The 576,716-nt window shown below is 42.4% G+C and overlaps 1 protein-coding gene, 2 long non-coding RNA genes and 1 pseudogene across 3 annotated transcripts; 1 reads left to right on the top strand and 3 right to left on the bottom strand.

Annotated features, from left to right (window-relative positions):
• Nucleotides 1-23,313: 23,313 nt before the first annotated feature.
• LOC143988043 (uncharacterized) lies at nucleotides 23,314-24,533 on the bottom strand. The gene is made up of 3 exons (XR_013276739.1): nucleotides 24,285-24,533; nucleotides 23,778-23,955; nucleotides 23,314-23,672 (listed from the first exon to the last, which is right to left on the bottom strand). It is a non-coding gene; the product is annotated as an uncharacterized LOC143988043 (long non-coding RNA).
• A 154,582-nt stretch (nucleotides 24,534-179,115) lies between these two features.
• MAMLD1 (mastermind like domain containing 1) lies at nucleotides 179,116-520,664 on the top strand. The gene is made up of 5 exons (XM_077486917.1): nucleotides 179,116-179,420; nucleotides 379,719-381,410; nucleotides 499,980-500,117; nucleotides 512,043-512,124; nucleotides 517,678-520,664. The coding sequence occupies exons 1-5, from the start codon at nucleotides 179,367-179,369 to the stop codon at nucleotides 518,700-518,702; spliced, it is 2,991 nt and encodes a 996-aa protein (XP_077343043.1). The 5' UTR covers nucleotides 179,116-179,366; the 3' UTR covers nucleotides 518,703-520,664.
• On the bottom strand, nucleotides 432,484-445,594 carry LOC143987865 (uncharacterized). The gene is made up of 2 exons (XR_013276718.1): nucleotides 445,399-445,594; nucleotides 432,484-432,810 (listed from the first exon to the last, which is right to left on the bottom strand). It is a non-coding gene; the product is annotated as an uncharacterized LOC143987865 (long non-coding RNA).
• On the bottom strand, nucleotides 471,518-471,697 carry LOC143989466 (U2 spliceosomal RNA; annotated as a pseudogene).
• Nucleotides 520,665-576,716: the final 56,052 nt, after the last annotated feature.

Below are 576,716 nucleotides of genomic sequence, written 5' to 3'. Positions count from 1 at the left end.
ACTTTTTGACCCGAAAGTACGGCGGACTTAGAATGCCGTGTTGCACACCAATCTTCCCGCCGGACTCGCATTTCGGCGGACAATCCGGCCGTGTGTATGCCAGTCCGCCGTACTTTTGAAATGAGCGGACTTTTCCCGCCCGGAGAAAAGTCCGCTCATTTCGAGCGGGTCTCCAGGTAGGCGGGGCCCGCGAAGTAGACGCCGCTGGACCTGCCGCCTGGTATGGACTTAAAGGGCAACCCCAACGCCGAAAAAAATCGGCGTGGGGGTCCCCCCAAGTCCACAACAGACCCTTGTCCGGAAAGGGGGGGCGAGCGAGCGCCCCCCCCTCCTGAGCCGTACCAGGCCACGTGCCCTCAACATGGGGGGTGGCTTGGGGAGGGGGCCCATGTTGATGAGGACAAGGGCCTCTTCCCGACAACCCTGGCCGTTGGTTGTCGGGGTCTGCAGGCGGGGGGCTTATCGGAATCCGGGAGCCCCCTTTAATAAGGGGGCCCCCGGATACCGGCCCCCCACCCTATGTGAATGAGTATGGGGTACAATGTACCCCTACCCATTCACCTGTAAAATAAAAGTACAAAAAAAACACAACACACGAGATAAGATACTTTATTGCACAGCTCCGGGGGTCTTCCGTCTTCAGGGGTCTTCTCGTCGGACTCCTCTGCCATCTTCTTGTAGCTCTTTTGCTAGCGGAGGAGTCCGGCTTTCTTCCTCGCCGCTGGCCTCATCTTCCGACTTCGGGGGTCTTGTCCCCCTCTTCGGTTCTTCTGCCGGGCCACCGCGCCTTCTTATAGCTCTTTTACAGGCGGTCTTCCGCCCCCTTACGATGTCACAGTCCCCATGTGACATCAACCCATGAGACCAACCCATGTGACTTAAAGCCATGTGACACCGCCCCTTGTCTCTATATAAATGGTAGCGCAGCGCGTCCCTGGCATTGCGGCCGGAGAGATCGTCGAGTCAACATCTCCTGGAGAAGAAGAAGAAGAAGAACGGAAGGCGCGGCGGCGGCGGCGACAGAAGACCGGGCTACCGCCTGTAAAAGAGCTATAAGAAGGCGCGGTGGCCCAGCAGAAGAACCGAAGAGGGGGAGAAGACCCCCGAAGTCGGAAGAAGAGGCCGGCGGCGAGGAAGAAAGCCGGACTCCTCCGCTAGCAAAAGAGCTACAAGAAGATAGCGGAGGAGTCCGGCGAGAAGACCCCCGAAGATGGAAGACCCCCGGAGCTGTGCAATAAAGTATTTTATCTCGTGTGTTGTGTTTTTTTTGTACTTTTATTTTACAGGTGAATGGGTAGGGGTACATTGTACCCCATACTCATTCACATAGGGTGGGGGGCCGGTATCCCCCGCCCGCAGACCCCGACAACCAACGGCCAGGGTTGTCGGGAAGAGGCCCTTGTCCTCATCAACATGGGGACAATGTGCTTTGGGGTGGGGGGGCCGCGCGGCCCCCCCTTCCCCAAGGCACCCCCCATGTTGAGGGCACGCGGCCTGGTACGGCTCAGGAGGGGGGGGCGCTCACCGGCTGGGTAGCGTGCTTGGACAAGGGTCTGTTGTGGACTTGGGGGGGTCCCCAACGCCGATTTTTTTCGGCGTTGGGGTTCCCCTTTAAGTCCATACCAGGCGGCAGGGCCAGCGACGTCTCCTTCGCGGGCCCCGCCTACCTGGAGACGCGCTCAAAATTAGCGGACTTTCCTCCGCGTGTGTGGGCGAGTCCGTTCATTTCAAAAGTACGGCGGACTTAGTACGCCGTATTAGTCCGCTCAAAAAGTGCTGTGTGTGTGTGGGCAAGTAGCCCGTTCGGAAAGTCCGACGTACAGTCTGGCGGGAAGTCCGCCAGACTAAGTACGTCGGACATACCGCTACGTGTGTACGCGGCTTAAGAGACGTTGTGTATTTACAATCTGAAAGACTGGTTCGTTTTGCTTTGCTTGTCTATAGCTCTTACTTAGTGACACATATGAGAGTTTATTCTCTCCTCGTGTCATTATGATGGCGTGTACTCATCTATATATCATTACTCTGTTCATAGACTGCTACTCAAATTTGCACTTCTCTTCCCAGCCCATGTTTGGCTGCCATGGAAGCCGGGGAATCACTTTCTACACTTCCATCCACCCTTCCCTCAACCCCAGCTGAGGCTTCCAAGGACCAACCTGGGCCTTCTATCCTGAAAGAAGTTGAGGAGCCCTGCTGGAGCCAAGTATAGTATTTAACACATGTATTCTTACTAACAAATGAATGATTTAACAAAAGGTGTTTGACATATCAATTGACAGTAGGGGCCAAAAATGCATGTGACAAGAATGAAAAATGCTGCGGTCAGAATGATAGTCTTTTCTATTTATTAAAATTCAATTTGCAACAGTCATGAGCTGAAATTTGAGTGTGATTGATGAACCAAAAACGAAATGTCCCTTTTTCATACACAGGAATACCTCAGCCCGGACAAGGCTCTGGAATGTGGCAGACAGGAGGAGGCAGAGGTAAGTGGCAGCCAGGAGAAGGCGGGGGTAAATGTCAGCCAGGAGGTGGCAGGGCGCTGTAGCCTCACCCAATCCTAGGTGCCTCCCCTCCACCTTCCAACAAAAAGGGCCAGGAAGGGGAATAACATGGAGGAGGCAGCACTGGGCCTCATTAAGGATGCTAATGCGGCCCTGAAAAGCCCCTCCAATGCTGAAGAGGCCTATGGCTGCTAAATTGCAGCAAATGGAAGAGGGCCAATGCCTCAGGTGTGAGAAATTGTTTTTGACACCATTCAGAAGGGGTTAAGTGGCCAAATAAGAGATAACATGCACTTATGTATGCTCGCTCATCCTCCTCCTCCTCTTCCTGCCACAAGTCCACCTCTAGAGCCACAGCCTCCAAGGAAGGCTGCAAGGAAGACAAGATGGCCTGGGTTCAGTCTGGTCTGACAGAAGATGCAGGCTGTTGTAGTACCACAGCCTGGGAACATATATGTCATCTTCTGCTGTTCACGATCTCTGGGAGTCCTAAACCAGCTTGTGTTCCCCATTATATGGACTTCTCAAGCTACCAATTTTATTTCCCAAATAGTTGATGTGTGTCCTGGGGTAGAAAGGCTTCGCAAATTCCAGCAGTTTCTCCAGCTTTGCCTTCTTTATTTTGTTATCAGCCAGAATAAATGGAGATTTTTTTTTTCCTGAAAATACTTGCCTATGTGTTTTTCTTCAAATAGGACAGGTAGGAGTAGACAGGTACATTTCAAAAATACAATGTCAAATTAACAAGGTACACCAACCAACCTCCTTGAGCTTTAAAAAGACAAGATAATAAGGTTGTTGTATAAACTTGACACAAAAAAAATAAAAAATAAAAAGGAAAATGATGGAGATGACTAGAAAATAATTTCAAAATATATAAAAAAAAAAAAAAAAAAAGGGAGTTCTTGATTAAAAAAAATAAAACAATAAAAATACTCCAAACATTATTATGGAGATCTGGCTTTAAAAATAAACAAGATTATTTATGAGATCAGGAGAAATTATAAAGAAAGAAGTTTGTGAGAATTCTGTGTGAATATGAAAAGCAAAACAACTTCATTCTTCTAGCATTGTAAAGAAGAGAATACGCTGCATTAACCAGTTAAGGACCGCCGCTTGTAATAATACGTCGGCACAATGGCAAGGACAGGCACAAGCGCATACCCGTACATGCCTGTCTTCCAGCGGCGGTCCGTTTCGCTTCAGGAGTGAACCGGGATGAGGGGGCGGCCATGGTTTCTGGCCATCCCCTCGCGATCGCTCCTGGCGAATGAGAAGCTTCCCCTGCCTGTGAGAGAAGACATCATAGTAAGTGCACCAACACTACACTGACACATAGGTACACATAGGCACACTTTCACCCCCCAGTCACCCCCTGATCGCCCCCCCCCCCCGATCACCCCCTGCCCCCCCTCCCAGTCACAGTGTCACTGATTACTGTGATCATGTATTTACTTATCACTGCATTTAGTGTAAGTTGTGACTGTAAAAAGTGTCAGGGCCATTAGTGTTAGGTCCAGGGTAGCTCCCTACCCCCCAATAAAGGTTTAACCACTTGTTTGCCCCCCAGGTAACCCTTTCGCCCCTTTTTGCCAGTGTCACTAAGCGATCATTTATCTGATCACTGCATTAGTGTCACTGGTGCCGCTAGGTAACTAGTTATTTTTTAGGTTCACCGCCAGTTTTTTATAGTGTTAGGTACCCCCATATACAACCTAATAAAGGTTTTAACCCCCTGATTGCCCCTAGAGTTAACCCTTTCACCAGTGATCACCGTATAAGTGTCACCGGTGATGCTGGTTAGCCAGTTAGTTATTTAGGTTCCCCGTCAGGTTTTTATATAGCGTCAGGTACCCCCATATACTACCTAATAAAGGTTTTAACCCCCTGATTGCCCCTAGTTAACCCTTTCACCAGTGATCACTGTATAAGTGTTACGGGTGATGCTAGTTAGTTAGTTTGCTTTTTATAGCATCAGGGCACCCACCATTTATTACCCAATAAAGGTTTAACCCCCTGATCACCCTGCGGGTGATATCAATTAGGTTTTAGGGTCAGATAGGGTCTGCATCGCCCCAGGCAGCGCTAGGTTAGTGCCAGTACCGCTAACACCCAATGCGGAAAGCATACACCTCCCTTAATGGTATAGTATCTGAACAGATCAATATCTGATCTGATCAGATCTATACTAGTGTCCCCAGCAGTTTTGGGTTCCAAAAAATGCATTGTTAGCGGGATCAGTCCAGATACCTGCTAGCACCTGCGTTTTGCCCCTCCACCCAGCCCAGCCCACCCAAGTGCAGTATCGATCGATCACTGTTACTTACAAAACACTAAACATATAACTGCAGCGTTCGCAGAGTCAGGCCTGATCCCTGCGATCGCTAACAGTTTTATACAGTCGCTGACAGCCTAGGAGCTTTTTTACCTGTGAATCTCACTAGTGTACCACTAAATTTAGAGCCCAAAATGGTAAAGCGAAGGTACACTAGTGAAGAGGCCTACACATTTCTGAGCATGACAGATAGTGAAGAGGAAGTTACTCATCTGTCAGATTCAGGCTCAGTGAAATAAAAAATTAATGCCCTTAGGCCGCGTACACACGGGCGGACTGTTCGCCCAACTTTGTCCGCTGAACAGTGTTTGGGCGGACAGTCCGCTCGTGTGTGGGCTTTCAGCGGACAGTTTGACGAACAAGGTTTTACGGAATTTCCGAAAAACTGTCCGCTGAAACCTTGTTTCAGCGAACAGTCCGCTCGTGTGTAGGCTTGTTCGTCAAACTAAGTTCCGCGCATGCTCAGAAAGGATTTACACGCCGAAAGTTATAATGCAGTGTATAGGACGTCGTATTTTTCGTCCCGTCGTACGTGCCGTTCACGTCATCGCGCACGGTTTCAGCAAACTGTTCGTTCGTCGTGTGTGGCCATGTCCGTCCATGCTAATTTTGAGCGGACTGTTTGCCGAAACTGCTTGACGGACAGAGTTGGGCGAACAGTCCGCGCGTGTGTACGCGGCCTTAGAAATCCTGAAGGCGGTGCCTGGTTTTCGGGGTCCCGTACACGGCTAGGCTCCCAAAAAGTCCCACACATGGGTATCCCCGTACTCAGGAGAAGCAGCAGAATGTATTTTGGGGTATAATTTTTACATATGCCCATAGCATGTGTGAGCAATATATCATTTAGTGACAACTTTGTGCAAAAAAAATAAAAATAAAAGAATGTAATATTCTAACTTGTGGCAAAATATAAAATATTCCATGGACTCAACATGCCTCTCAACAAATAGCTTCCAAACTCTAGTTTGTAGACTCTATAACTTTTGCGCAAACCAATAAATATACGCTTATTGACATTTTTTTAATAAAGACATGGCTAAATACATTTTGGCCTAAATGTATGACTAAAATTGAGTTTATTCGATTTTTATTATAACAAAAAGTAGAAAATATATTTTTTTTTCTAAATTTTCGGTCTTTTTCCATTTATATCTTAAAAAATTAAAAATCACAGAGGCAATCAAATACCATCAAAAGAAACCTCTATTTGTGGGAAGAAAAGGATGCAAATTTCATTTTGGGTACAACATTGCATGACCGCGCAATTACCAGTTAAAGCAGTGCAGTGCGAAATTGTAAAAAGACCTCTGGTCCTTAGGCTGACAATTGGTCCGGGGCTGAAGTGGTTAAACGATTAAAACAAATTCAGCATGACGAATGTGTTATGTCCATTATGAACAGTAGTTTTACCAGACCGATCGCTTCCGTTTCGTACTTGAATTTGAGCATGCGCGAGGTTTTACGTGTCGGAATTGCATACACACAAACGGATTTTCGGATAGGAACTTTTTCAGACTGAAAAATTGAGAACATGCTCTCAATCTTTTGCTGGCCAAAATTCCGCCAGCAAAAGTCTGATGGAGCATACACACGATCACATTTTCCGACCAAAAGCTCTCATCGGTCTTTTGCTGGTCGAATTTCCGATTGTATGTACGGAGCATAAGGCCGCGTACACACGGGCGGATTGTCTGCCCAACTAAGTTCGGCAGACAATCCAACAGACAGTCCGTTCAAAATTAGCATGAACGGACTTGACCACACACGATGAGCAGACAGTCCGCTGAAAGCGTGCGTGATGACGTGTACAGCATGTACGACGGGACTAGAAAAACGACGTCCTATACACTGCAATGCAACCTTCGGCCGTGTAAACCCTTTCTGAGCATGCGCCATACTTAGTCCGTCCAACTTGCCTACACACGAGCGGACTGTTCGCTGAAACCAAGTTTGGACGGACAAAACCAAGTTTGAACGGACTGTCTTACGGAAATTCCGTAAGACTTTGTTCGTCAGACTGTCCGCTGAAAAAGTCAGCTGAAGCCCACACACGAGCGGATTGTCCGCTGAAACACTGTTCAGCGGACTAAGTTGGGCAGACAGTCCGCCCGTGTGTACGCGGCCTAAGAAGAAGGAATCACTCCGAAATATGTAATCTAATAGGACCCCCTAAACCAGACTCAACATTTCTTCCTGGGTTGTGAATATGTACATATTCTTTGCTTTTCTAGTCTACCCTTTATGATATTTTACTTTGTATTATAATTGTATCATGATGTATTGACTTCTGTCTGTTTTTTATGAAAATTTATACTAATAAATTGGCGCTGTCCTTTTAACTTTATTACCGGTTTCTTTACTGCCTAAAAGTCCCTGAGGACTCCCTCATGCAACATTTCCAATTTACTGAACATATTGGGATGTTGGCAGTAATTTACAAATTTCCACAAGATTCTGGTTCTATATTGACCATATGACAAACGTAGGCTCCATTCACACCATATGCGCTGACTAATGGTGATCACTGCATGCCACCGCAGTAACATATAGAAAGAAGGCCTTGAAATGGAAGTAGTGCACATAGATGCAGTGCAGTGCATGTCCTACTTTTTCCACTGTACCACATGCAAATGCACCAAAACCTCACCACAATGCATGTGATGTCACACCTGCACAGCAGAAGTTAGTCTATTCTGCTGTGCATCTGTCCCCAGGCAAGACAGAGAGGAAGCGATGAGAAAAAGACTGCTGTGACATGTGTGCTGCATAAACAGTGAGCAGTGCTGCATACCCTTCCAAAACCTGCAACAAGCAGAATGGCAGGATCACCAGAATGGCTGGATGTGGATGCACTAATAAGGCCCCATTCACACCTGAGTGTAGCGTCTTTGAGCATTTTTTTTTTTTATTAGCCAATAGGAAAAATTATCATCTGTTTCATCATTTGTTGCTATGTTTTTAGATTTTGTCATCTGTTTCCTGCTCCAAAAATGCCCAAATCTGCCCGATTCGAGCAACAAAAAAGGGTCCAGAAGGCGACTTGAAGTGGAGATGTTAACTATCTCCACAGAGGATAATGGATTTTTTTCCCTCAAGCGTTTCGTAGCTTCAGGCTTCAAGCTACAAAACACTCAGGTGTGAATGGGGTAGACATGTGCGATTCATTTCGTACGAATCAGAAATTCGTACATTCCTATGAATCCGAAATACTAATTTTTATGCATAGGAATTCCGTACGAAATACAACATTTCATTTTTCGAATTTCGGATCCAAATTTATAATGAAAATTCGTAATTGTTACGAAAAGTTAACAAACTTAAACGTTAAAAACCCAGGAAGTCAGCACAGTACATGGATGGTGGGAACCCCTCATAATGATAAATTCATCATAATGAAAACTCGTAATTGTTACGAACAGTTAACAAACCTAAAAGTTAAAACCCGAGGAAGTCAGCACAGGGATGGTGGGAACCCTTTGGGGAATTTCTATACTTACAATTTTTATACGAAATATGGAATTTTAGATCCAAATTAACAGAATTGTGACTAATGTTTTGTTCACCAATCAGAGGAAGTCAGCACAGCACAGGGATGGAGGGAACTCCTCATAATGGGCACAGCGGGGGTACACTCAGACCCGGGAACTCAGCACAGGGATGGTGGGAACACCTCATAATGGGCACAGCAGGTGTACAGACCTGGGAACTCAGCACAGGAATGGTGAGGACCCCTCATAATGATAAATTCATCATAACGAACTTTCGTTATTTTAACGAAAAGTTTACGAATCTAACGAAAATTTGTATTTCGTACGAATCTGAATTGAATTTCGTACACGAATTATGAAATACAATTTTTTTTTTCATACGAAGCAAAACTGAGCGAAACAAAACAAAACAATTTTTTTGACGGTGCCCATGTCTAGAATGGACAAACAGGATATTTGAGGGGCACACCCCATATTTTTTTTAATATTGTTTTTTGAAAATGTCTAGGTGTTTTTAAAAAGCCTTGCTGGGGGTAAATGTTAGTTTTGAATGTGTGCGCTGTAATATTTTTATTCTGTTGTATGGTCTTATGGCAGCACCATCTTTATGCATTATTTTAGGGTGTGCCCCCCAAATATCTTGTTTGTCTATTGTATGGATTCTGACCAAATCCTTTTGGGTGGAGCACCCCACTCCCTCAGTAAGTACCTCTCATTAGTGACCACCTGTGTCATGGTGGAGACCTCATGTTCTCCCATATAGAGGAGTATAGCTCCCATGGTTCAGAGAAGCAGGATCTCCCAATCTATGGATAGTGTAGGACCCACTAATCATGGGGTACTTTGTCGCAGTAAGTGGGCTTAACCACTTGAGATCCGCGCTATAGCCAAATGACGGCTACAGCGCGGATCTCCTTTTCCGGGACGACGTCTATTGACGTCGTCCCGTGCACGAGCGGCCTGCGCGCCCCCTGAGGGGCGCGCGCGGCGCGCTCTGTGATCGGCGAGTCCATGAGACTCACCTGATCACCGATCCGTGCAAGGGGTCGATCCCGAACCCTTATCACGTGATCAGCTGTCAGCCAATGACAGCTGATCGTGTGATATAACGGAGTCGGTAATCGGCTATTATTCCTCCTCGCGCTGTCAGCGCGAGGAGAAAAAAAAAAGCCGATCACCGGCGGCCGTGATCGGGACATCAGTCCCGATCATGGCCAGCCCTGCTAGTGCCCACCTGCCCCCTGCCAGTGCCCACCTGCCCACTGCAGTGCCACATGTATTAAAAGTAAGTGCCCCCCGTCAGTGTCACCCAGCAGTGCCCATAGTGCCACCCAGCAGTGCCCACAGTGCCACCCAGCAGTGCCACCCACCGTGCCATCCAGCACTGCCACCCAGCAGTGCCCACAATCTGCCTCAAAGGTGCTGCACCCCAGTGCCACATATCCGTGCCCATTAGTGTCATCTACCAGTGCCAAGCAGTGCCGCCCATCAGTGCCCAGCGGTGCCACCTATCAGAGCCACCTATCAGTGCCACCTATCAGTGCCCATCAGTCCCATCTATCAGTGGTACCTATCAGTGCCCATCCGTGCCACCCATCCGTGCCCATCTTTGCCCATCAGTGCCGCCTTATCTGTGCCCATCGGTGCCGCCTTAACTATGCCTATCAGTGCCCACCAGTGCAGCCTATCAGTGCCCACCAATGCAGCCTATCAGTGCCCACCAATGCAGCCCATCAGTGCCCACCAGTGCAGCCTATCAGTGCCGCCTAATCAGTGCACTTCAATGAAGGAGAAAAATGACCGTTTGCAAAATTTTATAACAAACTATTAAACATGATTTTTTTTTTTTGCATCTTTTTTTGTTTGTTTAGCAAAAAATAAAACTCCGAGCTGTAACTAAATACCACCAAAAGAAAGCTCTATTTGTGGGAAAAAAATGATAAAAATTTCATTTGGGTACAGTGTTGTATGTCCGCGCAATTGTCATTCAAAGTGCATCAGCGCTGAAAGCTGAAAATTGGTCTGGGACTGAGGGGGGTTTAAGTGCCCAGTAAGCAAGTGGTTAAGCACAATATAGCAATATGGTGTGACCAAATCCCCATATTTTTTTGATAATGTTTTAGAAAATGTCTAGGTGTTTTTAAAAAGCCTTGCTGGAGATAAATGTTAGTTTTGCATGTGTGCGCTGTAATATTTTTGTTCAAGTCTAGAATGAGGCCTAAGACTTTTGCAGGATCACCCAGAACTGTATGATCCACAAGATTGTCTGTATATGAACAACAGGAGGAAGACACAAATCTGTAATGAAATTGCTGTCACGCTGTACCCAGACTGGAAGAACCTAAGCAAGGAAAATCAAGCTGCTACCTGTAAGTACAACAACTGAACAAATTTTTTTTAAATAAATAAAAGAGGCCTGCTTTGTGCAATGGAATTGCAAAGAATCTGGATCCGAACCTCCAATTCTCAGTTCTCCTCCTGGAGCTCCTGACTCCTCCCCTTCAGTGAGTGCCCCCACGGGAAGCCGCTTCCTATGGGGGCACTTGTGTGGCCTCAAACCCAAACCCTGCTCAGTTGTCACTAGTTTTGTTTGACATCAGCAAGAGCCAATGGCTTCCATTGCCTCAGCCAAACCTGTGAGACCCAGAAGTAAGTATACAGGGCGTGAAGGGGCGATAATGAGGCCCAAATATTTTTTTTTAGGAAAAGAATGCATACATTGTTAAGCTTAATAAATTGAGACACAAAAACAATTTCCAAAGCCATCTATTTGATGATCATTGACCAATAGGACATGGTACAACAAAATGCAACTTACAGTATAACCAAACACAATTTTGACAATCATTAATGCAGGCAAAAATGCTAAGGAATAATCAGAAATGCTGCACTATGAGGCAAACCTTTCCTGCCATGGAACCTAGCCTATAGTTGAAATAAAATATTCAGCCACGTATGCTAAGGGCGCTCATGTTTTCCCTGGCAACCCTCCATTCCACATTGTCAAGGTTATCACTTAAGGTTTCATCAAAGTTATAGCCATCTCTTTCCCCAGTTGTGGAGCACGCAAGTGGTCTTTAAAATATTTGTTGCTTTTTGTGGGGTAATTTGCATAGCTATGTGTAGTATATGCCATTTGTTTGCTAGTATACCAAACGTGCACCCAACCATCCTGTGTTAGACCCCTCTGCAAATATGGTGTCAGGTCACCTTGAGGCGAGGTGACAGATGCACACCGTAGGGATCAGGGGTGCACCACAAGGTTGTGGACCCTACGGCAGACTGCTGCAGACGGGGGACAGATCCCACTGGGGTTAGAGCGTAAGATTCCCTGGGGCGCGGAGTCTAATAGACAGCAGGTGTTCACCAGCGCCTCTAGTGGTGAGGATGGACTTGGCTGCAACTGGCTCCAGGTCGCGACCCCCAGGGTCCCCGAGCTCACACCCACAGTAGGCAACATGAGGGTAGGGATGGTGAGGGACAAAGCCAAGGTCGGGGCCACAAGCAGACGGGAATAGTCGGAGACACGCCAAAGGGTCAGGATCACAGGCAAAAAGGGATAGTCTAGGATACGCCAAAGTCGGTAAAGGGAAACAGAATCGCACACGGCAGGTAACAGGAAGCTAACACACAAAGGAATACACAATGGTTGATCAGCACTGATGGCCTGCAGTGCACAGGTTAATATAGCGCTCCCTGATAGGGCCTGGGGTGGAGCCATGCTTAGAGGAGAGGTTATAAAAACCACCAGGTGGAAGTGGCTGGCCTCTTAGTCTGAACACATGAGGGGTGGTAAGCAAACACAGGAAGATCACTGCATGACCATGACATACGGCCTCATAAGATGTTCTCCTAGGGCAAATGCCTAAAGCCCGCAAAACAAAAAGGTAAGCCAGCTGACTGGTCCCAGGCCACGGTCTGTTAGGTAGAATATCTAGTTGGTTATTACGCAATCTCTTGGTAATCAGCATATACAACCACTAAAAGAACCACAGAAAAATCTTCTACTGCTACCCGTTGGTTTTTGGATTCGGATATGCCTCCCATCAATTCCACCAAGATTACCATAGTTAGGGAAATCACATCTTGACCAAAATAATTCTGCAATAATAGGCCATATTGTCTCTGTAGGTGTTGGTATGACTCTTTGCCTCAAGGTTCCTCAGATTACTTTGCAAGTGGAATGGGTGTAATAGATGGTAGATTTATCCAGGCGTAACTGCACATGGATGGAAGTAAATAAATTGGCAGTTGCAGGAAACCTAAAAAAAAATGAAATTATTCCCCTGTTCTATGTTTTATTAGTGAAATCATTGAAAACTAGATGGAGAACAATGCCTGCTAATAATTAAAGAAAACAATATGAACAGAACTGACAACCGTAGTGGTTCGGTTCCAAAAACACAACCCATATGTTAATTTTGCTCTACTAGAATTTGTGGCACATCATGGAGCTTCCTCCATAAGTAGATATAGCTATATATATGTCATCCCTGTGCTATCATGAATAGTTTGGAATCTTTATTTTCTGTTTCTGTTCCACAGAACTGACAGTACCAATAATGATGAGGAGCCGGTGGAGAGGGAAGTTAAGGAGGCCCAAGAAGATAATGTGGTGGAATGGGCTCCAATTACAACATCTGAGTCAACCACTGCCACAACTAATAATGTGGAAAAGCCAAGACCTTCAGGTCAGTCAAGAGGTGCAGCTCCAGCTCGCATCACTATGCAAAAGCAAACCACAAGTGGATCCAGTCGTAGATTCAGAAACCAGTACCCTGACGAACTCATGGATGTACTCAATTGTTTTTATAGAATAAAAGAAGGCAGAGAGGGGAGGGGAACATTTTCACTTTGCTATGACCCCTATCCCCATCACAGGAAATTTCCCGTCACAGTTTGGTGAATATGCGCACATGATAGACTTACTTTACTCTTACCAGTGAGACAACCCGCTAATTTCAAGCAAGTCCATAATGTGTGCTCCTACTCCAGCGCTACCACCAACACTATTCACAGCAGAGATGATGATCCTACACACATGCTTTCTTGTATCCCTCAACTTCATATTCTGCTGGCACACCACAAACTCAGTCATCTGTGGGCAAGTTACCAACAGTCAAAAAAAAGATGATTGAATAAAGTTATTGGAAACAGAATACCTTAAATACATTTCAAACAAATATAACCTGTGACGCAGTTTTTTTTAATGCAAATGTATGTCAAGTTAAAGTGGTACTAAATTCTCATTTTTTTGGTTTAAAAATAACAAACATGCTATACTTACCTGCTCTGTGAGTGGTTTTGCACAGAGCAGCCCAGATCTTCCTCTTCTCTGTCCCTTTTTGGTGCTCCTAGTTCCTCCCTCCTGCCGAGTGCCCCATAGCACAAAGCTTGCTAAGCCAAGCCGCAGCTCTTTATGTCCATTCAGACACGGAGCCGTGGTTTGGCCCTGCCCCCTCTCTCTCCTGATTGGTTAACCAGATTTGATTGACAGCAGCGGCAGCTAATGGCACCTCTGTTGTGTCTCCACCAATCAGGGGGGAGAGTCTTGGATGACCGAGGAACTCATGCACATCGCTGGATGGAGATGGGGCTCAGGTAAGTATTAGAGGAGCTGAGGGAGACTGCTGCACACAGAAGGCTTTTTATCTTAATGCATAAAATACATTAAGATTAAAAAAAAAAACTCCTACCTTTACAACCACTTTAACCACTTCCCGACCGGCACACGATGATGTACGTCGGCAGAATGGCACGGGCAGGCAAAATGGCGTACAGGTACGTCCATTAGTAATTGCTGCCCTGACATTGCTTGCACAGCGGCGTGCACGCACCTGCCGGTCTGGACCCCCGTGAGTCCGGTCGCGGGTCCCGCGGACTCGATCGCCTTGGGGATACCCGTGATCGTCTCACGGGGAGGCTGAATGAGGAGATGCAGAAGTAAACAGCATCTCCCCATTCTGCCTAGCAACAAGTGACACTGATCGCCTGCTCCCTGTGATTGGAGCACAGATCAGTGTTCACCAACACACAGCCCAGCCCCCCACAGTTAGTAACACGTCCCTAGGACACACTTAACCCCTACACTGCCACCTCCTGGTTAACTCCTTCACTGCCAGTGTCATTTACACAGGAATCAGTGCATCTGTATTGCACTGATTGCTGTATAAATGACAATGTCCGCCATAATGTCGCAGTCACAATAAAAAACGCTGATCGCCGCCATTACTAGTAAAAAGAAAATGATTAATAAAAATGCCATAAAACTATCCCCTATTTTGTAAACTCTATACATTTTTCGCAAACCAATCAATAATCGCTTTTTGCGATATTTTTTTTTTTTTTAACCAAAAATATGTAGACGAATACGTATCGGCCTAAACTGAGGAAAATATTTTTTTATATATATTTTTGGGGGGATATTTATTATAGCAAAAAGTAAAAAATTATGTGTTTTTTTTTCAAAATTATCGCTCTTTTTTTGTTTATAGCGCAAAAAATAAAAACCGCAGGGGTGATCAAATACCACCAAAAGAAAGCTCTATTTGTGGGGGAAAAAAAAAGGACATCAATATTGTTTGGGAGCCACGTCGCACGACTGCTCAATTGTCAGTTAAAGCGACGCAGTGCCAAATAGAAAAAAGCGATCTGGTCTTAAGCCAGCAAAATGGTCCGGTCTGAAAGTGGTTAAGTAAAAAATACTTACAAAAATATAAAAAAAAAACTGACACAATGGGTTTCTGTTGCAAATATATTATAAAGAACGGGCTTAAGTATTGTTACCTCATCCCAAACAGATAGAGTAAAAAGTAAACAGCCAAAGTTTACGAACTTTAATGGTACCAGAGAAGGACTGAACCACATTAAATCAACATAAAAGGTATTTTATTACAAAACAACAACATATAAAAAAAGATATAAAGCAAATGCTCTTAAAAACATCAAATGATTGTTGGATAGGCTAGTACAGGGGTGCCCAACCTTTTAAAGAGCGAGGGCCACTTAAGCGACTTAGTAACCAATCGCGGGCCACAATGAGTGGAGCAGGCGGATGACAGCTTCATGTCCACCCTGCATATGCAGAGCCGACACGGACATGCCTCACTCTAATCTATGGGCCTTCCGATTTGATCTCCTATGATGGAATGGGACGGATCCCCCCACCTTCTGCTTTTTTTTAGTGGACCGGATTGGAGGTAGGTGGATGTATATATCTGTGGCTCAATAGAGGTGAATGGAGGGTCCGATTGGGGACCGATCATGCCAAATGGGCCTAATGCTGCTTTCACACTGACGTGCTGTGGTTTACCTGTACTACAAGTGCAGTGCAGTACACCTGTGGCTTTCCTGTGGATTAGCTGCACTTTGCCTTAGACTTCTATTATATCCTGCAGGTGTGATGCACTTTCTGAAATCTCCCCACACCTGCAGGTAATAACAGAAGTCTATGGCTCAGTGCAGGTAACCCACAGGTGTTCTGCGCTGCACCTGCGGATCAGTTTGAAAGCAGCCCAGTAACCACTGCAGAAGAGATATGCCCATATATACACTGTGATTTTAGTAATAAACTGACCTTTAATAACAGTCTTCCATTCAGATATCGGTGGCTGAGTGCATTTGGTATCACTCTGCCTGTACCAGGAGGCGGCGCTATACAGGAAGCATTGATTTAGGCAGCTCTATAGCCACTTGCTTTCTCTACCGCCAGCTTCATTAACAACACTGATGCTCTGGGGTGGTGGCTCGGCAACCCAAAATATGGGCTTGCCAACCCGCTATCAGGGCCACTGGTTGGGCACCCCTGGGCTAGTACATATATACTCCACATATTGTTTCTTTGTAAAGATGGCCAGGAGGTCAACGCGTTTCACAAACAGCTTTCTCAGGACCTCAATTCTTTGACCACAAAGAAACTAGATCTATCCATGAAACAAAATTCACAATAAATAATTATATGTTATACAAAATATACATCATACAGCACAGTATATATCCATTGTACCCTATCTCTCCAGATGAAAAAGAGGGGTCACTTACATGCATCTCCTGAAGTAGAGCAGGAGCCAGCAGCACATCATGCAACAAAATATGCGTTGAAACAAGTTGTTTGTAGAGGTACACTGGGATTGTATCTAGTATTGGAGGGATAATCAATTATATATAAGAAAACAAGACAGGACTTGTGCTCCGATGCAATTTCTTCTTTTACTCCAAAGTAAACAATACACGATATCAGCAGCCACTGTACAGTTGCGAGCAAGAGCTGCTCTTCATCACGCTATATGTGACTTGTGTAACATACTTCTAACAGACTACTGCACATATACAAAACCCAAGGGTGTGCCCCACAGGTGTCTGACCCAACTAACCAATCAGTCAGATGAAGAACACCAGGGTTAACCTCATCAGTGCAAGAACCTTATGATAAATCGAAAGCACCATACATTACATATATCCAACTACAATTGTAATCACTGTCTTCTCCCGACAGGGGATGGATTCCCTACCAGCGGGAGAAGACAATGGTCCTAAAGGAATGATTCCCAAATCAACACTATTGATGGGGGAATAGTTTGAATTTTTTTCTTGCAACCCATGGTATGACCTACCTAAGACAGGAAGTGCTTTACTGGCCAGATTACTAGGTGAAAATAAAAGCACAAACAAATGCAGCCACAACATTTAAAGTGACTATAAAGGCAAAAGGTTTTTTTCTTTAACTTAAAGTGGTTGTATACTCAATTTTTTAACTTTTACCTACAGGAAAACCCATAATAAGGCTTACCTGTAGGTAAAAAAAATATCTCCTAAACCTGTACGGTTTAGGAGATATTCCCCTCGGTATGCGCCGCTGACTGCAGGGGATTCTCGGCCTGAAAATCCGGCAGTGGCCGACCGGCCGGAATGAAATCTCCCGCGCGCATGCGCGGGAGCGACGATATCGCAGCTTCCGGCCACTCACAGCGCCGGAGCCGCCATACCCGGAAGAAACGCCAAGGGAACATGTCAGCTCCCTCGGCGTGGATTGGGCCAGATGTCGGGGCCTCGTTCTATGGTAAGTATTTCATAATGAGCTAGTATGCGGTGCATACTAGCTCATTATGCCTTTTGCTTTGCAGTATGTTATTAAAAAATGCATTTGCAATCACTTTAAGGACTGATATGCTGCAATATAGTACTTTTTATTTTATTTTATTTCTTTGTTGTGCAGGATTTAATATTCTAAATTACTAATATGCACAGTCCTTGTTTCAGACTCTTTAATAAATGAGGTCCACCCTGCACTAGCTATTAATTTAGCCGTTTATTAATTACCCAGTTGTGTATTAATTGTGATTATCCCATCATTGGTATTGGTATAGGAGTATTTGCATTTCAACTCAATACAACTTGCAACAGAAAGAGTTAAAATGTGACTTCCTGTAGGCAGAGATGACATACATTAACAATGCTCTTTGTTTCAGATGAACAAATCAATGTATGCTGTTGGAAAGCCCTTTAATTAACTACACACTTAGAAAGGCCTTTACCAGACTGTACTTTTTCTGCTTTGTGATTCCAAAGAAATGAAAATCAATATGCTGCCAATTTCATATGTTTCCCCAAACAAACAGTGACAAGGCTTAGTAAGTTAAATACTAGGGAAAGAAAATGACACCCATTAACAGAGGCGTGGTTCTCGTTAATTGCATCTGAGTGTGTTTATTACTTGCTCACCCATCTATTTATCCTACTCAGTGTTGTTGCATGGAGAGGTCACTCTTTTCATCCTCCTTTATTGAAACGTTTTCATTTACAAATGTTTGTTTTGTACACCTAATAGGCATGGTCTGTGCAGGGAGGGTGATCCACCAATGTCTAAGCCCACGTACACACGGTCAGAGATTTTGCCAACCAAATCCGTCGGATTGTGCCCGTCGGATTTAGTCAGACGGATTGTGTCCGAAACTGTTGCATACACACGGTCGGGCCAAGTTTGCGAAAAATCCGATCTTTCAGAACGTGATGACGTAATTTCGTTACGATGGGACTACATTCAGGCTAGTAGCTAATAGCTTTGATGTAGGAATTTGATCTGAGCATGCGTGGCACTTGGTCCGATGAAAATGCTCTACACATGATCGGATTAGGTCCGTCCGGCCCAGTTGATAGGGAAATATTTCCAACATGTTGGAAAATTGGGTCGGACGGAATCACACAGTCAGATTATCTGACAACACGGTCCAATAAGACTCATTCCGACAGATTCTCCGACCGTGTGTACAAGGGCTTAGCCAGGGGTGCCCAACCTTTTGAAGTGCGAGGGCCACTTAAACGACTTGGTAATCGGTCGCGGGCCACAGTGAGCAGATGCAACCCAGGATACTTTTTAGCGGATCGTATTGGAGGTAGAACACAAGTTTATGTCTGCCACTACTTAGAGGGTCTAATTGGTCGGACTGTCGGACTGAATGCGTGAAAAGGGTCCAAGGCTGCTTTCACACTGATGGGCTGTGGTTTATCCGCACCACGTGTGCAATGCAGTGTACCTTTGGCTTTCTTGCAGTTTGCAATAGACTTCTTTTATATTCTGCAGGTTTGGTGCACTTTCAGAAAGCTCACCAAACTCGCAGGTAATAATAGAAGTCTATGGCTCAGTGCAGGTAACCTGCAGGTAAACAGTGCACCCGCGAATCAGTTTGAAAGCAGCCCAGTAACGACTGCAGAACAGATATGCCCATTTATACACTGTGATTTTAGTAATACACTGACCTTTAATAACAGTATTCTTTAAATTCTATTCTATCCCAGAACAGGAGGTCGCGGGCCACATCAGAGGGCTCCGTGGGCCACGTGTGGCCCCCGGGCCACTGGTTGGGCACCCTTGTTCTAAGGCCTATGAAATGCGTTCAACCATTAACAATATGTGAAGTCATTTCCTGTGTCCGGCCTGATAGTATCACACAGCACCAGTTAACGGGTTGGGAAGCTCCCCGTTTATGTAACCTTCCTGTGGAGATAGTTGTGATGGCTGAAAGTAGGTAGAAGACTGAGCACAGAGCTAGCCATGTACAAGAAGCTGACAGTAAGATGTCTAAGCAAAATCCAACCGCTGGATAATTGTGCCAATTGTGTGTACTCACATATCAAAATGTAAAATCATGTATTCATTTCCACAGTATATTTCAAATATTTCTAGCCTACTCCTATTACTATATATCATTTAAAGTTTGTAAACGTAAGCGCCATGTACGCAGAGCAGTTGAATACCTCATCTGAATGCTGTAAACTGACAGCTGATAACTAGGGATGAGCTCCGGTGTGTTCGCACACTCCACGTGTAGAGCCAGGAAGTCGGCGCAGCGCTAATCACAGTCAGTGAGACATTTCCCGATATCTGCAGCTGCACATCCAGAAATGTCTCACTGCCTGTGATAAGCTGGCGGGCTCAGCACGTGGAGTGTGCGAACACGCCGGAGCTCAGCCTTACTGATAACAATGAAAAACGTCCATTTTACAGCTTTTATGTACTGAGTTTATGCGAGTTTGGCAGCAGTTATGAGCATTTGAGGTTAGAAGTGTTTTTAAACTCAGGAGACCCTCCCAAATGTCCATAATGTATGAAAAACAAGGATTATTAACTATTTCAGCAATTCTGTGAGAGAAGAGAGAGCAGTGTGCTTTAATGATGGATTTTCTCTCTATCTGTGTGTCTGTCTCTCTCTCTCTATGTCTTTCTCTGTCTCCCTCTCACTCTCTCTGTTTCTCTCTGTCACTATCTCTCTCGCTCTCTGTCACTATCTCTCTCGCTCTCTGTCACTATCTCTCTCGCTCTCTGTCACTATCTCTCTCGCTCTCTGTCACTATCTCTCTCGCTCTCTGTCACTATCTCTCTCGCTCTCTGTCACTATCTCTCTCGCTCTCTGTCTCTCTCTCACTCTCTCGATCCCTGCCTCTCACTCTCTCTGTCTCTCTCTTGCTCGCGCTCGCTCTCTCTCGCTCCCTGTCTCTCGCTCTCTGTCTCTCGCTCTCTCGCTCCCTGTCTCTCTCTCGCTCGCTCGCTCGCTCTGTCTCTCTCTCGCTCTCGCTCTCGCTCACTCTCTGTCTCTCTCTCGCTGTCTCTTGCTTGCTCGCTCTCTGTCTCTCTCTCGCTCGCTCTCACTCTCTCTCGCTCTCACTCTCTCTCGCGCTCTCTGTCCCTCTCGCGCTCTCTGTCTCGCTCTCGCTCTGTCTCACTCGCGCTCTCTCTCGCTCGCGCTCTCTCGCGCTCTCTGTCCCTCTCGCGCTATATATATATATATATATATATATATATATATATATATATATATATTTATTAGCAGACATCCTAGGGAAAAAAAATGGTGGTCGTTGTGCTAATTTTCATGTTACATGGTATTTGCGCAGCAATTTTTCGAACACATTTTTTTTTTTACGTCACTTCCGCCTTGCAATGACATGGAGACAGGTTGGGGCCATCTTCCCCTCACTCGTCTCCATGCATAACAGGGAGAAGAACCTGATCGCCTCCACTACCGAAAACTCCAGTAAGCGGCGGAGGGCACTGGAGCACAGCAGGAGTGGCCCTCTCCCACCACCGTTAAAAGTTATCTTGCTGCGAATCCACCGCAGAGACCACTTTTATCTGACAGAGGACCGCCCACTGAAGAAGATACCAGGGTTATGGTAGCTAGCTGCTGCCATAATAACGATACTCCTTTTCAAATGACGGTGGACAGTCCATAAGGGGGTTAAACATTTTTACAAGTTACATGTTTAGAGTTACAGAGGAGATCTAGAGCTAGAATTATTGCTCTCACTCTACTCTAACATTTGTGGCATATGTAACCTGTGTGTATCTGGTTCTGATACTAGTCAATGCCTCACTGCACGTCCCTCTATGGAGCAGTGGGTGTCAACAAACGTGTCCATTGACACCCGCCGGCATCTGATCTGTCTGCTAAAAACAGAAGGATGTGGATCTGTTCCCCATATGTCTGGCAGATCGGATCGGATGGCAGTCGGGTGTATCCGACCATCCTTAGAGGAGAATGGGCTGTGTCTGTGTCCGCTCTGTATAAGCGGAGCGAGCATGGACCGGCCATCTGCCTACTCAGTGGGGATCAATGGACAGATTCCCTGCTGAGCAGGCAGACTCCAGCAGAGCCTCCCCTGTGTGTAAAGGGCCTTAAGGCTTATTTAAAAATGTAGTGATTGGTTTTAGATATATTGTACTGTATAGGAGTTTCCTACTTTCAACAAAAGAATTGGAAATCTTTGTAATATACAGGATTTTTGCCACCTACAAAAACCCTCAACCCATCAGCAGCCACGACGTGTCCTAGGACTCAGCAGTCTGGTCAGGGTCAAATTATGTTTTCTAAATATTTCACACCAAATTTGTTTGCAATGTAATCCGTGTTTATTGCCGCATTCTCTGCAGGAGCTCCGGGGTTTCTGTACTTTCAATAGACTGTAGACTAAAAGTTGTAGCTTGCTAAACAAATACATAAATTACCTTACTAATGAACAACACATTCTTGGCTGTATTTCTGTTCTCATGATAAATATTCATATATATAATGTACATTTATATATAGATATAATTGTATATAAAAATACTAAAGCGTCAGTTGGTGTTCCACCTTCTCTCCCATCTTTCTCTTTCCCTGATTCTACTCCTACCCCTCTCTTTTCCCCTTTCCTGTATCTTGTCTCTTCTTTTCCTATGCTTTTTTTTTTACTCTACTCATAATTATTGGGAAAATGGTAGGCTTATATTTATGGAAGCCTTACTGATTTGTAGTTTCCTATAGGGAATGTTTTTTTGTAGCATACTGCTAATAAGAGTATTTCGTGGATTGGAGGGGTTCTTCCTTTTGGGCGCAGTGTGATCCCAGTTGGAGCGCCCGAAGGGGAGATGTCCTCCTGAAGGACCACAGATTAGTTGGGCTAAGGTTATGTATCCCTTGTTAGCCTAGATTTTCAGCCTGTATCTTTTCCATTGTTAGCCATATGCTCAGTCAGGGATGGGCTGTTCTTGAGCATCTTCTCATACTGATGTCTATTTGTTACATCTTTGCTACTGTATGGTATTCTTTAAATTCAATAAAATACTTTGAAATAAAAATACTAAAGCGCTGATGTGGATCCGTGTAAAGAAAGTGAGCAATAACTAAATGATGTCAGCTGCAACCAATCTAATAGTGCTCTGACACCGTGACATAAGTTAAATTATATAAATATATTGGTGCGCTTGAATCAACAACCCACTCAATGGATAATCAATATTTACCCATAGTGAACAACAATAAAAATACATTTTTGAAATGATAAAGTGCTGCCAGTATATATAATTACACTCAGAATATGGGGATCAAACAATCCCTATGTATATGTATATGTTAAGAATCCCCCAAAAAATGTAGTACTGGGAACAAATAATTTGAATAAATAAATAGTTAATATGTAGTGAAATGGCCACTGATTAATAAACGGAATCAGTCCTACAAAAAAGTGTCCACTCCTGTGCCTTTAAACTTGCTTACTGCTCCACTCCCATTCACCATTTTGAATGATGATTGATTCACATGGAAAGAAAATTTAAACGCATCATTGCGCAATGATACAAGTTGCATAAGTCTATAAGATGAATTAAATCCACTCACATTTATGTAGCATCTAAGCGCTTTGGTTAAAATGGTCAGACGTTTTTAGACCGCTCTCCGCACAGCATCTCCTGTGCTGATAATCACATTAGATGCCGTCACTGGCTCCTTCTCCTGACACGTTGCGTCACATGTCACGTGACTTTTTCCAGCAGAGCATGCCCTGTGTGTAAAGAGCCTTAAGGCTTATTTAAAAATGTAGTGATTGGTTTTAGATATATTGTACTGTAGGAGTTTCTTACTTTCAACAAAAGCATGGTAGGTACAAAAAGGAAATTGGGACTTTAAATGAAGCATTGGGATAGTGGAGGAAAAAATGAACCATGTTTGGATTTCAACGTAGAATGTTTATTAATTATAAAATAAAGAGTATTGATTTCATAGGCATAAAAAAGCATACACATGGCATATAGTAAAAACAGTATACATCTATTGGCATATGATTCTTATAGTGAATAAATTACATGGCATAATGATACCAATGACAGCATGCCTAATATCGACCAATATATCCAGATGGTAAGTATACGTCCACTAAATACAGAAAAGTTTTTTGTATTGTAGTTAAAAGAGTAAAATAATAATGAAATCAGTATGGTTCCGAATGAGGTGTAGCTGGGGCATCAAAATCAAATCTCGACGCGTTTCGTGGATGTATCCACTCATCAGGAGCTGATGCGACCATAGATTCCTATAGAATGTATATAGAAAAATAATGAACCATACTATCCATGTAAAAGAGTATATGGGTGAATGAACATATAGTGCATATAGATGGTTAGCCAGATAGACTCACCAAACCAGATAGCAAGCGCAATGCACGGAAGTGGGGCGCAAGGTGGACCAGGAGCATAATCTCTCCACGGGAGCTGAGGCGGCATATACCGTATATGGATGTATTATCGGGCAGAGTGAAGAGAAGGGATGACAAAGTTTCAGCAAAAATGGGAATATATTGTAGCTGGAGAACATATCTGGGAACAAAATTATGAATACGTGTGTAATTTATAATAGTTTATTAGAGATAATGATTGATAGTGGACCCAGTGAATACTAGAAGAGGTGATAATAAGGATCAGAATAGTGCGAGGGATATCAACATTGAAAAGTGAATAGCATTTGAAGTGAGTATGCAGTTTTGCAAGAATTAAGTGAAAGTGTCAACTAAGACTGAGTGCAGGGTAGCTGGTGAAAGAAAATTGAAAATTTTGTGAAGAAACTACAAAACGGAAGCACCAGTAGGAAAGGGGAAATCTACACTGTAACAATGTGTGTAAAGGAGGGAAAGGAAGAGAAAACTTACCCAAATGTAGCACCCGGATGACACCAGCAACCATATGGCTGGTGCACATTGACCCCAGAAGGAGACTAGCCGTGAACACAGCTAGTTCCAAGTTGGGAATATATAGGTATGCCGCCAACGCCACGCACATGGAACCATGGAGGAGGAAGTGCACCTGAGCTGAGTAACACTCAGCAACAGGCGCGGAAAAACTCCCCCATGGAGACACGGAGATCCAAGAACACTAAACGTCAGTGCGATGACGTCAGAATTGACGTCACACGCACGCCGTAGTATGCGTGGCACCGATGCGCAGAGGGGCATCCACACGACCTCCCAATCACGAGTGACAGGGGAGGAGGGGAGGACCCACTAGCGCATCGCAGCTCCCGCAGGGAGAAGAGAGCCCAGTACCACCCAGACACCCGATCCACCGCACAAAGCACAACATCAGCCAGGTGGGGGGGTGTGTACATTGGACATATGTAAATAAATATCCATGTAGGGCACTGGATCAATACCAGAAATGCTGCTTAAAAACAAAAAGCATGTACATGACTGTAATGATTATAGATGCATAGAGACAATATCTAAGATGTCACCAGTATATGAACCTTAACATAAGGTACCCTATAAATGAGCGCAGACCTCACACAGGGAAGGTAGGGGAACACTACCAGTCCCATATATCCAAATGCTTCCATCCCGGTATATAAGCAAAAATAAGGGGAATTGGAGCACAATTAAGTGCCCCCATCCCGGTAATAGGTATTTTATATATATATATATATATATAAAGCATTGGAAATCTTTGTAATATACAGGATTTTTGCCACCTACAAAAACCCTCAACCCAACCCTCAACCCATCAGCAGCCACGACATGTCCTAGGACTCAGCAGTCTGGTCAGGGTCAAATTATGTTTTCTAAATATTTCACACCAAATTTGTTTGCAATGTAATCCGTGTTTATTGCCGCATTCTCTGCAGGAGCTCCGGGGTTTCTGCACTTTGAGTAGACTGTAGACTAAAAGTTGTAGCTTGCTAAACAAATACATAAATTACCTTACTAATGAACAACACATTCTTGGCTGTATTTCTGTTTTCATGATAAATCTTCATATATATATAATGTACAATTATATATAGATATATAAATATATTTTTGTGTATATATAGTATTTTTATACATATTATGGTTAACAATTCGCATCCTGTAGACTCACGCACATTATAGATGATGGTCCCTCTCCTAGTTAAAGTACATTTTTCTACAATAGCTTACTAGACACATAGCAAAACAAAAAAGAAAATGTCCCTGGAACTTTTTTTAAATGTTGGAAAATATGCAAAAAGTTTATGGCAAAGAATGGGGAGAATTTTGAATATTGAGTTATTGTACCATATAGAAGCCCAGACTATATTAACCATAACTCCTTTTTTTTTGTACAACAGTTATAGACGCTAGTTGTTAACCACTTCCGGCCTGCCATATGCAAAATGATGACTGCAGAGTGGCTCTGTTATCCTGATTGGGCATCATATGACATCCAGCAGAATAAGCCACTTGCGGCGATCGGTAGTGTGTGTGTCGCTCTGACATACCACATCTCTGATCCCAGTAAAGAGCCTATGACGCAGGCTCTTTACCATGTGATCAGCTGTTTCCAATCACAGCTGGTCACATCGTAACCAGGATGTGCCGTTTATAGGCTTTTCCTCTATTCACGCTGACAAGGCACGAGTAGAGGAGAGCCAATCAGCAGCTCTCCTGACAGGGGGGTGTGCGCTGATAATCAGCGCATCGATTATCAGTACAGACCCATCATGGATACCCTCTAGAGCCCACCAGGGATGACAACCCGTCCACACCAAACTGTGCCCACCAGGGTTGCCAAACCATGCCCACCAGGTTTGCCAATCAGTGCCCATCAAGGATGGCAATCAGTGCCCATTAGGGATATCAGTGTCCATCAGTTATTCCTTTCAGTGCCTCCTTAACAGTGCCCATCAGTGCCACCCATCAGTGCCCATCAGTGCCACCTATCAGTGCCCATCAGTGCTGCATATCAGTGCCACCTATGAATTCCCAACAGTGCCACCTATCAATGCCCATCAGTGCTGCATATTAGTGCCTCATCGTCAGTGCAGATCAGTGTCGCCTCATCAGTGCTCCTTGGTAAAGGAGAAAACTAACTTATTTACAAAATTGTGTAACAGAAACAAAGAAAAAAGTTTTTTTGTTCTCAAAATGTTTGGTCTTTTTAATAAAAAATCCAGAGGTGATCAAATACCACCAAAAGAAAGCTATTTGTGGGGGAAAAAATTATAAAAATTTACTTTGGGTACAGTGTTGCATGACCGTGCAATTGTCATTCAAATTGCGACAGTGCTTAAAGCTGAAAATTTAGCAGAAAGGGGTGAAAGTGTCCGGTATTGAAGAGTTTAATTAAGGGTTCCATTTAGGTGGAATTCACACAGATTTACATTTCCATCCATTTTATGTGTGTATTAGTGCACGTTGATTTGCACTTATGCGCATTTTGATGTGCGTTGACACAAATTTTAGCGCACATTAGAATGCTATGCATATTACAGGGTTTCCTGTGATTTACAAAGTGCCCGAACATGTGCTACAAAGTTATTAATATGAATAAATTCTGACATGTTAACTAGAAAGCACCTGCTCTATACACACTCCTTTTCTCCTCACTCCAATTCCCCAAAGATGGCCACTGGTATGGGTGCTTGTAAAGGGCCAGAAATAATGACAATGCAAATTTATTTTTATTTACTTGTGTTGCTTTGCATTGATGCGATTTTTACACGCGTTTACATGCATTGCGTAAAAATGTATACATGTTGCATTTTAGCACAACGCAATACAATTTAACGCAGCACTGTAGTGTGAACAGGACACATAAAAAAACTATTGTTTTTTTTTATTTGTCTATCTCTTGACCTTCAATTTAGGCCTCATTCACCCCATGTGCAGAAATGTGACTTATTATTATATATGTGTGTGATACTCCAGTGCAAGCAGATAAAAGTGCAATAAATGTTCTGCTGCTGACACAAAACAAAGATTCACACTTCCACCTTTTATGACTATATCAAATCAATTGATATAAATTGATTTGATATAGTCATAAAAGGTGGAAGTGTGAATTTGTGTTTTGTGTCAGCAGCAGAACATTTATATTATTATTATTATAATACAGGTGTAGCAAGAAGCCGACTACAGTTTTCTGGCACTGCAGACTTACTCTCTTCCTTCTTAGACCTTCTCTGTGTTCCTCTAGTGCTGGGCTCAGATTACACGCATCATCTACCTGAGCCAAGCAGAGAGCATTGTGAGAACTGTAGTCTCCTGAACAGACATTCTTGATCTGCAGAACTATCCCTGGACTACACCTCCCAGCAATTCATCTGCCCCAAGGAAAGAACTCTGGGAGAGGCTATAAAGAGGGTCAGCAGACCAGGCAAGGTCTCTTGCTGCCCGGGTAGGGTTGCCACCTTTTGTTCAAATCAAACCCGAACACTTTAGCGGAGCACGCCAATTTTTTTTTTATAGTATAAATTATACATATATTTTGCTACTAAATAGCATTTCTAATCATATGAAGTTAATAACAAGAGTCCCCCTTTACATCAGAGCACACAGAGTTCCCCTTTTACATGTAAACTCGCAGAGTTCCCTTTCACTGTAAGGGGGGACTCTGCAGACTCTGATGTAAGGGAGAACTCTGGAGCCTTTAACATAAGGGATGCTCTGGGAACCCTGATTTAAGGGGAAACACTGAGAGCTCTGATGTACGGAGAGGACTCTAATGTAAGGGGGGAACACTGTGGCTTCTGGTGTAAAGGGGAAATCTGATGTAAGGGGTACTCTGAGAACCCTGATTTACATTAGTGTACTCACTCAGAGGCAGGAGGGGGGAGACTTCATTGACAGACAGGGATGGATGGTGAGCTCACTCACCCCTTGGCAGTCAGAACCTCTCATCCAGATGTATCCGAGGCTGCTGAATTCAAATTTCCAGCCCCCACTTTCCTTTTCTGAGGCAGACACAGAGGGGTAGGGGGAAGAGGTGCTGATCGAGCCCTCTCTCCTCTCCCGTCTGTGTGTGTCTGTGTGTGTGTGTGTGTGTGTGTGTGTGTGTTTCGGGGGGGGGGGGGGATTGTTAGTGTTGGCTTTGGGCAGTGTGAAAAAGTTTAACAGACACTTTCAGCTTAGACAACTGCAGCCAGCAACCCTGCTGGGAAACCAGTCCAGTCTAAATAATGTGTCCGGGTTTCAGGCAGTCTGAAACCCAGACGCATGATTCCAAACCCGAACTGTCCGGGTGAATCCTGGACAGGTGGCGACCCTATGCCCGGGTCCCATCAAGTAGACACCCATTCGCTGATGTGTGAGAAAACTGTGGCATACCACGCGGCAACATCCCAGCTCCAACTCAAGCGGGTCCAGCGGCGCTTGCTACACCACAGCGTTGCTGTAAACAGCAGGATCAGACAACTCACAGTCCCAGCAGCCAGACTGTCATCCCCCATTTGGCAGAAAGAAGAATTTACCTGGTTCGCTCTTCAGCAGGTTCCTACACTGTTCTCCAGTTTAGTGCGAAGGCATCTGTCCATCAATTCAATCCCTACACCATCATATTTCACAGGACACTGTATATAGGCACCTTACACCTGGAATAGCCTTATTGTATTTCACAGGACACTGTATACAGACACCTTATACCTGGAATTGCTTTAAAGATTACTGCTGGCCAGGCTGAGCTGCTTTGCCCTTACTACATATCACTGTGCCACACTCAGAATTCTTATTCTTTAAACTCCAACTTGCCGGTGAAGATCATTGCAAGGCCTTGCATCCTGGACACTGCTATTCTATTGCTATTTAAAGGGACACACCACTAATACCTATATTACCTCATCTCTTATTAGAATTAAAGGTATAATAGGCCGGCCTGGGAGTCCCCTTTAGCAGTGGTGTTATAGACAGCAACCAGTAGCCTTTCTTAGAGATCCATTCATTTATTGTCTGTTTCTTTGTACATATCTGTGATTTCAAACTGTCATGTAATTACCTTTGGGGACCTTTTCAGAGTCTTTGCTGTTTATCCAGGAATTTGCTGACTAATACCCTGTTACATGAATCTTCTCTTGAATAAGTAAAAGCAGAGAGAGCTAATCAATCTGCATTGTGTGCTATTTAAAGGTATACACAACATGTCTGAACCTAGAGTGTCAGGAGGGCTGGAAAGTTCACAGGCTCAAGGTGGCGCAGATGAACATGCAATTCTAAGCAACCCCCACGGGGGCAGTGCTACACAGGATTTATATGGTGCCAATAGTTTGCACAGCACTTTACAACATGAGGACAAACATTACAGTTACAATACAAGTCAATACAGGAAGCATCAGAGGGCTCTGTTTGTTAGAGATTACAAACTTAAAGTGAGTTTTTCTGCACCTGTCTCTGCAAGGGCACAAAGAAAACCATTGCTCTCTATGTCCCTTGTTCAAACCACAACAACATGTGTGCAGTAGTTTTCTGAGCAGAAAAAAAAATCTTACCTGACATAAACATTGTGGTGTGAACAGGGCACATAGAAAACAATTGTTTTCTTTATTCCCTTGCAGAGAATTTGTGTTGCAGATTCCTGCAGAGAGAAAGAAAGCTCACGTAACAACAGTATTATGGTGTGAACGGGGCTCATAGAAAACAATGGTTTGCTTTGTGCCCTTGCAGTTACCTACATAATAAATACATACATCTCTGCACATGGTGTAAACAAGACCAAAATATTCTCTGCAAGTCAAATCTGCAGTTGTCTGTACATATGGTGTGAACAATAGAGGGATGACTGCTGGCTCACTGGTCTTGGAGGAACATTTGATTAGAAAGATCCCGATCAATATTATTCTATTACCAAAATAAATGATACCCATGATTGTCTGCACTGCACAATGCATAGCATGCTGTAACCACTGTATCCACTGTAACCACTGTATCTGAGGGTGCCCGAATCCAGCATGGCCACCTTAAGAAGTTAGACTGGTACTGTTTGTGAATGTGTGTGCTATACAACCTTTTACAGCCTTAAGATGATGCAGTTACCAGGTGCAAATTGGCAATTGAAACCTAGCGCATTGCTGACGCCTTAACAAAAAGGAGTGATTGTTTATATATTTAATAACAAGCAATTTCTTTCAAGGTAATAAAACTGCAATCGAGGAAAATTTATGAAAATTATACTTACTTTGACATTATGCCAAGTGCTCTTAAAAAACTGCAAGTTGTTATAGCAATGAAACATTTTTGGACACATGCCAGGCATTTTTCAAAATCAAGTACCGTAACAACTAATAGAAAGTGAATTTTTATTCTTAACGGCCTCATAAAAGTAATATTAGACAACTTGCCCTAGTCTCAGTGCTGGGAGATTGTTGATACCAATTTTTTGGTGTGAAGAGAGATGCTTTAGCCTAAGCCCTTGTACACAAAGTCGGAGATTCAGACAACCAAATCCGTCGGATTTTGTTTGTCGGATTTTGTCCGACGGATTTTGTCCGAAACTGTTGCATACACATGTTGTCGGAAAATCGGACGTGATGACGTTATTTCGTTACGACGGGACTACGTTCACGCTAGTAGCCAATAGCTTTGATGTTGAAATTTGATCTGAGCATGCGTGGCACTTTGTCCGATCGGAATTCTCTACACATGATCGGAGTATGTCCGATCGGAGCATTTGGTCGGAAAATTTTACAAACAAGTTGGAAAACTTGGTCCGTCGGATACTCCGACAGAAACAGTCCGATGGAGAGCACACACAGTTGGAATATCCGACAAAACAGTCCAATCGGACACATTCCGTCGGAATCTCCGACCGTGTGTACAAGGGCTAAGACTTCCTTCACTTTAACCCTCTATGTAACCTTAACACTAAAGCCGCGTACACACGGGCGGACTGTATGGCCAACTTAGTCCGTCAGACATTCCGACGGACAGTCCGTCCTACTTTCGAATGAACGGACTTGACCACACACGGATGCACAAACAGTCCGTCGAAAGTTTGCGCGATGACGTGTACAGCACGTACGACGGGACTAGAAATAGGAAGTCCAATACACAGCAATGCAACCTTTCGCCGTGTAAATCCTTTCTGAGCATGCGCCATACTTAGTCCGTCGAACTAGCCTACTCACGAGCGGATTGTCCGCTGAAACCAAAGTACAACGGACAATATTACGGAAATTCCAAAATACTTAGTCCGCCAGACTGCACGCTGAAAAAGTCCGCTGAAGCCCACACACGAGCGGACTGTCCGCTGAAACACTGTTCAGTGGACAAAGTTGGGCGAACAGTCCGCCCGTGTGTACGCGGCCTAAGTTGGCCAGACAGTCCGCCCGTGTGTACGCGGCTTAATTCTCACTGTAACTCTAAAACCAACTCTCCCATTAGAGATGCCTTATCCTAAGTGATCCCCAACACCCACCCTCCCTGGAAGCCCATACAATAATAACTCTGTAGCTTTAACACTAAGCCTCCTTGTGACCCTAAAACTGACCCTCTCTTCAATTCTAATATCAATCCTTCTTTTAACTCTAATGCCGCGTACACACGACCGGACTTTCTGGCAGACTAGGTCCGACGGTCTTCCCAACAGACTTTCGGTGGAGTTCCAACGGACTTTTTGAACGAACAGACTACGTCAGTTCAAAAGTCCGTTTGTTTTGAACATGATGACGCAAACGGGACTAAACAATAGCCAGTAGCCAATAGCTTCCCTTGCGTTGTATTTGGTCCGTCGGACCAGCACACAGACGAACGGTTTTCCCGATTTTAGTCCGTCGGAATTTAGTCTGTCAGATATATTTGAAATATGTTCTATTTCTAGGTCCATCTGATTTTTTTATTTTTTTTAAAAAACGATCGGACTAGCCCACACACAATTGGATTGTCCGACGGACTAATCCCTTCAGACACTAACCCTTCTTGCAGGCCTAATACTAACACTCGCAGTGGAGATGACTTACGCTATAGTTGGCCATACATTTGGTAACTATCCAGCAATTTTAACCACTTTTGATTGAGCTGGAATTTAAATTCTCAGTACTCGAACATGATTATTAGTGGTTTTGGTCGAATGCAAGGAGATGGGATCAAAATTGCCTTGATTGAACCCCACGAAAAATCGAATTTCTTTTAAAGCGGTTGTAAATCGCTGGTCTTTTTTGTTTTTTTTGGAACCTAGAAGGTAAAGGCACAATGTGCTAATATGCTTCGCATACTAGCACATTATGTTAAACTTAACTTATGTTAAATTTACTTTAAAATTAAGCCCTCTCACGCCAAGAAGTCAGCACTGCAGGGGCTCCCATCTTCACCCGTCTTGCTTCCAGGTTAGTGGATTTTGGCTCTGTGACTGGACGGAGCCGCAATGACGTCACAGGACTCTGAAGGAATGGCACAGGTGGCTGTTCCTGCAGAGTGCATGCGCCAGTGATGTCACTGGCTACATGTAATGTAAATATCTCCTAAACGGTGCATGTTTAAGAGATATTTACACTACCTATAGTAAAGCCTTATTATAGGCTTACCTAAAGGTAAAAGCAAAAGATGGAAGTTCAATGTCTTTAACAATATTGCTGTATTGGAGCTTTCATTTCAGAGCACGGTTTAAACAGTTGAATTCAGGTGATCGATCAAACTCATAGGTAGTAGATTGCTTGTTTTTAGGCAACTACTTTCAATCTTATGTTCAATTCCTGGTTGATCAAAAGTAGTTGAAGTTGCCTGAATGTTGCCACGTGTATGACAAGCTTAAAGCCATATTCAATCCAAAAACGTGATACATTGCAGCTTACCAATTCTTAGATGTGGTGGCTGAGGACATTTTCTTTTTTAGGCTTTTTTTTTCCCTTTATTTCACTTGGTGATCCTGCCAGTAACACACGTCCTGTCTTATGCTGGCCATACACTAGAAGATATTTAGACGAGAATATTTGTACGAACATTTGTACAAAAAGATTCTTTGCAAATGCGATGAATGGACAAATGTCATTTGAAAATTTCACTTGCTTTTAACATTTGATTTTAAAAGTAATTGCCAAACAAAAAACATAAACACTGTCAAAAAATTTGTTCTAGAAAATTTTACATCCTGTTCCTTTGAATTTTTTCATGACTGTGGTTGAAAATAAATGTTGATTTTATCTTCCTAATGATTAGAAAATCGAATGAATGTTCTTAAAATTAGAATTTTTGAACAAAAATCTATACGTGTATGGCCAGCATTAGGGTGTCTGCATTCTGGATGAAGTAGGAAAGCAGACACCTTTGGACAACAGAATTGTCAGTCTGGATAAAAGTAGTGTAAAGCCTCCTACACACGGTACGATTGTTGGCTAACCAAGCGTCTGATTTTTGTCAAAAGGGCGTGTGCCAGGATCTTGTCTTGCATGCTAACGGTACACAATTGTCGTGCCACAAACACGAATGTAGTGATGTACTACGAGGAATTTCAGGTCTTGAGCGCCACTCTTTGGGCCCCTTCTGCTAATTTCGTGTTTGGTGAGCATTGATTCCAAGCATGCGTGTTTGTACTTTCGACTTTTGTGTGAAGGATTTGTGTACTGGCCCTATGCAAATCAAGCCGTTGTCTGCCGAAAATTTATTAGCCTGTCATCCAACATTTGTTGGCCGAAAATTGGACAACAATTAGAGTGTACTAACGGTAAGATTTTGGGACAACAGTCTGTCAAGAGACAAACCCCTGCCAACAATCGTACCGTGTATGTAGCTTTAGCCCTTGTACACACGGTCGGAGATTCCGACAACCAAATCCGTCGGATCTTGTCTGTCGGATTATGTCGTAAACTGTAAACTGTTGCATACACACGGTCGGACAAAGTTGTCGGAAAATCCGATTGTTCAGAACGTGATGACGATATTTCGCTACAACGGGACTACCATCAGGCTAGTAGCCAATAGCTTTGATGTAGGAATTTGATCTGAGCATGCGTGGCACTTTGTCCGATCGGAATTCTCTACACATGATCGGAGTATGTCCAATCGGAGCATTTTGTCGGAAAATTTTACCAACAAGTTGGAAAACTTGGTCCGTCGGATACTCCGACGGAAACAGTCCGATGGAGACCACACACAGTCGGAATATCCGACAAAATGGTGAGATCGGACACATTCCGTCGGAATCTCCGACCGTGTGTACAAGGGCTTAGACTAGCAGATTTTGGTGGATTTGACTAACAAATTAAAACTGAATTCCTGTTAACACTTTATAAGCAATTGCAGAAAACAGTTGTTTCCTTTTGCGATAATGGTTTTGTATAAATTAATAAAAGCTGATCGTTGTAAGCACACCTGTTAGTATTAAATCATTTGTCTCAACCCACTAATTGTTACTTTGTCTGGACATCATGGTCTGTCAAACTAGGTTAAAAAAAGAACAGACTCACTGGCTGGATCACCAGGTAACAATAAAGAAAAAATGTAAAGAAAGAAAAGAATGCAGCTACCACATATAAGAATTGGTAAGCTGCAGTTTAATACATTTTTATTGTTGGGTTTGATATCACTTTAAGGTATTCCTCACATTAACTCTCCCTATGTTAACTCTCCATGTAACCCTAACATTAGTCCTCCCTGAAATGAACACAAACACTTAGCCCCCTTTCACATTCATACGACTTGTCCCACGATTTTGGACTGCAAAATCGCATGACAAGTCATTCTCCATGATTTTGAATGACTACCATTCATATTGGCACGACTTTAAGTCGTGCAGACTTCAAAGTAGTTCCTGCACTACTTTTTTTCTGAAGTCAGCTCAAAGTTGGATTCCGTATTAACTGATCCGACTTTGGCATGCGACTTGTGCATAAAGGGTCTGGCATGGATTCTGGGGGGGACCCCACGCCGAAGAAACCAAAAAATCGATACCAGACTGAAGGGCCCAGTATGCTCATGAAGGGGGAACCCATGCCGGTTTTTTTCTTAAAAAAAAAAATTGGCGTGGAGTTCCCCCTAATTATTTGGTAATCAAAGTCGCATCCCTACTCATTGCAGTCGCGGGGCAAAGTCGGATCCACAGTCCTATGACTGTCTTGTCAAAATTGTGGCCGTGAAATTGCGGCAAAATCGTGCAAATTTTAAGTAGCACAAGTGTGAAAGAAGCCTTAAGCCGCGTACACACAAGCAGACTGTATGGCGCACTTAGTCCGTCATACAATCCGACAGACAGTCCGTCATACTTTCGAATGAACGGACTTGACCACACACGGATACCCAAACAGTCCGACGAAAGCTTGCGCGATGACGTGTACAGCACGTACGACGGGACTAGAAATAGGAAGTCCAATACACAGCAATGCAACCTTCCGCCGTGTAAATCCTTTCTGAGCATGCGCCATTCTTAGTCTGTCGAACTAGCCTACTGACGAGCGGATTGTCCGCTGAAACCAAAGTATGACGGACAATATTACGGAAATTCCGAAATACTTAGTCCGCCAGACTGCACGCTGAAAAAGTCCGCTGAAGCCCACACACGAGCGGACTGTCCGCTGAAATGTGTTTCGACGGACTAAGTTTGCCATACAGTCCGCCCGTGTGTACGCGGCTTTAGGCTCGGTTCATATATATATATATATATATATATATATATATATACAGTGCAGCACATTGCACGTGATTCGCACAGGAATCGCACTGTGTCTGTGTGGTGCAATTTGAGCCATTAATTTATATGGCTTAAATCGCACTGCATCTGCACACAAAAGGTGTAGGACCCTTTTTTTTCCCTGAACTGGAATTGGATCACATGGGTATTCACACCTATGTGATGCAATTCTGTCAATCGCACTGCATTTTGTGAACCATTTTGGGGTGTTAACTTAAAGTTGCATCCATCCAACCACACACTGTGCGTTTTCAATGTGGTGCAGGAAATGCACAGGTTTCGCTGTTTTTCCTGCACCACATAGAGTATCTCACAAAAGTGAGTACACCCCTCACATTTTTGTAAATATTTTATTATATCTTTTCATGTGACAACTCTGAAGAAATTACACTTTGCTACAATGTAAAGTAGTGAGTGTACAGCTTGTATAACAGTGTAAATTTGCTGTCCCCTCAAAATAACTCAACACACAGCCATTAAAGTGGTTGTAAACCCTTACAACCAACTTTGACCTACAGGTAAGCCTAGATTAAGGCTTACCTGTAGGTCCAAGAAATATCTCCTAAACCTACACGGTTTTGGAGATATTTGGCGAAAGACAGGCACTGCTGTCTATGGCACATGCGCCGTAGACAGCGGCGCGCAGGGCACTGAGCGGCAAGTGGCGGCTCCCGTGCGCATGTGCGGGAGTGACGTCATCGTGGCTTCGCTGAATGACAGCATCGGAGCAGGAGACCCACCGAGAAGATGGATGCACCGGACTACAGGGGACAGCGATGACATCGCTGGCTCCTGTGTCAGGTAAGTGACACATAATGGACTACTATGTGATGCATAGTAGTCCATTATGCTTTACCTTGGCAGGGAATCAAAGAGGAAGTAAACTCATCAGGGTTTACTTCCTCTTTAATGTCTAAACCGCTGGTAACAAAAGTGAGAATCCCTAAGTGAAAATATCCAAATTGGGCCCTAAGTGTCAATATTTTGTGTGGCCACCATTATTTTCCCGCACTGCCTTAACCCTCTTGGGCATGGAGATCACCAGAGCTGGAGTCCCTTTCCACTCCTCCATAATGACATCATGGAGCTGGTGGATGTTAGAGACCTTGCACTCCTCCACCATCCCTTTGAGGATGCCCCACAGATGCTCAATAGGGTTTAGGTCTGGAGACATGCTTGGCCAGTCCATCACCTTTACTCTCAGCTTCATTAGCAAGGCAGTGGTCGTGTTTGGGGTCGTTATTTTGGAATACTGCCCTACAGCTGAGTCTCCGAAAGGAGGGGATCATGCTCTGCTTCAGTATGTTACAGTACGTGTTGGCATTCATGAAAATATATAATAAAATATTTACAAAAATGTGAGGGGTGTACTCACTTTTGTGAGATACTGTATATGTGAACAGAGCCTTATTGTAACACTGACACTAATTCTCCCTGTAACCCCAACACTAATCCTTCCTATAACCCTATCATTAACCCTCTCTCTAACCTTTTAGCCCTTGTACACACGGTCGGAGATTCCGACAACCAAATCCATCGGATTTTGTCCGACGGATTTTGTCCGAAACTGTTGTATACACACGGTCGGACGAAGTTGTCAGAAAATCCGATCATTCAGAACGTGATGACATTATTTCGTTATGACGGGACTACGTTCACGCTAGTAGCCAATAGCATTGATGTAGGAATTTGATCTGAGCATGCGTGGCACTTTGTCCTTTTGGAATTCTCTACACATGATCGGAGTATGTCTGATCGGAGCATTTTGTCGGAAAATATTTCCGGCAAGTTGGAAAATTTGGTCCGACGGATATTCCGACGGAAACAGTCCGATGATGACCACACACAGTCGGAATATCCGACAAAACGCTCCTATCGGACACATTCCGTCGGAATCTCCGATCGTGTACAAGGGCTAACACTAAAGCTCTGTGCACACAATAGGATTTTCTGACAACAAAACTTGGATTTTTTTCTGAAGGATGTTGGCTCAAACTCTTCTTGCATACACACGGTCACACAAATGTTGTTGGAAATTCCGAACATCAAGAACGCAGCGACGTACAAGATGGACGACGAGCCGAGAAAAATAAAGTTCAATAGCCAAGTGCGGTTCTTCTGCGTGATTCCGAGCATGCGTGGACTATTTTGCATCGGAATTGTGTACATACGCTCTGAATTTCCGACAAGTCTTGTTGTCCGAAAATTTGGGAACCTGCTCTCAAACATTTGTTGGCCAGAAATTCCAACAACAAATATCCGATGGCGCATACACACGGTTGGACTTTCCGACAACAAGCTCACATCAAACATTTGTTGTTGGAAAATCATATCGTGTGTACGGCCCATAACTCTCCCTGTTAATCAAACAGTAATCCTTCTTAGTAAATGTGCCACTCTACATCACCTTACCATCTCTCATCAGAAGCATTTTGTTCAGTCCTAGGAAATGATATTCCTTTAGCCCTGTATGTATGGTTAGAACTGCCTGTGTCTGCCATGTTTTATATGTAAATAAAGCAAATTCAATGTCTGCTAAAATGCTTTAGTTATTGCTATATTATTAAATGTGCTAGTAACAATATTACAGGCCCCATTTACAGGGTAGACATTGTGAGAATGTGAATAAAGTGTTACTAAACCCACTAAAGTATCAGTCTGTATATGCCGTAAAAGCATGCTTGTTATACTCTCTGTGAAACCTGTTAATCCCTGCATTGTGTAAAAAGGCTGTTTGATCCCATGTTCTCTGATCCTCCCCTTCTTTTACTGTCCTCAATCCATCTCCTAATAGTACAGAGCTTTGGAGGCACTCTGCACATGCTCAATTTAGTATGTATTGCTAGAGAGTTTTTTTTTTTCCAGGAGGGTGTGTGATCAGCACAGGGGTCATACAGCCTCATAGGACAGTCAGAGTAGAATGAAAACTCCTCCTACAAGCTTTAACCAGTGCTGGGCCGGACAGTGCTAGAAGTCACAAGACTGCTATATACTGATGATGAGAAAAGGTAGTTTATATTTACTAAAATTATTGCATTTTCATATTCTGTGTACTGTGGGAGACCAGATATAGCGAATGCAGGGTCCCGGGTTTAGTAACACTTTAAGGCTTCATGTATAAGGGATGTTTTAAAACCTCTCCTGAATGATTTAACTTGACAGATAGTAGGCGTTTAGCCGCATTTGCATTTAGAAGCCTTTTTTTTTTCCATTTGTAAATAGTCAAAAATGTCTCCATTAAACCACTTTCAGATCGAACCATTTTGCTGGCTTAAGACCAGACCACTTTTTGCGATTCGGCACTGCGTCGCTTTAACTGACAATTGCACGGTTGTGCGACACTGTACCTAAACAAAATTGACGTCCTTTTTTTCCCACAAATAGAGCGTTCTTTTGGTAGTATTTGATCACCTCTGCAATTTTTATTTTATAAACAAAAATAGAGCAACAATTTTTAAAAAAATGCCTTATTTTTTTACTTTTTGTTATAATAAATATCCCCCAAAAATATATATAAAAAAAAAAAAATTCCCTCAGTTTAGGCTGATACGTATTCTACATATTTTTGGTAACAAAAATCGCAATAAACGATTATTGATTGGTTTACGCAAAAGTTATAGCGTTTACAAAATAGGGCATAGTTTTATGGCATTTTTATTAACATTTTTTTTTTACTAGTAATGGCAGCGATCAGCGATTTTTATTGTGACTGCGACATTATGGCGGACACATCGGACATTTTTGACACATTTTTGGGACCATTGTCATCTATACAGCAATCAATGCTATACAAATGCATTGATTCCTGTGTAAATGACACTGGCAGTGAAGGGGTTAACCAGGGGGTGGCAGTGTAGGGGTTAAGTGTTCCTAGGGGCGTGTTACTAACTGTGGGGGGCTGGGCTTTGTGTTAGTGAACACTGTTCTCTGCTCCAATCACATGGAGCAGAGATCAGCGTCACTTGTTGCTAGGCAGTTTACAACAGCATCTACCCATTCAGACAATCGCGGGTATCCCCATAGCAATCGAGTCCACGGGACCCGCGACCGGACTCACGGGGGTTCCGACTGGCACACGAGCGTGCCACCGGCGGCTAGCAGGCGATGGCAGGGCGGCATATAAAAATGGACGTACCTGTATGCCAATATGCCTGCCCGTGCCATTCTGCCGACGTACATCGGCGTGCGCCGGTCGGAAAGTGGTTAAAAACGCCTGTAAACAAATTGCAGTCAAATGCGAGTTACCACGCGCAGGCATTTCAAATGCCTCTGAACATCCGTTCTGAATGCATTTCTTTGCTTTCCAAAAGATGCTTCTGATCTCAACTGCCTAGAAACAACTATAAAGGACCCTGTGTCCATGTACTGATAAGATAACAGAGGAGAGTTCAGAGGCAGCTGAAAAAAAACGCCCAACTGCTCCTAAACGTCCGTTTACCGGCAGCAGTGTACATGAAGCCTAAAGCCGCGTACACACGGGCGGACTGTATGGCCAACTTAGTCTGTCAGACAATCCGACGGACAGTCCGTCCTACTTTCGAATGAACGGACTTGACCACACACGGATGCACAAACAGTCCGTCGAAAGTTTGCGCGATGACGTGTACAGCACGTACGACGGGACTAGAAATAGGAAGTCCAATACACAGCAATGCACCCTTCCGCCGTGTAAATCCTTTCTGAGCATGCGCCATACTTAGTCCGTCGAACTAGCCTACTCACGAGCGGATTGTCCGCTGAAACCAAAGTACGACGGACAATATTACGGAAATTCCGAAATACTTAGTCCGCCAGACTGCACGCTGAAAAAGTCAGCTGAAGCCCACACATGAGCGGACTGTCCGCTGAAATGTGTTTCGACTGACTAAGTTGGCCAGACAGTCCGCCCGTGTGTACACGGCTTTAGTTATTCAAAATGCTTCAGCTATTTGTAGGGATTGTATTTTGGTGTGTTGAAGAGCAGCAGAAATCTTTTGCACCATTAAGGCTAGGATCATACTGCTGCGATCCGTCTTTGATCTGATTTTCACTGCAATTATGAAGTGCAACTTGGATGAAACTTTGATGAGGCCTGTATATTCTATGGGGCCAAAATCACACTGGAATCACACTAATGTGTGCTGTGCCGCTTGGCCGAGAATGGGCACCATTGAAAACAATGTGATTTCCATAGTCATGTGACTCAAGTCGCATCGGAAATTCCTCTAATCTGCACAGAGCCTAAATCTGGCTGACACAGTCTTTCAGAATAAAAATGTTTGTTTTCATTTACTGCTTTAACTTCCTATTTAATAACTAGATATCCAGTACATCACATGGTGTTTAGTTTAACAGCTTTACTGCATGACTGGATACAAAAGCAATTCTCTTTGTATGTTATAATGGTAAATTGTATATAAACAATATAGTTCATATACGAGTTTATTTCAAGTTAAGTCTTCTCGTTTTATAGAGAGATTAAATGACATAGAATCCCTTTGTACACTCCAGTATATCTTTGCACAGTGCGTCTTCGGCATCTTTTGCAGAGTAGAAATATGAATTGTGAGGGTCAAAGTGTGTGATCCTTAGTGACCCCGCAGACTCTCTGTTGGAGCCACAATTAGTCACTGTTTAGGTCTCATCTTAGGGGGATTGGACTGGCTTTCATTTCCTAGGAGCTGTGTTTTAATAATCTTTTACACTTCTCATGAGATAGCAGTACTGGAATATTTGTGGTTAGTTATACACAAAATGAAGCAATGGTACACAAAGCTGCGGCTTACGCCCATCTCATTATCTCATGTCTACTGCACACTGACTTTCATAGATACGTTTATTTTCCTCCCACCCCCTACCCATTTTTATAGATACTCTTCAAAAACGAATCTCTAACAACTTCCCTCTGTCTGTAGATTTACAACATCAACCCTTTTCATATTGACTTGTTAAAAATTAGCAAGTGTTTGAGGGAGCCAAAATTCTTAGAAATAGAACAGCTTTGCATTTACACGTGAATCTTTTCTCCAGACATTACTGTTAAAAGGTATTATACACTTTCAAACGTTCTTGTTGTTTCAACTAGGTATAAGTGTAGTTGTTTTTCCTGAGCTGTTTGTTTGCCTTAGGCCGCGTACACACGCGGGGACTGTTCGCTCAACTTTGTCCGCTGAACAGTGTTTCAGCGGACAGTCCGCTCGTGTGTGGGCTTTCAGCGGACAGTTTCAGCGAACAGTCTGCTGAACAAAGTTTTTCGGAATTTCCGAAAAACTGTCCGCTGAAACTTTGTTTCAGCGAACAGTCCCCTCGTGTGTAGGCTTGTTCGTCAAACTAAGTTCCGCGCATGCTCAGAAAGGATTTACACGCCGAAGGTTGCATTGCAGTGTATAGGACGTCGTTTTCTAGTCCCGTCGTACGTGCCGTTCACGTCATCGCGCACGATTTCAGCGGACTGTTCGTTCATCGTGTGTGGGCAAGTCCGTCCATGCTAAGTTTGAGCGGACTGTCCGCTGAAACTGTTTGACAAACAAAGTTGAGCGAACAGTCCCCGCGTGTGTACGCGGCCTTACAGTGTAATGTGTTAGCCCTTGCACACACGGTTGGAGAATCTGTCGGAATGAGTCTTATCGGACCGTGTAGTCAGATAATCCGACTGTGTGTGGTATGCATCGGACTGATTCCGTCCGAATCTCCGTCCGACCCAATTTTCCAACATGTTGGAAATATTTCCCGACCAACTGGGCCAGACGGACCTAATCCGATCATGTGTAGAGCATTTTCATCGGACCAAGTGCCACACATGCTCAGATCAAATTCCTACATCAAAGCTATTGGCTACTAGCCTGAATGTAGTCCCATCGTAACGAAAATTACGTCATCACGTTCTGAAAGATCGGATTTTTCGCCAACTTGGCCCGACCGTGTGTGTGCAACAGTTTCGGACACAATCCGTCGGACTAAATCCCACGGGCAAAATCCGATGGATTTGGTTGGCAAAATCTCAGACCGTGTGTATGTGGGCTTAGGCCCACATGTGGCTGGAGTTTGTAGTGTCATGGCTGTTTGATTCTGCTATGTCCATGTATTCATTCATCTAGCTTGTACCTATTTGTAAAAGGAACACGACAGCTTCCTGTTCTGGCTGGTTCACACAATGTATAAAGCATACATGGTCATCAGCTCTTGCACCACAAGTGTGGGGGTGCTAATTAAATGTAGCACTTACCCCCAAAGCACCCACTAATTATGGGTGCCCCCGATTCCAGATCACAACCACTTTTCCAGCAATAGCACACCCTCTGGCACACTAAAGCCTAGTGCACAAGCTGGCCAGTGTGTATGGCAGCCAGTCTGACAGAAGCCAGTCAAAGGAACATGAACTAAAAAGGTCTGCCGACCAGCTCCCGATCATTCCCCCTATCAAAACACAATAGCACAACAGGGGAGATCGTTGTACTAACATCGGATTGTTAATAAAAAGGCTCTGACCTGAGCGGTCAGTTTTTTTTTACGTTCAACTCGCTGAGTTGAAAGAAAAAAAAAAATAGTGGTGTGTACAAGGCTTAAGGCTGAAGAAAGAGGGTTTATATTTGGGCTAGACAATCAACAAGGCAACAATAATAAAACAGGAAGAGCAATAATCAAATAAACAAATCTAGACAATGCAACAAACAATGAGAAGACCAAGTATTTATGTACATGAATCTGAGGGGATCATAACTAAGGCGCTAAAGGGGTCATAACTAAGGCACCATACTAGGCGCTAAAGGGTCCTTGAGTCTCTCCATAAGCCCTCCAACTGGCCAGCTTGGTAATAAATAGGGATGCAACAATACAATTTTTTTTACCACCAAGTACGAGTACTGATACATTTTTTTACTTGCCGATACCAATTACTGATACATATTGCCTTAGAAGAGTTAATAGAGGGGTGGTTTGGGAGGTGGGGAGGAGTTAGGGGGTGGAGTGAGGGCAGGGTGGGGGCAGTGTGGCAGGAGGGGGCACTGGGACAGGAGGAGGCAATGTGGGGGGCAATGGGACAGGTGGGGGGCAGCATCACAGGAGAATATTTAGGGAAAAGTGTACAGGAATAATATGGAGGAGTATTTAGAAAAGGGACAGCTGGGATTAATAGTGGAGAGCAGACAAGAGAATGACTAGAGGATACAGAGGGGACTCATGCAATGAAGACAGAAAAGACAGTTGGTGTATACAGGAGGAGAGAATTACATTGTCATGAATCTGCAGTAATACTTCCATGCCCTGTCTCTTACCTGGTCTGTGTATCAGTCTTGGGGCCTGCACTCTCACACCTGCATGGTTAAGTAATCTTCCCTCAGTGTGGCTCCACCCTAGCCTCAACAGGAACCACTATTTAACACCATTTTCTCCAAGCCTGCCTTGCCAAGCAACATTGTGTGTTTGGTTTCCTGTCTCCTGCTTCCCGTGTGCTCTACGTCTGTTTCTGTTACTGATCTTGGCTTGTTCTTTGACTATCCCTGCCTGCTTGTTACCCTGACCTTTGGCGCGTTCTCTGTCTCTCCTTGTCCACTAGTTGCCCTGACCTTTGGCTTATCTCCTGAATATCCCTTGTTGTTCTGGGCTGCTGCTTCCTCTCTATCCTCATGTAGCCTACCGTGAGCATGAGCATGGGGGCTGTGACCTGGAGCCAGTTTCAGCATAGTCCATCCTCACCACTAGAGGCTCTGGTGAACACCTGCTGGCTCTTAGACTCCGTGCCCGGAATCTTATGCTCTAGCTCCCAGTGGGATCCTTGTTGGTGCTCCAGTGGACTTGCCTTCCTGAACCACCCGGAGTTCCATCAGCAGCAGTCAGCCATACAGTCCACTACCTTAGCGGTGCACTCCTGATACCAACGATGTGCATCTGTCACCTGGACTCAGGTGACCTGACATACATTACTCACAGTTAACATACAGTGGAGGAGAGGAGTATATTGCACGGTTGATGTGGTCACCATAGCACTAACATGCCTCCACCTGGACCATGTTGCTCTCTCAGTCTCTTGATCCTCAGAATGCACTGAAGAAGACATGCCACACCCACTCTCCGGGTCCTGCCCAATCAAACTGCTAACCTTTCAGCAGGCTTCACCTCAGGGATGTTCTCAGTAGTAGTGAGTGCCCTATGAGAGAGTAGCCTGATTAGATGCTGGGGGAGGATGGATCTGTCCCCAGCATATGTTCTTCTGTGAGAGCATGCACTGGGACCCCGCTCGCAGCACACAGAGCTCCCCATACATACCCTGATGTAAACACTGTGAGCCTCAGTACGGCTTCTTCTGGCGCCGTAAGGCTGGTTGGAGGGAAGGAGGAGGCAGACATCTGAAATATCATTGGTTGTTAAGAACGCAGTCGCCTGAAGGTATCACTTTTGGGTATCAGTGCATTTGCATGAGTACCAATACTAGTATGGTATCGGCGCAACCCTAGTAATAAATGTTGGGGCCTAGGGTCCTGACTCAGAGTGTTCAGGTATATTTGTATCCCACACTAAAGTGTGTTAGTTCCCAAATAAGATTCCAAATTAGAGTTAGGGTTTCTGAGTTAGAGAGGTGCTGTCTCTTTAACAGGAGGGTAATGGGGTTGTGGCCAGCAGTCTCTAACAACTAGGCAGTCTGTTATGAAACCTCCTTCCCTCTATGATGACTTGAACCTGTGGCATTGGCAGTGTCTCAGGCCTGTAGCAGCGATCTCTCTCAAAACTAGTGAGGCCCATTTCCTACAGCCTGCTGAATCTGTCCAACAGCTGTAGCTATCGTGAAAATGGGGCTGCACAGTAGTCAAACTCTCACAACAGCAGCATCTCAGACATAGTAATACCCTCCAACTGTCACCTCTCACTCCCCACGTGAGACTGCACCAAGCCCAGGCTTCTCCTTCCCTTTCCTACTCTCTACAGCCCACTGTCCTCCGGAAACTTGTAGTGTTATATAATTCTCCAAATAACAGAAGCTGTCTCCTGGAAACTACATCCCCCACAGAGGCTCCAATGTCCACGGGCGGGTTCTTTCTCACTTACCTTGTCCTGAAGCCAACCACAGTGTCCTTTGTTTCCTAGGCAGTGAGCGGGAATCTGCTCTGGGAACTGTAAATGCAAATACAGCCCCGCCACAATGTTTGCCCCCTCCCTTCCACTCTCTGGCTCACTGCTGGTTGAGGAGAGGTGATAGCTGCAGTGAGTGGGTGGCTTTGAGAGCTGTCACAGCTTGGTCTAGGCAGCTGGAGCCCTGGCAGCACTGCAGACTGGGCTACATATAAAAAAATTATTTCAGCTGCATTAGTGAGATCTCAGAATATCTGTAAATGCTCTTCTTGCTTGTAGCTGTTAGACCTGATTACTGTGTAGCTAGCTCTCACATGCACCAGCAGTAGACTAAGAGATCCAGGGACTGTGGGATATGTAGTTTCTTAACAAAATCCAGTTCTCACACTACAGAGAGAGGTCATGCATTAAACCTGTGCACTGCCATGTGGCATACTTCATGATTAAACATAAACGGTAATTGTTGATATCAGAATGTGAAAAAGTACTTCATTATAGGCTCAATTATGCCATCAAAGCACATCTTATGTCGGTGAAAATCACAAGGTGCAGTTAGGAAGGTTAAAAATGCCTTTAACATTAGTCGCCACATCACGCACGCAGTCATTCCCCTTCTGGACTTATGTCCAGATTCGGCACTTCCTCCACACATCTCAGAAACAGAAACTTTGGTTGCGTTGCCTTACACCATATGAGCAATTATGCTCTTCAAAGGAACCACAAAGACACCTCATCTCAATCGGGTATGCTTTATTAATCAGCTCTCCCCAACCCACACAAGATTGGATTATACACACGTGGGAACAGGACCTTTCCATGCCGTTGTCTGAGGAGGACTGGGGAACCATATATAGGCTTGCACATAAGGGTTCCTTGAATTCCCATGTGCAGGAAAATGCATACAAGATAACATTGCGATGGTACAGGACCCCTCTCAAATTACACCGAATGGTTCCCCGCCTCTCCCCCCAATGTTGGCGGGGCTCAGACGGAGTGGGCTCGTACATACACATCTGGTGGTCGTGTCCCAAATTGCAGCCGTTTTGGAGAGAGGTACATAGAATAATTTAACGGGTGACATCTTTTGATCTATCCTTCCTCCCAACACAATTCTTGCTCAACCTGCCCTCGATCCCCAAAAAACCGTACTTCCGCTCGCTCGCCATGCACATGGTGAATGCAGCAAAGCTCTGTATCCCGGCCAAATGGCGCGCTTCTGAACCACTGTCCATCGCAGAATGGCTGGAGAGAATCAGAAAAACGGCGGAAATGGTGGATTTAATCCACCAATCACATGACCTACCGGAAAAATTCACCTCAACCTGGGCGTGCTGGTTTCATTTTCTCTCTACCCCTGAATACAAGAGACTGTCCCACCTGGGGGGACCAGAGTACGGAGCTGACAAGGATCCCCCACAACTCCCTCCACATCCCCTCTTCCCTTTCCTGTATTTGTAGCCAATTGGACCCTCCCTTCCCCAGCCTTCCTGATTAACCGTGGGAGTGCCTAAAGTACTAACTGAAAATACTTCCAAAACTAATAACTACCTTGAGATAGATCTGTGATCTTTCCGGCTTGGTGTGATAGTTGACCGTGATGCCATGTCACAGTACGGTCAACTGCCTCGCTGTCACGTACCTGGTGGAGGAGCCCCGAATGCAGGGAGCGGCCTCTCGTAAGCCTCTGGCTCGAGAATCCCTGGAAGTGGGGACAGGAATTCTAGAGTTCAGAGGGCACAAGTGCCGAGCTGGTGAAGAGTAGAACCGGACCTGGAGCTGACAGCAGACAACGGCAGGCACAGGTGGTCAGCCTGGAACAGCTGGTAGGCAGGCAGCAGACAGCAGCGGGCTCAGGTGGTCAGACTGGAACAGCTGGCAGGCGGGCAGCAGACAGCAGCAGGCACAGGTGGTCAGACTGGAACAGCTGGCAGAAGAAGCGAGGTCAAGGTACAAGCCGGGTCGGTAACAGGCGGGCAGCAACGGTACACAGGAGAAGACAGAAGCGTTGTCAAACAGTCCGGAGGTCAGAGGCTGGCAGCAAGCAGGCGTCATCAGGAACAGGCCGGGTAACAAGGATCAGGAACAATCAGGTAAGCAGGAGACAGAGTAACCGGACACGCTGTAGACTGGACAGCACAGAGGCACTGTAACAGATTCCTTAAGTAGCGCTTTGGGCGCCAAGAACGGTCGCACGGCGTGCCTGCGGGCGCCCGCGTGAAACCGTGCAGCCGTTCGTGACCCCGCGCACCCGCGTGCGCCCGTTCGTACCATCGCGCACCCACGTGCGCTCGTTCGCAACATCGCGCACCCGTGTGCGCCCGTTCGTACCTACACGCACCCACGTGCGTCCGTTCGCGCCAACGCGCACCCATGGATGCCTGTTAACTCTCAACGAGGGGATTCTGTGGGTAGGCCTTCCATAAGCCACTGGATTTCGGAGACGACCATGACATTGCCCCCCCCAAGGGGCAGCCTCCGGATGCCCAATTGTGCCATCTTACCCGGATGGGACCTCTCAAAGGCAAGTATCAGTCTTCTGGCGTGAATATTGGACTCAGGCTCCCAAGAATTTTCTTCAGGCCCGTACCCCTTCCATTTTACCAAAAATTGGATTTGATTGCATCTTCGCCTGCAGTCCAGGATGGATTCCACCTCATATTCGACTTCACCGTCGATGATCACAGGTTCAGGTGGAGCAACCTTCCGGCTGTCAAAGGGATCTGGAACGGCTGGCTTAAGCAAAGCTACGTGGAAGACAGGGTGAATCCGAAACGATTCTGGCAACTTTAGTTCATACGCCACATCATTCACCTTTTTCACAACTGGAAAGGGACCCACAAATCTTGGACCCAACTTCTTAGATGGACAGGCCATTTTCAGGTTCAGAGTGGATAGCCAAACTTGATCCCCGACCTTGAGATTAAGTTCTCCCCTTCTCCTCTTATCAAACACCTTTTTATTATACTTCTGGGTCTTTGCCATGGTTTCCTGCAGAAGCCTGTTGTTGGATCTAAAGAAGTCAAGATTTTCCTGAACCGCAGGTACCGGGCATTCTGGAATATCGTTGGGCAGGAACAGAGGATGGAAACCATAGTTTGCGAAGAATGGAGACTGTTTCGTGGCTGAGTGAACGGAGTTATTATATGCAAACTCAGCTAGAGGTAGTAAGGGGGCCCAATCATCCTGAGAGAATGAAGAGAAGCAGCGTAGGTACTGTTCCAACGTCTGGTTCGTTCGTTCAGTTTGCCCATTGGTTTGAGGATGGTAGGCAGATGAGAAACAGAGATCGATCTTCAGGACCCCACAAAGAGCTCTCCAGAACTTAGACGCGAACTGAACTCCCCGATCCGAAGTGATATTCGCAGGAATGCCATGCAGTCTCACGATTTCCTTAATGAATATCTTGGCTGTTTCTGCGGCGGAGGGAGTACCCCTCATTGGTAAGAAGTGGGCCATCTTGGATAACCTATCCACAACCACAAAGATCGTGGAACAGCCTTCTGAAGGTGGCAGCTCGACGATGAAGTCCATAGAGATCATCCGCCAGGGTCTTTCTGGGACGGGTAGTGGTTTTAACAGACCCCAAGCCCTGGACTTACTGCCTTTGTTCTGGATGCAGGTGACACATGCCCCCACGTATTTCTTACAGTCCGACTTCAACTGCGGCCACCAGAATGTTCGTTGAACCAGTTCGGAGGTCTTATGAACTCCAAAATGGCCAGCCAGCAAATGGTCATGACAAGAACTGAGGACCGGAACTCGTATTTCCTGAGGAACGAAAATCTTGTCTTTGTACCAGAAGAGTTCGTCCTTGGCCAGAAGAGTGATGTCAGGTGGTAGAACAGCACTAACGGAAGCCTGCTTGATCTGGGACAGCAGATTTCCTTGAAGCAGGAGGAAGTTCCCTGAGGGCAGAATGGTGTCCGGATGCGAGGAGATTTCGGGTTCGTTAAACATACGAGACAAAGCGTCCGGCTTAGTATTCTTTGACCCAGGACGGTAAGTTATGTGGAAGGAGAATCTGGAGAAGAAAAGTGCCCATCTGGCCTGACGTGGTCTCAATCTCTTGGCAGACTTCAAGTACTCCAGATTCTTATGGTCCGTGTAAATGAGGATTGGATGGGCTGCTTCTTCCAGCAGATAACGCCATTCTTCAAGAGCCACCTTGATGGCTAATAGTTCCCGATCTCCGACATCATAATTGCTTTCTGCCTCGGATAGCTTGCGGGAAAAGAACGCAACTGGGTGCAGAAGAGATCTTGGTCCATGTCTTTGGGAAAGTACTGCCCCAACCGCTATCTCGGAGGCATCGACCTCCAGAATGTATGGCAGGGTTGGGTCGGGGTGCTTAAGAATAGAGGCCGAAACGAACAAGTCCTTCAGAGTGGTGAAGGCCTTTTGAGCCTCGGGAGACCATTTGAATCTCAGGCCCTGTTTAGTTAGTCTTGTGATGGGAGAAATGATGGTGGAAAATCCCCTAATAAATTTTCTGTAGAAGTTTGCGAATCCGATAAACCGTTGGACCCCTTGCCTGTCTGTAGGAGCGGGCCAATCTCGAATGGCAGAAATCTTCTGGGGGTCCATTTCAATATCGTCTACAGAAATGATCAGGCCAAGGAACTGAATACTCTGTTGCTCGAAGATGCATTTTTCCGGCTTAGCGTATAGTCCATGAAGACGGAGTCGTGTTAGCATGTTCCTGACGTGTTCCCGATGTTCGGCCAGGGAGGGAGAAAAGATCAGGATGTCGTCTAAATAGATGATAACAAACAGATCCAGATAGTCTCTAAAAATATCGTTTATGAAATGCTGAAACGTGGCGGGGGCATTGCATAGGCCGAAGGGCATGACCAAGTACTCAAAATGCCCAAAGCGAGTGCGGAAAGCGGTCTTCCACTCGTCTCCACTCCGAATGCGAACGAGATTATAGGCACCCCGAAGATCCAGTTTGGAAAACACTGCTGCGTACCCCAGTCTCTGAAACAGTTCAGGCATAAGCGGCAAAGGATAACGTTTTTTTATAGTAATTTTGTTGAGTGCCCGATAGTCAACACAGGGACGTAAGGATTGGTCCTTCTTCTCCACGAAGAAGATTCCCGCGCCTGCCGGGGAGGTAGAGGGATGAATGAATCCCTTCCTTATGTTGTCGTCCAGATAGGTCTTCAGGGCTACCAATTCAGTTTCAGATAATGGGAAGATTCTCCCAAAAGGAATTTCTGCACCTGGAAGCAATTCTATCGGGTAATTGTATGGCCTGTGAGGGGGTAAAGTCTCAGCGCCCTTTTTGCTAAAAACGTCCAGGAAGCTGTGGTAAACTGGGGGCACGGCTTGACGGGTTTCTGCGTCTATTTCCAGGCAGAGCAAGGAGGAGGAAGCTTGGTCGGTCCCCGACAAACAGTGTTGGAGGCAGTAGGGTGAGAGGAATTTCATCTTTACAGTTGACCAGTCAATTTGGGGGTTATGTGCCTTCAGCCAGGGCATGCCTAATATGATAGGAAATAAAGGGGACGTGATGACGTCCAAACACAGTAACTCCTGGTGAATCCCGGCAATGGTGGTAAACAAAGGCAAAGTCTCTTGAGTTACTGGACCAGACTTGAGAGTTGAACCATCGGCCAGATGTACGGAAAGTCCCTTTGCCCTGGGCCGAAGGGGAATGTTATGTCTCGAGACAAAGGACAGGTCTATGAAGACACTGCAAGCTCCCGAATCAATAATTGCGCTGGTTCGGATGTTCCCTCCTGGGAGCTGCAAAAGAATGGGTACAGTCAGATGGAAAGTACTACTCGGTAAGTCAGAAGTAAGGGCAGGAGACATGGAGAGGCACTTACGGAGCTTTGCAGGGCAAGTGCGCACGAAGTGTCCCGGTTCTCCGCAGTACAAACAGAGGTTACCTGCCCGACGACGTTGGCGTTCTTCAGGTGTCAGGGAAGGTCTAAGTAAGCCCAACTGCATGGGTTCGGGAGAGTCCTGGTTCACTGCGGTGGGATTAGAAGAGGCTGGATAGGAGGAGCTAGGTACCCACACTGGACGAGGGGTTGCTGAGGAGCGTTCCAAACGACGTTCTCTTATGCGTCTGTCAATTTGGATAGACAAATCCACTAGAGCTTCCAAAGTCTCAGGGATGCCCACTCGGGCTAGCTCGTCCTTCAGGGGTTCCGAGAGACCCATACGGAATTGGTGACGAAGTGCTGCATTATTCCAGTTTGTGTCAGCACTCCAACGTCTGAACTCCGATACGTAGTCTTCCACGGGTCTGCGGCCTTGCTGCAGTGTGTGCAAGGCTGCTTCAGCGGTAGCAGTTAATTGTGGGTCTTCATATAGCCGGGACATGGCCTGAAAGAAGGTGCTCAGAGTATCGAGAGAAGGATCCTTCTTCTCCAATAGACGATGAGCCCAGGACTGGGGTTCGCCTGTCAACAGGGAGATGACATATCCCACTTTGGTGGATTCAAGGGAGAAGGTCCTTGGTTGAAGGGCAAAGAAAAGCTCACAGGAGTTGTGGAAAGCCCTGAATCTTCCCCGGTGGCCTGCAAATCTTTCGGGTGTGGGTACCCTAGGTTCTGGCGGCAACATCACCACGGAAGGTGCAACAGGGGTCCCGGAGACAGCAGGTGAGGAAGCAGACAGGGCCTGGACACGTTCCTCCAACTGGCTATAGCCTTCTTGTAGATTCTTCACCGCTTGAGTAAGTCCTGCAAGATGGCGGCAGAGCTCGTCCATAGGAGAAGCTCCCTGCGTGGGCTCGGACATGGCTGTCCAGTACTGTCACGTACCTGGTGGAGGAGCCCAGAATGCAGGGAGCGGCCTCTCGTAAGCCTCTGGCTCGAGAATCCCTGGAAGTGGGGACAGGAATTCTAGAGTTCAGAGGGCACAAGTGCCGAGCTGGTGAAGAGTAGAACCGTACCTGGAGCTGACAGCAGACAACGGCAGGCACAGGGGGTCAGCCTGGAACAGCTGGTAGGCAGGCAGCAGACAGCAGCGGGCTCAGGTGGTCAGACTGGAACAGCTGGCAGGCGGGCAGCAGACAGCAGCAGGCACAGGTGGTCGGACTGGAACAGCTGGCAGGCAGGCAGCAGACAGCAGCTGGCACAGGTGGTCAGACTGGAACAGCTGGTAGAAGAAGCGAGGTCAAGGTACAAGCCGGGTCGGTAACAGGCGGGCAGCAACGGTACAGAAGCGTGGTCAAACAGTCCGGAGGTCAGAGGCTGGCAGCAAGCAGGTGTCGTCAGGAATACACCGGGTAACAAGGATCAGGAACAATCAGGTAAGCAGGAGACAGAGTAACCGGACACGCTGTAGACTGGACAGCACAGAGGTACTGTAACAGATTCCTTAAGTAGCCCTTTGGGCGCCAAGAACGGTCGCACGGCGCGCCTGCGCGCGCCCGCGTGAAACCGTGCAGCCGTTCGTGACCCCGCGCACCCGCGTGCGCCCGTTCGTACCATCGCGCACCCGCTTGCGCTCGTTCGCAACATCGCGCACCCGCGTGCGCCCGTTCGTACCTACACGCACCCGCGTGCGTCCGTTCGCGCCAACGCACGCCCATGGATACCTGTTAACTCACAACGAGGGGATTCCGTGGGTAGACCTTCCATAAACCACTGGATTCCGGAGACGACCATGACACTCGCCAATGAACTTTGCTCCCATGTTCTTGTAATTCCTATATGATCGGAAGGAAGAAGGCCCCCCAAAGGGACCATAACAAAATTCTGTCCTATGGTTACGTTTTGTAGCTATAGCTAGTTGGTACTTTAACTACTTTCATGTTTGTTTTGTTTTTTGTTCAACCTTTGACTCTTTTTATTATCTGAGGCCGCGTACACACGGGCGGATTGTCTGCCCAACTAAGTTCATCGGACAATCCGACAGACAGTCCGTTCAAAATTTGCATGAACGGACTTGACCACACACGATGAGCAGACAGTCCGCTGAAAGTGTGCGTAATGACGTGTACAGCACGTACGACGGGACTAGAAAAACGACGTCCTATACACTGCAATGCAACCTTCGGCCGTGTAAATCCTTTCTGAGCATGCGCCATACTTAGTCCGTCCAACTTGCCTACACACGAGCGGACTGTCCGCTGAAACCAAGTTTGGACGGACAAAACCAAGTTTGAACGGACTGTCTTACGGAAATTCCGTAAGATTTTGTTCATCAGATTGTCCGCTGAAAAAGTCCGCTGAAGCCCACACACGAGCGGATTGTCCGCTGAAACACGGTTCAGCGGACTAAGTTGGACAGACAATCCGCCCGTGTGTACGCGGCCTTACATGACCGAATGTTGTTGTCTATACTATGACTGTATGTTAAAAACTTACAATAAAACTTCCTTAAATAAAGTTTAATAGGAAAAAGAGGTAACATAGGGGAAGGATGTGTTGTCCCCGCTCCAGTGCACAGTGTGTTCCCAGATGGGGTGCTGGGGTGTGGAGACAAGACACCTTACCCATTACTGAACTGACTGAAGTTCTGCTAGATATGCAAAAAAGCTTGTTACCTGTTATTCTGTTGCCTATAATTGAACGAAGAGCACCTGTATTGTGAATTGTTGTGACAGATACTGCTTTTTGTTGCACCTTCTGTTTTTGCTTGAAAACGCAAATAAAAATATTGAAAATCCAAAAAAAAAAAAAAAAAATGCCTTTAAACAGACAGTTCCTGTGTTAGGAGGCTTACAAAAAAAGGGGTAAACCATCCACTCATTACAAAGACCCCCAACATGGTAAGAAGTGTGTATTATTTCCTGAATTGTAATCCCTTCATGGCCTAGTTATTCCATTTAATCATATAGACACAAAACCTTTTCACCCAAACAAAAACATTTTTTTGTTTTCCTGGTCCTAACCTGTCATAGAATTTTGTGACAATGTGCATACAAGCGTATGCCATGAGTGCATATCTACTGATCAAGAGAAAAATGTGCCACTGATAATCTTACAGAGGAAAGCACTACTTCAGTACCATGTTTGATGATATATCTGGCTCTGGACAGTGTTTGAATGTCTATTCCACTACCCAGTAGGGTTGCACCGATACCACTTGTAGTGCACTACCCCCTTGGGGGCTGCTGAGTTTGTTCATTACCTTTTGTCAGACGGTCCCGCTTTCAATCCCCCCATGCAATTTCAGGACACCAAACAGTCAACTCTGGATTTTATAAGGCTTTATTCTGGGCAGAAATTGGTGGGCGGTTGAATAGAGTGTATGAGATGCCCCATCCGACCCCAATTTTAAATCCAAAAGTGTACTGATTTGTTGCCATGGCATTTGTTAGTTGAGACCCTTCTAGCGATCCTTTCCTGGTTCCAATTCCTATCTCAAGCTTTTACACTTCCAATATGGATAGATAAGCATCACTGTGGATGTTGACCCCAAAGTCACAGGCCATACTGCCTATTTCCATGACTTGTGTTGTCAAACCTCCCTCAGTCCTGGAAAAGTGCTTGGTACTGTGGTCCTTGGATACACAGTATTAAGTTACGGAATAGTCCTACTAGGTTGCACTCCCGTTGCTCTCTCCCAATCAACAGTCCATGTTACTCACAGAAAGTCAATTCCTAGTTTCCTCCATCCGCTTAGTTCCTACTTCCTCCTCCTCCTCCATGCTGTCCGGGAACCTTCCCTGCATGGGACGCCCGGTCTTCCTCCAGCGCTACATACTGACTTCTCCTCCAGGGGCCAGACAACGGCCTCCCTGGACTCGCCTCCGGCTATCCGGCTACAGGATCGCTCCCGGGCCTTCAAGCCTCCTCCCGGAGACGACGGGATCTCTGAACTCCCGGGCCTCCGCCCCTCCAACTCCCACTCTTGGACTCCCCTAGAGCATGTGACCCTCCTTTTTATGAGAGACCTCCCTTTGACCATAGAAATTAACCATAGGTTAATTCTCTCACATGGGTTTCCTGCCACTCAGGTCTCAGGACTTCCTCTCTTTCCAGAAAAATCTACTGTCAAGCAGAGGAGGTATCCCTGAGCCCAAGTGTAGGCTGCCACACCCCATTCTACTCTGACACTCCTATCCCCAAATAAACAACCAGGCCTAGTAAAGAGTAGGACCCTGGCTAAATTTACCTGTCTCTATACCCTACACTGTCAAAAAACACCACTAAGCACCTATCTAAAAGTAGAGGGAGCTACACACTTTTATATCAGTGAGTACGAGTGCCGATACTTTTGGCCACGTACTCATTGATACAGAGTACCGATACCATTGCAGTTTTATTTGAGCCCATACATACTACAAAGAGTCACATGCGATTTGAACAGGAATGCCGTGCGATTCCTGTCTCAATCACATGCGGTTTCCCGCATGGCTCCTGTGAGAACCCATGCTGAAATCACTATAATCACCCGAAAAAAAAATAAGCGGTGTGTTTGTTGCAAGGTGAGGAAAAGATGTGAAACTGCAGCAAAGGAAGAATAAGTGCTGTTTAACTGAATAGGCAATTTAAAATTCTTTGGCAGAAACCTGATATTTAGGGGTGTGTAGACTTTTTATATCCACTGTATGAAAAGTTGTAATAGTTCTTTGTAATCCATTAACTAAAATAGGGAGTCACATATGATGTCATCCATAGCCATCTTGTTGGTTGGATAACACTACATGCTTATGCGCCAGCACTCGGATCTGAGTGCGACTGAATGTAAGTGTATGTCTTTACTTTTTAATAATAAACATTACAAACTGAGAGCATTAGATCTCTTTCTTCTGTTTTATACATGCGATTGAATATCATATTGAGTGTGGATTTGAGGACGGCATCCAGAGTGGGGATTTGTCTGCCTGGTGATCTGTTTACTGCTCTATGACCTGTCTCAGGTTGAACCTTCAGACCCCTTTCACATCACACCGCCCATAGCGTCGGCGGTAAAACACCGCTATTTTTAGCGGCGTTTTACCGCCAGATTTGCGGCGCATTTCGGCCGCTAGCAGGGCGATTTTACCACCCTGGCGCGAAAGGGTTAAAACCACTGGCAATACGCCGCAATACCCGCGTTTTGCCGGCGGTATTACAGCGCTGCCCTATTGATTTCAATGGGGAGCAGCGGTGGAGGAGCGGTAAACACACCGCTCCTTCACCGCTCCAAAGAAGCTGCTGGCAGGACTTTTTTCTGACGTCCTGCCAGCGCACCGCTGTAGTGTGAAAGCCCTCGGGGCTTTCACACTACACACAATGGTGCAGCTTCTTTAGGGCGGATTGCAGGCGCTATTTCTAACGCTATAGCGCCTGCAAAACGCCCTGGTGTGAAAGGGGTGTCAAGGTGAGAGGCCATCTTTACTTGTGGTGGAGGGATCACAGCCACCTGATCTATCATTATTTTTTGTGTTTCACCGAACCAATCAGTGATTTATGCTGTCTCCACATGCACTTGTTGGGACTTTCTGATACATATAGGCATTTTGGACATTTATGAACATGGACATTTATGAATTGCGTAGCACTGTTTTATTTTAATGAAATTACTATATTAAGCCTAGGTTCACACAGGAGCAGTGCAGGAAACTGCATATGATTTAAAACGAGCATAGCACCGCATTCCTATTCAAATCACGTGTGATACTTGGCAGTGCCATTTTAGCCCATTCATTTTGTATGGGCTAAAATAACACTGCAAAAGTATTGTTTTTCGGGCATTGGAGCATTTTCATGACTACTCATTAAAAACGATAATGGTGCAACCCTACTACCCAGTTTGTGAGTTTAATAATCAACATAATTCAGGCTGATTGCCATAATATCACACCAGAATGCAGTGTAGGAAAGGCATGTCAAAAACATTGACATGGTATTCATATAAGTCCATTAAAGAAGCATCACATGGGAAGATCGATTTGTACACTTTCTTGTTTGAACGTAAGAGTTATAAGAAGTATACAAGTTTATCAATGGGAAAAAAAACAGATAAGTTGTCGCTTGTTGTACGAAGGTCTGCTGGCATTGTCCCTAGATATAAGATCATTGCCTTCTCCAGCTAAAAACAAAACAAATATCTGCCATCTTATGGCCACCGAACTAAGCATATCTCTGCCCTATGCATTAACTCTTCAAATAACTCTTGGTCTTACTTTGTGGCTTTTGTTATTTAGGCCCACATAACATCAAAAGGCCTTTTCCAAAGCTTGGCTATGAATTCTTGTGAATAATAAATGCTGCAAGTCAGTCAGATATGTAACAATCAAATGTATTCAGTGCCTTCATTTACATTCTTTTTCTGCAATTTGGAGCCAAACACAGCACAAGTGCATTCACAGGCTCTTTCTGTAAATATACAAGTTGACGGCTAAGTCAGAATAACTTAGCGCATTAATCTAATTTATTCGATTGGCTAAAAAATTGTTCTGGGTTTTGAATGCAGTATTTATTTCAAGTGATGTTAACAGGCATGATATTTTCCTTTCTAGCTGTTTTTTTTTAATGAAAATAAATGTATTCTGTATATGCTTTGCTGTACTATTGAACTGTCTGTATTCAGCATTGGGAATGTAGGAAGCAACGAAACAGATATACATAGGATCTGTACCTGGTATTTGGGGCCTAAATTGAGTCTGCTATCACCAGCACCAGGATGGGGTAAGGAAAGGGGTTTGAGCTGAACCCCTAAAGCATCTAAACATTTTTTTGGGCTTTGGATAGTGTGGAGAATGGTTATCAGCCCTGTCAAGTTTTTATTGTTCACATGAATGAATCTCTGCTGCCACTAGGGAGATCTGGCCATCCGTTCCATATGTACACACTCGACTTCATTCATACATAAGACCCTCCTTGTGAGTAAACACTGAGGGTGCGAAAATAGGTATGTATGTCATGCTGACAGTATACCAGGTTTCTTTGAGTACAGTAAATAAAACACCTGCCAATTAGAAAAACACCATTAAGGATTCCTCATATTTTTGTGTATTTCAGTTTTTTTTTATTACAGGCGCAGTGTTCAGTGTTAGTAAAAATGCTGTTTTGCATCAAACTTTTCCTTACACAGACATAGAGGCTATTTATTTTTATACAGATGAGTTCTTAATCCACTTTTTTTGTTTTTTTCTACCCATAAATAACTAAACAACGCATTTGAATGGGACAGATCCAACACCATCCTTATGTGAGAGTGGGAAACCCGCAGCTGTTCCACCACTTGCTCCTGTTCTTTGTTTAAACAACACAGAAAGTCATAGAATTCTGCAAAATGGGGGTATAGCAGGATAAATTCTGATTCTTGGTGAACCCCATCTATCACCTTTACATTCTTCTTCCATGCATATGCCAAACTGAGATCTCACAATTGTACAGTCCCAAAATCTTTCCTGGCCATTGGCACATGTGCGGCTGAAGCCGTTTCCTCTGGCTCCTCAACCATGATCTAAAAAGAAGAAAAGGAAAGTGCCCCTAAGTGTAGTAAGTTAAACCACATTTATTCAAAGCTTCAAAGGGGCCACTCACATGATATAAGATATAACAGGCTGATTGACCAGGTGGGTAATCGCTAGATGATGCCAGGAGATCCACAAGCAGGCTGAAAGTAAGCCGCAGTGAACAATGAGAATGCTGGCCACTCTCTTCCAGAATGTAGCATTCTCATCTGGATAAGAGTAGTTTGCATTCTCCTCCTCCATTGTGGCTTACTGTCCGCCCGCTCGCAGATCTCCTAGCGGCATCTAGTGGATGCCCATCTGATCGATGAGCCTGTTATATCTTATACTGTATCATGTGGGTGGCCCCTTTGAAGTTTTGAAAAAACATGGTTTAACTTACTACACTTAGGCCGCGTACACACGGGCGGACTGTTCGCCCAACTTTGTCCGCTGAACAGTGTTTGGGCGGACAGTCCGCTCGTGTGTGGGCATTCAGCGGACAGTTTCAGCGGACAGTTTGACGAACAAGGTTTTTCGGAAATTCCGTAAAACTGTCCGCTGAAACCTTGTTTCAGCGAACAGTCCGCTCGTGTGTAGGCTTGTTCGTCAAACAAAGTTGCGCGCATGCTCAGAAAGGATTTTCACGGCGAAAGTTATAATGCAGTGTATAGGACGTCGTATTTTCCGTCCCGTCGTACGGCACGTTCACGTCATCGCGCACGGTTTCAGCAAACTGTTCGTACGTCGTGTGTGGCCATGTCCGTCCATGCTAATTTTGAGCGGACTGTTTGCCGAAACTGTTGGACGGACAAAGTTGGGCGAACAGTCCGCGCGTGTGTACGCGGCCTTAGAGGAGCTTTCCCTTTCTTCTATTTATGTCATTTAACAGAGTTGGCTTCCTTTTCTGGATAAGCTTTCCCTAAGTGGAGTAATAATGTATTTGGACTTTACAAGGACTATCTCCCATAATTGACCATAACTGATGCATATACTGTATTTCTGAGGCTGTTTTTTCTTCCCTATGAACCTACAACACCCTTTTTTCCTCAACCATGGCCACTAGTGGGAAGTTCAAGCAAAACAGAAACATCATTTACTTCAGAAACACTTTCATAACTGGCTACTAAGGATGAGCCAAACACCCCCTGTACAGTTCGCACCAGAACTCGTGAACAGGCAAAAAATTTGGACGAACACACAAACACTGTTAAAGTCTATGGGACGCGAACATGAAAAATCAAAAGTGTTCATTTTAGCATTTTAGCAGGCCCCTACTTTCAAACATCCAACTTACAAATGTCTCCTACTTGCAAATGGAAGGAGACAACAGGAAGTGAGATGAAAAAAGACGGACGGCAAAAAAAATTATACAGGGGTGATAACCCTTCCCATGTTTTCCAAAAAGCTTAAAAATAGATTTTTTGACTGGAGCTACACATTCAAAATGTACCAGTTCAAAATGACAAACAGATTCTACTTAACACAACAAACCTACACAGTCCCTGTCTTTTTTGCACCGCCTGTATACTGCTGTTCTGAGTATATAGGGCCTGGGGGCCCCACGCCTTTCCTTTTTTTAATTTGGGTACAGGGTTCCCCTTAATATCCATGCAAGACCCAAAGGGGCTGGTCATGGGCAGGGGGGCTACCCTTGCCATTTTTCTCAATGATTTTCATCCATATTGCCAGAACCAGATATTACATTAAAACCGCAAGCAGTTTTAAATGACTTTTTTTCCGTTAAATGTCATTTTGTGCAGGGACTGTTCTAAACACAGGAAACATGTGCCACTTCACAGACATACTATAGACACCCCCCAGGCACAATATTTAAAGGAATATTTCACATTTTTTTTCACTTTAATCGTCATTAAAATCAGTGCCCCCGAAAAAACGCCAGTTTTTAAAAACAATTTTGACATTGACCCATGTCCCCTGGGGCAGGAGCCAGGTCCCCAAACCCTTTTTAGGACAATATCTTGCATATTAGCCATTAAAATTAGCACTTTTTATTTCAAACGTTCGAGTCCCATAGACTTCAATGGGGTTCTAAAGTTCGCACAAATTTTCGGTCCGTTCGAAAGTTCTGGTGCGAACCGAACCGGGGGTGTTCGGCTCATCCCTACCAATAGGGATGGCCGAACGGTTCGCCTGGAGGTCGTTTCGCGGGGAATTTCGGTTGTTCGCCGTCCGCCCGATCGGCGGACTATTGCCACCGTTCGCCCGGTGAACTTCCGTGTTTACTGTGTAAAAGAACTTTGACCTATGATGACACATCCATCATGGGGTACAGGACAGCCAATTGAGATATTACAGCACATGGACACTTGGTCATTCCCCCTAACTTATAAATAGACCCGATCCGGTGGCCATTTTACATTCTTTCTTCTGTCACTATAGGGAGAGGTTGCTGTGTGGAGCAGGGAGAGACTGCAGTGACCCAAATCGCTAGCTATTTGGTCCACAAAAGTTCTTTTCAGGACTGGTATAGGTGTTAGGTGTAGTTCAGGATATAGGTTTAAGGCACTACTGTGCTACTGATTTTTGCAGCAGCCTGTCTTTTGTCAGTGTAGAGAGAGGGACAGGACGCTGTGTGCTGCAGGGACAGTCAGTTTAATCATTAGCTGTTACTATTAGGTCCACAAAAGTGCTATTCAAGTTATTGTTCCAGCAGCCTCTGTTTTGACAGTTTAAATAGGGACAGGCAGGAAGCTGTGTGTGAGGCAGTGAGGGACAGTCATTTTAATCAGTAGCTGTTACTATTAGGTCCGCAAAGGTTCCTTTCAGGACTGGTATGGTAATAGGCTTGTACACGTATAATATTCTTTCTTCCAAATATAGAAAGAATATTATACTTGACTGCTGCCCTTCTGCTGCAGTAGTCCTTTATCAGTATAGGGGCTGAGGTACAGTCTGCTAATCATTCACAACCTACTTGTTCCACAAAGGTCCTTATAAGGACTGGTAAGGTATAGGGTACTACAGTACATAGGGTTGAGTGAGGTACAGTCTGCTATTCCTTAAGGACTGGTATAGGTCCACAATACATAGGGTTGAGGTGCACTACTGCTGACTGCTGCCCTTCTGCTGCAGTAGTCCTTTATCAGTATAGGGACTGAGGTACAGTCTGCTAATCATTCACAACCTACTTGTCCACAAAGGTCCTTATAAGGACTGGTAAGGTATAGTGTACGACAATACATAGGGTTGAGTGAGGTACAGTCTGCTATTCCTTAAGGACTGGTATAGGTCCACAATACATAGGGTTGAGGTGCACTACTGCTGACTGCTGCCCTTCTGCTGCAGTAGTCCTTTATCAGTATAGGGACTGAGGTACAGTCTGCTAATCACTCACAACCTACTTGTTCCACAAAGGTCCTTATAAGGACTGGTAAGGTATAGGGTACTACAGTACATAGGGTTGAGTGAGGTACAGTCTGCTATTCCTTTAGGACTGGTATAGGTCCACAATATGTAGGGTTGAGGTGCACTACTGCTGACTGCTGCCCTATACTGCGAGCAGTCCTTTATCAGTATAGGGACTGAGAGTTTTGTCACAGGGTCATTTAAAAAATGACAGGCAGAGGAAGAGGCAGGCCCTTCCGCAGGGGTGGTAGGGGTAGAGCAGGAGCAACAGGCTTGAGCCAAAGTGGGAAGCTGCAGAAGGTGCGTTCAATTACTTTAAAGGACGCACCAGACTTGGTTCAGTGGCTCACTCAGCCTTACTCTTCTGCACCCTCCTCATCCTCTCGATCTGCACCCTCTTCTTCACTCTCTGCTATGTGCACCCCCAAAGACACTACCACCAACAACACCACCACCACCACATACCTTCCACTTGAGTCACAGAAATTATTTTCCGATCCATATCAAGACATTTCTGATGCGCAGCCACTCTTGGTATTGGATCAGGAAGAGGAGGTAGCAACAACCGCTACTCAGCAGTCTGACGACAGTACCCAGATCAGCCCAAGGAGGAGGTTGGTCCCCAGTGTTGCTGCCTACTCCGAGATCTCTACTTATAGCGGTGGGAAAGGTGACGTCGATGATGACGTGTCTAGTGATGTCACGTGGGTGCCCACAAGAGAGGAAGAGGAGGGGAGTTCAGAGGGAGATATGGACCAGCAGATAGGGAGGAGAAGCAGGAATAACTTACATTGCACAGGAGGGACAAAGCAGACTGCAAATGTATCAGGAGCGAGTCATCGACCATGTACGGTCACATCTGGCGCTCCCAGGACACCGGCACATGGCTCCGCAGTGTGGGCTTTTTTTAACGTGTCCGCTGCTGACAATAGCGTTGCCATCTGCAATCTTTGCAGTCAACGCATTAGTCGTGGTAAGCCCAACACTCACCTAGGGATGACCGCCTTAAGAAGGCACATGAGCAGCCATCACCGAGCCCAGTGGGAGCAACGGAACACACAAAGCCACACTCCAGGCTCTCACTGTCCGTCCTCGTCTTCTACTTCTCCTTCTCTCCTCACAATTGTCCTCCACTCCACCTTCCATCACGCCAAGCTCATGTTTTTCTGCAAAAAGGCAGGCTTCCGTGGGCCTAATGTTCGAGCGTAAAAAAATGATGACGCCGGATAACCCTCTTGCCCAACGGTTGACGGCTGGCTTGTCAGAACTCATAGCCCGCCAACTACTGCCATATAAACTGGTGGACTCGGAGGCCTTTCGCAAATTTGTGGCCATTGGAAGGTCCCAAGAAGGAAGTATTTCTCACAGAAGGGCATCCCAGAGCTATATGGCCATGTTCAGCGGCAAGTGAATGTATCTCTGGCACACAGTGTCGGTGCCAAGATACATCTGACCACAGACACGTGGTCTAGCAAACACGGGCAGGGAAGGTATATCACTTTTACTGCCCACTGGGTGAACCTTCTGACGGCCGTCAAGCATGTAACCCGTGGCACCCGTGTAGATTTGGTTTTACCGCCACGGATTGCATGCAGGCCTGGCTCTTCTTCTCCTCCTCCTCCTCCTACTCCATCCTCCTCCCTCTCCTCCTCGGCTGACTCCTCCTTTTCCGCTGCTAGCGTCTCTTCCGCTGTGCCGCCCAAGCTCCCCAGAACCTATTCGACATGCCAGGTGAGACGTTGCCATGTCGTGCTGCGTCTGTTGTGCCTGGAAGCCAAGAGCCACACTGGCCCGGCACTCCTTTCAGCATTGCGTTCACAAGCAGATCAGTGGCTAACACCGCTCAATTTGACAGTTGGTAAAGTGGTGTGTGACAACGGTGCCAATCTGCTTAGCGCATTGAAACAGGGCAAAATTACGCACGTGCCATGCATGGCACACGTCTTAAACTTGGTCGTGCAGCGATTCGTTGTCAAATACCCTGGGGTCCAGGACATCTTGCGGCAGGCAAGGAAAATCTCGGCCCATTTCAGAAGATCTTACACGGCCATGGCTCGCCTTGCTGACATTCAGCGGCGACACAATCTGCCGGTCAGACGTCTTATTTGCGATTGCCCGACGCGATGGAACTCAACCTTCTGTATGCTTGATAGGCTGCTCCAGCAGAAACGTGCAGTTAACGTCTACCTGTATGAACTCTGCGACAGAACAGGTTCTGGGGAGCTGAATTTTTTTTCACCACGCCAGTGGCTGCTCCTGCGCGACGCATGCAGACTTCTGCGCCCATTTGAGGAGATCACCAAACTGGTCAGTCGCAGCCATGGCGCCATCAGTGACATGGTACCTTATGCCTTCTTTATGGAGCGTGCATTGCGTCGTGTCATTGATCAAGCTGTGGAGGAGCAGGAGCGGGAAGATGAGGAAGTCGCAATGCTGGATGAATTCCCAGGGGGGGCTACTCTATCTGAGACAAGTGAACAACAAGAGTCTGAAGAGGAGTCAGAGGAGGATGGTGCCAGGGCGGATGAGGAAGAGCAAGAAGAGCATGCTTTAAACCTTTCTGGGATCCCTGTTGTTGTGCGTGGATGGGGAGAGGAGAATGAAGAGGACGACATTATCCTGGATGATCAGCAGGAGCCAGGCCACCACACCGCTTGCAGTTTAGTGCAAATGGGGGCCTTCATGCTCCAGTGTTTTAATAGGGACCCCCGTATAAAAAGCATAAGGGTCAAGGACCAGTACTGGGTGGCAACGTACTTAGACCCCCGGTACAAACACAAAATGGCGGAAATGTTACCGCCGTCACAGAGGGCTGTCAGAATGGAGCACTTCCAGGCCTTGCTTCGAGAAATGCTGCATTCTGCTTTTGCGTGCACTGGCAGAGGAGCAATTCCCACTCCCAGAGAAGGAGTTGCGGGTACCAATCCAACAGCGCCTGCAAGAAGAGGCCGGTTTGAAGATGTGTTGGTGACTTCTGATATGAGGTCATTCTTTCAGCCGACCCATCGACAGGTGTCATCCGGATCCAGCATCAGGGAACGCCTAGACCGTCAGGTGTCCGACTACATCGGGTTAACGGCCGATGTGGACGCTCTGAGGAGTGATGAACCCCTGGACTACTGGGTGGGCAGGCTTGACCTCTGGCCAGAGCTTGCCCAATTTGCAATCGAACTGTTGGCTTGCCCCTCGTCCAGTGTCCTGTCCGAAAGGACGCTCAGCGCAGCAGGGGGATCGTGACCGATAAGCGTACTCGCCTAGCTCACGACAGTGTTTACTACCTCACATTTCTAAAAATGAATGAGGCATGAATCTCGGAGGAATTCAACACATGTGACCAGTAGACCATGTATATGTCTATAAACGATTTTTTTAATCAAGCACACAGACCTTCTTTCTTTATTTGGCTCACTTCCTTGTCCAAAAAAAGCACACCGTACTATATGCCCGTACCCTCCTGTTTGAAGAGGTTGAGCGGTGTCATATTTCTACTGGGGCTGCTTATTATGAGGGGCTCCCACCATCCCTGTGCTGTGCTGACTTCCTCCTGGGGCTGTACCTCTGCTGTGCATATTATGAGGGGCTCCCACCATCCCTGTGCTATGCTCATTATGAGGGGCTCCCACCATCCCTGTGCTATGCTCATTATGAGGGGCTCCCACCATCCCTGTGCTATGCTCATTATGAGGGGCTCCCACCATCCCTGTGCTGTGCTGACTTCCTCCTGGGGCTGCTTATTATGAGGGGCTCCCACCATCCCTGTGCTATGCTGACATCCTCCTGGGGCTGCTTATTATGAGGGACTCCCATCATCCCTGTGCTGTGCTGACTTCCTCCTCGGGCTGTACCTCTGCTGTGCATATTATGAGGGGCTCCCACTATCCCTGTGCTATGCTCATTATGAGGGGCTCCCACCATCCCTGTGCTATGCTGACTTCCTCCTGGGGCTGCTTACGGTGCAGGTGTCAGTGCTCTCTATCACGGTGCTGGTGTCAGTGCTCTCTATCACGGTGCTGGTGTCAGTGCTGTATATCACGGTGCTGGTGTCAGTGCTTTATGTCACACTGCTGATGTCAGTGCTCTCTATCACGGTGCTGGTGTCAGATCACTCTATCACGGTGCAGGTGTCATTGCTGTATGTCACGCTGCTGATGTCAGTGCTCTCTATCACGGTGCTGGTGTCAGATCACTCTATCACGGTGCAGGTGTCATTGCTGTATGTCACGCTGCTGATGTCAGTGCTGTATATCATGGTGCTGGTGTCAGTGCTTTATGTCAGGCTGCTGATGTCAGTGTTCTCTATCATGGTGCTGGTGTCAGATCACTCTATCACGATGCAGGTGTCATTGCTGTATGTCACGCTGCTGATGTCAGTGCTGTATATCACTGTGCTGGTGTCAGTGCTGTATATCACGGTGCTGGTGTCAGTGCTTTATGTCACGCTGCTGATGTCAATGCTCTCTATCACGGTGCTGGTGTCAGATCACTCTATCACGGTGCAGGTGTCATTGCTGTATGTCACGCTGCTGATGTCAGTGCTCTCTATCACGGTGCTGGTGTCAATGCTGTATATCATGGCGCTGGTGTCAGTGCTTTATGTCACGCTGCTGATGTCAGTGCTCTCTATCACGGTGCTGGTGTCAGATCACTCTATCACGGTGCAGGTGTCATCGCTTTATGTCACGCTGCTGATGTCAGTGCTCTCTATCACGGTGCTGGTGTCAGATCACTCTATCACGGTGCAGGTGTCATTGCTGTATGTCACGCTGCTGATGTCAGTGCTCTCTATCACGGTGCTGGTGTCAGATCACTCTATCACGGTGCAGGTGTCATTGCTGTATGTCACGCTGCTGGTGATCATCTCCTGCACCCTCTTCTTTGCCTACCCTGACCTTTCCTCTCCTCCATTGCCTTCATGCGCTCCACAGTCCTGAATTGTCACAATTTCACATATAAAAAAAGAATGCTTGTAGTTGTTGATCCCAGATTCACCTCATACATGTGTTATGTCATTGGCCATGTGGTGGGACTATGTTTGCACAGCTAGTAATTATTTTGTGGCTGCAAATTTGACCTGTAGGTTTGCAAAGTTCGCCTCCCATTGAAGTCAATGGGGCCCGCTGCGAACGTTACGGTTTGCGAACTATCGGCCGCGTTCGCGGTCCGCCTTCGCGAAACGTCCCGTCGGAAGTTCGTCCATCACTACCTACCAAGGAACAGTCGAAGCAGCTTACCCAGCCAGGAACTGCTTTAGCAGGTTTGTACTGCACTTTTTATTTACCACTCCAGTAAACACATAGCTTACACACACAGTCTAATGCAAGGGGGCTTTGTACAAGTATGAAGCATAATACACACAAAACATTTGCTCATTTGAGCTAACCTCACCTATGTCAGTCAAAAATAGCAAAGTGTATTGGTTGTATAAACATTTATTAAAGGGAGACAATTAACAACTTACATGAAGTAAAACAAATTATGCTTATCATGGTTGTCAAAAGGCCTACTAGCTGGGAAAAACACCAAACAAGCTGTCACAGTGGATACACTGAATATGGTCTGGATAGCACCTGCAATAGCTAGAAGAGACAGCAAGGGTGCCAATCTAACTGCAGCAATGTGAAAAGGTGGACACAGCATCCAAGATCCAAGATGGAGCTGCTGCTGCAAGGGGTGAAATGTGGTAGCCTGGATGACCAGGCAGCCTCGGAACAGGAAACAGGAAGCAGCACTTGTGCATCAATCCGCACATGCAGCTTCCTATTTCTTGTCCTGATGCTGCCTGTTCACCCCATCTACGACACTCCAACCCTTGCAGCACGCCCTTCTACAGCATAAGGTCAACGCAGCATCCCAGGGACTGGTGACAGAGCTATTTGACCATTCCTGATACTGCTAGCAGGGATGAGCAACTGAAAGCAGCACACAAAGTGTACCCAATCCATACCGCACCCATACTGCACTCTATACTGCTCCTATTCCAAACCTAGAGTGCACCTATAAAAATCTATACTGCATTATATTGAACATTTAACCACATCTGAACCACATCTACCTTGCACCTGTGTTGAGACTATACCGTATCTATACTGTCTCTATACAGCATGCATATTAACTGGTACCATCGTTAAGTGCACCAACGCTCTTAAAGGGTCACAACATTAGTCGCCAAAAGGACTGCCCTTCCCATAGTAATTATTCTGCAAGTCTCCTTTATTCCCATTCTCCACCCTCCTCTACCATCCTCCTTTTCTTTTGGACACTACGACTAGCATCGCCCCTTATAAATGCGTTCTTGCAGTGTAGTTTCAGCACTCGGTAGATACATTTTTTCCACTGCTCACTGCTGCACTTGAGGTGGCTCTGCTAATGTTTATGCCGATATGGATGCCAAATGTCATCTCATGCTTAGTTCCTACTGTTAATAATTTTGTTGGCTAAATTGTGTTGTATTGTTAATCCATTTTATGCTTGCCTAGTTACCAACCAAATTATGTTACAATATATTTGCTACCTGGTTTATCACTTGTTTTCTTTTATATAGCGCTACAGGGGTAGCGCTATAATAAATATTTGCATTCTTTATGTATTTACTTTTTCATATATGAAAAAAAAGGAAATGTAAAAATTTTAAATGGACACAAACAAGCTAGTGTATTGTGCTTGAAACTGAAATTAGAAACACATTGGAAGAACAATACGAACTTTGAAGGCAACTGGCAACTTGAATAATATTGTAAAACCGTAACTTGGGCCTGCACATTCCTTACTATTCACTGACACTGCGTATGCTCGCCATGGTAACGCCTCAATCACATGATACATTGGCCATTTATGCAGCACAAAGAGCGTACTGAATAGACCATGATCCACCATGTCATGTGAACTTTTAAGTGCTTTACAATACTGAGCCCAACTTATCAATTGGATCAAGTAATCATTGTTAAGGGTGGGAGCATAAAATTATGCTTCTGTACTTACTGTGCCATCTTGTTTCATGGAATTCATCATGGACATCTGTTTCTTTAATCTGCTTTAAGGTTCAACCACTTTGAAAATATTCACAATTTGGTGTTTGGGGTTTTTTCTTTTCTTTTTGGCAAGCTGATGTATGAAGCACCTGCTTCTGGTAAATAAAGAGTAAAAAAAAAGAAAAAACGACTCCTCCATTAACAAGTTTCCAAAATCCCCCATACACACTGTTTATAAAACTCTTTATGAATTTATACGAATGACATTGAAGCACACACTTTGAGAGCTGAAAATAATCACTTGATTCTCATAAAGTTTTACCAGCATTATTTAAATTCTTAAAAATAACTGAATTCCTAAGCATCTGCCCTTTAACTGTTTGTTGCTAAGCACCATTGTAGCTAAATAACTTAACGTTGATTGGTATGTTTAGTATTTTAACAGGATGGGTAACCTGCCAAATGATCAAACAAAGAGTAACTGTAATATGCAATTTATTGCACAGGTGCAACGTTAGGAACAATAATGTGATAGAGATTCAGGATGACAAGGAAACCTACATACGCTGTCAAACAATGAAAGCTGCAAAACCATGAACTCTTCATATCTATGGCTCTGTGACTCTGTGTATCTATAAGAGCCTGTAAAAACAGAGAATTTAGGTGAGAAACACAACTTAAGTAAAATAGTACAGAACACATACTTGTGAATAACCTTATAGACAGCCTTCCTCACAGTGTAGTCCAGGGTAGCTTTGGTAACATGGGTGAACATCTGCAGGGATCCATGGCCCAAGGACATAGTACCACCTCACTCCAACCAGAGCACTCTGGTAGCAATCAATGAGGTTCTCCCCACAGCAGTTGGGTCTTTTGGAGCAGCTACATGCTCTGGCCCGGCACACCAGTTTTGACAGTGGAAGGCCTCTCACCTAACTGCAGTTCACTTTCCCTGCTACCTCTACCTCATCAGGTGTGGTGTCTCTGAGCAGCTGAGGGAAGTAAGCACAGAAATGTATTTTCCCTGGATTTAGCCATAAAACCCAGAAATTGTGGAGAAAAGGACTAAAGACAAAGGCTCCTGCATCTGATCATGGCTGCATACTGCTACATTTGTTAAATGGAAAAAGTGTAGGGGAAGACTTTGAAATTCCTATATAAAATAAATGCAGTGCTCACCCCCTAAAGAGCTGGCTGATTTGTCCCATGTTCCTTTTCCAGATTAGTACAATAGCATCCAGGCACCCATCAACAGTCAGTCCTCTGGCTCAATGAACAGTCTAGGGCAAGGGTCTCAAACTGGCGGCCCTCCAGCTGTTGCAAAACTACAAGTCCCATGAGGCATTGCAAGGCTGACAGTTACAAGCGTGACTCCCACAGGCAGAGGCATGATGGGATTTGTAGTTTTGCAACAGCTCGAGGGCCGCCAGTTTGAGACCCCTGGTCTAGGGGATGCTTTATTTAAATGTATTGCTGATTAACTTGGGAAGGGCATATAGGGCTGTGGGATACTCCAGAAATCCTAAGGAGTAATAAGAGCGTACTCTTCACTGTAATGCCGCATACACACGACCGGACTTTTCAACGGACTTGGTCCGACGGTCTTCCCGACGGACTTTCGGCTGGATTCCGATGGACTTTCCAAACAAACGGACTTGGCCACACACAAGCACACCAAAGTCCGATGGATTTGAACGTGAGGGCGTACGACCGGGCTAGAATAAGGAAGTTCATAGCCAGTAGCCAATAGCTGCCCTAGCATCGGTTTTCGCCCATTGGACTAGCATACAGACAAACTGATTTTTCAACCGGACTCGAGTCCGTCGGAAAGATTTGAAACATGTTTTATTTCTAGGTCCGTCTGACTTTTGAGGAAAAAAAGTCAACTGGAGCCCATACACGATCGTAATATCCGACTGATTCATTCCATCGGACCTAGTCCGTCGAAAAGTCCGGTCATGTGTACGCGGCATAAGACTACTTCTCAGGAACAAACCCTCCAGAAAAGACCCAGAAAAAAAACAGTACCAAGACACCTTCAATAATGTCCCAGGCCAGGCAGACACTAGTGTTTATATATTAGTTATATCAGCAACAACAGTTACTAGGATCCTTCACTCCGATCTTTACTTAAAATGTCCCTGGATACTTAGAGGCCTCCCTCTAATATCTGACAGATAATTCCTCAGTGAATCTTCCAGACTGGATCCTTAGTGAAATCTCTATTTTCAGCTGGGCTGCCCAGAAGGCCAGCAGCCCTTCAGGCTGAGAACTTCTCCCCTGGACACGAGTAGGCTTCAAAATATTCTGTGCGCTCTCTCCAAGGAACTGGCTGAAGCTACATAATTATTCAGGCTGCTGGTCTGCCTCCTCCCGCTCTCTATATTCTGGAACCCTCCAGAAAACAGGGGGAAACAATCAAACCTGAGGCCTGCAGAGCCCAGAACAGCCAAAAGCAATCATAATCTGCCCCACTGATTACAGGGAAGCCAAAAGGAACACTAAATGTATCTAGCCTATCTAGCAGCCTATCTAGGAGGGTGCTACATTAACCCCTTCCCGACCAGCCACCACAGTTATACTGCGGAAAGTTGGCACTACTGTTGTCGTAGCTGTTCCCTGGAGGCGATCTCTCTCCTCCTCTAGTCAGCCACATTCCCCCCCACAGTTAGAACACACATAGGGAACACATTTAACCCCTTGATCGCCCCTAGAGTTTACCCCTTCCCTGCCAGTGACATTTATACAGTAATCAGTGGCTATTTATAGTACTGATCGCTGTATAAATGTAAAAGAAAAACTGTGCTGTGTAAAAACCCAATAACCCTAGCTGCAACTCGAAGTGAAATATACACAGCGCCAGATTCAGATTAGTGACGAAACGCATTGGAAGTGACGTACTGATGTCACCGTGCTGTTTTTTCTGTCATAAGCAGAGATTTACTTGCATAGGCAAATCAAAAGCATTCTGGGAAGTGTTATATATAGTTAATTCTGTTGATGTTAATTGATGACTCACAGTTTTTCACAAGTTCACCCAGATTTTAGATATAAACAACAGTGTCCTTAACTACTTACTGCCAGGATTCTTAAAGTGGAATTAAACTCCATGATACTTACCTTTCCATCAACAGTCCAACATTTCTCACCAGTGCCAACATCTTCTACCTGGTTTCTTTTATGTGCTGGGCTAAAGCTGTCTTCACTGGAATGCTCAGGAGGGCAGTCATCCTGGCACACTGTGCTAAAATTGAAGCTGAGCTGCACTTGTGCAGATCAGTGTACATTCCGAAGAAGACTGGTAGTTTTCTTTTATTGCAGAAGAGACATTGCACGTCTTCTGTGCAATAAAGGGGTTGTCCGCTTACAGTTTTTGAAAGCAGGATTTTAGTTACACTTTAACTCTGGAGGCATTTTCTTGGCTTCCTAATGATATGATCACTGTGATTGGCTGTCATATTGACAACTACCCCAGCTCAATTTTGTTCCTGCACTAGACGGGAAGTTGCCCATAATGCTACCAGAACTCAACTAATGCTACCACAGTGTGATCCAACTTTGTCCAAAGTATCTGCTGTGCTTCGCGTTGGTTTATTGGAGGACTTGGAGGCTACCCCACCACAGCTTAACCTGTCAAGTTACAGTGGTGTGAAAAAGTGTTTGCCCCCTTCCTCATTTCCTGTTCCTTTGCATGTTTGTCACACTTAAGTGTTTCGGAACATCAAACCAATTTAAACAATAGTCAAGGACAACACAAGTAAACACAAAATGCAATTTGTAAATGAAGGTGTTTATTATTAAAGGTGAAAAAAAATCCAAACCATCATGGCCCTGTGTGAAAAAGTGATTGCCCCCTAAACCTAATAACTGGTTGGGCCACCGTTTGCGATAACGTGCAATGAGGCTTTTTCAGCGTCCTGGAGGAATTTTGGCCCACTCATCTTTGCAGAATTGTCCTAATTCAGTTACATTAGAGGGTTTTCGAGCATGAACGGCCTTTTTAAGGTCATACCACAACATCTCAATAGGATTCAGGTCAGGACTTTGGCTAGGCCACTCCAAAGTCTTCATTTTGTTTTTCTTCAGCCATTCGGTGGTGGACTTGCTGGTGTGTTTAGGATCATTGTCCTGCTGCAGAACCCAAGTTCGTTTCAGCTTGAGTACACGAACAGATGGTCGGACATTCTCCTTCAGGATCTCTTGGTAGACAGCAGAATTCATAGTTCCTTTTATCACGGCAAGTCTTCCAGGTCCTGAAGCAGCAAAACAGCCCCAGACCATCACACTACCACCACCATATTTTACTGTTGGTATAATGTTCTTTTTATGAAATGCAGTGTTCCTTCTACGCCAGATATACTTGGACACACACCTTCCAAAGAGTTCCACTTTTGTCTCATCGGTCCACAGAATGTTGTCCCAAAAGTCTTGGGGATCATCAAGATGTGTTGTGGAGAAATTGAGACGAGCTTTGATGTTCTTTTTGCTCAGCAGTGGTTTTCTCCTTGGAACTCTGCCATGCAGGCCATTTTTGCCCAGTCTTTTCCTGATGGTGGAGGCATGAACGCTGACCTTAACTGAGGCAAGTGAGGCCTGCAGTTCCTTGGACGTTGTTGTGGGGTCTTTTGTGACCTCTTGGATGAGTCGTCGCTGCGCTCTTGGGGTAATTTTGGGCGGCCGGCCACTCCTGGGAAGGTTCACCACTGTTCCATGTCTTCGCCATTTGTGGATAATGGCTCTCACTGTGGTTCGCTGGATTCCCAAAGCTTTGGAAATGGCTTTATAACCCTTTCCAGACTGATAGATCTCAATTACTTTCTTTCTCAATTGTTCCTGAATTTCTTTGGGTCTCGGCATGATGTGTAGCTTTTAAGGATCTTCTGGTGGACCTTACTGTGTCAAGCAGCTCCTATTTAAGTGATGCCTTGATTGTGAACAGGTGTGGCAATAATCAGGCCTGGGTGTGGCTAGAGAAATTGAACTCAGGTGTGGACAACCACAGTTATAGTATGTTTTAACAAGGGGGGCAATCACTTTTTCACACAGGGCCATGATGGTTTGGATTTTTTTTTCACCTTTAATAATAAACACCTTCATTTACAAATTGCATTTTGTGTTTACTTGTGTTGTCCTTGACTATTGTTTAAATTGGTTTGATGTTCCGAAACACTTAAGTGTGACAAACATGCAAAGGAACAGGAAATGAGGAAGGGGGCAAACACTTTTTCACACCACTGTATATTGTCTTAAGCGTTGTACACACGGTCTGATTGTTGGATGACCGAGCGTCTGATTTTTGTCAAAAGGGTGTGTGCAGGATTTTGTCTAGCATACAGTACTAACTATCCACAAATTGTCATTTGACAAACGCGAACGTTGTGACGTACTATGAGAATATAAAGAGGAAGTTCATTTCTCAAGCGCCACTCTTTGGGGTAGAAGTTAGTCGAATTTTGGGTGAGCGTTGATTCGCGATTTTCATATCATACAAAACAAATGCCTTTTAAAATACGTTTGGCATAACTACATCAGTATCACCAGCAAAGCAGCTTCATTGTTATCCCATTAAAGAAGATGAGAATGTGCACTGCATTTTGACATTTCATCATTTGCCACGTCAGGAATGTTAATTCTAGATTATGAACGTTAGTTTACAAGACCGAACTCTTCCGGCTCATTCCTTGATTCCGAGCATGCGTAGTTGTACTTTCGACTTTTGTGTGACAGATTTCTGTTCTGTCCATCCAAAAATCAGATGTTGCGTTCACATCCAACAAAAATGTTATAGCCTGCACATCCAACTTTTGTCTGATGTAAAAGTCAAGTCGGATGCCCTATACTAACCATCCGAAAATCCGCAGACAGCTCGTCTTCAGACTTTTCCGCTCTGATTTTCGTACCATGTGTATGAGGCCTTAGAGTTCTTATTTAAACCCGTGGCTTGTGATGGGCATCTGCACCTGGTTAGGTGATTACTAAAGAGCCAGATAATGATAGTAAACAGTTTAAAAAGGTTTTTAATCTGATTCAGAGTCCCATACTGATTCAATGTTTTTTTTATCCAGTTCGGCTTCAGGGCAATTTTTTTATTTTTCGCATACATGTAAAAATCATAATTTTTAATAAAATTACCTAAACCCACAGAACATTATATATTTTCTGAGAGCAGATGCCCTGTAATATAAAAAGATGAGAGTTGCAAATGTTTATGTCAAGTGATATTTGCACAATTGTTTATTAAAGGCAGATTTTCAGGAAACAATATAATAAAATTTATTTTAGTGCAAAAAAAGGCATATAATACCAATTTTTGTTAAAATATAGAAGATGAGGTTGCACTGAGCAAAAACATACCAAAATTCCATGTCTTAAAATTGTGTGTGCCTACACTATCGCCAAAGACTATGGTGCCCAGAAAATCAAAATAGATGACGCTTTAAAAGCCTCCCCAGATAGCAAGCAATTGTGCTGCAAGTTTGAAAATGACTTGCTAAGCTATTGCTAGACTTGCCAGGCTTTACAAGTCTGTTGCACAATTGCAACAAGTCCACATTGCAAGACTCCAGATCAACTTTCTTTGCGAAACATTCTGCAAGTCTACTGCAAGTTCTGATTCCGATATGTTGTGTAATAATTCTCCCATCACAGGGGTCACTGTGGCTGAATTTTCATGCTGTAGACTTGCAGGGCTCTTGCTGTAGACTCACCACTGCAACTTTGCTCTTGCTAGAGACTTGCCATGCATATTTGCTACAAATTGGAAAAGTGTCAACTAGAACTTGTGCTTCAAGTCTTCTCCAAGTGTAAAACTTGCCAGTGAAAATGTGCAGCAAGTTAGCAGACTTACAATTCAACGATGCCACAAATTTGTGGCAAGTTATCCTTGCTATCTGGGTTTACAGCTCATCAGTTTAGAGTTAACTATGAGATCTTCTACTAGAATTATTGTTTTCATTCTGACGTTTGCTGCAATATGTCACACGTGTAGTGCTACTGTGTTTTAAATGCACAAGTGCACCTGGCTTTGCATTTGCATTTTGCACAGGTGTGCAGGGCAACAGGGGTTACAGCATTTTTTTAAATTTAATATATTTTATTATAAGTTTATTTTTTATGTTTCAATATTTTTATTGAAGGTTTACAATACAGAACAAACAAAATTCTCATCAATGTCGTTAAGTATTACATCTAGTACAGTGCACAATTGAGTAATTCACCGGTCATTTCTTGGAACTCTCTTTCGGTAGCCTTACAATTTCTACAACACCATCTCGTAACCACCACCGCAACCCAACGGGGTCGGCAGTGGGCACCCGTCCGGTTCCCATTTATGAAACATAATTCCTACCTAGAGAAAGACAGTGGTGAGTCATGCTAACAACCCGCCGTATCCCGGGAAGGTCCCACCCCCCCCACGTCAAGAGTGGTCCTGGGGCCTCCCCCGGGCAAGAACCAAATACTCTGGATCACACAGGACCCAACCTGCCGATGATTATTATCTCTTTTTTATATATCTGATCGTGCAACTTTCACCGCTCAATGAGAGATGAGGAGAGAACAAAGAGCAGAAGAAATAGAGGGGAGAGTCCAGATAGTAGAGGGGGTAGAGAGGAGTAAAGGCAGAAGAGAGTGGGGAAAGAAGAGAATTGGGGGGGAGCTATGGTCCTGTATCCCCGAGTCCTTACTGCTATAATACGATTAAGCAATGTGTGTCCTGGGGTCATTAGTTAGGTAAGCAATCCATGGGTCCCATATTCTGTGAAACAGTCCCATCTTGTCCTGAGACAGTGCTGATAACCGCTCATTAATCATTAACCATGACATTTTATGTTTGAGCTGTGCTATCGGCAAGGCAGCAGACTTCCAGTTTCGTGCTATGGTAATCTTAGCAGAAATAAATAGAAAGGTGAGGAGCCTCTTCTGGTACTTGGAGTCCTCTTCCCGCTATGCCTCCCAAGAGGGCCAGCTTAGGTGTCTTTTTTAGGTTCAAGCCCGTGATTGTATAGACAAAGTTATACACTCTAATCCAAAACCTTCTAACCTTCGGGCATGTCCACCAAATATGGTAGGTGGTCCCCACCTGGCCACAGCCTCTAAAACATTGGAACGTTGCCCCTGGTACAAAAGCGGCCAATCAGATTGGGACCATGTACCACCTTAACAAAACCTTATAGTTTGCCTCTATCACCGAGGTGTTGGTGAGTGAGCGATATGTCGTCTCAGAGAGTATATGCCAATCATCTAGATCAAAAGTTTCCTGAATGTCCTGTTCCCATTGGATCATATAATTCAGTTTCCTCGCGGTACCTCTTAGTATTGTATATATAGCTGATAAGTGGCCTCTAATTTTATCGTATTGTCTACTCAGCTGTTTCATGGGAGTCAGGGACACCAAGTCCCCCCTGCGGGCCACAACCTGCACATAATGGTGCAGTTGGGCGTATCGAAACTTCTCTGAGGACGGCATAGCGTCATTGTCGTGGGGCCCAAAGCAGCTGCCTCATACTTGCCAACTATCCCGGTTTAAATTCCCTTGACCCTTGAAGTTTTAGTCCTGTGCTGTGTCCCGATATCTCAGTGTGAAGTGCTGGTACTAATGCTGCCTAGCCCTATTGTTGTGTACAGATGACTCCCCTGCAAACCCTGTGTTTACATGTAAATAACTGGCATTCATATGTAAATAGCAGCGGCATTACTAAGTAAATAGCTGCACCCGGCTGCATTGATCTGTAAATAAAGGAGGCATTCATATGTATATCATGCTCCCTTGCAGTGAGGAGATGATGTGCTGTAACCTCTAGCAACCAATCAGTGAGCAGTATTACTGTACAGTAATTTCTAGCAACCAATTAACAAGCAGAAATAATTTGCTGTAACCTCTAGCAACTAATCAGTGAGCTGGAATGTGTGCTGTAACCTCTAACAACTAATCAGTGAGCTGGAATGTGTGCTGTAACCTCTAGCAACCAGTCATTAAGCAGTAATGATATCCTGTAACCACTAACAACCGATTGCAATCGATGCCTGATCTGATACAGTAACTGATTTTAAGTCTAGCTGATATTTATTATATGTCTCAGAGCAGGTAGAGAGTGAAATTGAATGGGAGGGCCCAAGAATTTTTTTACCCAGGGTCCAGTCAATATTAAATTGCAGCAGTTGTGTTTCCTGGCTCCGGTAACCGTGCTGTCAGCTCTGTGAAAGTGATCAGCTATGAAGCTGCTGCATCACTTTCACTTTCAAGCCAGGAACCGGCTAAACAAAACCCACACAAGCTGAAGGGTGCTACTGCAGTCATCAGCCTGTGAATAAAGGTTCACTCTTTAGACGTACGTAGTATGTTTAAACAGCTGAACTGGTTAAAGCTTAGGATTAATCTGCTTATATTTTTCCTTCTCTGGTTCACCCCATTCTAACAAATTTAAAAAAGGGGTAAAGAGAATATGGGTCTAAAATAAGGTATGTTTTATTTAAAACCTTTCAGTTTTCAATGCATACCTTATGTAGCGGCCACAACCCTTGCAGGGCGGCCTTGAATTATTGGGCTTACCAGTTACCTCCTCTTGGCCTGCTCTTCCACGTCTAGGGGTACCCAGAGTTGATACCCAACTACTTGAACGCTGACACAGATAAAGTCCTTTTTAAAAGGTTTTATTTTGCAGTAGTAACTTCCAATAACACAGTCTCTCATGGGAACAGAGGGCACGGGTGAAGAACTCAGGCACCTTGAACTGCAGGTCTAGCAAAGTCTCTAATTCCACCCAGAGAGTAGCCACTCGCAGCTGGGTACTTCAAGGCTGAACAGATCTCTAGCCAGAGATCATGGCAGTCAGCACGTTGACTCAAGACTTGAAACAATCCTATGAACGTGTACAAGTTGTAACTAAGGGTGAACAGGAACCTTTTCCTCAGTACCTGGAACTTTCTCTGTCTCCTCAATGGTACTGGACAAATGTGAATTTGTCAATGTCCTTCCCAACTCAGTAACCAGGCACTTCCCAGGATGCCACTTGCCGGCCTTCCTCCAAAGAGTCCTTCCCCGGTCACTTCCACGAGCTGTGGTGCATCTCCAAGCCGAGAGCACACCCAGACACCTTGAATCCTCCCTCAGTTACTGCGCCTCGGACCAGCAGGTTCCGAGACTCGGGAACAGACGGATCCCTACACCAGACCAGGCAGGTCTATTAGGGGTCTCTAACAAGAACATGTTGCGGGATGTAGAACACCCTGTGACCAGGACCCCTCACAGGGCTACCCCAGTCCTGGAACCAGAACAGACCACACGGGTCTCACGAACTCCTCTCTCTCAAACACATGACCCACACATCTTAAGTACCCCTTCCCAGACTCCTCAACAGGGCCCGGCACTCCCACTGATTGGTTCCGAGAAGGTTGATACTCAAAACGTCCAACCAGGCCTGTCATGTGTACCTCACTGCTCACATGACCAGGCAGAACTTCCAACACAGCCCGGCCAGACTGATGTCAAGGCCAACCTACGTAATTAACCCTCAGAACCCCTACTGTTCTGAAGCAAAAACTAAATTTACATACGTATGACTTTTTGTCCAAAATGTCATCCGCTACACCTATTTTAGATCCAGTAATAACGGCACTGGTCCTCTGTGCTTCTTTATTCAACACAAGAGTCAAGCAGAATGTAAGATATGGTAAATGAAAATGTTCACACAGTATATACAGCATCATTCATTTTTTCAGTGTTACTAGTATTTTTATAACCAATTCTGTATTCAGCATCTCCACCATTACTTTTATCTAACAGAATCTGACATCTGAACACAGAAGATGAGGTAATTAAAACAAAAATCGGTATCTCAATTTACACTGTTTGCTGTTATTTGCCAAGCAACTTTCAAAAAGCATTAAGTAGAATGGCATGTCTAACAGTTTTCAGTCATCAGTCATTAAGAGCATAGAGTAGACAAGAGAAATATTGATGGCTCCAGTTTATTTTACAGCATAAAGAAACAAACTGAAAATTCTATCAATATTTTTGGCACCATTCACCATCATCTCTAAACCAGTTGCATGTGCTTAGTTTTGTGCTTAGTTTTTGTTGAACCACTATCTTCAGATTTATCTGGCTGTACAATGACAATATGGCAGCATATTGCAAAAAATGAATTTAACATTTTAACAAGATTAATTTAGAACTAAACCTTACTCAGGTGACATAATGCTGTTGAATCATTAAAGCTTTTGCAACACTTTTCTGGTGTTACGGCCATGAAGCAAGTTCTTTGCCAAATTCATGAAAGCTGCATGACGGTTTTTGTGGCTATTTTCAACATGTGCAACAAATTCAGGCAATTCATGGCAAATTCATAAGGCCACTTTTACACTGAGGCGGGGGGGGGGGGGGCATCATTTTAGTGACTTGCTTTTAGCCCCCACTATTGGCTGAAGAACTGGTTAATAGCACCCGCAAAGCGTCACTGCCGAAGCGCTTTGCAGTCGCTTCAGCAGTGCTTCCCATGCATTCCAATGGGCAGGGGTGGTGGAGGAGCAGCGTATACACCTCTCCTGAACCACCCCAAAGATGCCGCCAGCGCACCGCTCCAGTGTGAAAGCACTCAGGCTTTCATACTGGAGTGACAGGAGAGGCGATTTACAGGTGCTTTGCCGGCATTATTTTTAGCGCTAAAACGCCTGTAAAGTGTCTCAGTGGGAAAGTAGCTTTAAATGAAAAACTATCTCCACAGTAACAAACTGCGAGTAGGTAGGCTCTTTATTGCAGAAGCGGCATGCAATGTCTCTTCTGCAATACAATATATCTTCCTGGTTGCTCGCTGTTTACTCTGGTATGTAAACGAAGCTGGGAACACTCACCTCAGCTTACATAGTTACATAGTTAGTAAGGTTGAATAAAGACACCAGTCCATCCAGTTCAACCTGAGTGAGTGTCTACAATTGTCCCGTACATTGCAGACTCACATTGGTCCCTACCCTCAAGGAGCAAACAATCCAAGGTCCCCATTCATATACTAGGGCCAATTTTGCACAGAAGCCAATTAGCCTACCTGCATGTCTTTGGAGTGTGGGAGGAAACCAGAGTACCTAGAGGAAACCCACGCAGGCACAGGGAGAACATGCAAACTCCAGGCAGGTAGTGTTCTGGTTGGGATTTGAACCAGCGACGCTTCTTACTGCTAGGTGAGAGTGCTAACCACTACACCACTGTGTCGCCCAGACACCACCAGCATGGTCCCTGTACAGGGATGACTAACTCCTGCACATACACAGGAGTGATGTCTTCCCATGCCGGCCAGAAGAACATGCTAGCGCACCCTAAACTTGCCGAGTCGACTCAACACGGAGCTAGAAATCAGGGTCCATCTTGAAAAACAGCAAGAAAGTAGAGGCTGAGAGATAGACTCTCCATCCTGACCACAACCAACCAAGGAAACTTCTTTTAGGTGAACTGGAGGTAGACCGAAGAATTGTACAAGGATTTCCTGTTTTAGGAGAAAGATGAAGAACTGGGTGCCAACAACTTTGTCAAATGCATAACCCATGAAGTGTTCCATGCTAGATAAGGCCACCAGTCAGAGCATTCGCCTCACCAAATGAAGGCTACGAATTAACTACTTCAGACCCCACAAAGTTACACAGGCAGCAACACTGAGAGACCAAATAGTGCTGAAAGCCAAACGCTGACATAGGCTCAGCTGCAGGAGAGAACTTTTCTAACAGAGAAACTCCCGGGAAGAAATTCCAGAGGCTTACACCAAGATAGGCATGCATTGCATGTCCAGTGTAGCATCAAAACATTCCTCCATATTAAAGGCAGCTTAGAGATGGACGGTAAAAAACAATCCTTAGGTAAAGGTGATCCAGATCCAGTAGATCACTCAAAGCAACTGTCCTTTTAGGTTGGTGTACCATGTCTGCCTGAGTCAGCCTGTACCAATGAGGTATGCCTTCCATCCAATCATGAAAGACAAACAAGGGAAGGAATAGATCAGAATGATCCCATGGAGTTATCACTGAATCCACCAGAGGACCACTGCACCTGAGACAAAACTGCCTAGACTTTAGTATGACATTAGGACCAGGTAGTCAACCTCTGAAGTTGCCTACATGTGACACACTTTCAGGAATAGTTTGAGGGGTAGGATTCGCTCTCACAGGTTTAGACACTGTTGCCTGATGTAGTCTGACTGCCACTATGTATGCCTGAAATGCCCATGCTTGACAAGGCTGGAGACTGACATTTTGCCAAGGATACCAATCTATCTTTTTTTTTTTTTTTTCTTTTTTTTGTATGTAAAAGGTTTCTACTCACATTCAAAATGATAATAAAAGGCTCAGAGTACACGTTACGTCCAATCAAACTTTGTCATTAGGGGAATTCTGATTGGACGTAAAGCGTACAGAGGGAGGAGCTACATTTGAATGATGTCATCTGCATTCTTGCGGGATGGTGATCACATAGAGCTCTGTCCAATGTACTCTGAGCTTTTTATTATCATTCTGAATGTGAGTAGAAACCATTTACATACAATAAAGCTTTAAAAATGTGAACAGAGAGCACTTAGATCTTCTTTTATCCACATGTGTCTGGGGGACCATTGGGAGATTGGTACCTGCTTCTCTGGCTATACTTTACCTCTAAGGTGAGCAAGCAGGCATCTTGCTGGAGGGATTGTCACAATTATCCTGTGATTTGGATCTCTGTTTCCACACATTGATGATCTATGCTGCTGTCACAGCCTGGGCTTTGTGGTTCTCCTTACTGAATATTTGGACTTTTATATTACCGTATTTATCGGCGTATAACAGGCACTGGCATATAACATGCAACCCAAGTTTAGGAGGGCATTTTAAGGAAAAAAGTTTTAGGAGGGAAGTTTAAGGGAAAAAAACTTACATTTAAATGCCTTATCAGTGTGCATCTGCAGCCTTGTCCATTATTGCAGAATGATCAGTGTCATTTGCAGCTTGCCCAGCACCATTTGCACCTTGCCCAGCGCGGTTTGCAGCCTTGCCCAGTGTGATTTTCAGCTTGCCAGTGTCATTTTCAGCTTGCCCAGCGCCATTTGCAGCCTTGCCCAGCGCCATTTGCAGCCTTGCCCACGTTTACGTTTCCCTCCGCCGAGACAGACCGAGCGAGCGCCACCGAAAAATACAGAGCGCCGCCGAAAAAGACCGAGCTGACTGTACTGTGTACTCGGCTCGGCTGCGCTCGCAGTCCTGCCCAGACTGGACGGGACTGCGAGTGGAGCCGAGCCAAGTACACAGTACAGTTGGCTCTGTCTTTTTCGGCAGCGCTCGCTCCAGAAACAGCAGGGAGGCGGGACTGTGAGCGAAGCCGAGCAGTCGGCTCGGTCTTTTTCAACAGCGCTCGGTATTTTTCGCTATTTTCAGCTCACAGACAGTGGGGATCGGCGTATTAACACGCACCCACGACTTTCTCCCAATTTTAAGCGGGACAAAGTGCATGTTATACGCCGATAAATATGGTATTTGAATTCTAAAATTTTTTTTTTTTTTGTGTGCACTTTTTCTATTACGATTTACCTTCAGGTGTTGTGATTATGCTCAAGTGTTCAGCTGGTATGCAATTGTTCTTTATAATCTATTGTGTATTTGCACCGATTTCCTTTTTTTTGTTATTTTGTAGCAAAATACATACCTTTTTATGATGACCCTTATCTGAAGGAACTATAAGGATCTTTGTTATGAAGCGAGAGCATAGTGCAGAGCAGCTGCAATACTGCCATTTAGTCAAGAATAATGCAATACTGAGATATTGCTGGTAACAGGAAATCTATCTGCTGGTAACAGGAAATGGCCCTTGCTGCAGCTCAAAAGTGCAGGGCAACTTAAATACTGCCATTTAAGTATAATAATAAAGCAGCATGGAGACATCAGCAAATGCATATTTATTCTGCTGGTTAACAGGAAATAGCCCTTGGTGCAGGGTTTGTGGCTATGGGCATGCTGGCATGCAATCCTAGCCTGCAAAAACATGATCTGTAAGCAGCTGGCTCTTTAAACTCATGTTCCTCCATTCTATTGTAGAGATAGATAAAAGAAAAGAGGACGCACTGGCCTAGTGCATTATTCCACAAATGGTATTTAAAATATAATAAAACAAATGCTACTTAGAAAGAAGGACATTCCATAGAAACGCGTTAGCCAGCATGGATAGGAGAGTTTGGGAGAGTACAACCAAGTTCAGTTGTCTGATAAGTGCTTATACTACCTATGTTTGTGAGTAGTATTTATTTTATTCTATTTTAAATAAAATTTGTGGGATAATGCACTAGGCCAGTGTGCCCTCTTTTCTTTCAATGGCAATCTTCTTATTTTTCCCATTTCCAAAATATCTCCTTGGCAGTTCTGCCCAACTTCAAGATGGCCACTGTGAAGCAGTGCTTGCCCAAACTCAAGATGAACCTCACGTGAGATCTATCCACTTCACATGTGCAGCATTATGTATCATTCCCTTGAATGTAGACGCGTAGCTTTTTCTTCCACAATGGGCACTGGATTGCACACTGAAACACACTGTGCAGCAGTGGACCACCCAAGAGGAGATGTCACACCCAACTTTTAAGGAAATTTTTAGACAAATTTAAAAAAAATTAAAAAACATACTTGTCTGGAAACTGTGGTGTCAAAGCTCCATGGATCCACTCACTTCTTGCAGGCTGCAAACAAGGAGAGCACTTCTGAGGAAAATAGCCCTCCCTACACGGCTGCATGTGGGGCTAGTTAGCACCCACGTTTGCACCCCAAAAGATTTACCTTATCAGGGCCTCCCAAAGTCAGACTGTGCTACAATAGAGGCTGAACCTGCGTAGAAAACCACCCATGGTGGGAGGTAAGGGTTTCTTCTCTTCTCATTGGCTGTGAGTTCCATGAGGACAAAAAAGGGAATGGGTTGTTGTGTGGAGGTCAGCACTTTACAGCTTTGCACTGGTCCTGTGTTTGGAAGTACTAAATGTATGCTTCCAATGTTGACACCAGGAAAAGCAGCTTTACTTACTCTATCCAGCTTTTTCTGGCCACCTACATGAGCATTTATCTGTTGCAGTGCAGAGGCAGCCCCACTGCAGGGGTACATTTTTACTTTTCCTTCAGATGGGATTAAATTAAAATAAAATTAGCTGCCTCAAAAGGTTACAGCTTTAACGTCAGGAGTTTTTTTTTTATCTTAATGTATTCTTTGCATTAAGATAAAAAACCTTCTGTGTGCAGCTGCCCCCCTCAGCCCCGCTAATGCTTACCTGAGCCCCATCTCTGTCCAGCGAAGTGCACGAATGCCTCACCTGAGGACTCTCTCTCCTGTTTGGCTGAAACACAGCAATGTAGCCATTGGCTCCCACTGCTGTCAATCAAAGTCAGTTAGCTTATCAGGAGAGAGAGGGGCAGGGCCAACCGGAAGCTCCATGCCTGAATGGATACACAGAGCTGCAGCTTGGCTCGGGTGCCCCCTTAGCAACCTGCTTGCTGTGGGGGCACTCAACAGGAGGGAGGGGCCAGGTGACCCGAGAAGAGGAGGATCTGGGCTACTCTGTGCAAAACCTCTGCACAGGGCAGGTAAGTATAACATGTTTGTTATTGTAATAGGAAAAAAGAACAAGGCTTTAAAATCACTTTAATTTTGGCAACCATTTTAGGCTTAAAGCTGATGTCCAGGGCTTTCCTATCTCTCCCCACCCCATACCCAACATATTTTGTATTTTAAAACATCTATCTCAAATACCTAAAACTCTGGTTACATTACAGCCTGGGTCCAAGGTTTCCCTTCTTCTAGCCAATAGTTTGGAAGTGTCAAGTTTGTTTCTTCCTAGTGAGGTGGTCATTACCCATTGGGTGCCAGGAACTTCTATCACAGGGTCTTCACAAGGCCCTAAAGTATTCTGGAGTATTCTGGAGTGACGTGGTATGAGAGATGAATACAAGACCAGAATTTTTTTGGCGCAACAATGACAAGGTTCTTATAAAACAAAACAACTCCTCTGTGTCAATAAATGGAAATGTCAGACTGAAGTAAACACTACACATATTATAATGTAAATTTACTTTTTAATGGGTGCCTGAAGCTTTTTAGTATGTACTGTATCCATGAATTGAGCCAAAACTTATTTTACAATGACCTAGTTTATGTTTATTAGCTTTCTATGAGGAGAGGTAGGTTTCAGTCCATGGAGGACTGATTCTGGCTTGGGGGGCAAATTGATCCTTTAACAGAAAGTCCAAACAACATGCTGGCCCTTGTAAACATTCCAAAACAATTTGAAAGCAGCAAAAAAACTATAGCCTCACAAGTTAGTATTTTGAACACTTGCCATGAAGAAAATGTCCTGCACCAGGGAAGACTGAGACGTACATTATAGACATGGGCGCCGTCAATAAATTAGTTTCGTTCTGTTCCGTTACGGTTCGTATTAAAACTAATTTGTTATGTTGGTTAACTTGTACGAACGTTCTTTACGATGAATTTAAAGGCAAAAATATACCTCAATATGACAGTCGATGCTGATGGAAGTTTGGTTTTTATCCGAAATACGAAATTCCGTTGAAGAATTTCCTATCCAAAATACGAATTTTTGTTAGATGAGGGGCTCCCACCATCCCTGTGCTGACTTCCTCCTGGGGATTCGTAAAACAAAAGTTCGTATTTCGTACAAAATTCAGACGCATGGCAATTCGTATTTCGGATCCTCCCGAATGTACGAATTTAGGGAAATTCGTACGAATTTGAGATTCATACGAAACTAATTGCACATGTCTAGTACATTGTCTGACTTGGAAGATAACTGATACAGATTTCAGTGGATCATTACACAGTATCTTATGTTTTGAGCATCAAGGAGCCCTGCCTGACCCTAAAGCCATGTACACTTGGGCCGTTTAGTAGGAACCAGACAAATTTCAGCCCCTTGTGTACAGCTATCTGTTCTACAGAAGCCAGTCTCATGACTGGAAAACCACTCTCTGACCCGCATCCGATCAGCGCTGGCAGCCAATGGCCGTAAGCACTGATCAGTGTCTTCTGGCTGTGGGGGAGTCAGCCTGTCAGAATACAATAACACAGCAGGGGAGATCGCAGCACTAACATCCCCTGAATTAGTATGGGGATATCTCTCTTTTTTTTTTTCAGATTCAGGCTGTTGGGTTGAACAAAAAAAACTTCTAGTGTGTACCCAGCTTAATATAATGGCTCAAAGAAAGTTACATTATTCATTGTTTTTTTGTTTGTTTTTAAAGACACCCCAAATCACTAAGCAGTGGTGGTTTCTGGAAAAAGTAGTGGAAAAAGTGATGCTGTATATGCATGCATGCGTCTATACCTTATATGCATTTACTATTTGAGTACTATGTTTAGTTCTCTTGCTTACAGGGTAACACCAAGTAGATTCAAGAATGAGTAGACTTTTTTAAAATTATGCTTTTAATCTCTGTGGGCTTCTGAGAACTGACATTCAATAAATCAGCCATTATGTAGACTGATTTTCTTATCTTTGTTCCCCCATAATAATATTATGACTGTGAAACCAATATGTTATGTTACTGCTTGTGAAAAAAATAGTTTGAAGATAAATGTAATATTTTCAGGAAAGAAGCACTTACAGTATCACACAAAAGTCAGTACACCCCTCACATTTATATTTTATTATATATTTTCATGTGACAACTCTGAAGAAATGACAGTGTGCTACAATGTAAAGTAGTGAGTGTACAGCTTGTATAACAGTGTAGATTTGCTGTCTCCTCACAATAACCCAACACACAGCCATTAATGTCTAAACCAGTGGTACCAAAAGTGAATACATCCCTAAGTAAAAATGTCCAAATTGGGCCCAATTAGCCATTTTCCCCCGCTGGTGTCATGTGACTCGTTAGTGTTACAAGGTCTCGGGTGTGAATAAGGAGCAGGTGTGTTAAGTTTGGTGTTATCGCTCTCACATTCTCACACTGGTCACTGGAAGTTCAACATGGCACCTCATGGCAAAAAGTTTCTGAGGATCTGAAAAAAAGAATTGTTGCTCTACATAAAGATGGCCTAGGCTATAAGAAAATGGCCAAGACCCTGGAACTGAGCTGCAGCATGGTGGCCAAGACCATACAGCGGTTTAACAGGACAGGTTCCACTCAGAACAGGCCTTGCCATGGTTGACCAAAGAAGTTGAGTGCACGTGCTCAGCGTCATATCCAGAGGTTGTCTTTGGGAAACAGAAGTATTGCTGCAGAGGTTTCAGGGGTGGGGGGGTGGGGCAGCCTGTCAGTGCTCAGACCAAACTGGTCTGCATGGCTATCATCCTAGAAAGGAAGCCTCTTCTAAAGATGGTGCACAAGAAAACCCGCAAACAGTTTGCTGAAGACAAGCAGACTAAGGACATGGATTACTGGAACCATGTCCTGTGGTCTAATAAGACCAAGATAAGCTTATTTGGTTCAGATAGTGTCAAACGTGTATGGTGGCAACCAGATGAGAATTACAAAGACAAGTGTGTCTTGCCTACAGTCAAGTATAGTGGAGGGAGTGTCATGGTCTGGGGCTGCATGAGTGCTGCCGGTGTTCTGCCGTATAGTGTCCGGCCATAAAATAGTGTCCGCCCCGTACTGCGCATGCGCAGTACAGAGCAGACGAAGCTTCTGAAAATTTCCGAAGCTGAACGGCGCCTGCGCCGTGAGTGGAGGTGGTAGCCCCACCATCCAAGCGGACATAGGGTTGTGAGTATTAAAGGGCCCCTCGCGGGTGAGCTTCGCTGCGCTCGGCTCTTTTTTATTCCTACTCTATGTCCACTTGGATAGTGGGGATAGAACCTGGACTCACGGCGCAGGCGCCGTTCATCCTCGGCAATTTTCCGAATCTGTGTTGCTGTGTACTGCGCATGCGCAGTACACAGCGGACACTATCCGATGGAGGACGTTATTAGACAAGACACCGGCACTGGGGAGCTACAGTTCAGCTACAGTTCATTGAGGGAACCATGTACTGTGACATACTGAAGCAGATCATGATCCCCTTCCTTCGAGGATTGGGCTGCAGGGCAGTATTCAAAAATGATAACGACCCCAAACACACCTCTAAGACGTCCACTGCATTGCTAAAGAAGCTGAGGGTAAAGGTGATGGGCTGGCCAAACATGTCTCTAATCCTAAACCTGTCTGGCAGCCCTCACAGGGCCAATACTTATCTAGACATTGCTATTAAAGGGCCTAATGCTACTTTAGAATACCTCTCCTATCTTTGTGATCTTTTGGGTATCCTGCACCCATAAACCCTGTCTCCTAGAGTTGAGCTCAGCAATAAAAGTTAAAAAAGATTAAAGCGACTTATGCCCATCTTATTTTTCACCCCACAATATACCAAGAATTAGACCACGGGATGGAAATGTTAGTATGCCACACTACTTAGAGGTTAATTCAGCACCAACCGAAGAGGAGGAATGCAACATTACATTAATGTCCAAATGACAATTATATTTTTTCGTTTTTGGTATACACTGCTTTTATGGATTTATGTTACACATGCAAAATGCATGGCCAAAAATACTCAGATAGACATTTACAAGTTTGAGAAATATGGCCAATCTCACTAATATGATATTCAAGACATATTCTTTTGTAGTGTGCTGACCTTTTTAATTACAGTATACCAGAAAAGTGTAGGAAATTATCCTTTAACACACTGATGGCTGGGAATAGCACTCTACTCTTTCAGCTATGGACATGGTGGATTGTATATACCCCAAGATATAATAAAAATTCTTTAAAGATTGTATCATCACAAAAAGTTATTATTCAGAACTGTTGTTTCCAAAAATGTGACACTTATAAAACAGAAAGGTGCATGATTTGTGTGCAGAATTGCCTGGAAGGAAACAAAACAAAACAAAGCATGAATGGTATTATGGCTAACCAATAAGAAATGTTTGCTTCTGTTTTTTTCAGTGCTATTTAAAAAATATTCATCCTGGATGAATATTGTCTCTCTTGTTGTTGGAGAATGGGCCATGTCACAATGGTGCGAAGAACTACAATTTTTGGATGAGTTTTTTCATGAGGCCGTGTAGTAATAAATATTATTGCTAAAATCGTATTGTAGCATATGAAAATGGTAGGTGTTAAAACCATCTAACAGTATTGGTTATACTCAAATGTTTTTATTTTTTTTAATTTTTTTTTTAGAATCACTTTTTTTCTTTATTAAGACAAGTTTCAACATACAACATAAAAGGTACACATTACACAAAGTAAATGAGAAAAGGGTTATTCCTGCGCCTAATCAGGGAAGAATCCGATAATCGTACTGCTGCATACACTGAAGTGGGGATGCTTGGGTCCCAATAGCAGAGTAAAAAGGTAAAAAAGTAGTGATGCGCGGTACTATAATAGGGAGTTGGCCTAGGAGGCTTAATAAATTCTATAGGCACTAAGATTGTGCGTGATATATATATTCCCGTATACAGTAAGAGAAAGGTATATAAAAAGTTGTGCGTATTTTTATAAGGGGGTGGTGGACAACTCTCACCACTATAGCATGATGATATTCAAGATAGGAGACAAATGTAATGAGTAAGAAAAAAAAATAAAAAATTGCAATACTTGGAATAAGTAATCCCTAATGCGATTTTATAACTGACAGAATCGCATAAAGTGCCAGTGCTAGACAATAAATAGAATCATGAAAGTATTAACTACACCATAGATTAAATAAAACAATATATATAAAGCAGTCACAAAGAATAGTGAATCGCAGTGCGATTTGTTCACGCTGACAAAATCGCATGGAGTGCCAGTGCTAAAGGTGAGAAGGTGTGTGGAATATTCTGTTACACAATAAGGTAAATAGGATAATATGTATAAAACAATCACCAACTCGATAAAACGTATGTGCAAGAAATGGTGAGTTGTAGCTGCCAGAAGTCGCATAAAGTGCTAGTGTCACAGAAGTGGTAGAACAAGGTCCGTGCGGGTGTTCTCTACCATATAATCATCAAAACAATATTCCTGCGCCCGTGAACAGCTCAATAGTTCAATTGTGCAAAAAATGACAGAAAATCAAAATAAACGCATAAGTAATATTGGTGTTAAGGGAGTAAAGAAAATCCCACAAACTAATCAAAAAACTGTGTACGATACCTACAAAAAATTATATAAAAAATAACAATAGCATATATCAGAGTGTGACCATTCTGCTTTGTGCGATAATCGGTGGCGATTATGTCAAAAGTCGCATATATCGACAAATCGCATATAATGTCCGTGTCTGTATATAAGTGCACAGAGCAATATAATCGGTGATGGTGGTGAAAGAGGTGAATATATCCCACGTGGTCCTGTGTGGTTGGAGTATGGGTGTCCCCTTACCTTACAGCTGTAAGGTAACAGCGTGTGATATGTATATCCTCAGAACTCCTGTACTTTATCCCTCGATGTCTTGTCCCGATATTTACAGATCCTGGTATCCACGGATCCTGGCGTCTCCTGCCTATCACGCTGTGTTGGTCCCTTTAAGTATTTGCTCAGCAGCACTCAGCGTGGGGGGGGGGTGTAGGTTTACCTCGGCAATTGGTGCATATGTAAGGGGTTAAAGAAATAAGGAGGAAGGGAGCCCCATAGTGTAGTAATTCTCAACACATATGATTTATTACAGCAAAACAGTAATGTACTCACAAGCAGACAAGTTTCAAATGCAGTGTATAAACGAGCCTCGAGCTCGATTGCGTCACTTCCGGTAGCGTCCCGACGCGTGTTCGTCACGGTCACGTGACTTCATCAGGGGATCGTAGGGATTTGTAGGTATCGTAGGGATTTGTAGGTATCGTACACAGTTTTTTGATTCGTTTGTGGGATTTTCTTTACTCCCTTAACACCGATATTACTTATGCGTTTATTTTGATTTTCTGTCATTTTTTGCACAATTGAACTATTGAGCTGTCGCAGGAATATTGTTTTGATGATTATATGGTAGAGAACACCCGCACGGACCTTGTTCTACCACTTCTGTGACACTAGCACTTTATGCGACTTCTGGCAGCTACAACTCACCATTTCTTGCACATACGTTTTATCGAGTTGGTGATTGTTTTATACATATTATCCTATTTACCTTATTGTGTAACAGAATATTACACAAAGTATCTTTATAGATCCTTTCATGAACACAGACCGCAAACACAGACCGTCTCTTGGCAGGTTTGCTGTTGTGCCATGTTCTTTCCATTTAGTTATGATAGGTTTGATGGTGCTCCTAGGGATCATCAAAGATTTAGATTTTTTTTTTTTATAACCTAACCCTGACTTGTACTTCTCAACAACATTGTCCCTTACTTGTTTGGAGAGTTTCTTGGTCTTCATGGCAGTGTTTGGTTAGTGGCGCCTCTTGCTTAGGTGTTGCAGCCTCTATGGCCTTTCAAAAATGTGTGCATATGTAATGACTGATCATGTGACACTTACATTGCACACAGGTGGACATCATTTCACTAATTATGTGACTTATGAAGGTAATTGGTTGCACCAGAGCTTTTTCTGGGCTTCATAACAAAGGAGGTGAATACATACGCACATGCCAATTATCAGTTTTTTATTTCTGAAAAATAGTTTTATGTACCGTATTTATCGGCGTATAACACGCACTTTTTCCCCCTTAAAATCGGGGGAAAGTCGTGGGTGCGTGTTATACGCCGATCCCCACTGTCTGCGAGTCAAAAATACTGAGCTCGGCGGAAAAATACCGCGTTTCCCACTCCCACACCCAGTATGGGCGGGACTGCAAGCCGAGCCGAGCCGAGTACACAGTACAGTCGGCTCGGTCTTTTTCGGCAGCGCTCGCTAGAGAAACAGCAGGGAGGCGGGACTACGAGCGGAGCCGAGCAATCGACTCGGTATTTTTCGGCGGCGCTCGCTCGGTCTGTCTCGGCAGCGGGAAATTTAAATATGGTCAAGCTGCAAATGACACTGCAAAACTGCAAATGACACTGCAAAGCTGCAAACAGCGTGGGGCAAGCTGCAAATGACACTGATCATTCTGCAATGATGGACAAGGCTGCAGATGCACACTGATAAGGCTGCATTGACTGGCATTTAAATGTAAGTTTTTTTTCCTTAAAGCGGGATTCCACCCTAAAGTGGAACCTCCGCTGATCGGAACCAACCCCCCTCCGGTGTCACAATTGACACCTTTCAGGGGGGAGGGGGGTGGAGATACCTGTCAAAGACAGGTATTTACACCCACTTCCGGGCATAGACTCCCACGGGAGTCTACGCCATTTCCTGCCCTGCCGCGCTGTCTGCTGGGACACACACGGGTCCCAGTGACAGCGCGGAGATTTCCTATTGCGTGGCGCGGCTCGCGCATGCGCAGTAGGGAACCGGGAAGTGAAGCCGATTCGCTTCACTTCCTGATTCCCTCACCTAGAATGGTGGCGGCAGCAGCCGAGGCCCGAGCGGTCGATCGGCCTCGGCTGCCGGCATCGCTGGAACCCGGGACAGGTGAGTGTCCATTTATTAAAAGTCAGCAGCTGTAGTATTTATAGCTGCTGGTTTTTAATATTTTTTTTTTTGGCGGAATCCCTCTTTAAACTTTCCTCCTAAAACTTTTTTCCTTAAAATGCCCTCCTAAACTTGGGGTGCGTGTTATACGCTGGTGCGTGTTATACCCCGATAAATACGGTATATATTTTTCTAATTTTACTTCACCAACTTAGACTATTGTGTTCTGATCCATCACATATAATTCAGATTAAAAAAAAACATTGAACTAAAGGCTGTAATGTAACAAAATAGGTAAAAAGCCAAGGGGGTGAATACTTTTGCAAGGCACTGTACGTGTTGCCTATCCCGTGCCTAATTTATTAATGACATCAATCATCTCTCCATTGCATTTCCCATGGGGAAAAAAAAAACACTTCTTCCCAATTTTTCCCTCACCAGACACATCCAAAAAAAAAAAAGACTATCTGATCCATAACACAGCACTACCCCCCATAGGGTTTAATCCACCCCTATCTCTGAAGAATAATACAGCCATCCTCCCCATGTGTCTTTAAATTTATTCTGTTGGTCCTTAACCATATGTATCCGTCTCTCTGCTCTCATTATTTTTCCACCTTCCTCTTCCAATCCATTATAGGGGGACATCTGGACTGTTTCCAGAATCTGGGTATCAATATTTTAGCTGCATTTGGCATAATATGGAGTAACACTTCTCTTATAGAACCTAGCAGATGATGGCATCCCATGAAAGAGAAAATGTAATGGGGAAGGCTCTATAGGTCTAAGTGTCATTTTCCTAATCCATGGGGCTATCGCCTTACAAAATACTTTAATCTTTGGGCAATGCCACCATAAGTGAAGAAATTAACCCCTTTGGTTACATCCCCTATAGAAATTAACATCTGCTGATGGATATATCTGAGCCAGTCGAGCCGGTGTACGATATCATCTTGTAAAAAACGTATAATGCCGCGTACACACGGTCGGAGAATCCGTCGGAATGCGTCTTATCGGACCGTGTCGTCAGATAATCCGAATCTCCATCAGACCCAATTTTCCAACATGTTGGAAATATTTCCCGACCAACTGGGCCGGTCGGACATAATCCGATCATGTGTAGAGAATTTTGATCGGACCAAGTGCCACGCATGCTCAGATCAAATTCCTACATCAAAGATATTGGCTACTAGCCTGAATCTAGTCCCATCATAACAAAATTACGTCATCACGTTCTGAAAGATCGGATTTTTCGACAACTTAGTCCGACCGTGTGTATGCAACAGTTTCGGACACAATCCGTCAGACTAAATCTGCCGGACAAAATCCGACGGATTTGATTGTGGAAATCTCCGACCGTGTGTACAGGGGCTAAGACATTTCCTGTATATGAGAACTTATTGAACTATGGTGTGTTGCCCTTATCAACCTTTTAATTTGTTTGGATGTGGAATTATAACCCAGCTCCCTTTCCCATTCTCGGATAAAATAGAGAGTTGTCATATTTTGAGAACTCAGAACCAGCTTATACATTATACATTATACATAAATGAACACACCATTCCTCAAAAGTAGTAAGCGGGTTCGCCGGCCTAATCTGATACTTTCACTTATTAAACAAATCCGTTATTTGATGATGTTCCATACAGCAATTGGTATTTCCCCCAATATCAAAACCAACTCTGCCAGTGGTAACAATTTACCCCGTGGGGCTACTCTAGCACAGTTACCCTTCCCATCCATTCCCCAATGGTCTAAGCTCCCTTTCTCTTCCCACCCGGTAGGAACCAGGGGAATCCTTCCAATGGTGTTATGGGGATTATTGGGGGGTAAACTTTACCATACTATTCATTCTGTCCCAGATAGATAATGTTGTTTTTGTCAATGGTGATACATATTCAGATAACAACCTATAATAAACCAATCCAGGGACCTACCCACTAATGTCTTTTCCAAGGGCACCCAAAGTTTACCAACAGACTCATGGCACCAATTCATAACACTGGCACTAATTCGAACCAGGGCCATGGCTCTGTAATAGGTTGCATGGAAAAGAAGAAATGTAACAGCGCTCTCTGCAGGGACAACTCAATCCATACATCGGTAATAGGTTGCTATGTCCAGGAGTCCCACCCTACCCTCCCATTTTGGTCTCCTAAAAATCTCATATGCCAACCTGGGATGTTTATCTCCCCACACAAAGGTCATAAAAGCCCTTCATATTTGTTAGAAGAATGTCTGTGGAAGTGTTATGGGCAAAGTAAAGAATATAAAGAGATGAAGGGAGGGTAGAGTAGGGTTAGGAATTGGAAAGGTTATTTGGATAGGATTACATCATTATTTTAGTGTATTCAGGTAACATCGTATGTGGTCATGTGCCACTCAAAGAGGGAGGGGTTGGTATGATCAGATTCTTTGTAAATCTCTGTATGCATCTGAGTAGCGAAATTCAAACCAGGGTGTCCAAGTTTTATGGAATTTATCCACTTTATCTGAGGCTTGGGCCAAAGTGTCTTCCATTTCACAACTTTCTTAGACTTTTGCCAACCATTGTGGAATGGGAGGTGCTTGTGTGATTTTCCAGTGGGTAGGTTTCCTTGGCTGCGTTTAGCAGATGTTTAGTTAGCAGAGAGTTTTAATGGGAATGAGTAGATGTGCAGGAGACAACAGGCAGCATCCAGCACTAGTCTGGTTTCTGTTACTGATTTGATCAAATCTCTCAGCTGTCGCAGGGAACGTGGTCAGGAGGAGGTCAATGCCACCAAATGTGTATAAGTGTCGCCACCACATCTCCAACAAACATTGGGGGTCTGAGCATACCAGGAATGCTTATCGCCTGTCTTTATAGTGTGAACATGGTGTAAATCCTGTTGTTTCTTCATAAAAACGATGGGCAAGATAATAGCTGTTTTAAGTCTACCCACAGTTTCTCCAGTCCCTGCGCATCCCCATGTTTTAAATGGGCCTTATGTTTAATTTCAGATTTATGTATTTCCTCTAGAAGTTCGATCATTTCTTTCTGTCTCTCTTTTTTAATACGCGAACGCATTTATATCAGCTCCCCTCTAATGACCGCCTTATGGGCTTCCCATACCACTTGGTCAGACACCTCTGGTGTATTGCTAATGTGCAGGACAGGGATTCCACATCCTGGCAGAATCCTCCGGGAATGTGACATCATAAGGGGGTGGGATCACCATGTGACATCACCCAGTGACTCCGCCCATTGTCCCTATATAAGTTGCCGCACAATGCGTCCCTGTCATTGCGGCCAGAGAGAGTGTCGAGTCAACATCTCAAGGAAGAAGAAGAAGTTGAAGAAGAGAAGGCGGCGATGGAGACAGAAGAACGGGCCACCGGCAGTAAAAGGGCTGGAAGAAGAAAGCGGAGGCCTGGCAAGAAGACCCAAAGAGGGGGACAAGACCCCCGAAGTCGGAAGAAGACCCCCGGACGGCAGCAGTGATGACGAATTAGAAAGCTGGGCCCCTCTGATAGTAAAAGAGCTAGCAGGAGATAGCGGAAGAGTCTGGTGTGAAGACCCCTCAAGACGGAAGACCACCGGAGCTGTGCAATAAATTATCTTAAAAACATGTGTTGTGTTTTTTTCTTTACACTTTTTTTTACCAGGTGAATGGGTAGGGGTACATGGTACCCCAATACTCATTCACATAGGGTGGGGGGCCGGTATCTGGGGGCCCCCTTATTAAAGGGGGCTCCCGGATTCCGATAAGCCCCCTGCCCGCAGACCCCGACAACCAACGGTCATGGTTGTTGGGAAGAGGCCCTTGTCGTCATCAACATGGGGACAAGGTGCTTTGAGGTGGGGGGGCCGCAGGGTCCCCCTTCCCCAAAGCACCTCCCCATGTTGAGGGCACGCAGCCTGGTACGGCTCAGGAGGGGGTGCTCGATCGTCCCCACCCCCTTTTCTGACCGGCCGGGCTGAGTGCTCGGATAAGGGTCTGATATGGACTTAGGGGGGGACCCCCACGCCGTTTTTTGGTGTAGGGCTTCCCCTTTAAGTCCATACCAGGTGACGGGGCCAGAGAGGTGTCAATCTCGCCGATGGGGGCGGCGACATTGACCTCCTTCGCTAGTCCCGTCTACCTGGAGCCACGTTCAAAATGAACGGACTTTTCTCCATGTGTGGGCAAGTCCGTTCATTTCAAAAGTCCGACAGACTCACGCCATAGTCCGGCGGTTGTGGGAAGGTCCGCTCGTTCGTAAAGTCCGGCGGACCTCCGCTGCAAAGTCCAGCGGTTTGTCTGCCGGACTAAGTCTGCCGGATAGTCCGATCGTGTGTACGCGGCATTACTTGCACTCCCTAGGTCCACGCTCTGTGCAATAAGGTAGGCTCTGAGCCCGTTCGCCTGGCTCTTTCCCCCACCGCTGAGCGGGAGTGCAGCTGTGTGGCAGTGTGTAGGCATGCCGTAGCTGGTCAGGAGTCTGCCGAACTACCGCCGCGTGTCTTCCTGGAGCACGGGGATCATGAAGCAGCACGCTCAGTCAGTGTGTCTGTTCATGCCACGCCCCCCCTTGTCTCATACTTAAATGTTTTAATGATGTTTGCAGCATACTGTTAGTGGTGGTATTAGAAGTGCACAATGAATTACTTTTTGATGAACCCTGACCTAATTAAAGGCAACCTATAGTCCTTTAGCTGCTGAGGAACTAAAAGAAAGTTTCTATTGTCCTAAGATGACCAGAAATGAACCCTCTCTCAGGACTCGTTCACATCAGAACATGATACAGGAAACCCATGTGTGTTTCCTGCACAGTGAGCCAAACGCACTTGATGTGTGATCTCCTGCAGATGTAAAAAGATTCCTAATGACACTCCAAATGCAGATCAAAAAAAGCAGTGGGTTTGCCTGCACCAGATCGCATGGTACTAATCAGATGCACTGTATTTTTGAAAAGTAGTACATGCACTACTTATGGTGCAATCCAGTGTGATTTTAGCCCTTACAAATTATTATTTTTTTGTTTTGGATAGAATCTGAACAGATTAGAACCCCTGTCAGGTTTTCCTACTATCTGGGGCTTCATTAGAAGATTACCCTTTACCCATTCTGAGGAAAAAATGTTTTACCTGAAAAGAAATGGGAAAAAATCTGCAAACAGGGAAACAGACAACAATGACTCACAGGGCTTCTAGCACTTCTCCACTAGTATTCCCCCCCCCCTATAAATGAAGTTTTACTATTTTTCCTTCTGTCTGCATTGCTGTTAGAGATTTCCCCTCACTTCCTGTTCTGGGGACAAACGTTTCACCACAGAGAGAAAGTGAAGGAATCTCTTAAATGGAGCCTCCAACAGCAGTAGAATAAGAGAGGATTACTTCCCCATGCTATCCAAAACTAAGGAAAGTGTGAAAAATACTTTTGGCTATAGATACACAAAAAATTGTAGGACTTATTATTTTAACCTCCCTGGCGGTATGATTATTTCGGATTTTAGGTGCTAAAAGCGGTACCATTATTTTGCATGAAAATTTGGCGTTTTATATTGTAGTCCTGCAATTCTTAGGAATAACTCTCTTAAATCTGTCCAAACCAGAGTCTAGCAGACATCCCGGGTATAATAAAGTTTGAAAAATGAAATCATAAATTATAATATAATAAATAATTATAAATAATTGTACCAAATAATAATATAACAATAATAAAAATTATTCAATAATGTAATCAAATCAAAAACACTGAAATTTGCTCAGTTGCAGAATTGTCACTGTCATTACTTTTCAGTATTTGATGACGGATCTCCCCACAAATCGCTATCACTCAATTCTGCGAGTGATTCCAATTTATTATCGCTGTTTTCTAGCTGGTCTAAAACCATTTTTGATGTAAAAGGACAGTTTTGGTTGCTATGGACAATCTCCAGTTTCCAGGCATAAAGAACAGTTTTTATTACATAAAACTGCATGCAGGACACTGGGCAGACCACTAGGGACAACGGGGATGTGAAATATTTACATACAGCAATGTAATCTGTAAGATTACATTATACTGTATGTTTACTGTTTGTTTCACTTTTTGAATTTGGCGCCGATCTCCGTCCCCGTGCGTCGCAACGCTCGCAGGGCACGGAGATCGGCGATGTGATGAATCGAGCGAGACACGGCTCGCTCGTACAGCGGGGAGACAACGCTGGATCCGAGGGAGAAGGTAAGTAAACCTCCTCCTGGATCCAGCGATGCTGTCCCGAGTCTGGCTCGGGGATACCGCTTTTGGTATGAAAATTCCACCCCGAGTCAGACTCGGGAATACCGTCAGGGGGGTTAATATTTGGCTAACATCATTTGTATTGCCACTCTCCTGCCCTAACTATATACCGGACATTTACTGACTGCCAGCACTACGATATGTGGCTTGTTGTGTATTATCCCTAGCAGCCGTAATACCCAAGGTCACAGCCTAGGATGCTATTCAGAAATCCAGTCCAGGTCCTAGTACTCATAGAGGCTCAATATTCCTTTAAACTCAAGTTCCTAGGTTGAGGAGGTAATGCCTTTTTTGATTACTTGGTCATGACTGATCCAACCTTTTGTAATGTAATGTAATATATGCAATGGGGGTTATTTACTAAAGGAAACTCCACTTTGCACTGCAAGTGCACTTGCAAGTAAAGTCGCTGTAGATCCGAGGGGGACATGCAAGGAAAATAATAAACAGCATTTTAGCTTGCACATGATTGGATGATAAAATCAGCAGAGCTTCCACTCATTTCAGATCTACCCCTTAGATTTAGATTTAGAGTGACTGCACTTCCAAGTAAAAAGTGGATTTGCCTTTGGTAAATAACCCCCACTATCTCTAAATCAGTCCTAACAGCTTGGAAGTCTGGAAATAGATGTTCTGGAAACCAGAAACTATGTGAAGCGCACTAGTCCCTTGGGAGCTGCTAATAGTTCATACAGTACGGCTAGTTTGATCCCCACTTCTTCCACCCCCGCTGTAGTAAAGCACAGACAGATTTAGAACAGTTCTAAACTTCAACTTTATTCCAGATTTCGGCAGGTACTATCACCTCAGTGATGCACAGAATACGAGTGGCCTCTGAATTGAAATGTATGAGTGATAGTCCCTCTCCTTTAGTGAGCTGGCACACATGCCCCTCTGAAAAGCATGTGGTACTTTGAAACGCTAGCAGTCCCAGGCCTCACCTGCCTTCTCCTCCTGCCCTTTTTTTCCTAGTCCAGCTCAGGAAAGGTCCAGGCCAACCCTGGTTCACTCCAGTCGGTTTGCAGCTACTTCTTGCTTGATGAAAACCTTCCAGCTCTGGAGTCCTTCCGGCGAAGATCCATGGCTTTCCAGCACTGGGGTAAAGGCACCCTCAGGCCTTCCAGTCCTGGGCCTTAACGTCACATTTTTCTGCCTGTGTGGATTAATCCTCTTCCCATCTCCAACTCCCCGGGAATATGTGACCCCAGTGTATATGTATGGGCCCCGCCCCTGACCAAGCGAATTAACGATTGGACAAGGCCCATACACACTGCCTGTCCTTCAGAGCCTGACCCGCCTCCTTTCCAGAAGATTCCGCTGGAGAGCAAGGTGGTCAGGTGGTCACACCCCCCTCTAACCTATAACTCCACCCTGACCCAAACAAACCTCCAGGCCTGTACAAAATACAGTAAGACACTGGCAATTTAACCTAACTTCTAAACTAATAGCACCCACCTAAAGTGGTGGGCACTACATATGTTTCCTAGGCTTAGCATTTTATTTTATTTTAATATCATAACCTGCATCAGCTTCTAGTGAAGCATCCAGTTTTATTCCATGTGCCATGTAATCTCCCTTCTTCGCATGTGCTTTAAGATAAAATGTGCAATTGTCAAATCTATATATTGATTTTGTATTTTGTAGCAGAGCAACCCAGAGGGAGCCTGAGAGAGTTCTACTCAGGATTTATATTTCTCCCAGGGTCCTCTCATAAAGTTTTAGAGATCTCTGATCAACGGGGTGTACAGGGTGGACTCCTCTCCCCACTGGTGGTTTAATCTCACCTGGAACCTGCAGCCAGGGCTATTGGCTTGGACCTCAGACAAGTCCTGTCTGTGAGAGCTGCCAGGTTGATTAAAACTAACATATATATGTATGTGGACGGGTGGTAGGCTTGTTCAGTCTGATAGTTAGGATCTGTAATTTTTGTGTAGTGCCAGGATATGGCTAGGCCCTTGTTTTGTTATTATTTGCCTGTTTATTTTCTGTAACACTATACAGCACCTGTGAATAGACTTGTATATAGCACCAGTAAACATTACACTGTTGGCTATTAGTTCACTGGATTTGGTACCTGTGGCTGAAAGACTGCTTACCCCGGGGGGGGGGAGGTTCCCGGCTACATAACCCCAGCTCACAATACGTATGTTTGAATTATTAATTACTGTATTTATCGGCGTATAACATGCACTTTTTCCCCCTTAAAATCGGGGGAAAGTCGTGGGTGCGATCCCCACTGTCTGCGAGTCTAAAATACTGAGCGCCGCCGAAAAATACAGAGCGGCGCTGAAAAATACAGAGCTCCGCCAAAAAATACAGAGCGCAGCCGAAAAATACAGAGCCGATTGCTCGGCTCTGCTCGTAGTCCCGCCTCCCTGCTGTTTCTCTAGCGAGCGCTGCCGAAAAAGACCGAGCCGACTGTACTGTGTACTCGGCTCGGCTTGCAGTCCCCCCCATACTGGGCGGGACTGCAAGCGGAGCCCAGCCGAATACACAGTACAGCTCGGTCTTTTTCGGCAGCGCTCGCTAGAGAAACAGCAGGGAGGCGGGGCTTGGTCTTTTTCGGCGGCGCTTGCTCGGTATGTCTCAGCGGCGGGAAATTTAAACATGGGCAAGGCTGCAAACGGCGCTGGCCGAGCTGCAAATGACACTGCAAAGCTGCAAACAGCGCTGGGCAAGCTGCAAATGACACTGATCATTCTGCAATGATGGACAAGGCTGCAGATGCACACTGATAAGGCTGCATTGATGGGCATTTAAATGTAAGTTTTTTTTTCCTTAAACTTCCCTCCTAAAACTTTTTTCCTTAAAATGCCCTCCTAAACTTGGGGTGCGTGTTATACGCCGGTGCGTGTTATACCCCGATAAATACGGTAAGTCAATTCTAACTGGCCTTTTTTGAAATTCAATATACAGTATCTAGTTTTTCTAATCTGTCACTGTAGGTAAAGTTTTTAACAATTTTTTAATTTCGTTTAGTTAATTATTTCTGAACCCACTCCAAAAATTCAAAACAATATTCTGGATGTAATCCTACAAGTGATTACAGGCGAAATGTTGAATAATGAAAGCATAGCTGTATTTTATAACTTTTGTGACAAGGTACCGGCATCTCTACAATGTTTAGATACAATTTCTAGCAATATCTTGTCTGAAATCAAAGTCGGTATTTCTGATGTCCTCCTAAGACTTCGGGGGAAACAAAAAAAGAATTGGGACCCATAGAACATATGGTAGTGTCTGTAAACTATATCAAATCCAATGAAAAGGCTAGATCTTAAAACAAGCAAATATTTAAGTTGGACCAGAACCATAGTTGTTGAAACAACATTTTTTTATGAAGATTATTTTACTGACACAACACGTTGGAGGGATTATTACATTTCCCACCACACCAGAGGTTATCAAGCTCTCGCTCATTCCCATGAGAGAATCCTATTGCCTGAACTTTCTCAAATAATTAGCTTGAAGCAAACTTTATGTAGCAAATGCCACACCAGCTAAACCTCTGTTCCGACTTGAAAGTAGTCACTCAGCCATCAAATAACGTGAACACATCAACTTAGTTTGAAGACTGCAAATTGGAAGAAACATGACTTGTTTTCACTGGTGACTTTACCCTGACTGGCAATACACCAGAGGCATACCAGAATGACATATATATAAATATATGCTGTTAATAGCAATTCTAGTCGGAGTTGTAATGCAATCTTGTGTTGCAGCTGGGGCATACCTCACATCTGTTCTGCTGTACACCTTAAACTCACTTTAAGGTCTTTGCGGAGTTCCTAATATTTAGGAGAAAAAATTCTCCTCTTCTCTAATATTCCTGCAATCTGCTTTGCTGGCTCTGAGTTTGTCAGTATGCAGTATTATTTGTGTGCCTGTGCTTTTCTTTTCTTTTCTCAAACTGTTTATTTGTACTAAAATGTATGCATAGTCCCGTCCTCTAAATAATATCAGCCATGCAAGCTAGACATTTGGATTCTGGCCTGAGTCAAATTTGATTCAAATATTTAAATCCTCCAAGCCTTTATGCTATCGGCACCAGGTGGATGCTGACAGGCAATAGGTTTTTTCACACCACCTATGCTCCAGAAAATGCTTTGGGATAGGGGTGAGAGGGTGTTGAACATTACTGACCCAGGGAGAAGTTATATTGTAACCCAAAACTCTTTCAAAACTCAACTTTATTCAAAATAACCACAGATAGATATGGGTGCTTATATATACAAGTATTATGGCGCTTATAAAAACACCAGCTTGATAAAGGAGCACAGCCGTCCTGTCATACACGGTCTTGCCAGCTCAGGAAACCCGTTGCATGCCCTGTGACATCATCTCCCATCGCCCGGAGTTCCTCGTGTGTTCCACGCCTCGGACTAACGCTCACGGCTCTACATCGGCCGGCTCTGCACATCTAATACAGCCCCCAGGAGCGGACACACGCCAACAGGACTCCCCCAGCGCAAGGGATACAGATGACACATCGAGGGTCTCCCTCCGGTTTGGAATCTTTACATTGCCTGTTAATGTACTACTTAATGTGAGTGTTTTTAACCACCTGTGCATTAAATAAGAATTTTACAGTCTACACTCAGAGGCGCCTCTCTCTCTTATCTAGATATGGGTGCTTTTCCATTTCAACCCTAGACAGTCATTTAATAAAGGCAAAACTGGGAGAGGAGCAGGAATTAGTATACAATGAGTTACCATGCCATTATGTCATCTTGCAGAAAGTGAATCCATGGAAGTAAAATACATTTTTTCTGTATAAATTAAATTACAATTGCTGCATGGTTTCAACTGAAGTATCAGGATCTCGTGTTATTACTATTATTAGAAACCCTCACTCACATCTTAGTGTGTATGGGGCTTTATATCATGTTGATGAGGACAAGGGCCTCTTCCCGACAACCCTGGCCGTTGGTTGTCGGGGTCTGCGGTCCCCATGTTGAGGGCACGCGGCCTAGTATGGCTCAGGAGGGGGGCGCTCGCTCGTCCCCACCCCCTTTCCTGGCCGACCGGGTAGCGTGCTCGGATAAGGGTCTGATATGGACCTTAGGGGGGACCCCCACGCCGATTTTTCGCGTAGACGCTTACTTCGCTGGTCCCGGCTACCTGGAGATGCGCTCAAAATGAATGGACTTTCCCCCATGTGGGCGAGTTCATTCATTTCAAAAGTACGGCGGATAGTCCGGCGGACTTAGTACGCCGTACTTAGTCGGCTGCAAAAGTACCGTGTGTGGGCAGGTAGCTCGTTCGGAAAGTCCAGCGGACAGTCTGCCTGACTAAGTCCAATGGATAGTCTGCTACGTGTGTATTCTGCATTAGAAAACCTTTTTTTTAATCAAAATGTTTGGTCTTTTTTTTTTTTTTTTTTTAGGAATAAATATAAAACCCATAAGTGATTAAATGCCACCAAAAGAAAGCTCTATTTGTGTAAATAAAACTATCCCAATTTCACATAGTTACAGTGTAGCATGACCACGCAATTGTCATTTAAAGTGTGACAGCGCTGAAAGCTGAAAAATGGCTTGGGCAGGAAGGGGGTGTAAGTGTATTGAGGTGGTTAAATATAGGCCTGGGAGGTCCCCTTAGTCTGCCTGTAAAGTGGCGCATCTGTAGTATGTAGGGGTGCAACGGATCAAAAAACTCAAGGATCGGATCGTTCCTCGGATCAGAGTCACGGATAGGATCATTTTTCGGATCAGCAAATAATAATTGAATTTGAAAAAACCTGTGAAAATTCCCCCACCATATAGTCCCGACTGTAATATACATCTCCCCCACTGTAATATTGGCTGAGCATGGCTGGGTACGGCTGGGTATCGCCGAGTATGGCTGGGTATTACCGAGTATGGCTGGGTATTACCGAGTATTGCAGGGTATGGCTGGGTATGGCCAGAGTATTGGCAGGGTATGGCCAGAGTATTGGCAGGGTATGGCAGAGTATTGACAGGATATGGCAGAGTATTTGCAGGGTATGGCAGAGTATTGGCAGGTGTGGAAGAGTATTGGCAGAGTATTGGCAGGGTATTGCAGAGTATTGCAGAGTATTGCCAGGGTATTGCAGAGTATTGCCAGGGTATGGCAGAGTATTGAGAGTATGGCAGGGTATTGACAGACTATTGGCAGAGTATTGCATGGTATTGGCAGAATATTGGCAGGGTATTGCAGAGTATTGCAGAGTATTGCACGGTATTGCAGAGTATTGCACGGTATTGCAGAGTATTGCAGAGTATTGCAGAGTATTGCACGGTATTGCAGAGTATTGCACGGTATTGCACGGTATTGCAGAGTATTGCACGGTATTGCACGGTATTGGCAGAGTATTGCACGGTATTGGCAGAGTATTGCAGGGTATTGGCAGGGTATTGGCAGGGTATTGGCAGGGTATTGCAGAGTATTGGCAGAGTATTGCAGAGTATTGCAGAGTATTGCAGAGTATTGCACGGTATTGCAGAGTATTGCACGGTATGGCAGAGTATTGCACGGTATGGCAGAGTATTGCACGGTATTGGCAGAGTATTGCAGGGTATTGGCAGAGTATTGCAGGGTATTGGCAGAGTATTGCAGGGTATTGGCAGGGTATTGCAGGGTATTGGCAGGGTATTGGCAGAGTATTGCAGGGTATTGGCAGAGTATTGCAGGGTATTGGCAGAGTATTGGCAGGGTACTGCAGAGTATTGGCAGAGTATGGAGGGATGGCTGTGACTGCACTTGTCACAGAGCAGCGCTGTGGGCTCTACAGAAGCCCACAGTGCTGCTGCCATCCGATCTCTCCCCTCCACTGTACAGATCAGTACACAGAGGGGAGAGAGGAACTGGCGTCATCATGATGCTGGTTTGTTTACAAGTGATCGCTCCGTCATTTGTCGGAGCGATCACATTGTAAACGCTGATGGGTGCACCAAGATGGCCGCCGCTTCGGAACTAGGCCGCAGCCGCAGCCTTTCCTAAGGCCGAGACCACGGATTGCGGCGTGTGCCGATCTGAACGGGGTGACCCGTTTGGATCACGGATCGGTAAAGATCCGTTGCACCCCTAATAGCATGCATAGAACATGCTGCAGCAAAAATGAGGGGGACATTTTGGAGTGGGGGCTCCGCCCCCCCACCCAATCAGGGCATAGAATGCACTGTGCAGAGCGCAGTGCATTGCAGGGCATTCGGTGGGGCGAACACCCGCTGAACACCCTACAAATTTGGGTGTCCCCAGAACGTGGCGAACAGGCAATGTTTCGCACAAACTCATGCTCAGGCTGAACTGTTCGCCCAACTCTATTAGCAAGTAAGTCCATCATTATGGGGTCATAGATGGGGTGAAAACATAAACTTCTACAGAGAAATATTGTCATTGGAATCTCTAAAAGATAATGTAAAAGAAACCCAGTGTATTTAACTGGTCACATTCACCAAACACTTAAAGGGTTAGTATCAGAACGTTCATCTGTGGCTGTGCTGATGAATCAGAATCACTCTGATCCATCCTGGAAGCATTTAACTGGTCACATTCACCCAATACTTAAAGGGTTAGTATCAGAACGTTCCTCTGTGGTTGTGCTGATGAATCAGAATAACTCTGATCCATCCTGGAAGCATTTAACTGGTCACATTCACCCAACAATTAAAGGGTTAGTATCAGAGCGTTCCTCTGTGGCTGTGCTGATGAATCAGAATCGCTCTGATCCAACCTGGAAGCATTTAACTGGTCACATTCACCCAACACTTAAAGGATTAGTATCAGAACATTCCTCTGTGGTTGTGCTGATGAATCAGAATCACTCTGATCCATCCTGGAAGCATTTAACTGGTCACATTCACCCAACACTTAAAGGGTTAGTATCAGAACGTTCCTCTGTGGTTGTGCTGATGAATCAGAATCGCTCTGATCCATCCTGGAAGCATTTAACTGGTCACATTCACCCAACACTTAAAGGGTTAGTATCAGAACATTCCTCTGTGGTTGTGCTGATGAATCAGAATTGCTCTGATCCATCCTGGAAGCCCTGCAGAAAGAAGGAGAAGAAAGCGGGCATTTTAAATCCCTGGGCCACTACAAAGGCTGTATGGGCACTGACAGTCCATCACTCATGGAGGTAAGTATAGTAGGGATTGGTGGGGAGGGTGTCAGATGTTAGTTCATCTTTTTATTTTTTTTGAAAAGATGAACTTACAATTTAAATATAAGATCCTCTATTTGTCAGGAGAAAAATAAAAGAGCTGGTCCCCTGAAAATGTCCATTGACTGGCTGACTGCTATACCAATCCTATTACTCTGAAGCTCTCTAAGTAAATGATCTAGAATAAGTACAGTATGCAGATCAGGAGTTCTGACTTCAATAACCTTTTGCAGGTCAGCCAAAGCCAAAAGCAGCCAGGCAGTTAGTGTTTTTAATAGGAGGCAACCTCCATATTTCTGTTTTTGACAGGTATATTTTAGGTTGGATAAGACAATAGTTTAGCATTCCAGCGCAGTTGTTTAACTTACCTAATGGCAAAATTCATCCTATTGAGCTCTGGCAGTTACATTAAGCAAAGACGTTTCTTTGACACTTATCTATATGTTTAGCTGATTAAAAATAAAACCTATTCTCCTTGACTTTCACAGTATGAAAATGTTTAATTTAAGAAGCGCAAAACAGGAAAACAGGGATTTGCTTTGTGCTTTGTAAAATTAGCTGGTGTCATTTCAATTTTCCCCCTTAGGACGTGTGTAACCATTATACGAATGATTCCACAATATTACCTATTAGGCCAGTAAATCAAGGAATAAAGTTCTAGGCCCAAATGGATAAAATGCAGATCTTTTTATAAGGCATCCTGATTCATCAGTAGCATCACTTTTATATATATATAAATATGTATATAAAAAAACTGTATTTATATTTAGTTATTTAACCTTTTATTTTTTTATAATGTTTAATCACACCTTGGGAACAGCACTTATTATATAATAAGTTTTAAAGTTTTAAGTAATAAAGCGTATCTAAGCCCAAAATACATTTCAGAATTCTAATCCTTAAATGTTGTGCCTGCATTCATTTGTATACTTTTTTTTTTCACTTGGTGATTTGAAGTAAGTCTGTTATTTTTACGCTTCTTTTAACAGACCAAGTTGTCCAGCAAAAATGGCCATTAGAAGGTTTAGCGATTGTTAACAATCACCTTGTAAAACATCCCATTCAGTTTAAAATAAAAATGAAAGGCAAAACATTTTTGTATAGATATAAAAAAAACATTATAAATAGAATTTTCACTTTTTTTATAAATGATCACATTCCCCCTGTACTAAGCTGCATACGATCGGAATTTTGGTTGGAAAAAGCTCTAATGGTTTTCCCAACAGAATTCCGACAGGATTTCGCTCAAGCTGTCTTGCATACACACGGTCACATCAAATTCCAACCGTCAAGAACGTGGTGACGTACAACACGTACCATGGGACTAGGAAAAGGAAGTTCAATAGCCAGTAGCCAATAGCTTCCATCTCGTAGTAGAACCTGAGCATGCATGAGCTTTTTGTGCGTCGGAATTGCATATACACATTCGGAATTTCAGATAGAAACCTTTTCCATCGGAAAAATTGAGAACCTGCTCTCAATCTTTTGCTATCGGAAATTCCGATGGAGCATACACACAGTCGCATTTTCCGATGAAAATCTCTCATCTGTCTTTTGCTGGCCAAAATTCCGACCGTGTGTACGTGGCATAAGAGCTGGGGGGAGGAGAAGCAGCAGCACACTGAGCTTGCCATTAAATGGATTAAATGGCTGTGGGGGGGGGGGGCATGTCAGGAGGACACGTCTGATCATTGGAGGAGAGTACACCAAGTTCCCAGCATAGCTAGGGAACTGACCACAGTGTGCTCTCCTGCTTAATGTGGTCAGTTTTTAATAAGAAAGCAAGGAGAATGGCATGGACAGCAGGGATTTCTCACAAAGAAGGCAATACAAAGAGAATTGCATACTTTCTTATACAAGTACATGGTACAGCAGCTATGTATCAGGAATATGAAGTGTTGGATTAACAAACGCTTTAAGACCAATGATTTAAAGCCAAACTAAAGCCCCAAATACAAACCTCTGTTCCTATGATCCAATGTCCATGAAATTCATCTGTCTCCCGGCTTCTTCCAGGTTGCTGTCTTTGGTCGGTGCAGGATAACAATACCCACACACATGTGCGGGAGTTCATTCATTCCAGCACACAGGCACCATGCCAAGAATGTACCCTGAGCGGTGGATGCTCAGCTCACTGTACATTTTAAAGAAGACTTCAAACAAGTAAATAAATGTGTATTATTGCAGAAAATACATAGCATTTCTCATCCGAAATAAATAGCCTGTCTTCTCGCAATTTGTTATTTGTATACTTTAGTTCCACAGTAACAATGACAGGGGTGCTTACAATGGTTAGCTGTATTTACACATATGGGGCAGTAGCTATAATGAAATGTAATCTATATTGTTACATATTTTCATCAACTGGGTGAAAGTGTTCAGACAATCTACAAATTATTGTACTTTCTGCATTATTGCTGTTAGTGCTGAGAACAGACGAAAAACAAGCTCTGGACTGCCGCACTCTTCAGAAGACCACTTTCTAACCATAATTGCTATGAATAAGCACTACAGCTAGTGCGAAACGTCAGCAATTTTTCCTTGTTCGCTGTGTTTGTTGAGCTGTGATGTGATTTTCCAATAAAAGAAAGTGGTCTTCTGAAGAGTGCGGCAGTCCAGAGCTTGTTTTTCGTCTGTTGCTAATGAGATCAATGTACCATAATTCCTGGCCCTGTTTCTAGCTTCTGTAGTGTTGTGGGTGTCCTCTTCCCCTTTGGATGTTCCTACTCCTTATGTTAAACTCTTTTTTTTTTTTATATACAATAAAAAATAAAAAATAAAGAAATTCAACAAAGAAAGTAGTAGAAACCCTTGCCCTCGTTACAGTAGGTGTGCATACCTTGGATCTCACCACCAGAGTCCCTGAGCTATGTTATGAACTGTTGGGTAATTGAACTCCCCACTGTTGACTAAAAACTGAAATATCGCTGTTGAACAGACTGACCCCTTAACTGCGGAGTATTTACAGACATGAATACATTATTTTTACTGTTCTCACATGGTAACAAACAAATTTTGAACATTCTTAATTAGGCACAGTAGAAACTTCCAGCATAGCGGAACAAAACATATAATGAATACTATTTAAAGCATTGTTACTTTTGCTGCCTTGGCTTAGAATATGAATTTAGCCAACAAATTCATAATGTTTTGCTTAAATCTATGACCCTATTGTAGAAACCAAAGTGAAATTGGGAGTTCTTGATATTGCTCTATCTGGACACTTCAGACAGTTGTTCAATATGGATGTGCTTAGAATGAATTTTGCATATGTTGCAGTGTGAATTACTAACAGACGTTAAAAAAATTATAATTATAATTAGTGGGCAGCTGCATGAGCAGTTATTTATTATTCATTTATTTTTTTCTGGGGTGTTTTTAAAGTTTCTTTTAAACTTCAGATAGTGATACTTCTTCTGGACGAAGAAGCAAACAGTGATACTGGGGTTCCCTTGCACTGGAGTGTTATCCCTTTAAACGTGTTTATTTTAATACTGCCAAAGGATTAGTGGCTTAGAGCTGCTACTGTGATCTTTAAACTGGAGAGCAGTCATGTGGTTAACCATTTAGAATCACAGGGGCTGGTAGCTCATTGCCCTGGATTGAAGTTAAGCCTAAGGAGACCTCAGAGCCTCTTTATCCAACACTTGTATATAAATAGCCAAGGAAGAACAGACTGGTGCTGTTTTTAAGGTGAAACAACTAGTTGCTTATGCTTAGCAGGAATTGGTAATATTGTTAAAGTATTGCTTGTGATTTTGAAAATAAAGATTTAATAAAGATGTAAAACGTCTACATCTTAAAATATATTTTTTTCACAAAAAGATTTGAAAGGATTATGTACAGCTTTATATAATGTAGACCAGCCTTTCTAAGGTACCTTATTAGATCCTAGGATGGTCATAGATGGCCAGATGGCTCCCCATGAACAAAAATGGGAGAAATATCTGCCCATCCTGTCTAAAAATGTAGTATTCTATTGCCCACTATTGTAAGCTGCTAATATCACAGTTTTTTTGTATAATTATGTACATCATTTCCTGCTGGCTGGGCTGTAAGACCCTGAAGGAGGAAAGACGGAGGAGTTCTCAGCCACATGCTTCTAAACACCAATCCAGAAAGGAATGCAAGTATTCCTATGATCTAATAGTTTGACTGTGGTTGCTAGGTGCTTATCTAAATCTCTGCCAGATAGCTATGTCTGTGCTACTGTATGTGCAATGGTCACCTACAAGTATATTAGTAGGTGAATCTTCTTATTGAAATATAGTTGATATACAGCTCTTGTTATTCTAGTTAACCCTGTCACTTTTGGTCTGGGATTCTATAGCTAGTTTTAGCTTAGGGCTCAATAACCAGCATAGGCTAGAGCCAGGTTATTGCTTTCGCTGGCTACATCGGTAGGCTTAGAAGTCTAGTTGCTTTTCAGATTAGAAACTGTTAGGGAGTGACTAAAGCGTAGAGAAGATAGGTGGGCTCTATGTATAAGTGGCACAGTTCCAGTGCCATTCCACAAGTCCTGCCAGTGGGGACTGCATTCCAGGCTTGTAGGACAACAGTTGGAGCATCTCCCATGACCACTGGTCTTGTCCTCAAATCTCTGCCACAAAGACATTCACTGCATCATCTTCAGAGGCCCCTGCAACTGGAATTTGTTGCAACATTCATCTGGAGGTATCTCTATTAATAACTATATACTGTATACTCCGGTATATGTGCAAAATTCCACCAGGACTCCTATGGATGTATGTACTGTTATTAATCTCTTCTTATATAATGCTTGTATTATTTCTATACTGGTGATTACTGATTAATTTCCCAGGACGGGAATCCCTCTGTTCATAGAGGCCCTGTCCTGAGCGGAGGCACTGCCAACTTTATTATCAACCCCATTCTTCCACTTAGCAAAGGTTTTCTGGTTCTCTTATTTACCTACAGGTTTAGCACAAATATCCTATTTGGTGAGGGCCCTTTCTCATACCATGGGACCTTGATTCACTTTTTGCTGTTCGAATACAGTATCAGCCCTATTACTAGTCACTGAGATTACGTTTTTATTTAATCTCGCATTTTATTGTCTTTTGTACTAAGGCTGACCTTAGACAGACAGATATATAGGGTACTGAGACCCACTGTGATACTTGCATGACACTATTTGTGCCGCATACACACAGCAAAGGTCTATTTTTAGTGGTTTTACCTGGGAAATGTAGAAGGCAATGGGAGCAGAAAGCAGAGCTGTGGGCACAGGCTGGGATCAGAAAACTACAGGTGGAGGTAGATACAAGACCAGTCACCCTACACAAGGAAGACAGCAGCAGTTACCCGTCTTTATTACAGGAAGCTTCTGCATACAGGCAAAATCTCAGACTGGATTACGGCACAGATCTGGAAAAAGTACACAAAGGACAGCAACATTCAATTAGGATTACACACGTCTCTTGTATTTATTCTAGATTTGCTTAACCTACAGTCCAGATTTAAATGGAAGGAAGTTACTAATTTCTACCTGTAGCATTTTTTGTTTTTTTTTAATGCAAGAAAGGCGTTCTTGACCTTTGCAAGGACTTTTGAGAAGGATGGTCCCAGTGGCCATGATGCTGCTGATACAGACAGCACATAGACTAAATCTTCCCTTGAGAAGTGTAAGGGATAAGGACCCATTCAGGGAAGATGAGTGGAAGTGAGAAATTACAAAATAGTCACACGTTGTGCTCAAAAACCTGACTTTCATTTTTTAGCCATCCATAATCAACTTTATAATTCATTTGATATTTGTAATGACAGCTATGCTGAGGTGATATGAAGGACAGTAAGCAATAAAAAGTACTGTGCGTATTCTGCTCTTTGCATTAAAGTGTCTCAGCAAGTCATGCAATCCATTTACTTTTTGGAAGGATATTTAAATATCACCTTGCTTATCGCTCTTGCAGAGCTATCTACACGTCTATGTCCAATCATATAAAAACAATTTTTGAATATTTCAGATTTCAAATTGCACTTCATCATCAAGAAAAAGTTCATGGCAAGTCACAAAATCACCACATATACTTAGGGTCTGTTGTCTGAGAGGGTAACCTAGCCTAAAAGTTAAAAAGTTAAAAACATATTCTTTTTGGGATGTCCAAGATCTGGTTTGTGATGTCATGACTGTCATTGTTCTATTCTCCCTTGTGTTCCTCCAGCAGTAAGCAGGCCCTGGATGTTGCAGAAACATACCATGTAATGTTGTGACTCCATTCTCTGCAGTGATTACGTACCACAGGGAGGTTTGTCCTAAAAGAAGTAGGTTGAATGACACTGGCCATCATTCAACACTGGATCACTGAGCAGTATGTCTGCCGGGGGACAGGGCTGGAGAACAGGTATATATTATACTGCTTTTTTATTTATTATTTTTTGACGGCAACTAACTAAATATATACTGGAATTAATGTAATGTTGCTGTCAATTGTTAATAACTTGTTTAAAAATAAAATTGGTTATACATTTTTTGTAGATATACCATAACAGAGATTCACTTGATGTAAATGGTCTTACCAATATATGATAATGTTTTATAAACCTAATTTCTGGGTATAGCTTGTAATGATGTATGCACACAGATTAGTTGCAGTTATATTTACTCAATACTGTACATGCAAAGTCAGCTTACTGTTTTGCAGTGCTCCACAGTGGTTGTGCTTTGCTGCTCATTCTCACAATGCATGTTTATGAGTCAGCTAACCCATTGAGATGTCAACAGCCATTAGGCTGAGTCACTGCAGTATACCGGTATATCTTACCCTGACTCTTGTGCAGGCATAAGGAGGTTAAGTAAAACAGGGCAGAGGACATTGCTATTTAGGGGTTTGTGAAAGGGGCCCAGAGGATACCACTGTGGGGAGGATGATGTGAAAGGGGCCCAAAGGACACCACTGTGGGGAGGATAATGTGAAAGGGGGCCAGAGGCCGCCCCTGTGGGTTGGGGTGATGTCAAGGGGGCAAAGGATACAACTATGAATGGGGAAACTGTGACGTAAAGTAGGGGACAGTGCTATGCAGGGGGGACTGAGCACACTGATGTAAGAAAAAAGATAGTGATATAAGAGGAAGAGGGCTGTGATGTGAAGGATTGCACACAAATGCAATTAGGACCTTGGCTGGAAGACTATTTTACTGAGCGGACCTGTGTTAATTTTACTTTCAATAGGTTTTTATTGAGGTTTATGTGGAAATATAATAACAGGTTACAGAATAAACGATCGTTTAAAGCTCCATTGAAAAAACATTACATGCAACTTGAGAAACATATCTAAAACAAACTGAAACTTGAGTACTTAGCTTGACAGCGTTGTAGCCTTCGCCTGTATCTGAGGAAGTTGATGGCTTCCCAATCCCAGCACCCCTAACGGGATCAGACTGTGCTAGGAATCAAGGGATGTCACCCTCCCCATAATGGTTCGCTCGTCAGATGTTTGTGTTCTGGCTGGCCAGCAAGCTACGGTAGTGTGGGGAAGGCCAGAGTTGTGAGGCCAATGGTAGATGAGTGGCGTTTCCTAATAATATGGAAGATTTTGTTCCATAGGCCCCTGATTTTGGGGCAATCCCACCAAATGTGTAGCATGGAACCAATATGACCCCAGTTGCGAAAACACAGGGGGGTGCGTTCAGGTAGATTTTAGCTATTCTAATGAGGACCATATACCATCTCATTAAGATTTTCATATTAGCTTCAACCAGTGCTAAGTTGAGACTGTCCTTTGAAGCTACGACAGCAGCTCTATGCCACTCAACTAGACTCCAGTTTTGTTGTAGGTCAGTCTCCCATGCTTGCATGAAGAGTGTTTTGGAATCTGCCCTTGCCAGTACTCGGTAAATCACTGTTATTTCCCCCCCTCTGCTCCATAGCCTGACTGCACCACCTCTCATAGTCCGTGATAGATAGAGGTGTGTGTTTGGAGGGTCCTAGAGAATGGATAAAATGGGAGATTTGCTGAAATTGAAACCTTTCTGCTATTGGCATATCAAGTTTACTGGTACAGTGAGCTAAGGTGAGAGGACCTGCCGGGGTGACAAAGTGCCCAATCCTTTATAGTCCTTTATCTAGCCACCACTGGAAGGCTTTAATGTCCAGTCCAGGTGGGAACAGTGGATTTCTGAAAATGTTGATAAGAGGGCGTCAGTGAGAGATCAAGTGTGGAGAATTTTTGATGGAGTTCCAAAATGTTAAGGAGTGGGAAAGTGTGGAAGCTAGTATACCCAGTCTGACCTTGGTTGGGCACCAGAGTATATAGTCTAGAGTATATTGGGGTATGGCCTGCCTTTCCATATGTACCCAATCAGGGTGAGCAATTTTAGAGTATAAAGTGAATAGCTAGGACAATTGCGCCGCTTGATAATACCAGATAATGTTTGGAATTCCGATTCCACCCTGATCTTTACTGCGAAAGAGAGTCCCCTTGGCGATCCTGTGCCCCTTAGCTCTCCATATAAATTTTACAATTTTCGATTGGAAATTCCTAAGATGGTCCCTGGGGATGGGGATAGGCAGTGATCAGAAAAGATAAAGCATGCAAGGTAAAAGGGTAATTTTCACAGAATTCACCCTGCCTAGCCAGGAAAGGCCCAGTTTGTCCCACGATAAGAGATTTTTCTCCAGTTTGCGGAAGATCAATGGGAAATTAGTGGAGTAGAGTTTGTCTATAGTGGCAGGTAGATTAATCCCTAAATATGGGATAGCCGTCTCGTTCCACCCCAACCTGAAGTTGTTTTTAAGATGCGTTACCATATGGGCTGGTAGGTTAAGGTCTCCTGATCTGGTCCGGGCCCTGCCACCCAGGTATAAAACCCACTTGATCCTTGTGGATGTAAATACTAATAAAGTTGGATATTCGGTCAGCTAAAATTTTAGTTAGGATTTTGAGATCATTGTTGATCAAAGAAATGGGACGGTAATTGGAAGTGCAACTGGGGTCCTTGCCTGGCTTGGGGATCACTGTTATAAATGCCACATTCGATGCCTTATCAAGGGGCGCTCCAGATCAGAGATGATTAAAGAATCGGGCTAAGTACAGAGAGAGTATTGGGGAGAAATGCTTATAATATGGTACAGAGAAACCATCAGGGCCTAGGGCTGAGTTATGTTTAAGGTTTTTAATGACCTGCATAACTTTCTCTGTTGACAATGATGCCTCTAAGTCATCCCTGTGCTGTGTACTGATCTTAGGGATATTCACAGATCCTAGGAAGTAGTCTATGAAGTTAGGGGAGGGTTCCTTCCCTTTCTTGCTGTACAGATTGTGATAAAAGTCATGAAAGGCTTCCATGCTCTTATTGGGGTTCTGTGTGAGGGAGCCATTGCCTAATTTTATTTTGGGTAAAGTATAGGATCTAGTTTTAGGGGTTAATCTCTGTGCCAATAGAGAACCTAGTTTGTCTTTTTGGTTGTAAAACCATCTGCCTTCCCATCTAAGACTTTTCTCTGCTAACGCTGTAAGATCTAGGTTTAGGGCTGCGCATGCCGAATCCAGTCTTTCAGAGGAAACCGAGGAAGGTTTGCGTTTATGTATTTTAGTCAAGGAAGAGAATTCCTTCTCTAGCCTGTCAATGTCTAGCTTGTAAGCTAGGCATATCCTGGAAGAGATTTTGATTAGTTTAACCCTAATCGCTGCTTTATGTGCTGCCCACAACGTGGACGGGGAGATGCGGTCAGCATCGTTCAGGAGGAAATATTCCTGAATGTCTTTTTCAATTTCGCTCACGTGAGTGGGGTTGCTGAGAATGGAGGCATTTAGTTATCCTGATCGATGTTTTGACCCGCTGTTTAGTATCAAGAGGAGAAGGGAATGGCCCAACCAGGCCGAGTCCCTAATGATAGACCCCTTTACCAGTGGTATATGTTTTTGCATTAGAAAGAAATGGTCTATTCTAGAAAAGGTATTATGGAGGTTGGGGTAGTGCGTATAGTCCCTTGCTTTTGGATTCATTTCCCTCCAGATATCTACCAGCCCTTGGTGGTAAAGCTGTCTAGCCTAGTAGGACGAATATGTTCTTTAACCACAGGACGAGTTTTATTTATTCCTGAGTCAAAGGCTCGGTTGGAGTCTCCCCCAAATATGACCAGGACCTCAATAAGTGGTGCTAGAGTATAGAAGAGTGATTGAAACTATTTTGATTGCCCTATATTTGGCGCATAATATGAGAAAAAGGAGTAAAGTTGGTCATCTATAAGGCCCAGCAGAAATCTGCCCTCCGGGTCCTTAAATTCAGATATCAGGGAGAACTGAATTTTGCGAGAGAAAAACAGACCTACTCCTTTGGTCTTGTTGTCTGAGTTTGCTAGGTAGAATCTGGGGAATTTTGCATGAATGAAGGAAGAGGAGAAGGACTTAGGAAAGTGCATTTCCTGCAGGAACAGTATATCTAATTGTTGGTCATGGTAATGTTGGAAAATTTTCCAGCGTTTCACCGGGGAGTTGAGTCCCTGGACATTGTGGGACGCAATGCGAAGGTTGGGTCTATGTGAGGTGAGATTAGCCATGGTGCAGAGCAGAGGCAAATGTCGGTGGCCCCCGACCACCTCCCTTCATAGCCGAGGTCAATTCCAGTGCTCGGGCTGTGAAAAGGTTTACTGTGTCATCCCCAGGATCCTGTAAAGGAGCGGAACCACAGCCGTCACTGAAAGAAAAATTAGAAAGGTGAAAGATAGTAAAGAGAGAAAGAGGACAGTGAAGAGAGATGGTAGGAATAAGCTTCAGGGGAGATTATAAATCATACCCGCCTCACCCGGAGAAACAGTCATGGTGTCTCCCATCTAGCGGGGGAGATTCCCGACTAGAAGTGGAAAAACCGAAACGGTTAATGGCTCTGAGTATGGGAGGAGGTGCATTGGACCCACTCTGTCCTCCGCGCTCCTAAATTACAACTAAAAAGAAGTGTAAAAGCACAAGATATCAGGGTAACTGCCCCATATAAACTCAAACAGATTAGAAACCAAGGGTAAATCAGGGCATGGGCAAGGAATTTGGGGTGTACAAGAGAAAAAGTAACAAATAACATGGGATTGTGAACTATGAATATGGTTGTGAACCAACCATGGGTACTCGGATGGTAAAATCGGACAGAAAAAAAAAACAGGGAAAGGGGAGGGGAGGGAGGGAAGCCCAATGGTTAGTTAGTGCTCCGCACTTATGGTGATGGGAAGGGGCTATGAAAGTCCCCGCTAGGGGTTCAATGACAGCGCCCATGGGCCAGAAAAGTGGGGGAAAGTCAAACATAAGAAATGTTTCTCCGGCTTAGATGAAGTTTGCTTGATATAGTAGACTGGATATGTCCTGTTGGTCGAACTTGGGTGACGTGTAGGAAGCCCAGGGATTCTCAGGAGGTGCCATGGCAAGGGAAAAGGAGGGTCCCCACAAAGTCTGCGGAAGTTCAGATGTCCAATAACATGGTGGAGAGAACCGTAGAGAGGAGAGTCCCAAGTAGCCGGAGGAGCAATAGGGCCTTGAAGTAGACCAAAGGGAAAATCCAGTTGGGTATTGATGTCTGGGAGTCCAGGTGGGACCAGACCCAGAAAGAAGTGTGTGTAGAGAGAGGGAAGGGAGCTCCTCTAAATCATTGGGGAAGTCCTTCCTTAGCTTTCTTGTTTCTGGGCTTCATCCAAAGGGAGGTGAGAGGGCTAGATGGAGGTGGACGTTTGGTCAAGCTGGACATAGAAGTTTGCATTGGAGAGGGTAGATCCTTGGGAAGTAATCCTAGTTTCTGCAGCAGTTGTTCCTGGAATGTGGAGAATCTGAAGGGCTTGCCATTCAAATCAAACTTTAGTCTGAAGGGGAAGAGCCACCAATATTTTACATTCTTCTGTGTCAAAACCGTCAAAAGGGGTTTCAGCACCCACCTTTTTTGAATGGTGAAGGGAGAAATGTCCACGTAAATTTGGATCGAGTGCCCATCAGTTGGATGTGTGGGGTGGTGCGGGCTCTTCTCATAACTTCCTCCTTGACATTGTAGTAGTGTGGTTTGATCACAATGGCGCGGGAGGCCATCCTGGCGGGGAGGTCCCAGGGCCCTATGAGCGCGGTCAAGCTCCAATATGGGAGCACGGATTTTGGGGATGAGGCTTTGGTTAAGCGAGTGTACTGCTTCAGGTACATCTGTGACAGACTCAGGCAGTCCCATAATTTTAAAATGAAGTCTCCTGGACCTGTTTTCCAGGTCATCGATTTTTGCCATGGCCCCCTCCAGTTGGTCGTGCAATTCTTCGATCAGTGTTCGATCAGTCGATCATGGCGTCCACTTTATATTCAATGCTTTCAATGCGGGTACCCAGGAGTTGGAGGTCTGCTTTAATATCAGAAGTGATTCTGGCAGCGGTCTGCGTTGAGCCTCTGTCTAGAATCTCTGCAAATTTTGAGAACAGAATAGTAATAGCTGTGAGGTGAGTATGTACTCCTGAGGAGGACATGAGCCTGTGCATGTCATCCAGGGTGTGTTCCAGAAGTGATACCGTGGTGGCTGGGGACAGTGGACCTCTGCACATAATGCGTGAGGGGGCCTTTCCACATACCTCCTCATGCAATGTGTCCCTCCATGAAACAGTGCAGGGGGTCCCTGTGTTAACCTAGTGAGGCGGCCGTTCTGCCACCATCTTGGATTTTCGGCCATTTCAGGGGATGCCATCAGGAGAGCTATTAGGGCTTTTTCCACTGCTCACTTTAATCCCACAGTGATCTCTGAGGTTTTTCTCCACCTCTCCGGTCCCGGTCTAGCTTCTTGGGGGCTAGTGTGCTCCTTGCGGGGAGTGCGGAATGCACGGAGTGGGACGGAACGTCCGTCAGACAGAGCGCCATGCATGCTCCTTTCAACCTCTGTGAATTTTAATTCAGTGCCCCTGCTTCATTGGCTAAGCAAAAAATCTCTATATTTTAATTCAAGAACAAAACTATGAAAGAGCAAGCATGTAAAATTTGAAAGTCAATTACTTTATATTAAACACTAAAGCTATAACTTAATATGTTAATGCATTATACAAGCCTAGGAGTTTCCTTCAGAAATTTTTCACAAATAATGATTCTACTATAATCATAGAATGTATTTATGTGTTTCCTGTTTGCTCTTTGATGATTGATTTAATGCTCTGAAAGTTTTTATTACACAAGAAGGATCACATTTCCCACTAGACAGAGTGGGCAGTAGTTGAAGGATGTCTAAAATTTTAGAGAGCAACAGCAGCAAACATTCAGATGTAAGCACATTTTCATCAAGTACACTTGCAGTGTTAATCAGAAAAATCAGCAGACCACAACTTTGTACTTCCACACTGTGGTGAAAGTCTAATAAGCTTTAAATCGGCTTTAAATCGTCTTTGTGTAACTTTATTAAATATATGTACATTTGCTCCACTGATCTCTACAAACCATTACAGAAAATGATGTTACATGAATGTAGGCCGACATGTAATGTAGTTGAAAATATTTATCAGGCATCAGGAGACTTCTGCTGCAGGCACATTACTAAATATTTCTGACTTACCCCAAGCCAATGATTGAACATTAGATGCAAATACAGAAAACACTATGTTGTTTACTAACAGTAACAAATGTTTAATGGATGTGAATCACAAAGAAGGGAAAGAACAGACAAAAACCTTACTGCCACGTATTACTTCTGAAACATCTCTGAATGTACTTAAACTTCATGTATATAACTGGATAGTTACATAGTTAGTAAGGTTGAATAAAGACACCAGTTCATCCTGAGTGAGTGCGCGTGTCTACAATTATCCCTATCGCTGTAGATTGCATTACTCTCATTAGGGATGCTCATTTATTAAATTATTATTTTTTTATTTAAGGTACAATAGCACATATAAAAGCATATAGCACTGTCAATTTACACATACATCACACACTCACATTGGTTCATACCCTTTAAGGAGCCCACAATCCAAGGTCCCCAATTCACATTCATAGGCCAATTTTGGACAGAAGCCAATTAACCTACAAGCATGTCTTTTGGAGTGTGGGAGGAGGAAACTGGAGTGCCCAGAGGAAACCCACACAGGCACATGGAGAACATGCAAACTCCAGGCAGGTAGCATCATGGTTGGTATTTGAACCAGTGACCCTTTTTATTGCTAGGTAAGAGTGCTACCCACTACACCACTGTGCCACCAGCTAGCTGCTGCCATAACAATGATATCCTCCTTCAAACAGCCAACGTAAAACTGCAGTTCCACCGTCACAGAAGTAAGTTTGTTTTCTGAGTCAAACCCCCTAACGTGCTCTTTCTCTCTCTCATGATACACCAGCTCTAAACTCAGCATTTAAGAGCTCACTCCTGTGATGGTGGAGGTGAACAGTAACAACTATGCCTTACTAAGCAACATCTTAGTAATGTCCTGGGAGTATTCCAGTCAGGCTTAATGAGGTAAATAAATGGCTTACACCTATGGTAAGGGTATCATTCAACTTGCACAGTTGTTTTTATCTACGGATGTGTCATGAATCGCCAGTAATACCTTCATGCCCTGTCTGTCTGCCCTGAGACTGCAATCTCACATCTGTTCACAGGACAACTATTAGCCGTGCACTCCACAAATCTGGCCTTTATGGAAGAATGGCAAGAAGAAAGCCATTGTTGAAAGAAAGCCATAAGAAGTCCTGTTTGCAGTTTGTGGGAAGCAATGCGGGGGACACACCAAACATGTGGAAGACGGTACTCTGGTCAGGTTAGATCAAAATTTAACTTTTTAGCCTAAAATCAAAATGCTATGTGTGGCACAAAACTAACACTGCACATCACCCTTAACACACCATCTTAAACATGGTGGCAGCATCATGTTGTGGGGATGCTTTTCTTCAGTAGGGAAAGGGAGCGCTGGTCAGAGTTGATGGGAAGATGAATGGAGCCAATTACAGGGCAATCTTAGAAGAAAACTTGTTAGAGTCTGCAAAAGACTTGAGACTGGGGCAAAGGTTCACCTTCCTCCAGGACAACGACCTTAAACATACAGCCAGAGCTACAATAGAATGGTTTAGATCAAAGCATATTGATGTGTTAGAATGACCCAGTCAAAGTCCAGATCTAAATCTAATTAAGAATCTGTGATACGACTTGAAAATTGCTATTCACAGACACTCTCTATCAAATCTGGCAGAGCTTGAGCTACTTTGCAGCTAAGAATGGGCAACATTCTACCTCTAGATGTGGAAAGCTGGTAGAGAAGTATTTAAAAAAAGCTTTCAGCTGTAACTGCAGCGAAAGGTGGTTCTATAAAGTATTGACTCAGGAGGGCTGAATACAAATTGCACACTACACTTTTTAGATATTTATTTGTAAAACAAAAATTGAAAACCATGTATCATTTTCCTTCTACTTCACAATTATGTGCCACTTTTTGTTGGTCTATCACATAAAATCCCAATAAAATACATTTACGTTTTTGACAGAATGTGGAAAATGTGAATACTCTTTCAAGGCACTGTGTGTATATGTGTATATATATGTGTGTGTATAATGGGATTTTTATATACAGCTTACCTGTAAAATCCTTTTCTTGAGAGTACATCACGGGACACAGGAGCTTCATTACATAGTGGGTTATATAGGCACCTCTGGTGATTGGACACTGGTTGACCCTAATTAAAGAGAATTCCTCCCCTATATAACCCCTCCCATCTGGGAGGCACCTCAGTTTTGTAGCAAAGCAATAAGAAACCACGTAAAACCCAAGAGGGGCGGGAGCCCTGTGTCCCGTGATGTACTCTCAAGAAAAGGATTTTACAGGTAAGCTGTATATAAAAATCCCATTTTCTTGATCATACATCACGGGACACAGGAGCTTCATTACATAGTGGGATGTCCCATATCAATGCTCAGGTTGAGGGGAGGGAGACACAGATCATAAATATAGACCGCCAGGGACCTGAGGACCTAAACTGCAGCCTGCAGTACACTGCGCCCGAAGGCGATATCCTCTTGCCCTCTGACATCCACCTGATAGAATCTGGTGAATGTGTGGACTGATGACCAAGTCGCAGCCTTACAGATCTGAGCCAGGGAGGCCTGGTGATGCACTGCCCAAGAGGCACTGACAGCCCTAGTAGAGTGCGCTTTCACCTGAAAGGGAGGAATCTTCCCCTTTAAGCTATAGGCCTGAGAACTTGTCTGATCCACCTTGAGAGAGTGGACTTTGACGTTGCCTGACCCCTTCTAGGGCCTTCCGGCAGAATAAATAAACAGTCGGTTTTCCTTATCTGAGCAGTTGCTTGAAGATAAAGACTGATTGCTCTAACCACATCTAAAGTGTGTAAAGATTCTTCCTCTATGGACTGAGGATTCGGAAAAAAGGATGGTAGGATTATATCCTGATTCAGATGGAAACCCAAAACCACCTTAGGTAGAAAGGACCCGCTGGGACGCATAACCACCCGGTCCTTGTGGATAATTAAATACGGCTCTTTACTGGAAAGAGCTGCCAATTCTGATACTCTTCTAGCCGTGGATATGGCTACTAAGAAGACCAGCTTTTTAGTCAAGAGAGCTAAGGAAGCCAGATGCAAAGGTTCAAATGGTTGGCCCTGTAAGGCCGAGAGAACCAAATTCAGATCCCATGGGCATACCGGAGGTTTAACTGGCGGTTTTATCCGCATAGCCCCCTGGATAAAAGCCCGTACTAGGGAGTGTGATGCAAGAGGTTTTTGAAAAAATACCGACAGGGCCGAAATCTGCACCTTGATGGTGCTTATGGCCAAATTCATTTCTAGGCCTGACTGGAGAAAGGCCAAGATTCTGTTAATGACATACTTTCTAGAATGCCATCTCCTGAGTTCACACCAGGAAACATATGTCCTCCAGATCTTGTAATAGATACGCCTGGAGGCCGGCTTTCTGGCATTGACCAGAGTAGAAAGGACTGGCCCCGAAAGGCCACGGTCTCTCAGAATGTGGGTCTCAGCAGCCAGACCGTCAAATTCAGACTGCGTAAAGCAGGATGGTAGATTGGACCCTGTGAGAGCAGATCTGGCCGGAGAGGGAGGGTCCATGGCCTGCCCACTGCCAACTTCATGATTTCTGCAAACCATGGTCGCCTGGGCCAAGCTGAGGCTACCAAAAGGACCGACTTCGACTCCCTCTTGACCCTTCCCAGGAACCGCGATAACAGCGGGCTCGGGGGGAAGGCATAGATCAGATTGTGCTGATCCCAGGGAACCGTCAGAGCATCTGACCCCTGGGCAAGCACATCTCTTGTCCTTGACACAAACCTGTCCAGTTTCCTGTTGAACCTGGACGCAAACAGATCCACGTCTGGAGTGCCCCACTTGTGACATATGTTCTGAAACACGTCGGGGTGCAGAGCCCATTCTCCTGGGCATAACTGCTGGCGGCTGAGAAAATCCGCCTGCCAATTCTCCACTCCTGGGATGAAGACTGCAGAAAGACACGGAACATGCTCTTCTGCCCAGACAAGTATGCGATTAACCTCCTTTTGGGCCACCAGACTTCTGGTACCGCCCTGGTGATTGATGTAAGCCACTGCGGTGGCATTGTCGGACTGAATCCGAACTGGGAAACCTCGCAGTCTGTAAGACCACTCTATGAGTGCCATGTAAACTGCCCGAATCTCCAAGATATTTATGGGCAGCAGACTTTCGGTCGCAGACCATTTCCCCTGCGAGCACGTTCCCTCTAATACGGCTCCCCAGCCTGTCAGGCTGGCATCCGTTGTGACGATCTTCCATGAGAGGGGAAGAAAAGTTTTGCCTTTCAGCAAATTCCTGGTTTGTAACCACCAGACAAGACTTTTGCGTGTCCCGGGGGATAAACGCATAGGAAGATCCAGGGATTGGGGCTTCCTGTTCCAAACCGCCAGGATGCATCTTTGCAGAGGCCTTGAGTGGAACTGGGCGAATGGGACGGCCTCGAATGAGGCGACCATCTTTCCCAAAAGTCTCATACATAACCGAATGGAGGAAGATCTTCTGCCCAGAATCAGGCGCACCAGATCTCCAATGGCCAAGGCCTTTGGCCTTGGAAGAAACACCCTGCCCTGAGCGGTGTCGATAATCAAACCCAGGTAATCCAACCTGGTGGTCGGTTGCAAGGACGACTTTTCTAGTTTTATAATCCAACCTAGGCGCTCTAGATGTTCTAGCGTCCTGGTGACGCTGCGACTTAGGCACGCTGCAGTTCTCTCTACGAGAAGCAAGTCGTCTAGGTAAGCCATGACGGCTATGCCCTGAACTCTTAAGGTTGCTAAGAGAGGGTCCAGAATCTTCGTGAAGACTCGAGGGGCCGTAGCCAGCCTGAACGGCAAGGCCACAAATTGAAAATGGCGCCGCTCTACCGCGAACCTTAGAAACTTCTGGTGTGCGGGAAATATTGGCACATGGAGATATGCGTCTTTGATATCTATTGATGCCATGAATTCTCCCCCTTGCAGGGAGGAGACCACAGTGCGCATTGACTGCATCCGGAAGGTCTGAATATGTAAAAACCGGTTTAGGTCTCTCAGATCCAGGATAGGTCTGACACTTCCGTTTGGCTTTGGAACGGTGAAGAGATTTGAATAAAAACCTGAACCCTGCTCTTTCGGGCTCACTTCTACTATCACACCCTGGGATAGTAACTGATCTAAGGCCAGGAATAGCGGCTTCTGCTTTACTGGATCCTTGGGGATCCTTGACCTTAGAAAACGAGAAGGTGGAATCTCCTGAAACTCCAGCCTGTAGCCCAGAGATACCGAAGAGATCACCCACCTGTCCTGAATCTCTTCCCGCCAGGCGCCTGCAAACTGCAGGAGCCTTCCCCCCACTCTGCCGAGCGGGGGCGCCCCTTCACAAGGAGGTCTTGGGGGTCTGCTTGGCAGGCTTTCGCCCCCAAGTCTTTTTCTGTCCCTGGGCTCGGCCCTGAGGCTTTCTAGCAGAGGAGGGCTGGGAAGGCCGTCGCCACTGTTTAGAGCTTGATGCTTCGGGAGAGAGAGTACGCCTGAATGAAGGACGTTTGCTCTTTTTGACTGGAAGGAGAGTAGACTTACCTCCTGAAATATTTTGGACGCATCTATCTAATTATTCCCCAAACAAACGCTCCCCTTTAAACGGGAACCCAGTCAAATGCTTTTTGCATGACATCTCAGCAGCCCAATTTTTTAGCCATAGGGTCCTTCGCATGTGAACCAACATGAGGAACAAACGCGATGCTTGTTGGACAGAATCCAAAATCGCATCAATTATGAAACACAAGATGTGAGGCATCTCTGCATAATTCTCTACTTCCTCACTGGGAAGGAGTCCAAACATCTGTTTAACCTGTTCCTTGAGGAACTGACACAACCCCACGGCTGCGACTGTAGGTTGCACCACAGCGCCAGCCATGGAAAAGGAGGCCTTTAATAAGGTTTCCAGCCTTTTGTCAGCTGGATCCTTAAATACCTGCGCATTATCCAAAGGACAAGTTAGGTTTTTATTCACACAAGAAACAGCCGCATCGACAGATGGGACCCCCCCATTTCTTGGTGAAACTTTCCTCCACAGGATAATGCATAGAAAACCTTTTGGGAGGAGTAAACAGTTTATCGGGATGTCCCCAATCCTCATACATCAATTTATCCATTAAAGGATGAATTGGGAAGGAACAAGCAGTCTGTGGGGCTTTCCTGACTCCCAGGGAAGAGACAGAGGATGTAGCGACTTCAGCAGCCGGCATTCTGAATGTGGTACGCACCAATTCAGTATAATACTGCACCTGCTTTCTGAGTGCCTGGGAGGAGGGGACTATCTCCTCTTCCTCTGACTCATCCGACTGCTCATGATCCCTATCCAAAGATAGGGATCCCTCCTCATTTTCAGAACAACTATCTGAGAGAGGGATTTCAGCAGAGGGAGGGGATCTACCCCTTTTCCTGCTATCTTTTAGGGAAGCAGAAATAAAATTCATGATTCTCCCTTCAAAACCCTCCAATGTAGCCCTAAGGGAGTCCTCAGTGACATAGACCGGGGCTGCGACATTAGGAGAGGCTGCAAAGCCTGAAAGGGGCACCGACTCGTCTTGAGAGGCAGGCTCCAGTCTTGCAGAGGGGGATGGTAATTTACAGGCACTTTTGGAACCCCTGGACCTAGGCGGTGACTTGCCAGTGCTCTTATTACCTCCCCCTGAGACCCTCTTACGAGGAGACATAGTACTAAGCTACAAAGCAGAGGTACTAGTACAAATGCGATCACTGTTGCGCTTAAAGTCTCACAATAAATCAATATATGCTTAAACTGCACAACCTGATGCTGAGTAGGTGTCTTAAAGTTTGCCTGGATCCAATCCCCATGGATGCTTACAGCCCACAGCTCCTGTGTCTCCAGTTACAGTCCCCTGACGCTCTGGGCTTTTTAAAACTGCCGCCTGGCGCCTGCGCAGTACAGCGCCGTGCACACTAACGTGCACGGCTCGCAACCACACCCCCCCCTCCTCCATTAGGCCGGGAGCGCGCCCGGCGCGCGTGCACGCGCCCGCGCGCGTGCACTAGGACCGCGGAATCCGGGGGGGGGGAAGGAGAACCCAAAGGGAGCATCGTGGGACCCCTGACCTGCGTGGGACCCCTTTTTACCTTTAACTGTGGCAGGAACTGTAAGGAGACGTGAATAGCTGGAGAACCAGGCTTTCACTGAGCGTGTTTGTATTGAAAGGCATGTAAGTATGCATCAGGCTGCTCTTACTCCCTCTAGTGGTGGAAACCAGGTAAGACATACAACTACTCACAATGAAGAAATCCATTCATATATTTAAATATATAGGATGACTTCCCTTACCTGTCCCCGCCGCAGGAATTGCTGATATCAGACCAATTCCAGCCTTCACCCATCACGGCGGGTATTGTTAGCCAACCTTCAGGTATATCTGGGGCTCTTACGAAAAGATCCTCCCACCTGGGCCATGTAGAAAGCTCTGCCAGAAACTTACGGGCGCTCTGAGTAAACAGTACCCCAAGTCTGGTTTTCCCAGAGCCCAGTCTTCCAATGGAGAGGACTTACAGGCAAAACCTCGTTTCTTCGGCAGACGAGGCACGGGTACCATACCATCATGGGAGTCAAATATCGGCCCGAGGTATGGATCCGGTTTGTTGTAGCCCTTCGGCCCTCGCAGGGACCTGCATAGAGCTAAGTTTTACGTGACCATCAACCAGACACTGGCGAAAAAACTGAGGTGCCTCCCAGATGGGAGGGGTTATATAGGGGAGGAATTCTCTTTAATTAGGGTCAACCAGTGTCCAATCACCAGAGGTGCCTATATAACCCACTATGTAATGAAGCTCCTGTGTCCCGTGATGTATGATCAAGAAATATATATATATATATATATATATATATATATTATAGAAAGTACAGGTGTATAGGTAACAAACACATTTGCAAATGGTATTAGTAGTATGGTTATTTGTAATACAAAGGGGATGAATTTCTTTATTTATTCCTTCAATTCCTTTATGTATTATATGTTATATATTCATTATATGTTTCTGCATGTGATCTTTGTCAAACTCCTGATAGGAGTGGTAGTAAAGCAAGTTCCTCTGTAGTTCCCCTGTGGTGTAACAGTAAGCATAGTATACCCTGTAGGTGTAGATAATCTTTGCATTTCCAGGTTTGTGCTTTCTGGTAGTTACCCGCCTCCTTACTAAAAGGCCTAGGGGTTGATTTACAATAAGGAAAATAGTCTGTTTACTTTGCAAGGGAAGGTGCACTTTGCAAAGGAATTTTCCCTAGAGCTTAGTGAATGTCATGGCATTTCGCTTTGTATAGTATAGCCACCACATGCAAGGATTTTTTTTTTTTTTTTTTAAAGCATTTTTGCTATCATATAATTGGACAATGGAAGTCAGCGGAGCTTCATCTCATTCACTAAGCTCTGGGGAAAATCCCCATGCAAAGAACAACTGCCTTTGCAAAGTAACTAGCCTTTTTACTTTTAGTAAATCCGCCCCCTATTGTCAGATCAACTGGTAGGCCTTGGATTGCGTGTAGAGGGCTGTATTAGAAATTAGATTTAGGATGCAATAATAAAAGATATTCTGGGAGATACCTTTATCTCATTTTTATTTTATTTTAAGTAATAATAATTTAGGTGTACCATGGATAGGGCAAATGAAGTGCAATGAAAGAGTGTTCTAAACATCTCATATATAATTTGTTCATGTGATATAACACTTTGAATGTCATCATTGATCTCTGCAGTACCTTTTAAATAATTCAGCTTCAGGGCCTAACCAAAGTTGCTGATCAGCTTAAAGCGGTTGCATACCGCTGGAAGTTTTTTTTATTTTATTTTTTTCCTGCACGGCAGAGGCATAATGTGGCAGTATGCATCACATACTAGCACATTATGTGAAACTTACCTTAAAGCAAAGCTGTTTCAGCACCGTGATCTCAGTACTGCAGCCGCTTCCATTTTCACCAGTCTTGCTTCCGGGTTCATGGGCTCCGGCTCTGTGATTGGCTGGAGCCGCGATGATGTCACTCCCACGAATGCGTGCTGGAGCTGCCGTTCACGGCACAAGGCTAAAAAAACAAAGCACTCATGACCGTTCCTTCAGAGTGCATGCACCATCTAACAATCAGGGTCCTCATATTCCTCCTGTATTGAATTGTATTGTAACTGTACTGTCTGCCCTAATGTTGTAAAGCGCTGCGCAAAGTGTTAGCACTATATAACTCCTGCATAACAATAATAATGACGTCATATGATGTCTTTCAGGATAACGAGCCAGCGTGCGCCCGTGGGGGCACGCAGTGCGGCGATCGGTGGTGCAACGTGTCAATCTGACACACAGCAATATCGATCTCAGGAAACGAGTCTCTAGCGGAGGCTCTTTACCACATGATCAGCTGTATCCAATCACAGCTGATCAAGGTGTAAACGTGAAGAGTCGTGTATCAGCTTTTCTTCTGCTGCTCTCCTGACAGGGGGGTTTGCGCTGATGGATTATCAGCGCAGCCTCCCCTGAGGATGCCCACATAGGATCACCAGGGATGCCACCAGGACCACCAGGGATGCCCACCAATGATGACCACCAGGTATGCCACCCATGGCCACCAGGGATGCCTGTGCCCACAAGTGATGCCAACCTGTGCCCACAAAAGATGCCAGCCAGTGCCCATCAGTAATGCCTGCCAGTGCCTCCTTATCAGTGATGCCCATCAGTGCCATCTATCAGTGTCCATCACTGCTACATATCAGTGCCCATCCGTTCCAATCAGTGTCACCCATAAGTACCCATCAGTGGCACCTTTCAGTGCCCATTTCCATGCCCTTTCAGTGCCCATCATATGTAAAACCTTATCCTGAAACACGAAGAACTTGAATTTGCATTTGGAGCACTTAGCACTTTATTCATTATATATGTATAGATTTTGTTAATATTGTCACGGTCAGTATTTTACAAATATATTATAGTGTTGATGTTCAATATTCTACTAGCGCTGTTAATTTATGTATTCAGCTTTCTGGAAAAGCATTCAGAGTGCTTAAAATAAAGATAATGAAAACTATCTTTTAAGAATTCATCTGCAATACTGTGTATATGGGACAGGAGCCAATGTTTTTCGGGGTTCAAAAGGGGGCCCCCACATGAGGTCTGTATAGTTCAATGGGTTATTGGTTTAGATTAGTAGCAAAGGTCAACAGCTGTGCCTGCAGTAAATTAAATACTTATTTATAAATGCATATTTAAAAGAAATACTTCATTACTGGGCTCTCTGGAAATGTGCTAAATGATAATGGGTGTCTTTCAACCAGAAAGGGAAGCCACACTGCATTGCTCGATCAACGACTCTGTTGGGAACATTACCAGAGGTCACATGAGTTTGGCAACGTTTTTAAGCCTGCACTGGGGAATCAAATATATTATGTCATGGGGCAGCACAGTGGTGTAGTGGTTAGCACTCTCACCTAGCAGTAAGAAGCGTGGCTGGTTCAAATCCCAACCAAGACACTACCTGCCTGGAGTTTGCATGTTCTCCCTGTGCCTGCGTGGGTTTCCTCCCACACTCCAAAGACATTCAGGTAGGCTAATTGGCCCTAGTATATGAATGGGGACCTTGGATCATGGGCTCCTGGAGGGTAGGGACTGATGTGAGTGTGCAATGTATAGGGATAGTTGCAGACACTCACTCAGGATGGACTGGGGTCTTTATTCAACCTTACTAACTATGTAACTAGGTTGGTACAAACTGAAGTTGGGCTTTATTTGGGTATTTTATATCTGACTGGAAATAATGGGGTTGATTTACTAAAGGGAAATAGACTGTGCACTTTGTACGTCCAGTTGCACTCTGCAAGGGCAGGTGTTCCAGAGCTTAAAAAAGGGGGCGGAGTTCTGCTGACTTTTATCATCCAATCATGTGCAAGCAAAAAACTTGTGATTGGTTGTTCTCTGAAAAGTGAAACTTCATCTCATTACCAAGCTCTGGAGGAACTGCACTTTAAAAGTGCACAGTCTATTAGCCTTTAGTAAATCAACCCCATTACGTATTTTTGCACACCGTACAAGTGAAAATAGAAGTATGGGGATATGTCCTGTTTGATGCCCTTTAAGTTCCACATCTACTAAATCATATTATTTAATAGCATTACACTTTTTATGTTCTTCTTTGCACAAACTTCTACCATCTGTCTTCAGTAATCACTGACACTTTCCCTATTTCAGTTCCATTTTGTTGTGTCTGTCACACACCACGTAGCCTTGAAATTGCTGTAGAAATCTATACTGAGCTTGTCAAATCACTCAAAGCACAAAAAAAGTCACTAAGAGATATGCTAGCTGGAACAGAAGATTGTACTATAGCACAGCATGGCCAGTTGTGGGAGTGCATGTGTTAACCTTCCCATGTGATTATGAAATCTTGTACCTTGTTTAACTGCACTCATGTTTGTGGGCCAACTTTCCTGCTTTCATGTACTGTAAAGTGTGGTAAGAACGTCTAAAGAAAAGCACTGAATAAATACATTAAATAAACATCAATGTTTACTATACATCAATTCTCATATTTCATGTGTGCAGCTAGTACAATGTAAAAGTGTAATCCCACCATCGTGCAAACACATTTTTAAATATAGGGATTTATCATGACTGAAGGAAATTAAAAAAAAGTTAGGAGCTACAAATACTGTAGCTGCTGACTTTTAATAAACAGTCACTCGCCAGTCCAGGAGTTCAGCCCTCGAGCAAGTTCTTAATGGGTCTTCAGGTCCCTGGCACTACAACCTTGGCTGGTTGTGACTTCCTGCTTGGTCCCGCGGCCTACTGGGTTTGGGAAGAGTCCTAGGAGGATGAAGGCTAGGAGGGAGGGGGGACAAAATTCCTCTCTTCTTGCCTAGGTGAGAAAAGTAGAAGTGGAAGTAGTTAGTTGTCAGAAATAGGTAGCCGCTCCCACAAAGAAAACATTTTTCCCAATTATTGCAGGGGGGTGGGGGGGGGGTAGGAGGATGTGCAACACTTAATAATTATTGTTATTAATATTTATATGTATCACTTAAAGCTAATAATAATACATTTTATTTATAACGCACTTTCCACCAAAAGATCTCAAAGTGCTACATGGTTACAATCAAAACATACAGCTAACATAATTCAAAAAATTTACTAAAAAGAAAAGTCTTTAATACTTTTTTTAAATTATCAGTACTGAGAAACCCTCAAACTATCAGGCAAAGCATTCCACAGGCGTGGGGCAGCAGCACAAAAAGCCCTATCTCCCATTGTCTTCAATCTAGTTTTTTGGAATCTCTAGACAACTCAAATTAGTTGAGCGAAGGGAACGAGATAAATTTTGCAATCTAAGCCCTTGTACACACTGTCGGACATTCCGACGGAAAATGTCCGATCGGACCGTGTTGTCGGATAATCCGACTGTGTGTGGGCTCCATCGGACTGTTTCCGTCGGATAAAGTTTTAGAGCTGGGCTATAAAACTTTCCGACAACATGATCCGATCGGACTTTGTCCGATTGTGTGTAGAGAATTCCGATCGGACAAAGTGCCACGCATGCTCAGATCAAATTCCTACACCAAAGCTATTGGCTACTAGCCTGAACGTAGTCCCGTCCTAACGAAATAACGTCATCACATTACGTACGATCGGATTTTCCAACAACTTTGTCCGACCGTGTGTATGCAACACAAGTTTCGGGCAAAATGGAATGTCCGGCCGTGTGTACAAGGGCTTAGAAGTTCCTTAAGAGCTCACCTCTACTTTCAAGGCAAACTGGATTCCGTAGGTTATGCTGTGAAAATCAATATTGTTACTAGTAATTAAGGTAAACGTGGGCCATTGACATATAGAAGCTGCCATTGTTGTCCTCTTTCTGAATAAGCTAATTAGCAGTCATGCTGATCCCTTGGCTTCACTGCTTTCCAAGTCACTGATCTGGAACATCAAAGCAGGGTAAAGTAATAATTAGTTATCTGTATACTTACTTCAGGTCAATTTCAGGTCAATGTTGAAGCCAATATAAAAGCAAACAGCCAACTAGTATTTCCAGAAGGAGAGCTCAATGGCAGATGGCAGACTCCATTTCCACAGGCTTCCTTTAACCCCCCTGACGGTATTCCCGAGTCTGACTCGGGGTGGATTTTTTATACCAAGAGCGGTATCCCCGAGTCAGACTCGGGACAGCGTCGCTGGATCCAGGAGGAGGTTTACTTACCTTCTCCTTCGGATCCAGCGTTGTCTCCCCGCTGTACGAGCGAGCCGTGTCTCGCTCGATGCATCACACCGCCGATCTCCGTGCCCTGCGAGCGTTGCAACGCACGGGCACGGAGATCGGCGCCAAATTCAAAAAGTGAAACAAACAGTATACATACAGTATAATGTAATCTTACAGATTACATTGCTGTATGTAAATATTTCACATCCCCGTTGTCCCTAGTGGTCTGCCCAGTGTCCTGCATGCAGTTTTATATAATAAAAACTGTTCTTTATGCCTGGAAACTGGAGATTGCCCATAGCAACCAAAACTGTCACTGTACATCAAAAATGATTTTAGACCAGCTAGAAAACAGCGATAATAAATTAGAATCACTCGCAGAATTGAGGGATAGCGATTTGTGGGGAGATCCGTCATCAAATACTGAAAAGTAATGACAGTGACAATTCTGCAACTGAGCAAATTTCAGTGTTTTTGATTTGATTACATTATTGAATAATTTTTATTATTGTTATATTATTATTTGGTACAATTATTTATAATTATTTATTATATTATAATTTATGATTTAATTTTTCAAACTTTATCATACCCGGGATGTCTGCTAGACTCTGGTTTGGACAGATTTAAGAGAGTTATTCCTAAGAATTGCAGGACTACAATATAAAACGCCAAATTTTCATGCAAAATAATGGTACCGCTTTTAGCACCTAAAATCCGAAATAATCGTACCGCCAGGGAGGTTAATTTACTTTGCTCCCTTGTACTAATACAGATTCTGGAAGTGTCAATTATACCTAGTAGGTAATCTCTCAGTAGATACTCTCTGATTTTACTACTGATGAATGAACATGCTGATATCATTGTAAAATTTAGCACAGCTGTGTGAATGGAATGTTGTGTTGTGGGGAATTATTGGAGAACATTACAAAGCTGTTTTTGTAAGGAGGCCAAAGTTTTTTTTTTAATTAGGCCAGGGAAATGACCAAAAACTCACAAATAATGGACCTTGAATTGTAAGGCTGTAAAACAGCTCATACCCCAACTACTTTCTTCTTTTGGAAGCCACCTGTTTATAGATGGTACTGTATCCGATGTATTAGGAAGAAGGTCCATACACAAGCCAGGTCATTCAATAATGGTATCCTAGGATATAACTGTTAACATCTGCAATAGAGCTGCAGGATTAATCATTAAAGAATCAGATTGTGATTCTCCCCCCCTCCCAATCTTAACAAAACATTTTCCAGATTCTATGCAGAGTTCTCTGCTCACAGCTGGCAGCTGTTTAAAAAAACAAAAAGCAGGCAGCCTGCCAAGTTTATGACAACATTGCTATGATGGAGATAAGGAGAAACATTTTAACACTTTGTCCTGTTAGATCAAAGGTCTCTAAATGAGGGAAGTTTTACCACTTAAAGACTAAACCTTTTTCTGACACTTGTTGTTTACAGGTTAAAATCAGTATTTTTTGCTAGAAAATTACTTAAAACCCCCAAACATTATATATATATATATATATATATATATATATATATATATATATATATATATATATATATATATATATATATATATATATATATATATATATATAGTAGAGACCCTAGAAAAAAAAATGGGGGTTCTTGCAAAATGTTATGTCATACTGTATTCACGCAGCAGTCTTTAAAACGCAATTGTTTTATATAAAAATAACACACTTTAATTAATTAATAGAAAACTAAACGGTAAAGTTATCCCAATTTTTTTGTATAATGTGAAAGATGCGAGAATCATGAGAGAATCATGATCTTTATTCTAAGCAAAAAAAAAATCATGATTCTCATTTTGGCTAGAAGCTCTAGTCTATATATTAAAATATTGCATTTGTCTCTTTTTATGTTTTTGTACTTCTGCTACCCTATGCACGACCCATGTATTTGGAAGCCATATGCCAGTCCAGACCACCTCTATATAACTAAAACCTTTGTTTTTATTCAAATGTAAAAAAAGTTCTGCTTTGTTGTCAGGGTTGGGCTCTAGGGGCAAATTGTTATGTACTTGTGTTCTGCCCCCAGCCCCACATGCACTACAATAGCCAGGTATAAATGGACTGAACATCTTGACATTTTCTCTTTGTATTGTGTTTTCCTTGTAAGCACCCAAGGCAGCTTGTGTCTGCCACAGATGAGCCATCTTTATACTATGAGTGGCACCAGGAGGTTTTCTGTGTCCCATGTCTGAAAAGGGTTCAGCCCCCATCTATGATCCAAGGCGCAGAATGCATGCCCTGCCCACAAAAAGACTGCATGGACCCTAAGGCAGCCCATATATGAATCAGTTCTCTTCCTGGTTATTAAACCAGTGGGTTGAACAAAAAAAAACTGACCAGATTCCCCCGTCCTCCTCAAATGTGAGGATGGGGAATTCAGGTCGCTTTTTTTCATTCAACCCACCATGAATCAACCATGTGTGTCTAATAAACGCCACATTACATTTGAGGAGGATGAGGGAGCTATATTATTCTGAGAGCAAGGATACTTCCCCACCATCAGAATACACGATTAGCACTGCCAGCTATAGCTGGCCACACCGATCAAGTGACAGATATCCAACATGGTGGTTGTACAGACCGGTTGACTCCCTCACTGTCAGAATACACAGATCATCACCGCAGCCATTGGCTGCATGTGCTGATTGAGCAGCTAAAATTCGGTGTTGGAACAGAAGTAGATTGATAGGTCAACAATCAATCCAGTCCCTGCTGAACTGACCACATTTCTATCCAAGTATGGCCAGCTTTACTCTATTCAAAATGAAAAGACACATTTTCCCTTTATTTCTACTAAACTAACCTTCTCCATATATCTCTACTGCGCCGTTACGTCTTTGGAGTTACGATAAGTACATGGTGCTTTCAGGACTTAATTACTTTGATGCCCTGTGGTTATCTATTGTGATCACTTATATCACAATCGCTGTACAATTAAATATGTTTATTGTCTTTAGTATATGGTGAGAATAATCTATTATCTATAGGCGCCTAGACAGTGACACTAGCCTTGCTAATTCATTTCTGGTAATTACAACTGAGCATAGCAGTTATGCTGCTAAAAAGCCTTCTATAGAGATGTGTAGTGGCTAATTTATTACGGTATATATGTGCCACCTACCTAATTACCAAGCAAAATTGAAGTATGATTCTCCTAATTGATTATCTGTTATTCCTTCCTGTTTAAATGGTAGAGGTTGTTAGAGAGTCAACAAAAGGTTTGCATACTGAGCAGCCTCAGGCAAAGTTCTGTATCATCTGAAATAAATCAATCACTTACAGAATGTTTCATGACCTAAGAATACAAATGCTTAACGTGTCACCCTTTCCCCCTCTTTCTTTTCTCTCCCCTCCCTCTCTTCATCACTCTATCTCTCTTTCTTGATTATTTTTACTGGTCTTCCTCTATTCCTTACCTCCTGGATTTCCCTTAAAGTTTTCTTTAGGACTTTTAACAGACCAAACTGTCCAGCACAACTGGCAGTTAGAGGTATTGGATAAACCATTTAACCACCTCAATACCAGACACTTTCACCCCAGTATGCAGTGCTGTCACATTTTAAATGACAATTACTCAGTCATGGAATACTGTACCCAAATTACATTTTTTATCAATTGTTGAAACACACACATACTGTATATATATATATATATATATATATATATATATATATATATACAGAGCTCCGTACACCCCTTTTGAAAAGTATTCAATATCTCAATGAACATAAGAACAATTTTCAAATCCCGACGGACCTGGCCAGGTTATATGACTGTAATTTTAGAAACATTCTCCTTAAACTACAAGATGATCTCTTAAAGTGGCACAAGGGGTCATTTTCCTGGTTTGGAAGGATAGCCATACTGAAACTCAATGTCCTGCCTAGATTGATATACTTACTACACACTATCCCCATTCAGCTTCCTCCCTCCTTTTTTGTATCTTATAGTCGCATGTGCAGGTCATTTGTGTGGTCTCATCGGGCCCCTAGACTAAGCTGGAACAAGCTAATCCTCCCGAAAAGGCTGGGGGGATTAGGATTGCCGGACTTGAAGACTTACCATCGGGCTATTCACCTCACCAGAATTGTGGATTGGCATGTGCATAGTGCCAATAAGGATTGGGTCCGTCTTGAACAAGCCTTTTCACACCTCCCTCTTTCGAACCTTCCCTGGATTAAACAATCCTCACTTCCCAATGCATGCTCCACACACCCACTGATAGGACCCACTTTGCTAGCTTTCCGAGCATCCTGTCAAGCTCTCCAGCTAGACGCATTTAATGGTCCTATGACACCAATATCCGGAAACCCGGAATTTTTAGCTGGCATGAGTGATTGTAATCTGGATGACCCTGTACATCCCCGCACGTACAGAGCACGCGATTTCTTTAACAATGGTAACCTCCTTTCGCTCGCTGAAATCTCCTCTAGATTCCCTGAACTCCACATTCCATTTTACAAATTCCTTCAACTTCGACATTTCCTGACACATAACAGACCAACTACACAATGGTGTCGAGACCTCCACCCCTTTGAGTCCCTTTGCAGTAGCTCTGAGCCACAGTCACACTTGATCTCGCAGATTAAAGCACTATTTCACGTGGATACCACCCCCTTACACAAGGTTCAGCAACTATGGGAGACAGACCTCTCCCACACCTTCTCTACCGCTGATTGGGACGTTATGGCTGACTATATGCATAAAGGCTCAATAAATGTTTCCACTCAGGAAAATAGATATAAAATATTCTCTAGATGGTACCGCACGCCAGACAAAATTCATAAAATTTTCCCACAAATCCCTTCTGTGTGCTGGCGATGTGATTCAGCTGAAGGCACTTTTTTACACATTTGGTGGGAATGCCCCCTAATTGCACCTTTCTGGCGTGAGGTACACGATCTAATCATTAAAATTACTACTTATACTCCTGATTTCTCACCAGCGCAATTTTTGCTGCACCACACGTCTATCCCGAAGCGATCATATCATAAATCTCTTGTAATGCATCTAATTAATGCAGCCACTCAATGCCTCCCCAGACATTGGAGGTCGGCCCAGCCCCCTACCGTTAACGAATGGCTGAAGCAAGTGGACCGCATTGCGGACATGGAAAAACTTATCCACCAAGCTCAAGATAGATATGACAAATTTAGTACTATATGGTCTTGCTGGTTACATTTTCGGTCCGATAGCACTGATCACTCGGTACCAGTTCCTTAATCCGAAGAGTGAATTGTTCTAATAGGAATAGCTTTTCCTTACGAAACTTTCCCCCCCCTTTTTTTTTTTTTTTTTTTTTTTTTTTTTTTTTTTTCCCTCCCTTTCCCCTCCTTTTCCCGTCCACAGCAAGTTCCCTGTAGGGGTGGACGTACATTCTGTTTCAGATATGGCGGATTTTAGCATATTATTGTTACGATCTTTCATGTTCGTTTGATCTATTAATGTTAACTATGGTATCCTGTCTATATGTGCTATATACAGGTGATGTTCACTGTTTGGCAATAATAGGCCACTATCTGGCTTTGTTTGTGCATATGGATTCCAGGCGAATGTGTTTACACCTTTAGCCCTTTTGTTTGTGTTTCTATGCCCTGCTGGAACCGTTTGTATTTTACATTTGTATTCTGTAAAACTCAATAAAAATTTTCTGGAAAAAAAAAAGAACAATTTTCAAAATTTTAACAAAACTGAGCGTTAAAATGACTACATCTAGTATTTTGTATGACCTCCATGATTTGTAAGGACAGTATCAAGTCTTCTAGGCATGGAATGAACAAGTTGGCGACATATTGTAACATCTATCGTTTTCCATTCTACAAGAACGACCTCTTTTAGAGCCTGGATGCTGGATGAAGAGTGATGCTGTGCTTGTCTCTTCAGAATTCCCCGTAGGTGTCCAATTGGGTCCAGATCACGAGATATACTTGTCCACGGAATCATTTTCACCCTGTTCTTCTTCAGAAATGCAACAGTGGCCTTAGACATTGCCAGAGGTTACAGTGTATCATTACCACTCACTGACTGGCTGCTAGAGGTTACAGCACACATTATGGCTCACATATTTTCTGGAGGTTACAGCACATGACTTCTGCATGTTGATTGGTTGCTAGAGATTACTGTAAATCAATACTGCTCACTGATTGGTTGCTAGAGGTTACTGGACATGCTTACCACTCATCAATTGGTTGCTAGAGGTTACTGCACATTATTAATGCTTACTGATTGGTTGCTAGAGGTTATTGCATATCCATACAACTCAATGATTGGTTGCAAGAGGTTAGTGCACATTATTACTACTCACTGATTGGTTGCTAAAGGTTACAGTACATCATCTCCTCACTGCCTGCACACCATGGACAGGGGAGGTAAGGGGACCCATCAATAGACAGAAAACTCCTAGGGATCCTAGGACTTCTGGGATCAGTGGCAATGCTGGGGGGTGATCAATGGCAATGCTGGGGGGTTGATGAGGTTAGTGGCAGTGGTGGGGGATGGGATTAATTAGGAGGCAGTACACTGTGGCAAATTCTGAATCATGTAGAGCAAAGATGGAAATCTTTGGCAAGTATATAGTGGGGGATTCTACACTGACCACCAATGTAATGGGGGATTTACAATGACCACCAATGTGAGGAGGGATTTACACTGACCACCAATGTGAGAGGGAAATTGCACTGACCACCATGTAATGGGGGATTTTACATCACCCACCAATATACAGAGGGCACCAATATAATAGGAGCATTTACATCAACCACCAGTGTAAGGGACAATGACCTCCATGTAAGGGGAATTTACACTGACCACCATGGTTGAGAAGATTTGTACTGAGTACCAATGTAAAGGGGGATTTACACTGACCACCAGTGTAAGTAATTCTGTGTTTACCAACAATGTAAAGGGAAATGTACACAATGTAATGAAGAATTTACACTGACAACCAATGTAATGAGGTATTTTACATCAACAACCAATACAGGGGGATTTCTACACTGCCCACCAATGTAAGGGTGGGGGGGGGGGGGATTTACACTCACCACCAATTTAAAGAGGGTTTCTACATGGACTACCAATGTAAGGGAGTATTCGAGAACTGACCACAAATGGAAGTTTAGATTCTTTTTACAGGTTACCAATATAAAGAGGAGTTTCTACACTAGCCACCAATGTAATGGGGATTCTCATTGACTACTAATGTAATAGGGATTTACACTGACCACTAATGTAATTGGAGCATTCACAGAAACCACTAATGTAAGGAGGGATTTACACTGACCACCAATGTAAGGGGGCCCTTCACACTGACAAATAGTGTGAACGAAAGGATTGTACACCAAGCCCCAATGTAATGAGAAGATTTACACTGACCACGAAAGTAACTGAGACATTTAGCCTGCGTTCACGTTTGTGTGTGTCGGGAACGCACACAAAATTGATTTCCTGTCCCCACAGAAACGTGCTATCCTTTAGCAGATACACAGCAGTTCCATTAGTTGTTAATGACACCCTCACGCATCTGCTGAGATGTGCGTATTCACATGCACCACAATTCACAGTGCTGTGACACCATGTTATTTTTGAAAAGGATTCCACCTCCAATTTGCTTACCTTTGCAGAACAGGCTGATGTTAGGCTTAATGACCACAGTTGTAGGCAGGACGTTCAAGCATGCCCCTTTACCTCCCCGCAGGGCAGCATTCAGCAGAAGTGATGGTGGATATGACCTCGGGGTGGGGGTCATGATATACATATGAATGGCACCTCTGTTTTAAATATCAATGCAGCCGGTCCACGACAATTTTGAAAAAAAAAACAATATTTTTAACCTTTTGCTATAATAAATATCCCCAAACAATATATAAAAAAACAAACTTCTTCATCAGTTTAGGCCGATATGTATTCTTTTATATTTTTGTTAAAAAAAATCGCAATGAGTGTATATTGATTGGTTTGAGCAAAAGTTACAGCGTAATAGGGGGTAGATTTATGGCATTTGTATTATTAATTTTTATTTACTAGTAATGGTGGCGATCTGTGATTTTTATCATGACTGCCACATTGCAGCGGACAGATCGGACACTTTTGATGTAGGGTACGCCCTTTTGCCTCCCAGTGCCATTCTGCCAAAGTAAATCGGCGTGCAGCGGTCGGCATGTGGTTAATGAATAATTAGACTCACCTGTAGTTGAATTCCTGTTAATTAGGATTTCAAATCTTGGTTGCAATCAATGGCCTGCATTTGTGGGAGTATTTTGTAGTATACAGTTCCCATAGAAAATGTTGATTCTGAAAGGATAGTAAAGGTTTTCTGACAAATCTGTTGGGGTGTACTAATTTATGCTGAGCACTGTGTATTATATATATATATATATATATATATATATATATATATATATAAATACAAGAAAGAGGGGATCCTCTGGGTGCAGATTTTCTTAAAAAATATAAATTTATTGTAAAGCTGTTAAAATTAAACTCACATATTGCATGAATGGTATGGGCATTGAAATCAATTCACATGATTCGCTCCATCATTTTTTTTGCCAGGAAGTGACGTCATTCTTCCACGTCCCGCTTGGCACATCGCTCCAAGCCTCGCTTTTGTTAAATACACACTGCGTCCACTGTAGCCGGCATTTCTAACTCAAACAGTAGAGACTCAGAGAGGAGCAGCTGACAACTGTGGACTGGATGGACATAACAACGGAGCGAATCATGTGAATTGATTTCAATGCGCATACCATTCATGGAAAATGTGAGTTTAATTTTAACAGCTTTACAATAAATTTATATTTTTTAAGAAAATGTGCACCCAGAGGCACCCCTCTTTCTTGTATTTGGCAGGGCGGCATTGAATATTGGACGTACCTGTACACCAATATGCCTGCCCGTGCCATTCTGCCGGCGTAAATCGGCGTGCACTGGTCGAGAACTGGTTAAATAATCTTTCTTCATAAATGTAGGCCAAAATGTATTCTGCTACTTTTTTGGTAAAAAATAATCCAAATCAGTGTATATTATTTAGTCTGTTTGAAACTTATAGAGTCTACAAACTATGTTATATGCAACCCCAGTTCCAAAAAAGTTGGGATGCTGTGTAAAATCTACATAATCAGCAAAATACAATGATTTGCAAAACTTATAAACTCATATTTTATTCACTACAGAAAATGGGGAAAAAATATGTTAATTTTGAATTTGATGGCCGCATCACATCTAAAAAAAGAGTGTCTCAAAAGTAAAGATGGGTAGAGAGTTTGATTTTCTCAGAAGTAAAGATAGGCAGAGGTTCACCAATCTGTGAAAAGCTGTGTCTCATAATTTCTGAATAATGTTCCTCAAAGTAAAATTGCAAAGACATCATCTACAGCACATAATATCATCAAGGAGTAGGTGGTGGAGGAATCCCCATAATATGTAAAAGAGATAGTGGATGGAAAATGGAATAAGGCCTTTCTAGCCACTTATCCCCCTCCCCCCTTTTTTTTGTTTTTAACATAAGAAATATATACACAGTCATTTGTAATAGTGGTTCACTGATATAGAATACTCACAACGGGCTTGAATAGAGTGAAATGCGAGGCATGGATAAAGGGAACGTGATGTAGCAAGGCAAGGAAAGATTTATGGGGGAAGTTTTGGCCACCTTACCCTATTTCTTCCCTGTAATTTTACTAATAGATTGTTTTTAGTATGATTTTTGGTTTTTGGTTTTGTCACAAACACAAGTGGTAAGGGGCGGGATGGAAGGAGGAAGGGCAAGGGAGCATGGGGTGGGAAATACAGGGAAGAATAATGGTGGCATTTGGGAGCATCTTCCCATGCTTCTTTCCCTAAATATAGCAAATTGACCGCTTTTGGTATGATTCTTGATTTTTGGTTATGTCGCAAACCCATGTAGTAAGGGGTGGTCGGGGGTGTTGTAGGAGGGTGCGGTACGAAGGTGGGCAAATGAGGATAAGAGAGATAAGATTTGTTAGAGAGGCTGAGTAACTCTAATGCAGCGTACACACGGGCGGACTGTATGGCCTACTTAGTCCGTCGAAACACATTTCAGCGGACAGTCCGCTCGTGTGTGGGCTTCAGCGGACTTTTTCAGCGTGCAGTCTGGCGTACTAAGTATTTCGGATTTTTCGAAATTCTGTCCGTCATACTTTGGTTTCAGCGGACAATCCGCTCGTCAGTATGCTAGTTCGACGGACTAAGAATGGCGCATGCTCAGAAAGGATTTACACGGCGGAAAGGTGCTTTGCTGTGTATTGGACTTGCTATTTCTAGTCCCGTCGTACGTGCTGTACACGTCATCGTGCAAGCTTTCGACGGACTGTTTGTGCATCCGTGTGTGGTCAAGTCCGTTCAGTCGAAAGTGTGACGGACTGTCCGTCGGATTGTATGACGGACTAAGTATGCCATACAGTCCGCTCGTGTGTACGCGGCATTAGATGCAATGGGGAGAAAGATCAATTAGATTATTAATACCTAGATTTGGGGAGCCTCCACCTTTCAATATGCCCCTTCCCTCCTCTGTTAGGGAGCAAATATGATACTGTATATATGGTTGATATAATAAGATCATAGGATATATACCTTTTTTATATGTTTGTAATAGTTTGTAATGTCGTGTATGAGATTTAAATGTTTTTCTACCTTTGCTTGCTTATTGTATGAAGGTTGCCCTGGCTTTTATTGTGGCATTGTCAGGAAGGGCTAGCCAATATCCAAGATGGTGGCTGAAGAATACGAACACCTCCGGTGCATCTGCATGCGCCTGTGCGTGCATGTGTGCGTACACGTGCATATGCGCGGACGAGGGACTACAAGGCCTTTCAGATTGCCGCCCCTGGGGAATGCGCGCATCTTTGCACACACATGTGCGCATGCGTGTGTGTGCGCGGGCGCGCACCCGGTAACAGCTTTGGCACCCAACAGCCTATTTAAACGCTGCCAGTGCCCAGATTTGGTGTTGTCTGCTCTACAGCGTTCCCGTGTGTTCCTGCTACCTGCATCTTGTTACCTGTTCCTGTTATCCGACCCGGCTTGCCTTTGACGATCCCTGCTATCCGCCTGCACCCGACCCAGCTTGTCTGACCACCGCCAGCCCATTGCCAACCCAGCCTGCATCCTGACTATTCTTCTGCCTCCGCATCTGTTCTATGACCTGGCCTGCCTGTACCATCCCTCTCTTCTGCCTGGAGAATCCTGCTGAGCTACCGCTCCTCCTACAGCTGTTTCGGGTTCCACGGTCTGCAACCAATCAGGCACTCGTGTGACTCTGCACTCCTGCACTCCCTGTCTGCTCTACCGGGGGGCCTCGAGTCAGAGATGTAAGAGAGGCCATCCGCTGCATATCAGGCTCTACCGTCAGGTACGTGACAGGCATATTGTATTTGTACATTTTCTTTTTTCTAAAATGAATAAAATCATTTAAAATTAAATATCTACAGTAAATAATATCATCAAAAGATTCAGAGAATCTGGAGAAATCTTAGTTCACAAGAGCCAAGGCCGAAATGTAATATTGGATACCCGTGATCTTCACGCCCTCCAGACGGCACAGTATTAATAACAGGCATGATTTTGTGATGGACATCACTGCATGGGCTCTAGAATACTTCCAAAAATCACCGTCTGTGAACACAGTTCACTGTGCCATCCAAAAATGCAAGGTAAAGCTCTATCATGCAAAGAAGAAGCCATATCTGAACACGATCTGGAAATGCCACCATCTTCTCTGGGCCAAAGCTCATTTACAATGGTCTGTTGCAAATTGGAAAATGGTTTTGTGTTCAGGCAAATCTAAATTTTACATTCTTTTTTGACAACCATGGGCACCATGTCGATAGATAGAAATCTTGCAAGCTACCATTAGAGACGACCAGTCTAAGTTACAACTACCATCAGGTGTAGTCTTGAAAAATAAAAATTAAATGTGGATAAAAAACCAATACAAAGCAGCTTAGCATTAATCACATTCCCATAATCTGTGAAAAAAAAGTATATAAATAAAAGAAAATGCAGTACTATGTGATATTAAAAGAGAAGTATGGGTTTCCTTTTTTTGCTTACATCTATTCTATGTGAGCTGTTAATATCTAAAAACTTTCCAGTCCTCTCAGAAGTGCCGCCATTCTGTTAAAAGCAAGTTAAATACATGTGGGAAGGTCTACAGACTTTCATACCACGTAATACCGACAATGGTCTGGCTCTGGAGTCTGGATCCACCCACTTTCCTGTCATTTTTCTTGATTGATGTTGGCTCTCTGCTCATTCCTGAGACTTCACAGAGTGTAGTTATCCTCCCTCCCTTCTCTCTCCTCCCTCCCCCCTCCCTTCTACCCCGCAGCATGTTTCAGTGGTCAGAAGAGATGGCAGAGATGACAGCACTTCAGTCAGTGACTAAGGTAGGAGAAGTCACTGATATTGCTGTGCATGTAAATCTCCTCTACATATTACTATCTACCAGAGTGAAAAAAAATATATTTGGAAAGCAGAATACACATATGGATGTGACAGCACACAGGCATTCCATACATTACTGGTATAGTGAAATGAAATAAAATCAGAGCTAACATTGTGAATGAATCCTTTTATTGACTATCTGGATTTTTATATGAGACAATGAAATCTTCCATTCACATCTACTTGTATATTCATACTGAAGCCTAGAGCTCCTCAGACATGGACAGAGCTTTTCTCCCCACATAATTGGTGTACTACCTAGTACCCCTATAGCAATAATGTTCCACTCATTGTAAATAGAGTATTACAGGATCACATGCTGTACAGTGCCATCACATGCCGTACAGTGCCATTAAATGCGTACAGAGCCATCACATGCCATACAGGGTCATCACATGCCATACAGTGCCATCACATGCCGTACAGTGTCATCACATGTCGTACAGTGTCATCACATGTTGTACAGTGCCATCACATTCCATACAGAGTCCTTACATGTTGTACAGTGCCATCACATGCCAAAGAGCCATATATGCTGCACAGAGCCATCACATGCAGTACAGTGCCATCACATGCCGAAGAGCCATCATATGCCGTACAAAGTCATCACATGCCGTACAGAGACATCACATACTGTATAGAGTTATCACATGCCGTACAGTGTCATTACATGTTGTACAGTGCAATCACATGCCGTACATTGCCATCACATGTTGTAGAGAGACATCACATGCCGTACAGAGACATCACATGCCGAACAGTGCCATCACATGTCGTACAGTGTCATTACATGTTGTATAGGAGTAATGTGACAGAGGGATGATTTATATGTACAATAGAGGAGACTCTGGGGACATATCGGGGGTCACTTTAGATGGAGGAGTTGTCAGTCTCCCTCTCCTATGTACTATACACAGGTATGTTCTCTACACATAGCACTGTGTTAATTTCAGTGAACAGACATAGGGCACAGGTCACTATGCTCCTCACCATGATATAACACAGTGCTATGTGTAGAGAGATTACCTGTTTTAATTTCTGGGCATGAGAAGTGGCTCTCCCCCTTCCTCCCATCAGCTGGAGGAGATGCTGACATGAACTTTGAATGAGTGAGGGGGGAATTCGGAGGACACAGGAGCATCAAAGCCCAGGGGAGAGATGTTGGAGTCTCTCAGAGGAGTGCTTGCAGATAACAGCCAATGAAAGCTGAGGACTTCACTGTTTGTATCACACTGTCTCTGCTGCGTTTTAGCTGGGAACACACTGCCATGTGAAGAGAGGCATGTGAAGAACGTGCTCGTTCTAGATAGCAGCCTGAGTGTGCACCTCTTCACCAAACACACCCACATATCCTCCAGAGGGAAGGAGTGAAAGAGGAGCTGGATTGTGGAGATGTGTCCATCCCCCTGGAAGCTTTTGAACTGAGAAAGAACCGTTAGAGGCTGATTCTGCACTCTTCAAAAGACTATTCTTCAAAAACTAAAGGGTTGGGGAAAGAAATAAATGCAATGCAGGTATGAGGGTAGCCTGTACTACCAATTTTTGTCTTCCCATACTTCTTTAACCTTACTGGTGTACATATAAATACCATGATTGATGATGTAAATAATTACATCCAAGTTTTGAGAGAAAAACAAAACAATAATGTATAAAAAAAAACATCTTTGTGTCAAGCAAGTTCACAGTGAAATACTGAAGTATCATAAAATAACAAAACATTCTCAATTTTCAGCAAGTCCACAGTGAAAAAGGTACCGTATTTATCGACGTATAACACGCCTTGGCATATAACACGTACCCCACGTTTAGGAGGGAATTTTAAGGAAAAAAACATTTAGGAGGGAAGTTTAAGGAAAAAAACTTACATTTAAATGCCCATCAATGCAGCCTTGTCGGTGTCCATCTGCAGCCTTTTCCATCATTGCAGCCTTGTCAGTGTCATTTGCAGCCTTGTCATGCAGACTTGTCATGCAGCCTGTCCATCATTGCAGCCTTGTCATGCAGCCTTGTCCATCACTGCAGCCTTGTCATGCAGCCTTGTCCATCGTTGTACCCTTGTCAGTGTCATTTTCAGCCTTGTCAGTTTTACTTTTATTTTTAAAAATGGCGCTGCCGAGATACAGAGCCGGATATCATGTGTATCTCGGCGGCGCTCGGTAGTTCTCGGCCACCTTCAGCCGCTCTCGTCGGTTTTCGGCCACCTTTGGCCCTTTCGTCAGCTTCCGCCGGCTATCAGCTGTTCTCGGGGGTTTTCGGCCGCCGAGAAGGGCCAAAGGCGGCTGAAAGCCGCCTAGAGGCTCCAAAATGGTGGAGGATCGGCCTATAACACGCACCCGCAATTTTCCCCTGATTTTAGGGGGAAAAAAGTGCATGTTATACACCGATAAATACGATATATTGTGATGGACTTGGAGGGAGGCCGAGATGCTGAGAGGGCTCCCCTTGCAGCCGAGTGCAGCACAACCCTGAAGATGACACAGGGATGCAGTGCCCACAGAAGCATGGGTTGCCTGGTAGTAGCAGCTGGTGTCAGGAACTGAGAAGAGCAAGTCTCTGGAGGCAATCGTGCTTAGGATGTCCAAGGGAAGGAAAAACGGGAGTCCAGTAGCAGAGTCAAGGCCAGGCCAGGGGTCAAACACGGTAAATCAGTCCAACGATCGGAGCCACAAGTCCAAAACAGGAGACCGGAGTATTCAGAGTCCATAAGCCAAGCCGAGATCAGATGCCGTACAAGCCGGTGGTAAGAGCCAGGAGATCAACACGAGCGGGTCAAACAAGCCGGGTCGGTACACAGGAGATCAAATAGCAGGAATCACGGACACAGGTATACAGGAGAAGCTGACAATAATCCAGCAATGCAGCACTGTCAGAGGAGTGTTTAAATAGGCAAGGTGCCTGTGTCACGTCGTACGTGCACGTTGCGCACGTGCGCTCGTATGAACATGCGTTCGTATAAACAGTTTTATCGCGAGCACACATTCGCTCGAACGCAACGCCAGGTGTTTGTTTTAGAAAGCACATTGCGCCTTCGTGTGCGCTGACGCGCGTTAACATGGCCATACCTTGCGAAATTGCGTATAGGGATGCGCCTATTTCCCTGACATATATATTGAAAAAGATCTTGAAATATATATATATAATAATGTCCCATAAGGTGACTCTTGTGATGATGATCCAAGTAATAAGATCAGTGACTTCACACACATTTTCCCCCCCATGTGACTGTGTTCACCTCAAGGTGTGTGACTGCACAATCAAGTTTGGTCTACAAAAGTAGCTAAACAACCTCTGGACTCTATGTATAACGGGCTTTGCAGGATCCCCCAGGTATAATCCAGATATGTTGCCCTCAATTTAAAGTAAGAAAGAGGTTAGATGCATTATCGTTTGAGTATAAATTTATTATTGGTAAAAAACACCAGGGTACTCACATTTCACAGGTGCTTCCAGCACACCAAACTATAGAAAACTTTCAGTATAAAAATCCTCTCCAAACAGCTTACAAACTTGTGTGTATCAGCAGCTTGCTCAGAGAGCATGAAACTGTCTCCTCCACTGTCTTGGTCCCTCCCCTACACATGACAACACATGGCTAATCACGTGTCTTCCTCAGGGGGATCTGATTGAATAGTGGAAGCTTCTGGAATCTATACTGTGTCGGTGGCCATTAAACGGTGGCCACATTTTGTTGTGGGTCTGTCTGAAGAATTAACTACAACCACGGCCATGTTAATGGAGCCGTGGACCACCAATAGTGTTGCTGGCTACAAACTCCATAGAAACATTACGGCGGCCATAATATTGAAGCCTCAACATGCACCATATGATATCTTAGTACCCCCAAGATCAATCTATGTTCATTCCCTCACTAAATACAGGACAGGGAGATCACACAAAAATTAAGCCTCTTAGAGAGGAATAACAATATATATAACATTCCCTAATTCATTACTACAATACTGATCCACTAATAACCCTAATGAGACAATAAGTGAAAAGCCGGATATTACACTGTTAGCCACAAAATGATGCATTATATGGATTACTGGATAATAACATACAGCTGCATAATTCACAGCCTAACATCTAATATTCATCAATAGAAACAACAAGGATATCTGTATCAAATAAAATTATTAAAAAGAAAAATATAAATATAAAAATAGCCCAATTTAGCATACCCAAAAAAATGGAATTAATCTTTCCCCAAAATCCTAGGAGAACTCCTAGGTAATAGTACGACTAAATGTAAAAACCCCGAAGGGAGATAATAATTTACATAGACCAAACACAGAACAAATACATAATGTCATAAACTATATCCAAATCCCAATTAGACTCTATATAGAGTAAAGGTGATGACAACATAACACTACCCCAATAATGGCAAAATTATAACCATAAATTGTGACAATACCAATCGTCATATAACTAGGTGCATGGAGAGAATAAACAACCACAGAGTCACTTCACTTTAATGATTACTTAGAAAGCACTGGAGGTCAAACCACTTGTTCAATCCTCCTGGCGATGAGGACCCCATTTGGTATATCCACAAGGACTCCCTCTTACTGATTTCTCTAATATAATTACATCCTTTCCTATGGGGTTTAAGGGCCTCTATCCTTCAAAATTGCATCCCTTACGGATTCTTGCTAAGCTTATCCCTAAAGTAAATAGACAGATGATGTTTATCAAATTTGTATCTTATATTCCTCACTCGTTCTTCCATTCTGACCTTAAAAGCCCTCTTTGTTCGACCAATGTAAATTAAGTTACAGCGACATTTGATGGCATAAAGTACTCCTTTGGTTTCACAGGAAATGAAATCCCTAATGGTAAAATAGTTGTAATTTTTAGGATTGGTAAAGGTCTTTACTTTCTTAATACTTTTTGGGACCCTGACGCAACTATAGCAACGACCACATCCATGAAAGCCCTTGATGTCCCAGAACATCAGTGGCCTGGATAGTGGGGGCTCTACCACATTGTGTACAATCTTGTCCCTCAAATTAGGGGTCCTTTTATAAACGATCTTTGGTTTATCAAAGAATCACATAATATTGTATCCTGCTTCAACACCTGCCAATGCTTAGTGATAATCCTTTCCGCATCCTTATTTTGTAGGTTGTAATCCAAAACCAAACAAGTCTCATTACCTAGATTCCTCTCTCTACCAATAGTGTCCTCCAGTAACCTTTCTCTATCCATATCCCTAATTTTGATCCTCTCTCCAGAAAGGTGGCTTCATGCCCTTTATCTCTGAACATCTTGGTTAATTTGTCTGTTTGTTTATCAAAATCTCCAACCATTGTGCAATTCCTGTTTATTCGCATATACTGTCCTCTGGGGATATTAATTATCCAAGGTTTATAATGGAAACTCATCATGGGGGATATAAGAATTTTCATCTGTATCCTTAAAGTATGTGATTGTCTCTATACCTTGTTGGGTGTTCCTGATCTCCAAGTCCAGAAAATGTATCTTTTGTTTACTAATTTCCCATGTCAGACTTATATTATGATCATTATGATTCATTGTTAACAGAGATTCCACATCTTTTTCCTCTCCTTCCCAAACAATAATCAGATTGTCAATAAAACATTTGTATAATAAAATTTTAGGGTGTGGTTTAACAGGACACCCTCATCCTCACACTTTGCCATATACAAGTTAGCAATGCTGGGTACAACTTTTGCCCCCATTGCGACCTCCATAACCTGTAAATAAAAAATGTTATTGTACCAAAAATAATCATGTGTCAAACAGAACTTTAAACACTTTAAAATACATTTTTGTCCCTTCCGTTCAAAATTCTGACTCTTTTTTTAATGCCCACTTGACAGCTTGTATAACTCCCTGGTGGTCTATATTAGTATATAATGATGTCATATTGGCAGTTGCCAATATTACACCACCTCCTGCATCACATTCTTTGAGCAACTATAACGTGTGTTTGGTATCTTTGAGGAATGCTTTGGTGACCCTCACTAAGGGCTGTAAATGGAGATTCATATACTCCATTGACAGCTAGGCACTCAATCCCACTAACAATGGCTCTACCTGGGGGTTTCATGCTGTCCTTATGAATTTTCAGAATATAACATATAACTGGAGTTCTACATGCGGTGGATACTAGATAATTTTCCTCATGCTTGTTTAGTATGTTTTTCCTTACTCCATATTGGACTAGCTCTTCTAATTCTTTCTAATATTGCTTTATAGGGTTTGTATTTAAAACTTCATATGTTTCCCTGTGTACCAATATTTTATTCATTTCTTGTTTATATTGTTAAGTAGATAGTACCACAATCCCCCCCCCCCCCCCCCCTCTTTGTCTGCTGTGTGAACAACAATGTCTTTTCGTGTCTCCAAACGTTTAATACCTTTTTTTGATGTCCCTATGTTCATATACTTTTTTAATTGGTAATTACTCCAAGTCTGCTGTGACCAGGCGTTTAAACAAGTCCACATATTTATTCTTCAAAATCTTAGGATTAAAAACAGACTTATTTCTAAGCCATGTATGGCTACCCTCCAATACTGCTCTCTCTATGGGATTTTGGGCATAATACTTTTAAACATTCAGTTTCCTAATAGATTTCTGGATCCTTACATATGTATCAAATTTATTCAGGCGTTTTTTTAGGGGCATATTTAATCCCCTTATCAAGAGTGATCAATTCTTCACTCGTAAGACTTGTCCCACTCAAATTATGTATCCCCTCACCTAATTCTCCCGCCTTCTTTTCTGTTGTACCCTTCTGCCTGCTCTCCCTCCAATTTTTCTACATTTCTTCCTTCATGGGTGGGTTCCACCCAACCCTTCTCTAAAAATGAGTCTCCATACATAGTATCCCGGTCTTCTTCATAAAGTTGTTGATATCTATTATGGGAAGCCACTTCATAAACATGCTGGGGAGGCCTATTCGGCCTCGGTCTTTGGGGTTTTGGTGAATAATATGGATAATCACCTCTATGGGATGGGGGTCCTCCATAGTAATGCTAATCACTCTGTGGGGGGCCCTTTAAAGAATGGGTACCACCCTGCTGGGGAGTCCTATTCTGGTACCCGTGTTGGTGCTGCCCCCCTTATACTCTCCCTCAAGATTTAGTGAGGGAATGAACATTAGATTGATCTTGGGGGTACTGAAATATAATATGGCACATGTTGAGGCTTCAATATCATGACCACCGTAGTGTTTCTATGAAGTTTTTAACATGCAACACTATTGGCGCTATTAACACTATTAACATGGCCACGGTTGTAGTTGATTGTTCAGACAGACCCACAAAAAAATGGCACATATCATAGCTCTTCTTTAATGGCCGCCGACACAGTATATATTCCAGCAGCTTCCACCATCCAATCAGATCCCCCTGAGGCAGACACATGATTAGCCATGTATCATCACACGTAGAGGAGGGGCCAGGACGGCGGAGGAGACAGTTTCATGCTCTCTGAGCAAGCTGCTGATACACACAAATTTGCAAGTCGTTTGGAGAGGGGTTTTTTACTGAAAGTTTTCTATAGTTTGGTGCGCTGGAAGCACCTGTGAAATGTAAGTAGCCTGATGTTTTTTTTACCAACAATAAATTTATACTCAGACGATAATGCACTATCTAGCCTCTTTGTTACTTTAAATTGAGGACAACTAAAGTCACTGATCTTATTACCTGGATCATCATTACAAGGGTCACCTTATGGGACATTATTATATATTTTTTTTTTCAAGATCATTTTTCAATATATACCCTTTTCACTGTGGACTTGCTGAAAATTTCAATTTTTTTTGAGATTTTATGATACTTCAATATTTTACTATGAACTTGCTTGACACAAAGATGCTTTTTTTTTATTTATTTATTTTTTTCTCATACATTGGATGTAATTGTTCACGCCCTCATTGGTATTTATAATTACACCAGTAAGGTTAATATCAGATAGTGCTGCATTTTCTTTTATTCATGGGCACCATGTCCTCTGGACCCTCTGGCTTGTTATCAACGCTCAGTTCAAAATCCTTCATCTTAGATGCTAATGGGTGCATTAGTGCATATAGAATGGGCAGCTTGCACATCTGGAAAGGCACCATCAATGCTGAAAGATTTTTTCAGGTTTTAGAGCAGCTTAAGCCGCGTACACACGGGCAGACTGTATGGCCAACTTAGTCCGTCAGACAATCCGACGGACAGTCCGTCCTACTTTCGAATGAACGGACTTGACCACACACGGATGCAAAACAGTCCGTCGAAAGTTTGCGCGATGACGTGTACAGCACGTACGAGGGGACTAGAAATAGGAAGTCCAATACACAGCAATGCAACCTTTCGCCGTGTAAATCCTTTCTGAGCATGCGCCATACTTAGTCCGTCGAACTAGCCTACTCACGAGCGGATTGTCCGCTGAAACCAAAGTACGACGGACAATATTACGGAAATTCCGAAATACTTAGTCCGCCAGACTGCACGCTGAAAAAGTCCGCTGAAGCCCACACACGAGCGGACTGTCCGCTGAAATGTGTTTCGATGGACTAAGTTGGCCAGACAGTCCGCCCGTGTGTACGCGGCTTTATGCTCAAGCAAGAATGGGACAACAATCCTCTCCCAAAACTCCAGCAACTGGTCTCCTCAATTCCCAGACATTTATAGAGTGTTGTTAAAAGAAGAGAGAATACTACACTGTGGTAAACATGGCCCTGTCCCAACTTTTCTGGAATCGGGGTTGCACTTTGCTCACTTTTTTTTTTGCCCTGTCCCAATTTTTTTGAGACATGGTGCTGTCAGTATTAAAATGACCTATTTTTTCTTGTACATTTTCTCAGTTTAAACATTCAACCTTTTATCTATTTTTTATTGTGAATAAAATGTGGGTTTATGAGAATTTCAAAACATTGCATTCTGTTTTTATATAGATTTTACAAAGTATCTAAATTTTTTTGGAATTGTGATTTTGTATTTAACCTGATGCACTGAGTGTCTACCTAATTTCCCAAAGAATAACATTTACCTAGCTTTCGTAGCAACCTATTCAGAAGGGTACTACATCCCTATCACATTTTTGGAGGCCCTGGAGAACTAGGACAGTGGAAACACCCACACAATTACCCCATTTTGGAAAGCAAACACTCTAAGGTATTTTTTAGAGGCATAATGAGTCTTTTGAAAATGTAATTTTTTGCCACAAGTTTTGGAGAATGCAGATGAGAAAATAAAAATGTGTTATTTACACAAAATTATTAAGTAATATTTCTAACACGCATCATACTTAGGATTACCCCCAAAAACACATTCTGGTACTCCCTGCAAGTGTGGTGACACCACATCTTTGAGAGTATTTCATAGCCGTGCCACATAGAGGGGCCCAAACTCCTAGGAACACCTTTAGGCTTTTTGGGGGCATGAATCTTCTAAATTCCTGACTACCCATCACATTTGTGGAGGCTCTGGAGCACAAAAACTGTGGAAAAACAGTGGAAGCATCAAATAAATGATCCCATTTTGCAAAGCAAACACTCCAAGGTACTTTCTAAGCCCTTGTACACACGGTCGGACATTCCGACGGAAGGTGTCCGATCGGACCGTGTTGTCGGATAATCCGACTGTGTGTGGTCTCCATCGGACTGTTTCCATCAGAGTGTCTGACAGACCAAGTTTTCCAACTTGTCTATAAAATTTTCCGACAACATGCTCCGGACAAGGTGCCATGCATGCTCACAATCAAATTCGGACACGGAAGCGCTTGCTCAGGGTAAAGCTACCGCTCGTAATCGATATAGCACATTCGTCACGCTGCGATGTTAAAAATTCTTTCATGAAGCGCATTCTCTTGTTCTGATGAATGAACTTGTTTTGATGCTCATAGTCACACACGCTTCTCCCGAACTTATTTCTTTAGTCTTTTTACTAATTTCAGCAATACAATATTTTAAATCGTCACATCTACACAATCTTTTTTTTTTTTTGAATTTTGAATTTTGTGGTTGTTTTTTTTCATCAACATCTCCTTTTTTGACAGTTTGCTCATCTTTGCATTTTTTTGGTGTGTTTTGGGTTTCAACTTACCACAACACCATTATTATCTTTTTTGTATTTTGTTTTTCTTTTTTAATCTACAGGAGGTTGTTTAGTGTTGGTGCCCCCTGCCTGCTCACAAATAATAAATTATAATTAAAATAATAAACTGTCCTTATTGAAGTAAAACACATACGCAAGTATTTCTTCAAACAAAAAAAACTTTATTTAGGTGTCAAACAACTAAAGAGGAAGGCAGCGCTGGAGAAACTTGTCAATTTGGCAAGTCTGGGCCAGAAGTCCTAGAGATCAGTAAGAGCAGATGCCATTTATGTCCCCAAGATGTGGTTCTACAAGAGGCTGCATCTTCTGTCAGACCAGACTGAACCCAGGCCATCACTCTCTCGTCTTCCTTGGGCACTTCCCTCCAGGCTTCCTTCCAGGCTGTGGCTGGGCTCCTGTAGTTGTGGCAGGAGGAGGAGAAGAAGGGCGATGGTCGACCTCCCGGCTGCTCCTTGCCACAGCCTCCCCCCGGCTGAGGTCTTCCTGTGTATGAAAATGGGACAGTTTTAGTTTTTTGCTCATCAATCACACCATTTTGTGCTCATGACTGTTGCAAATTGAATGTTACCAAATAGAACAGACTATCATTCTGAGCCCAGCATTTTGCATTCTTGTCCCAAACAGTTTTGGTCACTACTGTCTATTGAGATGTAAACCACTTTGTTAAATCACAACTTACTGATCAATAATAACATCTAGTTAACATCATTAAATGTACGACAAGAAATATGTTCAACAATGCTATACCTGTCTCAAACTGGGCCCCTCCACATGTTGCTGCCTAGAAGGCCCAGGTTGGACGTTGGAAGCCTCAGCTGGGGGTGAAGGAAGCCTTGAAGGAAGACGGTAGAGTGGTGGCCTGGGTTCCCCCTGGTCTACCAGAAAATGCAGCCTCTCGAAGTACACCATCCTGGGGTAATAAATGGCATCTGGATCTCCTGATCTCAGGGACTCCAGGTGCTTCTTTCTCTCCCTGAGATATGTACTCTTCATGGCACCAATTTTGGCCATCACATAGGTCATGTCTGCTGTGGGGACCATGATCCTCACCAAAGCAAGTAGTTTCTCCAGCGCTGCCTTCCTCTTTCTTCGGTCATTATAAAATGGGTTGTTGATCTGCCACAGGCAGGGTACCTCCCTGAACAGTTCAAGGAATAGCCCCATAAAATTGGTGTTTTGGAAGGGATCCATCTTTTCTGCAAGACACAACACAAGACAAACCCTAAAATACTAATAATGCCATGCTAAACCCTCCTAATCTTGTCCCAACATAGGCCTAGATAGAAGCAGTCTAGTCTAGTGATGTACCAAGTTAAAAATTGTACCTTCGTTTGCACGATCGGTGCGTCAGCTCCTCACTCTGTTCACAGATCGTACGTACGACACACGTGTGTTGTGTTTTATATACAGTGCACATGCGTGAAACTCTGCCCGCCCCTGACGTTCTTTCTAGACTATTCCCCGCCCCTTCTCTTTCGGCGCAGTGGGGAGAGCACATGGCGGAGAGAACACAGGTGTGCAATCAGAGTTCCACTAACGAGGAGGAGGGTGAGGAAAGCCCGGAGCCTGAAACGAAGAAGATTTAAGGCCTCAAATATGTCTTTTGGAGAGATGTTGAAGATGGTGGACATATTGAAGAGGACCGACTATGATGGGAAGTATAGACCTTACCCAAAGCCAAATATCAGAAAGGCCAAGATCATGAATAAAGTTGTGAAGAGTCTTCAGAAGAATTTTGGGGTACGACAATCCAAGGATCAACTGAGAAAACACTGGTCAGACCTGAAACTGAGGGAGCACAATCAGTACAGAAGGATCAAGCGTGTTTTTCAAAAAAGTAAGTAGTTGTCGTGTCTTAATATTATTATTATTATTGCTTGCATACTGCTCCATGTGCTTTGATTTCATGTTGTACAGTTTAAAATGGCCACTTTCAAGTTCATGTGTTCAATCGTTCATAATAGACATTGTTCGTTAGCCCACTCCCAAAACGATGTTTTCCCAAATTACACTTCACTACATTTCTTTACACTGCAGGTAAGTATTCCAGCTTAACAAAGTGTCCAAAATAATATTCTCACCTTTGAACTCGGCCAAAAAACATAATTGTATGACACTTCCAAGCAATGTTTCATATTCCTATTTCTGCCATCTGTGTGCTAAGTATTCCTTTTTTACATTTACATAGGGAAGAGAAGACTCACGAAGTCTGAAGACACCAGGGACCCCACACCTCCCAAAGAAGGCGAAATTCCAACACCAGAAGCAGGGGAACAGGAGGAGGAAGGAGAGATCGTTGAAGTTGGACAAATTGTCACCACAACAGGTGAGTGTCGGAGACCACAGCTTCCAGTAAGCTCATCAATGTATGTCGTCATATTTATAATACATGGTGTTTTTTTTTGCTTTTTTTTTTTTAGGTGATGTGGAAGAAGAATCGCATTTTACTAATGAAAGTGCCCAGATCCTGATTGGGGAGATAATGGGGGGCTATCGGAATTTAGAAAATATACAGAAAAACATCAAAGATGTTCAAAATAAAATGAAGAACATCATTGATGTTTTGGGGAGAGTCTGAAACACCCCAAACTAGCTAGGGTTTTATTTTTGTGTTTTGAAACAACAAATTTTGTATTTTACAAAAAGCCAAAATTGGAAGATGCACACAGTGTGTCAACATGCCCTATCTCCCATCATGGGGGATCAATGTACCTGTTTTGTGGAAAGTGGCTCAGATGAAGGGGTTGTAGCCCCAAAACATGTACATTGATCCCCCATGATGGGAGATAGCACATGTTGACATACTGTGTGCATCTTCCAAATTTGGCTTTGCCAGGGGTGACACCCCATGTGATGAGGGCAATATCAGCCCAGTTTGTACATACTCATGTCTGATATTGAATTCACTTTTCAAAGTTGAACTTTGTAAGTTCCTGTGTTCTGTATGTTACGCTTTGATACATGCCTGTTTACACAAAAACGCCAAGTTACAAAAAAGTTACCTAAAATAATGTTTTTGATACACCCAATATATTGGTTTGTTGTAAACCCCTTTTCTAAACGCACATGTGAATGTGCTTTGATTAAAAAGTAAAATTATCAAAAATATGTGGCTTCCTTTTTCAATGCGCAAAAGCAGTGTTTGGAGTAAAATTGTTGTTTTCAGTGACAATGGGTGTTATTTACTAAAGGCAACTCCACTTTGCACTCCAAGTGCAGTTTCAGGTGCACATTTGAAGTGCACTTGTAGTGCATAGTGGATGTGCCTTTAGTAAATAACACCCACAGTGATGTGTAAATTTTGCCAATTATGCCATTTTCCTGACCCCACATATTTCTGCCATGGTGCGGAAAATGAGCAAGATTTTGGTCAGTAATGCACTACATACATTAGTTAACTAAAGAAGGTGTGTGTGTAGCAGACCCACAACATAATAAGATTATCTGAAGAAGAGACTGTCCCCTCATCTCGCTCAGAACTTGGGTTTGCACTGTTGTAGAAAAAGGCACAACAACAAAAGTAAAAAAATTTACCTAGGAGACACCTAAAACCAAGCCAAGCAGTAAATGAAAACAAAGATTATTGTAGTTTCAAAGAAAAATTTATTACAAAAATGCCTCTCAGACATTGTCTGGCATATCAATGGCCCCCCTACCCACAAAGTACTCCATGTATTGGGTTTGGACCTCGCGGGCGCTTTGGGGGGGCAAGCCAGAACGAGCAGCTTCAAGGGCCATGAGATTGTGATTTTCTGGCAAGTCTGCATCTGTGCCAACTGAGACCACATAGTTTGCCGAATGTCTTTTCAAGAAATTGTGCATAACACAGCAGGCAAGCACTATGTGATTGATTTTATATTCAGCCATTTGGATTGGCGTTAAAAAAAGGCAGAACCAGCTGGCCAGTATTCCAAAAGTGTTCTCCACGACTCTTCTGGCTCTGGCCAGCCGGAAATTAAACATCCTCTGATCCGGGTTGAGGGTCCTCATCAGGAAAGGCCACATCAGATGGTTTGCTAGGGCAAACGCCTCATCCGTGACGAATACAAATGGGAGTCCTTCCTGATTCTCCTCTGGGGGTGGCAAGCCCAGACTGCCACTCTGGAGATGCCAGTAGAATTCCGTCCGTGAGAACACTCCACCATCCGACATCCGGCCATTTTGCCCCACGTCCACATGCAGGAAGTCATAGGTCGCTGACACCACCGCCAACATCACGATACTATTAAACCCCTTGTAATTATAATAGTAGGACCCCGATTTGGGGGTGGGATGATGCGGACGTGTTTCCCATCAATTGCACCTCCACAATTGGGAAAGTCCCAACGGCTAGCAAAGTGGGAGGCCACAGTCTGTCATTCCTGTGGCTTTGAAGGAAACTGTGGAGTGAAACAAGAAAAAAAATTAGTAGTTTTGCACATTAACATTGCAAGCAGATTAGACACCAACATTTTTGGCCAAGATCAGTATAACATTTTGGGAAATTAGTATTTAAAGCCTAAAGTATAAGGTCCCCTTATCAGAGTCATCACCCTTGCAAAAAATGAGGGGGGGTGTTTTGGACAGGTAACCCTCTCCACTTGATTGAGAGCTGAATGCCTAAATAATGTGTGATACTTTGGGAAGCCCCTCCTTACTTACACTAATGGCAGCCCACCGGACAGGTAAGAAGTGTCATAATACCAAAAATAAAACAAAATGGAAGCACATTTTGACATTCTGCTATTACCTATCAAGATAATAATAGGAGAAAAAAATATATACCATTTGAAAGTATTGAGGCAGGCCCTTGCACTACATGCTTTGGTGAATTCCTCCATAAATGTGACCATCAAAAAGGTAGGTAGAGTGTGTATTGGGTTTGGTAAAGTCAGCAGATAGAGGATTGCTATCAGCTGACCTAGCAGTTGGGGGGAGGGGGGTTCCTAATGAGTTTGGCCACAACCAAAAAAAAAATGTCACTCTGCATGAATTTAAGCACACACATAACATTTGTAGACATTTTAGGGGGTGTTTAGGGGAAAGCAATACTATGGAGCTGACAAAAGACATTGGTAAGTGACTAGACTATAGTTTTATGGGCCCAGAAGAGCATGGTGGGGAAGTTAGTGAAGGCAAATATGCATGAAGAACAAAAAAGAAACTTGAAAAGCTTCCAGCATGCATGAGGACAAAGTGGCAGAGCATATCAATTAGAGCATATTGCAATGATGGTAATTAGGGAAGGAGTAAAGAAATCCAAGACATTAGCAATCATTAAATACATAGAATGTGATGTTAAAGGAGAAAACTTACCTTCATATAGTCCTTCTGCAGGACCTGAATGATGGCAGAACAGGTCTCTGGAATAATGATCCCCAGAGTCTGGGGGAAGATGCCTGTGGAGAACTTGAGGTCCTGAAGGCTTCTCCCTGTCGCCAAGTAGCGCAACGTGGCGATGAGCCTCTGCTCTGGAGTGATGGCTTGCTGCATGTAGGTATCCTGCCTGGTGATATAAGGGGACAGCAAAGCCAGCAGACGGTGAAAAACGGGGTCCGTCATCCGGAGATAATTCCTGAAATCATCAGGATTATTCTCCTGGATCTCACGGAGCAAAGGCATGTGCGAGAACTGGTCACGCTGGCGCAACCAATTCTTGGTCCACAAACGCCTCCTCGCCCTGTTTATGGACCGGGCTTGTGTGAAAGCTAAAAGCCCAACACCAAACCCCTGCACAGCACAAACTCTACGACAAGTACGTACACAAAACATGGTTTAAAACGGTCGGCTGGTCAGAACGGACAACAGAAAGCACCGATAAACAGCAATGCCTGAAAGAACGACCTGAAAAGCAGAAGCAAGCAGACAATAAGCAATGCAAATCAAAGCGTACTATACCAAGATATAGTCCACAATGAGAAACAAATGCTTACTGACTACACGCACTGATAATCATATATGCAAAGTGCGAATCGTCTCTCACCAAACTTCTACTAACACGCGATAAACACGAGATCAGCAGAAGGAGCCCAAAGGGTGCCAGACGTGGTGCTGAACTTCCTTTTTCTAGTCTCGTCGTACGCAGCTTACGTCACTGCGTTCTTGGCAACCGGAACTTCCGACAACTTAGTCCGACCGTGTGTATGCGACACCACTTCCGGACCTCTTCCGGACTAAATCCGTCGGAATTAATCTGACGGATTTGGTTGCCGGAATGTCCGACCGTGTGTACAGGGGCTAAGAGGCATGGTGAGTATTTTGACTTCATTTTATTGCCACAAGTTTTTGAAAAATGCGGAATCAAATTTATTTTTTTACACAAAGTTGTATTTTACAAATATTTCTCACATACATCACGGGCATACTTAGAAATACAACCCAATACACATTTTGCCAGTCCTACTACATTTGTGAGACTTTTCAATGTTTTACAAAAGTACAGGAACCCAAACCTAATCAGGACCTTAAGGACCTCTTAAATATTCCCATAACATTACTGTTGCAAAGTCCCAGGCCGCTTTAGGCCTAATGCTGACCTCAAGAGTCAGGGACAGCTGACATCCTTCTGTGTAGAGTGAGTTACAAGGCATGGTGGGAGTAATGCAAGATGAAATGATGGGCACCAGACACTTTTTGAATGCAAAGAGATTTATTGTCTCTTAAACAGAACTGTGGGAGAGAGGGTTGGGGCCAGGGCACTCTTAGCCCATGTACACACGATCGGAGATTTTCCGACGGAATGTGTCCGATCGGAGCGTTTTGTCGGATATTCCGACTGTGCGTGGTCAGCATCAGACTGTTTCCGTCGGAATATCCGTCGGACCAAATTTTCCAACTTGCCGTAAATATTTTCTGACAAAATGCTCCGATCAGACATACTCCGATCATGTGTAGAGAATTCCGATCGGACAAAGTGCCACGAATGCTCAGATCAAATTCCTACATCAAAGCTAATGGCTACTAGCCTGAACGTAGTCTCGTCGTAACAAAATAACGTCATCACGTTCTGAACGATCGGATTTTCTGACAACTTCGTCCGACCGTGTGTATACAACAGTTTTGGACAAAATCCTTCGGACAAAATCCTTCGGACAAAATCTGACGGATTTGGTTGTCGGAATCTCCGACCGTGTGTACAAGGGCTTAGGTAGATACAATGATAATTGGCAGACACCTAGACTTCTATAGGTAGACAGCTATACAGGTGACGGCCTCCAGCCGGACACAACTTCTGTATAGGTAGGACTCTGTCTCCTATGGCAACAATATTGTATAAGTTACTAACTGTAATTGTACCCAACTATTTGCAACACGAATAGTTCTCAGCTTACTCCACAATCACTCACTGTGGGTCTTCACTCAATGAGCTCCCAGTCTCTCTCACTAGAGTTCAGATCCAATAGCCTCTGGATCCCCTGAGCTCTTCCACTATTAGCACTCAGTATCCTCCTCAAGTGTCACCCCGCTTCCTTGCTGGATCCCTGGGTTGGCACTCACAGATACTCTTCAAGCGTCACCCCCGCTGACACACTAGGTCCCTGGCTTGGCACTCACTGATGTTCCACAAGAATCACCTCTGCTGTCCCACTGGGTCCCTGACTTGGCACTTGCTGAAGTGTTCCCGCTTCTTCACCGTCCCTGGCTGGTGAGAAGTCTGCTCTGGTACTGGCCTCGGCTTACTCACAGTAGTTCTGGTAACAAGGTTGATGGTCCCTTAGTGGCAACAGCTTCCCCTCTACCTCCGACCACAACTGATTCCCCCAGCCAGCGGAACCGTTACTTCTGGTTGGACTTTAAGCACGCAGTCCCAACCCTACTCTCCTGCTTCTGGATAAGCCCTCAGACAGCCTAGCAGCCAGATGTCCCCGGGATAAACCTCAGGCTTCCAGCCTAGCAGCCTGGGGCAGCAACACAGACAACCATCCAGATGGCACAGAACCCCGATCACCGGATTTCACCCAAATAAATAGGCTCTCCTAGCAGGCCAAAGGACCCAAGGAAAATCCCATTGGCTGAGACACCCCAGTAAATATAATAATAATGAATAAAAAAATAAATAAATATCAATACCAAAAAAATGATATGTAGAAGTACATTCCCACAGGATAACAAGGAACAAAGAAGGAGAAAAGAAAATATCTTTAATTAACTAGCAATAGAAGTTGTTATCCACATAAACAGGTAAAGTATGGAGTCCCAAGTCAAGCTCTGGGTAGCCTGTATAAAAAAAATGTTATAAAATCAATGAAAATTATTAACAAGAAATGTTAACTGCATCATAAATCTCCTATGGTGATAAAATATAAAACAGTTACCTCAAGGATCACACTTCCAAAGGCAAAGGACTATACAGAGGACTGTTCAAGCAATAAGAGACATCTAAAAAATTATAATAAAAGGCTTTTTACTCTTGGAGTCAGATGAAGGACAACCAATGACGAGACCAAAAAGATGGACATCGATTCTGGCAAAAAAAAAACAAAGCTAGAAGTCACCCTGTCCATATCACTGCATTGAATAGTCCACTAATAGAGTACATAGAAAATTCACCCCAGAGTGCACCTATGCTGAAATGAGAACCATGCATGCAGCTCCCTCCGCTGCCCCCCCCCCCCCCCCCCACCTGTGTCTGATCTTGGTCTAGCAATGTGCACGAGAGACGAGACTCTCTCTGCCTTCTCATTACTCATTGGCTCAGATATTGCATCAGGGATCATTGGCTCCCACTGCTGTCAATCAGAACCAGTGATGAGGGAACGGGGGGGTGGAGCTGAGCCTGGCTTTGTGTGTCTTATGAACATGCAGAGCGGGGGTTGGAAGCTCTCATCTTCAGGGTGGAGCCCAAAGCGCTGGCAGGGGACCCGAGAAAAGGAGGATCGGGACTGCTCTGAGCAAAACCATTGCACAGAGCAGGAATGTTTGTTATTTTAATAAATTCAAAACAAACCCTTACAATCACTTTAAGTAGCACTGCAGCCATCCACACATGGGACACTCCTCATTAGAGGTGAATTATTAGTACATAGCAAATATCTAAAAATAATTTTTCCTGGATTTCAGCTTTAAACATGTAAGTTGGAAAACTGAGACATCTGTGAAAGGAAAAAGATGTTCTGGTACTTTAACCACTTGCTTACTGGGCACTTAAACCCCCCTCCTGCCCAGAATAATTTTCAGCTTTCAGCGCTGATGCACTTTGAATGACAATTGCGCGGTCATACAACACTGTACCGAAATGAAATTTTTATCATTTTTTTTCCCCACAAATAGAGCTTTCTTTTGGTGGTATTTAATTACAGCTGGGAGTTTTATTTTTTGCTAAACAAACAAAAAAAGATGCAAAATAAAAAAAATGAAAAATCATGTTTAATAGTTTGTTATAAAATTTTGCAAACAGGTCATTTTTCTCCTTCATTGAAATGCGCTGATGAGGCGGCACTGGTAGGCACTGATAGGCTGCACTGGTGGGCACTGATGGGCACGGTTAAGGTGGCACCGATAGGCACAGATAAGGCAGTACTGATAGGCACAGATAAGGCAGCACTGATGGGCACAGATAAGGCGGCACTGATGGGCAAAGATGGGCACAGATAAGATGGCACGGATGGGTGGCACGGATGGGCACGGATAGTTACCACTGATAGATGGGACTGATGGGCACTGATAGGTGGCACTGATAGGTGGCTCTTATAGGTGGCACTGCTGGGCACTGATGGGCGGCACTGATGGGCACTGGTAGATGACACTGATGGGCACGGATATGTGGCATATGAGGTGCAGCACTGTTGTTGAGGCAGATTGTGGGCACTGATAGGTGGCACTGTGGGCACTGATAGGTGGCACTGTGGGCACTGATGGGTGGCACTATGGGCACTAATGGGTGGCACTATGGGCACTAAATGGTGGTACTGATGGGTGGCACTTTTACTTTATTTAGGTGGCACTGGCAGGGGGCAGGTGGGCACTGATGACTTGGCCGTGATCGGGACTGAAGTCCCTCTCACAGCCGCCGGTGATCGGCTTTTTTTTTGTCCTCGCGCTGATAGCGCGAGGAGGAAAAATAGCTGATTACCGGCTGTTGTGATCACATGATCAGCTATCATTGGCTGACAGCTGATCACGTTGTGAGGGGTTGGGATCGACCCCTTGCTCCGATCTGTGATCAGGCGAGTCTCATAGACTCGCTGATCAGAGAGTGCGCCGCGCGCTCCCCTCAGGGGGCGCGCAGGCCGCTCATGCACGGGACGACGTCAATAGACGTAGTCCCGGCAAAGCAGGTCCACGCTGTAGCCGTCATTCGGCTATAGCGCGGATCTCAAGCGGTTAAAGTGTGTAAAGCCAAAACTTTTAAATAGTATCTGTCATGTAGGTCCCAGTTCAGGCCCTTCTTCTGATAGGGTGACAACATTCTGTTCCTTTTATGCAATTGCACTACTGGGTTGTCGTTTGTTCACACAGTCTTCCGATGTGGGCCACAAGTGGCCTTTTTAAAACACATTGGGGTTTACTTACTAAAGCTGAAGAGTCCAAAATCAGTCTCGCTTCTGCAGAGAAACCAATCTGCTTCTAACCTCAGCTTGTTCAATTAAGCTTTGGCAATAAAACCTAGAAGCTGATTGGTTTCTATGCAGAAGTGAGACTGCTTTTGCACTCTCCATCTTTAGTAAATAAACCCCATTATGTAGGCATCATCCACTGTTGTCACTATCAGGAAACCCTGAAATACCCCTAAAGCTGTCCATATCTTATAGGATTTTAGGCTGAAATGCACACAATGGTTGGCCCTGTGGGCTCACTCCTGCGAGATCAGAAATCATATGCAGCCAGTGTTTGGGTACTCTGATAGCCAGTGGTGCTAGCTGTCATAATAAATAGCCATCGTGGGAGATTTGTCCATCTAAGTTCAGCATTGTGGATGAAGGAATCTGTTCAATTTTTTTACGTTCAGCAAATTAAATCTTTGTGTTTATGGCCAGCTTAAAGAAGAACTTTACAGAGTCACTTTTAATATGAACCCCCTCCAACCTGGTCTTCTGGGGTCAGATGAAATAACTTACCACCCACCCCGCAAATACAGCACTGTGTTTCTATGCCCGATAAGCTGCCGCACTGCCACCATCTTGTTTGTGACGTGGTCAGGAGGCCAGCTGGCTCTTACAGGTCCTAGCATTAAGCCTCCTGATGGCACAGTGGGTTAAACAAAGCCCTAAATACTTCTGGTATCCATAGCTACATCTCAAACATAGCAGGTATACAGCCCCCTCCCTCTGCATAGTTGCTTTTAAGTGGTCAGTTGGGAGGTGGTAAAACAAAGGCCCAACCCTCTATTGTTAACCCCCCTGGCTGACTGTGTGCTTGTGTGAAAGTGGCTCTAAAAGAGAAGTATGTTTTTTTTTTTTTTTGTTTGTTTGTTTTTTAAACAAACAATTATACTCTCCTAGGAGGATGCAGCATCAATACAATGCTGCATCTATCCATTGCTGCTATTAAGACAGAAAACTAAGCATTCAGACACCACTGATTGCTCAGTTCTCCCCACCACAATGAGCAGAGAGTGGTGACTCCCAGTCATCACTCTCTGCTCTGCCCCTCTAGCGTTCACTGGAGTGCTGGGCTGTAGAGGGAGTGTTAACGGCTGGCTCAGGCTCTCAGTAGCTCGCTCAGAGGCTGAGCCAGCTGCTGATCCAGGCTTCTGTGTGGATCCCGATTTTATAGTTGGGTTCAATTCAGAGCCTGGACCAGCTCTATGAGATCAGCTGACAATGGGCCTTAGCCTGCTGTAGGCTGAAAATGGGTCAAAGGAGTGCAGAGCACACTGCACTCCTATGATCAATAGGAGAAGTAGGCCCAAAAAAGCTGTGACCATATTTTTCCTGTACTTTGAAAAAAATAAAGGGCGGCACAGTGGTTTAGGGCGGCACAGTGGTTAGGGCGGCACAATGGTGTAGTGATTAGCACTCTCACCTAGCAGTAAAAAGGGTCACTGGTTCGCATCCCCCTTGTGACACTACCTGCCTGGAATTTGCATGTTCTCCCTGTGCCTGTGTGGGTTTCCTCCAAGTACTCCGGTTTCCTCCCACACTCCAAAGACATGCAGGTAGGTTAATTGACTTCTGTCCAAAATTGGCCCTAGTATATGAATGGGGACCTTGGATTGTGGGCTCCTTGAGGGTAGGGACCAATGTGAGTGTGCAATGTACAGGGATAGGGACAATTGTAGACACTCACTCAGGATGGACTGGTGTCTTTATTCAACCTTACTAACTATGTAACTATATGCCCATCTCCATTCTGTAGCATCGGTGTCATGCTATACCTGTCTCATTTTGGCTCTAAGAACAAGAACTGAGTGATTACATGACCGCTGATTGCTCAGCTCTTGGTCTGCTTGGAGAGCGGTGGTGATTGTCAGTCACTACTCTTTGCTCTGCTCTTTGAGTGTTCACTGGAGTGCCAGCATGGGAGTAGGTGGGCACAGCTGGCTCTGTCTCTCAGCCATGCACTGAGAGGTGGAGCCAGCTGCCAATCAGACTACCGGGTATTATTCCAGAGCCTTGAGTGGCCCTGCCATGCCAGCCAATATCGTGCAACTTATTGCTTATTCTCCAAAGGTAATCCATACACTTGCACTTCCTAATGGCCCTGTAATCTATATTTTTTTCACTTCTTACTTTGTTTTTTCTGCTTCCTTGAGACATCCTCTGTCAGCTACTGATCCTCTCCTTTTCCACCCTCACATCCATTTGTTTGGAATGAGCATTGCATGTTATTTGCGGTCATGTGCACTGCTCTACGTACACTACAAACTACACATTTCATAGTCTATAGTCCCTCTTGGGCGCCAACAACAGAGGATGGTTATGTTCCTACATACAGTGGGACCACGGACAAGTAACGTAGTCACCCTCTAACAGGAAGTTGGATCACTGCAGCAAAAAAAGGAATTTGGAGATTTGGAGGAGGCTAAGAGCCATAGAAGATACTTTCTGAGTTAAAGAAAATTCTTCATCCTAGGAACCAACTATTAAAGTCATCAGCACAAATACTGTAGCTACTGACATTTAAAAAAGGGGAACTTACCTGTCCAAGGATATAGCGCCATTCTCACCTGAGACAGTAATTGACTGGTCTTCGGTCCCTGGCACCAGCATATTAACTGTGGGCAAATGGCTGTGACTCCTGGGGGCTTCACAGCCAGTTGCCTACTGTACATGCAAGAGCTGCGTTACACTTTGTAAACGGTCCCATATATTTCTGGGACCTGTGATGTGTCCCAGAAAGCTACAGGAGGAGGGGGAGAAGAACTTCCTGTAGATCTGCTGTGCCAATTTGACCTGAAGTGGGAACAGGTACCTGTCAAAATCAGGTACCTACTCCCAGGGCTGTCTTTAACACAGGGCAAATGAGGCAGCTGACCCTGGCCCAGTCATTGTTGTGGGGCCCAATGCAGCTGAGCTGCCCCTTGAGATATAACTATCATTTAGCAGATGAGGGCGGAATTGAATGTTGCGGGCACTGGTGAATGGTTGGGTGTCATGTCTGCAGCCTGTGCAGTGATTGGCCAGCTCGGTAAGGTAAACCTTGTCTGGGGCGATTGCCTGTCAGTTCTGGGCACAGTCACACCAACCCCTCTCCCTCACCATGTTCAACAAACCACAGGTCATTGGCCCGCTAAAACACTTCTTCAGCGGATGCTATATCGGGGTGTGCTTGGTGAGTTCTCTGGACATTATCAAGGTGAGACCACTGGGGGGCCAATGCAGGGGTTTGTACAGGGAGGGGATCCTGTGTAATGATGGGGGTAGTATGAGGGAGGGGGTCCTGTGTAATGATTGAGGAGGGAGGTCCTCTGTAATAATGGGGATAGTATGGAGGAGGGGGTCCTGTGTAATAATGGGGGTAGTATGGGGGAAGGAGTCCTGTGCAATGATGGGGGTAGTATGAGGAAAGGGGTCCTGTGTAATGATGGGTGTAGTGTGGGGAAGGGGCCCTGTGTAATGCTGGAGGAAGGGGGTCCTGTGTAATAATGGGGATAGTATTGAGGAGGGGGATCCTGTGTAATGATGGGGGTTAGTATGGGGGAAGGGGTTCTGTGTAATGATGGGGGTAGTGTGGGGAAGGGGTCCTGTGCAGTGATGGAGGAGGTGGGTCCTGTGTAAAGATGGGTGTAGTACAGAGGAGGGAGTCCTGTGTAATAAGGAGGGGGGGGGGGGGGGTAATATGAAGGAGGGGATAATGTGTAATAATGGGGGTAGTTTGGAGGAGGTGGTTCTGTTTAATAATGGGGGTAGTATGGGGGGGTCCTGTGTAATGATGGGGTAGTATGGATGAGGGCATCCTGTGTAATGATGGGGGTAGTATGGAGGAGGGGGCCATCTGTAATAACGGGGGTAGTATGGCAGAGGTGGTTCTGTTTAATGATGAAGGTAGTATGGGGGGGGGGGTCCTGTGTAATGATGGGAGTAGTATGGGGGGTCCTGTGTAATGATGGGGATAGTATGAAGGTGGAGGTCATGTGTAGTGAAGGGGGTAGTATGGAGGAGGGGATCCTGTGTATTGATGGGGGTAGTATGGAGGAGGGGGGTCATGTGTAATAATGGGCGTAGTATGGCGGAGATGGTTCTGTTTAATGATGGGGTAGTATGGGGGGGTCCTGTGTAATGATGGGGGTAGTATGGAGGGGGGTAATGTGTAATAATAGGGGTAGTATGGAGGAGGGGGTCATGTGTAATAATGGGGGGTACTATGGAGGAGGGAATCCTGTGTAATAATGGAGGTGGTATGGAGGAGGGGATTCTGTGTAACAATGGGGGTAGTATGGAGGAGGGAGTCCTGTGTAATAATGGGGGTAGTATGGAGTAGGGGATCCTGTGTAATAATGGAGTAGTATGGAGGAGGGTGTCCTGTGTAATAATGGGGGTAGTATGGAGGAGGGGATCCTATGTAATAATGGGGCTAGTATAGAGGAGGGAGTCCTGTGTAATAATGGGGGTAGTATGGAGGAGGAGATCCTGTGCAATAATAGGGGTAGTATGAAGGAAGGAGTCCTTTGTAATAATAGGGGTAGTATGGAGGAAGGAATCCTGTGTAATAATGGGGGTAGTATGAAGGAGGGGGTTCTGTGTAATAATGCGGGTAGTATGGAGGAGGGAGTCCTGTGTAATAATGGAGGTAGTATGGTAGAGGGGATCCTGTGTAATAATGGGGGTAGTATGGAGGAGGGAGTCCTGTGTAATAACGGGGGTAGTATGGAGGAGGGGGTCCTGAGTAATAAAGGGGGTAGTATAGAGGAGGGAGTCCTGTGTAATAATGGGGGTATGGAGAAGAGGTACCTGTGTAATAATGGGGGTAGCATGGAGGAGGGGGGCTAATAATGGGGGTAGTACCCTGTTTCCCCGAAAATAAGACCTAGCGTGATTGTCGGTGATGGCTGCAATATAAGCCCTACCCCCCAAATAAGCCCTAGTTAAAGTCCTTGTAGGTCTTATTTTCAGGGTAGGGCTTATTTTCAGGGAAACAGGGTAGGGCTTATTTGGGGAGTAGGGCTTATATTGCAGCCATCACAGACAATCATGCTAGGTCTTATTTTCGGGGAAACAGGGTATGGAGGAGGGGGAGTATGTAATAATGGGGGTAGTATGGAGGAGGGGGTCATGTGTTATAATGGGGGTAGTATGGAGGAGGGAGTCCTGTGTAATAATGGGGGTAATGTAGAGGAGGGGATCCTGTGTAATAATGGAAGTAGTATAGAGGAGGGAGTCCTGTGTAATAATGGGGGTAGCATGAAGGAGGGGGTCCTGTGTAATAAAGGGGGTAGTATAGAGGAGGGAGTCCTGTGTAATGATGGGGTAGTATGGAGAAGGGGATCCTGTGTAATAATGGGGGTAGCATGGAGGAGAGGAGCCTGTGTAATAATGGGGGGTAGTATGGAGGAGGGGGGCCTGTGTAATAATGGGGGTAGTATGGAGGAGGGGATCCTGAGTAATAATGGGGGTATTATAGAGGAGGGAGGCCTGTGTAATAATGGGGGCAGTATGGAGGTGGTAGTTCTGTTTAATGATGAGAGTAGTATGAGGGAGGGAATCCTGTGTAATGATGGGGGTAGTATGGGGGGGTGGTCCTGTGCAATGATGGGTGAAGTATGAGGGGGTCCTATGTAATGAGGAGGGTAGAACAGGGGGTCCTGTGTAATGATGTGGTTAGTATGGGGGGTCCTGTGTAATGATGGGTGTAGTATCGAGGGGGTCCTGTGTAATGATGGGGGTAGTATTGGGGGGGGGATTCCTGTGTAATGATGGGGATAGTATCAAAGGCGGGGTCCTGTGTAATAATGGGGGTAGTATCGGGGAGGGTCCTGTGTAATGATGGGGTAGTATCGGGGGGGAGTCCTGTGTAATGATGGGGGAAGTATTGGGGGGAGAGTCCTGTCTAATGATGGGGGTAGTATCGGAGGGGGGGTCCTGTGTAATGATGGGGGTTGTATCGGAGGGGGGGTCATGTGTAATGATGGGGGTAGTATCGGAGGGGGGGGTCATGTGTAATGATGGTGGTAGTATCGGAGGGGGGGGTTCCTGTGTAATGATGGGGATAGTATCAAATGGGGGGTCCTGTGTAATGATGGGGTAGTATCGGGGGGGAGTCCTGTGTAATGATGGGGGTAGTAGCGAGGGGGTCCTGTGTAATGATAGGGGTAGTGTCGGAAGGGGAGGATCTCTGTGTAATGATGGGGATAGTATCAAAGGGGGGGAGTCCTGTGTAATGATGGGGGTAGTATTGAGGGAGGTCCTGTGTAATGATGGGGGATAGTATCGGGGGGGTCCTGTGTAATGATGGGGGAAGTATTGGGGGGAGAGTCCTGTCTAATGATGGGGGTAGTATCGGAGGGGGGGTCCTGTGTAATGATGGGGGTAGTATCGGAGGGGGGGGGTCATGTGTAATGATGGGGGTTGTATCGGAGGGGGGGTCCTGTGTAATGATGGGGGTAGTATCGGAGGGGGGGGGTCATGTGTAATGATGGGGGTTGTATCGGAGGGGGGGTCATGTGTAATGATGGGGGTAGTATCGGAGGGGGGGTCATGTGTAATGATGGGGGTAGTATCGGAGGGGGGGTCATGTGTAATGATGGTGGTAGTATCGGAGGGGGGGGGATTCCTGTGTAATGATGGGGATAGTATCAAATGGGGGGTCCTGTGTAATGATGGGGTAGTATCGGGGGGGAGTCCTGTGTAATGATGGGGGTAGTATCGAGGGGGTCCTGTGTAATGATAGGGGTAGTGTCGGAAGGGGAGGATCTCTGTGTAATGATGGGGATAGTATCAAAGGGGGGGAGTCCTGTGTAATGATGGGGGTAGTATCGAGGGAGGTCCTGTGTAATGATGGGGGATAGTATCGGGGGGGTCCTGTGTAATGATGGGGGTAGTATCGGGGGGGAGTCCTGTGTAATGATGGGGGTAGTATTGGGGGGAGAGTCCTGTGTAATGATGGGGGTAGTATCGGAGGGGGGGGGGGGGGTCCTGTGTAATGATGGGGTAGTATCGGAGGGGAGGTCATGTGTAATGATGGGGGTAGTATCGGAGGGGGGGGGGGGTCATGTGTAATGATGGGAGTAGTATAAGAGGGGGGGATTCCTGTGTAATGATTGGTATAGTATCAAATGGGGGGTCCTGTGTAATGATGGGGTAGTATTGGGGGGGGTCCTTTGTAATGATGGGGTAGTATCGAGGGGGGTCCTGTGTAATGATGGGGGTAATATCGGAGAGGGGGTCCTGTGTAATGATGGGGGTAGTGTCGGAAGGGGGGATTCCTGTGTAATGATGAGGGTAGTATTGGGGGGGGGAGTTATGTGTAATGATGGGGGTAGTATTGGGGGGAGAGGCGTGCGACATGGCTCGCGCATGCGCAGTGGGTACCCGGCTGTGGGGCCCACATTTACAATGCCGGCGCCACCGAGCACAGGAGGAGAGGAGTGGGGCTTCGTTCTCTCGCATTGCTGGACCTTGGGACAGGTAAGTGTCCGATTATTAAAAGTCAGCAGCTGCAGTATTTGTAGCTGCTGACTTTGAATTTTTTTTTAAGCGGAACTCCGCTTTGAGGACACACCGGAATAATAATTTTTTTGTAAAGTTTAGTGTCACTTTAGTGGTGGAAAGAGAAGATAGAAATGGTAAATTCTTGGACTATATTCCTGCAAATCTACATATTCTTTGTACCCTGTAATAAAAAGGATCCTTCCCTACATTAGTAGACCAGGGTTGTCAGTTGTCAGTGTGTGTTCTAAGTTGTCAGTGTGGGTTGTCAGTGTCAGTTGTCAGTGTGTGTTGTCAGTTGTCAGTATGTGTTGCTAGTTGGCAGTGTTAGTTGTGAGTGTGTGTTGTCAGTGTCAGTTGTCAGTGTGTGTTGTCAGTGTCAGTTGTCAGTGTGTGTTGTCAGTGTCAGTTGTCAGTGTGTGTTGTCAGTGTCAGTTGTCAGTGTGTGTTGTCAGTGTCATTGGGGGTTGTCAGTGTGTGTTCTCAGTGTCGGTTGTCTCTTTGCCCCCTCCAGTGTTGTCAGTTGTCAGTGTCAGTTGTCAGTGTGTGCTGTCAGTGTCAGTTGTCATTGTGTGTTGTCAGTGGTCAGTTGTCAGTGTGTGTTGTCAGTTGTCAGTGTGTGTTGTCAGTGTCAGTGTGTGTTGTCAGTGTTAGTTGTCAATGTCAGTTGTCATTGTGTGTTGTCAGTGGTCAGTTGTCAGTGGTCAGTTGTCAGTGTGTGTTGTTAGTTGTCAGTGTGTTTTGTCAGTTGTCAGTGTGTGTTGTCAGTGTGAGTTGTCAGTGTCAGTTGTCAGTGTGTGTTGTCAGTGTCAGTTGTCAGTGTGTGTTGTCAGTGTGTGTTGTTAGTTGCCAGTGTGTTTTGTCAGTTGTCAGTGTGTGTTGTCAGTTGTCAGTGTGTGTTGTCAGTTGTCAGTGTGAGTTGTCAGTGTCAGTTGTCAGTGTGTGTTGTCAGTGTCAGTGTGTGTTGTCAGTTGTCAGTTGTCAGTGTCAGTTGTCAGTGTGTGTTGTCAGTGTCAGTTGTCAGTGTGTGTTGTCAGTTTCAGTTGTCAGTGTGTGTTGTCAGTTGTCAGTGTGTGTTGTCAGTGTCAGTTGTCAGTGTGTGTTGTCAGTTGTCAGTGTGTGTTGTCAGTTTCAGTTGTCAGTGTGTGTTGTCAGTTGTCAGTGTGTGTTGTCAGTGTCAGTTGTCAGTGTGTGTTGTCAGTTGTCAGTGTGTGTTGTTAGTTGTCAGTGTGTTTTGTCAGTTGTCAGTGTGTGTTGTCAGTTGTCAGTGTGAGTTGTCAGTGTCAGTTGTCAGTGTGTGTTGTCAGTTGTCAGTGTGAGTTGTCAGTGTCAGTTGTCAGTGTGTGTTGTCAGTGTCAGTGTGTGTTGTCAGTTGTCAGTTGTCAGTGTCAGTTGTCAGTGTGTGTTGTCAGTGTCAGTTGTCAGTGTGTGTTGTCAGTTTCAGTTGTCAGTGTGTGTTGTCAGTTGTCAGTGTGTGTTGTCAGTGTCAGTTGTCAGTGTGTGTTGTCAGTTGTCAGTGTGTGTTGTCAGTTTCAGTTGTCAGTGTGTGTTGTCAGTTGTCAGTGTGTGTTGTCAGTGTCAGTTGTCAGTGTGTGTTGTCAGTTGTCAGTGTGTGTTGTTAGTTGTCAGTGTGTTTTGTCAGTTGTCAGTGTGTGTTGTCAGTTGTCAGTGTCAGTTGTCAGTGTCAGTTGTCAGTGTGTGTTGTCAGTTGTCAGTGTGTGTTGTCAGTTGTCAGTGTGTGTTGTCAGTTGTCAGTGTGAGTTGTCAGTGTGAGTTGTCAGTGTGTGTTGTCAGTTGTCAGTGTGTGTTGTCAGTTGTCAGTGTGTGTTGTCAGTGTCAGTTGTCAGTGTGTGTTGTCAGTGTCAGTTGTCAGTGTGTGTTGTCAGTGTCAGTTGTCAGTGTGTGTTATCAGTTGTCAGTGTGTGTTATCAGTTGTCAGTGTGTGTTATCAGTTGTCAGTGTGTGTTGTCAGTGTCAGTTGTCAGTGTGTGTTGTCAGTGTCAGTTGTCAGTGTGTGTTGTCAGTTGTCAGTGTCAGTTGTCAGTGTCAGTTGTCAGTGTGTGTTGTCAGTTGTCAGTGTGAGTTGTCAGTGTCAGTTGTCAGTGTGTGTTGTCAGTGTCAGTGTGTGTTGTCAGTTGTCAGTTGTCAGTGTCAGTTGTCAGTGTGTGTTGTCAGTGTCAGTTGTCAGTGTGTGTTGTCAGTTTCAGTTGTCAGTGTGTGTTGTCAGTTGTCAGTGTGTGTTGTCAGTGTCAGTTGTCAGTGTGTGTTGTCAGTTGTCAGTGTGTGTTGTCAGTTTCAGTTGTCAGTGTGTGTTGTCAGTTGTCAGTGTGTGTTGTCAGTGTCAGTTGTCAGTGTGTGTTGTCAGTTGTCAGTGTGTGTTGTTAGTTGTCAGTGTGTTTTGTCAGTTGTCAGTGTGTGTTGTCAGTTGTCAGTGTCAGTTGTCAGTGTCAGTTGTCAGTGTGTGTTGTCAGTTGTCAGTGTGTGTTGTCAGTTGTCAGTGTGTGTTGTCAGTTGTCAGTGTGAGTTGTCAGTGTCAGTTGTCAGTGTGTGTTGTCAGTTGTCAGTGTGTGTTGTCAGTTGTCAGTGTGTGTTGTCAGTGTCAGTTGTCAGTGTGTGTTGTCAGTGTCAGTTGTCAGTGTGTGTTGTCAGTGTCAGTTGTCAGTGTGTGTTATCAGTTGTCAGTGTGTGTTATCAGTTGTCAGTGTGTGTTATCAGTTGTCAGTGTGTGTTGTCAGTGTCAGTTGTCAGTGTGTGTTGTCAGTGTCAGTTGTCAGTGTGTGTTGTCAGTTGTCAGTGTGTGTTATCAGTTGTCAGTGTGTGTTATCAGTTGTCAGTGTGTGTTGTCAGTGTCAGTTGTCAGTGTGTGTTGTCAGTTGTCAGTGTGTGTTGTCAGTGTCAGTTGTCAGTGTGTGTTGTCAGTGTCAGTTGTCAGTGTGTGTTGTCAGTTGTCAGTGTGTGTTGTCAGTGTCAGTTGTCAGTGTGTGTTGTCAGTGTCAGTTGTCAGTGTGTGTTGTCAGTTGTCAGTGTGTGTTGTCAGTGTCAGTTGTCAGTGTGTGTTGTCAGTGTCAGTTGTCAGTGTGTGCCCCAATGATCGGAGTGTGGGAGGAGATGAGAACATGACACCCGGCTAAGGACAAGCTCCCGGAGGACTCCGCGATCCCCGAGTCCTCCCCACACTGACATGTAATTGTCGGGAGGCAGAAAGGAACGCTTCCCCTTTAAGTTGAAGTGACTGTGATCAGGCCCCGCCCCCCTCGGTGACACAGCACTTGTAAATGTCCTATCAGTAATTTAAAGCCCGGAGACTCCGCCCTGAAGTGAGGAACAGTGGGCTGATGGAAATGTAGTGAGCAGTCTGAGACAGGCACTGGGTGAATCATTAGCCAACTGCTACACTGGGATGCTTTTGTCTGGAGTCTAATAGGAAATACATTGATAGACATTGATAGACACAGCACACTGCCTGCCTCCTCCTGACTGCACAGTCTTCTCCTTCTCCTTCTTCTTCTGGTTTTTTTTTACCTTGGGGCTTTTACCAATACACCAAAGTGGATGTAATATCTGGTGGATCTCCGGTCCAAAATGCTGCTGGTTTCCCAGCGCATAGAAGCACCACGCATGGAGCCTTATATACCAGTAAGTAACCTATAGGGATCGCTAAAGTCTTCTTGTGTCTATTGATCCCCAGTGCCAGCTGGACCCCGAAGTGTCACTTCTAATGCCACCCAGCCCTGCATGTCTTCATCCACAAAGTCTGCTTATTGATAAACATACATCATGCCTTGTAAACACTCTCCTGCCTGCCTGCCTGCCATGCTCAGGGACTCTTGTTTTGTCTAAATATGTAATGATACATTGTGAAAATACAAAGATCACTGATGGTAAAATGAGGAGCCAGAAGATGCTGTGTGGACAGTTCAGAGCTGATGGCAGAGGCTGGCTCTCCTCTCCTCTCCTCTCCTCTCCTCTGCTTTTCTCATTTCCTAGGCTGCCTGATTTCTCCTAGATTAATGCTGACTGCCCAGGGACTAATAGGATTATATCTGCCAATAAACTCTGCCTTGAAAAGCTGAAATATCCCTGTGTAAACACAGGCTGCCTTCTAACCTAATGATTAGTGGGTGACACCTTAGGTTAAGCAATGGGCAATGTGTGGCTGGTTTACCCCCCCTCCAGCGTGGGAATGGTTAAAATGCAGTAAAGGAGCCCCCTTTGCCCCCTCCGGCATGTGAATGGTTAACATGCTCTAGAGGAGTTTTTGCCCCCTCCAGTGTGGAAATGGTTAAAATGCAGTAAAGGAGCCCCCTTTGCCCCCTCCGGCATGTGAATGGTTAAAATGCTGTAGAGGAGTTTCTTTGCCCCCTCCAGTGTGGAAATGGTTAAAATGCTGGAAAGGAGTCATTTCGCCCCCTCCAGCATGGAAATGGTTAAAATGCTGGAAAGGAGTCATTTCGCCCCCTCCAGCATGGAAATGGTTAAAATGCTGGAAAGGAGTCATTTCGCCCCCTCCAGCATGGAAATGGTTAAATGCCGGAAAGGAGTCTCCTCGCCCCCTCCAGCATGGAAATGGTTAAAATGCTAGAAAGGGGTCTCCTCGCCCCCTCCAGCATGGAAATGGTTCAAATGCTGGAAAGGGGTCTCCTCGCCCCCCTCCAGCATGGAAATGGTTCAAATGCTGGAAAGGAGTCTCCTCGCCCCCTCCAGCATGGAAATGGTTCAAATGCTGGAAAGGAGTCTCCTCGCCCCCTCCAGCATGGAAATGGTTGTAATGCTGTAGAGGAGTCCTGAGTGTCATTCAGAGCCTGCGATCATATAGATTCCACTTGCCCAGCTTGAATGGGTTGGGAGTGTTGCATGCAGCCTATTAATCTCCCAGCTCCCATTACCCAGTAATAACCAGAATTACTTCATTTGTTGCTGTTCTGTGCAGGTCAGAGGTCACCTGGGTGTCACTGGGAATTAATACAGCAGCCGCTTCTAACTGCAGTGCAGAGACGTCTGCTTTATTTGCTCTTATTCCTGACATGGACATGACTTCTTTATTCTTGGTGTGATATGCTGTGCACTTCTTGTGTGTATTCCTTTTATATATATATATATATATATTCTATTGATTGGGGGTAGTTGGTGATTTACCAAATAATCCCTTTCGCAGCAATTTATTGTCATCATTTGTAAGCTAAACACTTGATAAATGGAGCCCCACCCCCCCTTCTCCCCCCATCATCTTTGGTAAAGTGACACCTGCCTGGCAGTCTTGTATTGTCAGTGAGTGGCAAAGCTGGAGCGGTTCTTGCTGGCAGGAGCTGTGTCCAGCAGGGGGGGAATGTGTGTTTGTGTGCTGAGCTATTAAGGTAACCATACATGAAAAGGAGAGAGGAGGGGGGGGGGGGGGTCATTAAGAGCTGATCAGACAGCGCTATGACTCTCATTTTATAATGTAATCATGTACTGGATAGCGACACTTGTCTCTTTTTTATCGTCTGCTGCTCTTTCCTCCCTCACAATATCTTTGACTTTGGTAGATGTCGCTATACATTGACCTAGTTGCACGATTAGCAGATGACAATTCCTAAGCCTGACCACACACTATACAATCTGATTGTACAATCTTCTTAAAGATGGCCCTACACTATACGCTTTTTCCTTTAGATCACTCCACAACTATATAGTGCAAGGGCAAGGATACAATTTGAATGGATTGTTTAGGTTTCTCCTCAAATTACATCAATCTTTGTATTACATCATCAATTATACAACATCCTTTTACATTTACCAAAACGATGTAATAGGAGCACAAACGTGAACAATCCATTCAAATTCGAGCTATTTAGGCCTTTGCACTGCATAGTTGATGGTATATCTAGCGGAGATCGTACAATCAGATTTTTAGATTGTAAGCTCTAATGAGCAGCGCCTTCTGATTCCTCTCGTACCAAATTGTACTGTAGCTGTAATGCCTTCATTTTCTTAAGTGCTGTGCAAACTGTTGGCACCATATAAATCCAGTATAATAATAATAATAATTGTATAGTGTATGGTCAGCCTTTGATCTGCCATCCACTAGAGCTGGGCTCAGATGACCTTTGAACTCCAATCTCTAACCTATCCGAACTTGCACACTTTTTTTTTTACTCCAGGGGGAACCGGGCCAGGTCATTCCTGCCCCGCATCTCGCATAAACCTAGAGGCGGGTTGTGGGGTGGGAATGACCTGACCCGCAGCTCATTGGAGTATTAAAAAGAGTGTGAGTTCAGAGTTCAGGTAGAGATAAGTTCGGAGGGTGCCCAAGCTCATCTCCAGTTGGTGGTAGATCTAAAGTTGACCATACACTATGCAATGTAATTGTATAATCTTCTTAAAGATATCAATGCATTATATATCCTGACTGTACAAATTGCTTTAGATCTACCATCAATTATTTAATACAGGGGCTCGCCTGATTGGATACAATGTGAATGGCTTGTTTAGGTTTGCCCTCATATTACATAGTATTATTGTAGGAGATTGCATAATCTGATTATATAGTGTCTGGCCAGCCTTAAAAAGGAACTGCAGTCTGCTCACATAATTTGTAATAAAAACATCTTTGCCATTCTGAAGCTTCCCTCCAACCACTTTGCATATTTTATATATAGTGGATTCCGTAATTGCCAGATATGCTGCAAAAATCTCCCTCCACCGAGTCTGGCTGCATCCATTTTAACTGTGGGTAGCTGAAGCTGCTGCTGCCTTTTCACTTCCTGGATTCACACAGACGCACACCCAGCTCTGCAGCTCTCATTGGCCCTCTTATGACTCGTCCCACCTCCCTTCCTGGCAAACTCTCACGGGAGTGAGAGAGAGAGAGCTGTGCATGATGTCAAAGGCCTAGGCTTTTTATGGGACAAGAAACAAGAAGGTATAAGGTATTTACTGGAAGAAAAAAAAGTTTTACTATCCAAAAGTTAAAACAACAAGGGCAGAAGAGTTAATAGATGGAAAGATGAAAAAATGACTGAAGGTCGGCTTTAAGCTGGATAAACACTATGCAACTTTTGTTCAATTTCCTTTAGATTTACCTTCAACTATGTACAGGCATACCCCACTTTTAAAGTGGTTGTAAACCCTTACAAACCACTTTGACCTACAGGTAAGCCTAGATTAAGGCTTACCTGTAGGTCCAAGAAATATCTCCTAAACCTATACGGTTTAGGAGATATTTGCCCGAAGACAGGAACCGCTGTCTACGGCGCATGTGCCGTAGACAGCGGCGCGCAGGCGCACTGAGTGCGGCATTTCCAACAACGGAGCTGCCGCGCGTGTCGGCTCCCGTGCGCATGCGCGGGAGTGACGTCATCGCGGCTCCGCCGAATGACAGCGGCGGAGCTGCGAGACCCCACCGAAAAGATGGATGCGCCGGACTACAGGGGACAGCGGTGACATCGCTGGCTCCTGTGTCAGGTAAGTGACACATAATGGACTACTATGCGATGCGTAGTAGTACATTAGGCTTTGCCTTTGCAGGGAATAAAAGAGGAAGTAAACCCATCAGGGTTTACTTCCTCTTTAAGTACACAATGGGGTTTATTTACTAAAGCTGGAAAGTGCAAAATCAGCCTCACATCTGCATAGAAACCAATGAGCTTCTAACCTCAGCTTGTTCAATTAAGCTTTGGTAATAAAAGCTGGAAGCTCATTGGTTTCTATGCAGAAATGAGCCTCATTTTGCACTTTCCAGCTTTAGTAAATAAACTCCATTGTGTACTTAAAGCGGTAGTAAACCCGCAATTTTTTTTTTTTTTTTTTTAAACCTGCAAAGCAAAAGGCATAATGAGCTAGTATGCACCGCATACTAGCTCATTATGAAATACTTACCTTAGAACGAGGCCCTGACATCTGGCCCGATCCACGCCGAGGGAGCTGACATGCTCCCTCAGCGTTTCTTCCGGGTATCGCGGCTCCGGCGATGTGAGTGGCCGGAGCCGCGATATCGTCACTCCCGTGCATGCGCGCGGGAGATTTCATTCCGGCCGGACGGCCACTGCCGGATTTTCAGGCCGAGAATCCCCTTTTGCGCATGCGCCGCTGCAGTCAGCGGCGCATACCGAGGGGAATATCTCCTAAACCGTACAGGTTTAGGAGATATTTTTTTTACCTACAGGTAAGCCTTATTATAGGCTTTCCTGTAGGTAAAAGTTAAAAATTAGAGTATACAACCACTTTAAAAGTTGGGTATGCCTGTAGTGCAAGGGCCTGCCTGACTGCATACAAATTGAAAGTGTTTGATCTCATATTTATATGGTTTTGGTAAAAAATCTAAAGAAAATTGTATAGTGTGTATCCCGCTTTAGCTCTGCCATCAACTATTTCGTGAAAGGGCCTGCCTGATTATATACAATTTGAATGGCTTGTTTGGGTTTGTCCGCATCTGACATTTGTTTTGTTAAATCCAGAGGAGATTGTGCAATCAAATTTGTATGGTGTATGTCCGGCGTAGTTGTTACAGTTATGGTGCGCTGATCTGATCTTTGCACATATCACAGTAAAATGCTATAGTGTATTGTTTACTCTAGTGTGTGAAAAATGGCAGTTCCTACTTGTGTTATGGACGTTTTGTAGGTGACAATTATTACATGTGGGGATATCCTCTTGGGTCGAGCAATGCGCACAGGTTGGTCCCTGGTGGCACTCTTGCACCTGGCACTGGAGAGGTTAAGGTCGCTCGCTCCTGTACCACATGGCACTGGGCAGCAGAAGTGGATTTTATTGCAAGGAAAACACCCTGTGAGCCTCCCAGACACAGTGTGGGAGCTCGGAGCTGGCTCATGTTTTTTAAACTGGTTTATTTATTTTTTTACCACCCCCCACCCACTCTCTTATTAACCCCTGCACTGGCTGATACTCGGGGTGGATAATGGTGCTTGAAATTCAGAGGCTTGATCAGAGCCTCCAGCAGACGAAGCGTTAAAACCCATGATTCCCTTGTTGACTGTCCTTTAGAAGTCAGTGGCAGTTCATGTCAATCCATTGTGTACATTATACCCTCACACGACAGCAGGTTGTGATGCAGTATTAATAAGCGTTTTCCTTTCTCTGTACAAAGGATGGAGTAATATGTTCTGTTTAAGATTAAACATCTTCATTCAATGCTGCAGCAAGCAGTCTTTCTCCAGTGAAGTGTAACAACTAGCTACATCAAACAGTAATGAGTGAAAGGCACCGTTCCTGGGAGCTCAGCTTATTGTTTTTACATGAAACAAGTCCATGATTTTAAGCCTACCTGTTCGATCGATGCAGGATATTAATCTATTGAAGCCAAATTGTTACTTTACAAATTAGAATCTGTTGCTGATGATGACAACGCAGATAACGCTTACACATAGCAAACTTGGCATTACGCCCGAAAAGTGTTTTTTTTTTATTTTATTTTTTTCTACATCAATTGTGTATCTCTGCTGTAGTTTTACATTTTGCATTCATTTTTAGGTAGATCTGTAACATGGGTAATATCACAATTTTATGGAGCAGACTTAAAGTAGAGCTATAGGCCAATGTCATTTTTGGATAGAGCAAAGGAGGGTTTATAATGCTGAAGAGGAGTCCTGAGTGTCATTCAGAGCCTGTGATTGCATCGATTTTCTACTTCCCCCAGCTTGAATGGGTTGGATACCACCTATTAATCCCCCAGCTCCCATTACCCAGATTTTTTTTTTCATCATCTGTGTCCCATTGCAAAGATTTCCCTTCACTTCCTGTCCCATAGCCAAACAGGAAGTGAAAGGAAATCCCTGCAAATTGAGGGGAATTCCGGTCACCAGAACTAGTGCCCCTATTGTAGGATTTCCCCTCTATTACTTTTCTGGGGACAACCCAAAATTTGGGATTTTATTTTACTTTCAATGATAAATAGTGAGGGTGAATCTCCTTAAAGTGTAATTCCCCCCCCCCCCCCCCATCGGTGTCACATTTGGCACCTTTCAGGGGGTAGGAGGGAACAAATGCCTGTATTATACAGGTATTTGCTCCCACTTCCTGGCATAGATCACCACGGCGTTCGTGGTGACCTATGCCACTTCCGGTGTTCTGGCAGATAGTGTCCTGCCATCATATAGCATCCGCCCCGTGCTGCGCATGCGCAGTACGGGGCAGAAGAAGCTTCGGAAAATTTCCACAGCTGCTCCAAGAGTGGAGGTGGTAGCCCCACCATCCAAGCGGATATAGGGTTGTAAAAATTAGATGGCCCCTCGCGGGCGAGCTTCGCTCGCCACGCTTCGCTCGCCACGCTTCGCTCGCCACGCTTCGCTCGCCACGCTTCGGGCTCAGCCTCGCTGCGCTCGGCTCTTTTTTATTCCTGCTCTGTGTCCACTTGGATGGTGGGGCTAGAACCTGGACTCACGGCGCAGGCGCCATTCATCCTCGGCTATTTTCGGAATCTGTGTTGCTGTGTACTGCGCATGCACAGTACACAGCGGACACTATCTGATGGGGGACCTTATATGATGGGACACCGACACCTACCTTGTCCTCCCCCCGCTGTAGTATGGGAGACACACAGGTCCCAGAACACAGCAGGGACCAGTGAGGAAGCGCAGTGCATGCGCAGTAGGGAACCTTCACTCCCTGATTCCCGTACGTGGCGGCGGCAGCTGCCGAGAGCCAATGGACAGATCGGCTTTGTCTGCCGACATCGCGGGCTCCCTGGACAGGTAAATGTCCATGTATTAAAAGTCAGCAGCTGCAGTATTTGTAGCTGCTGGCTTTTAAAAATTATTATTTTTTTTTTTTTCGGCGGACCTCCGCTTTAACTGGTCTACAAACAGCAATAAAAACTGCCAGGCATTCTAATCCCTCTCCACTCTGGGGACTTTTACGTAAGGAGAATTCGCCAAAAGTGGTTCTAACAATCTGTACCTGTATTCTATTCTTCTGTTATTAAAATATTCAAGACAATTTTTATTTTGATAATAGTTATGATCGATTTAAAATCCCGGGCTGTTTTTATTTCTTTTGTGTCCCATTGGGAACATGTTTTAGCTTGCTTCCTGCCCTGGAGACACAACAGGAAGGCAGGAGAAGGGGAAATTACAACTTACTGAAGAGTCACAGGAGTAAGTTTCCGCACTAGAACTTTTACTTTCTTTTCCTGTTTCATTGACAGCTGTAAAATGTAGGAAATTCCATGACTTTTTTTTTTGTCTGTGATAATGGTCACCAAGAGAAATAGAGAGGGTGAATCCCCCAAACTGGAACATAAACCACAATATATGGTCTAAAGCAGGGATATGCAATTAGCGGACCTCCAGCTGTTTCAGAACTACAAGTCCCATGAGGCATAGCAAGACTCTGACATCCACAAGCATGACACCCAGAGGCAGGGTCATGATGGGACTTGTAGTTTTGCAACAGCTGGAGGTCCGCTAATTGCCTATTCCTGGTCTAAAGGTTTATTGGGTAATAGGTATAGGTTTCATCAGAAAATTTTCCAACATGTCCCTTCGACAGAAGCCAATTAAATGATCAGCCAGCTTAAGTTTGACTCTTCAGTTTGAAAGTCAGGGATGAAACATTGATATTGTTGCCATAACAGCTGCTTGAAAAATTGGGCTTGAGGCGTTGGAATCCTGAAGATTGATTAAATTACATCATCCTCCAGTTTGATGGTGGTGGGACTGTGGAGGATGTTAATATAAAGTTGTTTAGTTGGCAGCTTCTGTACTCCAAAGGATTTTCACAATTAGGGTTATGATTTAGTGACACCACCAAAACTCGGATTTTATACACAATCTATGTATGGAGTAAACCAATTGTTTTTTTTTTTTTATATATACTTGAGTACCGTGGTGTGAGATTTCGGTTGTAGATTTATACGTATCAGCTTCTTGATCTCATGACCACATGAAACTGTCACAAAGCAAATTTTAATAAAGGAAATTGTTGACACTGTTATGTACACTCAGAAGCTGGGAATCTCAAAAGGGAAGTGTCAAACTCCAAATAAGTAAAACCAAATAAAAGGAAGAAAATAGAAATACTTCTTTTCAAGGTAAGCCTGCCATCGCTGAACAAAGATAATGGCTTGGCTGCCATGCTGACCCACAGATGCATACCTTTAGGTAATGCATACATTTAGTCTCATGACTAAATATGCAATAAGGCTCGGTTCACACAGTACGCGGCACGACTTGCAGCGCCGTGACCTGCCGCGACCTCAGCGGCGACTTGCAAAACGACTTCTGTATAGAAGTCAATGCAAGTCGCCCAAAGTCGCCGCAAAAGTAGTACAGGAACCTTTTTTCTAAGTCGGAGCGACTCGAGTCGCTCCTATTAGAACGGTTCCGTAGTACAGAACGGGGCGCTACTTGTCAGGCGGCGAAGTCGCCTGGACAAGTCGCCCCTGTGTGAACCGAGCCTAAGGATATCTATTTTTTTTATTATTATTTTTTTTGTGAGTTGCATTTTGGTAGGAGTGACTGGGAACATGTTAAAGCCATGGAGGCAAAAAAACAAGCCAGTCAACTAGCATTTTCGGGAGAGGGTTAACAATGACAGTAAGGCTCCATGCACACTGAAGCTGATAAACTGCAGTTTATTGGCGTTTGGGCGTTTTTTGTAAAAGCCCATAAACTCCACTCTATGTTAGCCTATGTGTCCATGCACACATGGACGTTTTTCAGCTTTAATGAGCAGTGGAGTTTATGGGCTTTTTTCTGAACGCCAGAAATTCGCGTTCAAAGTGCCGTTTTTCAGCGGCAAAAAACGACAAACGCTCATTAACGCTCATTAACGCTCATTAACGCTCGTTCATTAGTGTTCGGCATTCTATTTTTCAATGCATTGTGGGATTTTTGGAGTGTCCTCTGTGTATTTTTATAAAAAACGCCCATTAACGCTAACGCTGTAAAACGCTCATTAACGCTAGTATAAAACGCTGTTAAAAGCAGGTTTTTCAACCAGCGTTTTCTGCCAGCAATCTGGCGTCCAGAAATAGCTTTTTTGAGCTTCAGTGTGCATGGAGCCTTATGGCCAAATGTAACTTTAGCTTGTGTGTTTCTGATTCTGTTTTAAGCTCTTACCCTTTTCGAAAGCTAAATGTTGTCTAAGGCTCCATGCACACTGAAGCTGATAAACTGCAGTTTATTGGAGTTTGGGCGTTTTTTGTAAAAGCCCATAAACTCCACTCTATGTTAGCCTATGTGTCCATGCACACATGGACGTTTTTCAGCTTTAATGAGCAGTGGAGTTTATGGGCTTTTTTCTGAACGCCAGAAATTCGCGTTCAAAGTGCCGTTTTTCAGCGGCAAAAAACGACAAACGCTCATTAACGCTCATTAACGCTCATTAACGCTCATTAACGCTCGTTCATTAGTGTTCGGCATTCTATTTTTCAATGCATTGTGGGATTTTTGGAGTGTCCTCTGTGTATTTTTATAAAAAACGCCCATTAACGCTAACGCTGTAAAACGCTCATTAACGCTCATTAACGCTAGTATAAAACGCTGTTAAAAGCAGGTTTTTCAACCAGCGTTTTCTGCCAGCAATCTGGCGTCCAGAAATAGCTTTTTTGAGCTTCAGTGTGCATGGAGCCTAAGGCTCCATGCACACTGAAGCTGATAAACTGCAGTTTATTGGCGTTTGGGTGTTTTTTGTAAAAGCCCATAAACTCCACTCTATGTTAGCCTATGTGTCCATGCACACATGGACGTTTTTCAGCTTTAATGAGCAGTGGAGTTTATGGGCTTTTTTCTGAACGCCAGAAATTTGCGTTCAAAGTGCCGTTTTTCAGCGGCAAAAAATGACAAACGCTCATTAACGCTCATTAACGCTCATTAACGCTCATTAACGCTCATTAACGCTCATTAACGCTCGTTCATTAGTGTTCGGTATTCTATTTTTCAATGTATTGTGGGATTTTTGGAGTGTCCTCTGTGTATTTTTATAAAAAACGCCCATTAACGCTAACGCTGTAAAACGCTCATTAACGCTCATTAACGCTAGTATAAAACGCTGTTAAAAGCAGGTTTTTCAACCAGCGTTTTCTGCCAGCAATCTGGCGTCCAGAAATAGCTTTTTTGAGCTTCAGTGTGCATGGAGCCTTAGCCCTTGTACACACGGTCGGACATTCCGACAACAAAATCAGTCGGATTTTGTCCGAAACTTGTGTTGCATACACACGGTTGGACAAAGTTGACGGAAAATCCGATCGTACGTAACGTGACGACGTTATTTCGTTACGACAGGATACTATGTTCAGGCTAGTAGCCAATAGCTTTGGTGTAGGAATTTGATCTGAGCATGCGTGGCACTTTGTCCAATCGGAATTCTCTACACACAGTCGGACAAAGTCCGATCGGATCATGTTGTCGGAAAGTTTTATAGCACAGCTCTAAAACTTTGTCCGTTGGATATTCCGACGGAAACAGTCCGATGGAGCCCACACACAGTCGGATTATCCGACAACACGGTCCGAACGGACATTTTCCGTCGGAATGTCCGACCGTGTGTACAAGGGCTAACAGTGATCACTGCTGTGTGCCTGGACATTGCAGATAATTCATCATGGCTGCGCCCACTGTTGATTTTTAGCATTGCATTAAAATGAACCCAGAGATTGATAGACTCAGCAGGAACATGTCAACATTATCTAATCTGTGAACTTCAGCTTGTCCAGGGACTATTTTGTTGGCCACAGATTCCTTTTAAATGACATCACATTTGTTGAATGTAGCTCCATAGCCAGAAAGACAGGAGAGTGAAATAAATTCTACACTGCCAGACAGCTGTACTAAAAAATTTCCATCTGTTCTCGAACTGTGCTACCCGGCATATCATTGGATACTGGGGTGTTCAAGTGGCATTCGAATGTTGGTGTTACTTGGAGGACAGTGTGGGTGCTGCAGTCTGCCAAGACCAGGCCAAGAGTATTATCTTAAATAAAATTTCCAAAGTCATTATGACATATCAAGGGAAAGAAATATATTAGATTAGTGATTAGAGAACTGATAATATAGTTTTAATGTGTCATTTGCCAACGTGCTTGTTCAATGACCTCCAGAGTCCTGTTGAGAAGGGTCAAATGAGTTTTCTATGTGTAGCCGCGTACCCGCTTTCCCCCTCCCACTCCATGTGCAGTGGTGCCAGGTCCTTGGATCACCTGCTCTGCTTTTGTTAGGGTGGCATCCTGCAGCTAATCCCTCTTGTCTGTAAATGGGAAGCGCGGCCAATTCTTATTTACACTCCCATGGAAAATAGGCCGGCCGTCATGGAAATAAAATAGATTGTTTTTTCCTCCCTTTATTGCAGATAACCTCCTGACACTGTATCACACAGCCATTTCTTGTTTTAATAAGCTATTATTGAAAAGCACACAGTAAAGGAAGTTAATACGGGTTAGCCAATTTTATCTGTGACCATTTTCATTGTTATTATGGTCTGGGCTGCAGTCCCACTAGCTTCTAATGACCAGTAATGTAACTTTAGTGGAAAGATGGAATGCTCATTTCTGTACATCATGCTTCGGTAAGGTGTTGCTTCTGGTTTCTAGTAAATAGGCTGTAGTCCAAAGACTGCCTGCCGTCTGCGAGGCACCAGCATGGAAATATAAAAAGGGGCTTTTTCGCAAATAAAAATATTTGCCTATTAGAGATGCACCCTCTATGCTGGGAAAACATGGTCACCATTTATATTGCCCCTGAGATGTAGTGACAAGTACATCCATGCAGCTGTTGCTGATGAAGCGTCTATAAAGCCCCATACACACTATCAGATTATCTGCTGAGTTTTTCCTTCAGATTTACCAAAACCATGTAGTAGAAGGGCCTGCCTGATTGCATACACATTGAAACTCCTAAGGTTTGTCCTCATATTATATGGTTTTGGTAAATCTGAAGGAAAAACTCAGCAGATAATCTGATAGTGTGTATGGGGCTTTAGAGTAAATTCCTGCAGAAAGTATGAAGATTTTGACAGTTTTATATTTTTAAGGCTTGGGATGACGGTAATTTTTCCATTTTTTTTGTGGAAAACACCTTTATAGAAGAACCTCTTTATCCATGCTAACATATGTCCGGTGGCCACTTTTTCGGAGGACTCAGGAGATTAAACTTTGTCAAGATGTTGTCCTTTGTAGTGTTTCCTTCATTCCCTGCACACTAGATCCCTTTTCAGATCAGGTTAACAGTCATGTGCTAATAAAACGAAGTAGCACAGAGAAAGCATCAGTGGATAACACAACTTCAGATTTGAATTTCTCTTGTTTGTAGCTGATACAATGTTATATTTTAAGATCTGTTAGATTTTCTCTAGAAGAAAAAGATAGATACAGCAGATAGATTTTTTTTTTTTTTAATAAATATATATATATATATATATATATATATATATATATATATATATATATAATGTGTATGTATGCATATATGTATGTATGCATATGTATATGTGAAAAAACTGTTGAACCTCAACTGTGCAAATTCCGCGCAATGTAAAAAACAAAATACATAAAAAGCTGCTCCCTGGGAAAGTGAAAAAAACACCCTAATGGATAATAGCAGTAATTAAGGGGCGCTCTAAAATAATCTAAATGTGAAAGATTAATCCACCATTATCAATAAAAGTGGCATTGGTAGAAAATGCTTAAAACAATAATCTAATCGCCATCTCCAAAAAAACAAATATAATATCAATAAATAAAAATATCAATTAATAAAATATGCTGAACATTGGTGAACACCAATCAAAAAATAGAGTCCCAATAACGTGTCTCTACATAGATAAATTCTGCAGATCCAAATTCAGAAATAAATGTTAATCATGATATAGCAGCAAATCGGAAAGGCTTGCGACTCCCTCCACCAAACACGCAGCAATACACCAGTTGTGAAGATGTAAGTCCAAACTGCTTACCAGATTCGTTTGACCACTTTAATTAAAAAGTAAGTCAAACAGCGCCTGTACAGGATAATGCCTGCTCATATGGACACTGATGGAAATGATAGTAGATGATATGTCCCCCTTCACAGACTCAGGCGGCAGATATGAAAAAATAATACAAAAGGATCCATAGTGTAATACTGACTTTAATAAAAAATAAATGTAAAAACAGACAGCCAAATGGCTCCTTACGTGGTTGTGTGCCTGACCTGGCACTAGGGCTGCTCGCTTTGACCGAAAAACTCACTCTCTGACCAAACGAAAAAGTCCTTCTGCATTCGCTATTGGCGTGCGTTCCAGGCCTTCAGACCGTCAAACCAGAGGGCCGGAAGTGGCGTCAAAGTGTGACCAGGCACCGCTCCGACGTATGTTTCATTGTTAACGTCTTCATATATATATAATTTTTTTTTTTTTATATTATATTGGTACACTGTGAGTAGGAAATAATCAGCATCTAGAATGGTTTTTCTTCAAAAATCAAGCATGCAAAAACGAATCAAGCTATTTATTTTAATTACAGTTCTGGTGATAGTTTGTGAGCACTTATACCTAAGGGGTGATTATCCTATACAGTTTGGCTGTTTAAAGAGTTTCTGTTACTGCATATGGGTTTGAATATATCTGCATGTGGTTATATGTATATTTTTATTCATTGACACTATAATTATGAAGAAGCTTCAGAATTCTAATGAGATCCAAAGATTTAATTATCATTCATACAATATACATACATCTGTATGCAAGCTGTTGCTGCATGTTTGTGATCAATGATGAAATGACAACTGCCATTGCCTTGTAAGTAGTGAAAATGCTAGAAGCACCTGGTGAAGAGTGGTTCTAGGGATCAAAGGAATGTGTTCCATCAAAGAGATATTCACACTTCTGGTGAACTGAATGCCTGGCCTCTGACTGACCCAACATAGCTAATATGGCAACACATATGGATGTAAAAACAAAAGGGGGGGGGGGGGGGAAGGTGATTTGAGGACTATCTGGAGCATTGCTAGTTTAAGGTGCAATCTATTCTGCCTCTTCTTAATGTTGTCTGGTTGACAAGTGACAGCTCACTGGTAGCCCATGTGCTGCTAAAGCTAAATTACACATCTTAAAAAAAAAGGGGGGGGGGGATTTAGGGTTTCTTCTAATTAGGAACTAAGTAGAAGTAACAATTGCAATAATAGGGCAGTACACATTTAGGTCAAATGTGTATTTAATATGCACAATATCCAATGAGAACATCAAACAGAATGTCCAAAAAAGGAGAAAACACAGAACAGTTAATGCATTTTGAGGGCTCAAAGATCTCCCCCTACTTCAAGGCTTGAGTTTGATGGAAGGATTGGAGGCCTGCATAAAGAATCGGATGTAACAAAGATCAATGGACCAGAGAGCTTTTGGACTCATGCCACGTACACACGACCGGACTTTCCGGCAGACTAGGTCCGACGGAATCAGTCCATCAGACAATACGATCGTTTTTCGTTTTAAAAAAAACAGACGGACCTAGAAATAGAACGTGTTTCAAATCTGTCTGATGGACTCAATTCCTATTGGGAAAACCGTTCATCTGTGTGCTGGTCCGACAGGCAAATACGACGCAAGGGAAGCTATTGGCTACTGGCTATTGAACTTCTTTCTTGGTTCCATCTTACGTCATCACGTTCAAAAGGAAGGGACTTTCGAACAGACTTAGTCCGTTCGTATATGGCCAAGTCCGTTTGTTCAGAAAGTCCGTTGGAACTCCGCCGAAAGTCCGCCAGACCTAGTCTGCCGGAAAGTCTGGTCATGTGTAAGCGGCATCAGACCTACTTGGACAGTCATTGTACTTTGTGCAAGTGGATATCTAAATCTGGCCTCCCTGTTTTACGACACCCTGTGTTTGTTTAGAGCGGCATTACCAGAGCCATTGTGCCTTATTGAATTTGAAATGTTCTAATGACAATTTTTTTTTTTTTATCCGCCACCTCATTTTATTTCTTACAAATATGTATTTAAGGTAGTTTTGGCTTGTAGCAGTGGTGTGGTATAGGGCAGATGTTATAAAGCTTTGTCCTCTTGTGAGTTGTAGTACAGTATAACAGTTGGCAGTCAGCCATACTATATATTTATAATATAATATCACCCAAAGTGTTTAAAAAATAATGTTAAATGTTTCAATGCTAGCTGTAAACTTGGCTACCTCTGCTTGTAACAAAGTTATAATGCAGCAGATGTTAAATTGGAAGTAAACCCTCCATCATTTTCAGTCAAGGAAGCTGCCATCTTGGCCTCTAATAATTCTTCAACTGCCATAATGCTGCACATGTGATCAGTTATGACATCAGCCATTGGATGGTTTGAAAGTTTGGTTGAGAGCACAACCAATGTAAAAGTTAGCATTTCCGGCATGCCGGGAATGTAAATGTTTTTTGAAACTGGGTATACTCCCGCTTTAAGAGAAAAGGAAGACCTACATTGTTTTCAGGTTACTTGAGGGCCATACTCACAGAGCCTATTGCAGATCCCTCAGACTATTGATTTGGCCCCAGTGGGCAAAGTTGAATTAAAATTATTGTATAATGGATTCAATTGCATATTGCCACATTTTGCTAATTTCTACAACTGTGGACTATATGCACATACAATCATAACATATAACAAGACTTTTCTTTTTTTAATTTGATGTAATACGAAGGTACAACGTGGCACTTGCAGCAAAAATATGTGCACTGCACTAAAGAAATTCTAAGCACAGCACTATGTGAAGGATAATGTTTATCAGCTAAGAGGCATATTTAAAATCTTTTTGTCATTTGCCAAATATACCAAACTGGTTATACATGCTAAACCTGTGCTTTCCTATGGCCCATCACTGCCAGCCTGCTTGGCCCAATAGGAAGATGTTGGAAGCAGACCATCTCTTGATTTCACCAGAAGTCCTGTGTTTGTTTGGGGAACCTCATAAAGATGTTCGAGGGTTGTGGGGGCCCCTGGGCTTGAGTCACTTTCGGCCCTACCTTCTATACATTACCGTATTTATCGGCGTATAACACGCACCCCAAGTTTAGGAGGACATTTTAAGGAAAAAAACGTACCTTTAAATGCCCATCAATGCAGCCTTGTCAGTGTCATTTGCAGCCTTGTCAGTGTAGCCTTGTCATTTGATGCCTTGTCCCAGTGTCATTTGCAGCCTTGTTATTGCAGTCTTGAAGTTTAAAAATGGTGCCGCCGAGATACAGAGTCCTGTGTATCTCAGCGGCTCTCGGGTCCTCTTGGGTCCTCTCGGCGGCTAAGGGTCCTCTCGCAGTCCCGAGCAAAGCCAAGAGTACTCGGCTCACAGTCACGCCCAGATCTGTTATGTCCATCATAGGGCGGGACTGGGTGTGACTATAAGCATAGCGTAGCCGAGTACAATCGTCTATGTATCTTTGCGGGGGCCCTCTATTGGGCGGGGGCCCATGGGCTTGAGCCCAGTCAAGCCCAATGGTAAGTCCAGCCCTGTGCATAGGTAATCCTTGGTACCCAGATTTTACTCATGTAGCCAGTTTTGCATGTTTAGGAAACAGGGTTACTTCTAGAAGTCTATGAAAGAGACAATGAGGACTAGAAAAGTGTGTCAATCCTTAGCAACCAGTGGGATTTTTTTATCAGGTCAGAGAAAGATAGATATATTTTTTTAGGTTTCACTCATTGAGGATAAAAAAAAAAAAAAAGTTAGCTTTGGGACTTACTTCAGTCTACTCCCCGACTCTGGAAGCAGAGTGTATAAAGTGAAATCTGTATTCCTTTTACTACATGGAAAAGAGAGGATTTGCAAGATGTTGGGACATCTGTTTATGTGTATCTTGGTCGATACAACTCAAATAATTGCTGCAAATGATGGTTTAATAAAAATGCCCCACTTTCTACTTTAGAAACATGTATGGGCTCCTTTTATTAAATAACATGCTCTGTTACTGAATAAAAAAATAAAAAAACGTTGGAAACTCTCCAAGTAGTCTTACTACACACAAGGGAGGAGCTGTATAAAACAAATGTCAAGTGATACTCCTGTTTACTAAATTCTGGGGTATTACAAGGATTATAATAGACCTCATTCCTGTTCGTCAAGATCTCAACCCCTTTAAACAAGACAAGATGATGTCCCTTTAGTGTGAAGTTCCTGAGTTAGGTTAGGGACTGTTTTGCTGAGCGGTTAGGAGATATTCAGCCATTAAACCCTCTTCAGAGGAGGTTGCAGCTTTTACTCCGAGGTGATAACTAAAAGAAAGTCAAGTTAAATTTCCCCCTCCTCTTGGATGATGTCTCTAATGTTTGTGTATATTCTGGTTTAAATGTAAGCTGCAATGTCTTTGTTTCCATGACACTAGAGAAGTCTTTTGAGATTCCTTCCCGTAATTCTGCCCTCCTCCCTGTGTCTGCATCAGTCAAGACACCAGCTAAGAATCTGGATTTGCATGAGAAATTGTGCAGGCGAGGAAGAAGGGGGGGGGGGGGGGGGGGCAAGTTTAGGGAATGACATCCCAAGAGTGTGTATGTGAGTGTGTGAGTTATTCCCTGCCCTCCCTCTTGTTCTTTTCTAATGCAATAATAAGTGGAACAAAGTACAGGAGAATAGCGGTTTTCACAGAAAGCAAAGTGTGGCTGATGGTTCATTCGGAGACGTTAGAAAGCACAGTGCGGAAACGTAGCACTTTACAAGAGCACCAGATCAGCAGTAGCTTTTCTCATTAAACGTTTAACACCAAATATTGTCCTTTAAGCCATTGTTAAAAGAGGTTTCAGACTCTGAATGTCGGCGTTGGCATATTTCGTTCACATTTTATAGCGTATCTAAAGCCAAGAACTAAAATGTAATTTATTGCAGCTTACCTTTCCTTAGATATGGTGGCTGAATTCGTTTTTTCTTTTTGCACACTTTCTTTTTATTTTCACCTGGTGATCCTTCCAGGAACACACTTCCTGTCCTAGGGTGACCACTGAACTGTATTTAGACAGAATGGTGTTGTCCCCCTAGGATGGGAGTTTGTCAGGAGGACTATACAACACTCCCCTCACTGTCACATATGGGGGAGGTGTTATGTAGTCAACAGACAGCTGGGACTAATGCTAACTGCACAGAGGAAGAAAGAACAAGAAGTCATCAGCTCAGTAGATTTCTGCCTGGATGAACTTTTTTTTTTTTTTTTGCACTTGTTGAACAGATATAACAGAATGCTTTCAATAGTATATTTAACATAGCTTTAGGCTCGGTTCACACTGCCACTACTTGGGATCCGACTTGTGAGACCCCAAGTCACGTGACATGTGAAATCCCATTGTAGTCAATTAGAGCTGTCTTTATTAGCACTACTGAAGTTGCTCCAACTTTAAAAAAAGGTTCCTGTACTACTTTAAGGCGACGCTATCTGACTTGTGCCCATAGACTTTAATGGAAGTTGACTTCAAGTCGGATCCTCATCTTAATTTATGTGATTTGTATCCGACATTACAGGAAGATTACACAGGCATTCCCTGAAGTTGCTTCAAAGCCGCGCTGAAGTTGGGCTGAAGTCCTCTAGGAAAGTAGCACTGTAAGTCGTGCAACTTTAAGGTAGCGGCCGTGTGAATGGAGCCTAAGGGAGGAATATATTGTTTGCGTTTACATACATTTTAATAAAGGAATACAAGGTGCAAGTACTGTTTATGTAAACTAACTTTTGGGGGACAGCATGGGCCTCTGAGGGAACACCACTGGCCCTTTGGAGCCTGGCCACGGAGGTCTCGCCAGCTTGGTTTAGGAGCTGTCACACATTCAGGAAAATGTCAGCAGGTATGGGCTCCACCAACCGTTTTAAAGAGTATAAATCAGGACTAACATCAACTGTGGCCTAAGATCAGTGTTCTTAGCGCTGGTTGGGGTGTGAAGTCCAGCTGAGGGTGAAGGAGGAGGTGAAGTCCTGCTTTAGTGGGAAGTTTGAAGTACGGCTTGGGTTTTTTTAAAGTCCTTCTGGGAGATGTACGGTATGAATTATATAATATTACAGGCTGTGCTAAACCGTTATACCACAGTTTGGCCACATCAGCAATGTGCCATGTTGGTGTTTTGTGTGCTGCTTTTCCTGAGAGATTCGGAGATCTGTCTGTCCTGAAGCCAAGGCTGGATTTACTATTAGGTACTGTAGGCCTGGAAATGTATTTACTCAGACTGGCACTTCTTTTTAAAAGATTGGTTGCTATTGGTATATAACGGTTGGTACATTTCATTTGTACTTCATGCTTTATTAAACAAAAGTCTAACCGGAAGTATAAGTAATGCAATTTAATAACTAACGCACTGGGTTGTGTAGCTTTTAAAACGCATTAGGTAGTTTTTCAGATTATTTATGAGTTTGGCTATGAGTCCCATTGGAATCGAGCGGCCGGACTAAGTACGCCGGACAATCTGATCGTGTGTACGCGGCAAAAGGCACACCAGGCCTATGCTGTGTCATACTCCACCCCCTCCTCATCATTGAAAGCAAAATGTTCACCCTGCTTATTAAGGCTGATGACACGCAGGTAATTCTGCTGCTAGCGACAAATGTCAGTTCCAGAATGGCTAAATAGGATGCCTGTGTTTCCCAATGGAATTACTTGCTCTGTAGCCACACAAAGTGAGATGTTGCTATGTTGTGAATCTCCATTGCTGGCCATGTGGGCAACATTTTGCTACTTCCATTAAGAGATTGTGATTCCATAGGGACAGAACAGGGAGTCTCTTATCAATCATGCTGCTATTGATTTTGACAAATCATGAGTGGCAGAATCACTAGCAACAAAGTCGCCCATGTATCAGCCTAAGGCTTAATTAAAAAGGGTGCAATAGTGATGTAAAAAGTAACTGAAAACAAATAGTTACATTTCACTATTTTATAATATAGAATTTGTAATGGGTTTAGACAATCTTGCAAACCAAGCATTCATACCAGAGAGCATAGCCAGGCCCTGGACCTTTCTGGAAATTTCATTACAATTATCCAATACAACCTGGTCCAGAACACACCCCAGTCTTCTTATTTTTCTCTGCCCAGCATATAACATAAAAATAATCAGGACAATGGGCAACGATTACTGCTCTGAGTTGCAGCAACATCGTCTTTTTTTTTTTGTAAAATCTTTATTTAGAAACATTTTAACAAAGGAATACACATGAGTGCACACAAAACGGATACGCCAGGACCATATTCAATTCAGACAAAATGGAGAAGATGACCATAGTAAAACATGTAGACCTAATGCCTTCCTTTAGGCTAGTACCTGTAGTTTCCCCTTCATATCCATATCAGTGCTGTTTTTCTTGAACAGTGGCCCTACCATAAAGTCCCCTAGCTCCGTGGGGGTGGGGGGGGGAACAGGTCAATACCAATCTCGCCCCCTCTAGGGTATGCGTAAGATCGGGGAAGCAGAGGGCAGTCCCCCTGGTGGCAACCCCAGGAGAGGGGGGCCAAACTGCCTCCGTCTTCCTCTCCTGGTTTGCCCCCCTGGTTCGGCAGGCCCACAACAGTCCCCCAGCCCGGGAGGGGGTGAATTGGCAAGGACCCCCCTCTGATCAAAGGGACCCCCCCCTCCAGCCAGGTGAGGCAGCCACAGGATCAGGCAGCAAGATCATTTTTGTTTCTTTAAATAAATGAGCCTGATTGTTGTGGTGCTTTCAGACTTTTCTAGTGATGCCCTGGATGACCCTATTGACCCCGAAAAGGACCAGTTGTCCACATTTTAGGAACATGCTCCTTTTGAGGTGAACATAAGCAAAGATATCCTGTGACTGAACCATGATAATGTGTAAATAATGATAACCATGATAATGTTTAATCCCACTTTATGACTGCAACACAGTAGAGCAAAGATAAAAATCCTGTATAAGCTCAGAAGATGGGACATATTGTGCATGGAAGGTAGAAAATATTTTGCAGTGAAAACTGTCAACTAAGATGAAAAGTTTACCTGCCATGCACTAGAGGTCAGTTGTGTTTTGTTGAAGAAAGTATGATTTATTTTTTTGATTTTTTTTTTTTTTTGGGGGTACATACCTCATTAATATCCTTATGACTAGGCTGCATTCTCTACCATACTAGTATAGAATACAGAACTAGAATGTCTAGTTCTTTTATTATATAACCAACAGATGTAGCTTTAAAGGAGGTCATACACCAAGCATTGGAATTAGCAGTGAATAAATGTGTTGAGTAATCAGAAGAGGCATTAGGCACTTCAGTATAAATGAAGTGGGCTTGTTAAAATACTCCAGATGATCAGGGGTTAAGCTCTGAGCTGATGACACATGGACAACCGCATAGGATAGGCTCTTGCCATAAATAGGCTTATTTCCCTACAAGTTTCCTGTTGCTGTGATCATGCTGCCTTTGTGTGTCCTTTTCATGGCAAATCTCCATATCCGTTACATAAGACTTGTAATGAGAACAGGGGGAGTCACTATTGCAGCCTGGCTGACTACGTTCTAGTACATTAGAAGTTTTTACCACAACCGAGTACTGATTTTTTTTTTTTTTTTGGGATTCAAATATGTTAAAGTAAGCTTAAATTTTATGAAGAGTCAAACATTTTACTTTAGTTTTGTAGGGAATATTTGGAGGATAGAACTTCCATAAGGTTTTTATTGCTACCTGTGTCCATAATGGCAAAATGTTTGTCTCTTTTTGTCCCAGTAACCACTGTCTTTAGGGCAGAAGGTGACGGCCAATCCCAAATTTTGTAGTTTTCACTGGAACAGCAAGTGAGGGGAAATCTATCAATGGTGACACTTGTTCCAGCATCAACTAAAGCCCCATACACTCTATCAGTTTTTCTGCTGAGTTTTTCCTTCAGATTTACCAAAACCATGTAGTACAAGGGCCTGCCTGATTGCATATACATTGAAACTCCTAAGGTTTGACCTCATATTATATGGTTTTGGTAAATCTGATGGAAAAACTCAGCAGTAAAACTGATAGTGTGTATGGGGCTTTATAGGGGATTTCCTTCACTTTCAATTTCTGCTGTGTCTCTGATAAATGAAATGAAGAGAAATCTCCCCAGTGGACAAACACGGCAAACAAAAAGTGCCAGGGATATCCTTCCTCCACCACTGTTCTAAATTAAAAAAGGTTTTGGCTTTTTATATACTTTGTAGCAAAACTTTTATCCAGCAACAAAAAATAGCATTAGTGGTCAGCTAAAGCCCCGTACACACTATCAGATTGTCTGCTGAGTTTTACCTTCAGATTTACCAAAACCATATAATATGAGGTCAAACCTTAGGAGTTTCAATGTGTATGCAATCAGGCAGGCCCTTCTACTACATGGTTTTGGTAAATCTGAAGGAAAAACTCAGCAGACAATCTGATAGTGTGTATGGGGCTTAACTTGATATAGGAGGCCTCAAGTGTTGCCTGTGACATCACTAAACCGTAACGTGGTGACTGCAGGTATGATACAAGAGGTGGAAAAAGACTGCAGATTTTTGTTTTGTTTTCGTTGGTTTGTCAGAGACTGGAGATATATTACCAGGGATTGGTAAAGACCACTGCCATTACAATCCCTTTACAAATCAGTGCACACTCCAGCCCCCTTAAAGGTTATTGACCCTGCATTTGATATTCGTCTTAGCAGGATACACTATATAAGGTCAGGGGGAAAAAAAGAATGGACAGTAAAAAAAAGTGTAAAATAAATAAATGAAGACATTTTTCTAGTAGATACACGTATAATAAATACTTTCATTCACTATCCCTGAGTGAGCATCTAAGCAAAGTAAATGGGTGCTATTGTCAGCTGGGGCCAGAGGGTTGCACAGTAAGTACTTAAGGACCATTTGCAGCAGGTTGGGCTTCAGGAAAATACACAGTTCAACCATTTGTGATTTTTACATACAAATATACTATACTTATATAGTGCTGTTGAAGGGGGGAGAAAACACTGTTTAGAGCTCCTGTAACCTCCTCGCCTCAAACCTGTTTAGTGGTCAATGAACAAGCATTAACCTAATTTTGAAGTCCCCTGCTTTCCCATAGTGCCTCCTCTCCAGCACACTGTTCCTGCAATGTGTTGTGACCAAATAAAAAATCTTCCATCGTAATGTGATTGTAGCCGTATTAGTGCAATTGTGACAGAGAAAATTGAGTACTGTCCGTGATACTTTTTTTTTATTTGCACTAACATACAATTTTTCAGGACAAGCCTTCGGGGTATGTCCCCTTCTTCAAGGTCAGTACTGCTCTGGACCTTGAAGAAGGGGACATACCCCGAAAGCTTGTCCTGAAAAATTGTATGTTAGTGCAAATAAAAAAAGTATCACGGACGGTACTCCATTTTTTCTGGCCAGATAAAACAATGTCAAAAAGCTTGGTTGGGTCACAGTGCTGGCACTTCACTCTTGGCCTGATTTCTGCATGGGGACTTTAGGGACCTAACATAATGGTAGATCTCAGATCACTATACTGGCAGTACTCAAATACACTTAAAGATTTTGAAACCTGGGCATAAAAGGGCCTTTTGTACCTGAGATTTAGCTCTAGATATATTGCATGTTACAAAGTGGTAACTTCTACAAGATTTATATACTTTGGCCACACTTGTATTGGATTTTCCTTGAATAACTGAAGTTACAGATGGAACTCTGTTAGTTATGTATAATGATCATGGATGTCATTGCATGTTATGTTGCCCCTCCAGTGGATAGTATGACATACAGTCATGGAATTTATAACAGAATACTGTTAGGAGCGAAATCCGCTAAGCAAACTTTATATCGCTATTTGAATCTAAAACGGCAGAATAACATAACCTTATGTTCCTTTTAGAAAGCTTGCTGTCATGTCATTCTATCATACAGTGTAAAAACCTATATGGTGTGTAAAAGACACACAGTATGTAACTGCTCGAGGCAGCCTGGCCTGCAAGTTAGACTGTAGCTAGCAGTATCTGTTGGAGGTTTTGTGTTTCTGCTTTGTCTGGATATTCTCAGGATGTCTTATGTCATTTAAGTCTAACAATTTAATATGATGTCTCCCTGGCTCCTGAATTGAATGACATAATGTGAGCTTGATTTGGTTTGAAAAATTAAAGCTACTGCATATCCAATACTATAATATATAATACTATGTATTTCTAGAGTGCTTTATACTGCTCAGCACAGATGTTAACACTGACATTGATTACAGGCCCTAAGCCTTCCTCTAACCCCAGCCCTCAAATACCCTACCTGTAATCTCAACCCATACGCTAACTTTTCTCGTCACCCCAGCCTTTACACCAACCCTTTCTTAAACCCCAACCCTGATTGTAATCTTCACACTAACCCTTCCTGCAGCCCTAACGCTCACACTAACCCTTCTTGTAACCCTACCCCCTCCCATGCTAACTCTTCCCGTATCCTCAGCCCCCACATTAACCCATCCCATAGCCCCAATCCTCACACTAACCCTTCTTGTAACCTCATCCCTTACATTAGTCTTTACTGTAACTACAACCCTTAAACTAACCCTACCTGTAATCGTACCCCATATCACACCTACCTGTATCCTAAAACCACATTCTAACCCTCACTGTAACCCCTAACATTTACACTAATTGTTCTTGTAACACCAAGCCTCACACAAACCCTCCTTATAACCCCCAAACGTCATATTAACCTTTCCTGTAACCCCAACCCTCACACTAACCTTGCCTAACCCACACCACCAAACCTTTCTGTAAACTCACCACTTACACTAGCTCTTCCTGCTACCCCCAACAATCACATTCCTTTCTGTAACCCCAATCCTCAAGCTAACCCTTCCTGTAACCTAAACCTTCATATTAATCCTTCCCGTAACTACAAAACCTCACATTAATGCCCTGTACACACGGTCTGAAATTCCGATAGAAAAAGTCTCAGATCGGATTATGTTGTTGGAAAATCCAATCGTGTGTGGGCTCTATCTGACTTTTTCTGTCGGATTTTCTGACGCACAACGTTTGAGAGCAGGATCTAAAATTTTCCGACAACAAAATCCGATCGCATAAATTCCGATCGTGTGTAGACTATTCCGACGGACAAAGTGCCACGCATGCTAAGGACAAACTAAGATGAAAGCTATTGGCTACTGGCCTGTTTATAGTCCCGACGTACGTGTTTGACGTCACCTCGTTCAGAACGATCGGATTTTCCGACAACTTTTTGTGACCCTGTGTATGCAACACAAGTTTCGGACAAAATCCGTCTGAAAAAATCAGACGGATTTTGTGGTTGGAATGTCCGACCGTGTGTATGCAACACAAGTTTCGGACAAAATCTGTATGAAAAAATCAGACGGATTTTGTGGTTGGAATGTCCGACCGCGTGTACAAGGCATACGCTTCCTGTAACTTCAAACTAACCCTGCTTTTAACCCCAACACCCACATTAACCTTGTCTTTAGCCTCACCTCTCACACCAACCCTTCCAGTTACCACAACCTTTACACTAACCCTTACTGTAATCCTAACCATTACATTAACCTTTCCTAATTTAAATGTAACCCCTTGTTTTCATACTTGCCTCTCCTGATTTTGGATCCTTCGCACTGAATTTTATAAATACAATTAAATATAGAGATCTCACATTACACAAATGTGTGTGTGTGTGTGTGTTGCAGGAAATCAGAAGTTACTGTATAATGTGTGATTGCAGAGTCGTCAGATTAGGAGAGCTTTTTTTTTATTGTTGCTTAGTTGCAGTAATCTGACTTTAGGACCTAAACTCTAAACCTTTCCACTACTATTGTACTTTGCCTGTGCACAATAGGCATCAGATTTCCAAGTATCTTTTCGTTAGAGTTCTCTTTTTCTGTCTTAAAGGGTAAGCAATGAACTTTGATCAAAAAACAAAAAAATGATGGTGTTACCATCTGGTCTTATTGTGTAAGGAGAATCACTGTACAATTGACTTGCTATGAAAGCTAAAAGTGTTGGAGCCAAGAACACTGCATTTAAAACCACCCTTTAGAGATTAGCCGAAGCGCATATATTTATGCAGGACCAAAGGTAAAATAGTCAAGTACCCGAGCTGCTTTCAGTTCCATTTACATCTTTCCATTCTCTACTTCTCTGGAGTGAGATTATCACAAACCAAAGCCGCTGATGTGAGAGTTTTAACATATGGTGCCTCCATGAAAGGGGAGTTGTGTTGGCCTTGAACCTGTCGGACTGCCCAGCTGCTTTTTGCCAGCAAGAACAGCTAATCAGCTTTTTGCTTCAAAAACGAGTTGTCTCCTGTGCAGACCTGCTGACTTTATTCCAGAGAAGACAGAATTGCCGGTGTCTCCTACAGGGGAAGGATGTGACATAACTCTGTCTACTGGTGCCTTTCTTATGCAGTTAATCACAAGGGGAAAATCAAATACTGCCACCGATATCATAGTAGAGACTAGTACTCCTCTGCCTTTATCAAAGAGGCTTAAAACTCCCTGAGGGGAATTCACTAGGACTAGAGTGGACAAAATCTGGGGTAGTTGCACCTGGCAACCAAACAGCTTCTACCATTCAGTTTTCAAAGCTTAACTGGACAAACTGAAGTTACAAGTTGATTACCGGTAGGTGGTATGCAAAGCTACCCCAGATTCTGTCTACCCTAGTTTTAGTAACTCCCCCCCACTTGCGTTATTCATAACAGCCAATTGCATTTTCCCTTTCTGTCTTCCAGAGCATATCAGAAAATGAAAGACCGCTTTGTTTAAGGATGTGCAAACCTGCTTGTTCTGATCTGTATAATAAAATTGTTTTGCTTCTCAAAGCAGAATTGATCTTTGTGGGGAAAATTTGATGATGTCATTCTGACATCATCAGGAGTTATTATAGTCAAGGCCAGCTTTGTCAGAGATTTCTAGGGTGGCTTAAAGTATAACTGAAGGCAAAACCTTTTTTTTAGTTCTGGATAGAGTGAAATTAAAACACCTAGTAGGTTTTTATTTCTGCCTGTGCCCCCGTTGGGTAGATTCATCCTCTCTATTTGTCCTGTTTACCATTATCATTGAGAGTGAAAGCAAAAATAAATAAAAAATCCCACATTTCGGGTTGTCCCAAAAAAAGTAAAAAACTTTCAGCAAGGATACAAGTTCTGGTGACCTGGATTCCCTTAATTTTGCAGGGGTTTCTTCTGACTTTCTGTTTTGACTATGGGACTGGAAGTGTAGGGATATTTACCCAATGTGACACAGATGACAAAAAAATAAACTAAAAGGGGGTATAACCCTCCCTTACTCTATCCAAAATGAAAAAAAGTTTTGCCCATAGTTCGACTTCAACACTTCAGGAACAATTAAGACTGGAAACGGTGAAAAAGAGCACATGCAAAGCTTATCAGCTTAAAAATACAAAATGTTGTATGTATTTAAATTAGAAAGTTATAAAAAAAAATATTGCATCCATTACCTACGCCAATAAAAAATAACTACATTGTCATATACCCTACTTGTGCTCCCAATTATGAATAGAATAATCCAGGTGAGAAACCATACCCATATAATACAACCAGTATGCTATTCACAACTCATATAGGCCTTACTCCAATATTGGTGCATATAATAAATAGGACAAATTAAAAAGAACAATCCTACACCTCACTAAGAAATAATAGATGGAAAAAATGTATCAACATATTCCTTCGACTCTAGATAATATAAAGGGAAGTGTTCCAAACATCCTTTATATGTCTCAAGTTGTGTAGGTATAGCAAATTGACACAGTCTTGTGTGCTAAAGAATGGCATGTGTTTTCAGCTATCATATGTAGGTCTATGGTATGCACATTAACAGATGTCGTTAACTAAGTCTGCCACTTGGTGGCTCTGTCCCAAAGTAGTATGGTAGATGGAATTGGGTAATTGGGTGTTTGGTCCCCTTTTAGACAAAGTCTTCCTGTAGTGATGTAATGGAGGGAGTTAGTTCCCATATAAATGTCAGGATGGGAGGAGCCTGAGATAGATGAGGGGTGTTGGAGCTAAACACCCCAGAGCCACGTGCATGTAGTCTGCTGCTGCAAGGGCTGAAACTCTGAGTGAAGTTAACATCCAGAAAAAGCAGCTGTAGTCACCATGACTTTTTTATGGTCTGATAGTGGACTGTGAGGGGGATGCAAAAGGCCTTTCAGTCCAGCCTATGTGTTCTCTAACGTGAGCACTAGTGCACTTGGGGTGTGATATCTGGGATCGTGCTGGACTGGGCAGAACTATAGTCTGGGACATATAGAAAGACTGTTATACTACAGAAAAGCACCTTGTTCATCTCAGTGACAGGAGCGAAATGTTGTGGATCTATTATACAGGGAGATTGGTTTCAACACTGTGGTGCTCCCAAGGAGAGAGGACATTCAAAGGGAAAACGGCTTATGAATTTATGTGCTTATGAATTTCCCATGCCGTAATGACTGCTACAGAATGTCTGCTCCTGTGTATGGCATTCAGCGTCAAATTTCTGTCAGTGTGTCAATATAATGTTAAATGTCACTACCATCTTTGAAGAGTACCAATAAAGTGTGGAAATTCCTTTAATATTAAGACCCAGGGCTAGGGATGTAGTGTGTGGGCCTATGGCCAGGAGTTGGGCACAATATGGCAAAGGTTTTCATCTACCAGCAGTGGGTCACTGTCCTATCTGCAAAGAAGCAGGGTAGAGACTTGAGCAGGTTGGCACTAACACACAACCACTCAGAGTCCCCTTTATATGCCGGTAATAATGCAGATCTATAATACCTTTTGGAAATATATATTGTGTTTCTAGTCACAAATGGGAGCAAGAATTGCAATCTAGTAATTGGCAGCTGTGTTAAAAAGAAGTGCACTCCAAATACTATAAAATTTCCAATCACATTACATCATTGAGTAAAATACACCAGGCAGCTGCAAATATAGAGGTTATAAACTGATATAGTGATGGATACCAGGACAATCTACAGTACAGTATATGCAATAAAATCTTCAATGCATACTTTATATATTAGGCATGGATCGCACCAATGAGCTCAAGCAAAGCTGGAATCCTGGCTCAGTCCATAACCCCCTGCAGAATTCCTTATTATAGTGACTACATATACGGTTCATATGAGTAGAGTATTTGTTAATGCTTCAATGAAAGGATGCTTATTCTCTTTATTGTAGTAAATACTGTCTATCACAATGATAATCCACATAGAAGGGGATTCTATGTAATATAAATGTTTTATATTTCAAAGCAGAAATTACATTTATGCTTAAGAATTGATGTGGAAATTTGGTATTGTTATTATGACATCATCAGGAGTTCCCCCAGTCAAACATTTCTGGGTTGTCTTAAAAGTAGAACTAAAGACAACACTTTTTTTTTTTTTTTTTCATTTAGGATAGAGTAAGGAAGGTTTATGACCCCTGTAATATTTATTTTTGCCACCTCTGTCCTATTGGGGAGACATCCTTTTTACTTTCTGCCTCATGGCCAAGACAAGAGGTGAGAGAAAATCCCTCTAAAATAAGGAAATCATTGTCACCAGAAATAGTGTCCCAATTGGAAAATATCCCCACCACCCCTGTCCTGGGGACAACCCAAAATGTGGGATTTTCCTTTGCTTTCACTTTTGCTGATATTGGTTAACAGGACTAATAGAGAGGTTAGTCCTCTGCAGCACTGCACAGTACTTGTATCTGCTGACTTTTAATTTTCCTGAAGTTCTTCATTAGTTAAGGCAAGGGCAAGCGTCGTTTTGTGTCTGCTTTGAGCCAAGATCCTTTGACATTTTTTTTTTTTAAACGAAGTAATGTTCCCCTTAAAAGAACACAAGGATAGGCAGAATTTTAGAGGTAACGTATAAGCTTCCGTTTATGGACCACAATGGCAGCAGCATTAACTGCCAGTCTAGTCTAAGCCCTTGTACACACGGTCGGACATTTCGACAACCAAATCCGTCGGATTTTGTCCGTCGGATCTTGTCCGAAACTGTTGCATACACACGGTCAGACAAAGTTGTCGAAAAATCCGATCTTTCAGAACGTGATGACGTAATTTCGTTACGATGGGACTACGTTCAGGCTAGTAGCCAATAGCTTTGATGTAGGAATTTGATCTGAGCATGCGTAGCACTTTGTCCGATCGAAATTCTCTACACATGATCGGAGTATTTCCTATCGGACCAGTTTGTTGGAAAATATTTCCAACAAGTTGGAAAATTTGGTCCGACGGATATTCCGACGGAATCAGTCCGATGCATACCACACACAGTCGGATTATCCGACAACACGGTCTGATAGGACACATTCCGACGGATTCTCCGACCGTGTGTACAAGGGCTAAGGCTAGCAAAACCTGTTGGTGTTTTGTGTTCCCACTTTGTCTTGATCCATGCCATCAGAGTATTTAAACTTTAAATATGAAGTCTCCCCGGCAGCAAAGTTCAGCAAAGTTTGTTCTCTTCATTTCACTTTTTAATCATTTATAATATAGGGAAGTGTCTCAGTCATATCTCCTTATGCTGTCCTCTCATATGTCAGTATTATATTCTTTACATTTGGAAAATGAAGGTACAGTTTCCCTGCTATTAATTCATATTTACTCAGGTGGAGAACACCAAAACACATACTTCCTTTCAGTCTCTCATTATGGGGTCATTCCTATTTGCTGAGACGACACTTCTTTCTAAAATTTTAACCCATTCTGGGCAGTACAATGATAAAGTAGATCGTGCGTGGATTTTCTGAAAAGCAAGTACAGCCACACACGAATAATAAGTCTGGCTGATTTTGCAGCTCCTGTCTTACCAAGTGTAGAGATGCCTCCTATATTAGTGTTGACCGCTGCTGATTACCCAGACAACACAATGAAAGTTAGGAAGCAAGTACAGCCTTATTCATAGTTTCATAGTTAGGTTGAATAAAGTCACCAGTCCATCCTGAGTGAGTGTCTACAATTGTCTCTATCCCTGTACATTGCACACTCATGTCAGTCCCTACCCTCAAGGAGCCCACAATCCAAGGTGCCCATTCATATACTGGGGCCAATTTTTGACAGAAGCCAATTAACCTACCTGCATGTCTTTGGATTGTGGGAGTACCCGGAGGAAACCCACGCAGGCACAGGGAGAACATGCATCTCCAGGCAGGTAGTGTTGTGGTTGGGATTCAAACCAGTGACCCTTCTTACTGCTAGGTGAGAGTGCTAACCACTACACCACTGTGCCACCCAAACCACTACACCACTGTGCAGCCTTCTTTTCTAATGCCAGCCTTTTTTTTTCTGCTCACCATTTGAACAAATGCTTTGTTTGCAATGTCTTGGTAGGGCAGCTTAGGGGTTACGGCCTTGCAGTACTAGGGTCCTCAGTTTGAATCCTGACCAGAACCCTATCTCTGAGTTTGCATGTGCTCTGTGCTTTCCTTTTACTCTGATTTCTTCCCACACCCCTATAGACATGCCAGTAGGTTAAATGGCTTAAGAGCGTGCCCACGATGGCTCCCTCACCTCTGAGTCCCAAGGGATAAAAGAGCTATAGAATTACAAGTAAAAATGACATTAACTGTCCACTAGTGGCCTTTCAGTGCAGCAAGTATGACAAGTTTATCATAGCCAAAAAAAGGCATTTTGGAAGCTGCCTCTTTCACACAGGCAAACGTAAGCATACGTCCATGTGAAGGGTCTTGTTTTCCCGCACAGGTGTTCTGTTGGGATATAGCAGTTGCATGGACACAGCCACTGCTCCTAATTTGATATGCATTTGGGTGCGTGTCCCTAAAAATCACCCTTTCTGTGTTTGAGGACACAAATCCACATGGCTGTCAGATCGGGGACAGCGGCTGTGTCCGTGCAGCTGCTGCATCCAAATAGACATGAATGGGACTGCCTGCACGCGGATGCACAGAACACCTTGACATCCCGTGCGAGCAAACCCTGCCCTTTGCACAGATGTGTGCTTAAATTTAAACTAAATGGAGCTATACTTATCTTTTCCTCAACAGTTCCCTTCATTTGTGCCAGCATCTTCTCCTGTGTGCCAGTTTTCAATTATCTGCATTGGCAGGAGCAGGATGATGTCTCTCCTGCGTATGCACAGGAAGCCATCATCCCAGCACACAGGCACAGTGCCAGAGATGTAAAATGAGCTGCACATGCGCAACTCGGTTTACATGGCCTGAGAAGACAGCGAGCATGTCTCTTCTGCAATAAAAAGCCTGCCTGCTTGCTGCTTGTGACAGTGGAGCTATAGTTCCACTTTAAAGCGGAGTTCCACTCTCAAGTGGAACTTAAGCTCATCGGAACCCCCCCCCCTCCGGTGCCACAATTGGCACCTTTCAGGGGGGTGCAGATACCTGTATAATCCAGGTATCTGCACCCTCTTCCGGGAATAGCTAGCCATAGCTAGCTGCGGACGCCCCCCCATTGTGTTCTGGGAAACACACAGTACCCAGGACACAGCGGGGACCAGTCTCATTGCGCTGCACGACTCGCGCTTGCGCAGTAGGGAACCGGGCAGTGAAGCCGCAGCGCTTCACTTCCCAATTCCCTGACAGAGGATGGCGGCGGGGGCAGCCAAGAGACGAGCTATTGCTCGTCATCTGCTGCCGACAGTGCTGGACCCTGTTCCCTGTTGTCTATTTATTTAAAGTCAGCAGCTGCTGCATTTGTAGCTGCTGACTTTTAATATTTTTATTTTTTTTGCAGGTGGCACTCCTCTTTAAGTTCATTCATGAAAAAAAAAAAGAGAAATTCTATTTATGTGAAATAAATGTTTTAAAATAATATCATATGTATTTATTGCCTTGGGAAGAGTGACAAGTTATTTTTTTCATGTGTTTTTTTTTTTTCTTTTCACTTATTATTATTATTATTATTATTATTATTATTATTATTATTTTTATATCGCCAAAGATGTTTAACTTCCACCACTTTTCTAAATTCAAAAAGGTTACTTTTCGTAATATAAACTTTTTTTTTTATTTATTTTTTTTATTAAAATGAGCTATATCCGCTAAAAATGAGAGGTAAAATACTGAGCTGATTGAACAATGTGGTAGTAGGAGTTGTTTTGGTAGTCATACTGCCTCTTGAGAAAACTGTAACTGAGACTGTCGTTTCCCTGATACATATATGTCATGCTGTATCCTAGAAATCCTGTTCTAGAACTATCTGTGGAGCATGTGTTTTCATCTGCTGTGTTAGGACAAGTGTTAATAAACAGAGTGGAATCAGTTCTGTAAGAGAGAAGGATATTCCAGGCACAGGCGGTGCAGAGTCCTGTTTTCCTGCCGCTGACGTCGAGAGTGACAAAGATGTGCTGTGTGGGTTGAGATCGGGACGTCACAGAGTTTTGCTTCAACCAGGAAATGGCCTGTTGCTGAGAGGTGGAAAACAAACAAGGCATCATAAAATACACGTCCAGCAGCTTGAAGCTTTTTCCCCAGCACAGACTGAACAGAAGTTGTTTTATTCCACTGAATTTTTAGTAAAATGATGTATTGCCATTCAGAAGATAGCTTAAATGGCCAGTCCACCTAAAAGGGGCAATCGGTTATAGGCAGAGATGAGTGAATCTATACAGATTCAATCTGAGCAATCTGGCCATACTGTATTACTTTGTAGCATTTTGTGGTACGCGCGGCACTTGGTTATAGAGTGTATGGATCAGGGCCATCTTTAATATTGATTGGACCCTGGGCAAACATTATTTTGCCCCCCCCCCATGCAGTTTGAGACATGTAATAAAAAGCAGCAAGACTTAAAATCAGTTTACTGAATCAAATCAGGCAGCAATTGCGTTTGGTTGCCAGAGGTTACAGTGTATCATTACCACTCACTGACTGGTTGCTATTTATGCTTGTTTGGTTGCTAGAGATTACTGTACATCAATACTGCTCATTGATTGGTTGCTATAAGTTGCTGCACATCATTACTGATTGGTTGCTAGAGGTTATAGCGCATCATCTCCTCACTGCCTGCACACCATGGACTGGGGAGATGAGAGGGCCCATTAATAAACACTAAACTCCTAGGTAACCTAGGATTCCTGGGCTCAGTGGCAGTGCAGTGCAGACTTTCAAGCATGCCCCTTCACCTCCCCAGTGGGCAGCATTCAGTATAGGTGATGGTGGATATGACCTCAGGGGGGGCATGATATACATATGAATCCTGCCGGTCTGTCTCTATTTACAGATGAATGACGTCACTATTTACATATCAATGTCGGTATTTACATATAAACACAGGGTCTGCAGGTGAATCATCTGTACACAACAATAGGGCATAGCTGGGCAGCATTAGTAACAGAACTTCATATCAGGACACAGCATGGAACTAAAACCTCAAGGGATGACAAATTTAAACTGGGATATTTGGCAAGTATGAGGCAGCTTCTTTGGGGCCCACAACAATGACGGGGCCCAGGGCAGCTGCCTCTTTTGCCCTGCCTTAAAAATGGCCCTGGTATGGATACATATGTAAGGGGTTGAAATGCCTCGGGAAGGAGGCACAGAAAGGAGATTAGGCTGTGGGAGTTTCAAATCCCCCGTCTGGTGAAGAGGCATTCTGTTCCCTGACAGAGCAGGATTACGGAACCACAGTACAATGGGACCAGAGAGCATGAGGTCCAGTGTAAGGTCACCTTACAGATTTTTGGTAAAGGTGAACTTGCACTTTAAAGTCAAACTAAAACTCCTCCCTTGCAGTGGGGCGGCACCCATACTGCAAGGGTAAACTTCTTTTTTTTTTTGCTTATGGGACGGTAAAAGCACTTTTACCTGATCTTCCACTTCCCCGGAAGGGGGAACTCCTCTACCCTCCGGTGGTTGACTGTCCCTAGGTGTCCCCATGGCCAGTGCGAAACCCTGTATCCATTTTGATGACGTCAGGGGACTTTAAACCGCTGAAGTGCAAGGGAGAAGAGGTTGTAAGGATTGCTGTAGCAGTGCGGAGGAGCCTGAAGGAGTGGAGGGTCAAGTAAGTAAGTAAAGAGCTTTTCCCAGTCCCCTAGAACTAAACGAGCAGTTAACCCTTGCAGTTTGGGCGCAGCCCCACTGCAAAGTAAGAGTTTTTTCATTTTTCTGGAGTTTTTGTTTTAAAGGTTATTGGATTGGCCAAGGAGAACTCATTACTTTGTACAATCTACTTTAGTTCTACTAACAAGTATGTAGTACAAGTTCTTGCCTCGTGGGATGCAAATTAATTGGGTAGGTAAAGTAGGTCCTCATAATACAAAGTTTTTGTAAAACTAAAGTTGATTGTACAGAGGTTTTACTATCACATTGTAATGTGTATGGTAAAGCAGGGTATACAAGCTGAGTTTTAAATTTTCATTCAACCAGCATGCTTTTTGAAAAGATCCCGACATCAACACAAGAGATTGTGCAGGGATCTCTCCCACAGTGTGTTTGTATTCTGAGAGCGGGGGCTTATCCCTGTAAGAATACACAGATCCGTGCCTGCAGCCATGGCTATCCCCGCCAGGAGAAGACAGTGATTATCGCTAGCAGCTAAAGCAGCCACTTGCGATAATCGAAAGGGAATCCGGTAGGCAGGTTGTACCCAAGTTGATCGATTGATCATCTTGGTACATTCAGCCTGCCCATAAATGGTTTAAAACTCAGGCCAGTTCCTGCTGAACCGGCTGAGATTCAAACCTTGTATGAACAGTGCTGAAGTGTTGTTTCTCTCTGGTGCTTAGTTCTTTTGTTATCAGCATGAGTCACTTCTGAGAAGTTTTCCCAAAACATGAGATAAAATGTCTGATGGGGAGGGAGATAAGCACGCAGATTGTCTATTCAGAATACAGCTATGCATGTTTCTTCGTTACTCTGCCTATGTGGAGAGGGGGTGTTCCTTTCCTCCAATCAACTCTCACACAATGTATAAGAGCTGTAACTGCAGCTCTCCACCCCCTCCTCTGTACTCCTCACAGATGCAGAAGGATTTTATCATAATTGTGCTCTTTTGAAGGGTTGAAGAGAGTAAAGAGGGAAGACTGTAGATAAATAAGTAAAAATGATGTAGGAGGATTTGTTTCATCCCTGTGTATCACCTGAGGCTATTCATTTCACTTGGTATATGAGAGGGTTTACATCCACTTTAACATACTCATACACTCAGTAAATTCAGTGTTGTCATGCTACAATCCTCTGTTCCAATGTCACAGGCCTTGTCTCGCACTACCATTTTCTATTCTTATGTCATTGGCAACCAGCTGCCTCTGCCTTGGTCTTGCAGCTGGCCCCCAGATGACTAGGCGCCAGGTCTTTCTTTCTTCCAGCTCTGTGATGTGATTGTCCCAAGAGGACCCAGGAGCGTGATTACACATCATTCTTACCTAGGTGAGAATGGAGGCAAAGGTGGAAAGTAATCAAAAAAAAAAGGTAAATAATAATTTAAAAAAAAAATACGAAGCTAACTTTTTTTTTTTTTTTTTTTTTTGAGTCAAGAATTTTAATGGCAGTGGATAGGTAGAAATAGGCTTTTAAAAATGATGATGCTCTCATGGCTGCTTGATATAAGATCATAGCCATAAACACGATAGCACATACCTCCTGTACAGTGTTAGGAAATATTACAAAAGAAAAAGACTGCAATATTTTCCTGTTATATGAAATGAATATCCCCAGCATCCTTACCGATGTACATGCCCTCTTACTGATTTGAACAGCCAGGTCTGCGCTGTTCTTAGAGAAAAGTAGATCTAAAGGGATCCCATGGATGTCTTCTTCTTTCATAAATGTGCATGATGTATAAAATGTTGTTTGACCTAGCAGGACCTGGTACAGCTCTTAAAGTGGTTGTAAACCCTCCCTAAAACTTTGTCCCATGTGAATCAGCATAAAAACCCTAATGAATACTGCTTGTAGATATCTCCTTACTTGCTTAGTATTGTTGTAATCCTTTTTGTTCTTTACAATGACGTCACTGAGCATGCCCAGATCTCCCCTGATTTACGGCACACTCGCTACACTCGTCTTATTTATCTGTTATCAGGACTTCCTATGGCACACCACTAAACTCCCAGCAGGCTGCTAATCACTCAGAGCTTCCTTCTACACACCATGTGACCTCACATACAGTGTAAAGCAGGGCATGGGGCAGCAGTACTGCAGTCTTATCAGCTGAACTTGATAGGACTCATACAGGCAAACACTAGGTAATCAGCACAAGTAAATACTATGAAATAAAACAAGTCAGCTATGAACAGGGAAGCAGGGTTGCCATAGAAACATTGGATTGAGAAGGAGGCTTGGTTAACAGTACAGGAAGTGCTCAATGTAAGGGCAGAAATACACCCCACTGTGTACTCAGAAAACAATACTTTAGATGGCGCTGCCTAACCCCTGGAAACACGTTTTTTAAAGTTTCTTTAAACAGTAAGTAATATGCGATTTGGGCTGGATGACAGTGGCTATAGTCTGATAATTACTTATTATAATGGACTAAATGAAAAGATGCATCAGAGTGGGAGAGTTTACTTCCTCTTTAAAGGACGGAGGAAAGGAAAAAGATGAATGATTGTATTTGTAAAATGTGTTACCTTACCTGGATGTTTTAAAATAGTTAAATGTTATGCATTGCTATATTTAGTTATTTATTTAGGCAAAAACCTTCACTACTTTTGAAATGTAATACAATATTCCATGCAGCCAGGTTAAAGGTTGTGGTATATTCAATGCTTTCCTCTGTAATTAGATCTTACTTTCAGCTTGGAGAAAATGACTTGCTAGAGACTATTAAGGCTACAGACAGGCCAGAGTCTTTAGTAAGTGAGAACAACAAGGTCATAACAAATGCCTTCAACATCTCACTCCGAGGTGTCGGCAGCGAGTCTCCCTGTCCCCCGAGTGACTATGACACCACTAAATAACTCAGCAATAGGGCACCTATTGTAAGATTACTCCCAACAAGCTGGTATTCATGCCCAAACAGCATCATAACAAGGGAATTCCTTTGAGCCCTTTAAGTAAGTCAATCCCCTTACATATGATTGTAGATGCATTATTTGAAGCTGTATCAGGAATTCATTGTCCTCTGTTACCTTTGTTCCGTTTGTGTTTTGTAGCTGTAGCTAAACCAGAGCTGAGTTTTCAGAGTAATTCATATTAATATTGATTTTTTTTTTTTCAGGGGGCTTATGTTATAAAGAGGGAGCTTTTATTCCCCTGAGCTCTTGGGCAATTATCTTGCTGCCATAAATGTTGATACACACATAATGGATGTAACAAAAAAATCTCCTTATCCAAGCAGAAAAAGGCAGAGTGTTTGTTGGAGCAGACAGAATGCTGAGAGTGTGAATAGACAGACCCATATGTCACTGGCTCAGGAGATAAATGATGGACGAACAGAAGTTGGTTACTATGGATCAGCACAATAAACCAATTCCCATCATACACCACTCTTAATAATGTACCAGATTTAATGTCATTCAGGGGTAACCTAGGTAGCGCCAGTCAACTGTAAGTTTTTCAAATGTTCCTTTTTATCTACAAGGCAGAAGTGTTGTTCTATATTTTAAGCGGATGAAATAAGCTTGAATTAAAAATATATTTCATGTAATTATATGAAGATTAAATAGTTTTAACATTTTAAGATACGTAGATTGGCTTTGCTCTGGGCCTGGCACATACATACCCTTTAGCTGATGCCCATTGCAGCTTGTGAAATCAGGACTGGTAATAGAAGCCCCAGTCTAACCAATTATTGCCCAGCATTGCAAAAAAAAAAAAAAAGGGGCACTGTTCAGAAATCACTGGAAGCCGCATGTTTACTGAAGCATAAAATAAGTCTCAGGCTTTTGTAAATGGTGAAGGATGTGAGGTACCAGCAGCCAAACATTAAATAAAATATAATTACGCCCGGCTGTGCATACAGTATATGCCAGTTTAGTCATTACAATGAAGGCTGAATGTTTCTATAATCACTTTTCTGTGTCAGTCTAAGCCCTTGTACACACGGTCGGACATTCCGACAACCAAATCCGTTGGATTTTGTCCGAAACTGTTGCATACACACGGTCGGACAAAGTTGTCAGAAACAGAACGTGATGACGTTATTTCGTTACGACGGGACTACGTTCACGCTAGTAGCCAATAGCTTTGGTGTAGGAATTTGATCTAAACATGCGTGGCACTTTGTTCGATCGGAATTCTCTACACATGATCGGGGTATGTCCGATCGGAGCATTTTGTCAGAAAATTTTACCAACAAGTTGGGAAAACTTGGTCCGTCGGATACTCCGACGGAAACAGTCCGATGGAGACACCCACAGTCGGAATATCTGACAAAACGGTCCGATCGGACACATTCCGTCGGAATCTCCGACCGTGTGTACAAGGGCTTAAAGGTAAGCTCCAGTAAGCAACACTTACATTTAGGGCCTGTTTACACCAGCGAGCCAATGCCACCACTGCTGGTGTGTGCCATGGGACACAGTGCAGAAGTGCTGATCTCAACACATAACACTGTTTACTTTTTTTTTTTTTTTTTTCTTAAAATGTCATGAGGTCATTTCAATACAGTAAATTTCAGCATGGTGGTGTTGCAATGTGCTAATTCAAATCACAAGCTGCTTTCCTTTTTCTTTTTTTTTTTTTCAGCACGCACCACAGTAACTTAATTATAGGAGGCAAGACATTTTGTTAGCATTGTGCAATTTCTGGAACAGCCCCACTGGTCTGAATGGGCCCCTAAGCTGGTCTTACACAGATCGTTTTTGTTTTTTTTGATCAGCCAGTGGGCTGATTGAAAAAATCTGAATGTATTCCCCTATACACACAATCAAGGTAAATGGGGGGGAATGTTCCCTGCTGGAAGCAGGGACTTCTCTGCTGCGAGAATACGCTGATCAGCACTGCAGGTAATTGGCTACAGTGCTGATCAAAGCCAACATTTTCCAACAAGCACATTCGAGGACAGTCAGTCGTTAGATTGACTGCTCTCACATGGGAATGGCCATAGGTGGAGTGAAATTCTGCCAGTCCCTGCTGAACTGGAAGAATGTTGATCTATTTGGGGCTAGCTTTAAACTGGTCATGATATTTAACCAAAATGTAAGTTTAAAAACAAAGTAACAGATGAAAACTTTGTTTGCCAGAACCCACAAATGCATAACTGTATAGTTTTGTATAAGATTAATGTACACAGGGCTCAATGATTGATGCTGTGATGCAAACTGTGTATGAGGCCAGACAGACGACACATCTGTAAATGTCAGACTTCGGGTATTCTTTGACATTTTCAAGTGTCTGGCTCCAGTCATCAGTGGTTCTCTTATAAGCAAACATACCACTGCCCTTGGCAATGCAAACTGACCAATTCAGAGTTGTTCAAGACTGGAATGATTTGCAAATCTTGACTTTTCCTGTGCAAGCTGAGCTTGGCTTCAACCTTCCCACTTTCTGAATGTCTGTACTGGCCTTTAATGTGTTGCGTGACCTCATTGACTATTAGAGAGGCTGGGGAGGAAGCAGGATAACCATGATGAGGACAAGGCCATCACTCTGCTTACTTACTCACTCTGTCAATATGCTTCCAGTGTCAGATTGACAGCAATGTGCATGCAGTAGAATCTCAAGTCTTGCTGAGCAAGAGGAAGCAATATGACCGCAAATATAATTTAAAATTCTGAGTTTTGAAGGCATACAAAAATAGAATAAATAGCGATCTTTTATGTCTGTCTAGAGTTCGGCCTAAAATATTACAAGGTATGTAAGCCTTAATAAAGAACATCTCCTTGCTTCCTTTTTGTCTGTTAATTATGATTAGAAGCATTTTGTTATAGCTGATCAATAAGTGCAAAAAATACTTGTTTATCCCACCAGAAATCTAGTGACTTTTTGTGCTCTTTGATAACTGTTATCAGTTACTGTTATGCACAGGTCTCTCTGGACCACAGAACCAGGGGCAGACTGACCATTTGGCTACTCGGGCACTGCCCGAGGGCCCCGGGCCACTAGGGACCCCATCAGGGTTGCCAGCCTCAGTAAAACCAGGGACAGTATGTAAAAATCTTTTTTTATTTTTTTATTTTTTATTTTTTTTACATCTGTCTCTGAAATGACATCCTTTTGGTCTAAAAATCCCAAGATTATAGCTGCCCCACCTCTCCAGTACCTTCTCAGCCAATAGAAACTTGTGTGTATACTGTGTGGCCCCATAATCTCTGATTGCCTGGGGGCCCCATGATCTCCTATTGCCCGGGGGCCCCATGAGTTCTCAGTCCGCCCCTGCACAGAACCCTCTTCCTATAAGAAGAAAAGGAGCGTGTTGTTTTGTCAGGAAGAGGGCTGTGAGCTGTTAGCCGAGGGAAGACCTCTTTTGTATTTTACCCTTCCCTTCCTCTAGGGCTGCTTATGCTTCACCTCCCATTTCTAGTCTCTTTGCTATGCTAGACAAGGCTAATCTCAGGCGGGCATCACTGCTGTGTACCAGGTTGATTTTGGGCATGTACTGTCCATGCTTCCCTATAAAGGAGGAGAGAGGCCAGCAACATGAAACTCTCTAAGCCCTTGTACACACGGTCGGAAATTCCGATGGAAGATGTCAGATCGGACCGTGTTGTCGGATAATCCGACCGTGTGTGGGCTCCATCGGACTATTTCCGTCGGAATATCCGACGGACTAAGTTTTCTAGCTTGGCTATACAATTTTCCGACAACATGATCCGATCCGACTTTGTCCGATCATGTGTAGAGAATTCCGATCGGACAAAGTGCCACTCATGCTCAGATCAAATTCCTACACCAAAGCTATTGGCTACTAGCCTGAACGTAGTCCAGTCGTAATGAAATAACATCACGTTCTGAACGATCGTATTTTCCGACAACTTTGTCCGACCGTGTGTATGCAACAGTTTCGGACAAAATCCGACGGATTTGGTTGTCGGAATGTCCGACCGTGTGTACAAGGGCTTAGAATCCAAATCCTAAAAAAGACCCAAGGTCTTTCAAAGGGATCTTAAAATGCTGTGTATTGGTAAATTTTGTGTGGTGCTGAGAAGTTCTGTTAAGTCCCCATCTTCTGTGAACAGGTCGATATCCCCCCACCTTCCTCATCATTCTTGCACCATACTGTCGTAGTTATTCAGCTTGCTGTTGCATAAAGATTGCTATAAAAATGTATTCCATTTAAACTTAAACCCAACTTAGTTGAAAAAGTTACAACCATTTCCGTGAAAGATAATAAGCTTATGGAGTTTCCATACTGAACAGTGATACATGTGTGGTAGAATGAATCATCCCGCTACAGTCTAAAGTCAAGTCATAAAGAAGAGCGAACACACAGCAAATTATTCAGATTAACTAGTCAGCTGTACATATTAAGAGTTCACCTAGAAACTCCACCAGAAACTGAGACCGAATTGTTATTGGGTTATAGTTAGAGATATAAACGGCTCTCCATTTAGAAATGTTTTTTTTTGTACAGATTAAAGATCCTTTGTATTAAAACCACATGTTAGAACTTGGAATGCATTCAAGATTTGTTCTTCATAACATTCTAAATTAATTTTCCATCCTGAAATAAGTAAATCAGATAAAGTTAAAGACCAATGGAAAATATTTGTAGACCATATAATTTAGTCTCTGATACAGAAAATTCTGTGATGGGTATGGTTTTCATAAGTAATAAAATAATAATGAATATCCGAAATATTAATGAGTATTCATTATCGTGGGGGTACACCTACTGTATTACCTAAAGCTGGCCAGAGACTGCTAATATGGCTTCTGTCTTCAGGATGTCTAAGCCCTTGTACACACGGTTGGACATTCCGACAACAAAATCCGTCGGCTTTTGTCCGCCGGATTTTGTCCAAAACTGGTGTTGCATACACACGGTCGGACAAAGTTGTCGGAATATCCGATCGTTCGTAAGGTGATGACGTTATTTCGTTACGATGGGACTACGTTCAGGCTAGTAGCCAATAGCTTTGGTCTTGTAATTTGATCTGAGCATGCGTGGCACTTTGTCCGATCAGAATTCTCTACAAACTATCGGACAAAGTCCGATCGGATCATGTTGTTGGAAAATTTTATAGCCCAGCTCTAAAACTTTGTCGATCGGATATTCTGATGGAAACGGTCCGATGGAGCCCACACGCGGTCGGATTATCCGACAACACGGTCCGATCGGACATTTTCCATAAGAATGTCCAAACGTGTGTAGAAGGGCAAACAGTGAGCAACCTGTATACAAAAAGTAAGTAGTGTTGTTGAGTAGAGAGCCAATCAGATACCCCCCCCCCCCCCCCAAAACAATGAGAGCTATTAAGTCATTATTAGAAGTCCTGTTTTTCACTTCTTTAGTTACCTCTCAATTTCATATATGAAGCCTAATATGTTTTTCTTTGCTGGAACAAGCAAGCTCCATTTCAGTTTTTTATTTTTTAATAATCTAAAGAATTTCCATCATTTAACCCCACTTCACATTGGTGCGATTTGACATGTCAAATCGGCGGCAATTGCCGGCAATGGCACGGTCCTAATTGGTGAGATGCTGCATTTGCGGTGCCGCACCGATTTCAAAAATTAATTTCTGTACTACTTTTTGCAATTTCGGGGTGCGATTTTCCATTGACATCTGTGCAGAAACCTGCAGAGATGTCTGTGACATCGCGGCTGAAATCGGGACTGACATGCAGGAGTGAAATCGTGCGAGTTCAGCTTAACTCGCACGCCTTCATTCCCGCAGCTCAGTGTGAACCAGGGCTTAATTTGCCAGTAAATGTATAACATTTTAGTTTTGTACTTATTTGGATTTTTTTTTTTTTGGAGTTGTACATGAGTTGAAGAGTCCTTATTGCTTCTCAGCAGATGTATGGGTTACCAATGTGAAATGGAAGGGAGGGGGTGTATTGGATGAAGCAGCCTACTGTTAGAATAAACTTTGTGCTGTTTTTTGAAGACTTTGTTGGGCAGTATATTCCTTTCTAGCATTGCACCCAACATAAAACAAAAAATTTGAAAAAGTAGCTATCATGTTAACTCTGATTTCAGCACTTTGAGTCATTGACGTTGAATATGAATACCAATCAAAAGCTCTGACTTCATTTTTAGTACATTTACTGTACTGCCTACATTGTTGGGTTCAGCAAATACTTAAAGGGGAACTGCAGTCTGCTCACATAATTTTGTAATAAAAACATCTTTGCCATTCTGAAGCTTCTCTCCAACCACTTTGCATCATATTTTATATATATTGTAATACTGTACTTGCCAAATATGCTGCATAAATCTCCCTCCACTGAGTCTGGCTGCATCCATTTCAACTGTGGGCAGCTGAATCTGCTGCCTGTTTACTTTATGGATTTACACAGACACAGAGGCGGACCTCCAGCTCTGCAGCTTTCATTGGCCCTCTTATGACTCACCCCCTCCCTTCCTAGCAAACTCTCAGGAGAGAGAGAGCTGTGCATGTCATAAGCCTAGGCTTTTTACCAGAAAAGAAACAAGAAGTGGGCTGTATAAGGTTATTACTGGCAGAGAAAAATGTTTTACTATCCAAAGTTAAAAAAAACAACAAGGGCAGAAGATTTAATAGATGGAAAGATGAAAAAAGTGCAGCTTTACGTACTGAAGCAAGGAATTCGGTATGACAGCTAGGCTACTAGAATTTGCTGACACAGCCTAAACTGCTTAGATTCCTGCAAATTAGCAACAGGCCTGTGGCAGTGCAGGACAAATGCCCATCACATGTTTACAACAAATGAAGGAAACATGCCATCACCCCATTAAAGATTCCGCATGACTTCATAATTGTACAACTAGCAACAAAGGACCAGTGTGACACATTGGGGAACAAAAGTAGTCCTTGGTCATTGCTAAAATTTACTGTAGTCGTGTGAAACAAAGTTATAAAAAAAAATAAAGAAAATATTATATTTTGTGGTCAGAAGAGATACTGCAGTATATTTATGTTGTATATCATGGGTATAGAAAAGAATCTGCCCCCTTTTTTTAAAATCACATTTTGTTGCTTTGCAGTCTGAAATGAAGACACACAGTTTTTGTTTTATCAAGCTGTATTTACTCAGTGCAACTTATAACATACAAGTGAAAGATATAACACCAACATGATTAAAATTCAAAAACAAAATCGCCTCCTAAAAATGACTTGTAAACTCAATCAGGTGAAGCGAATCACCTTCTCAATGGCACACAAGGCCATTTGACTTTTAACTGTGATCAGCTGTGGTCATTTTGATTAGCTCAGCATGAAAAGTGCTATCCTAGAGCATTTTAGTCCCTGGTAGTGCAACTGAAGCAAACAATCAACTATTTGTGGCAAGGCATTAGAAAAAGTTCTACGGGATAAAGTTGTGGACAGGCACAAGTCAGGAGATGGATACAAAAAAATTCAAAGGCTTTATCAATGCCTAGATGCACAGTAAAGTCTATTATTAGGAAGTGGAAGGTATTCGGTATAACACAGACCCTCCCTGGATCAGGATGTCACTCAGAGAGGCTATCAAGAGGCCTACAGCAACTCTGAAGCAGTTGCAGGAATTTATGGCAAAGGGTGGTCATTGTGTGCATGTGACAACAATAACACAAATTCTCTACAAATGTGGCTTGTATGGGAGGGTTGCAAGAAAAAGTGACTCCTCAAGAAAGGTCGCATGCAGACACAACTGAGTTTTGCCAAAATGGACCTTGGAGAAAAATGGTGTTCTGGTCAGATGAGACTAAAATTTAATTGTTTGGCCTCAACACCAAACAATATGTCTGGTGGAAATCCAATGCAGTTCACCATCTAAATAACACCATTCCTACAGTAAAGCATGGAGGTGGTAATATCCTGTTATGGGGTCTTTCTCTGCAGCAGAGACTGGAGCACTTGTCAGAATAGAAGGAAAATGGAATGGGGCAAAATGCCATCATATTCTTGGGGAAAATCTGCTGCCCTCTGCCAGAAAGTTGTCAATCTGAAGAAGGTTTACCTTCCAACATAATGACCCAAAGCACACAGTAAAAATTACCACACAGTGGTTGGAGGAGAAAAAGGTGAATGTTCTTGTTGCATGGCCTAGTCAGAACCCAGATTTAAATCCCATTGAAAATCTGTGGAATGACTTGAAGATTGCAGTCCACAAACGGCTATGATCAAATTTAACTGAACTTGAGAAGTTCTGCAAAGAAGAGTCGGGGAAATATTGCTAAGTCTAGATATGCAAAGTTGGTAAAGCAAAAGGTGGTTCAACAAAATACTGGCACAAGGAAGGTCCTTTTTTGAAATTGGTGATTCTGTTTTTTGAATTAGTTTTATTTTTTTTCTGATATGTTGGTGTTATATCTTTCACTGGGACTAAGTTGCACTGACTAAATACAACTAGATAAAACAAGAACTGTGTCTTTCTTAATTTCAGGCTGCAAAAAAACAAAATGTGATTATTTTAAAGAGGGGTGATTTTTTTTTTTTTTATGCCCATTGTATATAGGTTTTCACAAAGTACATAAAGTATGAAAAGATCAACGGCAGGCAGTGTGATTAGCACAATAAAACTTTTTGATGGTCCATAGGACGTAAGTAATTTGTAATTAGTCAAAAGACAAGATGTTGCGCTGACTCCTCTAATTCCCCTCCCCTGTCTTCTCAGAGGTCAAGTGGACATCTAAGCCAGTGGCTCCCCCACTAAAAACACATGGTATACAAATGATCACAGTATATATCTTTTTTTCAAGGTATAATATTGTGTACTATCTGTGTGGTACAACCCAACTTTAGATCAGGGATCAATAAGAAATCAAGGCATTTACATACATTTCAGGATCCAAATACACATATATTGGAGATAATGTATCATTGGTGTTGCTTAGTAGCTGTATAGCGATTCATAGACTATAGCTCATTAGTAATTATATTTCACAGGTTTTTTTTTTTTAATCACTCGATGGTAAATTAAGACTCTAGAGAAAAGTATTAAACCGTGACAATGAGCTTGTAATTGTAACACCACAACTAAGGTAAACCGATCATCAAAAGACTCATTGCACTGTTGTGACATATGTGGCCACAATTATTGAATATGCATGTGGCATCTACAATCCATAACTAGTCATTTGGTGAAAGACCCTTGGCTGAATGCAAAACTTACAATATCAGGGTGTCAATAATTGAAACTTTTCCCTGCTTTTGATGCAAATTGGAATCCTTGGTTTCTGCTTAGACTTCAGAACTGACCATGTTGTTTTTTCCTCTTCTTTTTTTTTTTTTGTGTTTTTTGTTCCTTCTTACGATTTTTCATAAACGTGCCATTCACTAGGTTAGACTTATAAGAAACTTATAAGAAACGGCTTATAAGAAACGGCTGCATAATTTTGATTGGTTATGGTAATACAGGTTAATGTTGATGCTATCTACCAACAGGAAATGTGAAAACTTTCCACTGTGTGCAGTCTGTTGTACTTTCTATATGGATGGACTTTAACACTCTTATTGTATGTTGTCTTTATTTTTTCAATAAAGTTTGAAGACAAAAAAATTATTGAAACTTTTACTTGGCAAAATATTTATTGCCCAAATTTACTGTTGTATAGCTAAACAATCTAATTACAATCTTAAATTTATCCGTTTTTGTGTGTAGAAATTAAGGAACTTGCTCAGGCCCGTTGCATAGCGCTTAGTGAATGCTGTTTGAATCAGCCAAGGTTAAACGCACATGAAATAATATGGACAGTACTGCGTTTTTAGGTAAAATTCAATACATTTCTCATTCTTGACGATGATTGGTTGCAGATATGGTAAAAAAGGTCACATTTTTGAAGTGCTGAACACTGTAGAGACGTTTCACCCTTCTACACTGCAAAAATCCTTATTTTCTGGTTTAGAGCTATCCATTTCACAGTAAGATTTATATGGGTCATTTCCAAAAATGTATACCCAATCTTGTAATAGGCTGCCCATTCTTAAATAACCATATCTAAATCCAAGGGAACAAATTGAACAGGAACTGGGCCAGGAACTATGGCAAGCAGTCCTTGACACTGGGATCCCTGGAAGATATAGGAAGCCAATGGGTCACCTAGTCTCTCCACCTGTAACCAAAATATTACTTTGGCCTCTGAGTTCTAAAGTATCTGTGGTTTGTGGTGCATTATTTTAATAGCACACTAAAATTATACTTCACAAAGCTTTAGAATTTTACCCCTGGCACACAGACAGCATGCCTTTTTATTCTTTCTGTGGACCATTTATGAAATAATTCAGCAGAGAGGCTAACTGCATTATACATGTTTTCCATTTTCTGTCATTCTATTTAGTATAGCAGTGACTGATACAAATAATATGCCTTTATAAGATACATTTTCAAACTTCCTTATAGTCATTTTGTGGAAGCTACAGTTCATTTATTGGATAGCAGCTCGTTGTAAGGAGTGTAATTAAACACACACATGTGAGGGGGGGGCACAGGGAGCCGTCCTTGCCAGGAGAACACATTCGTTATTGCTAGCGGCTACATCCACTGACTATATATATTTCGCATGCCGAAAATCCAACATGCTGATTGTACCCAGGTCGATTGATGGGCCAACTTGGGTACATTCAGCCTGACTATAGATGGTAAGAATCTCGTTCAGTCCCTGCTGTAACGGCAGAGGTTTGAACCATCTATAGCCGGCTCTAGTAGACCTAGTATTTTGCAGACATGTTAAATCTGTAAGTAGCTGATCTTTTGAACCCATAAACGGAAGGTGAGGCCAATCTATGTCCAGTAGATGAAAGGGATTCTGTCACCAGCTTTAAAAATTGCAAAAGCACAAAAAGTTCAAGTATCTACAAATGCCTACTTGAATAATTTTTCCTTTCCATAAACAATTTTTTATTGACCTGCATTGTGGGAAGGGAAATACGGAGTGTCAATTGAATCACATCAAGAAGATGATGCCCAGCAGCTTTTCGATGTATATGTAAAGTGGGCTGAATCACCCACTGGACTCTTATACCTGTCTGGGATAAAATAAGTGAGACCTACCTACCACAGTTTCTGGCCGCACTCCCTGATCAGTCTTTGATGCCCCCCCCCCCCCCCCACCACCACCTTAAGAGTTTTTTTCTCTTTTACTGGTGTATTCCCCTCAATATCAAATATGTTATAAATATTACAGGGAGAAAGGAATCCCTTCTTTTTTGTAATAGCAGTAGAAATTCAGGCCTTGGAGGTCAAGTGCAGAAAATCCTTATATATTTGTAACGGATAGACTGACATTTTAAAAAGTCAGTAGGGTTCAGTGTAATCTTAGATTTTGTGAGATGACAGGTTGATTATAAAACTGTAACAAACCAAGTAGGTTGTTTATAAGAGGTATGCTCATATCTAGGTGTGTTATACCCTTCATTAAATGTATTACGCATTATGTTATTGAGCACACTTCTAAAACAGCGATGTCATACCAATAACTCAGGAATGCCTTCTACAATGTCATACCAGTAACTCAGGTATGCTTACTACAAACAGAAATATTAGGCTCATACAATATAACTCATACATGGGACAAGGTATAACCCCACATTGCTCAATTAAGCTTTGGTAATACAACATGGGAGCTCATTGGTTTCTATGCAGAAGTGAGCCTGATTTTGCATTTTCCAGCTTTAGTAAATAAACCCCATTGTGTACGTAAAAGTGGGGTATGCCTGTACTCTGTATATAACTGATGTCTCTTTTTGAAAACCTGCTACACACAAAAAATAGCTGGTTAACCCTATATTTGGGCTGGCATGTCATTGCTAATTGGGTGTAATGCTTTACTGTTTCTTCTTTGGTGTGCATAAAACCACCATAATCAATTCAGATATTTTCAGTATTCATTAGACTATGAAGAGCCCATTTTCTGACAGTGCACACTTTGAGGTTGATTTACTAAAACTGGAGCGTGTAAAATCTGGTGCAGCTCTGCATGTTATCCAATTGGCTTCTAATTTCAGCTTGTTAAATTAAGCTTTGACAAAAAAAAAAAAAAAAAAAAACCTGGAAGCTGATTGCTTTCTTTACACGGCTACACCAGATTTTTCTCTCTCCAGTTTTAGTAAATCAATCTCTGTGTTCCTGAGTACTTTTTATGGGGACTGCTGAAACTTCTCAGTACTCTCTAACCAACACAGAACGACCACATGCCTTTTAGTGTGACATAGATAGAGATGCTGGCTTATAAAGCTAACTGGTCTATGTATCTACAGCTGCAATTATTTAATCATAGCTTTTACTCCAAGTTTTACCATTAATAGGACAAATATTTGTTTTGCGTGACAGGCCTTTAGGACATATAGTACATAGGCACCACTCTAAGTATGGATCTATGATTAGCAGATGGAAGTTTGTAAGCCTAGTTCAAATCAATATTTTCCAGATGACAGCGTTTGTTTCAGGTTTTCATCAGCCAAGACTCAACCTTCTAAAGCTGAAAAACCCCATTGTTTCTTGGTGAATCGAAGTCAAATTTGGAATCTTTTCCCCTACAAATGTTGCAACTATTTAAGAACAGCTGTTTGTATGAAATATTTTTTAAAAGCCTGCTGGTTGAAGCGATTCCATAAAGCAGATCAGGCTACACCCCTTCTATTAGTGATAGCAGCCAATGCAAACAAACCTGGATGAAAAAAAAAAAAAGAATTATAAGATTTGTTGTATGTACGTATCTATTTTTCTGCTGTTTTGTAGCTAGGATTTTATGGTTGTGTGATGAGTGTCTGTTCTCAAAGCAGAGGCAATAAAGACAGCCTGAAAAATACTATGGGGTTGATTTACTGAAACTGGAGAGTGCAAAGTCTGGTGCAGCCAGGGGCGGACTGACAACTCATGGGGCCTCGGGGCAATAGGAGAAGATTATGGGGCCCCCGGGCAATAGGAGATTATGGGTTCCCCAGGCAATAGATTATGGGGCCACCCAGTATACACACAGACACACAATATATACTCACACAGTATACAAACACAGAATACACATACACACTGAAAAGGTACTGGAGAGGCAGGGCAGCTATAATCTTGGGATTTTTAAACACTGATTTTTAGATACTGTACCAGGTTTTATTGAGGCTGGCAACCCTGATGGTGCCCCTTAGTGGCATGGGGCCCTCGGGCAGTGTCCGAGTGCCCGAATGGTCAGTCCGCCCCTGGGTGCAGCCCTGCATTGTGGCCAATCAGCTTCTAACTTTAGCTTGTTCAATTAGTGTTGTAATGCATTTGTATTGCATTTTTGAACGACAGCTGTACCGTTTAAATGAAAATCGTTCAATCTGGCATAATACGAAAAAAAATTCTGTGCATGTCCGATAGAATAATATCAGATGAACTGTCCTGATCATACGATTGTTTAGAATGCGGCATTTTTCGTACGATTTTTGGATCATGTGTATGGGGCATTAGGCTTTGACAAACACCTGGAAGCTGATTGATTGATTGGTTTCTATGCTGAGCTGCACCAGATTTTGCACTCTCCAGTTTTAGTAAAGCAACTCAACTACTGAAAATTATCGATGCAGAAGACTTTTGTATAACTAACATAACATTGTTAGACCAAGTAGGTTAATGTAAATTAAATCAATAACTAACACAATTTCAAAGGATCAGTTATTTGTATGTTATAAAAAGCCACCACATTTTTTAAAGGGAGAATTCACTTTTGTAAAATTAAAAATATTCACCCACAGCAATTCTATATTCCTGGTTCTTAAAGGTTTAAATACAAGATGTATGTGTCCCACATGAGAGCATTTTGGGGCACCTACTCTCCTGTTTGTACCATAAGCCCATCATTCTGTTTACAATCAATATGTGGGAGAACAGGTTTAAAATGCCTAGTAGGGATACATTTGGATTACTCTGTTTAAACGAACTGATTTTAAATTAAAGAGTAGTCAGAAAATAAAAGCTATGTTTTATAATGCCCATCAATATTCCACTATGCAATAAAAATGTTGAAAATATAAAGGGCTGCATATAAAATTTAAAGCAAAAGAAATGGCTAAAAAAAGTAACAGAGATACATATACAATGTATATGAACTGCCTAACCTGCTAAAAGGCTCCTCCTGAGAAACACTTTAAAGCGGGAGTTCCGCCGGGAGTTCCGCCGTTTTTTTTTTGTTTTTTTTTAAAAGCCAGCAGCTACAAATACTGCAGCTGCTGACTTTTAAAATAAGGACACTTACCCGCCCAGCGCTCCCGCGATGTCGGCACCCGAAGCCGATCTCTCGGGTGCTGCCGCCACCATCTTGGGTATGGGAATCAGGAAGTGGAGCCTTTCGGCTTCATTTCCCGGTTCCCTACTGCGCATGCGCGAGTCGCGCTGCACAACAAGGATGATCCCGCTGCCTCTGGGATCCGTATGTTTCCCAGCAGGCAGCGGGGGACTTTCGGAAAGGGGCGTAGATCTACGCCCCTTTCCGCAGAGAGCTATCCCGGAAGTGGGTGCAGTTACCTGGATTATCCAGGTAACTGCACCCCCTCCCCCCTGAAAGGTGTCAATTGTGGCGCCGGAGGGGGGCAGGATTCCAATGAGCGGAAGGTCCACTTTAGGGTGGACCTCCGCTTTAAGGCCCCTTTCAGACTGGACAGCAGGGGAACTCTCTGCTCATACCTGCCATGACAGATTTATGTCCACTCTGCAATGCAGAGGGAACACGGATACAGCCCGCTGTCCCTTTTGGGGCGGTCAGGTGGAAACCGACTGCCTGTCCATGTCCCTATGACTGTCATCCGATCCGCCGAATAGAGGGGGATCAGTTCCCCATCCATATCTGTTTTTTAGCAAACAGGATTAGATTGGGTGTCAACGGACACATGCCTGCTGAAATCCCCCACTCCATAGAGAGCTGCGGCGGCTGGTTGGCAAGCAGATAACTTTTCTTGAATAAGGCAGAGGTAGGCTTCAAATAGTCGACCGTTATTCATTTATTGAGCTTACATCTTAAATGGTGAGTAATACACAAATCAACTGTAACAAATGGATTTATTTTAATATAAGAGGAATTTTATCATCATATATGATATACCTGGCCAATGCTGCTGGAAGCTGGAAATCACTAAAGTAGACACCTATTTACTAGTGAACTCTACTTGCCTCTGGGTCTCCGCGCTTAATGGCCGCCCTGATGCCTTTTGAATACAACAGGTTGGACGCTTATAATGCTTATGCCAGTTGGTGTTCTGCCCTCTAACCAAGCATATAAGAGGCCGGCCATACATCAGGCCAGCCACTCAGCTCAGGAGCTGGGAGCAAGTGGAGATCACTGAATTAAACACAGAAGTAGTCTACTTCAGTGCTTTCCAGTTACCAGCAGCATTGGCCAGGTATGTCGTATACATAGCTACATTGGTCCAAGCGGGACAAATGTAATTATGTATAACATGTTGATGCTTGCAATTATTCTTTACATTAAGAATCATTTGGTAAATTACAATTTTGAGCTAATATTATATGTAAATCATAGTTATAAGCCTTTCTGTAAAGCTTTTTTTTTTTTTGCAAATTAATAACTAGGAATGCTGTTCTGATGGTTCTGGTGATATTCGGTTTAGATAACAGGTGTAGAACAAGACTGCAGACTAAGCAGTCAATCATAATTCTAGATTTTATTTTTCCATAAAAGGAAAATGATATATGATTGCTTTGTCTCAGCAACCCTTCTGCTTTTCTTCTCATTTTTCTTTTTTCCAGTTGTTATAAATCAGCCCCCTATAGCCATGAAAGGTGGATATATAGCTAAAGATTTAGGTGAGTAAGTATAGTGGAATACTAAACTAATGTGAAAATACATTAAGATAAAAAGGATATATTTTATTAGCATGCAGTACTGATTTGAAAGCCTTTTTATTGATTTATCTACAGGTATACCCCACTTTTAAGTGCGCAATGGGGTTTATTTAGCTGTAAAGTGCAAAATGAAGCTCACTTCTGCATAGAAACCAATGAGTTTCTAACCTCGGCTTGTTCAATTAACCTCCCTGGTGGTATGATTCAGTCTGGTTTTAGGTGCTGAAAGCGGTACAATTATTTTGCATGGAAATTTGGCATTTTATATTGTAGTCCTGTAATTCTTAGGAATAACTTATTTAAATCTGTTCAAACCAGAGTCTAGCAGACATCCCGGGTATGATAAAATTTGTAATATAATAAAGAATAATAAAAATTATTCAATAATGTAATTAAATCCTAAAACACTGAAAAAGGGACACTTTTTGGTTGCTATGGACAATCTCCAAATTTCAGGCAGAAAAAACTGTATTTATAATATAAAAGTGCATGCAGGGCATTGCACAGACCACTAGGGACAAAGGGGGTGTGTATTTTTAATACAGTACTGTAATCTGTAAGATTACAGTGCTGTGTGTGTTTTGTGTGGTTTTTTTACTTTTTTGAATTTGCCGCCGTTCTCTGCTCCCGTGCGCCGTAACGTCGAAGGGAACGGAGCTCGGTGGCATTCAGCACTGTGAATCGAGCGGAGGACAGCTTGATCACACAGCGTGGAGGACATCGCTGGATACAGGGGACAAGGTAAGTAACTCTCCCTGTGTCCTCCCCTGCATCCAGTGATGCGATCCCGAGTCTGGCTCGGGGTTACCGCTCCTGTCAGTAAAATCCCAACCCGAGCCAGACTCGGGATTACCGCTAGCGGGGTTAAGCTTTGGTAATAAAAACCTGGAAGCTCATTGGTTTCTATGCAAAAGTGAGCCTGATTTTGCACTTTTCAGCTTTAGTAAATAAACTCCATTGTGTACTTAAAAGTGGGGCATGTCTGTACTTTGTCTCATGACAAACATGGGTATAATTGGCAATTCAATTGTACAATTTAAACTGATAACCTGCAGAACACATTAGGATCTGGTCAGCTTGTTTTTAGAATTACTCAGTGCCATTTTTAATAAAGATTGGAGCATTCTGAAAGCTAGGCTGGTTATACATCTGGCTTATATTTTACGGTCTGTATGTAGTGCATTTGATGACTGGATTAATGTAGAGGTGAAAAGTAAACTGAATTGATGTAAGTTTTGACTATAAACATGAGTTGTCAGATGGTACAAATTGCTTGGTGTATTAGGTTATTGACAGCACATCCCATTGCGTATAGACCTGGGATGTTTCAATAAAAGACCTATAAAAGTTGATAAAAAAAACGTATTTTTCCTATGTTGCTAAACTGAAAAACTGATAAACGGCAGGATCTTCTGTTAAGCATGTATTTACCTACCCCTATTCCTCTGGCCGTGCTGCTAAATGCCTTCATTTTGAAGAGAAATTGCTCTCTTAAGTTTGTAGTTAATGTGATTGTAGCCGTATTAGTGCAATTGTGACAGAGAAAATTGACTACTGTCCATGATACTTTTTTTATTTGCACTAACATACAATTTTTCGGGACAAGCTTTCGGGGTATGTCCCCTTCTTCAAGGTCCAAACAGTACTCAGCAGTACTTTTTAAGTTTGTAGAGAATCCAACGTTTGTGGGAGAGTCGATCTCTTGTACACCCACCCCACTTCGCTGTGCACTTTACGGGGCAAAGTAGTAACGTGGAGATCGGAGGAAGGAATCATGCATTGGGGACATGGGAGATTGACACTCCTGGAAGTGTTGGTTTCTGGAAATACCACTGTAGGCTTTGAGCAGCTCCAAGAAATTTCTTGAAAACTAACCAGACAAATGTATCTGCTTGTATCAATTACATGCCTAAATTGCCACCAGCATCATAATTTAGCCTTTGTCCTTTTTGTTTACATTGCTCAGCAGACCAAAGTGTTCATGGATGAACATTATAACTCAACTGACAAGCTATGTTTCTCTTTTATTCATATAGATTATAATATATACAGCATATATTATTTTCTATACATCTATGGTGGTTAAACCCCTTTTTGTAGGTTGAACCAATATATCTCTAAATGTTTCAAGTCTGTACAGCAGCCCTGAAGTAGAGCTATAATATAAAATATCATTGACTACTGCAATTTATTTGTGTGTAAAAAGCTTCTAGTTCAGTCCTATTTAGAGATGTCTATCTTCTTTAATACCCTACTATCTGTAAAGAGCATCAAAATTATATGTCATTTGAAAGAACATAAATATGAGAATATATTGATTTGATAACAAGTTCAACAAATATTAAATCCTGCACAAGCTGTCATTTTCTACCGGCTGCTAGAGAACTCCGTTTTGGTTTGAATGCGGCAAGAGGCAATGCTTAAAGTGCAACAACACATACCAACGTATCAATAGCTGTCTTATTTATTCTTTTTCTAATTAATTGCAGTGGATTAGAGCACTTTATAAACATTTCATTGCTCTGTACAATACATTTTTAAAAGGCTGTTTACGTCTTAGATGGTTGCACAGCACAGTCATTCAAAGTCAGTACAACTATACACTTTCCAATAAAAATAACAATTATAAGTATTAGAGTCATTATGCCATCAATTGCCAAATACACATAGAAGATTTTATTTTTTATTTTTTTATAGCTACTACACTACTCCTCTTTTGTACAGCATTACTGCGTGTATATGGAAATCTAGACTTGGTTCCTAATTTGCATTGATAGCTCTCCCTGTTCTGGGCCTGCATAAGCTGCACTCTTTTATACTGTAGTGAAGTGACTAGGTACAGTCACATGGTCTGTAATGGTGTCATACATTGGGTATGTTTACTAGCTTTTTAACTTAGAAAATTAGATACAAGAATAAATAGGTGCTGCTGGGCCTTTTTGATAACATTAAAGTAGATCTTAGCCCTTGTACACACGGTCGGATATTCCAACGGAAACATGTCCGATCGGACCGTGTTGTCGAATAATCCGACCGTGTGTGGGCTCCATCGGACTGTTTCCGTCAGAATATCCAAACGACAAAGTTTTAGAGCCGGGCTATAAAATTTTCCGACAACATGATCCGATCGTACTTTGTGCGATCGTTTGTAGAGGATTCTGATCGGACAAAGTGCCACGCATGCTCAGATCAAATTCCTAGACCAAAGCTATTGGCTACTAGCCTGAACGTAGTCACATCGTAACGAAATAACATCATTGCGTTCTAAACTATCGGATTTTCCGACAACTTTGTCCGACCGTGTGTATGCAACACCAGTTTCGGACAAAATCCATCAGACAAATTCCGACGGATTTTGTTGTCGGAATGTCCGACCATGTGTACAAGGGCTCAAAGGGGTTGTAAAGGTTAGTTTTTTATTTTCTAAATAGGTTCCTTTAAGCTAGTGCCTCATTGGTTCACTTACCTTTTTCCTTTGGTTTCCCTTCTAAATGTTTTTTTTCTTTGTTTTCTTTGTCTGAATTTGTCAATTCCTGTTCCTCCTCAGTAAGCTATTCAGTAAGCTGTTCTGGCTGGCTAAACACCGCTCGGATGATGGTGTGAAGTTTACTGAGGAGGAACAGGAAGTGAGAAATTCAGACAAAGAAAAAAAACATTTAGAAGGGAAATCGAAGGAAAAGGTAAGTGAACCAACAATGCACTAGCTTAAAGGAACCTATTTAGAGAATAAAAAACAAAGCTTTACAACCCCTTTAAGTCAAAGCATGCAATAGAGCTATAGTAACAATACAAACAATATTTATTTTTTACAGTTCAATATACCGTATATACTCGAGTATAGGCCGACCCGAATATAAGCCGAGGCCCCCAATTTACCCCCAAAAAACTGGAAAACTTATTGACTCGTGTATAAGCCGAGGGTGAGACATGGCTGTCCATCCCTGTGTGTCCGTCCATCCCTGTGTGTGTGTCCGTCCATCCATTCCTGTGTGTGTGTCCATCCATCCATCCATCCATCCATCCCTGTGTGTGTGTCCGTCCATCCATCCCTGTGTGTGTATCCATCCATCCATCCATCCCTGTGTGTGTGTGTGTGTGTGTGTGTGTGTATTCATCCATCCATCCATCCCTGTGTGTGTGTGTGTGTGTATCCATCCATCCATCCATCCATCCCTGTGTGTGTGTGTGTGTGTGTGTGTGTGTGTGTGTCCGTGCAGCCTTGTGTGTGTGTCCAGCCTACCTGTGTCCCAAGCCTCCGTCCCGAGCCGCCGTCGTCCCGAGCCTCCTCTGTCCCGTGCCTCCTCTGTCCCGTGCCTCCTCTGTCCCGTGCCTCCTCTGTCCCGTGCCTCCTCTGTCCCGTGCCTCCTCTGTCCCGTGCCTCCTCTGTCCCGTGCCTCCTCCGTCCCGTGCCTCCTCCGTCCCGTGTCGTGCCGATGGATCGCCGCTCTTCTCGGCGGCCATTCTACAATTCAAAAGCCGCGCCTCCGTCCTCCGCCTGTGATAGGCGGAACACTCAATTTCCCAGCAGCCTGTGTTCCGCCTATCACGGACATCCTCTCATACTCGTCCGTAGTATGAGAATGAACGGATGTCCGTGATAGGCGGAACACTGACTGCTGGGAAATTCAGTGTTCCGCCTATCATAGGCGGAGGCGGAGAAGGAGGCGCGGCTTTTGAATTTTAATGTCCGCCGTCTGTCTGCTCGATACGCTGATCGAGCAGTCAGACAGCAGTGACTCGAGTATAAGCCGAGGGGGCACTTTCAGCCTCAAAAAAGAGGCTGAAAATCTCGGCTTATACTCGAGTATATACGGTAAGCTCACATGAAAATACTCCTTTTATGTTGTGAGTGCTACTTGTCTGCTGGTCATCTCTTTCCGCAACTTCCTGGATGCCCAGCATGCTTTTAGCATCTGCTCATTCCTTTGGTTCACTTTTGATTTCTAAGGACTACAAATCCCATGGTACCTTGCTGCCTGCAAGAAGTGAGGACTGAAGTGTTTCCTGTAGCTTAGACAGCAGGCTCTGTGAAATGTGTGACACATTTAATGCATATCCACAAAGCATAGTGGATATGTATCGCTGCATACTAAAAGGTAAATGTGGGGAATTCTTCAGAAACCCAGTTTTCAAACTTAGATTGTTGTTTTTCATGTATAGTAAACCTGACGTGTTTTTTTTTTTTTTTGTAATATCAGTTCTGCGATACACTGAAATGTAGTTTGCAATTTTTACAGTTCATTTCCTTGCTACAAAAGCAACTGTGTACAGGGCAGAGAAAATATGAACATAGCATTTTAATTCCTGGCTAATTGCTAAGTCTGACTATCTGGAAAGGAATTTGACCTGCCCTTTTTATAAGTGTTCATGCCGTGCATCATAACGTGAGCAAAATGATGTAAGCTGCTTTATAAGCTGGCTTGTTCAACTCCCCTTTCAGTGGGTTTATATGGCAGACTGAAGAATGTCAATTAGGACAGCTTTGTCTATAGAATGTTGCCTTTTGAGCAGTGATTGCATCATACATTGTACAATCAGATTGTCTAGTTGTCTCAATTTAAGTTTATTCACGCAGAAATACAGCATTTGTGGATACAAGCAAATGCACACACTATGATTGTAAATATAACGTATCCCGTGAAAAATTGATTATTCGTGCATTTGTATGTTGTAAGTTTCTGAGAGAATAATTGTAGCTGATGTCCTATATGTAAGGTTATCACCTGTCCGGGATTCACCTGGACAGTTTTGAATCATGTGTCCGGGTTTCAGTCCACCTGGGACAATTAAGCTATGTTTAGAATTGTCCCAGGTCTGTTACAATCCTATGGTGTATATTTAAAAAATATATATATCTGTGGGCCACTAAAGTGTTCAGGTTTGGCTGGAAGAAAAAGTGGCAACCCTACCTATATAACTTTCATCAGATTTCTGCAGTCTCACTCTCTTTGTGTATTAAGCAGTCTTACTATGTTAGATATGACCTTGGATTTAAAACTCCATTTGATCATTCTGGAAACACAGATCTTATCTAATAAAAAAAACACACCTTACATGCTGCAACGCAAAATACGATTTCAAATAAGTGGTAATCTTATGACCAGTTTGTAATGTGAAGGGGCCATAGAGTTATGCTTTGGGCTGCGGTTATAACACACTTTGTAGTGAGATAGGAGGCCTAAAATCTGAATCTCAGTGTTTATCTGGGCTGGCTGTGTGAGTTCAGCATTCAGTGCTTTGCTAGGTAAGTATACTGCAGAAGGGGTTAATACCATGTTGGGTATTAGGCAGGTTTTAGATTTGGTTACAGTTTAGGATCTAAGCTTAAGTGTTAGGGTTTAAAGTGGTGGTCCCCCCCAAAAAAATAAAAATAAAGCCAGCAGCTACACAAACTGCAGCTGCTGCCTTTTAATAATAGGACACTTAACTGTCCTGGAGTCCAGCAATGTCAGCACCGCAGCTGATGTTTCCGTCAGCTGTTGGGGTGCTGCCGCTGCCATTTGTGGGTAAGGGAACCCGGCAGTGTAGCCTCACAGCTTCACGCCGGGAACCCTATTGTGCATGCACAAGGCCCTGCTCCTCTCTCCTACTGAAAGAGGAGGGAGCCCCATGGTGACATCATGGACCACGGAAAGGACTCCCGAAAGTGGGAACAGGATACCAGGGTCATAGTTAGATTAAGGCACTTTCACACATGCTGGCCGATCCGGTCCACCTGTGTGTTTTTCAGGCGGGCCTGATCGAACACTTCATTCACCTATATGGAGAGACTGATATCAGCGGTAACATGCCCGCCGACATCCGCCGCTATCCGATCCGGTCCGCAAAATCCAGACAGATGGTGATAGATATATATATATATCTCTCTATCTCTATCATAATCTCGATTTCTATCATCATCTCTGTCTCTATCATCTCTGTCTCAATCGAGATAGAGATAGAGATATAGATGATAGAGAGGATAGAGATAGAGATAATCGAGATAGAGATGATAATCTCTATCTCTATCATCTCTATCATCTCTATCCTCTCTATCATCTCTATCTCTATATCATCTCTATCTCTATATCTTTCTCTATCTCTATCATCTATATCTTTATCTCTATCATCTCTATCTCTATCATCTCTATCTCTCCTTCAATGGTATGTTTAGCAGACCAAAAGAGAACAAATAAAGAAGGTCCTTGTTTAAGTGGAACTAAACTGTGTCAAAATTAACTAGGTTTAATCCTTACGTTCTTATGTTGATAGCTTTAGCAAATAGGTAGAAAGGTATATTTAATTTACTTATTTTAAGGTGTTCTTTTTTTTTTTTTTTTACATTTCTTCAGTTGCTTCATGGTTTCTGGCCTAGGTCAACATGATATACACCCCAGGAGTCTTCATGGGCATTATTTTTTTATTTCATCTGGAGGAGAGGCTTTCTTAGCTAAGCACGCCCTTCTACCTGCATGCTTGAGCCAAGGCCAGATGGATTCCATGAATTGAATGCTACATTAATCATCTGCTGTTTCAAATAGAAATGCTAGGGGGTGTTTTCCAAAGTGATTTCTCAACAAAATAAAGCATGGAGACATGGATGGATAGATGAATGAGTTTGCTTTGACTATTAAAAATGAATTAAATGGCATTTTCAGTTTGTGGTGCTCCAATAAGCTTGACTTGATACAGTTGCGTTCTGCTTTAAGGCTTGCATAAGCTCCATTATTATTATTTTATTTTTTTCAGTGTACACCTAAAACCCCACACTGAGAACTAACAGTAGGAGTGTATTCAGGTAGAAGAACTGATTGGTTCCTTGGTTTATTGCAGAAACCATTGGATCAGTACCCAGACCGGTGCAGTTTGTGTGTGTGTGTGTGTGTGTGTGTGTGTGTGTGTGTGTGTGTGTGTGTGTATACATGTTTTGTATGATTGCAGCATATATGTTGCACAGTTGACAGCTAGGTAAACAGCTTGTAATGGTTTATACCAGTCTACATAAGATATCTGGTAGTCATTGGGATTGTGTAGTCTGCATTTAAGTGTGTTATAATTTTGCAAGCCTTTAGGTTCAGTCAGCATACTGCTGTACAGCTTTTTAACACTTTAATTTGAATACTATATAAAACAGCATCTAATCATAGTTAGAAATCTGGATTGCAATTGCAGAAAATGGTTTTAACATAAGTAGATAGCATTAGTTGGTCTCATAATAGATATTATGGCTTTGATCATTCCTACTGAGGAACCTCCCTAAAATAGGATCGTGCTTTCTTAATAAAAATTTGTTATTGATCGGTACATGGTGCAGATTGAAATATGTCTATATGGGCGGGTACATCAAGATTGTGATATCATTTGTTCTCATTTAGGATTGCTGGAGGTATAGCCACCTGCTATGGAGTCACTTGCGCAGGCTTGATCCCGAACCACAATCTGTGTGTCAATAAACAAACAGAGCCCAGCTACACCCTGTCCCATGCTCTATGTTCACTGCTGCTGCCTCCATGTCCATTTAGAAAGCAGAGAGAGACACTGCTCCCAGGCACTGCACAGCACTGGATCAAGGTGGGGCTTAGGCAAGTTTAAGGGGGTCGGGGTGGCGGGGCGGCATTCAACAGAATTCATTCAATCTAGAATGCAGAAAAGTAGGCGAGATGGCCTCTGATTTGCTGTCTTTAGTAATAAAAGGGCAAAGAGTAAGCTAGAACAGAAGTCAATAAGTGTAAATCCAACTATGCATGGATTAAAATTTGGCCAGTCCAGCAGCGACTGTCCGAATTTCGATGTGTGGCCTCTGTGGTTGAACAGAAGTCGATCTATCAATTGACTTCTGTTCAGCTGCCCTGTCTGTATAATTTCTGCTTGATCAGCCCTGCAGGCAATAGTCTAACTTGGCCAACAAGTGAGGTACGGGGATAGAACTGCATCTTATGTTCTATGTATGTACATGGGGGAAGGATACATTTTGCTAATTACATTAGCATACTCTATTTACTCTCCTTAGTAATAGTGAAGGCATTCATTTTGTATTCTATATGATTTTTTCTAAAACAAGAGGTTTGCTTATATAAGTTGATCCTCTTATCCAGATGTGTTTTCCTTCCCTGAGTTGTGCATTCCATTGCAGAAATACTTTCATTATGAGTCATGTGACATACATATCATCATTCCTTTTGTCATAATCTTATAGAACAGCTCCACTAGTCCCACAAATGTAATCATTTTATAAGGCAATGCATAAAAATACTAACGTTTGTAAATAATGAATCACTTCTAAATGGACAAAATGCATACTTTAAAGAGATGATGTCATTAGGTTTCCCAGAATAAAACAAATATAGCATATTAAAATGTATACACTATACTTATCATTACCATCAAAGTTGAATGGGATCTTCTTGTTCAATATTTTTATTGAAAATTTTTCATCAATATAACAAAACAATGGAGTAATAAATATCCCGAACCGGGAGCCAACATAGCCCTTCAGTAGGGTTTATCAAAAACAAAATTTAAGATGTTAATGTAACAACATATTTATAACAAATATCAATGCTAATTAATGCCCTGAAGGGTTGTAATAAACCATTGATCAGAGCAAATTAGTGACAATAAATTCTTTGTTTGCTATAGGATAATAAGATTGAGCAGGGGTCGGCAGAGTATCCAAATCTGATTTTGTTCCAGAGGGATCAAGGGAGACACGCAAGCCACCCCAACTGGGATCTAGCTGTGAATGAATGGGATCTTCACTCCCTTTCAGAGTTGCAGGCTCCACCAGAGTCTACAGCGCCCAACTCTTCCTGGAAGTGTTGGATGTCTGCGTCTCCCCTCTGCCCACTGTGGTTCACCTCCATTCACTCATCCATCCCCATGAACTATGTCACTAGTATGTGCAATAGTTGGGGGAATTCATAGAGGGTGTCACAGACCTTCCGTCGGGGTGCAGCACCAAAAGTGTTTGTGCTTGTGCCTAATTGTCCGTGTCCATACTTAGAAAGGAGTGTCCCCAGTGCACTCCTACCCACCCTCCCTCCTTCCCCAGACATTGTGTCCATCCAACTGACAGGCGCAAGGCCACTCAAGGAGCTTTATACTAGAGCCCGATGGAGACCTAAAAGACTAATTCCCCATCAGGTCCTCTCCGCTTTTTATTGACCGTACATGGGAGTAGGCAGATCTATAGCCATTATTTAGTCCAATAGTGGCTTTCGAATCCGCCCACTGCCATACGCTATTACTCTAAAGTAAAGCAGAACTTATGGGAAACTAGTCTCTCTCAGTTCTCCATTAGTCCCCACCCCCCAGTGACAAGTAATTTCCAAAACATGAGCATTGCCCATATGACATCAGCTGTATCCCCACCCTCGTGTTTACATTTAGCTTTCGTGCTGCTGACCACTTTATGAGGCAGGGGATACAGTACAGTGCAGTGCTGTGTGAGAAGCTGTCACATACGTGACAGCTTGCAAGCACAGGCACTGCCTGCTCTGCGTTTTGGTGTACCTCTGAATGCCAAATCAGAGTTGGTCTTAATTATACTTTATTAGCTTTTAGACGATCCCTGAAAACACTTCTCTTCAAAGAAGCCTACCCTACCCACACCTAACTGTATTTTCATTTTCTCCATCAGCTCATCCCCCACAGTTATTACCTTTTTGTTTCAACTTGACCCTGCCATCTAGATTGTAAGCTCTAACTAGCAGGGCCTGTATTGATTTGTATTGTAAGTGTACTGCCTGCCCTCATATTGTAAAGCGCTGCGCAAACTGTTGGCGCTATATAAATCCTGAATAATAATAATTATTGCCATTTTGATAAAAGGAGAACTGGCAGTAATCTTTAGGAATTTTTCCCTGCTGTAGCGATAGATTCTTACAATGGTGGTAATAAGAACTCTCTGAATTTTCCACTGGTGTCAGTAATGTTACCTATACTGGCACAAATACTTGCCTGAATTAGGCGTAGGTAGTTACATAGTTACATAGTTAGTTACATAGTTAGCCAGGTTGAAAAAAGACACAAGTCCATCCAGTTCAACCTTAAAAACAAATAAATAAAATAAAAAATAATCGTACAATCCAGATACCCAATTTTATGCCCACAATTGATCCAGAGGAAGGCGAAAAAAAAACCCAGCAGAGCATGCTCCAATTTACTACAGCAGGGGAAAAAAATTCCTTCCTGATCCCCCAATAGGCGATCGGATTTTCCCTGGATCAACTTTACCTATGTTAGTACCTAGTTATATTATGTACCATCAGGAAAGTATCCAAGCCTTTCTTAAAGCAATCTACTGAACTGGCCAGAACCACCTCTGGTGGGAGTCTATTCCACATTTTCACTGCTCTAACTGTGAAGAAACCTTTCCGTACTTGAAGCTGAAATCTCTTTTCCTCTAGACGTAAAGAGTGCCCCCGTGTCCTCTGGGTTGACCGTACAGAGAACAACTCAACACCAAGTTCACTATATGGACCCCTAATATATTTGAACATGTTAATCATATCCCCCCTTAATCTCCTCTTCTCAAGAGTGAATAAATTTAGTTCCTCTAATCTCTCCTCATAGCTGAGTTCCTCCATGCCTCTTATCAGTTTGGTTGCCCTTCTCTGCACTTTCTCCAGTTCCCCGATATCCTTTTTGAGAACTGGTGCCCAAAACTGAACGGCATATTCCAGGTGAGGTCTTACTAATGATTTGAACAGGGGCAAAATTATATCTCTTTCTCTGGAGTCCATACCTCTCTTAATACAAGAAAGGACTTTGCTCGCTTTGCAAACAGCAGCTTGGCATTGCATGTTGTTATTGAGCTTATGGTCTACCAAAACCCCCAGATCCTTCTCCACTATGGATTCCCCCAGTTGTACTCCCCCTAGCATGTATGATGCATGCATATTCTTAGGCCCCAAGTGCATAACTTTACATTTATCAACATTAAACCTCATCTGCCACATAGTCGCCCAATTAGACAGTGTATTGAGGTCGGCTTGTAAATTGGAGACATCCTGTAAAGACGTTATTCCACTGCATATCTTGGTGTCATCTGCAAAGACAGAAATATTACTTTTGATGCCAGACCCAATATCATTTATAAAGATGTTAAAAAGTAAGGGTCCCAACACTGAACCTTGGGGTACACCACTGATAACCTTAGACCATTCAGAGTAAGAGTCATTAACCACGACTCTTTGAATTCTGTCTTCTAGCCAATTTTCTATCCATTTACAAACTGATATTTCCAAACCTGTAGACTTTACCTTACACATGAGCCGTGTGTGCGGAACTGTATCGAATGCTTTTGCAAAATCCAAGTATACCACGTCCACCGCCACCCCTCTGTCCAAGGTTTTACTTACCTCCTCATAAAAAGAAATCAGATTTGTCTGACAACTTCTGTCTTTCATGAATCCATGCTGTCTGTTGCTTAAAGTGTTATTGTTCAGCAAGAACTCGTCGATGTGGTCTTTTATTAAACGCTCCAGTGTCTTCCCAGCTATAGAAGTTAAGCTAACAGGTCTATAGTTACTTGGTAAAGACTTTGATCCCTTTTTAAATATAGGCACCACGTTCGCCCTGCGCCAATCCAGTGGGACTATTCCCGTCATTAATGAGTCCCTAAAAATTAGATACAATGGCTCTGAAATTACAGAGCTCAATTCTTTTAGGATCCGTGGGTGGATGCCATCAGGTCCAGGTGCTTTATCCACCTTTATTCTGTCTAAGTATTTCTGGACCATATCCCTTTTGAGCCATTGTGGATCATTTGGGGCTGTGTCACTACCACCCCCATTATGGACATGAGCTCCCCCATGCTCTTTTGTGTACACAGAGCTGAAGAAAGTGTTTAATAAATTAGCCTTCTCTTTGTCCCCAGTCACCAACTCTAGATTGTTTTGTAAAGGGCCTACATGCTCAGACTTGACCTTTTTACTATTAATATATTTGAAGAATTTTTTGGGGTTTGTCCTACTATCTTTTGCAATCTGTCGTTCGTTTTGAATTTTTGCATCCTTGATTTCCTTTTTACATATACTGTTAATTTCTTTGTAACATTTAAATGACACTAGTGATCCTTCATTTTTATATTTTTTAAAAGCTCTTCTCTTACAGTTTATAGCTTTTTTAACTTTGGCCGTGAGCCACATAGGTTTTGTTTTTAGCCTTTTAAACTTATTGCCCATGGGAATATACTTTGCAGTGAGGTCCCCAACAGTCTTTTTGAAGAATTCCCATTTCTGTTCTGTGCCCATTGAAGCGAATATTCTCTCCCAGTCTAAGTCCTGGAGAGTAGCCCTCATCCTTGGAAAATTAGCTCTCTTGAAGTTAAGTGTTTTTATCTTACCCGTATGTATTTCTTGTTTAGCGCTAACATCAAAGGAAATCATGTTATGATCACTGCTACCCAGGTGTTCCTTTATCTGGACATTAGTAATAAGCTCTGCATGGTTTGAGATTACCAGGTCCAACAGAGCTTCATTCCTAGTTGGGGCCATTCTTCTAGTTGGGCCCCATAGTTCTTAAAGGGGATTGTAAGTCGGAAGGTTTTTTTATCCTAATGCATTTTATGCAGTAAGATAAAAAAAAACTTTCCGTGTGCAGCAGCCCCTCTCAGTCCCCTTAATACCTACCTGAGCCCCATCTCTGTCAAGCGATCTTAACGAGTGCCTCGGCCATCTGGGCCTCCCCATCTGATTAGGAGGAAATTATTTTAGTTCTATGCCTAATGAAAAGAAATACATTATATTATTTTTACAATTGCAATACTAGTTATGTGATCTATCTTCATGTACTTCCTGTCGTGTCCAATATGTAGGGAGGACTACAAGACTGTCTACAGGACAGGTTCTATGAACACGTCTATAGTATTGATGAAAATAAATTCACTAACATAGCAAAACATTTCATAATGCGCCATGTAGGTAATAAATTCAATATGAAGCTACAAGTCATAGAGGAGATTAGAGTCCCCAAAAGGTATGGTGATGCCTTCTGCTTGTTGTGTACAGTGAGCCTGATTTTGCACTTTCCAGCTTTAGTAAATAAACCCCATTGTGTACTTAAAACTGGGGTATGCCTGTATATTGGATTTTTCATCTACAGGTTCACACTCCTATGGGCTTGAACTGTGAATGGGATGTTAGCCATTTTTATGAATAAGGCTTCCATGCACTCATCTGCTTACACAACTATAGTAAATCTGTCCCTCATTTATTGTGTTCATTGTTTTACTGTGTGTTTTACCTCTGGGAGGTATTTGGCATTTAATATCATAGATAGTTATTTTTTTTTTTTGTTTTTTTGCTTTTACCATAAAATGCCCCCCGAGATGGAGACGCAATTATTGTACTCAATTTTTCTATTCCTGGCCTCCTCCTTTTTTTCTCCACTTTTGGTCTTTTCTCTGGTTTCTGGTTTTGATGTCCCCAGGGGAATTTTTCTTCCCTCTTCTTTTTTTCCAGCAGTCCTTTATTCTATTACCTGATAATATGATCAGTCTCAATAAACATTTTTGTTTAGTATATAGGTTGGCTATAGGGGGTCCAGATATATCTATTTTTTTTTTATTTTTTTTTTATTGTATACAAACAGAAAACACACAAAAAGAAGAAAAAATGACATAACATACATAAAAACATGATGATAGTTTTGGAGCAAACAGTGCTCAAACAGCAATAGTTATATCTCCTATGGCTTGGGAACCTATACATCACATTGTAAGAGAAATGATTTCAGATCCTCCGTTTAAGCTATAGGAAATACAGCAGGAATGCAACTTGCACTGTATTAGAGGAAGCATTAAGATCAAATTTTATATTCCTATCTCATGAGTTAAGTAGTAGTGGGTGTTATAGTGTGATTTGAATTAATCTATGAATCCCAAACTTTAGCAAATTTTCGGGGACATCCCCTGGCCTCATAGGTCAACTTATAAAGCGGAAGTGCTTGGTTAATAATGGTAAGCCAAAAAGCTGTAGTGGATGAGACCTGTGACTTCCAGTGCATAGTTATGGATTTCTTTGCATAGAACAAGACTATCCGTAGGAAGGTTTGAACATTTTTAGAGAGACTTTCATCATCAATCTAGCCTAGTAAGCATCTCAAGGGGTTACAGATGTTGGGTATTTGTGTAATTGAACTAATAAAAGCAGTGTTTTTAGACCAAAATTTCCTAATTGGTGGATATTCCCACATCATAAGATAAAATGTGCCATCAGCCTTGTTGCAACAGGTTGCAGAGGATAGTGTATTCAAGCGATAGAGCAGACAAAGTGTAGTAGGATCTGTATAATAGCTTAGTCTGTATGACCTTGTCTCAAGAAGAGATGACAGTGGAAACCTGCAGAGAGAGAATCTCCTGCCAGATCTCCTCTGTCAACCCTGGTATGTCAGAGCGCCATTTAATTTCCATGATTCTGGACCTATTAGTCGTGGAGAAGAGATTTATAATATGTAGAAACAAGTTTAGTGTGGGAAGGGTCAGTCAAGTGGGGAGGGTTGAATATCTATATTATGAAGACCAAACTGTGCTGTAGCTGTGTGACGTATTTGCATACATTGAAAGTAAGCCTTCGTGAGAGACCAACGTCCCTCCAGAAGTCTGTAAAGGATCGAAAAGTATCATCTAGAAACAGGTGTGATATCAGTTTTACCCCACAGTTAAACCAAAACCTGCCATCCGTTCTACGATAAAACTTGGGTTACCCAACAAGAGGGTGTTAGGTAAGTATGTGATGGGATCCCGGATGAAAACAGGTTGGAGAGATTAAATATCCACAGTGTCATAGATAGGATGTTCGTGCCCTCCCTGTCCCTTGTAGACTGACAATGTATTAGATGTTGCAGGGATTCATAAGAGGTAAAGTATTGCTGCCTCCAGGGCCGTGGCCGCATTGTTAGCCTCGGGGTAGAACCACCAATGAGCGTATGCTAATTGAGAAGCCACATAATAAGTCTGGAGATTAGGAAGCGCCAGGCCCCCCTCCATAACAGGTAGGATGTATCTTTACTCATATTACCTGCGTGTGATGATTTTATATTTTCACGTGCAGGTTATAAATATTGTTGTGAGTCGGCGACCACCTTAAACAGCTAAATCATCCAATGGTCATATATAGCTGTAAGGAACATACATTGGTATTTATATACATTGTTTTAAACTACACAGGATATGTATGTTTGGTTGCAGTTTACTCACTATGCACTTTTTTGTGTCAAAATCCTTTTGCGTTAAATTATATTATATACACTTGGTCTGGTCATACATTTTTTTGTGGCTTCTTTGGATTTTGAGTTTATCTCCCTCTTTGTTGTTTTTTTTTTTTCTGTTCCTTTTTATTCCCTTTTGCTACTTAAACTGTAGATTTTTTTATTTCAGCTCTAGTTCAGCTTTTATGCAATTCCTTTGGTTTAGCTAGATAGATTAGGTGCTATATGTGCTGTTTTACTTATACCATTTTCATATATTTATTTACATATACACCATTATACCTCTACATAGGAACCTAGGATCTTCATGTTGTCTATTTTTGTTTTTTCATTTTTTGTCGACATTGAGAGATAAGTGAGGAATGATTCTGTTACATTTATGTTTATGTGTCTCTATTTTATATTTTAACATTTTTATATCTTACATTTGGCCATTTTGTGACACATAACAATGTAACATAATGAATCATCCCCCTTTCTCATAGTTCTCAAGCATTTGAAAAGCATTTGACGCAAAGCAGTCAAGATGTGTGTTTTACTGACCACCCACCCATACCTGTGTATATGGGTTAGAGAGGAGGTTGGGCCTATTTAAGGTAGTGTGTTTTAGGGCAGGGATATGCAATTAATTAGTGGACCTCCAGCTGTTGCCAAACTACAATTCCCATGAGGCATAGAAAGACTCTGACAGCCACAAGCATGACACCCAGAGGCATTATGGGACTTGTAGTTTTGCAACAGCTGGAGGTCCGCTAATTGCATATCTGTTTTAGGGTTTTGAGTAAGCACAGTTGTGTGAAACGCGTCAACCATTGTCACCAGCTGATGTACCTGTGATTTGTGTCATGCGCTTTTACTATTTTCAATAAATGGACTTTCATTATGCTGGAGTGCAGCCATTTCCCTAAATTTCTGGCTAATCACAGCAGGCGAGTCGGGGCGTGCACCCGCACAAGGAGTTCCACCTCACAAAATCACACCTGGACCTACTTACCTTGAGCGGTTTCCTTTCTTGCATTCCAATAAAGTGCTTCAGCAGGGACTGGCCAAGATTCCCCGGTTGCGGGAAAGAACATGTAATCATCTATGGCCTGCCTTATTATTATGTAACAATACATTTTCCCATGAATGACCACTATAAGCATTGAACATTGGTGTATAAGTGCATTTCTGCAAAAAGACTGAATAAGGTTAATTGAATATATAAACATTCCCTTTAGTTGACTTATGTATTCCTTCAAAATGTAATGAAATGCTTTTTCTAGAGGAACTAATTACCTGAAATATGTCCTTATCAGTAATGGGCTGGCAGGATCGTCTCGGAGTAGAGAGCGGATACATAAAAGACTTAGTGAGCCCGATACAGACACTATATAAAAAGAAGATGAAATGCCTTATGATGGCCTCAGAGCTCTTCTTACAGCCTGTCAACTGTTGTGAAGTGATTTGATTACTTGGAAGTGTTAAACTAAGAGAATAAATCTCTGCATCAGGGGAATGGAGGACCAATCCAGCAGTCATAGGGCAGAGCTGATAGATGTGAAGTGCAGGTGTCACAGTTCTTACAACATTGGGACACGGTACATCTGGGAAACACTGCAAGCGTTCAGATGGGAAACCTTAACCTCGTAATACTTTCACTGACAATGGTTTGTGGCATGTGCCTTCCAAAAGAACATTGGCATCTATTTCTAGGTTTTTGACTGCCCATCGTTTAATGGCATGCTGCAAATAGTTTGTTTATGATTATTTTTTAAAGGAAATGGTTTTATAGTTTGTACTGTTCCAACAGCTGTAAAAATGCACAGGCTTGACATTATAAGTACTCCAGAAGACTTGTAGCATGCTACATGGTTGTCAAAACTAGGCTTGTGCAATTCGTTTCGTAACGAATCAAAATTCGGCCGAATTTTGCATTTGAATGTCCAAATAAAAAAATAACGAATACGAAAGAAATATAACGAATGAATTTGAATGAATTCGACATGATTCGGTAGTCCTTTAAAGATCTAATGAAACAAAAGGTCAGCTCAAAGTAAATCTTATAGTCCAATCAGCTAATTAATTTTGTGCCGGAGGATGGATTACTGGCAAAGTGCATTCCTGAGAACTGAGTTAGAAGGGTGTTGTATTGTATTTGAGCCGAGGAGAAGAGACGTTGTCATTGTGTGTGTTAAAATATTCAATAAACAAATGACTTTCCAAACTACGAATCATTATCACGAATGTCTATACATACATAAATAGCGAATTTCAACGAATACGAACGAATGAATTCTACACTCTACGAATAATAAGAAATTATCGGAAAACGTATTAACGTAACATAACGAATATAGCAGAACGAAATTATGTATTTTACGAATGACAACTAACCGAAACTAAACGAAATTTTCCGTTGTGCACAAGTCTAGTCAAAACTGATCATAGGACAGTTTTTTTCTTTATTAAATGTTTAATGCCTTACTGTTGAATCAGATCTGTTCATTCTATTTATTCTGTATGTTACCTGTTGAATCTCTATATTTATAGGGATGTAGCAGTTGTGGTGGTCTTTTCTAAAAAAAATAAATAAAAAAAAATAGCATCTTGTTTGAACTTTTAGTTTTCAGTATATACCACAGTAATACAAAATATGAATCTTAAAGCAGAATTCCAGAAAAAAAGTAAAAATGGTCTCTATAAAAGTGACATTTACAGTATATTACTTGAATCTAGTGTGCGTTATGTATTTATTCTAGATTTGGGAAGTGATCCACTGTGTAACTTTGCCTCTGTGCAAGAGCTTTCTATAATAAAGACCGGAAGTCACTGCTACTCTCTCCTTGCACAGGGTGAGTGGTCTTGTATCCACCCCCTTCCGTAGTTTTGGGCAGGCAGCCTGTAGGATGGAGCTTCCAAATCCCTTCCACAGCTCTGCTCCTTGCATTGGCTATATGCAGAACGGTGAATATATCACTGCTATTTTTACAGCATAATAACTAGGTTTGCATAAGCATTTGGTGAACAAATGTGTATTTATTTTCTTTGTGATTATTAAAGTATACATTTAAACAAAAAGTTTGTATGCCCCAAGCTCAGCTTTAACTAGTACTGGTATACATATACACTTTTTCCTGGTATCCACACTGGGGGAGAGGAGAGGTTTCCCACACGGCTCATCCATCTAATTGCAGCAAGTCATTTCTTGCTAAAGGCTATATTTGACCTTCTTTTAATTAATAAGGTCAACAACTTCTGGTAAGCAGACATGCACTTACAGAGCACTTTGGGTGTACAACGTAGTCGGCGAAAGGAGTTCATCTCTACAGTGGAAGATGCACTTTTTGATGTCTTTTTGTGTTTTGTACATTGGGCTCCTTTTATTTTATTTTTTTTATATTTTTTGTGTGTGTTTTTTTTTTTTTTTTTTATTACTTTTTTGTATCTGCACATGTAGTGAATATATGGTTGCAAACTACTATTTTGACATATGCACTATTTGTACACGGGTATTTAATATAGAGGCACATAGGTTATTTTTTAGGTGGTTCAGTGACACTGATACACTTAAGGTATTTTTTCATTCATGGATATGTTTATTCACTATTTATTTATGTAAGCAATAACTAGTGGTCTATATACATACAGTGTCTGGCCTCAGGTAATACACTGAGATGAAACGTCATCTGCAGATATCTCGCAAATTGTCCTCTCTGCTCCTCTCAGGACCGCCTGCTTTCTATTTCCCTTGTTACCTCCTCCCATGTTCGCCTTTAAAACTTCTCCAGAGCCTCTCCCATCCTCTGGAACTCCCTGCCCCAGTCTGTCCGATCAGCCCCTACCCTGTCCACCTTTTAGGAGATCCCTAAAAACTCATTTATTCAGGGAAGCCTATCCCACACCCACCTAACAACTGTCCCTGAGCCACCCCCATCAAATCATTCTCTGCATCCATTACCTTTTTGTACCACCACCCCCTCCCTTTAGAATGTAAGCTCTACAAGCAGGGCCCTCCTGTACCTTTTGTATTGTACTGTAATTGTGTTGTCCCCCCCCCCCCCCCCATACATTGTAAAGTGCTGCGTAAACTGTTGGTGCTATATAAATCGTGTATTATAATAATAATAATAATAATAATAATAATAATAATAATAATAATGAAGCAAATCCTTCTACATAAGTTGTGCCTGTTTTATCTGTGGTCTTCTCTTTTCTAAACCTGGTCAAAGTCCAGAATTTATAAAGCTTGTCTGAGCTTCAGCGCTCAGTGAGGAGAGCTCTAAAGGCTGATTGGAGGGACGGGACACACCTCCCTTCACACAGCACACAGGAACGGAGCTAAGGCTGTCAATCACAGGCTGCGTGCTGGAGATCCCTCCCCATCACCTTTTTTTCTTGTCAGGAAAACCTGTCAGACATGATTCATGATGATAGCAGAGGAAAGAGGAAGCAGACAGAAATTACACGTATGCTCTTAATTGAGACAAATACACACTATAAAGGAATATGCTTTTGTTCATATTCCATGTCTGAGGTTTACAACCACTTTAAGAAATAAAGGTTCTTCCTAACACAAGTAGTCAGAAAAACAGCTTCTTTACATCTTTGATGCTGGTTTCACTTTGATTTAACTCTGATAGTGGCTTTAGGCTTAAAATCTACCGTATATACTCGAGTATAAGCCGAGATTTTCAGCCCTTTTTTTTAGGCTGAAAGTGCCCCCCTCGGCTTATACTCGAGTCACCGCCGTCTGCCTACCTGATCAGGCATGTCATGTAGACAGACGGTGGCCAGCGTGTCATAAAAACATACAGCGGCCATTCCAGTATTTAAAAGCCGCGCTTCCTCCTCGTCTGATAGGCAGAACACTCAATTTCCCAGCAGTCAGTTTTCAGCCTATCACGGACATCCCCTCATCCTCATACCTCAGACGAGGATGAGCGGATGTCCGTGATAGGCTGAAAACTGACTGCTGGGAAATTGAGTGTTCTGCCTATCACAGACGAAGAGGAGGCGTGGCTTTTGAATACTGGAATGGTCGCCGTATGTTTTTATGACACGCTGATCGGTGGCTGCAGATGGGCACACAGAGGCATGCACAGGACACAAAGGATGAAGATTAGCACAGGTAGGCTGCAATGGACACAGGGAGGTATACACAGGACACAGTGAGGTAGGCAGATCTGCACAAGACACAGGGAGGCATACACAGGACACAGTGAGGTAGGCAGATCTGCACAAGACACAGGGAGGCATACACAGGACACAGTGAGGTAGGCAGATCTGCACAAGACACAGGGAGGCATACACAGGACACAGTGAGGTAGGCAGATCTGCACAAGACACAGGGAGGCATACACAGGACACAGTGAGGTAGGCAGATCTGCACAAGACACAGGGAGGCATACACAGGACACAGTGAGGTAGGCAGATCTGCACAAGACACAGGGAGGCATACACAGGACACAGTGAGGTAGGCAGATCTGCACAAGACACAGGGAGGCATACACAGGACACAGTGAGGTAGGCAGATCTGCACAGGACACAGGGAGGCATACACAGGACACAGTGAGGTAGGCAGATCTGCACAGGACACAGGGAGGCATACACAGGACACAGTGAGGTAGGCAGATCTGCACAGGACACAGGGAGGTATACACAAGACACAGTGAGGTAGGCAGATCTGCACAGGACACAGGGAGGCATGCAATAGACACAGTGAGACATGCAGCTGCAGATGGGCATTGTTGACCCTCTTTGCCACTTACAGTAGCTGCTGCATTTCCCACCCCCGGCTTATACTCGAGTCAATAAGTTTTCCCAGTTTTTTGTGGTAAATTAGGGGCCTCTGCTTATATTCGGATCGACCTATACTCGAGTATATACAGTACTTAATGAGGCTATGCTTTGCGCTTCTATCTCCTACCAGTCCAATGACTTTGTTGACCACTGTCTCAATGGTCAACAAAGTAATTGGGCCAGGGGATGTGGGGTGTCCGGTGGCTGCAGCAGACCATATACTGTAGGTCAGGGATATGCAATTAGCGGACCTCCAGCTGTTGCAGAACTACAAGTCCCATGAGGCATAGCAAGACTCCGACAGCCACAAGCATGACACCCAGAGGCAGAGGCATGATGGGACTTGTAGTTTTGCAACAGCTGGCGGTCCGCTAATTGCATATGCCTGCTGTAGGTGAAGGTAGAAGGTATATTGCACATCACTAGAATCTTACAATGACAGAATGAGTGGGTTTCTTTTTAACACCAGTTTGCTGGCTTGGTGAACATGTACTAATTATTTAAAGTCCTCCAAATAGTCCACTTCACAAGGACTGCTACTGAATGACACTAAAAGAGTTTTAGAAATATCCTCCTGGTAATTGAGGCTGTTAAATTCTGCCAGAATTCAGCCTCACAAAGAATTAGGCAAATACAAGCAAATTAAAAATTTAAGTTCTGTCTGTTTAGGACCATTCCATTTTGTCTTTTGTGTATTTGCAGAGGAGTATCTGGCAGCTAGAACAGCTGCTAAAATACTGAAATAATTTCAAGTGGAACAACTCAATTTCATTTGTTAAATGCATTGTAAATGACAAATTACTGCATAAATGAATTTAATCAGTGAAAGCTGTTACCAGAGGAGATAATCTCTTTATAGGTGCTTGCCTTCATGCCTAATCTTTCATTTTTTTTTTTCATCGCAAATTTAATATGCAAAATTGAACCAAATACACACTCTGTACATGGTACACTGGACAGTAAACATTACAGGGAAACAACATTTTTTTATTTTTATGCACATATAACAATGTTGTCAACTTAATTCAATAATCTTAGTGATTGTAAAGGTTCGAATTTTTTTTTTTTTTTAAAATAACAAACCTATCACACTTAATATATATACAGTATCTAACAAAAGTTAGTACACCCCTCACTGGTGTGTGGATGTGTGTTGAGTTATTTTCAGGGGGCAGCAAATTGACACTGTTATACAAGCTGTACACTCACTACTTTATATTGTAGCAAAGTGACATTTCTTCAGTGTTGTCACATGAAAGGTATAATAAAATATTTACAGAAATGTGAGGGGTGTACTCACTTTAGGAAGATACTGTATGTATATGTTTGTGTGTGTGTATGTATATATATATATATATATATATATATATTTTTTTTTTTTTTTTTTTAAAGCCATCTTTCTATTAAAAGTTACACATACTATATACTCATTACATATATGGAGGAACCCATACATGTATGGCAGCAGCCATATTTACACAATACCTAAGTATACTATACTTCCTATAGAAGACACTGCACAATCACTGTGGCTGACAATGATACCTATGGTTAGCTAACATGTGTAAAAATTATTTTGAGGAATCAATGCACTCTCTCATATTGTAATAGGTTTTTTTAGAGCAGTTGTTCAGCAAGAATGGAATAACCTTCCAGTACATGCTGTATATGTTCGGTCTAAATGTACATATAAAAAAAAAATGAACATTTCTAATGCATGCATTCTAGGAATATGCAAAGTCTGCATATTTCCCCCAACCCCTTGTCTAAAAGATGATGAAAAAAAAAGAAAATATTGAGAGAAAAAAAAGATAAAATGGTCACCTTACTCTCAGAATATGAGTGCTTTGGCCTAGGTGAGGGTAATGTGACTTGGCCTTTCCGTAGCCTCCTGGGAATGCTGAAAATCCCAGGAGAATGGGATTCTGAGAGCTCCTATCAAAATGTACCGCTTGTGATTATGCAGTCATAAGAGATGATGCCCAGTCAACCGTGTCACAGCTGGCTCCTGTGTAGCTTATTCATTTAAAGAATAAATAATTTTTTAAAACTTGAAACTGCTAAAATCATTTTATAAAACGAATTAACACTTTTATCATGTATGTAGTTTGCAATACATTGCTTGACCGTCTTAAACTATTGTTTTTGTACCCTCCTACAAATCCTGTCATACTGATTAGGAATGCCTACACACCTAATAACCTACACACAACAAAGCATATCTGAGTATTAAAATATCTTGTTCAGGTTTGAGCCTATAAAAAAGAGGAGGAGTGACCACACACAAATCTTCTGTGGATACCTAGGAACTTTTGAAATTGGTGGGCCTGATGGCGGGGGTGAGGCAGTGGGTGGAGTGTGGGGCAGTGGGTGGAATACGAGGCAGGTCTTATAGTGGTGTCCATAACTAAACTGCATTGAATAGTTGTGGCACATACCATGATATTAGCAACAGATGTGGCACAAGCGTATTGAGGAGTTTAAAAGCTGTTAAAAATAAGAGCCTAACAATGGCAAACTTAATGCCCTGGCATCATTGTGAGGAAAAAATGTTTCTGCATTGGTGTCAGTAGGAGGAAGAATACTGTTGGGTCATTGTCACTGGGAGGAAAATATACTGCAGTAAGACAAAAAAAATGTGCCTGCATTGGTGCTATCAGTCTGGGGGAAGACTGCCTTGGCATGCATCCATATCAATAGGCTGAAAGAGAGGAGCTGGGATGAGTGAGTCTTTGGGGGTGCACTGAACTAAGGAGCCCTGTGTGGCTCTGAGAGGCTCCAAGGAAGATGAACTTATTTATTCATATTTTCCTGTTGACCTTTTACTGCATTCTCAGATACCTTACATCTGCTGATTGCTGACTGCCCTGTCCCTTCCTACATTACCGAATACCTCTACTGTCTGCTGCCTGCCCTGACCTTTTGCTATATTCTTGATTTCTCTACTGCTTGACTCCTACCCTGATCTGATTCATGCATTAAGTCTGCTGGTAGCCACCAGCCCTCCAGAGTTCCTTTGAACTTGTTTCTCCCACCATTGTTTGGTACATCCACTCTCTTTTCTATCTTGTGTCCATTAGCAACATTTTACCACTACATTATATAGTTTTGTGTTAAAAGCCCTAGAGGACACCCAGTACTGGTAGGCCTGGCTACTATTAACTCTGACTTGTGTGTCTGAAACTGAATCTGATGTTTCTTTGTGTTTTCATTAGTTAGACAAATGTGGCCACCACAGAATTAAAGTGGAAGAAAAGCCTAACCATACCTATTCCTTAAAAAAATGTCCCCCCTTTCCTCCTACCTACCCTGTATAAAAAAAAAATCTCTGTATACTTACCTAATTTTAATCTGCTTTGGTTCGGTCATGTCATCCTGGCTCCCTTGTGTCAGTGAGAGGCTGCTGCTGGGGAGAGGAGGGATCACCAACAACAGCTTAACTATGGGAGCCTATAGGTGATGTCACAGCTCCCAGAATCCAAACCCACTGTCAAACACTTCTTTACACAGAGCTGCAGGATCACGTGACCGGACGGGGGAAAAATAGGTAATTATGCAGATCATTTTTTATACATGAGGGTGGAGAGTGGAGAGAACATTTTTAGTATTGGATATAGTTATGGTTTTCTATTTTTGGATCTTTTTAAAGTACATAAGTTTATGCCATACAGTCATTTTAAATATCTATAAGCTATACATAATTTGTCTTTAAGGTCAGTGCCTTTGTACATATTGATCATTTGTTTTTTTTATTGGATAAGTTGTGTGCAACTTTGATCTGCACTGCTGGAAGACTGAAACCTGCCTATATAGCCTCAGTACATACTGAAAATACACAGTACTTTCCCTTTTAGTTGCGGCTAGGCTGTAGGAAAATGTGTGCATGGTCCAGCTGTGTTTGGAATAATGCATGAATTGTTAATATCTCCTTTGTGCAAGAGCCTTCTTCTTCTTAAGTGCTGATTGCAGATGACTTTTTATTCAGCAATCTATTGGCTTGCTTGAATAACAATGCCGTATTTGTGTCTCGTGTAAACCGTGCCATTGAGGGCTGCTAGATCCATTTCTTGGTTTTGAAGGAGGATTTGTTATAATTTGAGGCAAGAAAACCTACTTTTTTTTCACCTGGCTATTACTATTCCTGGTAGACAGCCTGAGGATCGTAACTGAGAGGTGTTCAGTTACAAGAGAGAGGATGGGGAGGGGGGGTATCCTGCTTAATGGATAGCAGAACTATGCACTTAAGCTAATTTACAACAGTAGACAGGTTTGCCTAGCACTAGATCCTAGGGTAAAATTGTAAGTGTGAACACATCATTATGACTTATTTCCGACAGCTTGTGAACATAAAAAGGTTTTATATACATCTGTGGGTACTGATTAACCCTGGATTGTCGTCATGTCTCTTATATCCATGTTTTCCTAAATCTATACAGATTCAATTAAAACGAGCTTGCTCAAAATGGTAAACGGTATACAGGCCAAGCAACCAACCAATATTTTACTACTTCAGAAATCCAATTGGCTCTTAAAGGTTACTTTAATTTGCACCTCCACATTACTGTCTATCTGCTTTGATAAACGAGAATGTTTTGCAGTGCTTGTCTACTAACTAGATACAGAGGGCCTCCAGTTCCATTTCTAATAACCCACTTAGTATTCTATGAACCATTCAAAAAATACAAGGCATTCTGTGAATGGGTAAGTTGAGAGGTATACTTGGAGAGATACTATTTGGCCTGAATGAAACTGCAAATTAAAAAAACAAATCACTGCAATCCTTAAAGTGGCATGGTTTTTTTTATTTTTATTTTATTTTTTTATTTTTTTACATAGCAAATTTGAATAAAAAAAAAAAAGTTTGGAGTTCTGCTTTAATGAACAGTCTGCCTAGTAATACATGCAGATACATCTAGCCACAGAGTGTCAGAGCAATCTGGTATATTATATAAATGTCCTCCTTGCAGTCTTGTGTTATGTCATCTTTACCATGCTCAGGATTTAACCTTAATAACTCGCCAATAAATGCTTTTTAAATCAGTAAAAATAATATTCCGCTTGGTCAAAGTCCTTTCAGGGATTGGCTATAAAATGAATGTGAATCCACTTAAAAAATTGAAAAATTGATGGAGCAGATCCATTCTTGAATACCAAACATTTATTTAAACCGCTATACATAAAATATTAAGTAAACCAATTTCATTTCCATTAGCCAATAAACTTGGAATAAAACACACACAGTTACCCAAATGTTCAGCTTTGAAAATGTTGTAAGGTTGCTCAAGCATGTTAACAGCAAATAAGAAGATGTCAATTTAATTAATTACAATAAAACAATGTGGAAAAAAGATTATTAAAAGTAGTAATTTTTTATAGTTTTACACAGACAAGGATTTCCGCATTATCCTTGCATTCTGAGCCCAAAGGCAATTAATTGGCCACTCCAGTGTTCAGTTATGCGCTAATTGTATTGATTTTTATTACAGGATAAGTGTAAATCAGGTTTTATATATATCGGCGCTGTGAAAATTTGCTGTAAACTTGAATATTTATTTAATTTATATACAGTATGCAGTTCAGAAAGAGATTCGATTTATTTAACCCAGGCTGCCCATCATTTTTATTTTTATTTTTTGTTATGCCAAAATAGCAAAAGGAACACACAATAAAATAATACATGCAAAGCTAAACAGGAAAGTAAACACAGGGAATGCAGAGATTGGTTGTATATGTAGTTTTTGGTTATCTATAATCTGTTTGACAATCCTTCTCTACCTTCTGCCATATCATTATATGGTATGGGAGTCTGCCTTTAACCTTTTAATAGTGTGTATGTAAATATGGCCAAAGATAATGTGGTCAGTACACTAAATAAAATAAAATGTAAAAAAATGTAAACCCCCCGTTAGACAAAACAAAGGTTTTAATAATAATCAGTCATTACAAAGCTAGATCATTTTTGATTAGGAGGCAAAATATTTCTTGCTGTTGGCATGACAGGAGGAGGCCCAAAGGACATGAAGGGGAACTCATGTAGCAAAAGTTACTGAACAATATTAAATTGGCAAAGATATTTATATTAAAACATTATTTTTAAGGGTTTTCTCCTTACTTTTGTTGGTTGCAGTTGTTTGTACCCCTAAGTTGGCCATAAACTAGTAGATTTCGTAATGAATTTTCTTACAAACATTCAATCGTATGAAAATTTTGAGTACATTTTATTACTTTTTAACTTTGCTTTTATCATTCAATTTTGGGGCAAATGGACTTCCTGAATTAAAAACAAATTCACTGTTAGAAGTTAATTTGTTCATGAATTTTTCCATCATGATCCTTTGAAATTTCTTGCCATTGCACTTGAAAACGAATGTCAAGTTGACCCACTAAAATTAAGAATATTGAACATTATCTTTATCATTATAGCTTTAGTTTAAAAACATAGAGGAAATTATTTGTCCCCGCTTTCTAAAATACATGCACCCAAATTGCCAATGTCACCAGCTAACCTGAGGCTTGAGTGTTGGGAATTAAGGGGTATGGGCCAGTCAGCGACAAGGACAGACTTGGATATGCCAACTTTATGGCCTGGAAAGCCATGATATTTAGGGAATATAGCTACTGCCTAGGTGAATCTGAAAGTGTAACTTTAAGCACTATATATTAATGCTGTCACCTGCCGGCCTGGTGTAGAACTTTTTACCAGTTGTGAACCAAGGTCAAAATCTTCATAGATGGTAGTTGAAGGGGGCCTGAAAAATTAGATTTAGGTACCTGAACTTTTTGACTTTAGCAAATTACATAACATTTTTCGGCTTTGCCTGAAGTTCCAATACTATTAGAACACAGACTTGTAATTTCTGTAAACGGAACTGTATATTATCTCCCTATTACTCTAAGAAAACAAAACAGAAATATTCCTTTTGCCTGAGGCTTCTCTTAAAAAGGGCAGTCGGACTAAGCCTGCACATCAGAGAAACAAATCTCCTGCTGCAAAGCAATTCATAAATTTGTTATTGACTATTTTACCTGTAGAAGGTTGAACAGAGATTCTAAAAGAAGCAAATCAGAAATATAATCCAAAAATAAGGTAAGGATACTGGCATACTAGTCCAAGTTAGGAACCAGGTGAGCAGAAGTAAAACTAAGTCTAGAATAATAGTCAAGATAGCAGAGCAGCAACAAAGTCGGCAGCAACAAATCTGAGGTTAAAGTGGATGTAAACCCGAAATGTTTTTTTTTATTTTTTTGATGTCATAATGTAGAATATAAGATTTCCTATAATTTGAGCCCAGTCTTGCCACAAAGAGTTAATCCAGCTCTGAGCATTTCTCTTTTATTGTTCAGTGAGATAAATCCTGACAAAGAGAGAACAACTTTGTCAAATCCTCCCCCTTGCTGTGAGTGACAGGTGATTTACATATCTCGTGTACTATCCTAAGAGACATGCATTTATTTTTTAATTCTCTCCCTCTCCTTTCTTCTGCTACTCTGCAAGGGTTAGCTGTTCCACACCTCAGCATGATTTGGCATGCTGAAGTCATGTGGGGACTTTTCTGGGTTTTGACTGGATGTTAGTGATCATAACAGAAGTTCAGTGTAAGAAATACACAGGAGAAAATGCATGTTGATAAGGGAAGTGTAGAGGTGGGTGGGGAGTCTACTGACATCACGACTCAACCCACTGAGCCCTGGAAAACAGACCCACCCACAAAATCTGCATTTTTTCGGGTCTCATAGCAGACAGAGGGGAGACATTTGACAGATAAGTATACATGCAGGAGGCATGTATATCCTTCTAGATAACCAATATTGCAGTAGTTTACAAAGGATGAGAGTGGGTTTACATCCTCTTTAAGATCAGTCTGGGAAAACAACTGACAATCTAACTCAAAATCCCCCCCAAGAGATCACTCTATAAGAACCAAGGGCAGGACCAAATCAAATTTTGCATTAGCCCTGCAAATGTTGGTGGACACCCTGATAATTTGTACATTGAAGGACTGTAGCAAGGTGCTCCTGCACTTCCCCATGCCCCATTGTAGAGCATAGATAGGCATGTATCCATGTGTTTAGAGACTGGCAGCATATCTGTATTTTCCAGTCAACACACTTGCCTTTGATTAATATACCTTTAAGGCTCATGTACATTACAGCTTCTAAACTTGAGTTTAAGAACTTTTGGTGTTTTATGACAAAGCTCCCAGACTCAACTCCATAAAAGCCTATTTGTCCATGTACACATAGGCTTTTATAAGAGTTTTGAAGCTGCTGCGGTTAGGGGAGGTTCAACCTCCCTCTCCTGAACCTGGAAGAATCGCGTTCAAGTTAGGAAAGTTTTAGCCATGTTTTTTGTTTTCCCGCGGCCAGCTGGCAACCTAGTCTGTATGTACTTGCGCCTTTATACATTACATGTTCGAGAGTTCACTTTGCCAGTTAGGCCATTTTTATTATGTTGTCCCTACAACTGCAGATCGTTTGGCTTCACATTTCCATACACCAAGTACAATACTTCTCATTGGGCATTCCGCCACAGTGTATTTACCATTTCCCCAATATTTACAAAATCCTGTGTACCAACACATTATCTTCAAATGATCAGTGTCATATTAAAGTGGTTGTAAACCCTTACAAACCACTTTGACCTACAGGTCAAAAAAAAAAAGGCTTACCTGTAGGTCCAAGAAAAATCTCCTAAACCTACACGGTTTAGGAGATATTTGCCAAAAGACAGTCACCGCTGTCTACGGGGCATGCGCCGTAGACAGCGGCGCACAGGCACACTGAGCGCACCGCTGTTAACGGCGATATGCCACTAGTGGCGGCTCCCGTGCGCATGCGCGGGAATGACCTCATTGCGGCTCCGTCGAATGACAGCGCCGGAGCAGCAAGACCCACCAAGAAGATGGAGGCTCCGGACACAAGGGGACAGCGGTGACTTCGCTGGCTCCTGTGTCAGGTAAGTGACACATAATGGACTACTATGCGATGCATAGTAGTCCATTATGCTTTACCTTTGCAGAGAATCAAAGAGGAAGTAACACCCATCAGCTGTTACTTCATATGGTAAAGGGTACATCCAGCAATATCTTCATGTACCTAGTCATTCCACTTTAGAACTTGTTTAAAATGCCAAAAAACATGTCCTGTTCTCATGTGTGGCATTTGTGGAGAGTAGACCATCACTAGTTGAGCATTACAAACATTGACTTTACAGTATGTCTTGGTAAATTAAAAGAAATGAATAGCATGTACACCTCTGCAATACACTCATATTTCCTCAAGTTTTATTCCCTTAAAGTACTGAAAAAACTGTCAGATATCTAATCTGCTTGGGTACCTTTTCTGAACTGAAATCCCAACCAATGTTGTCAAAGGAGAGCATCTCCAGAGATGGGAAGGCTATGAGCTATTTCTAGTAAATCTGCCAGGTTAAAGAGGTGGATATTACCTTTTTTTTATTTATTTATTTATTTTTGTACATATTCACTCCTATATGTATGTTATATATCACAGGAGGATAGTAATGGGCCCATCATCCAAACAAGTTTTGTTGATGTAAACATTAATCTTCGATCTTTGAAAGGCATATATGATTGACTGATATGTGTTTTTTAGCTTTCAATTATATTAATCCTTTTAAAATTATACTGTATTTATTAAAAACTTTGACAAAAATCTATACTGCCTGGGGTGCTTGTTTCACCTTATTGTTTCACCTTATTTTACATGTTTTAGTTTGTGTTTAGTATGTCACATAGATTCTCTGTTGTTAACCTCCCTGGCGGTATAATTACTTCTGATTTTAGGTGCTGAAAACGGTACAATTATTTTGCATGGAAATTTGGCATTTTATAATGTAGGCCTGCAATTCTTAGGAATAACTCTCTTAAATCTGTTCAAACCAGAGTCTAGTAGACATCCCGGGTATGATAAAGTTTATAATATAATAAATAACTATAAATAATAACAAATAATAAAAATGATTCAATAATGTAATCAAATCCAAAAACACTGAAATTTGCTCATTTGCAGAATTGTCGCTGTCATTAGATTTAGTGTTTGATGACGATCTCCCCATAAATCGCTATCGCTCAATTGTGCAAGTGATTCTAATTTATTATCGCTGTTTTCTAGTTGGTCTAAAATCACTTTTGACATAAAGGGACACTTTTTGCTTGCTATGGACAATCTCCAAATTCCAGGCAGAAAAAAATAGTATTTATAATATGAGTGCTTGCAGGGCACTGGACAGACCACTAGGGACAAAGGGGATGTGGATTTTTTTTATACAGTACTGTAATCTTACAGATTACAGTATACTGTGTTTTCTGTGTTTTTACTTTTTTGAATTTGGCGCCGATCTCCGCTCCCGTGAGTCGTAACGTCACAGGGAACGGAGCTCGGCGGCAATGGAGTGAATCGAGCGGAGGACGGCTCGCACACACAGCAGGGAGGACATCGCTGGATCCAGGGATATGTAAGTCTCCCTGTATCCTGCAATGCGATCCCGAGTCTGGCTCGGGGTTACCGCTCGTGGTACTGAAATTCCACCCCGAGCCAGACTTGGGAATACCGCCAGGCAGGTTAAGTAAACTGGGCCTAAGCTTGTCATCAACCAGGAGCATGGCTAAGTACTGAAGTGATAGTGAAATGTAAGCAATATTACTTGACAATATATAATGCATAAAACAAAAAGTCCACAGTGCTCACAGGTGAGCTGGCTCCAACAGCATATTCTCCTCACTGCAGGGTGCTCGCCCAGTCGCAGCTGAAGCAGTAATGAAAGGAAAATCTGGATGGCTGTACACCAAACTGAGATCAAAATGTCTTTATTCACATAAAAGCACAAAGGACATGAAGAGCATTACATTTACAAGCAAGAGAGGAATGGCTTACATGTTTCCCACACAAATTGTGCTTTATCAGGGACTTTGATAAAGCACAATTTGTATGCGAAACATGTAAGCTGTTCCTCCCTTGCTTGTACATGTAGTGCTAGTCATGTTCTTCATGATTTTATGCAAATAAAGGAATTTGGATCTCAGTTTGGTGTGCAGCCATCCAGATTTTCCATTGAATATATAATACATAAAGTAGAAATTTGATGAATTGTTGCACTTTACAATAGCTGCTAATGTTCTGATAAATGTTGAGAATACTAAGAATACTACTTGGGTACAAAAACTTTTGGCAAATATTTCCCCATTCAGTTTCTTCATAGGATACTTGTACAGCCAAACAGAATACTCTACAGAACTTATCCGGGGGGTTACATAGTTACATAGTTAGTCAGGTTGAAAAGACACAAGTCCATCTAGTTCAACCAAAAAAAAATATATAATACATATGCACAATCCCACAGTTGAGCCAGAGGAAGGCAAAAAACCCAAGCAAAGCATGATCCAATTTTCTATATCAGGGGAAGAAATTCCTTCCTGATCCCCCTGAGAGGCAATCAGATTTTCCCAGGATCAACTTTAGCTATAAATGTTAGTACCCAGTTATATTATGTACATTTAGGAAATAATCCAGGCCTTTTTTTAAAGCTATCAACTGAGCTTGCCAGAACCACCTCTAAAGGGACTCTATTCCACGTTTTCACAGCTCTTACTGTGAAGAAACCTTTCCATATTTGGAGATTAATTTTTTTTCCTCTAGCTGTAAAGAGTGCCCCCTTGTCCTCTGTGATGACCTTACAGTGACTAAATCAACACCATGTACACTATATGGACCACTTATGTATTTTTACATGTTGATCATATCCCCCCTTAATCTCCTCTTCTCTAGAGGAACTAGCTTCAGTTATATATATCAGCATCTGTCTGTATTTGGCGGACCGGAACGGATAGCGGCGGATGTCAGTGGGCATGTTACCAGTTGTTCAGTCGCTCCATAGAGGTGAGTGGAGTGTCCGATCAGGGCCGCCTGAAAAACAGAAAAAAAACTGACAGGCGGACCTGATCAGACAGCATGTGTGAAAGGGACGTAATCTAAATCTAACCATGACCCTGGTATCCTGTTCCCACTTTCAGGAGTCCGTACCACAGACCATGACGTCACCATCAGGCTCCCTCCTCCTCCAGTAGGAGAGAGGAGCCGGGCCTCGTGCATGCACAGTAGTAGTATGTGTGTGTGTGTGTGTGTGTGTGTGTGTATATGTGTGTGTGTATATATATATTATATAGTCTGTGCATATATGTGAAAGGAGCTTAATTCTAGTTTTCTTTCTATATATATTTAAACCCAAACTTTTGTCATAGTCACCACAGAAAAACAGTGACATTTAGGTGGATGTAGAGTGTGGACATGCCCAGGGACTATATATTTTCTATTTGCAGTGCCCTACAAAACAAAATAATCTTTTCTGAGAGTTAAGTTCTACTTTAAGCTATCCATTTATAGGCTAATGCAAGACAGGATAATTCACCCACTGCTCATCAAGTTCCAACTGACGATTCTACCTTTTCCTATGAAAACGAATTTAATAGATTCTATACTCAAACATTAAATCCAATGGGACCACTTGTAGTTACTACTGAATATGCACCATTGTTCATTCAATACCAGTATCCTAACAGATTATAGCAATCGGTCATATTACTTAATATTACTTAAAAAATAGTATTGTGTGTATGCAGCATTATCCTACAGTTTGGCATTTTCTGTGTTCTTCATACCCTCTTGAGTTTTGTGTGGATTTTTTTGAAGCGTTATTGTACACAATACTCTCTAGTGAGAAGCTGCTATGAAAACTGCCAGGGTTTACAAAAAAAGAGAACAGTCTGAACATTTGCTACAATTAAATAGCCTATTAACATGAAATAGTCTTTGCTTCACACAAACACAGCACTATTTGTTTAAAGGGATAACAATCTGCTACAGTCAGCTAAATGGTTTCGCTGTGTGTGTGTGTGTGTGTGTGTGTGTGTGTGTGTGTGTGTGTGTGTGTGTGTGTTTTTTCTTGTCTTTTCTCTTCTTTTTTTATGTAAAGGGAATGTCCAAGATTTTTGAATTTATTTGAATTTATTTGAATTTATTTTAGAATTACAGTACGTGTAAAAAGGATCAGCTTGATTTAAATGTATGTTTAAAGCTTTAAAACACCTTATTTCGGGTATAGTTTGTAATTATATACAGTATGTGCACGAGGGGAAGCAAAATGTTTGTTGCATAGACAGACTGCTTTCTATATTGCAGAACTACAAAATGGTTGCGCTTTACTACTCCTTCTCAGAATAAAAGTCTGCGGGGTTGTTTTACTAAAGACAAATAGGCTGTTCATTTTGCCAGGGAATTTTTCCATAGCAAAGGGAAAATTCACTTTTCGAAGAATACCAAATCACATGCAAAGAACATTAAAAAAAAAAACAGTCTTTTTTCTTGCACATGCATGAATGATGGAAGTATATATACCTTCACCTCATTCACTAAGCTAAGAGCAAATTCCCTTGCAAAGTGAACAGCCTATTTGTCTTTAGTAGATCAACCCCTATGAGTCAGCCCAGTGAAAACAATGCACTCCCTGTATAGTATATAGTTTTATCTTCTCTAATAGCTCCATATACTTTACCTCTAGTGGATAATCTACAAATAACTACATTTCATAGAACAACACAAATATGGAAATGCAGGCATGTAGAAATGTAACATATTACATTACTTCAAAGGACAAATGTACTTTTAGTACAGACGTTCTTTAACCTCCCTGGCGGTGATCCCGAGTCTGGCTCGGGTTGGGATTTTAGTATTCTTAAGCGGTAACCCCGAGCCAGGCTCGGGATCGCATCGCTGGATGCAGGGAGGACACAGGGAGAAGTTACTTACCTTGTCCCCTGCTTACATTTCACTATCACTTCAGTACTTAGCCATGTTCCTGGTTGATGACAAGCTTAGGCCCAGTTTACTTAACCTGCCTGGTGGTATTCCCAAGTCTGGCTCGGGGGGGAATTTCAGTACAAAGAGCGGTAACCCCGAGCCAGACTCGGGATCGCATTGCAGGATACAGGGAGACTTACATACCTTGTCCCCTGGATCCAGCGATGTCCTCCGCGCTGTGTGATCGAGCTGTCCTCCGCTCGATTCACACAGTGCCCGAATGCCCCCGAGCTCCGTTCCCTGCGACGTTACGACGCACGGGAGCGGAGATCAGCGCCAAATTCAAAAAAGTCAAAACACACACAGTACTGTAATCTATAAAAAAATGACACACCCCCTTTGTCCCTAGTGGTCTGTCCAGTGCCCTGCATTCACTTTTATATTATAAATACTGTTTTTTTTTTTTTTTCTGGCTGGAATTTGGAGATTGTCCATAGCAACCAAAAAGTGTCCCTTTATGTCAAAAATGATTTTAGAACTAGAAAACAGCGATATTAAATTATAATCACTTGCAGAATTGAGTGATGGCGATTTGTGGGGAAATTCGTCATCAAACATTAAATCTAATGACAGTGACAATTCTGCAAATGAGCAAATTTCAGTGTTTTTGGATTTGATTACATTATGGAATAATTTTTATTATTATTTATTATATTATAAACTTTATCATACCCGGGATGTCTGCTAGACTCTGGTTTGAACAGATTTAAGAGTTATTCCTAAGAATTACAGGACTACAATATAAAACGCCAAATTTCCATGCAAAATAATTGTACTGCTTTCAGCACCTAAAACCAGAACTAATCATACTGCCAGGGAGGTTAATGAACCTCTACTCCCCTGGTAAAGAACTTACTTTCCTCCTTGCTACAGTGATCTTTACTGTGCAGCCCTGCTCAACACCAACAGTCTTTGTAAAAAAAAAAAAATGTCCTCTCTGGGTCCTCTTCATACTGTACATGGACATTATGCTGCCATTTATTCCCATACCCACTGTGGCCTCCAGCCATGAAGTGGAGTATGGCTGCACCATAGGAATGACTAGGGGCCTCCAGGCAGGACTACATAGTAAATCTCACTGAAATAAGGAGGAAGATAAATATTTTACCAGGTAGGCTGCACTTGGGGGGGCAGATTATTTAAAATATTTGTAATGTACAGTTGTCCTTAAAGGACGCTGCAATAATAACGCAAAATGTGTGCTCGGTGAGAATATTCAATACTTTCATTTGAAGCTGTGAGATGTTTGCAGCTTACCTTCATGTCTACAATGTTGTATGCATCCTCTAATAACACTTGTGTGTTGAAATGTACACTAACCAGCACTTATTTCAGAAAGAATATGTTTGACAATAACATGAATTTTGAAAGGAACATTGACACTTCTTTATGCCAGTCAAGTGTCCCTCCGACTTTCAGGTTGGAAGGACATATAATAGCAATAATTATACAGTCAAGCATAGGTCAGCAGTAATAACACATCTATCAAGCAATGCTGGCCGATACATCCCAAATGTAAGTATTTTAAGATATGGTAGATGCGTGTCTTATTCTGTACACAATGCACTATAAAATAGCACATTATCCATAATCCTCTCAGACAAAGTTCTGTCCAGTGTGGAGGCATGTTCTGCTTGGTGAAAAATCACCAATTAATATTAATCACACCAAATTCATGCTACATTTGCAATTATTAAAGCTGAAACTCTCTAAGCTCTTATCTACTATAGTTGTTAACCCACTATCATTTTCGAAAAGACACACCCCAACTTGTGAAAGAAATTTACTATGCATGGCATCATAGTTATGTAGGCTGAAAAAGTCAACTAAATTCAGCCTTAAAAAAAATAAAAAATAAAAATAATTGTCAGAAAACTTTGGGGATCCAGAGGAAGGCAAAAGCAATCTTTTAAAAAGGCAGGCAGAGGACAAATGACTAGTATTGCATGTGGTCTCCCTACAACTGATCTTTCTCCATTACTTACTTAGGTCTTTTTTCACACCAGCTTCAGCTTTTATAAAAAAATGTGAACAGCAAGCTTTTACAAAGCATTTGCAGAGCTTTCAGCAAGCTTTGTTTGAAGCTTTTAAAGCACTCTTCAGCTCTAGTTAGTAAATGTTGAACACAGATACTAATAGGAGTGCTGATTGCTACTTTAAACAAGCTCATAGCAGGTTTGAGCACTACTGGAAGCTTGTTGAAAGCCTGCTGAAGCCTACTAGAAGCTTGTTTAAAGTGATAATCAGCACTCCCATTAAGATCTGAGAATAACATTTACTATCAGGAGATGAAGAGTGCTTTAAGAACTTAGAAAAAGCTGCTTATAGCTTGCAGAAAACTTTGCAAAATCTTGTTGAACGTTTCATAAAATCTTGCCGTTCACACTGCTCTTATACAAGCTGAAGTCCGTGCGAAACAGGCCATGCCATGACTTGCATGCATTATGTCTCTCTGTGGAGGTGGCAATCTTGGTAGGGAAAGGGCTTTGCTTCCTCAGATAAGAGCCTCCAGAAAGAACAATGAGCAGCACAGAATGAACATTACCAAAACTAATTCTAAATCTCCCACGACTAGCAGTCAAAGGCAGCAGTGCCTTAGGTGGCACACTGAAAATACAGGAGTGCCAAGGCACACTCACATACCAGAAAGTGCACTGCTACTTTTCAGGAGGAATTCCGGACAAAGTGCTTGATACTATAAACATTTCCTACTATCTAAGCAATTCTGCTATCCCCAAATTTACCATATTACATAGCAGAATGGGAAAAGGAATTTGTGTACAATTCCTCAAAACAAGGGTAATAAGGCCTTTTATTTTGACACATACTATGTCTATCGCAAGTAGGATACAAGAGACGAATTTTAAGTTATCTTGATGGTACCATTATCCATTAAGGTTACACAAGATATTTCCCCAGCAATCTGGTTTATGTTGAAGGTGTCAAGACCACCCAGGCACCTTATTGGTGGTCACAGCTATATTTGACATATACAACTACATATTTGGGGCACAAATAACCAGTGTTCCTCAAATGGGGTTATTGGCCATTATCTCGGGCTCAATAAAAAACACCATGGAGGGACTTTTACCTTTTTTTTTGTTTTTGATGACTGCTAGAGCATTCATACCAAAATACTGGAAGTCATCCTCCTCACCTAATCTGAGGTAATGTGTGGATGAAATGCAATGCCTACAAAGAATGGAGGAATTATCAGCCACTTTGTATGATAAATATACCAAATTTGTGAAAGTGTCGACCCTGTGGATATCTTTCTGGTGGACTACTAAATTTAGAAAGCCATGTTTTATAAGAGCTTTATCAAGGGATTTAAATGGATGAGAAGAGGTGGAGCTGAAGTGGGGGTGCGACTAACCGTGCAGAGGAAACATATGTATAGATTTATGCATATGGGTGTGTTTTCTGTATATGTAGGTAAGTGTATAGGTAAGCGTATGTTTGTGTGTGTGTGTGTATATATGTGTGTATGTGTGTATATGTGTGTGTGTGTGTGTGTGTGTGTGTGTGTGTGTGTATATATAGATATAGATATATATATATAGATATAGATATAGATATAGATATAAATATAGATATATAGATATATATATATAGATATAGATATATATAGATATATATATATATATAGATATATATATATATATATATATATAATGTGTTATTATTATTTTTTTCCCCCCTTTCTTTCTTGTGTGAGTTAATGCTTGGGGATAAAGCCAGCCAAATACTTCCTCTGGATAATGGAAACATACAGTTAATAATTTAGGGCTAGCAAAGATGCAAAAGGTTATTGAAATATTATAGTTGAATATGTGTGAAACATACTTTTTCTTATGTAAAAAGACTAAATATATTCTTGCATTTTTTTTTACTTTTTATGTATGAAACGTAAATAAAATTGTATTCTGTCAACATTTCCAAATTTTCTTTTATAACATAATATAACAGACCTTCACTTTTTGAGTAAATGTAACCAATTTTACTTTATCGGCATAATATTTTTTCAGACCTCTAAATCTAATCTGCAAAATCTTTAGCCCGCCTCTTAGTTATGCATTTGTTTATTTTTAAGTAAAACCTAAGTTCTCATCAGTGACCCTCATTCATCTATTGAAACAATCTACTAGAACACACAAAACCCAGTTCCTGTGTCCGAAAAAGTTCTTTCCTAGCAACCATAAGGTGTGCCCTTGTGTCTTCTGTGGTGACCTCAAATGTGTTTGTGAAAATCCTTATTTATTCAAGTCATGGTACAGCTTAGTAGTCACATTCAGCTGGACTTGCTTTTGCTGCTTACATAACAATTTCAACATTACAGAACACGACCATTTAAATGTGATAGCTACTAGTCCCAAGTGGATGGTTTTCCACTGACAATTTCACAGGTATTTTATTTAGTTACTTTATATAAAAGTCCTCTATGCTTCTTAATACTTTTCGCTTTTCTTCTGTGTGTTTTCCCAGTTGTAGAACATCCTCTTTGTGAACTGGTGGACAACAATTACATTTTCAAGATGAGGCAGTACTTATGATATATGGGCAAAATGATTTTTACGTAAAAATATTTTGTTAGCTTTGGATGCTGCAGGGTGACTTTGCACTGTTATTAAGTCTATAATCTAATACAAGTACATCTAGATCGTTTTTCCATTGATTCATATAACCTCCCACCCACCCACAGATTGTATGCTGCATACATTTTCCACCACCTAAAAGCATAACCTTACATTAATCCACGCTGAACCTTGCTTGTCATGTAGTTGCTCAATTATCCAATGTGGCTAGGTCAGCTGTTAAGTTAGAAACCTCTTCTATATATTTATTGTATTACTCTACATGACTTTTCATCATTTGCAAATATAGAAATGGTATTTTTAATTCCAAATTCAGTGTAATGTATAAAGAATTTAGAGTCCAAACTTAACCCTGAGGTACACCACTTACAGTTGTAAACTGTTGAGAATATTAACGTCAAATCACATTTCCGTGAGCATGGTCTTTTTCTTGTATTTTATTTTCTAAACCATCTGACATTTTACATCTGTGAGCAACTATGTCAAGCATTTTAGCAAAGTCCACAACCAGTTAGTTATCTGTCCAAACTCTGCTTTCTTCTTTGTAAAAAGACTGTATTAGGCCTCTCTCGGGAAACAGCTGGATATGTCTAAATTCTTGTATACGAGTGTGTCCATTGCTCCTTCCCCTCCTCAGTATGAAAAAGGGGGAAAAAAATGATATTTCTGCAATGCATGATGTACAAAAGGTATGGCCAAATGTATCTTTTTCATAATCCAAGTTAAAGTGCCAATTGCTTTCTTCAGTGAACTCAAACTTCTTTATTTAGAAAAAAAATGTAAGGCCCACTCATAACCCAACACTGTGCACTGCAACAGACGCATTGTCACGTGTTATGTTAAAGAGGAAGTAAACTCTCCCACTCTGATGCGTCTTTTTATTTAGTCCATTATAATAAGTAATTATCAAACTATAGCCACTGTAATCCAGCCCAAATCTCATATTACTTACTGTTTTAAGAAACTTTAAAAAAACTTGTTTCCAGGGGTTAGGCTGCACCAGTCCACAGTGGAGTGTATTTCCGCCCTTACATTGAGCACTTCCTGTACTGTTAAGGAAGCCTCCTTCTCAATACGTTTCTATGGCAACCCTGCTTCCCTGTTCATAGCTGACATGTTTATTTCATAGTATTTACTTGTGCTGATTACCTAGTATTTGCCTGTATGAGTCCTATCAGCTTCAGCTGATAAGACTGCAGTACTGCTGTCTCATTCCCTGCTTTACACTGTATGTGAGGTCACATGGTGTGTAGAAGGAAGCTCCCAGTGATTAGCAGCCTGCTGGGAGTTCAGTGCTGTGCCATAGGAAGTCCTGATAACAGATAGATAAGACATAGAGAGTGTGCCGTAAATCAGGGGAGATCTGGGCATGCTCAGTGACGTCATTCTAAAGAACCAAAAGGATTACAACAATACTAAGCAAGTAAGGAGATATCTACAAGCAGTGTTCATTAGGGTTTTTTTATGCTGATTCACATGGGACAAAGTTGTAGGGGAGGGTTTACAACCACTTTAAGAGTCATTCATAATGAGAGAGCTGATATGATTAGCACACATGTGAAAATAGGCCAGGCTGCATCTTATTGCACCACACAGAGCACCATGCATTGGACACCTTTTGGAGATGCATTGAGGTGCCATTCACAATGAATAGCATCACAGCACACCAACGCATGTAATGTGCATTGCCACCTAATGTGGTGACACGTGGGTTGTTGCAGTTCAATGGTAAGAATGGGAATCATTTTTTTTTTTTTTTTTTTAGAATTAAAAAAAAAAATCTATATCACAAGTAGTATTTCCATAGAATAGAAATATAATATTAATATGCATTATTGTTTGTATTTTTGGGACTTTTCTTCCCCTGGTCATTTCTTTTTTTAGTTAAATTGTTGAAGTGTACTATTCCTAGCTTATTCCCAAAGCACCAACGACTCTATATTGCTTGCTGCGAGTCTGCAGGAACCAACAGTTCAAGGGCCCCGTGAATAAGACCTGTTAGAGATTAATTGTACAGGATGCTTTGTTGTAGCAATAAAACCTTACCGTATTGAATAATGACAGATGTTCCCTGCCCCTCAGAGATTACAGGAGGAGGTTTCCTTTTCAGTGGTGAATAGTAATTTATTTTTTTTAGCCTTTCAGTTATATTTTTTATGCTGGAAATTTGTGTTTTTAGTTTTATTTACTGCTTTAAAACCTGCAAGGTTAACAATTTAGACCTTTAAGAATTGCTAGATTGAGTGGCAGCCTAAAACATTATTATTAATATTATGTCATGAATGTGTGTAGTTCTTTGCTCAGCTTGTGAAAGGACATACATTTATTTAGAAAAATACATTTTGCATATTTCTTCTTATTAAAAATTATGTGCAAAATAGATTTTGTTTTTGTTATTTGTGTCTGAATATTACAAGAGCATCCGCTACAAGATTGATAGATTGTGTCCCTTTTATCAAGGTATTAGGGTCTTTTGCAAAGCTGCTACTAAATGTTTGTTTGGTTTAAGGTACAAGTGTTTTAAAATGATAGTGTCATTAAAAAACAAAAATCCAAAAAAAAGTCTAAAAAAAGAGAGTAGATACTTCCCTTACCCGCTGTTCATGCCACTAGAACCTGCCCTGTTAATAAGAAATGCTCCACTCAGACACTAACGCTTCCATGAGTGTTCATCTTCTTCATCCCTGGCCATGCTTGGTGGTTCCTCCCGACAAACTCCAAATTGCAGGACACAGTATTGACATGAAAGTCATTGGGAGGAACCACTGAGCATAGCAGGAGACCAAGGAAAATGACAGTATTGTTTTTCCCTGCAGCAGAATATTTCTGTTAAATGGAAGGGCCTTCTGGGGCCCTTTTTTTTTATTTTTTTATTTTTTTTATAGTAGACCTGTTTTGGGTTTTTGCTTTTAATGACAAGATTGCTTTAATTCATATCTTGAACAGGGCTATTGGCTGTATAAGGTATATGACAATGCTGGTTCTTGTTGAATGGCTTGGTTGGTTGGCTTTCACATGGAATGAGTCACATAAATAAGTTGATTCCTATATACCCAACATGGCAATGGAGCTGTAGTAGAGTGGATAGGTTAGTGTGTGCTGCTGGGGAGGGGCAAAGCACAGGTTTTTTCAGCTTGCTTACATTTGGCTTAAAGTGATTCTAAATATATATTTTTTTATTTTGATTTCTTTAAAATAACAAACATGTTATAGACTGTTTGTTTGTTTTTTGCACAGAGCAGCCCCGATCCTCCTCCGCCCCCCCCCCCCCCACCGCCGAGTGCCCCCATAGCAAGCCTCGTGCACTTGTGCGCGCTTGCTTCTGACCTGGCTCTGTGTGTCCATTGAAACACAGAGCACAGCTCAGCCCCACCACCCCCTTTCTCCCTACTGGCAGGAATTGACAGCAGCGCCACTCTGTCCAATAAGGAGAGAGAGAGAGAGCTGAGAGAGCTGCTGCTCTTGTGCACATCGCTGGATTTAAATCGGGCTCAGGTAAGTATTCAGGGGGCCTGGGGTAGAGCTGTAGGCAGAAGGGTTTTTTACCTTAATGCAGAGAATGCAATAAGGTAAAAAAAAACTAAAGTTCTACCCTTTTGAACCACTTTAAAGCAGTTTAAAGGCAGAAGGTTTTTACCTTATTGGCTTCTTTGCATTGAGGTAAAAAACCATCAGTATGAAGCTTGCCATTGAACAGAGCAGCAAAGTATAACATGTTTGTTTTTTAATTTGAAAAAAATGTAACTGACTAAAATTGAGAGGGCAGCTTTCTGCTGTTCTAAAGAGAACCTGTCATTTTTTTTTAACTTACTTGTAAAGTATGCTGTTCTGCTTGCACTGCGCATTCTCATTCAAAATGATCCCTCCCAATACCCCCCTCTGTCCAGGAAGGTACATACATTCCAAGCCAACCTAATATACATAAGGCAAACTTCTGAAAGGGGTGCAAAGTGCTAGGCACACTACAGGTAAGCTCATCTTATATCAATTTCTTGTGAACACATAGATATTAAATAGTCAGGGCCATCTTTAATATTGATTGGAACCTGGGCAAAAATTTTCTTGGGGTCCCCCCCCCCCCATGCAATTTTGCTCTCCCCCTGCTCTGAGACATACAATAGATAGCAGCTAGACTTAAAATCAGTTTACTGTATCAGATCAGGCAGCAATTGCGATTGGTTGACAGTGGTTACAGCATATCATTACCGCTTAATGACTGGTTTCTAGAGGTTACAGCACACATTATGGCTCACTGATTAGTTGCTAGAGGTTACAGCAAATGATTTCTGCTTGTTAATTGGTTGCTAGAGATTACAGTAAAGTAATACTGCTCACTGATTGGTTGCTAGAGGTTACAGCACATCATCTCCTAACTGTAGTGCAGGGGAGCATGATATACATATGAATGCCACCTTTATTTACATATCAATGCTGCCAGATGCATCTATTTACTTAGTAATGCCGCTACTATTTACATATGAATGCCGGTTATTTACATGTAAACACAGGGTCTGCAGCTGAGTCATCTGTACACAGCATTAGTACCATCACTTCACACTGAGATAACGGGACACAGCACAGGACTAAAACTTCAAGGGACAAGGGAATTTACACTGGGATAGTTGGTAAATATGAGGCAGTTGCTTTGGGCCCCACAACAATGACAGGGCCCAGGGCAGCTGCCCCTTTTGCCCTGCCTTAAAGACGGCCCTGTAAATAGTATAGTATTATAGATTTGGAACATCCACTGAGAACTGGTAGTGTAGAGTTAATAATGCCAAATCCTGGAAGACTCAGGTTTTAGTATTATCATTTACCCAGAAACATTCATTTTATGAATTTTTCCTTGTATGGTGTTGAGTATTTATTATGTCTTGTCAAAATGAATGGCTTTTCAGACAGCTGTCCTTGGCTTTTTTGGTTGGGGACACGGAGAGCCACAATCTTTTTTTCTCTTTCATTCCACCCGGTTGAAGTAAAGAAATGTGGTGATACATAATGAAATTAGATATAATATCGACTGCTAAGTGTGGCACCTCAATGTTTCCTTTCATTGTGCATTATATGTACAAGGCCAATTGTCTTGTGATAAATAAAGTTTTATATGTTCATGACTACAGTCTTCCCCCCCATCCGCAAGAGATGCTTAATGTCTAAAAAAAATTCTTTACAATTTTAGAGATGGTATCTTATAGTCGTTGGTGCCTACCTGGCACAGCAAATAATACAAACTGTTTTGCTGAAGTAAGCAGAGAATTTTGCTGTATAAGGGCAACTGATAGATTAGAGCGTGCTTTGCATGTCCTGTGGCTTTACATATTTTCAGTGCGTGCGAAGCCATCTTTTGATAGGATGTCTTTCTTGATAAGTTTTATACAATGAATTGCAGTCTGGCTAAGCTATATGCAGGATCATTATAACACACAGAGGATAAATATACTGGTTTTGCTGGAGGCTGTCCTCGGGCTGTTTGTTATGTGTATCTTATACTGTCACTACATCACAGACTTGCTATTGCCCTACAAGCCTGTCTAATGGGATCCTCCGCTGCTGATTCCAGCTTACCCTGACCTACTTCTTTTCTTGTGTCCCAGCAAGCTGTCACGAGCTATCAGAGCACTGGGAGCTGAAATAAACACTCGCACAGGAGCAAAAGCAAGCGTGTCTACTGAACATAATTAGCTGTAACTAGCTTGTCTAACTCTCTGAATTTGCACTATTTGACTCCTCATTTCTGCGGGGATATTTAAGCTGAGAGTCAATCTTTTAAACAATTTGGCAGCTACACGCTCTTTTTTTTTAAAGAAAAGGTTTAAGTGAATGACTCAGGTACTTTATTTATGGAAGTGACTTGAAAATGATTTCATTTTTATTGTCTATAGTAACCAATCAGATTCTTCATCTTATTCTTCCATGCTGTACTAGTAGAAGGGAAGGAAATAGTGAATAGGCAGGCTTTCTAACACTGAACAGATATACTATGTCTCTTGTGCATTCAAATATTCTTACCTGCCTGATTGCACACACGTCCCAGTGTACAATTTTGGCATCTGCCAAGATGAATGAACTCCCACGCATGCATGGGACTGACTTCATCTTGGCCTGGCCAATCAAAAAAGCTGAAGATCAGAAACACAGGAGAAGACTGGCCAAAGATGACAGCAGCCAGTAGGATAACCTGCACACCACATCTCTGGAGTATAGTAAGTATAGTTCCACTATAACTAGTATCAATGGGGGGGGGGGGGGGAAACAATTCTTGAGATATATTGATTAATTTGACCCCAATATTATAACCAACAATAGAACCCAGGGAAAGAGCCTGATGGCAATGAAAAAAAAAAGTAGATAAAAATACAGAAATATCAAGTATTTTGGATGCTTATTTAGCATTAATGTGACATCTATGAGTCAGGGCTGGTAAGATCACATCCAAGAAAGTGATGCCCAGCTGTCTCAGGGCTTATGGTGTCTACATAAGGGAGACTTTTACCAGTAAATAGTATTTATTGGCGTATAACACGTGCCCCAAGTTTAGGAGGGAATTTTAAGGGAAAACACTTTTAGGAGGGAAGTTTAAGGAAAGAAAACGTACATTTAAATGCCCATCAATGCAGCCTTATCGGTGTCCATCTGCAGCCTTGTCCTTTATTGCACCCTTGTCAGTGTCATTTGCAGCCTTGTCCATCATTTGCAGCCTTGTCGGTGTCATTTGCAGCCTTGTCCATCATTTTCAGCCTTGTCAGTTTCCTTTTTAAGCTTTTAAAAATGGCGTCGCCAAGATACAGCGGTGGATGTCCTGTGTATCTCGGTGGTGCTCGGTAGCTCTCAGCGGCTTTCGGCCACTCTCGGCTGTTCTTGGGAGCTTTCGGCTGTTTTCGGCCGTTCTCGGCAGCTTTTGGCCGCTCTCAGCCGTTCTCGGCAGCTTTCGGCCGTTCTGCCGAGAATGGGCGAGAGCGGCTGAAAGCTGCCAAGAGAGGCTGAAAGCCACGAGAATTCACAATTTGCTCACAATCGGCGGGAGATCGGCATATAACACGCACCGACGATTTCCCCCGGATTTTAAGGAGAAAAGAGTGCGTGTTATACGCAGATAAATATGGTACATACAATACTTTATATGCACATAAAATCTTTTGGGAAGATTTTTTTGAATTACAGGGTCATCTTCAGGTGTGTTAAAGTGGCTTCTCAAGCTAAATTATCACCTATGATAATATTGCTTGAGGTGCCACTTTAGCATGCCTTACAGTATATGTATACTTTAATCGAGAACTACACTTGCCAAACATGCCTAACACTCCTGAACTACTTTACAATAAAAATACCCACCACCCCAGCTGCTTACTTATCACACTAACACAGCGTTGGTCTGCTCTTTTATTTTAATTTTCTCTGGGCCAATGTCCTCTTCAGCACTCATGTCTGCATGGTGAACCCTCACCCTGGTATAGGGTTATATTCCAAGACTGGAGGGTATATTTCATCCTGATTCATCCTCCTTTGTGTGATAGGCCAGTGACCCACAGCAAGTATGTGTATAGCAGGTGTCAGGGCAATTAATTTGAAAGCCTGGGTCACTCACTTTCTAAATAGTGACAAAACAAGAATGTCATTTCTGAAGCTTGCACCTTCACTAACCATTCAACAATGGCAGCTTCCATATTTCTGTCCTGACAGATTTGCTTTGAATGTGTTTCTAATATATTTGTCAACTGCATGGATACCGCAAGCTGGGTTCCTTTTCATTTTCTTTGGTGGCTAAACTGTGATGATGTACAGTACAGTATGGGGGAGACTTACTAAAACTGAAGCATCCAGAATCTGGTGCAGCTGTGCATAGTAGCCAATCAGCATCTAACTTCAGCTTGTTCAGTTAAGCTTTGACAATTAAAACCTGGAAGCTGATTGGTTTATATACAGAGCTGCACCAGATTTTGCACGCTTCGGTTTAGTAAATAAATATATATATATATATATATATATATATATATATATATATATATATATATATATAAATTAATAAGGAATTTTGAGAAAAAGTCATATGCGTGCCAAATTCCCAAGGATATTTTCTTCCAGTTCTGTTTCCTCCAGGAAGTGAAAGCTTACTTTTTCAATAACCTTGGCAGGCTGTTTTATGATCCCTCCTGTGCTGCCTTCAGTATTTCTTAAGGTACCCAAACATAGGTCAGTTATCAGATCAGACCAAATCCGACTGAATAACGAACCAACAAAATGGAGAGGCTGAGCATACAGTGACCAGATATACCTAAATATGTGGTCTGCATCTGACTGTCTTTATTGTCCTAAGCCCTGGTCCTTGTTCTAATGTACCACATTAGTTTACGTGTGTGTGTTTGTGTGTCACAGCTTTCCAACCCCCCAGTTTTATGCACACAAATTAGTTCTGACTTCACGCTCACTTTCTAATCTGCATGCATGTTCCAGGGCAGTGACCCCCACAGTATTTAAACCATAGACAGACAGATAACTTTGGATTCTAATGCCCTGTACAAACGATCTGACTTTCCGACAACAAAACCATGAATTTTTGTTCGAAGGATGTTGGCTCCAACTTGTCTTACATACACACGGTCACACAAATGTTGGCCAATAATTACAAACGTGGTGATGTACAAGACATACGACGAGCCTAGAAAAGAAGTTCAGTAGCCAGTGCGGCTCCTTCTGCTTGGTTCCGAGCATGCGTGAACTTTTTACTAGCCAACATTTGTTGGCGGAAAGTCTGACCACAAATGTTCAATGGAGCATACACACGGTCAGACTTTCAGCCAAGCTCACATCCACCGTTTGTTATCGGAAAATCCGATCGTGTGTACAGGGCATTAGAAGGTGGTCAGCAATGGAAACCTCATATTCATCTAAGAAGATTTCCCTAAAGCTGTTCTGTGTACAACTTTAATTACTTGAAGTATTCCAATACAAATAAATCTTGTGTATGTCCATAGCCTACTATTATTGTACATCAAAGGAATTGTGTATTGTTAAAAAATTGGAGGTTATATAATAGAATAGGTCAGACAGAGGGTAACTGCAACTTGGACTTTACTAAACAGGTGCAAGCAGTTGAAAGCAATAATGCAAAACTGGTTCATGTTGGCAAAGAGCCTGTATACACTGCATAATTATTCAGCATGAGAGCTGTGCAAGCAAAGTATCAGCAGAGTAATATGTGGCTGGCTGTAAAGCGTGAAATCTAAAGCAACAGAGTTTCCAGCTGAGAATCACTAATACTCAGAATACCAACAACTACTTGAAATTACCCTTATAAACAGCATCCCTCTCAAAGTCCAGGTAACTCTGGTAACACAGGCAAAAAGCTGGAGGTATCCAAGGGCCCAGGCAAAGGCCACCCCACTCTGGTGGCAATTGGGAAGGTGCTCCCAACTGTAGATGGGCCTTTTGAAGAAGCCGCATGCTCTTAAGCTGTTGCTAGGCTACCCACATGTTGGTTTTGATAGTGGAGGGCTGGTCACCTGGCTGCAGATCACTTGCCCAGCTGCCTACACTTCATCAGAGATGGCCTCTCTGAGCTGCTGAGGGAGGGAAGCAGAGGAACCTATCTTCCCCGAGGGTATGCACAAGGCGGGAAAACGAGCCTGCACATGAATATGAGTATGGTGAGTAAATAGGCACACTGCTACAGCTGCCATTAATGACCTGAAAATGTGAAAATGGTAGTTGCCTGACCAGCCTTCTCACCAGGAGAAACAATGCAGATCATGAAAATCATATAGAGACACCTGATCAGCATACTTGTTCTAGGACAGTGACTTAAAGTGTTGAAGCCATTGGATCAGTATTTTCAGAAGGGGTGTTTAGCAATGGGAGACTAACTATACAGTATATCTCTCAGAAAGGAGTTTCTTTAACCACTTGCTGACCAGCTGCTGTAATTATACTGCAGCAGATCAGTGCGATCCTGTGAATCGTCGTAGCTGTACATCGGTCCCTTTAGGCGGGATAGCAGGCACGTGAGCTTGCCCACTGCACTGTGGGGGTACCGATGCGCGTGACCGGTGGTCGCAATGACCTCTGGCTATGTGCAATCGCGGGCATGAGAACCAGAACAGGGACGTGTGTGTGTGTGTGTGTGTGTGTGTGTGTGTGTAAACGCACAAATCCCTGCTCTGTGAGGCGAGGAGAGGCAGATCGTGTGTTCCTACTAGCTAGGAACAACAATCTGTCATTTCCTCCAGTCACTCCTATCCCCCTACAATTAGAACACACACCAGGGAACACCACTAACCCCTTGATCACCCCCTAGTGTTAACCCCTTCCCTGCCAGTGACATTTACACAGTAATCAGTGCATTTTTATAGCACAGATCACTGTATCATTTTCAATGGTCCCAAAAAATGTGTCAAAAGTGTACGCTCTGTCTGCCATAATGTCGCAGTCCCAATAAAAATCGCTGATTACCACCATTACTAGTAAAAAAAATAATAATAATAAAAATGCCATAAATCTTTCCCCTATTTTGTAGATGCTATAACTTTTGTGCAAACCAATCAAATACGCTTATTGCGATTTTTATTACCAAAAATATGTAGAAGAATACATCTTGGCCTAAACTGAGGAAAAAATTTGCTTTTTAAAAAAAAAAGAATTGGGGATATTTATTATAGCAAAAAGTACAATATATTTATTTATTTTTTTTTCAAAATTGTCGCTCTTTTTTGGTTATAGATCAGAAAATAAAAACCGCAGAGATGATCAAATACCACCAAAAGAAAGCTCTATTTCCTTTTGCTTGTGTACAGCGTCGCACGACTGCACAATTGTCAGTTAAAGGGATGCAGTTCCGTATCACAAAAAATGCCCTGGTCATTGAGCAGCCAGATCTTCCTGGGCTTAAGTGGTTAACAATGCCCAGACATCATTTTTCGCATTAGAAATAAAGATTCCAAAATCCATTGCCTTTTTTCTTGTTTTTTATTAGGTTACCTCAGGCAAACTCCCAGAGCCAGTTTGCTGTGCACTGCTTGGTATAAAATTAAATGCATGATTTACTTAGGGGAATGCCTCCGTTCCTGCTTGTTCACATGTATAAATATATAATAGATCAGAACTTTCTTTAATTATCTTACAGAAATATTCTTCATTGTCCGCCTACAAAGACATCAGCCTCTTTCTGCATAAATATGTGTGCATATTTTGTTGCAGATATATATAGAAATAGAGAAGGAATGTGTTGTAAACATGTGCCTCCTGTTTGCTAGAATGTTGGATATTATATTTCCCCAGTTCTACAAATTCCCAATTTCTTTTCAGTTTGTGTATTTTAGCTCAAGCTTGTTGACATTTTACTTTTACTGTTCTACCCCATTTTTAATGGAAGAGCTATAAAGGTTCAGGGATTATAGCCATTCCCAGTCCAACCTGTGAGGGACTGACATCCCTATTTCAGTAGGAAATGACAACTCAAAAGGTCTTAAAGTGGTTATAAACCCTCCCTCACAACTTTGTCCCATGTAAATCAGCATAAAAAACCCTAATGAACAATGCTTGTAGATATCTCCTTACTTGCTTAGTATTGTTGTAATCCTTTTTGTTATTTAGAATGAAGTCACTGAGCATGCCCAGATCTCCCCTGATTTACGGCACACTCTCTATGTGCTTATCTATCTTTTATCAGGACTTCCTGCGGCACACCACTGATATCCCAGGAGACTTCAGAATCATTCAGAGCTTCCTCCTACACACCATGTGACCATGTGGCATGACATGCAGTGAAAATTTGGCCATTACTGCAGTCTTATCAGCTGAAGCTGATAAGACTGGCAAAGGGAAACATTAGACATCGGCACAAGTAAATACTATGAAATAAAACAAGTAAGCTATGAACAGGGAAGCAGGGTTGCCATAGAAACGTTGGATTGAGAAGGAGGCTTGGTTAACAGTACAGGAAGTGCTCAATGTAAGGCCGGAAATGCACTCCACTGTGGACTAAGAAAACAATACTTAAGATGGCGCTGCCTAACTCGTAGAAACAAGTTTTTTAAAGTTTCTTTAAACAGTAAGTAATATGCGATTTGGGCTGGATTACAGTGGCTATAGTCTGATAATTACTTATTATAATGGGCTAAACGAAAAGAAGCATCAGAGGGAGAGGGAGAGTTTACTTCCTCTTTAAGGGTTCTTTTGGAAGGCATTATAAATTTAGCCATCTGCAAGGGAAGCCTTGAGTCCCTTATCCAAGTTACCTATGCTACCTCTGAAAAATGAAAGATGTACCTAGTGCACGTGCTCAATTATGGCATTGCTTCTACAGTAAATGCATGAGATTGGCAAACTTTGTTTTAGTATTGGATAGAGTGGGAAAGACTTGAACCTCTTGAAGTTTTTAAATGCTGCCTTGTGTCCCTTTTTAGGTAGCTCTCCTCTTACTTCCCGAGCCAAAGCCACCAAGTGCTAGTGGGACAGGAAATAAGAAGAAATCTTAGTAGGGACATATACAGTACATGACAAGGGTAGGTCAGATCTGCCCAACCTTTTGTTTCTTAACCTACCACCACTTACCCATACCTTGTATTCCCCTTAAATAAACACACTACACCATAGGTGGGGTAAATGACCTAACATGGCCTTTTATTAACATAACAACTTTATTCAACATCAACAATTTCAAACAATTACCATCCCCATGTATACCCCACCTACACTTTACCTGCCCTCTATATCCTGTAATATATATTTTTGAGGTCCTTGACGGTACCAAACTATCCTCTCTTGTATCCTCTCTTGTCCCAGCCGCTACTTATCCTGGCTCGAAGCCTAAACCCAGCTGACCTCAGTCACCCCAGGGTCCTTATAAAACCTGGTCACTATCCAGTGACCCGTTCCCACTCGAGGACACCATACCTTAGATGGTTCCCCAACACTTATCCGAAAAACCACCTGTTACCACCGCCAAGGACCCCAAAATGCCCCACGACTAACACCTACTCAAGCCTAATATCTGATGAAGGGCAGGAGGGGGGGATGCTCTCACAGCTACCTCCTTCTGTGACGACCCCTCCCATTCCATCACTTTATATTAACTACAATAAGCACACCTCTGCACCAAAATTGGCCCAATGACCTTGACCTCCTGCCAAACCCTTGACCACACCTAATTAACCCCTTCTTGTTGGCTGGCCTTACCACCTTGTCATGTTCCCCCTACGCTGACTCTGTTCCTTCCCAGCTCCGGGCTTTCTTTACATCTGTGAGAACCTGTAAGGAAAGCTCAAAAACGTTTGACTAACACTGAACTGTAATCTCTTCCAGTAGTTAAAATGTATTTTGCTCTGTATCAGCAGGAATGAGGTTGTTTACTTTGGGCGGCGCTATTTATAATATCCATTTCTTTCATTCTGTTTTAATGTATGAGCCTCATAATCATGATACATCAGCATTAAGGGCCTACAATGACAAATGGATCAAATAAACAACTATAGTACATGTGGTTGACTTTGTGGTTAGTTAATAGCAGAGCAGACTTTATTATCATTATTTATTTATATCATGTCATCATATTCTGCAGAGCTATACAGAATCAATCATATCGGTTTCTTACAAGGAGCTTACAATCTATTGTCCCTAGCACAGTCATATAAACATGCACTCCAGTTTGTGTATAGACTGAGAAAGAAACTAAACAATAAGATTTATCATGGGCTAAAACAATCCCAGAACACCATTATCATAGAACAGCCGTCAAAATGTAGTACTGTTAATCTATGCTCACAACAATTGAAATCCTATGCAGCTCTGCTTTGACCACTGGCAAGTGCATCTTAACCACTTACAGACCGGACCATTTTGCTGGTCAAAGACCAGACCACTTTTTGAGATTCGGCACTGTGTCGCCATGGACAATCTTTCCAGGCAGAAAGAACAGTACCGTATATACTCGAGTATAGGCCGACCCGAATATAAGCCGAGGCCCCCAATTTACCCCCAAAAAACTGGAAAAAATTATTGACTCGTGTATAAGCCGAGGGTGAGACATGCCTGTCCATCCCTGTGTGTCCGTCCATCCCTGTGGGTCCATCCATCCCTGTGTGTGTGTCCATCCATCCGTGTGTGTGTGTGTGTGTGTGTGTGTCCATGCATCCGTGTGTGTGTGTGTGTGTGTGTGTGTGTGTGTGTGTCCATGCATCCGTGTGTGTGTGTGTGTGTGTGTGTGTGTGTCCATGCATCCGTGTGTGTGTGTGTGTGTGTCCATGCATCCGTGTGTGTGTGTGTGTGTGTGTGTGTCCATGCATCCGTGTGTGTGTGTGTGTGTGTGTGTGTGTGTGTCCGTGCAGCCTACCTGTGTCCAGCCTGCCTGTGTCCGTCCAGCCTGCGTCCCATCCAGCCTGCGTCCCGTCCAGCCTGCGTCCCGTCCAGCCTGCGTCCCGTCCCGGCCCGGCCCATCCCGTCCCGAGCCGAGCCTCCGTCCTTCAGCTCTTCGTCGGCGGCCATTCTAGGATTCAAAAGCCGCGCCTCCGTCGGTGATAGGCGGAACACTCAATTTCCCACTGACTGCTGGGAAATTGAGTGTTCCGCCTATCGGATGTCCGTGATAGGCGGAACACTGAATTTCCCAGCAGCCTGTGTTCCGCCTATCACGGACATCGTCTCATCCTCGTCCGTAGTACGAGGATGAGACGATGTCCGTGATAGGCGGAACACAGGCTGCTGGGAAATTCAGTGTTCCGCCTATCACAGGCGAAGGCGGAGGCGGAGGCGCGGCGTTTGAATGTTAGAATGGCCGCTGTCTGTCTGCTCGATACGCTGATCGAGCAGGCAGACAGCGATGACTCGAGTATAAGCCGAGGGGGGCACTTTCAGCCTCAAAAAAGAGGCTGAAAATCTCGGCTTATACTCGAGTATATACGGTATATATAATATAAAAGTAGCTACGACTAAGGCTATTGCTGAAACGCATCAGTTTATTGTTTTTTTTGTCACTCTGATGTAATAAACAACACTTCAAGGATTACAGATTTTCTGGCTCTTCTTACTACTATATATAATATAAAAGTGCATGCAGGGTTAAAGGAGCAGGATACATTTTTTTTTCTTTTTTAAGTCTACTTTTTTGGGGAGATCTATAAAACAACTTTTACTGCATTTTGTATGTCTTGAATTAATTGATGAACATGCCCTGTAATCCCTTACACAGCAATGCTAAGACTGGATCAGCAAGGCCCAGCATTGCTAACCATAAGGCTCTGCTACAGTGAACATGTGCTTACAGGAGGCAAAAGAAGAGATCACGCCTCCACTCTGCTACTTCATATTCTATGTACAATCAGCAGACAGGGAATGGTTTCAGTTTCAGTGCATTTTTAAATGTCATATTTTTCAAACATCAAAAAAGTCATACATCAATACACAGTGGTACTACGTAACTTCATACATTTGGAAGTACACATAGCATAGTATACATGAGTATGCAAGCCCCCTAGCATGGCATAGCTGATACTTGGGAAGGGAACAAATTGCAGCAAAATCCACAATAGATGTTCATTAACAGCTGACTTGGTGCATTTGAGCTGCAATGAGAGGACCACTATGTGGTCTCCATATTGGGCAAATAGGATGTATACTACAGAGGAAAATGTTTTCTTAACCAAGTTGTGGTGCTATAGCAGTAAAGGTCATGGACCTGGCTGTGCTGTGTAGCAGCGGTGTCTGCATAACAGGATTAACTGCTAATGCCGCGTACACACGACCAGACTTTTTGACAGCAAAGATCCGACGGAACGAGTCCGTTGGACAATTCGATCTTGTGTGGGCTCCATCGGACCTTTGCTTGCCAAAAATCTGGCAGACTTTAGAAATAGAACACGTTTTAAATTTTTCCACCGGAACTCCGCCGGACCGAGAAATCCGTTCGTGTGTATGCTAGTCCGACGGACAAAAACCAACGCTAGGGCAACTATTGGCTACTGGCTATGAACTTCCTTATTCTAGTCCGGTCGTACGTCATCACGTTCAAATCCGTCGGACTTTGGTGTGATTGTGTGTGGCCAAGTCCGTTCATTCGGAAAGTCAGTCGGAAAGACCGTCCCTCAAAGTCCGGTCGTGTGTACGCGGCATTAGAATTACAAATCTATTAGCAGAAAAAAAATCTATATATTTCAACTGTTTATTTAGCATCATATCTGACATTAACCTATATCTATACCTATAACTATATGGCTATCTACCTTCCTATGATATGGGTGTTGTTGTGGTAGTTCACATTTGAAAACTTTCTTAACCTATGAAAAATGGAATTTTATTGATGCTATGTCTCACACACAATCACACTTTGCATATCTGAGAGTGTTCATCTTGTTTAATACAGAAAATATGTAATATTAAACTGCTCGATCAAATTCTATTGCACTGTATATTTATTTTGTGTCACATATGCCATCTGTTTGCTTGAAGTTCAATTTGTTGCTTGTTCTGGAGCTCATTTGGTTAAAGTCTGCATCTGCATACTATCTACTGAAATATTTAAGGGCCCAATGAGTCATGCCTAATTGCACAAGTGCTACATCTTGATTCTCGACTCAGATGGCAGCCAATAGGAATCTCCCTCTGCGCAATTCAGTAGAAGAACCGTGCAGCCTGCAAGGACGTCTTTTAACAGTAATGTTCCTATTTGATGAGCTTTGACTTTCAACTTCTAGGTCAAGTGAGTTGATGCAGTGTTGCTCTGTGGTGAGTTTTATGAGCCATTGTTAAATTGCCATCAGCAATAGCCAGCCAGTCTTGACATAGAAAATAGCTAGACTGAACTAGTCATTGGATTTATTAAAATAACAGAGATCTGTAAATCTAGTATTTAGTGGGGTCAGTTTATAAAGGTTGGCAAATTGATTGATTGTTTTTGTTTTGCTGTACTTTCAATTTCTTCACGGTCAACAAGAACAGTAGAAAACCGTGAAAAATGGCTAAACTGACGCTGTCAGAATTCATGTTTCCCATAAAAAAATGGTAATATAGTATACGGTATATAGTGAATTGCTTTTTATAGTTCCCTGAACTTAAGCTTTCATGCAAACTTAATAAAGCAAAACCCCAGTTTGACTAGGAGAGGTTATATAATTTTATTATATGCAATTTTTGAATAGCAAAGTGATTATTTAAGCTGGTCCTGGACATCAGAAAGCAGTCAGATGTGCAAGCATGATCTAGCCATCTAAAGATGTTTACTGATAAGACTTCAGTAATAAACAAGAACTCAAGTCTTTTAAGCGTTCCTTTTGAGTCTATGGGAGGTTGGAGTAGAAAAAGTTGCACACAAGCTAGCATCACCTTTTCGGGGAGGTTCTTTGGATATTTAGGTGAGCAAAATGGTGAGTTTTATCAGATAAATATGACCAACCTACATCAACAAACTATATTGTTTTTGGTCAAAAAAAAATCAGGACATGATCGGTAGGTATTGATAAATATCTATATATCCGTCTATAAAAAAAATGTCAGCTCCAGGGATTCAGCACTAAGATTTGGTCCAATACCTCTAAATAAGGTATGTTGCAGAAGGGGTACGTTTTTAGTAGTAAGGAATACTTTGGGGGTAAGGCTAGTCTTAGGGTCATGGTTAGTTTATAACTGAAGACAAACCTTTTTTGTTTTAGATAGAGTGGTATTACAACACCTGTCGGTATCTATTGCTGTCTGTACCCCATTAGGGACACTTACCCTTTCTATTTGTCCTGTTTACCATTATCTTTATCATTGAAAGTAAAGAAAATCAAACATTTTTGGTTGCCCCCAGAAAATTAATAGAAGGGAAATCTTGCAATGGGGACGCTGTTTACGGTGAACTGGGGGTCCTCAAGGGATTCCCTTAATTTGCTGGAATTCCCTCTCACTTCCTGTTTGGCTATGGGACAGGAAGTGAAGGTAAATCTCCAAAATGGGACATAAATGGCGGAAAAAAAATTTGACAGGAGTTATAAACCCTCCCTTGTTCTATCCAAAAAAAAGGTTTTGCCTATAGTTCTACTTTAAGGTAAAGCGCTAAATACAGCATTAAAAAAACATATGCTTGGACTGTACCTGGCAAATAATTTGTAATTCCATCCAGAGCTTTTAAACCCACCTCTTCCAGAAAGCATGGCCAGGAGGATGACACCACTTTCTGTGTTTGGAGTTAAGGAATACAATAGTGAAAGGCTGCAGTTGCCAAATACACATTGAAGGAGCAATGCTTACACAATTCCTTCCTCCTGTCAGTATGTTCCCTGTTAGCACATTAGCCCCTTTTCAAACCCAATCCTGGTCTGTCAGCTTGAAAAAGAGTGCCATTGTGCTCTTGAAAAGTTGGTGTAATTTATTTTGCTGACATGGAATTTCAATAAATCCTCTTTTAGAATCTACATGGTGTGCTGGTTTTCTTTTCATTGTTATTCCCTCCCAATCCCCATCTGGCTGCTACAAGGATGTCAGGGGGTTGATAACAAAAAATGTTACATGTAAAAAATACATATAACTATTTTAAGAGAAATCCACAACTACACTAAATGTTGTATTTTCATATTTTAAATCTTAGGGGTAAATGGTAAAAGTTAAAGGCTTACTTTGGGGGTTAGATTAAGTGTTAGGGTGGTGTTAAATCTTACTTTAGGTGTTAGGTTAAGCTTTAGCAGTAGGGTGAGGTTAAGAAGGTTTAAGTGGCCTTAGATTAAGGAGAATGTGTTAAATGTTTGGGATTAAGTGTTAAACTGTAATTTGGGGGGGGGGGGGGGGGGTGGATTACCGTAAGTGTTCAGATAGGATAAATAATAAGGGCTAGTAGGTCCTTTAGTGTAGGAGGCACTTTTTAGGGTGGAAGCAGGTTGGGGAGTCTGTGATTTAAACGTGTTTACAGTTGCTTCCGACATTGGTCTGCTAGTGTCAAATACCAAGATACCACCTGGCCAGGGCCTATATGCCAATTCAAAAATGAAGGCCAAAAAGAACGAATTAACAAAAACCACAGATCAGCCCCAATCCCACTCTATCTAGTGCTGGAGTAAGTGCTCAAATTTCCAACACGTTTGAGGTGTCTGACAATTTCTAACAATGAGACAGTTGTTTGCACTGAAAATAATGGTAGAATCGCTTTAGAGATTTGAAAGGATTCCAGGAATGATTTTCTCCTGGAAAACCATTTAGCATAAACAACCCAAACAGGTATTAACCTGAATGTAATGTAATAGGGATCTGCTTATCTTTGTGGTGTGATGGATAATAGGGTCATTGAGCCAGGAACAACGCATGGCAATCTGCTGCAGAATCGCCAAGCTGTGTAGGTGCGAATTCTAGACTGCAGGGGCTTGAAACCTAAGGCAGAGACTTTGTTCCACTGCTCACTCATGTAATAAAATCCAGCCAATAAATTCTCAGTCATTAGGACAATCATATGAAGATGTAATGCTACAACAGTGGCAATTCATTTGAGAAATTCATTAGTAGTAGGACTAGAAACATACAATTTCATGATTTTTGAATAGTGGTGGCAATTGGGAGAACAGTGCTTTTTGTGACCCAGATTCCAGTCACCCCTTTTTTCTACAAGTGATCTTCGGTTAGAAATGATGTACGGTATATACCTGTGTAAATACACCAAATACTGTGTATTTATGTGTGTGTGTGTGTGTGTGTATGTGTAATATATATATATATATATATATTCTGTACTTCACCCATACACCACAAAGTAATAGGTCCACTTTATAGCCCTATCTACTTCTCCAATCAGCAGCCAGGCTGTCCAGGGCTATACACACCATTCAACCCCCACACAAAGTTGCTGAGGCCTGGTGATAGGTAGGCTTGTGCAATTCGTTTCGTAACGAATCGAAATTCGGCCGAATTTTGCATCTTTCGGACATTCGGATGCATCCGAATGTCCGAATAAAAAAAATAACAAATTACAACGAATACGAAAGAAATATAACGAATAAATTCGAATGAATTCGACATGATTCGAAATTATTTCAACTGCATTCGAAATTATTTCAACTGCATCCGACATTATTTCAACCACATTCGAAAATATTTTGTGACCCGAATTTAGAGCCATGTATCTCGGGTTCACTTGGTGTTAGACACTTCAAATTTGGATATGTTGTAGTGATAGTAGTATTGTGTTTGCATACCAAATTTGGGGTTTCTAGCTATAAGTGACCCCGAGATATGTGGCCCCAAAATCGGGTCGCAAAATGTTATTAGTTATTAGAGAAGAGAATTACATTTTGCGACCCGATTTTGGGGCCACATATCTCGGGGTCACTTATAGCTAGAAACAAATTTGGTATGCAAACACAATAGTACTAGCACTACAACATATCCAAATTTGGAGTTTCTAGCACCAAGTCACCCTGAGATACATGGCCCTAAAGTCTGGTCACAAAATATTTTCGAATGTGGTTGAAATAATGTCGAATCATGTTGAAATAATTTCGAATGCATTCGAAATTATTTCAACATGATTCGACATTATTTCAACTGCATTCGAAATGATTTCAACATGATTCAACCGCATTCGAAAATATTTTGTGACCCGACTTTAGGGCCATGTATCTCGGGGTCACTTGGTGCTAGACACTTCAATTTTGGATATGTTGTAGTGCTAGTAGTATTGTGTTTGCATGCCAAATTTGGGGTTTCTAGCTATAAGTGACCCCGAGATATGTGGCCCCAAAATCGGGTCGCAAAATGTTATTAGTTATTAGAGCAGAGAATAACATTTTGTGACCCGATTTTGGGGCCACATATCTCGGGGTCTGTGTTAACTAGAAACCCCAAATTTGGTATGCAAACACAATAGTACTAGCACTACAACATATCCAAATTTGGAGTTTCTAGCACCAAGTGACCCCAAGATACATGGCCCTAAATTCGGGTCACAAAATATTTCCGAATGTGGTTGAAATAATGTCGAATCATGTTGAAATCATTTCGAATCCGGTAGAAATATTTTCGAATTTGGTTGAAATATTTTCGAATGTGGCCGATTTTTCGAATTCGGTAGAAAACTAAACAAAATCCGAAAACGAATTTAAGGAAGTTAACGAATATAACTAAACGAAATTAATGAATTAACGAATTAAAACGAAACGAAACTAAACGAATTTTTTCCTTTTGCACATGTCTAGTGATAGGCTCCCGAGACACTAGACTCTTTACAATGTGTAGAAATTTGAAGTTCCACATGTTTCCCAACAGGGGGGATAAAAATCCATGATTTAATAAATAAATAAATAAATTCAGACTTTTGTGATTTTTAAATCAGATTTTTTTGATTTATATCAAATTAATGTTAATACAATGCTTTTGGAGTAAAAAATATATCTAAAGATAGTTTTCTATTTAAGATACATTAATAATTTAGTTTATTTAGCATAAAATTGAGCTTAGTTATGTAGCATGAGGCTGTATATTTTGCAATATTTACATTTTTGGTAAACTTGTTCAATGAATCCAAGCTCTGAAAGCTGTGATAACAACATCCACTGCATTGATGCATTCACGCAATTTCACAGTAACCATGAAATAAAACAAAGTTCAGGAGTATTCCTTTATCCCATTGTTTTGGAAATCTACGTACACTACAAACGGTATGATTAAATCGGTTCTGACATCGCTGTTTCACTAACCTGACAGCTTATTATTCTAAATGGGAAACCTTCATTATTATTTATTTGCAAATATTAAAGATTCTAACTACCAGCAAGAATGAGGCCTTATATTTAAAGAGCACCTGTCACTTCAGATCCATCATGGCAGCGCCTGTTAGCGGGCATCCACTCACCTGCTGCTGCCACGTCCCTCACCTTGTTGAGTCAATGGCACATCACCAGATGTCCCATTAAAGTGAATGGCACTGTCGGTGAGTCAACAGCGGGTTAGAGGAGGAGCCGCTGCAGGACAGTTGCTCTTTAAAAATGATTCATTAAATAGAGTTGATTTAAATCAAGCTTTTTTACTAGTTATTTAAATTATGATTTAAATCGTGATTTAAATCCACTCTGTTTCCCAATATCTAGAACATGAATCTTGGGTGAGCTTGCAGCTGAATGCAGCACTATAAGGGTCCATGCACACTAGACAGCAGAAAAAAGGCCAGAACTGCTGGCAGAAAGACACAAGACCAGTTGCCCAAGCAGAAGCACAGAGAATGGATTTCAATCACCAGATACTGCTACCAAAGGAGGCTCCAGAGGAAATCAACTGACAGCCATTTCCAATGGTTTGGGGGGCTTTTTCCATGTGGGGTACGATCTGGCTTTATTCCCCTATTATTAACTGCAGGTTATTTGCAAGATACACAAAATGCACTCTAAGGCAGAGTGTGCAGGCAGAAGCATTTGTCATAATGTTGTTGAGCTGGCCAAGGTCAGTGCTTGCTGATGAGTAGGCCAAGATCAAGGTTCGTTTTTGTAGGCTGAGGTCAGAGTTCCTTGTCCTAGGCATGGTTATGGCAGGCAGATTGGTTTTAGAAGGTCAAACAAGCAAAGGGCAGCTTAATCTGTGTACAGTTGATTCTGAGATTAGATGATGAAGTCCTTCTCTAGAAGCATTTTACTTAAATTGATATCGTGACTACGAATGCAACAGCAAATGTTCTGACATTTGTGATGCTTGGACTTGTACAAGCATTTTCACCCGTGTGTGTGATTAGCTTACCTGCAGCCATCGGACAGCGGTTTGGGAGGTCAGAATCCTTATCCATGACAGATAACTGGCATCTTTTATTTTTTAGAAAGAAGCCTTTACTACTTGTCTTCCAGACATTGATCCAGTAAACCCTTCAGGATTGTGGCATCATAAAGGACAAGAGTTAAAGAGGAAGTAAACTCTCCCACTCTGATGCTTCTCTTCATTTAGTCCATTATAATAAGTAATTATCAGACTATAGCCACTGTAATCCAGCCCAAATCGCATATAACTTACTGTTTAAAGAAACTTTAAAAAACTTGTTTCCAGGGGTTAGGCAGCGCCATCTTAAAGTGGTTGTAAACCCCTACAAACCACTTTGACCTACAGGTAAGCCTATATTAAGGCTTACCTGTAGGTCCAAGAAATATCTCCTAAACCTACACGGTTTAGGAGATATTTGCCGAAAGACAGGCACCGCTGTCTACAGTGCATGCACCGTAGACAGCGGCGTGCAGGCGCACTGAGCGCGCCGCAGTTAACGCCAGTGTGGCGGCTCCTGTGCACATGCGCGGGAGTGAGGTCATCGCGGCTCCGACGAATGACAGCACCGGAGCAGCGAGACCCACCAAGAAGATGGAGGCTCCGTACACAAGGGGACAGCGGTGACTTTGCTGGCTCCTGTGTCAGGTAATGGACTAATATGCGATGCATAGTAGTCCATTATGCTTTACCTTTGCAGGGAATCAAAGAGGAAGTAAACCAATCAAGGGTTTACTTCCTCTTTAAGTATTGTTTTCTGAGTCCACAGTGGAGTGTATTTACGCCCTTACATTGAGCACTTCCTGTACTGTTAACCAAGCCTCCTTCTCAATCCAACGTTTCTATGGCAACCTTGCTTCCCTGTTCATAGCTGACTTGTTTTATTTCATAGTATTTACTTGTGCCGATGTCTAATGTTTCCCTGTGTCAGTCTTATCAGCTTCAGCTCATAAGACTGCAGTAATGGCCAAGTTTACACTGCATGTCATGTCACATGATCACATGGTCACATGGTGTGTAGGAGGAAGCTCTGAATGATTCTGAAGTCTCCTGGGAGTTCAGTGTTGTACTGTAGGAAGTCCTGATAACAGATAGATAAGCACATAGAGAGTGTGCCGTAAATCAGGGGAGATCTGGGCATGCTCAGTGACTTCATTCTAAAGAACAAAAAGGATTACAACAATACTAAGCAAGTAAAGAGATATCTACAAGCAGTGTTCTTTAGGGATTTTTATGCTGATTTACATGGGACAAAGTTTTGGGGGAGGGTTTACAACCACTTTAAATGCATAGGTATTAGAATCTGTTGGGCTTGCTATGGTTTATACTGTATACTTGATATGACCCGATTACAACTCATACCAGGCCCTACAATATGTAACCTTTTTAGCCAGGATGGCTCAAGATACACTTGAATACTGGAAGAAGTAAGATATTTTACTTGTTAACACATCCTCACTACTGTGACAACAGTGAAAGTGTCTATTGTTTGGTGGTTTTAAAGGCAGTGCATTTTAGTAAACACAACTACATGCTTTGCTTCACCCCATTAACTAAATGTTTTATCAGTGTAGCTGTGTTTAATGTCGCTGTTTACTGCCAGTGTCTCTTTTAGGTCTTTCCAATAGACACTTGGCTTTTGTTCAACACTCAGCTTGTCTGTGTGTTCTATACAAAGACAGCTTCTTTCTACAAAACCAATGAGGATGAGCACAAGGCTGGTAGCCAGCAATGCTGTTCACCATCCTATATTTGTAATTAACATAAAGAGAATATACTTGGATTATTAGACAAAACGAAATTTACAAAGTATGTGCATTAAGCTAAAAGTACCTTGTGTAACCTTCAAAAATGAAGGTGTTAAGCATTTAACTGCAATATAATGACCTGGATTTGATTTGTTTCATTATATTGGTTTGACTAGGACCATTTGTGTTATATTAAAGAGGTTCTTTACTACAACCACATGTTTTTTTTATTTTATTTTTTTATGTAATACCTAATGCAGGCCATACACGGTCGAATTTCGAACGAATTTTCTTTTCAAAATCAGAAAATTCTTTTTTTTGTGATCCGATGGTGCCACCATTGATTTTCGAAATTCGGCCGACCAAGCCTTCAATTTCACCTCGTGTTGCTACAGAAAATAATTTTCTTGGCTGGGAATCTTCTTTTCTCTCCGTAAATTTTCTTTTATCTCCGTACATTTTCTTTTCTTATTACATTTATCGCACGATTCTCCCATCATTGATTAGAAAATCGTTCGTTTTTCAAAAAATTTCCAACATGTCCAAATCCTCAAATTTTATTTCCGCACGAAAATCGGCTGTTGCTGCAGCCCACTAATGGTGCGAAATTCATACGAAAATTCTTAGATACGATTTTCGAAAGAAAATTCTTTCGAAATTCGAACCGTGTGTGGCCAGCATTAGGTACACATAGTTTGAAGATAGTGTTAAGCAGGGCTTTTTTTTCTCAGAGAAAAGATGCAGGAACTCACCCTCTCTGTCTAACTCTCCGCCCCAACCACACCCAAGCTCCACCCCCAGCCACACCTTCCTTAGAGGAGAGAATTACAGCGGCGCTCAAAAAATGGATTGAGTTAAGGCTTAGAACTGTGTATCACATAAGGCGAATGCCTCAAAATCCCCCCCCCCCCCAGCTCTCCTTTCATCACAAATCCCCCCCAACTCTTCTATCACCACAAATCCCCTCCTAGCTCTTCTCTCATCACAAATTCCCCCAGCTCTCCTTTCATCACAAATCCCCCCCCCCCCCCAGCTCTCCTTTCATCACAAATCCCCCCAGCTCTTCTCTCTGTACAAATCCCCCCAACTCTCTTCTCTGTACAAATCCCCCCTAGCTCCCCTCTCATCACAAATCCCCCCTGCCCGCCTCTGTATAAATCCCCGCCCAACTCCCCTCATCACAAATCCCCCTCCCCAGCTCACCTCCCACACTTTCATAGTGCACGCCTCTCTGAATTAACTCAGTCTTTGCAAAGTTCTCCCTCGTTTTCACAGTGTCGGATCCCTCACCTCTTCTGCCGTCACCACTCTCCATAGTAGTGGTGGCAAGCAGGCAGAGATGAAAACTTCCTCCTGAATCACTGCAGCAGCTGAAGGTGGGGACATGACCAGTGATTGAGGGCAGCATCGCTGAGTGTGCAGCACTAGCACAGAGAAGCCAGTAGAGGAAGTGCGCTGTACAGAAAACCTTCTCTAATGGCTTCAGTATTAAATGGCTGGCTGGAGAGGAGGGTTAAGACAGTGCTGGAAAATATTAGTGGTCACACAAAATATTAAAAGTTTGGGCCCGATTTTGCCATTTTCACTTTTGTTGCCAGAAGTTTAGACATTAATAACTGTGTGTTGAGTTATTTTGAGGGGACAGCAAACTTAGCCCTTGTACACACGGTCGGAGATTCCGACAGAATGTGTCCAATCGGACCGTTTTGTCGGATATTCCGACTGTGTGTGGTCTCCATCGGACTGTTTCCGTCGGAGTATCCGACGGACCAAGTTTTCCAAGTTGTTGGTAAAATTTTCCGACAAAATGCTCCGATCGGACATACTCCGATCATGTGTAGAGAATTCCGATCGGACAAAGTGCCACGCATGCTCAGATCAAATTCCTACATCAAAGCTATTGGCTACTAGCCTGAACGTAGTCCCGTCGTAACGAAATAATGTCATCACGTTCTGAACGATCAGATTTTCCGACAACTTTGTCCGACCGTGTGTATGCAACAGTTTCGTACAAAATCCGACGGACAAAATCCGACGGATTTGGTTGTCGGAATGTCCGACCGTGTGTACAAGGGCTTACAGCACTCGGTCCTAACCTCCATGCAGCAAAGTGACAGTGTCTGTTTTTGTAAATCCCAGCTTTGTGGGAGTGCTTTTGCCATTTTGGCCCTGCACCAGCTTCTTTAAGCTGCCCCCACAGCTGTAAATAAGCATGTGACCAAACTTCCGGTCATAGCTATGACCCCAGTAATTGCCGGAATATAGCGCTGGTTTGTGACTCAGAAGCTCCACTGTGAGATTCTGGAAAAACAGCAGTTTTTGACACTTTTAGCCCTAGCAACTGTTACGCTAATCTTTCCCTTAGTGTATTACATTCTTGGCGTTCTCTGCATCAGGATGGATTAAGAAAGACCTCAACAAAACAATTTTTTTTTTCTTTTCCTGTAACATTGCTTCGCTGCCGGTGATTATGCGAAAAAGTTTGTGTCCTTTGAAAAGTCCAAGGCACAGTGTGTTAGACATAAGCTTGTACAAGTAACTTCAAACTGACTTCTAGCACACAGGAAACATTTCACAATGCGTTTTAAAACCCCCACTAGTCATCAACAGCACACTAAAACCAAATAAACTCTGAACTACTCTTTGCTGACAAGTAAAATAGTTTCAGACCGGCTCCTAAGAAACAAGAGCAATGTAGAAAGCATTAAAGCACTTAAAGCTGAAGTTTAGTTTAATTTTTTTATTCTGGATACATACCTCCCAACATTCTGAGATGGGAATGAGCCGTCTTTAAGGCAGGGCAAAAGGGGCAGCTGTTATTGTTGTGGGGCCCAAAGCAACTGCCTCATACTTTCCAACTATCCAGGTTTAAATTCCCTTGCCCTTTGAAGTTTTAGTCCTGTGCTGTGTCCCGATATCTCAGTGTGAAGTGATGGTACTAATGCTGCTCAGCTCTGCCCTATTGTGTACAGATGACTCACCTGCACACCCTCTGTTTACATGCAAATAACCGGCATTCATAAGTAAATAGCTGCGGCTGGCGGTATTGATATTTAAATAAAGGCAGCATTCATATGTAGATCATGCCCTCCTGCAGTGAGCAGTATTACTGTACAGTACTCTCTAGCAACCAATGAACAAGCATAAATCATTTGCTGTAACCTCTAGCAACTAATCAGTGAGCCGTAATGTGTGCTGTAACCTTTAGCAACCAGTCAGTAAGCAGTAATGATATGCTGTAACTGCTGGTAACCAATCTCAATTGCTGCCTGATCTGATATAGTAAACTGATTTTAAGTTTTATTGTATGTCTCAACTGCTGGAGAGTAAAATTGCATGGATGGGGGGGGGGGGTGGTGCCCTAAGAAAATTTTTGCCCAGGGTCCAATCGATATTAAAGATGGCCCTGGGAATGAGGGACACCTACTAGCAAATGTATGTAGGTATAGGACCGCCACACCTCCTTAAAGGAGAATTAACCAAACAAAAGCTTAATTGAATCCACAAGGGACTACTACTATTCCTTTTTTATTGGCTTTTTCGAATTTACAAATGCAGCAATTTTATAATTTGGATCAAAGGTTTAGCACTGGGAAACACTTTTTGAAAGATAAAAAGTAAATTTTATATACAACTATATAGATCAGACCAAATGAGGGGGAAAGAGGAACAGAGGGACATTGCTCCAAATCAGGGACAGTTGGGAGCTATATGGATACAGCACCAGGCCTCTCACAACCTCTTCCATATACTCCTCAGTCAGGGCCATCTTAATAGCATCATGGGCCCCTGGTCAAAGTAATGCTCTGGGGTCCCTACAATGGAGACAGTGCAGGTAAACAGACATCAAGTAGGTAGGAGGCAGACAAGCTGAGCTTCCCCTTTTGGGTGGAGCTCCGCATTAACTACATGAAGAATCATTCTGTGCAGCAAATAAACAGTGGGAAAATACTACATACATAAAGTAACAAAGCTGTCCTGTGCATATAATATATCCACTAGAATGATGCCACCCCAGCACTCTGACTCCCAGATATCCCCCTAGCACTCTGACCCCTCTACAACCCAGATATCCCCCCAACACTCTGACCCCTCTACACCCCAGATATCCCCCCCAGCACTGTAACCATATACCCCTTGTATCTACACTGTGGCCTCTCTACATCCCTGATACCTCTAGCACTATAGCCACCCAAGCTACTCCAAGCATTGCTACCTCCTATACACCCCAGATCCCCCTGATATTGCCCAGAACTATTATTCCATCCTTGTAGTACCCTCTTTTCCAGTGGAGATACAGTGCATGTAAACTTTTGGCTCTGTGCCCACCTCCAGCACTGCACTCACCTACACCAATCAAGCAGGCAGAAGGAGGGGCGGAGGGAGCATCCCTCCGGCCATTCCAAGCCTTTCGGTGTAAACAGTGCTGGACAGCTGGGTTCACCATGACACCATTCACAATGCTAGTTTGGCAGGAGGGCTCTCAGTGCTGCCGACTCAGCTCTGGCCCGGCCCATCCCCGTTGGCTGTGAAATAGGTATCGTTCTGCACAGCACGGCACACTGCTGCCAGCCTGCCTCCCCTTTGTATCCACCACTCTGTGCCATCATGGGGCACCCAATTTTGGGGCAGCTCTTGGGCACAGCAATCAGGAGTTCCTTTGCTCAGCCGTTAGTGGTAAATATATCTTAATTATAATGGCTGTTTGTACAAGTATTAATATGTATTGTCCTTGAAAAGTTTTTTATTTTATTTAAAAGATCTCATTATTAGGCCGCGTACACACGGGCGGACTGTCTGACGGACTTGGTCCGCTGAAACGTGTTTCAGCGGACAGTCCGCTCGTGTGTGGGCTTCAGCGGACTTTTTCAGCGGACAGTCTGGTGGACTAAGTCTTTCGGAATTTCCGTAATATTGTCCGTCCAACTTTGGTTTCAGCGGACAGTCCGCTCGTGTGTAGGCAAGTTGGACGGACTAAGTATGGCGCATGCTCAGAAAGGATTTACACGGCCGAAGGTTGCATTGCAGTGTATTGGACATCATATTTCTAGTCCCGTCGTACGTGCTGTACACGTCATCGCGCAAGCTTTCAGCGGACTGTCTGTTCGTCGTGTGTGGTCAAGTCCGTTCATTCAAAAGTAGGACGGACTGTCTGTCGGATTGTCTGGCGGACTTAGTTGGCCAGACAGTCCGCCCGTGTGTACGCGGCCTTACAATGCATTTTCTTTCAGAGTTCCTCCCTCTATATTCCCCCAGAAAAAGACCTCTACTTATAAGGTCGAAACGCGTCTGGGTTGGGGTGCATAGTATGACCCTATACATTTTTCATATCATGCTATGCCTTTCTACATGTACTCATGGTTGTATTATTATGCACATGTTTTATCTTCATGTCTAGAGCTCATGTTTTAATACATCAATGTCCTTTTGGTATTTTTACTTAATAAAATCTATATTTTCTAAGAAAAAAAAAATTTTTTTTTTTGTTAATGATTTATTGCTGGCAATAAAACCCCATGGGGCCACTTCCCAACCACTTGCAATGCATACGGTTGCAGCGGTGCATGCTTTTAGGAGGTAAAACAGGTGGTGAAGCCGTGACATAACACCTCCTCGTCACTTGCCATATGCCCGCTGAAAAGCAATCTACTGTGGATCACTTTTCAGAAGGCAAAACGAATAAACAAGCCTGTGGCAACACTTCTGCTCAGCTTCAGCCGTCAGGGGAAAGGAAAATCAGAACCATCGCTCCACATTAGAGACAGCTGAAGGCATAATGAAGTGTTTTTACGGGTTTTCTAACAAGATCCTGACAACAAAAATGTGGTTTTGTGAACGTATTCATCAGTGTCGCAGTGTAAACTCGTTACGAGTCGTCGCCCTGAGAGCGCCGTGTGTACCTGCTAACAAATCTGCTATACATTAACTGAGTAATGTCAAGTATTTGTTCACAAACCTGCAAATGAAATAAGTTCCACCGAACACAAATCTCAGCAGGGATTGTCCCCCGAACACAAAGTGCAGCTGAAATCTGACTTGGGGGAAATTACGCTTGCAAATTGTGTTTTCCATTCTCCTTGACCAGTATAATCAGAGCTGTTTTACATTACACTTTGCCAGGGAAAGAAGCAATTGCTCTTAAAGGTTATTGAATTGTCTGTGCCAGAAAATGATTTATTGTTTCTTAAGCCCAGATATCATTAAATAATTTTGAGAGGCTGATAGGTGTTACGCTAATTTATGCTGCAAAGTGCTGTGATTGAAGGAAAATGTGCTTTTTAGCTCAAGTTGCTTGCATATGTCTACTTGGTTTTAAGCCCTGTTCATTACTCGGGCAATTTGTGGTGGTTAGCATAACAGTAAGCCATTAAATATTCAGCTGTGTAGTCTGATCTCTAGATTGTAACATAGGATGTTAGATCATTTTGCACTGCGGTGACGGATGGTTTTGCTTTTATTTCCTATTGTGTGGTACTTTGAAGATTTTCTTACAAGCAGTTTTTTTTCTTAAAAAAAAAAAAAAGATTGGTATCAACTGCTTAAAAGCTACAGTCCACTAGAAAGAAAAAAACAAAAAAAAAACAAACATAAAAAAATTAAATGGTTTAAAAATCATATGAATGAAATGAAAACCAATAGCCAACCAATTAACATTTGGCACTTTCTTTTCTTCGCTAACCGAAAGTTTACTCATGAGAGTAGAGTCATTTCTAAGCTGCTCAACTATATGACATGCTTTGTAGAAGTGACCAAAGCGCAGTTCATTGAATTTGTTTTATTCTTCCAAACATGCCTGAATTGCTAGCACGTTAGAGACACAGAAAATTCCCTACATAGAACCTCATAAACAGCAGCTTTTCATACAGACAGCCATTCTGAGATAACAGTGCTCACAGATCGGCGTTCTCCCACGATCGCGCCCCCCCCCCCACAGACATCGATCCCAGTGGACCCGCAGGCATGCTGTGCCGCGATTTAACCTCCCTGGCGGTATGATTATTTCACATTTTAGGTGCTGAAAGCGGTACAAATAATTCTTATGCCGCGTACACACGATCAGACTATCCGGCGGACTTAGTCTAGCGGACAAACCGCCGGAAAGTCCACCAGACTTTCCAAACGAGCGGACCTGCCCACACACAACCAGACTTTTCATGGCGGGAGTCCGCCGGACTTTTGAAATGAACGGACTTGCCCACACACGGAGGAAAGTCTGTTCATTTTGAACGCGGCTCCAGGTAGCCGGGACTAGCGAAGGAAGTCAATGTCGCCGCCTTCGGCGGCGAGATTGACACGTCGCTGGCCCCGTCACCTGGTATGGACTTAAAGGGGAAGTCCTACGCCGGAAAAGCGGTGTGGGGGTCCCCCCCCCCAAGGTCCATATAAGACCCTTATCCGAGCACGCAACCCGGCCAGTCAGGAAAGGGGGTGGGGACGAGCGATCAGCCCCTGCCTCCTGAGCCGTACCAGGCCGCATGCCCTCAACATGGGGGGTGCTTTGGGGAAGGGGGGCCCTGCGCCCCCCCCCCACCCCAAAGCACCTTGGTTGGCCGTTGGTTGTCAGCGTCTGCGGGCGGGGGGCTTACCGGCCCCCCACCCTATGTGAATGAGTATGGGGCACAAAGTACCCCTACCCATAGATCGAGCGGAGGACAAGCCGCACACGCAGCAGGGGGACATTGCTGGATCCAGGGGATATGGTAAGTAAACTCATCCTGGATCCTGCGATGCGATCCTGAGTCTGGTTAAAGGGGATGTACCTGTACGCCCATTTGCCAAGCCGTGCCGTTGTGCCAACATACATCGTTGTGTGCTCGCCAGCAAGGGGTTAAAGTAAATCTGTCATGACAGAAATATGATGGCAGCCATTGCTGACTTGCATCTGGAATGCTAGCTGATAGCTTTTAAGCTGACCACCGGTAACAGCGCTTCCTGTTGTAGGCCGACAATACAAAGGGGCATATTTATATAGCAGATATTCTTCTGACATTCACCAAACATTCACTGCAGGTGGATCTGCCTCCTGCATGTGTTTTTTAAATGACATTGATTCACCACCAATGAATGTTTGGTGAAAGTCACATTCACTACTTTATCAATAAGCCAGTGTCTCATAAAAATACATCAGCATTGTCAACCTGTCACACAGGCTTCATCAGACGACTGTCAGGCTGCCAATCTGATAGATGTGATTGGTAACCCAACAGCGAACTGAAGGAGCATACACAGCAGGCTGACAACATTGCTGCTAATTGCGAAGCAATTATTAACATTATTAGCATTCAGCTTGAAATAGAAAATGATGTTACTGGCAGGATCTCCAGGCAACATATTCATGAAACATAGTTTGCTTAAAAAACTGAATCTAATGATGCCAAGTATGCTGAAAAATAGATTTTGTGTTTACATACACTTAGGGGTCGATTTACTAAAGGCAAATAGGCAGTTCACTTTGCAAGGGAATGTTCCCTTTGCTTAGTGAAAGAGGTCAAACTTTCATCTACCAATCATGTAGCAGCAAAAAATCTTTTTTTTTTTCTTTTTTTCCTTGCGCATGATTGGGAATTTTCACCACATTCACTAAGCTAAAGGAACATTCCTCTGCAAAGTGAACAGCCTATGGGGGTTATTTAGGAAAGGCAAATCCACTTTGCACTACAAGTGCACTTGGAAGTGCAGTCGCTGTAAATATGAGGGGGAAGCTCTGCTGATTTTACCATCCAATCATGTTCAAGCTAATATGCTGTTTTTTATTTTCCTTGCATGTCCCCCTCGGATCTACAGAAGCTTAACTTCCAAGTGCACTTTCAGTGCAAAGTGGATTTGCCTTTAGTAAATAACCCCCAGTGTGTCTTTAGTAATTGAACCCCATTAAGTAAACACCTGGAACAAGGCTGCAGAATAGGAAAGTCACGGAACAATCATAAATCCTTGTCCACATACCTGTTCCAAGTTAGTAATTGAAAGTATTAAAGTGTTACTAAACCCACAACAGTAAAATCAGTGTGTATGTGTAGTAAAGCATGCTTGTTATACTCAGTGTGAACCTAAGGGGTTAATCTTCCACATTGTGTAAAAGGGCTGGTTGATCCTGTCTTCTCTGATCCTCCCCTCCTTCCAATGTCCCCATTCAGTCTACTGATAGAACAGAGCCTCAAGGGCATTCTGTACATGCTGAGTTTGGTGTGTATTGCTAGAAAGTTTTTCTTTCTTTCTTGGGAGGGTGCATTTGATCATCACAGGCCAATCAGCAATGTCCAGACAGAGGGTCAGGGATCATGCAGCCTTATAGGACAGTCAGAGGAGAAAGAAAACTCCTCCTACAAGCTTTAAGCAGACACTGAGAGAAGTCACAAGACTAGATGCTGATGGGCAAAGCTATTTAGCAGTTTGTATTTACTAAAATAATTAATTGCATTTTCAGGATCTATGTACTGCTGTTGGAGACCAGATATAGTGAATGCAGGGTCCTGGGTTTAGTAACACTTTAAAGCAAGAGAGTCTATGTGATAGCGAGGCAATTAGCATTTTACAAAGGAGACATTAGTAATGGCAGTCTTCATGTTTATCTTTTACATTTGTAAATGGGGGGCTTTAAAAATGTGCAGTCGAATCACGTTCCCCCCTCCACCCCAAACAGCTTTACCTAAGGTAGCAGATAGGGATATACATATTCTGTGGTTGTGATGCTTGTATTAGAAACTGAACGCAGCCCATTCAACTGAACATGAGCGTGCCACAATCGCATGCAATGTGCGCGGATGCACCTACTAGTGTATGGTTTAAGGCAGGGGTGCCCAACCAGGGGCCACATGTGCCCCGCGGAGCCCTCTGATGTGGCCCGCGACTTCCTGCTCTGTGATGGAATAGATTACTGTTATTAATAGTAAGTTTATTACTAAAATCACAGTGTATATATGGGAATATCTGTTCTGCAGTGGTTACTGGGCTGCTTTGAAACTGATCCACAGGTGCAGAGCAGTGCACCTGCAGGTTACCTGCACTGAGCCATAGGCCACTTTCACGCGATCAGTCCAACCCAATTGGACCCTCCATTTACCTCTAAGGAGTAGAAGCGGTAAATAGATTTGTGTCCGTTTACAAACACCTACCTCCAATTTGATCCGCAAAAAGAAAAAAAAAGTAGAGTGGGCTCTATAGAGTAGAGTGGGCTGCCATGCACCCGCTCCGCTCATTGTGGCCCACGACCAGTTACCAAGTTGCTTAGGTGGCCCTCGCTCTTCAAAAGGTTGGGCATCCTTGGTTTAAGGGGTTAAAACAGATTAAAATGCATTCTCACTGTCTGTTAAGTGCCCTCCGAAGTTTGATCCAATGCAGAGCGCTTATCAGGGGCTCCACTTGTCTAAACGAGGCCTTATGAAGGCTTTCTTTTCCTTGCAAGTCCTATCTCTCAGCCAGTTATTTCTATACTATCTTGAGGGATTGTGATATACTACAATGCCATTACGGTATATGTTCTTTTACCTCAATTTATTTTTATATATGTGTGTGTATATATATATATATATATATATATATATATATATATATGTATATGTGTATGTATATGTATATATGTGTATGTATGTGTGTGTGTGTGTGTGTGTCTAATATATATATATATATATATATATATATATATATATATATATATATATATATATATATATATTTTGTGTGTATATATAGATTGTTATTATTGTTATTATTATTTTTTTATTACTTTTGTATTTACTTGGCCACTCCATACCTCACTTAGTACTAAACATGTGAATATATACTGTACAATATAGGTATACATCGTGTTCAACCGCAATGTCCAAAGATCACAGAGGCTTCCTAGAATTGTTGTGGCCCCACAACTGGGAAGCCATTTCCTCAATGGGGTAACTTGTGGTGCATAGAGGATGGAGTGGCTCTGTATTTTTATTATATTTGGAAGTGCAGATAGGGTAACTGCCTCCTCTTCGCCAGGTAGAGAAGGAAATAAGAGAACTCAAAAGAGAGCGGGCAGTGGAAAGAAAAGTGTGTGTGGGGGGAGGGGTTGGTAGTACACAAACAGCTCAAGTCTCACTTCTTGGGAAGAAAGGAAAAGCTGAACAATGTGATATTAATATTCATTTACATTACTTAAAGTGGTTGTAGAGTAAATTTTTTTTATTTTTACCTACAGGAAAGCCTATAATAAGGCTTACCTGTAGGTAAAAAAAATCTTCTAAACCTGTACGGTGTAGGAGATATTCCCCTCGCAATGCGCCGCTGACTGCAGCGGCGCATGCGCACAGGGGATTCTGGGCTGAAAGTCCGGCAGACGCCGGACCCTGCCGGAAAGAAATGTGCGAGAGTGACAATAGCGCGGCTCCGGCCACTCACAGCGCCGGAGCCGCGATACCTGGTAGAAACGACGAGGGAACATGTCAGCTCCCTCAACGTGGATCGGGCCAGATGTTGGGGCCTCGTTCTAAGGTAAGTATTTCATAATGAGCTAGTATGCGGTGCATACTAGCTCATTATGCCTTTTCCTTTGCAGGTCAGGAAGAAAGAAAAACTTCAGCGGGTATACAGTCGCTTTAAGAATCAACATAAAATCAATAAATAATTAGATCTGATTGTAACCTTAATAGAGTGATTTTATTATGATGATGATGCCCAGTTTTCATTTTCGGGTACAACTCCCGGTACATCGATTTTCCATAGACATGGTCCGTCAAAACCTGAAACTGCTCTGAAAACCAGAGAGATTTGGTAACCGTGTAATGTACAAGTCAATAATTATGTTAGGCTTTGACACCTTGCACAGTTCAGCTGAATTCAGCGGGAAGTCCTCAGTCCGGGATGACAGCAGACCGGTCTCCGCTCATAGCCTGTGATTGGGTAATTTGTTGGTTGTTCCAGTTGGCTAGCAAGTAAGATTCTTGACTGTGTCAGCAGTTATTCACTCCAGAAAGGCATTTTGAGGTCACTCAGTGAAGAATTGCACAGGTAATGTAAAGCAGGGGGATTTTTAGTCCTTTATTTATTTAACAAGGTCATAGAAGATCAGCGATTCCTCCATCACCGTAGTCTTTGATTTATAGGTAATTTCCCATTTGAAATATCTCTGTGATCTCTTTCCTAATTAGCTCTTCTGCAGCTCAGAAGTATACATCCTGCCCCGTCTTTTATAATGATGTACTGAGACCTATAGATAAAATCCACACTGTCAGTCAGTATAATTTTATTCAACATTGCTATAGCTGAGGGTTTGCTTACTGTATATGATTGCTGAGTCCAATGTAGCGCTATTTCTATTTCGCAATGCATGTTAGCTCTTTGCCTTTAAAGTGATTGCCTATTGTGTTTTAACCACTTCCCATCCATAGGTTGTACCCGTACATCCTTAGATGGGAAGGACGATATCTCGGTAAACACTGCAGCTGCAGCAATGATCAAGATATCATTTTCTATGGCCAGTGATTCTGCACAAAGTAAAAGTAATCTGAGTGGCTATAAAGCCGCTGGATTACTTAAGCAGAAGGCGGAAGGGGGTACCACCACCCCCCCCCCGCCCCCGGTCATCCAAGCCCGGTAATGCAGCGTACACACGACCGGACTTTTGGACAGCAAAGATCCGACGGAACGAATCTGGGGGACAATTCGATCGTGTGTGGGCTCCATCGGACCTTTGCTGTCCAAAAATCTGACGGACTTTAGAAATAGAACATGTTTCAAATTTTTTTACTGGAACTCCGCCGGACCCAGTTCCTATTGAGAAATCCGCTTGTGTGTATGCTAGTCCGACAAACAAAAACCAACGCTACGGCAGCTATTGGCTACTGGCTATGAACTTCCTTATTCTAGTCTGGTCGTACGTCATCACATTCGAATCCGTCGGACTTTGGTGTGATAGTGTGTGGCCAAGTCCGTTCATTCGGAAAGTCCGTCGGAACTCCGCCGAAAGTCAGTTGGAAAGACCGTAGGACCTAGTCCGTCAAAGTCTGTTTGTGTGTACGCGCCATAAGAGTTCAACTGGTGGCATTTGCTTCCTGGGACACAGTGAGAGCAACTGATGTTGTTCCTTCCACTGTCTGGGTCAGAAACTGGATCCTATGAGGATTTAATCACTTCCCTATTTTGGTCTCATGTAAACAAGCCATTACCCGCTTGTGGATGTATATGATCAACCTGATCTTGGTTTAATCAGATGCTTTGGAGGGTAGGGGGGAGATATGGAGTCTAATGGGCTCTAAAGTGGTAATCTGTAAAGGCTTTTCAAGTGTCACCTATGTAGATTTTTAGGTACCATAGTTTGGCCTCGTTCAACGGTTGTGTATCCAATTTTGAAGCGTAATATGTTTGGTAAAATATACATGATGAAGTTACACCGAGTAACTAGATACCAAACAATTTGGTGTTATATTGTGTTTTTGTGAAATAAAATTAATCAAAATGTATTTTATTTTATTTTTTTTTAAGAAAATTGCATTTGAAAAACCACTGCGCTAATATCATGTGACATAATATGCAACACCCACCTTTTTTTTTTTTTTTCTCTAGGGCCTGTGCTTAAAAATATATAATGTTTGGGGGTTCTAAGTAGCTTTTTAGCAAAAAAAAAAGCTGATTTTCACATGTAGGAGAGGAATGCCAGAATTGACCCGACTAGAACTAGTTAAAGGAACGAAACAATTGGAAATTTACATTTTTTTTTTTTTTTTTTTTTTTTTAATACCTTTTTGCTGGACTATGCTCTGTACTTCCTAATTTTATGCTTAGCTGAGAATAAAATCAGTCAATTGGCCACAGTCTCCTGGGATATCACATCACACATCCCAAAGAGGTTTTGAGGCAATCTCCACCCCAGAGAAGAGTTAAGCACTGGCTACCAGGAAAGCAAGGTATAAGCTAAGTGCTTTTTACTGGTATCCTAGACATAAGCAAGAATTTAACCATCACGGTGTTGACTTTTTTGTTTTTTTGTTTTTTTTTTGTTTTAGAAGTTCAACTTCAGAGCTTAAAGAATATGTTATCCCAACATTTTGTATTCCTGATATGTGCCATGTACAAAAACGTTTCCTCTTCTCTATGTATTGCTTCATTTGTGTGAAATACCTGGTGTTCCTGCCAGCCCCTCTGCTTCCTTTTTTCTATTAAAACCTGACCGTGCTAGGCATGAGAGCACAGTGTGGTCAGTTTTCTGACTATGCTGGGAACTCAGCCTGCTCTCTTCCAATGATCAGACTTGTGCTGACACACCCCTTGTAAAGCCCTTTACTTGAAAGAATAACCAGTGTGCTGCTGTTTCTCCCCCCCCCCCCCCGCTCTGTGAGCTCCTTATGCAACTGACAACAAAGGGTATGTAATCACTTATAAAAAAAAGTAATCATAACGTTTATGAGTATTTTGCCTTTCATTTCTATTTTAAACTGAATGGGTTGCTTTACAAGGTAAGAGTTCATATATACTTTAAGAACTATTGTCCAAACACAAGAGGCATGTGTATTCTTACCCGAATGTTGATGTGCTCTGTGTATTTCTTTAAAATCTGGGCCGTAACTCAGTGCAAAACTTTAACTCTGTGCTGAAACTTCCTGTAATAAAGAACTGCTGCTCTCTCTCCTTTTGTAGTTAGATTGGTCTTGTCTCCTCCCTTCCTGTAGTTTTCTGCAGGCAGCCTGTAAGGCCCACAGAAGTGGAAGCCTCAGGCGGCACATGTAAAGATCCTACCACATAAACTGTAACTGTTTATCTGCAGCCTTCTCTTCTCCAGAGTCTTCCAAAGTATACAGATCAGATGGAATTTCTCAGCCTCCAAGAGGCAGAGGGCAGGGATCGGACATCACACACTGCATAGTGTCAGAGTTGTCTTTAATGTTCATTGGACCCTGGGCAAAAATTTTCTTGGGACCCCCCCTCCCCCATGCAATTTTGTTCTCCGTCTGCTCTGAGACATACAATAAATATCAACAAAAAAGTCAGTGCTACTACCCATACATCACATAGATAGCAGAGCTCCCAGGTACTCGATCCACATCATCGTTGGCTGAGTAGAGAAATTAGGAAAAGATGATCCGCACTCCGGTGATTGCTCTTAAAAAATGTAGTATTTATTAACAAGCCACAGTGACCAAACGCAAATAAGAAAGGTTGACGTGTTTCAGCCTATAAGGCCTTAGTCATAACCACTAAGGCCTTATAGGCTGAAACACATCAACCTTTCTTATTTGCGTTTGGTCACTGTGGCTTGTTAATAAATACTACATTTTTTAAGAGCAATCACCAGAGTGCGGATCATCTTTTCCTCATACAATAAATATCAGCTAGACTTAAAATCAGTTTACTGTATCAGATCAGGCAGTGATTGTGATTGGTTGCAGAGGTTACAGCATAACATTACCACTTACTGACTGGTTGCTAGAGGTTAAAGCACACATTAGGCTCACTGATTAGTTGCTAGAGGTTACAGCACATGATTTCTTCTTGATTGGTTTCTAGAGATTACTGTAGAGTAATACTACTCACTGATTGGTTGCTAGAGGTTACAGCACATGATTTCTTCTTGATTGGCTGCTAGAGATTACTGTACAGTAATACTACTCACTGATTGGTTGTTAGAGGTTACAACACATCATCTCTTCACTGCAGAGGGGCATGATATACATATGAATGCTGTCGACCTCAGCTATTTACATATGAATCCCGCCCCTATTTACATATGACTCCTCCTGTTATTTACATATGAATGACGGTTATTTACATGTAAACACAGGGTCTGCAGGTGAGTCATCTGTACACAAATAGGGCAGAGCTGGGAAGCATCATTGCAGCATTCCACACTGAGATATCAGGACTCAGCACAGGACTAAAACTTCAAGGGATGAGGGAATTTAAACTGGGACAGTTGGCAAGTATGAGGCAGCTGCTTAGGGCCCAGGGCAGCTGCCCCTTTTGCCCTGACTTAGACGGCCCTGCATAGTATGAAGCTCAGTGTAATCTGAAACCTGAGTAGAGGGAATCCTGAAGGGAAGGAGGGTGGCAGGCTGTTACCATGAATGTCCTGGTGTCAGAGAAAACTGTCAGAATTGAACCATGCAGCTAGCAAAGAAAGGGAAGAACAGCTGGGATCACACTGGGTGCTATGGAATAAGGGCAAGTGCACACAATGTGAGGATATGCTTTTTTCTTTTCAGAGGTTTACAACTGCTTCAACAGTATTTCAATGTTTTGAGGTTGTAAGCTGTCAGTCTGGTGAATGTAGATTTATGAACATTACACAGCCTGTCATTGTCAGTCATGCAGTACAAAAACCAGTGCAAAGCTAAAATACCAATTGGATTTCATTGTACTGTAATCATAAAAATGATTTCTGATTGCTGTTATGGGTTACTTTACTTAACACATCTGCTTGCTCTTTATGTTGCTTTACTGACTAAGCCAGAATGTGTTTGGTATTCTGTTTATGATCTGATTTATGATAAGCGCAAGCATATCCTAGTCGTTTTTTTTTTTCTTCTTTATTTTTTTCAAAAGAGGTTCTGGAATTTGGATGATTTCATGGAGATGAAATTCCAAGATCTGTTGCCATGTGGGACTACTAGAAAAGTGATATGGTGTTATGGCAATGGTACTCAGTGTGGTAATATATCTATTAGTTCATGGAGACCTGTGTGTCCAATATACAGTACATGTCATATTAGAACATAATCATACACTACTACAGTAAACAAAATGTTACTTTCGTTGTTGACATCCTTAGAACATAGTGTGATTTGAAAACATGTGTGATTTCAGAAAAATCATTAGGGGCTGATGATGATATCCCACTGGACGAAACACGTGTAGTTTACTGATGAGAGATGCTGCTGTCTAGCCAGGCAGTGGTGGCCTGTAAGTGTCGGTTCACACTACAACGACTTGGGATCCGACTTGTCAGCCCTCAAGTCGCCCCAAGTCGCTTGACATTGGGAATTACATTATAGTCAATGAGAGCCATCTTAATGTACACTACTGAAGTTGCTCCGACTTCAGAAAAGGTTCCTGTACTACATCAAGGCGACTTCTAGGCGACTTGTACCCATAGAATCAATGGAAGTCACCTCCAAGTCGGATCTCCATCTATATTGAAGCGACTTTACAGGAAAATAAATTAGTTTACCAGGCAAACCCCTCCATCCCAGAGAGCTGATTATTCTGTGATTGGCCACAGCCAAGGTTTCCTGTCCTGGAGGCAACTTTAAGTTGTGTTGTAAGTTGATTAAAGTCGCGCTGAAGTTCGCCTCCAAAACACCTTGCAAAGCCACACTGTAAGTCGGGTTGCCCCTGTGTGAACTGAGCCTTAGTGTTTTGTACTACTACATTTTGAGATTTTTTTTTTTTTTTCTTATGTCCTGTTTGGTTATCATGTTACTGAGTGGCACATAACCGGCAAGAAAAGGACTCTAGTAAGGGGTGGTCAGGTAGAGCTGCAGAGATCCAGACTGCAGTGTGATAGAAAAATAGAGGGAGAGACTTATCTACCTCTGGGCTTGTTACACATGCACTGTCTGCCTCTATCCATTAAGTAGAGGTTCTGGTAAGCTGAATAATTCTCTCTATGTGTTGGGCATTTTATCCCTGATAATTGCAGATCAAAGACTTGGACGTCACTGTGTCTGTTTGTCTGCTGGATAACACTTTGCACTTATGAACGTTTTGATGGATTCCCTTTGTTTGCACATGGGATCCAATTGCAAATGTTATATGATTATTACAATAACTAAAATGTAGATATTTATTTTATGATTTTGTTGATTTATTTGCACCTTATGTTTAGTGTCTATCCATATATAGTTTTTTTTTTGCATATGAAAGGTGGATTTAGAGTTATGGAATTCTGCAATTTTCTCAGAAGTCCAATGGCCTGCATGTCACCTTGTGGACGTATCTCTTTAATTACAATTTACCTTTTTACTGTGTGCCAGAAGCTAGATATTTGCTATAATTTCGATGCTCCAATTCCGGCACTCTAACACAAGGGTTTAATACTACGTTAACACAACCCATGCCATGTGCACTGTGGTGTGCACTGTGGTGTGCACTGTGGTGTGCACTGTGGTGTGCACTGTGGTGTGCACTGTGTGTGCACTGTGGTTTGCATTGTGGTGTGCACTGTGGTGTGCACTGTGGTGTGCTGCATTCTGCGTTGGCCGATACTGTACAGTGCATCAGGGTGCTATTCACAATGACTAGCACAGAAACAAACTGCAATACGCACTCACATTTTTGTATTCATTACCATAATACACTAATCTTAGTAATCCCTAATAAATTTTGTAAATTAATCTTGATACATCATGCTTTAATAGTTGGTGTGGGTGCAAACATTTACATTTTTAAAGGGTCCGTCCACTGAAAACTAATGTTTTCGTTTTTGGTAGATGTTGAAGAGTTAAACCATCTGACAACTTGCTTGCAATTTCTCTTTAGGATATTGTTGGTAAGATATCTGCACTTGGGCCCCTGGGCCTGCACACTTGCTATGATGATTATTATAATAGGGGGGTCTCAATGTTGGAGAACCCAAGCCATATAAGAAGCTAGGGAATGACTTAGCCCACCAGGCTGCCTATATAAATACAAACTTACTTTTGGGTGGGTTGTCCTTTTTAAACTCCTGAAATGGGGGATTGTCATACCTCCCAATATTTTGAGATGAGAATGAGGGACACCTACTAGCAAACATATGTGGGCATAGGACATGCCCCCTCGTCATGCCCCTTAAAGGAGACATATAAAAAAAATGGTTAATTTTATCCACAAGTCCTTTTTTCTTTTTACCAACAATATTCCTTTATATTGGCTTTTAAAATTGACAAATGCAGCAATTTAGAATTTGGATGAAAATTTTAGCACTGGGAAACACTTTTTGAAAGATAAAAAGTGCATTTTATATACAACTATATAGACCAGACCAAAATGAGGGACACATGAGGGGGAAAGGGGGACATTGCTCCAAATCAGGGACAGTCCCTTAAAATCAGGGACAGTTGGGGTTGTCAAGACTGCAGTTTAAGCTTCATCATAAATACCCCCCCCCCCCCCCAAACCTCCTACCTTCATACATAGCTTGATTAAAAAATCAAGAAGGACCATCAAAGAAGTCAATGTTTGACCAGCAGCCCCTAGAGAGCTTGTCTTCCTTTGTGACAGTGTATGAGAAGTGTATTTGGTAAGAGATGGAGCTAGTAGGACAGGCTCGGACCTGTAGCTTCAGATCTATTGGCTGCCTGTTTTCTGTAAGAGTAGCGTTGCCTACCATCAGTAAACACACATTTCTATTTCTCTGGTACTGTACTCCAAAGAACATTTATTATAGTAGCATTGTGACCTCTATGTCATCTTAATTTACCTGTTGGTTAGGCGAACATCATGGGAGATATGCAGTAGTTCAGCTATAAGCTGTCAGTGTCACCTACCCCAAACCCTACAAGACATGTGATGTCGGAGGCATGAGCAGTGTCAAAGTTGGTGATATTGCTCTGATTAGCTTCAAACCTAGTGGAAATGCTTTTAGAAACCAACACGATATTGTACTCGGTTGACTATTCATTGACTCGCCACAGGAATGTGGTATCTGTGAATTGGAGAGCTTTGTGTTGCTGAGAATCGGCTCTTTGTCTACAAGAGAATAGTCATTTTGTCTGCATTCCACAGGAGGTTCATGTGAAGTTTTCTTGTTTGTGCATGTGCTGCCATAGTAAATTGTGCTCACACTGTTCAGGATTTGTTGATTATGAAACCCAGCCATCAATAATTAATTTACATGTAAGCAGGAATATTTTAAAAAGGGACGCAACCCATGACTAAGTCGTGTCGTGCAATTGATTGCTCTGGGAAACTGCACTTTGGACATTGCTGCTAGAGTTTATGTAAAGTGGGGCAAAAAAAGTATTTCGTCAGCCACCAATTGTGCAAGTTATGTGCAAATTATGGTAGAAAATAAGTACCTCCCATCTTTCCGAAATGGACAACAGGGTAACTATCTAGCACCAATTTCTAAATACACTCCCATTTAAAACATTCCCCTTAAATTTATCATGATTTTAAATAATCAAAGTGAACAAATTCCAATGCATTTGTTGAGTAATTAAATGATCCAGTTGAGTAATTGCTATAAATGACCTTCATCTCCTTTTTTGCTAGGGTTCATTTACACCAAAGTAGAGCAATTTTCAGGCATATTTTTTTTTTTTGCATTTACATACCATTTGCATGTTTTATGCAAGCATTTTAGATTTACATGTGCATTTTAATTTCAAGTGTCTTTATTTTAGCCAATGGGAAGCACTGGGGGGGGGGGGGGGCAAGAACATAAATTTGGGGCTAAAAATATCCAGTTCTGCCTCAAAAATAGGTCATGTGGCTTTTGGTTACCAACATTGCAATACATTGGAGGCTGATGGGGTTTAATATAGAGAAAATATAAACACATTTTAATAGTTATGTTTTAATTAGTTATTATTTTTATTTTTAATTATTTATTTCTTTTATTTTATTTTTTTATTTTATTTATTATTATATTATTTATTATTTTATTTATTTTATTTTTAATTAGTTATGTTTTGACATAACATAAGAGTAATGTTTTAATAGTTATGTTTTAATTAGTTATGTTTTGGAGTTCCACCCAAAAATTGAACTTCCGCTGTAAGTGACGTTGACCCCCTGACATGCCACATTTGACATGTCATTTTTTTTTGGGGGGGGAAGCGGATACCCTCTTTTTAGAGGCATCCAGCTCCCACTTCCTCCCAGGGCTCTGCGAAGCCGGAAGGAAGTTCACCTCTTCCCCCCTCCCTCCAATCTTCTGGGACACATCACAGGTCGCAGAAGATTGCCCGGCCATTCATAGCACGCAGCGAGGTCCGCGCATGCACAGTGCATGCTCGACTGTGAAGCCACAGCCAGGCACCCACAGTAAGAATACCGATGCCGCAGAGAGGAGGGGAAGAGGAGCTGGGCTTTGTATGCCCGCATCACTGGACTGTGGGACAGGTGAGTGTCTGATTATTAAAAGTCAGCATTTAAACTTTTTGTTACCTGCTGACTTTACTTTTTTTTTTTTCAGCGGAACTCCGCTTTAAAGGTGAACTCCGGGAATGAATGCAGTTTTTAAAGTGTGCAGACTTACTATGGGTTTCGTCCTATGAGGTGCATTCCGCCAGCTATTACTGTACTCCTGGCACTCTGACAAGAGCAATGTTGCTTTCTCACACGGCAGCCGCTCTGCCCAACCTCCCCTCCGCTGTCCCCCCATCACAGTAGGCTTTGTATTTTGTAAATGGATTCACATAATACACAGTCTTCTGTGATTGTACAGAAGGGAAGGGGGGCAGGCAGAGTGGCTGCATACAACTCTGCAGCTGCAGGAGCTGATGACAAGAGGTCCATTATGTAAGACAATTTTCACTTAGAAAAGGAATTTCCCCTTACCTTAGTATACGAGGTGAAGCTCTGCTGACTTCCATAATCCAATCCTTTGCAAAGAATAGGTACTGTTTTTTTAAATTTTTTCTTGCATATGATTTGGAATTTGAAAACTCCCTTACAAAGGAAACAGCCTATTTGCCTTTAGTAAATCAACCTCATTGTGTATGGTGATTTAAGAACATAGTGAAAAGAGAAATGATGTAAAATCGGCCTCAGCAACAGTTAAATGTCAACTTCTCAGTTTCCCCAGTCATCATAAAAAAATCATATGCAGGTATTAAACTAATTGTCATTGATTTGGCGCACAGCGTTGTTGTTTTGCTGTTTGTTGTTGAATACGCTAATACTTGCTGCTTGTAGATCTTGGTTTAATCCCAGTTCTTACCAAAATCCTAGATGTAAGCCGGAAAACACAGAAGCAAACTCACTTTGCCCACGGCTTTTCAGTGTATCTTTTAGACAAGAGGCTGGTACATGCTTTCAACTCCACATAACACAGGATGTGTCAGAAGATTTGATATACTGTGGTAAAGGCCATTACCTTATTAAAGGTCATTGTGTATTTGTTAGAGACTGTGGGGAATTTGTTCGACATCTAAAGGAAAAGATAATAGATTGAAGCCGAGCAACATATTTGTAGCTGGCAGCTCAGCCAATCTTTGTCTACTTAATGTAATTGTTACAGATTAGTTAAAGATTTTTCTAAAGCAAGTTGTACATCTTAAAGTCTAGACGAGGCATAGGCAAGGCTTTAACGGCTACATCTGAACTGCATATCCCAGCATTCTTGCTTTGGTGGCAGAGCGTTGGGTAAGAAATGGGCACATCAGAGTTCTAATGACCAATCTCCCCTATTGTATGAAGCACATCTTTATATATGCCTAGTGCATTGCTGAAAATGATTACAGCAACAGTATGAGAGGTATTACATGGATTTATTGATTAGGGTGTCATTGTGGTTTATCTGTATGTTGTAGTAGACACACAAATTTGCTGAGTTAGTAAATAAAACCAGAAGCTTGTGTAAGACAAAGTAATGGTTTTTCTGCACATATGTTTTCACTTGTAGGATTAGTCAGTGTTGCATGGGGGGAAATTTCCCTTCACTTCCTGACCCAAATATGCAACAAGAAGTGAGGGGAAATTCCCTTTCAGTTGTCACTGGAACAGGTATCCCCAACAGAAAATTTGCCATCCCTTTTTGTTCTCATGACAATTGTAAAGTTTTTTATTTTTTTCCAACACTTGTCATAGAACAATTAGAAGGATCAATCTATTTATCAGAGATATGCATAGTAATCACAACTTTACAGGGGTTCTGCTTCCCTTGTAAACGTCCTAAATTCCCTAATAAATCCAAAACTAAAAAAAGTTTGGCTGTATATACATGACTGTTGAGGCGCAATGGGCCTAGGTCCCAATCAGGGCCGGGACAACGGGTGGGCAGGAGAGATGGTTTATTGCAGGGGTAGGGGGCACCCTAACCCTAAGGGAAAGGGAGGCGCCGTTTGGCATCTTTGCCCTGGGCGCTGGATGACCTTGTCCTGGCACTGGTCCCAATTAATGTAATACAATGGCATCTAATCCCCCACCACCCTTGCCCTTTACCCCATTAAATAAGACAATTACAACCATTAGGTTGGAAATGGCAAGGCCACAGCTTTATTAAATCCAGACACGTGTGAACATATTTAACCAGTGCCAGTCAGTCGTACTGTGAGCACTCAACCAAAAGAGGGAAGTGGGGTCTGTCCATACCATAAGTGCTGGACAGCCTACTTCCAATTTTCCATCAAGGGCATAGCCCATTACAGCAACTTTTAACTGCTCGCAAGGTCAAGAAACCGCAGCAAGCTGTGACATACTATAACAGAGGAAAAAAGGGGGCGGGAGGATGGGTAGCTCTTCCAACCGACTCTTCCGAAAGACCCAGAATTCCCTGGGGTAGACGTTCCCTGAGCACAGGCCCATCCCCATGTTTTAACCAATCATTCCCCTTGTCCGGCACCTGGCCATGCCCCCATCAGTCAAGGCTCTTTCTCTAGGGAGGGGCCTCAAGAGGCCTTCACTTTGAAGCTGAACTCGGGACAGTGATAAAACCACATACCGTATATACTCGAGTATAAGCCGAGATTTTCAGCCTCTTTTTTGAGGCTGAAAGTGCCCCCCTCGGCTTATACTCGAGTCATCGCTGTCTGCCCGCTCGATCAGCGTGTCGAGCAGACAGACAGCGGCCATTCTGATTCAAAAGCCGCGCCTCCGGCTCCCCCTTCGCCTGTGATAGGCGGAACACTGAATTTCCCAGCAGCCTGTGTTCCGCCTATCACGGACTTCGTATCATCCTCGTACTACGGACGAGGATGATACGACGTCTGTGATAGGCGGAACACAGGCTGCTGGGAAATTCAGTGTTCCGCCTATCACAGGCGAAGGCGGCGGCGCAGCTTTTGAATTTTACAATGGCCGCCGACGAACGAAGAGGGCACGGGACGGAGGCAAGGCACAGGACGGCACGGCACGGGACGGGACGGGACGGGACCGGAGGCAAGGCACGGCGGCGAGGCACGGCGGCGAGGCACGGCGGCGAGGCACGGAGGCAAGGAGGCTCGGCACGGGACGGAGGCTCGGGACAAAGGCTCAGGACACAGGTAGGCTGGACACACACACACACACACACACACACACACACACACACACACACACACACACACGGATACACACACACACACAGGGATGGATGGATGGATGGAGACACACACACACAGGGATGGACGGACACACAGGGATGGACGGACACACAGGGATGGACGGACACACAGGGATGGACGGACACACACACAGGGATGGACAGGCATGTCTTACCCTCGGCTTATACACGAGTCAATAAGTTTGCCAGTTTTTTTGGGGGTAAATTGGGGGCCTCGGCTTATATTCGGGTCGGCCTATACTCGAGTATATACGGTAACCATACGTGAACATTGGTAACATCGTTGGTGATTTGCACCTTCTTCTTCACAGTAATGGTTAGTTGCTCTTCATCCTAATACCTATGGTATTCCAACCTGTATAGGCAAAGTCAGACCGGTCATCAGCCCTGCCTTTTGTATGCTCCCATCTCCAGGATAAAGTACTAAATTCTTCACAGAAAACCCTTCACATAGCAGCAGAAGTTGCACCTTTTTTTTTTCTCCTGCACCAACATTTGTCAAAGATTGAAGGTGGCATCAATGTGCCCTTTTGACATCGGTTTTAAAATTAGATACTCAAGCTTACTTCTGCTATATTTTCTTTGTAAATCTGTTGGTTGCATTTCCTACTGACTGATTTTATTAATGCCAAAAGTCTAACTTTAGCCAGTTCCCGACCGGCGCACGCTGATGTACGTTGGCAGAATGGCACGGGCAGGCATATTGGCATACAGGTACGTCCATTTTAAAATGCCGCCATTGCATACGCGCCACTGGTGGTGCACTCGCGTGCCGGTCGGGACCATCGTGAGTCCGGTTACGGGTCCCGCGGACTCGATCGCCGTGGGAATACCCGCGATTGTCTCACGGGGGCGGCTGAACGAGGAGATGCCGTTGTAAACAGCATCTCCCCGTTCTGCCTAGCAACAAGTGATGCTGATCTCTGCTCCATGTGATTGGAGCAGAGATCAGCGTTCACTAACACAAAGCCCAGCCCCCCCACAATTAGTAACACGCCCCTAGGAACACTTAACCCCTACACTGCCACCCCCTGGTTAACACCTTCACTGCCAGTGTCATTTACATGGTAATCAATGCATTTGTATAGCCCTGATTGCTGTATAAATGACAATGGTCCCAAAAATGTGTCAAAAATGTCTGATGTGTCCGCCATAATGTTGCAGTTACAATAAAAATCGCTGATCGCCGCCATTACTAGTAAAAAAAATAAAAATTTATAAAAGTGCCATAAAACTATCCCCTATTTTGTAAACACTATAACTTTTGCGCAAACCAATCAATAATCGCTTATTGCGATTTTATTTATTTTTTACCAAAAATATGTAGAAGAATAGGTATCGGCCTAAACTGAAGGAAAAAAAAATATATATATTTTTGGGGGATATTTATTATAACAAAAAGTAAAAAATAATGCGTTTATTTCAAAATTGTCGCTCTATTTTTGTTTATAGCGCAAAAAATAAAAAAAACGCAGGGGTGATCAAATGCCACCAAAAGAAAGCTCTATTTGTGGGAAAAAAAGGACGTCAATTTTGTTTTGGGACCGCGCAATTGTCAGTTAAAGCGACACAGTGCTGAATAGCAAAAAGTGGTCTGGTCTTAAGCCAGCAAAATGGTCCGGTCTGTAAGTGGTTAATATGCTTTTTGTTGAGCTTTTCGTCGTTTGCTGCATTTTACATGCATTCGTATTTAAGATGCACTTTCTAGAATCTGCAGCAAGCAGGATATCTTGGAAATGTAGAGCACATAGTAACACATGGGTGGAAACTATACCACTGAAAATAAGAGTTTATGTACTTTAGGTGCGCTTGGGTCCATTTCCACTGTTCTTGGTTTCCTGCATTTTTAAAAGGAAACCAAACCGCACAAACACAGCAAGGAAAGTCTGTGCCAGTGTAGCTGAGGGTACAGTTTTCCATCTATGTATTTCTAAGGCTCGTGGTTTAGAAAAATGCAGTCTGCGGCCTTTTTTCGACCTGTTTTTAGAAAATGCACACTTTGTGGTTTTTAAGGGCTCCTTTGGAAATATGCATGTAGCATATACGCTGTGTTGCACCAAGGTCACCAACCTGCTCATCTAGTTGAGTTTTAATCTGATTTAGCCAATTCTTGGAAAAACCTATACCAGAAGGACAGGAAGTGATGAGATGACTGTCAAATATGAAAAGACAGCACAAAAAAAAAAAACATTGTGGTATAGCGGAGAAAAGGTTAGGAAATAGATCACCTTTGTATGGCTCTGTGGGGTTTACTTACTAAACTGAAGTGTATAAAATCCGGTGCAGTTCTGCATAGAAACAAATCAGCTTCCAGGTTCTGTTGTAAAGGCTTAACCACTTGCTTACTGGGCACTTAAACCCCCCTCCTGCCCAGACCAATTTTCAGCTTTCAGCGCTGATGCACTTTGAATGACAATTGCGCAGTCATACAACACTGTACCCAAATGAAATTTTTATAATTTTTTTCCCACAAATAGAGCTTTCTTTTGGTGGTATTGAATTACAGCTCGGAGTTTTATTTTTTGCTAAACAAACAAAAAAAAGATGCAAAAAAAAAAATCATGTTTAATAGTTTGTTATAAAATTTTGCAAACAGGTCATTTTTCTCCTTCATTGAAGTGCGCTGATGAGGCGGCACTGATAGGCTGCACTGGTGGGCACTGATAGGCATAGTTAAGGCGGCACTAATAGGCACAGTTAAGGCGGCACCGATGGGCACAGATAAGGCGGCACCGATGGGCACATAAGGCGGCACTGATGGGCAAAGATGGGCACAGATAAGATGGCACAGATGGGTGGCACAGATGGGTGGCACGGATGGGTGGCACTAAGGGGCACTGATAGGTACCACTGATAGATGGGACTGATGGGCACTGATAGGTGGCTCTGATAGGTGGCACTGCTGGGCACTGATGGGTGGCACTGTTGGGCACTGATGGGCACTGGTAGATGACACTGATGGGCACAGATATGTGGCACTGGGGTGCAGCACCTTAGTTGAGGCAGATTGTGGGCACTGCTGGGTGGCACTGTGGGCACTGCTGGGTGGCACTATGGGCACTGCTGGGTTGCACTGACAGGGGGGACACATTTTTTATTGATGTGGCAAAGCAGGGGGCAGGTGGGCACTGGCAGGGCTGCCCGTGATCGGGACTGATGTCCCAATCATGGCCGCCGGTGATCGGCTCTTTTTTTTTTCTCCTCGCGCTGTCAGCTCGAGGAGGAATAATAGCCGATTACCGGCTCTGTTGTATCACATGATCAGCTGTCATTGGCTGACAGCTGATCACGTGATAAGGGGTCGGGATCGACCCCTTGCTTGGATCGGTGATCAGGCGAGTCTCATAGACTCGCCGATCACAGAGCGCGCCCCTCAGGGGGCGCGCAGGCCGCTCGTGCATGGGACGACGTCAATAGACGTCGTCCCGGCAAAGGAGATCCGCGCTGTAGCCGTCATTCGGCTATAGCGCGGGTCTCAAGTGGTTAATTGAACAAGCTGAAGTTAGAAGCTGATTGGCTGCCATGCACAGCTGCACCAGACTCTGATTGCTCCAGTTTTAGTAATCCCCCCCCCCCCCTGTATGCCTTCCTGACCCAGAGACCACTGTTCTCCTAATTTCTTGCCCTGGTGTCACGGGGGGCCAGTAATGCGCACTGAGGGTAAATCTCCCAAAACGAGTCGCACAACGCAGTTAAAGCTGACAGTTTCTATCCCTTCCCACTTCTATTCAAAGTTAAAAAAAAATTGGAGTTGACTTTTAAGCATGTGAAGTGAATTTATATTTGTTATTGAAAATTAAAGTTGGTCCAATCACATAATTGAGGCCAGGGATATCCATGCTTTTCAATACGAGGGCCATATTCTACATTTAATAAATATTTGCTGGCCAAAATAAAAAAATAAATGAATGACTTAAGTGTTACTAAACCCAGGAGCCTGCATTCACTATATCTTCTCCCACAGTACACAGAACACAGAATTGCAATTAGTTTAGTAAATATAAACAGCTAAATACTTTTTTCTCATCAGCAGTATATAGCAGTCTTGTGACTTCTATCCGTGTCTGGTTAAAGCTTGTAGGAGGAGTTTTCATTCTACTCTAACTGTCCTATGAGGCTGCAGGGCCCCTGACCCTCTGTCTGGACAGTGCTGATTTGGCCCTGTGCTGATCACATGCACCCTCCCAAGTAGAATCCCCAGCGGAGTCCTCCCTTATAGGAGAGTCCCCATCGGAGTCCCCCCCTTTATAGGAGAGCCCCCCCTTTATAGGAGAGTCCCCATCAGAGCCCCCCCCCCTTTTTATAGGAGAGTCCCCATCAGAGCCCCCCCCCCTTTTATAGGAGAGTCCCCATCAGAGCCCCCCCCTTTTATAGGAGAGTCCCCATCAGAGCCCCCCCCCTTTTTATCGGAGAGTCCCCATCAGAGCCCCCTCCCTTTATAGGAGAGTCCCCATCAGAGCCCCCCCCTTTTATAGGAGAGTCCCCATCAGAATCCCCCCCTTTATAGGAGAGTCCCCATCAGAGTCCCCCCCCTTTATAGGAGAGTCCCCCCTTTATAGGAGAGTCCCCATCAGAGCCCCCCCCCCTTTTATAGGAGAGTCCCCATCAGAGCCCCCCCCCCTTTATAGGAGATTCCCCATCAGAGCCCCCCCTTTATAGGAGAGTCCCCATCAGAGTCCCCCCCTTTATAGGAGAGTCCCCATCAGAGTCCCCCCCTTTATAGGAGAGTCCCCTTTAGAGTCCCCCCCTTTATAGGAGAGTCCCCTTTAGAGTCCCCCCCTTTATAGGAGAGTCCCCCCAGAGTTCCCCCCTTTATAGGAGAGTCCCCCCCCCCTTTATAGGAGAGTCCCCCCCTTTATAGGAGAGTCCCCCCCTTTATAGGAGAGTCCCTCATCAGAGCCCCCCCCCTTTATAGGAGAGTCCCTCATCAGAGCCCCCCCCCTTTATAGGAGAGTCCCTCATCAGAGCCCCCCCCCTTTATAGGAGAGTCCCTCATCAGAGTCCCCCCCTTTATAGGAGAGTCCCTCATCAGAGTCCCCTCCTACATTAGAGGATAAAATCATGCAGCAGTCTGGATTTGACCTGAAGCTCAAGTTTGGAGACCCCCAGCTTCTGACTTTGCGCAAAAGGTAGTACAGCAAAGGTGTGCAAATTAGGTTGCCTCATTGCAAGCAAATAACATCCATTAACTGATCTGACTATGGAAAAACAAGATCTTTTCTGTCATTATAATTGACTACAATCTGCGCCCGACTATTGTACACTGAATAAGCCAATCGTATTAGAAATAAAATCTGTTGGTGTCACCGATGTAAGGTTTTTTTTTTTTTCCCCTTACTTAACTGGTCTTTTATTAAAGCTGCTGCCATCAGCAATTTAATATAAAAATTGCAAAATAGCTCAGTGCTTTCAATTTACTGTGAGGCCGTATGATAATAAGCACTTTACAGGGAAATACAGCACTGCAATGTGGATTTTTTTTTTTTGTGAGCAAACCCAGCTTAGAGAGCCTAACAGGTAGTGACTAATGACAAGAGAAAAGGGAAATTGACTTGAACATCAAACCGTTCCTCAAAATGCACCTTTTATCTATTGCTTTCGTTTTCATAGAGCCGAAGAGCTCACAGCAAGGCTCACTCTGATTCCAGCACACCAGACATAGTCAAGAACTTGAAGCTAATTACAGGAACACAGCTTGTAATTTTAACACTCTCAGAACTCGAACAGATAAAGGAGTTTAGTATGAAAAGTGACTTATTTTGAAACTAATATCAGCATTATGCAGCTTTTCTAGCTGACTCAAAGGAATATACACCGTGAAAGAGATAGTTAGGCTTTTAAGTAGGTGAAAAGAGCGCTAATGTACACAGTGCAGCAAGCCATAGCAAAGATCAGGTTTTATTGTAATAAGATTGCTTAATGATGACTTCTGATTACTATGGCTAAGGTTTTGCATATAATTTGCCTTAGTATGTAAGTCAGAATCTCTTTAAAGCCCAGGAAATCTGAAAATTCTCCCTGGTTGTAGGCTGTGTCTGAGCTGCAAGGGTTAACTGGTTATTTAGGTCTAGGGGACAGTAAAAGCACTTTTAGACCCCTTTCACACTAGGGCGTTTTTCAGGCGTTTTAGCGTTAAAAAAAGCGACTGTAAAGCGCTTGAAAAAAGAAGCCTCATCTGCAATCCCAATGTGAAAGCCCAAGTGCTTTAAGAGCCCTTTCACAATGTCAGCACCTGAAAAACGCTCGTAACTACCTTTTATGTTCTTCCCTTACTATATAATACTTACTATAAACATACTTTAGAAGTTATGGTCAAAACTTTAAAATCATATATTTTCTTTTAGACATATTTAGATTTTCTTGGGATTAAAATGTTTAAAACTCAGCTATAAGAATGTTTTCAAATTCTAAAATGTATAAAGGCCATTTATTGTCATTCCCACGAGAATATCTTGAAATTCTTCTTTGCTTTGTATCATCCGTACTTCAATATGTCTACTTTTTATTTCTGGTATCAAATAATTTGTCTTATATTCTGTACATGTAATTTATTTTAACATAAAATAAAAACTTTTGAACGAGAAAAACACGCGTAAAGCGCAGCTCAAACAAGCAGCGCTTTACCAGCGTTTTTCGAGCGCTTTTGGGGCACTTTTAACCCCTGCTAGTGGCCAAATAAAGGGTTAAAAGCGCCCACAAAGCGCTGCTGCCAAAAGCGCTTTTCAAGCGTTTTGCAGGCACTTCCCATTGATTTCAATGGGAAGGGCCGCTTTAGGAGCGTTGTATTCACTGCTTCAAAAGAGCTGCAAAGAAGCTGCTTGCAGGACTTTTTTTGACGCCCTGCCAGCGCAGCGCCTCAGTGTGAAAGCACTCAGGCTTTTACATTGGGATTGCAGATGAGGCTTCTTTCAGGCGCTTTACAGGCACTTTTTTTTAACGCTAAAGCGCCTGAAAAACGCCCCAGTGTGAAAGGGATCTCAGTGTGAAAGCACTCGGGCTTTCACATTGGGATTGCAGATGAGGCTTCTTTCAAGCGCTTTACAGGTGCTTTTTTTAACGCTAAAGCGCCTGAAAAACGCCCTAGTGTGTAAGGGGTCTTACTTACCTGATCTTCCATCCCTCTGAGCCCTGGTTCACACAACAGTGGTGCGAATTAATGTGCGATTTGACCTGCCGTTTCCAAAGCTCTCTTTCTGTATCCCCCCTCTGCACAAGCCAAGTGACCAAAAATGCAAGCAAAATTGGTTCAAAGTCGCACAGGACCCTTTCTCTAAATCCTTTCCACTGCATCTCTCTGAACTCCTTCAATAGGAGCACATTCTGTTTTACTTCATGCACATTCGCATTCTGAAATCGCATCAGGAAATGCACATGTGTTATCCAGGGCTGTCAGACAGCACTCCACTATGCTCTGGTGGTGTCCCTTGGCATCCATTCACCCATTGCAGGACCCTGCATCAGTTCCAGTGACATCAGGACCTTAGACTGTTGTAGCATGGGGGAGAAAACACCGCAGTGACCGGTCTAGCAAAACGGAGGATTGGCTAAGGAAATCCGCTTTTTCCAAGGACCTAGGCAACCCCGCTGCAGGGGAGAATTTTCAAGTTTCTTGGAGTTAGAACTTTAAAGGAAGCCTTTGCAGAGAGGTCATGCCATGCTGGACAACCTGCTGGTGGTAACATCTGATATTTCATATACAAGTATTATCAAAAGCCATTTTTGAGGTCACATAATAAAAGCATCAAAGCATCTCTAATTCCATGAGTTATTTAATTAAAAATATAAATATTTTAAACTTTACAAACATTAATGTGATGACCTTTACTGCTTCTTACATATTTGGACTTCTCTTAGAACCCCCCCCTCCCTTTTTTTTTTTTTTTTTTTTTTTTGGGTGTGCTCTGGTCTGTGAGCAAGTCAGGTTAAGATGGTTATTAACATAATAGTATATTTACAGTAAGAGAACCAGTGCTTCCTATGGGTTGATACTAATGCACGTATCAATGGGAAATGTATCAATCGGGATACCTGCAGGATATGGAGCCAATGGGAAATGCACTAGGAAAAAACAAACAAATGGAAAGGATTTGATAAGGTAGAAGTTCATTTACTTACAAACATATGTATTTGTTGTATATTCTGCACTCAGCTTTCCATTCTCTGCATACATGGCTTTAAAATGTAGTGTATGATGGATTAGAATCATTGTAATGCCCGCGTTCAGATTTTCCGACAACAAATGTTGGATGTGAGCCTGTTGGCTAAAAGTCCGACCGTGTGTATGCTCCATTGAACATTTGTTGGCTAACAGGTTTTCAAATTTTCCGCCAACAAAACTTTCTGATCGTGTGTACACAAGTCCGATGCACAAAAGTTAACACATGCTCGGAATCAAGCAGAAGGAGCCGCACTGGCTATTGAACTTCCTTTTTTTCGGCTCGTCGTACGTCTTGTACGTCGCCATGTTCCCACGTTCGTAATTGTTGGCCAACATTTGTGTGACCGTGTGTATGCAAGACAAGTTGGAGCAAACATCCTTTGAATAAAAATCCATGGTTTTGTTGTCAGAAAGTCCGATCGTGTGTACAGTAGACATTCGTTTTCATCCGAATGCATTTTCATCCGAATTTAGGGTATTTTCCTTTATCATTTTAACAAACAATATCGAACGTGCAGAATCTGAAAACTGAAAGATCCGAAATAAGCAAATGCTTTATTTTTGTTTTCGTTGCGACAACAGTTCGATATAGATGGTCGAATGTGCCTAATCGTAGCTCTATTAGTCCAAGATTATTCTACATAGAGAGAAAAGATTTGACATAGAGAGAAAAGATTCAACATTATAGAGACAATAGCAAAAAAGGTCAAAATGTGCCTAAGCTAACTCTATTAGTCCAAGATTATTCGACATAGAGAGAAAAGATTTGACATGAAGATTCGACAAAGCATTCGCTGCGAGTAGACATTTATGGTCAAATGCTCCGCCCATAGACTATAGAAGAATTATAATGTTGGTTGACTAGTAATAATAATTAATTAATAAATATAATTATTACTAGTGTCATACAAAATTCGAATTCTACTATAGCTTGTAGGTGGAACATTCGACCGGAAATGTGCGATTGCGGAGTCATACAATTTAGCTGCTCCGTCGAATCTTCTTAGAACATTCGACAGACACCATCAGCCTTCAATGCCAGATTCAACCTTAAATATTTCGGCTTTTTTTCAGACAAATGCATTTTTTAATGAAACAAATAAACTAATTTCGGGAGTAACTAAATACATTTATTTTTCAGATGAAAATGAAATTCCAAAACAAATATTTTAGTGTATGAGGCATAAGAGTTTTTTTTATTGTTTTGTTTGAAGCTGAAGTTCAAAGTAACCTTGTCACTTCAGTCAAAAATGAGATCTATACTTATGTTTCCAAATGGGCAATGAGTAAAATGTTCACTCTCTTCTGGGGGTGTCGGATAGCATGTCCGCCACTGGTCACTGGTTCCTCCTATATGCTATTACATCATCATAGTACACAGCAGCGCTGGCAGGAGGAACCACAACACTCAGGGCAGGGGTCAAGTATACAAAATACAAAAAGTGTGAGATACAAATGCCATAGCTCTTCTTAAGCCTTGTACACACGGTCGGAGAATCTGTCGGAATGAGTCTTATCGGACCGTGTCGTCAGATAATCCGACTGTGTGTGGTATGCATCGGACTGATTCCATTCGAATCTCCGTCCGACCCAATTTTCCAACATGTTGGAAATATTTCCCGACCAACTGGGCCGGACGGACCTAATCGGATCATGTGTAGAGCATTTTCATCGGACCAAGTGCCACGCATGCTCAGATCAAATTCCTACATCAAAGCTATTGGCTACTAGCCTGAACGTAGTCCCATCGTAACAAAATTACGTCATCACGTTCTGAAAGATCGGATTTTTCGCCAACTTGGCCCGACCGTGTGTATGCAACTGTTTCGGACACAATCCGTCGGACTAAATCCGTCGGGCAAAATCCGACGGATTTGGTTGCCAAAATCTCCGACCGTGTGTACGTGGGCTTAAGGGGGTAAAGATTTTACTTTTACTGACTACTATGATTATAATTTTTTTTTTTTTTTGTAGAGACAGGGTAACTTTAAATGGTTAAATTACAAAATGGCTCATGTAGCAAGCTGAAGTTTCTCTTCAATAAGGTTATTTATCACCAAGCAGACCTCACATGTAGCTTGTGGCTTACAGATTAATCAGGACTCCCATATTGTCATATGCATTGCCTTGTTCAATAGTTGATACCGCCGCACTCATTTTATCACAAAGGGTTTATAGCTCAAGACAGACAGGGCAATATAAAAGTTCTGTTCAGTCACAAAAATAGTTGCAAATGCTTACATGTTATCAGGATATATGTTTTGAGTTGGAATGAGTACTCTCCCATTCACAATACATTACCCGTGATAGGCTTCATTTTCTGCTACAGACCATACAAAGCCAAAAAACCTAGAGAGATATATGGCTATCTGCATTGTATTGATGATCATAGCTACAGCGGGGAGAAGGTGAAAATATTTTATGTCAAACATTCCTGCTATGCCCATTCTTTCTCATTCCAGGATTTCGTAAGGGGATTCCCATTGGCTGTCTGACTTTAAATTTCAGCTAGTGTGTAAGGGCTAATGCCAAATTAAATAAGAAGGCTGCTTTCACACCGATGCGCTTTACAGGCGCTATATCGCTAAAAATATCACCTGTATAGTGCTTGTAAAGAGCCTCTCCTCTCACTCCAGTGTGAAAGCCTGAGTAATTTCACACTAGAGCGGTGCACTTGCAGGACGGTAAAAAAAGTCCTGCAAGCAGCATCTGTGCAGTGCTGTAGGAGCAGTGTACACCGCTCCTAAATCGCCCTTGCCCATGGAAATTAATGGGCAGCGCTGGCAAAGCACCATTGCAGCGCTTTGCGGGCAGTTTTAACCCTATTTCGGCCACTAGCGGGGGTTAAAAGCGCCCCGCTAATGGGCGAATGGTGCTGCTAAACTACAGTAAAGTGCCGCTAAAAATAGCGGCGCTTTACCGCCGATGTCCCCAATGCCCCAGTGTGAAAGTAGCCGAAAAGCTTATACAGCCATACCCCACTTTTAAGTACACAATGGGGTTTATTTACTAAAGCTGTAAAGTGCAAAATCAGCCTCACTTCTGCATAGAAACCAATGAGCTTCCAGGTTTTATTACCAAAGCTTAATTGAACAAGCCGTGGTTAGAAGCTCATTGGTTTCTATGCAGAAGTGAGCCTGATTTTTCACTATACAGCTTTAGTAAATAAACCCCATTGTGTACTTAAAAGCGGGGTATGCCTGTAGTCAGTTATGCATTGCACAATTTTAAATGGAATTCCAGCTTAATGTATACCACTAGACCCAGCACCGCTAGGTCTCTCTCAACTTAGGCTTGGTTCACACTAGCCCGACTACAAAGTTGTGCGACTTTCAGTGTAACTTTGAAATCAGATTTTTAATATGACTTGGATGTGATTTTGTACACTCTGTGGCATTGAAGTCATATCAAAGTCGGACCAAATTATGCAGGAACCCTTTCTAAAGTCTGAAAGACTTGTGCAGTATCAGTTAAGATACCTCTCATAGGGAAACATTGAATTTCACATGTCGTCCAACGGGTCTCACAAGACGGATCCTATGTCACTTCAGTGTGAACTGAGTCTTAGCCGTGGGGTCGATTTACTAAAACTGGCGCACTCAGAATCTGGTGCATCTGTGCATGGTAACCAATCGGCTTCTACCCTCAGCTTGTTCAGTTAAAGCGGGAGTCCGCCGCTGCTGACTTTTAAAATAGTGACACTTACCTGTCCAGCGCGCCCGCGATGTCGGCACCCGAAGCCGATCTTTAGATCGTCACTCGGGTGCTGCCGCCGCCATCTTGGGTATGGGAATCAGGAAATGGAGCCTTTCGGCTTCATTTCCCGGTTCCCTACTGCGCATGCGCGAGCCGCGCTGCTCAATAAGGACGGTCCCCGCTGCCTCTGGGATCTGTGTGTTTCCCAGCAGGCAGCGGGGCACTTGCGGAAGGGGGCGGGCACTTGCGGAAAGGGGCGTAATCTACGCCCCTTTCCGCAGAGAGCTATCCCGGAAGTGGGTGCAGTTACCTGGATTATCCAGGTAACTGCACCCCCCTCCCCCCTGAAAGGTGCCAATTGTGGCGCCGGAGGGGGGGAGGATTCCGATGAGCGGAAGGTCCATTTTAGGGTGGACCTCCGCTTTAAGCTTTGACAATAAAACCTGGAAGCTGATTGGTTTCTATGCAAAGCTGCACCAGATTTTGCACCACGCAGTTTTAGTAAATAACCCCCTGTATATTGTCTTTCTTGATTTAATTTGTCGGCCAAATGTTGCAGCCATTGTTCTTGTTAAGTGCGTTCTCACAATAAAATGTAATAAAATAATGCCAGCTGTGGTTCAGTAAATGCATATGTGGCCTAAGTTGTTTTTTTTGGTTGTTTTTTTTTTTTGTTAATTCAGATAATGTCTGGTATCTTGAAGTTGTTGCATGCTGATCTTGTGGTCCTGTTAGCACCATGGACAGAGACATGTAAGCCAGGTGCATCGTGCACAGCAGGTGTAAGGGATACTGAAGTGTAAACTGAGCAACATTTAATACATTATGCATTGTATGCTGTTCCCCGTGTGGAATCGAACACGGCAGCTGTGAGCAGTTATGATCCCTGAACACAAAAACCAGCCAAGGCGTATAGTACAGCACATTACTTTTTTGTTATTCCACTACTCTACGTTTGTATTTTATAGAGCTATTCAACATAACCTAATAAAATGTTAGAATATGAATAACCTTTTCCGTGAAAATTGTAATTGTGTGGTGTCTACAGGCCTATTTCTGTCAGCAACACATGCAATTATTTGAATGCTGTCTCATGTGCGTGGCCATGACTCAATACAGGTCTGAATGTGGTAAAAGAAAAAAAAAAGAAGAAAAAAACGTCTGGAGCCGCTCCTATAATGCAGTGCAGTATATCTTTCTATTCTGCAAAGCTCTACTGTCAGTAAGCAGGATGTGTTAATAGGAAGAGCAGAAAAATCTTTTTATGATGTACCTGCTCAAAGAACTGCTTAGGCCTCGTGCATTTTTACTGCTCGGCACTCACGTGACCGGCCGGCTCTCCCCTCTCCCAATCTGACAGCTAGAGTGGGAGGGGCTGAGAATCCCCTGCTGACATCAGGCGGGAGGAGGAGAGAGACATCCGGTAACGTGAGCACTGAGCGGCGCTAGGAAATCAGGTAAAGAACAGCATATTTTTTAATAAGGCATATATACGGGGCACTTTGTAATAATCACACAATCCCATGTCTTTTATAATACTAAGTTATTTTAACGACAGGAGGAGGGAGTGGGCCCTGACACAAAGCTGACAGGCAGGGAGGGGAGGGGGGAGGAGGACACAGGAGAGCTGCAGATGACAGAGGCATGTAAACTGACCATGGTGTCAGGGCTCAGCAGCCATGATAAACCATGGTCAGTTTACAGAGGGGAGGGCATAGCCAGGAAGGATCAGCCAGGTATTTCAAGTGATAGAAGGGGGCGAATTACACAGCACAAGCACTGTGCTGATATTCATGCTTTAACCCCCCTGACGGTATTCCCGAGTCTGGCTCGGGGTGGAATTTTTATACCAAAAGCGGTAACCCCGAGCCAGACCCGGGACTGCATCGCTGGATCCAGGAGGAGGTTTACTTACCTTCTCCCTCGGATCCAGCATTGTCTCCCCGCTGTACGAGCGAGCCGTGTCTCGCTCGATCTATCAGGGACCCGACCTCCGTTCCCTGCAAGCGTTGTGACGCACGGGGACGGAGATCGGCGCCAAATTCAAAAAGTGTAACACTCACATTACATACAGTATAATGTAATCTTACAGATTACATTGCTGTATGTAAATATTTCACATCCCCTTTGTCCCTAGTGGTCTGTCCAGTATCCTGCATGCAGTTTTATATAATAAAAACTGTTCTTTATGCCTGGAAACTGGAGATTGTCCATAGCAACCAAAACTGTCCCTTTACAGCAAAAATGATTTTAGACCAGCTAGAAAACAGCGATAATAAATTGTAATCACTCGCAGAATTGAGGGATAGCGAATTGTGGGGAGATCCGTCACCAAATATTGAAAAGTAATGACAGTGACAATTCTGCAACTGAGCAAATTTCAGTGTTTTTGATTTGATTACATTATTGAATAATTGTTATTATCATTATATTATTATTTGGTACAATTATTTATAGTTATTTATTATATTATAATTTATGATTTCATTTTTCAAACTTTATCATACCCGGGATGTCTGCTAGACTCTGGTTTGGACAGATTTAAGAGAGTTATTCCTAAGAATTACAGGACTACAATATAAAACGCCAAATTTTCATGCAAAATAATGGTAACGCTTTTAGCACCTAAAATCCGAAATAATCATACCGCCAGGGAGGTTAAAGGAGCGGGATCCATTCTTATTTATTTTCAGGGCAACAAGCACTTTCAATTACAAATATTTAAAGATAAAGTTATGGCTTGCATGCCAAATTTAAATTGAAGCACTAATCTCAGTTTAGAAGTAAAATGGTCCCCTTACCATGGACTATATATGTTAGCATTTAAACAAATTTCTTACCTGTTTCTGCCTTGCCTTACCAGTGTTGTAATAAAAAAAAAAAAAAAAAAAAAACAGCCATGGACATCCATTTTATCTTAGGACCCTTTAACCGTGTCCCACCCAAAATTAAAATTCTAATTCAGATTATGCCTGAGCCCTACTATATAAAACCAATGCTGTAGCCCTGATAAAAAAAAAAAAAATCTTATATGCTCAGGTATGTGGAATACATGCAGAAAACCTTGCCCCCTCCAACAGTGTAGGTTTCAAAGCTTGAGTGGTCAAATTCCAGGTCTGAGCACTGCGCTGGGGTTGGTATTTGTATGCACCTAACCCTCCGAATGTCAGTATTTGCATGTGACCTTTAGGGAACTACAACTATAGATTGGTGCATTGTGCAGGAATGTTAAAAGTAAGATAAGTATCTTTCAGAGGGATTTTACACTTCAAAAAAAAAAATGGGGGGGACTCTGTCAATTTTTTCAGCTAATTGAGTCATGCTATCAGTGCTTGGGGTATGGGAAACCGATACTTTTTAAGTTTTTTAAGATACTTTTTAAGATACATTTTATTAAGTAGCATATGTATATTGTACATTTAACCACAAACAGTTTAAAGTGAAATGACACTGTATCTGAGCCCCGCAAACTAAAAACTTTGTTTAATTAATTCTTAATATTCAAAGCAACATCCATCCATGACTCTATGCTCTATTTTGATGAGAAATCACTTTGAAAAACACCCCCTAGCATTTCTGGCCATGACCATTTTCAGTAAGGCAGATGATTCACGTAGAATGTACTTCCTGAGATCCATCTGCCCTTAGATTAGGCATGCAGGCAGGATGGTATACTTAGATAAGAAAACCCCCTTTTCCCATCCTGAAGACTCCGGGGATGTAGGATATCATTTGCCTAGGCCTGGAAACCAGAAAGTACGTGAAGAAATGTAAAAAAAAAAAAAGTTTAAAATAGTAAATATGACATACTTTTCTATCTCTTTACCAATGGTAAGCAGCATAAGGTCTCATGCACATCCTCCCCTTGGACGCCTTTGTTCCATGGGAGTAAAAATAATTTTTGCAAACATGTTTAGGAGCTCTTGGACATGTGTAGTCATTCATGTGTTTAGGCATTCATTCCATTGGCCAGAATATTCATTTATTCTGACCATTGCAATGAATGAATGCTCCAGTGCTCAATGTGCCTAGCGTTTTAGGCACAATTTTTTTTCTTATTCAATTTCCTTTAGATTTACGTTCAACTATATAATGCAAGGTCCTGCCTGATTGCATACAAATTGAAAGTGTTTAGGTTTGACCTCATTTTATATGGTTTTGGTAAATCTCAAGGAAAACTATACAAGAAAATTGTATAATGTAGGCTTGTTTATACATGTTTAAGCGTGTTCAGTGTTTTTTCTGCCCAAAAGCTCCTCTCCTGAACGTGTTGATTTTTTATTTTTTTTGCCTCTAAACCCTCCTCTTCTAATACACCTGTAAACTCCTACTGGAAAAAAAAAAGTCATATACCTGTAATGCTCAAATTATTGATCACTTTGCTTTTGCTGAAAAACGATATTGCGATCAGTGCTTTCATTTTCATTTGCGAGAATAACACTCATTGAGAAACGGTTTTATATACAATTTCTAGTGTAATATCTTGTCGAAAAAGGGCATACCATCGTGAAATTTAGTATTCTGCTTTGTCTCTTATCATTTTGTAACCTACATTGCTAAAAGGGTTTTGATTGCAGTAGCAGAGGTTTTATCAGGCAAATGTGTTCTCTACAATCTAAGAGCTTGTTAAGATTGTACTATCCTTATTAAATCCTTGGCATCTGCAGTGCTAGAGGGGCCACTGAATTGTGATACAGATTAATCGGCACCACATTACTTTATTTTATATTGTTTCTTTTCTTGACACATTTCTGACCATTCTTTTTCTTTTTTGCTAACATTGTTTTATTTTTATTTTTATTATTATTATTTATTATCAATTGTTTTTCTAGAATTATAGCAAGCTGGGCTGGTTTTACATTCCCGGAGTTCTGTAGACACATAGGGGTGGATTTACTAAATCTGGGACACTCTGGTGCAGTTGTGCATGGCAGCCAATCGGCTTCTGACTTCAGCTTGTTCACTTAAACTTTGACAACAAATCCTGGAAGCTGATTGCTTTCTATGCAGATCTGCACCAGGTTTTGCACTCTCCAGTTTTAGACCCCTTTCACACCGAAGGCGTTTTTCAGGCACTTTAGCGCTAAAAACAGCGCCTGAAAAAAAGCCTCAGCTACAAACCCAGTGTGAAAGCTCTAGTGCTTTCCCACTGGGGGCGCTGCGCTGGTAGGGCATCACAAAAAGTCCTGCAAGCAGCTTCTTTGCAGCGCTATAGGAGTGGTGAATACACCGCTCCTATAGCGCCCCTGCCCATTGCAATCAATGGGCAGCGCCACAGTACCGCCAGCAAACTGCTGCTGCATTTTGCGGGGCGTTTTAACCCTTTTTCGACCCCTAGCGGGGGTTAAAACCACCCTTCTAGCGGCCAAATAGTGCCGCTAAAACGACGGTAAGGCTTGATTCACACTAACGCATTTTTTGATGCATTTTGCAGAAATACAGGGAAATTTTTTAACATGGGTTCCTATGGAACATGTTCACATCAATGCATTTTTGTGCCTCTGCGTTTTTGGAAGGGGTCAGGGACTTTTTTCATGCAAAATGCAGCGTTTTGCATGTAATAGAAGTCAATGGACCTGCATCAAAAATGCAAGTACCGCGTTTTTACAGCGTTTTTACCGCGTTTTTGCCGTGATTTGCATTTTTTTTCTTTTTTTTTTCACTATATATATCAGGTTGCTAAGCAACCACAGTGTAAAGAAAAAAATGCGGCAAAATCGCGGTAAAAACGCGTGTCCAAAAATGCGTCAAGCACCGCAAAAAGCACTGCAAAAACGCTCAAAAGCAACATGCATAGATGTGAATCGAGCCTTAAGGGGAACTAAAGTTCATCTGTTGTTTACTGCGAGCAGGCAGGCTATTATTACAGAAGAGACATGCAATGCCTCTTCTATAAAGCCTGGTTCACACCTATGCATTATTTTTGTGCGTTTTCAGTTTTGCAGAAACACACTACAGTCCATTTAACATGGTTTCCTATGGGTTATGTTCACATCTATGCATTTTATGGAAAGGATCGGGGACTTTTTTCTGGTTTTTGGTTCCATAGACTTCAATGGATCAAAAACGTGTATTGAAAAACACAAAATACATCTGGAATCTGCAATCTGCATAGGTGTGAACCAGGCCTAATAAAATACATTTGCCTGCCTGTTTGCAGCATCCCCCATGTGAACCGAGCTGTGCATACGCATACTCAGGGCTTTTTTTCAGGGGCAACATGGTGAAGCTAAGTTCCACCACCTCTGGTTTAGGCTGGATGCATTTTTGGTGCTTTTTGCATTTTGCAGATTTGCACTACAGACCATTTAACATGGTTTCCTATGGAACATGTTTTGTAGTGCAGATCTGAAAAATGCAAAAAGCACTAAAAATGCATAGGTGTGAATCCAGCCTAAGACCCTTTGGTGCCTGCTCACCACAATCACTTGTAAACACAGAAGTCTGGTTTCTGTGTTTACAAGTGACAACTCTGCACTCTGTGTGTAACCCCAATGAACTCTGCACTCTGTGTGTAGCCCCCATCAACTCTGCACTCTGTGTGTAGCCCCCATCAACTCTGCACTCTGTGTGTAACCCCCATCAACTCTGCACTCTGTGTGTAACCCCCATCAACTCTGCACTCTGTGTGTAACCCCCATCAACTCTGCACTCTGTGTGTAACCCCCATCAACTCTGCACTCTGTGTGTAACCCCCCATCAACTCTGCACTCTGTGTGTAACCCCCCATGAACTCTGCACTCTGTGTGTAACCCCCATCAACTCTGCACTCTGTGTGTAACCCCCCATCAACTCTGCACTCTGTGTGTAACCCCCCATGAACTCTGCACTCTGTGTGTAACCTCCCATGAACTCTGCACTCTGTATGTAATGCAATCCTGATATTTAATGTCCCTTTAAGACCCTTCTACCTTTTGTGAAATATGACCACACTCACTATTTGATGTGATTTGGAGGGTGTGTGTGTGTGGGGGAGGGGTTTTGGGGGGTCTTGGTTGAGTTCCAGCACCTATTGTTTGAGAAAAAAAACCCTTAGAGGCCAGCCCAATCCCTGTGTGCCGGAATGACCGCCTCCAGCACATGTGCATGAGTGACGTCACCCTGCATCTTGAAGATGGCCAAGACCCGGCACCAGCAGGGGACATGAACTGTTGGAAGAAAGGTAAGTATAGCTGCCTTTAGTTCCATTTCAAGATGAGCTAGTAGAATATAAAAACAGTAATGTATAGTGTACAAAGCAGTATAAACATTCAAAGGGGACACTTATGAGCGAAACATACAATAATTAAATACATCATCAAACAACTTTGCAATTCATTACAACACACATATGGGATTAATAGAATGCCTATTTATTATAATATAGTTAAATCGTGTAACTATAATATAATTAAAACATTTTCAAATCTTCCTGGATTTTAGCAAACATTAGTCAGTGGCAAAATAAATCCTGCAATGCAAATTATGCAAAACTGAATGATTTCCTCCCCTTCTAATTATCTGTAATTTGAAACCCCCCACAAAAGGCTTCTGAATAATGGATTGTGCCTGCTTTCTCAGTGTTGTGTTTCATAATCATAGGCTCTAATCACTATGTCAGTTCTGGGTCATTCCAGATGTTGAAAGGTTTTCTTTATGAAGATAATTTAATGGGGGTAAGCACAATCACCGAGGTCGGTAAAGTTTCAGCTGTCGCGTAGCGGAGCTGAGCGGGGAGTGCTGTCCGGCATTGTAGGATGTGGCAGGAAATCTATGTGACAATAGCTTATATCCTGAACTGAAGGATTACAGGACCATGTACTACAGGTGAACATTTAAAATGGTGTTGCCACCAAAAAAAAAAAAAATAGCTAAAAATTCATTTAAAAAAAAATTGCAAAAAATAAATAAATTACTCACCTCTAAATGCCTGTTGCCAGGGTATCCCTCATAGTCTGCCTTCTTCAATGCCCGGGCTGGTGACATCACTTCCCCTCGTGCCGCACAGTCATCTGGGACCTGTCACGTGTCCCAGATGACTGTGTGGCGTATCACGGCACCCGGTGCCGTTCGCGCATGCGCAGTGGGTGCCCGGCTGTGAAGCCACAGCCGGGTGCCCACAGTAAGAATGCTGGCGCTGCGAGCGGAGCGGGGAACGAGGGGGGGCTTCGTTCCCCCCACATCACTGGACCCTGGGACAGGTAAGTGTCTGATTATTAAAAGTCGGGTGAAGCGTTGAACATGTTACCAATGCTGTAGCTGCTCCCCGCTGTCTTCTGTCCCTGTGGCAGCAGTAAGGTGAGAAGTTCCCCGTTCTAACTGTCACTTTTTTTAAATCGGCACGGCCGTGTGGGGCTCCACCCATATGCCCACGTGCATGGGCGTGCTGGGTTCCACCCATATGGCGCGGCCGTGCGAGGCTCCACCCATATGCCCACGTGCATGGGCGTGCGGGGTTCCACCCATATGGCGCGGCCGTGCGAGGCTCCACCCATATGCCCACGTGCATGGGCGTGCGGGGTTCCACCCATATGGCGCGGCCGTGCGGGGCTCCACTCATATGGCCACGTAATTTATTCACAGAGCTCTGTGTGTGAATGAACTACAAGTCCTGACATCCTTTGCAGCTGTTGGTTTGTAGTTCCCAATGAACTACCACGGTGCTGTCGTAGTTCATGAATTCTTCCTGTCAGTGTATCTGCTTTCCCATACGGGATGTATGGCACACAGATAATCTGACAACTCTGCAGGCAGGGCTGGACTTACCATTGGGCTTGACTGTGCTCAAGCCCATGGGCCCCACCCAATAGGGGGCCCCACTGAGATACATAGCCGACTGTACTTGGCTCCGCTCTGCTCACAGTCACGCCCAGTCCCGCCCTATGAGGGACATAACACAGGGACTGGGCATGACTGAGCCGAGCCGAATACACTCCTCTAGTCTCGGCTCCACTCAAGACTGCGAGAGGAGCCGAGAGCTGCAGAGAGGACCCGAGATACACAGGACTCTGTATCTCGGCGGTGCCATTTTTAAACTTCAAGGCTGCAAATGACAAGGCTACACTGACAAGGCTGCAAATGACACTGACAAGGCTGCAGATGGACACTGATAAGGCTGCATTGATGGGCATTTAAATGTAAGTTTTTTTCATTAAACTTCCCTCCTAAAAAATGTTTCCCTTAAAATTCCCTCCTAAACTTGGGGTGCGTGTTATATGCTGATAAATACAGCAATGTATAGAAGGTAGGGCCCGAAAGTGACTCAAGCCCAGGGGCCCCCACCACCCTAAGTCCTGCCCTGTCTGCAGGAGTCCTGAATGGCAACAGCGATCGCTGGTGCAATGTTTTACAGGCTCCAGAAAAAAAAAATGTACAATTTTTTTACCTGCAAAAGAATGTGTATTTATTTATTTATTTTAAGTAAACTTACCCTTTAAAAAACACAAACCAATATAGAACAATAATAAAAAAAAAGAAGTAAAAAAAAGAAGAAAAATGTGATCCCTTTAACCACTATAATTAAAAAAACAAAAACCTTCAGATTTTTGGGACTGCATAGTTTAACAGTTGATAGATTAGATAATATTAGTGGCGCTCATTAAATTGATGTTGAAAGTAAAGGCTTGATGGGGACTTTCTGCTTCCGCAAACCTAGCAAATATATATATTTCACTACTACTGTTCTGCCAGTGAATCCTGTCACTGGATAATTAGTCATACAGGTACAATGGTGAATCCCTAAGGACAACAGAGCTGCTGGCGAAGCGATTTCGTTGTAGCTAGTAACAGATGGACATGTCCTGGGGCCTCAGTATCAAGAACACATCAAGCGTAATGCTATACAGGTTAGCATATACCACTCAATTATGGCAACTGTATGGCTGAAAGAAACTACAAATATATTTTAAAAATGTATTTTTTGTTATCGCATATCTATCTATCTATCTACATGCATACCCCACTTTTAAGTACGCAATGGGGTTTATTTACTAAAGCTGGAAAGTGCAAAATCAGGCTCACTTCTGTATAGAAACCAATGAGCTTCTAACTCCAGCTTGTTCAATTAAGCTTTTGTAATAAAACCTGGAAGTTCTATGCAGAAATTAGCCTAATTTTGCACTTTCCAGCTTTAGTAGCTAAACCCCATTGCGTACTTAAAAGTGGGGTATGCCTGTATCTACTTATCATTATCTTAATGCCTGTTCTTCTCTCTACCTGTCTTTCTGTCTATAAGTCTGTCTTTCTATGTACATTTTTGTATTAAGTGGTCTCTTTTATACCTCTTCTTCTTCTATCTGTATGTTATATCTTGACTTTTATCTTGTTATCTGTCCTTGCCTATCTATTCTGATCTGTTATTGGCTGAACGGCATGGGAACTGGATTCATCTGTTTTTCAGTTTGGCAGATGACCAATTGTTTGGCAGTCATTGGTCTAATTAGACCTTCACTATGTATTACTTTAATGCACTCAGGCTGCATATGGGGTCATTTACATAAGCCTCTCTACCCGCTTCTGCCAGCATAAAGGAGAGTCGGATTGTTGCCCTCACCCCAAGCAGCGGCCTTGCTCTCCAGCAGTCCGGCATGTACCCCCCCCCCCCCCCTGCTCTAAACTAAAATCTGCATAGTAGGTGCATTTTCTGTTAGGTCTCCTAAAAATTTTCTGTTTTCAGTATAATGGCTGTAAAGGCGATAATATTGGTTAATAAAAAGAATACATTTAAATTTAGAAAGAATAAAGAAGTGTAAAAAAAAAAAAAAAGTATGACTTCCTGTGCCAAGATCCTTTAAAACAAATCTGGTCATAGAAATCAGCGAATTAATATTTCTAATAACATTTACAGAGAGGAAATTCCTGCATTTTTTTTAATGGGCTTTTAAAGTCAAACAGAACAAAAGAGTGAGGTGCACAAGGTCAGATGTATTCATGGGAAATAAATGGATTGCTAATTACAGTGGTACGAAAAGCTGCCTGTTTCTGAAAATGAGAGGAAGCGACACAGAATGGTTATTCTCACATTCATCAACTGCAATCCTGGCTGCAGAAACAACAGCAATTGCAGTCATTTTTTTTTTCTTTCTCTTGACAGTTGACACAATAGTTAGGGTGTTTTTAATCGTGGTAACTAACTTGCAGCGTGTTTGCTTTGCATGATTGATAATTCATGGTCTGGTAAGCGCATAGTTTGTTTTCAGCAAAGAAAATGTATGAACATTGATCGACTGTACAGTTGTTCGTTAAGCCATACAGACAATGGGATGGCCAGTTGCTTACATTTTCTTGTTTGCATACAATTGCTTTCACTGCTCGGTGTCTGGGCACCACATCCAGCCAATTGGCCTAGTCCAGGAGAAGGGTATGGCAACTCCTATAACGCTCCTAATATGAAGGAGGAGGCTTAGGTTGGACATTATGTTATACAATTTTTCTTATTTAGATTTACCAAAGCATATAATATGAGGTTAAAACGCTTATAATCTGTATGCAACCAAGCAGGCTCTTGCACTGAAGGTAAATGTAAAGGAAATTGTATAATTGATGGCCAGCCTTAATTGATGGCCTTGCTTTAGGTGAGACATTTTCATGTCTGTGTTCAGCCCTAACCTGAGGGTGTGTATTACTATCTGTTCAGTTTTCTGTGAACTACATTCAGATTAGCACTCCTACATTTATGTTTTTTAAATGCAGAAGAAATCATAGTTTCATAGTTAGTAAGGTTGAATAAAGACACCAGTCCATCCAGTTCAACCTGAGTGAGTGTCTACAATTGTCCCTATCCCTATACATTGCACACTCATATCAGTCCCTACCCTCAAGAAGCCCACAATCCAAGGTCCCCATTCATATACTAGGGCCAATTTTGGACAGAAGCCAATTAACCTACCTGCATGTCTTTGGATTGTGGGAGGAAACCCGAACAGGGAGAACATGCAAACTCCAGGCAGGTAGTGTCGTGGTTGGGATTTGAACCAACGACCCTTCTTACTGCTAGGTGAGAGTGCTAACCACTACACCACTGTGCTGTCCAATCATCTGATAAGTATAAATAGTTGAATTGGGGATTTAGAATGGAAATACCTCACCACGATCAGGCGCCTAGTGCAGTGATGGCGAACCTTGGCACTCCAGATGTTTTGGAACTACATTTCCCATGATGCTCAACTACACTGCAGAGTGCATGAGCATCATGGGAAATGTAGTTCCAAAACATCTGGGGTGCCAAGGTTCACCATCACTGGCCTAGTGTATGGCTCACGGTTGAGACACGGCCCCATACTGCCACCCGAACATCACAGGAGGCATCGTTTTTGCCATGCCTGGAATGCTTTGGCATGTGTACAACTTCATTCTGCCACCTTGTTATTTTAGTGTGGGTGGTTGGAGGGGTGTTGTGGTAAAACCATGGCTTAACCACCTATTTTTACAACTCTTTACCACAAGTATAAACAAACATGATGTACTTGCTTTTGGATGCACAGAATTCTTCTTTCTCTAAATACAGCTAAGTTGAATGCATCTAAACACAGGTGAGCACCCAATAGGAATTTAGTATTTAGTATTAGAATTTATTAGAATAGTATTAGAATAGTATTAGAATTTAGAATTTAGTATTAGAATTTATTTTGCAATTCGGCACATCGTCGCTTTAAATGACAATTGCACGGTGGTACAACGTTGTACTCAAACAAAATTTACATCATTTTTTTCCCCATAAATAGAGCTTTCTTTTGGTGCTATTTTTTCACCTCCTGCGGTTTTTATTTTTTGCGCTATAAACAAAAGAAAAGCGACAGTTTTGAAAAAAAAAACACAATATTTTTTGCTATAATAAATATCCCATTTAAAAAAATAAAATAAAAAATTTCCCTCAGTTTAGGCCGATACGTATTCTTCATGTTTTTGGTAAAAAAAATCGCAATAAGCGTATATAGATTGGTTTGCGCAAAAGTTATAGCATCTACAAAATAGGGGATATATTTATGGATTTTTTTTTTTTTTTACTAGTAATGGTGGCGATCTGCGATTTTTTTTTCGTGATTGTGACGGACATATCGGACACTTTTGACACATTTTTGGGACCATTCACATTTACATAGCGATCGGTGCTATAAAATGCACTGATTACTGTGTAAATGTGACTGGCAAGGAAGGGGTTAACACCAGGGGGCGCTGCAGGGGTTAATATGTTCCCTATGGGAGTGATTCTAACTGTGGGGGGGGGAGGAGACCGATCGGTGTTGCTCTGTATTGGGAACACACCATCGGTCTCCCCTCCACTGACAGGACGTGGATCTGTGTGTTTACATACACAGATCCACGGTCCTGCTCTGTTCCCAGGCAATCGCGGGTGCCGGGCGGACATCGCGGGTGCCGGGCGGACATCGCGGGTGCCGGGCAGACATCGCGGCTGCCGGGCGCGCGTACCGGGTCCCGAGCGACGCCGCACGCACGTATCCTAGGCGGCCGGGAATGGGAGGACATTATATGATGCCCACCCAGGATAGGAGATCCCATCTGTGGGCGTCATATGACTATGGGTGGGTAGGGAAGTGGTTAAAAATGGTTTTATTCATTTTGTATGCGTTTAGAAATATTCTATAATTGCAGGTTTGGAAATGTTAGTATGAATTAGGCCTAGTATCTAACTGTGCTTGCCTGACTGGCTCTTAATTGAATGTACTGATTAGGTTGATCCTTAAACCTAGTACACATTATTAGAAAATCAGACAAATGATCGTCGGATTTCCCCTATATGCTCCTACCATGCTGACAATGAAAATGCCATTATTGGTACAAAAATTCTCAAATGATAGATGAATACTTCCTGCTTGCATATCTACGTTCCAGTGTAGAATCGGAAGTGATGTAATGTGTGTGACCCCTTTTCTAGCCACACCTTGCAGTGACATTTGGAGTGCCAAGGAGGTTTTTTCTGTGTTCATACGTTGGTTAGGTCAGTATCGGGTGCTACAATGGATTACATTGCAGATGAGATGCAAACATCAACAATTCCAATCACTGTGAGTATAAACCCAGAACTTTTTTAAAATAACAAACATGTCATACTTACCTGCTCTGTGTAATGGTTTTGTACAGGGCAGCTCTGATCCTCCTATTATTGGCTCCCCCGTAGTTGCTCCTCCCCCTGCCGAGTGCCCACCATAGCAAGCAGCTAGCTGCCTTGCCATCTGTTCCCTCCTTAGCGGTTGTAATCGACAACAACAGCAGCAGGGGCCAATGGCTCCCCCTGCTGTCTCTGAGTCTATGAGAAGGGAGAGAGCGAAGTGAATGCACTTTAATCTTCTTCACAATCATGATAGAATTTGGTGTCTTTGGCCACAACACAACTGTATAATAAATAGGGAAAGTAGGGAAGATTATTACCAATGTTTAAAAGGGAATTGTGTTTTTGTTTTGTCCAGTTCTGGCTAAGGCTCGGTTCACACCGTACGCGGCACGACTTGCAGCGCCTCGACCTGCCGCGACCTCAGCGACGACTTGCAAGACGACTTCTGTATAGAAGTCAATGCAAGTCGCCCGAAGTCGCCGCAAAAGTAGTACAGGAACCTTTTTTCTAAGTCGGAGCGACTCGAGTCGCTCCTATTAGAACGGTTCCATAGTACAGAACGGGGGCAACTTGTCAGGCGGCGAAGTCACCTGGACAAGCCGCCCCTGTGTGAACCGAGCCTAAGTGTGGCAGTTCTAGGTGTCTGTAAATACTATATAAACCTGTGTTGGATGTATATATACTTACAGCTGTTTTTGCCTAACTGTTTTGGTGGTAAAACATGAGCCTCTTTACTACTTTAGAATATTGGCATGCTTTACTGAAAAGCCATAAAAATATGTTCAATATGAGTATATGACATATAAGAGATATATACAGGTGCTGCATGCAGTTGAATAAACATTAGAAGGCTTTTTTTTCCCTTATGATGGCTTTTATTTAAAAAGAGGATTATCTCTAGAGACATTTGCAAAAATGTGCATGAAATGAAAGCTATACAGCTCACAACTCACCTTCAGGTAATGCTGAACTTCAGAAAATATGGCTAAATACACAATGATTATATGTGTATATGAACTGTATTACCTGCCAGAGCTATTAGCAATTATTTATTATTATAACAAGTATCTGTGTAGCTCTGACAATTTAGGCAGCCATTTTTATACTGTATATTCACATCCGTCCCTGTATTCAAGGAACTTACCCCTTAAGGTCCCTATATAACATACATGCATATACTAGGCCAACTTAGACAGGCGTGATTTATCCTACCAGCATACCTTTTGGAGCGTGGGAGGAAACCAGTGTACCCAGAGGTAAACACTAAACCATTGTTCCATTCAACCAGTCTTATGATCTGGGCACCTTTGCCAGATAGCCAGCCCTGCAACCTCCACTGCAGTTAAAGTGGTTGTAAACCCTTACAAACCACTTTGACCTACAGGTAAGCCTAGATTAAGGCTTACCTGTAGGTCCAAGAAATATCTCCTAAACCTATACAGTTTAGGAGATATTTGCCCGAAGACAGGAACCGCTGTCTACGGCGCATGTGCCGTAGACAGCGGCGCGCAGGCGCACTGAGCGCGGCATTTCCAACAACGGAGCTGCCGCGCGTGTCGGCTCCCGTGCGCATGCACGGGAGTGACGTCATCGCGGCTCCGCCGAATGACAGTGGTGGAGCTGCGAGACCCCACCGAAAAGATGGATGCGCCGGACTACAGGGGACAGCGGTGACATCGCTGGCTCCTGTGTCAGGTAAGTGACACATAATGGGCTATTATGCGATGCATAGTAGTCCATTATGCTTTGCCTTTGCAGGGAATGAAAGAGGAAGTAAACCCATTAGGGTTTACTTCCTCTTTAAGCAATACATTTTGGTCACTGATCTACCCTTTAGCTTACTAACTGACAAATCGGGTATCATCCCCACATTGATGAGGTCATCACGCTGATCTCTCCTGCCTTCAAAGAGATCCCAGTGATAAGCTGACCACATATTGGCTCATGGTTCAGACCCTGAATGGTCTCCAAATGTGTTCATTCCTGCCATGTAGTGTATTATAGTAGGCTTGATTATTATTGGTTGCATTATGTACTTTCGGTATAGTCCAGTGATGGTGAACCTTGGCACCCCAGATGTTTTGGAACTACATTTCCCATGATGCTCAGCTACACTGCAGAGTGCATGAGGATCATGGGAAATGTAGTTTCAAAACATCTGGGGTGCCAAGGTTCGCCGTCACTGGTATAGCCTATTATTTTCTGGATGTTTTTTGTTTGAAGAAATAATATTACTGCAATATTTTGTGAGAAGCTTAAATTAATGGGCCCCATAATAGTCACCTGATAAACTGTGGTTGCTGTTGCACCTTTGAGTAGTAATTTACATATGTAGTAAGCAATCAGGACAGCAAAGTGACTAGGCTATTAATATTTTTGCCATGCTATGCTGGGATTTTGATCTACTCCAATTATTTAGGTTTTCTCTTTGTTTATGTAGGTTTCCACCCACAAACCAAAGTACATACTGTTTGGTTAAGTATCATACCGGGTCAAATAGACTCAAAGAGCTTTCTGTCTTGAGCTTACAACCCAACCTTGCAAAAACTGACAACTGTTAGAGAAGCTGCAGTATTGCTGCCCAATGTACCCTGTGGCACAGGAAAGCTTAAGTCCTAAGTATACAATCAGCATGACATTTGTTACATGCTGTCTCTTCTTATATTTGTAAAATGTGCATTACGCACTGCAGATGGGAGATGGAAGATAAGCTTTTAGTGCCAAATGAAGATTAGCCATTTCAGATAAGTGCAAATGTGTACCTTTAAGCAATATTAGTGAAGAATTATTGTACATCACTCTGTTTAAATCATTATTATTCATTTTTTTTAAACTGCAGTGTTTTCTGTGCTGTGTAAATGCAATTAAAACTGTGGGAATATTGGTGCTCTGGTCTATGGAAGGCACTGATCTCTGTTCCTCCACAATCAGCATCTGTTAATGACATGTGAAGCCAGTCAAGTGTACAGCTCCGACTAACACACTGCTTAATGAGAATGCATGGTAATATATCACATTATTTTACCTTTCATTGTGAATTAGTTTAGTATGGTCTTATTTTATGTACAGTAACTTACCCAAGAGAATTGTATTCTTTTGCGGCTAAGTCTTTAGCACAGTAGCAGTACATTTAGATTAAAATAGGCTATGCACCTTTGGAATTTTCTTTTGTTATTGGAAGATGCAAAAGTATTTGTGCTGAAAGTGAACCTGTGTTTTGTGACTTTGTCCGTTCAAAAATTAATTCACCATAAATGTGCAGCCATTCGTACTCAATGTAGATGTGGATCTCAGTGTGGTCCATTGTTACTCTAAACTGCATTATATGCCCGAAATGATGCAGACCACTACCATTTCAAAAAGTCAAATGAAAGTAAAGCAAATGTATCTATTTACCTATTGAATTCATTCTTGGTTTTGTGTTTTGCACCAAACTGTTTTACAATTATAGCTTCTACTCATTTTTTCTTTAGCTATTCATAATCGTTCCTAGTTTTCCTTTTCTTTGCTATTTGTTCTCATGAATAATCATTATTGTTGATTAAACCCTTCCAGATTAATGGCATACATGATTACTTGTTGTGCTTTGCCTTAAAGCAGTTAGCATTAAGTATATCTCTTACATTTAAATGACCTCTCTGTCAGTCTTTGCCATGCCCTGACCTTGGGTAACAGCCGCAATCATAATAAAGGGGCTAAGAGCCAGTAACATAATTTGCAAGTCTGTGGTCACTGTCGGTTGGCAGCAATCAGCTTACAAACTGTCATTTGCATTGACATTTTAAGCTCATTAAAATATACCATTACTGTATCTAGGCCCCTTCCTTAGGTACAGAGGGGTAAAAGCAACTCTACTCGACAAAAATTCTAAAGACTGCTTGCTGTGGAGTGGTTCTGTGCAGAAAATGTTTAAATAAAACATTGGAACACAAACATTGGAGCAGTAGATCGGCAAATGAACAATCAAATGAGAAGCAGGATATTGGGGGTTATTTACGAAAGGCAAATCCACTTTGCACTACAAGTGTACTGAAAGTGCACTTGGAAGTGCAGTCACTGTAGATCTGAGAGGGACATGCAAGGAAAATAAAAAACTGCATTTTAACTTGCACATGATTGGATGATAAAATCAGCAGAGCTTCCCCTCAGATCTACAGCGAGTGCACTTCCAAGTGCGCTTTCAGTGCACTTGTAGTGCAAAGTGGATTTGCTTTTCATAAATAATCCCCATTGTGCCAACAAAAGGTATACATAGGTCACTAAAGTCACTAAGATACAATTGAATATGTCTAATGTAGGTTTAGTAAATATAGGCAAACATTGGTAGTGGGTTGTGATTGACAAAAGTTTTTAGTCAGTGAGATGGCCCCTTATGCATGGACAAGTCATGAGGGTTTCAAGTATGTGGTGGCGCATCCATGAGAGAAGTAGGTATTTAGGATGTTTGAGCCAACGATCCCAATGATTTTGGAACTTAGGAATTTTTAGGTGAGCTTTGACATACATAAATTCCATCAGACAATGGTTGTTCAGAATAGCTATTAGCTCTGAGCTGGAAGGGGGGTTGGGGGCTTTCCAATTTCTGGCAATAGCTAGACGAGTTACAATGAATATGTGGGAGATTACTTTATAGAAGGGTCGGGGCCATGTATCCATGTCCAAACCCAGTAGTACCATTTGAGGTGTGAGGGATACAGGGGTTGGTAAGATGGAAAAGAGGAATTTAGAGAGCATAGTCCAAAAGGTCATGAGAGTTGGGCAGTTCCACCAAATATGTAATGGGGTTCCTGGGTTCCCACAGTTTCTCCAACAGAGGTTGACGGAAGATGGGTAGATGCAGGCAATTTTAGCTGGTGTGAGATACCAGTTGATATAACTTTTGAACAGTTTCCCGGTGTGGAAGACAATTTGAGACTTTCAAGGGTGTTTGGAGCCAATGGTACCATTGTTGGGGAGTGTAGGAGCATTGTAGTATTTATTCAGATTTTAGAATTGTTTGGGTCTTTGTAGCGGTGATAAGTTTGTAGATATATGACATTCCATGTCGATGAGGGGAGTTTTGGTTGAAGAATTTTATTATATGCCAGATTGTCAGGTTTTGCAACCATTTTACCTTATATAGAGCTAAACGTATCCTGAGATATTTGAAACAATCGTTAGATACAATGTGCCAGGTATTTTGTAGTTGCTGGAAGGACATGAGTGTGGAGCCTTTATATAGGTTTCCAATAACAGAAATACCTGCAGTGGTCCATTCGGAGAAGGTAATGTTGGGTGTAAGAGTATGAAGTGCCTCCAGAGGTATATTTAAAAGCAAACAAAGCAGGATGCCTTTAGAGCTTTGAAGAGTGGCTTTCCATGTCTTGATGGTGGCATTGATGGTATCGAGGAATGTGTGTGTCCCTTGGTGCTGTAGAAGAAGGGCAATGAAAGTCTGTTTGGGATGGGAGGCACTTTCTATCTGAAACCAGGTAGTTTGTTGTGTGGGGTTCCACCAGACCCTGGCTTGGTCAAGAATGGTTGCTTTAAAATATGTTAGGATGTCTGGTGCACCCATCCCACCAGAGGAGACAGATGTGCATAAGGTGTTGCGTTTAAGACGAGGATGGTTTCCACCCCAGCCAAAGGTGGTTATGATGGACTGTAGTTTCAATAGTTGCTTTTTAAGAAAGGGTATTTGGATAGTTTGGAATAATATATAAAACATGTGGAAGTAGATACATTTTAGTAAGGGCAATTTTACCTGCCCAGGAGGCTGGAGTGTACCCTTCAACATTTTCAACAGTGGAAACCAAAGATTGATGTTTATGAATTCACACGAACTTCTTAAAAATGTGTTATTTGTTTTGTTGGTTTTCGGTACATCTTTTTTATGTGTTTAAAATGGCACATAATTATTGTAAATGCACTTCACCAAAGGCTGAATTATCTGATACTTGCTTTATTTGATATTGTAGTCCTTAGTTCTTGAAATTAAAGGTTTAATTCCAAGGGCTATATTAAGTTTGTGATGCTACCCCTTGAAACTATAGATTTTTGTGCCCATACAGTTTTGTACATCATTGTCTTAAAAATATGTATGCTACAAGTGAGAAAACGTTATTATCTTTATATCTTTCTCAGCAAAACGTGATAAAAAGAAAGGTATATTTTAAAAAACTAAATAAAAGGCAGGGTGCCTACCCGACACTGCCATGGTCTATGCTACATGTTCACAAACCCAAGTTGCCAAGGGGAAGAGATGAATGCTGTGGTGCAAGGGTATAGAATGGATGATGGTAGCAAAAAACATGTTGCACTGTCCTAGGGGAGAAACCCATATCTTCCCTTGTACTGCAGGTGTCAGGACAGTAGATAATCTAGAAAAGAAGAGCTTCCCAAGAGAGTCCAGTGGGGGTAGTAGGCCTGTTTAAAGAAACATGATCAGGGCTACACTCCTTTCAGACAGTGTAAATGAAGAAATTTGGTTTCCATTTTATTGCTCTGGCAGCTCCAAGAGTTAGAATTTGAGAGAATAAGTAGAAGTTAGAATGGACTCACTTAAATTAATAATGATATATTTGTACACAGTGTTTTTATGCTGCTCAAATGTGCATCCATCCCTTGCTTGGTGTGCTGTTGCCCTGATTGTGGCTTGCAATAGAAGACTGTCAAAGCCATACATCTGCTGTCCATCTGAAAGGTTGTCTAAAGCCTCCGCTCTCTCCCGCATACCCATAATTTAGTAAATCGCCCTATTGCCATCTATCTCTCCCTGTGAGTGACACAAATTCACTAAATGCAGCTAGTAAAATATTGGAGATTGGGTTTTTTTCCCTTAAAAAAAGGCTCTCAGTTCATTTTTGCTGTCAAGCTGTTTTTCCCACTTGTTCATGATTATCCTCTTATGTTGGTTTTTATCTTCTACGTTTGCCTTAAAAGCTTTTTGTCAGGGCTCTGTAAAATTGCACTAAATTGATTACCATCAAATAATCTGTATGAGTTGTGACCAGAAAATAAAGATTATTTGCCCTAGAAACAAAGTTATCCTCGAGTTCAGCTAATCTGTATGACTGATCTAGCATGTATTTGTTCTCCTCTGCAAGAGAGGAAAAACATTTATTTTCTTTTGAAACTTACAAAAAAACAAGAAAAAAGTGCAAACATTTCAGCAACTGACTTGGGTAGATGAAATAGATTTTCAGAAACACTTAAATAAACATTGTAATGCTACTGTTTTATGCCTAATTAACGTGTTATAAGAACAGTTGTTTCGATGTTTATCACATTCAGATATGCTTCGAAACACTGGTTTATAGTACCACATAGTAGCCTCTGCAGAACCTATGACGTTATTGGATTCTGGTAAGAAGAAGTGCTAGAACTACAATGGAATGATACCCATTTTACTGAACACTTTTTGATACAAGTACTTGGTACAGTGGGCACATATCAGGAATATGGAACGGTTGGGTTTACATAGTCTTTAATGGCACCACAAGGCACCACAGTCATTTTCATGTGTTAAGCCTCATACACACTATCAGTTTTTCTGCTGAGTTTTTCCTTCAGGTTTACCAAAACCATGTAGTACAAGGGCCTGCCTGATTGCATGCACATTGAAACTCCTAAGGTTTGACCTCATATTATATGGTTTTGGTAAATCTGAAGGAAAAACTCAGCAGAAAAACTGATAATGTGTATGGGGCTTTACTGTAGGTTTTGGTAATTTGTGGTGAAACCAATGTTACCACAACACACGAATGTCAATCTGACCAATGCGTTCTTTACTGTGAGAGCTGTAAAAATGTTGAAGGGTGTTTCATAGAAGCTGGTTCTAGCTGACTCAGTAGATTGTATAATCTCATGTCTAAAATTAAGCTACCAATAGATATGATATAACCATCCATTTGTGTGCCTTGGTCTACTGGCATTCTCTATGGCTGGGTCTAGCATATAGGCAACATTTCCAAAGACTACAGACCCCCAAGGATGGGAGCACCTTTAATAGACATAATGTTAAGTATATACCTAGTTGGCAAATATGATAGGTAAGAGGCAGTACATGATTGTGTTTTCTGATCATCTGTGCTCGTATACTGGCAATTGGTTGTGCAATTACTTTTGAATCATTTGGACTTTATAACAGTTTGTGTTTACGTATGGAGTCCCATTACAATATCCATCCTAGTACTTGGTTGTAATGTGTTTATGCTCTTTTGTGAAAAGCATGGCTGTGTTTTAATTTACCTTACTACCTAGTGTGACCCTCTATATTTCCTGGCTAAATATCCACTTTTTTCTAAGATACGTTTTTGAGATCCCTTTGACTTAAGAAATGTTAAGCTGGAAAAATGTACAGACATAGCTGTGTGCACAGCGAGAGATAACTTTAGGTCACCGGAGTGAAGACTTGCAACAAGTGGTAAGGCAGACTGCTTTGTCACAATGTTCTTATAATCATGCCTTGTTTGCTATCTTCAGTAGTCTACGCAAAACATCGAATAATTCAATATTTCCAACAATAACACCACTTCAAGTATTATAAGCCCGCCAGACAGGGTGGAAATAGAAAGTCAATAAATATATATACTTTATATCTACAGTGTGTATGTGTGTATATATATATATATATATATATATATATATACATGTGTATATGTGTATATGTGTGTGTATATATATATATATATATATATATATATATATATATATATATATATATATATATATATATATATATATATATATATATATATATATGTATGTGTGTGTGTGTGTGTGTGTGTGTGTGTGTGTGTGTGTGTGTGTGTGTATATATATATATATATGTGTATATGTGTGTGTGTGTGTATATATATATATATATATTACCTTCACAATATGTTCTACTTAACAGTTTTCATTGTCTCTTCTATAGTCTTCCAAAGAAAAGCTTTTTACTTCTAAGATGCCCGTAGGCTATTTTATTCTACAATCACTATATCAAAATTGACCTCCTGTGTCCAGAACACTTGATGTCATCCTGCGAAATCAGGGATACTTAAGGCGTTGTGTATATTGCAAATGTAAAGCTAGAACCAACAATTATGAGAAAAATCCCCAAATCGATATGCACCAGCCCCAATATCAATTGGCTTTTTTGGTAGTAGGGAGTGCCGGGCTGTCGGCCAGGGTGTGCCACAGGGTTGGTTGTTTCTATCACACACAGATGTTGAAGTTTGCATTTAGTTTGATGCATGAAGTGAAGCTGATATTTTGCTGACTGCATTTTCAGATTGAACTATTTAAATCAATATTTATTTATTACATAGGCCACCAAAAATGATCAGGCATCATAAAGATGTTTCAGGCACTCCCATTTAAATCCACTGTATTCCAGGCCTGTCACTGACAGTAAAATGTAACCGTAGATGCGCAGTTGTAATTCATTCTAGTCTTAAACAAGAAATTAAGCAACAACACTTGACAGTAAAATAAAACAAAATAATTTAAGGTGTTTTAAAGCAAATCCATACTTTGCCCAAACAGGAAAGTTGACAAGTTCACTTTAATGCCCCCTACTCAGCAGAGCATGTAACTCCCCATTCCTCCCTTGCCATCCATTCAACTATTTAGCCACCAACGCAAAGAAAGTAGCTGTAGTTGGAGCTTACACAGGGTTGAAAACTTTCTCCCTGCCCCATGTGATGGCACCAGACCAGTCAGCAAGGGAATCCCAGGTATCTTCATATCTGGAAGTACCTCCTAAGGCCCGTACACATGGTCGGACTTTTTGACAACAAACATGCAAATTAGCTTATTTAAGGCAACATCCGACCGTATGTATGCTACATCGGACAAACTTTTTCGGTTTTCATCAGACAAATGTTGCCTGTGCGAACAGACAAACTTTTCGACGACATAAGTCCGATGGTGCAAAGTCCGATCGTGTGTACAGAAAACCATCGGACTTTACAAACACGCATGCTCAGAACCAATGCAAAAGATCAGACAACAATACAGAAGTTGACCAAAGGAGGCGGTAAAGAGCAGAAAAATCATGTGATTTGGTGAAATTTGGCTGAAAAAGTCAGATCGTGTGTATGTAATACAAGTTCACGGGCAACGCCTTTTGTACAGAAATCCACGGGAAAGTTTGTACAAAGTCAGATCGTGTGTATGAGGCTTTATTTTCTTTACTCCTGGTGGATAAAGTGATCCAAGAAAGAGGGATGGTTGCTGCTGAGAAGAGAGACATTAAAGTGAGCCTGTTTTGCAGAGATAACTCACAGATTGGCTTTAAAACACAGTGGCTAAGTGGTTAGCACTTCAGCCTAGCAGCACTAGAGTTGGCAGTTCAAATCCCAACCATGACACTACCTGCCTGGAGCTTGCATGTTCTTCCTTTTGCCTGCGTAGGTTTCCTCCCACACAAGATATGCTGGTAGGTCAATTGGATCCTGTCTAAATTGGCCCTAATATGTGTATGTATGAATGTGAGTTAGGGACTGATGTGAATGTGCAATATATATGTGCTGCATAAATTGCTGGCGCTATACAAATACCTGTAAAATATACCTTAACTTTTAGTATTTGAAAAACAGAATGCATGGCTGGATTGTGCAAATAATATAATTTACAAGAAACATAGTATACTTTCCTGTATGCTGTAGACAATAGTTTATAAACAGTGAAACAGGAAGTACCTGATTTTAGACTTCTTGATAATTCAGTAAATGGAGTAAACCCATGCTGAAAATAGAATGGGTTTCCCCCACAGTACCTATACAGAATATAATGTTATGTCACAAAACTGAGGTTCGGCCCACCTTACCTACCTCTGTATTGTTCAATCAATGTAATAGGCATCCACATGAACCAATACAGAAACCTGGAAGGCAACCAAGCCTTTTTCTCATATGATGTTGGAATGTCCTGGGTATTGGGGATCTCAGAAAGAGATCTGGTCTGGTGCATGCTGGTTCACCATTTCAGGTAGGATTTCCGCCCAAATTTTGAAACAGACCAAAAAACTGGCTCCATATTGCGAATTGGATGCAGGGATCCTGCATCCAATTCACAATGGTGTGAAGCCAGCCTTAGTGTCTGCACTCCATTTCTAAAAGCCATTTAATTAGTAATATATATATATATATATATATATATATATATATATATATATATATATATATATATATATATATATATATATATATATATATATATATATATATATATATATATATATAATATGTATGTATGTATTTGTATATATATGTATATGTATATATATATATATATATATATATATATATATATATATATATATATATATATATATAAAAGAAAAATTAAAGCAAAGACCCAGTGAAAATTTCAGTCCATAAATTAGGTGTTAAACATACATCCGTGTAAGATATCAGCGGCAGATTGCAGAGGAGGAAACCGTGAAAGATCCTTAAAAGAATGTGCATCCAGCTCCACACCCAAGTGAGTAAGTAGCCTGCTTACCAGCTATCCGTGACCACTAAAACAGTAGGCTCACCCAGCACAGGGAAATCGGTCTTCCCAGGACCCTTAATAGTTTCTGGAACCACAGCTTGGCCGATAACACTCAAAAGATATAAAAGAAATGCTTCCATAGTGCAGTACTTAGGTGTATTTTTGGATTACACGTGAATAAATAGGAATACTTTAGTTTACCTATGGATTAGATATACTTTTGGATTAGCCATATTACCAATAGTAATGCTTAGATTGCTCACACCCAATTCATCCTTGTGAAATGATCAATAGAATAGATCAATAGAACAGTTTGCCTCTGCCATAAAATGTGCAATAAATCCAATAAAAGAGTGAGAAGTGTGAGGGATCAGCTGGCTCACGTGCACAATGGAGACACCTTCCTCCCGATGAGTATGTATCATCAAAATTATGATGAATATACTCATTAATATCTGAAATGTGTCCTGCTACTGTGCTGGAGTGCTAAAAAAAAAATTCACTCCTCATTGGCTCAGATAAATTGGCTCAGATACAGCAGCAAGGGCAATTGACTCCCGCTGCTGCCAATCAGAGCCAGTGATGAGGGAGTGGGGGGCAGAGCCGGGTCCTGCTCAGTGTATCTTATGGACTGGTAGTTTCTCAACCAAAACTTGTAGGAAATCATTTTAAAAAGTCATCTAGTTGTGTCAAGAGCACTAAGTACCACAATAAAAATGACTGAACATCTAAAGCTAAATATATACAATATGACTGGATTAACCACTTTACGACCAACCGTCACAGTTGTACTGCGGCAAGGTGGCACGGCTGCATGAAACAACATACCTTTACGTTGTTCAGTGCAATAGCCACTGGGTGGCGCATGTGCCCATTGGCCACAGGGGTAGCCGATCAGTGTCCGCCAGAACCTGTCGATCGTTCCCCAGAAAGATAGAACGCCGGTCTGCCAATTTTAGCACTGACCATGTAATGCCACTGGTTCCCAAAAAATTTCAAAGTGTCAGTTAGGTGTTAGATCTGTCCGCTACAATGTTGCAGTCCTGCTAAAAATCGCTGACCTTTGCCATTACTAGTAAAAAAAAAAAAGACATAAATATAGCCCCTATTTTGTAGACGCTATAACGTTTTGAGCAAACCAATCAATATACGGTTATTGGGATTTTTTTACCAAATATATGTAGCAGAATACATATTGGCCTAAACGGATGAAGTAATTTGATTCATACATTTTTTTTATTGGGTATGTTTTAAAGTAAAAAATATATATATTTTTTTCAAAATTGTCGGTCTTTTTTTGTTTCTAGCGCAAAAAATACAAACCGCACAGGTGATCAAATACTACCAAAAGAAAGTTCTATTTGTGGGAAAAAAAAGGACATCCATTTCATTTGGGTACAGTGTTGCACAACCGTGCAATTATCAGTTTAAATAATGCTGTGGCGTATCGCAAAAAATGGCCTGGTAATTAAGGCCTCTCACACTGAGGCTCTTGTAAACTGCCAGTAAAGCACTGAGCACTTTTGAAGAGCTTTTCAGGCGCTTTTGAAGTGCTTTCAATTAATTTCAATGGAGAGGGGCATTTTTTCACCACCCTGCCAGCGCACTGCGCTGGTGTGAAAGAATTCTTTGATTTTAATGAAAATAGGTTTTCGGGGGATTTTTTTTAGCGTGAAAGCACCTGAAAAGTGCCTCAGTATGAAAGGAGTCTAAAGTTGCAATGCTTTTCCCTGTAACATCAACAAACATGGAACATTACCAAATGATTGAGACCCCTTTCACACTGAGGCGTTTTTCAGGCGCTTTTGGGCTAAAAATAAAGCGCCTAAAAAAACAGCTCCCCTGCAGTCTCAGTGTGAAAGCCCGAGTGCTTTCACACTGAGGCAATGCGTTGGCAGGCCGTTACAAAAAAATATCCTGCAAGCAGTATCTTTGGAGCGGTGAAAGAGCAGTGTTTACACCGCTCCTAAAGCGCTCCTGCCCATTGAAATGAATGGGCAGCGCCGCTGAACTGCCGGCAAAGCGCTGCTGTAGCGCCGCTGTAGTGTTGCTTTGCGGGTCGTTTTTAACCCTTTTTCTGCCGCTAGCGGGGGGGGGTTAAAAGCGCCCCACTGGCGGCTGAAAACCTACACAAAAACGGTAAAGCGCTGCTAAAAATTGCCGACACCCCTGTGTGAAAGCAGCCTTATTAATACATTTATTGTGTAACTATATTTTAAAAACCTGTTATGTACATTTTATACTAAATGATTAAGAAAAAAAAATTCTCCTTGCATAGTTTAGATATTCACTTTTTGCGAGAGGCATTTTTTTTGTGTTTTTTCACTGTATATATTTTCATTCCTAATTACAATCAGAACCAAAAAAATATATTTATATATATATTTTTGCATCTTTTATTTTAACCAGCAGGTTGAGCTCTCTGCAATTTTTCATTTGTTATTCAGTCTGCCTATACCTTCTGTTGAAAATAGCCTGTTGCTCACCGAATTCAGTAACACAACCAATCTTAAATAAATAATAATAATAGATGAGCATCTTAATGAGACACAATGTATAGGGGTAGGGACAATTGTAGACACGCACCCACACTCACTCAGGTTGAACTGGATGGACTGGTGTCTTTATTCAACCTTAAATGTATCTATGTAACCAGAAATTCACACAAAGAACTGAGTGAATCAGAGCATGCACCTCTTCAAAAAAGAGGTGCATGCCAATTTTTCATGGAACCGTAACATCTTCACAAAAAGGCCACTTTTTATTGATCTGCTTATTCCAAAGCTCCACATCTAACCAGTGGCAGCCTGTACATTAGGGGTGCCTGGGTTCCGCCCCCTCTCTCCTCAGCACCCCCTATATGCAATGGATAGATTCACGCATAGCATGAATCTATCCATGGTCTTGGCGGCCATCCTCTATTCATGCGTCCAGCCCCTTTCTGGGCATCGGGTGCATGAATTACAAGTTTTTTTAAGCACCTGATTAGAACCAGAGGCTCTAAGCGAATGAATGTTTGCTGTTGAAACCCTGATCCTTAATCCGGTCAATCAGAAGCAGATATGAGAGTCCGTTTTCCAATTGGCCGAAAAGAGAAGACTCAAGATTGCCCACAGGGGAGGAGGAGGGAGGAAATGGAAGCTGCCGCCACCGTCATGATGACCCGTGGAGAGCAGGAGAACAGGGGAAGCAGCCGGTGATGGGAGAAGTGCTACCGACCCGGGGGGGGGGGGGTCGTTTGGCATACTGTTTGCCGCTCCCGTAAAAAAAAATTCCACCAGCCGTCACTGCATCTAGCCCTTCAGGAATGGATATACTGTAGTTCCTTGAAACTTTGGAGTGCTTACATTTTGTAGGAGTTTGAACTTTTTAGAAGAGATAGATTTATGCAGGCCTAAAAATCAGGCTGTCCCAGCAGAAGTTTTAGACCCTTGTACACACGGTCGGACATTCCGACAAGAAAATCCGTTGGATTTTGTCCGACGGATTTTGTCCAAAACTTCAAAGATAAGACAAAGTTGTCGGAAAATCAGATCGTTCAGAACGTGATGGCGTTATTTTGTTACGGGACTACGTTCAGGCTAGTAGCCAATAGCTTTGGTCTAGGAATTTGATCTGAGCATGCGTGGCACTTTGTCCGATCGGAATTCTCTACAAATGATAGGACAAAGCCCCATCGGACCATGTTGTCGGAAAATTTTATAGCCCAGCTCTAAAACTTTGTGGGTCGGATATTCCGACGGAAACAGTCCGATGGAGCCCACACACGGTCGGATTATCTGACAACACGGTCCGATCGGACATTTTCGGTCGGAATGTCCGACCGTGTGTACAAGGGCTTAAGAGTGTTTTTTTTTTCTGCTTCTGAGTGTACCACGTTGTTAACCTATGTGTCCGTGCACATATGTACAGACGTTAGAGGCATCAAAGTTTAGAGGCAATAAAAAAAACACAACCAGCACATTCTGGAGCAGCAGTATTTTGACAGAAAAAATGTTTGAAGCGTATCGACGCATGTAAGCGTGTCTAAATTGTGTTAATGCTAGGCGTGTTTAGTGCTTGTGCATTAATTCATTTCTATGGCAGGAATAAATTAATACTCTGGTAAATTAAATGAATTAACACCCAAGCTCTTGATGCTCCTAAACACATATAAATGCGTTTACAAAAACGTGGCTTTAGGTGCATTTTTTGAGCTGCTTTTTCCTGCCACAAGAAAGGTGTTCAGGAGAGCTGGGCGAACACCCAGTGTGCATGAGGCTTTGTATTTTTTAAGTTAAGTAGACTCAATTTTTGTGAGTTATCACATTTGCCCCATTCTGTAATGGTTAGATAAAATGCACAGAACGCTCTAATGGTCAGCTTTCACTGCGTATGGTACATATTTGTTTTCTCAAGCAACAGAAGAGGTTGTTCTAATGCCACATACAAACAACCGGTGTGGGCTCCATCGGACCTTTGCTTGCCAAAAATCCGGCGGACTTTAGAAATAGAACATGTTTTAAATTTTCCCACCGGAACTCCGCCGGGCCGAGAAATCCGTTCGTGTGTATGCTAGTCCGACGGACAAAAACCGACGCTAGGGCAGCTATTGGCTACTGGCTATGAGCTTCCTTATTCTAGTCCGGTCGTATGTCATCACGTTCAAATCCATTGGACTTTGGTATGATTGTGTGTGGCCAAGTCCGATAATTCGGAAAGTCCGTCGGTACTCCGCCGCAAGTCCTCACAGAGTATAAAAGTCCCTTATTTTATTAAGGTAGTATTCCACCAAGAATTATAAGGATTCTTAATTTTCTACAACAAATAGACCTGCAAGCCTTAGTCCTACACTGTAGCAACAATCTACTATTTATCCTATTATTTTATTTATATTTATGGGTATATGCTATACAAGTATTTCATAAATCAACGTGCATATTCAAGAGAATCTTCAATTTGTAATTCACTTAAACATCTGATGTGGCTGAGCTGCCTTTAACAGCGCACTTCACAGTGATCTCCGAATCAGTATCATTGTTCCTAAAATTCCATCTCAATTTTTACCTAAATAATTTATACAACTTAAATAATTTGCCCCTTGAAGTACTTTAATGATGGAAAACTTGTGTCTGCATCAATAAGTGTATCAGACTCTAGGAACTGGTGTTTGTCTCTTGGGAGATATCCTCTACAGTCTACAAGACCTTTTTATTGTAAGCAATTATTAAATAGCTCATAATATGCTTCACATGACCACACCTAGACTATATTAGAACATTTTTTTTTTGCTGTGGTTATAGCTGAATATAAAGTTTTAGACCTCATCTCCATAATCATTTATCAAGAAATTGGATACCAAATGCTGCCATGCCCAATCAATATCCATTAGTGTATTGTATAGAAGAAAATAAAAACTTGATGGTACAACAATTACATCTGCATATGTTTGCAGTTAATATGCACCCATTCAGTTGTTCTCCAAGAAATGTAAAAGGTAAGCTTTGTACGGGTTTTCCAATATGTTTGTATAATTAGGACTTTCAGCTTGGAGCCTGGGTTGGGTAGCTGCGTTTAGGTGAATAGCTATTTTAAATATTTAATAGCATATTTATTTATCATTATTTATACCCAAAATGATTGCTGAATGATGCAAACAGAAAAAAAAATGAATAGACATTGCCTTAGTTATCTAACCAGATTGGTTAAATATTTATGAAACCATCACACTCTGGACATTACCGTCACACAGCCATTAACAAGCTCCAGTAATCTTTAACATTCATAGCACATTGGGTAATGCATGTAATGTAGAAGCTTGCTGCCCTCCAATATGTAAATAAGTGTCCAAAATAGAATTGCTATTAATTAATAGCATTCCATATTAACAATCTACGCATGTGATTTTAGCCTGCCGAAGATTGGGATTATATGCAAATTATTCATGTCATTTGATTGGCTGGTCAATGCCAAAGCACTGCTATGCAGTCTGATGAATAGAAAAGCATATAGGGGTTGATTTACTAAAGGCAAATAGACTGTGCACTTTGCAAAGTGTAGTTGCACTCTGCAAGAGCAGTTGCTCCAGAGCTTAATAGATTAGCAGAAGCTCTGCTGGCTTCCATCATCCAATCATGTGCAAGCAAAAATGCAGTTTTTTTTTTTTTGTTTTTGCTTTTTTTCCTTGCACATGATTCTTTGCAAAGTTAAAAATTACCTAATTTACTAAGCTCTGGGGCAACTGCACTTTGCAAAGTGCACAGTCTATTTGCCTTTTGTAGATCAACCCCATAGTATTTCCAGTAACAACTGTGAGTAAACAGTAGAATATGTTGTATTCAAATTTGGAATCAATCTCTTCCCTACAAAGGCCTGCATATGGAAGGTTCACATCACTTTTCCATTGGAGGTAGGCAAGTTGTTTCTTCTCATTGGCCATATAATTACTTTTTATCACCTTGAACCAATGTAATTGAATTCAAATGTTTACAATTAACAATATGAAGAACATTGCTTGCTGTAAATGCAGTGTACTTTTTTTTAGCTGTTATAATCCAGTACTTGCTATGGTGATTATAGTCATCTTGAGATTCAAAGGGTAACTCCACTTTCGTGGGGAAAACATATAAGCAAATAAAAAAATATGTGTACATATATATATATATAGCTATATATGTGTGTGTGTATGTGTGTGTATATATATATATATATATATATATATATATATATATATATATATATATATATTATCGTATACAATTGCGACTCAAGTCAGTTTGTAATTGAATGGTATTAAAAATTACCTTTTTCTTTTTAACCTCCCTGGCGGTATTCCGGAGTGTGGCTCGGAGTGAATTTTCCTTACCAAAAGTGGTAACTCCGAGCCACACTCGGGAATCTTACCTTGTCCCCAGGATCCTGCGATGTCCTCCCTCTGTATCCGCAGGCTGTGTCCTCCACCAGGCTCCATTCACTGCAAGCGTTGTGACGTAAATATAAAAAGAACAAAACGCATAACACACTTAATACACTGTAATCTGTAATGTTACATTACTGTATCAAATCATTTCACACCCCTTTTGTCTCTAGTGCTTTGTCCAATGCCCTGCATGCAGTGTTATATTATATATACTGTTCTTTCTGCCTGGAAACTTGAGAATGACAATGGCATCCAAAAAGTTTCCCTTTACGTCAAAAGTGGTTTTAGACCAGCTAGAAAACAGCGATAGTAAATTAGAATCACTTGCAGAATTGATTAATAGTGATTAGTGGGAAAATTCGTCATCAAACCCTGGGACGATTCTGCGACTGAGTAAATTTCATGTTTTTTTGATTTGATTACATTATTGAATATGATTTATTGATATTATATTATTATTTTTTATAATTATTCATAGTTATTTATTATATTATAATTTATGATTTTGTGTTTCAAAATTTATCATACCCGGGATATCTACTAGACTCTTGTTTGGACAGATTTAAGGGAGTTATTCCTAAGAATTACAGGCCTACAATATAAAACGCCAAATTTCCATGCAAAACAATGTACCGCTTTGAGATTAAAAAATTTGACATACGCATACTGCCAGGGAGGTTAATCTGCAACACTGTAATTTTCTGTAAAATGCAATGCAATATGGCGGTGTTCTATACATAAACTGTGTAAAGAATGCCCCCTGAAAATGTAGCAAGCAAAGACAGTGCTATACATGGCTAAAATTGTGCTTCATTGAACTGCAGAAAATAAAAATAAATATACTATTTTTATATAATTCTTTATATCAGCTAAGAAGTACTTTGTCCTCCGGTTCTCTTGAAAACTTACTTTTCATTTTTGTATAATACTTTTTTTTTATTTTGCATAGAGTAGAAAGTGGTCATTTGGGAGATTTGCCACTTTCTACTTTCTTCTTAACCATAATATGAAAAAGAAAAGAACTAACATTAAAAGGACTTACACTTTCTGACACCTAATATAAAGCTCTAGACCACAGGCATGCCATAAGACTGCAATTGTTCTTTATTCAGCCAACTCAAAGAGAGGCAGATGGATAGAGAGATGGATAGAGAGATGGATAGAGAGATGGATAGAGAGATGGATAGAGAGATGGATAGAGAGATGGATAGAGAGATGGATAGAGAGATGGATAGAGAGATGGATAGAGAGATGAACAAATAGAGTGGTAGTAGGCACATTGGCGGCTGGTGCTCAAAATTTTTGGGGGCGCAAACAAACTGAAAAATACTGAATCCCCCATCAATTGCAGCCTCACTGGGCCCATCAATTGCAGCCGCACTATGCCTATCAAATGCAGCCACTGTGACCATCAAATGCAGCCACTTGTGGCCGTCATATGCAGCCACTTGTGCCCGTCATATGCAGCCACTTGTGCCCGTCATATGCAGCCACTTGTGCCCATCAAATGCAGCCACTTGTGCCCGTCATATGCAGCCACTTGTGCCCGTCATATGCAGCCACTTGTGCCCGTCATATGCAGCCACTTGTGCCCGTCATATGCAGCCACTTGTGCCCATCAAATGCAGTCACTTGTGTCCGTCAAATGCAGCCACTTGTGTCCATTATATGCAGCCACTCGTGTCCATTATATGCAGCCACTCGTGTCCATTATATGCAGCCACTCGTGTCCATTATATGCAGCCACTCGTGCCCATTATATGCAGCCACTCGTGCCCATTATATGCAGCCACTCGTGCCCATTATATGCAGCCACTCGTGCCCATCAAATTCAGCCACTTGTGCACGTCAAATTTGAGAGAAAAAGCCCAAAATATCTTGTTGGGGCTCGTAGCTGCTGGCACTTGCACACCCCCCCTCGGGGCTTGCAGCTGGCACTCCCCCCCCCCCCCCCCGAGCGTGGGGCTTGCAGCTCTAGACCCCCAACCTCGATGGGAGGTCCAGCACTTACCTGAAGAGCATCCTCTGTCTCCACTCTCCTCCTTTCCTACACACTCGGGCAGCAGCGGCGGAGGTGTCTGCTCCTCTCATGCTTCCTCCGCTTACCAAAGTGCCACTAGGCATCCAATAGGTTTGCCTGGCACTTTGGCGTACTTCGAAAAATAAAAACACCCCCGCCATAGGTATCCATGTGTCCGGCATCCTAAAGGGGCTGGGCGCATGGATAGGGAGGCGGCAGCAGGGAAATGGGGGGGGGGGGGCGGTGCCTGCGCGCCCTCAGTGCACAGACCACCACTGGATGGGCAGGTAGGTTAATGCCATTAGTATAGGTCAGAAATAAGGATGTAAATATAGTAGACAGATATAATTCATTTAGTATTTTTAGGGTAAAATGTTATGTTGGATAGATAGATATTTGCTTGTGCGTAGTTTATATGCTGATATTAAAATGATCATTTTGTTTTATTGCTCAGTACTAAAAGACCTTCAGGGTAAATTTGAGCCATGTAGGGATCCAACCTTGAAATGATCTTGAGTTCCTTTAAATGTGATACAGTATATGTTTATTCTGCCATATGCAGAGCTGTTATATTTTCATACCCTGCTGTTAGAAAAGAAGGCTTACCAAGATTAATGCTCTCTGCTGATATTAGCCACAAACAAAGGTCAGAAACACGGCATGTTTCTGGAATAAATCAGGGAAAATAAAACGCCTCTCCTTTAACACACTAGAAGAACAGTAGGTTCAAAGGAGGGCACATTAAATCATCAGGCACGCAGCAATTAATGCACTAAACGTAGAATGCTCTGCATCTTGTCATCTAATAGAGATATTTCAAAACAAAGTACAGGTCGCAAAAACTTTCCATAGAGCTATTGGTGATTTCAATCATTAAAAAAACCATCTAACTGAGTATCGTCATGCAATGTACTAGATCAAATGTGTTTAAAGGTTCTCAATTATCCAGGTCATGGTATAGCTAGTAGAAGTTAACATGTTCATCTGAACTTGTTCTGCAGTGCTGAAGACATCTTGCTGCTTATTCAAGCAGTTTTTTCAATTCTAATGAGAACGGAAGAAGCTGCTTGGATACACAGAGAAACACCTTTAGCATTATAGAAGTCCAATTGCATGCGACTAACTGCTACTAGCTTGATCTAATGCTGCAATGTAGGTTAGATAAATAAACTTCTCCGGTGTGATCTAGGTTGTAAGAGAACACGTTAGATGGATAAATTTTGCCTGAGAAAAAATGATTCACATTTATAGTTAAGTTACAAAATTCTTGGCTAAATTACTAAATTCTTGCATGTTTCGGAGGTTATTGATGAGGTCACAGGGCCCATTTCATTTTTTTTAAATTCTGCATTCCCTCTAAATGCAACTGATTGACACTTTAGAGTAGTAGTATGCTTTGACAAGAACCAGAACTTCGGTATGGTGGCAATAGAATGAGCTCATTTGTTGATTAAAAAAGAGATCTAAACTCTTGCACTCTTTTATCCAATACCATTTAAAAAGGGTTGGACAAAATTACAGAAATTTCTTTACCAGATCACCGAATTAAGATTTATTAAGGAAATTCTTTCCTGGGCATCCTGGGGCATACTTCTCCAAACTGTTATGAGATTCTGGTGAGGCTGTCTAGTCCCAATTAAATATATCCAAAATATCCATGGCATGTTCAACCATTGGTCCCAGGAGCCATTCATAAAGGATATTCAAACCACTTCAGTTGGTTCATTTAAAGTGGTTGTAAACCCTCCCCCACAACTTTGTCCCATGTAAATCAGCATAAAAAACCCCAATGAACACTCCTTGTAGATATCTCCTTACTTGCTTAGTATTGTTGTAATCCTTTTTGTTCTTTAGAATGAAGTCACTAAGCATGCCCAGATCTCCCCTGATTTACGGCACATGTTTTATCTATCTGTTATCAGGACTTCCTACGGCACAACTCTGAACTCCCAGGAGACTTCAGACTCATTCAGAGCTTCCTCCTACACACCGTGTGACCATGTGACATGACATACAATGTAAACCTGGCCATTACTGCAGTCTTATCAGCTGAAGCTGATAAGACTGACAAAGGGAAACATTAGACATCAGCACAAGTAAATACTATGAAATAAAACAAGTCAGCTATGAACAGGGAAGCAGGGTTGCCATAGAAACGTTGGATTGAGAAGGAGGCTCGGTTAACAGTACAGGAAGTGCTTAATGTAAGGGCGGAAATACACTCCATTGTGGACTCAGAAAACAATACCTAAGATGGTGCTTCCTAACCCCTGGAAACAAGTTTTTTAAAGTTTCTTTAAACAGTAAGTAATATGTGATTTGGGCTGGATTACAGTGGCTATAGTCTGATAATGACTTATTATAATGGACTAAATGAAGAGAAGCATCAGAGTGGGGGAGTTTACTTCCTCTTTAAGTTTAGATGAGTTGCTACCAAGCACAGAAAAATCGAGGGCATTAATACTACAGAGACTTGTAATTTTTCCACTGGTACTGATTTTATTATTTTGATCATTGTGTACCTATCAACAGAGAAACTTTGAATAATGGAAACCTCTGTAATTCCCAGGAACTGATTTCCACCAAAGTGGCAGACAGTCAACGTTTGGGCTTCACCTAGCATCCAGCTGAGTTGCAAACATAAACCCCTGAAAACTAGTACAACGCAGCAACATGATCCCCCTAATTCCACACTGTGATGTTATAAAAATGTGTTACACATACAATACCTAAACTATTTGGTGTTTCTTTTCATATTATTAAAGTGTTTGTTTGCTATTGTTTTATATTAATAAAGTGAGCATTTATGCATTTCTGTTTTTTTTCCAATGTATTTTTTGCCTGCTATTTTCAGGAGTTTAAAAGAAATCATACTAATCACTGCTAAGAATGACTCTTTTTGCTAATTAATTGCATATTAAACCCCACTGTTCCTTCTTTTTACAATGCTTTTATCAAGGCCGCAGTGTGTTATCCGCACAATGCTCTCAAACAAAGGCTCTGTTATGAATAAGTTATAACGATGCCTGGGTGTTTCCTATGAAATTATTCCCTCTTGTTGTGTTTTGTTTCAGGCTGTTCCTTTTTTAGATGCCACTGCATGAGTTCATGGTTTTATTTAGTGAAGAGCAAATAAACTAGGCTTTGTTTTCTATATTGGTATTTTAAAACCCCCTGAAGCAGTGAAGCTTTTGTCATGTGCTCTAGAGTGTCACCACCAGAGTGATTTGTAAAGTCACGAGGTGATAGCTAATAGCCTTTCATTCTTATGATTTATCTGACTAATGGAAGAAGTTGGTTGTTATACGTTTATGGAGTCAGAGTATAATTTTTTACCCTTATACATTTCCTTTTTGTTTTTTGTAATGATATCATTTATCAAACATTAGGGTTGTAAAAATACAGCTATACCAAATGCTGTCCAACAAATGTCACATAAAAATAAAAAGCGGTGAAAAAATGTAAAAAAGTGTAATAAGAGCAAAGAAGGATTTTAGAAGTATATCTAAATAGAAATCTAGCTGTACTTTCTGTATTTTTTTTATACATGGCATGGTTATAGAGTTATTTCTTTGCAGTATTAGTAGGGTGTATAGGGATTGCAATATTTGAGAACTGTGAAAGAATGGATATTCATTGCACTGCCATAGCCAGCATGGTTTATTTTGCAAAGAAGGGAAATATATGGACTAATTTTGGACAGATTTGAGCATCGCCTGTGAGAGCTGGACATTTATCAGTGCATTTGGGGATTTACTAAGATACAATAAGAAGCAATTTTGCTTACTGAAATTGTTATCCCACACAGACATTTTCCAAATTACTCGAACTTTGCACAAATCCTGTTTTACTTCTTATGCCGCGTACACACGATCGGAATTTTGGTCGGAAAAGGCTCTGATGGTTTTTCTGACGGAATTCCTTTTTTTTTTATAATCCAAATTTTTCCTTTTATTAACTTTTAAAACAGACAAGACAATTTCACCCACAAAATACAACTTCCAACTTCTCATTTACATGTACCATGTCTTATCTCCCCCCCCCCCCCCAAAAAAAAAGAGGAAAAAAAAAAACACACAACACAATACTCCTCTCCTTCCCTCCCCTTCCCTCCCCTCTCACTCCAAGAAAGAGGAGGAGAGAAGACTCACTTTAATCAATCTCTATTGAATGGAGCTCCCATTTTATCAATTTTTCCCTAAATTCTTCCTTTTTATTTTGGACCGTGTATCTGCATCTTACAGACTCCATTATCCTATCCACTTCTTTCTTCCATTCTATCAAAGTTGGTCGTGTAGTCTGTCTCCATAGTCTGGGTATTAGTAGTTTTGCTGCATTTAGTAAGTGTGGTCGTATACTCTCCTTATATGTTCTAGCTGATGTCATTGTCCCGTGGAATAGAAAATCCAAGGGCGTCAGTTTGATTCTTCCAAGGGATAGCCTCTCCACCCATGGGGCAATTTCCTGCCAGAACGCCCTGACCAAAGGACACGACCACCATATGTGAAGAAGGGTACCCCTCTGGCCACACCCTCTCCAACAATTAGCATCTGCTGTTGGGTAAATCTGTGCCATTCTTGCTGGGGTTCGATACCACCTCGTCAGAAATTTGTATGACATTTCCTGGATTTGTGAACTTATGGATGTCTTATATGTGGATTCAACAAGATTTTTAATTTCCCGACGGAATTCCGATAGGATTTCGCTCAAGCTGTCTTGCATACACACGGTCACACCAAATTCCGATCGTCAAGAACGCAGTGACATACAACACGTACGACTGGACTAGAAAAGGGAAGTTCAATACCCAGTAGCCAATAGCATCCATCTCGTAGTTGAATCTGAGCATGCGTGAGTTTTTGCACGTCAGAATTGTGTATTACAATTACAGAATTTCCGATAGAAAGTTTTTACATCGGAAAAATTGAGAACATGCTCTCAAATTTTTGCTGGTGGGAATTCGGCCAGCTTAATTCCGATGGAGTATACACGCGGTCGCATTTTCCATTGAAAAACTCTCATCGGTCTTTTGTTGGCCGAAATTCCGATAGTGTGTACGCGGCATTAGGAAGAAAGGCTAGAATTAAAGTGTTGCTATACCCACAACAGTAAAATCAGTCTGTATATGCAGTGAAGCATGCTCGTTACACTCACGGTGGAACCTAAGGGGTTAATCATCCGCATTCTGTAAAAAGCTGTTTGCTCCTGTCTTCTCTGATCCTCCCCTCTTTTCACCGTCCCCTAATAATTTCGTCATACTACAGAGTCTATTGAGTCACTCTGCACATGCTCAGTTGGTACGTTACTATAAGAAATTAATGTCCTCCCCCTTTGCAAAGTACTCTTTGGGCTAAATATACTGTATCATTAGTTAGGAACCTGAGCTGTACACCACAAACAACTAGACATTCTAATCATTCAATAATAGGAGAACACACATAATATACCGTATAGGGTGCCACAGACCACTGGATCTTTATGCATACCCAATGTGGATACCCTACTGTTATCCGATGGGGTATCAGTACAATAGCAGATTCAACACCAGCGGTTTGTACACCTTGGCAAACAAATGACCACTGCACACCACTGGACATTAACGCTGCACAAAAATCCAATGTGGTTGTTCCAAAACGAAATGATTCGGAAATACTTTTTTTTATAAATGAGCACATTTGTGATATTCAGCCGTTTTTCATTGTAGACACAATTTACCTTTGGAAAATCCTGCTTTCTTGCAATAAGTATTTTGCATCATACACAATGCTTTAATGTAGGTAAAAAAAATCATACAAAACAGAGCCCACTTCAAAATTCTCCCCATTAATGTCAACTTTTTTCTGTCTCCTGAATTTTAGCATATGAAACATGTTGTAGAGGAAGTGATAAAGCGGAGTTCCACCCACATCTTTGATTTTTCTTTTTTTTTAATTACTATTAATATTGCATAATGCATATCAAGCTATTCTTATTCTTGTCATTAGTGCTGCTTTTGTTTTTAAAAATCTTAAATATCTTAGAAGTTTCCTTCTTTTGAATTTCCATCTTGCTTGTGGGAGAAGGAGAAGCCCATAAGCATATTCTTCCGTGATACGGCGCTGCTGTATTCCCAGCATGCACCACTCGTTCTTGCGCATGCGCAGTAATAGCATGTAGCGGTGCTGTAAACTATACAGGTTGCCATCACAATGGGCGGCGGCTTTGGAAGTGCCCTCCCCATTGATATGGCAACATACCCCTCGGTGCTGCCCACTGACTCCTGGGAAATGATGACATACATCTACCAAGAGCAGTAGCGAGCAGAGGAGCCGAGGGATGTGACGTCAGGAGGAAGGGCAAGATTAGAAGGGACCACATAGCAACAGGGATTAAAAGGTAAGTAAAAAAATAAAAAATCTCCAAATGTCATTTGTTATGTTATTTGCTACACATTTATGTAAAATTATTTTTATGGGTGGAACTCCGCTTAAGATATGTAATATGGAAAACAGACGTTTGCTGAGAATAGACAAAGGGTAACTACAGGGGGGCTATTAAAATAGATGAGCACTTCAACGCTCCTAGGAATTGCTGGCTCAGTGACATAGAAAAGGGACTTGGGTATCACCAAGCCTGAAAATCTTCTGCCGTAGGCATATAGCATGTATATTTACCAAGAAATTGCTAGCTCTGCAAGGCTTATGCATACAAAAGTACATTTTTGTACGGCATGACTACTTACAATAGGCTATAGAGATTTACAGAGCCTCAGGGAGTAGTGTGATCAACTTGGAAACAAAATATAAAGATAACATGACTTATTATTTGGTAGCAGTGCATAGATATATGTGAGGTCTGGCAGTTCCTTAGAGAATAAATTGTGCTTTGCTGTGTTTTATTTTCTAAGTTGTTCCCTGATTCATTATGGTTTCAATACTGTATATGCCGGTAGTGAACAACAGGTGGTTCCTAAACCCTTTAGACCAGCTTTTCGGTGATTCAGAATCACAGTCTGTACCAATCTGTCACTGGTGGGTAAAATTTTAGCACCAGTTACCAATATGACATGATCCTTATTTTTTTAAGAATTTCCTGAGGCCATAGGAATCCTACATTCTAAAAATCATTACTTGATGCTTTCAAAATCAGTACTTTAGTTTTGTTTTTTTGTTTTTTACAAGAAACCTTAGTCACGTATTGGACTAGGTCGCCGTTCTTCTTGCTACTGGCCTTTAGTGTCTTAAAGATGGGGGCACTGCCTCACAGGGTCTAATATTCTTATGCCCATGTACACACGATCAGATTTTCTGACAACAAAACTGTGGATTTTTTTTTCCGAAGGATGTTGACTCAAACTTGTCTTGCATACACACGGTCACACAAATGTTGGCCAGAAATTCCGAATATGAGAGTTTTGTTGTCGGAAAAGTTTTGTTGTCTGAAAATTTGAGAACCTGCTCTCAAAGATTTGGGTGTGGAAATTCCGACAGCAAATGTTCGATGGATAATACACACGGTCTGACTTTCTGACAACAAGCTCACATCCAACATTTCCGGAACGGAAAATCCGACCATGTGGAAACAGCTTTAGACTGGAAGCACCATGTCACAGAAACAAGACCCATTGGCCAGTCTACAGTATATTACCAAACGAGTCACCATCGATGGTCATGTTAAGGTAAGTATTTATGGTGTTAGAAACTTTTTTAAAAGAGATTGGCTAGGAGAACATGATTTTTTTTTTTTTTTACCCAAAATTCAACTTTGAACTAGTTAAACGCAAATACTATAATATAATATTGCTTATTTATTGTAGTCTGGTCCATATGCAAGAGATATATTGCAATTCAATAAAATCACAATTCCTTTATACATAGTGCCATTGGATAATGGCATTGCCTGTCAGATTGTGTACACCTTGTTGTTTCAACTGCTTTTGTCCTGCTTAAGTCTTGTTAACAACCCAGTGATTTGGTTTCTTTGTTTGTTGTGTTTCTTGTGGGCTATAAAGATTTTTCCTCATTATGTGAAGCAGTGGTGTTAATGATAGATTAATCAAGTTGACATCTAGGTCATAGCTATTAAACCAGTGGCTGCACACGCTATAATAACACTAATTCCGCATTGTGTTATGTTGTATTTCTGCTTTGAAAAAATATAAATATATATTTCCAGAAATTAAAACATAATGCGGAATTTTCAGTAATGCTGTAACAATTAACTTACTAAAAAATGTATATTTTATATTAATCTTTTTTTATTGTATTTTATTTGAAAGAAGACTTCAATAGCTGGGAGGTCTCAATGCTGACATAGTACAGAAAAGTCAGTTGCCTTTAGTAACACAATCAGATTTACATGTCTTTCACAGGTAAAAAAATAAATAAAATAAAGGCAGACATCTGATTGGTTGCTTCAGGCAGCAACACCTCCATTTCCCTTATCCTTTAGTTTTCTTACAGGCTTGGTCAAAGAGTAGGGTGCTGAAATGCGTGGGAATGTTGTAAACCAAACTTCACACCAGGCCAATGTTTATTGGCTGTTCTGGGGTTTTGTAGTAAGTACTGCTCTTTGAACTTGCACTACAATATTAAAGAAACGCAACAGTCACTGACAGTTTCCTTTGTAGCCTAAGTGGAATACTGTACCTCGTTACATGCAGGCAATAGAGGGTTTCTTCATGTCAAAATGTGCCGCAATAAATGATTTTTAGGCTGCTAAACTCCAGTTAACACTCCAATCAATCCAGTCATTTTCTCATTACATTATGAGCTGATCACATGGGTGAATTTTCCCTGTTCATTAAATCACAGCGTAATAGGTGAGGGAAAAAAATATATAGTCCGCTGCTTAATTTGAGGTTTTACTATAGACCAGTTGCATTTATTAAGTGAATATACAGGGGGAAGACACGTTAGTAGAGAATATGGTATTATCTAAAATGAAATAAGAAGTAGGAACAGCCCTGAGAGCAGCTGGAATTCTTCTTGCAATGCAAATACTAAACTGCTTATAATTGGGTTTTGTGCAATTTGTCAATAAGAAAAGCCTCAGGTTCTTTAACCACTTTCAGACCGGACCAATTTGCTGGTCAAAGACCAGACCACTTTTTGCCAATCGGCACTGCGTCGCTTTAACTGACAATTGCGCGGTCGTGCGACGTGGCTCCCAAACAAAATTAACGTCCTTTTTTTCCCACAAATAGAGCTTTCTTTTGGTGGTATTTGATCACCCCTGCGGTTTTTATTTTTTGCGCTATAAACAAAAATAGAGCGATAATTTTGAAAAAAACGCATTATTTTTTACTTTTTGTAATAATAAATATCCCCCAAAAATATATAAAAAAACATTTTTTTCCCTCAGTTTAGGCCGATACGTATTCTTCTACATATTTTTGGTAAAAAAAATCGCAATAAGCGATTATTGATTGGTTTGCGCAAAAGTTATAGCGTTTACAAAATAGGGATAGTTTTATAGCATTTTTATTAATAATTTTTTATTATTTTTTTTTTTACTAGTAATGGCGGCGATCTGCTATTTTTATTGTGACTGCGACATTGTGGGGGACCCATCGGACATTTTTGACACATTTTTGGGACCATTGTCATTTATACAGTAATCACTGCTATATAAATGCAGTGATTCCTGTGTAAATGACACTGGCAGTGAAAGGGTTAACCAGTGGGTGGCAGTGTAGGGGTTAAGTGTTCCTAGGGGTGTGTTACTAACTGTGGGGGGGTTGGGCTTTCATTTAGTGTACACTGATCTCTGCTCCAATCACATGGAGCAGAGATCAGCGTCACTAGTTGCTAGGCAGAATGGAAAAATGTTGTTTATACAGCATTTCCTCCATTCGGCCGCTCCGTGAGACGATCGTGGGGATGCCCGCGGCGATCGAGTCCGCGGGTCCCGCGACCGGACTCACGGGGGTCCCGACCAGCGCGGGAGCGCGCCGCCAGCGGCGCGCTCCCGATGGCACGGCGGCAACGAATATTGGACGTACATGTACGCCAATATGCCTGCCCGTGCCATTCTGTCGACGTACATCGTCGTGCGCTGGTCGGGAAGTGGTTAATGACCTTTTTTTTTTTTTTTTATTAAATTACAAAAAAAAATTTTTTATTACATTTAAGTGTAAATATGAGATCTGAGGTCTTTTTGACCCCTGATCTCATATTTAAGAGGTCCTGTCATGCTTTTGGTCTATTACAAGGGATGTTTAGATGTTTACATTCCTTGTAAAAGGAATAAAACTGACACAATTAAAAAAAAAAAAGAAAACCTGTGTAAAAATAAAAAACAAAAGGTAAAATAAATAAGAACATTTCTTTTTTTTTAAACGTGCCCCCGTCCCACCAAGCTCGTGCGCATAAGTGAATGCATACATGAGTAGTGCCCGCATATCAAACCACACATGTGAGGTATCACCACGATCGGTAGAGCAAGAGCAATAATTCTAGCCCTAGACCTCCTTTGTAACTTAAAACATATAACCTGTAGAATTTTTTAAACGTCGCCCATGGAGATTTTTAGGAGTAAAAGTTTGTCACCATTCCACGAGCGGGCGCAATTTTGTTGCGTGACATATTGGGTATCAATTTTACTCGACGTAACATTATCTTTCACAATCTAAAAAAAATGGAGCTAACTTTACTATTGTCTTATTTTTTAATTCAAAAAAGTGTGTTTTTTGCCAAAAAAGTGCGCTTGCAAGACTGTTGAGCAAATACAGTGTGAAAGAAATCATTGCAACGAACGCCATTTTATTCTCTAGGGTGTATAGTGTTTAGGGGTTCTAAGTAATTTTGTGGGAAAAAAAAATATTTAACTTGTAAACTACACATCTCAAAAAGAGGCTCGGTCCTTAAGTGGTTAATACCATATTAATTATATGTAGGTGTGGTAATTGTAGAGGTTATAGTGGCAATCTGACTTTATCTTTATGCAGCTGTGCTTGACATCAATTTTAGAGTATTTATTTTACATTGTATAGGAAAATAACATTAAGAAGTAAACATAATGTCTAATCTTATCTTTCAGCTACAAGGATCCATAAAGAGAAAGCTGGAAGAAGACAGTTCTCCTGTGTCCTCAAGTATAAATGATATAATTTTTTCAAATGACAATAAGCGATTATGTCTTGATGATGTAACACTTCCTATGGGCCAAACACAAGGCAGCAACTCAGGTGTTTCGTGTCCTGATTTGCAGCACTCCCCCTTCTCCACCAACCAGAACTCTTCATCTATGGGAGTGGGTGGTCATCAAGTTCTGCTGGAAAATAACCACATGAATGGGAGAGGAATGGCTTCCCCATTTTCTGTATCACAGAGCACAGATATTGGTCAAAAGGTTCCATATGAAGAAAAAAATAACAATCTACAGACTGTGGACCAAGAACTACAGGACCTGTTGGAAGAATTAACTAAAATGCCTGATCCATCTCCAAATGATCTGGACCTTGAGAAGATCTTGGGGGGTAAGCCAGATGAACCACTTGTAATTAGTCATTCACAACCAGCCTTGAGTACAACTCCAAATCTATCATCCCCACAATCCACTCACTTGGAAAATATCTCCAACAAAGATTTCACTAGTGGATGCAGTTCGGCCAGTGCCGGTTCCCCACAGATTAGACCATCATCTACCGGAACAAACTATCCCATTCCTCCACCAAACAAACCTGTTCCCTCACCTGTCTCTACAGCTCAGAATAAGAGTCAGTCACAGTCTATATTACCTTCCTCAATGGCTAATATGCCTGGAGGAAATTGGCACGCTCAACAGCTTAAACAGCTGGCTGCCAGTAAACAAGGATCCTCAGCCAAGCAGCAAGTGCCGACAAGTAACTGGCCAACAATTTCGCCGACAGGACTCTCGCCACCATACAGGCCTGGATCCTCTCCTCAGCAACCTTTTAGTCCACAAAATGTCATGGTACCCAGCATGAATGCAAGCAGTTTGCAGGGAAATGCTGTACAAGGCTCACAGAGTACACTGTTATCAAGTATGACTTCTACCAGTAATCCTACCAGCAGGCCTTCTCCACCTTATGGCTCAGAAAAGATTGCAAGTCCAGCATTAAGCCAGCAGCCATTTAGTCCACAGAATTCCATGTTACAGAATATAACATCAAGCAACATACCAGGAAATACAATTAAAAGTCCCCAAAACAATATGGTGCCAAATATGGCATCTGCCAATGCTGGACCTTCTCCGCCCTTTCAACCAGAGAAGCTTTCAAGCCCAGCCTTGCATCAACAGCCATTTAGTCCACAGAACACCTTGATGTCTAATCTCACTCCTGCAGGCAGCCAGTCAAGCTTACAGAACACTCTCTTCAAACAGATGTCCACAAACCAGCCAAAAAACATGAACATGATTATGCAGCAACCATCAAATGGCTTGCAGACTGGCATAGTTTCTGAAAACCCAGTGGATCAGTTTTCCTTTAACAACACCAAACCACTGTCCCACTTTGCACCCGATTCTGCTGGACAAAAAATGAATTTGTCAACAAACCCTGGATTAATCCATTATCTTCAGCAGCAGCAGCAGCAGCAGCAGCAGCAGCAGCAACAGCAACAGCAGCAACACCAGTCCTCAGCAGTGCAACAGTCCCAGCAAGTCAGCAACAATCAATTTCTCCAGCAGCAGATACGTCAGTTAATGCAACCTTCCCGAATGCAGAGACAAATGCAGACCAGTGGTTTGCCTGGTCAGCCCCGTCAGGTAATTGATCTGCTTTTTCTTTAATTATAAAAAATTCAGTAGATTGACAGAAAAAAGCAAGATGAAGGAAGATTACTTTCACTTAAGCTGCATTAAATAATGTAGCATAAGCAGGGCTGGGTTTACATAATTGTAGTTTACAGCAAGTCAACTTTTAACACTTTTGAAACCCATGCACACCAGTGGGCTGGCGTTGGGGTACCCTTTTTTCTTTAACTATATTTAAAGTTAACAAAAAACACTTCTGTTAACTCTATGGACAAGAATGCATTGCAGTGTGCTGCTGTGTGTTGCAGCATATTTGTGTGTTGCATTAAAATATAGACATGATGCTTTTTTATGCAATGCACATCAACACATTTGTATGGTTTGAAAAGGGCACACTGAAAACGATGTTTTCTCAATGTCCTTGCATAAAGCCTACAGTGATCAATTCCAATTAATGTAGCTCAATGCACCTGGCATGAACAAGCCCTTAAAATGTATGTTAACCTTAACATTGAACTTAGCCTATATTTACTACTTTTTGGTCTGTTAATGGCATTAAAGTGTTTTGTTATACCTGTTAAGTAAGTGCAAAAAAAAATACCTTTTGATCGTGTCAGAAATCCAGAGCTGCCCTATGTCCTGCGCAAGTTTCCTGTGTTATCTTATTGCTTGGAGTTGGGCTGTAAGAGTCCTTTAGCTCGTATCTTGCAATGCAGAATAATTTGGGCCGGCTCACACCAGGAATCGTGCAGGAATGCGCCAGCATTCCTTTGCAATCTCTGTGTGATTTGAGTGCAGTGTGTTTTGGGCTGAAATTGCGCTGCAGTGCCAAAAGTAGTGCATGCATTCTTTAAAAAACACCAGTGCAACCAAATCACATGGTACTTCTGTACCATGCAATCCACTGCAATTAAATGCACTGTGATTGCAACCTGCATTTGGGGTGTCATTGGCAATTTATTGACACCCGTTACAGATCACAAGGGCAGTGCCGTGGCTTGTGAATGTGATTTGGGAAGAGGTGGAATATGGGTTTCCCACACCATGCTCTGGGGTGAGCAGGTCTATAGTATCTATTTTATGAACAGGGGAAGGGTTTGAGTAGTTTCTCAAAAGACAACTGAGCAGAGTTGACAAAAATCCTGGATGTTATCCAGGACTTAGGACTTAGGACTTGTAGGGCCTTTAAAGGGATAAGGTCTTATAAACAAAGACTTTTAGAGGCTGCAAAGTCCTCTATTGTAAAATCTCTGGCAATTTTCTATGCTTAGCAAGCCACGGGTGGTGGGTAAACACTGATGTACAAACAATCGGTGTTTACACAAGTGTGGCCACCTACAACCTTTCACTTGTATGGGCAGCTATATACACCACCTGAGGCTATCTGGGCAGTACCCTTTTTCAGTGCCTCATGCCCACACACCACCGCAACGCAGTGCTGTGAACCTGGCAAACAGGAGATAAGGCATATTGCCTTGACACGCAGTTGGCTTGCGCTGGGATAACCGCCCAGCACAGTCCCACTGCATCTGGTGTGAATGGACAGGGAAGCGTGCATGTATTGCTTTTTTAATGGTCCTACAAATACACTCAGCCCCGGAAGGATTTACCCCCTTACTGACCAGGCCATTTTTTGTGGTTGTGCGATGCTGTACCCAAATAAAATGGATGTCCTTTTTCCCGCAAATAGAGCTTTCTGTTGGTGGTATTTGATCACCTTTGCGGTTTTTATTTTTTGCGCTATTAACAAAGGAAGACCGACAATTTTGAAAAAATATATATTTTTAACTTTTTGCTATAAAACAAATCCCAAAATTTAAAAAAAAAATCTAATTTCTTCATCAATTTAGGCCAATTTGTATTCTGCTACATATTTTTGGCAAAAAAAAACCCCCAATAAGCATATATTGATTGGTTTGCACAAAAGTTATAGCGTCTACAAAATAGGGGAAAGATTTATGGCATTTTTATTATTAACTTTTTTTTTTTTTTTTACTAGTTATGGCAGTGATCTGCAATTTTTAGCGGGACTGCAACATTGCAGCGGACAGATCGAACCTAACTGACGTTATTGACACTTTTTGTGAACCACTTACATTATTACAGTGATTATTGATAAAAATATGCACTGACATTGTACTAATGGCACTGCCAGGAAAGTGGTTAACGTCAGGGGTGATTAAGGGGTTAAATGTGTTCCCTGGGAGTGTTTACTAACTGTATGGGGGATGGGCTGCCTGGGACAACACACAGATCCATCTTCAGACAGGATCTCTGTGTCATCCCCTGTCACAACAGAGATCTGCTTTGTTTACTTTGGCAGATCCCTGTTCTCCCTGTAATGATTCAGTGCTAAATATCAATGTGAATGAACAGGATGTATTTGGGTCTACCCTGGGAAAATCAAAGCTTTCTTTAGACATGCACAACTTGAATAGGACTCGGGTGCTGGTCTATCTGAACAGTTTGCACATTAAATGTTAAATTAAATATTCCTTCTCCCTCACAATTTCAAGCCAACCCAATTTGAGTTAATTTAAAAATGCTTTAACAGGATAAGTTATCAGTTAAATGATAACACAGGGAGTAACTGTAACTTGCAGTTTACTAAACAGATGAAAAGTATTAATGCAAACAGGTTCAGGGTGGTAAAAATATGCACACACTGCACAATAATGAAAACTTTCTGGGTGGCAAAGAACATGCAGAAATCTGAACCCGTCACAGCAAAGTCTCTGGCTGCATAGCGCATAGTCTCCGTAACACTCTAAAACAACAGAGAGTCAGCCTGAGAATTGCTACTTCAGTAAAACAGTTCAGAACACAGCCACTTGTAATTGTCCTCATAAGAATTGCCTCTGACAGTAAAGTCCAGGATAGCTCTGGTAGCCCCAATGAACAGCTAGAGGAATCCAAGAGCAATGGGCAAGTACCCGGGAACTGAATTATTCTGGCAGCAATTGGGTGTGACCAGGAGCAAAGGGACTTGTGGGAAATTGTTTTTCAGCACCAGTTCTCAAGGCGCTCCCCCAACTGGTCATGTTTTTAGGATTTCCCTCAGATGGAAACGGTTGTGGTAATTACTAAGGCAGCAAAACTGATCTAATAACCTGTGCAAAATAATAGAAGGCCTGAAAACGGGACCTGCTGGGGTGCCTTGAGGACTGGAGTTGAGAAACACCACTCTAGCAAAATTTTTCTCTTCACTTGAAGGTGTCAGAACTGATCACATGTGCAGCATCATGACAGTTGAAGATTAAATAAAGGCCAAGATGGCAGCTTCCTTGGCTGAAAGCGATAGGAGGGTTTACTTCCACTTTAAGTAACACTTCTAATGGAAGCATATACACGTTCACTGTTAAAAGGCTCCATCCAGCATAGGAAGTGGCTTTTTCACCAAACAGTAAGGCCTGATTCACACCTATGCAGGTTGCAGTTTTCATATTCCAGGTGCATTTTGCGTTTTTCAATACACGTTTTTGCTCCATTGAAGTCTATAGAACTAAAAAGCAGAAAAAAGTCCCTGGCCCTTTCCATAAAATGCACACATGTGAACTACATCCATAGGAAACCATGTTGGTGTGTTTCTGCAATTCACAAAAAAATGCATAGGTGTGAACCAGGCCTAGCTCCTTCTTGGCTGGTAACCCGGTTCCAGAAACTGCCTCATGTCAGAGAAAGGAGGCATGAAACTTTTTTTCAAGGGAGGTGTGGACTAGATCGTCTTACACTCAAGCTTGACTGATGTAGCAATAGTCAACAGACATCGACAAGCTTCTTCCACCCCAAAGCTGCAAAGGCTTGATAGGTGCTGATTGACCACTCCCCAGTCTCCATTACTAAGGCAGTGTTTCATGTCCTTAGATGAGAAGCATAAGGAAAACCAAAGTTCAGTCTATGACACATGTCCAAAAAGTATCTCCAAAAGAAGAAATAATCAAAGGCATATGTTTGACGGATAGACATAAATGCAATATCAAAGCATTCATTTATTACGTTCCTGTTTACGCACATAATTTCGCTTTTTTTTTTTTTTTTAAAGTAGCATTATACATTTCTACTTTCCCACTAAACTGCTGATACCAAGTCCTATTCAGTTGCTTAGCTCAGTGGTCATCAACCCTGTCCTCAGGGCCCATTAACAGGCCAGGTTTTATGTTTTGCCTTGGGGAGATGCAGACTAGAATACTGCAATCATTGAGCAGCAAATTATATCACCTGTGATGCATTTCAGTTATCTTGCAAACCTGGCCTGTTAGTGGGCCCTGAGGACAGGGTTGATGATCACTGGCTTAGCTGATACTCCTTTAAGGCCACATTCACACCTGCATTTGGCCTGACAGCGTGAAGATGCAAGAAAATCAGCAGGGAGTGATGTCGATTAGCTGCAGGAGGCAGCCCCATTGAAAGTAATGGGAGGCTGCTGGCTCCAGCAACTAGTTGCAACCACTTGCATGTAATCACTACAATGTGCGATTACCTGCGAGTGATCAGCCATGGACACAGTGGGGGAGAATTACTAAACCTGGAGCAATAAAACCTGGAAACTGATTGGTTTTTATGGAGATCTGTACCAGATTTTGCGCTCTAGTTTTAGTAATTAACCCCCATTCTGTCTGTCAATCATTTGCAGGTAATCACTGCATAGTGATTACATGAGTGTGACTGCAATTAGCTGCAGGAGGTGGCAGTTTAACATTAATTTCAATAAGGGGCTGTCTCCTGCAGCTAATCGCTGAGACCCCCTGCTGATTTTCTCACATGCAAAATTGTAGGTGTGAATGTAGCCTGTCTAAAACCTCTACCCATCCCAACTTCATATACACACACCACCACACACTGTACATACACAAAAAGAATACATTTTAGTAATTGAATTTAAAACAATAACTTCTGGAAAGCCTAAATTAAAGTGTTAATAACTTAATAAGTTAAATTATTCAGTGGCTTTAGTCTGAGGTTTCATTCGCCATTACTGACATTTAAATGAAAAAAACTTCTTCTCTGTCTGTAAATTGAACACCTCGGCTCTAGGTCCAACTCAAACACCAGTAACGGACTCATCCCTGAAAGGCACTTGCTTACATTCATACTTTACGGATTACTCTAGTTTTTTTCTTGCAGTTCTTTACAACTATGCACACTATCACTAAGTGCTATGAAGATCAGTTATTAAGATGAAGTTGGTGGATTTTGAAAACGTTCCCAAAATCCAACACATTAAATATAGTGTATGTGTTATCCACACATTTATAAGTTTCTTCATCTACGTTATAAAGATAAAAATAAGGAAAAATTCTCACCTCCCCTCTTGACACACAGGCAACTCCATGCAACAAAGTCAGAAGGTAAGAAGGAGAAGAACGATGTATGATTTATTCTGCCACCTGCACAATGACACACACGTGCATGGTTCCAAGAGATGGCACAGTTCCGCTTCTCACAGTTTCCTCTCTGCTGAAGATTGGAGTCTCCAGAAAGCGGACACTGAAAAAATAAAAAGTGGCAGATCATTGGACCCTATTAGGCCTGATTTTACACCTATGTATTTTTAGTGCTTTTTGCATTTTGCAGATTTGCACTACAGTCCATTTACCATGGTTTCCTATGCAACACGTTCTGTAGTGCAAATCAGCAAAATGCAAAAAGCACTAAAAATAGGTGTGAATCAGGACTTAGGCTATGGGGAATGGATACTTTTATACTTCGCAATTACATGTAAACTCAACAAACCAAAGAAAATGTTCCTCTCCCTATATGCCAAGTACTTTTGGCAATATTGTTCACAATGCATCACTTCTAAGCCCTTGTACACACGGTCGGACATTCAGACGGAAAATGTCCGATCGGACCGTGTTGTCGGATAATCCGACTGTGTGTGGTCTCCATCGGACTGTTTCTGTCGGAATATCCGACCGACAAAGTTTTAGAGCGGGGCTATAAAATTTTCCGACAACATGATCCAATCGGACTTTGTCCGATCATGTGTAGAGAATTCCGATCGGACAAAGTGCCACGCATGCTCAGATCAAATTCCTAGACCAAAGCTATTGGCTACTAGCCTGAACGTAGTCCCATCGTAACGAAATAACGTCACCACGTTCTGAACGATCGGATTTTCCGACAAGTTTGTCCGACCGTGTGTATGCAACAGTTTCGGACAAAATCCATCGGACAAAATCCAATGGATTTGGTTGTCAGAATGTCCGACCGTGTGTACAAGGGCTAAGAATAATCAAACCATAATCTCAGAATTGTATTGATTCAACTGATTTGTCCCAACATAGCATTAATACAAGTACAATATCACTATTAGGACTTCCATTTTTTCCATTTCATCTTTTTTTCTTTTCTCTTTCTCCTACACATCTTAGTACCACATCAAGGTTAAGACTGCTTTGTTTATAATATAAAAAGGGAGAGGGGGGAATACCCAATTAGATCTGAAGGAGAGTAGTCTCAAAAATCACATATTACATAAAAAGAGAAAACTAGAAAAACATGTAACAATTCCAAAATATATACCCAAAAGTATCCCTAAATTTATAGATCATACAAAAGAAATAGAAAATTGTTTAAATCACTCTGGTTTAAAAAAAGAAAATTATTTTAAATGACGTGTTCTTATCTTAAAAAAGTACCATCTGGTGCTCACTGAGGAAGTTACAAAGAGGTAAAAAAAAAACACAATAAAAACAATTTCATGAAAATAGATTATAGGGCCATAAAAGTGGATGTAAACCCATTCTGTAAGCTTGTACCTACCTAAAAAAAGGCTTACCTGTAGGTACTATGAATATCTGCTAAACCTTCACAGTTTAGGAGATATTCACACTTCATGCAGCTGGTGATGTCACCGGAGAATGTGTTTTGAAGGGACGGTATACCCGTGTCATCCCTTCAAAACTCTGTCCCGCAGTCCATGACCCCCGTGCCCATGCATAGGAGTGACATCATCGCAGCACGACCAATCGGACGGCCAGAGGACACTAACCCGGAAGGAAGACCGGGTGAAGATGGAAGCGTCTGTCAGAGCCCGCAGCGGTACAGGGCTTCTAAGGTATTTCATAATGTTCTATTATGCTATGCATATTAGGACATTATGGCTTTACTTTGCATGTTTTTTTTTTATAAAAAATGGCGCAGTTTACTTCCACTTTAAATAGTGGATAGGTATGGATTTTTTAGAGAAATAACCAGATTTTAAAAAGGATATATTCACAAAATAATATGGGTTCCCTCCTGGAAACTGGTAGTTAGATACAAAACAACTCAAGAAAACATGTTACTCAAGAAAAGTTACCTCTACCCCCTAAAGTGCACTTTTTCTAATATAAATTTAGAACCATGTATAACTTCCACCTTTTAATTTAACATGGTATACCATTTCTCTTGAGGCTTCCATTAAAAGGTGTATTAGTTCACTTAGAATTAAGCAATTCAAATACAATTTTTTTTCTAATTTTAAAAACCTATGGTTTGCGCTTCTGGAAGAATGGTCAAATATTCCCATAGACACACTCCTATACCTTGTAGACGGCCTTCCCAGAAGAGTTTAAGCTGTTACAACTGCAAAGGGTGGGCCAACTCAATATTGAGTCCTACAGGATGCCATTAAAGTTCATGTGCATGTAAAAGGTAGGCGCCCCATATAGTATATGTGTGTATGTATCTCACAAAAGTGAGTACACCCCTCACATTTTTGTAAATATTTTATTTTCATGTAACAACACTGAAGAAATTACACATTGCTGCAATGTAAAGTAGTGAGTGTACAGCTTGTATAACAGTGTAAATGTGCTGTCCCCTCAAAATAACTCAACACACAGCCATTAATGTGTAAACCGCTGGCAACAAAAGTGAGTACACCCCTAAGTGAAAATTTCCAAACTGGGCTCAAAGTGTCAATATTTTGTGTGGCCACCATTATTTTCCAGCACTGCCTTAACCCTCTTGGGCATGGAGTTCACCAGAGCTTTAAAGGTTGCCACTGGAGTCGTCTTCCACTCCTCCATGATGACATCACGGAGCTGGTGGATGTTGGAGACCTTACGTTCCTTCACCTTCTGTTTTAGGATGCCTCACAGATGCTCAATAGGGTTTAGGTCTGGAGACATGCTTGGCCAATCCATCACCTTTACCCTCAGCTTCTTAAAGCAAGGCAGTGGTTGTCTTGGAGGTGTGTTTGGGGTCGTTATCATGTTGTAATACTGCCCTGTGGCCCAGTCTCCCAAGGGAGGGGATCATGCTCGGCTTCAGTATGTCACAGTACATGTTGGCATTCATGGTTCCCTCAATGAACTGTAGCTCCCCAGTACCGGTAGCACTCATGCAGCCCCAGACCATGACACTACCACCACCATGCTTGACTATAGCCAAGACAAACTTGTCTTTGTACTCCTCACCTGGTTGCCACCACACACGCTTGACACCATCTGAACCAAATAAGTTTTTCTTGGTCTCAGGAGAGCACAGGACATGGTTCTAGTAATCTATGTCCTTATTCTGCTTGTCTTCAGCAAACTGTTTGCAGGTTTTCTTGTGCATCATCTTTAGAAGAGGCTTCCTTCTGGGACAACAGCCATGCAGGCCAATTGGATACAGTGTGCGGCGTATGGGCTGAGTACTGACAGGCTGACACCCACCCCTTCAACCTCTGCAGCAATGCTGGCAGCACTCATAAGTCTGTTTCCCAAAGACAACCTCTAGATATGACGCTGAACACGTGCACTCAACTTCTTTGGTCGACCATGGCAAGGCCTGTTCTGAGTGGAACCTGTCCTGTTAAACCACTATATGGTCTTGACCACCTGCAGCTCAGTTTCAGGATCTTGGCAATCTTCTTATAGCCTAGGCCATCTTTATTTTTTTCAGATCCTCAGAGAGTTCTTTGCCATGAGGTGCCATGTTGAAATTCCAGTGACCAGTATGAGAGAGTTAGAGTGATAACACCAAATGTAACACACCTGCTCCCCATTCACACCCAGGACCTTGTAACACTAACAAGTTACATGACACCAGGGAAGAAAATTGCTATTCTGGCCCAATTTGGACATTTTCACTTAGGGATATACTCACGTTAATGGCTGTGTGTTGAGTTATTTTGAGGGGGACAGCAAATTTACACTGGTATACAAGCTGTACACTAACTACTCACTTCTTCAGTGCTGTCACATGAAAAAATATAATAAAATATTTACAAAAATGTGAGGGGTGTACTCACTTTTGTGAGATACTGTGTGTGTGTATGTGTATGTATATGTATATGTATGTATATGTATATATATATATATATGTATATGTATGTATGTGTGTGTGTGTGTGTGTGTTTTTTCTTCTTCTTTAATAACTGTTACAAAGGGCCATTACTGACTCAAACTGTGGGCAATTTTTATGACAATGTAACAATTCTTTTTTTCAATTATTAAAGAAGTTTGTGCGGCAATTTGTTTTCATTTTCCTATATGGATTTAGGGATTGTTGGACTACTAATCTTGTGTTGCGAACACTTCAATCTACACAGGAGTGCTTTCTACCCTGTTTATCATATATAAGTATTACCTTCCCTCTCTTATCCTAGAAAACACATTTTATCCAATGCTGGATAAAGTTGGAATGTTTTACTGTATTCCAGTCAGTGGCGTCACTAGGGTTGGTGTCACCCGGTGCGGTAAAACATGGTGTCACCCCGCTCCAACTATAGTTGCCCCTCAATACAGACCCCCCTCTTTCAGTACAGACCCCCTTCCAATTATAGTTCCCCCCCGTACAGACCCTCCCTCCACAAAGTATAGTCCCCCCTCAGTCTAGACCGCCCACTTAGTACAGACCCCCCCTCCCTCAGTGTAGACCCCCCACTAAGTATAAAACCCCTCCATCAGTACAGACCCCCTTCAGTACAAACCATCCCCCTCCTCCATCAGCAAATCCCCCCCAGGACAAACTACCCCCTTTATCAGTACAGGCCCCCCAGGACAAACCACCCCCTCCACTAGTACAGCCCCCCTAGCACAAGCTACCTCCCTTCATCAGTAGAGCCCCCCCTCAGGGCAAACTACTCCCTTCATCAGTACAGCTCCCCCAGGACAAACCCTGTCACAACAACATGAAGGACATCCCCATCATCTCAATCTGACACCCCCCCCCCTCCCGTTACCGCACCAGCTCAGGTGGCTCAGATACATGGAACACCTGGGCGGGAGCTGGAGAGGAGAGGACCATGTGCAGCCACGTGCTGCCAGGTGGAGAATGGATCATGACAGGCAGCAACACCGTAGAGACAGAGGAGGAGGAGGAGAACACCCGTGGCGCTGGAGGTGGGTTTCCAGCTGAAAGAAAAAAAACTTCCAGAGTCAGCAAGGGCTTTCCTGTAGTGGGTGGCACCCGGGTGCGGACCGCACCCCCTGCACCCCTCTAGCAACGCCACTGATTCCAGTCCATAAGGAGGTATACATTTTATCTGCTGCAGTATACAGATTACAACTGCTAGTGGAGTCCATTCTTGGGGCTCTAAATTTCAGAAGAGATTTCTTCTCTCTGATTGTCAAGATAGAACTCAGCATTGTCCATGCTCACATGCTACATTGTGCACAGTATTTATCCTCTACTGCAAGCATTCTTCTAGTCCGACTACATGAAAAGGATAAGACAGGCTCACGCAACCAATTGCAGAAGATACACTCCTTGCTTCGCAATCCCAAACCGATTTGGAGCACGATAACCAAGAGTCTCCATTGCTGGCACATCTTGAAGGAGATGTAAGGGTATTTTTGCACTGGCATTGGATAGTTGCGGTTCTTTCATCACAATAATCAATGATTTACAAAAGCAGTAAAGGTTTTTGTGGTTTAGCAGAGTTTGGTTGCTTACATAACTATGTTTTGATGTACTATGTACCAGGGCTGATTTTAGTCCCAGTTTGACACTGTTAAATAAGCCAGAAATAATCTATGAATGAGATATCGCAATACTGATGTGTGTTTTCACTACTTGACATAAATTGAACATTTTTCAGTTTGTTGATAATGTAATTCACGCATGTGTATTTCTTATGAATTTGCAAATATGATCCAAGAATCTGTTGAAAATATGAAGGTATGCAAGCATAATAATTAAAGTGGATCTTCACTGCATCTGAACACCACAAACCAAAAATGCTATTCAAAGCAAACTCTCCCATCCAGCCATGTCTTCATTTCTCATTTTACTGAGAAATCGCTTTGAAAATCACCCTCTAGCGTTTCTGGCCATGGCCATCTTGAGTAAGGGCAAATGATTCACGTAGCATTTACTTCCTGCCCTTAGCTCAAGTATGCATACATACCCCTCGTCTCCTCCCCTCCCGAAGACTCTTGGGATGCATGATATCATTTGCACAGGCAGGAAACTAGAAACAAGCTGAAGAAATGTAAAAAAAAAGAAAAAATATTTAAAACAAGTAAATATAATATACTTTCCTATCTATTTACTAATGCTAGCAGCATAAGAATTTAAAATAATTGATGTTGATTGGGAAAGTTCCAGTTTAACCACTTCCCTACCCACCCATAGTCATATGACGCCCACAGATGGGATCTCCCATCCTGGGTGGGCGTCATATGACGTCCCCCCATTCCCGGCTGCCTAGGGGGCACGCACGCCCGCAGCGGCACTCGGGGGCCCGGTGCACGTGCCCGGCGACCGCGATGTCCGCCAGGCACCTGCAATTGCCCGGGAACACAGCAGGACCGTGGATCTGTGTATGTAAACACACAGATCCATGTCCTGTCAGTGGAGAGGTGACCGATGGCGTGTTCCCAGTACAAAGGAACACCGATTTGTCTCCTCCCCTTGTGAGTCCCCTCCCCCCACAGTTAGAATCACTCCCATAGGGAACATATTAACCCCTGCAGCGCCCCCTGGTGTTAACCCCTTCCCTGCCAGTCACATTTACACAGTAATCAGTGCAATTTTATAGAACCGATCGCTGTGTAAATATGAATGGTCCCAAAAATGTGTCAAAAGTGTCCGATATGTCCGTCACAATGTCGCAGTCATGAAAAAAATCGCAGATCGCCGCCATTACTAGTAAAAAAAAAATGCCATAAATATATCCCCTATTTTGTAGACGCTATAACTTTCGCGCAAACCAATCTATATACGCTTATTGCGATTTTTTTTTTTATATATATATATATATATATATATATATGTAGAAGAATACGTATCGGCCTAAACTGTGGGAAATTTTTTTTTTTTTTTTTTTAAGTGGGATGTTTATTATAGGAAAAAGTAAAAAATATTGTGTTTTTTTTTCAAAATTGTCGCTCTTCTTTTGTTTATAGCGCAAAAAATAAAAACCACAGAGGTGATCAAGTACCACCAAAAGAAAGCTCTATTTGTGGGAAAAAAATGACCTCAATTTTGTTTGGGTGCAACGTCGCACGACTGCGCAATTGTCAGTTAAAGCGACGCTGTGCCGAATCGCAAAAAGTGCTCTGGTAAGGAAGGGGGTAAAATCGTCCGGGGCTGAAGTGGTTAAATAAAGATTTAGAATATGAAAACTGTCACGGATTGTGTAAATAGGGCCCCTTTGGTGCCCAAACTATCTTACATTTTCTGCAGTGCACCAATGAGACCCAAATGCCAGGGTACTTGTAACCAGCTTTACGGTCAACAGAAAATGTTCTATGATGGTGGCATCTGTAAAGTTTTTTTCTCCACTGGTTTAAATCATTTTAGACGTTTTTTTTAACTACTTGTGCTTAACCCTGCAAGTGATCTGCTTCTCTCTACTTGTAAAATAAGAATTGTAACATTAAATGCAATTTTCATCTCTGACTCTCGGCTGGATCAGGACTATTCTTCAACACAATCTGGTTCAATCTTTGTTTTGGTCATAGATTTATTTAATTGCTGTACACATTGTTGTATAGTTGCATGTTCTTTAGCTAGTAGTAAGAGGCCTGGGATAGTTTAAAACTCTCAGTGAAGCAGGTTTTTTTCTCCATTTAATGGAAAGAGGTGCAGCTTGTGTACTGAAAAGGAATGTGGAAAGCTGCCAGTTGGAGTGGGAACACAAAGACATGAAATCTGATACTTGCAGCAAACAGCAGAGCAGAGGGAAAGACACAGCTGTTGTGACATAAACCCATAAGAACAGGCTTTTAGGTGCTTTACCATATTGGAAAAGAAGAATTTAGGATCCCATTCTTAGCCCTTGTACATACAGTCAGACATTCCGACAACCAAATCCATCGGATTTTGTCCGAAACTGTTACATACACACGGTCGGACAAAGTTGTAGGAAAATCCGATCGTTCAGAACGTGATGACGTTATTTCGTTACGACGGGACTACGTTCACGCTAGTAGCCAATAGCTTTGGTGTAGGAATTTTGATCTAAGCATGCGTGGCACTTTGTCCGATCGGAATTCTCTACACATAATCGGAGTATGTCCGATCGGAGCATTTTGTCTGAAAATTTTACCAACAAGTTGGAAAACTTGGTCCGTCGGATACTCCGACGGAAACAGTCCGATGGAGACCACACACAGTTGGAATATCCGACAAAACGGTCCGATCGGACACATTCCGTCGGAATCTCCGACCGTGTGTACAAGGGCTTACAGTCATTTCTATGGGCACAGTCAAGGTAACATGCAGATTTTTGCATTTTATTTGCAGTAGCTGATATGTGCCAACTTGTACTTTTTATGTGTAATTATGCCAACATTTGCCCAGTGGGAGAACTAGAGTTTTTTTGCAGCCCTTGGGTCAGCTGTGTAGCTGAGGATAAAGCTATCCCAGTGCTGCATTTCCTGCCGTGTCCCTCTTTTCTGAAACCACCATTGGGATTGTGGTAATGGCAACAGTTACTACTCCAGTACTGTGTGCCCTAATCTCTGCCTGCCTTCAATTTGTTTATCTGACGGGGCCAAAAAAGCTTTTCCTGTCCCAGCAAAACAACATAAAGGATATATGTCACTAACTCTTATGCCCCATACACATGGTCGGACATTCCGACCACAAAATCCGTTGGATTTTTTCAGACGGATTTTGGCAGAAACTTGTGTTGCATACACACGGTCGCACAAAGTTGTGAGAAAATCCGATCATTCTGAACGAGGTGACGTCAGACATATACGTCGGGACTATAAACAGGCCAGTAGCCAATAGCTTTCATCTCTTAGTTTATTCTGAGGATGCGTGGCACTTTGTCCGTCGGAATTTATGCAAACTTTGTGCGTCGGAAAATCCGACGGGAAAAGTCAGATGGAGCCCACACACGGTCGGATTTTCCAACAACATGATCCGATCGCACATTTTCCGTCGGAAAATCCGACCGTGTATGGGGCGTTAGACTGTGGAGTATGTGTCTTGTCCCTCCCCCGCTAAGCTTAGTGCTGGCCGGTGTTGCAAATTATTCATTCATACTGTTTTGCATACGCTTATGTATGAATCTATTTGCGTGATAACGCATCAAACATAATATTGTTCCAAAGTGAACCCTAATGTATCCCTTTTATATAATACCTAAAGACAATGTGGTCTTACCATAAAAAAAACAAAAACATATGAATGATATAATTTTAAATTAAAAAGGGCGTAACCACTTAAGCTTCGGAAGGTTTTACCCTCTTCACGATCAGGCAATTTTTTGCTATTTATTGTAGCACTGCGCTACTTTTACTGGTAATTTTTTTCACATAAATAGAGTTTTCTTTTGCTGGCATTTGATAACTGCTGGGTTTTATTTTTTATTATATAAACAACAAAAAAATCACAATAAAAAAAAAAAATAAAAAAAATAAAAAAAAAAATATATATATATATATATATATATATATATATAGTGTCAGTGTCAGATTTCACACCACACAATCCCACATTAAGTCACTGATCACCGCCATTACTAGTACAAAAAGAAAAAAATTCAGTATACCATAGTTTGTAGACACTCTAACTTACACACATCAATATATACTTATTAGAATTGTTTTTACCAAAGACATGAAAAAAAAAAAAAGATTTTATTGCATTTATTAAATAGATATGTTTTATAGCAGAAAGTAAAAAAAAAAAAAAAATTATATATATATATATATATATATATATATTAAATTTTTATTTTTATTTTACTTTCTGCTATAAAACATATCTATTTAATAAATGCAATAAAATCTTTTTTTTTTTTTTCATGTCTTTGGTAAAAACAATTCTAATAAGTATATATTGATGTGTGTAAGTTAGAGTGTCTACAAACTATGGTATACTGAATTTTTTTTTTTTTGTACTAGTAATGGCGGTGATCAGTGACTTAATGTGGGATTGTGTGGTGTGAAATCTGACACTGACACTGGGTGGGAACTGATACTGACATCACAAGTGACACTAAGGCCGCGTACACACGCGGGGACTGTTCGCCCAACTTTGTCCGCTGAACAGTGTTTCGGCGGACAGTCCGCTCGTGTGTGGGCTTTCAGCGGACAGTTTCAGCGAACAGTCCGCTGAACAAGGTTTTTCGGAATTTCCGAAAAACTGTCCGCTGAAACTTTGTTTCAGCGAACAGTCCCCTCGTGTGTAGGCTTGTTCGTCAAACTAAGTTCCGCGCATGCTCAGAAAGGATTTACACGCCGAAAGTTATAATGCAGTGTATAGGACGTCGTATTTTTCGTCCCGTCGTACGTGCCGTTCACGTCATCGCGCACGGTTTCAGCAAACTGTTCGTTCGTCGTGTGTGGCCATGTCCGACCATGCTAATTTTGAGCGGACTGTTTGCCGAAACTGTTTGACGGACAAAGTTGGGCGAACAGTCCCCGCGTGTGTACGCGGCCTAATACAGTGATAATACTATACACTGTCACTCTACTGATTACACTGGCTGGGAAGGGGTTGACATCTCAGGGTAATCATGGCATTAAGGGAGGGGGGGTTGCAGGGAGAAGAAACAAAGAGATTGTTCTCGCTGTCAACACAGGGCTCTGGGCTGTGATTGGCTGGGACCTGCTGACAAAATCCCACTGTTTCTAATCACAGGGGCAATTGTGGAGGGGCACGCACATGCCATGAACTGGCCAACAGGCAGCGACATACAGATACATCGCTGTGTCTGTAGGAGCCGCCCATCCAGAGTACAATGCCTAAAGCATTTTAATGTCCTAAAGCAGTTAAAGTATATGTATAGCCACTTTATTAGTTATAAAGAGTGTAGGGAAGTGTAAAAAAAAAACGTTTTTTTTGTTTTGTTTTTTCATTTGTAAAACATTTGGAAAACTGTCACAGAGGGGCAACAGGACATTATAGGAAGACTCCAAACGTGAGGGACGTCCCATCTGAGACAGTTGTCCTCGATTGAAAGTCTCCCCCTTAACTCTCGGTATGGGGACTAACATTTCCCTTTACTTCTGTTTTAATGACAGTGGTCACCAGTATAAATATCGAAATGAGTCTCCCTAACGGTACCTATAAAGCTTTTTTATGTTGTATACTGGTGTAATATATGCCCTGTCCAAGTTTTTTCTTTTTTTTTTTCAGTCGATCACCATGTCATATCTCCCATGGTAATCATATGACTGGGTTTCTGGGAACCACACTGATATATCTTTAAAATCAAAATTTTTATTACAATTTGATCATTAAAATTCTTTGGGGAAAAAAAAAATATCCCTTTAGACATACATAAAATGTGTGTAGTGACAGCTCAATTATCCTGATTTATCATCATCCCATATATATCTGTCATGTTAAGAGGATAACAATACAACTAGTTTAATATACGGATCAAAAAGAGAGGGTGATAGTTGACCCAACACGTTTCACAGTTGTAGCTTCATCAGGGGTTCAGGAAATACTGTTGAGAACAGTGAAGATATTTTCAAAATAGGAAATGTCATCTGAGCAAAAACTCCTCAGGAGTCAGGACCAGGTCCATATCAGGTCCTGAGCAGCTTCACTCCAAGAGAGGTTTTTAGGTTTCCTGTAATTTGGCTTTATTTACTTATCAAACTTTTTTACATCTTCCTGCCCAGAGATTTAGGGCCAGTTATATCAAATTTAAAGTTGAATCCACAGAAATATACAGTATATTCAGTCAGATAGACATTATACAAACAACCTCTACTTTCCTGATTTAGCTGTTGTGAATTGTGTCTAATGCCCTGTACACACGGTCGGACATTCCGACCACAAAATCCGTCTGATTTTGTGCTGACTGATTTTTGGCCAAAACTTGTGAAAATTCGATAGTTCGGAATGAGGTGACGTTCGTTATGTATGATGGGACTACATAGAAGCTAGTAGCCAATAGCTTTGGTCTCGTAATTTAATCTGAGCATGCGTGGCACTTTGTCCGTTGGAATTCTCTACAAACCATCTGAAAAAGTCAGATCGGATTTTTTTGTCAGAAAATTTTAGATCCAGCTCTCAAACTTTTTCCGACAGAATTTCAGATGGAAAAACACACAATCAGATTTTCTGACAACATAATCCGATCTGACCTTTTCCGTTGGAATTTCCGACCGTGTGTACAGGGCGTAAGTATGACTGTGCAGTCCAATTGGCAGCACAGTATGACTACACTTTCATTTGCACATCATAATATAACAGACTTGGTCAGACACACCTCCTCTTTGACTTGGTGGAGCGAGTTTGTGTGAGAATGTTTTAGATAAACTGCATGTGATAGTTTCCCATCTATGAAAGCATGGACCACTGGAGTTGGTGTGCTGGAAGACCATCTCTATTATAAATAAAGGTATTTTTAAATCATTTTAAGGCAGAAACCTGTTAACGAGTTCCCGACCGGCGCACGCCGAGGTACGTTGGCAGAATGGCACGGGCAGGCATGTTGGCGTACAGGTACGTCCATTTTTAAATGCCGCCCTGCCATCGGCATGACTGTTGGGACCCCCGTGAGTCCGGTCGCGGTTCCCGCGGACTCTATCGCCGTGGGGATACACGTGATCGTCTCGCGGGGCGGCTGAATGGGGAGATGCCGTTGTAAACAGCATCCCCCCGTTCTGCCTAGCAACAAGTGACGCTGATCTCTGCTCCATGTGATTGGAGCAGAGATCAGTGTTCACTAACACAAAGACCAGCCTCCCACAGTTAGTAACACGCCCCTAGGAACACTTAACCCCTACACTGCCACCCACTGGTTAACCCCTTCACTGCCAGTGTCATTTACACAGGAATCAATGCATTTGTATAGCATTGATTGCTGTATAAATGACAATGGTCCCAAAAATGTGTCAAAAATATCTGATGTGTCCGCCACAATGTCGCAGTCACAATAAAAATCAGTGATCGCCGCCACTACTAGTAAAAAAATTTTTTATAAACATGCCATAAAACTATCCCTTATTTTGTAAATGTTATAACTTTTGCGCAAACCAATCAATAATCGCTTATTGCAATTTTTTTTTTTTACCAAAAATATGTAGAAGAATACGTATCGGCCTAAACTGAGGAAAAATATATTTTTGTGGGATATTTATTATAACAAAAAGTTCTATTTTTGTTTATAGCGCAAAAAATAAAAACCGCAGGGGTGATCTAATACCACCAAAAAGCTCTATTTGTGGGAAAAAAAGGACGTCAATTTTGTTTGGGAGCCACGTCGCACGACCACGCAATTGTCAGTTAAAGCAACGCAGTGCCGAATCGCAAAAAGTGGTCTGGTCTTAAGCCAGCAAAATGGTCCGGTCTGAAAGTGGTTAAACACCATACCATGATGGTTTTGGGCTACCCAGAAAGATAACAAGGTGTTGAGGCATTATTTAGGTTTTAACTGTAACTAAGCCTATGTTCTTGCTAACATGCAGTGATCACTAAACCAGTAATATGCTATCTTTAGAGACCTAAGTACATGTAATAAATCAGGCTATGCAACTGATAAGTCAAGGCAATAAGCTTGGAATTGTTCAATGACACCATCAAGTCATGTTATTACATAGCCCAGGACCAACTTCACTTCTCTGGATTTGCAGCTTAGTAAAGAGTATTTGCCCTTTGGCTGTCTGTTGGCCTATTTGGGGCTACCCAGCTACTTACTTGCATACATAAAACCAACAGATCCTTAAAATGGAATTTAAAGTTTTTTTTTTGCAGACAAAGTAAACTAGAAAATGAGCTACTGTTGGCCAGATTTTTTTTATTATCCCTTTTAAATGTTTTTAATCAAGTGCACAAAATGATTTAATTTCAGCCAAATATAAAAGCAGCTGTTATGGGAATGAGCGTGACTAAAATTATGATGATTAAACAGCAATGCTTGATGTAAGAGATGTCACCAGCAGAATCCTAGAATAGCTCTGCAAGCAAAAGAATTCCATGCATAATGTTAACGGTCTATGAATGTTGCTTTTATCTTTTCATGTATGACAGAAGTATGAATTACAGCTTGCCAGTCTTTTCCATTATTAAGGTACTAAAATATATTTTTTTTTAGTAGGTCATACACGATACAGTATGCAATAGCATTATGTATGTTAGTTTGGCCATTTAATGGTTTTATTAAAAAGGTAATCGCTACTCTTTACATTATTTTTTATGTTTATGTCATGTATTTTAGTCATTGTTTTTTGGGCTTTTTCCAAGAACACCAAGTTCCTTATATCAGTTCTCTCCCCAAGGAACTTATATTTTAATTTGTATGCAACAGATATGCACACTCTTGTTCCAATTTTGGACAAATCCTATTTTCTAGCTACTAAGAGTTTCAGCTGTGAATACATTCTTGCCAAATTTATTGTCACCAATAGTTAAGAAAAAGGCGGGTTTACAACAGGCAGTATAACTGCTATACTTTCTTTCTTACAAATTAGTGTTGAAACAACTTTTTTTTTTTTTCAATCTGCACCCAACAACAATAAGGAAGGCTTTCTTGTATGTGGACAGTCTATAAAATATAGGGCCCAGATCCCCCCAGAAATGTTGTTTCCTGTTCCCCCAGGAATGTTTTTCCCTGTGAATGTGAACAGCTCCATCTATGTGCCGTTAGTTATGCCACGTACACACTATCGAATTGTCTGGCGGAATTGGTCCGGCAAACAATGCGGTAAACAATCCACCGGACTTTATAACGAACGGACTTGGCCACACACTGACGCTCCAAAAGTCCGGCGTTTTCTAACGCGATGACGTACAGCACGTACGACGGGACTAGAAAAAGGAAGTTCAATAGCCAGTAGCCAATAGCTTCCTTCTCGTACTTGCTTCAGAGCATGCGTCATTCTTAGTCCGCCGGACTAGCACACTGACGAATGGATTGTCCGCTGAAAGGACAAATTTTGAATCAAAACTACTTTCTAAGTCAGCCGGACTTTACGATGAAAAAGTCCACTGGAGCCCACACACGATCGAATTGTCCGGCGTACAATTCGATCGTGTGTGCGTTGCATAGGTCAACTCCTGGTACTGATTATGTGACTATAGCAAAAAGACCTTCCCACTCAAGACAAGGGCAGTGAGTGGAATCCTTGCTAGTTTCAGCACACAAAGAAGCAGGGAGTTCCCTGAAAAGAAATGCACTGCAATCCTTGCAATATATGGAATTGACCCATGGATTCCTTTTTTTTTTTTTTTTTTTTTTTTTTTTTTTACAGCAAAAGTAGAAATTAGGGAGGAACTGAACATGAGAAGCTGTGACCTCCTCCCCCAAAAGAAAGCAGGCACGGGGCAAAAGATTAGTCACCAGTATTATCAGTGGCTCCCTGTAGCTAATATTTTCACCACTACTGACTTATTGGGCCTTGCTCTGCACTGTGTGGAAGCAGCCATTTTGGTAGAGGCAGGGCTTTGCTTCCTCATATAGAAGCCTCTAACAGGGACAGGGCTCAAGTCCTGCGGGAACGCATGGGAACGGAGTTCCTATACTTTTTCCACAACAGGAACTCAGTTCCCATTAGCAGCCATGTCCTGAAAGACTTTGAAGTATGCGAGCTGTGTGGCAGGTGCTACACCAGCAGCTGCCGATACAGCTCGCAATAGTAAGTGCCGCACACCTGACCATGCAGGCATTGCCAGTAGGGGGCCCCATGACAGCTTCCGCTTCAATCTACCTGTCAATCACTGCTAGCTGACGGGTAGATCAGGTCTAGGTCTAGCTGACAGGTAGATCAGCTATTCTGCTCACAGGACATGCAGGGAGAGAGGTGAGCTGAGAAAGGAACATCAGTTTGGGGTGGTAAGCTGAGCAAATTTTAATGCCAGGAGGGAAGTTTATGTGGAAATGTGAAGGGTTGGAATAGCAGCGAGTGTGTGTTGGAGCCCTGCAGAGTTTGCAGCCCCCCAAGCTAACATATATCTCCTAAGCAGGAACACATCACTATCTCCCCAAGCATTCTGTCCAGATAATGTGCAGTTAATTTATGACCTTTGCGTTTAACCCTGTGTTATCCAAATTCTGTTCAATGAAAAGTGTATACTCACCACATAAATACTGTATATACAAAATAAAATTTCCCAATAAAGATCAGAATATGATGTTCACATTTGCATGGAAGCACAATTGAATGAATGCTGATTATTCAGATAATTACCGTATTTATGTTTGAGGATTCATTTTTTTATGTACTAAAAGTTAAGCTTCATACACACAATATGAAAATTGAATGAAAAATACCACTGTTGAAGCGTTCGTGCATATGAGCATATTTTTTATTTATTTTTTGGTGGGGAAGTGGATCTTGGGTGGGAGTTCCCACACTTTTTTCCCCAGGACTTGACCCCTGAACAGGGAGAACAATGAGCAGCACAGTAGTAACATCACAAAAACTCACTCTAAATCTCCAGAGACTAATAATCAGGGGTAGCAGTGCCTTAAATCTCATACTGCAGATATACAGCTATGAGGCTATAGACACAGGAGTTTTGTGCTATCTCTTTTTAGCTAACAATACCGATTCTGAAATTCTCTGTCATGAATTGGTTGTTTATTTGTTAAACCAAAATGTATACATATAGAAAAAAAACAAATATAAAACATAGTTTTAACAACTTCTTATCTTTAAAAAAATATAATAATAATTGACCCCAAACCATTAGTGCCGGTTCACACAGGGGCGACACGACTTGCAGCGCGACTCACAAATGCGACCTGCACACGACTTCAGCAGAGACTTGCAAAACGACTTCTGTATAGAAGTCAATGCAAGTCGCCCCAAAAATAGTACAGGAACCTTTTTCTAAGTCGGAGTGACTTGAGTCGCTCCTATTAGAGCGGTTCCATTGTACAGGACGGAGCACGACTTGTCGGGCGGCTAAGCAAGTCTCCCCTGTGTGAACCGGCACTTATAGTTTCCTTAGTTTTAAGTGTTTAGTATGTTTTCTTTAAAGATGATGTAGGACATTGTGAACTCACAAATGCAGACTAATTTCAAGTCAAAAGATGGACTAACTTTTCTATGTCACCGTACCATTTACTGAAGACATAGACTGATAGGCCATGTCTCCTTTGATCTTGGCTCTTTATTCTTTACTGTATATTTCGTACACAATAATGTCATTCGTATTCACTTTAAAATGTATTTAAGCACGAGCATGTGAAAAGCATTTTTTTTTGGGAAAATTGTGTTTATGCAGATCACAGTTCTATTCGCCACATTTAATCATGCTGTCCTCCATGCTTGTTGAGTGTATAAACCAATATGTCAGAAAATTTCAGGCAGCTGGCTTAGCCTTCTGGGTCTCATCAGGATAGAGTGGAATTTGGCCCCATATTGTATAAGTGGAATGTGAAACAAGATATCAAATAGCCATTATATTTTCTCACACAATTTTTTAATATGAATATCAAAGCTTAATATTTCCCCTCCAGGGCCAGATGCTATTAGAAGGGGCAATGAAAAGACATCTGTATTGCAGGGCTGTGTCAAATCAGGAGAGCTCTCCCAGAATCCCTCAGGCTTAAATGTGAGGTTTCCCTGATGGATTCCTGTACTAAAGTGGAGATGGAATTGGAATTGTAAGCTAATATCTGCCTTCATAGCTCACTCTTTAATCTTAAATCTATTTCTTGTGGTCTGGGAAGCTATTAATCATCAATGTCAACTCATTTTAAATATGCCGCTATCAAGCAACTACAAAAGTAATATGTTACAATTAAAGGGCATGGATCATATGTGTGTGCGTGCAGCATGCAACAAAAACAGGGATTTCCTTTTATCTGCTGCAGTGCCAAAACCAAATGTTTCAAAGCATAAATTCCCCAAAGTCCTAGGCACCCTGTTATGCCTACTTACATTTTTGTAAAGACCAGTCTGCCATAAAGCTTCTATTTGCCTCTCTTTGCTTGGCAATTCAATTTTTATTTGTTCTAGTTCTATGGGGTTCCTATGTGAACTTCATGAGTAGAATCCATGGAAGTTATAAACTGCTTTAAATTAGTTTGAACAGTCAATAGTTCTAGACCAAGACCCCCAAATCATATGGTCTGGATTTTTCCAGAGCCTGAACTAGCTCAGTGACATCAGCTGATAGACTTTAGCCTGTTGTCGGTTGAAAACGGGTCAAAGGAGTGCAGAATGAACTGCACTCCTGTGATCCATAGGAGAAGTATAGCCAAAAAAGCTTTGACTGTACTTCACCTTTATTGACTGTTAACCTGCATACAGTATAGTCTTGGCACAGGGGCAAGGTAGATCTGGTTCAGATGCAATAAAGGTTCAGTATAATCTGGTATAGGGTTGATACAGTCTAGATTTGGAAAAAGTGTGGTATAGAGTGTAGTATGTGTACAGTATGAATTGGGTACATATGGTGACCTGCACTCAGTGGCTCAGTCACTGCTAGCAGTATCAGCAATGAGCGAATAGCCATCTCACCAGTCCCAAGGATGCGGAGGTGACCACTCGCTATAGAAGGTGTCCCCCTCAGTCTTTCCCCGAAGACCTCCACTGATCAGTGGTGGGAAGCAGAGGGCGAGTGTCTCCAGTCTCCTTGAGGCAGCAGTGCATGTGCTGTGATGTGGGCAGTGCTGTGCTGCTTCCGGGAGTCCTTACTTACAGTGTCAGACTCAGATCTCCACTGGTATGGTCTCCTGCTGGCCAGTGAATATTCAGACAGAGGTGCTCACAGAAGGTTTTTTATCTCAATGCACAGAATGCATTAAGAAAAAAAACTTCTTCCTTTACAGCCCCTTTAAGATTGTTCAGGTTAATAGGTGTAGGCTAAAAATTATTTAAAGCGGAGTTCCACCCACTTTTGAGAGGTGGTCTTAAACAAACGATCACCCTCGTTTTTGGATATAAAATTTTTCTTTTTTCTTCTATGGTACCTGACTGTGTTCTGGGACCTGTGTGTGTCCCAGAAGACAGCTGGCCATTTCCAAAGCGCCGCGCGACTCGTGCATGCACAGTAGGAAATGGGCATTGAAGCCGCAAGGCTCCACTGCAAGTTTCCCTTAGTTAGAATGGCGGCACCTGCAGCCAATTCAATGGACGGATCAGCCTGGGGGGGGGCAATATCGCAGACTCCCTGGACAGCTAAGTGTCCTTATTAAAAGTCAGCAGCTACAGTGTTTGCGGGTGGAACACCGCTTAAAATACAATGTAGAAATGAATATAAGATTTAAAATTTTGGCCATAGACGCACTCCTTTATTTTATACATCTGAAAGTAAGGCTTAAAATGTATATGTTTCTTATACACAAGCTTTCCAGTTGTTTAATGGACTGTAAAGAGCCCATTTTACAATCTCTGTAAAATGTAACTATGCTTTTAATTATCCAAAACTACTGAAATGTACTTTTGTTAAAAAAAAAGAAGAATGTTAAATCTTGTATACTTCTTGCAGCTAGATGACCAAGCCAGCAATACAATATTGGATAATTTAGTGCTTAGCCAACCTATTCAAGGGTCAGATGATTGCATTTGCAAACTGCATCATATGATCATCATCAGCATCATCAAGAGCACTGAGGGGAATTAACTAATACTAAAGCACCCAGAATCTGGATTAGTTTGCATAGCAACCAATAAGCTTCTAACTTTCATTTTCAGAGTTTAACTTAACAAGCTGAAGCTAGAAGCTGATTGGTTACTATTCACAGCTGCTTTAGTTTCTTTCTGTCTGCTTCAGTTTTAGGCTGGTCATCTGGTCATAGGTGGATTTATTTATTTATTTTTTTGATCAATGGACAATGTTGAAAGCCGATTACCAAACGGATTCCCTCATCTTCACGTTCAAGGTATTCTATTGACAGTGGGACTCCTCCTCTGTCAGAATGCACTGACCAGTGCTGCAGCCGATTGACTGTAAGTGCTGATTGAACGAAAATATACCAACAGTCCCGTTCAAGAGGAGTCATTCTAATGATCACTAGATTGACTCTTCTTGAACAAGAGGGGCCATAGATGGATCGAAATTTGTTTGGCCAGGTTAATGTTATTCCATCTATGACAAACTTTAGTAAATGCCCCCCATTCTATTCAGTAAAAGGGGGACTATAATGTACTAGAATATAGTACCGTTGGAGAAACCACCAACATACGTAAAAAAACTCTAAAATGTCTGCTTAGCAATGATGTGTACTTCAATCCTTAAGTGCCCTCATCTAAGAAAGCAGCTTTTTACATTTTGGGGCGTATATTTTCATACTGTATGTATCATTTTACTTACTCATTTTACTTAAAGCTAAAAGAATGATCTGCAGAAGATTTTTTTCTTGCTGATCTTTTTGGATATGTATGTTTATATGTCAGGTGGTCCAACGTATTATGGTCTTTTATGCCAGGAGCCTTCAGTGTTTCTTAACAGTAGTAGTCCAATAAATATACAAAACATATGGCGAGAAGGTTTCTGTGGCACCATACATTATTCATAATTTTAAAAAAATCAATAAACAAGTAAAAAGGTTTCTTAGGGCCAGGCCATTTTAGTCAATGTCAGAATGGCAGCTTTTCAAAGATGGGTGATCTATGTGTTGTTGATTTAAAACATCAATGTTTTTTTTTAAATTACAAAGTACCCTGAACTCGGTCCCCACAGAAACTATGGGGTTGATTTGCTAAAAGCAAATACTGTAGGCTGTTCACTTTGCAAATACATTTTCCTTGGAGCATAGAGAATTAAGTGAATTTCTGCTGGCAGAGCTGTTTTTTTTTTTTTTTTAATTCCTTACATATGATTGGGTATTCTTTGCAAATGTCACCACATCTACTAAGCTCTTGGGAAAATTCCCTTGCAAAGTGCAACTTTCCTTGCAAAGTCAACTGCCTATTTGCCTTTTGTAAATTTACTGTCGGTATGGAAAAGAAAACAAATATTGTACAACCAGACTTGCTAAAACCTCATTAGTTTTGGATGATGTTAGATGACTAATAGCCCATACACACGATCTTAAAATCGGACGAAAAATACCGCTTTCAAAGTGATCATACGATAATTCGGATAGTTAGTACAGAGCTTTCCAGAGCCAATCATGACAGTTCATCCGATATTATCCGATCAGACAAACACAAAAATTTTTGTCATACGATACCAGTTTGCACGATTTTCGTTTAATCAGTACAGTTGTCATTTGAAAATACAATAGAAATACACTACAACATATGACATCACTTCCGTTTTTTTTTTTTTATTCTGTCGTATGGGAATTTTCGTCACTTTAGTAACCTCTCCATTTTCGATATGCGATTAGCATGCAAAAAAAAAAAAAACAGATGATCTGACGCCCGATTTTCAGATCGTGTACGGGCTATAACGCTCATCCTCTAAATCTTACTAAATAAATAGTTCTGGATCTCTGTTTAAGCGTTGAGCAAATACCTGCCCACCAATTTTGTTGCTTATACTGAGAAGGACCCAGTTTTTCAGAACCTGGTAGTTTGCTCAGAATACAAACAGGCAAAAAAAAAAAAACTCTGCCCATGCCAATACATGGCCATTAGTGCTACTGACAACTTTGGTGGCCTACTGAGACCACAGGCTTCTTTAGTCCACACACCTACTATTGCCAGCTGTAGAGAAAGTATGAACTGTTAAAGCTTTCTAGCCTTTTTTACTTTACTTACTTGTACATTTGTAAGGAAAGACATGGCCCAGTATAAACACACATGTAATTCATTTGGGGAGGGGGGCAAGTTGTAGGCCACGTTGAGGAGAATATAATGGTATAATGGTGTGGCTCAGTTGCATTATTGATCGGCCCATCTGAGACAACCCTAAACAAAAAAATAAAAATAAATCTTTATTCTCAGTCTGTTTTTTTTTTATAATGCATATCTATATTTAAAATAAGCTTCCCAGTAAGCATAGTAAGGCAGCAAAGTTGTTATTGTGATGGCTATTACAGATGTTATATTAGCTGGTGTAAATCTGACCTGGATTAGAGATATAAGGTAAATTAAATATACTTATCACAAATTTATATTGTGACTGTCTTATCTTATTACAGAAATTGACACAGTCTGGGAATCGAAATAACATCCCACATATTAAACTTGTATTATACAGATTTATTTATTAATATAGCACAACAATCATTGGATTTCATAATCCATTGTCAGTTAGTAGCTTCCAGCTGCAGACAAATGAAGGCTTTTTGTTTGTTAGGGGTATTATGCACACCACCTAAATTTGGGTGAAAAAAAAAAAACAAGGTTTTTAGATTTTCTCTTTGAAATAGTCGCCATAATATGTAATTCTCTGTGATACATTAGCTCTGTGCTCTTTTTGTAACCTTTAGCAGTGTCCTTGGGAATTCTGAGTCTTGCCTGGATGAATAGTAGGATAGGCTGGATGTCGCAGACCTTTCCACATGCAGTTGCATTCATACCTACACAAATGTCAGCTGTTGATTTTATTCTATAGTGCAGAAACATTAGGAAAATGTATTTAAACAAAAAACATTTTAATACCTGTTAATTTGAGTATCTTGTCTATGTGGAGGGTGGTTTACCACATTTTTTACTTGAACTCATGTTCACTTTGAATGCCTAATCATGTAAGTAAATAAAAAATAAAAAAAATGTCCTGTGCTGCCTTACAAAACCCTTTTAATAAATCAACCATGTAAGTCTAGCTTCTTAGTTTATCTTATGCCGCGTATACACGATCGAATTGTCCGGCGTACTTAGTCCGGCAGACAATCCGGTGGATAGTCTGGCGGACTTTCTACCGAACGGACTTGGCCACACACGGACACACGGAAAGTCCGGCGATTGCTAGCGCAGCACGTACGACGGAACTAGAAAAGAAGTTCAATAGCCAGTAGCCAGTAGATTCCTTTTCGTACTTGCTTCTGAGCATGCTTCATTCTTAGTCTGCCGGACTAGCATACTCACGAACGTATTGTCCTCTGAAACCCAAGTCCGGCGGAAAGATTGGGCTGCAAAACTACTTTCTAAGTCCGCTGAAGCCCACACACGATCGGATTGTCCGGTGAAATTCCGTCCGGCGGACTAAGTACGCCGGACAATTTGATCATGTGTACGCGGCATAAGTTTTAAAAAAAAATGAAGCCAAAAATGAAGCCAAATAAATTCAAACTCTTAAAAAAAATGTTGTATGTGAACTCAGTAGCAGAGTGCATGAAGGATATACAGTGATTGTATTCAAAGTTCTGAAAATGAAGGCATCTTCTTCTGAGTCCTTTGTGTAGCTTAACCCCATGTACATTAGTCAACCAACTGCTTTCCATCAGACTTATTATTACTGCTGAGTATGAACCTACACTATGAGCAAGTTACATGTGGGGGGGAGGCTAGGGATGGAAGCTAGGAAGGGAGGCTTGTCCTGCTATGTCTCACGCTGAGCAGTGAGAGCGTGCATTTTTCCCCATTGCCTTCCCCAGTCAAATGTAAGCAGCAACTTCAAGCAGCACTTCCTTCGCCCATTTATATAACGCAGGAATTCTTGTAATTAGGAATAACGAGAGATTAAGAAGCCACTTCCTTTTTCTATACTCAGGGAGTTCAGCAAGGAAAAGCAAATTCCATGTAATGTACAGAGTGGGATGAGGGCGGGAGGATTTTGGAGGAACTTTTTTTCTGTGTGGGTGGGGAAATGGGCACAGATTAAACAGGAAGTGATGTTGCGCAAACTTCTGAGAGACAGAAATACTGCTTCTACTAGCACTGCATATCACACTGTGTGAAAGATCTAGGATGATTAAAAGCTAACTATGAAATATATCGAAACTTAAACACAATGCTTTCATGTATTGCAGCTTACCAGTCATTGGATGGGGTTGCTGTATTATTTTGCTTTTTATATGGGTTTATTACATTTTCAGGAAGTACAAAAAACAATCTGTTGATCTTGCCAAACTTGCAAAATTTTTGTCATTTCCTGTAAATGTAACTAAATAAAACGAAATCTTACTAGGAAGCTGTTTTCTGTATACTACCCCCATGGAATAGAGACAAAGAAGGGAAGACATGTTTGTAGTCCAAATCGGGGGATGCAGCCTAGGTGGCAACCATGTCTCCTTCCATAGATACAATGAAATGTAGCCACGCTAGGACAGGAGATGTGTTATTTGCAGCCTGAACAAAGAGAACTGGTAAGCTGTGGAGTGTTGTAATAAAGCCAAAGACAGCCAGGCAATAACATTCCTAGGAGGAGATAAACAATAACAGCCATCTTGTTATTGAAGGGGTAGGCTCACAGTTTTTTGAAGAATTAAGAGAACAAACTGCAAATATCCTGGCCTACCCCACTGCACAAAGTGGCCATAATAGGCCCCAGAGTAACTATTCATTATAGTGCTTGCAATGACAAGCACTCATTGGTCAGCTCGACCATGTGGCGATGTTGTCCAAGGAGAAGCACTTCTTTCTTTTGGGACACCTTACTAGAAGAATAAGCCTTAGCCCTTGTACACACAGTCGGAGAATCCGTCGGAATGTGTCCTATCGGACAGTGTTGTCGTATAATCCGACTGTGTGTGGTATACATCGGACTGATTCCGTCGGAATATCCGTCGGGCCCAATTTTCCAACTTGTTGGAAATATTTTCCGACAAACTGGTCTGATCGGACATACTCCGATCATGTGTAGAGAATTCCGATCGGACGAAGTGCCACGCATGCTCAGATCAAATTCCTACACCAAAGCTATTGGCTACTAGCCTGAACATAGTCCCGTCGTAACGAAATAACGTCATCGCGTTCTGAATGATCGCATTTTCCGACAACTTGGTCCGACTGTGTGTATGCAACAGTTTCAGACAAAATCCGTCGGACAAAATCCAACGGATTTGGTTGGCAGAATGTCTGACCGTGTGTACAGGGGGTTAGATGTGCTTCTTATTGGTCAGCACAGTCACATGACTGCACTAACCAATCAGGACTTGTCATTGCAAGCATTATAATGGATACTCACTCCATGGCTGTGTATTAGTGTATGGACCACTACACAGGCAATAGAGCAGCATGCTTGCTATGTGCAGCAAGATCTGGAGGGGTAGTGCCCCTAGACGCCAACAGAGGACATGCATGTAAATGCTTGAGCTGTCATAAAGACAGCATTCTACTTGATATATTTCACACATTTCCCTCCTATCAACACTAGAGGTGAGCTGCCCTTCCCTGCCTGGCATGAACACTAGTAGCATTTCTGAGTAGAAGCTGCAAAACATGCTCCAGACTCCACCAGCTTAGGAAATTTGACTCACCCTGGTGACTCTGTATACACTTTTGTTCCCATCTTCACAGAACTCATGCACTCATGTTCTGGAAAGCTTAGCATTGTGTTTATTCTCCTCGAGGGCTCTCTCTCCGATGGCTCCCAAGCCAGGTCTCTAGGAAGCCCTACACCACAGCCTAACACAATTTGGGGTATTGACCGCTAGAGCAAGAATCCAAGCACACTGATTTCTTTATTACAAGGGACCTCCGTCATCCCTGCCAAATCACTAATTTCCAGCTGTCTGCTAAATTTTCTGTGTCTCTGACCCATAAAGGTTCTCAAATGTAGCACCAACCTCAAAGGTTAACTTGGCCCATGTGTGAGCTCTCTCCCTAGAGGATGCTGATTAATACCGCTATGTACTTCTTGAATAAACCCAGACAAGGCAAAAGTTCTCTTCCTTTGAATAATTTTACTGCCAAAGTTCTGAACATCAAACAAGCTAACATACAGTATACAGTCAGTGACGTTGCCCTTGGTGCCCCTGCGCCGTGGTCCAGTCCATACCTTGATGAACTGGGTTAAGCCCATTTCAAGAAGAAAAATCCAATTCCTGGAACCCTGACCAGGTTCTCACCAAGGGGCTGTAGATTAACAGAGTCTGATCACATAGCAGCACAATCCTCCTTCCCATACACAGACCAAACGATCATGAGGCCTGCCTTCCCTAGTATGTAAGCGGTATCATGAACACCAGGCAATAGGTTGGCAACATACTTAACCTTTCCTTGACCGGGAGGCACCATCACCCAGTACTATTGCAACGTACGATGCAACAAGTGTAAAAATGAAATGCATGGCAAGGAAAGGAAGATTACAAAATGAGGTAGAGCATTTAGTATGTACCTGCCTACAATCCTCTGATATAATGTAAAAGGAAGCTGGAAGACCCACACCGCAGAGGAGCAGGTATTTAAAACACCCAAGTATCAGATACCTGCAGAGGCGAGAGATCTGTTTTGCACCAAAATTTTACAGGAAACAGGACACCATGTTACTTTAGTTTGGACCCCATTATAACAGGTTCACTTTATCAAAATAATTTATATGTAAGAATGTATGAGGAAATATATATATATATATATATATATATATATATATATATATATGCACAGTTGGGTGGACAGAACATTATTCGGTTGCTCTTCTGTTTTTCTAATGTTTACTGGCCTTCCACAAATGTATCGACAATCTGTAGGAAAATATGCAGACAAGTAAAGGTTCTCTGTAAAGCATGTGAAAAACAAATAAATGTAAAAGCTTAACTTTATTTCTGCACCTATCAGTCTGTTACCATTTTTATATCATGTCAAAACTTAAAGTAGGAATATAGGCAATTTTTTTGTTTTTTGTTTTGGACAGTGAAAAGTGAGTAGAAAATCTGCTATCTGTGTCCCCTCTAGGGAGATTCACTATTTGTCCTGTTTACTTTACCACTGAGAATTAAAGTAAGGGAAGATCACAAACTTTGGGTTGTCACCATAAAAGAAATAGAGGGGAAATCTTCCAATGGGGACACTAGAGCTGATGACAACCAGGGATTAATTTACTTTAAAGGGATTTCCTCTCAAATCCTGTTTTGACTATAGGGCAGGAAGTGAAGTGAAATCTCCCAAATGAAACAAGGAGGTTGACAAAAACTGACAGGGGTTATAACTCCCTTTATCTATCTAAAATAAAAAAAATAAAAACTTTTGCTACTTTAATTGAAAACATTTGGCGGTAGCTTGCCAAAGAGTGCTTTATATATCACAGCTCTCTAAAGTGTGATACCACTTACCCAATTATTGTGACACACAACAGTTGTATGTTCTAATATCATTCATAAAGTGTTACTTATAAAGGACTGCTGCCAAAAATTCGATCATCTTCTACTTGCTGGCAGTTCAGTCATGTTATGGTGATAGTAAAAACGGAGCTGTCATGTGTTGTCTGTAAAAATAAAATCTTTATGTATTGGTAGGATACTTCTCAGCAATTTCTGCTTTTCCAACGTCTCAGGATCTGAAAGCTAGTTCCAAGCCAGCAACACTTTCACAGCGAAGCTGAATATTCCGGTAAACTGAATTTTGCCATGGAGCGAATATGCAGCCTGCAAGTTAGAAAACAGCAGTTTCAATTGGGGATTTTGAGACAGATGTTTTTCCCTTCAAGGGAAACTATACCAGATGAAAAACAGCAGCTGCTATTGTTAACCTTCTTTTTAATATTACTTGTGTCCTGGCTGTGTCTGAGGCATCAGTCCATGACTGAGGGACCTGCAGAGTGTAGAGGCTCCGATTATCTATAAAACATTAACCACTTTCAGACCGGACCATTTTGCTGGTAAATGACCAGAGGTCTTTTTACACTTTGGCACTGCGCTGCTTTAACTGGTAATTGCGCGGTCATGCAATGTTGTACCCAAACAAAATTTGCGTCCTTTTCTTCCCACAAATAGAGCTTTCTTTTGATGGTATTTGATTGCCTCTGCGATTTTTATTTTTTGCGATATAAACGTAAAAAGACCGCAAATTTTGAAAAAAAATGATATTTTCTACTTTTTGTTATTAGAAAAATCCAATAAACTCAATTTTAGTCATACATTTAGGCCAAAATGTATTCAGCCACATGTCTTTGGTAAAAAAAAAGTCAATAATTGTATATTTATTGGTTTGCGCAAAAGTTGTCACATCTACAAACTAAGGTGCGTTTTCTGGAATTTACGCAGCTTTTAGTTTACGACTGCCTATCTCATTTCTTGAGGTGCTAAAATGACAGGGCAGTACAAAACCCCCCCAAATGACCCCATTTTGGAAAGTAGACCCCCTAAGGAAATTGATAAGAGGCATGTTGAGCCCATTGAATATTTTATTTTTTTGCCTCAAGCGATTGAATAATGACAAAAAAAAATTTTTTTTTTTTTTTTTACACAAAGTTGTCACTAAATGATATATTGCTCACACATGCTATGGGCGTATGTGAAATGACACCCCAAAATAAATTCTGCTGCTTCTCCTGAGTACGGGGATACCACATATGTGGGACTTTTTGGGAGCCTAGCCGCGTACAGGGCCCCGAAAACCAAGCACCGCCTTCAGGCTTTCTAAGGGCGTAAATTTTTGATTTCACGCCTCACTACCTATTACAGTTTTGAAGGCCATAAAATGCCAAGATGGCACAAAACCCCCACAAATGACCCCATTTTAGAAAGTAGACACCCCAAGCTATTTGCTGAGAGGCATGTTGAGTCCATGGAATATTTTATATTTTGCCACAAGTTGCGGGAAAATTACAAACTTTTTTTTTTTTTTTTTTTTTTTCACAAAGTTGTCACTAAATGATATATTGCTCATGCATGCCATGGGCATATGTGAAATGACACCCCAAAATAAATTCTGCTGCTTCTCCTGAGTACGGGGATACCACATATGTGGGACTTTTTGGGAGCCTAGCCGCGTACGGGGCCCCGAAAACCAAGCACCGCCTTCAGGCTTTCTAAGGGCGTAATTTTTTGAGTTCACTTCTCACTACCTATTACAGTTTTGAAGGCCATAAAATGCCAAGATGGCACAAAACCCCCACAAATGACCCCATTTTAGAAAGTAGACACCCCAAGCTATTTGCTGAGAGGCATGTTGAGTCCATGGAATATTTTATATTTTGCCACAAGTTGCGGGAAAATTACAAACTTTTTTTTTTTTTCACAAAGTTGTCACTAAATGATATATTGCTCACGCATGCCATGGGCATATGTGAAATGACACCCCAAAATAAATTCTGCTGCTTCTCCTGAGTACGGGGATACCACATATGTGGGACTTTTTGGGAGCCTAGCCGCGTACGGGGCCCCAAAAACCAAGCACCGCCTTCAGGCTTTCTAAGGGCGTTACAGTTTTGAAGGCCATAAAATGCCAAGATGGCACAAACCCCCCCCCCCAAATGACCCCATTTTAGAAAGTAGACACCCCTAAATTTAGGGGTACACTAGTGAGACTAGGTAATAAATGGCGGGTGCCCTGAAACTATAAAAAAATAACTAACCAACCAGCGTCACCTGTAACAGTTATATGGTGATCACTGGTGAAAGGGTTAACTAGGGGGCAATCAGGGGGCTTTATGCGGTAGTATATGGGGGTCCCTGGCGCTATAAAAAGCTGCGGCGAACCTAAATACCTACCTGCCTAACTAGCGTCACCTGTGACACTAATACAGCGATCAGAAAAACGATCGCTTATTAGGCTGGGTTCACACTGGAGCGATGCGGGAACGCCACGAATGCGCGGCGGGTTCCCGCATCGCATGCCTCCCGGCGGCAGTTCACACTGCCCTATGCGAACTGCTGGGAGTGTCAGTGAAATGTTAATGACACCCCCAGATCAGTTCGCATATCGCAGTGCGATCTGCAAACTTGGATCGCATGGTGTGAACACCCATGCGATCCGATTCTGCTGCGGACCAAAAAAAGGGTCCCGTGCGAGTTTGCGGCGGGTGCGACACGAATTCAGCCATACTATCTGTATAGCTGAACTCGAATCGCACAGAGATCGGATGTGATTTGCACTGCAGTGCGGTGCGAATCACATCCGTTCTCATAAACCGCTGCAATGTGAACCCAGCCTTAGTGACACTGGCGACGGGGGGTGATCACGGGGTTAAACCTTTATTGGGGGGGTTAGGGGGGTACCTTAGAACTAAAGGGGGCTAACCCTAACTGCCCTAACAGTTATTAGTCACAAATGACACCTGCCGGGTGATCAGGGGGTTAAACCTTTATTAGGTAATAAATGGCGGGTGCCCTGAAACTATAAAAAAATAACTAACCAACCAGCGTCACCTGTAACAGTTATATGGTGATCACTGGTGAAAGGGTTAACTAGGGGGCAATCAGGGGGCTTTATGCGGTAGTATATGGGGGTCCCTAGCGCTATAAAAAGCTGCGGCGAACCTAAATACCTACCTGCCTAACTAGCGTCACCTGTGACACTAATACGGCGATCAGAAAAATGATCGCTTATTAGGCTGGGTTCACACTGGAGCGATGCGGAAACGCCGCGAATCCGCGGCGGGTTCCCGCATCGCATGCCTCCCGGCGGCAGTTCACACTGCCCTATGCGAACTGCTGGGAGTGTCAGTGAAATGTTACTGACACCCCCAGATCAGTTCGCATATCGCAGTGCGATCTGCAAACTCGGATCGCATGGTGTGAACACCCATGCGATCCGATTCTGCTGCGGGCCAAAAAAAGGGTCCCGTGCGAATTTGCGGCGGGTGCGGCGGGTGTGGCGGGTGCGGCGGGTGCGGCGAATGGCTGAACTCGAATCGCACAGAGATCGGATGTGATTTGCACTGCAGTGCGGTGCGAATCACATTCGTTCTCATAAACCGCTGCAATGTGAACCCAGCCTTAGTGACACTGGCGACGGGGGGTGATCACGGGGTTAAACCTTTATTGGGGGGGTTAGGGGGGTACATTAGAACTAAAGGGGGCTAACCCTAACTGCCCTAACAGTTATTACAGTCACAAATGACACCAATGCAAAAAAAAAAAAAAAAAAAAAAAAAATGACATTGGTGTCACTGTGACTGGGGGGCAGGGGTAATTGGGGGGGTGATCGGGGGGTAAAGGGGGGGTGTGAGTGTGCCTGGCATGTTCTACTGTGTGTGGGATGTGTTGGTGCAACTCACTGATCCGCTCTCCTCCGTGTCGGAACGAAAAATACCGACACGGAGGAGAGAATACATCACTTCCTCTCCTGTGTTTACATTACAGGAGAGGAAGTGATGTCACCGGGGATTTCCATTCGTCGGGAGCGATCGCGAGGGGGTGGCCATGAATGAATGGCCGTCCCCTCGTCCGGGATCGCTCCCGAACGAAAACCGACCGCCGCAGGCACCGGGCGGGGGCCCGATCGGGCCCCCGACCCGCGGGAGGCAAATCACGTACATGTATGTGCTTATGCCTGCCCGTGCCATTCTGCCGACGTACATCGGCGTGCGGCGGTCGGCAAGTGGTTAAACACTTGACCAATCCCTCCTTCCAAAATGACCAGACGACACATTTTATTTGGAGTCGAATGGCCATAGCGGCCTTTTATTATAAACTATTAATATAACATTCACAAGAAAAGTTTAATGTATATAATACAGTCAATGCATAACAAATAAACCAACCTCAGCTTATGCCCAGTCTAAGGTCTTTGAATGCCTATATACTCACGATTAACCGGTTGTATCTTCCACCCAATCAAAAGCCCCCAGCCGCAACTACACTGACTCAGGGACAATTACCACTTACGTACTACCAGATTCAACCTAATTGATACCCAAATGTTACCACCGTATTGTTAGGAAGGGACACCCATACCTAAAATGGGCCCAACCCACAATTCTCGACAGTTAGGAAAGGACACCCATACCTCAGATGGTCCCAACCCACAATTTTCCACCGATATTTAACCAGCACCGCCTTCAAATACCCGATAGACCCCCTGCCTGCTGTTATGACAAGAAAATAAAAGGACCAAGAAATTGAATGGCAAGCTAACATAAAACCCAAAAAGCCACTACAAATTCCTCAGCACCTTGAGAAAGTTGGAGGCTCCCCCAAACCAAAACAAACAAGGGAGGGAGGGTGGTAAAAATGCTGTCATGAGCTCTGACTGAGCTGTGGCATGATCCCTCCGTTAGCAGAGTATTGACATCATGTTGGAAGTTTGTTGTATGCAGTTATATGGCTTATCAATGCATGTCTTTACAGAATGGAGAAACATTATCACAGGAACTAGGAGCATCCAAGTACAGAGAGAGGATAGACAAACATCCTGTTATATCACAGATAACATAAATATACACTATAATACTACAGCGCCACCTGCTGCTTAGACAGACATAATGCCTATGCAGTATATAGTCAGTTTATAAACAGCTTTGCTGTTGTACTTTTCCAACACCCCCTCCTCTCTACCCACTACAGGACACACCCTCTGCCTTGAACTCTTCAATCTGCTAAGCAGACTGCAGCATATCAGAACCACCCACTAATATTCTGCCTCTTATGTAGGCTCCAGTCATGCTGGCCCTACTCCTAGTTTCACTCAGCTCCAGGCCATGTACTCTACAAGCTTGCCATTGGACAAGTACAAGAATTTAAATCAGAAAGTCAGAGTGAAGTCAGAGACTGAATTCAGGACTCTACAATATGCATTTTAATGCACATTATCACAACGCATGGGCATAGGTGCACTGCAGTGTGTTGCCATTTATTCTAAAGCCTCGTACACACGATCGGATTTTCAGCAGGGAATTGTGTGATGACATACTGTTTGCCAAAAATCCGACCGTAATACGCTACTTTAGACAATTGTTGTCCAAATGTTGGATGGCAAGCTAGTACATTTTCGGCGGACAATGGTCTGTTGTCAGATTTTCACATTGTCTGTACACAAGTCCGTCACACAAAAGTCCAAAATACAAACACTCATGCTCTGAATCAATGTTCACCAAGCATGTCATTAGCAAAAGGTGCCCAGAGGGTGGCGCTCAAGAGCGGAAATTCCATGTAGTATGTCACTACGTACGTGTTGTTTGGTCAACAATTGTGTGCTCTTAGTATGCAAGACAAGTTCCTGGCACACGCCCTTCGGACAAAAGTCTGCCGCTCTGTTGGCCAACAATCCGATTGTGTGTACGAGGCTTAAATTGCACTGTTAAAAACATATACAGTAAATAATAACACACACAAACACCTGCCATATAGTGCACCACAATGCACAGATGTAATGTTTTTAAAAAAAATCGTACAGGTGCATTTGCCACTAGTTGAATTGCCTATTGAAATAGAATAGGCTGCCTTAACCCAACACACCTCAACACGTGAAAATGTGTTTGCAAATGCATGGAGCAGGCCTACCTTTTTTCAGGTCTGTGGCTAGAAAAATACTAAAACAAATTGATTAGCAATGCAGGCAGACAACCAGCATTTTCAAAAGGAGGGAGCAGCAGTGGCAGCCCTATGTACTCCATTTTACATATTTTTGTCTAGTTATAAGAACAGGCGTACAACCTCAAATGAAACATGGGCAGGATATCCAAATGGAAGCATACAGAGAAATGATGTTATTTGAAATCTGATTTAGTATATTAGTTTTAGATCTCTACATTCTGGTATGTTTTGCTTTAAAGTCCTTTGCACGCAAGGCCTTCTAGCTGCAATGTGTCTCTTCTGGTGTTTTGTAGAGCATTCGTCCCAGAATGAATAGGGACTTAAATATGGAACCACTCGATAAAGTGTTCAGCCCCTTCCAGCCGCAGCCTGCCATAGACTTTGAAAGGCTGCAGGAAGGGCTAAAATGCTGAGAGGGACACACTAGACAGCTAGACGACCTGTGCGCAAGGGGCTTTAGATGTAGAACTAAGAATTCAGTATATATAATCTCTCAGCTCTATGTACAATATGTTGAGAGGGCATGGAAGTTACACAGGCCTCTTGTGAGTGCATATGCTATTTTTAATCCAGTGTTTCAATAAAGCTACATTTAGATGGTGGCGTCCTCTTTTCTTTCTTTTCTGTGCATTAGTGTCTAGAGGATTGCCTGATATCTGACTAAAGAGGTGATGCAGCCAATTAATAAGTGACTGTGCATACATATTTGCACTACTAAGGGCTTATTGGACTCTTATTTGTGCCATAGGGAATTTTTTTTTTAAGCTGATCTCTTGTTTCAATACTGCGAGTCACTAACCCAGAACAAGTATGTAGATAGAGGCTGATATTTAGACTTGCACTGAGTCAGCACGTTTGTATAACAACCAGCTAACATTTTCAGAAGGAGGTCAGCAGTGGCAACTCCCATATTTCTTTTTCCTTTACATCCCTTTTTCTGTGTCTGCCATATGATAGCCTTGTAAAAAAAAAGTATACATATTTCCTCCATGCATATATGAATGTACTGTGTGTATGTGCAGTGCCTTGGCATTTTTCATGTTTTGTTGCCTTACAACCTGGAATTAACATGGATTGTTTGAGTACTTGCTACATTTCATTTACAGAACATGCCCACAACTTTGAATTTTTTTTATTGTGAAACAAACAACAAATAGGACAAAATAACAGACAAAGTCAATGTGCATAACTATTCACCCCCCTAAAGTCAATACTTTGTAGATCCACCTTTTGCGGCTATCACAGCTCCAAGTCACTTTGGATAAGTCTCTATGAGCTTGCCACATCTTACCATTGGGATTTTTGCCCATTCCTCCTTGCAAAACTGCTCCAGCTCCTTCAAGTTGGATGGTTTGCACTTGTGAACAGCAATATTTAAGTCTGCCCACAGATTTTCTATTGGATTGAGGTCTGGGCTTTGACTAGGCCATTCCAACATATTTACATGTTTCCTCTTAAACCACTCAAGTGTAGCTTTTGCAGTGTGTTTGGGGTCATTGTCCTGCTGGAAGGAGAACCTCCGTCCTAGCTTCAAATCACATGCAGAGTGGTACAGGTTTTTCTCAAGACTATCCCTGTATTTAGCACCATCCATCTTTCCCTCAACTCTGAACAGTTTCCCAGTCCCAGCTGCTGAATAACAAAACCCCCGCAGCATGATGCTGCCACCACCATGTTTCACTGTGAGGATGGTGTTCTTTGGGCGCAAACCCAACATAGTGTTTTCTTTGATGGCCAAAAAGTTACATTTTCATCTCATCAGACCAGAGCACCTTCCTCCATACATTTTGGGAGTCTCCCACATGACTCTTCGCAAACTCAAAACGTGCCATTTTGTTTTTTGCTGAAAGTAATGGCTTTCTTCTGGCCTGCATGCAGGACACTGGGCAGACCACCAGGGACAAAGGGGATGTGAAATTATTACATACAGCAATGTAATCTGTAAGATTACATTATACTGTATGTATACTGTGTGTTTCACTTTTTGAATTTGTCGCCGATCTGCTATAAAGCCCAACTCTATGGCTTATTGTTGTCCAGTATGTACAGATACTCCAGTCTCTGCTGTGGAACTCTGCAGCTCCTCCAGGGTTACCTTAAGTCTCTGTGCTGACTCTCTGATTAATGCCATCCTTGCCCAATCCATGAATTTTGGTGTGTGACCACCTCTTGGCAGGTTTGCTGTTGTGCCATGTTCTTTACATTTGGTTATGATAGATTTGATGGTGCTCCTAGGGATCTTCAAAGATTTGGATATTTTTTTATAACCTAACCCTGACTTGTACTTCTCAACAACCTTGTCCCTTACTTGTTTGGAGAGTTCTGGGGCCTTTCAAAAAGGTGTGTATATATTATTACAGATCATGCGACACTAATGCCGCATACACACGGGCGGATTGTATGGCGTACTTAGTCCGTCGAAACACATTTCAGCGGACAATACGCTCGTGTGTGGGCTTCAGCAGACTTTTTCAGCGTGCAGTCCGGAGTACTAAGTATTTCGGTTTTTTCGAAATTCTGTCCGTCGTACTTTGGTTTCAGCGGACAATACGGTCGTCAGTATGCTAGTCGGACGGACTAAGAATGGCGCATGCCCAGAAAGGATTTACAGGGCGGGAAGGGTGCTTTGCTGTGTTTTGGACTTCCTATTTCTAGTCCCGTCGTACGCGCTGTACACGTCATCGCGCAAGCTTTCGACGGACTGTTTGTGTATCCGTTTGTGGTCAAGTCCGTTCAGTGGAAAGTACGACAGACTGTCCGTCGGATTGTATGACGGACTAAGTACGCCATACAATCCGCTCGTGTGTATGCGGCATTAGATTGCACACAGGTGGACATCATTTCACTAATTATGTGACTTCTGAAGGTAATTGGTTGTACCAGAGCTTTTTATGGGCTTCATAACAAAGGGGGTGAATACATAAGTACATGCCAATTAGCAGGTTTTTTTTTCAGAAAATTAGTTTTATGTATATATTTTATCTAATTTTACTTCACTAACTTAGACTATTGTGTTCTGATACATCACATATAATTCAGATTAAAAAAAACATTAAACTAAAGGCTGTAATGTAACAAAATAGGTAAAAAGCCAAGGGGGTGAATACTTTTGCAAGGCACTGTAATTCCTATTTATGCTCATAGCTGATGTTTAAGTTGTGGCTTGGTAATTGGTAAAGTAATAAATGATAATGTGTTTTATAAAAGATTTGAACACGACCGTCAGCAGTTTGTTGGTACTTTTGTTTTTGTGATGCATCTGATATCAAGCTGTACTAGCAAGCTGCTTTTTTCTTGCATCTAATAGCTGTATAAGAGATATGAAAGTTAGAACTTAACAACATGCTGACTAGGCTGTCTTCATCTATTTGCATGAGCCCAGAAAAGGGTTTACAGAGGACTCTTTTGCGTAAGCAGTATTTGTTTATGTATGGTTTTAAAGGAAGACTCGCTCTTCAATTTACCGGGAACACATTTCTAAGTAATAATCAGACCAAGAAGATTCATTTAAGAGTGCCTGGAACAGGTTCATTATAGATATGCACTGCACTATATTCTATGGATTCTTAGCAGCATTGACTGCAAGGCACCAAACCTCTCCTTTCCTAGTATTGCACAATTGGAGGGGATGCAGAGTTGAGGAGTTGGGGGGTTGGAGTGATTTAGCTTTGACGGTGGAGCTGGGACGCAGAAGTGGAGTTTTTTTTTTTTTGTTGTTGTTGTTTTGGTATTTCTAAACAAATGAATCAGATTGTAAGCAAATGTCAGAGCTTAAAACACAAACACTGTGCATGCCGCCATTTTACCCTTCCCTTACCTTTCTACCCTCTCTCTTATGATCACACATCACTCAGAGGTGTAGCAAAGTTCAGAATATTAGTTAGAGACCTAAGACATCTTGTTTTTAACATCATAACATCCACCATACACTTGAATATATAACCAGTAGAAATAAGTTGTAAACATAAAACTCAATATAAAAAAAAAAAAAAAGGAACGTGAAACTCTCTGCTAACTGTTTAAAGTTTCATTGGGATATTTAAATTGGTGCAGTGAAATGGATAGAAGGAAACATTGCTGAATCAAGAAATTCAGACAAGAATCTGCCTTGTCTAACATTTTGGTAAGTGAAAAAAACTTTTTAAAGTGAAACTACCTGGTAAAGTAACAGGTTCACTTAAAACTGAATTTTACTCAAAGTGGTTGTAAACCCTTACAAACCACTTTGATCTACATTGACCTAGATTAAGGCCGCGTACACACGTGCGGATTGTCTGGCCAACTAAGTTCGTCAGACAATCCGACAGACAATCCGTCCTACTTTTGAATGAATGGACTTGACCACACACGATGAGCAGACAGTCCGCCGAAAGCTTGCACGATGACGTGTACGGCACGTACGACGGGACTAGAAATTCGACGTCCAATACACTGCAATGCAACCTTCGGCGTGTAAATCCTTTCTGAGCATGTGCCATACTTAGTCCGTCCAACTTGCCTACACACGAGCAGACTGTCCGCTGAAACCAAGTTTGGACGGACAAAATTACGGAAATTCCGAAAGACTTAGTCCGCCAGACTGTCCGCTGAAAAAGTCCGCTGAAGCCCACACATGAGCGGATTGTCCGCTGAAACACGTTTCAGCGGACTAAGTTGGACGGACAATCCTCTCGTGTGTACGCGGCCTAAGGCTTACCTGTAGGTCCAAGAAATATCTCCTAAACCTACACGGTTTAGGAGATATTTACTAAAAGACAGTGACAGCTGTCTACGGCACATGCCGCTGCTAACGGGATATGCCATTAGTGGCGGCTCCCGTGCGCATGCGCGGGAGTGACGTCATCACTGCTCCGGCGCTGTGAGTGGCCGGAGCAGTGATACCCGGAAGAAGGACGCTCCGGACTACAGGGGACAGTGGTGACATCACTGGCTCCTGTGCCAGGTAAGTGACACATAATGGGCTACTATGCAATGCATAGTAGCCCATTATGCTTTACCTTTGCAGGGAGACAAAGAGGAAGTAAACCCATCAGGGATTACTTCCTCTTTAATCAACATTGACTATGTTTTAATCCTGCTAGTATTAGTAAATAGATAGGAAGCACATCTACCTGCCTGTATGCCTGAGCTAAGAGCAGATGGAGTCCAGGAAGTAAACTCTACATGAATTACCCACCCCTATTCAAGATGGTTATAGCCGGAAATGGTGGGGGTGTTTTTCAAAGTGGGTTCCCAGCCAAATAAAGCATGGGGACATGGATAAATGGGGAAGTCTGCATTGGATACTAAAAAGGAACGAGTGTTTTTGGTCTGTGGTGCTCAGATGCAGTGTGGTTCCGCTTTAACTGCATGAACTTCTCTTCATTCTCTGACCTATATTTTTGGTTATCTAGAGTGAAGAGAGAGACCTAGTTGTGACGTGTCTTCTTAGATCCTTTCCTCTGCACCCAGGCAAAGTAATACTAATGGAGACATCATGGAAAATGAAAGAATGAATGATTACGCACAAAGTGCCATGAATGCTCAGAATAAATTATGAGACGAAAGCTATTGGCTACTGGCCTCTTTATAGTCCTGTCGTATGTGGTTTACGTCACCGCTTTCTGAACTATCGGATTTTCCAACAACTTTGTGCGACCGTGTGTATGCTAGACAAGTTTGGGCCAAAATCCGCCGGAAAAATCCAATGGATTTTGTCGTCGGAATGTCCGACCGTGTGTACAGGGCATTCGAGAAAATAATATAAATATACCCCTTAGTAATACAAATCTATGTCTAGTATAAAAAAGTTGTGTACAGCTGCTTACAGGCTATTTTGTTTTCAATGCATATACAAGGAGCACCTAATATTGAAAGTTTAACTTAAAAACTACATGTCCAGATTTCAAGGCTTTTCCTGTTGCTTACAATTAATACACACACAGTTCTGTGCAATATCCTGTACAAAGGCTACTAAATACACAGGGTGAACTGTGTTGCAGGTTTAGCCACTCAGGGAGGAGAAAAGGAAGATGAAAGGCCAACAGGTACCAGGCTTTATGCCAGGCAGGAAATAGATTGGCCAGCATGGACAAATGGTTCTTATCAGGGATCTGCTTTGTAATTCTACATGAAATAGATCTGGATACTTTCAAGAGGACATATGAAAGGGCAATCAACAAAACAGATTGTTTTATTATAACAAAATATTGTGTATCATTCAAACATTATAGTTAAAGCATATCTTTAACTAGTAATGCATTTTTATAGATACATTTTTATTGCATTTGAGACATTTTCTTCATTGCTTGCCTAATTTATTTAATTTTTGGAATTTTAAACCGTAATGCTATTGGGCGAATAATACTTTAATTGATGAACTTTAAAATGTTAATGTTTAGCGCCGGTTGGGGGTGGGGGTGTAACTTTTTAACTTTGGCTTTCAATCGGTCTGTGGCTGCAACCAATATTTAGCAAAAGACCTCAGAAGGGGGGGGTTGCCTATTTAATGATGGCTTTTGATTGGTCTATGGTAGTGGCCAAAACTCAGCAAGAGCCCTCTGGAGGGGATGTGGCCATCCAATGTTGGCTTCTAATTGGTCTGTGGCCAATACTCAGTGTGAGCCCCCTGGAGGGGGTGTTGACCATCTATTCCTATCTTTTGGTTGGTCCACTGCTAATACTTCACCAAGAAAACGGTTGTGCTTCCCCACTAAAGTCCACCCCTCCTTGTCACACTAATATCTCCTTTGACAGATAGGGTCCACAACTCCAGTATTGAAAGGCAGAAAACAGCACTGTCATCTACCTCTCCCACCCCTCTGAGCATGGCCCCCAATCCTTTATGACCCCTGCCCTTCCAGATGATCCCCTGAGCCCTCTCTAACCTGCAGGAGAAAAGGAGCTGTATGATTGGCTGCAGCCAGGCTTAGGGCACAGCTGTATGGTGACAATGCAGTGATGGAGACTGAAAGTTGTGACATCACCCCATGGCCATAGTGCACTCACCCTCTTTCTAGACCCCCACATAACCCCTCCACTTATCCGGCATTCAGTAGTGGTGGAATATGGAAGAATGCTGTGATTTGCATTCTGAGCTATTGAGCTCTGCAAACAGGCTGTTTTCAGCAGTAGTTAAAGAGAAAGGGGAAACATTTTAAAAATAGCCCAACACTCCACCTGCTGGCTGAAAATGAAAATCTAGCATATACGATATGTCCAAGATTTCATAGTCTTCCAACCAAGGCAAGTCTTAGCCCTTGTACACACGGTCGGACATTCCGACAACAAAATCCGTTGGATTTTGTCTGACGGATTTTGTCCGAAACTGGTGTTGCATACACACGGTCGGACAAAGTTGTCGGAAAATCCGATCGTACGTAACGTGACGACGTTATTTCGTTACGACGGGACTACGTTCAGGCTAGTAGCCAATAGCTTTGGTCTAGGAATTTGATCTGAGCATGCGTGGCACTTTGTCCGATCGGAATTCTCTACACACAAACGGACAAAGTGCGATCGGATCATGTTGTTGGAAAGTTTTATAGCCCAGCTCTAAAACTTTGTCCTTCAGATATTCCGACGGAAACAGTCTGATGGAGCCCACACACAGTGGAATTATCCGACAACGCGGTCTGATCGGACATTTTCCGTCGGAATGTCCGACCGTGTGTACAAGGGCTTAGGAAGTCAGTGGAAAGTTAGAACTTCTGAGGTACATATTTGCTTCAGGTCTGCGTTTCAGAAAGTATTGTAGCCACTGGATCAGCATGATAGCCAGGCAACTAGCACTTCTCAGAAGGTAAGGTCAGTAGTGGCAACCCTTGTATCTTCTCTGTATTAAAGGATTGCCCTTGTATGACCAGCTTTTTATGTACTGACTACTTACCAGCAAAAGGATAATGGTAAGCGTAAAAAATAAAAAAAAATCGCATGCTTTTTATACAATTGCTTTCACGCCGCAGATGAATAAAAGGCAATATAAAACAGTAATATATTTCTGCACAGGAACTCCTGGAAAGCACAACAAAACATTTAGACACCTCAATTATTATTTAAATGAATGAATGCCTTGAAATGTGTCCACTGTTGAATTAGTATTCATTATATGTCTTGAAACATTTTACAGTACTTAAGATAAAGAGCGCGCATATTACAATGTTATCAAACACACCAAATATTTGCTAATTTACCTGCCTTTCTATAGTGACTTGCTAACAGCTTGCAGCTATTTCTGCTGGGGAAGCATAGAATTTATGAAAACAAACACAATGGAAATTAGACCTGTCAATTTCTACTTGAAAAATTACATTGTATCAGATTTTTTGTTGTTGTTGTTTAATATTTGGGCCCCATACTAGGAAGAATTGGAATATAATAAATGAATGTACTTTTATGTAGATTGAGTGAAGAAACAATTTTCTTTACAAAACAAATACACATTGTAAGCACCTTGAGGGGAGGGACTGATGTGAATGTACAACACATTTTACTGCGTAAGTTGTCAGTGCTATATAAATTCCTCTAATAAATAATTAAGTCCTTAAGGCTCGGTTCACACAGGGGGCGATGCGAGGCGACACGACTTGCCTCGCCGCGACCTGCCGCGACCTCAGCGGCGACTTGCAAATGACTTCTGTATAGAAGTCAAAGCAAGTCGCCCCGAGGTCGCCCAAAAGTAGTATAGGAACCTTTTTTCTAAGTCGGAGTGACTCGAGTCGCTCCTCTTAGAACGGTTCCGTAGTACAGAACGGGGGCGACTTGTCAGGTTGCGGCATGGCAAGTCGTGTCGCCTCGTGTCGCCCCACGTGTGAACCGGCCCTAAAGCTGAACTTTAAGAATTTGACAAAGCCTATCCTTGCAGAACGTCTTCTCCCACAAACTGCAGGGGTTAAATGCTCGGTGAATGTACCCAAGTTGATAGATCGACTTGGGTACAGCTTGTCGGATTTTACATGCGATTATTGCTAGCTGCTTTTATAGCTGCTAACCGTTATCATTATGTCCTCCTGGTGGGGATGGCTGTCCCCCACCACCAATTGCTTCATCTATGGCCAGCTTAAGGTACTCCCTCCTGTGATGCTTTCTTCCTCCATATACAATGCAGAGATAATAGTCATGCAATGTATGTGATGATACCGAAGGACTTCCAGCAGATTGGAGCTTCGAATATACATATAACTTATCCTTGCGCCCCTAGGTTAAATTTGCAGGGAGTGGCCCATTTTCGGCTCCAGCGTAAAGTTAGATGTCTAATTCCCAAAGTTCAACATTAGAGGAGCTCCAGGCTCCTTCATAAAAAATATTGTAGCTGCTGACTTTTAATATTAGGACACTTACCTGTCCATGAATCCAGCAGTGTCTTCACCCCAGATGATTTTTCATTCGACTCTTGGGTGCTGCCGCTGCCATTTCTTGTAAAGGAAACCTTGTGGCTTCACAGCCATTTTTCTACTGTGCATGCGTGAAGCACACTGTGCTTTGTGAATGGCCCAGCGGCAGGGAAGGAGGATGGAGGGCTGAACTTCAGCGTGACTTTGCCACCACAAGATCAACCAGAAGTGCCAGATGTGGCAGCGGAGGAGGGGGAGGAGGCAAACCAGCAGAGCTTTTCTTTTGGGTGGAGCTCTGCTTTAAGTATTTCAGACCTAGGACCCCATCTTTTATGCAGAGACTATTGTAATGCTACAAGAGACTACCATTTGCCAGAAAATGGTATGGTAAACCAGTTGCCTAAAGCTACTCCCACCAAATCTACCTGAGAATAATAGACATACAGCTGAACCATCTACTTTATTAGGACTGGAATCCATAACTCCTTCTCCCAAATGTTGGAATACTTTCTGTGTGTCTGCCCCTGACTTCCAAATGGTGTCTAAGGAAAAGCCAACAGCAGTTGTTTGGAAGCCAAAGGGAAGCAGAGAGAGTGAGAGAAGTTCTGCATACAAAGTACATCACTGGGCTATGCCCCATTGTTTTACAGGCAGGAGAGCCTCAGAGACCAAATAGAGATGTTGGGTGGGTACCCTGGTAATTTCCCCATGGTAAATGGGGGAAATGTGTCCAGTTTAACCAGTGAATGCTATAAGTGCACATTACTAGGGGAAACAGGGCTGTTTATGACAAACATAAGTAACCCAAAGTCACCAGTACTGATATCAGATTTATACAATACAAATGAGCAAAGAGCAATGAAAATGTACATGCTAAAATGTATTATTACTAGTAGTCTGACAAAATAAGAAATTATTTTGTTTGTTTAAGTGGTACTGCGCTTTGTGTTATGCAAAAAGGGTTTTTTTTCGATGGAAGGTACAATTATTATTATTACTTTTATCATTGATATCATTACTATTCTTACTAATATTATTATTATTATTATTATTATTATCATCATTGATTGATCATCATTATTTGGCTTTTAGTTTTTTCTTTCTACAGATTGTCCTTACAGGTTGCATTTTAGTCTTCCACTAAGGCCGCGTACACACGGGCGGACTGTTCGCCCAACTTAGTTTGTCAAACAATCCGACAAACAGTCCGCTCAAAATTTGCATGAGCGGACTTGACCACACACGATGAACGAACAGCTGAAAGCGTGCGCGATGACGTGAACGGCACGTACGACGGGACTCGAAAAACGACGTCCCATACACTGCAATGCAACCTTCGCCGTGTAAATTCTTTCTGAGCATGCGCGAGACTTAGTTTGTCGAACAAGCCTACACACGAGCGGACTGTCCGCTCAAACCAAGTTTCAGCGGACTGTCTTTTACGGGAATTCCGAAAAACTTTGTTCGTCAGACTGTCCGCTGAAACTGTCCGCTGAAGCCCACACACGAGCGGACTGTCCGCTGAAACACTGTTCAGCGGACAAAGTTGGGCGAACAGTCCGCCCGTGTGTACGCGGCCTTAGTCCTACTCCAGCCATCATTTTTTTAGTTTCAGAGTATGGAATGTAGAAGGGTTTGAACCTATTGGGTTCTTAATATGGTCTTTTCCCCCACTAGGGAGATGTTCCTCACTTCCTGTTCTGCTGTCATCAAAAAATAACCTCTTTCATCTCTTGTCCTGTACCAGTGACATTCATGTTGAAGGTGACAAGGTCTCAATGGTCTCCAGTCTACATAAAACAACAAAAAAAGAGAAAAAAGATGTCTGGAGTTGGACTTTAGGCTAGGTTCACATTTTTGAATTGTGGTAATGCACATTTCCACAACCGCAGTGCCACTTATGATATTGCATTATATTATTTTGAATAGCACCCCTAGTCTCTAAAGCAATGTTTCTGTGCTGTAGTGCACAGTAATGCATTACAGGTGTGCTTCGGGGTGTGCTAAGGTGAATGGGCAATGCTAAATGAATGAGATTGCACATGCCAAGGTGAATGGACTTGCATATGACATAACTTTAATTAATGTGTTCTTTTAACGCACCGCAAAAGTATAAACTTGGGCTTGTGCTTTCTGGGTAGCAGTGGAAATTTTCCCATTTTTTATGTATTGAAAAAAGTTCTAATAAACAATGTTTTCCTAATTAAAACTGTAGCATATAAGAAACATTCCCAAAACTTGGATATAAAGTGTACATTTCTGTAAGGGTTGAATCACAGGAACACGAAGCACATGCATTTCCAAGAAACCATTAACCCTTGTACAGCAGAACGATAGAAGGCAAGAAACATTTAAAAAAAAAAAGTATTCTAAACTCTAACTCTAAAGTCTAACTAGTCAGAACCTTCAAAGCTGTGGGGCTTTAAATATTATCTCCAGCCAAGCTCCCCCCTCCCTCCCTTTCCTTGGAAGTAGAGGCTGGAAAGGGCTTGTTTGGCTGTTGACGTAAAGTGGGCAGACATTTCTTTTCCTGAGTCCTGGGCAGGCACCAGACGGCTGAAGGAAGACCGGCACCAAGTTGATTTAGATTGACTGCTTTGGACACTGAGCAGGAGTCGCATCTAATTGGATTGCAGCTGTTGTTATTGTTCTGTCCTTTTCCAATGTGCAGATCTCCACATCCTATATTATTACAGCTAAGAGAAACATTGTGTGATGCCAGAATACTGAGGGCTGTTTGGGCACTTGTCTGTGGTCAGGTTTTGCAATACCCCTCACAGGAAGGTTAGAAAGTGATGTTATCCATGTTGTGAAGCATAAATACACTAGTCCACTGGCTTCTGTTAAAGACACACCATTGATGTAAAGTGTGACCACTTGTCAAGCACTGTCCATGTTAATAAAATCCAAGAACTGTGTGTACTAATGTGGCTGGATTTTTTTTTTTTCGTTTTTAAGCCAGAGACATCGGTGTGGGAGCAATACGATAATGTAAATAAGCGTGCCCTGCAACATTTCCTTTTCTTAAAGTGATTGTAAAATGTGTTTTTTAAAATAACAAACATGTTATAGCGAGAAAGTATTTTATTGTGGGTTGGTGATCAAATCTAAAAGCACCACATCCCTAAATTGTCGATAGAAAATGGTCATGGTAGTATGGGATTTTCTAGGTGCCATATAACAGTCTACACATAGATTGAGCAGATGTCAGAAACCATGAAACAGACTGAGACAGAAATACAATCAAATCACACTTGTTTATTAATAAAAATAAAAGGTAAATAGAAAAAAGCGTAGTCAAGCATAGCCAGAGTCCAGTAGCCAGATCGGGTAGTCAGCCAGTCCAAAGTTCATTAACCAGATCGGGTAATCAGCCAGGCCAGGGATCCAAGGAGAGCAACTGCAAGCAGGATAAGAAGCCAAGAGGGATGTCAGCAAGCCAGTCTTGAAACAAACGGCAGGAGATGGTTCCTTGTGATGTGACCAACGTGAAGGCAAAGGAAAAAGTGAGCTGCAAGGCTTTAAATAGACAGGTCAGACGAGCATCATCTGGAACAGCTGGTAACTGTGGAGAGAGAAGAGAGCTGCCAATTAGCCGACAGCTGAGCAGCCAGCCCAGAGGAGGAAGGGCTAAGCCAGCCCTGACAGCAGATAAATTGCATAGTTTATTGGTATACAAGATTACAATAAATAAAATAGTCAATATACTGTACACATATCTTGGTTACACTATCATAGTGTGTTCGCATATACAGCGGTATCACAGTCATGTTCCCAACGTGTTTCACCTATCAGGGCTTCTTCAGGGGATGTGATATAACTATTATACTAACCCATGTTAGTATAATAGCTATATCAAAACAAGTAACAAAATGTCACAGAATGTCAGAACATGATATATGATTTACATCAATAAGATATGATACTTACATACATATAAATAGCTTGTTCAGTATGTCGGATCATCATAAGCTTACCCTAAGGCAGTGGCTATGTTCTGACATTCTGTGGCTTTTTTTTACCTGTTTTGATATAGCTCTTATACCAACAGTGGCCATCACATCCTCTGAAGAAGCCCTGATAGGCAAAACAAACATATTATACTTACCTGCTCTGTGCAATGGTTTTGCACAGAGCAGCCCTGATCCTCCTCTGGGTGTCTTCCTGACTGTTCCTTCCACCTCCAGTTTTTCTGTTGATCCATGCTTTCCATTTTGTATGTATTGTATTATATATGTATTATATAGAACAGTGGTCATCAACCCTGTCCTCAGGGCCCATTAACAGGCCAGGTTTTATGTATTACCTTGGGGAGATGCAGACTAGAATACTGCAATCACTGAGCAGCAAATGGTATCACCTGTGATGTATTTCAGTTATCTTGCAAACCTGGTCTGTTAGTGGGCCCTGAGGACAGGGTTGATGACCACTGATATAGGATTTTATAGAGTCATTTTTGCTATAATCATTGAAAAGCAACACATTAAAAAATAGCTGTACCAAATGAGGGATGGAGTGTTCTAATCAAACATGGTGGTATAGATGGACAATAGTTATCTAGTATGATTCATCCACTGTATGTGTTTTTCAGCTGCATATTTAGCTGTTTACCTGAAGTTCAGCTCCAAAGGTCAGCACAATTGTCTCCTGATCACCCCTTGCCAGAGTAGTTGGAGTACTGGGCAAAGAAAGAATTGTGTTAATAGTGTAGGTCAGGCACTGCAAGCTCATTTGGCTTGGACATTGGGATCCATAATAAGTGGCCGTTAAATGCTAGCCTCTTGTTTTTTCAGAATTAAGTGATCTTTTATCGGATAACTGTCTTAAGTGAACACAATATTCGGAGAAAGCGGTGCAAACATCGAAAAGCATTGATGGAATCTCTTCACTTGACAGTTATGCCGCGTACACACGACCGGACTTTTCGAGGGACTAGGTCCGACGGTCTTTCCGATGGGCTTTCGGCGTAGCTCCGACGGACTTTCCGAATGAATGGACTTGGCCACACACAATCACACCAAAGTCCGACGGTTTTGAACGTGATGATGTACAAACTGGACATAGCCAGTTCATAGCCAGTAGCCAATAGCTGCCCTAGCGTCGGTTTTTGTCCGTTGGACTAGCATACACACGAACGGATTTCTTGGTCCGGTGGAGTTCCGGTGGAAAAATTTAAAACATGTTCTATTTCTAAAGTCTGCTGGATTTTGGCAAGCAAAGGTCCGATTGAGCCCACACAAGATCGAATTCGTTCCGTCGGACCTTTGCTGTCAAAAAGTCTGGTCGTGTGTACGCGGCATAACTTTCTATGTCTAATAGATAGATTATCTGAGTACAAGCACTTGTATATGTTTATGTTACATCGATTTTGTACAATAAATCATTTAAGATTTATTGATATAGTTTGGCGTATCATGTTATGAAATGAAAATACCGGCTGCCCTTGAACACCCTTTCTTTTTTTTTCTTTTTGATAAATGCTAGCCTGACCCTATTTAAATATCAGAAGTCTATTAAAATTTCAGTTTTCTTTAAAAGAGTAACTCCAATTCCCCTCTGGGTGATCTATGTACATAGCAAGGATTTTAAACTTTATTGCAGATTCCTACCTTTTGATACCAACTGTTTGTCTGTGTCCATGCGCAACATGGATGTGAATAGGAGAGATATTACTGGTATTAGTCAGCTGTTGTACTTGCAGGGTTCTAAGATGGAAAGTGGCAGGGTTGTATCCCTTCAGATATGATTTCCCTGTGGAAGTATCTCACCAAAAATTTAATTTTTGTTGCAGGGGATGCCCAAAATCTGACTTGTATCTTAGTGCAGACTTCTGGGAAAATCAATAAGCCAATCACACACAAGCAGGAAGTGACATTTCTGTGTACAGAATGTCTCCAGGTTGTCATATTCCATAGCATTCTACACAATGAAAAGGAAAGGTCATTTGTAATAACATTCATGTTATATTATTAATGTTTTTTTGCAATTTTTTTCCCACAAAAGTGAAGTTACCCTTTAAACTCACTACAGACATGAGAAGACAGGATCAAACAAAAAATGATTGTATGTGGGATCAGACAAAGCACTGTGTTGACCATTCCCGAATGCAACATTGATTGGAAATGAAAGAAAACATGTTCTTATAGCTACACCCGATAAAGGGGCAGAGATCTTATTAGGAACAATGTCTTTCCTGTATTTTTAGTCTGTAAAGTACCCTGCTGCCTGTAATATTATACTTTGCCCACGTCATCAGGACACTTGGCTTGATAAAGAAGTATATTTAAGTGCCAATAGATTGGTAGGTAGGTGAATGCATTTAGAGATTACAGAAAAGTAAATTATCCAATTGAAAAATTCAGATTTTTTTTCACTTTTAATACCAAGTTTTAGGTGTCATTAAGGAGCACCCTGTAATAAGAGCAACTCTAATAACATCTTGACTGTGTTTCTGGTACAAAAGCGCCAGGTAAGCAGTCTCATTTTCCAAGCATGAATATTTTATACATAAAAACAGAATTGTTCTTGCAGTGGCAGTGCGTCCATAAGGGCGCACGGGTGCCGCCCCCTCTTTACAGCCACCCCTCTAGCACCAATGGATAAATTCATGCATGGATCTATCTATGGCTGCCGCTGCCATCCCCTATTCAGGCGCCTGGCCCCTTTTTGGGCGCCAGGTGCCTGAATTACAGTGGCAGTTTTTTTTTTCAAGCACTTGACTAGAGCCATAGGCATCGAAAAGGTGGCACTCGCAGGTCACTAAGCTGTGTTAGAAAAGCGAATGAATATTCGCTTTCCTAACAATAAGCCGCTTCTCCGCCAGTCAGGGGCTCAGATCTGTTACCCATCACCTGATTGGCTGAAACGACAGACATCCAATCATAGCAGAGGACGGGAAGAGAGGACGGGAGAAGACATCGAGGAGCTGTCCCACCGCCACCGAGACAGGGCAAGGGGGGGGGCAAGGGGGGGGGGGGGCACACTGGCAGCATTTGATATGGCACAGTGGCTGCGTTTGATGGTGTACAGTGGGAGCATTTGATGGGGCACAGTGAGGCTGCATTTGATGGGGCACAGTGAGGCATTTGATGAATGTGAATGTTGGATATGGCACAATGGCTGCGTTTGATGAGCACAATGGCTGCGTTTGATGAGCACAGTGGCTACGTTTGATGAGCACAGTGGCTACGTTTGATGGCACAGTGGCTACGTTTGATGGCACAGTGGCTACGTTTGATGGCACAGTGGCTACGTTTGATGGCACAGTGGCTACGTTTGATGGGCACAGTGGCTGCGTTTGAGGGCACAGTGGCTGCGTTTGATGGCACAGTGGCTGCGTTTGATGGCACAGTGGCTGCGTTTGATGGCACAGTGGCTGCGTTCGATGGGCACAGTGGCTGCGTTCGATGGGCACAGTGGCTGCGTTCGATGGGCACAGTGGCTGCGTTCGATGGGCACAGTGGCTGCGTTCGATGGGCACAGTGGCTGCGTTCGATGGGCACAGTGGCTGCGTTTGATGGGCACAGTAGCTGCGTTTGGACACAGTTCTAAGGAATATACAAAAATTGACTGGTAGCATTTTGGAATCTTGATATTGAAAATAAAAATAGTCCTATAAGCATTTTAGCCCAGGTTGCTAAAGAAGAGCAAAAATCAATGATATGCAAAGCTTAGTGCCTCAAAGTACCCACTTAAACGTAATTGACGTCACATGGTTTCTGGTTGGTTTCTATGGATCATGTAGATCTCACACCATTCAAAAAATATTTCAATGGTCTGTGTACTACTGGTCATATAAAAATCAATTAGTATGATAATTGGGTCTCTTTCTAAATGTATTCTGCCTAATGGGTTCCATCCTCAGTATTAAAAGCCAAATGTTGTCTGCTCACCGGTTGCAATGGTAGATTGACAGCCATTTGAGGGCTTCCTCAGAGCAGGCATATCATTTTTTTACATGCACAATGAAATATTAGCTGCTGTAATCACTTGTTATAGAACAGTGGAAAAGACTGAACTATATCATTAAAGCCCGACTCCAGCCAAAATGTATTTTATTTTAGATAGAGAAGTCAAGCGGTAAAGCCTCTTGGTTTTTTTTTTTCACTGTTGGGAAGATTTTAACTCACTTCCTGTCAGGATAGAAAGTGATGGGAAATCTCTCCAGCGGAGTCGCAGACTACAAAGTTTTTCTACATTTTTAGTAGAGTGCGAAAAGGTTATAACTTCTGACAATGTTTTTATTGCTGTCCAAGTCTTTCTGTCCTAGTGACAATGGCACCCCTTATTCCACGTATGGACAGCAAAAGGAGAGAAAATCTTCCCGATGACAGACAGAAAATAAAGCTGATAGAAATTTCAACTCTTCTTCACTTTATCCAAGCTCTATTGTCATAGTTAACTGTACCAATAACATTAACTATGGAAGTGTTCCTCTTTACCTCCCCCTGGCAGCAGTATTAAAGTGTTATTAAACCCTTGCTTTCTTTTACATTAAACCGACAAACATGTTAGCCCTTGTACACGCGGTCGGACATTCCGACAACAAAATCCGTCGGATTTTGTCCGAAACTGGTGTTGCATACACACGGTCGGACAAAGTTGTCGGAAAATCCGATCGTTCGTAATGTGATGATGTTATTTCGTTACGACATGACTACGTTCAGGCTAGTAGCCAATATCTTTGGTCTAGGAATTTGATCTGAGCATGCGTGGCACTTTGTCCGATCGTAATTCTCTACAAACGATTGGAAAAGTCCGATCGGATCATGTTTGAAAATTTTATAGCCCTGCTCTAAAACTTTGTCGGTCAGATATTCTGACGGAAACAGTCCGATGGAGCCCACACACGGTCGGATTAACCGACAAGATGATCCGATCGGACATTTTCAGTCGGAATGTCCAACCGTGTGTACAAGTGCTTATACTTACCTGCCCTGTGTAGTGGTTTTGCACAGAACAGCCTGGATCCTCCTCTTCTCGGGTCACCCACTGGCGCTCCTGGCCCCTGCCGGGTACCCCCATAGCAAGCAGCTTCCTCTGGGGGCACCAAAGCAGGCGTGTTCCTGAGCCATGGCTCTGTGTGTCCATTTACACACAGAGCAACGTCCCCGACTCCTCCATCTCCTGATTGGCTCACTGGCTGTGATTGACAGCAGTGGAAGCCAATGGCTGCTGCTGCCAAAAGCCAATCTGGAGTGCAAGTCCCTGGAGAGCCATGGTTCTTGTGGACATCGCTGGAATGAGAGGGGGCTCAGGTAAGTATTAGGGGGGCTGCTGCACACAGAAGGTTTTTTACCTTAATGCAATTAATACATAAAGCTAAAGATCCTTGTGCCTTAACAACCACTTTAAATCCAAAAGCAAATATTTATTATTTTGAAGCCAACCAACTCTTGGATGTGATGGCTGCATTATTATTCTTTTTAGGCTATCTTTTATTTTCATCTGGTGATCCAGCTAGTAAATGTGTTATTTTCCCACAGAACAAGCTCTCCTGCAAGTGTAGCAGTTAGTGTTGAGGCAAACCATTTATCACTGACAGGGGTGCTTAGAGTGGTCAGCTTTTATTTATTTTTGTGAAACATCCCAAAAAGAAAAAAAAAACAGTTGCAGTGCTAGCCACAGTTTAACTTCAATTTGTTAGTGTATCTAAATTTGCTAGCACATCTAACACCCCCCCCCCCCCAACTGACAATGCTGCTGTCCAAATGTGCCCCCTGTGCTCCTTTATCTAGAGTGGGGGCACTCTAATACAAGAGGTGTGTTACTGGGCAGATCACCAGAGGGAAAAAGGCCTAAAAAAAGAAAACGAATGCAGCCACCACATTTAATGATTAGTAAGTTGCAATATATTCAATTTTTGGTTTTGGATTTAATACTGCTTTAAAATGTAAAAAAAAAACCTTAAACACATATGCAATATTGTTGTTTTGGTATCATGCTGTTTGTAGACAAAAGGCTACTTCACTTCACTCTGGGATTGTGCCATTTTCTAGCTAAAAAGCTAGCCATACAGTCTGGCTTCTAATCCTTTAAGAATACATGGATGGATATTTACCAAACGTCAGGATAGTGTAGGACACTGCACTGAGTTCAAGTGAGGCACTGTTAAGGCAACACTTAGATTATGAACAGTTTATTAAATGATATTGTGCATAAAGTGTTCAGATAAGTTTTGTGCAGAAAAAAAGTTTTAAGTGTGGACTCTGATAGGCTAAACCACTGACAGACTTCTTCTGTGTCCCTGACAATCCGGTCCTTTCTTGCAGCAGAAGAACTTTGATGTAAGGGGGGACTCTGATGGACTCAGACTTGTTTGGAATTTATTTGCTTTGTTTTACTGAAGTTTTTTTCTCTTTTTTTTCTCTTGTTCTAAATCATATCCTGCTGATAACTCAAAGTATAACATATTCATTCATTGATTTATTTATTTTCCTTTATTTTATAAAATAGATTTTTTTTTTGTCGCGTGAATATTTGTAAAATATACCATGTGATCCTCATGGTATCACAATAAACAATTACCCAGAACTGCAATATGAGTTTGCTGTGTATAGGCAATCAATGTACAAGTTATATATACATCCAGTGAACAGTGCATGTCATCCATAGTCCATTGTATTAAGGAAAACTTAAATTTTAATAGACTTCTGATATTTAAATGGGGTCAGGCTGGTCTTAATATTTCCTCCCCCACGTGCCCCTTCCCCTGACTTCTCTGTCAAGATTAATGGCACATCTATCGGTCCGTCCCCACATGCCAGGGTGCTAGGGGTAACCTTAGACTCTGAACTGTCCTTTCAGGCCCACATCCAATCCCTGTCCAAATCATGCCACATTAGCCTCCGTAACATCTTTAGAATATGCCCCTTTTTAACTAATGAGTCAATCAAGCTTCTAATTCACTCCCTGGTTGTCTCTCGCATTGACTACTGCAACTCCCTCCTCATTGGATTACTGTTACATGGACTATCCCCCTTCTGTCCATAAACGAGGCTGCTGCCAGACTCATCCACCTTACCAACCATTCAGTTTCCTCCACCCCTCTCTGCCAATCCCTCCACTGGCTTCCACTCACCCAACGAATAAAATTCAAAGTACTAACAATACTTTACAAAGCCACCCATAACTCTGCCCCCAGCTACAACACTAACCTAGTCTCAAAATACCAACCAAGCCACTCTTTTTGGTCCTCCCAAGACCTCCTGCTCTCTAGCTCTCTTGTCACCTCCTCCCATGCTCTCCTACAGGATCTCTCCAGAGCTTCTCCCATCCTTTGCAACTCCCTACCTCAATATGTCTGACTGTCCCCTAATCTATCCATCTTTAGACGATCCCTGATAACCCTTCTCTTTAAAGAAGCCTATCCTGCTTCTAACTAAACCTGTTTTACTTCCTCCATCCGCTCATCCCCCACAGTCATTGCCTTTTCTATCACTCGACCCTCCCTTTTTAGATTGTAAGCTCTAATGAGCAGAGCCCTCTGATTCCTCTTGTACCAAATTGTAATGTAACTGTAATGTCTGCCTTCGTGTTGTTAAACGCTGCGCAAACTGTTAGCGCTATATAAATCCTGTATACCAATAATAATAATAATCAATGCATCATCAGCAGAGTTTAGAAGAAAGTCATATAACCAACTTAGTTGATGTTCTTATTGTTGGCCGTAATACATTATGTTTCTCCTTACATGCTGAGAAATGTGTGGGAATCATTACAACTACATAACAAAATCTACCTGTTGTCATGGGTATCTTTACAGATCTATAGAGGAGCATGAAGCCCTTCCTGCATGTTTGTATAGCTATGTAAATTATTATAATGACTGCATGGTGTCTGTGCAATTCTGATTTTCAAATACTAGCTGAAAACATGGACTTTTCTCTACTTACATGAACCTGAACGAGTTAATTACATATTTCATGGTTTCCCAATAGTGAGGCAACTGTTTACAGGCAGCGGAATCCTCTTCCAAGATTTCCAGACATAAGCAGGATCAAATTCCTGAAATAGTTTCCAAGTCCACCCTGTGGAAGAGACTTGTACTTTCTCTAGCAACCTATGTCTATAGCTGTGTCTTCCCATAAAAATGTGGCAGTGTTTTGTGAAGGATTACTGTTCTTGTCTCTCTAGTCCCATTCCTGCTTTAGATAGTCTGACGACAAGCATTTTTACAGACAGCTAGGTCGGCTCTTTGGGCATATAAATTGGGGCCTTTGTTAAGAACATGCTACAGATAATAATAATAAGCCATAGCAGTCAATTACATTTTAACTTAAAGTCATTGTAAATGCTATTAAAAAAAAAAAAAAACTTGTTATACTTCCCTGCTCTGTGATATGGTTTTGGACAAAGCGGCCTCAATCCTCCTCTTCTGTGCCCCCCCCCCCCCCCCCCGCTGGTGCTCCTGGCTTCTCCTCTTTTCGGTGTGCCACTTCCTATGGTGGCACATTTGCAGGCTTATCCTGATCTATTGACACAGACAGTGTGGCTTAACCCCCCCCCCCCCTCCCTTGTCACAGGATTTGATTGACAGCAGCAGGAGCAATGTCTTCCACTGTTAAAAAATCTGCCCTTTGAGGAGAGAAAGCGAGTGGTTCTCGAGCACAGCACTGGATCAAGAACAGGCTCAGTTAAGTATAAGGGGGGACTGGGAGGGAAGAATGCATTATGGTAAGAAGAACCTTCTACCTGCAGCTAGTTTCACAAATTAAAGGAGGTTTCGATGTGGTTACTATAGAGGCTTCTGAAATGTAGATAAGATGGTTTCCACTCTTCCTAGAAGAACTACCACCCATGGTTATCGCTTGTTGTTGGCATGGCCCACATGCAGTAACACTGGTTTGGTTACAACTATTTCCCTTTGGTGCAGAGTATGGGAAACATGTCACACAGTCACCTTGCCTCTCAGAAAATGCAAAACCCAGCGACTGATCGCGTGGCCTGGATGCTGTCACACTTTCACTGTCAGTTGACAAAAAGAAGAAATAGATTTAGTGAAAAAGATTTAGATTATCTGCTAGGATGGATTGTACCTTTTCAGTGAAAATGTTTGTAAACTGAAACTGGCATTTCGGGTAAACAATTTCTAGAAGATACGATCCTTTCCACAAATAATAATTCTATCTAAGGGTTATATCACAATGTCTATGGCCAACATAAGAGACTGAGCCAATATTGTAATAGGTTTTATGTTGAGAGCCACTCTGCCACTGGCAACTAAAAAAATATATTATATATATATATATATAAATATAATATATAAATATAATATATATGAATATAATATATATATATATATATATATATATATATATATATATATATATATATATATATATATATATATATATATATATATATATATAGTTTTATACTGAAATGGTAGCTTTGAGCAATTTAGGCAGCTGCTCCCAACTGTGGAGGTAGCAAACAAGACAAGGTAGGAGCAACATATCACAAGGTGTAATGCAACAACTGATCTTACAAAACAGTACCATCTGCTGATGAAGCTTCAAATTAGTTGTTAGAAACAGTAAAAGGAATACTGTACAACTAAAATCTGATTAAATATTTTGTAGAAAAATAGAAAAAAGGTGAGAAAAGCAACACTACCTAAGTGTAGCATTTATTAAAACATATCGGTTAAATGAAAAACAAATATGCACTCACATTTAAAATACATTAAAAATGCACTCACATTTAAACAGGCATATCAATAGGTCTCCAGAGTGTGTATATAACATAGATGAGAACCGCAAAATGGCAGTGGTGATGTCATGTGTGATGTCAATGGGCATGGTTATGCATTTCAGGGTGTGGCCCCCTTTGTCAAACCTCTGCATTAGTGCATTAGTGATTTCAGCACTTTTCATAGTCGGTTTCATGGAGCAAGTGTACAGGTTAGAAGTTCTTACTTCACTCATGAATTTCTTGATCATGCTTGCTGGAGTATGTGCTCAGAAAGTATTGAAGTTTTTGTATCACCATGCCAGCTCTGACTATGTTTACTTTAAAACTGAACGCAGAACAATGTCACTGGAAGAGGAAGTGGGGAAAATCCTCAAGACACACAGAGGTGCTATGAAAAACTATTAGAGATTTTTTACCAATTGACACTATACAAAACAAAAAGGAAAGTTTAGGCCGGAGTTTCACTTTAAATACCACTGTAGCTTTTATTTATAAAACAGAATTATGGTATGGTGTCTATGCTCTTTGTACAATGAGCAATGAAAATTTTCAAATTGTAGAAATACCTTAGAAATAATTTATTATTAATCTGACTGCATCAAACTATAATTTTATTGGTTGTAATTGGTTTGCAGAATTGGCCCTTGCACTTTGTGAATAGGGATATTTGTTTTCCATCTATGTCAGGTTTTGTGCATTACCAAGTGACTGACCTGTATTCTGGTTATATATAATAAACAATTTTAATTACTTTTTAAAGCTGCAGAGATCGCTTCACTGGTGTGAAATGAAAATAATTATAAATATGACTATTAAAAATATTCCTTAGATATCATCAGTATAATGACATATTCAAAGACACCAGTCCCTGTCTAATATGAGCTCAATGGCTAATTACTTCTCCCTGCATATACTGTACAGATTTCCATTTTACAGAAATAAAAAGTTCTGAAAGGCGTAGGGTTCTTGTAAAAGTAAAGAAATGGAAATAGTTTCCTAGTGGTAGCCATGTCTTTTAAACCTGATTTACCAATAATGGCTAAAAAAAAAAAAAAAAAAGACAAGCCAGGTCAGCGACTGGAATTAAGATTGCAGAATACACAGGATGATGAAGACAAAGAAACGCTGATCTTGAACACTGGCCCAGTTTAAATAGCCCATTTGGCAGCAACATCTGTCACAAGTGCACGTGAGCGCCGGCGTGCAGTTGTGTTTTCGCATAAGTATGCGCTTGCACTTTAGCATTAGCAAGTGACCAATTTTTGCAAGCACAAAAGGGGACATGTATTCGCCTCTGCACAGAAGTTCGTCCAGAGAAGCCATGTCATTTATTGGCATGCCTTTCCTTACAGCTATTCTGACAACAGATGAATGTAGTGGACCATCTGGTCATACAGTAAGTGCACCTGTCAGTGTATATGATCAATTTTCATTATTCTGATAATTTTGTGCGCATCTAAATTTGGGCTAGTTTTGTTTTTGGAGTTTCTTAAAGGGGTCTTTTGACTGTGTTCATCTCAAAACAAAGGGTTTCCCAGTTCCACATATAAATACATGATTTTAGTTTGTCTGAAAAATGAAAAACAGTAGGATCAGGACTAGATTTGTACTTGCTGCTCTCCTAGACCAACTGTCGTTTGCCCTTGGGCTGAACGAGAGAAATCTATTAGATTCCTCCATCCACGACTAATACGTTTGTTCTAAGTCAAGTGCTCAGATAGTGTTGAAGCTATTGGAGTCAGACAAGTAGGATTATAAGAAGGAGACTTAAGCAATTACAACCCACATGTGTCTCCTGAAACGGGTTTTCCTAAACGTGAAAAGGCATTTTAAACAGTAGTAAACCTCAGCCTTTTTTTTTAAATAAACCTGCAAGGTAAAGGCATAATGTACTAGCACATTATGAAATGCTTACCTTAGAATGAAGCCCTCTAGCGGCGAGCTGTCACCGCTGACAGGGCTTCCATCTTCACCCGGTCTTCTTTCTGGGTTCACCTACTCCAGCCTTCTGATTGGCTGTGCATGGAGCTCTGAAGGGGCGGCACAGTATGCCATTCCTTCAGAAAACAGGCGCCAGTGACGTCACCAGCTGCGTGCAGTGTGAATATCTCCTAAACTGTGCAGGTTTAGGAGATTTTTACTGTACCTACAAGTAAGCCTTATTATAGGCTTACCAGTAGGTACAAGTTCAGAAACAGGGTTTACTTCCACTTTAAGCCTTCGTTCATGAAGCTGTAACTTTCATTTGCCATAACAATTGTTTTTTTCAGCTATGTGATTGCAATTTTCAGCTCTTACTGGCTTTCATTGCCGTAAAATAAAAGTTGGTATACAAATAGTTATACTTTAGTTAAATTGAGCCAGGTGACATTTAAACAAAAGAACTTTATTTTGTGCAGAAAAATGAGTAACGTGTGATTAAGATTACAAGTTCACTGAATGAAGAAAAAAATCTTACCATTTAACTTTTGGCAACTTCTCAGCATTCCTCGTCGCACATGCCAAGTGTATCAGACCTTCCAGTTAAACGATCGCTTACCTAATCATTTGAGCACTTGGGAAATGTTACTTGTTTTACTGTCAGCTACATTGCATTGTTTTATAAGCACATTATGTAGTGCAAGGTTCAGACAGCAAATGGTTGTTACTTTACATATACGCTGCCTATGTGTGTTTTGCATAGGCTCAGGAAAGAAGACAGGATTTCACTGGCATCCTGTTTAAAAATCTTTCAGTTATGAATGTGCAAAGGTATTGTTCCAGGCTTTTTTGGCAGCAGTGAGAGGTTTTAAATGTGGAACTGCCATTGGCAGTACAGATTGAACATTGTTATAATTTGCAACAGTGAGAGGGTTGTTTTGGGTACTTTTTTATGGTCTCAGTTGGGTGAAGCCATGCATCTAATTGTACATTCACCTGCCAAGACTGATGTCCTTACATTCAGGGAAAGGGAATGGGCTGCAATTTTATAGAACCGGTTCATTTCAGCAGGGGTTGGGTGATTTGGTTTATCCACACTTAGTTGCAGTTTCTTTGTCCAGAGAAGGCATGATATTATGTGTGCATGTATGCCATCTGCTTGACTGCTCCCTTGTATACTCCAGAGTGCCTGGGTCAATACTGGGTGTTATAATAATCTTGTTGAGTGCCCTGTGACAGAGCCTGAGAAAGTGGTTCTAGCTTGTGCTTATCGAGTGTCAGGGCCTGCCCGGCTAATCGTGATTGCAATTCGGGTTATGGTGCAGCCTGTCTTCTGATTTGAATTATTCAGCTCTCTGTCACCAACCTGAACATCCGCACGTCACTCGATGCTGCCTGAACACCACCGTTTCTTGTCTATCCTGTATACCTATTCTGTGTACGAAAAACATCTGGCCTAGCTCTGTTTACAGAAGCTATTCCGTAACAAATAGTTCATTTTAGGTGATTCCCCGATTTTTTTTTTTAACGGTCTCTAGTCTAACAAGTCGAATGGCCTTATTCTTTGCGTTTAAGACAACAAAATCCAAACCTTCTTGAAGTGGCCTTCATCTACGGACAGCAATTAGGCAAGTGAAACTAGTGGAAAGAGTTCATAACCAGAACTAGAGAAAATAATTGCTTGACTCGCTCAATAAAGGACAAATTGCTCCTTTAATCTCATCTCTAGGCAAAGTGAACCCCCCCAACCCATCACCAACATGTGTCCCAAACAAGTGCCACTTCTAAGATTGGAGACAAGTCACCAAGCACTGCAATCTAGACCCACCACCCACCAGTCCCTTTGAAGTCATCATGCCTTGTAGTTTTTTGGATCATGAGAGAACCCCATCACTGAACAGCCAATAGAAAGTGTCTACTTCACCCAGGCAGTAATGTGGGCAACTGAAAATGATCCTCCTACTCTGCATCAAAGAAGATAGAAGACTCACAACCTTGCTTGCCACTGAACAAGCATTTAGGTAACTAAAAGGGGCTTTTAGATTAACACTTTTTAAAATTAACATTGTTATTATCAGGGCTTAATACCTGGAGATCATCTCCCATTTACTTAATTGAAATCTTGAAAAATGTCAGTTTAAATATGAGAAGATTTAAATAAAAAATAAAAAAAAGGTAATGTGAGACCCAAGAGAATAAGTATTCTTTAAGTTACATGTTAGCAGGCCTGCTTATTGCATTGCAAGGGGTTGTAAGTAGTGATGGACGAACTTCCGACGGGACGTTTCGCGAACGCGAAACGCGAACGGGCACAAACGTTCGCGAAAACGACCGTTCGCCGCGGGCTCCATTGACTTCCATGGGAGGCGAATTTCGCAAACCTTTAGGTCGAATTTGCGGCCACGTGGTAATTATTAGGGGGTAGCACGTAGTCCCACCACCTGGACAATAGCATAATACATGTATGAGGTGAATTTGGGATCGATAACTACAAGCATTTTTTTTTTATTTGGGAAATTGTTCTGACAATTCAGGACTATGGAGCTAATGAAGGCAATGGAGGAGAGGGAAGGTCAGGGACCAGGGTAGGCAAACAAGAGGGTGCAGGAGATACAGAGCACTGACAGCAGCACCGTAATACAGAGCACTGACATCAGCACCGTGACATACAGCGCTGACAGCAGCTCCGTGACATACAGCGCTGACAGCAGCACCGTGACATACAGCGCTGACAGCAGCTCCGTGACATACAGCGCTGACAGCAGCTCCGTGACATACAGCGCTGACAGCAGCACCGTGACATACAGCGCTGACAGCAGCTCCGTGACATACAGCGCTGACAGCAGCTCCGTGACATACAGCGCTGACAGCAGCTCCGTGACATACAGCACTGACAGCAGCTCCGTGACATACAGCGCTGACAGCAGCTCCGTGACATACAGCGCTGACAGCAGCACCGTGACATACAGCGCTGACAGCAGCTCCGTGACATACAGCGCTGACAGCAGCTCCGTGACATACAGCGCTGACAGCAGCTCCGTGACATACAGCACTGACAGCAGCTCCGTGACATACAGCGCTGACAGCAGCTCCGTGACATACAGCGCTGACAGCAGCACCGTGACATACAGCGCTGACAGCAGCTCCGTGACATACAGCGCTGACAGCAGCTCCGTGACATACAGCGCTGACAGCAGCTCCGTGACATACAGCGCTGACAGCAGCTCCGTGACATACAGCGCTGACAGCAGCTCCGTGACATACAGCGCTGACAGCAGCTCCGTGACATACAGCGCTGACAGCAGCTCCGTGACATACAGCGCTGACAGCAGCTCCGTGACATACAGCGCTGACAGCAGCTCCGTGACATACAGCGCTGACAGCAGCACCGTAAGCAGCCCCAGGAGGAAGTCAGCACAGCACAGGGATGGTGTGATCCCCTCATAATAAGAACCCCCAGGAGGAAGTCAGCACAGCACAGGGATGGTGTGATCCCCTCATAATAAGAACCCCCAGGAGGAAGTCAGCACAGCACAGGGATGGTGGGAGCCCCTCATAAAAAGAACACCCAGGAGGAAGTCAGCACAGCACAGGGATGGTGGGAACCCCTCATAATAAGCAGCCCCAGTAGAAATATGACACCGCTCAACCTCTTCAAAGAGGAGGGTAGGGGCATATAGTACGGTGTGCTTTTTTGGGTCAGGGAAGTGAGCCAAATGAATTAAGAAGGTCTGTGTGCTTGATTCCAAAAATTGTTTATAGACATATACATGGTCTACTGATCACATGTGTTGAATTCCTCCGAGATCCATGCCTCATTCATTTTTAGAAATGTGAGGTAGTTAACACTGTGGTGAGCTAGGCGAGTACGCTTATCGGTCACAATCCCCCCTGCTGCGCTGAACGTCCTTTCGGACAGGACACTGGATGAGGGGCAAGCCAACAGTTCGATTGCAAATTGGGCAAGCTCTGGCCAGAGGTCAAGCCTGCCCACCCAGTAGTCTAGGGGTTCATCACTCCTCAGAGCGTCCACATCGGCCGTTAACCCAATGTAGTCGGACACCTGACGGTCTAGGCGTTCCCTGATGCTGGATCCGGATGACACCTGTCGATGGGTCGGCTGAAAGAATGACCTCATATCCGAAGTCACCAACACATCTTCAAACCGGCCTCTTCTTGCAGGCGCTGTTGGATTGGTACCCGCAAATCCTTCTCTGGGAGTGGGAATTGCTCCTCTGCCAGCGCACGCAAAAGCAGAATGCAGCATTTCTCGAAGCAAGGCCTGGAAGTGCTGCATTCTGACAGCCCTCTGCGACGGCGGTAACATTTCCGCCATTTTGTGTTTGTACCGGGGGTCTAAGTACGTTGCCACCCAGTACTGGTCCTTGACCCTCATGCTTTTTATACGGGGGTCCCTATTAAAACACTGGAGCATGAAGGCCCCCATTTGCACTAAAGTGGAAGCGGTGTGGTGGCCTGGCTCCTGCTCATCATCCAGGATAATGTCGTCCTCTTCATTCTCCTCTCCCCATCCTCGCACAACAGGGATCCCAGAAAGGTTTAAAGCATGCTCTTCTTGCTCCTGCTCATCCGCCCCGGCACCATCCTCCTCTGACTCCTCATCAGACTCCTGTTGTTGACTTGTCTCAGATAGAGTAGCCCCCCCTGGGAATTCATCCAGCATTGCGACTTCCTCATCTTCCCGCTCCTGCTCCTCCACAGCCTGATCAATGACACGACGCAATGCACGCTCCAGAAAGAAGGCATAAGGTACCATGTCACTGATGGCGCCATGGCTGCGACTGACCAGTTTGGTGATCTCCTCAAATGGCCGCAGAAGTCTGCATGTGTCGCGCATGAGCAGCCACTGGCGCGGTGAAAAAAAACCCAGCTCCCCAGAACCGTTTCTTTCGCAGAGTTCATACAGGTAGACGTTAACTGCACGTTTCTGCTGGAGCAGCCTATCAAGCATATAGAAGGTTGAGTTCCATCGCGTCGGGCAATCGCAAATAAGACGTCTGACCGGCAGATGGTGTCGCCGCTGAATGTCAGCAAGGCGAGCCATGGCCGTGTAAGATCTTCTGAAATGGGCCGAGATTTTCCTTGCCTGCCGCAAGATGTCCTGGACCCCAGGGTATTTGACAAGGAATCGCTGCACGACCAAGTTTAAGACGTGTGCCATGCACGGCACGTGCGTGATTTTGCCCTGTTTCAATGCGCTAAGCAGATTGGCACCATTGTCACACACCACTTTACCAACTGTCAAATTGAGCGGTGTTAGCCACTCATCTGCCTGTGAACGCAAAGCTGAAAGGAGTGCCGGGCCAGTGTGGCTCTTTGCTTCCAGGCACAACAGACGCAGCACGGCATGGCAACGTCTCACCTGGCATGTGGAATAGGTTCTGGGGAGCTTGGGCGGTGCAGTGGAAGAGACGCTAGCAGCGGAAAAGGAGGAGGCAGCTGAGGAGGAGAGGGAGGAGGATGGAGTAGGAGGAGGAGAAGAAGAGTCAGGCCTGCATGCAATCCGTGGCGGTAAAACCAAATCTACACGGGTGCCACGGGTTACATGCTTGACGGCCGTCAGAAGGTTCACCCAGTGGGCAGTAAAACTGATATACCTTCCCTGCCCGTGTTTGCTAGACCACGTGTCTGTGGTCAGATGTATCTTGGCACCGACACTGTGTGCCAGAGATACATTCACTTGCCGCTGAACATGGCCATATAGCTCTGGGATGCCCTTCTCTGAGAAATACTTCCTTCCTGGGACCTTCCATTGTGGTGTTCCAATGGCCACAAATTTGCGAAAGGCCTCCGAGTCCACCAGTTTATATGGCAGTAGTTGGCGGGCTATGAGTTCTGACAAGCCAGCCGCCAACCGTTGGGCAAGAGGGTTATCCGGCGTCATCATTTTTTTACGCTCAAACATTAGGCCCACGGAAGCCTGCCTTTTTGCAGAAAAATGTGAGCTTGGCGTGATGGAAGGTGGAGTGGAGGACAATTGTGAGGAGAGAGGAGAAGGAGAAGTAGAAGACGAGGCTGGACGGTGAGAGCCTGCAGTGTGGCTTTGTGTGTTCCGTTGCTCCCACTGGGCTCGGTGATGGCTGCTCATGTGCCTTCTTAAGGCGGTCGTCCCTAGGTGAGTATTGGGCTTACCGCGACTAACGCGTTGACTGCAAAGATTGCAGATGGCAACGCTATTGTCAGCAGCGGACACGTTAAAAAAAGCCCACACTGCGGAGCCATGTGCCGGTGTCCTGGGAGCGCCAGATGTGACCGTACATGGTCGATGACTCGCTCCTGATACATTTGCAGTCTGCTTTGTCCCTGCTGTGCAATGTAAGTCATTGCTGCTTCTCCTCCCTATCTGCTGGTCCATATCTCCCTCTGAACTCCCCTCCTCTTCCTCTCTTGTGGGCACCCACGTGACATCACTAGACACGTCATCATCAACGTCACCTTCCCCACCGCTATAAGTAGAGTAGGCAGCAACACCGGGGACCAACCTCCTCCTTGGGCTGATCTGGGTACTGGCGTCAGACTGCTGAGTAGCGCTTGTTGCTGCCTCCTCTTCCTGATCCAATACCAAGAGTGGCTGCGCATCAGAAATGTCCTCTTGATATGGATCGGAAAATAATTCCAGTGACTCAAGCGGAAGGTATGTGGTGGTGGTGGTGGTGGTCGTGTTGTTGGTGGTAGTGTCTTTGGGGGTGCACATAGCAGAGAGTGAAGAAGAGGGTGCAGATCGAGAGGATGAGGAGGGTGCAGAAGAATAAGGCTGAGTGAGCCACTCAACCAAGTCTGGTGCGTCCTTTAAAGTAATTGAACGCACCTTCTGCAACTTCCCACTTTGGCTCAAGGCTGTTGCTCCTGCCCTACCCCTACCACCCCTGCGGAAGGGCCTGCCTCTTCCTCTGCCTGTCATTTTTTAAATCACCCTGTGACAAAACTCTTAGTCCCTATACCGCTGAAGGACTGCTGCAGTATAGGGCAGCGGTCAGCAGTAGTGCACGTCAACCCTATGTATTGTGGACCGATAGCGGTCCTTACAGAACAGCAGACTGTACTGCACTCAGGCCTATGTACCGTAGCACCCTATACCAAGTTACCAGTCCTTATAAAAACTTTTGTGGACCAAGCAGGTTGTGTGTTAGTGATTAGCAGACTGTACGTCAGTCCCTATACCAATGAAGGACTGCTGCAGTATAGGGCAGCGGTCAGCAGTAGTGCACGGCAACCCTATGTATTGTGGACCGATAGCGGTCCTTACAGAACAGCAGACTGTACTGCACTCAGGCCTATGTACCGTAGCACCCTATACCAAGTTACCAGTCCTTATAAGAACTTTTGTGGACCAAGCAGGTTGTGTGTTAGTGATTAGCAGACTGTACGTCAGTCCCTATACCAATGAAGGACTGCTGCAGTATAGGGCAGCGGTCAGCAGTAGTGCACGGCAACCCTATGTATTGTGGACCGATAGCGGTCCTTACAGAACAGCAGACTGTAACGCACTCAGGCCTATGTACCGTAGCACCCTATACCAAGTTACCAGTCCTTATAAGAACTTTTGTGGACCAAGCAGGTTGTGTGTTAGTGATTAGCAGACTGTACGTCAGTCCCTATACCAATGAAGGACTGCTGCAGTATAGGGCAGCGGTCAGCAGTAGTGCACGGCAACCCTATGTATTGTGGACCGATAGCGGTCCTTACAGAACAGCAGACTGTACTGCACTCAGGCCTATGTACCGTAGCACCCTATACCAAGTTACCAGTCCTTATAAGAACTTTTGTGGACCAAGCAGGTTGTGTGTTAGTGTTTAGCAGACTGTGCGTCAGTCCCTATACCGCTGAAGGACTGCTGCAGTATAGGGCAGCGGTCAGCAGTAGTGCACGGCAACCCTATGTATTGTGGACCGATAGCGGTCCTTACAGAACAGCAGACTGTAACGCACTCAGGCCTATGTACCGTAGCACCCTATACCAAGTTACCAGTCCTTATAAGAACTTTTGTGGACCAAGCAGGTTGTGTGTTAGTGATTAGCAGACTGTACGTCAGTCCCTATACCAATGAAGGACTGCTGCAGTATAGGGCAGCGGTCAGCAGTAGTGCACGGCAACCCTATGTATTGTGGACCGATAGCGGTCCTTACAGAACAGCAGACTGTACTGCACTCAGGCCTATGTACCGTAGCACCCTATACCAAGTTACCAGTCCTTATAAGAACTTTTGTGGACCAAGCAGGTTGTGTGTTAGTGTTTAGCAGACTGTGCGTCAGTCCCTATACCGCTGAAGGACTGCTGCAGTATAGGGCAGCGGTCAGCAGTAGTGCACGGCAACCCTATGTATTGTGGACCGATAGCGGTCCTTACAGAACAGCAGACTGTAACGCACTCAGGCCTATGTACCGTAGCACCCTATACCAAGTTACCAGTCCTTATAAGAACTTTTGTGGACCAAGCAGGTTGTGTGTTAGTGATTAGCAGACTGTACGTCAGTCCCTATACCAATGAAGGACTGCTGCAGTATAGGGCAGCGGTCAGCAGTAGTGCACGGCAACCCTATGTATTGTGGACCGATAGCGGTCCTTACAGAACAGCAGACTGTACTGCACTCAGGCCTATGTACCGTAGCACCCTATACCAAGTTACCAGTCCTTATAAGAACTTTTGTGGACCAAGCAGGTTGTGTGTTAGTGTTTAGCAGACTGTGCGTCAGTCCCTATACCGCTGAAGGACTGCTGCAGTATAGGGCAGCGGTCAGCAGTAGTGCACGGCAACCCTATGTATTGTGGACCGATAGCGGTCCTTACAGAACAGCAGACTGTAACGCACTCAGGCCTATGTACCGTAGCACCCTATACCAAGTTACCAGTCCTTATAAGAACTTTTGTGGACCAAGCAGGTTGTGTGTTAGTGATTAGCAGACTGTACGTCAGTCCCTATACCAATGAAGGACTGCTGCAGTATAGGGCAGCGGTCAGCAGTAGTGCACGGCAACCCTATGTATTGTGGACCGATAGCGGTCCTTACAGAACAGCAGACTGTAACGCACTCAGGCCTATGTACCGTAGCACCCTATACCAAGTTACCAGTCCTTATAAGAACTTTTGTGGACCAAGCAGGTTGTGTGTTAGTGATTAGCAGACTGTACGTCAGTCCCTATACCAATGAAGGACTGCTGCAGTATAGGGCAGCGGTCAGCAGTAGTGCACGGCAACCCTATGTATTGTGGACCGATAGCGGTCCTTACAGAACAGCAGACTGTAACGCACTCAGGCCTATGTACCGTAGCACCCTATACCAAGTTACCAGTCCTTATAAGAACTTTTGTGGACCAAGCAGGTTGTGTGTTAGTGTTTAGCAGACTGTGCGTCAGTCCCTATACCGCTGAAGGACTGCTGCAGTATAGGGCAGCGGTCAGCAGTAGTGCACGGCAACCCTATGTATTGTGGACCGATAGCGGTCCTTACAGAACAGCAGACTGTAACGCACTCAGGCCTATGTACCGTAGCACCCTATACCAAGTTACCAGTCCTTATAAGAACTTTTGTGGACCAAGCAGGTTGTGTGTTAGTGATTAGCAGACTGTACGTCAGTCCCTATACCAATGAAGGACTGCTGCAGTATAGGGCAGCGGTCAGCAGTAGTGCACGGCAACCCTATGTATTGTGGACCGATAGCGGTCCTTACAGAACAGCAGACTGTAACGCACTCAGGCCTATGTACCGTAGCACCCTATACCAAGTTACCAGTCCTTATAAGAACTTTTGTGGACCAAGCAGGTTGTGTGTTAGTGATTAGCAGACTGTACGTCAGTCCCTATACCAATGAAGGACTGCTGCAGTATAGGGCAGCGGTCAGCAGTAGTGCACGGCAACCCTATGTATTGTGGACCGATAGCGGTCCTTACAGAACAGCAGACTGTAACGCACTCAGGCCTATGTACCGTAGCACCCTATACCAAGTTACCAGTCCTTATAAGAACTTTTGTGGACCAAGCAGGTTGTGTGTTAGTGTTTAGCAGACTGTGCGTCAGTCCCTATACCGCTGAAGGACTGCTGCAGTATAGGGCAGCGGTCAGCAGTAGTGCACGGCAACCCTATGTATTGTGGACCGATAGCGGTCCTTACAGAACAGCAGACTGTAACGCACTCAGGCCTATGTACCGTAGCACCCTATACCAAGTTACCAGTCCTTATAAGAACTTTTGTGGACCAAGCAGGTTGTGTGTTAGTGATTAGCAGACTGTACGTCAGTCCCTATACCAATGAAGGACTGCTGCAGTATAGGGCAGCGGTCAGCAGTAGTGCACGGCAACCCTATGTATTGTGGACCGATAGCGGTCCTTACAGAACAGCAGACTGTAACGCACTCAGGCCTATGTACCGTAGCACCCTATACCAAGTTACCAGTCCTTATAAGAACTTTTGTGGACCAAGCAGGTTGTGTGTTAGTGTTTAGCAGACTGTGCGTCAGTCCCTATACCGCTGAAGGACTGCTGCAGTATAGGGCAGCGGTCAGCAGTAGTGCACGGCAACCCTATGTATTGTGGACCGATAGCGGTCCTTACAGAACAGCAGACTGTAACGCACTCAGGCCTATGTACCGTAGCACCCTATACCAAGTTACCAGTCCTTATAAGAACTTTTGTGGACCAAGCAGGTTGTGTGTTAGTGATTAGCAGACTGTACGTCAGTCCCTATACCAATGAAGGACTGCTGCAGTATAGGGCAGCGGTCAGCAGTAGTGCACGGCAACCCTATGTATTGTGGACCGATAGCGGTCCTTACAGAACAGCAGACTGTAACGCACTCAGGCCTATGTACCGTAGCACCCTATACCAAGTTACCAGTCCTTATAAGAACTTTTGTGGACCAAGCAGGTTGTGTGTTAGTGTTTAGCAGACTGTGCGTCAGTCCCTATACCGCTGAAGGACTGCTGCAGTATAGGGCAGCGGTCAGCAGTAGTGCACGGCAACCCTATGTATTGTGGACCGATAGCGGTCCTTACAGAACAGCAGACTGTAACGCACTCAGGCCTATGTACCGTAGCACCCTATACCAAGTTACCAGTCCTTATAAGAACTTTTGTGGACCAAGCAGGTTGTGTGTTAGTGATTAGCAGACTGTACGTCAGTCCCTATACCAATGAAGGACTGCTGCAGTATAGGGCAGCGGTCAGCAGTAGTGCACGGCAACCCTATGTATTGTGGACCGATAGCGGTCCTTACAGAACAGCAGACTGTAACGCACTCAGGCCTATGTACCGTAGCACCCTATACCAAGTTACCAGTCCTTATAAGAACTTTTGTGGACCAAGCAGGTTGTGTATTAGTGTTTAGCAGACTGTGCGTCAGTCCCTATACCGCTGAAGGACTGCTGCAGTATAGGGCAGCGGTCAGCAGTAGTGCACGGCAACCCTATCTATTGTGGACCGATAGCGGTCCTTACAGAACAGCAGACTGTACCGCACCCAAGCCTATGTACCGTAGCACCCTAGACAGACCAAGTTACCAGTCCTTATAAGAACTTTTGTGGAACAAGTGAGTTGTGAATGATTAGCAGACTGCAGCAGAAGGGCAGCAGTCAAGTATAATATTCTTTCTATATTTGGAAGAAAGAATATTATACGTGTACAAGCCTATTACCGTACCACTGATACCAGTCCTGAAAAGAACCTTTGTGGAACTAATAGTAACAGCAAGTCTTTAAAATTATCCTCACTGCCTGACAACACTGCTTCCTGCCTGTCCCTATACAAATTGGCAAAAAAGAGTAGGCTGGAACGATTAGCTGGAACAGCTCTTTTGTGGACCTGATAGTAACAGCTAATGATGATGATGATGATGATGATGAAGAAAGACTAATCTGGCTGAGCTGTCCCTAAAATAGCAGCATACAGCGCTCTGTCCCTTTATCTAAACTGACAAAAGAAACTCAGGCTGCTGACCTAACACCTATACCAGTCCTGAAAAGAACTTTTGTGTACCAAATAGCTAGCGTTTTCTCTGTCCCTACTCCACACAGGATCCTTTCCCTACAGTGACAGAAGAAAGAATGTAAAATGGCCACCGGATCGGGTGTATTTATAGGTTAGGGGGAATGTCCAAGTGTCCATGAGCTGTCATGTCTCAATTGGTTGTCCTGTAACACATGATAAACGTGTCACGAAAGGTTAAAGTTCTTGTATACATTAAACACGTAAGTCCGCCGGGGCGAACGACGGAAAAAGGCGTTCGAACCCGCGGACGGCGAAAGTCGGAAATTCGCCGCGAAACGACCGCCGGGCGAACCGTTCGGCCATCACTAGTTGTAAGAAAGATGGAGGGGAAGAGTCTTAGCATGATGGCCACCTGGTCAACCACTTTGAAACAGATGACCATCATCCCTTTGATTTTAACAGCCAAAGTTTGCTGGGAGGGAAGGGAAGAAATGGGACATATTTAATCATCATATCCAATTGTTTCTGTTCCCTTTTCACCCTTAGACACCAGTAGAAATTACAAAAAAAAATCATGCCTGTATGTACAGCTGTCCTCTAATGTCTGCATGTTGGCCTCTAAGTTGTGTGAGGCTTCGTAGTCTGACAGTTGTGTATGTAGAGGAAGGTATGGATTGTAAAGAAAGGAATGTAGTGCTTATCCTTTTTGTATAATCATGATTGCCAGGTAATGATGGGGTATTTCTGTGCATCTGGATTACCTGAACCATTTTAATCTAGAAAGGTTTTGTGATTTAATTATTTTCTCATATATGTGGTTAATAACGTTATCTTTCATATTTGTTGTTAGGTGATAAGTCAGTGACAGTTGGAGGTTTGACAAGACATAAATTCAAGACTTGCTTGATGACCTAATTTTTTTTTTTTTTCTCCAGCTATTGAGCTTACTCATTCTCCTTTCCCTGGAGAAAGCCTATTTAAATGCACAGTTCAGCTACCTTTTAAACTGAAAGATTAATTGGATTTTATGTTTCACAGAGAAGAAAAATGGATCAGACAGGAAGCCAAGTTACAGGCTCTGTATGACATAAGCATAGCCTTATTATTTCTCTCTAAGCACTTTTTTGTATTTCTGTTGATTTTTGTTGGATTAGCTAGTTTTCATTTCATTTAATCTCTGTGGTTCCAAGTGTTGGATTAGCTAGATGCGTTCACATGTCTGCCTAGAACATAAAACAATCTACGGTATATGTATAACACAACCCATTATAAGAAATGTGGCTCTGTTTAGGTCCAAAATACACCATAAGACTGTGTTTTTTTTCATATTCTTATCAGTAAAAAGACACCTTAACTGTTTTTATATATATTTTAATGACCATATAATACATGCTTTTAATACGGTGCAGTGATTTATCCCCTATTGTTTGAGAAGTGTTGTCCAAAATAAATGAAAACTGGAACTTTGCTTCTACTTTATCTTTTTCTTTTTATCTATTCTCTGGGATTTTTGTACACGGGATATTTTACAACCTCTCCTGAACAATTTAACCACTTACCGCCTGCCATATAGCAAAATGACGGCGGCAAAGCAGTTTCAATATCCTGACCGGATGTCATATGACATCCAGCAGGATATCAAGCCGATGCGCACCCTCGGGGGCGCTAATCGCGGCGATCGTTGTTGTAGGGTGTCAGTCTCAGTTCTAGGCAAAGGGTCTCTGATGGAGACTCTTTACCACATGATCACGGCTGATCACAGTGTAAACAGGAAGAGCTAGTGATCGGCTTTTCCTCACTCGTGTCTGTCAGATGTGAGTAGAGGAGAGCCGATCGGCTGCTCCTCTGACAGGGGGGTATTTGCTGATCGATTATCAGCACAAATCCCCCCCCCCCCCCAAGGACTCCTGTGTGAAAGGGTCCCTTTTTCCACTCTGTTCAGCGGGGGATCCATGAGCAGGTAGGTCCCTTGCTGAATCGGAGTTGAACAGGATACATTTTTTTTTTTATATCCATGCCCAATACCTTTGTGTCTGCATTTTGACAGCGTACAGGGGTAGACCCATGATGGCACTGTGAGCGGCTGGATGTAAATAGAACTTTTATATTTTTAAAATGAAAGCATAAAAATGAAAAATTCCTTCCAATATAGTGCCTGAGGGGTCCCCTTAGTCTACCTGTAAAGTAGCAGATCTGTACCATGTTTATAATCTACTGTAGCAATAATTGCATTTATAAAGCCAAAAAAAAATGACATTATCCCTTCAAGCTGCCTTTATTTTGCTCAGCAACAGCTGGTGGAGCCAGTGTGTATAATGAGGCCACAATGTAGTGCACTGGGAACAAGATTAGAGATTTTTTGGATACATTCTGGTGTCACTTTGAATTTAGATAGAAGTAACGGGTGCGTAAAAATTGGTCTTTCGGTGTCGATGGCACCTTCCCACCGTAACCCTATTGAGGAAATATTGATGAAAGCAAGAATTGGCCTTTCTATAAAAAATTTGCAATGATATGCATCTGTCAAACAGGTGATGAAAAATGGTCTTTGGGTGTCGGTGGCGCCTTCCCACCGTAATTCTATAGAGGTACTCTTAAAAGCAAGAATTGGCCTTGCTGTAAAAAATTGCATAATCATTACCACTGGAGACAACTTGGCAATACGCTGTGGCTAGGGGAACATGAATGCCAATTTGTCAACCAGTGTTCCCCCCTCTCTCTAGGCTCGTGTTCCTGTCATCCTCAACCTCTGAACCAACATCTGAATCCGGTAATGGCTGGGCATCATCAAGTTGCAAGTGGCTGATGCTGAGTTGAAATAACTCAGCTGACTCCTCAATGGCTAATGTTGGGGCTATGTTGGGGCTATGGCAGGAATAGATGTGGACAAGGAGGCAGGTTTATCCACTCTGGCAACTGCAGGGGACTGCACACTTTTCTCTGTTTGTGTGACAGAGGATGAGAAAGATGAGGAAGGTTTAGTAAGCCAATCCACTACCTCCTCTGCATGCTGTGGCTGGATAGCACGGGCAAACTCACTAAACAGAGCAAATTATGCCCTGCCTGATGACTGACCATCATGTCCTCCTTTGCTTGTGGACACATTTGTTGCTGGCCCCCTTACAGTGCCAAGGGAACATCTGCCTCTCCTTATTGTCCTCCCAGACATTATTGGGAGGGAGGGGGTGGTGCTTATAAGCAAATGTAAAGAAGAAGTGGAAATCTGTACGTAGATGCACCTTAATCAATGTAAAGTGGTGTTTGGTGCACTTTAATTTGAGTACTCACACTACACATACACACTCCACAGATACACTATAATATACTGCAATATTATGTGCCAAACGTACAGTAACGCACAAAACGATATGGCGTTAAACTGGCAGTAATGCACACAGAACTATATGGCGTTAAACTGGGAGTAACGCACAAAACTATATAGCGTTAAACTTGCAGTAACGCACACAGAACTATATGGTGTTAAACTACCAGTAACATACACAAAACTATATGGCGTTAAACTGATAGTAACGCACACAGAAGTAAATGGCTTAAACTTGCAGTAACGCACAAAACTATATGGCATTAAACTGGCAGTACCACACACAACTATATGGCATTAAACTGGCAGTAACGCACACAAAACTATATGGCGTTAAACTGGCAGTAACGCACACAGAAATAAATGGCGATAAACTGACAGTAACACAATCAAATAGACAGTGTTCAACCTTTAGTACACTGATGCTATCTGAACTGTCCCTACTCTAGCTATACACTAATGTCAAGATTACTGACACGGTCTCACTACACTACACTGAAACTATCTGAGCTGTCCTTGCTCTAGCTGCACACTATGCAAAGCTGAATGATGGTCCTCCTCACTACACTCACATTATCCCTAGACTGACACTAAACTAATATTCTGACAATTGAAGCAATTGAAGCAAAATAGCACAGTATAGCACACTAACTAAAAGCACTGAACAGAGCCCTGTTCTATCTCTCTCCACGCCAAACTCAATGGATGCCATTGAAAGAATACTTTTATACTGTGGGGTGGAAATGAGCCACGATTGGATAAAGTCATGATGATGTGTCCAATCATGACTCTGACTGTGCTCTGTGCCTTGATTGGCTGAAGCTTTCACTTCTTCAGCCAATCAGGGCTTGCAATGCACTGTTCAGCGCCTCAATGCATTGTGGTAAATGAATGAAATACTTGTATAGCGCACAATGCGAACTGAATCGACTCTAGGCGCTGTGGCGAGCTTTGATCATCTGCTAAAAGAGGAAGGTCTTGAGTTTTTTCCTAAAAGCCAGGAGATTTTTTTCCAGGCGGATGTTGATTGGTAGAGCATTCCATAGCCGAGGCCCTTGGACAACGAATCTCCGATCCCCCTTGGATTTATACCGGGCTTTGGGCACGAGGAGGAGGTTTTTGTTGGCTAATCGAAGACTGCGGTTTGGTGTGTAATGATTTATTTTCTCCATTAGGTACTGCGGAGCTTCTCTATGCACGCATTTGTGGGTGAGGCAAAGGGTCTTGAATGTGATCCGATTTTTTACGGTTAGCCAATGTAAGCTCCTCAGCGAAGGGGAGATGGATTCCCAGGTGGTAGTTTCGGGGGGCCGAACAAATGATTGAACGACCCGCTCAAACTTATGCTCGGGCCAAACCATTCGCCCATCCCTACAGCTGAGTACAGTAACTGTCAGTGGAGATCTCACTATACACACTGTTTAGCTTGGATGGGGGAATTATTATTCTGTCATTCAGCCCATGGCAGAACAAGAGGAAATGGACTCATGTGGCCAGTGTAAGTGAAGAAAATAAACAATTACAGGAAAATAGGCTGTGGCCTTATTGCAATCTTTATTCCTATACTTTATGACTAAATGTAAAGTATCTATGTAACACGCCCTCATGGTGCAGTGTGTGTGCACATTGGACCAAACTGTTCGATCATTATGAAGTCAGTAAACAGTTGGCTGCTAAAGGAAGTTGGATAAGTGACAAGAAGAGTGTAACATTTGGCAGTGGGGACCCGAGTGATGCTATCTCACAGATTTCACACACTTCACAGATTTTCTTTAGAAGTGAACATTTACAATGCTTTGTTTACCAACAACACCGCTATGGCGGATTTCAGCAACATGGAGAGATCTCTCTGTGACTAGCTGCGCCTGAGTACACTGGTGGCCTATGGTGGGCTCCCTGCACTGCTCTATTGAATGTGACTCCCTGTCATTTATATACTAATAAATACACTGAATCAATCAGGCAGAAAAGCATTATATATATATATATATATATATATATATGGAAAAATGCTCAGTACCTTCAAAGTTTCTTTAGAGATGCATGTAAAATAGATGAGCTCTTTGGAAGTAATCCTACCAGTGTGTTAACATTTTAAACCCTATTGCTATGTAGAGTTTGTGACTAGATGTACATTAGCGCAATTAAACTTATTTTTCCAGCTTCTGCTTCCTATTTGGAGGAGATATACAATGGTCGTGCTTTACTATTGGCTCTCACAATGGAAGTCTATAGGGGAAATTTACTAAAAGTGTTGAGCACTGAATCTGGCACAGCTGTGCATAGTAAGTAACCAATCAGCTTCTAACTTCAGCTTTTTCAATAAAGCGTCGACAATAAAAAATAGAAGCTGATTGCTTACTATGCACAGCTGTGCCACATTCTGTGAGCAAAAGTTTTTGTAAAGCTCCCCCTATATTTCAGTCTATTTAACCACTTGGGATCCGCGCTATTGCAAAATGACGGCAATAGCGCGGACCCACATTTTCGGGACTACGTCTATTGACGTAGTCCCGGTTACGAGCGGCCTGCGCGCCCCCTGAGGGGCGCGCGCGGCGCGCTCTGTGATCGGCGAGTCCGTGAGACTCGCCTGATCACCGATCCGTGTAAGGGGTCGATCCCGACCCCTTATCACGTGATCAGCTGTCAGCCAATGACAGCTGATCATGTGATAAAACGGAGCCGGTAATCGGCTAGTATTCCTCCTCGCGCTGACAGCGCGAGGAGAAAAAAAAAAAGCCGATCGCCGGCGGCCGTGTTCGGGACATCAGTCCCGATCACGGCCAGCAATTTAAAAGGACACCTGCCCCCTGCCAGTGCCCACCTGCCACCCGCAGTGCCATCCTGAAATAAAGTAAGTGCCCCCCTGTCAGTGCCACCCAGCAGTGCCCATAGTGCCCACAGTGCCACCCAGCAGTGCCCACAGTGCCACCCAGCAGTGCCCACAGTGCCACCCACAGTGCCACCCAGCAGTGCCACCCACAGTGCCACCCAAAATCTGCCTCAGGTGCTGCACCCCAGTGCCGCCCATCAGTGCCCAGCAGTGCCGCCCATCAGTGCCCAGCAGTGCCGCCCATCAGTGCCCAGCAGTGCCACCTATCAGAGCCACCTATCAGTGCCACCTATCAGTGCCCATCAGTCCCATCTCTCTGTGGTACCTATCAGTGCCCATCCGTGCCACCCATCCGTGCCACTTATCTGTGCCACCCATCCGTGCCATCTTATCTGTGCCCATCTTTGCCCATCAGTGCCGCCTTATCTGTGCCCATCGGTGCCGCCTTATCTGTGCCTATTAGTGCCGCCTTAACTATGCCTATCAGTGCCCACCAGTGCAGCCTATCAGTGCCCACCAATGCAGCCCATCAGTGCCCACCAATGCAGCCTATCAGTGCCGCCTAATCAGCGCACTTCAATGAAGGAGAAAAATGACCCGTTTGCAAAATTTTATAACAAACTATTAAAACATGATTTTTTTTTTTTTTTTTTTTTGCATCTTTTTTTGTTTGTTTAGCAAAAAATAAAACTCCGAGCTGTAACTAAATACCACCAAAAGAAAGCTCTATTTGTGGGAAAAAAATGATAAAAAATTCATTTGGGTACAGTGTTGTATGACCGCGTAATTGTCACTCAAAGTGCATCAGCGCTGAAAGCTGAAAATTGGTCTGGGACTGAGGGGGGTTTAAGTGCCCAGTAAGCAAGTGGTTAAAGAGGAACTGAAGTCTGCTCACATCATTTGTAATAAAATCATCTTTGCTATTCTGAAGCTTCCCTCCAACCACTTTGCATATTATTTTATACATACTGCGATTCTGTACTTGCCAAATATGCAGCAGAAATCTCCCTCCACTGTCTGGCTGCATCCATTTTAACTGTGGGCAGCTGAAGCTGCTGCCTGTTCACTTCCTTGAGTTACACACAGAGGCACACCCCCAGCTCTCCAGCCCTGCATCTCTCATTGGCCCTCTTATGACTCATCCACCCCTACCCTCCTGGCAAATTGTCCCGACAGTGAGAAAGAGAGCTGTGCATGATGTGCCTAGTCTGTTCCTAGGCTTTTTACCAGATAAGAAACAAGAAATTGGTTGTATAAGGTATTTACTGGCAGAAAAAAAATGTTTTACTATCCAAAGTTAAAACAACAAGGGTAGAAGATTTAATAGATGGAAACTTGAAAATATGACTGAAGGTCCGCTTTAAGGACAATAATGCATTCACTATGTGGCTAGTTTTAGTTCAGTAAATGTTAAAGAAAATGTGCCACTTTGCCCACTCACCGAAACAGGTTCTCTTGTTAGAACAAGCCCTCACCCGCTTATATTCACTTTCACCGTGTCCCCCTGCCACTTCCCTTGCTCCATCAGAGTCATCTGTTCATACTGAGAGTTTATGGATATGGAAGAGCATATGACCTCCCACCAGGATTCAGGTCTCATGTCAGAGCAGCCAATCACCAGGCCCAATCATTATTACATAAGGAGGAGGCATTCATTAACTCTTTGAAAGCTCCGACACGGGGCTTACACTCTCAGGTCCAATAGAGGAATGCAGTGATGTGAGTGCGCAGAGAAGTTGGATATAATTGGATGGAGGATTGTTCTAACAATCACTTTGAGTGGGCAAAGTAAAACGGCTCCTTGAAGTAGTTACAATTAAAGACATAATGGTGGGATGTCGGACCTTAAACCTAGTAACATGTATTAGACTCATGGAAATGTGACGTCAGAAAAAAAGACAGAGTAGTCCATCAAGTCTGCCTGTTTTTTTTTTTTTAGGGGGGGGGGGGTTGGTATTTTATTTTTTTTGTTAATTCTTTTGTCTGAGTACAAATCTATGTTTGTCCTATGCATATTTAGAAGCCATTTACTGTTTTACTACCTATGCTGGGATTATATTCCAAGTATCAACTACCCTTTCTCTAAAAGAATACTTTATAAAATTAGTTTTGAACTTTCCCCCAGTTAGTCTGAGGTCATGTCCCCATGTTCTTGATTTTGGTTTCATATTGAAAAAACTGCCCTCCTGAACCTTATTCACCCCCTTAATGTATTTAAAAGATTCAAACATGCCTCCTTTTTTCCCTTCTTTCCTCCAGACTGTACATATTAAAGTGATTGTAAATGATCACCGTGCAAAACAACCCCTTCAGTTTAAAATTGAAATGAAAGGCAAAACATTTGTGTATAGATATAAATAAAAAATATTCTAAATACCTTTTTTTCCTCTTTTTTTATAAGTGACACATACCCTCTGTTCCCTCTGTACTCAGCTTCATAAGAGTTATGCCCTGTACACACGGTCAGACATTCCAACAACAAAATCCATCTGATTTTTTCCAGCGGATTTTGTCCTAAACTGGTGTTGCATACACACGGTCGGACAAAGTTGTCGGAAAAATCCAATCGTTCAGAACTTGATGACGTTCGTTCGTTACGACGGGACTACATTGAGGCTAGTAGCCAATAGCTTTGGTCTCGTAGTTTGATCTGAGTATGCGTGACACTTTGTCTGATCGGAATTGTCTACAAACGATCGGAAAAAGTCAGATCTGATTTTGAGATCCCACACACGATCAGATTTTCCGAAATATAATCCGATCGGACCTTTTACGTCAGAATTTCCGTCTGTGTGTACAAGGCATTAGAGTGGAAGAGAAGCAACAGCACACTGAGCTTCCAGAGAATGGCTGTGCAGCAGGGCAAGACTAATCATTGGAGGAGAACAGGCTGAGTTCCCAGCATAGCTAAAGAACTGACCAAAGTGTGATCTCCTGCTTAGAGTGGTCAGTTTTTATTTGGGAAAGCAGAGGGATTGCCAGGAACACCAGGGGTTTCACACAAAGGAAGCAATACAAAGGGAACAGCATACTTCCTCATAAAAGTACATGGTACAGCAGGCACATATCAGAAATATGAAATGCTGGAGGTAAGGTAAGGTTCTAGCTTATCAATATCTTTTTGTAAATGAGGTCTCCAGAACTGGACATACTATTCTAAATGAGGTCTCCCTGAAGATCTACATGATATATAGGGCAATCAGGACCTCCTTCTTCCTGCTGGTGACCCCTCTAGTGATCCATCCTAGTATTCTATGCGCTTTTCCCACTGCCTGGTCACACTGTTTGCTCATTTTGCAATCATCTGAAATAATTGCAGCACTACCCCCATAGGAGTCGCTAGTGTCCTGAGTCTCCACTGCTGCACAGCCAGTCACACAGCATTTCCTTCATATGCTCCAACTTTGAAAACAGTCCTTGGCTTGTTTTTTGATGTTTTACTAGGGGTTGATAACTTGGGTGGGGCAGGGAATTATGGGATGCCCAACTTGAAAAATGTCTCGAACTATGAACAAAGGGTCACTTCCTGTTTACAAAAGTCCTTTTCTTCCTTCCTCCTGCACACACTTGGTTTACTACAGCACCTGCTGATCACTCCCGCGGGAACTAGCGGGATCTTGCTAGCTCAGCAAAGGCCCATTACAGGCAGGAACGCTCAGTTCCTTGACAAAGAAGTGCAATGTGAGTGAACAGTATGACATTCCTCACATTTCTCTATAGCTACAGTATGGTTAGTAAGTGTTGTCATCGCAGGACAGAGAGTGTTACTGGCCGGATCACCTGGAGAAAAAAAGGAAAAAAAGTGTGGAAAAAAATAAATCTAGAGCAGCCCTAACATCTAAGGACTGGTAAACTACAGGGTATTAAATAGGTTTTAGGTGTATAGCTACAACGGCTCGAGCAGGGGAGCCAACCTGCCACAGTTATACGGCGGTTGATTGGGATCGGTTAAAAGGGTTGTAAACCCTCATGGTTTTTCACCTAATGCATTAAGGTGAAAAACCTTCTGTAGTGCTGCAGCCCCCCAGTGCCCCCATTTTACTTACCTGATACCTGAACCTGGTTTTCTTCTCCCCGGGGATGAGCACACCAGCTCTAGCTGGTGTCTCGTGTACTGATTGGATAGATTGATAGCAGCGCAGCCATTGGCTCCAGCTGCTGTCAGTCAAATGACACGGTCATCGGGGGCGGGGCTGAGTTCTGCTTTCTGTGTCAATGGACGCAGAAGCAGGACTCGGGAGCTCGCCCAAACGGGTAGCCACTGAAGGAGAGTGCTTTTCCGTCGTAGGCACTCAATGCGGGTAAGAACTACCAGCGCTGCTGAGGGACCCCAGAAGAGGAGAATCGGGGCCACTCTGTGAAAAACAAACTGCACGGTGAAGGTAAGTATGACATGTTTGTTATTTTTTTTTAAAAACACAAGGGTTTACTAACCCTTTAAGCTGGCTATTAAAAAGTACTGAAAATCATGATGATGATGATTATTAGCTGTGCAATCAAGATTTGAAAAATGAATGATTATGTTCCTCATCGATTAATGTTTTTATCACCCAGGTATTCATGCTTTTGCACTGAGTTGACAGTCCCAGCCTTCTTTTAGGGAAAAATTATGCATGGCAAGAAAAATTCAGTGTTTTGAAATTACCTTTTCCTAAAGCCTAGTACACACGGGCTGAATGTTGGGTGGCATCGGCCGGTTCAATAGAAACTGGCCGACATTCGGCCCATGTGTACTGCAGCCAATCCAACAGAAGCTGCCCATTGAGCTGGCTCTTATCGAGAGGGGATGACCAAAAAAGATCTGCTAATCGGCTCCCGATCAGTGCTGCCAGCCAATGACCAACTGAAGACAAGTGTTACCAATGGACAGAGACATACTGATCTGTCCAGAACTGGAGGAAATAATTATGTTAATTCCTTAATGAAGATCAATACTGAAGATCACCTTCAGGCATTCAATAAAATAAAAAATGATCAGAAAAAAAATTATATTGTATACAGATCTCATTGTATATGGCTATTATTAGGGAGTTTACCCAATCAGACCACCCAGCATTCTATATTGTTACATATGTATGTACATACTTTTTATTCTGTGATGGCCGAATTTGCAGCTGTTTATTTTTTGTGCACTGACTGCAGGTTTTGTTGTGCTTGATGGAATACTGAGGACTCCAGAGCATATGTTAATGTAGAAGGGGGTCCTGTTCCCTGACCCGTAGCTAATAACGAACCAATCCCGTGCAACTACACAAGATTCCTAAGCTAAAACTTGAAATGGCTCGGTTATCTACAAATAAACGCCATTAATTGCTCCACAAGTGTCTTGCCTAAATACTTTTGCTCCTTGTTAATGTGTCTGTACATGTGTTTTCCAAAAAAATGAAACCGAGGAAGGGTTTTTGGAATGATTTGAAATGAGTGAACAGATTTACAGGAAGACATAAAGAATTGTCAGTTGTGAGAAGCTCCAGTTTATGTGCATGTCCCAAATGACCTTGCTCCAAGGATAAAAAGGGAGGCTGATGAAATGAGTCTACAGATGGCAAGTGATCTCAACTCTGCAATAATGAAATGACACAAAGAAAAAAAATGGGCCAGATACAGTTTGTAAATACAACAAGGACAAGGGACTGACTGCCTGTAACATTTTACGGGGGTTATTTCAACGGAGAAACAAGTCAGCATGCCCAGCGGGACAGACCTTCTTTGTATTGTTCAGCGCTCCGTGGAAAATGGCTTGAAACACATATTGTGTGCTCTAGCAAACATTTGGATGATGATAATAATAATTATTAATAATAATAATAATAATAACAATATTATTAACAATATATAGTATTATTATTAATTATATTTACAACCTAAGTATTAAAGAATAAAGCAGATATATTTAGGATCTATTTACTGATGCATATCAAAGCTGTTTTATAAAAACTAGACAAAAAAGAATGAGCACCAAACTGGAGTTGTTGCTCATATTAACCAATCAGAATCTTTGTTTATTATGCCATAAAATGAGAGCTAAAACCTGATTGGTTGCTATTGGCAACAGGTTTGTACTCATTTTCATTTATACTGTTTCAATTAATTCCATTGAGTATGATTTTTTTTAATTTAATTTTTATCTTGTAAACTTAAATTAATTATGAGATGTCTTTTGATTCTTTATTGTATCCCATAGAACATGGGTCTTCAAACTATGGCCCTCCAGTTGTTCAGGAACTACAATTCCCATCATGCCCAGTCATGTCTGTGAATGTCAGAGTTTTAGAATGCCTGATGGGATGTGTAGTTTTGCAACAGCTGGAGGGCCGTAGTTTGAGGATCCCTGCCATAGAACATAGGAGAGATTACTACCAACTGCTTGTGTTCTATGATTTAGGCCTATGTAGATTAACTTATTTCCCCCATTATTTTGTTAACACTTAATACGCCCTTCTTTAAAAAAAAAAAAAAGAAGAAAACCGTTATGTTTGTTTCTTTGTGCCTGGACATTCCACGTAGGAAGAGGAGAGTACGCAGGAGAACAAGGGTTAAGTGTTTTGCGGGAGCCAGAGGTGAGATCTAAAGGACTCCCTTTTGCTAAATAAAACATAGCGTGACCCAAGTATGGGAAGCAGTATTATAACATGGTGCCCAAGCTTTTTCTCACATTTTCCCCATATGCATTGTGCTAGCTTATTTCTTGTTTTAGTGATAGTTTTTTTGTTGTTTTTTTTTTAGTTTAGAGAGAATGATGTGAGTGTTAGGTGGCACCACAATTTTTGTCTGCTAAGCTTTACAAGCTGACAGTCAAGAGAGGGAGTCAACATTGGAGGTTGCAGCTCAGGTCCTTTTTTCCCTTGGGGACCTGGGGACATTGAAACCTTTTTACTATACCCCTGCCTTACATGTATTAGTCAAGCGACTGAGACTGAAAAATATACATCTAGTATACACAGTATATTCTAAATCATTTCTGTAAGTACACCGAACATTTTGGAATTATTTTAACAATCTGAAGCCCTTTCTTACACCGGAGCCTTCATTTTAGTTACTCTTTTCATTGTTACCAGAATGTAATAGAGGAATAAAATGTTTTACAGAGGACACACTAAATCAACTTGTGGAGGAGGCAATATTGCCTCACATCACAGATTCTAGTTCTAGCAAGGTCATAGAGGCTAGATGGGAATGTTCAGACAAGACACTATAAAGCCTTTATTTCATTTAGTGATGGAATTAAGTGATTGAATCTGCGGTTTCTACTTCCAAGGCTGCAAATGTACAGCTTTCTTTTTTTTGTAGAGAGCTGCAAGGTGTTTTTACAGTTGAACTATGGGATTTGTGTAATCAACCTGTATATGTGTTAGAGTCTAGTTTATACACAGGGGTACCAAGCCCAGATTTGTGGAAATGCCACATAGGCCACAGCCTTTGGTTGTAGACAATGCTTTATTTCATCTCCTTTTTACTTTTTTCTCTGCTCTAAAATTGCAAGCATCAAATGGGGATTATTTCTTCAGAAATATACTGTATGTACTATACACCTTAACACTATACTGATTTCTGCCTATTGATCCTGCAATATATTTAATATAGTAGGTAGGAACTCATTTTTTCGATTGAAAAGCCTGCGGCGTGCAAAACACACCCAAAAACTTCCACCCGGTGCCAAAAAAAGTGCACACACATCAAGAGTGAACACAAAAACTTGCAACGGGTGTCTGCTGTCCTCCACAAGGAAGGACCTTACCCTGATCCCCCAGGGTGTTAGGCTCCAGACGGGGACTGAGGTACCATACATTGCCCATCCAGCCGAAGCCGGACGCCCGCCTTTCTCCGGAAGGTCTGCCGAAACAGACCCACCCAGGGTAGGGGCTCCCCCAAAGGGAGACCCCCCCAAAGAGAGGGCGAACCAAGCCAGAAGGCCTAAGTCCACCCTCCCACAAAACTTTCAGGGTTGGCCCGAGGACTGACACCCTACTTGTCAAATGTGAAATGACAAACATAAAACGTGACACACAACCCACAAATAAAATAAATAAATAAAGTGGGGAAGGGATAGTGAAGAGAGGGAGAGTGAAGGTGGCCATTGTGAATACAATGACCAAGCCCTCCGGCCAGGAATCAAAAATTCCTCTGGTCCTAGCCAAAAGGCCCGGCCCTAGAGGCAGGTGTGAAAAAGTGTGTATACAGTGAAGTGACCACGGTGCCAGACTTCAAAGTGATTAAATCACAGTGAGAGTAAGGCATCCCTGAACTGTTACTTCAGGGGCACATCACCATAGGCTTTTCAACAGAAGCATCCCGGACCCCCCCAGCCCACAGCAGCCCCCACCCCAGCCAGAAAGGCATGGAAATCCAGGAGCTTAGTGAGAGCCCTTTGCCATCAGGCCTCACCCTCGCTCTCATCACTCCTACCTAATTACATTCGTGAAGTACAGGCCTTTCCCCCGGTGGGAGAAAGGGGAACCAACGTTCCCTCCCAAAAAACTGACCAGAGCTAAAGTTGCCCCAATCCAGGCCAGACGGCCAGGGTCCCCTCCCCTGGCGCTGACCAGTGGTTCTTCATCCTCATCAGAAGGCTTCCCTTTCGGCTACAAACCACTCCGGGTTACCTTCACACCAGCAGGTTTTGCATAGCAACCGCCACCCCTGCTCCACCTCGCCATAGAACAGGGACGGAAGCAAGCGCCACCTCCTGGTAACTGATAAGAACAGATACTACACTTGATCTTAGCCAAAAGGCCGAGAAGCGATAGGAACTCATCCCACAACTCATAAAGGAGACTGTGGTCCCAAGCCACACTCAGCGCCTAGGCCAGAATGCTTCTTTAGCCAGTAGGTCTCCTAGATGAACATATAGTTACACTTTAGTCAGAAGAAAGGCCCATCAATTAGGGTCTAGGCTCGTGCAATTTGTTTCGTAACGAATCGAATTTCGGCCGAATTTTGCATCTTTCGGACATTCGGATGCATCCGAATGTCCGAATAAAAGAATAACGAATAACAACAAATACGAAAGAAATATAACAAATGAATTCAAATGAATTCGACATGATTCGGTAATTCTTTAAAGATCTAATGAAACAAAAGGTCAGTTCAAAATAAATCTTATAGTCCAATCAGCTAATTAATTTTGTGCCGGAGGATGGATTACTGGCAAAGTGCATTCCTGAGAACTGAGTTAGAAGGGTGTTGTATTGTATATGAGCCGAGGAGAAGAGACGTTGTCATTGTGTGTGTTAAAAGAATCAATAAACAAACGACTTTCCAAACTACGAATCATTATCACGAATGTCTATACATACATAAATAGCGAATTTCAACGAATACGAACAAATGAATTAGACACTCTACGAATAATAACTAATTATCCGAAAACATATTAACGTAACATAACGAATATAACAGAACGAAATTATGTATTTTACCAATGACAACGAACCGAAACTAAACGAAATTTTCCGTTGTGCACAAGTCTTAGTGTCTAGTTTAAATGAAACATACTTGTACAGTACGTTTTTGCAAGAAAAACAGTTGTCTTGTATAAGCCTCTGCTTGTCTATAGGTACATGAAATAAATATGTTGGTGAGGAAAGTAAAGTTTGAGCAAAGCTTCTATAAAATGTTAATTAGGTGTTTAGAATAGCAAAAAGTAAACCGAGGTCACTGGAATTTCACACGCAGTGCCCCTCTTGGCTTGGCTTTGCAGTAGATATCTGACTTACTGCACAGTTTTGTTTAGTGGTTAGAACTTTCCCTGCCAGGTGTGAGAATCTTCTCATGGCTCCCATGAAAGACTTTCCTCTTTGTTGTATGTGGCTGGATGTGCCAAACGCCACAAGAACAGAAAAAAAGACAAACTTAAAAGAACTTCTTCACAATAGCGTCTACTCATGGATCACTTACAGCCTTCAAACAAAGCCTCCCGTTACTGACAGCCCTCAAGATAAACTCAGAAACTTGAGCTTGATACTATTTTCAAGTAGCGCTATATCAAGGAAAAAGGAAAGATGGGATAAATCTAAGGCTACATCATGGCTTCTTTTATCAGCATTCTTATATTAGGATAAAAAGAAGGGGAACATACAAGATGAATCGCCACAAAACCCAAATAAATTGGTCTCAGCCCACAGGATTATATCAGACAAGATTTAGATCTGTGAAATTCTGTACATAAAACTTGGGGAAAAATGGAATTTACATATTTTATGCACCAAAGAAGGCTATTTTATGTTACTGATCATGTTGGAATTTTAAAGCTGCAGATATATTTTTGGTGCAGGTTATGCTGTACCTAAAGCGGGAGTCCGCCGGGAGTTCCGCCGTTTTTTTTTTTTTTTTAACAGCCAGCAGCTACAAATACTGCAGCTGCTGACTTTTAAAATAATGACACTTACCCGCCCAGCGCGCCCGCGATGTCGGCACCCGAAGCCGATCTCTCGATCGTCTCTCGGGTGCCGCCGCCGCCATCTTGGGTATGGGAATCAGGAAGTGGAGCCTTTCGGCTTCATTACCCGGTTCCCTACTGCGCATGCGCGAGTCGCGTTGCACAATAAGGATGGTCCCCGCTGTCTCTGGGATCCGTGTGTTTCCCAGCAGGCAGCGGGGGACTTTCGGAAAGGGGCGTAGATTCTGCGGAAAGGGGCGTACCTTCTGCAGAATCTATGCTGGAAGTGGGTGCAGATACCTGTACCGTACAGGTACCTGTACCCCCCCTCCCCCCTGAAAGGTGCCAATTGTGGCGCCAGAGGGGGGGAGGATTCCAATGAGCAGAAGGTCCACTTTAGGGTGGACCTCCGCTTTAAAATATGTGTAAACATGAAGTGAATAGTTTTTTTTTTTTAATGCTGCCTGTAAAGAAAAAGTATAATAATTATCAGAACTACAGTGGCTGAGGGTCCTTTGGGCTCGTGCACACTGGCTTAAAAATTTTCTGCCAAGGGAACTGCCAAGGGAACAGCTGTTTTTTAAGCCAGCACAGTGGTGTAGTGGTTAGCACTTTCACCTAGCAGCAATAGGGTCACTGGTTCAAATCCTGACCATGACACCATCTGCCTGGAGTTTGCATGTTCTCCCTGTGCCTGCGTGGGTTTCCTCCGGGTACTCCGGTTTCCTCCCACACGCCAAAGACATGCTGGTAGGTTAATTAGACCTTGTCTAAAAAATTGGCCATAATCTGTGTATGTGTATGTCAATGTTGTATGTGTTTGTAAGCATGTCAGGACCTTACGGGGAAAAAAGGACAACGCAAAGCCGCAGATGGACTCTTGTGGCAAGAAAAGCGCCCTGAGGCGATTCAGTTTGCATAGGTAGCGCTATATAAGTCACTCACTCAGCATGCATGGAGCCTTTCATATGTGACACTTACAGGACTATTAGATGTCTGGTCTCCAATATAACACATAGTAGTAATGTAGGAGCTGTCAGAAGGAACCATAGTTTACCGCAGGTGGTCAAGTGTTGTACACACCAAAAAGTATGTCAAATGCATGTGATGTTTCTGCAGTAGTAACTCATCAGCAGTGTAGAACGGTGGTGTGGGGGTTCAGGACAGGTATGTATTAAGTCCTTTTAATTGTTGGAAGTATTTGATTTTTTTATCTAGTGACAAACTTCCTTTAGGAGTAGCACTGGGCTAATTATTATAACACACCAGTGGTAGCTGAGATGCAACTGATGCTTGTCATCCTCGCAGAGTTTTCATATCTGATGGTGAACAGAATTTCATCTTATATATTAAGAGTATATAAGATGATTATATTAAGGAAGCCTAACAAAAAATTATATTTTCTTTATAAGTAAAGTCTGGCCCTTGGCTTCTATGTTTTGGATACGACAACACCTTGTACACACGGTTGGACATTCCGACGGAAAATGTCCGATCTGACCGTGCTGTCGGATAATCCGACCGTGTGTGGGCTCCATCGGACTGTTTCCATTGGAATATCCGCCCAACAAAGTTTTAGAGCTGGGCTAAAAAAAATTCCGACAACATGATCCGATCTGACTTTGTCCGATCGTTTGTAGAGAATTCCAATCGGACAAAGTGCCACGCATGCTCAGATGAAATTCCTAGACCAAAGCTATTGGCTACTAGCCTGAACGTAGTCCCGTCGTAATGAAATTATGTCATCACGTTACGAACAATCGGATTTTCCGACAACTTTGTCCGACCGTGTTTATGCAACACAAGTTTCGGACAAAATCTATTTTGTTGTCGGGAATGTCCGACCGTGTGTACAAGGGCTAAGACCTTCCTGCCATGATTCCAGTGATTTTCTGTCAACTGTTCCAGCAGGTGCTGGAACATCTTCATATGTTCCAGCACCTGCTGTTTAATTTGCCATAATATAAAATAAATGAAAACTCATCAGGCTGAGTGGAAGCCAGGGGATTCCGTTATGAATAAGATATGTTGAGCATGAGGCCCTGAGACTTCACCATTCAGATAATAATTAGAGTGGTACCCACAGCTTGTGACACATGATGGGTGCTATATAGCCTCCTTGTTCAGACTGTGATCAGTTTCTGGGGAAGGGAAGCCTTCCATAACAACTTCCTTTGTGGCTTTGAGATGTCATGTGACCAAATGCCAATAGCCACAAAGAAAGCTGATGCTGGAACATGTAATGGTCTGTCTCAATATACCATGCACTTTAGAAATGCTCACGTTTACAATGCCCACTAATCAATGAGGCATCTTGGCACACTTTGCATTGTGCATTTTATTTAGTCCACAGACATCTGTTTATCTGTTTCTACCATAATGCCGCGTACACACGGTCGAACTGTTTGACATACTTAGTCCGTTGAAACACATTTCAGCGGACAATCCGCTCGTGTGTGGGCTTCAGCGGACTTTTTCAGCGTGCAGTCCGGAGTACTAAGAATTTTCGGTTTTTCCAAAAATCTGTCCGTCGTACTTTGGTTTCAGCGGACAATACAGTCGTCAGTATGCTAGTCCGACGGACTAAGAATGGCACATGCCCAGAAAGGATTTACACGGCGGAAGGGTGCTTTGCTGTGTCTTGGACTTCCTATTTCTAGTCCCGTCGTATGTGCTGTACACGTCATCGCGCAAGCTTTCGACGGACTGTTTGTGTATCCGTGTGTGGTCAAGTCCGTTCAGTGGAAACTACGACGGATTGTCCGTCGGATTGTATGACGGACTAAGTACGCCATACAATCCGCTCGTGTGTACGCGGCATTAGAGAACTAGCTGGTTGAGTTTGCCCCCAGATAAAATGTCACCAGTCCCTTTCTTTTTGAAGCCCCTCACAGTGGCCATAGCAGGTGTGCAGACCTAAATCAGACATTCCCAAAAGACATAAGAAATTGTGAGGTTGTTTGATTGCAAAGGCTAAAATATCAGGTTTTAGCAAACTGATACCTTAAAGCAGGGATATGCAATTAGCGGACCTCCAGCTGTTACAAAACTGCAAGTCCCATGAGGCATAGCAAGACTCTAACAGCCACAAGCATGACACCCAGAGGCAGAGGCATGATGGGACTTGTAGTTTTGCAACAGCTGGAGGTCCGCTAATTGCATATCCCTGCCTTAAAGTGTTCAGATAGAAGTCTCTAACTTGCATTGAACCCCTATGGGTAGTAATATTCTTAGCCAGTTTGTAAACAGTAGCAGGAATACTCATTCACCATAGCTTTGCACACTACAGTTTAATAATTTAGACATACACCGCAACACATGCTGAACTTCAATTTTGAGTGGTGCCAAAACACCAGGTGGACTTACAGGTGTTGTAACTGGAGATCTTCACTATAGGAAAAAAAAGGGGCAAAGCAGTGAATTTCTGTCTAAACTACAAAAGCTACCTCATATTGATTCATTGCAAGAAAAAGCTATACTTGAATTTTTCAGATGCATCATTTATGTGCTATGAGGTGGAGGTTAATATTTTGTATTTTCATTGTTATATACTTACTGCGTGTAAGTAAAGCATGATCTTGTCATTTTATTTCTGAGCAAGGAAACCATAGTCCCAGATGTATAACATAATATACTGATGTTGTAAACCATCCATACTTGGAAATGAAAGGTTATGTTTGCACTGGCATATTTTTCTTCTCACAGATGTAGGAAACTTTACTTCTAGCCCACTTTATAGCTTTCTATGTACTTTTGAAGGAGTGCATGTGTTATTGTGAGCTTATGACTGGAATATAACATTATGTCACAGGGACAATGTAACACAGCGCTTTTCTTGGTATCACTGCGATCAGTGTGTCTGTACTGCTGCGCTAGTGTCAGCAATACCGAGAGCGGGCATCTAATGGGCATCTGGAAACTGAAATCAGGCTGTGTACAATAAAGCAAGCTTATTAATAGTGAAACAAAACTTATCCAAACACCAACAAACAGAATACACAGCAAATGTAAAGATATAAGTGAACAAAAAAAACAAGTAACAAAATACCTAACTAGTAGCCTAACTTAAAGTGGCTGTAAACCCAATGTCATCCTTTCTAAACTACTGCCATAGGGGTTTTCTATAAGGATATACATGCCTCCTGCATGTATCTTTACCTATCAAATGTCTCCCTTCTGTCTGTTATGAGACCCGAAAAAGATTCTGTGGGTGGGTCTGTGGTCTGGAGCTCGGTGGGTGGAGTTGTGATGTCAGTAGACTCCCCGCCCACCTCTACAATCCCCTTGTCAATATGCATTTTCTCCTGTATATGTCTTACACTGAACTTCTGCTATGATCTCTAACATCCAGTGAAAAGACAGGAAAGTAACCACATGATTTCAGCATGCCCAATTATACTGAGGTGTGGAACTTCCAATCCTGGCAGAGCAGCAGAAGAAAGGAGTGGGAGGGAATTAAAAAAGAATGCATGTCTCTTAGGCTAGTCCACGATATATGTAAATCACCTGTCATTCACAGCAAGGGGCAGGATTTGACAACGTTTTTCTCTGTTTGTCAAGATTTATCTCACTGAACAATAAAAGAGGATTGCTCGGAGCTGGATTAACTCTTTGTAGCAAGATTGGGCTTAAATGATAAGAAATCTTCTACTCTACATTATGACATAAAAGAAAAAAAAATTGGGTTTACATCCACTTTAAAGACAGAAAACCTAGCTAGCAAGCTAACTATATCTAGCGGCCACAACCTTTGCTAGGCGGCCTTTACTTATTGGGCTTACCAGTTACCTTTTCTTGGCCTGCTCTTCTACGTCTAGGGGTTCCCAGGGTTGGTACCCAACAACTTGAACACTGACAGATGAAGTCCTCTTTAAAGGGTTTTATTTTGCAATAATAACTTCCGAGCAACATAGTCTCTTTGGGAACAGGGAGCACAGGTGAAGAACTCAGGCACCTTTAACTGCAGGTTTAGCAAAGTCTCTACTTCCACCCAGAGAGTAGCCACTCGCAGCTGGGCACTTCAAGGCTGAACAGATCTCTAGCCAGAGATCATGGCAGTCAGCACGTTGACTCAAAACTTGAAACAGTCCTGTGAACATGGGCAAGTAGTAACCAAAGGTGAATGGGAACCTTTTCCTCAGTACCTGTTATGTTTCCCGTCTCCTCAATGGTACTGAAAAAGAGTGAATTCGTCAATGCCCTACTCCAACTCAGTAACCAGGCACTTCCCAGGATGCCACTTGCTGGCCCTCCTCCGAAGAGTCCTCCCCCGGTCACTTCCACAAGCTGTGGTGCCTCTCCAAGCCGAGAGCACACCCGGATAGAGGTCGACCGATATGGGTTTTTCTCTGGCCGATGCCGATGCCGATGCCGATATTTAGAAATCATGGCGGCCGATAGCCGATATATGATGCCGATTTTTTTTGGGCCGATATGTTAGGCCGATTTTATTTTATTTATTTATTTTTTTCCTTTTTTATTTCATTTTTTAATCCCCCTTGATCTAACACACCTTTCCCACTGGGGCGTTTTTCAGGCGCTTTTGGGCTAAAAATAGCGCCTGTAAAATGGCTCCCCTGCAGTCTGTGTGAAACTTTCACACTGAGGCGATGCGCTGGCAGGATCTTAAAAAAAAAGTCCTGCAAGCAGCACGTTTGGAGTGGTGTATACCGCTCCTCCACCACTCCTGCCTATTGATATGAATGGGCACCACTGCTGAAGCGCATGCAATGCGATTTGGCAGCGGTGCTTCATGGGCGCATTTAACCTCTTCCTTGGCCGCTAGCTGGGTTATATGTGCCCCACTAGCAGCCAAATAGCACTGCTAAAATTATGGTAAAGAGCCGCTAAAACTTGCGTTTTACCATCAACGCCTGCCCGCTCCACTGTGAAAGCAGCCTTCATAAGTGATACAGAAAATTTCTTACATTTAAACATTTATTAAACAAAACAAACCTCCAATCAGTTTACTTGTATGTATGATTTAGATAAAAAAAAAAAAACCTATATATTAAATAAAAACAGGTAGTCAAAACTTTTGTACGAAAAAAAAAAATGGGCTAACTTTACTGTTTTTATTTTATTTTTATTTTTTAAATAGTGTATTTTTTTCCTAAAAAAAATGCATTTGAAAGACCTCTGTGCAAATGCCGTGTGACATAAAATATTGCAACAACCCCTATTTTATTCCCTAGGATCTCTGCTAAAAAAATATATATCATTTTTGGGGGGTCTAAGTGATTTTCTGGCAGAAAATACAGGATTTTTACTTGTAAGCAACAAGTGTCAGAAAAGATTTAGTCTTTAAATGGTTAAACTGAGAACTTCTACACACAGAGATGATTTCATTCATTCAAGTGTAAACATTGTATCATTTAGTTCTTTTCTTGGCAGTCTGCCCAGAGAGGAGGAAAGGGTTGCTATGACGACTCAGGCAACTTACACTGACTGAAATGACTTCTGTAATAGAAAAGTCCCGCTGTAGTTCTAAATCGGCTTTTTATCAGCTCAAATCGGCCGATGCCGATTATTTAAAAAACGGCAAATATCGGCCGATATATCGGCCGGCCGATATATCGGTCGACCTCTACACCCGGACACCTTGAATCCTCAGTTACTGCGCCTCGGACCAGCCGGGTCCGAGACTCGGGAACAGACGGATCCCTACTCCAGACCAGACGGGTCTATCAGGGGCCTTCCACAGGAACATGTTGCGGAGTGTCAAACACTCCGTGACCGGGACCCCTCACGGGGCTACCCCGGTCCTGGAACCAGAACAGACCCCTCGCAAACTCCTCTCCCCAAAACACGTGACCCACACCTCTTAAGTACCCCTTCCCAGACTCCTCAGCGGGCCCCAGCACTCCTACTGATTGGTTCCGAGAAGGCTGATACCTAAACATCCAACCAGACCTGGTTCTAGCCTGCCATGTGCAGCTCACCGTGCACGTGACCAGGCAGAACTTCCAAGCACAACCTGGCCAGACTGGTTTAAGGCCTACCTACACAATTAGCCATCAGAACCCCTACTGTCCTGAGGCAAAAACTAAATTTACATGCGTATGACATTCTGTCCAAAATGTCATCCGCTACATATAATACAATATATACAACAAACGTGGAGCACAGATCAACAAGGTAAAACTGAAGGTGCAAGTAACAGTCAGAAAAGGGAACCAGGACTGGAATAAGGAACAAGGGGAAGCAGAAAAGAGGAAGAAGGGTACTGGATACAGGTACAGAGCAGGAGCAAGATCAGGTACTCACACTAGCACTCTGAATCCAGCCCAAGAACCAGTTTAGCTTCTTGGGCTGGATCATTGGTGTAGTGTGAATACTCTGAACCATGTCCAGGACCCATTAATCGAACCATGCCCGGAACCACCTGGAACAAGTGGTCCCAAGTGCGCTTCTGAATTTTCTGCTCAGATTGCTGCGGGGCATCTAACTGGAAATGGTAGTGGGTACTCACTTCTTCCTCCACCCCAATAAGTGCCAAATGTGTCAGTGGAAGGGGGGATGCAAACTAGTGGAATTTCCACGAATTTCCACGAATTTCCACGTTCTGCTTTAAGCTGCCTATAGACACTAGAGATCACAAGGGTGTGCAGGCATGATTGACTGCTATAAGGCATGTGCAGCACTAACCCTAAACGCAATAATTCCTGTTTAGCTATCATAAGAGAAGAAGGAAGCTCCCTCAGTTCACTTTATGGACCTTCTAGACTGTAGTTTGCTGCCCAATCCAACTCTGATATATTATGGGTATCCTAAGAAACTAGCATGTTATTCAATTCACTTTCAGCTATATCAATTTTGGGTGGAATTGGCCTTTACAGTCTCACCTTCCGGTATAGTAAGAATGGCAATTTGAACCCTGTACAGGGAGTAGGACAATATACTTTAGTAGTAGATTCTTTGTTATAATGCTTCAAGTGCCTTTTGCATTGTATTGGTGCAGTAAGTGACAGCAACAACTTTCACATTATCTTTGTTCTGGTGGGTTTGCGGAGCAATACCGTGACTTAGTGGCTCCCAACAATAAGATTATAGTTCAGGCCCTGACAGGACTTAGAGCCCTCCCCAGCAAACTGATGTTTGGCTGCCATAGAATCAGATTAACAGAGAGAAGTTACTTTTGGTGCATTTCAGGAAGAATGTACTTGGGGCATAGGTGGCAGAGGGACTCAGCCAACCCAGTTTTTTTGTTTTGTCAAAGCCTAATAATCACTCAGAGCTGAACCAGATTTTGCATCAACCTCAATGTGCTGCAGGTACTCTCTAAAATTTACATTTTCTGACTGCTGACACAGCTTTTTACAAAATGTTTGGAGTTTTTACTGTGCTGAAGTCTATTATTGTGTTGAGAGTTATTGATGTGCTGGGAGGCATTAATGAGTTTAAGATTAATACTTGCTGGGAGTTATTGTTGGGCCTAACACTTTGTGGGGGATATCATTACCGGCGCCAATGCAGCTTATTTACATCTACTCCCTCCCTTCAGTGTACCCCAGGCCCTATTTTGCCCAAACAAAGGGGAAAAGATGACACACTACAAGCCACCTACACTGTACTGTGAGTGGCAGTCTACTTGTGCCATATTATCCTCCTGCAAGTTGCCAAAACTTTTTTTTTAGTTTTTGATGGATTAGGAAGTGGTTAAGACCCCATCGTTTTTTTGCTTCCATTTCCCATTGGGGAGGTTTTTCTTCATATCTCATTCAGGCTAGTAGCCAATAGCTTTGATGTAGGAATTTGATCTGAGCATGCGTGGCACTTTGTCCGATCAAAATTCTCTACACATGATCGGAGTATGTCCGATCGAACCAGTTGGTCGGGAAATATTTCCAACAAGTTGGAAAATTGGGTCCGACGGATATTCCGACGGAATCAGTCCGATGCATACCACACACAGTCGGATTATCCGACAACACGGTCCGATAGGACACATTCCGACGGATTCTCCGACCGTGTGTACAAGGCTTTAGATAGTTGACATCAGAACAGGTTTCACAATAGAACAATTTCACCTCACCTCCTGTTCCTATGACAAGTCAAAAATATTGCATTTCCCATCACTTTGTGTACCAGAGACAGTGATAACCAGGGCCAATAGTGAGGTTGGATCTTCCAAAGGAGGACAAAGCCAGTAACGAAATACAAACAAAGGTTCTAATCTCTAAATATTCTGTACAGATCTATAAAAAGTTTTGGCTTTGCATACACTTTAAAGAAACTGATATCAAAATAAATCCAATTACATACAGTAGCTGTATTTAAACATTTATTTAAAGTGGTTCTGTAGGCTAGACATTTAGTACCTTAATATGTCCCCTGCATTAAGGTAAAAAAATGTGTCCCTAGTTGTACCACCTCCTCCCCTCTCTTTATATTTACCTGAGTCCTATCTCAATCCAGCGATGTGCCCATCTGCAGAGGCTCTGGTCCCTCTCTTCCTCATAGGCTCACAGACAGCAGCTGCTGTCAATCAAATCCTGTAAAGAGGGAGCAGGGCTGAGCCACGCTGTGTGTGTCAATGGATGCAAACAGCCTGGCTTGAGATCAAGCCCACAGGTGTGCAACCATAGGAATCGGCTTCCTACGGAGGCACACAGAGAAAAAGAGCAGCCAAGAGCGCCTGGTGGTGGACCCCAGAAAAGGAGGTTCCAGGCTGTTCTGTGCAAAAGCATTGCACAGAGCAGTGAGTATACCATGTATAATATTTTGATTAACAAAATACCCTTTACTTTACTTTAAAATTTACTAATATTTTTTAATTATTAGGTCCCTTTCACATGGCTGGTCCTGTGGACCTGAGTAAATGATCTATAGATGCCTATGGCCAGGCAGGTGTAACTGCACGTGTGCCTGTTTACACCCGTCTAAATCCGAGTCTGATCAGGTCCGCTACAAAAAATGGCAAAGGACCCCATCCTTTTCCATTCTGGCACACCAGATCAGAGGTAGCCAGTGGAAAAGGGACAGAGGAGTCCATTAATACTGGCCATAGAGCTGACAGGTACCCTCATGTCCTGCTCTGCTCCGATCAGCAAAGGATCAGCTCACAGATCCCCTGTTAATCAGAGCGGAATTCAACCCGTGTGAATGGCGCTATGACTATATCTGTCCGGTTTTTAGTACATATATTTATACATTTATTGTGTTTAAATTGAGATTCAAGTATGCTGAATTGATATTACACCCACATTTTTTAATAGCGGTATTCTAACTTTATTTTTATGTAATTAAATTGTAATTTAGATGCATTTAAATTAATCTATGCTTTGCCCATAGTTGGCACAACAACTGGTTATTTTATGGCCATCATAACAAGTATGTTGTACTTTCCTTACTAATGCTCTTCCTCCACCCTTATCCATCACTGGAGTCTAGAAAAAAACGATGACTTCTAGGTATGGGGAAACGTCATGGCCCCATCTCACAGAATATAGTGCTTAGTGCCAGATCGCTGTCACATGGGGCCAGAAGGGAAGGGGGAATGCAAGGGGATGCAAAACCCTCTGTATGCTTTTACTTTCTTTGAAGATAAAACGTACAGAGTAGATTCCAGGGGCTCTCATAGTAGATTGAGAGGCAGGGGCAAGCAGGAAAGGGAAGTACAGGCATACCCCACTTTTAAGTACACAGTGGGGTTTATTTACTAAAGCTGGAAAGTGCAAAATCAGGCTCCCTTCTGCATATCAAACCAACGAGCTTCTAACCCCAAGTTGTTCAATTAAGCTTTGGTAATAAAACCTGGAAGCTCATTGGTTTCTATGCAGAAGTGAGCCTGATTTTGCACTTTCCAGCTTTAGTAATTAAGCCCCATTGTGTACTTAAAAGTGGGGTATGCCTGTATGGGATGTTTATTGTGTCCACTATATTGTACAGAGTCACTTTATTTGAATAAGGGACTAGTATTATACAGTATAGTGTGGAGTTTATAATACATTTTATTCTACCTCTTACAATGGAATTAAATTGTACTCATTAGAATGGGGAACTAGAAAATGGATCATTAGAAAAAAATAAGCTAAAATATCTTTTTCTACACCATTGGTTTTTCTTAGGCACTACATGTTACTTAAAGCGGGATTCCACCCTAAAGTGGAACCTCCACTGATCGGATCCCTCCCCCCCTCCGGTGTCACAATTGACACCTTTCAGGGGGGAGGGGGGTGGAGATACCTGTCAAAGACAGGTATTTACACCCACTTCTGGGCATAGACTCCCGTGGGAGTCTACGCCATTTCCTGCCCTGCCGCGCTGTCTGCTGGGACACACACGGGTCCCAGTGACAGCACGGAGATTTCCTATTGCGCTGCGCGACTCGCGCATGCGCAGTAGGGAACCAGAAAGTGAAGCCGATTCGCTTCACTTCCTGATTCCCTCACCTAGAATGGTGGCGGCAGCAGCCGAGAGCCGAGCGATCGATCGGCCTCGGCTGCCGGCATCGCTGGAACCCGGGACAGGTGAGTGCCCATTTATTAAAAGTCAGCAGCTGTAGTATTTATAGCTGCTGGCTTTTAATATTTTTTTTTTTGGTGGAATCCCTCTTTAAAGTATACCTGTCACAAACTTGCATGATTCAGATCTGGATTGTCTACATCTGTAGCAGATTTACTTGAACACAAGACAATTGTATTTAAGCCTTACATAGAAATGCAGTCAGTTTTCTGAAATGCTGTGTACTGTACACAAACAATCCATAAAACTAGTTTTAGAGCACTGAGGCCTGACTAATATTTTTTCACTAACTCTCAAAAGAGTATGTTCCAAAGGATAAGAGATGTAATTTAATTGCAGTTAAAAGTGCAGTACAGTGACAAACTATGTTATTCTTTGCAAAATGTAAAGATAATGTTACAGAATACACCAGCTTCATTTTGGCAGCAACATAGTATATTCAAGCATGACTAGGTAATGGCTTTAAGAAATACAGCACTTCCCACTAGTGGCGAGAGACCTCTGTGCACATATGCTTTTCCTTTGTTCAGATTAACAGAACGCATTGAGGAGTCTTCATGCTGCATCTTTATAAAGTATACCTTAGATGCAATAGGAAAAAAGCTAAAAGCTCATTCACGGCAAAGAATAAAGTCATATACAGAGGTCTCCAAGATAATATTTGTTTCCATTAGTAGCAATTAGCATGCTTTCAAGAATAAAAGCTGCAATTCATTCATTAGTGAAAGGAAGAATACCCATGAGCTCTAAAATGGAGTGCTCTACATGTGCCAAACAGTCCCTATCACTGGTATTGAAAAGTGTACAGTTCAATACACATAGGTTCTCAGCAAAGTGCTAATGTCACGCTCAGCCAACTGTTAAATGAATGCAAGATGCAGCTCTAGTTTTCTTTGGCGATGCTGCCCCTATGCCCCTCATCGCCTCCTTATGGCAATTTTTTGTTGCAGGAAGGCTAAAACTTGGGGTAAAGTGCATGCCTTATTATGTAAGTGCTGTGTGTGTGTGTGTGTGTGTGTGTGTGTGTGGGGGGGGGGGGGTGAAAAGCAATCATGCATATTTCACCTAAATTGCACATTTTACTCGTCTCTAAGCCCTTGTACACACGGTCGGAGATTTCGACAACCAAATCCGTTGGATTTTGTCCGTCGGATCTTGTCCGAAACTGTTGCATACACACGGTCGGGCTAAGTTGTCGAAAAATCCGATCATTCAGAACGTGATGACGTAATTTCGTTACGATGGGACTACGTTCAGGCTAGTAGCCAATAGCGTTGATGTAGGAATTTGATCTGAGAATGCATGGCACTTGGTCTGATCAAAATTCTCTACACATGATCGGAGTATGTCCGATCGAACCAGTTGGTCGGAAAATATTTCCAACAAGTTGGAAAATTGGGTCCGACGGATATTCCGACGGAATCAGTCCGATGCATACCACACACAGTCGGATTATCCGACAACACGGTCCGATAGGACACATTCCGATGGATTCTCCGACCGTGTGTACAAGGGCTATTGCATGTCATAATTTAGGTAATCAGATTTGATAGTGTCAAGAGTAGTAATAATGTCAGCATTGGTTAACTTGATAATTCCAGCGCCAAATGTTTCTGTATACTGAACATGAATCATAATGTCCTCCAGCACTAAAAGTCAGGAAGAACGCCTGTTCAGTATGACTGAAGAGCAGATATAGGTTTAAAATCAGAAGAAGTTGAACTCACTAAATATAGCCAGTTATAAATTTGACTTTTGCCTTGCAATGAAAGATTAACCTCCCTGGCGGTACGATTATTTCGGATTTTAGGTGCTAAAAGCGGTACCATTATTTTGCATGAAAATTTGGCGTTTTATATTGTAGTCCTGCAATTCTTAGGAATAACTCTCTTAAATCTGTCCAAACTAGAGTCTAGCAGACATCCCGGGTATGATAAAGTTTGAAAAATTAAATCATAAATTATAATATAATAAATAATTATAAATAATTGTACCAAATAATAATATAACAATAATAAAAATTATTCAATAATGCAATCAAATCAAAAACACTGAAATTTGCTCAGTTGCAGAATTGTCACTGTCATTACTTTTCAGTATTTGATGACGGATCTCCCCACAAATCGCTATCGCTCAATTCTGCGAGTGATTCTAATTTATTATCGCTGTTTTCTAGCTGGTCTAAAATCATTTTTGATGTAAAGTGACAGTTTTGGTTGCTATGGGCAATCTCCAGTTTCCAGGCATAAAGAACAGTTTTTATTACATAAAACTGCATGCAGGACACTGGGCAGACCACTAGGGACAACGGGGATGTGAAATATTTACATACAGCAATGTAATCTGTAAGATTACATTATACTGTATGTTTACTGTTTGTTTCACTTTTTGAATTTGGCGCCGATCTCCGTGCCCGTGCGTCGCAACGCTCGCAGGGCACGGAGATCGGCGATGTAATGCATCGAGCGAGACACGGCTCGCTCGTACAGCGGGGAGACAACGCTGGATCCGAGGGAGAAGGTAAGTAAACATCCTCCTGGATCCAGCGATGCAGTCCCGAGTCTGACTCGGGGATACCGCTCTTGGTATAAAAAATCCACCCCGAGTCAGATTCGGGAATCCGTCAGGGGGGTTAATTAGTATACAGTTCAGTATCTGACACTCTAAAAACGTGTCTCTCTCCATCCTGTCTACCATTTTAAACAATCTATTATCAAATATATTTTTCATGTAAAGTACATACAGTAAATGCTAAATAAAAATGAAAGGTAACAAGGCATGTATTACCTCTCATAGAGATCCAGTATCCCCTTTGACAATTCCGTCATTTTCTTTTCTGTCCAGAAGGCCAGGACAATCTTTGTTCAGACATTATTGATGATCTGCATCAACTTCCCGAACCAAGATAATGGCACAGAGATGATACAATCATATACAGTATATTCCGACCTTAAAGTACACACTACCTCAGATCCTACTTTCGTACTCTCTACCTCAGAGTCGCTTTAATACTACGGTATCCACAAACTTACAGTGCAGCTGAATTCTCTTGATTCTCTTGGGCATTTCCCTATACGCTAGGGCAGTGATGGCGAACCTTGGCACCCCAGATGTTTTGGAACTACATTTCCCATTAAGCTCAACTACACTACAGAGTGCATGAGCATCATGGGAAATGTATAGAGGATTAGCTAGAGGATTTTCAGCCTCCCATGCCCAAAGAGGGAGACTGAGAGGGGATGTGCTACTGGGATTATGGCTGGACTGAAAGTGTGTAGATGCACAGATCTTGGATCTTTGGATCTTGGAAATTGACGGTGTTTGTGGAAAATAGTTGATACTTGCACAGTCGGATCCAAGGTGGAAAGCATTGTGTGCTTTGTTTAAAGTGGTTCTAAAGACAGGACTTTCTTGATGGTAATACATTCCCTGCATTGTTAGTAAAGCACCCTCACCCCTGAAACCCCCTGCCTCCTTATACTTACCTGAGTCCTCATTCAATCCAGCGCTTTGCCCATCTTTAGCAGCTCTCTCTTCCCCAAATCCTGTGAGGAAGGAGCAGGGGGTGGGTCTGAGACATGCTGTGTACGTCAATAGTCGCTTCCTATGGTGGTGCACCAAGAAGAGACGGACTCTAGAACATTGGCGGCGAACTCCAGAAGAGGAGGTACAAGTCCGCTCTGTGCAATGCCATTGCACAGGGAAGGCAAGCATAGAGATTTTTTTTTTTTTTATGTAAGCTTTACAACCGTACAATGTGAGTTTTGCTGCACACCAGAGTTTGGCTGCACACCTCTACACACCAGCTGCTAGTAGCTCAGTGTGATAAGAGATCAGCCCCTTCAGCAGCCTATCACCTTGTGACTTGCAGCAAAGTTACATTGTTCTAGTCCTATCTTGGTAATTGTGGGGTCCTCCAAGGATCTGTCCTGGGACCAATTCTGTTTACTTTATTTATAAACAATATGGGATAACCAGTTCAATCTCAGTCATTGTGATACAAAGTTAAGCAGTGCAATAACTTCTGCGCAGGATGTGGAAACCTTACAAGAAGAATTGAATAAAATAACGTGGTGGGCAACTACATTGCAAATTAGGTTTAATGTTGAAAAACGGAAAGTAATGCATTTGGGTGCTAAAAATACGAGCGCAAGTTACTCCCAGGGGGAGAACCTCTGGGGGAATCTAGGATGGAAAAGGACCTGCAAGTCCTAGTAGATGACAGACTCAGCAATGGCATTCAATGCCAGGCTGCTACAAGAAAAGCCAACAGAGTATTGTCATGTATTAAAATGGGGATTAACTCCAGAGATAAAACGCTAATTCTCCCACGCTACAAGACTCTGGTCCGTCCGCATCTGAGTATGATGTCCAGTTCTTGGCACCAGTCCTCGGGAAGGATGTGCTGGAGAGAGTCCAGAGGAGGGCAGCAAAGCTAATTAAGGGACTAGACCAGTGATTCTCAACCAAGGTTCCTCCAGAGGTTGCTAGGGGTTCCTTCAGCATTGGGCCATTTCTGCCTCTTGGATAAGTTCCCACCGACACCATTGATCTTTTTAGCTATCTGTAAGGAGGTAATTCTTCCCAATGATCACAAGTGTAAGGACCATTCTTCCCACTGACCATCACACTAATATATCATGAGTTGTAGATTTCTCATTTTTAGCAGTTCTCCCCGAGACTAGAGAACTATTTCAAGGGTTCCTCTGTGTTGAAAAGGTTGAGAAAGGCTGGACTAGACGATCTCAGCTATGGGGAAAGACTACAGTCATGGAACTTATTCTCCCTGGAGGAGAGACGCTTGAGATGGGATATGATAGCAATGTATAAATATCATACTGTGACCCTAGCATAGGGAAAAAACTTTTTGGTGAAAGGGAATTCAAAAAGACACACGTCCATTCACTGAAATCGGAAGAGAAGAGGTTTAAAGAGGGATTGCACTAGAAACAAAAATATTAAAAGCCAGCAGCTATAAATACTACAGCTGCTGACTTTTAATAAATGGACACTCACCTGTCCCGGGGTCCAGCGATGTCGGCAGCCGAGGCAGCCATTCTCGGTGAGGGAATCAGGAAGTGAAGCATTGCGGCTTCACTTCCCGGGCCCCTACTGTGCATGCACGAGTCACGCAGCGCAATGGGAATGATCTGCGCTGTCTCTGGGACCCGTGTGTGTCCCAGCAGACAGCGTGCCGGGACAGGAAACGGCATAGACTCCCGTGGGAGTCTATGCCCGGAAGTGGGTGTAAATACCTGTCTTAGACAGGTATCTGCACCCCCCTCCCACCTGAAAGGTGCCAACTGTGACACCGGAGAGGGGGAGGGTTCCGATGAGCGGAAGTTCCACTTTAGGGTGGAACCCCGCTTTAACCTTAAACTGCATAGAGAGTTCTTTACTGTCAGAGCGGTTAGGATGTGGAATTCTCGTCCACAAGTAGTGGTATCAGCAGAGAACGTTGATAGTTTAAAAAAAACATTAGATGAGCACCTTAATGATCACAACATACAGGGATATACAATGTACTATTGATATAAACACTCACACACCACAGGTTGAACTGGATGGACTGGTGTTTTTTTCAGCCTTCCTAACTATGTAACCAAGTAACTATAATTGTGGGAGAGACAATCAAGGAAATGCTTTCTCCTGTCTGCAGCAAACAGATGACATCATCGCAGCCTAGACAAAGTCACTGACTGGGCTTCTTTTTAGAATTAAATGGTAGTGCTTTTTGAAAAATTATACTGTTGCTGTTCATTGTGACATATCAGTAATGCACTCATGCAGACTAGTAAGGTTATTGAAACGTACGCTTGAATACTGTCTGACAGCTTAGCTTACCCAAGGCTGTATTATCAACTGTATCATTCAAAGCAGAAGCTTTAGCTACGCCAAGGAACAAAAGAAAAAATCTCTCTATATATTAAGAGCAGCGAGGAAAATAAGGCTGTAATATAAAGTGAACAATTTTTGATGCAAAATACTTACAGTATCTCACAAAAGTGAGTACACCCCCCACATTGTTGTAAATCTTTTCTTCTATCTTTTCATGTGACAACACTGAAGAAATGTCACTTTGCTACAATGTAAAGTAGTGACTGTACAGCTTGTATAACAGTATAAATTTGCTGTCCCCTCAAAATAACTCAACACACAGCCATTAATGTCTAAACCACTGGCGACAAAAGTGAGTACACCCCTAAGTGAAAATGTCCAAATTGGGCCCAAAGTGTCAATATTTTGTGTGGCCACCATTATTTTCCAGCACTGCCTTAACCCTCTTGGGCATGGAGTTCACCAGAGCTTCACGGGGTACCACTGGACTCCTCCATGACAACATCACGGAGCTGGTGGATGTTAGAGACCTTGCGCTCCTTCACCTTCCATTTGAGGATGCCCCACAGATGCTCAATGGGGTTTAGGTCTGGAGACATGCTTGGCTAGTCATTCACTTTTACCCTCAGCTTCTTTCAAGCAAGGCAGTGGTCATCTTGGTGTGGAGGTGTGTTTGGGGTTGTTATCATGTTATCATGTGAGATAATGTATGTGAGTGCTTCAAATGTAAAATTCATTCTCTAATTCCAAAGTCATGTACTGTTTCCAGAATAGTGAATGAGAAGAGAGGGGGGAGTATAGTGGTGCTTGGAGGGAGACAGATGGTTGGGAAAGAGTTCTTAGATATGCTGGTTGTATTAGTTGTCCTTGTTTAGGCTTTCTTTCTTCTATTTTAAGCTGGTGATCCAGCAAGCAAGTCTGTTGTTATTCACAAGCTCAGGCTCCGCAGCAGAATGTATCAGTTTACATGGATGAGACAAACAATTAGTAGGGGAGATTAAAATGATCAGCTTTTATTTATTCATGTAAAATTCTTATCCCAAAAGGAAAAAAAAACAACTTTTTGCTGTAACTGATAAAGTGTGAGCTGGAGTTTGACTTCAATTTGTTAATGTATCTAAATCTGCTAATACATGTAGCACTACCCTCCCCACCCCCCAGACGGACAATGCTGCTGTCTGCTATGTTTCCGGTGCTCATTCATCTATACCACCTGAATGAACGCAACATACAGGGATATAAAATATAATACTGACATATAATCACACACATAGGTTGGACTTGTTTCTTTTTTCAACCTCACCTAATATGTAACTATGTAACTATGTGTTAATGGCCGGATCACCAAGTGAAAACAGAGGGGGGAAAGCCATAGAAAAAAAACTGATGCAGACACCCCATCTAATGATTGCTAAGCTACAAAATAAAATGGCCTTGGGTTTAATACTGCTTTAAAGTGGTTGTAAACCCTCCTCCACAACTTTATCCTATGTAAATCAGCATAAAAAACCCAAATGAACACTGCTTGTAGATATCTCCTTACTTGCTTAGTATTACTGTAATCCTTGTTGTTCTGTAGAATGAAGTCACTGAGCATGCCCAGATCTCCCCTGATTTACGTCACACTCTCTATGTGCTTATCTATCTGTTATCAGGACTTCCTACGGCACAACACTGAACTCTGCTAATCACTCAGAGCTTCCTCCTACACACCATGTGACCTCACATACAGTCTAAACTTGGCCATTACTGCAGTCTTATCAACTGAAGCTGATAAGTCTGACAAAGGCAAACATTAGACATCGGCACAAGTAAATACTATGAAATAAACAAGTCAGCTATGAACAGGGAAGCAGGGTTGCCATAGAAATGTTGGATTGAGAAGGAGGCTTGGTTAACAGTACAGGAAGTGCTCAATGCAAGGGCGGAAATGCACTCCACTGTGGACTCAGAAAACAATACTTAAGATGGCGCTGCCAAACCCCTGGAAACAAGTTTTTTTAAAGTTTCTTTAAACAGTAAGTAATATGCGATTTGGGCTGGATTACAGTGGCTATAGTCTTATAATTACTTATTATAATGGACTAAATGAAAAGAAGCATCAGAGTGGGAGAGTTTACTTCCTCTTTAAAAACAAGATTATTTTCAGAGAAAGTGGTGCCAATTTTCTATCACAGAATACAGTGGGGGTTATTTACGAAAGGCAAATCCACTTTGCACTAAAAGTGCACTTGGAAGTGCAGTCGCTCTAAATCTAAGGAGTAGATCTGAAATGAGGGGAAGCTCTGCTGATTTTATCATCCAACCAGGTGCAAGCTAAAATGCTGTTTTTTATTTTCTTTGCATGTCCCCCTCAGATCTACAGCAACTTTACTTCCAAGTGCAAAGTAGATTTCCCTTTAGTAAATAACCTCCAGTGTGTCCCTTTGAAATGTAAGTAATGCCAAGTGTGGGGTATTTTGTATCTTTTTTTTTTTTGTTATCAAAGTCCACTATATTTTTTCATTTGTAAACGCAAACTAATCATAATTTTCGGATGTCAAAAATGGGGTTGGTAACGAGCATAAAAATATACATTGACATTTCTAACCTTGGAGGTAAATAAATACACATTGAAATGATTGAGTGGCAGACGAGCGTGGTCAGCCGTCTGCACAGATTAAGAATTACAATGCGGTGGGCACGGTGACTTCCACAGAGTCCATTGTGTGACTTGTAATGCAATAGCCATAAGCAAAACATCAAAATGGTTTTTAGTACATTAAATTTGTTTCCTTCAATAAAAAAAAGCAGGCTGTCCACACGCAACAAGCCGTGTCTAGGGGAAAAAACAAAACAAAAAAACTAGAAGGCAGTGAGGATCTTGGTGGTTGCAGCTTGGCGGGGCTCTTTCATGTGTAGAGTATACAAACTGGATCTGTCCTTTTCTCAAATATTCCCCCAGAGGCGATCCGTATTATTCAAAGCCTAAGTGTGACTGGAGAATGATAAATACTATGTGACACAGAGGCGGCATGCCAGCTGGATATCTGCTGTGGTACAGTGTTTGCATTAAGCGACTTATATTTTAAGGTGCCATGTTAAACAACACAGGAGGGGTGACTGAATTCACCTAGTGACATATTGGTAAATAAAGGAGGTGATTTTAGTAGTTCCAAGTACCTGCAGGGGAATTCTGCCTTTCTAAGGTACATATAAAAGAGCGATTTTTCAAATACAGCATTCGAGTAACTCTGACAGCCGGTGCTCTCAGGCTGTTAGATTTAGCAGATTGAGAAAAAAAAGACATTACATTGAAGAGGGCTGTTATTTAAAAAAAAGCATTAAGTGGATTTACCATTAAAATGTACGTCTGATCCAAAGCAATAAGATACAAGGCAGCATTACCAAATCATATTAGAATTTTAAAATGAGGTAACTTTTTATTTTATTTTATTTTTTGCCATAAATCATGCTCCATTATTGTTGTGTGGGTGTTTCATATCACTGGAGGCTGCAGAGTCTATTGTTTTCCAATCAACCGTCTTGATAGACCTGCAATGAGACAACCGGATTAGAAAAGCACGGTCACTTGGCAGCACTACTAAGCAGGGTGCAGATCCCGCACATATAATGAATAAATAGAGCTGCCCCACGTTCAAATATCTTTTCAAGCCATTCATCAAAACAAAGTTTTATAAAAAATGAACCTGCATAAAGTTATCTACGTAAAGATAGCCTCTTTTGCGTTTAAAAAAAAAAAATAGTTCATCTTTAAAAATACAAATCTGGGCAATTTAACCTATACAATGAACAAAAAAAAAAAACATAATCAGAAGTAAAGGTAAAAAAAAAAAAAATTGCAACCTGCAAGGCAAAGGCATAATAAGCGAGTATGCATAGCATACTCGCTCATTATGAATAACTTACCTGAGAACGAAGCCCCCAAAGCGGTCCTCCTCCTTTATCTTCACCGCTGCCATATATCCTGGAGTGACTTCCAGGTCTCGCTGTTCCAGCGCTGTGATTCACCGGAGCCACGATGACTTCACTCCTGCACATGCACAGGGAGCCGACACAAGCGGCATATCACCGTGATCTGTGGCATGCTCAGTACGCCTGCGCGCCGCTGTCTACGGCGCATGCGCCGTAGACAGCGGTGCTTGTCTTTTTGTAAATATCTCCTAAACCGTATAGGTTTAGGAGATATTTCTTGGACCTACAGGTAAGCCTTAATCTAGGCTTACCTGTAGGTCAAAGTGGTTTGTAAGGCCTCATGCACACGGACGTTTTTACAGCCGCTTTTTTGAGCGTTTTTTGCGGCTTAAAAACGCCTGTCCATGTTAGTCTATGGCTTCATGCCCACCTGCAAATGGCATAGGCGTTTTTAAGCTGTAAAAAAAAACCCAGGACTAGTGCGTTCCGTGGCGCGGAGCTAGAGCTGTAAAAACGTGAATCGTGCAAAAACGCGCATAAACACGTAACATATTTTCTTTGTTTTCTGTGGCATTGTGGGAAATTTGGGAGTGCTATAACCAAGAGATTTGTTTCTTTAAAAAACGCTACTTAACGCTAAAGCCAAAAAACACGTTTTTAACGCCGATTTTTCCAGGCGTCGGAGCTAGCTTTGCAGCCAGTTTTTTAAAACGTCCATGTGCATGAGCACTAAGGGTTTACAACCACTTTAACTTCAGTGAGAATCAGGGATGAGTTTACAGCAGGGGTCTCAAACTGGTGGCCCTCCAGCTGTTGCAATGAGGCATTGCAAGGCTTATAGTTACAAGTATGACTCCCACAGACAGAGGCATGATGGGAGTTGTAGTTTCGCAAAAATAACTGGAGGGCCGCCAGTTTGAAATCCCTGGTTTACATTTTATTGCCCAGAGCCAACTTGCTTTTATGCCAAGTGACTGGGTAGCCTTAATAAGACAAAAGATCTGACATTATAGTCACATAAGACACCCCTAGAATGAGATTTAGGCAGAACGAAACAGTTTGCCCATTCTGTGTGTGTATATCAAGAACTGAGCTTCTTCAATCAGCAAAGCTCATGCTCCCCACAGTTTGAAGAGTCCTACCTATGATTTAGCAGGAAGTCTTTTAGACCTCTGCAGAGATATCTCTGCTCTCACACATAGGGCAATGGTCCTTCTCTACAGCATCCTGGATTTTCTACTCTACTTTTTGAAGAAAACAAACAAGACTTTAAACACCTATTGTTTGGAAATGGTTGTAAAGGCAGAAGCATTTTTACCTAACTGTATTTTATGTAGATCCAGCAATCTCCCTCCTCATTGGCTCAGATACAGCCAATTGAGGTGGAAAAGGGAGGTGGGACACACAGGTGCAAGCACGCATGAGTGCCCCTATAGCAAGCAGCCCGCTATGGGGGCACTCAATGAGGGGGAGGAGCCAGGAGCACCAGTGGGGGACCAGAGGAGAGGAGGAACAGAGCTGTTCTGTGCAAAACCATTGCACAGAGCAAGTAAGTATAATATGTTTGTTATTTTATCAAAAAAGACTTGAAAATTTACATTTTCTTTAAGACACCAGGAATTAATTTAGCTGACATAAACTGAGAGTTCAGTTGTACGTGAAAACTACCCCGAGATCAAAGTCCTTCACCCTTACCATCTGGACAGCAATGCAGTTTAGACATGTCCTCCCTCTCATTTGCCAACAATTCAAGCAATCACTCATGCTCTTTAAAGAAATCTGCGAACCCCAGCTCTTTGACATGCAAAATATATCAGCTTATTGAATCTCCCCCAGAATTATTTCCCATCATACCTCTAGAAATGTAAACTCACAGCAGGTGTTTCTATCATAATCTGTGAGAATTAACTTCTTCACAGTACCTGCTGCTAGTGAGGTCAGATAGCTGGTTTTAAAGACTCTTTTACTATTTGTTAAAGCGGGAGTCCCACGATGTCGGCACCTGAAGCCGATCTCTAGATCGTCTCTCGGGTCCTGCCGCCGCCTTCTTGGGTATGGGAATCAGGAAATGGAGCCTTTCGGCTTCATTTCCCGGTTCCCTACTGCGCATGCGCGAGTTGCGCTGCGCAATAAGGACGGTCCCCGCTGCCTCTGGGATCTGTGTGTTTCCCAGCAGGCAGCGGGGCACTTGCGGAAAGGGGCGGGCACTTGCGGAAAGGGGCGTAATCTATGCCCCTTTCCGCAGAGAGCTATCCCGGAAGTGGGTGCAGATACCTGTACTGTACAGGTATCTGCACCCCCCTCCCCCCTGAAAGGTGCCAATTGTGGCGCCGGAGGGGGGGAGGGTTCCGATGAGCGGAAGGTCCACTTTAGGGTGGACCTCCACTTTAAGAATATGTAAACACTTGATTGTTCCTAATATGGACACATGTGCACTACTTTGCTGCATTTTCAAGTGCCCCTTGATCTATAGCTTATGGGAAGCTGAGTTGTCCCTCAGTTGGGAGTATTCTGCAGCATTCCTGATCCATTAATGCCCTCTCCCCAAAAAGTACTACAAAACACTCTCTTCTCATCCACCTTCTTAATGCCACAAGTTCATTCATCTCCATGCTCTGGATACAATCTCTCCTCTTTGTCACCATGGGGGTTATTTACGAAAGGCAAATCCACTTTGCACTTCCAATAATGTGCAAGCTAAAATGCTGTTCTTTATCTTCCTTGCATGTCCCCCTCAGATCTACAGTGACTGCACTTTCAAGTGCACTTTCAGTGCAATTTCATGTGCACTTGTAGTGCAAAGTGGATTTGCCTTTAGTAAATAACCCCCTCTGTCTCTCCAAAAGCAATTCAATTTTTACCAAAGTGTGGGCAAGTCCGTTCATTTCAAAAGTACGGCGGTTAGTACCGTGTGTGGGCAGGTAGTTCGTTCGGAAAGTCTGGTGGACAGTCTGGCAGGTTTGTCCGTCCAGACTAAGTCCGCCGGATAGTCTGACACATGTGTACGCGGCATAAGGGTTTAGGAAGACTTGGTTCTTCTGGTTTGAAATTACACTCCCAGGACTATCCTCTCTCCTGTTCTCATTCTAAAAGCATAGTTAAGCTGGCTATAGTAGATTTTTTAACATTCATATGATCATTCATATCAGTAAATTTGATGCCACAATGAAAGTTGTTGGAAAATACTTAAAAAACATTTGCTTTTCAATCAGTTTTTGGAGTGGACTTTCCCAAATGAAACCACATTCATTGTTTGATAAAGAATTTCCATCCTGTTCCCTCAATATTTCTGTTGTCATTGCAGTTGAAAGCAAACATGGATTTCCGCACACATGTGCAAATCAAATGAACATTTCTAACAAAATTCTACTTACTCTATCTAGCTACTTAGAGTTACACACCAACCCAGACAGACTTTCTGAGATGCCTAGTGACATGGTGGCCAAACTGCAGGAGAGCTCCCCATCTTTGATCTTTTCCCACAACCTCTTTTTCTTTTTTAAATTTCCTCCTTTCTCGCCTCAATCCTCCCTCCATTCTTTTTACTGTGTTTTTGATTCTCTTCTTAACCTCCCTGGCGGTATTCCCAAGTCTGGCTCGGGGTGAAGATTTTATACCAAAAGCGGTAACCCCCAAGCCAAACTCGGGACTGCAACGCTAAATGCAGGGAGAGGTTACTTACCTTGTCCCCTGGATCCAGTGATGTCCCCTCCGCTGTACGAGCGAGCCGTGCTCCGCTCGATCTATCACGGAGCCGATCTCCGTTCCCTGCGAGCGTTGTGACGCACGGGGATGGAGAACGGCGCCAAATTCAAAAAGTGAAACACACACATTACATACAGTATAATGTAATCTTACAGATTACATTGCTGTATGTAATAATTTCACATCCCCTTTTGTCCCTAGTGTTCTGTCCAGTGTCCTGCATGCAGTTTTATAATATAAAAACTGTTCTTTATGCCTGGAAACTGGAGATTGTCCATAGCAACCAAAACTGTCCCTTTACATCAATAATGATTTTAGACCAGCTAGAAAACAGCAATAATAAATTAGAATCACTCGCAGAATTGAGTGATATCGATTTGTGGGGAGATCCGTCATCAAATACTGAAAAGTAATGACAGTGACAATTCTGCAACTGAGCAAATTTGAGTGTTTATGATTTGATTACATTATTGAATAATTTTTATTATTGTTATATTATTTGGTATAATTATTTATAGTTATTTATTATATTATAATTTATAATTACATTTTTCAAACTTTATCATACCCGGGATGTCTGCTAGACTCTGGTTTGGACAGATTTAAGTGAGTTATTCCTAAGAATTACAGGACTACAATATAAAACGCCAAATTTTCATGCAAAATAATTGTACCGCTTTCAGAACCTAAAATCTGAAATAATCGTACCACCAGGGAGGTTAATGAAAAAAATAAAAACAAATTGGCATCAAAGCATGCCAATCTTTTGAAAGATTAGGGGAGTATTCTACATCTGCCAACTTCTTATGGTCTAATCTAGGTATGGAGACTCCTAGGAAGCTGACTCAAAAACAGTTGAGAAACAGAGGTTGGTTTACTAAAACTGGAGAGTGCAAAATCTGGTGCAGCTCTGCAAAAAAAAAAAAAAAACACAATCAGCTTCCAGGTTTTTTTTTACCAAAGCCTAACTGAACAAGCTGAAGTTCGAAGATGATTGGCTACTATGCATAGCTGCACCAGATTTTGCACTCTCCCATTTTACTATATCAACCTCCTAGTGTTCCATCATTTTGCTTTATTTTGTATATTGTATAACAGGACTCTGCACAGTATATTCAATTGTAATTCTGATGTCTCGACTCCAACAGGCATATCACCAATGTGTGATTTCCCAAGTTAAGAGAAAATAATGTTTTTTCTGGACTATTGTACAGCACTGTTTTGTGCGCTGATACTAAAAATCACTTTAATGTCATTTAATAGCATATTTTCATAGTCATTTTCTTTTTTTATCATTGTATATGATATTGATTTAGCCATCATTGAATATATTATTCTTATGTGGTTTTCAGCATTAGAGTTGAGACCCACTAAGCTAGACTGTGTGGCTAGACCAGAGTGTGATGACCTTTCTTGGTTTAAGGTTTTTCATTTTATAGCTACCATATTAATTACGATGGTGTAATGAAAGTTATATTTTAAACAGTATTCACTGCTTGAGGCATGTTTCTGTAACACACACTGGGGTCATTTCCAAACTTTCTCAGTCACTACAGTCCTTAAAAACTCTCTAAATTTATATTTCATGCAAAAGGCAAATCTGGAGAATAAAGTTGACTGAAAAGAACATTAAATAATAAGAAAGTTGCAAAATATGGTGGGATTTCAATTTAGTAATCGTTCTCATATGGTTTGTTTTTATTTTTTTCTCTTTTCTGCTGGCAGGATCCAAATGCTGGAATAGTTCCCAGAATGCAAGAAGGAGGCTCCATACCAAGTGCAGGCCCTGGGCCTACTCCTCTCACAGCTAATGGCTATATACGCAATGCAATCCTGAAGGAGCAAATAATGAGAAGGCAGCAGGTTTGTACAAATCTTTTCTTTTCTCCCAACCTTGGTGAAACTTGTTTATGAAATGTGTAATGAAATTCAAAAGGAAACCCAAGGGCTGTGCAGAAAAAAAAGTATAATTTTATTACAGAAAACAAAAAAATATTATATTATGTCTTATAGCACATTGCAATGTGTTGTGGTGTTCAATAAGCTATACTGACCAATCAGTCTTTTACTTCAATTACTACTTTAATCAAGATAGGTAAAAGGAAACTGGAACTTGATAATGCATATTAATTATGTGAGAAGGTTTCTAAGTAGCAGGTTAGAGCCCCTGGTACTAGAACGGGTCTACAGATCAGCATTCATTATGTTACAGCATACAACAAATAAAAGTCAACTTAGGGCTAGCTCCATTGCTTCTCTACTATCGCCTACTAAATGGCAAACTTTATTACTCCTTAATCTTTCTAAAAGTACAACTACAAAAAGCAGAATAAAAAAATTTAATGTAAGACCATTTCACGTGTTGCTGCTTTTTTTTTTTTTTTTTTTAAGGTGAGTTGTCTGACTCTATTACCTCTACCCCAGAAGCTACTGAAAGTTAAATGGTTGGCTTGGGGTACTTACTATTAGGTGCATACTATTTATAAACTAAATAAAACAGAATGTATTTCCAAAACACCACAACCACCATTTATATTTGGATTTTTGTCAAATTAATTCAGAGACAGATGCTGTTATTAAAGTGAATTTAATTAATGTACACTAGCTTTTTTTTTTTTTTTACACCAAATGGGATTCTAAAATATGCAGTATCACATAGATAAAAAAATATATATGTTTTTGGGCAATCAGGTTTATGTGTATACACAATCCAATATTTGTATGCATCACAAAGAATCCTACAAATGAAGATATTCATCCAACTCATTTCTTGGAACAAAGTCCACTTTTTCAATGATGTATAGCAGGGGCCTTAAACTGGCAGCTCTCCAGCTTTTGCAAAACTACAAGTCCCATGAGGCATTGCAAGGCTGACAGCACAAGCATGACTCCCACGGGCAGAGGCATGATGGGACTTGTAGTTTTGCAACAGCTTGAGGGCCAGAAGTTTGAGACCTCTGATGTAAGGCAGTTCAGATGGTGAAATGCATCCTCTAGAAGAAATAAATCATATAAGTTACTGATGTAAATAGCTGTGCGCCCGGGGTGTGCGTACCCCGCCATGTGCATTAGCATTATCCAGGAGCGGCACCAGGTGGATGGTTGGGGGTGCCAGTGGCCACTGTAAATGTCTCCCAATATATTAAAGGCTAGGTTCAACTTTAGTATGAAGTTACGCCCGTATTTAGGGTATAACTTAAAGTGGAAGTAAACCCATCAATTTAACAGTTTCAAAAAACTGTTAAATTCCCAGCATGCCGGGAATGCTAACTGCACATTGGTTGTGCTCTCAGTCAAACTGTCAAACCATCCAATGGCTGGTGTCATAACTGATCACATGTGCAGCACCATGGCAGTTGAAGATTAAACAGGGTCAGAAATGGCAACTTCCATGGCTGAAAACGATAGGAGGGTTTACTTCCACTTTAATATGCTCCTAATAAACTGTTTTCCACCAAAAGCGCCTCCTCCCTGTGATAGCAGGTAGAGTTTATGTGTGTTTGAGCTTTGGGATGCACACCCTAATGCAATAGGCTATGCACACCTATGCAGATGTATCGTTTAGATATGTTATCTAAAAGAATCTGGCCAAAGTCTATTCCATACATTACCATGTACAGACCTCATCTTATAAAGAACCAAGTTGTAAAAACATACCCAAAAGGTAAACATTCTTTTTAGTAATGAGGTGCCAGAATTAAGGAACAGCTGCAGAAAAGAGACAAGGATATTGATTGAACAGTCTGCAAGGACAGCAATATAGTAAATGAACCCCTGACGATGTCAAGTCCCCCACAGAATACCAAATGAAAAGTTTGCTCCTTGAAAAACACTACCTGCCACTGCTGTTTCAAGGGAGAAAGATAAGAGCATGCTTATGTCCTTCTCCTCCTATCTGCTGCCTAGGATTGTGTCACATGATAAATGGTATAAAAATATATCTAAACAACAGTACACTCTCTCTAAAAGTAATAAAAAAAATTACCAGCCCACCAGGGAGACCCATATCAGTTTCATATACTGAACATGCAAATACATTTATCGATCATCACACGTATAAAGATTTATCTTTTAAACATAAGATACCGCCTACACCTTTTAAGTCAATTAGAAGGTTTGACATCTTAGATTAAATTATGATGGTTGCTTTTGAAGGCCTTAAACTCTAGCATTTCTCATAGTAAGAATCATTTTTTTTTTTTTGAAGAGGTGGACATATTATAGCAAAACGTCTTTGTTATTTGTTGCTATTCATTCCAGAAAACAATAGGCTTCCACTACCTTCAAAAGTACGGTATACCATTGCAATGGTGATAATGTGTACCCCGTCTTGGTGTACCTGTGCCATATCATGACATGGCACAGATAAGTTAACACTATTTTTATTATTTGGACAGGTACAGAATTATTATTAAGGGAATTTGTGGGGAAAAAATTGTGATAAAATTCCTTTTCTTTTATATTGAAGAGAAATATCAGATTGGTACTTCCCTATTTTGAAAAGTAACAGCTACAGATAGTATTCAAATGTCCCAAGTGACCACCCCAATTTTTTTATTAGATCCTGTCTATATGGTCAATATTTAATACCATCATAATTCAAAAACTTTACAAAAGACTCGGACAGAAAGAATAGAGTAGAATATTCTGAAGAAGACATGTGGACAAACCAGAGAAAAACGTATTACTAGATATAATCAACAACATAGAGATATTAGACTTAGTGTTTCAAAAAAAGAATACCCTGAATCTTAAGCCCTTTAGAAGAGCAAACTATTTAAAAGACTCTTTAGTTCACTGTCATTATGAAAATAACAAACAAACAAATGCACCTTTGATTAAAAGAAATTTCAAACGTGGAACATGCAATCAAAGTAGCTAGATTTTCCTATCTAAGATATTGAATTACCTAATGGAGAACTGTCATTTCCAAAACAATATGTTAATTGTTCTACGGTGAGTGTGCCGATGTCTTGTCAATGTAATGCTTTCTGTGTGGGTAAGACAAAAGGGGATTGCATAGGATAACTTATGACCACATTATAAAAGGGGGATATCTTGAAAATCTTTTTACTAAAATCAGAACTTAAAATGGGTGTAAACTCCCATCTCTGACCTTCACCTATAGGTAAGCCTTTAATAAGGCTTACCTATAGGTCAGTGGCAACTGGTGCTCAAAATTTGAGGGGAGAAAAAAAAATAAAAAAATAAAAAAATAAAAAAATCTGAAAAATACTTAAAAAAAAAAATCAATTGCAGCCTCACTGTGCCTATCAAATTCAGCCACTTTGCCCATCAAATGCAGCCACTGTGCCCATCAAATGCAGCCACTGTGCCCATCAAATGCAGCCACTGTGTCCATCAAATGCAGCCACTGTGTCCATCAAATGCAGCCACTGTGTCCATCAAATGCAGCCACTGTGTCCATCAAGTGCAGCCACTGTGTCCATCAAGTGCAGCCACTGTGTCCATCAAGTGCAGCCACTGTGCTCATCAAGTGCAGCCACTGTGCTCATCAAGTGCAGCCACTGTGCTCATCAAGTGCAGCCACTGTGCTCATCATGTGCAGCCACTGTGCTCATCATGTGCAGCCACTGTGCTCATCATGTGCAGCCACTGTGCTCATCATGTGCAGCCACTGTGCTCATCATGTGCAGCCACTGAGCCCACCAAATACAGTCACTGTGCCCATCGTGCAGCCACTGTGCCCACCAAATACAGCCACTGTGCCCACCATGTGCAGCCACTGTGCCCATCAAATACAGGCACTGTGCCCATTATGTGCAGCCACTGTGCCCACCAAATGCAGCCATTTGGGCCCATCAAATTCAGCCACTTGTGCTTAGTATAAGCAGCCACTTGTGCCCAGTGTATGCAGACACTTGTGCCCGTCAAATACAGCCACTTGTGCCCAGTATATGCAACCATTTGCGCCCGTCAAATGCAGGCACTTGTGCTTAGTTTATGCAGCCACTGTGCCCACCGACCCCCCCCCCCCCACTCGCAGGGCTCACAGCTCTGGCAGCACCCCCAACCCCCCCCCCCCAGCACTTATCATGGCGCCAGGCAGTGGTTCCTCTCCAAGACAGTGCACTAGAACGGCGGTGACTTCCGCTTCAGCGAGTGTCTCCTCTGCTCCCCTTCCTAAGTGCCAGGCATCCAGTAAGGTGGCCTGGCGCTTTGGCCAAACAGGAAACAGGTCTGACGCCCTGCCTCCCGATTGGGGGGGAGGAAGGTTAGTGTGAAAATAGCGCAAATAATTTTCCTATCGTCACACAATTGGGTGGGATCAGGGCACACTCTCTGCACCCCGAGCCCACCCTATTTTGAAGCCTGTTAGAGCCTCTGGATCTAATCAAGTGCTTCAAAATGTACCACCCCCTCCTGCCGCCACCATAGGAATCCATGCATCCGGTGTCCTGAAAGGGGACGGGCACATGGGTGGGTGGGAAGCACCCGTGCACCCACAGTGCACGGGCCGCCACTGCTTATAGGTACTGTAAATATCTCCTAAATTTGCACCATTTAGGAGATATGTACTGTACATACAGCGCGGGGGGCCGAACCTTTAGAGTCCTGTGCCTTAACGGCAGCTCCTGTGCGAATGCACAAGAGTGACGTCATGGTGGCTCCGGACACTCACACAGCTTGAATCTGTGATCCCGGAAGGAAGACCAGGTGAAGGTGTAAGCACCTGCAGCACTGAGAGTGCAGCGCTGGAAGACTTAGTTTTCAAGCAAGTTTAACAGCAGTGCACACTACACTAGCACATTATGACATTACTTTTCTGGTTTTTGGTTTACTACCACTTTAAATGGATATACCGATTGAAAGCCTTAATATATTCTGGCCTAAATGAGAGTTTTTTTGTTCTTTTTCTATGACTTGTTTTATTAGAAGGAACTAGTTTGCATTCCATTGTGGAACACTCCTAGAAATGTCCAATCAGAATTCAACATTGGTGACTTTATCACAGCTGTGGATATGAGACAGACTTTAGCAGGAGATAAGAGGAGCAGGAGGAAGCATGCCCTACTCTCTCTGACTGGGAACAACAGTGGTGCCTAGAGTGATCCCTATATGGGAACACTCCGTCCAATGCACAGCCTCATACCATATTGCTGGATGTAAGATTTTGAAGGGACACAATTTGTATTTGGTACTCAGTGGGGGACTTGACATCAAGGGTTCATTTACTCCATCGCTCGCTACCCTACAGGCTTTTCATCATATATCCATAACTCTTTTCTACAGTTGCTCCTCAATTCTAGCATACCAGTACTAGAAATTGGATTGTGTACATTTTTTTTATGACCATAGATTCAATATGATCAATAAGATGAGGTCTGTATATGGTGAAATATTACATGGACTTCGCACATATTGGGGTTGATTTACAAAAACTGGAGAGTGCAAAATCTGGTGCAGCCTTGTATGATAGCCAATCAGCTTCTAATATCAGCTTGTTCAATTAAGCTTTGACAATAAAACCTGGAAGCTGATTGCTTTCTCTGCAGAGCTGCACCAGATTTTGCACTCTCCTGTTTTAGTAAATCAACCCCAGTGCACTATTTGTAAATCTGTAACTTATATGGTTTATTTTATTTTATTTTTTTGTTTTTTACAAGATGTAAAAAACAAGAAAAAATCTAAACTACAAATGCTTCAGAGAAAAGGTGGATTTTATTCCAAGAAACACATTGGAATGAATACCTGCATGTGCAGGATTCTTTGTGATGTACACAAATATGTTATAATTGATCATGTATATTTATGAACCTGATTGTCCTGAAATGTGAGAGCTCTATTTAAATGAAAAAAAAAAATGTATTTTACATTTGATGTATATTTGTATTTCTGCGTACCAAAAATATCTGTTTTTATCTCCTTTTTTTTTTTTTTTTTTGCTAATACTCAATATGGGAAAATGGTATGTGGGGCAGTAAACCACTATCTTTTCCTTTCATGCACCAAGTTGTATGCAACTGTGCTGATTTAAAGTAAAAGCTTTGCCCTGCATCGTTAATGCCCTCCTTCAGACCTCTATTTAAAGTGGTTAAGGCTGGTGGTTATTAAGGCTTACCTGTAGGTGCTTGAAATATCTCATAAACCACCACGGTTTAGTAGATACTTAGTAAAAAAGACGAGCGCCGATGACTACGGCGCATGCACCCTTTAGAAAGGGTACATCGTGCCGTTTCTAATAGGGGTCATGCCGTGACTGCAGCTCTTGTGCATGCGCGAGAGTGACATCGCATGACTCCGGCCAGTCACAGAGCCGGAGTTTGTGGCCCCGGAAGGAAGAGGACGAAGATGAAAGCTCCCTGCTCATAGGGAAAACAGCGACAGCACTGGCTTCGGTGTCAGGTAAGTGACACATAATGGGCTACTATGCGATGCCCATTATGCTTTACCTTTGCTGGGAAAGAAAGAGGGTTTACCAGGGTTTACTTCCTCTTTAAGCTCCAAGTGACTCAAGTTGGAGTCTACACCAGGGGCAGATCCAGGGGGGGGGGCAACAGGGCAATTGTCCCCCCCCCAAAATATCACACTGACATGTCACTTGCAGCTCTGCCCGAGTCTCTCTCTCTGTCCCACATCAGCCAATCAGTGGCACAGAGAGAGAGACTTGTCTAGTGTGTAATTACGCCTGGACCAGGAGGAGCCCAGGAGTGGGTGGAGCTGCGCCGCTGGCTTGGCAACCCTGCACTGGTTGCTAACACCCTTGCCTGGAGTCTAGGAACGAGTGACATTAGTGAGTCACGTCGGACTCAGAGTCTCAGAGCCGACGTGACAGGAGCTGCCTGGAGCCTCAAATAGGGGAACAGTTGTTGCTGCAGACTGCAGTGATGAAAGAGCGCCAGCATTCTTCCTTCTTTGCGGCCGCCCCTGAGTGTGTTGGCCCCACCCACCGGCAACACCTCCTCCCTCCATCTTCTCCACAGTCACACTGACTGCAGGCCTCCGCCCCTGAGTAAGTGTTGGCTCCACCCATCTCCTCCCTCCATCTTTTCCACTTTGCAGTCTGCAGAGCCGCATCAATACAGGAAGAAGAAGGCTGCGGACAGTGCAATTACTGGATCTAACCAACTCGACTCCATTGCTCTTGCATGGGGGCCCCTCCCCCCACCAGAGCACCAAATTATTTGACTAAAAGTGAGTAAAAAAAAGAATGAATGAATGTCATGTGTCAAGTCAAATCACAAAATATATGTGTGCCATTAAGTATGAAAAAAATGGCCTTTTAGTCTTGACTCAATCTTAACCCATTCAGCTCCATAAAGTTTTACACCCCGCTCCCCCCCCCCCCCATGACCAGGCTGCTTTACTTTAACTGACTGACAATTGCCCGGTCATGCAGTGCTGTACCCAAGTTAAAATCGTCCTTTTTTTCCCCACAAATAAATATTTAAATTGGTGGTATTTGATCACCTCTGCGTTTTTATTTTTTGCAATATAAACGGAAAAAGAGCGACAATTTTGAAAAAAAGCAAAATTTTTTGCTATAAAAAAGTCTTTATCAATTTATGCCGATATGTATTCTGCTACATATTTTTGGTAACAGAAAAATCACAGTAAGCGTATAATGATTGTTTCAGCAAAATTGATAGTGTCCACAAACTATGGGATAGATTTATGGTATTTTTATTTATTTCTTTTTTACTAGTAATGGCAGCAATCAGTGATTTTTAGCAGGACTGCAACAATGCAGCAGACAGATCAGACACCTAAAGCCCCATACACACTATCAGATTTTCTGCTGATTTTTATCTTCAGATTTACCAAAACCATATAATATGAGGTCAAACCTTAGGAGTTTCAATTTGTATGCAATCAGACAGGCCCTTGCACTATATGGTTTTGGTAAATCTGAAGACAAAAATCAGAAGAAAATCTGATGGTGTGTATGGGGCTTTACTGACATTTTTGACACTTTTTGGGGACCAGTGACAATAATAACGTGATCAGTGCTAAAAATAGCAAAAGCAGCTTCTCTTGAGCTTAGTAAATGAGCAGAAGCTCTGCTGACTTTCACCATCCAATCACGTGCAAGCAAAAAATGCTGTTTTTTTTTTATTCTTCTTGCGTGTGATTGAGTATTCTTTTCAAAGTGAAGCTTCCTTCACTTACTAAGCTTTGAAGCAACTGCCTTTAGTAAATCAATCCCATAGTGCTATCTTTACAATACATCCCGGGAGTTATTTACAAAAGACAAATCACTTTGCACTGCAAGTGCACTTGAAAATGCACTGAAAGTACCCTTGGAAGTGCAATTGCTCTAAATCTAAGGGGTAGATCTGAAATGAGTGGAAGCTCTGCTGATTTTATCATCCAATCGTGTGCAAGCTAAAATGCTGTTTTTTATTTTCCTTACATGTCCCCTTCGAATCTACAGCGACTTTACTTCCAAGTGCACTTTCAAGTGCAAAGTGTTTTTTCCTTTAGTAAATAACCTCCTCTGTCATCTAATTCAAACACATGTCACCTTTACCCAAAACATTCAGACTAAAGCTGGCCATGCATGGGTCCAATTTCCCAGAAACCATATGAAAATGCTTTCCATGGTTGGCCCTGTCAAACTCTTGGCTGAAAAACTCTTGGCCAAACAGCGCCTGCATCCAGTCAAGTACAGACACTGCTGGAGTATTTTGAGAGCGGTGGGTTTTGGCTGTCTGAATACAATAGTCGGTACTGCAGATTCGGCCATCTACACTGTTTAGCTTGGATGGGGGAATCAAGTGACTGCTCTCCTTCAGCTGCAGAATTTAAAGCAGAAAGGCATTGAAACATTTGTCTGTAAATAACATACGGTATATCATTTCTAAAGAAAGTTTCAGCGCAGATTTTTTTTTTAGGATTGTCGAGACTGAAATGCCTTGTATCAAAATCGTATGGTTATGCTGTAGAGCAGGGGTCTCCCATCTTTCTGAACAAAGGGGCAGTTTATAATCCTTCAGACTTTAGGAGGGTTGGACTGTGGCCATTGGGAGAAATTATTCTGGTATCAGTGGGAGGAAAGAATGCATCTTTGTCATTGGGGGGAATCGTTGATGTCATTAGGGGGAATAGTGTCCCATCGTTGGTCTCAGTGGGTGAAATAGTGCCCCATCATTGGTATCACTGGGTGGAATATTGCCCTATACCTGGTGTAAGTGGGACGAATAGTGCCCCATCGTTGGTGTCAGTGAGAGTGATAGTGCTCAATTGTTGGTATCAGTAGGAGAAATATCGCCCCATCATTGGTGTCAGTGGGTGGAATAGTGCCCCATCATTGGTGTCAGTGGGAGGAATAGTGCCCCATCATTGGTATCAGTAAGAGAAATCGTGCCCCATTGTTCGTGTCAACGGGAGGAATAAGGCCCCATCTTTGGTATCAGTGGGAGGAATAGTGCCCCATTATTGGTGTCATCGGGAGGAATAATGTCACATCGTTGGTGTCAATGGGAGAAATGCTACCCCGTTGTTGATGTTAGTAACCGGAATTATGCCCTATTGTTGGTGTCAGTGGGAGGAATAGTGTCTTGCATCAGTGGGAGTAAAGGGGCCCAATGGCTGGAAAAAGGCAGGCAAAGAGCCACCTCTGGCCCCTTGGCCGCAGTTTGGAGACTACTGCTGTAGAGTACTGTATATATCGAATATGTTTGGCCAGCTAAATGGTGAAATGCACATATACTGTACCATTCTATAAAAATACAAATAGAGTGGTGTAAATTGTTGCAAGCACTAGTGATATTTATTATTATCCTTGAAAACGAAGAGCTTATTATGATATTCTACTTCTATAATGTCTTTTTTGACAGCGTTGTAATACAAATAACCATTCAAAGTTTTACCGGCATTTTACCTTGTTATGAAAAGCAGTTCAAAGAAGAATTTTACACTAAAATACATTTTCTTGTAATCACTGAGTTTTATTTGGTAAACTGGTACTGTGAGATATCTAAAGTTTCAGCATCTCTTTCACGGTGTCTGCACTCCTGCACTTTGCATTCTCAACATTAAAATATGCTGCTATGAGTAGTTGTTAATACCATGGTAATGTAGTCCGTCGTTCCATAGAATTGGAGGATTTGTGCTTCTGGTCACATGATATATTTAATCACAGGCAATAGCACAGAATCAGGTGATTACACCTATTCACAAGCTGTGCAGCAGCACCAGCCATAGACAGGAGAGTAGGTATATATATTGTATTTTGATAATTGATAAAGGTCTAGATCATCTTTTACCTGACTATTTACAGTGGGGCAAAAAAGTATTTAGTCAGCCACCAATTGTGCAAGTTCTCCCACTTAATAAGATGAGAGAGGCCTGTTATTGTCATCATAGGTATACCTCAACTATGAGAGACAAAATGTGGAAACAAATCCAGACAATCACATATTTGCAAATTATGGTGGAAAATAAGTATTTGGTCACCTACAAACAAGCAAGATTTCTGGCTCTGACAGACCTGTATCTTCTTCTTTAAGAGGCTCTTCTGTCCTCCACTCATTACCTGTATTAATGGCACCTGTTTGAACTTGTTATCAGTATAAAAGACACCTGTCCACAACCTCAAACAGTCACACTCCAAACTCCACTATGGTGAAGATCAAAGAGCTGTCGAAGGACACAAGAAACAAAATTGTAGACCTGCACCAAGCTGAGAAGACTGAATCTGCAATAGGCAAGCAGTTTGGTGTGAAGAAATCAACTGTGGGAGCAATAATTAGAAAATGGAAGACATACAAGACCACTGATATCCTCCCTTGATCTGGGGCTCCGCACAAGATCTCACCCCGTGGGGTAAAAATGATCAGAAGAACGAGCAAAAACCCCAGAACCACACGGGGGGACCTAGTGAATGATCTGCAGAGAGCTGGGACCAACATAACAAAAAGGTTTGCTAGAGAGCATTTGGATGATCCAGAAGAGGATTGGGAGAATGTTATATGGTCAGATGAAACCAAAGTAGAACTGCTTGGTAGAAACACAACTCATCGTGTTTGGAGGAGAGAGAATGCTGAGTTGCAACCAAAGAATGCCATAGCTACTGTGAAGCATGAGGGTGGCAACACCATGCTTTGGTGCTGTTTCTCTGCAAAGGGAACAGGACGACTAATCCATGTACATGAAAGAATGAATGGGCCATGTATCCTGAGATTTTGAGTGCAAACCTCCTCCCATCAGCAAGGGCATTGAAGATGAAACGTGGCTGGGTCTTTCAGCATGACAATGATCCCAAACACACTGCCCGAGCAACGAAGGAGTGGCTTCATAAGAAGCATTTCAAGGTCCTGGAGTGGCCTAGCCAGTCTCCAGATCTCAAACCCATAGAAAACCTTTGGAGGGAGCTGAAAGTTCGTGTTGTCCAGTGACAGCCCCAAAACATCACTGCTTTAGAGGAGATCTGCATGGAGTAATGGGCCAACATACCAGCAACATTGTGTGACAACCTTGTGAAGACTTACAGAAAACGTTTGACCTCTGTCATTGCCAACAAAGGATATATAACAAAGTATTGAGATGAACTTTTGATATTGACCAAATACTTATTTTCCACCATAATTTGCAAATAAAGTCTTTCAAAAATCAGACAATGTGATTGTCTGGATTTGTTTCCACATTTTGTCTCTCATAGTTGAGGTATACCTATGATGACAACAGGCCTCTCTCATCTTTTTAAGTGGGAGAACTTGCACAATTGTTGGCTGACTAAATCCTTTTTTTGCCCCACTGTACATGCAATGACAACATTAATATATTTATACATATATAGTACTGATATACTTTTCTGTGTTTCAGGTGAAACCAAGAACAACTATGATGGCCATGACATCTGAACAGCGCAATGCATTTGTATCACAGCAAATGAATCAGTTTCAATGTAAGTTGGAAAACAGTTTAGTTATTTCCTGGAAAGCATATACTGTGCTTGGAAAAATGTTCACAGAGTTAACTTGCTACTTCAGACATATCTCAATAGCAAATAGAATAGGAAATAGATTCTCAACAGAATATGAAATAAACAGCTAAGGATGCCAGTGAAATACATAAGACCTCTCAAAGGTATCCTGAATGTTTTTACTTCTGTTCATTCATCCTTGAAGTTCAAGAATGGATGGTTTATGCCAGACATCATAACCAGGTCATAGGGCTCTCAACAGACCACACCAGCCTGTTAATTATTAATAATAATAATAATAATAATAATAATAATAATAATAATAGCTCCATTAATAGCATTGCAGCATAGTGATTGGGTCTTCACTTTGCTCTCCCCTTCTGTAAGCAGGTTCACCTGGTGACTGGCAGCACTGTACAAAGCAGTAGTGCCATGATGGCTGGTCTAAATGTTCAGTGAAATAAAAGAGCCTCGTAATCCAAATAGGCTTAGGTACTCACTGGTTCCTTTTAAAAATCAATCAAAATGAAATGCCAGCCAAATGTTTTCTGAATTTGAATAGAGCAAGGAAGGGTTATAACATGCTGTGGTGTATGGTGGGTATGGCCTCATTGACAGTAAAGGGGCATACCTAAATAGAACCTGAGCCTACTCACTATACAGTATCTCGCAAAAATGAGTACAGCCCTCACATTTTTGTAAATATTTAATTCTATCTTTTCATGTGACAAGTGAAAATGTCCAAATTGGGCTCAATTAGCCATTTTCTCTCCCCGGTGTCATGTGACTCGTTAGTGTTATAAGGTCTCAGGTGTGAATGGGGAGCAGGTGTGTTGAAATTGGTGTTATCGCTCTCATGCTTTCATACTGGTCACTGGAAGTTCAACATGGTACCTCATAGCAAAGAACTCTCTGAGGATCTGAAAAAAAGAAATGCTGCTCTACATAAAGATGGCCTAGACCAGTGATGGCGAACCTTGGCACCCCAGATGTTTTGGAACTACATTTCCCATGATGCTCATGCACTCTGCAGTGTAGTTGAGCATCATGGGAAATTTAGTTCCAAAACATCTGGGGTGCCGAGGTTCGCCATCACTGGCCTAGACTATGAGAAGATTGCCAAGACTCTGAAACTGAGCTGGAGCACAGTGTCCAAGACCATACAGCGGTTTAACAGGACAGGTGGCACTCAGAACAGGCCTCACCATGGTCGACCAAAGAAGTTGAGTGCACATGCTCAGCGTATATCCAAAGGTTGTCTTTGGGAAATAGATGTAGTGCTGCCAGCATTGCTGCAGAGGTTGAAGGGGTGAGGGGTCAGCCTGTCAGTGCTCAAACCATTCGCCGCACACTGCGTCAGATTGGTTTGCATGACAGTTGTCCCAGAAGTCTCTTCTAAATATGATGCACAAGAAAGCCCACAGACAGGTTGCTGAAGACAAAGGATGTGGATTACTGGAACCATGTCCTGTGGTCTGATGAGACGAAGATAAACTTATTTAGTTCAGATGGTGTCAAGCGTGTGTGGCGGCAACCAGGTGAGGAGTACAAAGACAAGTGTGTCTTGCCTACAGTCAAGCACGGTGGTGGGAGTGTCATGGTCTGGGGCTGCATGAGTGTTGCTGGCACTGGGGAGCTACAGTTCATTGAGGGAACCATACTGTAACATGCTGAAGCAGAGCATGATCCGCTCCCTTCATAGACTGGGCCGCAGGGCAGTATTCCAACATGATCACGACCCTAAACACACCTCCAAGCTGACCACTGCCTTGTTAAAGAAGCTGAGGTTAAAGGGGATGGACTGGCCAAGCATGTCTTCAGAGCGGGGGAAGGGGCTAGTAAATATGTAATTTACTGGCCCCTTACTTTTCTAAATGAACCCACTCACTCACTGTGTCCATGCATAACTGAAGTATAGTAAACTGTGTTTGCTATGTATCAGTTTGTGAATGAACATTCAAAGCCTCTCAGTACAGAGCACTTCCTATTCATTCACTTTCCCGTGGAGCTGAGGCTGCAGAGAAAGGCATGTGTGTTTTAGCTTTAGGGTGCACACCCTAATGCAATAGGTTGCACACACCTATGTCCATTACATAGGCTTTTCTACACACAGAATATAGGCAGAGCCAACACCTTGTCTGAGCATAAAGAAGTACTTCATTAAAATAGTCAGGATCTACTTGGCAACCAGCAGCTTTTAGGACAATGAACACTTTACTCAGGAATATGTAATTAATATGTAATGTAATATGTAATACAGGAGTCAATAGTTTATACAGAGTACAGTGATCAGAATGTAGTGGTCAAGGATATGTAGTATACAGTTCAGAGCACATAGTGCAGTAGTTATAAGTATGTTGATTTAGCAAAAAAAGGTATGTACCACACAGCAGAGGACAATGTGATGTACACTGTACATTACATAATCCTGATTGTTGAAATCTGTATGATGTGTTGTACATTGCATACTTCTGACCACTATTCCTGTACTGTGGCTACTCATTATATAATCCCGACCTCTATTATCTTTACAATAGGTTTTAGATTACCGTATTTATCGGCGTATAACACGCGCCGGCGTATAACACGCACCCCAAGTTTAGGAGGGAAATTTAAGGAAAAAAAACATTTAAATGCCCATCAATGCAGCCTTATCAGTGTCCATCTGAAGCCTTAGTCAGTGTCATTTGCAGCCTTGTCATGCAGCCTGTCCTCATTGCAGCCTTGTCATTTAGCCTGTCCTCATTGCAGCCTTGTCATTTAGCCTGTCCTCATTGCAGCCTTGTCATGCAGCCTGTCCGTCATGCAGCCTGTCCGTCATGCAGCCTGTCCGTCATACAGCCTGTCCTCATTGCAGCCTTGTCATGCAGCCTTGTGCATCGTTGTCCCCTCACTGTTAGCTTTTATTTTTAAAAATGGCGCCGCCGAGATGTCCTGTGTATCTCGGCGACGCCCGGTAGTTCTCGCCGCCTTCGGCTTTTAGCTGGCTTTCGGCCGTACTCGGCGGCTTTCGCCCGCCTTCGGCCGTACTCCACGGCTTTAGGCTGCCTTCAGCTGTACTCGGCAGCTTACGGCCGCTCTCGGCCCTTCTCTGCGGTTTTCGGCCGCTGAGAAGGGCCAAAAGTTGCAGAGAAAGGCCGAAGGCGGCCGAAAGCCGCGAGAAGGGCCAAAGGCGGCTGAATGACGCCCAGAGCCCAGAAATCGCGGAGGATCAGCATATAACACGCACCCGCGATTTTCCCCTGATTTTAAGGGGAAAAGGGTGCGTGTTATACGCCAATAAATACGGTACATATTCCTGACCACTGCACTGTGTAAACGTACAGCCTGGTGCACAATGTGAAGTGGTCAGGAAAGGAGTTTGTAATGTGCAATACAGCATATATGGTGCGGGACTCCGGAATATGCAGAATACATTCCATCACACAAAGTGAAACATTCAGGAAGAGTGGCCATTAATATGTACCATGCAACTGTAGAAGGTATGTCACATATAGCACAGTATACAGAGTATAACTGTCAGGAATATGAGATGTATGTTACAAAATCCTGACTGCTGCACCCTGTATGCTGTGATAAAACCATTACACTCTGTATGCTTTGCTGTCTGCCAGTAAATGTCCCCTCTTCTCAGAATCCTTGCTGTCTGTGCTTCTTATCCTAGTGACCATTAAATTTCCAATCAGCCCCTGTATTTTAATATAGGGTAAATTATGTTTTTTCATGATAATTCTTGCCATTTTGGGTGCTAAGCATTGGAATTTAGATGAACAAGGTGGTGAGGTTCCTTATCAGTGTGAAATGATAAGTCCGTAGGACCTACAGCTTGGCTAAAAGCAAATAAAATGATTACAATAATGACAATAGTGGAGGGCTAGTAACTACAGAGGAGTGTTCTCTTTACTAGCATCCTACAGGAATGTCTCTTAACAGTTTGTGATGTAAATTGCCCCTGTCCAGACACTTTTGGTCAGACTTTAGTCTTTCGTTTGTCCATTATTTTTTTCTTGTCCCTGGTTGTGGAATACAGCGGGTGATAATGTTGCAGGGAAAAAATGTTTATCTGCAAGCCCAGATTCCTGTTTTAAAATGTTTACAATCATCCCGTGGCCACCAGGGAGAGTTGGCTAGTAAAAATGCAACCGAAGAAAGTTCAAACACAAAACACGAGTTTCCCTCACATGGGTTTTCAGCATTCCTTTTCCCATCAACATGAATGACATTTAGCCCTTTTGGCTCTCACTTGCAGCACTGGCGGCACTCTGGCCTTACACTTCAGGCCCTTGTCTGTGTCCTACAGACTGTTCACAGACCAACTTGGTGTACACATCTAGCAGCCTCTTGCTGCACTGGCTCCCACATGGAGCCCTCCTGACTCCTGCGCCAGACCTCCTGTCTGCTGGGGTGGAGCCCAGAACCATGGTCGGGTTATTACTAAAAGCACAGCACACACCTGACCAATTAGTATGCTGGCTGTTCTGAATACCTGGATCCAGGATTGGAGATTTCATCCCACCCAGATCACTTTGAAATCCCCAGGCTCCAGGTTCCAAAACAAATTTAAGAAAATACTGATGAAACTCTTCATGTCACAAGCTCCCTGGAGCCCCCAAACCTGTCTGGTTAAGAATTCTGGGTCATAACCTCCTTCTAGACCCTGGCAGGGCAACACTCTGCCACATTACCTATACAAAAAGATATCTTGTGAGTTTTGAAACACTATTCATCTATAAGAACATATGCAAAAAGTGCCTAAACAATTGATACCTGAAGATACCTAAGAAGGATGCTGAGAAGAATTCTATAGCCTACTGCTTATATCAAATGACTGGAATGTCAAAATCAGGGTGGCTATAACGTAAATGATAAAAAAAGCTGGAGGGTAGGGAAGTTAAATGTTACTACAAATTATAAAAAAGGTTTTCTGTGTAAATGTAGCCATGCCCTTTTCTTTTGACTTACCAAATCATATATTTCTATCCAAGGCTATATTCACACTACAGCATTTTATTGAATGGCAATTGGTAATATCGCCCCAAGCGCAGTTAAAAAACCCCCCCAAAAAAACAAAGCTGAAAAGGGTGCATGAGATACTATGCTGTGTTTTTTGCACATTGGGAGTCCATTGAAATGAATAGGCTGCCCTATGCAAATAGCTCAACAGCATGCAAATACATGTATATGTGCAAATTCACAAAACACTATAACGTGAATGCAGCCTAAACTGAAACCCATCCTGTAGTCCTAGCACTCAGGAAAACATGCATATAGAGGAGTGGAAGGACTAAAATACTATTAATTGAAAAAGCAAGGGTGAAAAACACCTGCCTACCCTACTCTCCTGATTTGCTGAATACTGTGTGCTACAAAATCAGAGGTGTGCTTTCTAGTATGTTTCATGCATAACATAATAATAGTTACATTTTTCAAAAGCCAATGGGTGATAAAAAAACATATGTGGCATGACCAACTGTACATGTGCATTGACATTAACTGCTCAAATATATATGTTAACATGTGTTTTCTTTTCTGCAGCCCTTCCACAAAATCTTCGTACAGATTGTGTTCAGCCCATGCCAACACCTCCTCAGAGCCACCGAATGATGACATCAACACAAGGTCTAATTCAGACCAATATGGGAAGTGGAATGACGCCAGCAACAATGAATCAGAACAGTGGGACAATGGTGATGATTCCGCACAATACTGGGAAACAGCAAGCAATTTTCCCAGGATCTTCAGATTTTAATATGCCACTTAGGCAAAACCAGAATGCACTGAGCATGACCTCTGGTTGCCAAACTGTTCACAGCCAATCCACTGTCCGTCCAGGAATGACATTGTCTGGATATACTTCCAGCTCACTAATAACCCATTCTGCAGCTCAGCAACACTTGCGACAGGCCAGCATATCAAGAATTCCTAATGTCTATGCTAACCCTTCTTCTCAGATGTGGACTCAGACTGGTGTTACAAGAATACCAGGTCAAAACCAAATGGATCCCAGCATGCAGCAATTTCCAAACAATCCACTGTTCACCAAACAAAATGTCAGACCAAATATGGCAAGCCAGCAGTTTCCCCACCAGGGAGTGGTTCCTCCTAACCAGATTGCTCCTGGAGTTCAAGTAAGACAAATGCAAAAACTTGGTCTGTCCCAGACAAATCCAGGAATAGGGTCCTTGAACAATCCTAACCTTGGAAACAGTTTATCCAGAGGGCAGCTAGCTTCTATCAATGTAATGAAAACCATGCCACAAGGTGTTTCCACATTTAACCAAATGAACCCTGGTCAGCTCGGTCCACCTTCATATGGACCAACCTCTGTCCAAACCCCTGAAACTTTTGACAGACTAAGTTCTGGGGCAGATCTCCACCAATATGACTTTGTAACAACACAGAATAACTCTGTCTTATCTGCTAATTGCAATGAAGCAGACTTTATTGACTGTCTAATGAAGGGAGGTAATACCAGCAGTCCTGACGAAGACTGGCTAAACAACTTGACAATTCTGGATGATATTTTGGGGCAGCACAGTCAAAACCCAGGACCAGTGTAGCCCATGGTGGTTTGAACATATCCATAAGTCGCGTGACTTGAAATAAGGGGTTAATGCTAACACTTGTTCTGATGCCTGTAAATATTTAAATATTTTTTAAATTATGTTTTTTTCAAGAATAAATAGAAGTACTTCTACTTCTGTGTGTGACTGTACATAAAATATAGCATAATGTTTTGTTACATTATAGGAATTTCATTTATATTACCTTGTTTTAAATATGCAAATATTATCATTAGTTCCAGTAATACTATGTATTACAGTCTAAATAACTGTTATGTTTTTTCACATAACAAAATGTAGAGGTGTCAAAGCAAACTGAATACAATGCATGCCATACATTTGCCCATTAAAATACTTGATATATAAAATATCAAACTCTCTGTAGTCTGGCTCCAGGAACAAAAGCCTGTGAGCAAAACCAATTAAACCTGGATACCAGGTTAGCATCCTGCCACAGATCTAGTATGCAATATTACCAGCCATCAGTACGTTTACTAGCCGTTTGTTAAAAATGTGGACTTATAAGCAAGCATGAAAATGCAGTTCTCCAGATTGGGTTTGTACAGCTCTCTGTCCGTTCAGAAGCACAGCATATAATTATATTGAGATCAATAGACATGTTACAAAAGGGTGTTGGACAAGTGTTTTGTGCCTTGCTACTGTGACATTACCACAGTGTTCAGCAAGGGTTAAATGCTGCAATAGAGAAGAGGTGTACGGCTGTGACATTATACTTAATAGGGTTGTGCAAGCAAACATAAAAAAAAAAATTTTGAGTGAAATATGATGTTCAGTTCAAAATGGCCTGTTTTTAGACATGTATCTAATGTTTATGGAAAACCTAAAAAGGAGGAGGCGGAGTCCATATCGTAATTGCAGTTTATTTGAGCTGTAATTAGTCTGAGGATCACGAAGACGCTCTCATTTTAAAAATTCTAAGTTATTTTTTTGACCTTTACATTTTACAATGCAGATCTGTAGAACTCAAGCAAAAAAATTTTTTCAGTTCCTAACATATATATTTTGCTCTTCATATTTATTTGTGGTATGAGACGGATATTAAGTCACATAGTAGTCTAAGTTGTTTATTCCTGGCACAACTTCTTACTATCTCAGTAGTAGCTGCTAAACATCTTTATATGAACCCTTTTATTGAATGTTCTAGTAATAAATGGTCGTGGGACACTGCAGATTGCCTGCATGCCGATGCCCCTCCAGCTGCTTTTTGGACCAAAATTTGATGTAATGCACCATAACTGTCAGTAAAAATGACTTATGGGCCTGGCATTGCTCTCAGCAGACTGGCACCCCTGCCAGTGTGTTGTCATACAACATTCTTCAATGTTTTAGAGAAAATTGCCAGAATAGATGGGTAGAAAGGAAATGGATCCCCAGATCCAAAAGGTGGCAACTGACAAAGACCTAGTGTGCCCTGAAATTATTGCAGCCTAGTTTTTAAAAAAAAATAGCGTAGCAAATGTTGTATGACCGGGATGAATTACCTTCTGTACGCCCACATGGAAACCTAAGACCAAAAGCCAACCCAATGAAATGCTTGTCTAAAATTAAATCACAAAAACATTGTAGGTTTGCACACCTCTGTATATATTTGTAGTATAAAGGTGACTGGTTCCTGGTTTTAAGGCTTTTTTTTTTGCAAGTATGTTTTCCTGAAAATAAGGTTTTGAAGAAAAAGCCTAGACATAAATTTTGTCAATTTTGTCTATGATGTTTTCTGTCAGCTAATATTGTCCTATGTATATTTAAAAGTCTGTTTATAAAAAAAAAAAATCCACTGTACTGTAAACCTTTAATGTTCATACTTTTGTGTAATCATATTTTAATAGTCGCACCATATTTCTGTAATACATTTGTAATATAATGTCTGCATCAAGCACAGAATCAATGATGTTTTTCTTCATACCATAATAAAGAGCCAGGGAAAAATGATGTCTCTCAGTCTGGTTAATAATGAGTTTTTCTTTCAGGAGGGCTTTCTGAAAGTGGAGATACATCTATTAACAAAATCTTTTTTATAGTTTTGGGATTGGTTAAAGCTCCTGTCAGCTTTCTTTGTACTTATTGAAGTACTAAACCCCCACACACTGTATTAACTTTGGCTTTAAATGTATTTATTTATTTTCATACAGGTACGTATATAATGCCAACAAGAGCTTTAAATATGTATTATTCATTCACATTAGGCCATGCCCTTTCAAGGATCTTACAACCTAAGATCCCCAACTCACATTCATACCTACACATACTGAGGCCATTTTCGACTAGAGACAATTAGCCTACCAGTATGTCTTTGGGAGGACATGCAAACTCCAGACAGGTAGTGCTGTGGTTGGAAATCAAACAATGCATTCCTTGCATTAACCTCCCTAGCGGTGATCCCGAGTCTGGCTCGCATCGCTGGATACAAGGAGGATACAGGGAGATGTTACTTACCTTGTCCCCTTGATCCAGCGATGTCCTCCGCACTGTGTGTGCGAGCCGTCCTCCGCTCGATTCACACAGTGCCCGAGTCCCGCCCGATCTCCGTTCCCTGCGACATTACGACGCACGGGAGCGGAGATCGGCGTCAAATTCAAAAAAGTAAAAACACACAATACACATACAGAACTGTAATCTTACAGATTACAGTACTGTATAAAATAAAATACACACCCCCTTTGTCCCTAGTGGTCTGTCCAGTGCCCTGCATGCACTTTTATATTATAAATACTGTTTCTTTTCTGCCTGGAATTTGGAGATTGTCCATAGCAACCAAAAACTGTCCCTTTATGTCAAAAGTGGTTTTAGACCAACTAGAAAACAGTGATAATAAATTAGAATCACTTGCAGAATTGAGCGATAGCGATTTGTGGGGAAATTCGTCATCAAACACTAAATCTAATTACAGCGACAATTCTGAAAATGAGCAAATTTCAGTGTTTTTGGATTTGATTACATTATTGAATAATTTTTATTATTATTTATTATCATTATTTATTATATTATAAATTTTATCATACCTGGGATGTCTGCTAGACTTTGGTTTGAACAGATTTAAGCCCTGGTACACACGGTCAGAGATTCCGACGGAATATGTCCTATCGGACCGTTTTGGCGGATAATCCGACTGTGTGTGGTCTCCATCAGACTATTCCGATGGACCAAGTTTTCCAACTTGTCTATAAAATTTTCCGACAACATGCTCCGATCGGACATACTCCGATCATGTGTAGCCTACTCCGACGGACAAAGTGCCACGCATGCTCAGATCAAATTCCTAGACCAAACCTATTGGCTACTAGCCTGAACGTAGTCCAGTCGTAACGAAATAACGTCATCACGTTATGTACATATCGGATTTTCCAACAACTTTGTCCGACCGTGTGTATGCAACAGTTTTGGGCAAAATCCGTCAGACAAAATCCAACGGATTTGGTTGTCAGAATGTCCGACCGTGTGTACAAGGGCTAAGAGAGTTATTCCTAAGAATTGCAGGCCTACAATATAAAACGCCAAATTTCCATGCAAAATAATTGTACAGCTTTCAGCACCTCAAATCAGAACTAATCATACTGCCAGGGAGGTTAAAGTAAAAAATGTTTTATATTGCTCTGTCCTCCCCCTTCCCTGTGTGAAGGGGAAGAGAGGGAAGAAGAGATCCATTTTTATCTCCGATAATCAATATAGACACCAAAAAATAGAACAGTGGAAAATTTCTGTAGCTACTGACAACAAGTACAACTAACTAAATCATCAGTTAAAAAAATATTTTTATTATCATAATCTTCACTTAAATATGTTAGCTATGCAAATGCAGAGTTTCGATGTTTTAGATCATACAGATGAACATTCGTAATTTAGATCTAATTTTCACAAACACCCCAAGGTATAGCAAGATATTATTGTGTCTGGGATCAGATTAAATCTTCTGATGTTGGATTCAACCAAAGGGGCACGATTCATCAATGTTTTTCAAGCTTTCCAGACGACTTCATTATAAAACTCTGGGAACATCCATGTCTATAAACTGTGTACATGTCCTACAATGGGGCATCCAGAACCCAACTCCTGAATAAAAGCAGCAGGGGCTATAGACCCTCACAACCCCCTTAAAATAAAAAAAAAAAGTAAGTCCACAGGAATGGGACTCTAAAAGAGTAATTCGGCAACCTCTGTATTACCAAATATTCTGTTAAGTTTAGGCATGGCCACCCATCATATACTCCAAATAGTGGGAGTATTCAAGAAATAATTAAAAAAAAAATATAAAAAATCTGCGCTTAGTAACAAAATTTAAAAAAATTTAAAATTAAAAGAACAGCAGCTGAACACTATAACCAAGATACTAGGCACAACAAAACATAAAAGATAAAAGTGCAGCGCTTAACCTATGAAAATAAAAATGTGACTTAATACAACAATTTATAAACTTTGGTGAAGAACCTAAATAATGAAAATCAAAATATAAGTGAATCCAAATACAGTGAATATTGTTTTTCACTGTATTTGGATTCACTTATATTTTGATTTTCATTATTTAGGTTCTTCACCAAAGTTTATAAATTGTTGTATTAAGTCACATTTTTATTTTCATAGGTTAAGCGCTGCCCTTTTATCTTTTATATTCAAGAAATAATGTAATTCATCATGGTAATTATAGTTCTGGACTACAGTGGAATAATAGAGGCCCATAATATTAATAGCTATCCAGAATATGTCTAGGACCTGATGTACAGGTAACGGTAATATGTATCTTTCCACTTGTTGTTGTAGGAAAGTGCATAATAGTAATCTTTTTTGAGGAAAAGTGCTACTTACACATGCTACAGTTCTATTAAATAGGGTTTTAAACTCTGTAACTAAAATCTCATATGAGGTTTAACATATTGGGGGTTATTTACTAAAGGAAAATCCACTTTGTACTGCAAGTGCACTTGAAAGTGCAGTCAATGTAGATCTGAGGGGGACATGCAAGGAAAATAAAAACCAGCATTTTAGCTTGCACATGATTGGATGATAAAATCAGCAGAGCTTCCACTTATCTCAAATCTACCCCTTAGATTTAGAGCGACTGCACTTTCAGGTGCACTTGCAGTGGAAAGTGGATTCACCTTTCGTAAATAACCCCATTATGTAATTTCCATTCTAAATTGTCTTCAGTCCTTTTTAGGTTCAACTGCAGGACCAAACAAATCAACTGCCTACTGTTTATAAAAATATTAAAACTGCTTAAACTGGAAAGGGTCAGGGACTTTTTCCAACAGCATATTGCGTTTTGCGTGTTATAGACTTCAATGGAGCCGAACCAGAAACTTAAGTGTTGCATTTTTGATGCGCTTTTTTAATGCATTTTCCGTTTTTTGCTTTTTTTTTTCACTTTAATACAATGTGTTGCTAAGAAGCAGGCTGAACTTGAAGCCCTTAACAACTGATAAGTCATTAGGTTCCCCACTGATAGCTGAATATGAAAAAAAGCATTGCCGGAAAAGCAAATCAGGGAAAAAACTGTGGGGTCCCCCCAAATCCATACTGGGCGGCCTGGTATGCATTTTGAGGGGATCCCCATGTCAAAATTGAAAAAAAAATGACGTGGTGTCCCCTCAAAAATCCATACCAGACCCTTATCTAAACATGCAGCCCAGCAGGTCAAGAAAGGGAGGGGGCGAGCGCCCCTGCCCCAAAACACCCTGCCCCCATGTTGATGGAGACAAGGGTCTGCAGGCAATGGGGGGGGGCTTATCAGAATCTGGAAGCCCCATGTGAGTATGTGTAGGTGTAAGGATTGTCCACTCCCAGAGAACGAGGACTGTGATATCACATGACCGAAGACAAAATGCCTGGAATAAAGCTTTGAATAGAAGTGTGCCCAACCATGAATGTGGCCTTAAATCTGCAGTTTTTAGTAAAAGTTAACTTGGAGACTGAGCTATGAAAGTCCTTGTTTAGGGACTGCCTCTTATGGAGGGGCAACTGTCTCCCAAATGTGCTCCTGTATTGTCACCCTGTTATATATGCCCCAGGAAAGGCTACAGCCCTGCAGAAATGTTACATGGGCCACTGTTGTCACTGTCAGCAAGTCGGTCCAAAGAAATTATGTACAGCCAATGTTGAAGCAAAACAGGAAGTGGCTGAAAAAAATGAACGGAAACAGTATGAAAAAGGTAAAAACGGCACTTCATGATAAAAAAAATATAATTGTTTGATACTCAGTGCTTAAATAAAATGTTATCCCATTGGGATTTAGATTTATTTTAAATTAAAAAAACTATGTTTACATTCTAAATTTATGGGCACCAGGTTCTAGCATTAAACATTAATCACCCACTTGCCCTTCGGGAGATTTACCCCCCCCCCCCCCCCCCAATGACCAGGGCATTTTTTGCGATACGGCACTTTACTTTAACTGACAATTGTGCAGTCATGCAACTCTGTACCTTAAAAAAATGTATGTCATTGTTTTCCCACAAATAGAACCTTATTTTGGTGGTGATTACCACTCTGTTTTTTTTTATTTTTCGCGCTATAAAGAAAAAAAGACCAACAGCTTTGAAAAAAAAAACAATATTTTTTACTTTCTACAACATAGCCAATAACATAGCCAAAAAAATGTGAAAAATCAAATTTCTTCGTAAATTTAGACCAATATGTATTTTGCTACATATTTTTTGTAAAAAAAATCCCAATAAGCCCATATTGATTAGTTTGCGCAAACGTTGCATCTACAAACTATGGGATATACAGTTGTGCTCATAAGTTTACATACCCAGGCAGAATTTATGATTTCTTGGCCATTTTTTCAGAGAATATGAATGATAACACAGAAAATTTTTCTTTCACTCATTGTTAGTGATTGGCTGAAGCCATTTATTATCAATCAACTGGGTTTAGTCTTTTTAAATCACAACATAAACTACCCAAATGACCCTGATCAAAGGTTTACATACCCCAGTTCTTAATACAGTTTATTGCCCCCTTTAACATCAATGACAGCTTGAAGTCTTTTGTGGTATTTGTGGCTCTTTATATTCTCAGATGATGAAACTGCCCATTCCTCTTGGCAAAAAGCCTCCATGCGCAGCTTCCTGGCTATTTAATGCAAATGTTCCTCCAGTATTTTTTGATAACATATTGCATTTATCTTGCCATCAATTCTGACCAAATTTCCTGTGCTTTTGTAGCTCACACATCCCCAAAACATCAGTGATCCACCTTCGTGTTTCACGGTAGGAATGGTGTACCTTTCATCATAGGCCTTGTTGACTCCTCTCCAAATGAAGCGTTTATGGTTGTGGCCCAAAAGCTACATTTTGGTCTCATCACTCCAAAAGACTTTGTACCAGAAGGTTTGAGGCTTGTCTCTGTGCTGTTTGACGTATTGTAAGCGGGATACTTTGTGGCATTTGCATAGTAATGGTTTTCTTCTGGCGACTCGACCATGCAGCCCATCTTTCTTTAAGTGCCCAAATTGTGCATCTTGAAACAGACACACCACATGTTTTCAGAGAGCCTTGTATTTCACCTGAAGTTATTTTGGGGTTTTCTTTGCACCCGAACAATTTTCCTGTCAGTTGTGTCTGAAATTATAGTTGGTCTACCTGGCCGTAGTTTGGTTTCAACAGAACCCCTCATTTTCCACTTCTTGATTAGAGTTGGAACACTGCTGATTGGCATTTTCAATTCATTGGATATCTTTTTATATCCCTTTCCTGTTTTATGCAGTTCAACTACCTTTTCCCACAGATCCTTCGACAATTCTTTTGCTTTCCCCATTACCAGAATCCAGAAACATCAGTGCAGCACTGGATAAAAGATGCAAGGGTCTGTCAGGAGACTAGAAATTAATTGACCCTTTATTTTATATATACACACACACTAGTTACAAGCAAACAGATCACAGGTGAGGATGGTTACCTTTAATAGCCATTCAACCCCTTTGTGTCAACTTGTGTGCATGTTATCAGGCCAAAATCACCTGGGTATGTAAACTTTTAATCAAGGTCATTTGGGTAGTATCTGTTGTCATTATGACTGAAAAAGAGAAAACACAGTTGATTGATAATAAATGGCTTCAGCCAACCGCTAACCATGAGTGAAAGAAATTTTTTGTGTTATCATTCACATTCTCTGAAAAGTGGCAAAGAAATCGAAAATGTTGCCGGAGTATGTAAACTTATGAGCACAACGGTATACTGTTTTTTTTGTTTTTGTTTTTTAATACTAGTAATGCCGATCAGCGACTTATAGTGGGACTGCAATATTGTGGCAGACAATCGGACACTAACTGACACTGTGTAAACCAGTGACACTAATACAGCGATCAGTGATAAAAATATGGACTGTCACTGTACTGACAGTGACTGGGAAGGGGTTAAACATCTAGGGCGATCAAAGGGTTAAATATGTGCTTAACCAGTTTTTGTGTATAATATGTGGAAAGGTAAAATCAGCACAACCATATAAAAATTAACACTTAATCATCTGCAGGCTAAACACAAAGCATAATTTCATACAGCCCCAAAGAATAATATTAACCTAAGGCAGTGCAGTGCAGATAACACTAGAAATAGACAACAGTTCAAATATTACAGAGGATATATGAAGCCCAAGCAGAAAATGTCCTTAATAGAGAAAGAATTGACCCCTGAACTAACAGGAAGGTTGAGTGCGCAGGTTCCCAATGTTGGGGATGAGGGATAGCAAATGCAGATGGGTCCCAACAGCTCCAGTGTCCACGCATATAGCCAAATGTATATAAAAGCTAATAAAAGATCTAAGTGCTCACTGTATTTAAAAAAAACATTGCTTTTATTTGAATAAAACTTATAAGCTTCTCCTCTTGTAAACAGCAGGAAAATCCCATATAAACAATTACACACCAAACGTCCTTTTAGTGCATCCGGCTGATCTCTAAAAGCAGCAGGTGACGTCACAGAACGTGGCTCCTCCTCCCGTATGCATCAAATGGGAACCTGCGCATTTGCTATCCCTCATCCCCAACATTGGGAACCTGCGCACTCAACCTTCCTGTTAGTTTAGGGGTCAATTCATTGAGGTGAGCGAGCAATCTGTGTGCTGCTGGTGGGTTCATCCACGTAAAGGACTGGTATTCATGATATCATCACCTAAAGGATTCTTTCTCTATTGAGGACATTTTCTGGTTGGGCTTCATATATCCTCTGTAATATTTGGACTATTGTTTATTTCTACTGTTATATCTGCGCTGCACTGTCTTATGTTAATAGTTGTGTGTACTATGTGTGCTATTTTTAATTAGGGATGTGGTGGATTATATTCCCTGCTTGGCAGGGAAAGAAAATCTATTTCTTCCCTCCTATCAGGATGGACCTCTGCATTGTTTAAATATGGAAAGCTCCATTCAGCCTCTCTGCTCGACAACCAGCGGTTACTGGTGGACATCCATTGGCTGGCACTTGCAGCTGACAAATCACAGCAGAAGTGGCGCACGAGCTCACCCCTGCCTGGAAGAGCAGAATCACGTATATATAGGTGATTCTGCAGAGCGCACCTGCTCTGTAGCAGTAAATCTGCTATGGCGGTCGGCAAGTGGTGGTGTAAATTATACATTTATTGACACCAGAGGAGCCTGTTTCAGACAAATTTCTGTTTCGACAACCAACTTGCCATTACATACAATGTACTCCACCATCAATAATTAGAAAATATTGATTTGTAAATTGTACTGTTCAGTAAGCAAGCATGCTGCAAAAGACAATCAAAAAGACATTGTATGACTTGGCATTTTATATTAGTAACTGCTTTTTTATCTTTTTTTTGGCTTAATTACAATTTTCCATTTACTTGGTCAGCACGCCAGCAGTAATGTGGTTAAATGTTATGCCTATAAGTATATTCTTCCTTTCCTTTTAAGTATCTATTACTTAGTGCTATTTTTGCACCTGAAATAAAGTTCTACCTGCTAGTCTCTGGGGTTATGGTTTTGGCAGCTATATAGAAGCACCATTTAATCTTGCTGATAATACTCCATTGTTGAAAAGAGCATGTAATAAAGTCTTCCATGTAACACAAAGGGCTTTTCGTTGGTATTTGACTAAAATGAAATACTGCAGTCTTTGAAACCCATCCCCTCTGAAACAGTTGTTGGATTAGATCATAAATGAAAAAATTATTAGTTGCCTCCAATGTATACTATGTTCATTGGATTCAAACTGGCCATCTGGCAATTGCACTATTGGTCAGAAGGACTGAGAGCATTTGTAGCAATTTTAATGTCCAAAATTCACAATACCCTATGCATAGTCTGTGCTTGGACCCCATAACAATAAGCCCTTGTACACGCGGTCGGGGCATTCCGATGGAAAATGTCCGTTCGGACCGTGTTGTCGGATAATCCGACTGTGTGTGGGCTCCATCGGACTGTTTCCGTCGGAATATCCGACGGACAAAGCTTTAGAGCTGGGCTATAAAACTTTCCAACAACATGTTCCGATCGTCCGATTGTGTGTAGAGAATTCCGATCGGACAAAGTGCCACGCATGCTCAGATCAAATTCCTAGACCAAAGCTATTGGCTACTAGCCTGAACGTAGTCCCGTCGTAACAAAATAACGTCATCACGTTAAGTACGATCGGATTTTCCTACAACTACAACTACAACTTTGTCCGACCGTGTGTATGCAACACAAGTTTCGGACAAAATCTGTCTGACAAAATCCAACGGATTTTGTTGTCGGAATGTTCGACCGTGTGTACAAAGGCTTAGACTCAGGGAAATGGTGCAATATAAACAGGGATGAATTGGTTCATTGTTATATCAGGACTGATTTTTTTTTTATTTCCAGGAGTTGTGCACATAACAGAAACTGTGTTTGACCTGCTTTGGGTTGCATTTTGTTGGATGCAGCATATACTAATGGGGTGCATTTAAACTTCTTGAAAAGAAAGTCAAATGCAGCCTTTCCTTGTCAATTGCTGAATTTTCCATTTGACCAAATGCATTCAAATGGAAATGGCCACGTTTGACATGAATGGCTGTATATAGGAGCCCTTATAGTATAAAAGGTACCCATAGTTGAGGGTTCTGTTCATTAGCGTGATTTGATCCTTGGATGATTTCTTCTCACCTGACATACGCCCCTCCCTGCTATACACTCTGGGATTGATTTACTAAAATTGGAGAATCGAAAATCTGGTGCAAATGTGCATTGTTTCCAATCAGCTTCACCAATCAACTTTCAGAACTTCTTCTCAGGTGAACCACGATTCTGTTTGCATCATTTTACCACGATTCGTCGGGCAACAATTGCTAGACATGTGCAGAGTAAAATATTTCGTTTCGGAATTTCGTTTTCGTCCGAAAACTTAATTTATTTAGTTACTCCCGAAATTCGTTTTTATTTATTTCGTTTTTCGTTCAAAAATTGCATTCGTCCGAAAATCCACATGAATTACGGTCGAATCTGTCTTGGAAGGCTTATGGTGTCTGTCGAATGTATAAAGAAGATTCGACGGAGCTAACTATATAGCATACTTTAGAACCCTATTAAAGTCTATGGGACTCCAACGTTCAAAATCTAAAGTGCTAATTTTAAAGGCTAATTTGCCAGTTACTGTCCTAAAAAGTGTTTGGAGACCCGGGTCCTGCCCCAGGGGACATGTATCAATGCAAAAAAAAGTTTTAAAAACGGCCGTTTTTTCGGGAGCAGTGATTTTAATAATGATTAAAGTGAAACAATAAAAGTGTAATATTCCTTTAAATTTCGTAGGGGGGGGGGGGGGGGTTGTCTATAGTGTGCCTGTGAAGGGGCGCATGTTTCCGTGCTTAGAACTGTCCCAGCACAAAGTGTCATTTATGCAGGAAAAAAAGTCCTTTAAAATCACTCGCAGCTATTATGAATTGTCGGCTCCGTAATACAGAGAACACTCATTGAAAGTCATTGATAAAAAAATAAATAAATAAATAAATAAAAAAGCGTGGGGGTCCCCCAAATTCAATTACCAGGCCCTTCAGGTCTGGTATGGATATTAAGGGGAACCCTGCCTCAAATTTAAGAAAAAATTTGACGTGGGGTTCCCCCTAAATATCCATAACCAGACCCTTCAGGTCTGGTATGGATATTAAGGGGAACCCCGCGTCAAATTAAAAAAAAAATTGACGTGGGGTTCCCCCTAAAAATCCATACCAGACCCTTTATCCGAGCAAGCAACCTGGAAGGCCGCAGGAAAAGAGGGGGGGACAAGAGAGCGGCCCCCCCTCCCTCCTGAACCGTACCAGGCCACATGCCCTCAACATTGGGAGGATGCTTTGGGGGTCCGTGACCCCTCAAAGCACCTTGTCCCCATGTTGATGAGGACAAGGGCCTCATCCCCACAACCCTGGCCGTTGGTTGTGGAGGTCTGCGGGCAGGGGGCTTATCAGAATCTGAAAGCCCCCTTTAACAAGGGGACCCCCAGATCCCGGCCCCCCCCTGTTTGAAATGGTAAGGGGGTACAAAAGTACCCCTACCATTTCACAAAGAAAGTGTAAAAAATGGTTAAATAAAACAAACACACTTTTGAAAAATTCCTTTATTAAAAATAAAAAAATAAAAAAAAGATTCCAGCGGCGGTAATCCACTCTTGCTATCCAGCGACGGACGGTCATCTCTCCAGCGATGTCTCATCTCATCCAGCGCAGCAAATACATCCTTCTTCTGTCTCCTCCACGGAGACACTGCAGGCATTCCGGCGGCTGACGTTTCTTATATACGGAGGGCGGGGCCACCCGTCACCTGACCCCGCCCCCTCTGACGCAAGGGGAAACCCGGGGTTCCCCGTGACGTATGGGTGACCCCGCCCCCCTCTGATGTAACGGAAACCTGCCTGTGTTACATCAGAGGGGTGCGGGTCACCCCTACGTCACAGGGAACCCCGGGTTTCCCCTTGCGTCGGAGGGGGGCGGGGTCAGGTGACGGGTGGCCCCGCCCTCCGTATATAAGAAACGTCAGCCGCCGGAATGCCTGCAGTGTCTCCGTGGAGGAGACAGAAGAAGGATGGATCGCTGCGCTGGATGAGATGAGACATCGCTGGAGAAATGACCGTCCGTCGCTGGATAGCAAGAGTGGATTACCGCCGCTGGAATCTTTTTTTTATTTTTTTATTTTTAATAAAGGAATTTTTCAAAAGTGTGTTTGTTTTATTTAACCATTTTTTACACTTTCTTTGTGAAATGGTAGGGGTACTTTTGTACCCCCTTACCATTTCAAACAGGGGGGGGCCGGGATCTGGGGGTCCCCTTGTTAAAGGGGGCTTCCAGATTCTGATAAGCCCCCCGCCCGCAGACCTCCACAACCACCGGCCAGGGTTGTGGGGATGAGGCCCTTGTCCTCATCAACATGGGGACAAGGTGCTTTGAGGGGTCACAGACCCCCAAAGCATCCTCCCAATGTTGAGGGCATGTGGCCTGGTACGGTTCAGGAAGGAGGGGGGGGCGCTCTCTCGTCCCCCCCTCTTTTCCTGCGGCCTGCCAGGTTGCGTGCTCGGATAAAGGGTCTGGTATGGATTTTTAGGGGGAACCCCACGTCAATTTTTTTTTTTATTTGATGCGGGGTTCCCCTTAATATCCATACCAGACCTGAAGGGTCTGGTTATGGATATTTAGGGGGAACCCCACGTCAAATTTTTTCTTAAATTTGAGGCAGGGTTCCCCTTAATATCCATACCAGACCTGAAGGGCCTGGTAATTGAATTTGGGGGACCCCCACGCTTTTTTTTTTTTTTTTTTTATCAATGACTTTCAATGAGTGTTCTCTGTATTACGGAGCCGACAATTCATAATAGCTGCGAGTGATTTTAAAGGACTTTTTTTCCTGCATAAATGACACTTTGTGCTGGGACAATTCTAAGCACGGGAAACATGCGCCCCTTCACAGGCATACTATAGACAACCCCCCCCCCCCCCCCCCTACGAAATTTAAAGGAATATTACACTTTTATTGTTTCACTTTAATCATTATTAAAATCACTGCTCCCGAAAAAACGTCCATTTTTAAAACTTTTTTTTGCATTGATACATGTCCCCTGGGGCAGGACCCGGGTCCCCAAACACTTTTTAGGACAGTAACTTGCAGAATCTTTTCTCTCTGTCAAATCTTTTTTCTCTGTCGAATATTTTCTCTATATAATCTTGGACTAATAGAGGTAAGGTTAGGCACATTCGACCACAGGTTCTATAGACACAGATTGTTGTCAGAGTCATGTCGAATCTCCTATTCTATATCGAACTGTTGTAAGAATGAAAACGAAAATAAAGCATTTATTTATGTCGGATCTTTCGTTTTTCGGATTTTGTGCTTTCGTTATCGTTTGTCAAAACGAAAACTAAAATAGCTGAAATTCGGACGAAAATGCATTCGGACGAAAACGAATGCACATGTCTAACAATTGCTGTAAAATCGCAGCCTGATCAGGGTGCTATTGGAAGTGACATGGATCGCAAGGGCATCCTGCGATTTGCAGTGATTTGGAATACCGGGCAGAATCCTGCTGATCGCGCCCGTGAGACGGGACGCCCAGATGTGAACTGCTAGTGATAACCACTGTCTTCTCCCAGTGGGTATGGCTTCCACCCTTTTGACAATACTTTGCCTGTAAGTCTTGAAAATAACAACAATTGCTTTGATTTTAAGTTTGGAATTCACACAGTATTCGACAACCCCCAGTGAATCCAATCTGGGCACATTTTACTCATACCTAGTGAAAAGCCTAATGAATGTGGCTTCAAGTGATATTATAAAAAAAAGTTAAGTGAATTTATAATGTTAATATTTTTATTGATATGTATTTTAATCATTAGTGCTTGTGCATTTTGCCTCCTCTAAGCCTACCTTACCATGACCGTTTTAGTCATATTTTCTCATCGTTCCCCCAAAAGCCTCTCCAAAAAATCCTTGGTTTCCATACACTGCACTGATGATGATGACCAAAAGTGAGAAATAGTGGTTGTGACAGACCTAGCCGGGACAGAGGCTGTTGCCTTGCGATTATGGGCCCTGTCATTTGGGGGAACGGTGCTCTTTGTGAGCTGTATGCCTGGGGACCCCTGAGGTGGTGTTACTTGGATTCAGATCCATGTCATCCCCAAGATACACAGTCTCTGGATATGTATTTACCATATTAGCAATAGACTGAATCACACTGCTGGGACACAAACTGTTAGATGCTAATGTCATGAACTCTAGCCACCTGTCTGTTGTGTAAATGATTCTAGTCTGCTTGTAAGAATATTCCACACATTTTTGTTTGTGCTAATTAACTCTGTGTTTATGTTTATGGTAATGTTTATTGAATAGTCAATCAGTGAGCTAGGAGACAAAGTCTTAACTTGAAAATTCCTATCTCTCAGACAACTAGTCTGGGTCAATGATTAGATAATTAGCTCATGCTAATTAGGTTAGGTTTTAGTCTTCTACTGTATTATAAATACTTGTCATTTTGGTTCTAATAAATCAGTCCATGTTGAGCAGCTAAGCAAGTGTCGTCTTGTTTTGTGCTTGTGAGCGGTTGGCATATCTGATATCTATATTCAGACTTAGGAAGCGGTATACTGACGGAAGCACTCAATCGGAGTGTGGGATCGGTTCCGTAACAGTGGTATGTGGGTAAAGCAGGGTACACACTATTGGTGTCAGCTTCGGTCAGAGCAGCTGTACTAACCATGCAAGGTTAGTTCACCGATCTCCACTGCTGAGCTATTGTGTTCTGACAGATCACTCTGATCAGCGCTCTTCACCATTGGCTGAGAGCATTGATCGGGAGGTGGTCGGTTGCTGGTTTTCCAACATGAACCTCCAACAGAAGCCGGTCAAACGGGCAGCTTCTGTTGAACAGACCCACATACACATGGGCAGAATGTCGGCTGTTTTTTCTTTTTCTTTTTTGAACAGGCAAATGTCTGTGTATGGGGCTTTCGAATTTTTGGAACATATCATTTTTGGTAGTGTCTGTGCTAAGAACTAGCTGCCATGAATGCAACATTAACCCAAAGGTAGAAAGAAATTATTTTCATGGCTCCACCCACTTTTTAACAAGCACTCAAATGCTTTTTTTTTTTTTGTATTTATGTTGAAAGTGACGGCTTACTTGTAGATACATTTTGTTATAAGAAGGCTCTGCTGTGCTTGAATTCTTATGGAAATAAACATTCCAGCACTTGTAGATAGTGAATGTATTTCATATGCGGCAGCATAACAGTTTTGTTAAAACATCGATCAAAACACACCCTAAGCCTACAGTGATCTCATTGGTCAGTCTGCTCATCCTATCAGCATGTTCACTGTCAGCACAAGTGTATGTAGCAGAACCCAAATGACTTTTGATGCTGGCCTTTGTTTTTTCTGTGTCAGATCTATTATGCAGAGGATTACAGAAGACTAATATAAAGACAGATGCAGGTATTTGCATTTAAAAAAAAAAAACACAAAGCAAAAGCTATATTTATAACAATGAACACCCTCTGTTGCTTATTTAGACTGTTATTAAAAAGCATACACTTTTTTTGCCTTTGGTTTAGTTTAGTTTGCCTTTAGTTTAACCTCCCTGGCAGTATGATTATTTCAGATTTTTGATGCTGAAAGCGGTACAATTATTCTGCATAGAAATTTAGCATTTTATATTGTAGTCCTGTAATTCTTAGGAATAACTCACTTAAATCTGTCCAAACAAGAGTCTAGTAGACATCCCAGGTATGATAAAGTTTGAAAACCGAAATCATAAATTATAATATAATAAATAACTATAAATATAACAAATAATAATATAATAATAATAAAAAGTATTCAATAATGTAATTAAATCAAAAACACTGAAAGTTGCAGAATGGTCGCTGTCATTACTTTTCAGTATTTGATGACGGATCTCCCCACAAATCGCTATCGCTCATTTCTGCAAGTGATTCTAATTTATTATCGCTGTTTTCTAGCTGGTCTAAAACCACTTTTGATGTAAAGGGACGGTTTTGGTTGCTATGGACCATGTCTAGTTTCCAGGCAGAAAGAACAGTATTTATAATATAAAACTGCATGCAGGACACTGGACAGACCACTAGGGACAAAGGGGATGTAAAATAAATTGATACAGTAATGTAATCTGTAAGATTACAGTGTACCGTATATGTATTGTGTGTTTTAGTTTTTGAATTTGGAGCCGTTCTCCATCCCCGTGCGTCGCAACGCTTGCAGGGAACGGAGCTCAGCTCTGTGATAGATTGAGCAGAGGAGGGCTCGCACACAGTGTGGGGAAACATCGCAAGATCCTGGGGACAAGGTAAGTAACGTGTACCTGGATCCTGCGATGCAATCCTAAATGTGTGGCTTGGGGTTACTGCTTTTAGTGCTGAAAATCCACCCTGAGCCACACTCGGGAATACCGTCAGGGGGGTTAAGCAGCGATCACATGAACTCATTTTCCATTTCTGGATCATGGCTGCAACTGTGGGTGAAGAGTAGTAGCCCCTGAGACATTATTGGATGGGGACAGAACTTTGAATCCCATCACCCCATTCTACTCCTCCCATTGGATGCTTCAGCTGTCAGTCTACAGAAAAGGGGGTTAAAGCCTTGTACACACTACTATTTTTTTTTTCGTTCAACCTAGCAGGTTAAGCAAAAAAAGCTGACAGCTCAGGTCGAAGCCGCTGTACTAACAATCCAATATTAGTACAGCGATCTCCACTTCTGTGCTATTGTGTTCTGACAGGGGGTGGCCAGTGGCTGGAAGCGCTGACCGGGAGCGAATCGGTAGACCGTTTTCGGCCATGCCCCTTCGACAAAAGCTGGCTGAATGACTGGCTTTTGTCGGACCGACTCCAGTACACACGGGCTGAATGTCGGCCAGTTTCTATTGAACCGGCCTATGCCAGCCAGCATTCAGCTAGTATGTGTTAGGCCGGGTTCACACCTATGCAAATTAGATGTGGGTTTCCCTGCATCCAATTCGCATAGCAGGAGAATGTGACCAGCTCCCTATGGAGCCGGTTCACATATCTCTGTTGCGGCTGTGGAGCGCACTGCGCAGAAACGTGCATCTTTGGCTCCATTTCAGGGCCGAATTTAGGTATAAATTTTCATCCCTGAAACAGGAAACAGGGACGCACAGTGCTCCTGTGCCATCCGTGGCCGGTTCCAGTGTGAACCCGGCCTTAGGCTTAAGATGTGATATTGAGGGTTAAGGCACAGGCTTGGGCTTCCATTCAGATGTACAGGAGCACTGTAGTAAATTCAGAAACAACCCTACAGTGTTGTCACTGGCCCTACACTATCATTACTGGAAGGATCTACAGGTATGCAGGAGGGAAATGAAACGGAATACAAATATGGCATGCATGTACACTAAGCTATCATGCCTAACTACTGCATTGCCATTTTTTGTATATATCTGGACTGTTTTAAATAATTATAAATTGTATTTAGAATAAATAAGAAGAGGTATGTCTTACATTTGCAGATACACATTTGTTTGTCTTGCTTTATATCCACCTTCAGCTATTTGATTTGCTGCAAATTAACATCTCATTACCCTTCGCGAGGCACTTTTTGTACTGATAATTTGTTCTACCAGATATGTAGTACATTGATGTACACTCAATACCATCTTAGCTAGTTGGATGACAGACAACGCGCATATGAAATAAATTGCTTATTGTAGTCTCATCAGTGCATAACAGGTAAGGAAAACACCAGAAAGAGTTTAATAGTGATATAATGATAATGAGGTGTATCCCAAAATGCTCTGCTCCAAATCTAATGTATCAGATATTGGCTTAGGCAAACCAATGCATTCATTTCCACTGGTGAGTGATCTCTTTCTTCCGTGATGCGCTAATGAAGTGTTTGTTACTGGAAGGACCAGATTCCAGTTCATAAAGCCTACCCATGCAGTACCATTATTTATAAATTGTTCCTTCAATTCTGTCACCTGTCAAAGTAGTTGACAATTTACTTGCGTGAACAGTCTTTAGAAAGGGACAGCTGATCCTTCCAGTAACAAGCACTTTATCATCCCATCAAAGAAGTGTCATGAAATGGAGGATCAATTACCAGTAACTACAAAATATGCTCATCGAGTGCCTGAATGGCCTGTCTTTGATCCTGACTGCTAGTAGGACTGACTGAGAGGAGCAGCACCACATGAGCAAGAGGTGAGGTTAATGTATCAAGTGGTAGAGTGGAGCAGTCTATTCACTAACACACAGGAACATTTTTAGAAGGTCAATCAAAACACTCTCTGAATGGGCCCTTTATTTTAGATTTACAAAGAACTATGTACAGGCCGTACACAAAAAAATGTAAGGAATTGTTTGGTTAGGCCCTCACCAATATCATTTTTGGTAAGTCCTTAAAGTGGAAGTAAACTCCCCTATCGTTTTCATCCACGGAAGCTGCCATCTTTGCCTCTGTTTAATCTTCAGCTGCCACGGTGCTGCACATGTGATCCGTTATGACACCAGCCATTGGGTGGTTTGACAGTTTGGTTGAGAGCACAGCCAATGTGCAGTTAGCATTCCCGGCATGCCGTTTTTTGAAAATGTTTAAATCGATGGGTTTACTTCCACTTTAAGGGTGCACAGCAATTGTGCAGATAGATTGTAACATGAGTGCCCTAAATGACAGTAGCCAGGCCAGAATAATATGCTGAAAAGGAAGATGATGATAAGAGGAGACAACTGAATGAGCTCTGCTGCTCCTTCACTGTCCAATCATAAGGCTGAAGGGAGGGTGGTGTCAGCAGTGCATTCTTTTATGGTAGTAGAGAATGTGGCATCATCTACCTGACTGTGCAATGTGGCATTACTATGTAAATGAAACTCTTCTGGCAGGTTAAATACCTCTATACACGTTTTCCATCTATGTATTTAGATGTTTGTTTGGAGCTCAGCTTTAAAATACACCTGTACTGAGAAAGATTTATGAATACTACTTTTGCTAGTTGCCTGGTTGTCTCTGACCTCATTACTCTTTTAGTTACTTATGAGTAGCACCTAGTGTAGTGAACTCTGATATTCTGCTTGTAGTGTTTGTTCTTGGTCAATGTATCAAAGTGTGATCCATTTGATCAGCATATTATCATTATACAGAATTTATATAGTGCCAACAGTTTACACAGTGCTTTACACTATAAGGGCAGACAGTACAATTACAATACAATTTAATATAGTAGGAATCAGAGGGCCCTGCTCATTAGAGCTTACAATCTAAGAGGAAGGGTCAAGAGATACAAAAGATAATAACTGTAGCATAACAATAGCATAAAAGCCAGTTAACTAGCATTTTCCAAAAGAGAGTTAAAATGGCAACCTATGTATTTTCTCAGTACAGGTTTGCTTGTAAGAACCCAATATACTGTACATGTAGTAAAACTTGATCTCCAGGAGAGAATTTTCCCTAACCAGCTGACAGTGATCTCTGTGATGGGCATTGCAAACAGCCTAAAAAACAACCAATCGCTGTATGAAAGAAATTAAAAAACTTATAAAGACTTAACCTCCCTGGCGGTATGATTTTCAGATTTTAGGTGCTGAAAGTGTTACAATTATTTTGCATGGAAATTTGGCGTTTTATATTGTGGTCCTGTAATTCTTAGGAATAACTCACTTAAATCTGTCAAAACCAGAGACTAGCAGACATCCCGGGTGTGATAAAGTTTGAAAAATGAAATCAGAAATTATAATATAATAAATAACTATAAATAATTATACCAAATAATAATATAACAATAATAAAAATTATTCAATAATGTAATCAAATCAAAAACACTGAAATTTGCTCAGTTGCAGAATTGTCACTGTCATTAATTTTCAGTATTTGATGACGGATCTCCCCACAAATCGCTATCGCTCAATTCTGCGAGTGATTCTAATTTATTATTGCTGTTTTCTAGCTGGTCTAAAATCATTTTTGATGTAAAGGGACAGTTTTGGTTGCTATGGACAATTTCCAGTTTCCAGGCATGAAGAACAGTTTTTATAAAATAAAACTGCATGCAGAACACTGGACAAAAATAAGTACGTCTTACAATCTGTAAGTTTACATTATACTGTATGTATACTGTGTGTTTCACTTTTTGAATTTGGCGCCGTTCTCCGTCCCTGTGCGTCGCAACGCTCGCAGGGAACGGAGATCGGCTCCGTGATAGATCGAGCGGAGGATGGCTTGCTCGTAGAGCGGGGGGACATCGCTTGATCCAGGGGAGAAGGTAAGTAAACTCTCACTGGATTCAGCGATGCGGTCCCGAGTCTGGCTCGGGGTTACCGCTTTTTGTATAAAATTTCCACCCCGAGCCAGACTCCAGATACCTAAATTTGGCTCTCGGTAGGGAAACTTTGAGGTTGATTTACTAAAGGCAAATCCACTTTGCACTACAAGTGCACTTGGAAGTGCAGTCGCTGTAGATCTGAAGGGAAGATCTGAAATGAGGAGAAGTTCTGCTGAATTTATCATCCAATCATGTGCAAGCTAAAATTTTGTTTTTTTACTTTCCTTGCATGTCCCCCTCGGATCTAAAGCGACTTTACTTCCAAGTGCACTTGTAGTGCAAAGTGGATTTGCCTTTAGTAAATAACCCCCATTACTTGCAGAAAAATAAAATGCATCTTATATTTACCAGTCCTTTAAATAATTTTAAGGGCATTTTCCATAACCTATTTTACAAGGGTATTACATCTTCAGGATGCAGATTTTAACAAGACTGCTTACTTTACATACATGTATTATAAATATGTGATGGTTATATAGCAAGAACCCTATTTCTATGCAGAAGCAATATCAATCAGGGCTAAAACTATTCTATCATAGTCACAGATGCCTTTTTCAGCACTCCACAACGGCACACACCGCCTGTATAAAAATAGAATTCCCTCCCTGTGTTTCCTGTCTAATTTGCATCGAAAAGCTGATTTGGAATATCTAATGGGAACATTTGCATTTTGTGCTGGCTTCTAAGACCAAATTGGTTTGGGGCATTTTTCAGAGATCTTACGGAAGGTCAGTTCTGCTTAAACTTCAAGACGTGTTTTCAAGCAATACCTCATGGAAATATATCTAAAGCTCTGTTTCTAAGTTATTTTCTACTTATTTTGGGTCGGGTACAGTCACAGTTCAAAGGTTAAGGGTCCTGAAATTAACTGGCACATTGTATATATTTACAGTGGCACACGGATTTTGTTAATGAGTGTTCTTAAAGTCTACACTCTCTGTCTTAATGTCAGATATGTATCTCGGTTCCTGTTACTATTCTTTGTGCATATATAATGTACTGATTGACTTGGCTTTTAATTAAAAGAAACATGTCATTAAAGAAATATGGACATTGCCATTGCTGCTTGATTTTTAAAAGCTCTGGGGCTATTATTTAATTTTCCTTGCATGAGATTGGGTATTCAAATAAAATACTATTTTATCGTATTTACTAAGCTAAATGAAAAACCACTATCTACTCTTTTATTAACCAGTTGTGAATTTTGGATGTGCTAAGTATACGCAATAAAAACTAAATTGAAGTACCCTTTATTAACCCATGCTTAACCTTAAGCTGGGTTCACACTATTGTGATGTCAGACATTGTATGTGATTCGCACCGCATTGCTGTGTAGATCACATGCAATGTCTGTGCGATGCAAATTCAACCATACAGATCCGATGGCTGAATTTGCATCGCATTCAGACCAAAATGGTGGCGCACCCTTTTTTTGGTCCACACTGGAATCGGATCAGATGTCATTTCCTTCTCCACTTAGATACCATTTTTATTTTTTTACCATTCATATGTAAACTGTTTTTTGTTTCATTCATTTTGTTTGTTTTAAAGCTTTAAAAAAATTTGGGGAAAAAAAAAGAAATAAGAAATAAAAAGAGTAATGCTGCACATCTCATGTCTATCAAATTGCTTTAGTGATTTTCAGCTGCATGTTCGGTAGTTGATTCTACACTTGTACTTTTTTGCCTTTGTCCTAAATAAAGAATTTTTAAAAAATTCCATAAATAAAAAAAAAAATATTTATCTGTAAATAACTTCACTACAGTTCGTAACATAAACTTAATTTTAATTTAAGCACTATTATGAATGGAACAAAATCTAGAATAAGTAAGAATTAATTAGAAAAAAGTATACTTTATTATCTACTCTTTTTTTAACTTTATAATCTTTATTGAAGCATTTTTCATTAAAATTCTTACCATACAATCAACCATCTCCCCTCGCCCCCTCCCTCTCCCCTCTGCAAATCTACGTATAAAAAAGCCACAAAAGTAAAATGGTAAACATATAAGCTACAAGCTTCTCGAGTGTTTATTCAATGGAGAGCCCTAATATCTTCCACTCAACCCCCATTTGATTACTCCAAGCTTCTCCCCCAGTAACCCCACTCCAATCATTCAACCTCTGCAGTCACACCTATCAAAATCACCCTCCCATCCTACACATTTCACTTTCATTTACACTACACTCCCATTTCATTATGTCACATCCGGTCCTTATTATCCTTATTCCCTCCCTATTTAGGTATTGATACTACTACCCCTTCCACCACCTTTTACTTCCCTAACTTTATACAGGAAATTCCTCTCTCATTTTCACCCTACATTCTCCTCCAGGGGGGTATCCTTTTATATCCCACCAAGTTTTCCAAATCTCATCGTATTTCTTTATGCCACCTTGTCTAACATATACCGACTTTTCCTTCAAAATTGTCTCATTAATGCCGCGTTCACATTCTCTACTGGACGGGGATAGAACCGATTGCCATCTCTGAGCTACCAGTTTCCTTGCCTGGAATAAGCATCTAAGAATTGTGACTTGAGTACTTCCAGGGTTTCCGTCTCCCTCTACCAAGCCCAGAACACATAACTTAACATCCAGATGTAGCACCGGCTCCTGAAGAGCACGCGCTATGTGTTTTTCTCCATTTAACATTCCTGAAACTGCAGTTTGGTTTTGGGTTTAATTACAACAAATTATGGTCTCAGTACCAGTCTAACTGGATTGCACTGCGTGGCCATAGGTTGCGCTGTCATCGCTGGCAGATGTGAGAACACAGTTAAGCTGGGTGCATTGAGTGCCATTTTTGTCGGAACCAACTCAGTGGGTGTATCATCCTGCTGTGCATTCTGGGAGAGGGTACTTAAGGTACTGACATCACGTGCTTCTGGGTTCTGGTCCAGAAGTTCTTTCTGTCTGTTTGGTCCTGGTCCTTCTGACCAGCCTCCATGGCTCTCATGTCCTAGGGTGTGAATCCATCCAAATCTGGGTCTCAGGGCTGGCTAGCCCGAGGCCAAGTAACTGAAGGGAGGATTCGGAGGTGGTCCGGTGCTGTCTCATCTGTGAAGAGGCCCAGCAACTGAAGAAGCAACCAGGGGAGGACTCTTCGGGAGAAGGCCACGCTGAAGGCTGGCTTCTCAGAAAGAGCCTGGAGGCTTAGTTAAAAGACCACAAGTGAATCTACCCTCGTACGGTATCGCGGGGCCGGCTGCAAGATACTGGTGCCGTATGAGAGCTCTCTAAATTGGTCTACATCCTTCGGTTACTACAAGTGTTCTACAAGTCTGTGGCAGAGACTTTATTACAAGTGTTCTACAACAAGTCTGTGGCAGAGACTTTATTCAACCATTCCCTATGCAAGTCTGTGGCAGAGGTTTCGCTTTATCTGAACACTCTGTAGGCTGCTAGACTCTGTGAAACCCCTATACCCCAACAATGTCTTCACTGTGTCCCATACTCTCACTATCAATTTTAAAGTAGGAAACCCAGAGGGGAAGGAGCCTGCCTTCTTGGCTTCTACCATTGATCTATGCGGGGTGTTCTGTAACAGCATTTCCCTCACCAGATCTCCTCCTTCCAGCCTATTGCATCCTCCCATATACTGAAGTTTTGACTCTAGGAAGTAACTCCAAGGGTGTTGAAGTGCTACTCCTCCTTCCTTTCTTTGTAGTTGCAAAGTGCACAAACGGATTCTTGACGGGCCACCCTTCCAAATCAATTCTCTAAAAATAGTGTCTATCTTTTGGAACTACTTTTTATAGACCCATACTGGGGTGTTAGAAAGAACAAAGAAGGTTCCCCAGGGATTTTATGGGCAAAGGGATGGAACCAAATAAAGGAGTATGAAGCGTGTGTAAAAATGTATTACAAAATGTATTGGTTTACAGGCGTACAATTACATGTAGAGATATTACAATCAAAAGCCGGTGGTCATGCTACAACAATTTACAGCTAAGTTGTGAATCATGAGGTGGGTCTCATAGTAGGAGGCTGATCAATTTACATGAATTCAGAAATTCCAACATGTTTCTAAATATGTTTGAATTGTTAAAGTCCTTCTTCAGGGAATGGTTTGAGATAAAAAATGTATAAGCAACAAACAAAGGAACAGCATGGGGGATGAGGGGGCAAGCAAATTTGGATCTGGTGGTGAGTGAGTGAAATATTTGTATAGTGCACAGCGTGAACTGAATCGCCTCAAGGCGCTGCGAAGAGCTTAGTTGTCCATCTTCTAGAAGAAGAAGGTCTTGAGTTTTTTTCCTAAAGGCCTGGTGGTTTTCTTCCAGCCGGATGTTGGTTGGTAGAACGTTCCATAGCCGTGGTCCTTGGACAGCAAATCTCCGTTTCCCCTTTGATTTGTACCGGGATTTGGGAACGAGGAGGAGGTTTTTGTTAGATGATCGAAGATTGCGGTTTGGTGTGTAGTGTTTTATTTTCTCAATTAGGTGGTAAATAAATAATGTGATGTGCACTATCCACTTAACCACTTGCCTACTGGGCACTTAAACACCCTTCCAGCCCAGACCAATTTTCAGCTTTCGGTGCTCTCACACTTTGAATGACAATTACTCAGTCATGCAACACTGTACCCAAATGAATTTTTTGTCCTTTTTTTCCCACAAATAGAGCTTTCTTTTGGTGGTATTTGATCACCTTTGAGGTTTTTATTTTTTGCGCTACAAATGAAAAAAGACCGAAAATTTTCAAATCTTTGTTTCTGTGACAAAATTATGCAAATTATGAATTTTTCGTCATAAATTTTGACCACAATTTATACTGCTACATATCTTTGGTAAAAATAACCCAAATTAGTGGATATTATTTGGTCTTTGAGAAAGTTAGAGAGTCTACAAGCTGTGGTGTGAATCATACAAAATTGATCACATCTGATGTACTGGTGGACTATCTCACTTCTTGCGACCCAAACAAGTCAGGAAAGTACAAATACCCCCCAAATGACCCCTTTTTGGAAAGTAGACATTCCAAGGTATTTAGTAAGAGGCATGGTGAGCTTTTTGATGTTGTAATTTTTTCCCACAATTCTTTGCAAAATTAAGATTTTTTATTTATTTTTATTTTTTTCCACAAAATTGTCATTGTAATAGGTTATTTCTCTCACGTGGCATGTGTATACCACAAATGACACCCCCAAAAACATTCTGCTATTCCTCCTGAGTATTACAATACCACATGTGTGGGTCTTTTTCACAGCCTGGCCACATAGAGAGGCCCAACATGTAGGGAGCGCCGTCACATGTTCTAGGAGCATAAATTACACATCAAACTTGTTGACTACCTATTACACTTTTGAAGGCCCTGGAGCACCAGGACAATGACACGTGGCACTCATGACAGATGGCACTGATACGTGGCACTGATGACACTTATACGTGGCACTGATGACAGATGGCACTTATATGTGGCACTGATGACAGATAGCACTTATACGTGGCACTGATGACACGTGGCACTAATACGTGGCACTGATGACAGATGGCACTAATACGTGGCACTGATGACAGGTGGCACTAACATGTGGCACTAATACGTGGCACTGATGACAGATGGCACTAATAGGTGGCACCGATGACGCGTGACACTGATGACAGATGACACGTGACACTGACAGGTGGCACTGATGACAAATGGCACTGATACGTGGCACTGATGACAGATGGCACTAATATGTGGCACTGATGACAGATGGCACTATGTGGCACTGATGACAGATGGCACTTATACGTGGCACTGATGACAGATGGCACTGGGGACAAATGGCACTGACAACAGGTGGCACTGGGGACAGATAGCACTAACAGGTGGCACTGGGAACAGATAGCACTAACAGGTGGCACTGGGGGCAGGTGGCACTGGGGGGCAGGTGGCTCTGGGGAGGATGGCACTGGGCGAGAATGGCACTGGGGCGGATGGCACTGGGCGAGGATGGCACTGGGGCGGATGGAACTGGGGGAGGATGGCACTGGGGCGGATGGCACTGGGGGAGGATGGCACTGGGGCGGATTACACTTTTTTTTCCTGCAGCCGTTGATCTCTCCATTCTCACTCGCTGTCTGTGTGAGGAGGGAGAGCAGCGCTGAGAGATGATCTCATATGTTTACACATGAGATCATCTCTCATTGGACACGCCGATCGCGCTGTAAACGGCCGCTGTGATCGGCCGTTTACAGCGATCTGTGACTGGCTGTGTCCTAGGGACACGGCCAGCACAGAACTTCACCGATGCACGCTCACGGGAGCGCACATTGCGGAAGTAAACAGGAGGACGTTCATGTGACTGTTGTCATCATACAGCTTACAACATCATATAGCACGAATATACACACATTTCATAAAATATAAATATTGATACATAAAGTGCTCAGGTGCATATATGTCCATGATACTCTGACCATCCAGAGTCAGTTTTCAGAGTCCTTAATCTAAAGATAATAAACGTGACTTCATAGGTGACTGTGAATATAGCGATCTTCAGCAGTGATTACACTCAGGTGCTCCCCACCCCAAGGTAATGGCCACTCACCTCAGAGCATGTGACCTTGCAATTAAGTTTGGTCAGTACACGCTTTTGAATCGTCAAAACGGATTCCAGGTCAGGTTGCAAGGTCCAAATACTGCTCAAAGATGTGGCAGCCTCATATATAAATTTTAAAAAGAGACTTCCATAGTGTAATAATGTTTTAAAAGATTTTATTTAATGCAAACAAGGCCCTATTATAGGTTACTCACATGGGTCTGGTGCGTTAGTGCACCGCTCTATAGCATGCCTTAATAGTGCCAAGCCATGGATGATATCGTGTGCTCCTATTCATATGACAGACCAGCTGCCTCCTGCACCATCCAGTCCCCTCCCCTACACATGTCGATACAAGGGATATATCATACCTTCGTCAGGGGGATGCTAATTGGACGGTGGTGCTGTCTGTTAAATAACCTAGCCATCTGTCATTTTCTTGTTGTTCAAAACATATGATTTTCCGTCGGCCATTTTCTTGTAGTTTACTACATAGACATGTCCAGTGACCATTTTAGTGTGGTGCAAGGACATTCTAATGCTCATAAGCGTAATCCCTCTTACTAAACTACCTAACAGGTGACACCAACAGAGCAATCTACGCACCTTCCTGCTACGTATAACTTGAGGGCTAAATCTGCCAAAAAGGAACTTCATAAAATAAGGCTTGTACCCTGGACAGCGATATGGAGCGAACACTCAATCTCATCCCCAGATCAACATATATAAAACATAACATTTAACAGTATCATAAAAAAACATATACAACATAATAATCCCAAAATGAGAAACTACACATATATCCATATTATTAATATCAAACCTATATAAAATCTGATCAATATAAAATCTGAGAGGACTCCAAAGATTCTCTTAAAAGCAATAAAAAATAAGAGTACCCATATGTGCACACCTCCAGGTGTATAACATAAATGCACACTATTCAAACCCTATGTATGTATGTTAAAAGGTCCACAAATGCATTAGGTAATCCACCCCCATATATATGACCTACTGCACTGTCATATACAGGGGTGGTAAAAACATGTAATTAAAAGGGCGGTGAAAACTTAGCTCAACCCCATAGTTATCACTAATAGCTAACCTATAAACAATCGTCACTTAAAACCAGCAGCAATAGTAATCCTCTGGACCCATATTGATCACAACCACTTAAACAGGGGTAGTAAAAACATGTCAAAAAAGGGTGGCAAAACTTAGCTTAACCCCATATTTATCATTAATACCTCACCTATAAACAACCATAACTTGAAACCAGCAGCATTAGTAATCCTCTGAACCCATATTAATAGGAACCCCTTAAACAGGGGAGGTAAAAACATGTCAAAAAAACATTGCAAAAAAAGGGTGAAAAGTGTCCTCTCTAAATAGATCTTTGAACCACTTCTCTAAAAATACAACAGGGTCTGTGCCCTCACTTTATTCATCCAAATCCTCGGTCTTCCACAATCCCCAATTCGAAAAAAGTGGATCGGCTATCCGGGGCTCAGACGTTTACAGAGCTTGATCTAAATGGGTCCACAGAGGCTCACCATGAAGGGGAAAAGCACAAAAAGGCGCTTCCCATAGTGTAATTCAACCAATGAAAGTATATTGTAAAGAAAAAAAATATTTAAATATAAAAAGCGCAAAATACATAAAAATCACATGATACATAAATAAGAAAGAAAAGCAATGTGGAGAGCAGAAATATGCTATTGGGCAAGCATATTTCTGCTCCCCGCATTGCTTTTCTTTCTTTCTTATTTTTTATGTTTCTTTCACTTGCACTTGTAAGGTAGCGCTTTATACTCAGTTTTATTCACACCTGAATATACTATTGCTGTAAGCTCATTACTCAAAAAGAGTAAATGAGCTTCTTTTGGGGCATGTTTGGGTTCCAGTAGACTTCAAAAGGAGCACTTGAAAAATGTGCAAAAATGCACATTTTTTCAGGTGTTTTCTTGCCTGGTAACTAGCTCTCATCGGCTAGAAGTAATAATAACAAAAATGCTCAAGCCCAGTGGTGGCCGTTGGATTTTTTTTTTGGGGGGGGGGCAGCAAACAGTATGCTAACCCCTCTGGTCGGCCGGTCCATAGCACTTACCCCATCACCTGCGGTTTCCCCTGGTCAGCGGCCTCCCATTCTCCTGCTCTCCACAGGCCATCATGGTGGCGACAGCTTCTGTTTCCTCCCTCCTCCTCGGCGGCCAATCGAGGGTCTTCTCTTTTTGGCCAATCGGAAAGTAGGTCTCATACCCGCTTCTGATTGGCTGTATTGAGGATCAGTGTTTTAATAGCGAATGTTCACTTTGGTGGAACCGGAGCGCATTCACTGCACCCCTAGCACACCCTATTTTGAAGCCTATTAGAGCCTCTAATCAGGGGCTTAAAAAAAAATAGCGCCTGTAAAGTGCCTGAAAACTGTCTCTCATGCCTCCCCAGTGTAAAAGCCTGAGTGCTTTCACACTGGGGCGGTGTGCTTGCAGGACGTTAGAAAAAGTTCTGTAAGCAGCATCTTTGGTATGGACCGCCCCTGCCCATTGGAAGCAGTTTTCCGAAAAAGGTTTTCAGCTGCTTCAGAAGTGCAGCAACACGGGCACTTTTATCCCCTTTTTAACCCCTTCTTGGGGGTAAAAACACTCTGCTGCCACCTAAATAGTGGCGCCAAAATGCGCCGCTATAACAGCAGTAAAGCACAGCTAAAACAAGCAGCTCTTTACCGCTAACGCTCGGACGGCTGCAGTGTGCAAGCAATCTAAGTCTTGTTGACTTTGTAATTTGTCATGTTTCAACTGTCACGCGACAATGTATGGTGAGAAAGCCCATTATTGTCAAAGGGGCCTGTTTACACGTATGCAATGCAATGCAATTCCAATGCAATGCAATTCCATACAGGAGCTCATAAAGACCAAAAAAAACACATGAAAATTCATGAAGATGCCCAAGGTGAACCTAGCCTTATCGTGCCTAAATAATATACTTTATGTTCTTGGCTATCTTGTGCTATTGTCAGTTCCATCAGGAAAGTTGGACACATATGGCTAGATTCAATGACAGATCGTCAAAATTTGCCGGCCCTTGGCATTGTACAAGAGCCTGCCATTTAGTTTACTTTCACTCTGTCCCTACTAATACAAAATAAACCCTATGCAGTTTGAGATTTTTTACCCTGGACACTGCAAGACCTTGTCCCCATACTGTATACATTAACAGTGATGCCACAGATCTATTTAAGTTCAATATGGCACTCCAGTATGAGTTTTAATCTTTCATAGCCTCTCCAAAAATGAAGACATAACTTTGCACAACTCAACTGAATGCCATTACACTTACAACTCATTGTATTTAGGCTCTCAAAAACATACTGTGCAAAATGTGCTTCATTCAGGAATAATAGCTCTATCAATATGATTAGATTACCAATAGAAAAGTCTAAATGTTCTTTATAATGTCCTAAAACAAACAGATCCATGGCCATCATAAGCCTTAGTGTGTAAGAAAAGCTCCGCAAGGACCACCATAATTAGTATTCCATAATATGAAACACCACCAGCCGGGAACACATAATGTAAAAGAATCATGGGAAAATGTGGTTTTGCTTGTCTTACCCTGTAGGACGTCAATAAAATCTTAATGACTTTTTCCCTCTGCTTTTCAAGAAAACAAGATGGTTTGCCAAGAACATGACTTTAGATAAACTGTTTTCACATCTCTTGTAAGATGTTTCACAAACAACACAGGGCATTGCCAGCTAGGGAATTACACAGGGCTTCCCTCTGAGCCTATCCAAGGACATGGCTTATTCAAACCGAAGACCTGTCAGCTTTAACACAAGCAGCGCTGGGCTCCAGCCAACTACTGTTGCCTCTTTTCTCATACTAGAAGAAAACACAGTTATAGAAGGTGTTTCTATTTTATAAGAAAAATAAATATAAAATTGTGCACCTACATTCCATTCCTAATATGTAAAAAAAAAAACTACTGATATTTTTAAGGGAAAATGTAAAGTTTTTAAGAGTACTATATTGAGGTGGACAAAAGGAAATTGAAGAAACTAAACAAAACAGAAACTTGCTGGCTAGATGTTAAGTAAAAGCTATGGAAGGTTTACTAAAATAAAACTGTTATTATGTTGGAATCTATCGACAAACTGGTCCTTCACAACTTTGAGCCCTTGTACACACAGTCGGACATTCCGACGGAAAATGTCCGATCGGACCGTGTTGTCGGATAATCTGACCGTGTGTGGGCTCCATTGGACTGTTTCCATCGGAATATCCGACCGACAAAGTTTTAGAGCTGGGCTATAAAATTTTCCGACAACATGATCCGATCGGACTTTGTCCGATCGTTTGTAGAGAATTCCGATTGGACAAAGTGCCATGCATGCTCAGATCAAATTCCTAGACCAAAGCTATTGGCTACTAGCCTGAACGTAGTCCAGTCGTAACGAAATAACGTCATCACGTTCTGAATGATGGGATTTTCCGACAACTTTGTCTGACCGTGTGTATGCAACACTAGTTTCGGCCAAAATCCGTCGGACAAAATCCGACGGATTTGGTTGTCGCAATGTCTGACCGTGTGTACAAGGGCTGAAACTTCAGTGGTTTAGGTTTATTAAAGCTTTGAAATCGGTTTTATTTCCTGCTTTATTTTTTTATCTTATTTATTAATAAATAATTAATTAATAAAGTGCTTTCATGTATTCCTAAACATGTAATGCTAAACAAGACCATTGTTATTGACTTTTCCTTCTTAAAATCGTAGTTGCCTTGCTGTCATATTGACCCTACTACTTCAATATCTTGAGTAATTCATCCAGAACAAATATGCAGATAGGGATTTTCAAATTTTGTTCTGCATACTTGTTCTGGATCAACAGAAAGTCAGTGGATAAGATTAATCTAGGCAACTTGCATTGTTTTAAAAGAGTTCGACATTGGGGGCCACAATCATTTTCCCCAGAGCTATAGGTACAGGTACTCCCTGCTTCACCCCTTGTCTCCGTCCCCTACCCAGCTCCCAGCACGATCCTCTGCAGTCAGGAACAATAGATCCCCCAGCAACAACAGATTCCCAACAGCAACAATAGCTCCCGGAAGGAACAACAGACCCCCCCCCCCGTAACAATAAATCCCCCAGAAACAATAGATTCTACCCCCCCCCCCCCCAGGCAACAATAGCTCCTTAGCAACAAATTTTTTCTGTAACAAAAATACCCCCCCAAGGAACAATAGACCCCAGTGTAATAATACAATAGATCTCTCAGTAGCCAGCAACAATAGACCCCTCACTCAACAGTAGACCTACCTGCAACAAGTGACCCCCCAGCAGCCGGGATGAATAGACCCTTCAGCACACCCCAGCACTCTAAGTACCATGTAAGCTTTTCAGTTGTTTATAATACATCAGGATCACTTGACTGAAGGGATAATGGAAGGATACAGGTTAAAAAGTAGTGCTTGCTCTACCATTTTCCTACCACAAACCAGCGTATATCAGCACCAGTGTGAACACTCATTGACATACCTCATTTTTTACAGGTCCTTATGTTGGCATGCATTAAAACAAATGTGCCAAGGCATCTGGTGTGAATGGTCCACATAAAGGATAAGAGAAAGATGGCATTATCAGTGTGCTGCAGCTCTTTCATCATCCAATCAGCAGGCTGGAGGGTTCTTCTTGAACAAGCTGTGCTGATGCTGCAATGAAGGTCACGGTCTTGTCTTTGCTGTCCCGCAGGCAGACTAGTTGCACAGTCTAGTATACGTATTTCTAGTATACATATTATATACTAGTATATATATGATACATATTATCTAGTATACATATTTCTAGTATACTAGTATAGTCTGTATTTCAACTGAGTATTTAGCTGCTTGCCTGGTGTTCATCTAAGATGAGCTCTTTTCAGGAATGTGTTACTGGAGCATAAAACCAAATAATATGGCATAAAGAACTGTATGAAATTAAAATTTTAAAGAGTCAAATTGGTAAAAGAGTGATAGCAGTAGTGAAAAAAAACACACATACAGCCTTTGAAGAAGATTTTTTTTTTTTTTGCAGGATTTTTTTTTTTTTTTCGTGTTTCGATTACCACATCCATTTTTACTGTTGAAGTTCTGCTTTACAGCTCTCATGCAGATTAACAAGTCGTGATAATTTGGCTCTTTAGAAAAATATCATTTCAAATTGCAAAGTGCTGTCAGCATTTAATTCTCATTGCGGATGCATGAAAAGTCATTTTCGTTACTGAGGTGTCTGCATAATTTGTATTCAGCAGTAATTCTGTCTGCCGCTGGCGCTAAGTGAAGTTGGTATAGGTACTAATAAGAGTCTAGTGTTAATGAAATTGTCAAGAATTATCCACAGCAGTTTAAAGGAAATCTTGACTTAATTGGAGCATTTATTGGCTATGCGGTATCCTTATGTAAACTGGAAACCGTCATAACTGGGGTTTTTTTTTTTCTTTTCTTACTATACATGGAAGAGATTTTAGGTGTCTATTAAAATCTTCAGATAATTTTACAACAGCAGTCATTCTTGTTAAAGATGCATTAACTTGCAGGTAACATTTGCTCTATTCCTCCAAGTTCAGAAAGCATAACATTATAAATTAGGACACTGGCATCCCTTTGTGAAAATACTGCAGAGAATTGGGGATTGCCTGGAGAGATTTAAAGCAAGCTTGTACATTCCCTAGCAGCTTATACATTTTTCTTGCTACCTCGGCTCTCTCTTCAGCTGCTGGATGCAATGGAAATACTCAGTACATATGGGTATGGAGGAGAATGAGACTCGCTCCATCTAATACCGTTGGTCCGTAGTGTCTTTATTCACTCTCAGTAACTGCAAGGAGCAGAATGAAGTGAAGGAAAAGTGAGTATGCAGCTAGGGAGGAAAGAATAAAATGGAAATCGTTGCTTGGCACTGCATGGGGAAAAAATTAACACAGAAACTCATAATAAGGCTTCTTTCACATTGGGGCGGGCGTTAACGGTAAAACACTGCTAGTTTTAGCGGTGCTTTACCGTCGCTTTAGTGGCGCTATTCGGCTGACTTTTAACCCCTGCTAGCGGCCTAATAAAGGGTTAAATGCGCCAGTGTATTGCAGCTGCCGAAGCGCTTTGCGGGCGCTTCAGCAGCGGTGCCCATTCATTTCAATGGGCAGGAGGAGAGGTGTATACAACGCTCCTAAACCGCCCCAAAGATGCTGTTTGCAGGACTTTTTTAATGTCCTGCCAGCGCATCACCCCAGTGTAAAAGCACTCAGGCTTTCACACTGGGACTGCAGGGAAGGCATTTTTCAGGCGCTATTTTTAGCCCTAAAGAGCCTGAAAAACACTTCCAGTGTGAAAGGGGTCTAACTGGATTTTACTGATATTTCAGGGTTTGGGAGTATACTGTTGGAATGAATCACCCACTGGTATCTTTAGGAAATCAGTTTGTCTCTCTACCTCCAAATCCAAAACCATTCCATAAAATAATTCATAGAAAGAGTGCTACATAATTTTTTAGGTATGAAAAATGCAGAACAAGAACTTATTATTATTAATATTATTATTATAATACAGGATTTATATAGCGCCAACAGTTTGTGCATCGCTTTTCAACATGAGGGCAGACAGCACAGTAATGCCCTGTACCCACAGTCGAACTTTCTAACGGAAAATGTGCGATCGGATCTTGGTGTCGGAAAATCCGATCGTGTGTGGGCTCCATCTGACTTTTTCCATCTGAATTTCCGGCACACAAAGTTTGAGAGCAGGATCTAAAATTTTCCGACAACAAAATACGATCGTTTAAATTTTGATCGTGTGTAGACAATTCCGACAGACAAAGTGCCACACATGCTCAGAATAAATTACAAGATGAAAGCTTTTGGGTACTGCCCTCTTTATAGTCCCGGCATACGTGTTGTACGCCACCGTGTTCTGAACAATCGGATTTTCCGACAACTTTGTGAGACTGTGTGTATGCAAGAAAAGTTTGGCCCAAAATCCGTCAGAAAAATCAGAAGGATTTTGTCGTCGGAATGTCAGACCGCGTGTACAGGGCATTACATTACAATTCAATACAGGAGGAATCATTAAAACAACACAGTGCCATATCGAAAAAAATGGCCTGGTCATTACGGGGATAAATCCTTCCGATCCTTAAGTGGTTAAAATAAAATTGGTCCAAAACCATTACATTTAACCTTTAAAATGGTCAAATTTATAGATTATATATTTTTTCCTGAAATACACTGAACAATCCACAATGCATTTTGTATCATGAAATGAATGTAAAAATTTTCAGTAAATGCCTACAAAATGTGAATACAGTGAATAGCTGTGCAATCAATAATTATTTAAAAAAGGGAATAATTCTTTGTATATACCATTAAAAAAATATTCCCATTGAAAGCCACAGCAAACAAATTATATTTAAATTTAAATGAGCAAGTTCCTTGCTTAATTTTGCTCTTTTTATCCAGGGGCTTTACTAGCTTGTAATGCATGTAAAAGAGGCAAGCAGAATTAAAAATAAAATTCTATTCTGTACAAACATCAGAATTTCAGGCCCCTGCGGTGACATCAATTGTACAGCAGGAGGACAGAAATTGGATTGAGGGACAGACTTGTCCAAAATGCACCATATTTTAATTAAGACGATTACTGTGAGAAGTAATCGCCTTAGATTAAATATTGCCTTTGTACAGTCTAAGGGTACGATTAACAGATGGCTTCTGATCATTAAGGACAGCAGAGCTGGAGAACAGTGTTTCAAACATGGCGCATTTGGAAGCTGGTAATTACGTTTGATTAAGGAGGAAAAAGAATTAAGACTTTCAAATCCTATAATTCAGAGTAATATTACTTGAATCTGAGGTTCCAGCAGATTAGATAGATCAACAGATCAAAAAGAAAAAGAAAAAAAAGAAAGAATATTTAAAGAGTTAATCATAATATATTCTGAACACATCTCATAAACAGCATTGCTAAGTGATTATAATTATAGTATCATGCAACCACCCTGTATGTGTATTGTAAAGCCTCATACATATGATCCGATTGTTGGCAGGGGATTGTGTGATGACATACTGTTGGCCTAAAATCCGACCATTAGTACGCTCCTTCAGACAATTGTTGTCCAACTTTCGGCCGACAAATGTTGGATGGCAGGCTAGTAAATTTTTGGCGGACGTCTGTTGTCTGATTTTGGTATCGTCTGTACAAAAGTCTGTCACACAAAAGTCCAAAGTGCATGATTGGAAGCAAGGAACAAGCCGGGAGCGGTCAGACTTGTAAATTAGCGTTCGTAATGGAGAATTACCATTCGTGACACGGCAAATTATGAAATGTTGAAATGCGGTGCACATTCTCTTCTTCTTTAATGGGATAATAATGAAGCCGCTTTCTGGTGATACTTATGGAGTTATGGCAAACGTATTTTTAAAGGCATTTTTTTTCTAGTAATATCAAGAATAATATTATTATGCTTGTTGTTTTATTTTTTGGGCAAGTTACCACAACACAATTATCCCGTAGTGTTTACGATCAAGGATACAACTATGTTGGTGTCCTATGTTAATTTTACATTGTATTTTTATAATGTAACTGTCTACTCCCAAGCCAAGTATTATTCTACACAATTTTTTTTATTGTGCACCAAAAAAGTTAATCAAATTAAATTAGAGATACTATCTGTCATCCAAATACAAATAACTTAAAGCGGAGGTCCACCCTAAAGTGGACCTTCCGCTCATCGGTACCCTCCCCCCCTCCGGCGCCACAATTGGCACCTTTCAGGGGGGAGGGGGGTGCAGATACCTGTACAGTACAGGTATCTGCACCCACTTCCGGGATAGCTCTCTGCAGAAAGGGGCGTAGATTACGCCCCTTTCCGCAAGTGCCCGTCCCTTTCCGCAAGTGCCCCGCTGCCTGCTGGGAAACACACAGATCCCAGAGGCAGCGGGGACCGTCCTTATTGCGCAGCGCGACTCGCGCATGCGCAGTAGGGAACCGGGAAATGAAGCCGAAAGGCTCCATTTCCTGATTCCCATACCCAAGATGGCGGCGGCAGCACCCGAGAGACAATCTAGAGATCGGCTTCGGGTGCCGACATCGCGGGCACGCTGGACAGGTAAGTGTCACTATTTTAAAAGTCAGCAGCTGCAGTATTTGTAGCTGCTGGCTTTTAAAAAAAAAAAAAACGCGGAGTCCCGGCGGACTCCCGCTTTAACCAAAAAGTGAATTCTATGCATACAAAAATATAGAAAAAAAATAACAAATAAAATCATTATACCAAAACAACAAAAAAAGGAAATTAGTAATTGATGAAAGGGTGAAAATCCCCAGTACAGCGGCCTTGTTGAGGGTCTTGTGGCTGGTATTGCCACTGCCCACCATGCTGCTGTGGTGGGTGGGGTGGCTTTGGAGGTGGTGGATATGGGGCCACAAAATCATACAGGTGAGTGTTTTCTGAAATTTGACCCCTCACCCCCTTGTTGAGGAGCTGCAGGATGAGTTCCTCACACCTGCCCCTTTGCTCACCATCCATCTCCCTTAATTTATTGGCCATCACCAAGGCAAATCCCTCGGCCTCATCTGGGTCTGTCCGGAGGGCAGTAGTGGCCTCGCTGAGGAAGGCAGCTGTGGCCTCATCCAGATTCCTGCTCTTACAGGCCCTTTTAGCAGGAGGGCGTAGGGGAGGGATCTGGGATTCCGTCTGGCTGCTGACCACTGGCTCCTCCACCTGTGTATGAAAATGGGACACAATTAGAATCTTTTTTAGGGTTTGGTCATCAATCACTGTTGCAAATTGAATGTGGACAAATAGCCCAGCTGTCAGGTCACCAGGTGACAGATGCACTCCGTAGGAGTCGGAAGTGCACCACCGCTAGGTAGTGGATGTTAGGACTGACTGCTGCGGATTGTACCCAGGGAGATTCAGGACACAGGTCTACTGGATCACTAACACAGATCCCACCAGAGCCTCCAGTGGTGAGGATGGACTTCGCTGCAGTCTGGCTCCAGGTTGTGGCCCCTAGGGTCTCGCAGCTCACGCTCACAGTAGACTACAGGAGAAGGAAGCAGCAGGCTGGAACAACAAGGATAGTAAAGGGATAAAGCAGAGGTCACGGCAACTAGCAGACAGGAACAACAGAGTACATGCCAAAGGTTCAGGGCCACAGGCAGACAGGAATCGTTGAGAACACGCTAAGGTCGGTAACAGATACAAATGTAGAGCACACGGCAAGCAGGAAACAGGAAGCCAAACACACAGTGAATACACAATGGTTGATCAGCACCGCTGGCTTGCAGTGCACAGGTTAATACAGGGTTCCCTGATAGGGCCTGGGGTGCAGCCATGCAGCCAGGTGGAAGTGGCTGGCCTTAGTCTGAACACATGAGGAGAGTTAAGCAAACAGAGGAAGATTACTGCATAACCATGACACCAGCATTTTTAATTCTTGTTCCAATCATTTTTGGTCACTACTGTCTATTGATATGGAAAGCACTTTGTTAAGGGAGAAATATTTTAACAATAACGTCTAGTTATTACCATTGTATTTTTGGATACAAATATATTCAACAATGCTATACCTGGGTCAAGCTGGCCTCCTCCACATCTTCCTACTGTGCAGCAGGACCTGGGTGGACCTCAGGAGCTGTGGCCTCAGCAGATGTCGAAGGGAGTGTAGACAGCAATGGCCTGGGTTCTGTCTGGTCAGTCAAAAACTGCAGGCTGTTGTAATACCACAGCCTGGGGGCATATATGTCATCTGTGGATGCTCCAGATCTCTGTGAGTCCATGATGACCTTGTTGAGCGCCCATTTAAAAGTACTCCTCGGGTTTAATATTTTTGTCTTGACAGAGTTTATGTCTGCCCTGGTGTACACTGGTTTCACCAACTCGAGCAGTTTCTCCAAAGCTGCCATCCTCAATATTTACTCTTGACCCTCCAGAGATAGGGCAGCTCCCAATGCAGGTCAATGAAATGGGATAAAAAATCAGGCACAGTAAATGTATCCATTATGATAAATGATATGATCCCTGCAAGACAGAATACAAGAAAAACCATAAGGTCTGGCTTAACTCATAAGCCGGTTCCAATATAGACCTCAATCTAAGCAGTATAGGCCACTAACCAACTATGGCCCAATTTCCAATTGTACCTTTGTTTTATGGCTCCTTTCTTGCGTTGCCGATCGTTCGTCCTCCACTCTAAGATCTTTCCTACGGCCGTTCCATCAACCAGGCATTCTGGCTTTATATACACTGCACATGTGAGAAACTCTGCTCTCAGTGCGTCATGACGCTGGGGTGTGACCATCTCTCTTCTGCATGCCACACATACGGCGGAAAATTCGGGAGGGACAACATGGTGGATTCGGTAGATTACAGGCAGTCCCGCAATGGTGAAGCTCATAGGAGGCACAAAGCAACCCCGATGAGCAAGGGTGAGATGGTGGAGATGGTGCGCATCCTAGAGAAGCACGATTACGATGGTAAGCTGCGCAATTACAAAAGGCCCAATAGCTGAAAGTACATCATTTTGGAGGAGGTCCTCGCCGATTTGCAGAGTGATTTTTCAGTGGAATGATAAAAGGACCAAATCAGAAAATGATGGTCTGATCTCAAACACCGTGAACAAGACCTGATGGAGTACATGCATCAGATCATATCAGATCTAACCAATATGTACAGTATATGTATAAATTAGCTGTCTGTATATGTTCTTTCTCCAAGTAGCTCTAGAGAATTATATATAAGGTTTTCTAAAATCATTGTATGACTTGGTATTCAAAGGATGAAGGTAAATATAAAGCAGATATGAGCATTCTTATTTGGTAATGTTTTTGGACATTTCTTTATTTTTGGAACAAATTTTTTAATCTCCTTTCAACAGGCAGGCACAAAAAAGGAGGCTCCCGCCAAGTCACCACAAGGGACGACAAGGCCATCTTCCCCACAAAAACGTAAGTGACAACTTCAAATACACTTATTTAGCCAGCGACAGGGGTGTTTTTAGATGGGCCAAAGGCCATGGGCTTAGGTCAGAACTTAAGGGGTAAAGAACACTTTCTGGTTGCTGCCTGCTTTATCAGTGCCCATTAATGCAGCCTTGCCAGTGTAGACATGGGTAGAGGAGAGGCCCTGGGGATCACAGTCACACAGAGTCACGCCTGCTAAGATGATCATCATATATCCCATTTCCCATAGGAGAGAAGAGGGTGGGGGGGCAACTGCTGGACTTTTTAAATGTTGGCACTTGTCCAGCATTTGCTCTCTATAAAATGACATCACCATCCCTTTTCAATGCATTTTTCCCAATAAAATAACCAGAGTGCAGCATGGTGGAGCCAACAAGTCAGAAGCAAACATTGGCAACAGACCAAGTGTAAGGTTGGTAAACTAATGTAGCAAAATGGATGCTAGAAACAGATGGGACTTGGGGTAGCTTAATGAATGGTGTATTGTTTCTTTTTGGAGGAAAGAGAGTGGTGTGAGCTCACCTAGGATGTTTATTTGGAGGCATGGGATCTGACTCCTGGACCCAGCACAGACCTTGCTATTGTGGACGTCAAATCCCCTGATGCGAGTCACACTGAGGGCCAAAGCGACCCAGAAGAGGAAGACAGTATTTGGGAGCCTCTTGTTTGTGCAAGTAAGTATTCATGGAATCTGGCTTTAAATGTGTATACATGTCGAGTATTTAGATGTCCAAACAAAACACCCATTCCACACATTAACAAAGTATGTAGTGCCTTAACATTAGCATGGAGAAGGAAGGGGAGGAAGGAGCTGGCAGTGTTGCTAGGAGTTTTGGAGACCCAGGCACCAGGGCCAAGATTACAGAGTAGTTGGAGTTTGTAAATTCCTAGTAGTGTTGGTGTCTGAAGGACAAGCAGGTTGCAAGCACCAATAGACTGGGTAGGTAAGTATTTCCTGAATTTACTAGTAACTTGACCATAACTCACTATGTAGGGCCTCAGCCACTTGACCATCTTTCCCTTAATACTTTTTACTCTTCTTACTTGGACATGATCTTCCACGATGCACTATTGGCAGAATGAGTGCAGATAGGTTGCATTGTTTGAAGGCTCTGGAGCAAATCAAGGAGGCTGCCACTGCTTTACAGCAAAGAATAAGAGATTTTGTGGACGTGCTTGCCAAATTTTAATTTCCTCTTGCCTGGTCTGAAGTTTATTTTTGCACTTGTTGGCTCCTGTTTGCCCTTTTAATACTTACCATGGTTTTATGACTTTTAATTGTGAAAGTTTAGGGACAGAACTCAGTGTTTCTACACTCTACTCCTCTAGGTGCATCACTAGGTCCTGTTTTCTAGATTTTCTAAAAACGACTACAAATTACTAACAGTGAAAATGACAACATCATCTGTGCCAAACTCTACAAATATAGAAAACATGACCTATGCATGCATCTTGAGGAGGAGAGTTGGGAAACACTGCCCTAACTAATGTGAATTGTAATGTGTATGTGTTTTTTAGAATCTAAAACCAAAATTTTAAGGTGCTCCCAAATTGGGCCTTAAAATTCTTATTTTTCCCATGATCCCATGCCTACAGTCTGTAGTTCCATACATCTATTTTTCAAAAAACTGAAAACACACAGTGTGTTAAAGTGGTTGTAAACCCTTACAAACCACTTTGACCTACAGACAAGCCTAGATTAAGGCTTACCTGTAGGTCAAATAAATATTTCCTAAACCTACAAGGTTTAGCAGATATTTATTAAAAAACATTAAAAATTAAAAAATATTAAAAAAAGCACAGGCGCACTATCGCCGTTAGTGGTGGCTTCCATTCACATGCACTAGTGTGACGTCATCGCTGCTCTTGCGCTGTGAGTGGCCGGAGCAGCAATACCCGGAAGAAGATGGACGCTCCATACTACAGGGGACAGCGGTGACATCGCTTGCTCCTGTGTCAGGTAAGTGACACATAATGGGCTACTGTGCGTTGCATAGTAGCCCATTATGGTTTACCTTTGCAGGGAGACAAAGAAGAAGTAAACCCATCAGGGTTTACTTCCTCTTTAACATGTGCTATCTCCCATCACAAGGTATCAGTGGATGCATTTTGGGGGTGCAACCGCTTCCTCATAACTAAGGAAGCTCAGAGGAAGGGTTTGCACCCCTGAAACACATCCATTGATACCCCGTGATGAGAGATAGTGCATGTTGACACACTGTGTGTTTTGTGGGTTTAGAAAAAATTTTTGTAACTACACACATTTGCAGCATGGGATCATAAGGGAATGTGGCTTCAAATTTTGGCTTTTAGTGGGGTGAGATCACCCCATATGAGGAAGGCAACAGCCACACAGTCTTGGTATACGAATGTCTCATTTGGCCTTCACTTTACCAAAATCGAACTTTGTAAGTTACTGAGTTTGGGATGTGTATCTAATGTTTTTGAACACACCTGTTTAGCCCCAAAAAAGGGGAAATAATGCAAAACATACATGCTATACACCAAAATGTTGCTTTGTTTTAAAAACTTAAAACGCACATGTGAATGTGCTTTGAGTAATATGTTTTTTACTAAACAATGTGGCTTATTATTTCAATGCTCAATACCGGTGTATTTGTTAAGTTATTGTAGTTACAGTGACAATGTGCTCTTAAATGTGGCAAACTCCTGCAATTTTTAGTCCTCAAAAATTATAAGAGTTGAAAAGGCATAATGTTTTTGAACTTTATACATTAGATCCATTAAGAGCAAAAACATTGTGTGTGTGTGTGTGTAGCAGACCCACAGCACACTATAATAGTCAGCTGAAGAAGATTTTGTCACCTCATGTAGCAAATAAGGTACATTTGCACTATTGTAGCAAGTGGCCAAAATAAAGCCCATTTGTGAACATATTAGACAGATAAGAAACACAGACAACAGTAGTTCAAATGAAATATGAGCTTATGATCTCAAAATTATATTAGGCATAATCAGCTACAATTTCCTGCCAAGCCACTGTCCCTCTACCCACAAAATAATCAAGGTATTTCTGCTGTAAATCTCTGGCAATTTGTGAGGGCAATCCAGTACGGGCATTTTCAATAGGCGTCAGCACGCCCACAGACTACCTCTTCAGCTGGGCCTGCCACTGCAGGGTCCACGTCACTTGGCAGTGAGGAAAGGTAGCTGGTAGCTTTTCTCCTTAAAAAATTATGTAAGATACAATAGCACAGGGCCACATGGTTGATCTTGTAGAGTGCCAGGTTGATTGGAGTCAAAAAGCCTGAATCGACTTGATAAGATGCCAAAGGCATTTTTGACCACCCTTCTGGCACGAGAGAGCCTGTAATTGAATATTCTCTGCTCTGGGGTAAGGTTCCTCATAGGAAATGGCTTGATCAGATGTTCTCCCATAGCAAAGGCTTCATCTGCAACAAAAACAAAATTTATGCCGTCAACATTCTCCTCAGCAGGTGGCAAGTTTTAGGTACCATTCTGGAGCCGCTTGTAGAACTCTGTCTGCATAATCACTGCTCCATCAGAGTTGTGGCCATTCTGCCCAACATTCAGATACAAATCTCTATCTTATTTGGCAGACACTGCAGCTAGCATGACTATGCTGCAAAAGCCCTTATAATTAAAATAATATGAGCCAGAGTTGGGTAGTGGCATAATTCCGGACATGCTTGCCATCAATAGCACCACCACAGTTGGGAAAATCCCACTGATGGTGGAATTGGACTGCAACATCCTGCCATTGCTCTGGGTTGGAAGGAAACTGTGGATTAAAAAAGAAAAACAAAATTATTACTTTTACACATAACATTGCAAGCAGATTTGACACAAAAATGCTTAGCCAACATAAGGATAAAACTGAAATGATTATTTAAAGACAAAAGTGTAAGGTCAACTTGTCTATTTCATCTCCCCCTCTGGTGGCCCATTCGCTAAATGTTAGGGTGGGGGAGGTAATGGGTAGATGTTTTGGACAGGTAACCTCTCCACTTCCATGAGAGCTGTTTGCATAAATAATCTGTGATACTTTAGCCAGCCCTTCCTTACTTAGACAATTGGCAGCCCAGTGGACAGGTAAGAAGTCTCATAATCTAAAAATCTGCATACACGCTGTCCAAATTGCAGCAAATTTTGACATTCTGAAAATACCTAGCAATATAATAGGAGACAAAAAACTTTCTACGTAACAATTTGTAGGTAATCAGGCAGGCCCTTGCATTACACGGTTTGGTGAATTTATACAGAAATTTAAACACATAAGAGGGATAGTGTGTATGGGTTTTCCAAAGTCAGCAGATAGAGTATTTGTATCTGTTGACTTTCCAGATATTTTTGGACCCCAAAAAATGGTCTCTTGCACTCTGCCTGAATTTGAGGACAACAATAACATTTGTACACATTTTAGTTTTTTTTTAGGGTAAGCCCCATAATGTAGCTGACAAAAAACATTGTTAAGTTACTAGGCTAGGTGTGCATGGGCCCAGGAAAGCATGCTGGGGAGGTTTAGTTATGGAAAATATGCATGTAGGTTAAAAAAGGAGCAGGAAAAGCTTACAGCGTGCATGAGGACAAAGAGGACATTCACAGCATTTTACAATATTGATAATTATGTAATCAACAAATGAATACAATACATTAGCAAACATTATTACATAGAATGTGATCTTAAAGGTAAAAACTTACCCCAATATAGTCCTTCCGCAGCACTTGAATAATGGCTGAGCAGGTCTTTGGAATAATGAGTCCCAGAGCCTGGGGGGAGATCCCAGTGGTAAACTTGAAGTCCTGGAGACGTCGTGAAGTACCGCAAGGTGGCTATGAGCCTTTGCTCTGGAGTGATGGCAAGCCTCATGCACGTGTCCTGCTTCTTAATATAGGGGGTCACCAATGCCAAGAGGGGTCTATCATCTGGAGATAATTCCGAAAATCATCCAGATTATTCTCCTGGAGCTCCCGCAGCAATGGCATATGACATAATTGCCCACAATTATGCAACCGATTTTTGGTCCAAGAACTCCTCTTCCTCCTGTTGCTGGACTGGACTTAGGTCAAAGCAATAATTCCAAGCCCAAAAATAGCATGTTCTCTCCAATTCCTCAACATGACTGGTTGACAAACAGTTGTTTAGAAACAAACTGGAAAGCACAAACTGAAAAGCGTGAATCAACACTCACCAAACTTCTACTAACGCAAAATTAGCAGAAGGAGCTCAAAGGGTGGCGCTTGAGAAATAAACTTCCTCTTTGTAGTCTCGTAGTACGTCTAGTACGTCACTATGTTTGTGTTTGTTGGCCAAAAATTGTGTGCCATTAGTATGCAAGACAAAATCCAGGCACACACCCTTTTACAAAAGTCTGACGCTGTTTGGGGAGTTGGCTAACGTATAGTGTGTACAAGGCTTAATACTCATTAATAACACTCATGTTTTGTCTGTGAAGTTTGAAGCGATGCCACACATAGTTATGTCAGAGTCTGATTAGACTGGGTACAGTGTACCCTCTACCCATTAAGGTTTACAGTGGCCATTTCACTACTGCATTAGTCAGTTGCAGCTATCCTATGAAATACCTTTAAGCTATTCTAATCTTCTTTCATTATTGAACAGGATAGTTGATCCATTAAGTATTAAACTAAAATGTGTGAGTTTTTTTTCTACTAAACTGTTGGAACGAAACCGTGGACAGATGGGGGTATCCACTAGCTCTCAGACATCAGGTTACATGCGGTCCCAGTGCCAATTCATATGTAGACAATCATTATGCAATTCACCTTGAAATGAATACATCTGAGATCTTTTATTTCTACAAAGGACAAAACTGTACTTATATAAGTCTGGGTGCTCAATCATCTGGCCATTATAGCAAAACCTTAACTGATAGAAATATGAGGGTTGTCAGAACTTTTGCATAAATATCATAGAAACATAAAAAAGCAACAGCAGAAAAAGACTGAGTAGTTCATTGAGTGTGCCCATTTTTTTTTGTTTGTTTTTGTTGTTTAATTTTTTCTTTGTTGTTTGTTTTGTGTTTTTCGTTAACTTTATTATCTGAGTATAGATCTATGTTTGTCCCAAGCATGTTTGAAGCCATTTACTGTTTAGTGTCTCCCTATCTCTGCTGGAAGTTTATTCCAAGCATCAACTACCCTTTCTGTAAAATAATTCTTTCTAAGATTAGTTTTGAACTTTCCTCCAGTTAGTTTGAGGTAATGTCCCCATCAGGGGCGGATCCAGAGTCTAGTCTTCTATAAAATATGTTTTTTTTGGGACAATTTATATGGGAAATGGCTGGTATTGGCACTTCAATCATTACGGCACCATGGCTGTTATGGTGTCAGGATGATTGAAGCGCATTATTTCTATTATTACATTGTAATATAAAATTAAATGGTTCAACTCACCATAATGCAGAATCAGTGGGAGCCCTGAGGGTGTCTTTCGCCATGTCGCCTGCTACCAAACGCGGATTGTCACTTGCCACGTCACTTGTCACCAATTGCGGATTGTTACTTGCCACGTCACCTGCCACACATTGCGGATTGCCACTTGCCACGTCACTTGTCACCAAATGCGGATTGTTACTTGTCACGTCGCCTGCCCCACCTTGCGGATTGTCACTTGCCACGTCACCTGCCACACATTGCGGATTGTCACTTGCCACGTCACCTGCCACACATTGCGGATTGCCACGTAGCCTGCCACACATTGCGGATTGCCACGTAGCCTGCCACACATTGCGGATTGTCACTTGCCACGTCGCCTGCCACACATTGTGATTGCCATTTGCCACGTCACCTGCCACACATTGCGGATTGTCACTTGCCACATAGCCTGCCACACATTGCGGATTGTCACTTGCCACGTCGCCTGCCACACATTGCAGATTGTCACTTGCCACGTCACCTGCCAGACATTGCTGATTGTCACTTGCCACATCGCCTGCCACACATTGCTGATTGTCACTTGCCACGTCGCCTGCCACACATTGTGGATTGTCACTTGCCACGTCGCCTGCCACACATTGTGGATTGTCACTTGCCACGTCACCTGCCACACATTGCTGATTGTCACTTGCCACGTCACCTGCCACACATTGCGGATTGCCACTTGCCACGTCACCCGCCACCAGATGCGGATTGCCACATAGCCTGCCACACATTGCGGATTGTCACTTGCTACGTCGCCTGCCACACATTGCGGATTGCCACTTGCCACGTCACCTGGCACACATTGTGGATTGTCACTTGCCACGTCGCCTGCCACACATTGCGGATTGTCACTTGCCACGTCGCCTGCCACACATTGTGGATTGTCACTTGCCACGTCGCCTGCCACACATTGCGGATTGTCACTTGCCACGTCACCTGCCACACATTGTGGATTGTCACTTGCCACGTCACCTGCCACACATTGTGGATTGCCACGTAGCCTGCCACACATTGCGGATTGCCACGTAGCCTGCCACACATTGCGGATTGTCACCTACTGTGTCACTTTTCTGCTAAGGTGTTCTTTTGTTGAGTCCAGAGTGAAGATAGGCAGCAGAGAGATGATGTAATCTCTCTGCTGCACACAGCTTCCTGCACGGTGAGGGTGGAACTGGAGGGATGCAGGGCAGTGAGAGATGATGTCATCTCCCTGCTCCCCTGCCCGCTGGCTTCCTGATTGGCCAGCAGCCCTCCTAAGCCACCCAGCTGCCCCCCCCTCACCCGTCCACTCAGCGCAGCCAGTCACCAGCGGAACCGACCGCGCTGGTACCAACGGAACCGGGCCCGCTGGCACCCGCGGAACCGGCCGCGCTGGCACCCGCGGAACCGGCCACGCTGGCACCCGCTGGCCATATTCTCGGAGGGGGCAGTTGCCTCGTTGCCCCCCTGGATCCGCCGCTGGTCCCCATGTTCTTGATTTTGCCCTCCTGAACCTTATTCACCCCCTTGATGTATTTAAAGGTTTCGATCATGAATCCCCTTTCCCTTCTTTCCACCAGACTGGTTAATTTCAGACATTTATGAAATTTTACACTCTGGTTATCGCAGGGCCCTCTGGCCTGCTGGAGGTCATCTTGGAGCACCAGAAGAATCATTTTACACAGCAGGGTGTTTGTAACAAGGGGTCGCAAAAGGGAATTCATGTTCTCGCAAAGGCCTCCTTATGTGATGTAGAGCAGCATCATCTCAGACCTCCTGGTGAGCCGAAAATTTAAATGGTTGATTTTCTGACTTGCAACAACATCAAAGGGGCCAGATGTAGACCTGGGAAAAATGCAGTTGTTTACAGCGTAATACTGCCCTTATGGAAGACATCAACATACTTTCTGGAGGATGTCCGGAGTAATAATATACATCCTGGGGATTAGGAAGGACAGGCCTGTGTGGCTTACGGATTGTAGCTCATTGGACAGAGGACTACATGGGCTAACAGAGAGTGTTTGTGTGGGTTGTGTCTGTGAGTACCCCCTCGGCGGCCGCGATGATCGGATTCGATGCAGAACCAATCAATCCCCAGGCCCAGACCAATGAAATCTGACCTGGACCTGGTGATCGGTCCTTCGAATGAGATCCTTCCCCTGTCTGTGTAACTGTAAACACTGACAGGGGAAGTGATGTCATCTCTCCTCATGTCGGTCTTTTCCGTTCCAGACCAAGGAGAGAGAACATCTAATAGTAAGTGCACCAACACTACATTGACACCAGTCCACGTAGGTACACTTGCCACCCCCCGATCACCCCCCAGTTAACCCCTTCACCCCCTGTCACTGTGTCACCCAGTGCATCATTCCGATTTTTTTTCAATCGCTGTACTGGTGTCATTAGTAACAAAAATCAGTGTTAGAGTAATTAGTATTAGGCCCAGATAGGTCTAGGGACCCCCCCCCCAATAAAGGTTTAACCCCTTGATCACCCTCTGTCACCAGTGATCACTGTATAAGTGTCACGGGTGACGCTGGTTAGCTAGACTTTTTTTATAGCATCAGGGAACTCGCTGGATATTACTCAATAACGGTTTAACACCCTGATCACCCGGTGGGTGAGATCAGTTAGGTTTAGTGTCGGTCTGTATCGCCACAGGCAGCGTCAGATTAGTGCCAGTAGCGCTAACACCCATGCACATACCATACACCTCCCTTAGTAGTATAGTGTCTGAACAGATCAATATCTGATCAGAACTATATTAGCATCCCCAGCAGTTTAGGGTTCCCAAAAATGCAGTGTTAGCGGGATCCACCCAGATACCTGATAGCACCTGTGTTTAGCCCCTCCGCCCAGCCCAGCCCACTTAAGTGCAGTATCAATCGATCACTGTCACTTACAAAAACACAACACACATAACTGCAGCGTTTGCAGAGTCAGGCCTGATCCCTGCGAACGCTAACAGTTTTTTTGGCGTTTGAATCAGTCGCTGACAGTCAGGTGCTTTTTTTCTTTTGAGTCTCACTAGTGTACCAGTAAGTTTAGAGACCAAAATGTAAAATTGATGGTACACTAGTGAAGAGGCCTACATGTTTCTGAGCATGACCGATATTGAAGAGGAAGTCACTCATCTGTCAGATTCAGGCTCAGACTATGAACCTGTAGACAGCAGCGGCACCCTGACAGATAGCTCTGATGATGAATTTGTGGTCCTTGCCAAGGTCAAGTGTACCAGACCCCGTTCTTCTGCTGTCGTTGAGATGCAAGAACCTCAGGTCTCTCGTATGGAGCAGAGAGCCAGTACTAGCGCCGCTCATGCTTTTGGTGAACTGGCAAGCACCAGCGGCCTAGTACATCATGGTCGTACATCCAACACTGCAGTATCACGTGGTGACGTGGCGAGTCCCATAAGTGCAGTTCAAGCTGGCGAGGTGGCTAGCATTAGTAGTGTCCCGCTGCCACCAAGAAGAAGACAAAGACAGGTCCATCGAGCCCATAGTGCCCTTCCTGCTGCATTCGCCAATCCTAATTGGGAGCCCACCACTTCTGCAGTACCCGTACTTCCCACATTCACTGGCCAACCCAGAATTCAGGTGGAAACAGTTGATTTTACGTCACTTGGTTTTTATTCACTGTTTTTCACCAAAGATCTCTATAGATCGATTGTGGACAAAAGCAATTTTTATGCTGGTCATTTCATCGCTGCTAATCCCCAGCTGACCCTTGCCAGAGATTGGAAACCAATTACGGTTTCCGAATTTAAGACCTTCCTGGGCCTATCCCTCCTCATGGGCATAACTAAAAAGAGTGAGTTGTGGTCATATTGGTCCACTAACCCAATTAACCATATGCCCGTGTCGTGTTCTCTGCCTCCATGACCAGGATACTATATGAGCAGATCTTGCGGTTCATGCACTTCAATGATAATGAACTCTGTCGTCCTCGGGGTGACCCTGAATTTGATCGGCTCTCTTAAAACACTTCAACCAACGCTTTGCAGCCTTGTTTACTCCCCATCAAGTTGTCTGCATTGATGAGTCCCTGATTAAGTTTTCTGGCCGCTTGTCATTCAAACAGTATCTTCCCAGCAAGCATGCCAGATATGGGGTCAAAATGTATAAGCTCTGTGACAGGGCCACAGGCTATACATATAGTTGTATGGTTTATGAGGGAAGAGATAGTTATGTGGAGCCGGAGAACTGCCCAGACTACATAGTAAGATAATAAGAATGTTTTCATTCTGTCCTCCCTTCACGCAGACACGACGGTCCAAATTCCTACGGCAACTGGTGTTGTGGAGAAACACCTCTGTGTCCATGAATATAACCTTCATATGGGAGGGGTGGACCTCAATGACCAGTTGTTGGCGCCATACCTAATTGCCCGTAAGGCCAGATTCTGGTACAAAAAAGTATCTGTATACTTATTTCAATAGGCTCTGCTGAATGCTTTTGTGCTATACAAAGCTTCAGGAAGAACTGGATCCCTCCTTAAATTTCAGGAACAGATCATCACAGTCCTTCTGTTTCCAGAGGGTGCTGTAGCCCAGCTTCCCAATCCAAAGGCAGTAAGCCAGCTGCAAGAGAGGCATTTTCCTCATGTCCTCTCTGGTACCGCTACCCAAAGAAACCCCCAAAGAAAATGTCATGTCTGTAGAAAATGGATATAGGCGTGACACCTTTCTTCTCTCTCTCTATTGTTCTATCTCTTATTTTCGCTCTCTACGGTCCACGCTTCTGTTCACTCACTATTGTTCTATATCGATCTTTCTCTCTCTGTTTTATTTTTACTATGTTTTATTGTATTTGCTTTGCAGGTATGGTATATTATTCTGTAATGTTTGTTTTAAGCCCCATGCACACTATCGGATTTTCTGGAGATTTTTTCCTTCAGATTTACCAAAACCATGTAGTGCAAGGGCCTGCCTGATTGCATACAAATTGAAACTCCTAAGGTTTGACCTCATATTATATGGTTTTGGTAAATCTGAAGGAAAAAAGCAGCAGAAAATCTGATAGTGTGTATGGGGCTTTATAGTTAACCATCATTTGCTTAGCAGGTACGCCATTCAGCTGCAGCACTGGGTTTATTTATTCTTACAGCGTTTGCTCCCACAATACATAAAGCTGTGACTCCAGTGCTGTCGGAGGTGATTTCACCACCATAGTTAAAAAAAGAGCATATATGCCGAAGCATGGTGGCAGGGGTAGTGGAGTGATTTGCTGCTAACATTAGGGGCGGATTGTGCCACATGCTTCGGCATATATTTTTTAGGCACAGATTGCAATGTTTTATTTTACTATGTTTTATTGCATTTTATTTGCAGGTATGGTAAGTCTTACTGTTAGACTGTAATGTTACTTTGTTTTATGGTTAACCATCATTTGCTTAGCAGGTACGCCATTCAGCTGCAGCACGGGTTTATTTATCTTGACAGCAACAGTGTTTGCTCCCACGATACGTAAAGACATCACTCCATCGCTGTCGGAGGTGATTTCACCACCACAGATTAAAAAGAGAATATATATGCCGAAGCATCGGGGCAGGGGTGGAGGAGAGATTTGCTCCTAACATTAGGGGCAGATTGCCCTCGTGCTTCGGCATTTATATTTTTTAGGCACAGATTGCAATGTTTTATTTTTACTATGTTTTATTGTATTTGCTTTGCAGGTATGGTAAGTCCTACTGTTATACTGTAAAGTTACTTTGTTTTATTGTTAACTATCATTTGCTTAGCAGGTACGCCATTCAGCTGCAGCACTGGTTTATTTATAGTACAAAATAGTGATATGGATAGGTGACAGTGTCTGGCACCAACATCCCTGAAAGTATATGTAAACAGGGGAAAGTTTTTGGTGGAATTTTAGGAGTGCCAAAAAAAAAAGTTAATTACGATACTCCAAAATGTAAAGAGTAAAACAAATTTTATTACATAGAGAACAATTTTAAAAATATTGGCTGTGCATAAGATACGCAGATACAATTACACATCTAGACAACAGATGGGAAAAGTGGTCACTCAACAATAGTATGGAGTGACTTATCCTTTTAGGGCTTCCTCATGGGATATTTTTTGTCATTTGGATGTGATACTGCATAAAACAAAGTACAGTTAGGAACAATATAAACTTATAATGCAATACAAAACAAGATGATATAGATAGGCTGTTGGTCGCCCTACCCGATACCCATCAACCACCTATAAGAAGGTCTTTTTACATGCGACCTGTTGTTAAGCCAAATGGGAAATGGACAATGGATATTCTAATGGTGAGCATTAAATATTGGTGCTAACTGATGTGCTTATGTGATTTTTTAGAGAAAAGTATATTTTTGATATAGCCCTTTCAAAGTTGTTTTACCTTTTGGCCTCCTGCATGGAAAAACGAACATTACAATGTATGCCCAACAAGGACCAGCAACGTACTGGTATGTTGCTGGACTTTGAGTGGTTATACCAGAATGTGCCTGCAGGTTTAGGTATCATCTTGGTATTATTCTTTTCAGGAAGTGGTCGGCTTTCATATAAAAGCAATCCTAGTGGCTAATTAGCCTTTAGACTGCTTTTATAAGGAGTGGGAGGGAACCTCCCCCCCCCCCCACTGTTTGCCATAGTTTACTCGGGCTCTCCTGTCCCAACAGGGAACTCAAGAATGCAGCCGGTGGTTCCGCGACCTGACCATAGAGCTGATCAGAGACCGGAATGGCTTCAATCATCTCGATGACCTAAGAAACCGGAAGCTATGAGCATTTCATGACTTAGGTTTCGCCGGATATATACAGCACCATTGGGAAATTGGAAAAGCATTTAATCACACTGATCTTGCTGTGGTCAGATGCTTTGAGGGCAGAGGAGAGATCTAGGGTCTAATAGACCCCGATTTTTTTAAAAAAGAGTACCATCTACCTAATGCTATCATAGGGGATATTTACATTCCTTGAGATAACAATAAAAATGATTTTAAAAAAATGAAAAGGACAGTTTAAAAATATAATAAAAAAAGCAAAATAAATAATAATAAAAAAAAGCACCCCTGTCCCTCCGTGCTCACGCGCAAAGGCGAACAAAAGCGGTGTCATATGTAAACAGCAATTGTACCATGCATGTGAGGTATCACCGCGAAGGTCAGCTCGAGGGCAGTAATTTTAGCAGTAGACCTCCTCTGTAATTCTAAACTGTTAACCTGTAAAGGCTTTTAAAAATGTATGCAGATTGTCGCCACTGCATGTCTGTGCGCAATTTTAAAGCATGTCGTGTTTGGTATCCATGTACTCGTCATATGATCATCTTTTTCATGTCATCAAACATTTGGGCAATATAGTGTGTTTTAGTGCATTAAAGTAAAAAAAAGTGTGTTTTTTCCAAAAAGTTCCCCCCTGCCGCACCCATACTCCTTGTCAGCCCCAGCTGGAAGGAGCCAGTGTTGGAAGACAGCTCATCTTTAGGTGTGTCAGTGGAGAGTGCCAGAGATGGGCGCATAGACTCGGTTTCACCCAGACTGCAGGTGGAATTTGGGCCACTCGATGACAAGTTTGTAAATTGGTCATCACACAGTAGCACGGAGAAGGAGTGGGAGTGGGAACACTCTCAGGAGTATCTACCAGACCCAGCTGAAGGGGCCAGAGGAGCTGTGCAGATCCCAGTCAGTGTAAGGCAGAAATTCCTCAACAGACCCTCTACCACCCAGAGCCGCTGAGAACACCTGGGAGGTGCAGAAAAGAACAGCTCTGCGGTGGGGTTTGGACTATCCCTATGTCCCTCCAAACATCATGGATGTCATCGAAGACTCTTGGGGAGAATAGGAGGATGGCATGGTAAGGGAGTATATACATGTCCCCAAGCCTTTGCGGGGACTACATTTTGACCAAGTTTGAACTCGGTTCCAGGACATTCAACAGGAAACGCAGTTGGGGAGAGCTGTTTACAAAGTGGTTAAAGCAGTACAGCTCACCAAGAGCCACTCTGTCCCTGTCAGAGGAGCTGACAGCAACCTGATAAGACTACCAAATCCCCATTATTACCTGTGAAGGACTGATGTGGAGTGTCCAGCTCACAGATAAAAAATTAAATGGACAGCAGGGGAGATTGCTGATGTTGTTACTAACACCCTGACCTGTTTTTCCAGAAGGATGTTCTGTTCCCACGGAAGAAATTTGGGTAAGGCCTAGTATTCTGCTACTGCTTTGCTAAAACCTGGTGGGCTCCTCCTACCAGAGACTCTGAAAGAAAATAGTATGGTTTGTTTCTGCCAGCAGGTTTATAACACCCTGCTGACAGACTGTACAGTGAGTTAGTGCTAAGTGTGATGTGTTTTCTTTTTCCTGTTTTGTTCTGCAGGTATCGTGGACGGCTGTTCACCTTGCTCGTGATGGACTCATCATTTTCCAGCCAGCTTGCTGGGAGGGCGTCCCTCTGGGGAGTTCCAGCTAAAAAATGTGTATATGTACCTTATACTGTAATTTGAGTTACCTGCAGGGAACTATGGCTAGGTTATTGGTGCTAACTGATGTGCTTATGTGATTTTTTAGAGAAAAGTATATTTTTGATATAGCCCTTTCAAAGTTGTTTTACCTTTTAGCCTCCTCTGTATTTTTATGCAATGAGAGCAGAGAGAAGTGCCAAGCCAATCCTTAAGCAGCATAATGATTTATTCAGTATATGAGGTAAAAGACACTAAAAACTTGCGTGAACAATGTGGGTGCACTTACAGAGTGCTAGCGTGGATTGGAGCTTCCACAAACAGTGTCACAGGAGCACAGGAGGACCACTGGGAGGTCTCGGTGGAGGGATCCACGAACGCTGTGTGTCAGCCACAGCTGGAGCCTCAGATAGATGCCAGCTGTGTGTCTCTGTGTGGGAGTGGTCCAGAGCTGTCAAACTGGGGAGCCGCCCACTGCTGTCTGGCCAATCAGGATGCGTTTTGAAGGCACGGCCATGCCATACCTTCTTCATCCGCTCTGCATTTTATGGGATGACCTTGCTCCTGGGTGCAGGAGCCAATTTAGTTTTTTTTGGGAACAGGCTGTTTTGCAGGGGGTGAGTGTAGCAACCTCAGGGGTGCATGCTATGTGCAGAGTTCAGGGGTGCATGCTTTGTGCAGAGTGCAGGAGTATGCTATGCACAGTGGGCAACATTTCTCCCACCACTCTCCACCCATCCCTCCACCACCACACCCCCCCCCCCAGCTCAAAACCAACTGCATTCATGTGTAGTCTATACAAGGTTTTTACAACACTCCCTCTCTTCATTGCCACTATTGGATAAAGCAAGTCCCCAAAAGCTCCCCAACAGCAATGTATGGAAAAGAAACAAAGATGCCAGAGCTGTCCTGAACCTCCTCCACTGGCAGCTATGCCAGACCGACTGTGCATGCTCACGAAGCCGGCGCAGCTGGAGGAACTGAGGAGAGAGGGAAATGTTTACCCTTGTTGCCAAGGAGACTGAGTAGCCATACATGTGCTCAGCTCACACAAAGCATGCAGGACTGAAGACAATAGAGCCGCAAATGTTTACTCTTGTTGCCTAGGAGACATGACTTGACAGCTGAACGAATAAACAGCGGCGACTGCGTGGGACACATGAGAAGGCCTGGTGGGCCGGATTTGGCCCACGGGCCTTGTGTTTGCCACCTGTGTGCTAGAGGAAGCAGAGGAGTATATATAGAGACTGTATATAGACTATGTATAGGAGAAGTTGTCCCTGAAGTTGTTTGAAGTCAAGTAGGCATCCATAATTTCCCAATCCCTATCCAAGTTCTAATCCCTCAATAAACCAAAAAAAAAGCACTAGACTGTTCTCTAACTTGTTGGTTGGTGGATGCCGATGTAGGCTCTGCAGCACCAGTTTCTAAATGCTGTACACCTGGGAGTTATTGTTTTTTTAGCTGTAGTGGTTTCTAGTGTGCTTAGTGTGTCAGTACAGTGAGTTAGCCTGGGGTTGCTAGAGGGTTAACTGTGTTCATTGTGGCTTGCTTCTAAGTCTGGAGTTATGTTTTAATGCTGATTTCTCCTGAAAGCAAACTCCTGCTTAGAACTTAGGCAATTATCGAGTGTAGTTCTCGCATCCCCCTCTAGGGTGCCTAAGCCCCAACCACACATGTCCATTCTGATTTTTCTTTCATGGACAAAACTGACCTATCTATGGGTTGACAAACATCAACAAACTTGTAAATTATATTTTTAGGGACACCAAACTGCTGAACCAGCGATTGGAGAAAGTGGTTGTGACAATAATGAGGTCCGATAAATCTCAAACTGACTAAATATAATTGGGAGTATAGTGAACACAGTGCATCCTCTTTTTCACAAAATGCACAGAGGCAATTCAATTTAAAATCTTGTATGGATTACACATCTCATATTACTCCCCAGTAAAACATCCATCTGAAGACAGATTAGATTAAATCAGCAGATCAAGATGAATAAACAGTACTTAAAGGGTTCTGTAAGCTTCAAATGACTTGTCATTAAGCCCCGTCATAAATTTTCCATCTCATAAGACCTCTAGCAGAGCAGACTCTAATGGATCCTGACTAAGGTTGGGGTTTGTAAATCCTCAAGAGGCAGAGCTTCCTAACAGCTCTCTTTATAGTTGTTAAAACCCATTAGCAGGATTTCCCTTGCCCCAGCCCTACATAAAGCCATGTCATGTTTGAAGTCTATCAAATTGTGATTTCATTCTGTGGAAAGTGAAATTGTAGGATAGAAAAACTTTGCCCCCTGGCACCCTCCCCCCCTTATCGGTTAAACCTCCCCCCTTCCAATCCCCCCGTTGAGTGGAGAAGGGGAGATGGCCAATGGTGGTGAGTGCCAAAAT

The sequence above is a fragment of the Lithobates pipiens genome, unplaced genomic scaffold (assembly GCF_037356315.1).
Source record: "Lithobates pipiens isolate NorthernLeopardFrog02 unplaced genomic scaffold, aLitPip1_a1.2 Scaffold_1, whole genome shotgun sequence".
NCBI lineage: Eukaryota > Metazoa > Chordata > Amphibia > Anura > Ranidae > Lithobates > Lithobates pipiens.
Note: the sequence above shows the minus strand (reverse complement) of the source record. Positions and strands in the feature narration are given on the sequence as shown.

Coding starts and splice junctions, on each gene's coding strand:
- MAMLD1 (XM_077486917.1), top strand. CDS start 179,367: ATGCTGCTGGTTTCCCAGCGCATAGAAGCACCACGCATGGAGCCTTAT. Junction 381,411..499,979: donor TGCCTGGTCAGCCCCGTCAG/GTAATTGATCTG, acceptor TTCTGCTGGCAG/GATCCAAATGCTGGAATAGT. Junction 512,125..517,677: donor GCAAATGAATCAGTTTCAAT/GTAAGTTGGAAA, acceptor TCTTTTCTGCAG/CCCTTCCACAAAATCTTCGT.